Raw genomic sequence first — 576,716 nt, 5'->3', positions numbered from 1 at the left:
GGGAAAACATAAAACGTTGCAATATCCGGGATCAATGGGCAAACAGAATGTGTGGGTTTTAATTATGGTAGCATGTATTATTTTAGAACTATAATGGCCAAAAACTGAAAAATAATGATTTTTTTCCATTTTTTTCTTATTTTTCAAGTTAAAACACAGTTAGAATAAAACAATTCTTAGCAAAAAAAAGTACCCCCAAAGAAAGCCTAGTTGGTGGTGAAAAAATAAAAAAGATACAGATTGTTTTGTTGTGATAAGTAGTAATAAAGTTATAGGAGATGAATGGAAGGAGCACTGACAAGTGAAAATTGCTCTGGTTTTTTAAGGGCGAAAACCCTTGGAGGTGAGGTGGTTAAGCCAAGACATGTTTTCTTTTCAGAGGAACAAAATGCAAATTTAACCACTTATTGGCAAGTTGACTTATAAAAATTGTCCTGCTAGAGCCTCTTAATGGCTTCAGGACATTTTTATAAGTCAGACAGTGCTGCTGCCACTGTGCGCGTGCACGTGCGCGCTCCCGCACATGCGCGTGCACGTGCATGTGAAAATAGTGGGGAAAAAAAACACCAAAGAAAAAATACACCTTTTTTTCCAAATACTATATTGTCACCATACTTTGTACTAGGGACATAATTAAAATCTTGTGATAACCAGGACAAATAGGCAGATAAAATGTGTGAGGTTTATGTACAGTAGCAGTGTTTATTTTAAAACTACATGGGATGAAATAGTGTATTTTTTCATTTTTTCTTTGTTTTTCCCTTTAAAATGCATAGCAAATAAAGTAATTACTGAAAACAAATATCAACCCCAAAAAGCCCAATTGGTGGTGAAAAAAAACAAGATATAGATCATTTCATTGTGATCAGTAGCGATTAAGCTATTGGCTAATGAAAGGGATGAGAACTGAAAGGTGAAAATCACTATTGTCCATTAGGGTAAAAACGCCTTTGGGGTGAAGTGGTTAAGTTGTTATCCAAAGTGATGATAAACAAGCCAACTTTTCTTTGCAGATCCCTTCTCCGGCACTCTTTGTCTACTGAAAACAGGAAACAGCACAAGGTGAATTGTGCAATCCAGTCAAGCTACTATATATCTCTGAGGAAGAGGAGTTAATCCTTAAAAATGTGCAAGCGTGTCATTGTTCCATTCAGCTACAGCTTACACTGAGGTACTAGGTGTGATTCACGACATGCAGCAGAATTCACCACACTCAGGTGCTGGCCACAGCTTTGTAGTTACCGGTGGGCCAGCTAATGCTTTTAAAGTGTCTGCTTTTCTTTCTTAAAACATGACACACTAGGCTCTGCACCCCGATGCGTATGTGTATTCTGCCAGTCAGTTGGGTGCAGGGTGAGCTGAATTAATGCTGCCGCTGAAGTTTCTGGCGGCGTAAAAAATGAAGAGAGAAATAATTTGTGGTCTGGTGATTCCTGGAACATCCAAATTACCCACTAGTGCTATAACAGTGCCCAACTCAGGTGCTACGTGGCTGGCACTGTGCGCAGGAAGCACCTATTTCAGGTTAAAAATTTTGAGTTGCATGGATGTCATGCTGACCATCTAGCTTAGCATATAATTCCCATAGAAGGATAAATGGTAGTTCACTCAGCCAAGCTAATACCCAGTGTGCGAGGAGGTCAAAATGCTGGACAAACAAACACAGGGCAAACTTTAAAAAAACCTCAACTTAAACTCACATGAGATACACAAGACATCTCCAATAAACCAAAGTTTGTTGGTTCCATATAACCAAACTCGCTTTTAATTTATGGATATGTGGAAGCAGCCAATTTTGTAGTATTGCATGTGTTATGTGCATCCACTGGCTTTATGTAAGCTTGAGGCAAGGTCCCTTACAATTTTGCCCTGTATCTGATCCATATACTCCAATAAACCTGCAGCCAATGGAGTTAGGGCCCTTTCACAAAGGCAGCTGACAAGGGGTGAATTCACTGCCTGTCAGCTGCTCTCCTGCACTGGTCGAGCGCTTGTTAGCTCCCTGTACTGGAGCTGTACAGGCGGCCCTCCCACGGAGTGAGATCTAAGGGCTGCCGCGGCCATGCTTGGGCTTGACATGTTGTGCTCCTCTGTCACCGAGTTACGCCACCGCGTGTCAACGCTTGACACGCACGGTGTTACAACTGCTGCAGTTCGGCTGCATTTAAATTGCACTCAAATTGCACAGGCGGGCAGCAGATGGGAGGTTGAACTGCTCAGCAAAGCGCCATGTGAAAGGAGCCTTAAGGTGGCCACACACCATACAATTAAAAGATCCAATTTTTCACCAATTTGATAATTATGATCGGCTGTCCCGAAAAATAGATTTTCTTTGTTTTCGATTGAGAAATCCGATCAGATTTCCCGTTTTTTTTTTTATTGTTTGAAATTTCAGACCAACTTGATCAAGAATTGTATGGTGTGTGATGGATTGTCAATTACTTGATGTATGATTCCGATCATTTTTTTTCTGAGCTTTCAATTATTTTATTTATGATTGGGGAAAAAATTAACATAGGTGTGTGGTGCACTGGTCAGATTTTGTAATTGTTACAATCAGTCAGAAAAATTGATTACTATTCTTGAATTAAACAGATATCAGATATTTGAAAAAAATGTATGGTGTTTGGCCACCTTTAGAGTGAAGTCAGAATATTTGAGCTGCCTATTTGTAAAGGACTTAGAAACAGAGGACATGTAGGCAACAGCATTTGTAAAAAGAAAGTCATTTTTAAAAATGAGATATCTTCAACATTCCTCTCACTGTTGGAGATCCTTTATCTACAGAGCAGCAACACAAAAACTCTTCTATTTACAAAGCTTGACAGTACGGACACTTCAGTTGATGTATTTGCAAATAATTAAGAAATATTAAATTGTAAACTGTCATGTTTTCCTGGTTGAAAAACGTGAGTTATAAATCTAGTAAATGAAAAACAAATGCATTACATACATACATCCTCAAAGCACAGAAATAAGAGGAAGAAGCTAAGAGGATGATGTCAGAAGGAGTCATTGTTGATGTGTCTGGAGAAACCTTCTGCCAATGACTCATTACAGCATTATATTAACAGAGCATTAACGGGAACTGGAACTGAGCAAATGCAAATGAATATTACATACCTGCAAATGAATATGACATACTTACCTCGCCATCAGTTCCTCTTAGAAGCTCACAATTTTCATCTAGCAATTCCTTCCAGTTCTGACTAGATCTAGTGGTACTTTTCTCTCGGGAGGCTGAACGCCCTAGGTCTCTTTTCCACTATGACAGTTGCTGTCAGGTAGTCAGGTATAACTGGAAGGAAGATGAATTTGTAAGGTAACACCCATGTTTTCCTATGGCTCAAGTGGGTTATATTACTGGTTAACGGAGTACTGACCTGGAAGCTGTTACATGGTAATCTTCATTTTTAAAATGGAGGACAGAGAATTCCATTCATTACATTGGACAAACAGGATGTGGGAGAGGAGGAAGAGATTGAAGAGTACATTGCATGGTAGGTAAGTATGACGTGTCTATGTTTATTTTGGCTTTTATTTTTCAGTTCAGGTTTACTTTAATGAAATATTAAAGAGTACCTGTATTCCAAAATAATGAAAGAAACCACAAGACTGCATTTGGTGCACCTCCATGTGCCAGGTTCACGCTAAAATAAGCTTGCAGCAAGGTCCAGGAGGGGGTAATGGTAGTGTACAGGGTAGTGGTTGAGCAGGCACCCATTCTCTACACCAATGCAGAGTATTGCATGCAGTCATATGGGTGAATAGGGCCAAGAGCACAAATTGTGAAGTGACATGAGATAAATATGTGTATGTATGTACAGCCCCAAGCTAACACACATCTAGGCGGTGTTCCTTTTTATTTTTTTGACTGTAAGGATCAAAATCCCACTGAATGATAGTTTCCCTCCAGTTGTAGCTCTCACTGACGACTAATTATAGACCATAAAACTCTTGCATGGCAGACAATACTGAGAGAAGTGACTTGATAATTGAAGTGACTTGAATGTCAATAATTCAAGATCTCGGTTGTAAAACATCTAAATCTGTCATCATTCGGTTGAGACAATAAAAACTTTTAATTTTATGTTTTTAGCTTTTGAACATTCCAAGAAAATTCTTACTTAGGAGTAGGATTATAGATACAGTTGTTTATCTGAGCAGTTTATTTTCAGTTCAGGTTTGCTTTCACATTGGGTGCAGCAATATAATGATCATAAGGGGCTTGCAGTTGCATCAACTAATAAACGTCTAAAGATCTAGGTTTCTAAAACAAAAAGATTCATATTTATCAGGAGAAAAATACTGAAATTCATTATAGAGTAATTACTGATCTACCTGCTCATCTGCCTGCTTCCTGGACACAGTAGCTAGGCTTTGCTTTGTTTAACTTCCTGTTTTTTGATAGTACCTTATAAAAGAGAGTGCAAATCACTGACATCGAATGACAAGCTCTGAGCTAACTTCTTTGTGTATTTCATAAGCTCAGAATACAGAAGACTAAGCCTTAGTAATGCCATTTCTTCCTCTTTCAGAAAATTCTAACTTCCTCTGACACAGTTATGAGATTTAATAAAAATTAGAAAGATCATCACACAGCATTATCATTTAAAATGCATGGCCAGGCATCCTAAGAGGATTGAAGGATGATGAGATGTGTAACTCGGTTTTAAACCTGTACTGCGCATAAATGATCACCTAATCCCCGCTGAATAACCAGTCTGTCTGTCACGTTAAAGAACTAACTCTAGCTTGAGTGAAAACTAGGATTTGTATCTTCCCTTTAGAGGTGGAACTCTGCAAGAAATGTTGCTAAATAGTTGTTTCAGCATTCATACAACTGTGTTCTTCTAAATTCTCTGCAATGGATTGGTCACACTGATCCTCACTTTCAGAGCATTCCAAAACTATACCCGTCCAGGTAATTATGGTGCCTGCTCACACCACGTCATTTTGGCGCCTCATAGTCAATACTGTTAACATTTTAATTATCAGCACCAGCCTAGTAATTCTGGTGCACAGTATTTAGCAGCTGTATTTAGTGGATTTACCAAAAAAGCATTTTCAATTAGTGTTGAGAAGGGGTGAGTTGGTGTTAGGTGTTAGTAGGGTGGGGTTCATGTTTTTCGGCATAGATAGGTGAAGGCACATGTAAGAGTTAAGTTACAATAGTTATAGTGCAATAGTAGAATATCAGTAACATTACTGATATTTAAAGGGAACCAGAGACGCCGGCCACAGAAAAAGAAAAAAAGATTTCATACATACCTGAGGCTTCTACCAGCCCCATAAGCCTGGATTCCTCCCACGCCGCCATCCTCCGCTTCCTGGATCGGCCGGTACCGGGCGGGTACCACCACTTGCGGCGGACGCGGCCAATTATCTGCATGATCAGGGGCTCCCTCCATATCCTTACGTGTGCGGCTGCGCAGTATGCAGCCGCACGCGTAAGGGTATGCCGGGAGCTCCTGTGATGCGGTCAATTGGCCGCGTGCTGCCGCCGACTGGCCGAAACTACGGGACCCGGAACTGGCTGAAACAGGAAGTGGAGGACGGCGGCGTGGGAGCGATCCGTGCGTATGGGGCTGGAGGAAGCCCCAGGTATGTATAACTTCTTTTTGCTGGCATCTCTGGTTCCCTTTAACTGAGAGGGATATTAATGTTTTCTTTTAAACAAGACCAGTTGCCTGGCAGCCTGCTGATCTCTTTGGCTTCAGAAGCAGCTGAATCGCACACCTGAAACAAGCATGCAGCTAATCCAGTGTGACTTCAGTCAGAGCACCTGATCTGCTTGCTTGTTGAGGGGCTGTGGCTAAAAGTATTAGAGACACAGGATCAGCAGGAGAGTCAGGCAACTGGCATTATTTTAAAAGGAAAATCCATATCCTTCTCAGTTTAGGTTCCCTTTAACTACATTTAGTGCATCATAATTTCCAGGCACTGTTTATACTTGTACGTTATAACCACCTGCATGCCTGCGGCCTCACATGCATACCCCCTGGCCATGACCCTGCACAGTATGACAGCAGCACACATGGGCGCAGGTGGACGCAGACACCTAGGGCTTGATTCACAAAAGAGTGCTAACTGTTAGCACGGCCGTTTTCGCGCGAATTTTTGCATTGCGCGCGATCGCAAATTTTCACGCGAAACGATAACGTTTTCACGCGCAAACGCGAATTTTCGCGCGAAAACGATATCGATTTCGCGGTAAAATTCGCGTTTGCGCGCAATGCGAAAATTCGCGCGAAAACGGCCGTGCTGAAAGGTTAGCACTCTTTTGTGAATCAAGCCCCTACAGTTTTATTAGGTAGGATTCCACTTAACTTTCCAGGGATCTCATCTTATTGTTTCTTGTCTTTGCCATACTTGTTCTACTGAAACAACGTTTTTGTATTGCAGAATGTTACTATATCACGGTGTATAAAAGTACCTTTATGTATTTGTTTCCCAGTGTTGGCTGTGTTATTGTACTGCACTGTGTACAGTGCTTTGGAAGTATTTATTTTATTTTATTTATTTAAAGAAAACCTGTAACAAAAAAAACTCCCCTGGGGTGTACTCACCTCGGCTGGGGAAAGCCTCCGGATCCTATTGAGGCTTCCCTCGTCCTCCTCTGTCCCACTGCAGCGGCGATAAAGCTCCCCAAACAGTGGAGATGTAAATATTTACCTTACTGGCTACAGCGCAGGCGCAGTATCGGCTTGCTGTCGGCCCACTCTACAGTCTCCTGCACCTGCACAGTAAAGCGGACCCGACAGAGATCAGCTATTTTCGCCTATGTCCGTACGGAGAGCCACAATAGCGCCCCCGCCGGGAAAGGTAAATAAATCAGCGCTTATCAGGCTTGTCGAATGAGGATTGCTGGACACTTCTTTGGGGTAGCCAGCGCTGGACTGCCTGCAGCTACAGGGGAGGGGGGAAGCCTCATTGGGACCCTGAGGCTTCCCCCTCCCGAGGTGGGTACCCCCCAGGGGAACTTTTTTTTGTTACATGTTCTCTTTAAGTATTTATATAGCGCTAACATATTACGCAGCGCTGTTCAGAGTATATTGTCTTGTCTTGTCACTAACTGTCCCTCAGAGAGGCTCACAATCTAATCCCTACCAATCTATGTACAGTGGGTTGCAAAAGTATTCGGCCCCCTTGAAGTTTTCCACATTTTGTCACATTACTGCAACAAACATGAATCAATTTTTTGGGAATTCCACATGAAAGACCAACACAAAGTGGTGTACACATGAGAAGTGGAACGAAAATCATACATGATTCCAAATTTTTTTTACAAATAAATAACTCCAAAGTGGTGTGTGAATAATTATTCGGCCCCCTTTGATCTGAGTGCAGTCAGTTGCCTATAGACATTGCCTGTTGAATGCTAATGACAAAATAGAGTGCACCTGTGTGTAATCTAATGTCAGTACAAATACAGCTGCTCTGTGAGGGCCTCAGAGGTTGTCTAAGAGCATATTGGAAGCAACAACACCGTGAAGTCCAAAGAACACACAAGACTGGTCAGGGATCAAGTTATTGAGAAACTTAAAGCAGGCTTAGGCTACAAAAAGATTTCCAAAGCCTTGAACATCCCACGGAGCACTGTTCAAGCGATCATTCAGAAATGGAAGGAGTATGGCACAACTGTAAACCTACCAAGGCAAGGCCGTCCACCTAAACTCACAGGCTGAACAAGGAGAGCGCTGATGAGAAATGCAGTCAAGAGGCCCATGGTGACTCTGGACGACCTGCAGAGATCTACAGCTCAGGTGGGAGACTCTGTCCATAGGACAACTATTAGTCATGCACTGTACAAAGTTGGCCTTTATGGAAGAGTGGCAAGAAGAAAGCCATTGTTAACTGAAAGCATAAGAAGTCCCGTTTGCAGTTTGCCACAAGCCATGTGGGGGACACAACAACCATGTGGAAGAAGGTGCCCTGGTCAGATGAGACCAAAATGGAACTTTTTGGCCACAATGCAAAACGCTATGTGTGGTGGAAAACTAACACTGCACATCACTCTGAACACACCATCAGCACTGTCAAATATGGTGGTGGCAGTATCATGCTCGGGGGGTGCATCTCTTCAGCAGGGACAGGGAAGCTGGTAAGAGTTGATGGGAAGATGGATGGAGCCAAATACAGAGCAAACTTGGAAGAAAACCTCTTGGAGACTGCAAAAGACTTGAGATTGGGGCGGAGGTTCACCTTCCAGCAGGACAATGACCCTAAACATAAAGCCAGGGCAACAATGGAATGGTTTAAAACAAAACATATCTATGTGTTAGAATGGCCCAGTCAAAGTCCAGATCTAAATCCAATCGAGAATTTGTGGCAAGATCTGAAAACTGCTGTTCACAAACGCTGTCCATCTAATCTGACTGAGCTGGAGCTCTTTTGCAAAGAAGAATGGGCAAGGATTTCAGCCTCTAGATGTGCAAAGCTGGTAGAGACATACCCTAAAAGACTGGCAGCTGTAATTGCAGCAAAAGGTGGTTCTACAAAGTATTGACTCAGGGGGCTGAATAATTACGCACACCCTACTTTGCAGTTATTTATTTGTAAAAAAATGTTTGGAATGATGTATGATTTTCGATCCACTTCTCACATGTACACCACTTTGTATTGGTCTTTCACGTGGAATTCCAATAAAATTGATGCATGTTTGTGGCAATAATGTGGCAAAATGTGGAAAACTTCAAGGGGGCCGAATACTTTTGCAACCCACTGTATGTATTGTGTAGTGCATGTATCATAGTCTAGGTCCAATTTAGGGGGAAGCCAATTAACTTATCTGTATGTTTTTTGGCATGTGGGAAGAAGCTGGAGTGCCCAGAGGAAACCCACACAGACAGGGAGTGCCACGGCTGGGATTCGAACTAGGGACTCAGCGATGCAAGGCGAGAGTGCTAACCACTACGCCACCGCGCTGCCCTGTTCAATAAAACAGTGTTGAAACACCCAACAAATCTGTGGGTAATGCAAACAAATAAAACCATAGATGGCAATTCAGTTGTTTTTGTTTTTTGTTTTTAGAATGAATGCATTTCAGTTACTAAATATGTATTTTTGCTAGTCAGTACAGTAATACACATAGAACAAAAGGAACAATAGAAACTATGTGTTTAAATTAAATCCTGACGGACAATGTAGTTATGGTTGACCTGCCTTTGTATTAAAATTGCCTACAGGGACGTTTGGTATATTTACAATATAAATGAAAGTCATGAACCCATGTCTTTGCTCACACAGTCCTGTGCTTGCGCATTCCTTTCCAGTTTGGAGATCAGGGAGTTCAGGTGATGAAAATTCTGTTCTATCTTGCCCTTGCATTATGTATTGATACAGATCACCATCTTAGCTGCAGATTTACAATGTCTTTTATGCACAGTGTAGTAATGGGAATGTAGTTATGTACTGGATTATAATGGGAGAGCACAGGTCATTCCCACTATTTGACTTTCCTATTTGACTATTTTTATGCATAACATCCTCAGCCATATTGTAACATATTCACACGAAGCATGCTAAAAGAGAATGCCATGATGTTTCAATGTAACTGCCAAAGTATATGAATAAAATGTAGGAGTTTCAAATTATTCTGCCATTCGATTATCAGCTATTAATCCTTAAAGGGAACCTGTACTGAGTAAAATTATTTAAAATAAACACATGAGGTAACTTCAAATGAACATTACATAGTTACCTTGACCTCAGTTCCTCCCAGAAGCTCACCATTTTCTTCTGACAATGTTCCCTTCCAGTTCTGACAACATTTTGTCAGATCTGAAATATATCACTTGCTGTCAGTTATTTATCAGTTGCTGTCAGTTATAGCTGAGAGGACAACTCATGTGCCAGATAATGTCCATGTTTCCCTATGGCTCAAGTGGGCAATATTACAGTTTAACAGTGTGCTGACCAGAAAACTGTTATGGGGTAATGGCCATTTTCAAAATGAAGAATTATTTGGTAGAGGAAGAAAGCCCTTAAAAAAATAGCACCTCCCACAGCAAAATTTGAAAAAGTATAACAAAAATCTGTATTCAACATTTGGGTATATTAATAATCACAGTACTGATGATTCAATTAAGAATAAAACCATTTAAAAAACAAGCAAATATTCCAACATGATCTCTGCTGCATATGAAAGAATCACTCTAAATGTAATATATTGTATAATGACACAATGCTGCTGTCAGATATAAAACCCCACAGTAGGCTCAGTATTGAGCCCAACAAGGGGAGAACCCGGGTTCAGTATACAACCTAATGTGATGCAGGACTAATAAACACCTGTGCAATAAAAAAACAAAAAACAAAAAAACACACGAATAAATATCGCATGTATAAGATTATGAAATAAAGTGCACAATTGCTATCCAAGTATACAGTATTACTAGTGATAAGATGCCTAGTAAAAAATTAAGGCAAAGGAGCAGCCCATAGGAAAAAGAGCATAAAGTGGAGTAGTGCAAAAAATAGGAGATACTTAGCCCAGAAATGGTGAAGTCAATCTCAGCAGCACAGCAGGGAACAAGGAATCCCCTCAGAGGACAAGATCTTGTCCTCTGAGGGGATTCCTTGTTCCCTGCTGTGCTGCTGAGATTGACTTCACCATTTCTGGGCTAAGTATCTCCTATTTTTTGCACTACTCCACTTTATGCTCTTTTTCCTATGGGCTGCTCCTTTGCCTTAATTTTTTACTAGGCATCTTATCACTAGTAATACGGTATACTTTGATAGCAATTGTGCACTTTATTTCATAATCTTATACATGCGATATTTAGTCGTGTGTTTTTTTATTGCACAGGTGTTTATTAGTCCTGCATCACATTAGGTTGTATACTGAACCCGGGTTCCCCACCCGTTGGGCTCAATATTAAGCCTACTGTGGGGTTTTATATCTGACAGCAGCATTGTGTCATTATACAATATATTGCATTTCGAGTGATTGTTTCATATGCAGCAGGGATCATGTTGGAATATTTGCTTGGTTTTTAAATGGTTTTATTCTTAATTGAATCATCAGTACTGTGATTATTAATATACCAAATGTTGAATACAGATTTTTGTTATACTTTTTCAAATTTTGCTGTGGGAGGTGCTATTTTTTAAGGGCTTTCTTCCTCTACCATATAATTGCTCTTGTTTGGAGCCCCTAGCACACACAGTTATTTGGTTGAGGTGTTGCAGACACTCCCTAGAAACTATTTTCAAAATGAAGGACAGAGAATTCCCTTGATCACAATGTACAAACAGGATGCAGGAGAGGAGAAAGAGATTGAGGAGTAGACTACACGGGAGGTAAGTATGACTTGTGTATGTATATTTTGACTTTTAATTTTCAGTTCAGGTTTTCTTTAAATGTACTTTATGCTCTCTAATCAGCTACCCAATCCATGCTCCTTCAAATAACTAGATACACAAATGAATTGATTTTTAAAGAACAAAAAAAGAGTCACAGTATGCTTATTATTTATTTAATAGAGCTAACATCTTCTATAGCGTTGTTCAAAGAACAAAACAGAAGATAGTAGCTCAACACACAAGACAATCAGAACATCCTGCAATATAAGTATCAAATACATGCATAGTTGATGTGTGGTTTGAAACATCACCAGTAAGTACCATTACATGTTCATTTAATAACATTCAGCAGAAACAGGAAGCACTAAGGGGAGGACCCTGCCTTTGCTAGCTTACAATCCAGATGTAGTGATGCTGCTGTTAACCTGCGATTTCTAAGGCTGGTGACTCGGATGAACTTATCCTCCGCAGCAGAGGTGACTCTTGGTCTTCCTTTCCTGAGGCGGTCCGCATGTGATCCAGTTTCTTTGAAGCGTTTGATGGTTTTTGAGACTGCACTTAGGGACACTTTCAAAGTTTTCCCAATTTTTCGGACTGACTGACCTTCATTTTTTAAAGTTTCTTTACTTAGCTGCTTTTTTCTTGCCATAATACAAATTCTAACAGTCTATTTAGTAGGACTATCAGCTGTGTATCCACCTGACTTCTTCACAACGCAACTGATGGTCCCAACCCCATTTATAATGCAAGAAATCCTACTTATTAAACCTGACAGGGCACACCTGTGAAGTGAAAACCATTTCAGGTGACTACCTCTTGAAGCTCATCAAGAGAATGCCAAGTGTGTGCAAAGCAGTAATCAATCAATGACATATTTTCAGTTGTTTCACACTTTTTGGTTATGTACTATACTTCCACGTGTGCAAATTCATAGTTTGGATGCCTTCAGTGTGAATCTACGATGTTCATAGTCATGAAAATAAAGAAAACTCTGTAATGAGAAGGTGTCCAAACTTTTGGTCTGTACTGTGTGTATGTATATATATATATATATATATATATATATATATATATATATATATATATATATATATATATATATATATATATATATATATATATATTATAAACCCCGGAACCTCAAGTTGTTTAAAAATTACAATTTAAATAGACTGGATCATTTACTTTCTCTAGCCTTCTACTAAGAAAATCAACCCCATGGAGTTTAAAAGAGCACAAATGCCTGTTTTCGGTGACTTTTAAAGTTGATTATACGCAGAAAAAAAAGAAAGAAAGAATTCAAAAATGATTTTCAGACAACGATATAACTTGGCAGATCGTTTTATCTAATGCATCATAGAAATCGCCTTTATCCTATCTTCCTTGCCAATTTTCAGCTTATTGGCTGTTTTACCCAGAACGTTTCCATTGTTTTCAAAGCCGAACTCAGTATTGCCTTTTTTGCTCACTTTTGATGGTCAGATGCGAGGAACGTGGCTAGAACTATGAAGAACTTTTCCCTAGGGGTGATAATTCTACAGACAGCTGAAAGTGTTGGGTAGAACGCTCACAACACTCACATTGTTGGAAAATTTCTTTGACAGGCACCACTATTTCCCAGCTAGTAAAAGAAAGGACAAACAAGATGAGGCAAGATCTATTGCATAGACAGCACAGGAAAAGAGAGTGAAGGATGAGAATTGTTCAGATGTAATCCAGCCAGAATGTAACTATAGCATCCAGACACCCCCCCCCCCCACCTTCATTATTAGCAAAACATACCGAGTAGCTATTTATTTGTTATAAATTCATGTTGAGCCAGCACATTTGCCATAACAATTTTATTAACATATTTTTATTGACTTTGTGAACTTTACAAAGTCATGTACTGTTCATCAGTGATATGCGAACATTCTGATTTTTTTCAGTACATATTCATACATTTCTAGGTAAACAATATTGTTTATTTTCCTTTCTGAAAGGTTATAAAAGCGATAAAATAATACAACTATTCAAAGATTGTTCTGACTCATCAAAGTAGCTTTGCAGTAGTTTAAAGGCTCAATTTTAGCTCAAAGGAAACTCAGCTAATCACACCATCCACATTTTACTAAAACAGTCCATTCTGTTACTTAATGTATTGGTTAGTTTTTCTATTTGGTCATACAGTTTAACCTTCTTAGCTAATGCATTTCTATTTTCTTTCCATCCATTCCATTACTGTGCTAATAGGCATGGAGCCATGTTGCAAATAATTGTTTGTATTACTGGTAGCCTAAAAGCATCTACTCAGAAATCAAAAGAAGTTTTTATAGGGGATATATTCCAAAAAGTTGGACATAATTAAAAAATCAAGAGAAGGCATTATGGGTATGTTCAATGTAAAATCACAAATATATAACAGTAGAGCATTATTACACTAACCATCCTTACTCAATGGCTTCCTAACCACATATTGGCACATATCATCTACTTTGGACAGGTTGAATAGCTTGTGGGTCCTACTGGCCCTTATTGGACACAAACGACGTGGAACAGTGTTATCAGTACGGCCAGGAATGTCCTTCTCTCCTATAAAAAATAAATAATATTTATTCAGTATCCACTGTGTACACAAGACATTCACAAAACAGTTATGCTGGGTGCCACACAAAGGCAAATTCTATACAGATATAATCTGCCATAAAATAAGCCAGGGTAAAATAAACGTTTCGGTATACCAACCTCTACCGAAGAGTCAAGGAATTGAGAAAGTATTACACTCACCTTGGTCTCCCATGCTGTGTTCCCGATAGTGCTTGTAGTGCTGTTGACACTCTTGCTCTATTTTTGTTTGTAACAACAATTGCTTTTGTGTCTTTACTTAAAGGGAACCAGAGAGGAACGGGGGGGGGGTGAAAAAAGAAAAAGATTTTATACATACCTGGGGCTTCTTCCAGCCCCATAAGCCTGAATTGCTCCCACACCGCCGTCCTCAGCTTCCTGGATCCGCCGGTACCGGGCCCGTCACTTCCGGCGGACGCGGCCAATTGTCCGCATCACAGGGGCTCCCTACATACATGTACGCATGCGGCTGCGCAGTACGCAGCCACATGCGTATCTGTATGGGGAGAGCACCCTGTAATGCGGAGAATTGGCCGCGTCCGCCGGCCGACTTGCCGACTCGCGGCAATGACGGGACCCGGTGGCGGCGGATCCAGGCAGCGGAGGACGGCGGCGTGGGAGCGATCCGTGCGTATGGGGCTGGAGGAAGCCCCAGGTATGTATATTGCATCCTCTCTGGTTCCCTTTAATTATACCCATGAATTCATTGATATGATACAATGCAATGCAGAGGCAAATGCCCTTCCAGAAGCATTGATCGATGGGGCAGTACATTAATATTGTGTGGAGTCCACCTGCGCCCACACATCTTAAATGTCAAACCTTTGACTTCAGAATCATGGTAACATTTTTATATTATCTTATAAAAAGTTCATATAGAATGATGCTCTCTTCCAAAACGTCTTAGTGCACAAGTGAGAAAGTTCGCATCAACCATCCAACAACTTGAGGCCACGAGGATAGCTCGCAACAGCAGGATTGCCCTTATGCATCTGTAGTCACTTCAAATATGCTTTAATTCCTTTTGGTATAAATCCTTGTAGTACAGCTTTTCAATACTGTATGGATTTATTAGCTCTGTGGTGCAGTACAAAGTAAGCAAGGCTGACTGAGTGGTGTGCGAGTGCCATCATGTGATGGGGTGGGGTAAGTGGCCAGAACAATGCTCTCAGTCCATGCTAAGCTGAATCAATTCACCACCAGGCTGATTGCTGACCGATGAGGGTTGCTGTACATATGCTAGATTCTCAGCAGAGGTGGTTGTTATCGGCCTACTCAGCCAAGTTTCATCTAGCATGTGTACAAAGCTTAAAGAGGAACTCCAGTGAAAATAATGTAATAAAAAAGTGCCTCATTTTTACAATAATTTTGTATAAATGATTTAGTCAGTGTTTGCCCATTGTAAAGCATTTCCTCTCCCTGGTTTACATTCTGACATTTATCACATGGTGAATTTTTTTATGCTGGCAGGTGATGTCAGTGGAAGGAGATGCTGCTTGCTGTTATTTCCCAGAATGCAACAAATTATAAATGCTTGTTACTCAATCACGCAACAATGGCTGAACGGATTTGAATGAAATTTGGCACACACATAGTACTGGGTGACTGGGGTTCAAATTCAGAAAAGGGGGTGGAGCCACAAACAGCCAATCAGATTTGTTTCATTTCAATGCAGATTATTGATGCCAAAAACCTCAAAGCTCACAAACTTGGTCTTTGAGTAATTGAGTAAATGTGTGTTAAGCCCAATCTACACAATACGATTCTTTGTGCAATTCGATTACGATTCTATTTGCGATCCGATTAAATCCGACATGTCCCATTGGGATTCGATTCGATTCAATTTGATTTGCCATTGCAAAACAATGGCAAATCGAATTGAATCGAATCGAATCCCAATCGGACATGTCGGATTTAATCGGATCATAAATAGAATCGTAATCAAATCGCACAAAGAATCGTATCGTGTAGATGGGGCTTTAGGGTTAGAAAAGTGGGTGGAGCCAACACCTGCCAAATACATACCGGGGCAATGCTGGGCCATCAGCTAGTATTTAATAAATGTTGACTTTTTTTGTTTACGAATATGTGTAGATTGTTGTTCATGGAAAAATAAGACATGCCCTAAAAATACGTCCTAATGCATCTTTTGTAGGAATAAATACATAAGGACCGGTTCACACTTGCATTTGCAGCCCAAAATGTCAGTTGAAACGGATCCGTTGAAGTCCGTTCCGGTCCGTCTCCCTTCTGGTTCCGTTCAGTTTCTGTTCCGTTTGTATCCGGTTTTTAATATGTTCTGCATACGTTTTAGATCAGTTTCCTTTTTTTAAAGAGATATATACATGGGGTCTGAAAGGCGTGGAAATGCACTGTGGTCATTGTTGGAGAGAGCCTGCTGTGTGGACGTCATCGTTGGAGACAGAGACTGCTGTTTGAATCATGGATCCAGTGTATTTATACAGCATTTGACTTGGAATAGCATCGTTCCTGATATTTACCTACTACTATGTGGGACATAAGCGTGCTATTTGCAGGAGATGGTGGGTGCACTCTCTACTAATGAAAAAACAGAGGAAGGGACAGTTCCAGATGATGTACCGGGACCTGAGATGACACCCAGAAAAGTTCTACAGCTACTGCCGGATGTCCATACCCCTGTAGGTATCCATACCTAAACAACCCACCCCCACAACCCCTTTATCCATACCTAAACACCCCACTCCAACACCTTTTTTATAGGCAGTGTGTCGTCAACTTCCGTTTTCCATTTGTTCCTATTGAGCTGCAAAACCTTCCGGATCAGTTCTGCAGGGCACTACGTTCAGGAAAAATAGGGTCTGCAGCATTTTTCCGGACCGTAAACGGAACGTAAAATCCGGAAGGAAACGGATCCGGTGGGACGGACAGATGTGTATGGACCCATAGGTTATCATTGGATCCAATCTCGTCCATTCCGTTTGTACAGTATACGTTCCGGATCCGGTCCGGAAAAAAAAGGAAGTGTGAACCGTGCCTAAGGCCTTGTCTTATTTTGGGGGAAACACAGTATCAGTAAGGGGTTAACAGTGGGAAGAGATTAAATATTAGAAAGGGGATTTTCACTAAGGAGATCAGTTGGTCAGTTATTGGGGAAAAAACAAGAAAGTAGGATAACACGGCCTAAAATTGCTGATGGTCGGCGCCTTGCCAAGCTCAATAGCACCAATATTGAATGGGCCCAAATAAAAACCTTAACCCCAAACCTAATGCTAACATAATACATGATTTAAGTAAAGCAAAACAGTATGGCTAATTTTGTTTCATTTTGCTTTGGTGTGAAACTCCAATTGCATTAAAAATATGATTTTGCATATTGTATTGATGCTTCAGTGATATCTCTAAGTATAAAATAGAAGTGTCCCTGTGTTTGTCCCTGTGTCAGTGCTTTGCGCTACTGCGCATGACAAACACTGACAGCCATTGGGACAGGATGCAGGGCGGGCCGGCCGACCAAGCGTGCAGACATGTGTGCGCGCGCGGCTGGTGGGTGCACAAATGGACAGGTGCCCATGCGGCGGGCGCTTGCGCGCACTGACTGGCGGTGGTGGCGTGAAGAGACCTAGAGATGATTTTTTAAATGGGCTTAGGTCAACTAGTTGTAATATAATTAGCTACAATTATTGAGACCTGTTTACTTGTGCTTGCTTGCAGCTATAACGACAGTCCACATAACAGTTCAGACTACTTACCCTTTTTACAGTTGAATAAACCATGGGGTGTTAGGTTAGTTTATTTGGAACCAGGCAGCAGTCTATATACACTGTAACTGTGTAGGTTGTAACCTGTGACTTTGACCTGACACTGAAGCCTGGCACTGGCTCTAGAAATAATTGATCATCATTAATCTGTAGTGGCCATTTCTCACATTTATACTGGAGCTGCTGATTTTGGCAGTACTGGCAAATGTAGCAGAATTATAATGCAATCGGCAGTAAGGATAGATGCCATTGTCCTAATATGTGGCACGGCTAGCAATTCCGTACTTGGTGCAGAGTGCAGCTTGGTAATGCTTTTGTTTAACTTGACCTTGGTAAGGTTGTCAAATACTACCAATTTACTTTTATAGTGAGGTCCTAAAGAATGGCTGCCAAGCAGTTTTGTTTTTGTTTATTAGTCAATATATTATTAAGGTGAATAGAAGTCAAAAAACAGCTTGCCATTGGCACCATTGCTGTCCAATATTTAGAGACATCAATTTCCTATAGCATTATGTTTAAAAGCAATGTTCCTTCAAATGTAACACCAGTATATGTTGCAGAATATGACCTTCTTGTACCCCAGACACTGCAACAAATTCTTCTTATCATTGTTCTCCTAAATGTATATAATTAAGGTGATGATATTGCTTATTTTCTCCCCATGCTTGTGCATGACTAGTCCCTGTATACTGTTGTTAACTTGCAGCAGTATAGCACTGAGTTCGTTTTTATAGGTAGGTTTCATCTTAGTATGCATTGATATTTATGCTGTTTCTAAAACAATAATGATGGGATATAATTGCTAATATGACACCACCCTGTCAGGCTTTGTTCACATCTAAAATCGAAATCGCTGATGCCAGCGATTTTCAATTTTTGGCGCGTTTTTTCCCCTCCCGGCACTCCACTGCATGCTACAATTTTGTACAAAGCGCTTTTGTAAATGCTTTTGCAGAGCGATTCTGTTTTTTTACTTCCTGACAAACTCTTTCACCTGGAAATGAATAAATACAATGGGCTTGATTCACAAAGCCATGATAACTCTTATCACGGTCGCGCTAGCGTTTTAGCGCACGTAACATTTTTCGTATGAAAACGCAAATTTTCACGTGAAAAGGGCTGCAATTTTGCACGCAAATTCTCGTTTGCGCGCGAAAACTGTTACGCGCATTATAGCGCGCGCAAAACGCTATCACCACTGTGATAAGAGTTATCACGGCTTTGTGAATCAAGCCCAATGGGTTTGATTCACTAAGACAAATAGAACGCCTTATCAAAGTTAACACATATTATCAGAGTAGCATAGCGAGCTCTACGAACCCGCAGGGGCTTAGGGCAGGACGAGTGCCATTGCCAGTTAGCAGACATAAGCTCATAGCGCTCGCTATGCTACTCTGATAAGGTGTGTTAACTTTGATAAGGCATGCTATTTGTCTTAGTGAATCAAGCCCAATATATTTATTCATAAAAGCGCGAACGCAATCTCCGGATAAAGCAATTTGTGAGCGTTTTGCGCTTTTCCTATACCTTCCATTGTAGCAAAATCACTCAAAAAATGGTACATGCAGCGCTTTTGTGAACGGAAAGCAGATGAAACGTGCTGATATGAACTATCCCATAAGGATTCATTGCACAAGGTATTTTAGTGCGTTTTTCAAAGTTGCCGGCGCTAAAAACAAAACGCCCTAGGTTTGAACAAGCCTTTAATGATCTTGGTCACCTCTTTGACATGTCTCTGCAGGTGGCAGGTGTCCTTAGTAATTTATCACAGCTCCCTGCCCTGCAATTCTGGCACATATAGTTATTCTATTTTATTAACCTTTTTGAATGTGGAGGAGTTTCCCCATCATGAAGTCCTGATTTTTTGATGACTAAAAGACACACAAAAAAAAGACTGGGTATACTAAAAGCATGGCAAAAATCCCTCCATAAGGTCTATAAGGTATGTCACCCAGCAAGAATCTGGACCCAAAACCTTGGGCGACATTGCAGGACCGAAGCTGTAAAGAAGCGTTGTTAGCCTTCAGGTTGGGGGGGAGGAGGCTGAAGAGTCGATGGAGCATTGCAGAGATTACTTCACATGTCAGAGGTGCTTGGCTTCCTCACCTAAACACAAGAGTTTGCTCCTGTTACTGCCTGAGGAAGCAGGATTGAACCTGCAAAATGCATTGTGGAGTAATTAAATAAATATAATGTTGACTATTAATCAACAGAATCTGTGTCTACTTTGAGGAGGTCCACCACTAACTCCTCTTTTAAAGAGAACCTGTAACAAAAAAAAGGTCCCCTGGGGGGTACTCAACTCAGGAGGGGGAAGCCTCTGGGTCCCAATGAGGCTTCCCACTACCCTGTAGCTGCAGGCAATCCAGCGCTGCTTCCCCCCGGCAATCCTCCCTCGACAAGCCTGACAAGCACTGATTTATTTACCTTTCCTGGCTCCAGCGGGGGCGCTGTTGTGGCTCTCCGCACGGAGATAGGTGAAAATAGCCGATCTCTGTCGGGTCCGATCTACTGCGCAGGCGCAGGAGACTTGCACCTGTGCAGTAGAGCAGGCCGACAGCGATCGGCTATTTCCGCCTATCTCTGAGCGGAGAGCCGATACTGCGCCTGCGCTGGAGCCGGGAAGGTAAATATTTACATCACCGCTGTTCGGGGAGCTTTATCTCCGCTGCTGTGGGACCGAGGAGGACGGGGGTAGCCTCAATAGGATCCGGAGGCTTCCCCCACCCCAGGTGAGTACCCCCCAGGGGAGGTGTTTCTCTTTAAATGGCTTTTAACAAATTATATACTGTATTGGTGCCCCTGTTAAAACTTTCAGTATTTTTCTATGTCCACCCTAGGTGGAGGGGTGTTACCCCTGAGTGGGGTCAGGTTTAATCTCCCCACTTGCCTACATATCCAGTCTTCAAAGGACTTCTGTGACTAATTTGCCCATTTCTTCTCAAAGTCTCCACTATACGGTCCGCCATGTAACTTACAGCATCTGAGCCTAATATAGTGCCAAAGACCATTAGCAGAGACAACGTATTACCTTGGTTAAACTTCGAAGAAATTGATGAAGAAGTCACATAAAGCATCCTCCTTCACCTCCGGCAAACTACCTGTGACCTGGATCCTGGCCCAACTCAGTTCATGTTGAGCTGCCCTGACCTGCTTGTACCGGTATTCCTCAAAATTGTAAACTTCTCCTTTCAATTGGGTATATTTCCTGCTTTACTGAAGGAAGCAATCATCAGGCCTCTCCTTAAAAAACTTCCCTGTTAGAGATGGCCCGAACCTCCGATTTTAGGTTCACAAACTGGGTTTGCAAACTTCCGCAAAAGTTTGGTTCGCGCGAACTCTCGCGAACCGCAATAGACTTCAATGGGGAGGTGAACTTTGAAAACTAGAAACACTTATGCTTGCCAGAAAAGTGATGGAAAAGATGTTTCAAGGGATATAACATCTGAGTTTTTGCATGGATGAGTGGGATAGATGCCAAAAGTCCTGGGGAAATACCTGGATTTGACACAAAGCAGCGTTTTAACCCTCTGGGGGATAATCCCGAGCTGAGCTCGGGGTAAGCCGCCACAGAGGTTTTCTCGGGCCCTGGTGGGCCGATTTGCATATTTTTTTTTTTGTTGCACGCAGCTAGCACTTTGCTAGCTGCGTGTATATACCGATCGCCGCCGCTCCGCGCTGATTCGCTGCTACTCGCCGTGCCGTGCCGCTCCCCCCCACCAAGACCCCCTGCGCAGCCTGGCCAATCAGTGCCAGGCAGCGCTGAGGGGTGGATCGAGACTCCCTCTGACGTCACGACGTCGTTGACGTCGATGACGTCATCCCGATCGTCGCCATGGCGACGGGGGAAGCCAAACAGGAAATCCCGTTCTGAACGGGATTTCCTGTTTGCTTTGTATGCCGGAGGCGATCGGAGGGGTGGGGGGATGCCGCTGCACAGCGGCTATCATGTAGCGAGCCCTGGGCTCGCTACATGATTTAAAAAATAAAAAAAATTTAAAAATAGTGCTGCACCACCTCCTGGGCGATATAATTGTATCCCCCAGGAGGTTAAGGGCAGAAATCACATTGCATGCTAAATTGGAGGCCTAAAGTGCTTTAACCATCTTAGCGGTATGGAGGAGCTCAGCTCGTCCATCACCGCCGATGGCTGCCGCTCAGGCCCTGCTGGGCCGATTTTGTTCAAATAAAGAGCAGCACACGCAGCCGGCACTTTGCCAGCCGCGTGTGCTGCCCGATCGCCGCCGCTCTGCGGCGATTCGCCGCGAGCAGCGGCGAAAGAGGGTCCCCCCAGCCGCCTGAGCCCAGCGTAGCCGGAACAAAAAGTTCCGGCCAGCGCTAAGGGCTGGATCGGAGGCGGCTGACGTCAGGACGTCGGCTGACGTCCATGACGTCACTCCGCTCGTCGCTATGGCGACGATCTAAGCAAAACAAGGAAGGCCGCTCATTGCGGCCTTCCTTGTTTATTCTGGGCGCCGGAGGCGATCGGAAGAACGCCTCCGGAGCGCCCTCTAGTGGGCTTTCATGCAGCCAACTTTCAGTTGGCTGCATGAAATAGTTTTTTTTTAATTTAAAAAAAACCCTCCCGCAGCCGCCCTGGCGATCTTAATAGAACGCCAGGGTGGTTAAAACATCTTGCATGTGTATTTAGAGTACTGCTTCACCCTGACACACCAAACACACTGTGTAACACACCGCAAACAGCTGTTTGTGTAGTGACGGCCGTGCTGGACTGGTGCACACCATGGCGAGAGTGCAGGCCATAGCGGTTTTCAAGCCCATATGGTCGCCGGGCTGAGGTAGCTCAATGACAGAACAACAGTGATTGTCCAGCTGATCGAATTTAGTCTGTCTACAATGAAGCAACGGCCTTATTATCTTTGGTGTGCCACCCCCGAGACACTCATATAGCCGGCGGTCATTGCTTCATTGTGATACGCAAGCCCCTTCACCGCGGCAAGGTAATGATCACGAAGGAGAATTGACACGTACATGCCTTTTGTTTTGTTGTTTCAGCCGCAGTGCAGCCAGAAAAATTAGGCAGGCATGTACACGGACCAGAAAAATGATTATAGCGGCCGCTGCTAGCAGCGGCCTTAAAAATTCAGGAATCCGCCTGGAGTCCTGGTGGACCCTGTTGGTGGTGGCGGAGAAGGCAGTCAAGCGGCCTGCAGGCAGAGATGCTGTGTGGGGACCGACTTAGTCTTGGGGCAGGCAGTCACACGTGTGCAGGCAGAGATGCTGTTTTTGGGGACTGACTTAGTCTTCGGGCAGGCCTGAGCGTGCTTTGCAGACCAGGCATCCATGGTCAGATGGACCCTTGACCCAACGCTGTGTGCCAGAGATGTCACCACTTGCCTTTCAACATCACGGTACAGTTTAGGTATCGCCTTTTTTTTAGAAAAAATTGCAGCCTGGTGTCTTCCACTGTGGTGTGTGGCTTTGCTTTTGTGTGCTGCTTTTCCTCAGGTGGTCATCCCATTGCAGTTTGTGCTTTGTAATCATGTGCCTTCGTAAGGTAGTTGTCCCTACACGGGTCTTGGTCTATCCACGGCTCAATTTTTGGTGTCAGAGAGCACAGATGGCATTGCTCTCATCTGAGGCAGACACACACAAAAAATGTCCACACCGCTGAGCCCTGGGGTGATGGCACTTAGGTGGTGGCGGCCGACTGAGTGTTAAGTGGGGTGTCAGAATAAGAGAAGGAGGAGGAAGATATGTCACGCTTCCGTGCCGAAGCTGAGAAAGATGGGTTGTTCTGTGTTAAATAGTCAACTACGTCCTGACAATATTGGGGGTTGATGGCACGTGCCTTCTTCTGAACACTGTACTTTGGTAGAGGGCCACACGAAATCACGACAGCGTAACCTTGAACAGACCTACCAGGTTGCCTGGCTCTGGCTCTGCCCTTTGTTTTGTCCATATTGGGGGGGATGAAGTGAAAGGTATGCACTGACTTGACTAATACAATGTACGGTTAAACAGGTGCAGTGAACAGGTATGCAGTGACTGCTGGCACAACAATGTGTGGTTACACAGGTGCAGTTAACAGTTTGCAGTGACTGGTATTACAAATGTGCAGCTGCCTGTCACACACACACACGGACTGCAATGACAGGTGCAATGACTGGTGATATTAACAATGCCAGAGTCCACCAAGAGCCTTTTGTCATGCTGCTCCTACTTTATGGAACTCCTTACCTCAGCAGATCAGGACAGCTCCATCTCTGGACGAGTTTAAATTCAGACTGAAAACCCACCGGTTCAGTTTGGCATTTGCAGAAATATAATTTTTGTTGTTGTGTGAATGCATCATCCTACTACCAACTACTGAATTTGAGAGAGCCTAAGCGCTTTGAGTCCTATGGGAGAAAAGCGCTATAGAAATGCTATAGTTATTGTTATTGTTACATAGTGGTTGCCTAATTGGTAACCCTTGTTTATGAGTATATTTTATTTATGTTCACATAACCCACCATTTTACATCTCAACATACTACACTATATTGGCTCTCGGTGTCCCTTTTTGTATGACTTCACACATGTGCTTTAACAAAAATGCAAATGCATTGGTGGGAACAGGTATAATGGGATCTTTTGGAGAACCAGGAGCAGTGCGGATCCACAAGTGCATTCATTTTCGCTGCCCTGCAGGAACAAGCCCTAAGCTCTACATTCAGACGCTTGGCATTTTTAGAATCATTTAATCGATGGCAGCTTTCACAATATGATATCTCAGCATAGGGCAGTGTTAAAATGAAATCCTATGCGATGCTGTGTGTAGGCATAAAACTTCTAAATTGACAAGGCGTGTATGGGGAAATGTTATTCTCTTGACTCGCTGCTTTGAATATAATGAACAGTCCTAGCTAAATATATTTAGTCTGCTGATCCCTTGATGAGTCAAGGTCATCACCTCTAACACAATGGAAACGGGTAAGAATGCAGATTAATAATATCTAATGCTCTGTATGAATTTCCACAACTGAGAGGTACTTCTTTTGGCAGAAATGTTTGGTAATGGCTCATTAAAGAATTGTTCAATATGTATGATGGATGCTTCAATATATAGTCTCACACTTGCCAATGGACTTAAAAATTGAAGCGCATGAACTAGAAGTGAACTGCATTGTATGCTCATACGTGCCAATAAACATTACTTCCCAGGTCTGGTTATGTGTGATCGATTGCCACTTACCAAACCTCCATAATGCTAGAGCAATGATGCCGCTAATGGCACAACAAATAGAGCATTATATTGCTGGTTGCCGTAATGTGTAGTAATCATATATTTATGCTCCGGATTCACAATTACAGTTAATAATAGGTAATAAGGATGAAAACAATGTGCTAGACATCTGTATATAACGCTAATACTTCATAGCTTTCTAGCTGGCTCTATATCCACAGTTCAGTACAATAAGACACTACAAAAGGCCAATAGAGGCACATAAAGGCCAATGGACACACAATGAAATGTGAATCCGAGCTTTAAGGCAAAGTCCACACCCAGGCATAATGTAACGCACACTCTGCACATCATTACATGCATGTTATTTTCATGACATAGAGAATTTCTAAGTAACGTGATAATTATTGCTCATTATACAGAATAGCAATGTAGAAAATGTATGTATTATGGCACCACAGCATGAGTTGGGCACTGGGTGGTGATGCTACCTACAAAATATTTAGTTTACTGATATCTCCCGATACACTATCCAGCACCCATTCTCAAACACTCCCCTGTAGGTTCCTAACAAAAACCCCACCACCTAATGCCTAACCCTCACCCTGCCCCAACCCCCGTGAGTTCCTAACAAGAACCCTCCACCTAATGCCTAACCCTCACCCCCCAACCCCCATGAGTTCCCAACAAGAACCCTCCACCTAATGCCTACCCCTCACCCCCCCCCCCCATCCCCCGTGAGTTCCTAATAAGAATCCTCCACCTAATGCCTAACCCTCACCCCCCATCCCCGTGAGTTTCTAACAAGAACCCCTTCACCTAATGCTTAACCCCCCCATCCCCGTGAGTTCCTAACAACAACCCTCCATGTAATGCCTAACCCTCACCCCGCCCCAACCCCGTGAGATCTCAACAAGAACCCTCCACCTAATGCCTAACCCTCACCCCCCATCCCCCGTGAGTTCCTAACAAGAACCCCTTCACCTAATGCCTAACCCTCACCCCTCATCCCCCGTGAGTTCCTAACAAGATCCCCTTCACCTAATGCCTAACCATCACCCCACTCCATCCCCGTCAGTTCCTAACAAGATCCCCTCCACTTAATGCCTAACCCCCCATCCCCCAATAGTTCCTGACAAGAACCCCTTCACCTAATGCCTAACCATCACCCCCCCCTCCATCCCCGTGAGTTCCTAACAAGAACCCCTCCACCTAATGCCTAACCCCCACCCCCCGTGAGTTCCTAACAAGAACCCCTTCACCCTAACCATCACCCCCCCTCCATCCCCCGTGAGTTCCTAGCAAGAACCCCTCCACCTAATGCCTAACCCCCCCATCCCTTGTGAGTTCTTAACAAGAAACCCTTCACCTAATGCCTAACCCTCACCCCAGTGAGTTCCTAACAAGAACCCCTCCACCTAATGCCTAAGCTGCAGAGGCAGCGGTTCACTACACAAATTCAGATGGCAATTGTCAGAGAATAATCTTTCCAGGCTAGAGCTTTGTCTTCTTCTCTCCTTTATCCCTCCTGTTTTTATATGCATGTTACACAACCTTGTTTAAAATTAACTGTGCTAAATCTTTTAAAAAAATTTAATATTTATATGGTATTTGCAGTTTTTGTAAAATAAAAAAACTAAATATTTCCTCCCCAATTGAAAAATCCACATCTGCTACAGAGTCTGTCTCCAGTAGGCATGTATGACATCACATTAAGGGCCTGTTTCCACTGTTTACAGCCTGAGGGGAGCGATCAAAAAAGCAACTGGATTTTACTGAGAAGGACATGAGGACTTGTCACAGCAGCATTTGCCTCTTTTACCTTACAAACTTTTTTTCTGCATGATTAACCTCCTGAGCGATAATCCCGAGCTGAGCTCGGGGTATATCGCGCAGGAGGATTTCTCAGGCCCTGGTGGGCCGATTTGCATAATTTTTTTTTGATACACGCAGCTAGCACTTTGCTAGCTGCGTGTAACTTCCGATCGCCGCCGCTCGCCGCCGATCCGCCGCCGCTCGCCGTGCCGCGCAGCCCCCCCCCTCCCCGACCCCTTGCGCATCCTGGCCAATCAGGCCAGGCAGCGCTGAGGGGTGGATCGGGACTCCCTCTGACGTCACGACATCCAAGACGTCGGTGACGTCATCCCGCCCCGTCGCCATGGCGACCGGGGAAGCCCAGCAGGAAATCCCGTTCTGAACGGGATTTCCTGCTTACTCTGATCGCCGAAGGCGATCGGAGTGGGTGGGGGGATGCCGCTGCGCTGCGGCTATCATGTAGCGAGCCCTGGGCTCGCTACATGATTTAAAAAACAAAACATTTAAAAAAAATAGTGCTGTGCCACCTCCTGGGCAATATAATTGTATCGCCCAGAGGGTTAAATTTAAATAAGGTTCTGTTACATGCATGTGAAAGACTGTGATGGAACTATACCTTTAACATACCAGCTATCCATAGACAGCTATCACCAATGTGTTGGGAGCTCTCATTCCAGCAGCCACTTCCTCAGAAAACATGAATATATTACACAGATGGTTCACACTATTGCCTTTACTCTCCAAGTTCTGGTGAAGTAAATGTTGCAGAATGCTGAAATACCTTCACTGTACAGACAGGGTAAGAGCCTACAATGATCTTATGTGGGTTTGCAGAGCATTTTGTTTCATGGACTCTGCAGTGTGCTTTACCGTCACAAAAGTACATGAGCCCTTCCCACTTTCTCAGCTGACATGTCAAGGCCCGGTTGTCTGGGAGCCTTTCTACAGCTTTACCTCCCGTTCATGTGTATCTTTATTAAGGGGGGCATACACCCTACAGTTTAGTGCATGTTACACTGACTAGTCTGTCTGCTGCTGTGTTTCCCCAAATGTTTTAGTAAAGGCATCCTATTAAATGGCAATAGAGTGGATCATTGAAGGGTCTCAGGGACCCAAGTAATGGTACATTTAATATCACAAGTTTGTTTTTGATTAACAGCTGCCTTAAGATCTTGATTTGTACCTCAATTTTTAAATTCCAAATATAAGTTATAGCATTTCAGTAAAAAAAAAAGACAGAAAAAAAAACATTAATTTTAACTACATTTTTAAAAACCCTTTTGCAGCAAAATTTGTTGATTTCACCCACTTCTGCTGTTAAGTAAGGTTCAGCTCTAACAGCATGTTAGAATGTTGCTGGAATACTTTTTTCATAAACAAGTCCCTTTACAGGGTAACTGAAGTGAGAAGAATATGGAGGCATATTTATTTTTTTTAAACAATACCTGTTGCCTGGTAGCTCTTGGCATTAGGCTGCAGTAGTAAGTGAATCACACCAGAAACAAACACGCAGCAAATCTTGTCACATCAGAAACACCTAATCTGCTGAGGCAGAGAATCAGTGGGACATCCAGGCAACTGGTATTGCTTAAAAGGAAATAAATATGACAGCCTCTTTATCCCTCTCACTTCAGTTGTCCTTTAAAGCAGTAGGATTAGCCATAATATACCAGGGAAAAAACACATATATAAGTAGATAAATACTTGATCTACTTACATAAAACATGTATTGTACTGTCCATGTTTTGATTTCAGTGAATGTTATATAGTAAATTAAGAGAATTCTGTTCCTGGTGGGGGCCATGTCTTTTGCCCACAGTTTAGGCTAAATCCTGATGTCATTTCTGCCCTTTACTTTTTTCTTTTCTCCTCCAATCGCTGAGTCACCTCAGCCTTGCTTGTAAACACAAGTGTGCAGGGGATCGTGTTTCAGATAAGCAGCTAGGCAGGGAAATAAAAGGGAAGAGGAGGAATATATTATAGATAAAAAGAACCCCCAGCATGCAACTGTTTGGCACTGACTACTAAAGGGCCAGTGCTCCTTAAGTATGTGATAACTCCAAATCATTGCAGCAGAAAAAGTTTTGAAAGTTTTGAATGCAGGATTAGCATCTTTATCACTTAATACACTCAGACAAGTTGCTGTTGAAATTTGATTTTTATGGGGACACTCCCGCTTTAAGCCATAAACACATGTACTTTGCAGTTTTAGCATTAGCGAAGTCAAAGCTGTTTGCAGATTGTATGTCCTCCAATGGTAAGTTACTTTTTTCCACAATCTAAAAATATTTTATTGCTATCTCAATTGGCTTAAAATTAAATCTGGAGAGTTGTGTGTAGTATCTTAGATGTTCCAAGCACTGAATTCTTTCCACATCTTTCCACAGCTTCTTAGGTTCATCTTTTAGACTCGGGTACTTCTCCAGATTCTCATACTCCTTTCCCTTTTGTTACTGTCACTTGCCACTGCTATATCTATCACCAGTGCTGTCTTCTGGTATTTTTGTATAACCATGATGTCTGGTTGATGAGCCAGTATATGGCTGTCTGGACCTGGAAGTCCCAATAGATCTTATCCTTGATATTCTCCATGACCCTCTGTGGAATCTCCATTCTGGACTTTGGAGGTTCTAGCCCTTACACAATGTAGATGTTCCTCAACACTATATCAAATATTCCATTGTGCCTCTCTCTGTATGCTGTTACTGCTTGCTTCTTATACCCTGCCATTATGTGCCTTTTTGCACGATCAGTGCCTTGAATCATGCATATTGTGGTAGATCACTCTTTCTATGTGTCTGTGGCTTAGTGGCTGTTCTTGTGCTGCCAGAATCAGTCCCTCAGTGCGGAATGTCTATACAGTAATCTCCAAACACCAGTTGGACTTGTCAATGTCAGTCATCTCACTCTTTGTCAGTCGTACATCCCTTTTAGGGTCTTGTCTTGTTGTGGTACTTCCTCTCTGCTTGGTCTTTCTTTCATGTCTGTTGGTGTAAAGAGCAATGCCGATAATTCGTACAGGAATATATATATATATATATATATATATGCACGACACTGGAGTCAAAACTGGCTCAAACCTCCTAAAAAGTACTTTATGTCTGTTGGTGTCTCAGGCATTATCTCTGCTCATCTTTGGGTGCCATCTTACTGATAAATTACTGGACCGACTGGGTTTCATCCAGTGTAGTGACTCTGACCCTCACCAATGTTTAAAACTGTGGTGAAGACACACGGAGATGCAATAAAATCTTTAAGAGATGTTTTTTTTTTATAATGTTTCTACAAGTGCCAGTCATCAATCATTTTCATCTTTCTTTTGTTTATAATGTGCCAATCAACATATTAGTCAGTGCTGTGCAAATTTCAAATGTATATACATAAGACATTCAAACTATAACAATGGAAGAGAAGATGACCTCTTTTAATTCAGCTTACAATCTAGGAAGGTTGTGGGAGACAAGATGCAATATTTTGCTTTAAGCACTTCGGGCTTGCTTCACTAAGACAAATAGCATGCCATATCAAAGTTAGCATGCCTTATCAAAGTTAACACGCCTTATCAGAGTAGCATAGCGAGCACTACGAACCCGCAGGGGCTCAGGGCAGGATGAGTGGAGCTCTCGTCATTGCCAATTAGCAGGCATACGTTCGATATGCTACTCTGATAAGGCGTGTTAACTTTGATAAGACGTGCTATTTGTCTTAGTAAATCAAGCCCAATGAGAGATAAGCACTTTACACATGTTATTGTTGATAAAAGGAGAGGCTCCATCACCATGGGCGAGACCAAAGAGCTCTCAAAGTACATCCTGGACAACAGTGTAGATAGGGTCCGTAAGGACTCAAAATCGGCATTCAAATGAGGCTTAATTGCCTCAGCTGTGTGGCTGTCTAAGAGAGAGGGGGTTACTTACCCATAAAACTGCTGTCTTCTATGCATTCCAAACGTCTTGCATGCGTCCTATTGGACATGTTGCAAGACTCACTACCGCACACTTCCTCCTTCAAGCTGGAAGGAGGAAGTGTGCGGTAGTGAGTCATGCAACACATCCAATAGGATGCGTGTGAGACGTTTGGAACACATAGACGACAGTGGACTTATAGGTAAGTAACCCCCTCTCTCCCAGCCGCATAGTTGAAGCATGAATTTGAGTTCTTATGGACTTGTGAGTCCACCGCTTAGTGTAGACCTTCACAATGCTAGAATGGGCTACAATACCATTAGCAAGAAGCTTGAGGAGAAGGTGGGAAATGTTGGTGCAATTACTCGGAAAGGGAAGAATTATAAAATAAACATCAATTGCCCTCTGTTTGAAGCTCCATGCAAGATCTTGCCTCATGGGGTAAGGATTATGTTTATGAGAAAGGTAAGGGAAGGGATTAGCAAACAACTACACAGGAGAAGTTTGTTAATGATCTGAAGGCAGTTGGAACTACGGTCACCAAGAACACCACTGGTAACACACTACACCATAATGGTTTCAGATCCCCCAGTGTCTGCAAGCCCCCCCTGCTCAAGAAGGCACATGCAAAAGCCCATCTTCATTAGTCATTAACCTTCCTGGCGGTAAGCTCAAGCTGAGCTCGGGCTATGCCGCGCAGGAGGATATCTCAGCCCCTGGTGGGGCGATTCGCCCCATTTAAAGTGCTGTGCGCGCAGCTAGCACTTTGCTAGCCACGCAGCACAGCTTGATTGCCGCTGCTCTGCGGCAATCGCTCGCACGCAGTGGCGGAAGAGGCCCCCCGCGCCAGAGCCCTGCACTGCCCAGACCAATGAGTTCCAGGCAGCACTATGGGCTGGATCGGAGGCGTCTGACGTCAGGACGTTGGCTGACGTCCATGACGTCTTTCCGATCGTCGCCATGGCGAAAGGAGAAGCCAAATAGGGGAACGCTTTATATACGCATTCCCCTGTTTGCTATTGATGCTGGCGACGATCGCACTAGAGGGACACATGCGCCCTCTAGTGGTGTTTCATGTAGCTACCACTCTGGTAGCTTTACATGAAACAAAAACAAAAAAAACTTTTAAAAAAATGGATTTCTGCCTATTTGGCAGAAAAAAATCAACCGCCAGGAGCGTTAAACATCTAAACAATTCAGAGAAGGCTTGGAAGAAAGTTCTGTGGTCAGTTGAAACAAAAAATCAAGCTTTTTGGCACCAACCAGGGTCGGACTGGGACACTGGGGGCCCACCAAAGAAATTTCAACCTGGGGCCCACACATCCCATGATTGCGGTGAAAAACGGGCGTGACCATGCACCAGAAGGTGGGCGTGGTCATGATGTATAATGGACAGGACCAAATGTACATGATCTTAGCAGCATTGTAATTCAGAGACACTGCTGCCCAGCAAAACTTTGCATAGAGTCCCCTCATTCAATATAAAGTAATGTCCTACTTTGCGGAGGTTGCGACTGCAGAGGTTGCGACCGCATCGGGACCCTTGGGCCAAAGGGGCCACGAAGGGCCCTCCCTCAACTACAGTATTAACTCTCTATTGGTCCTGTGCTCATAATTATCACTTCTATAGATACTTTGAACAGTGGTAATCATTAACAAGCTATTTCCCATCCCTCTCTTGCACCTCTGACACTGTAGTTGCCATTGGCAGGTTTTGGTGCGTCATATCAATTGTTATGTATAGAGTGCTTGGGGGACCCCATTGTAAAGTTTGCATCAAGGCCTACAGCTCCTTAGCTACGCCACTGCTCCCAGCATGAGGGATTACAGCACTGAGAAGAGAATTTTTGTGCAGGCAGCAATTGGAGCTCTGTCAGACAAGGAGGGGGGGCCCACCAGAGACCTGGAGGCGGGGCCCACCGAGGGAAAAGTCCGACCCTGGCACCAACTCAAACCACGATGTTTGGAGTAAGAGAGATACTGAGCATCACCCAAAGAACACAATCCCCACAGTATTCAAAACATACTGCTTTGGCTTTTCTTTTGTTCTAATGTTTCAGGATGACTTCACACCACTGAGGTGCAAATGGGTGGAACTAAGTACCATAAAAACTTAAGAACCTCCACCCCTCAGCCAGAAGACTTAAGATAGGTCATGGATGGGTCTTTCAGCATGACAATGACCCAAAACATACCATCAAGGTAACAAAAGAGTGGCTAATTAAGAAGCACATTAAGGTCATGCAGAAGCCAAGTTAGCCTCCAGACTTCAACCCTATAGAAAATCTGGGGAGGGAGCTTAAGCTTTGAGTTGCAAAGTTGCAGATAAAAACCTTGATGGATTTATACAGTTTCTGTAAAGTGGAGTGAGCCAAAATCCATTCTGAGATATGTGCAAACCTGGTGACCGACCTCAAGAAATGTCTTATCACTGAGCCTCCCAACAAGGGTTTATCCACCAAGTACTAAGTCATGCTTTGCTTGGGGGTAAAATAATTATTTCACTCAATGACATGCAAATCAATGTATACCTTTTATGCAATGTGTTTTTTTCAAGGATTTTTAGTTGATTCACTTACTCTCTCCATTAAAATGAAACTACCAAAAATGTTGCAAACAGTTTGTATCTTTGTAAGTGGGGCAAACGTACAAATTTAGCAGGGGATCAAATAATTCTGTCCCACACTGTGTATGCATATGCGACTTGTCATAGTGCTGAGGCTATTTTATTTGAAAAGCAGGACATCATCCCCACCTTACCCAAAAGGACCATTAGCTTCTTCTAGCAGAAGAACTCATTAGTGCTAATGGTAACATGAACCAGCATGAAAATTGCTTGTGATGTGACCCGTTCGCTCTGCTAACTCTGGGATCATAGCATAGATGACCCCAATCACACATATGCCCGCTGTGTCCTTACTATTAATTCACAGTAGCATAAAACAATCTGCCACGTTTACCAGAATATGTTCCACAGTCCAGGGCCAACTCTTTTGAACCGTATGTAATTTATATGCAGAGCAAATTTCCTATACCTTTACTTCCCAATGCTATCCACTGAGAGCTTTTAAGTCAAGGAGGCATATTTCTGCTACATGGAAAATGTAAAATATAGTGCGTTTTTCCAAATGAAGCAACCCTTTCTTTATCTATTACACTCCCAGCTTGTATAAAATGCCATTTATGATTTCATAGTTTCAGTAAGTTTTCGGACAGTTTGATATATCAGTCACATAAAATAGGAACACAAAGACATATCGCCTGTAGAGTGCTCTACTCTCTGATATAATATTCTTTGAATTAAATCCCACTATTCCTTCACTTTCGGCAGTTGATATAATGAGCTGTGCTAGCTACACTCTCGGGCACCTTATCAAAGACCTGGAAGACATGAGATAACATTTCTTACCTTTTTCTGTCTCCCAGCTTTTTGTTTCTAACCCACATCTGGGTCAGATAACTTTCTCTTTAAAAGTGCCGTGGAAACATCAATGGCTGTTTGTGCCGGTATGATCTGTATTCTTACAGGGAATTCAATTTTAAGTAATATCAGGTAGCAAAATAAGCCCAATTAGCCTCCCATGGGCAAAACCGCCTTAAGAAAGATTGCGGTTTCAGTTATTAAAAAAATCTGTTATGATATATACTTGTTCAACTACAAAAATAAATCTGTTTTAATAATGTACTAATCAAATTCAGTCAGCTTATTTAAAATGTATAGTCGTGTATGAGATGTTTGACTTACAAAGTTATCTGCATTAACCACACAGTAGGACAAATGTCAATGAAATGGTGATTTAAATATTTTATTGTCTGCTGCTAATTGTTAACATTTTTCACTTAGAAAATACAATATGGAATCTGAGTACAAAAGAATAACGTGGCTGATTTTAATTTAAGATGGTACAACATTGTAAAGACTAATGCTTCCTAAACTACACTTATAAAGTGGCATTACTAAACTCTCCAAATCCAATTACTGCACTCCAATATTTTGGCAGGAATGTCATTCATAAATGTGTAGTGGAAAACCTAATCACAAAACTTGATTACATCCTAAGCAACTCTAAAAACATGCCTTTGCAAAAAGCCAGGGCAGGGGGGAGTGACTGGGAAATATGTAGGGAAGGAAGCGCCAAAGTGTAAACCTATATAAAGTTTTAATAGTTAAAATAAGAATGAGAGGTAATCTCTTACCTCACCTGGAAGACAAAACATCATTAGTACTGGAAAAGTATTTATTCAAAGCAAAAAATAGACAACCCATTTCATGGGTATTAGCCCTCTTCCTTAGGTTAATACACAAAGCATTGCAGCAAGGGTAATAAGATATGGGCACCCCTGATAGCCTAAGCCTATACGGTTGTTGAAGGGATCTGCAACCCACTCTTGTTAGTATAGCTGTATATACTTACAACTTCCCATTTATTAACAATACTACACCATTGGCTCCTGGTCTCTCTGTTTTCCTAGGTATTCTTGAGTACAAGGTCACTAAATTGATCAATGAAACCATCCTATCACTGGCAGATGGATAGTAATACAGTAACTTCCCAAATACTGGATGACTTGGACACAACGAGGTGGCAGATATATCGCTGATTATACTGTACCACAATAAGACCATATTGACCCTTCCTATCTGAGAAAGTCAGAAAGAGGTGTCAAACATCCTAACCCCATTTCCTGGGACTAGATAGATTGTAAAGGCTAGTAGTACTTCAAGCTTTGTGGCTACGTGGACTTCACATATATTGGGTTTGCTCCTTCATTTGACTTTTTTCTGTGTTCAACTACCTTTGTTGTAAGACGTTCACCATCCAAATCTTGAAATCATGTCGGTTTAAATAGCTATTAACCAATATGGGTGGGTCGGAGAGATTAGTTTTAACTTCAAGCAACCATGCAAATTTTCACGGATTTGATGCTAAAACAAAAACTATTAAACAATCAAAACAAAACAAAACAAAAAAACTCAGTAGCTTCTGATCAACTACCTGGCAGTTGGTTAATTGTCCATTGTGAAATCTTTCCTCTCCTGATTTACTTAATGAAATTTATCACAAGTGGCAGCATCTTTAGTCCTGTCAGGTGGTCTCTGTAAAATGTTTGGTTTCTGAGAGTTCTGAAGCCAGCACAAAATATATGTAGTCTTTTAATCCAAAAAAGAGCAAAGGAAATCCGGGTACCAGCTTCAATTCAAAGTCACCTTTAGGGCTTGACTACAAGAGCTTTTCTAAGCGCTTTCTGATTTTAAAAGCTCTTGCTAATGTTATCCTATGTGTGTGTTCACATTGAAGCAATGTGATTTTGTAAAAATCCCCCATAGCATTGCATTAGCAATGTAGTGTGAATCAGCCCTTAAAGAGAAAAAAAAAACAAGTTTAATTTACCTGGGGCATATACCAGCCCCCTACAGCCAACAGGATGGCTGCAGGGGGCTGGTATATGCCCCAGGTAAGTGAAACTTATTTTTTTTGCCAGGGTTAAGGTTCCCATTAATTCACTCCTCCAACCGTCCATGTAAATTGCAAATACAAGAAGCCTTACAGCTGCCACAGGATCATTCAGTCCTGCTTCCTCAGAGGCAGAGCCAGGACAAGGTCCTCCAGCACCCAAGGCTGAGACACCAAAGTGAATCCCTCCATCCCTCCCGCCCCAGCCGTCACACACTGATTGCAGTTAGAGTAAGAGGCACCCCTGGGTCCCTAACACGTTAATCTCTAGTTATTTGACTTGCAGTCATTGCCATGTATCCCCTTTTCTTATTTCTCTTTGCTTCAAACACAATAGGGGAATGATAGCTGAACGAGTTGTGCGCCCCCTCCTACACTGCACCCTGAGGCTGGAGCCTTTCTTGCCTCCTTCTGCCCGGCCCTGCTCAGAGGCAATCGTTTAATAAAATGTGGTCTTTTAGATTGCTCTGGGCAGAGAATTTGGCATAGCTAAACAGCCAAGGCTAAACCTTTCTGGAGGGGCTATTTATTAATACACAGCAATATATACATGTCTGAAATGTTTCTTATGCTGAAACCAGGATAATGGTCATAAAAGTGGGTATCCTGAATGATTTACTGCATTCCACTATATGTCACCACAGGGCCTCTTGAATATATCTTGCATCACGTTGGAAAAATGTGCAGCTCATTTCTTTTATGTCACCTTTGCTTGTGAATGGCCACTTTGGCTCTGTGCTTGGTGACCTTTGTTGTCTCAGCTGAAAATGTATTCTATAATCTGTTACATCTGAGCATAACCACTGAGGTGCTTTCATCAAAATAATTTTTCTTTTGATAAAGAAAACAAATACAAAACTCCCCATACAGAGGCAGCAGAAGGGGAAACAGAACAGTCAGTTTCTTTCCTGCTTTCATCAACTGATCTGTCAGCTTCCCTTCATCCCTTGGATACAAAGGCTATTCCCTTTCATTGCCAGCTCACATTCACTGCAATGATGATGTGCAGTTCAGAGGTTCTAATTATAGAAGAAAACTCACCTGGTGCAAGTATAATGACTTGCTGAGTAAAAAGAAATCTTAAGGTCTCGTTCACATCAATTAGTACAGATAGCTGTGCAATCGGAACGTAAGGCATACAATTGCATGCCATCTGCGCTGCTATGCACTGCGCTCTAAACACATTCATTACAGTGAATGGGTCAGTGGTGTGATTTTCAAAAAATGCATGCAATAGTGTGATAGCGCATCGCACTGCTGCACAACGCATATGATGTGCATGGTAGAAGTGCTGTCTATGCACTTCTACCATTCTTGCATGTCGCACACTACACGCGCTGCCGAAATGCGCATGGCAGCGCGTATATTGGGAATGAGGCCTAACACTCGTGGTGCTGGTGTGCATATGAATTGGCCTGGTGTATTAAACATTTTGTTCCCAAGTTTATTGGGGGCTATTTAATACTACATTGTGATTTTGCAGTGTGTTTCAATCGCTTGCAAATCACAAAATGCAAGGAAATTAATAAAATAAGAAAAAAATTGCAGCTAATCTTTTACACTAGTGTGATCTGATGTCCATCCTCATTCTTTTCTAACTGTCCCTCTAAGAGATGCACAGGTCTATAAGCACTGCTCTCAGGGATAACTCTGTTTACATTTTACAAACAATTTCCCAGATTGGGGTCCAAGTACCCAGATTGGGGTCTCTTTACCTTTCAGGGTCCCATCAAGCATTAGGTGGGGAATAAGTGGTAGGCAATAGGAGTGGGTTAGAGTTAGGTGTTAAGATGGGAGTAAGTGGCAGGCATTAGGAGAGGGGGTAGTAGTAGGCATTGGGGCTAATGTCAGGCATTAGGGGGGGGGGGGAGTTAGTGGTAGTCATTAGGAGGGGGGTTACTGTTAAGCATTAGGAGGAGAATAAGTGGTAGGCATAGGGGAAGGGAGGGTTTAGTAGAAGGCTTTAGGAGGGAGGCTAGTGGTAGGCAATAGGAGGGAGAGTAAGTGGTAGGCAATAGGAGGGGCGCTAGTATAGGAGGGGGCTAGTGGTAGGCAATAGGAGGGAGGGTTAGTGGTAGGTATTAGGAGGAGGGCTAGTGGTAGGCAGTAGGAGGGAGGGCTAGCGGTAGGCAATAGGTGGGAGGGTTAGTGGTAGGTTTTATGAGGAGGGCTAGTGGTAGGCAATAGGTGGAAGGGTTAGTGGTAGGCATTATGAGGAGGGCTAGTGGTAGGCATTATGAGGAGGGCTAGTGGTAGGCAATAGGTGGGAGGGGTAGTGGTAGGTATTAGGAAGAGGGCTAGTGGTAGGCAATAAGTGGGAGGGTTAGTGGTAGGTATTAGGAAGAGGGCTAGTGGTAGGCAGTAGGAGGGAGGGTTAGTAGTAGGCATTAGGAAGAGGGATAGTGGTAGGCATGGGGGAGGGAATTGTGATAGACATTATGAGGGGGTTAGTGTTAGACATTTGGAGCCGAGTTAGCGGTAGGCACTGTGAGGGAGCTGAGTGGCAGGCATTAGAAGGTGAGTTAGTGGTAGGCATGATGGGAGTTAGTGTTAGACATTTGGAAAGGGGCGGGGGGTAGTGTTAGAATAGGAGCTGGTCAATAATATACATTACTGATTCTTTAACTATCAGAAATCACCCAGTGCCCAATTCAACATGCAACACCACTATAAGTAATCCTCTAATGGCCCTTTCAGATGATAAAATGTAATGTGTGTACATAATTTTACAAAACAGCTGTGATGCTGGAGATAAGAATTGTTCTTTCAGTGGCAGTGACATGCACATAAAATGTACAATAGTATTTTGCCTAGATTCCTGCTTAACAGCCTGTAGAACTGACCATCATCTTTCTCCACAAGGAATCACAAAAACTTGCATTCCATTCCGAGTACGATGTTAAAATCATATAGCGTGTGAACTTACATTTCAGCAGTTAAGAGTCTGCTAGAGATGAAGCCTATAAGCCTGCCTTCCATTTTATTTACTGCATCAGGAAGATGAAACACAATTTTATGAAGACAGTGTAGGGCTTGATATTTCACGAACATCAAAAATGTCTTTCTTATTGTTCAGAATAGTAACCGTTTAGCAAGGGATTCAGCCACAGCAGACATTCCTTCTCAAGCTGCTGTTACCCTGCCCTTCTGTATACTCTCCTTGCAGCCTAATATTTTTCATAATCCCACCAGATCCCTGCAGCCCCTACTCTATTCTTCTTCAACTCTCTAGAGTGTATTCTAACCCTAGGAGGCCTCTTAAACTTCCCCTACTCATCTTGTACAGTCATTTTTGTTTCATGAAACTCTCATTTCTCCATTCATGTGGAAACAAACTGTGAGACCTCAGCACTGCCTGCATCATTTTAATAAAGTAATAAGTCTGCTTTGTGTCTCTTTGCTGCTGTATGAATTTTGAATTCTTACCACTAAAACCTGCTGCTTATGCTCTGCAGAGGAAATGGTTTTGCAGATGAGTTTATGAGTCATTATATACCATTGTGGCTTCATACTAAAGGTTTTTACTTCATGTCCAATAGATCCTACATTTTCAACATGTAGTATACACATACCCCATTGGGTGCCACCACTGTTGGACTCAGGGGATGCTTGAACCTGTTGCAGTCAATCTGTTTTAGTAAAAAGGTAAAAAAGAAAAATGAAGAATCATATATGAACAAATCTAAATAAGTAGGTATTACTGGCTCATTAAAGCATGGGTGAATGTTAAATAAAGTCTATCTTCTGTATATGACTAACCAGCAAGCTCATGGTGAACCAGAACTCATTGGAGTGTGTAAGCGGCTACAATGGTCCTAAAATCCCCCTTACTAAAATTCTAAGTAAAACAAAAGTTTGCTTTCTTAAAACAGAAAGAATTTGCGATAATTCAGGTTGGAGTGAGCTTAAGATGTCTCCCAGTGCATCACTGCTGAATATATGCAAATGAATCATTGTTACCCTAAGGTATTCTAAGGGCAACAATGGTTAATTTGCATATATTCAGCAGTGATGCACTGGGAGTCGACATCTCAAGCCCACTCCAACCTGAATTATCTCAAATTCTTTCTGTTTTAAGAAAGCAAACTTTTGTTTTTCTGTATATGAAACATTGAAGGGGGAGTCTATGGAAAAGGAAAAATGGACACGAAATAGCGGTAATAGTATACTAATATGACACATATTTTTTTTTCCAATACTCTAGTATCCATTTTAGTAGAATATTGGTAATTTTACCAATATTTTGCTATCACCCTCTGTACCCTAATTTTCTATTGAACCCTACCCTATCTATGCCTAACCCTAACTACCCCATCTGCTTCTAACCCTAACCACTCCCCACCTACTCCTAAGTTTTTACTTGGTTTCTCTTTTGAGTAAGGTACTGAAGGGATTAAGCCTCAGTGTTTGCTATACGGAGAGCTGCCTTGATAGAGATCGCATCTAGTGTATTCACAGTTGCTTATAAAAACTAAATAGACAGTTAAGGAGCCCATACACTCAGCCGATTATCTGCCGATTGCCGATTCGATCGATTTCAATCGATCTGACATGATGGAAAATCTGGGTGGATCTGTTGAGATGGCTTATCATTTTGCATTGGACCTAATGGAAATCTGATGGCAAATAAATGCCATCAGATCGATTTTCAATAGATTTCATACTGATCAATCTGCTGCTAATCTAATGAGTGTATGGTCAAGCTGAATTCATGAATTATTATGTAACAACCGCTAAAGTGCTATGGTACATAGGGGCAGCTAAAATGTCAAAAGTGCTCAGTGCAAATAAATCAGGCTGCACCCAGCTAGGAAAAGGGTTATATTATATCGCTATACATGTGCAATCTGTTGCAAATTGCATAGAGCAAAAGTGCAGGAAATAGGAGCTGCACCCGAAAATAGTACAAGTGCTCACAAAAAGAAGAGACCTGCATCCACGAAAAAGAAGCAATCACCGGTAAAAAAAAAAGCTGATAAAAAAAAAAAAAGATTAAGGCTTTGAAATAAGAGGAACCCACAGTACAAAGAAAACACACACATGCAGTGAGACGCGAGTATAGCCTCAACCCAAGATGAAAGAGAATAGGCTTTGAGAAAGTTGTGCCATGTGTGTAGAGACACTGCTTAGAAATCAAGAAACCAGATGTAAAGTGTAAAGAAATCAGCATACCCAGAAAGGACAAGAGAGAGGCCCCAAGCGGCCCTATCGCAAAGGGACCAACTAGTTTATCAGGAAGTTATGTCAGGGTTTTCACTCTTATCTCATGTGTCATTCCCTTAGTCCTCCTACTTTGCATGGATACTTTAGGTAGTCCCTCATATTATTATAGGCTAAAATAATAAACTTTATTGTAGCAAAAAACCAGGAAGGCTCAATGCGCATTAGCCAATAGAGCTCTCTATGGTTTTAAATATATTGATAACAGGAGGTTATAATTTAAATTGAATTTTACAGCTTGTCTCTTTAAATTTGAGCCCACTCCCATTGTTAGGGGTGGAGTTATGTACCTTCAAGCAGGTCAGTTGTCTCATTGTTGCATGGCTATGACTAAGGGCTGACTATTGGGTCAATATGCATTTAATTTCCTATTTTTGTTACATTAACTTTTTCTATATTAGCCTCTAATGATTGCTCCTCAGTGATCTGCAGATTCATAGTTTTATTATACAGTAATAGTAAGATTGTACAATCAAGATTGTATCACTTGTAATATTTTGCAATATCTGAACAGGAGCTGGCCTAAAAACAAGAAAGCAATATTCAACTCCTTTCACTTTGTTGTCAATATGAGAGCATTTGTATTGTATTAAAGCCATAACCTCAATATTACAAGTGTATTGATACACCTTAAAGAATGTATGCATAAATCTAGTAAAATAACAAAATGATTTAGAAAAGAAGAACTTTCTTCAATAGCTTAGAAAGCTTACTTATAGGTATGAAATGTCAGTTCATTCACATTTTCAGCTTTTCATAGCTGTGTTCTAGTATTAGCTAACTTATGTTGCTAAGAAAATAACTTTATATATCCTGTGTGTGTTTTATACTGTCATAGTCCCAACATAAATGGAACCTTAAGTAGCACAGCTCTAGATTCTTCACCTTGTGGTTCATACAGCAATATTGATTTACACAGAAGAAAGCAAGTAATAAAACTGCTCACACAGAGGGAAACAATCAGGGTCAAAAACAGCTGCCAAATTTTAAATTGAAGCACAAAAGAATTATTATACATTGTAACTGCTCTTTTCCCACTTCTGCTACTTTATCTTTTAGTAGGGCTAGGAAACAGTGCACTGTGTTAAGGAAAGAAAACGTAATGCCTCAAATCTTTAAGTAGAACTCCAAGAAGAAAAAAATTTCAGCATTAGTGTTATAATCTCGTATATTTTTGCTATGTCCTTATTAGCAGGTGCTTACCTACAAGGGAGTAGGGGGGGGGGGGGGCAAGAGCTGTAAGGGGGCCATAACTACTACTTGACTACCTCTGATAAAGGGGTCCATCCTTCAGATCAGGTGTTTTTGTGGCTACACTTGTGATGGGTGTGAAGACTATTATGTTTTATAACCCTTGTGAGATGGGCCCCCAGGCTATGATGGTCACAATGGGTTGGCAAGGAATCATTGGGGGCCGCATCAACATTTTTCTTGGGGGGTACATGATTTATAGTTTTGCCCCTGCTTATTAGGAAGATTATCCTTCACGTCCTGTCCTTGGGACCTCCATGTCTTTAATAGGTACCCTTATGGCAAACGTAATGTAGCGATTATCAGCTTTAAAAAACATGTTTTATTTACTGTTGTCTCTTCCTATTGGAGAATTTTTTTTACTTCATGTCACTGGAGATGGACCTGCTGAATTCCAAGCTATTAAAGCATTGCCTCTCATTTCCCTGCATTGCCTCATGAAAGATAAATTAAAGAGGATTGGTGGGACTGGCACTAGATCGCTGGCTGATTAAACTGAGGGTATGGTGTATACTGATACCGTGCCTCCAGAGGTAATTCAATTGCATCAGTGTTTGTAGAATGACAGAGATTCCGGGCACCGGCATTAGCAGCAAAGAAACACCTTTATTTCATCCTCAGATCAGAGATTAAAATAGTTAGATGTAAAGCCTGACAGCCTGTTTCGCAGAGTAACAAGCTCTGCTTCTTCAGAGGCAAAAAGATTACACCAAATACATCCATTCAACACTTAAATACAGTGATGACAGCCTTACCGCTCCAAACGCCACTCCCCCCAACCGAGCAGAGTACGAACGCCAGAGCTCCGAGCCGCCGCCGTCAAACAAGGCCCCGCCCCTTCCGGGTACGTCATAGAGGGGCCAGCATCCCACACAAGGAGCCAATCGCGTACCATCGCGATAGAACGAACGCGGTATTAGGGAGGAGTGAGGACGGGCATCTAGTTACCTAGGTAACCCGTCTTGGAGCAGGAACGCTGTAATTAAAACAACAAAGACAAATTACAAATTAAAAACAAAGCAGGCAACTGGAAATTCTATTGCTAACACTATACATTATATCATTAGAAAAAATGATCAACACAGAAAAGCATCAACCTAGCCAAATAATTTGGGGCAATAACAACGAAATTGATGTTGTTACATATAATGCCGATCAAAAATAAAGATCGCAAAATACTGGAACAATTTTGTTCCATACCGAAGCGCAAAAACCGCTGCGGGTGTCCACCTAGGATTAGAAAAGAAAAGAAAAGAAAAATAGACAAGGCAAGAAAAGGAAGAAAGGAAAGAAAAACATGAAAAAAGAAAGATGAAAGATTGGAGACTTAGAACAGGTCATGATGGTTACCCACAATAAAATCACGGTTTCATTGATGCTTATCCAAGAAACACCATAACTCATTTCGTTCATTTAAACCTAGTCTACCGCAAGCATTAGTAATGGAGATCAACCTAGCTTCTTCTCTACGTAGCCATCTATCTCTACAGCCCCCTCTAGGGGGTACAGGAACCGTTTTTAAACCACAAAACCGGAGGCAATCTGGATTGCCACCATGTGTCTCTCTTATGTGTGCAATTAAACGACCTGCATCTTTACCCGTTTTTATTGAATTATAGTGTTCCTGAAATCGGGTACCTAGGGGTCTAGTTGTTTTGCCAATATAATAACGTTTACACGGGCAAAGTACAGCGTAAACCACAAACAAGGATTTACAGTGGAGAAGTTCTTTAAAAACGATTAATTGTCCACCCAGAGTGATCGATTTGCCAGGAATAAACTGGTGACAGTGGGTGCAGTTATGGCAACGAAAGTTGCCCTTTGGCTTCATCTGAGTAAGCCAATCAGGCTCTTTTTTCTCCCTAAATTCACTCCTCACCAACATGTCACCAATAGTCCTGGCCCGCCTGAAGGTAATCAGGGGTTTGTCTTGAAGTTTAGTCCCTAAACTCGCACTATTGGCCAGATCTGCCCAATTTTTGTTTATTGATTGGCGAATCCTCTGTGCCATGGGAGAGAAATCGAATACAAAGGGGATTACAGATTTCCCCAAATTTGATTGATAAGATTGTTTCTTTTTCTTCCGATGTAAAAGATTTTCTCTTTTCTGTCCATTGGCACGAGTGAAAGCATCAATCAACAAGGGAAGTGGGTACCCTCTAGACATCAATCTAAGCCCCAATTCTTTACATTGCACCTCAAAATCCTTCTGTCTACTATTGTTACGCTTAAGCCTTAAAAACTGGCTATACGGAATTCCGTCTAAAACATGACGTGGGTGGTAACTTGAATAGGCCAGTATTGAATTCGTAGCCGTTTCTTTTCTGAACCCCTTAGTCAACAATTTTCCATCTGCCTCAAAGATCAACAGGTCAAGAAATTGGAGTTGGGTATCCCCCCAAACCCCCGTAAATTTCATATTTAGGTCATTTTTCCCAAGCCAGTTAACAAATTGATTAAAGGAGGACTCGTCACCATCCCACACTAATAGGACATCATCCATAAAGCGGTGCCATGCCACAATGGCATGGCGATAGGGATTGTGGCGATGGTAAATATAGTTCTCTTCCCAGAAAGCCAGGAAGAGGTTAGCAAAGGTAGGGGCCACCGATGTCCCCATCGCCACGCCAGAGGCCTGCCTGTACCAGGTACCGTTAAAGAGAAAGGCATTGTGCTCAAGAACATAAGACAAACAGTTGCCTACATACTCCACCCATTGTTCATCCCTGTTTTGTTTAACAAGGAACTGTTTGATTACTTGCACCCCCTTTTCCTGAGGGATTCTGGTGTATAAGCTTTCTACATCAATGGATGCCAGGTGATACCCCGCCCTCCATTGAATGGATGGGAGCAGCCTCAGGGCGGCCAACGTGTCAGCCAGGTAGGAAGGGACCTCCTCCAGAAAGGGTCGGAGAAGGTACTCTAGATATTGAGAAAGAGGTTCTGTCACCGACCCCCTGGCGGACACAATCGGCCGTCCCGGAGGCCGCTCCATATTCTTGTGCACTTTTGGCAAAAAATACCAAACTGGCTTTCTAGGGTGATCAGGGAACAAGCCCTCCCCAAGTTTCCGGGACAGCCAGCCCTTCTCAATACCCTGGCGTAAAAGTGACTGTAACACCTTCTTGTACTGCTGGGTAGGGTCCTTCTTTAGTTTTTCATAAAAACCCTCGGGACCTTCTAGTTGTCTAAGTGCTTCGGCCTTATATGCTTCCCTAGACATCAAAACCAAATTGCCCCCCTTATCCGCCTTTTTTGTTACAATTTGATTATTACTACTAAGCCATTTAAGAGCATTGAGTTCCTCGGGTGACAGATTTGTTGAGTCTTTTGGGAAAATAAGGGCCTGAAGATCATTTTTTGTTTTATGATCAAAAATATCAACAACTGAACCTGGATTGGAGGGAAAGTCCCTAGTTGAATGACAAGGGATAAAGGGTTCTCTGGTAGTTACTGGTTGGACAGTACTCTCAGCTCCTGGATTATTTTCAGTCCATAGACTCATTAGGTCATTAAAGACCTGTAAGTCCAGTCCCGTCATAGGGGGAAAGAAACCCAAACAGTTGTCTGGTGTATCTTGAAACTGATGTGTCGCAATGTTCAACTTGCGTATTGCCTTGTACCAGTCTACCTCAAAACGGAATTGGTCGAATTCACAGCAAATTGAAAAATTAAGGCCCTTTTTAAGGAGAGACTCACATCCCACTGGTAACATAGTACCCGTGAGATTAATGATTTGGAGATCATCATTGGCTATTCCTAGTGTCTCTTCCTCCAAAATTTCCTGCCAGGGGTGTTGCGATTCCACTTCACTCTTCTCGTTGTTTGTTGGGCAGGGCTTCCTACGGCCCCGTCTGGTCCGTCTAAAGGGGCCCCTGCACATGATGATCCTGATTTAGGTGTAACAGAAGTTGGCTTTTGGCCTGACGGCCTCTCAGGACTTGAATCAGATCCTGAATCGGAGGTCCAATACCCACGTCGATTTCTCCTTCGATTTCTTCCTCTCCCTGCGGGTTTACTGTTGGTTTGGCCCCAATCAAAGACCTTGCCCTTTTTGTAGTCGTCTTGATCTCTCCTAAACTTACGAAGTTTTCTTTCTTTAATTGTGTCCTGGATTGGACCCAACTTATTGTCGATTTTTTCAATGATAGTATCGTAGTTAGCAAAAGTGGTAAGTTTGCCTAGCTCCTTTTTGCAATTATTCAATTCTTCAGAAACTTTGTTATACTCGACTTCACTCCGGTCGAGCACAATCTTTTGCAATTTCAAAGCATTCTCTAATTGCTGAGCTTTCCAAACTTTCATGAATTCAATATCATCCTGATATTCCAGTGCCTCACTATATTTGCGAAAGCCTCGGGCTGCAATTTGTTCGCTGTTATACCGTTTTAGAGTTGCGACAGTCCAAAAAAGTTGTAATTCCTTTTCGGACAACTTATTCAATCTCTGTTCCACCACTTTGACACCCAAAGCTTTACTGGATGCTGTACCAGAAGCTGTATCCGTGAGGAAAGTCAGCCAGTCGCTACGTCCAGCTTGCACTACTGTAGTTCCCGGCGTTGTCCCAGTTGCAGACGTAGCCTGTTCATCAGATCCACTGGTGCCTGACGCTTGCATCTGTGCACAAAGTCCCGAAACAACAGTCACATAAATTAAAGAGGATTGGTGGGACTGGCACTAGATCGCTGGCTGATTAAACTGAGGGTATGGTGTATACTGATACCGTGCCTCCAGAGGTAATTCAATTGCATCAGTGTTTGTAGAATGACAGAGATTCCGGGCACCGGCATTAGCAGCAAAGAAACACCTTTATTTCATCCTCAGATCAGAGATTAAAATAGTTAGATGTAAAGCCTGACAGCCTGTTTCGCAGAGTAACAAGCTCTGCTTCTTCAGAGGCAAAAAGATTACACCAAATACATCCATTCAACACTTAAATACAGTGATGACAGCCTTACCGCTCCAAACGCCACTCCCCCCAACCGAGCAGAGTACGAACGCCAGAGCTCCGAGGTAACTAGATGCCCGTCCTCACTCCTCCCTAATACCGCGTTCGTTCTATCGCGATGGTACGCGATTGGCTCCTTGTGTGGGATGCTGGCCCCTCTATGACGTACCCGGAAGGGGCGGGGCCTTGTTTGACGGCGGCGGCTCGGAGCTCTGGCGTTCGTACTCTGCTCGGTTGGGGGGAGTGGCGTTTGGAGCGGTAAGGCTGTCATCACTGTATTTAAGTGTTGAATGGATGTATTTGGTGTAATCTTTTTGCCTCTGAAGAAGCAGAGCTTGTTACTCTGCGAAACAGGCTGTCAGGCTTTACATCTAACTATTTTAATCTCTGATCTGAGGATGAAATAAAGGTGTTTCTTTGCTGCTAATGCCGGTGCCCGGAATCTCTGTCATTCTACAAACACTGATGCAATTGAATTACCTCTGGAGGCACGGTATCAGTATACACCATACCCTCAGTTTAATCAGCCAGCGATCTAGTGCCAGTCCCACCAATCCTCTTTAATTTATGTGACTGTTGTTTCGGGACTTTGTGCACAGATGCAAGCGTCAGGCACCAGTGGATCTGATGAACAGGCTACGTCTGCAACTGGGACAACGCCGGGAACTACAGTAGTGCAAGCTGGACGTAGCGACTGGCTGACTTTCCTCACGGATACAGCTTCTGGTACAGCATCCAGTAAAGCTTTGGGTGTCAAAGTGGTGGAACAGAGATTGAATAAGTTGTCCGAAAAGGAATTACAACTTTTTTGGACTGTCGCAACTCTAAAACGGTATAACAGCGAACAAATTGCAGCCCGAGGCTTTCGCAAATATAGTGAGGCACTGGAATATCAGGATGATATTGAATTCATGAAAGTTTGGAAAGCTCAGCAATTAGAGAATGCTTTGAAATTGCAAAAGATTGTGCTCGACCGGAGTGAAGTCGAGTATAACAAAGTTTCTGAAGAATTGAATAATTGCAAAAAGGAGCTAGGCAAACTTACCACTTTTGCTAACTACGATACTATCATTGAAAAAATCGACAATAAGTTGGGTCCAATCCAGGACACAATTAAAGAAAGAAAACTTCGTAAGTTTAGGAGAGATCAAGACGACTACAAAAAGGGCAAGGTCTTTGATTGGGGCCAAACCAACAGTAAACCCGCAGGGAGAGGAAGAAATCGAAGGAGAAATCGACGTGGGTATTGGACCTCCGATTCAGGATCTGATTCAAGTCCTGAGAGGCCGTCAGGCCAAAAGCCAACTTCTGTTACACCTAAATCAGGATCATCATGTGCAGGGGCCCCTTTAGACGGACCAGACGGGGCCGTAGGAAGCCCTGCCCAACAAACAACGAGAAGAGTGAAGTGGAATCGCAACACCCCTGGCAGGAAATTTTGGAGGAAGAGACACTAGGAATAGCCAATGATGATCTCCAAATCATTAATCTCACGGGTACTATGTTACCAGTGGGATGTGAGTCTCTCCTTAAAAAGGGCCTTAATTTTTCAATTTGCTGTGAATTCGACCAATTCCGTTTTGAGGTAGACTGGTACAAGGCAATACGCAAGTTGAACATTGCGACACATCAGTTTCAAGATACACCAGACAACTGTTTGGGTTTCTTTCCCCCTATGACGGGACTGGACTTACAGGTCTTTAATGACCTAATGAGTCTATGGACTGAAAATAATCCAGGAGCTGAGAGTACTGTCCAACCAGTAACTACCAGAGAACCCTTTATCCCTTGTCATTCAACTAGGGACTTTCCCTCCAATCCAGGTTCAGTTGTTGATATTTTTGATCATAAAACAAAAAATGATCTTCAGGCCCTTATTTTCCCAAAAGACTCAACAAATCTGTCACCCGAGGAACTCAATGCTCTTAAATGGCTTAGTAGTAATAATCAAATTGTAACAAAAAAGGCGGATAAGGGGGGCAATTTGGTTTTGATGTCTAGGGAAGCATATAAGGCCGAAGCACTTAGACAACTAGAAGGTCCCGAGGGTTTTTATGAAAAACTAAAGAAGGACCCTACCCAGCAGTACAAGAAGGTGTTACAGTCACTTTTACGCCAGGGTATTGAGAAGGGCTGGCTGTCCCGGAAACTTGGGGAGGGCTTGTTCCCTGATCACCCTAGAAAGCCAGTTTGGTATTTTTTGCCAAAAGTGCACAAGAATATGGAGCGGCCTCCGGGACGGCCGATTGTGTCCGCCAGGGGGTCGGTGACAGAACCTCTTTCTCAATATCTAGAGTACCTTCTCCGACCCTTTCTGGAGGAGGTCCCTTCCTACCTGGCTGACACGTTGGCCGCCCTGAGGCTGCTCCCATCCATTCAATGGAGGGCGGGGTATCACCTGGCATCCATTGATGTAGAAAGCTTATACACCAGAATCCCTCAGGAAAAGGGGGTGCAAGTAATCAAACAGTTCCTTGTTAAACAAAACAGGGATGAACAATGGGTGGAGTATGTAGGCAACTGTTTGTCTTATGTTCTTGAGCACAATGCCTTTCTCTTTAACGGTACCTGGTACAGGCAGGCCTCTGGCGTGGCGATGGGGACATCGGTGGCCCCTACCTTTGCTAACCTCTTCCTGGCTTTCTGGGAAGAGAACTATATTTACCATCGCCACAATCCCTATCGCCATGCCATTGTGGCATGGCACCGCTTTATGGATGATGTCCTATTAGTGTGGGATGGTGACGAGTCCTCCTTTAATCAATTTGTTAACTGGCTTGGGAAAAATGACCTAAATATGAAATTTACGGGGGTTTGGGGGGATACCCAACTCCAATTTCTTGACCTGTTGATCTTTGAGGCAGATGGAAAATTGTTGACTAAGGGGTTCAGAAAAGAAACGGCTACGAATTCAATACTGGCCTATTCAAGTTACCACCCACGTCATGTTTTAGACGGAATTCCGTATAGCCAGTTTTTAAGGCTTAAGCGTAACAATAGTAGACAGAAGGATTTTGAGGTGCAATGTAAAGAATTGGGGCTTAGATTGATGTCTAGAGGGTACCCACTTCCCTTGTTGATTGATGCTTTCACTCGTGCCAATGGACAGAAAAGAGAAAATCTTTTACATCGGAAGAAAAAGAAACAATCTTATCAATCAAATTTGGGGAAATCTGTAATCCCCTTTGTATTCGATTTCTCTCCCATGGCACAGAGGATTCGCCAATCAATAAACAAAAATTGGGCAGATCTGGCCAATAGTGCGAGTTTAGGGACTAAACTTCAAGACAAACCCCTGATTACCTTCAGGCGGGCCAGGACTATTGGTGACATGTTGGTGAGGAGTGAATTTAGGGAGAAAAAAGAGCCTGATTGGCTTACTCAGATGAAGCCAAAGGGCAACTTTCGTTGCCATAACTGCACCCACTGTCACCAGTTTATTCCTGGCAAATCGATCACTCTGGGTGGACAATTAATCGTTTTTAAAGAACTTCTCCACTGTAAATCCTTGTTTGTGGTTTACGCTGTACTTTGCCCGTGTAAACGTTATTATATTGGCAAAACAACTAGACCCCTAGGTACCCGATTTCAGGAACACTATAATTCAATAAAAACGGGTAAAGGTGCAGGTCGTTTAATTGCACACATAAGAGAGACACATGGTGGCAATCCAGATTGCCTCCGGTTTTGTGGTTTAAAAACGGTTCCTGTACCCCCTAGAGGGGGCTGTAGAGATAGATGGCTACGTAGAGAAGAAGCTAGGTTGATCTCCATTACTAATGCTTGCGGTAGACTAGGTTTAAATGAACGAAATGAGTTATGGTGTTTCTTGGATAAGCATCAATGAAACCGTGATTTTATTGTGGGTAACCATCATGACCTGTTCTAAGTCTCCAATCTTTCATCTTTCTTTTTTCATGTTTTTCTTTCCTTTCTTCCTTTTCTTGCCTTGTCTATTTTTCTTTTCTTTTCTTTTCTAATCCTAGGTGGACACCCGCAGCGGTTTTTGCGCTTCGGTATGGAACAAAATTGTTCCAGTATTTTGCGATCTTTATTTTTGATCGGCATTATATGTAACAACATCAATTTCGTTGTTATTGCCCCAAATTATTTGGCTAGGTTGATGCTTTTCTGTGTTGATCATTTTTTCTAATGATATAATGTATAGTGTTAGCAATAGAATTTCCAGTTGCCTGCTTTGTTTTTAATTTGTAATTTGTCTTTGTTGTTTTAATTACAGCGTTCCTGCTCCAAGACGGGTTACCTAGGTAACTAGATGCCCGTCCTCACTCCTCCCTAATACCGCGTTCGTTCTATCGCGATGGTACGCGATTGGCTCCTTGTGTGGGATGCTGGCCCCTCTATGACGTACCCGGAAGGGGCGGGGCCTTGTTTGACGGCGGCGGCTCGGAGCTCTGGCGTTCGTACTCTGCTCGGTTGGGGGGAGTGGCGTTTGGAGCGGTAAGGCTGTCATCACTGTATTTAAGTGTTGAATGGATGTATTTGGTGTAATCTTTTTGCCTCTGAAGAAGCAGAGCTTGTTACTCTGCGAAACAGGCTGTCAGGCTTTACATCTAACTATTTTAATCTCTGATCTGAGGATGAAATAAAGGTGTTTCTTTGCTGCTAATGCCGGTGCCCGGAATCTCTGTCATTCTACAAACACTGATGCCTCATGAAAGAGGATGAAGCTCAGAGACTCTGGTTTCCCTCCTCATACCCCCCCCCCCCCCCCCCAAAAAAAAAAAAAAAAAAAAAAACCAAAGTGACAAGGTAATTGGTTGTCCTTAGACTATGGTATTGGCATTAAAGTATGACTATGGTAGGGATTTGATTGTGTGCTTCTGTGGAGGAAAGTTAGTCCCTTTGTGCCAATGAACAACTCTGACCCCTTAAAGTGGACCCAAATTAAAAATACAAGATTTCAGAAATAAAATCTATTTTCTAAATTATAATAATAAATAGCAGCCTTTTTTCAGCTGCATGATGACAGATATAAAATATTTTGCATTTATTGGAGGAACCCCTCCCTTCCTTTCAAATTGCCGGCTTTTTTCCGGCAAACTGGTGGAGTAGATGGTGTCCGGCAATGGAGGAATTGCTAATGGCTGCCCCCAGTATAACCCTAGTTATGAAAAGAGAAGGGTGAAAAGCATGCACTGAAATGATCATAGGTTTGAAGGAGTGTTTGTTTATCTTTGTATGTGTCAGAGTGGTGCAACTAAATATTTTTAATTAAAAAAATGTTTGGTTTGGGTCCGCTTTAAGGCAGAAGAATTCTGAAAATGACCTGTGGTATATGGCACCAAGACATTAGCAGCAGATCTTTTAGAATATGTTCTACAGATCATCATCATACTGTGACACTCACATAACCATTGTTGGTGTTTTTAGTGATAGACAGCATGACAGCATGTACAAACCACTGGTTTGTACTAAAATGTGTGGTGAGTTCCACCACCTCCCTCTTTAATGGTGAATACATATATTCTTACTCTACATATCTTAGGGTACATATGCACTTCCAATTTTGATTGGTCAATGAATGGTCAATTTCACCACTTCCATGTAGTATGAGGTCCAACAGGTTTTGAATACTATGAGCAGATTGTGTAGGTAAGCTATCACACTATGTGGAGGTGGTAAAATTGGCCAATAATTGGACAAATGAAACTGGATGCGTGTACAAACCTTTAGTCATTGTCCTGCACATTCACATATCCCAGTTGATTCGGGAAAGAATGGGCCAATAAGCATTAAAAGGGAAAAAAATCCTTCCCAACTTAAGGTGGCAGTCAGATAAAATGTATGTGCATGTAGTTTTACTATTTGGCCACGCTCGCTCACAGGAACTACAAGGAGGACGTGATTATTATTATTATTTTAATTAACTGTTTACCTCCCACACCCAAAAAATACCCAAATAAAATTTTTAACTAAAAAAATAATAAAAAAAATTACAACTTAAAAAAAAACAAAAAACCTAAATCGTTACCTAAGGGTCTGAACTTTTTTAATATGCATGTGAAGAGGGTATACAACTAATATTTTTTTAAATTATAAGCTTCTAAATAGTGATGGACGCAAAACTAAAAAAATGCACCTTTATTTCCAAATAAAATATTGGCGCCATACATAGTGATAGGGACATAATTTAAATGGTGTAATAACCCGGGACAAATGGGCAAATAAAATACGTGGGTCTTAATTATGCATAGTGACAGATAATGTTAACTGTTTGAATGTTGAGGAGCAACTGCTTGAATATTTTAGGCTAAATTATACCCCTGAGATTGGGCCAGAGACCCTCTGGCTGGCCCACAAGCCAACAGTTAGAGGATTACTTATAAGATTTGCTTCCCAGTCTAAAAAAGGCCAAAACAGAACAGCAGATTAATTTAGAATGCAAACTCTTTAGACTTAAGACGGCTCATGCGGCCAATCCCTCTCTTTGTCTTTTTATATCTAACATTACCACTCAAATTGATGTTCTGCTTTCAGCTAGGACTGAAAAGGCCATTAGTTGGGCTAAGTCCAAACTATATGTACAGTACAACAAACCTAGCACCTGGCTATTTTTTGCTAGAAATTGTACAGTTAGTGGCCACCTTAACCACTTGCCGACCGCACGCTTATACCGTGCGGCGGCAAAGTGGTAGCTGGAGGACCAGCGGCGCACATGTGCGTCGCTAGGTTTTCACTAATTCATCAATCGCTGTGTCACGTGGTGCTGCCCCCTTCTGACTTCAACACGCCGGCCAATTCGCAGCGCCGGCGGGTTGTAACTTTTTAAATCAGCCACTTAAAAACGTATAATACGGTTTGTTTACCTAACAAACTGTATTATACTGCCTGCCTCCCCGCTGGTGGTCACACTTAGCGATCGACCACCAGCGAGGAAAGCAGGCACAGTGAGTTACACACAACACCCATTAGGAGCCTCACAGACCCCCCAATCACCCGCAGCACCCATCAGACCCCCCCTGTACACCCCTGCAGACCATAATTGCAGCTAACCACCCCCCATATCACCCATCAATCAATCCCTGTCACCACCTGTCACTCCTATCAATCAGATCAAACCCCCAACTACCCCTTAGGGGTATCTGATCACCCCCACCCCTTCAGATCTCCCCCCCTGCCCCCCCCCCTGTATACTGCACCTATCTATCTCCCTCTAATAGCCCACTGATCAGCTGTCAATCACCTATCAGTCACCTGTCAATCATCCCTTGTCACCACCTGCCACTGCCCCCCATCAGATCAGACCCCCAACTGCCCCTTAGGGGCTTCTGATCACCCACCCACCCTTTCAGAACCCCCCGAGACCCCCCCTGATCACATTAGCAGTCCATTGTTTACATCTGTTTTTCCCTGTAAAAACCCACTTATCACCCATCAATAACCCATCTATCACCCCCTGTCACCACCTGTCACTCCTATCCATCAGATCAGACCCCAAACTACCCCTTAGGGGCTTCTGGTCACCCACCCACCCTTTCAGATCCCCCTGAGACCCCCCCCCCCCGATCACATTAGCAGTCCATTGTTTACCTAGTGCATTGCTTGCAAATATTCTCCCCCCTGCCATTGTGTATCTTATCTCCTATCTGTAAGGCTTGATTGTGCTTTGTTTGGCTACAATTGTCTCAATTGCACTGTGATTGGCATCGATTGTCGTGTGATTGGCTTCGATTGTCATGTAATTGGTTTTCGATTGTCGCGTGATTGGCTTCAATTGCCCGTAATTGGTTTTGATTGCGCCAATTGCCCTCTGATTGGCTGTTTTGCCCCGTGTCTCCATTGTCTCAATTGCCCTGTGATTAGCATTGATTGTCGTGTGATTGGCTTAGATTGTCACGTAATTGTTTTTTGATTGTCGCGTTATTGGATTCAATTGCTCCGTGATTGGCTTTGATTGCGCCGATTGCTGTAATTGTGTTGTAATTGCCTCGTGATTGTTTTTGATTATTTGTGATTGTTTCTGATTGCTCTCTGATCCCCAACCCCTCCCCCCCCTTCCCCACCGTCACTATCCTAGTGATCTAAAAACATTGATCAGTGAAAACTATCACTTTTTTAGTATCACTAGTGGTAGCAGTTTGGCCAGTTAGCTAGGCAAAAGGGTTGTTAGTGTCAGTTAGTGCTCAGCCCACTGTACCACAGTCACTTATTAGCGTAATCACTGTCGCTAATCAGCATTGGTACTATATAGTATCTGTAAGTGATCATTACTGATCGCAGTCAGATCTATAGGGCAGCACGGTGGCGTAGTGGTTAGCTCTCTCGCCTTGCAGCGCTGGGTCCCGGTTCGAATCCCAGCCAGGGCACTATCTGCAAAGAGTTTGTATGTTCTCTCTGTGTCTGCGTGGGTTTCCTCCGGGCACTCCGGTTTCCTCCCACATTCCAAAAACATACGGATAAGTTAATTGGCTCCCCCTAAAAATTTGCCCTAGACTACAGTACTTACACTACATAATAGACATATGGCAATGGTAGGGATTAGATTGTGAGCTCCTTTGAGGGACAGTTAGTGACAAGATATATATATATATATACACTGTACAGCGCTGTGTAATATGTCGGTGCTATATAAATACTAAATAATAAAAAAAAAAAAATAATAATAATAGGGTCACTAGGATCCACAAAAAAAATGCAGTGTTTGCCTGATCAGGCCTGATCGTTCGCCCGCACCTGCGTTCAGCCTGCCCCACCGCAGTGACAGAATTTTTTTTTTCTGATCACTGCAAAAAACACTGTACACTAGCCGTGACACTGTAAACATCAGTTTTGATTTATTTTAATCAAAACTCAGTGGCCGCAGCTTTCTACCTCCCAAATACTCCCTTTCGCTAGGTAGGTGCTCTTTTTCCTGGATAGTCTCAGAGGAATACCTCTTAAATTTAGCAGTCCACCATGGCAAAAAAAGAGGCTTTTCAATAAAGAGATATACAGGTACATGGACCAGTCGGATGAGGATGATTGGGTCAACACGAAAAAACTTTCCCGGCAGAACTCGACCCTCATTTGAGAAAGGGCCTTTGCCCGAAACGTCATGCTGTCGTCATGCTGGTGTACTGCTGCCATTGATATGCAATAAAAAGATTACTATGCACCTTGGAGGGTCGAGTTCTGCAGGGAAAGTTTTTTCGTGTTGGATTTATGTAGAGGAGTGATGGACCTCTAATCCTGACAGGATTCCCCAATATATATACCTTTCATCCCAGAGGCGGGCAGATACAATATAGATTGCGATAATTGGGTCAACTCATCCGACGAATCTTCTGGTTCAGAGTACGAACCTGTAGACAGTAGCGGCTCTCCGACCGATAGTTCCGATGACGAGGTTGAGGTCCCGGCTAGAGCCAGGAGTACCACACCCCATGTCACTGGACCGCAGGTGACGCAGGATCAGTCTCAAGGGCAGCAGAGTGGTGCTAGCGCTGATCTGACAAGCTACCATGCCCAGCCTTTTTGGTGGAAACCACTCCAAGTTTCCTCCGAACTTAAGATTTTGTTGGGCCTTCTCCTCAACATGGGTATTATAAAAAAAAAAAGGTATTGCGCTCTTATTGCTCTAAACGCCCAATACATAACATGCCCATGTTCTCTGCTGCCATGTCCAGGTCGCGATTTGAGATCATCCTGCACTTCCTGCATTTTAATGACAACACAACCAGTCATGCAAGAGACCACCCAGCTTATGACCGGCTGCACAAAATTTGGCCCCTCATAGACCACCTGTCATCCACATTTGCAGATGCTTATACCCCTGAACAGAACATCTGCGTAGACGAGTCCCTCGTACATTTTACCGGGCGCCTTACATTTTACCAGACTTCAACGGGGGGAGAGGGCCACCTTGTGTACCAATGACTTGCTCTTGGTGAAATGGAAGGGCAAGAGGGACGTTTTACCTTTTGTCCACCATTCACACAGACACGACAGTACAAATTAAACGGGCAACAGAGGTCATTGAAAAGTCCCTCGATGTCCACGACTATAATGCCAACATGGGAGGGGTGGACTTCAATGACCAGATGTTAGGGCCCTATTTAATTTCCCGGAAAACCAGACGCTGGTATAAGAAAGTGTCTGTTTATTTAATTCAATTGGCAATGTACAACAGCTTTGTTCTCTACAGTAAGGCTGGAAGAACTGGATCTTTCCTTCAATTCCAGGAAGAGACCGTTTCGGCACTCCTGTATCCAGAAGGTGCCAGAGCCCAACCCCCAAATGCAACTAGCCGTCTGCATGGAAGGCATTACGCCTACCCGATTCCAAGTACCCCAACTCAACGCAACTGCAGAAAAAGATGTTGTGTCTGCAGCAAGGATGGAATAAGGCGTGACACCCCCGTTTACTGTCCCTGCTGTCCTGACCAAACTGGCCTATGCATAGGGGAGTGTTACGAGAGGTACCATGAGCTGGCACACTATTAGAACCTAGGGATTTACAGACACAGCAGTAGGCACACAAGGGTCTCTCAGTGCTATTTCACACTGGCGCGATGCGTTAGGGAAAATTGCCTAGCGAAAGTCACACTTTGCGGTCCCCCCCTACGCCGGAAGTGCTTGACTTCACGCTAGTGCATGCCTACGTTACCACGCGGCTCATGCGGCAGGCCGGAAGTCATCATAGTCTATGGCGACACAGTTTTACAATAGGCCAAATGCAAGACAGGGTATACCGTGTACTCTTGCGGTATTCCCCGAAGGTCTGTTTTGGGCGATACGGTGCGGCGGGCTCGACCGACCGGATACGCCAGTATGCAGTGTGAACCCAAACATCAGGTTTTGAGAGATCCAAATACACTGGCCTGCCAGAAACCTCTCCTTTCACTTGGGACAGAATGCATAATGTACTTCGCCACAAATCTGTGCGATTTTGCACATTGACCCATGGGGAGGAGAAGTTTGTCCTCAGAAGGCAAAAAAAACAAAAAACAGGTAAGCAAAAAAGTTAATGTTTGGTTTCCAATGCTATTGCTTGGTTTGAAAATGTTTAATAAAGATTAAAAAGTTAATGTTATTGAAGTGCTTTGCTGCTTGCTTGTTATTCTTTTTTTTCTTTTTTTTCTCTTTCTTCTTCTTCTTCTTCTTCTCTCTTTTTTCTATCCAGACCGACCGACCGACCAATCAGCTGCAGCACTGATGGTGCATCCTGACAGAAGCATTGCGCTTCTGTCAGGTTACACAAAATCGGTGCATGCAGCGCTGTAGGACGAGATTTCTCCTCCACAGTCAAAAAGATATGTTTGCCGAGGCATATGGGCCGAGGAGTGGTGTTGGGGTTCATATGCTTTGGCAAGCACTTTGGATCAAAAAAGAACTCAAGCAATGATTTCTCCATTGACATCGATCGATATGGATGAATAAATCAGGTTTGCCTGGGCATACGAGCTGATGGGTTTGGATTTTTGGGGTGGCAGCTCCTATGTCCAGGCGGACGCCTTCCCCTCCTTTTTGTTTTGTTTTTTCATTTTTCTTCTCTCTTTTTTTTCTATCCAGACTGACCGACCAATCAGCTGCAGCACTGATGGTGCATCTTGACAGAAGCATTGTGCTCCTGTCAGGTTACACAAAATTGGTGCATGCAGCGCTGCAGGATGAGAGTTTTCCTCCGCAGTCAAAAAGATACGTTTGCTGAGGCATATGGGCCGAGGAGCGGTGTTGGGGTTCATATGCTTTGGCAAGCACTTTGTATCAAAATGGAACTCAAGCAATGATTTCTCCATTCACGTCTATCAATGTGGATAAATAAATCAGGTTTGCCTGGGCATACGAGCTGAGTGGGTTTGGGGGCCGTAGCTCCTATGTCCAGACGGACGCTTTCCCCTCTTTTTTTTTTTTTCAAATTTTTTGGCAGATATTTGTTTATCCACATTGATCGATGCGAATGAAGGGATGTTTGCCGTTCATTTTTCCTTTCAGCCCAGAATGCACTACCTGTATGCCCAATATACGGCATATAGCAGAAACTCCTAATACTGGCCATATATGTAATGATTGCAGAGACCCTAAAATGCCAGGACAGACCCCACAAATGACCCCATTTTGCAAAGAGGACATCCCAAAGTATTCCATGAGGTTCATGGTGAGTTCATAGAAGATTTTATTTTTTGTCACAAATTAGCAGAATTTTTTTTTTCACAAAGTATCCTTTTCTGCTAACTTGTGACAAAAAATTTAATTTTCTATGAACTCACCATGCCCCTCATGGAATACTTTATGGTGTCTTATTTCCAAAATGGGGTCATTTGTGGGGTTTGTTAACTGTCCTGTCATGTGGGGTGGGGGGGCTAAATTGTGAGCACCCCTGTAAAGCCCAAAGGTAGTCATTGCACGTTGGGCCCCTTAGCGCAGTTAGGCTGCAAAAAAGTGCCACACATGGCATCGCCGTACCGGGAGAAGTAGTACAATGTGTTTTAGGGTGTATTTTTACACATACCCATGCTGGGTGGAAGAAATCACTCTGTAAATGACAATTTTTTGATTTTTTTTACACACAATTGACCATTTACAGAGATATTTCTCCCACCCAGCAGGGGTATGTGTAAAAATACACCCCAAAACACATTGTACTTCTTCTCCTGAGTACAGCGATACCACATGTGTGGCACTTTTTTGCACCCTAACTGCGCTAAGGGGCCCAGAGTCCAATGAGTACCTTTTCACAGGTCATTTTGAGACATTTGGTTTCAAGACTACTCCTCACGGTTTAGGGCCCCTAAAATGCCAGGGCAGTATAGGAACCCCACAAATGACCCCATTTTACAAAGAGGACATCCCAAGGTATTCCGTTAGGAGTATGGTGAGTTCATAGAAGATTTTATTTTTTGCCACAAGTTAGTGGAAAATTATTTTTATTGTTTTTTTTTTACAAAGTGTCATTTTCCACTACCTCCCCCCCCCCAGAGGCGGGGCTGGAGCATTGGGGAGTGGCTGCGCGGGCACAGGATGTCTGTGAGGGACCATTAGAAGCCCCGGGTAACTTTAACTCATTTTCCCCTGACCCCCCTACAGTGTCCCTTTAAGTGGTTGAAGGTCACCACTAACAATCCAATTTATAGCGAAAAATCGCTTGATCTGATCTGAAGTGAAATATCATAATATATTAAATGTTAATATAGATGTCCACGCTCCATACTGTATTCCAGATTACTGTTTGCATTGAAAGTTCCACAGATACGTCAAAATGGATTATCCATGTTGCTTTGTAGACAAATGCCCTCAGATGAGACGTATATAGGGAAAAAACAAAAGTAGAAATATAGTGCAGTATTTCTTAAATGCTGTTGCACCTTCACCTCACCACAGTGCCAAACGCTGCAGTGAAGCACACCCTCAGTGAAGCACACTCCTATATATATATATATATATATATATATATATATATATATATATATATATTTATATTTATATATATATATATATATATATATATATACACCGGATGTAGTAGCTGTTGAATCACAGGCAGCAATAAAAGCATTAGAAAGCTCCCCTTAGGCAGTCAGTCAGTCAGTCAATGGTCCACAGCTTCTCCTCTGCATTGTATCTCTTCACCACAGTATTTTAACTCAAACACATAAGAGGGGTGGGGTAACAGACCATAGCGTAATACTGTATAGACCAGTGTCACATAACATCATTTTTTCTTGTCCACCAAGTGACCATCACTGATATCACATGTATGCTCTCACCAGATTCCAATGCTGTTTGGTACAAAACAGCTACAGCGCTTATGACACTCTGTGTCCACAATGGCTTCTCTCAGCTTTACAGCAATGTGCAGATTTAGCCCTTAAAAACTAAAAACACGCTCCCATAGCGTATAAAAGTTTTTAATAAGACAATAGAAAAAAAGTTACACTCACATCTCCATCAGCATAAAACAGCATTTTGTATAAAAGTCCAGCGTCCTGGATCATCTATGCATGCAGTGTCCGTCTGCCATCCTGAAGCTCCGCCCAACGTGTTTCGTCACATGGACTCATCAGGGGCTAGTGAAGGTGCAATAGCATTTAAGAAGTACTGCACTATATTTCTACTTTATGTGTTTTTTCCCAATATACGTCTCATCTGAGGCCATATGACTGCAGAGCAACGTGGATAATCTATATTGACGTATCTGTGGAACTTTCTATGCGAACAGTAATCTGGAATACCGTATGGAGCGCAGACATCTATATTAACATTTATTCTGAGGTGACTGTTGGTGTTGCGAACTGAGACCGTATAAGTGGAACTGGTTACTTATCAGTGGAATCTGGTTCTTGAAAAACAGTAGAGGAGCGCAACATCTGTTTTCTTTAAAATATCATAATATATTGTTCAATACACCATGAACGAATGGGGTGCTTGGTTCCTTCCCAAACCTGTTCTAGTTTTTTGTACTCCTGGTATTGCCTGACTGAGGTTGGCGGCGTGGGAGCGGTCCATGCGGATGGGGCTGGAGGAAGCCCCAGATATGTATAAAACCTTTAAGTTTACTCAGTTCTGGTTTCCTATTAATGTACAGTACTATACTGTTGGGCTCTTGGTATCCTTTTAGTGTCTCCATATACGACTTTAGTGGGTGTAGATGAGCTCATTTCAAGTTCAAAAAAAGGATTTTCATGAAAAAAATGGTAATTAAACTGTAATTTTATGAATCTGCATTTATTTTGAGGTATTGCCTTATTTAACATAGTTACCTAAATTGTCAGGAAATGTAATATCCTATGACAAAATGGAGGTCATTTTCGGATTCAGCACACTAAAAAACATAAAGATTAGGTGGAATGACCAAAACAGCTCTTGAAAATGCTTTTCTTTGCAGACCTGTGTCATCAATGTGTGCATGTAGCTTGTGTCCTTCAGTACATCATCTTTTTCCAAACTCTCATCCCTCAGAAACAAGAGTACTTGCCATGCAATCAACCTCTACAATGTGGCTTCAGGTCCTCTTTTCTTTCATCTTCGGGTATTTTATTTTTCAAATCTGCCAGCAAATGACGGCTTGAGTGGGAACTTTCTGTTCAGATCTGAAACACAAAAACTCTGATTAGCGGATTAAACTTGAAAAGTGAGCAATGAAAATCCCTAATGCAAAGTGATTTACACTTAATTTTCCTCATAAAAGACAAACAGTTATTGGCAACTCTTTGTAAACACTCCGATTTCTAAAAAAAACTTGGGTCCGTGTCTAAGACAATCATCTCCATACAGCCCACATAGCCCACAACATTATTGTAACGAATAACATCTGGGGAAAAAAAAGCCATTACTTTAAAATGTGCCTGCATCTTCAGAATTACTATAATAAATGTTTATAATCCCTAAAGGATTTCAGTAAATTCTAAAAGTTGAGAAAATGCAAGGCTTGATCACATAACAAGCCATTCTGCCAGTTCTAAAGTGCTTCTGTTCGACTGCAAAAAAAAAAGAACAAAGTTGTTTACAGGGGATTATTATAATTATATTTTAAGAATATTGTTCCTTTAGAAACAGCATGATGCCATTTATTGAGGTTGATATGTCACTTTTGTTGTGTGCAATTTTGTATTTTTTTTCTATTGCACACTAGGCAGCCATTTTTGTATTTATGCATTTTTTAGCTTATCCTCTATACTTGAGAAACTATGACAATCACTTTAAATACAAAGATCAATTTTCATAAATATAAAGCAAGTCTAATATAAGCAACAGGTGATAAGTAGAGTCTGAGAATTACTGAAGCACAAAATGCAAATAATACATAATAGTTATACGTCTAGAAGGCCAGCTAAAAGTTAGCTTTTTTAGCCTATATTTTCTCCTTTATGTCAAGGTGCGTAATGAAGCATGCATGATGTGTGTAGTATGTGGGAGATACTCTTTGATGATTTTATTATTTTTTTAGAGAATTATGGTTAAAGTTTAACTTTAGGAAAAGTTTTTATCTAGTTTTGCTTAGTGTGGAAAGGCCTTGGATTTGTGTTAGTTGAATTACCTCAGTTCAGTGCCACAGCAGTGTGCTTAAATCTGTTCCAAAGTTCTGGTTTATTTGGGAGATGAATTGAATACCATTAAAGTTAAAGTGAACTGAATTGAAGTGAGACGCATTTGGAGGCTGTCATATTTATTTCCTCTGAAACAATAACAGTTGCCTGGCAGGCCTGCTGAAACAATCATGCAGCTAATCATGTCAGATCTGACAACAATGTCAGAAACACTTTATCTGCTGTATGCTTGTTCATGGGCTATGGCTAAAAGAATTAGAGGCAGAGGATCAGCAGGACAGCCAGGCAATTGGTATTGCTTAAAAGGAAATAAACGTGGTAGCCTCCATATCCTTATCATTGCAGTTGTCCTTTAAAGGGACATTTAAGCCAGAAAAAAAATGAGTTTTACTCACCTGGGGCTTCTACCAGCCCCCTGCAGCAGTCCTGTGCCCTCGCAGCCACTCACTAATCCTCTGGTCCCCCGCTGCCAGCTAGTTTTGTTTTTGCCGACAGGCTCGTCAGGACTGGCCGCACGTAGCTTTTTCCGCATTCCCGACTGTAATTAGCGCTATAGTGGGCCGCAACGCGTACAAAAATACACGTTGCCGCATTATGAACACATAGATATGCAGCAACGCATATTTTTGTACGCGTTGCAGCCCGCAATAGCGCTAATTGCAGTCGGGAATGCGGAAAAAGCTACGCTTGGCTAGTCCTGACGGGCTTGTCGGCAAAAATGAAACTAGCTGGCAGCGGGGGACCAGAGGATTAGTGAGTGGCTGCGAGGGCACAGGACTGCTGCTGGGGGCTGGTAGATGCCCCAGGTGAGTAAAACTCATTTTTTTTCTGACTTAAGGTTCACTTTAAGGAGAAAAAGTTTAAAGTGGACCTGAACTGAGAACTCCTCTCTGCTCTAAAAGATACACAACAGCATAATAACCTTTAAACAAAAAACATTTCTTTATTACAGCTGATACAAATCCTAAAGTAATTCTGCCCCATTTATATTTCCTGATTTATGGAAGCAGACATATTGTTAACACCCTGTGATTTCAAATGAGCCTATCTGCCTCCTCTGCCATAGGCAGTTATGTGACACAGGGGAAAGATCACATTAAAACTTGTGATTAGACACAAATTAGGGGGAATTAGACAGGCTAAACTCTCTAAATACATACATTTCTCTATGTTTTCCTTCTGTCCTGTGCAAGAGTTCAGGTCCACTTGAAGGAGAAAATGTTCTATTTCTTTGCTGTACTTCACAGCTACTAATGTACTTGAGATGGTTCACTGTGCTTAATGTATACTTACTTGGGGCTTCCTCCATCCCCATGAGGACCGTGGACTCCTGCTCTCCAGCCACTCCATTGTCCCAGGATCGCCTCCGGTATGTTCTTCAGTTAGGGCAAGTCATGGTGTTCTGTGCATGTACAGCCCAGCAACTTGCGCACCCCCGTCACGCTTCCACCACCAGGAGCATTCTGTGCCTGCACCAGGCCGTACTTGTGCACAAAACCACAACTGAAGAAGATACCCGTGGCAATCCTGGGACACCAAAGCAACTGGGGAGGATGGTGAGGAAACCAACGGTCCTCATAGGGCTGGAGGAAGCCCCAGGTAAGTATTAATACACCAATTTTTAATATCTCAAGTTTCCTTTAAAGGGGTTCATATGCCGGTGCCAAAGTGGTTACATTTTTCAAGTTTTGTGAATTTACTCTTATATCTGCTGTATTGGAATTGCAATAACCAACAACAACAAGAAAAAAAAAACACTCCTTCTTCTCCTCCTCGTCATCAGTTCACTTCCTATACTCAAACTACTTGCCATTATTTTTATTATCATCTCTCATGGCTGATGTTTCATTCTTTGGCTAAGATGCTTTTGCCATCTACTAGAATGTTGATGATAATGCATTACTGCTTATCCCTCGACTGCCACCACTTTCCCTATTATTAACCACTTAACGACCACGGTCAGCCGATCGTCGGACCTAGGTGTCAAGTGGTTTTACATTTCCATGTCAGTTCATGGAGCGTGTCTCCGTGAACAACCTGCGAGCCGCCGATCGCGGCTCGCAGGCGAAATATAAACATGCGGGGAAGAAATCCCCGCTGTTTACATCATATGGCGCTACTGCGCAGCAGCGCCGTAAAGGAGATCCGCGATCCCCGGCCTCTGATTGGGCGTGGATCGCCGCATTCTGATAGGCTGAAGCCTATTACAGGCGGCGCAGGACGAATCTCCGTCCTGCGCCGCCCAGGGGGAAGAGGAGAGGGAGGGAAGGGGAAGGAGGCGGAAAATCACTGCGGAGGGAAGCTTTGAGGAGCCCCCCCCGCTGATCGAAAATAGCCGGCGGCAATCAGACCCCCCCCAGCAGGACATCCCCCTAGTGGGGAAAGAAGGGGGGAAGTCTGGTCGACCCTGGCTGTCTGCTGATCTGTGCTGTGGGCTGAGGAGCCCACGCTGCACAGATCAGCGCAAACAAGCCTGGTCCTTAAGTGGTTAATACAGAGCAGTAGTTACTCCAATAACAAAAAAACAAAAAAAAATAAAAATAAAGAATAACATGTTCGGACACAAAACTACCCTGATACAGCACAATTACTGGAACGAGTGGCCAAGGTAGCTTTGATAGATTACATACAGTGGGAAATGTATTGGTTTCTGGCAGATAACACAGCATCTGACTTATATCCCTACTACCACTCTCCTTATCTCCTCCACAGTAATTACCAGACTCTGTTCTGCTTGGAAGAACTTGGCTTCTTTTTCCATTGTGCACTCCATGCTTGTGGCTCACGATACAGTTTCTTGAAAACTGAGCAAAGAAGGATTCAGTTCACAAAGCAATACTGCATAAGTAATATCTCTTACAATCAGTTTAGTATTATTACCAAATATTCATTCAAATGCTAATTCTTCAAGGTTAATAATGCAGACATAATTGAATTCGTTTATGAGGCACACATTCTAATTGACAAAGCATAACATATATCACGAGATGGTAGATGAGATTCTAATCATTCCAGCTTGCATGCAAATTTTATGCAAGTTTGTATGCGGCTTGGGAGCAGGCAAGTTAAAGTGGAACTGAACTAAAAGAGATATTTTTACCCCACAGCAATAGAAAATACTACCTAGCTAAACTTCATCCACTGTTGACAATTTTTGATGAGTGGATTGCTGCATCAAATTAAGGCTACCACCATCTTTAAAAATGTGAACGCAAAATGCAATGCATGCCTTTGTTTCAGGTATAGCAGTATTACCTCAGCGGTGGAAAGCGGTGCGACCGCCGCTTCCGCATCTGACGTCACCGCGGCAGTTGCCGTGTCCTTCAGACATCTCGCGCAGCCTCTGGCAGGACAGGTCTCTCAGTGCCACATCAGCTTAGGTCGGCATGCTCGCGCATGGAGCAGCAGGACCTTTATGGGCTTAGGAGACGGGTCAGCTGATCTGCTGGTCAGCTGACATCAGGCTGCTGGGTCTCGCTGCTGATTGGTCAGGCTGTTCTGGGCGGGTGGTTTGGAAATGCCTGTCTGTATTTAAGCTTGGGAATGTCAGTAGTTCATTGTATGTTGTTGCTGAAACTTCGCAGTGAAAGCTCTCAGACCTTAGTCAGATCCGTGTGTGCTTGAACCGGCAGGACCCCGGGGATTCGCACTAGCTTAGGAATTATATTATTACTGTTATTGATTATTACTGTGTTTGACCTTTTGCCTTTACCTCTGACTACTCTCTGCCTTACGATTCTGTACCTCTGCCAATCTGATCTGCTGCCAACTTCTGCCTGAATACTCATTCCGATTTTGTCTTACGATTCTGTACCTCTGCCTACCAATCTGTTATCGACATTGCCTGTGTGACCACTCTCTTATTGGTGATAGCCCCTGTCACTAAAGGCTATCACTCTCTTATGTTCCTGAATATTACTGTGCACCCAATCACGTGTGATCACACTTTGAATAAAATACTGACTATTGTGCTGATAGAGCTAGTACTGATCATCAGATACATCACTGATCATTACATAACAACAGACCAATATTATTATGGAGGCACTGTGTCAGCAGGTTCAGGCCTTAACCACAGCTATCGAGCAGTTAAATCGTACAGTCACTTCGCAAACGTCTCAATTAAATCTTTTGAGTGATGCTGTGCACAATCTTCAGGCTTCTGCATCCTCAGTGCCTCCCGCTCGTGTTATTGAACCCAAGATGGCGCTTCCAGAGACATTCTCTGGTCTTAGGTCAGATTTCAGATATTTCAGGAACAGGTGTATGTCGTATTTTGAAATGAGACCATTATCATCTGGCACAGAAGCACAGAGAGTAACGTTAATTAAAACGTTACTTCATGGTGATTCGCAGACCTGGGCCTATAATCTGCCTGATGGACATGAAGCTTTGACGTCCGTACAGGCATTTTTTAAGGCCATGGCTGTTATATGACGACCCATATCTAGCAGCTACTGCAGAGAGAAAGTAAAAAAATCTTCATCAGGGTCATAATACTGTTGAAGATTATGCTTCAGAATTTAGAAAGTGGGCTGTGTCGTTTAGGTGGGAACAGTTTGCACTATTAGACCGTTTTCTTACGGGGTTATCTGAATCTGTATCTGACGTCATGATCAGTCACCCCGAGCCAAAAACACTTGATGAGGCCATCACATTGGCCATCAAGATTGACCGAAGAATTCAGTTTCACAAGCAGGGCAGGTCTCGTGCTTCTCCTAAAGTTGTCTTCACCACTCCCTCGGCCTCGAATAGTTCTGATGAACCTATGCAAATAGGCCATTCCAAATTGTTGGAGGCTGAGAAGACTAGGAGAAGGAGAGAGGGTCTCTGCTTGTACTGTGGGGAGAAGGGTCATCTGATTCAAAACTGTAGTAAGAAGTCAGAAAACTTCTCCGCCTAGGTGTAGTAGGAGGTACTACCCTGGGCAAACCTGTTTTACCTCCAAAGAATGGTAAATTATTATTACCATGTTCTAGCACTTGGGAAAATCAAGTGTTCTGTACTCAGGCTTTTATAGATTCAGGCTCAGCAGCTAACTTCATCGATCTAGATTTGGCCTTGAAATGGAAAATTCCAGTTCTTTCCATGGAGAGGCAAATCTATGTAACTGCCATAGATGATTCTCCCTTGCAGAACAAGCAGCCACTCTCACAAACTCCATCCCTCATTTGTCACGTGGGGGTTCTGCATAGGGAAGAGATGCAATTGTATGTGTTAAAAATGTCTTCCTCCACTGTTGTTCTTGGTCTCCCTTGGTTACGCAAACATTCTCCCAAGATAGATTGGAACACAGGGCAACTGATGGCCAAGTCTCCTGCCTGTCAAGAACACTGTTTGGAGAAAATTACGTTGTGTTCTGCTGAGATTCAGGTGGAGGGTGTTCCTCTGCAGTATAATGCCTATTCTGATGTGTTTTGCCCTCGCTCTGCTGACAAACTCCCGCCTCAACGGGAGTTTGATTGTCCCATTGATTTAAGACCAGGTACTATGCCTCCCAGGGGCCATTTATACAATCTTTCAGGTCCTGAACAAACTGCAATGAAGGATTATATTAAAAAAAAGCTCGAGAAAGGTTTTATTCATCCCTCTAAATCACCAGCAGGGGCAGGATCCTTTTTTGTTAAGAAAAAAAGACGGTGGACTCCGTCCTTACATTGATTACAGAGCTCTGAACAAAATTACTATTCAGAATCGGTACCCATCCCCTAATTGATGACCTCTTCTCCCAAGTGTCTGGAGCCCGAGTCTTTTCTAAACTTGACCTCAGAGGGGCATACAATTTGATACACATTAGACAGGGGGACGAATGGAAAACGGCCTTCAATACACCCGACGGCCATTATGAGTATTTAGTCATGCCGTTTGGCTTATGTAATGCCCCAGCTGTGTTCCAGGAGTTGGTCAATGAAATGTTTAGGGAGGTACTGGGTCGGTTTGTTGTCGTCTATTTGGACGATATTTTGAGTTTTTCCAAAAATCTCACGGGACACAGGGAGCATGTCAAGTTTGTGTTGGATAAGTTATGACAAAATTGTTTGTATGCAAAACTTGAAAAATGTTTATTTGAAGTCTCTGAAGTGTCCTTCTTAGGGTACATTATCTCCACCACTGGTCTATCCATGGACCCTAAGAAAGTTTCAGCTTTTTTGCAGTGGCCCCAACCGTCTGGTTTGAAGACACTCCAAAGATTTCTTGGATTCGCCAACTATTACAGAAAGTTTATTAAGGGTTTCTCCTCTGTGGTCGCCCCCCTCACCAATCTGACCAAAAAAGGGGCAGATAACTGCAACTGGTCTGAAGAGGCCTGTGCTGCATTTTCACAGTTAAAAACACTCTTTTGCTCCGCCCCATTCTCCGACACGTGGATGTGACTCTACCTTTCATTGTGGAGGTGGATGCCTCAGAGATAGGAGTGGGGGCTGTTCTGTCTCAACATTCAGGGCTTCAGGGATGGTTGCATCCATGTGCATTCTTTTCTCGCAAGTTCTCCCCAGCGGAAAATAATTATGGCATAGGTAATCGGGAGTTGTTGGCCATCAAAATGGCTTTTGAGGAGTGGCGTCATTGGTTGGAGGGGGCTGAGCATGTGATCATAGTGTGCACAGATCATAAGAATTTGGAGTATATTGAAGGTGCAAAAAGACTCAATCCACGACAAGCTCGTTGGGCACTCTTTTTCTCCAGATTCAAGTTTATAATAACCTTAACCTACAAACCTGGTAATAAAAACATCAAAGCAGACGCACTGTTCCATTGCTTTGAACCAGAGACAGTTCAGCCCTCATCCCCAGTCAGCATTCTGCCTGAACATGTGGTGGTGGCAGCCACAGAACCCATGGAGGATCTGGCAACCACTCTGGGTCCTTATGAACAAGATATCCCAGAGGGGAAATCAGATGGTCTGTTATTTGTCCCACTGCATTTACGCTTGCAAGTTATGCAATTGTTTCACAGTCACAAAAACATGGGACATCCCGGTATGACCTGATCTTATGAGTTCGCGAACATTCGCCGAACATGGCCGTGATGTTCGGGTGTTCGCGCCGAACTCCGAACATAATGGAAGTCAATAGGGACCCGAACTTTCGTGCTTTGTAAAGCTTCCTTACATGCTACATACCCCAAATTTGCAGGGTATGTGCACCTTGGGAGTGGGTACAAGAGGAAAAAAAATATTTGAAAAAGAGTTTATAGTTTTTGAGAAAATTGATTGTAAAGTTTCAAAGGAAAAAATGTCTTTTAAATGCGGAAAATGTCATTTTTCTTTGCAAAGGTAACATGCTTTTTGTCGCCATGCAGTCATAAATGTAATACAGATAAGAGGTTCCAGGAAAAGGGACCGGTAACGCTAACCCAGCAGCAGCACACGTGATGGAACAGGAGGAGGGCGGCGCAGGAGGAGAAGGCCACGCTTTGAGACACAACAACCCAGGCCTTGCATGAGGACAAGAAGCGTGCGGATAGCAATGCATTTTGTCGCCATGCAGTCATAAATGTAATAGAGATGAGAGGTTCAATAAACAGGGATCGGAAACGCTAACCCATCACAGATGTTCATTGTTCATGTTACTTGGTTGGGGTCCGGGAGTGTTGCGTAGTCGTTTCCAATCCAGGATTGATTCATTTTAATTTGAGTCAGACGGTCTGCATTTTCTGTGGAGAGGCGGATACGCCGATCTGTGACGATGCCTCCGGCAGCACTGAAACAGCGTTCCAACATAACGCTGGCTGCCGGGCAAGCCAGCACCTCTATTGCGTACATTGCCAGTTCGTGCCAGGTGTCTAGCTTCGATACCCAATAGTTGAAGGGTGCAGATGGATTGTTCAACACAGCTACGCCATCTGACATGTAGTCCTTGACCATCTTCTCCAGGCGATCGGTGTTGGAGGTGGATCTGCACGCTTGCTGTTCTGTGGGCTGCTGCATGGGTGTCAGAAAATGTTCCCACTCCAAGGACACTGCCGATAACATTCCCTTTTGGGCACTAGCTGCGGCTTGTGTTGTTTGCTGCCCTCCTGGTCGTCCTGGGTTTGCGAAAGTGAGTCTGTCGGCGTACAACTGGCTAGAGGAGGGGGAGGATGTTAATCTCCTCTCTAAAGTCTCCACAAGGGCCTGCTGGTATTCTTCCATTTTGACCTGTCTGACTCTTTCTTCAAGCAGTTTTGGAACATTGTGTTTGTACCGTGGATCCAGAAGGGTATAAACCCAGTAATTGGTGTTGTCCAGAATGCGCACAATGCGTGAGTCGCATTCAATGCAGTCTAGCATGAATTGAGCCATGTGTGCCAGAGTCCTGCCAGAATCCTCATCATCCTCTTGTGAGCGTTGTGATAGTTGTGATGCATCATAGTCGTCACCTTCTTCCTGGTCTGCTTCTGCTGACCATTCGCGCTGAATTGTGGAAGTCCAACGTGCACCGCTCTGGCCCTCGTCAGTGGTGGCATGAAATTCCTGCTCCAACTCCAGCTGTTCCTCCTCCTCTTCTTCGTCATAGCTGCTGGGGCCAGCGTTTTCTGAGGCAGATGGCCTGATGTTGGTATCATCACGCTGATCGTTTTCTCCTTCAGATGCCCCCAGTTGCATCATGACAGCTGTTTCCTTGATTTTCAACATTGACTTCTTCAGTAAACACAGCAGTGGTATGGTAATGCTGACTGAAGAGTTGTCACTGCTCACAAGCAACGTGGATTGCTCAAAATTTTGGAGGACTTGGCAGAGGTCCAACATGTTGGCCCAATCGGATCCACAGAAGCTTGGCAGCTGTCCGGATGCGCCTCGGTACTGCACCGTCATGTACTGGACCACTGCACTCTTCTGCTCACAAAAGCGGGCTAGCATGTGCAGCGTAGAATTCCAGTGCGTAGGGACATCACACAGCAAGCGATGGTGGGGGAGATTGAAGCGCTCCTGCATCTTGGCGAGTGCCCCCGAAGCAGTACTGGAATTTCTACAATGTTTGGCCACTCGTCGCACCTTCAACAGAAGATCGGCCACGCCTAGGTATGTCCTCAGGAACCGCTGAACTACTAGGTTCATCACGTGCGCCAGGCAAGGGATGTGTGTCAGCTTAGCCAACCTTAAAGCGCGAATGAGATTACTCCCATTATCACACACAACCATGCCCGGTTTCAGGTCCAGCGGTGCCAGCCACAAATCCGTCTGTTCCTTTATTCCCCTCCAAATTTCCTCCCCTGTGTGCTGCTTATCCCCAAGGCAGATCAGCTTCAGCAACGCTTGCTGACGCATGCCAACAGCTGTGCTGCACTGCTTCCACGATCCTACTGCTGCTGGGTTAGCGTTTCCGGATGAGGTACAGCTTTGAGATGCGTTGGAGGAGAAGGAGTCAGAGAGGTAGGTGCTGCTGTTGTTATCCAGTGGGAGGGACGGCGGTGCAGCTGTTTGCGGCGTGGGCAACACCCGCGCCGTAGCAGGTGAGGAATCGCTGCCAGGCTCCACAAGGTTCACCCAGTGCGCGGTAAGGGAGATGTATCGACCCTGGCCGAACGCACTCGTCCAGGTGTCAATGGTGAGGTGAACCTTGCAGGCAACGGCATTCTTCAAGCTTCGGGTTATTTTGCTGACCACGTGCTCATGCAACTCAGGCACTGCAGAGCGCGCAAAGTGGTAGCGGCTGGGAACCACGTAACGTGGGATGGCCACTGACATCATGCCCTTGAAGCTGTTTGTCTCCACCACTCGATATGGCAGCATTTCGCAGGCCAGAAGCTTGGCTATGCTGGCTGTTAGTGCCATGGCCCGGGGGTCATTTGCTGGCAATTTTCTCTTGCGCTCAAACATCTCCGAGACAGACAACTGAACCGTAGGGCTGCACACTGAAGGGCTGTTGGTTGTTGTGTTTGATGAAGACTGGGAGACCTCAAGAGCACTATTCCGGAAAGTGACAGTGTCAGCGTCGTCTGATGTTTGTGAATGTTGTTGTGAACCACGCAATGGCTGGGCTACTGCTGCTGCTGAGGAGGGTCTGGTGGTGAGTCTGGTGACCCCAAGGGAGGCAGTGTTGCTGGTACCCTGTCCTGCTGCGTTTGCCCACAGAGTGGGATGTTTGGATACCATGTGGTGGGTCATGCTGGTGGTGGAGAGGTTGTTAATATTTTTCCCCCTGCTCAGGCGGGTCTTGCACACCTTGCAAATCACCATGGTACCATCCTCACTGCAGTCTTCAAAGAAAGGCCAGACTTTGGAGCACCTGCCTTGCTGGCGATTTCTGTTTGCGCCTCTTTTGCGTCTCACTTGAACTTCCACGCTTGTGGTGCCTGAAATTTCGCGCCGCCTACCTTGTGGCACAAGGTGAACTCGTGCAGCAGTGGGTTCTTCAACAGACTCATCTGTGCTGCTACGACGGCGATGTTCTCCTTCACATACAAAATCTGGGTCTGTGTCCACATTGTCCAAACCCTACTCTTCCATCTCCTCAAACTCGTCATATGTGATTGTGGGCCGCCGCCGTGGAGTAGAGCTCCGCAGAACTACCTCTGCGCAGCTCACTCCAATGTTGTCTACCAGATCTTCTCGGCCGACCTCCTGCAATTGAAACCCCTCCTGCCCAACTTGCTCTGGGATTTGGGTTTCAAAGTCCTCGGACTCGTCTTGCATTTCAGTGCGCGGTGCATTTCCCACAGTAAATGGTTGTGAATCCGGGCACAACATTTCTGGCTGTTCCATTGACCTTTGAAAGGTGGAAGTTTGTTGGGCTGGGAATAGCTCCTGCGAATACCCCATTGTGTCCTGAGGAAATTCTTCGGACTGGTTATTTGGCAGTTGTGTGCGTGGTGTCGCTGCCGGTTGTGTCAGCTTTGTGCCCACTGGCTCCTTGTAACTGGCTGAGGACTCGGACCTCGTGCATGATGTGCTGGTGCTGCTTAACCCACTGTTGGACGCTTGAGAGGTCATCCAATTAATTATCTGGTCCTGTTCTTTTGGATTTGTGAGGGTTGATTTCCTGGACAACATGGGCGGTATTGAGTGGGTTTTCTTCGGTGCTCCACTGTGGCCTGTACGTGAACCGTCAGGGGAAACACCTCTTCCCTTGCCCCTCCCTCTTTCACAGGATTTCTTCTTCATTTCACTTATCCTTAAAGTACACGCTGACTGGCAGCAGTACAGTGGCAGTACAGAAATGCTATATAGTGGTGGGTGAGCGGTGTACTACTATTCCCAGCAGCGACACAGAGCACAATGCTATACAGTGGTGGGTGAGCGGTGTACTACTATTCCCAGCAGCGACACAGAGCACAATGCTATACAGTGGTGGGTGAGCGGTGTACTACTATTCCCAGCAGCGACACAGAGCACAATGCTATACAGTGGTGGGTGAGCGGTGTACTACTATTCCCAGCAGCGACACAGAGCACAATGCTATACAGTGGTGGGTGAGCGGTGTACTACTATTCCCAGCAGCGACACAGAGCACAATGCTATACAGTGGCGGGTGAGCGGTGTACTACTGTTCCCAGCAGAGACACAGAGTGGCAGTAAACACAATGCTATACAGTGGTGGGTGAGCGGTGTACACAGAGTGGCAGTAAACACAATGCTATATAGTGTGGTTGAGCGGTGTACTACTGTTCCCAGCAGCGACACAATGACTGGGGGGACCCTGGCTAGCCTGGCTGGAGAGAGAACTACCCTGCCTGCCTACCCAAAGCTAAACCCACAGACAAATGGCGGAGAAATGACGTGGATCGGGTATTTATTTACCCGAACCACGTGACCCGTTCGGCCAATCAGAGCGCGTTCGGATCCGAACCACGTGACCCGTTCGGCCAATCACAGCGCTAGCCGAACGTTCGAGGAATGTTCGGCCATGCGCTCTTAGTTCGGCCATATGGCCGAACGGTTTGGCCGAACACCATCAGGTGTTCGGTTGAACTCGAACATCACCCGAACAGGGTGATGTTCTGCAGAACCCGAACAGTGTTCGCCCAACACTACCCCTCACCTCCCCTAATATTATTGTATTTACCTCAATATAACTATGGCGAATCCCCATTCACTGGCCTGGGTTGAACCCCATAAATTGTTATTTTCCTTCCCTTTCCTCATCTTTTCCCCATATGTCCGCTTGGTTTTTGTGGTCCCCTTTACCATGTTAGTCTCATCTTGCTCCACTATACTATTACCTGAGGATATTGTGCCTGAAAATAATGTTGCTGTACTTTGGATACAATGTTGTTGTAATTGTTCTTTCTTCAGGTCATTTTGGCCTTTGTATGCACCTGTTATGCTTTTCTTTTTTCTTGTCTTAAAACTCAATAAAAACAAATTTGAAAAAAAAAAAAGAAATTTGGCTTTAGTAAAAGTCAATCTGGAAAAAGCTTTTGAGGTTCATAAAAGACAAGCTGACAAGAAGCGTTCCCCCAAGTGGGATTTTTCACCAGGGGATATGGTATGGGTCTCCACCCGTCATATAGCTCTAAGACAACCATCAACGAAGTTGGACCCTAAATATATTGGTTCATATCCCATTTCTGAAAAAATGAATGAGGTAGCTTATAGAGTGGCTCTTCCAGCTACCATGAGGGGTGTAAAGTAATTTCTTTCACTTTGTTTTTTATTGCAAAAAAGAAATTCCGCCTGTTACAGACATAATGAAGGCGATTCATGGAATCATACCTAAATAACAATAATCAATGCTAAATATACTGTATTTAAAACACTTTCAGAAGTTGTAAACAGGAAGAGAGGAAACAATATGTACATTGTACACAGAAACATTAACAGATATGAACTGTTATAGCTCAAAAATATGATTCAGATCAATGATAGTAATACAGGAAGGTCAAGAAGTGCTAAGTCCCGGATTTTGGTTTGAGTCTACAGAAATAGAAGACCAGATTTCCCATTCAGTATGGTATTTCAGAGTAGAGTGATGTAGAACATGAAATAGGTAATCCGTTAAATGAATTTCTTCTATTCGACTGGCTACCATGGAAAGAGGAACTGCAGCTTGCTTCCATTGACGAGCTATGGCCCAAAGAATTGAACACACAAATGCATAATAAATTCTTCTAGATTTCTTCGGGACGCTTTTATTAGGGGCTAGTAATAGGGCATGTTTGGCTTCAATGACAATCTGGGTAGAGGAGATTCTAGAGATTGTTTCCTGTAATTTGTCCCATAGGTGATGGATTTTAGTGCAGCCCCAAAAGATATGAGAAAATGATCCATCTTCTGTACAGCCTCTAAAGCAAAGCGCAGAGGCAGAAGGGAACATTCTGTGCAGTTTTAAAGGGGTTCTATACCATCTAGTAAATATTTTCATAGCAGTATCTCTTATCATAGGAGTTCTAGTTTGTAAGTAAAGATTTTGGGCCAGAGCACACCATTCAGATAAAGGTAAATTAAACTGCAGCTCCTCTTCCCAGTCAGTCATTAGTTTTGTTTTATGTTCTTGTGCATGGTTTGTCAAATAAGAATATATTCTGGATATAGTCCCATTAATTGGTTCTGTGAGTAAATAAAGGTTTTCAAAGAAAGTGCAGTTAAACTGTGCATTGGGAGCCGATGAGACCAAGTAGAAATTTCTTATTTGAAGATATCTATAGTATTCTGAATTGGGAATATTCCTATTGAGCTGTAGTAGTGAAAACGGGATAAATTTGTCAGACAACCAAAATTTAATAGATGTCGTATATCCGTGGGTTATCCACCAGGAAAAGGCAGAACTATCGGAAAATGCTGGGGGAAAGCCATGATGTCCCAAAAATGAAAGTTTGGGGGGCTTGATAGAGCCTAGTTTCATAGTGTTTCTATATTTATACCATAGCTGTAAGGTGTCATACACCAGAAGATTACCTTCCTTAACCCCTCTAGCCTGGATCAAGGTGATGTAAGGGGTGGTAGTTATATTGTATGGCAGAATTGATTCTCTTTCAAATTGAACCCATAACAAAGGACATGATGGATTAAACCAGGGAAGCATCTGGGAAAAGCGTGCAGACAACAGATAATACCAGAGGTTTGGGGCTCCCAAGCCTCCACTATGCGTCGATCTATAAAGATATATATTTTTAAGTCTGGCCTGGCTTTCCACACCAGATAAATTTATTTATAAGTTTTTGGAGATTTATTATCCAGGTTTTGGTTGGGTTTAGTGGGAGGGCCCTCATTATATATAAAATACGTGGGAGTATTACCATCTTAATGGCTGTGATTCTACCAAGCCAAGATATTTTATATTTGTCCCATTCTTTAAGCGTGCTTTCCGTCGCCTTAAGCAATGGTAGATAATTAGTTTTGATTAAGGAGTCATAAGAAGGTGTAATTTGTATGCCCAGGTAAGACATTTGTGAAGAGACCCATTTAAAGTCAAAATTAGCTTTGTATAATTTTATTACTTGAGGGGGCAAATTGACTGTTTGGGCCTGGGATTTGGACATGTTTACCTTCAAACCTGAGATAAGACCAAACTGGTCTAATAAAGGCATTAGAGTAGGCATTGATGTGATTGGCTGGGAGAGGAATAATAAAGCATCATCCGCATATAGACTTATTTTATATTTTTTGCCATTTTTGATGTATCCTTTAATATTCGGGTTCTGTTGGATGGCTAAGGATAAGGGTTCTATTGCGATAGAAAATAATAGGGGAGAAAGGGGGCACCCCTGTCTGGTCCCTCTATTTATAGTGAGCGGTTTTGATAGTATACCGGGGAGTTTCAATCTGGCTGAAAGGGTATAATATAATGCTTTTATTCCCTCTATGAAAGCCCCTGATATTCCCATTTTATCTAAAACTTTGTATAGGTATGGCCAGAGGACCGTATCAAAGGCTTTATGCAAATCAAGGCCCAACATTAGGAATCTTTGATTATGGCATTTTGCATCTTGGAGGATATTGCACGCCAGCCTGGTATTATCCGTTGTCTGCCTACCTGGTATGAATCCTGTTTGAGCAGGAGAGATAAGGGTGGTGATAACACAAGTGACGATTGGCTAAGATTTTGGAGAATATTTTGATATCATTATTAATTAATGATATAGGGCGGAAATTTTGAGGGAGAGTATGATCTAATTTTGGTTTTGGTATCAAGGATACAAAGGCCTGTGTTAGGTCTCCAGGAAATTTTTTTCCTTCAAGAGCTGAATTATATAAAGATTGTAAGTGAGGTAATAGGGTTTGTTCAAAGGTTTATAATAAAGACTAGTAAAACCATCAGGGCCCGGCGCTTTCAGGTTCTTAAGTGAGGCTATTGCTTTGGTAATCTCAGTGTCTGTAAATGGGAGGTTAGGTGACTCTAGGTCTGCGGTAGCTAATGAAGGGATAGGGGTGTAAAGTAATTTCATGTTTCTTTATTAAAACCTGCTGTACATGTGGTTTCCTCCCCCCCCCAGTTGTGATTGATGGGGAGCCGGAATATGAAATTGAGGAGATTTTGGATTCTCGCAGGGTGCGGAATTCAGTGCAGTATCTGGTTCACTGGAGAGGTTATGGTCCTGAGGAGAGATCGTGGGTACCGGCTCATCGTCTTCATGCTGAGGAATTAAAACAACAGTTTAACTCATCACGTCCTGAAAAGTTTTCAGGGGCGTGTTCGGAGGCCAAACCTCAGGGGGGGGGGGGGGGTAATGTCAGGTATAGCAGTATTACCTCAGCGGCGGAAAGCGGTGCGACCGTCGCTTCCACATCTGACTTCACCGTGGCGGTTGCCGCATCCTCACAGACATCTCGCGCAGCCTCTGGCAGGACAGGTCTCTCAGTGGCACATCAGCTTAGGTCGGCACGCTCGCGCACGGAGCGGTAGGACCTTTATAGGCTTAGGAGACGGGTCAGCTGATCTGCTGGTCAGCTGACATCAGGCTGCTGATTGGTCAGGCTGTTCTGGGCGGGTGGTTTGGAATTGCCTGTCTGTATTTAAGCTTGGGGATGTCAGTAGCTCATTTTATTGTTTCTGAAACTTCGCAGTGAAAGCTCTCAGACTTTAGTCAGATCCGTGTGTGCTTGAACCGGCAGGACCCCGGGGATTTGCACTAGCTTAGGAACTATATTATTACTGTTACTGATTATTACTGTGTTTGACCTTTTGCCTTTATCTCTGACTACTCTCTGCCTTACGATTCTGTACCTCTGCCAATCTGATCTGTTGCCAACTTCTGCCTGAATACTCACTCCGATTTTGTCTTACGATTCTGTACCTCTGCCTACCGATTTGTTACCGACATTGCCTGTATGACCACTCTCTTATTAGTGATAGCCCCTGTCGCTAAGGGCTATCACTCTCTTATGTTCCTGAATATTACTGTGCACCCAATCACGTGTGATCACACTTCGAATAAAATACTGATTATTGTGCTGATAGAGCTAGTACTGATCATCAGATACATCACTGATCATTACACTTTGTTTGTAATTCTGATAGCCTATGTAATATTTGTCCCAGCATTCAAAACGGTCCTTGCCTCAGCAGAATGGTATGAAGGGGAAAGGCGAAAGGTTCAGCCTGCAAGTATTTATATTGATGTTTACACTTTAAAATCTAATGCTAATTATCATGCAAGGTACAGTATTAGGTCAAATCCACACCAGTGGTCACTTCCTCCTGGTCCACCCTGCCTGTGTGTGGGGCCCTTTTGCAGTTAAAGTGGTGAATCCTGGCTTATTATTGTCCAGATGTTATCCTTTATACTGTTTCTTGTATATAGCAGATATATACAATCGCTTGTGAAGGCCTAAAGAAGGGTCTGCCCAAAACAAGTCGACGTTGTCGCCTTATTAAACAATTGCATTTCACTATATGCCTTTTTGCACTTGTTCATGGGATGTTGTGTACATAGATGAATCCTTTCTGAAGATTTCTGAACTTCATGTTTTGCACGTTTTTTTGATACATTAAAATGCAAGTTCATCTTTAAAAAACATTTTTTGTCTCTTCTAATGCTTTATTTTGCATATCTCCTTGTACCTATGTGGCTATATTGTTGGTGTAGTGGCACATCATTAAGGATATGTTTTTGGTCTCCCAATTTATATAAATATAGATTGCAGTAGAGTTGCCTAATGAGCCAGCATATTGGCTTATCTTCAGAACAAACTGGTACAGGCAATGACATAACTACGAATCATGGGATCTCCAGCAAAACTTTAATGTCACACCCTTTCCCCTTGGTGACAATCACAGCCTGGGGGAGGGGGGGGCATTTGCAAAGGGTCATTTACCAAGTATGGCCTCATGATTTTGCCACTCGTAACAAGTGTGGTTACAACAACTCCTGTTCTTTAAGGATTAATTCCAGCATTAGAGAGTAGAGATGGCCCGAACGGTTCGCCGGTGAACGGTTCCCGGTGAACTTCCAGGGTTCGCGATCGCGGAGAACCGCAAACTTTTCCAGAAGTTTGGTTCGCCCCCATAGTGCATCATGAGGGTCAACTCTGACCCTCTACATTACAGTCAGCAGGCACATTGTAGCCAATCAGGCTACACTCCCTCCTGGAGCCACTCCCCCCTTATAAGAGGCAGGCAGCGTCAGGCTTTGGACTCACTCATGTGCCTACATTAAAGGGGAACTGAAGAGAGAGGTATATGGAGGCTGCCATGTTTATTTCCTTTTAAGCAATACCAGTTGCCTGCTGATCCTCTGCCTCTAATACTATTAGCCATAGCCCCTGAACAAGCATGCAGCAGATCAGGTGTTTCAGACTTTAAAGTCAGATCTGACAAGACTAGCTGCATGCTTGTTTCTGGTGTTATTCAGATACTACTGCAGAGAAATAGACCAGCAGGGCTGCCAGGCAACTGGTATTGATTAAAAGGAGATAAATACATGCAAGATATTTGAAAGCACATTAGGCCTGCAATTTAGCATTCAATGTGATTTCTGCCCTTAAAACGCTGTTCTGCGTTCAATCCAGATTTTTCCCCGGGTGTTTTGGCGTCTATCCCACTCCGCCATGCCCTCCTCCAGGTGTTAGACCCCTTGAAACATCGTTTCCATCACTTTTGTGGCCAGCATAAATGTTTCTAGTTTTCAAAGTTCGCCTTCCCATTGAAGTCTTTTGCAGTTTGTGAAAGTTCGTGCGAACCGAACTTTCGCAGAAGTTCGCGAACCTGGTTCGCAAACCGAAAATCAGAGGTTTGGGCCATCTCTATTAGAACGGGAGGCTGGAAGTTGGAGCTCCCTATAGCTCTAGACACCCCTGCAGTTTCAGGGGCCACTCTCCTTATCGGTATCTGCTTGAGTACAGGAGGTCAGTACAGTATAGATAAAGGAAGAATGAAGGAGGCACTCAAAAGGCGTAATACACTTGTGTTTACCTATACGATAGCAGTACACGTGAGGAGAGGGAAACCCCATAACATTTGTTCTGCTACCATTCAAACAGAAGTTTATTACACCTTTTTAATTGCCTCCTTCATTCTTCCTTTATTGATTGCTCTTGGTGGGCTGGTGACCCACAAAAGGATTGCGCACAGGTGAACCCGGTCTATGAGGTCTGGAGTGATTCACCACTCCAACATACCTCCTTGTTGGACAGTACAGTACAGATTTTTCATCATGTTCCATGACCACTACTCTTTGATTTTTTGGACACATGGTCAACAACTTTAGTGATGTTAAAATTTGGCTAGTTATATATATTTTTTTAGCATTTTTGAGTGGTTGATAAATATAAAGGATGCATATAAATGTGGAAGGCTTTCTGGCACTTATTCTATTGAGAAAGGGAGAAATTTTAAATGTTGATGCAAAATCAGCAGGAATGTTGATATGTAAACTATACATTATGTCAATAAAGTGAAGGTAAGATACTGCACTTTAATGTGTGTCTATTGTACTTTTTCCTTTTTGCCTCTTGTTTTTGTTGTACATTTTATCTGAAGAAAAATCTTCAGGTTCAATGCAAAATTCTATCACTGATGCTGTTTTATAGGACAACTGAAGTGAGAAATATATGGAGGCTGCCATATTTATTTCCTTTTATACAATACCAGTTACTTGGCTGTCTTGCTGATCTATCTGGCTGCAGCAGTGTCTTAATAATGCCAGAAACAAGCATGAAGCTAATCTGTCAGATATGACAATAATGTCAGAAACACCTGATCTGCTGCATGCTTGTTCAGGGGTTATGGCTAAAAGCATTAGGCAGAGGATCAGCAGTATAGCCAGGAAACTGGTATTGATTAAAAGAAAATAAATATGGCCGCCTCCAGATCCCTCTTGCTTCAGTTGCCCTTTAACCACTTAAGCCTATCTGGACAAACATTCTCATCCAGATAGACTGAGCTTACTCCTGCCGGCCGCACGCGCTCCCGCCGCAGGCCATTAGCCCAGTGATCAATGACTGGGATTATAGCTCCCATTCATTGATCGAAGTCCCCCTCAGAAAAACCGACCGTTTTTCTGAGTTAAAAAAAGTTTCCCATCCTCATTCATGTTCCTGGAAGCGTGATCGTATGCTTCCAGTACGTTTTGACTGTGGCCATCTTGTGGCCAAATAGTAAACAACATAAATAGTTACCTAAGGGTCTGAGCTTTTTTAAATATGCATGTCAAAGGAGTATATTAATATAAGTTTTTTAAATGATGGACTTGTAAATAGTGATGGACGCAAATTGAAAAAAATTACCTTTATTTCCAAATATAATATCAGCGCCATACATTGTGATAGGACATAATTTGAATGGTGTAATAAGCGGGACAAATGAGCAAATAAAATACACGGGTTTTATTTATGGTAGCATGTATTAATTTCAAACTATAATGGCCAAAAACTGAAAAATAATGATTTTTTTTCCATTTCTTTATTAATATTCCTGTTAAAATGGATTTAGAATAAAATAATTCTTAGCAAAATGTATCACCCAAAGAAAGCCCAAACACGATATAGATCAATTCATTGTGATGAGTAGTGATAAAGTTATTGGCAAATGAATGGGAGGTGAAAGTTGCTCAGATGCAAAAAGTGATCAACCCTGTGGGCTGAAGTGGTTAATTTAGAATCTAGAAGTCTACACCTTGTTGGTCCATTTGTAGCATAAAGCTAAGAACTGTATGCAATACTTTTGATAGATTCTTGAAGTATCAGATTCAACTTCCAGACTTCCGGGTCTACTTTCTGAATGTGCATACACAAGTTTTGGAGTAAGATCCTTTACAATTATCATAAATCTCCAATCTAGTATCTTAGTGTTCGGGGTCTCTTTCGTACATGATCATAATAAGCATAAAGAATGGACCACCTGAATCAGTGCATTTGGTTTATTTGTTTATTTAATCATTCAGCTTTTTTTTAAAAAAGATTGTAGATTTAATATTTTTTTTATCATTTTGATTGCTTATGTACAATACATAGTTATTTTAAAAATTATCTATGTATTCACATCCAGTTATTACATTTTAGTCTTAGCCAGTGTAAACAAAATAGAATAAATGATTTTTAATTGTTTAACAATTATATTTGCTAATAGAAACAGTGAAGCCTAAGAGACAAATTTGCTTACATAAAAAAACATTATTAAGCATTCATAGAAACTTATGTTAAAGTTGGAGTGCTACAAGTGACATGATAAAGTAACTGTGGGGACATATGGTACTAATCCTGCTAATAACTTGTCTGCTTTCCCTTTTTATTTTCTACACTGCAAGGGTTAAAAAGGTGCTTTTATTTCTGCAAATGAGGCTCCCAACAAAGAATGCAGCCATGTCTACCTTGAAATGTAAACAGAAGCCAAACCAGTTCTGTTGAGCTGACAAAATAATCTTGATAAAATAATAGGATAGTTCAATGAGGTTTTTTTTGTTTTGCATTTGAATTAAGTAGATTTTACATCACACTGTCATGGCTGATGTTTAAAATTTAGTCTAAGAAATTCAAAATTGCAGACCTTTCCTGCAGTTTCACAATCAGTTTATCTTCCATTTGTAATACAAGCACTTAATTACCTCATTGGTTTATTTTCAGTTGCTTTAAATAGATCTTAAAGTGAAAGCAAAGAGCCAAGAAAAAAAGTTTCACTTATCTGGGGCTTCCACCAGCTCCCTTCAGACATCCTGTGCGTGCGCTGGTTCGCAACGAACCTCCGGTCCCCCGCAGGCAGCCAGTTTCATTTTCAGCGGCTGGCCAGTCACCGCGCCAGTGCGTTTCGGGGGGAAACTTTTCAAGATGGGTGGTGACCATGGTGGCCATGTTGAAGTCGGCCATTTTGAATCCATCTTTTGTTTTTTCAATAGGAAGAGGGTCATGTGACACATCAAACTTATTGAGAATTTCACAAGAAAAACAATGGTGTGCTTGGTTTTAACATAACTTTATTCTTTCATGAGTTATTTACACGTTTATGACCACTTTTAAAATGTGTTCGATGTGCTGCCCATTGTGTTAGATTGTTAATGCAAATGTATTCTCCCACTCTTCACACACTGATAGCAACACCACATGAGAAATGCTAGCATAGGTTTCCAGTATCTGTAGTTTCAGGTGCTGCACATCTCGTATCTTCACAGCATAGACAATTGCCTTCAGATGACCCCCAAAGATTAAAGTCTAAGGAGGTCAGATCGGGAGACCTTGGGATGCATTGACAATGCATTGACAATCCAACACAAAGGGCAGCACATTGAACACATTTTATAAGTGGTCATAAACTTGTAAGTAACTCATGAAAGAATAAAGTTACATTAAAACCAAGCACACCATTGTTTTTCTTGTGAAATTCCCAATAAGTTTGATGTGTCACATGACCCTCTTCCTATTGAAAAAACAAAAGTTGGATTCAAAAGAGCTGACTTCAAAATGGCCACCATGGTCACCACCCATCTTGAAAAGTTTTCCCCCTCACATATACTAATGTGCCACAAACAGGAAGTTAATATCACCAATCATTCCCATTTTATTAAGGTGTATCCATATAAATGACCCACCCTGTATATCTGTGTGCGATACACAGGGGCATCAGACATTGTGCAGCAGTCTATTTCAGTGACACACTGTTGCATGCATTTTGTATGCAACACAGAGCTGTTCCATTCAGTATTTTTGAATGGGGTCAGCCTTGCAGTGGACAGCAACACAGGTACCAAGCGTTTGCGTAAAACATACAGTCACTTGTGCTGCAGGTCAATGTGATAGCATTCCCAGGAACTTGCTCCTCCTTGGCCTCAATAATGATTCGGCTGAAATATCTAGTATGACTCTGTAATTTCACAGATACGTCTAAATGATGTTTGCAACTATTAAACAAATTTTCAGATAGGTCGCTAATTTTTAAAGACAGGTGCAAAGAAAGATGAAGCTTATCTGGAACAGCTGTCTACAGCATCCAATAATGTTTCACAAGGACTTTACTTTCTATGAGCAAATGCTTGACTTACGTCAATTTTCTTTGTACTAATCTTGATAAAAAGTGGACCGTTTTTTAAAGGGATCGGGCTTTAGCTGAAACAATGACAGATTTTGCTCCAGTTTTCTATTTGCCTTTCTTGATGAATCACTTCCACTTGCCTCTTTCCTTATTGGTAAATCAGTCCAAAGATCACACACAAGCATTTTTTGGATGACAGGTGCTGGACCAAGTAGCAATAGTACATCCAATTTTCCAAGAATGGTCCCCACGCCACACTTTAAGGTACTGCGTTTATTGTTTTATCACCAATACACAACCAACCGTCTCTCCGACGATACAGTTGTTTGTATATTGGTGATGGAACAATAAACGCAGTTCCTTACAGTGTGGTGTGAAGACCTTTCTTGGGTAATTGGATTCTCTTTCCTCATGGAACTTTTATCTTTGTGAACTGTAGAGGCACCATAATAACTACATCAACATCATATACGCTCTAGTAAGGATTTGAAAAAAAGGGGGATGGTGTAAAGGAGGAAAAAGGACAACTGGGGATTATATGGGAACAGGCTTTTGACTTCCCATAGAAATGTTTATGCCCAAGATGTGGATGCTTCTTGACTTGCATGTTGTGTTTCATTTCTTGATCCATTCAAGCAGTCAGATGCTATACTAGCGGGAAAGTTTGTATACACAGCCAGAGCTGTATAAATCCTTGGCAGTAATCCCACTATAAGCTGGTGCAAGCTTTTAGCATTTTAGCATTCCGCAAGTGTTCTACAGTGTAAATCTGTGATTTCCATCTTATGTATGCTCTGTGACTGGATGCGAGTATTTAAATGATCATTAGGGGACAAGTACAAATGCCTTAGCCATTAGCATGTTTTATGATTGTGTTGCTTTGCCGTTATTGTGTTTTATGTTACCTCACGGGGGATAATAAACTGGGAATGGTCTTTTTCTGGCTTTCTATGTTTGTAGAGCGAATTCTCTAGTTTAGCATGCTTAAATTGGACCTATACTAAGAGGTTATGAAAGACACCAATCGTGACTAGCTGCTTGATGGTCTTTTATTATTCACTGATGGAGAATGAGTATGCAGATTGGGTTTTGTAGATCTGCGCTGCCTCACTGCTGGTATGCTTGTTCCCAACATGCGACTCACAACGGTAGCCAAAAATAGGCAGGGAAATAGTATGTTTTAGAGTGAGGTCAGCATAGCAGCTTTTATAACCTCTCCAGATAAGTCTGCTTTCTTTTTTTTTTTTTATTCATTTAATTTATATACTAAAGTATGCTTTATGCTACCAATGCTTACTATAATTTTCACTCTCATGGAGTTCTATTGCTTCTTCTTTTATGTAGTTCATCCTAATCAAGCAGGATACTAGGCATCCCGCCTCTTTAGTAGACATAAACAGTTGGAGAAGAAGCACTGTTCTGCATCCTTTGTTTCCTCAAGCTGTGTGCCTGCAAAAATACATTATTCATGGCTGCAATTGAACAGGTAGAGGGGGAATTCAATTTATGCCAGGATAGTGTTCCAGGAAGGACAAAAATCAAATTCTGCATAAACTAAACAATCGTAACTGATATACGTGAGTTTGGTGGGGAATTTGTCATTTCAATTGCAGCCTATTTAGACCTTTGTGTTAAAGTTGCGTAAATTAAAGGTATAAAATAAGCCCCCGCTGTATATGAAAATTCTACTGTATGCGAGCGCTCTTAGTTCTTGGTGATCTAATATTATTTTTGCAATTGCAAATCACACATTCTGGTTTGTTTAACCACTTGCCGACCGCGCACTCATAACGCGCGTCGGCAAAGTGGCAGCTGCAGGACCAGCGACGCAGTATTGCGTCGCAGGCTGCAGGCTAATATATCAGGAAGTAGCCGCTCGCGCGAGCGGCTGCTTCCTGTCAATTCACGGCGGGGGGCTCCGTGAATAGCCTGCGGGCCGCCGCTGGCGGCTCGCAGGCTAAATGTAAACACAAGCAGAAATAATCCGCTTTGTTTACATTGTACGGCGCTGCTGCGCAGCAGCTCCGTAAGGCAGATCGGCGATCCCCGGCCAATCAGCGTCCGGGGATCGCCGCCATGTGACAGGGGACAGCCTGTCACTGGCTGCACAGGACGGATAGCGTCCTGTGCAGCCCCGATCACCGGAGGGGTAGCAGGTAGGAGAGGGAGGGGGGAATTTCGCCGCGGAGGGGGGCTTTGAGGTGCCCCCCCCGCAACACCCACAGCATGCAGAAGCGATCAGACCCCCCCAGCACATCATCCCCCTAGGGGGGAAAAAAGGGGGGCGATCTGATCGCTCTGTATGCCAGCTGATCTGTGCTGGGGGCTGTAGAGCCCACCCAGCACAGATCTCAAAATACAGCACTGGTACTTAAGGGGGGGGGGGTAAAGGCTAGGTCCTCAAGTGGTTAAAGAAGAACTGCAGCCCTAACTCTACAATTGCCAGAGTTACATTTGCAATTTTGTGTGCATTTCCGTGTTTGCAATCAGTAATATCAATAGGGTTTCTCTCCTGAACCTATTTGTAGAAAGATGAAAATAAAAAAATGCAAATGCGCATATGAACTCACATTGAAAGGCATACATGCATATGCAAATTTGCATTTGTATGTCAAAAATGATATGCTTTTAATGAAAATGTCCCCCAACGGGAATATTATTATTTAGTATTTATTTAGCGCCAACATCTTCCGCAGTGGTGTACAGAGTATCAGAGTATACAGTATTGTCTTGTCACTTAACTGTCCCTCAGAGGGGCTCACAATTTAATTCCTACCATAGTCATATGTCTATGTATGTAATATGTAGTGTATGTATAGTAGTCTAGGGCCAATTTAAGGGAAGACAATTATCTTATCTGAATGTTTTTTGGAATGTGGGAGGAAACAGGAGTGCCTGGGAAAACCTACGTCGACATGGAGAGAACATACAAACTCCATGCACATAATAGTACCCTGGCTGGGATTCAAACTGGGGACCCAGTTCTGCAAGGTGAGAGTGCAAACCTCTATGCCACTGTGCTGACCTCGATGCCACCATGCTGTTATGCAGGTTGACAGTCATCTTCCTCATGTTTTCACACCTTATCAATAAAATTCCTTTTAAGCCACCAGAAAGCAAGAAAATAATTTTGATGGTACTTTTTCAATGACTTTTTGATACTTTTTCTAATATCAGAGTGTTGAAAAGTAATTTTAAAGAGAAGATGAAACTTATCTCAAAAGAGAAAACTTAGGAGAAAAAGTTAATTGAATAATGGCCCTGGTCTTTCAGAGTGCACTGAGAGGAAAAGGCTTTGTGACATCATAGCCTAGTCTAAGCATTACTGGGAGGGCAATATACAGCAATACATAAAAACAAGGTGTTTCATGCTAAGACCAGAATAAAAGTAAGTAAAAGTAAGTATCCAGAATAATTTATTACATTCTACTTATAAGTAATTACGGTTCCTCTTTATCAGCAAAAGTGAGGTTCTGTTCATAACTGAAGTCATTTCAATCATAGTGTTAGTAGAAAAGATATCACATATTTATCAGAAATATTCAAAAAGTTGCTACTACACCTCTTACTTCTCCCTTGTGTGCACTCTGTGATAAACGTTATTTTCTAACAGTGTTATTCAAACAAGTAGGACTCTGATACTTCCTCTCGTGGGAGTCACGTGAAGTGCAACGTGACACACAAGGCAGCTAACTCCTCCCAATGTTGTCCACTCCATAAGGTGCTGAACAGCGCTGGTCAGGAGTATTCTGGTGTTTAAATTCAGGTGTTTAAATTGTAAATGCACAAAGTTGTCTATTTTCATTTTGTACTCTATATCATCTTTCTTTGTTTCAAGGGGTTTTATTAAGGCCATATAACATCATCTAACTTTTTTAGTACACAATTACAACAAATGCTGTACATTTTGAATAACATGGAATAAGTCATTCCCAGCAGAGGGGTTTAAATTGCAAGAATAAGCTTATAAGTTAAATGTGAATAAAAATCATCTTGTGGCTAGAAGATTTAAATTTTTTTAAGTATTAGATGATGGCAGATTGATTCAACCAGTAAGATGAATTGGGTCCCTTGAATTAGGCGGACATGGCTATTTTGTCCAGCAAATAAGGATGTTAGATAAAGACAAGAGTGCTGTAAGCACTTTTCTGTAGTAATGCTGTGAATACACCATGCGTTTGTGAGGCAGATAGATGGTTCGATAGATAATTTCTGACATGTCCGATTTCACTTTCGATCGTTTTACCGCTCGATTTCTGATAGAAGTGAATGGAAATTGATTAGAAAAGATAAGAGAATTGAACAGGAAATCGAGCAGAAAAACAAATCGAAACACGACCGAATGGCATCGTGTATTCCCAGATAAAGATGGCCCGAACCGTTTGCCTGGCGAATCTCTCTGGGCCTTCTACTACTTCCGGGTCGCAATGACCCGGAGTAGTACATCTGCGCTTCCCGGCGGAGCGCGTCCTAGATCATGCTCCTGTTGCTGGGCACTCTCTGCGTATGAGCGTGACGTCACTCATGACGTCACGCACATGCGCAGAAAGTGCCTGGCAACAGGAGTGCGATCTAGGAGGCGCTCCGCCGGGCAGCGCAGGCGTACTACTCCGGGTCATTGTGACCCGGAAGTAGTAGAAGGCCCACAGATTTTGAGATGTTCGCCGGTTTGGGAACCGTTCGCAACATCTCTATTCTCAGAATAATAGTTTTGTATAATAAGAAAACACTGAGTGGATTACCTAAGTCAGCTGGACATTCAGAGAGGTAAATATAGTCATGCTTCCTCCATCATCTTATACACTCTGCACAAATACCTAGGCTAAAGCGCAGTCAGGTTAGCAGCTGGGTCTCTTTTGTTTTTTGCTGCCAAGTTCATGGACCTGCAAAGTCTCAACAGAGTCTTGTTTTAGAAAAACAAATACAGCAAAATGCTAAGGCTGCTCCAAAGGTTTTTAATAGTCCAAAATGTTTAATATTAATGTACCTCAAGTAATTCTATCCCCACAAATACTAGCTGCTTATGAAATATATTTTATAAGCACCTTGTAAGCACATTTTTTATTGCCAAAACATTGCTGAACTGCCCCCCATTGATAATTTTTAGATGTCTGAGTGCTACACATAAAGTGGAACTCAACTAATGAAACATCTTTATTCCACATATAGTTGCTAAAGAAATCCACTGCTCTGTGGATATCAGAATATCCTCAACTTTGACACATTAACCAATCATTGCGCAGACCCAGACTCCATGGTCCTGATGTACAACCATGCAGTGTCATCTGCCTACGACGCCCTTGCTCCAGTTCGCATTAAACTGTCTACATCACTTCACCATGCACGGTGGTTTGACAGCTCACTAATGGACCTAAAGAAAGAAGTGCGCAGACTAGAAAGGAAGTGGCGAAAATTTCAGAATTCAAAAGATAAACACACCCTTGTCTCTCACTTGGAAAGCTACCAAAATGCGATCACCAAGAAAAAATCCTCCTACCTATCACAGGAGATCGCAAAGGCCGCCAACAGACCAGCCCAACTATTCCGCACAGTTGATAGACTATGCAACCCATCCTGCCTAAAGCCTACTATGACTCCCTCAAAGGAGCTATGTGAGAAATTTGTTTGCTACTTTGCTGACAAAGTATCCTCTATTCGGTCTCTCATTCAGTCCACAGCACCCAAGACTCATGCAACTCCTGGAAATAGCTGCAAAAACAACCTAACACCCTGGACTGACTTCAAAAGTATTAGTGAGGAAGAGATCTCAGACATCCTCTGTCGCCTCCGCCAGACAACCTGCGACCTGGACCCTGGACCAACAAAATATATGCTGAAATGCCCTGACCTGCTTGGTCCAGCATTTCACAAAATAGTAAATTGCTCTCTGCAAGCAGGGAGGTTTCCTACCTCTTTAAAAGAAGGAATCATCAAGCCCCTTCTTAAAAAACCTTCCATGGATCCAGATGCAATGAGCAGCTACAGACCTGTCTCCAACCTCCCCTTCTTAGGTAAAGTTATTGAAAAGGCTGTCTATCTGCTACTTGAAACCAGGCTGTCAGTAAACAACATCCTGGACCCTCTACAATCTGGCTTTAAGAAACACCACAGCTGTGAAACAGCCCCCATGCAAGTCTGCAACGATCTGCTCATGGCAAGGGACAGAGGGGAATGTTCCATCCTAATCCTGTTGGATCTCTCAGCGGCTTTTGATACAGTTGACCATGAAATCCTGCTTAACAGACTGCAGGAGTACAGTGGCATTAGTGGATCAGTCCTCCAGTGGTTCAGATCATTTCTGACTGACAGAACACATAGAATATCCCTAGGACCTATAATGTCCAAACCTGCACCTCTACAATTCGGAGTGCCACAAGGATCAATCCTATCCCCTCTGCTGTTTGCAATCTACATGTTGCCACTCGGTACACTTATCCAACAACATGGCCTGACGTACCCCTGCTTCGCCGATGACACACAGCTATACCTGTCCTTCAAACCTGGTGGAACAGACCCTACTCCAAAAATAAACTCTTGCTTAGCTGAGCTACAGGCATGGATGAATGATAACTGGTTGAAACTGAATGCTGACAAAACTGAGGTTCTCTTTGTCCAAAGCCAGTGCTCGCCATCAAAACAGCTCTATCCTAAAGCAACACCAATCAGGATTGGGAATTCAGACATAAACAGCTCCAACCTTGTGCGCAGCCTTGGCGTACTAATCGATGGGGATTTGAGTTTCAGAAACCAAATTTCATCTGTAGTTAAATCTTCCTACTTTCATCTGAAGAACATTGCAAAGATTAAACATCTGATTCCCCCAGAGGATCTTCCAACCCTAGTTCACACCTTCATCACATCACGGCTGGATTACTGCAATGCCCTTTATGCTGGCCTCCCCAAAAAGGACCTGCGTCGCCTGCAATTAGTGCAGAATGCTGCTGCCAGATTGCTAACAAACCAGCCTCGCCACTGTCACATTACACCGATCCTTCGCTCACTGCACTGGCTACCAGTAGAATGGAGAATACTCTTCAAGATTGGACTGCTGACATTCAAATCCCTGCACAATCTGGGCCCTGGATACATGAAGGACTTGCTGAAGCTGCACAACACCTCTAACAACCTCAGATCAGCAAGTTCTATAAACTTGGTCACTCCCAGAGTGCACCTCAAAAAATCTGGAGCTAAAGCCTTCTGTCATGCTGCCCCTACTCTTTGGAACTCCCTGCCACACCCAGTAAAGACAGCACCATCCCTGGAGCTATTCAAATCCAGACTGAAAAGCCACCTGTTTAGCCTGGCATTTCCGGACTTATAAAATTCTTCCTCTGTACCACGATGGTCAGAGCCATGCTTATGCGCTTTGAGTCCTATGGAACAAATGTTATTTGTTGTTGTTGTTATTTAGCCAGATCAAAGTGCCTAATTAGTTCTTATCAGCAGATGTATATAGACCGCAGGAGCTCTCCCCATTCAGTAAACACTGAGGTTTGATCCTTTCAGTGTTCACTGCAAAATGAAACCAAATTGTAAACTTCAAGGTTTTTTTTTAGGATTTCCAAAAATTGTAACTAAGACAATTTTTTTAAATTCTAAGTTTAGTACCACTTTAAGGCTTATGATTGGGAGAAAATTTACATATCAGGAGCCTATAAGTGCCTTAAGCTCCGGCCTGTGCAAATACCAATGTGAACTAGCTGCCCCTGTTCCCTGGCCAATCTGGCTGTCACCTCAGTCCCCCCACCCACCCACCCAGTGTGCCCACACTTACCATCATGAACTGGGGACAGAGTGGTCACTGCTGAGGGAATACAGAAAGCTGGGCTGAATGGAACTGCAGCACTCTATGCTTCCAGATGGTGACATTCGTGCTCCTCTGCTAAGGGTTCACAAACATTTGACGGACGCCTCTTAGCACATTGGCTCCACATTGGCCCCTTTAGGTTTGTGCCTAAAGTGCCTTGTGCTTAAGACAACCCTACTTGTGATGCAGAGTGTTACTGAGCTCAATGAGAGGAGTAGAGTATATCTTGGACTACTAAGGTGTCAGACCTTCTCTAGCAGCACAGGACTTGAAGGACAGCAGTTGGGCGGTCACCGGACTTTGGAGTTTTGTCATATCTAAAGCAACTGGTATTCTCTGTACAGGGTGTTAGAAATGTGTTCATGTTGAAAGTGGAAAGGTTTACCTTGATGAGCAAGCGTATTCAAACATTTTACAAACTTACAGTATATGTTCAGTTTCAGTAATGTATCCAAAACGTAAATTGCTGGCTCTCATTCACCTCTGCACATACAGTACGTATGCCCACTTGTGTTATTATTGTGCATTGCTATAGTGCTGCAGCACTTTATAGAGTAAATGGTCATGCCTGTATCTGTCTTTCACAGAAGCTCACAATCTAAACTCTACCACAGTATTGGTCTTAATACTCGATCATACACTAAGGTCAATCTTCATCATTCAGCAATATTTATCTCAAATTCGTCACTTATGTTCTGCCTTTATCTTGTGACAGAAAAGTGAGCCATGCATGAAGAGACATGATTGTTCAAAACAAGCATACATCCTAATCTATAGGATATTTAGAGAAAATCTGATACAATTAACCTCCCTGGCGGTTAATTTTTTTTTTCCTAATTGAAAAAAATCCTTTTTAAAAAAAAAAAAAAAATTTGTTTCATGTAAAGCTACCAGAGTGGTAGCTACATGAAACACCACTAGAGGGCGCTTGTGGCCCTCTAGTCCGATCGTCGCCGGCATCTATAGCAAACAGGGGAACGCGTATATAACGCGTTCCCCTGTTTGGCTTCTCCTGTCGCCATGGCGACGATCGGGATGACGTCATGGACGTCAGCCGACGTCCTGACAGCAGGCACACCAGATCCAGCCCATAGCGCTGCCCGGAACTCATTGATCCGGGCAGCGCAGGGCTCTGGCGGGGGGGGGGGGGGGGGGGGGGGAACCAATCACTGAAAGAAACCACATTACACCACCACTGACATTAGAGGTGGCGCCTACTCATTACCCGCCCCGTCTTGTCCTGCGATCACGTGAGGTGGTTTCTTTCAGTGATTGGTTCCAAATGTCGGTATATAGTTCTCCATCAAGTCCGCGCTCGTAGAGGAGTGCTCATTGGATATCTAGTGCAGCATGTTGATTGGCTGCATCAAGACATAGGCTGTATATAAGAATTGCTTTGTAATATGTATGCAGTATGTCATGAACTTGAGAAAGGAGTATGTTACTCCAAAACGTTGTATTTATTCCATGACACATGTGCAATAAATACTAGAAGAGCAACTTTGGACGGTGCCGGTTTTCTACTGTGAATGATTTCTCGAGTGGTGATCCTTTGACCAGGCACGTCACCAGGCACGTCACGCTTATCAATAGACGACAAAAAGCTTCCTACTTTTTATAACCCATACAACAATCATATTTGCTTTTGTGTGCAAGTATTATTATTCATTTAGAAATTATAAGTTGCCAAAGTTCAGTTTATTTACTTTGAAAACTGCTGGTGCATGTCATTCATAACTGTTGTATTTCTATTGTAGATGCAGCCAGTAATGATTTCTGAGCCGTGCTTTAGTTCAGGAATCATTAGCAGAAGTTTCTGCACCGTCAGAGAAGGTTTACTTAATTGTATCAAGTGAAGAATGTAAGCACAAAATAAAGTTATCAACAGTTCTGATGTAACTGCCCCTGCGGGAGAAAAAGTCAGTCCTGTGATTTAACCCTTTGAATGCTGTTTTACTAACAAAAAAGAAATTGTGTTAGTATATTATGTGCTGTAAATAATTTTTTAGAGCAAAGAAAAAATGCTGGGTTTCATTCCACTTTAAAGGATTACTATGGCAAAAAAAAAGTTGTCTTGCTGTAACTATATAATCAAAGTTGTTAGGCTTCAAAATGTAACTGTGCTTTGTGATATTTTCACAATATAGTCTAACACTGTGCAATTTTCTAAAAACAACATTGTTGCTATAACCTGCCCCTGCCAAAGGTTTTTCCTGACCATACCATATGGCAACTGCTGAGGACGTAAATTTAGAGATTGAACAGAATGTTTATCAAAATGTAGTCAATATTTTAGAAGGTAAATACATTTATTGATGCATATTTAAATCAAACTAAATAGAGGGACATTAGAAATAAAAAGAGGAATGGGGAAATTAGCTAATAAAAAGACATAATACATAATACAGAGTACTGTGAGGCAAAGAGCATCTGTCAAATCAGAAGGCAGCAGCTACAAGCAGTGCAAGTGTACATGTGCAGATTACAGTAAAAGGACATCTGAAGTGAGAGAGATATGGAAGCTGCCATATTTATTTCCCTTTAAACAGTACCAGTCCTACTGATCATTTGATGCCGACCCCTTTTGCTGAAAGCCGGTGCTTACCTCTTCCAGGTCGCCGTACCTGGATAACACAGTGCTCCAATCTGAATCTCAGAAAAACTAGGCTGCACACTGAAGGCTTGAATGCAAAAGATTGTATTGACAGAGCACAGTACATGTTACAGTCTAACGACCTTCATCAGGTGATTAGACCGTAACATTTAGTTCTGTGTGTGTACTGACTGTTGTCTGACTAGATAAGCCACATGCATGTTTCAGGTATATGGTCCAGATATGAAATAGATCAGCAGGATGCCAGGCAACTGGTATTGTTTAAAAGGAAATATATATGGCAGCCTCCATATCTCTCGCAGTTCCGGTGCCCTTTAAAGGGACACAAAAGTAAACAATAGGCAGCCAGGGGATTCTCAGATCTCTTATATGACGCAAAATCAGCAATGCTTTACAATCTCATTATTAATTAGGGGCCAATATGTGCTGACTTGAGATATTTATATAATAAGGACACTTCTCTTTAATTTATCTGCATGATGAATGTTTTCTTAAAGTTGTAATATGAAGCAGTTCTGATCCATTGCACTGGTTTTTGTACAGGTGTCTCATTATTCAGCTGACTGTCCCCAGGGTAAATGTAAATATCAAAATCAATACACATTTAACCTGAAAAAGGTACAGAAAACTTTTTAACATACCGCAGCTTAATGCCATTTGGTAGTAATTTGTCAAGCTGGAACGAATGTCAAGATACAAATTATAGTGTAGCTTTGCTATTATTTTTCCTTTGCCATTTCTACCAGCTTTCCTATATACTTTCTCCTCATAAAATGCAGATGCCAAAATTAAAAAAACCACATAAATCATTACGTTTCCATTTGGGAACCCTTCCGAAATACTTGTAAAGTCCAGCAAACATAAAATCTTTATTATTGTCTTTCACTGACCTCTTCAAAAATGTAATCAGTTTCCAATATCATCAAATAGGTTGCAGCACTTCCTTTAGGAGTCCATTACAGAGCAGTTTAGTAATTAATTTTTCACCCTCCTTCTTCACCAGCTTCAAACTGCTGAAATTTCAATTTCACAGACACACATTAAATGCAAATTTGCTTCATAAAAGTTAAAAATACTAGCAAAGGACACAGTGGAGATAATTCAAAACCATTTTCATTTTATTAATACACACTAAGGGGCTTAGAAGTGAAAACCTCCATTGAGTACCAGGAGACATAAGCGCAAAAGTGATTCTGAGTTGAAAAGATTCCAAGGTCACATTAGTTTTTAATACTGGATGACAGTTCACACACTAGAGAAATACAGGTCGTATCTTACAAAAAGAAAAAATAATAATAATAATAATAAGACAAACAAATTTCATCAGAAGTAAAGAAATGGTTCATGTCGATTTCCTGTGTCCAGTGACCAAAAAAATAGTCTGTCTTTGTCAGGGGTTTGTGTCCCTCATAAAGTTCCTCAATGTTAAGACTCAGAGGCTGCTTCTAGGATTCAGCAGTCCTGTTTTTCCTCTGGAACTCTTCCAGTTCATTTTTTCTGCTCATGGCAGTTTGAAGTTCCTGCTTAATTGCTTCTATCTGTTTGTCTAGTTCTGATAGTTCTTGTACTACCGAATTTCTGGACATGTTAAGGGTTTCTACCTTCCCATTGGCAGCAGTGAACAATTTAGGAGGCTCTCGCCTTAAATGGGGCAGAGGCAAGTCTTGCTGATGTCTAAACGTTAACTCGTTGTGTGCTTCTTTGATGATGTATTTTCGTCGGTTGCAACTTTGGCTGCCTGTGTTCCATACACGCGGCTGACTGTTCCCCGTATTACATCTGAAATAAGTGAAAAAAAAACAATAGGTTAGGGACATAAAAAATTGCTAGATGTAAAGCAGGAACCATTATACTATGCTGGCAATATGCCCCATAGATAAACTATAGTCAAATGTAAAAATAAGGTAAAAATAACCGTCACCCAAATATGTTGCTTTACTCTCTATCACTCATTTCCTCTTTATCACTACAAAAAAAGAAATCTTTTTTTCAAGTTCAACTAAAAGCTTGTCATAGATGTGCATCTAATGAAGCCATGTGTTAAATTGGACACCAATAATCTACAAATTTCTTGCCTAAAACCTAATCTGAGCTCCCCTCCCAATGCAAACCTCTACCTAAACAACCTAACCTTAGCCCTCCCTCCCAGAACAAAAGCCTTCATAAATGCTTAACCTTAAAGGCCTCTCCCTGTCTATTAACTCTATTCTCCCCCTACCCTCACCTCTTATACAAATTGTCCTAATATTAATCCTAATTTTAACACATAACCTTATAGCAGAATCAAGAGCTTGCCAAATCCCAACACCAAAACTCAGAGCTTGGCTATATATGATAAAACATATATAAAAACGGTTTTAAAAAATAAAATGAAAGTCTCACATTACTTATTTTTCACCTTAACTATATGGAGAGCTAATTCAAGGGATAAGCAAGTAGGAACTAAATATCATAAGCTTAAGTCAGATGAAGGCCCATATGCAATTAACTTTTCCTCCTTCCTTTTCTCCCTTCGTGATATTTTCACAACTTATCAATACAATTCCTTTTAAACCAGCATTTAAACCACCAGCAAGCAAGAAAATACTAAAAAATTATTTTGAGTATATTTCCACCTAGTTTTTTGTTATTAAGTTATTGTATAATTTAGATGACAAAATTATCTCCTAGAAGAAAATTCAGGACCACAATTGCATAGAGGCAAAGTAGAGATACATATTGGCTATCATTCATAAAGCATTCCCACATGCGGAAATGCTTAAAACAGCTGACTTTACCAAACACTTAGCAAAATCTGCATTCATTAAGGCTCTTTCCGCATGAAAAGCTGACATTACCGAGCAGAACGATAAATCACCGCCTTGTGCGGTGATTATCGTAAAAAATGTAACAAAATGTTAATTCATAAAGATTACCGCAAGCGGTATGTGGTCAGGAAGTACCGCTCCCTTGGATGTGGCGATAACAATGTTAAGTTAATGGAGACACAGACCTCCCAGGCAGCTGCAGTAGAGCGGAACACAGAGAAATGTATCAACTCTGCAGCTTCCTGTGCTTCCGCAAGCCTACCGCCTGCCTACCGACAGCCTAGTTCGGGGAATCTCTGCACTGCTATCGCAACTGGATACATTTTTATGAATGAGCAGCCAGAAGTCTAAAATACCGCCAGCGGTGTTTTCCCGCATGGATTTACTTTACCGACAACCCTTTTATGAATGATAGCCATTGTGAGTTAATAAGGGGGTATACTAATATATGAATCATTCATAAAATAACTTCATCAACCCCTCTGTTAACCTTCATAAAAATTAAGTTGTTCGAGCTGAAAAATCTCCAAGTGGAGTTAGCACTTATGTTTTATACCAACTTGCTGACGGCCTAGTTACTTTCTATATTGTATCTTTTTATTATATTTTTTAAATTAACTTGATCGCTCATGTGCTTCTCTGTGATCCCTGCTAAACTGAGGCCATTAGGAATGATAGCAGATCTACTACATATACCAGCCTATCAAACATATCACAGCACCAAAATGACAAGACAAGACAAATAACATTTATATCGCTCTTTTCTCCTGGCGGACTCAAAGCGCCAGAGCAGCAGCCACTAGGACGTGCTCTATAGGCAGTAGAAGTGTTAGGGAGACTTGCCTAAGGTCTCCTACTGAATAGGTGCTGGCTTACTGAACAGGCAGAGCCAAAATTCGAACCCTGGTCTCCTGCGTCAGAGACAGAGCCCTTAACCATTACACCATCCAGCCACTAAAATGAGGCAGTTTACAAATAGATGAACGCATACCCTTCTAGAAAAAGTAGTAGATTTAGATTTTCAACATGGTGGAAATCTCATTAACTTGTGACATCTTTTTCTCCATTGAATGGCTATTACTTAAGCTTTATGCAAAATTAAAGTAAAGACACCCAGTGTGCAGAGTAAATGGAGCATTTAATTGAAAAGTAATCATGCATTACACATGACTCCTCCAGTTCTAAACTCTTGTTTGCTCTGTAATTAACCTATATTTTAAAAATAACAGCTTAAGCAAATTAGGCAACAGAACAAATAGAAATAAATGCAGTTTTAGCAGAGTGTGTTATTCTTTAGCTCTTTTAAGCAAATACAATTAACGCAAAGCAGAAAATTAAAAGATGAATTTAAAAAATTGCAGTATCTTATAGTTAATGTCATTAGAGGAAAAGATTTGTAGACATTACATCCAGAAATAAATGTACTTATTTTATTTTACAGTGATGAACATAAACCACAGATTAGCAAAGCAATTTATATGAATCAGGATTTGGCCCCAAGTATATTAGTGACTGGCTAAATGCTAAGATCCATGGCCTTCTGTTTGTTCTATTTCCTGGTGATGTTTCGGTGGGTTCCTAAATGCATGCACACACATTTCTACTTGCTCCTGTTATTGTTTCCCTACCAACAGTCAGGTAAGTTGATAATTCGGGCATAGCCCACATATGAAGGCATTGTGTAAGCACATTATTTTGCAAGCTCCTGATTTGCCACGTTTTAGCGCTTCTCAGTGAAGTCAGAGCGATATACTGTCATCATCATCTTATCACAATTTTAAACAATGATGTTGCCAATTATGGTACTTGTTATGTACTGTCAGTGGACGAATACTATTGTCAAGTATGCAGGCTATCTACATTTTGGCTAGGTGCATAGTACAACCTACTGAAAACTAAACATTGAACAAATGATCCTTAAGGACCTCAAAAACACACTTTTACATTTTGTTTACATGTTGTCTTGTAGTTACTGCTGCACAGCTTCTACATGATCAGGGTGCTCTATTGTGATAGATATACTGTATATGCCTAAATTACATAATAATGAGAAAACGCAATCTGAATACCTCTGGCCTCTTTCAATATCTATGATGCTTTGCCTTGAATTCTCAAGACAGTTGGGTCTACATTGGGTCTTGCCTGTAGGAGAGTGTGTATATATAACATCATTGTGCATTCTGCAACTTCTCTGATTGTTCTCAATCTCTGATAATGATGGTTTTCTTAGGAACTTCCTGCCCAATTGTCCCTGCCCAGTGTCCAAAACCAAATTTTGTTCCTAATCTCCAACCTACAGGACTTTAAATTGCCTTCAGTCTCTACTTCCTAAAGCTCATTCCAAAGCTAAATGAGTAATGAATCAGAAAAGGGGGGATTGTCCTTCTTTAAAGTGTACCTGAGGCAGATTAAAATAAAGTTAGCTACCTACCTATGAAGAGCAAAGCCTCTGGTTCATCCAGTTGCCATGCATGGACCCTCTGAACACATCCAACAAGAGCTTATTGTAAATCTTCTTGTGGCCGCGCTCCTTGACATGTAAAAATGCAGCCGTCCTGCATCTGCATAAGTAGAGCCAGTGGCGTAGCTACAAACCTCTGGGCCCCGATGCGGAATCTGGATGTGGGCCCCCCCCCACGGCAACAACAGCCCCCCCTCCCCCGGCAACACCCGACGCACACACATATCCGAATCCCTATAGCCAGCTATAGGTCCCCCCAGTATAGGTAGCCAGGCATAGGTACGCCAGTATAGTTGCCCCCGGTATAGGTTAGCCAGGTAGGTGCCTCCAGCATAGGTAGCCAGTATAGTTGCCCCCAGTATAGGTTAGATAGGCAGGCGCCGCCAGTACAGGTTAGCTAGGTGGGTGCCTCTAATATAGGTAGCCAGAATAGTTGCCCCCAGCATAGGTTAGATAGGTAGGTGCCCCCAGTATAGGTTAGTTAGGTAGGTGCCTCCAATATAGGTAGCCAGTATAGTTGCCACCTGTATAGGCTAGCTAGGTGCCCCGAATACAGGTTAGACAATTAAGTGCCCCCAGGTTAGATAGGTAGGTGCCCCCCAGTATAGGTTAGATTAGGTAGCTGCCCCCCAGTATAGGTTAGATGAGGTAGGTGCCCCCCAGGATAGGTTAGGTAGCTGCCCCCCAGGATAGATTAGGTAGCTTTCCCCCAGGATAGGTTAGAGTAGGTAGCTGCCCCCCCGGATAGGTTAGAGTAGGTAGCTGCCCCCCAGGATAGGTTAGGTAGGTAGCTGGCCCCCCAGGATAGGTTAGGTAGGTAGCTGCCCCCCCAGGATAGGTTAGGTAGGTAGCTGGCCCCCCAGGATAGGTTAGGTAGGTAGCTGGCCCCCCAGGATAGGTTAGGTAGGTAGCTGGCCCCCCAGGATAGGTTAGGTAGGTAGCTGGCCCCCAGGATAGGTTAGGTAGGTAGCTGGCCCCCAGGATAGGTTAGGTAGGTAGCTGGCCCCCCAGGATAGGTTAGGTAGGTAGCTGGCCCCCCAGGATAGGTTAGGTAGGTAGCTGGCCCCCCAGGATAGGTTAGGTAGGTAGCTGGCCCCCCAGGATAGGTTAGGTAGGTAGCTGCCCCCCAGGATAGGTTAGGTAGGTAGCTGGCCCCCCAGGATAGGTTAGGTAGGTAGCTGGCCCCCAGGATAGGTTAGGTAGGTAGCTGGCCCCCAGGATAGGTTAGGTAGGTAGCTGTCCCCCCAGGATAGGTTAGGTAGGTAGCTGGCCCCCCAGGATAGGTTAGGTAGGTAGCTGGCCCCCCAGGATAGGTTAGGTAGGTAGCTGCCCCCCAGGATAGGTTAGGTAGGTAGCTGGCCCCCCAGGATAGGTTAGGTAGGTAGCTGGCCCCCAGGATAGGTTAGGTAGGTAGCTGGCCCCCAGGATAGGTTAGGTAGGTAGCTGGCCCCCCAGGATAGGTTAGGTAGGTAGCTGGCCCCCCAGGATAGGTTAGGTAGGTAGCTGGCCCCCCAGGATAGGTTAGGTAGGTAGCTGGCCCCCCAGGATAGGTTAGGTAGGTAGCTGGCCCCCAGGATAGGTTAGGTAGGTAGCTGGCCCCCCAGGATAGGTTAGGTAGGTAGCTGGCCCCCCAGGATAGGTTAGGTAGGTAGCTGGCCCCCCAGGATAGGTTAGGTAGGTAGCTGGCCCCCAGGATAGGTTAGGTAGGTAGCTGGCCCCCAGGATAGGTTAGGTAGGTAGCTGGCCCCCCAGGATAGGTTAGGTAGGTAGCTGCCCCCCCAGGATAGGTTAGGTAGGTAGCTGGCCCCCCAGGATAGGTTAGGTAGGTAGCTGGCCCCCCAGGATAGGTTAGGTAGGTAGCTGGCCCCCAGGATAGGTTAGGTAGGTAGCTGGCCCCAGGATAGGTTAGGTAGGTAGCTGGCCCCCCAGGATAGGTTAGGTAGGTAGCTGCCCCCCCAGGATAGGTTAGGTAGGTAGCTGGCCCCCCAGGATAGGTTAGGTAGGTAGCTGGCCCCCCAGGATAGGTTAGGTAGGTAGCTGGCCCCCCAGGATAGGTTAGGTAGGTAGCTGGCCCCCCAGGATAGGTTAGGTAGGTAGCTGGCCCCCCAGGATAGGTTAGGTAGGTAGCTGGCCCCCCAGGGTAGGTTAGGTAGGTAGCTGGCCCCCCAGGATAGGTTAGGTAGGTAGCTGGCCCCCCAGGGTAGGTTAGGTAGGTAGGTAGGTCGCTAGCTGCCCTCTCCCTCCCTTCCTCTCCCCCTCAGATGCAGAGTGCGCAGCGCACGGAAGCGCTGTAGGCGGAACTCACCTCCGTCCCTGCGCCGCTGGTCTCCTCCCGCTCTGTATAGATGTTGTTACACACTGCTTCCTGTTTAGCCGGAAGCAGTGTGTAACAGCAGATCTATGCAGAGCGGGTGGAGACCAGCGGCGCTTGGAACGCAGGCAGGTGAGTTCTGCCTACAGCGCTTCCGTGCGCCGCGCACTCTGCATCTGAGGGGGGGGGGCCCGGGGAGAGGTCGGGCTGCCCTCCGCACGGCTGCAGCTCCCCCCTCCCAATAACGCACGCAGCTATCTCCGAGTCCAAACGGACATGGGCCCCCCGGGCCCCTCCCCCGCCTCTTCAGGAGCCGGGCCCGTTGCGACCACAGGCCCTACGCCCCTGAGTAGAGCCACGCCTGCACAGTAAGCCGAAGCCACTCATTCATAAGCGGTTCCTTGCTACTTTACAGACATGGCAGAACTCAAGCAGGAGAAGTACATGTTTGCTCATGCACAAAAGGGAGCATGGTCGTGATTTAAAGGAGGGTTCTGGGCAGAGTGGGAAGTCTCCAGTATGACATGGGAAGCTTCTGGAGGAATCAAGCGGCCATTTACCACAAGCAGTCCTTGGGTGCTGCTTGCTTGTAGTATATGAGGCCTTGTTGTGGGTTTTTCTTAAAATCTTTTTGTTTTACAATAAATGCCAGGATTTTAGCACTTTTAAACTATGTTTAGCATTTTTATTTGGAGGTACACTAAAGACTGAGAAAAGACAGAGCTCAAGTGCCCAGCAGCTGTGCCTGAGTGGTGTTGGGGTGGCCTTATACCCCAGATGTGCAGTCAGGACCGTTGGCCTTTGGATCCGGTGAGTCTGGTGATGAAGGGGGAGATTGTTCAGCATTCACCCTGACACTGATGAACTGTCATTTGCTAGAAGATCCTCAGCAGTATATGTGTCACTACTCTGAGCGCTTCTGTTACCCACCTTTTGTATCACCAATAAGCTATTCACTAATAGCTGGGGAAGCACTCCATCTATAAAGGACACTGTTCGAATACCAGCTACAATCCTGGGAATATATATTAATTGAATGGACATTGTCCACTAGGTGTTTATAGTAGTAACACTGAATTTTAGCACTGATTTTAATTGTAGTTGGTTGTGAGCACTAGTACAAATTTGTATATTTACAATAGATAAGTAGGTAATTTCTTTAATTTCAACCACCTCAGTTTCTCTTTAAGCCTGGTATCTTGGTGGTATGGTTTTCCATGAGTAATCTAAGACTGAACTATTGTTGATGTCCTGTCAGAACTCTTACGCCTTCTTCATGGTTAGCAGTGAAGTCTTCAACATTTAATCAGTCCTGAATTCTAGACAATTGACAGGATGACTTTAATGTATTATAAAATGGCAAGTGCCATGGCACAGAAGAAAATTCCTGGAAGGCAGCCAGCAACATCCATACTACTAGGCTAATACAAGCCTTTTATTTAACTCTTCCTGAGATGGGGCAATGTCACCTACCTATTGATGCATTCAGTCCATGACTGCTGTCTTGTGGGTACATGACTCTGGCTACATCTTCATGGTTGTGGAATAGGCACATAAGTGCGCAGACTGCACTTTCCTGTGTGCTTATGTGTATGGGTCATGCACACGGGCACGCATGCTAGAAACATGTTCTTGCAAACGAGAGGCATTCAGTTGTGCCAGGGCAGGTATTTGAACTCTAGCTCTGTTGGTGTCTAGTGCTTTATGCTCAAACAGCTCCCATACCGTATTACTTAAGACTTGTCTTGTTATCTTTGTTGTCCATCTGAATAGTTTGTCTTTGCTTTGACTTTCTGTTATCTTTTGGTAGCTTTGCCTGAAGTCATATATGTTTTGCCTGCCATCTGTAGCCTTTGCCTGAACTCGACCATGTCTTGCCTACCATAACATTTGCCCACCTTGCCTCCCAGCTGCCATGAACTTTCTGTAAACCCAATAAGCATTGCCTGCCACCAGACTCATCACTCCCAATAATGCCTTTCCTTCTGCCTTAATTTTGTAAGCTGCACTGGACTACATCTGCCTCCACACAGACACCAGCCTACACCACCATTTCACTGGTGAAGAAAATAGCAGTAAAGAAGTCCATTAACCACAAGAGTTAGAAGGCCCATCATCCCTTGCAGAGTGCTCCTTGGTGAAAAAGACCAGGGAGCTATTCTACTCTGCACTTTGGAGGTCACACCACCCACCAACAGTAAGCTAACATGGAATGGGGATGTTGCAGTACAAACAACTCCCTGTAATCCCATTATATATGTTATGAGTAACTGAGCCAAATAGTTTTACAAAGTACAAAAATCTATATACATAGATACATATATGCACAGTGACCTATCATAAAAACAATATATATCTTAGTATTCTTATCTCTATCTTTCAGTAGCATTCTTTTACAACTAAAAATAATTAGTTAGTAAGCTGGAAATGGTCAACATTTATTTTATTTACTGGTGTACTGTGCTTATGTTCAAGGTGCCTGTATGGCTGATTAGAGCATGCTAGATCATTTGTATGCTATACAATATTACATCAGTCCTCCGGCCACTGATGGTACATTTACAAACTACACATTTATATTTGCCCTTGACATCCACTCTGTTGGCTGCTGCGCCATTAAATAATCTGTTTATCTCTAAGATTCTTACATGGTACAATTTAGCTCTTCAGGAGTCTTTAGAGGGCATGCGTTGTTTCTCTCAAGCCTTTCTATATCTCTAAACATCTGCTTGTATGTTTCTTCTTATTTTTAGTATCACCAGTTAATACCAGCTTTATAAATGAACAGAAAGCTGCAGGTTTCTTCTTAGAGACCTCTTTTGACTCAGATAAGATTAATCCTTTGTGGTTATATGCCTCCTGCCATGTTGTATGACAGGCTTATTGGAGAGATAACAAATATGCCTCTGAAGCTTGATAAAATAGGCAGCCAACTTATTTTATTGCTTTATACAAAGTACATTTTTTAATAATGATTTATTGTTGTTATAATTCTGCTGACTCTAAAAACATCTTAGAGGAAATGGCCTCTACACTTCCAGTATACACTCAACGCTTTAGAAAATTCAAAATTGTCATGGCAACTGCCACACTTAAAGAGACTCTGAAGCCTCCTGAAATTACACTTTTTGAATCCATTATTGTTAAGCATTAATGGGCTATCTGAAATGCTGCTATACCACGGCAAAACAAGGCTTTACTCACCCCTAAATACCGGGGCAAAAATCCACGACTTTCCTGGTCGTGGATTTTGCTGCCTGGGGAGGCAAAGCTTTGAGGTGCAGCTCTGCCTCCATTCGCGTCTATCTCCCGCGGATGCCACACTTTAAGTTGAATTTCTTGTTATGTAACATGTTTTGCTGAGGAAGACTGGATAATAATGGAGTTTGACCTATAAATGCTTGATAAAGGTGAATTTGTATGCCATGAAAAACTTCCATTTCAGACGATTAACTGAAGGCTCTGCAGGCATCACAACCAGAACTGCAAACAAAATAAGAAGGAGCCTTAAGAATCCGAGAAGCATGGCTTTATAGGGAAGATGTTCATTTTAAAGTGGACCTTCAGCCATAATCACTCACTTTAATTTTGGATGGAGTGGGAAAAGGTTAGAACCTCTGTTAGATGTTGCTTGGGCTTTGTTTAAAGAGATGTCTCCTTATTTCCCAGTGAAAAGATCTGATGGAATTCCTCAATAAAACATCAATAAAAAATGAAAGTAGTAGTTCCAATATTTGAGAGGTTTTTATTGCTATGTGTGTCCAGAATTCTTCCAGACAGGCCAACGCCTGTGCACATAGGCTGCTCCATGCTACTGCACAGGAACAAACCCACTGGCAACTGCACAGTGCAGCCATGCCCGTACACAAAGGGGAACATGGCCAGGAAGATTAAGTGTGTCCCGGCCGGCAGCAGAGAGGTCATGGAGGATTCAGAGGCTACCCCCTAGTGACGTAAGCACGCAACTTCTTTTTTTTCAATTACAGGTTTACTTTAAAAACCTTCAGGCATATTAAATGATGCAATGCACCCAATGTATAATTAAGGCACACCTGTTCTTTTTGACTACGCAAATTACTATTCTTCAACATAGATTTGGCACAGCATCTACAGACTCAAGAAAATAGAACACATTTTTCTTACTATGTAGTTACCGTAACACTAATACATACGAAAATAATGATATTGCTGAATAATGTGTTACGGATAGTCAGATGATTGCTCATAACTCCAGGGCTGCCAGCTGACTTCAGAAGTATCCTCCAATCAGTATCCAAAATTACTCAGAACTCAAAGGGACAAATAGGCAGGTCTTTCTGAAGTCACTGGTAGGGGACTGAACTTAGGAAAGCACAAAACACAGTCATGAGCATAACAGCTTCTGATTTATCTTTAAAAGCTGCCTCTGTTTTAAAAGAACATCTGACTAGGAAGCTACAATGCAATGTTAGATTTAAGGAAATACTTCATATAGAAAGAGACTGGGAAAACTATAAGACTGTTTAACACCTTTCTACACAATCCATAGCCAAGAATTTGTTTTCCCGGAGCTATGCTTTAATGTTTCATCTAGTGGTAGGTCTGCATAACAGACAATATGGATTGAAGGTCCACTTAAAAATGTAGGTTAGTCCAAAACAGCTTACTGAGTTTACTCAGTGTTGAATTGCAGTTCACAGTTAAAACGAGACACATTTCCTGTCATTTAGCACTCACAACTGCTAACTTTATTTTTATTATCAATTTAATAACATTAGGCAAATTGTATTTTCGGGAGTCTATCCTTCTGCCGCAGCCATTCGAACCTGCATGAAAAGCCATTAAGTAGTCTAAATGTTTGTCAGGATTCCATTAAAATTTTGAAAAATGCTGTATATTTTCCCTAGATAACAATTAAATTAAGTATCCTGCACATCCCTTAGAGCATATGAAGAACAGGTAGAACCGTTCATCATGCTCATAATAGCATGATATATTGGAGTAACCTAGTGTGTATCAATAAATCATCAGTTATATCTGTTTTCCGTTGCTCTGTATCTTTCATTAAACTGTAATAGCATCAGCCACATCTTTACAAATACAGACAAGTCTATGTATCATTTTAATCCAATGCTGATAGAATAAAGGGAAAGTTTGAGACAGTGATAGGGCTTCTAAACAATGACTTGTGGGAAATGTTGTCTTTGAAACTTATGAACTAGCTGTGCGCCAATGATAACTGGAACATTTCTGACAAGGCAGGGATAAACTTAAAGAGGAACCTAACTAAAAAAAACATATTGCACCCACAGCATTATAAATAGAAACAGGTGCACCCACAGCACTGTAAATAGAAATGGAGTAAGGTACACCTTTGACAGAACAGGGATAGGGAAGGGGGGTCTACAATTCTGAAGCAGAAAAGAGAAAGAAAAGAAAGCAGAAAATATTGTTTTTACCATTCTTCTAAGTAGTATGCAAGCACTGTAGAAGGAAGAATTGAAGGCAAATAGAATACAGTATATTTGAGATATAAACTATATCTAAATTCTCTTTTTCCGCCCCAAACTATGTCTCAAAATCCCCATTGTATGATCTCAGCTGAGTTAAGAAATGACTGTGTGGGATTGTCCTCTTTTTCTCTTACGATCTTTCTCCTCTCCCGGCTGACTCCTGCTCAAAGGACTTATAACAGCCAAGACAGATAAGAGTCACAGAAGGTTGCTTAGACAAGACATAACTCTCAGTGGTAAAGCTAGGAGTGTATCTGTCTGACCTGAACTTTTCTAATGTAGCTGGTGTGAGAAAGCAGACAGGAACAGTAACACAGCAATCTGAGGATCAACATTTCAGGTTAGATTGAAAACAATTTCTAAAAATAACAGGCTATTGAATTTCAGCCTGGCAGCACAGCAAGCAAAAATTCTTTATTTCTGTGCCCTAAAATGTACTTTAACTGCAATAACGGACATAACTTACGGAAAACTTTTCGAGTTGCTTATTCCTATTTGACATGGATGGCCTCTTACCCCTGTCATGAAAGCCAGTTCTCTATCTAGATTATACACATTGCCATCCTTAATAAAGTATACTTAGTCCTTCAGTCATGGCCTGGAGTGTTAGCCTTCCTACTTTGAGCCATGTATTTGGTCTCCCTATGTATAAATCGTGGCATTACGCAGTATACTGGATTGCTTATACCGAGGTTGCTTTGCTAGTAATTAGTTTCTGTCTTAGAGTGTTGCTGGGTATGAAGAAAAGAGGAATGTGATATTTGTTAAGAACTGTCCTGAGTTTCACCAACACTCCAATTGTGTATGGGATCACTATGTTGCGCCAAGATTTCTGATTCCCTCCTCTGTTCCTTGGTATGGAGCTTTGACTTTTCTGATGTTGTCTGACCTGGTCTGAGAACGGCTCCACTTTTCATCAGCTGAGTCACTCACTAGAACTATTTATTGAAAGTATTCCTAACGGAATCAATGGCTGAATGCAGAAGTCAAGCAAAGAATCAAGTAAAGAAAAGTATACACTTCTGAAATTAGCATCAATTTCTGACACTCTGATATCTGTTATGTTCCTAAGTTAAGCATGATGAAAGCATGAGAAAGGAGCCTCTATTTTCTTGAAATCAGTATACAAGCCTCCGCCAATACACACCTTTCTGATCACTGCTTTTGTGGACTTTTTGTTTCTAACACTGTTGCAACCGCTTCTTGAAAAGTCACTCATTCCCTTTGCCAAACATTTTCTTGGCATAGTTTTGTGATTGTTTTTACAGTATTAAATGTTGTTTTATAAAATGTAAGGTATTCTTCAATACACATCTAATAAGTTATTACCAACCACAAGAAACCTATTTGTTTTCTCTTGCTCTGTTTTGTTGTGTTAACTTTTGGACAATGGCGACACAAAGTGCCTCAGATGAAGCGGTATTCCCCGTAATACATGGGGGTAATTGTCATGGAACACTCCAGCACCGGTCCACATTTATTAAGTGGGATATATTGAGTAACGTCTGTTACTTCTGCTTACTTCCTCTTCAATTATCTTGTTTTGCCAAGCAATATTTTTGCATTCAATACTACAACTAATCAAAGGTTTTGCGCAATTTTGTACTTTATTGATTCTATAAACATATATTAATGTGCGTAGTGTTATTTTTTTGTACTTTGCATTTTACTACTATGAACTTTGATAACTATGATAGTAAGACATCAATTTGGAACTATTTATACAAGTATTTATTACTAAAATTACTGAAATTCATTTTTTTCTCTAATTTATTTTACTGTCCTGATGAAATTAGACCACTCATAAGGATTTGTAATGTTTTGTACTGTCTGTCTTGCGTTTCTTTGTTTTGTGCTATGACCTATTAATCCTATATAATAAAACCACAGGTGTCCCTGCATCATCAGTATCCGTGTGTCCATGTGATTTTCTCCTGCTGCACATGTGCGCAGCACAGACAGCCTGGGACATGAACAGGATGTTCCAGGGAGCCGGCCGGGTAGGCAGGTGTTTGCGCGCACGCTGGCATGTGGTGGTGATGACTAGAGCCCGTTTTTAAACGGGCTAAGGTCACTAGTTACTAAATAAAGGTATGCATTGTGCAGACTTTCTATTTCCCATTCTGGTTCTGTCTTGCATTACACAAGGTCAGAGTTTTTTTTAACTGTATGCTGTTGATAAGTCTTGTTATTAGTGCCTCGTTTGAGAAGGAGATATGGTTGATATGCTGCTGAACCTCCCTCCCCTTGGGCTCCTTGGAGGGTGATCTTTCAGACTCCAGAGGCAGTGGCATAGCAATAGGGAATGCAGAGGTTGCAACCGCACTGGGGCCCTTGGGCCAGAGGTGCGAGAAGGGCCCTCCCTTAACCACAGTATTAGCTGTTTATAGGTCCTGTGCTAATAATAATCACTTCTACAGATGATTTGAATAGTGGTACTCATTAATAAGCTGTTCCCCATCACCTTTTTGCACATCTGACACTATGGTTGTCCTTGGAAGGTTTTGGTGCTCCATATACATTTTTATACTGTATATAGAGTGCTTGAGGGGGCCCAATGTAAAATGTGCAATGGGCCTCATAGCTCCTTAGCTATTGCACTGTCCAGAGGGTGTACTTTGATTTTAATGGCGGGTCCAGGAAGCCTGTGAAAGGAAGACTGACCGCCCCATTGCTCCCGAGAAGGAGCAGCTGTGGTCAAATGCCTTCCACTGTTTTCATATAAATTAATGTATTTTACATCTTTCTTCTAATATATAATTTATATAAAGTATAAATTGGAAGAAGATGTTTAAGGGCAAGTGCAGAAAATTGCCTTTTTTTTATATAGCAAACTTTATTGTTTTTTTCAAAATTTCCACCCACAACATTTTAATGTCATTTTAATGCATTAAGGGTTTTATTATAATTTGTGTACTTTCAATTAAAAACATGCACCTCTCTCTCTCTCTGTCTCAATGCTATGCAAATTACATTGTTATAATATCGGAAAAACAAACTGTTTCAGCCACTGCTATTTGTACTGCACTGTTAACTTTTATGTATAAATACAGCGCAGGCAACTAACAGGTAGCTGAAGCACACGGCTGCTCGCCAGCTTTTCATGAGTGACCCAAGGAAAAACAGCATGCATCATGTTTTTACAGCTTCCATCTTTATGTTAGTGTGCTGCAAAGTGTATTCAGCTTCTTCTCCTTCTGCTTTCTCCACCAACTCTTTCTCCCACTCCTGCCTTCAACAACTCCTTCTCCCCTTTCTCTCTCCACTAGCTTCTTTTTCCCCTCCTCTCTCCACTAGCTTCTTCCCCCTCCCCCCTTCTCCACCAGCTGCTTCTTTTCCTGCTCTCTCCATTAGCTTCTTCTCCTCCTCTTCTCTCCACCAGCTTCTTCTGCCCCTCCTCTCTCCACTAGCTTCTTCTCCTCCACTTCTCTCCACCAGCTGCTTCCTCCCCTCCTCTCTCCACTAGCTTCTACTCCTCCTCTTCTCTCCACCAGCTGCTTCTTCTCCTCCTCTCTCCACTAGCTTCTTCCCCTCCCCCTTTTTCCACCAGCTTCTTCTTTCCCTCCTCTCTTGACCAGCTCATTCTTCTCCCCCTACCTCCACTAGCTTCTTCTCCACCTCCTCTCTCCACCAGCTCTTTTTCTCACTCCTTTGATCACCAGCTTCTTCTCCCAAATCCAAACAAGCTTTATTGGCAGGATCAAATACAATTAGCACTGCCAAAGCAAAACATTAGCATGGGAGGGGGTTTGGTGGGAATAAGGGAAGGGTATTGGGGGTGGGGTATACAGTCCATAAGGGTGTAAAGGATATAAGGGACAGTATAAGGGGCTGGGTGAGAAGGGTAAAGGGATCAGTATAAGGGGTATACAGTCTATACAGTCCATGAGGTATCATGTTCCTCTCAGTTGGTGCCCCCCCCCCCCCCACTTTCTACACCAGCTTCTTCACTTCCTACTCTCTTGACAAGCTCATTCTTCTCCTCCTACCTCCACTAGCTTCTTCTTCACCTACTCTCACCAACAGCTCCCCTCCTCTCTAGATTAGCTCCCCCCTCGCCTTTTCCATCAGCTTCTTCCCTCCCTTGTTTCTTCACCAGCTTCTTCTTCTCTTCCACTCTTACAGACACAGAAGCTTTATATCACGATTTTCTCCTGGCGGACTCAAAGCGCCAGAGCTGCAGCTACTAGGATCTGCTCTATAGACAGTAGCAGTGTTAGGGAGACTTGCCCAAGGTCTCCTACTGAATAGGTGCTGGTTTACTGAACAGGCAGAGCCGAGATTCAAACCCTGGTCACCTGTGTCAGAGGCAGAGCCCTTAACCAGTACACTATTCAGCCACCTGCCCACTCTCTACAAGCTACTTCTCCCCTCTCCTGTCTTCATCAGCATCTTCAACCCCTCCTCTCTTCACCATCTCATTCTCGTCCTCCATTTTCTACCAGCTCCTTCTCACCCTCCTTTCTCCACCAGATCTCCCCTTCACCAGCTCCTCCTACCCTCCTCTCTCCATAGGACTGTACATGCCATTCAGTAGATCCCAGTGTGCATGAACTCACGGGCTACTGACAAAGTGACAGCCATAATGATCAAGAACAAATGTTTAAACAAAATATAGTACAATATCTTCCACACTTCCTGTTGACTTTGGAAACTGGGAACAGAATGAAGGGCCTCTTTCAACAACTATAAAACACAGGAAGGCAGGGGTCGGCAAGAAAGAGCATTACAATCTTTACAGTGCACATAGCTGAAGTTTGAATGTTCTGTTTGTGAAAATGTAGTTTCACTGGAAGACTTATATAGCTGCATCAAAAAACATTCAAGCTTACCTTCTTTCCAGTCGTTTTAATTTTTGTTGAAATTTTTCCTCATTGAAGGATGTGTTTAGAGCTCTGTGGAGACGCTATTTTTAAAAATAACAGAATAAGTGAAAAATATAAATCAATTGCAGAGATAACACAAAATGTACAGTTATATACTGATTGATATCTACAGTGGCAATAGGTTTTTTTACAAGATATCTAGGCTACAGTGATGTATAGTGCCTTTATATGTCACAGCACCACATGTAATAAAGTAAGCATATCTGTCCTACAATGAGTTTTGCTAGTAAGGGGAAGGAAATGCTTCAAATGGAGACGTGTAGTGAAAAACACTGAAACGCAACTCAGCACTGATATACTAAAATATTATAAAACAAAATACCTCCTAAGGGAGGTTTGTAAATAATGTGAGCTATTGGGGGGGAGGGGGGTGAAAGGCATTATTTACCTTTGGGGTTTGCTGCCTGGCCCACATCTGTATGTACATCTGCCAGCTAAAAGAGATACTCACATCGAAAGGACTACATCTCTCGGCATGCACTGCAGTGTCCAGGAACACATAATATTGCTGTGGGTGCTACAAACTGTGGCACCAGTGGGTCTAGCTGGCAAAGAAGGAGGAGCAAGTACAGATGGGGGGCTTGGGAGCAGTTCTCTGCTCTGCAGGTAAAGAATGCTTGTAACCCTCAATCCCCAAACTACCTCTCCCCCTTTGCTCAAACAATTTATAAACCTCCCTTGGGGGAGGTATGTTTTGTGTATTTTAGTAAATTAATGCCCAGGTCCTTTGAGGAGAGGTATATCACTGTACATTGATACATTATGTGATATTATTAAAAATTACCTTTGCATCTTAGTCTGCTGCCAGCTTTGGAAGCAGGAAATTTGGGCGCCTCTGCCCGACTGGAAGTTTGGGTGAGCTATAGCGGTACACAGTGTGCAATTTGGGCGCCAGAATTTGGTTATTATATAGCTGAATGGCAGCTAATATCCAAGGTATGAGCAGGCAGCGGATAATGGTGTACATAGCAGCAGGGATGCAAAGCATTCAACTGCATGTTTGCCATACTCTACACAGTGATAAAGTGGGTTTAAGTGGCTCCAGGGGTCTTACTATCGAATAGCCATAATATTGGCATAGGGAGTGAGAAAGGGTCTCACAGAGTTTGCCTTTTGTGTCAAACTCCAGATATCAGTGGGGGTAAGTGATTTGGTGCCCAGGATTCAGCTAGTATGTAGCCATACGCCACATCTGTTAAAGGGAACATATAGTGACAGGCATATAGAGGCTGACATATTTATTTCCTTTTAAACAATCCAAGTTGCCTGGCTATCCTGCTGATTCTCTGCCTCTAATGAACTGATCTGCTGTATAAACTCATATTGGATCATTTAGTCCCCTTACCACTACAAATAACTTTCAGCTCCCTGTGCAAAGCAGAAATCACCATTTCAGTCTTTAAAATGAATGAAATGGAAATAACACAAAATAATTGTTCTACCGGCTGTGTGTCACCAGCAAAGTGAATTTTAAATATTTAGCATCCTTCTCCAGGGCCATATCACCAGTCTGTCAGTGATGTATTATTATTATATTTGTATGGGGTAAGCACAAGGGTGAAAGTCAATCCATATGGCTGCTTTGCAGAAGGAGCAAGCAGTTTCCAAAGTTAGTCTCCTACTAAAGATGAAGGAAGCATGAGTTCCCTGTGGCAAAGAATTGGGCACTCAACAAATCAAAAGAGAAGAGAAGAGCGTGGAAGAAAGCCATCAGCAAAATAGCTGTAGATAAAAGTCAGACTGCAGAAGCCTGTGAAGCTACGGCATATCCCTTACAGCTGCATCTTTCAGAGGGAGAGCAACACTCTGATGGTGATAGCACAACTTATAATGCAGATCATAGGAACAAGTCCATGTTGAAAGGATCTTTTTTTAACCGATTAGCAAACAAATTGATTTTTAAAACAAAAGAATCCACCTGTGTGTGGATTTGCTGCATCACTCAAGGACCATGAGACATATTCAAAACTAACTCTTGTTTGTAGTGAGAATTTAAAATTACCTCTGAGAAAACTACTGAAAAATTACAGAGTATCATGAATTTGAATGCAAATACACATTTAGGCATACATGATTCTGCAGTGCAGATATCAAGAAAACAAGGAAATTAGGGTTTTTAGGTCCACATTCGCAACAGCGAACGTGAACTTCCGAAAAAGTTTGCGAACAGGCGAACCCTGCAAACCGACATAGACTTCAATGGGCAGGCAAATTTTAAAACCTACAAAGACTGTTTCTGGCCACAAAAGTGATGGAAAGGTTGTTTCAAGGCGTCTAACACCTGAACGTGGCATGACGGAGGGTGATCCATGCCAAAAGTCCCACCAAAAATTATGGAGTTGATGCAAAGTCGGATTTTAATCCCTAAAGGGCAGAAATCACATTATGTACAGCTCTGGGTGTCAGTGGGCTGTGGAGTGTCACACACAGGGAAATACAATAGTACTATCAGAATACTGTGAAATAATAATGCACTGGAGTGGTACTGTGTCTGCAAGTTAATGTAGCAACAGCAGTAGTGTGCACACAGCTCTGGGTGTCAGTGGGCTGTGGAGTGTCGCACACAGAGAAATGCAATAGTACTATTAGAATACAATGAAATAATAATGCACTGGAGTGGTTCTGTGTGTGAAACTTAATGAGGCAACAACAATAGCAAAAGTGTGCACACAGCTCTGGGTGTCAGTGGGCTGTGGAGTGTCGCACACACAAAAAAACACAGGGTGCCGATGTGCTAGCCCTCAAAAGGGCTGTTTGGGGTGCTTTCACAGCAAGTGAGAAACAAGAACACAGGCCTAGCTAATTCTTTCCCTACCTATCTGTAGCAAGTCTGAGCCTGCTCTCACTAACAGCCAGCAGCCAGCAGAGAATTAATCCAATATGGCCACCGCAACTGCTTTTTGATAGGGGGGGTGGGGGGTCCAGGAGGGGGTGATTGGCTGCCATGTGTCTGCTGACTGTGAGGTAAGGGGTCAAAGTTTGGCTCCATGATGATGTATCGGGGGCGGGTCAAACATGCCATATGTTCGCAGAGAACGCGAACAGACAAAATGTGCCGGATACTGTCGGCCGGCAAACTGTTTGGGCCATCTCTACAAATTAGTTAAAAATCCATGTTTCCCGTGTACAGTGATTTTGTTTCTCACACAAAAGCCGCTTCTTCAGAGGCAAGCAATTACAGTTCAGAGGTCGTGACATAAGGCAGTTAAAAACATCATCAGAATGTGGAGCAAAGAGTATGGAAAAAAATCCTCTCCTATGCTTCAGATATTTATTTAATTTAGTCAAACCCTTTAGATAAGTATACAATTGTCCAGCACAATGACTTGGTTTATAAATGCATGTAACTGTGTAATTAATTTGCAAACAGCAAACATAGGCAGGGTAGCCAATGCAAGTGGATGAATGTCCAGGGTCAGGATAAAGTTAAACAAATGGAGATCATCAGGTGTACACAGCATAGCTACAGTGAGCAACTGCCTAATGTACCTTTGAACTGTAGTTGCTTGCCTCTGAAGAAGTGTCTCTTGTATAAGTTGCAAAACTTTGTCAGGTCTAATCAATGCACATTGATGTGACATACGTATTTTTAACTCATTTGTCATATTTGTTTATTACTCAGTGACTGTCATTAAAAGTTATGTTTTCTGACCGTCTTTTCAGTCAGCTCAGTTATCCTGCATTGCATGCTGCAATTATCCAGTCCTGTCAGCGTGTCCAGTACACAGCTGCTATTCTTGTCCCTGTTTTACAAGCATGTTAGCTCAGCCCACATCCAGTTACCCTCATCCCTGTCCTGGCAGTCTGTCAATCTATTTTGCAGTCTTTCACCCTTGATCCTGCCCTGCCAGCCTTTAAGTCCAGTCTCAACCCCAGCCATTCATCTCTGCTTCTGTCCTGCCCAATGTAAGTTAACTTATCTGTCCCCTATTCATATTTCATCTTGCTCCCCCTACACGGCACAATTCTTCCTTTCTGATGGAGGGGTAATCCTGCATAGCCTGTTCACCACTTGCAGCAAAGCAGCCCACTGCTCACAAAGGGTAGAGGCCCTTGCAGGGTGCTCTGGAGAAAAACAGTAGTCGCTTTCAGGGGTCCCCAACCTTTTTTTTGTTGGGGGGGGGGGGGGGGTGTCAGAGAATGTATAGTTACCCCAGTAAAGCTGGTATAGTTACCCCAGTGTGGTTAGGATAGGTGCCCTGAGTGCCCCCTCCCCACCGCGGCCGCCGACGCTCCTGTTACCTTATGAGCTGGCAGTCGCTTCCTCTTATATTCCCTTTTTGCCCCTCTCCTCTTTGCACCATCTTCTATAACTACAGCACATCCTGCAGCTGCTGTAAAGAGGATGGAAGCAGGACAGCGGCTTCCATGAGAACCGCTGTCCCGCTTCCTTCCCTTTCTTACAGCAACCTAGGGACGCGCTGCTGTTAAAGAAGATGCTCCAAAGAGGAGAGGGGCCACCAGGAAATATAAGAGAGGAAGTGGCCGCCAGCTCATAAGGTAACAGCAGCTGTGGCCACTGGGGAGAGGGGTGAGAGGCCAGACCCGCCAGTGGGCCGTGGCCCTGCTTTGATTCCACACACCAGCGAAGTCCAGGAAACTACGTCCAGGAACCATGCGCGCTCCCGCGGCTGATCGCGCGCGTGCACGCGCGCTCCCGGCCCACGGTTCGTTAGCCGGGCAATCAGTGAATTGTGCTACGGTGCCCGATCACTGATTCCTCTCCCCCGCTGAAAAAGCGACAGCTTCTCTCGGAAGCTGTGCCTTTTCTGGCTGTTCCCTCACCGATGCGTCACTCTAAGCGTGTGTTACGCGTAGAGTGACGTCATGTAAACAAACTCATGGCCGCCATCTTGTGGCCAAAAAGTAATACTACAACTGAAAATAAAAAAAAATGAAAATCAACACACATTTACATTACAAACCTAATGTTTACCTCCCACCCTCCCAAAACTACCCAAAAAAATGTTTACTATAAAAAAAAATACATTACAATAAAAAACAAACAAACATGTAAATATTTACCTAAGGGTCTAAACTTTTTAAATATCAATGTAAAGATGAAATATTTCTATATTTTTTTTATTTTAAACTTGTAAATAGTGATAGATGCAAAACAGAAAAATGCACCTTTATTTCCAAATAAAATATTGTTGCCATACATTGTGATAGGGAAATAATTTTAACGGTGTAATAACCGGGACATATGGGCAAATACAATACGTGAGTTTTAATTATGGAGGCATGTATTATTTTAAAACTATAATGGCTGAAAACTGAGAAATAATAAATTTTTCCATTTTTTTCTTATTCTTCCTGTTAAAATGCATTTACAGTAAAGTGGCTCTTAGCAAAATGTACCCCCCAAAGAAAGCCTAATTGGTGGCGGAAAAAACAAGATATAGATCAGTTCATTGTGATAAGTAGTGATAAAGTTATAGGCTAATGAATGGGAGGTGAACATTTCTCACGTGAAAACGACGGAACCTGAATGGGTTAAAGGGACTCCGAGCTCTGATTAAAAATAAAATTTGAACTTACCCGAGGCTTTCTCCATCCCAGCCCTGGTCGGGACGTCCCACGCCGGCCTCCTGGCTCTTCTCCCGGCGGCTGTCCGCATAGCGCGGACAGGCCGGGCCCCCGGGCGACACTGGCAAGTGTCGGGGCTTCTCCTTCCCTATACGTCATGAATGACGTCACACGCCGGCCGCCGTGCATCATGACGGCGGCCGGTGTGACAACACGGCGCATGCGCGGTTTAATCGCGCATGCGCCGTGCTGTCACGCCGGCCGCCGTCATGACGCGCGGCGGCCGGCGTGTGACGTCATTCGTGACGTATAGGGAAGGAGAAGCCCCGACACTCGCCAGTGTCGCCCGGGGGCCCGGCCTGTCCGCGCTATGCGGACAGCCGCCGGGAGAAGAGCCAGGAGGCCGGCGTGGGACGTCCCGACCAGGGCTGGGATGGAGAAAGCCCCGGGTAAGTTCAAATTTTATTTTTAATCAGAGCTCGGAGTCCCTTTAAAGCTCTAGCTGTGAGGATGTGCATGCAAATGCAATAGCACAAATAATTATTTAGTAACCTTTCAGCAATTTTCTCAAAAGTCTGATTTGGCCAAGGGGAAGGTTGCAAACATTTGTCACGTAATAGTGGACGCTATCAAAAAATTCTGTCCTGGTTCACTGGGTCACATATCTTCTCCAATATTCTCCAACCTTAGTAAAGCTTCTACAATATAACATGTAGAATTAGAATTCATCTCTGGAAAGACTTTCTTACCTAAAGCAGCACTTTGCATATAGTCATCATTCTTAGTACTGATTTATTGAACATGCAAATAAGTGCTGACTATTGCTTTCCCCTTTTCCTGTAATAGTTCATGGTTAAACATAAATAGCAAACAGTTATAGCTGCGGTAATGTCATCATATATTTCACATTTATACTTACATAATTATGCACATCACTCATAAATATTGTTACTATATAATGAAAGGAAATAATGAGAAGCGTATACTCACCTGGCTAGTATGAAGCCAATATTTTAACTTTGATTTCTTTTTAATCCTTGGCAGAACAAGCCTGAATACAATATGTTCTCCAATAGTGGTGAGAATGGATACGCCGATTCCTATACAGAGCAGGACAAACAGGCCTGAGAAATGTTTGATTCCCATCTGCAGAGTCTGAGAAAGTAATAAGCATGAAATATTAATTAGCATGCTAGTGATAAGGGCTGTTTTACTTTCGGCAGCCAGGCAGAATTTATCTTGCATGAATATTAAATTGTCGAAGCCAAAGGCTTTCAAAAGCAAATTAGATGGCAAGAAGTTTACATTTTAAAATAAAAACCACCATGTAGCACAATCAAAATATTTTCTCATAAGGAAATGTGTGATAGCAGCTGTTTACTCACTTGAACAAATATCTTGCAATCCCAATCATGTTAGCAGGTGCTAGTAATAGAAATGTGCTAGTAGGAAACAAACAAAAAAAGACAAACAAAAGTTCTCCCTGGATTTAATGCCCTTTTAGAAATATTTAGAAGGATCCTGACAACTTGAATGTAACCATTTGCCAACTGGCACATAATGTGCATTGTAGGCAATGCATTGTAAAGTGACAGTATAACCAATGGAATAGTGTAGTAGTAAATTATACAAGTGCTCCCAAATGAGTCACAGCAACTTTGCAACTGTTATCCAAAATAGCTGCCAAGGAACCACTCCACAGCAGATGCAAAATATGTATTATAATCCTCAGCGCTCATTCACTTAACCGAGAACTTCAATAATGGTCAGCCTGCAGTCACCCATGCTCAAAACAAACACGTGACCGCCAACAAAGAAGCAAACAAAGGGTAAATCACTCTGTCAAACAAAACACTTTTTAATAAAGGGTTATCCCCTGACACTAGCACAAGGCCGGAACCAGTAGGGAAGAGAGATTGGGCATTTCTCTGACTGCTACATATTATTTATCAAACACTGCAAATGCAACACAGGAGACTTGGGCGCAGCCGGTGCCACCATAGACCATATTAGGAATTACGGCTACAGCGGCGCACAGTCAGTAACTTCGGCGCCGTCAGAAGACGGAGCTGAAGTTATTTTTAAAACACTGTAATTCGCCTTCCAGCAATAGCTGGAAGGTGAATTACATCATTCCCCGCTGTCCACGTGGACCTAGACGGAGAATAGTATTTAACGCCACCGGGAGTTTGTGCAGCAGCAGGATAAGCCATACCGGCTGTATCCAGCGCCCAAGTCTCCTGGCGGCATAATTTATGCGTACTGTTGGTATGCTTAAGGCAATTGTTTTATGCTTGGTCATTGTCATAGGGGCCCACAATGTAAGTGTTGCACACTGTATTGAATCTAAGCTATATTTAAGATTGATTTGTTTGACAGAGTGATTTACCCTCTGTTTGCTTCTTTGGTGGTGGCCACCTGTTTGTATTGAGCACACCTAACTGCAGGCTGACCATTATTGAAGTGTACAGTTCAAGTGAATTAGAGCTGAGGATTATAATATATAACCAATGGAATAAACAATTATTAAGGTTAATTACTGTGGTAAAGCAACCCCCACTGATGTTTAGGGGTATGTACAACCACCAGTTCCAGACAACACAACCACCACATGACCAGGGAGGCATGGAAACAATTCACAAGTAGGAATATAATCCATGACATGAAAATAATTCCAAGTTGATGCAGAATTATGAAAATGTATGTATTAGTATTTGTCATTTTGATACAACATATTTTTTTTAAGTGGACAACCTACCAAATGTAATTATCTATTATCTATATATGTAATAGAGTAAGTGCCTCAACCTTCAAACAAGAAGAAGTAGCGCCCTGCCCCCAGGGCCGGTCCAAGCAAGAAGAAGGGGCTGGTCCAAGCAAGAAGAAGAAGTAGCGTCATATCAAACAAGGGAAAAGAGGGATAATTTGCATATTCAGTAGCAGTGCATTGTGGGTAACCACAAATGTTCACTTATAGCGGAATTATTGCAGACTTGCTTCTGTTTTAAGAAGGAAAATTACACCAAGCTTTGCTTTTTTTTAGTAGGAGGGACTTTTGGTCTATTTTATCCCCCTAAACATTCTTAGTAGTTTGGGTCACCCTGAGCTGCTTGGTTACTCTGTTGTACTGGTCCAAGCCCAATATCATACAGCCATATCAATCTCTGCTATGTACTGATGAGAACCAAAAGTCAGAAATAGGCTGCCACATGTGGGTTTGATATGACTGTGTAAAACGTAAAGCTATAAGCTTGCTTGGCTTACTAAGGGTGAAAAGGAATAATTTGCATATTTAATAGTGGTGCATTGTGGGTAATCGCAAATGTTCACTTATAGCTGAATTATTGCAGATTTTCTTCTGTTTTAAAGGACTTCCGAGGCCAAAATCTGCCCCAAAACGTAAAAAAAGTTAACTACCTGCATGACTTTGTAAGGCACGGAGGACGCCGTCCACGCCCTCCGTGCCATTCTGCCTGGTCCCCTCTGCTCAATAGCCCCCCAAAAGACTGCCACCCCACAGTCCGGGTCGGTATCTGCAGCCTGCATAATGATGGCCGCCGGAGCTGGCCACAGCTGCGCAGTCCGCATAGCCGCTACTGCGGCTGCGCAGCTCTAGGGCCAACCCTAGGTTGACCCCCGATCCACATAACAGGCAGCGTGGATCGGAGGGTTGGCCCTAGAGCTGCGCAGCCACAGTAGCGGCTATGCGGACTGCGCAGCTATGGCCAGCTCCGGCGGCCATTATTATGCATGCTGCTGATACCGACCCGGACCGTGGGGTCACAGCCTTTCGGGGGGCTATTGAGCAGAGGGGACCAGGCGGAACGGCATGGAGGGCGCGGACGGCGTCATCCGTGCCTTACAAACTCATGCAGGTAGTTAACTTTTTTTACGTTTTGGGGGCAGATTTTGGCCTCGGAAGTCCTTTAAGAAGGCAAATTACACCAAGCTTTGATTTTTTTAGTAGGAGGTCTTTTTGGTCCCTTTCATCCACCTATACATTTCGAGTGATTTGGGTCACCCTGAGCTGCTTGGTTACTCTGTTGTGCTGGTCCAAGCCCTATCTCATACAGCTGTATCAATCTCTGCCATGTATTGATGAGAAACAAAAGTCTGAAACAGGCTGTCACATGTGGGTTTGATATGACTGTGTAAAATTTAAAGCTATAGGCTTGCATTACACCAGTGGTTCTGGATGCTTACTAAGGGGAAAAAGGAATTATTTGCATATTTAGTAGCAGTGCATTGTGGGTAACCACAAATGTTCACTTATAGCTGAATAATTGCATATTTCTTTCTGTTTTAGGAAGGCAAATTACACCAAGCTTTGCTTTTTTTAGTAGGAGGTCTTTTTGGTCCCTTTTATCCCCCTATATATTACGAGTTGTTTGGGTCACCCTGAGCTGCTTGGTTATTCTGTTGTACTGGTCCAAGCCCTATCTCATACAGCCGTATCAATCCCTGCCATGCACTGATGAGGACCAAAAGTCTGAAACAGGCTGTCTACATGTGGGTTTGATATGACTGTGTAAAATTTAAAGCTATATGCTTGCTATACACCAGCAGCTCTGGATGCTCATTTGGCTTACCAAGGGGGAAAAGAAGTAATTTTCATATTTAGTAGCAGTGCATTGTGGGTAACCACAAATATTCACTTATAGCTGCATTATTGCAGATTTCCTTCTGTTTTAAAAAGGCAAATTACACCAATACAGTGTGCGGCATTGCAGGAAGTGGCGACAGTGGAACGCACGATGGAATACAGAAGAGGTGAGTCATCCCCGCCCGCTGCCTCTTACTAATAGTGGCGGCTTCCACTGTGCTTAATCAGGAGGGGGAGTGCACATGGGGGACCAAGGTGAGGGGGGGGGGGGGTCCTGCTGAGCTTGAGCTGGAGTGGGAGTGCACATGAGGGACCCAGGTGAGGGGGGTGGTTCCTGCCGAGCTTAAGCTGGAGGTAGAGCACACATGGGGTCCAACCCCCCTCCCAACTGCTGTGCCCAATACCCCCTTCCTGCCCTCTACCCTCTTATGCGGCGTATGCTACGCCGCGAGTCGGCTAGTCTATATATATAATAGAGTAAGTGCCTCAACCTTCAAACAAGAAGAAGAAGTAGCGCCCTGCCCCCAGGGCCGGTCCAAGCAAGAAGAAGGGGCTGGTCAAAGCAAGAAGAAGAAGTAGTGTCATTCATATCAAACCAAGGGCAAAGAGGGATAATTTGCATATTTAGTAGCAGTGCATTGTGGGTAACCACAAATGTTCACTTATAGCGGAATTATTGCAGATTTGCTTCTGTTTTAAGAAGGAAAATTACACCAAGCTTTGCTTTTTTTAGTAGGAGGGATTTTTGGTCTCTTTTATCTCCCTATACATTCTTAGAAGTTTGGGTCATCCTGAGCTGCTTGGTTACTCTGTTGTACTGGTCCAAGCCCTATATCATACAGCCATATCAATCTCTGCTATGGCTATCATTCATGAAAGTGCTGTCGGTGTGGAGAATCAGTGTGGGAAAACACTGCTGACGGTGTTTTAGACATCTGACTGCTGATTCATAAAAAAGTATCCAGGTGCGGTAGCAGTGCGGAGATTCCCCGAACTAGGCTTGCGGTAGGCTTGCGGAGACACGGAAGCTGCTGAGTTGATACATTTCTCCATGTTCCACTCTACTGCAGCTGCCTGGGAGGTCTCTGTGTCTCCATTCACTTAACATTGTTATCGCCACATCAGGGGGAGCGGTACTTCCCGACCTCACACCGCTTGCGGTGATCTTTATGAATTAACATTTTGCTACATTTTTTACAACAATCACCGCACAAGGTGGTGATTTATCGCTCTGCTCGGTTTTGATGCGGAAGGAGCCTTTATGAATGCAGATTTTGCTACGTGTGCAGGAAAGTCAGCTGTTTTAACCACTTCCCGACCGCCTAACGCACAGAGGCGGCCGGGAAGTGGAGCCCTTAAGGACCGGCTCACCCACAGAGGCGGCGGTCCATTTAAGGGCACGGGCGGAGCGATCGCGTCATCCGTGACGCGATCCTCCGCCGGCGCCTGTCACCGCTCGCCCGCCGCAACATCCCGCCGGCTATACGGAAGCGCCGGCGGGATGTTAACCCCGCGATCGCCGCATACAAAGTGTATAATACACTTTGTAATGTTTACAAAGTGTATTATACAGGCTGCCTCCTGCCCTGGTGGTCCCAGTGTCCGAGGGACCACCAGAGCAGGCTGCAGCCACCCTAGTCTGCACCCAAGCACACTGATTTCTCCCCCCCCCTGCCCCAGATCGCCCACAGCACCCCTCAGACCCCCCCCCCCCTGCCCACCCCCCAGACCCCTGTTTGCACCCAATCACCCCCCTAATCACCCATCAATCACTCCCTGTCACTATCTGTCAACGCTATTTTTTTTATCTCCCCCCCTGCCCACCGCCCCCTCCTGATCACCCCCCCCACCCCTCAGATTCTCCCCAGACCCCCCCCCCCAGACCCCCCCCCTCTGTGTACTGTATGCATCTATCCCCCCTGATCACCTGTCAATCACCTGTCAATCACCTGTCAATCACCCATCAATCACCCCCTGTCACTGCCACCCATCAATCAGCCCCTAACCTGCCCCTTGCGGGCAATCTGATCACCCACCCACACCAATAGATCGCCCGCAGATCCAACATCAGATCACCACCCAAGCGCAGTGTTTACATCTATTCTCTCCTCTAAACACCCACTAATTACCCATCAATCACCCATCAATCACCCCCTATCACCACCTGTCACTGTTACCCATCAGATCAGACCCTAATCTGCCCCTTGCGGGCACCCAATCACCCGCCTACACGCTCAGATTGCCCTCAGACCCCCCCTTATCAATTCGCCAGTGCATTAGTTACATCTGTTCTTCCCTGTAATAACCCACTGATCACCTGTCAATCACCTGTCAATCACCCATCAATCACCCCCTGTCACTGCCACCCATCAATCACCCCCTGGCACTGCCACCCATCAATCACCCCCTGTCACTGCCACTCATCAATCAGCCCCTAACCTGCCCCTTGCGGGCAATCTGATCACCCACCCACACCAATAGTTCGCCCACAGATCCGACGTCAGATCACCTCCCAAGGGCAGTGTTTATATCTGTTCTCTACCCTAAACACCCACTAATTACCCATCAATCACCCCCTGTCACTGCTACCCATCAGATTAGACCCCTATCTGCCCCTAGGGCACTCAATCACCCGCCCACACCCTCAGAATGCCCTCAGGCCCCAGCCCTGATCACCTCGCCAGTGCATTGCTTGCATCTATTCCCCCCTCTAATCACACCTTGAGACACCCATCAATCACCTCCTGTCACCCCCTAGCACACCTACCCATCAGATCAGGCCCTAATTTGCCCCGTGTGGGCTCCTGATCACTCGGCCAAACCCTCAGATCCCCCTCAGACCCCCTTCCGATCACCTCCCCAGTGCATTGATTGCATCTATTTTCCCCTCTAACCACCCCCTGAGACACCCATCAATCACCTCCTGTCACCCCCCTAGCACTCCTATCCATCAGATCAGGCCCAATACAACCTGTCATCTAAAAGGCCACCCTGCATATGACCGGTTCCACAAAATTCGCCCCCTCATAGACCACCTGTCATCAAAATTTGCAGATGCTTATACCCCTGAACAGTCATTTTGAGACATTTGGTTTCCAGACTACTCACGGTTTTGGGTCCGTAAAATGCCAGGGCGGTATAGGAACCCCAGAAACGGACCCCATTTTAGAAAAAAGACACCCCAATGTATTCTGTTAGGTGTATGACGAGTTCATAGAAGATTTTATTTTTTGTCAAAAGTTAGCGGAATTTTTTTTTTTTTTTCACAAAGTGTCATTTTTCACTAACTTGTGACAAAAAATAAAATCTTCTATGAACTCGCCATACACCTAACAGAATACCTTGGGGTGTCTTCTTTCTAAAATGGGGTCACTTGTGGGGTTCCTATACTGCCCTGGCATTTTAGGGGCCCTAAACCGTGAGGAGTAGTCTAGAAAACAAATGCCTCAAAATGACCTGTGATTAGGACGTTGGGCCCCTTAGCGCACCTAGGCTGCAAAAAAGTGTCACACATGTGGTATCGCCGTACTCAGGAGAAGTAGTATAATGTGTTTTGGGGTGTATTTTTGCACATACCCATGCTAGGTGGGAGAAATCTCTCTGTAAATGGACAATTGTGTGTAAAAAAAAATCAAACAATTGTCATTTACAGAGGTATTTCTCCCACCCAGCATGGGTATGTGTAAAAATACACCCCAAAACACATTATACTACATCTCCCGAGTACGGCGATACCACATGATTGGCACTTTTTTGCAGCCTAACTGCGCTAAGGGGCCCAAAGTCCAATGAGTACCTTTAGGATTTCACAGGCCATTTTTGTTTCAAGACTACTCCTCACAGTTTAGGGCCCCTAAAATGCCAGGGCAGTATAGGAACCCCACAAATGACCCCATTCTAGAAAGAAGACACCCAAACGTATTCCGTTAGGAGTATGGTGAGTTCATAGAAGATTTTATTTTTTGTCACAAGTTAGCGGAAAATGACACTTTATGAAAAAAAACAATTGAAATCAATTTCCGCTAACTTGTGACAAAAAAATAAAAACTTCTATGAACTCACCATACTCCTAACGGAATACCTTGGGGTGTCTTCTTTCTAAAATGGGGTCATTAGTGGGGTTCCTATACTGCCCTGGCATTTTAGGGGCCCTAAACCGTGAGGAGTAGTCTTGAAACAAAAATGACCTGTGAAATCCTAAAGGTACTCATTGGACTTTGGGCCCTTTAGCGCAGTTAGGGTGCAAAAAAGTGCCACACATGTGGTATCGCCGTACTCGGGAGAAGTAGTACAATGTGTTTTGGGGTGTATTTTTACACATACCCATGCTGGGTGGGAGAAATACCGCTGTAAATGGACAATTGTGTGTAAAAAAATCAAAAGATTGTCATTTACAGAGGTGTTTCTCCCACCCAGTATGGGTATGTGTAAAAATACACCCCAAAACACATTGTACTACTTCTCCCGAGTACGGCGATACCACATGTGTGCCACTTTTTTGCACCCTAACTGCGCTTAAGGGCCCAAAGTCCAATGAGTACCTTTAGGATTTCACTGGTCATTTTGAGAAATTTCGTTTCAAGACTACTCCTCACGGTTTAGGGCCCCTAAAATGCCAGGGCAGTATAGGAACCCCACAAATGACCCCATTTTAGAAAGAGGACACCCCAAGGTATTCCGTTAGTAGTATGGCGAGTTCATAGAAGATTTTATTTTTTGTCACAAGTTAGCGGAAATTGATTTTAATTGTGTTTTTTCACAAAGTGTCATTTTCCGCGAATTTGTGACAAAAAATAAAATCTTCTATGAACTCACCATACTCCTAACGGAATACCTTTGGGTGTCTTCTTTCTAAAATGGGGTCATTTGTGGGGTTTCTATACTGCCCTGGCATTTTAGGGGCCCTAAACCGTGAGGAGTAGTCTTGAAACGAAATTTCTCAAAATGACCTGTGAAATCCTAAAGGTACTCATTGGACTTTGGGCCCTTTAGCGCAGTTAGGGTGCAAAAAAGTGCCACACATGTGGTATCGCCGTACTCAGGAGAAGTAGTATAATGTGTTTTGGGGTGTATTTTTACACATACCCATGCTGAGTGGGAGAAAGATCTCTGTAAATGGACAATTGTGTGTAAAAAAAAATCAAACAATTGTCATTTACAGAGATATTTCTCCCACCCAGCATGGGTATGTGTAAAAATACACCCCAAAACACATTATACTACTTCTCCTGAGTACGGCAATACCACATGTGTGGCACTTTTTTGCAGCCTAACTGCGCTAAGGGGTTCAAAGTCCAATGAGCACCTTTAGGCTTTACAGGGGTTCTTACAATTTAGCACCCCCAAAATGTCAGGACAGTAAACACACCCCACAAATGACCCCATTTTGGAAAGTAGACCCTTCAAGGTATTCAGAGAGGGGCATGGTGAGTCCGTGGCAGATTTCATTCTTTTTTGTCGCAAGTTAGAAGAAATGGAAACTTTTTTTTTTTTTGTCACAAAGTGTCATTTTCCACTTACTTGTGACAAAAAATAATATCTTCTATGAACTCACTATGCCTCTCAGTGAATACTTTGGGATGTCTTCTTTCCAAAATGGGGTCATTTGGGGGGTATTTATATCATCCTGGAATTCTAGCCCCTCATGAAACATGACAGGGGGTCAGAAAAGTCATAGATGCTTGAAAATTGGAAAATTCACTTTTTGCACCATAGTTTGTAAACGCTATAACTTTTACCCAAACCAATAAATATACACTGAATGGGTTTTTTTTAATCAAAAACATGTTTGTCCACATTTTTCGCACTGCATGTATACAGAAATTTTACTTTATTTGAAAACTGTCAGCACAGAAAGTTAAAAATTTTTTGCCAAAATTCATGTCTTTTTTGATGAATATAATAAAAAGTAAAAATCGCAGGAGCAATCAAATAGCACCAAAAGAAAGCTTTATTAGTGACAAGAAAAGGAGCCAAAATTCATTTAGGTGGTAGGTTGAATGAGCGAGCAATAAACCGTGAAAGCTGCAGTGGTCTGAATGGAAAAAAAGTGGCCGGTCCTTAAGGGGTAGAAAGCCCTAGGTCCTCAAGTGGTTAAGCATTTCCGCATGCGGAAATGCTTTATGAATGATAGCCTATGTAGTGATGAGAACCAAAGGTCTGAAATAGGCTGTCACATGTGGGTTTGATATGACTGTGTAAAACTTAAAGTGGACCCAAATTAAAAATACAAGATTTCAGAAATAAAATCTATTTTCTAAATTATAATAATAAATAGCAGCCTTTTTTCAGCTGCATGATGACAAATATAAAATATTTTACATTTATTGGAGGAATCCCTCCCTTGCTTTTAAATTTCAGGGATTTTTCCGGCAAACTGGTGGAGTAGATGGTGTCCGGCTAGGGAGGAATTGCTAATGGCTGCCACCTGTATAACCCTAGCTATGAAAAGGGAAGGGTGAAAAGCATGCACTGAAATGCTCATAGGTTTGAAGGAGTGTTTATTTATCTTTGTATGTGTCAGAGTGGTGCAACTAAATATTTTTAATTAAAAAAATGTTTGGTTTGGGTCCGCTTTAAAGCTATAGGCTTGCTTGGCTTACTAAGGGTGAAAAGGAATAATTTGCATGTTTAGTAGTGGTGCATTGTGGGTAATCACAAATGTTCACTTATAGCTGAGTAATTGCATATTTCTTTCTGTTTTAGGAAGGCAAATTACACCAAGCTTTGCTTTTTTTAGTAGGAGGTCTTTTTGGTCCCTTTTATCCCCCTATACATTACGAGTGGTTTGGGTCACCCTGAGCTGCTTGGTTACTCTGTTGTACTGGTCCAAGCCCTATCTCATTCAGCTGTATCAATCACTGCCATGTACTGATGGTGACCAAAAGTCTGAAACAGTCTGTTTTCATGTGGGTTTGATATGACTGTGTAAACGTATAGTTATATGCCTGCTATACACCAGCGGCTCTGGATGCTTCCATGGCTTACCAAGGGGGAAAAGGGGTAATTTTCATATTTAGTAGCAGTGCATTGTGGATAACCACAAATGTTCACTTATAGCTGAATTATTGCAGATTTCCTTCTGTTTTAAAAAGGCAAATTACACCAATACAGTGTGTGGCATTGCAGGAAGTGACGACAGTGGAATGCACGATGGAACATGGAAGAGGTGAGTCATCCCCGCCCACTGCCTCTTACTAACAGTGGTGGCTGCTACTGTGCTTAAGCTGGAGGGAGAGTGCACATGGGGGACCAAGGTGAGGGGGGGGGGGCCTGCTGAGCTTAAGCTGGAGTGGGAGTGCACATGGGGGACCCAGGTGAGGGGGGGTTCCTGCTGAGCTTAAGCTGGAGGTAGAGCACACATGGGGGACCCAATACCGCTATGCCCAATACCATCTTCCTGCCCTCCACCCTTTTATGCGGCGTATGCTACGCCGCGGGTCGGCCAGTCCTGATTATTTGTGCAAATATTTATCAAGCTAGTATATCCGATATTTTAATGCACTATTCATTAATAGAGCACATACTGTACGTGGCCTAATTCTCCAAAATCCCACTAGATACAAAAGATGATATATATTTAGATTTCAATTGTACATTTCGGTATTGTTGAATATTGTCAATGCATAAAACTGTAAGCAATGCATCTATACTTAGAATATTTACCATTTACCCTACTAAGTGTTATAATAAAATAATTTCCCTAATGTAAGTCCTAAAACTCAGTACACTCAGGCACTTTTTTGTGTAGTGTAATGGTAGATTTATGTGTGTATATGTGCCCTACTGAGTGTATGTGTGTCCCTCCCTTTATGGTGGTGTGTCAGGTGTGTACGGGAGGCTTTACATTTTTTTTAATTACTATTGCCTATAAGGCTGAAATGTCCCTGTGACACAGAGTACTGTATATGACATTTGGATTTTAACCACTTAAGCTCTCAGTCGTTTTCACTTTATGCATCCGAGCAATGTTCACCTCCCATTCATTAGCCTATAACTTTATCACTGCTTATCACAATGAACTGATCTATATCTTGTTTTTTCCGCCACCAATTAGGCTTTCTTTGGGGGGTACATTTTGCTAAGAGCTACCTTACTGTAAATGCATTTTAACAGTAAGAATAAGAAAAAAACAATGAAAAAAATCATTATTTGTCAGTTTTCGGCCATTATAGTTTAAAAATAATACATGCCTCCATAATTAAAACCCATGTATTGTATTTGCCCATTTGTCACGGTTATTTCATCATTTAAATTATGTCCCTATCACAATGTATCGCGCCAATATTTTATTTGGAAATAAAAGAGCATTTTTTCCATTTTGCATCCATCACTATTTACAAGCTTATAAAAAAAAAAAATAGAGAGAAATATTTCATCTTTACATAGATATTTAAAAAGTTTAGACCCTTAGGTAAATATTTATGTGTTTTTTTATAGTAATGTTTTTTTTTTTTTTATTAAACATTTTATGTGGGCATCTTTGGGAGGGTGGGATATAAATAGTGTTATATTTAGGGAAAAATTTGTGTATTGTAATGTTTTTTTACTTTTAGATGTAGTTTTACTTTTTGGCCACAAGATGGCAATCTTGAGTTTGTTTACATGACGTCACTCTAAGCGTACAATGTACGCTTAGAGGTACATAGCTTCAGAAAAAGCGTAGCTTCCAAGAGAAGCTGTCGCTTTTTCAGCGGGGGAGAGGAATCAGTGATCGGGCACCATAGCCCGATACATTGATTCCTGGGCTACTGAATCCGCGGCCGGGAGTGCGAGTGCACGCGCGCGATCGGCCGCGGGAGGGCGCATGTCCTCCTTGACGTTTTTATACGTCAAGGAGGACAAAGTGGTTAACAGGGTTCCAGCTAGACAGTTGATGTTTCCATTGTATGCAGAAGTCCACTGTATGCTGAGGTCTAGGTTGACACCTGGCTTTTCTTGCCCAGAAACCATCAGCTCTACTGGAAACCTGGAATCAGGGTTTATCATTTTTACAGTAAGTTTGCAGCCAGATTATAATGCTGGGTTTACACGATACGTTTTTTGCCTTCGATTCGGCGCGCGATTTATTAGCCATTCGATTTTCTGCTCGATTCTCTTATCTTCCACTCGTTTTTCTTATCTTTTTTCCATTGACTTCTATAAGAAACGAATTGTGAACAAAACGTATCGTGTAAACCGAGCATTACACTGAACTGCACTATGCAGATCCATGACTTAGTGTCCTAAAATGAAGGAGATGGCCTATCCAGGACAACTGCAGGGTTGCTATGATATTAGAGGGCACAGAGCAGGAAGACTGGCAAAAGCATATTGATTGCTATTGCAGCCACATGTTGCTTTTAACCTCTAGACATGCTATGACAAGTGGGACTCATGTAGTTAAAGAGGAATAACAGAATGAAAAAAGTGCTTAATGTTTACAATAATTATTTATACATGATTTAGTCTGTGTTTGACCATTGTAAAATCTTTCCTCTCCCTGATTTACATTCTGAAATGTATCACATGGCGAAAGCTTTACTGCTGGCAGGTGATGTCTGTGAAAGGAGATGCTGATTTTGTCAGTTTCATTTGGAAACAGCTGTTATTTCCCATAATGCAACTAGGCTCTCACAGTGTAATGTCAGTACCTAGGTGCTGACATCACACTGTGGGAGGGGTTTCACCACAATATCAGACATACAGAACCCCCTCTATTTGAGAAAATGTAAAGATTCTCATGGGAAAGGGGGTATCAGCTACTGATTGGAATGAAGTTCAATCCTTGGTTACAGTTCCTTTTTAAGTGGATATTGTTGTCAGCATCGTAATTCTCCCCATCATCGTACAGTCTGTTTGGTGTATGAAGGGTGCAGGTGTAATTTTTAACGTAACACTTACATAATATAATAACAATTGTATTAATTCTCACTGACACTGTATAGTTTATTCCCATTGCTAGCAAAATATTCTCGTAACCAGCAAATCCTCACTGACTGGGAAGGGATAGAAATTTCATCAATCAAATCTGGTTAACCAGTTGCCAGCTAAGTGATTAACAACAGATGGCCTTGATAGGATAAACTTCGTTCTCTGCATTAGTCAGTACAATTTTTCACATTAAGATAATTTGTGCTCATCATAAACTTCCACTTCTCGAAGGGCGCATTCACACTAGCCGGATGCAGAAAGCATGGTGTCTCCCCGCGGTTGTCTTCTGGGACAATGTGGAAGTCCGGATGCGGCTATACGCGACTCTGTGGGGGAATCAGATGCGTGCTGCAGAAATCTGCAGCATGCAATCCATATTTCTCCCGCGAATCGTATCACTCCGCAATGGCACAACCACATTCCATAGAAACGACTCCTTTGACATACATAGGTTGCAGAGCCATTGCAGAATTGTGCTATTAATTCACATCTAGTGGAAACGGGCCTTTAAAGGACTTACGAGGTGACATGTGACATGATGAGATAGACATGTGTATGTATAGTGTCAAGCGCACAAATAACTATGCTGTGTTCCTTTTTTTCTTTCTATGCCTGAAAAAGTTAAAAATCAGGTATGAAAGTGACAGTTTCTGTCTGGGTCGGGACCGGGTCGGACTGGGTCAGACTATAGCATAACCCTCACTGATAAGTAATTACAGCCATAAAACATTTTTCTGTCAGTAAATTGCTTTTAAGAGCAGGAAAGAGATAAAAGGGGTCAATAAATCATAGATTTGAGCTCTGGCATACTGCAATGAATGTGTCATTGAGCAGAGACAATGAAACAGTAAAAACTTAAAAACTAGATTTAAATATAAAATAAAACTGTGGGATATGTAAAAAATACATTTTTAGGAGAAGTAGGATAGATATAATTGTTTTTCTCCGAAGTTTATTTTCACCTCGTAAGGGCTCTTTCACATTAGGGCAGATTTTCTGCGTTTCAACGCAAGGGATAAAGTTTGCGTTAACCAAGGTAAAATGAAAGTCCATAGACTTTCATTTTAGCTTTCACATATAACGCAGCGTTTTTGTGCGTTGCGTTGCACTGCACCCAGGCGCAGTTTTTTGGCCGACGCTAGCTTTATGCGTTGCAATGTTAGTCAATGTAAAACGCACACTATGTGCGTTTTTAATCCGTTTTCAACGCAGAAAATCAGTCCCAGAAGGCAAAGAGGCAACTTCCGCTTTGTCACTTCCTTTCTAGGGCCAGATAGGAGCGTGGATGGACGTGAGCAGGAGCTGTGTCGCAGCAGAAAAAGAAATGGGCCCCAAAATCAACATAGACATCGAGGACCTTATTGTAAAGGTGCAGGAGCATCCTGCACTGTATGACAAGGCCAACGAGGACTATAAAAAGACCAATAAAAAGAACAAAATCTGGAGAGTAATCAGCATGGAGCTGTTCGTTGAAGATTGGCCACTTTGGTCAGAGGAACAGAAGGAGGACACAGGTTTGTCACTGTTACTACAGTCTGTAATGTCTTTTTTTATCAGTAGATTTGTATGTTCTGTTTGGGCGTGTCAGGTAGATTAAAGATAGATGTAATTGAAAGTGATTATGCAGATTTGTACACTGACCATATACTGCATGCCCACATGTGAAATGGAACTGTGATGCTCCATATGTTGCAGTTGGTTCCCAGTAATGTTCCCCAATCTTTCCCCACTTTTCTCGGGATCATCTGCACTCCACAGCGGGGGTCACGTGGTGTAGTGATGTCATCTGAACAGGTTTGCGCTTGCTCAGTGCAGACCCGATGACGTCCCTACACAGCGAAGGTCGGGGGGATCTTGTATTGGCCGAAAGCAGGTAGTGTGTGTTTGTGGGTGGGGGGGGGGGTGTTTGGCAGCAGCAGCAGTACCACAACTACCACAGATTGTGATTGGTTTCATGCTGAAATCGATTCACAATCTTGTGTTCAGTAAAATATGTTCCATCTTCAATCTGATTCAATCAGAGGGATCTATCCGTTTGTGATGGCAAATCTACTGGTGTATGGCTAGCTTTAGTGTTAGCAGAATGATGGTGGGGCATTTGTAGTGTAGCATTTTAAAAGTACACTCAAATAAGTTATCAGACATTTTGTATTAAAATCGGCACTACTTACTTGGGCTTCCTTCAACCCCCAGCTCCCTGCATGTCCCTTGCCGCAGATGTCCCCGCAGCCGTTACCGCATCTCCGACACAGACTGCACAGGCACTGAAGTAATGCACCTGCACAGCCAGGTCCGACCCACGTGATGTCATTGACAGCGCCATTTGCGCAGGCACAATACAGGGCAATCCAGAGGTATCCCTGACGTCATTGCCGGGGAGCAGGTCGGAGCTGCGGTTAACGGCTGCGGGGAGAGCTGCGGCGAGGGACATGCTGGGAGCTTGCAGTGCCTATTTTACTAGAAAATGTCTGATAACTCTTAACAAATTGAATTATCATTGAATGATCATAATGTTGTTGAACACCTACATTTTATATTTATATATATATATCTATTATTTTTTTTTGCAGTTGCAGAGATGAAGAATAAGTGGCGACATGTGCGCGATAATTTTGCAAAAGAGGTCAAACTTGAGCGAAAAGAGCAGCGTAGTGGCTCCGGTCGTTCCAAACGACAACCGTATAAACACACAGCAATTATGGCTTTCCTCAGGCCTTGTCTGGAAATGAGGCTGTAAGTGTATACCAATTTTTTTTTTTTGTTCCCCAGTTTTTATTAAACAATCCTTAAATGTTTTATTTTCTTTTATTTATAGTACACAGGATAACATTACATTCTCTTCTGATGATGATTCCATCCTATCTATGGATACATCGGAGAAAAGTAGGCGTACCGAAGAATTGGATACTGAAGTTGATTTAACACAGGAACTTATAGAGGACACTGAAGGCACCTCGGATAGTGCTGGTAGGAAAACATCCAGAAAAACTACAGACAGCAGGGGTAAAAAAATGACCAAAAAAAGCAAAGAGGAAGATCTCATGACGTCGCTGAAAACATGCATGACTGTAATTAAGGGCAAGGAACAGCCCATGTCGGAAGCACAATCTTTAGCACAAAGTTTGATACCTCTACTTGAAAGAGTGCCCGCTTCGAATATGTTTGGTGTAAGACATGCATTGTTAGATGCAATTTATGCACACATCCCTTCTGCCTCTGGTGGTGTTCATCATGTTGCTGAACTATTAACTATTAACTTCAAGATGGCGCCGGACTCGGACGCCTCGGCCACAGGGCTCCGGCCTTTTTTGTTTTTTTAGGAGGAAATCTCTCCTCCACTCACCTCTGAGCTTCACCTCTTGCTGAGGTAGGAGGCGGAGGACATGGGTACTGCCGGTCCGGCTCTGCATCGGCCACGGATCGGCATATTGAGTCGGGAAGCCCACGTGCAGGGCACAGGCATGGAGGCATGACGCCGGCAGCATGCTAGCTGATCGGGCGGACAGCTGATCGGGGCCCACGTGCCCGGTTTGGTACTTCATCGCCGCTGCCCGGACTGCTGAGGGGAAGGGAACTGTGTAGCCAGCCTGCCGCTGCTGGAGCCTTACACCACACTGGGGCCACACTAGCAGCTCTCCTCCGCTGCTGCCAGCTGATCGGGCGGACAGCTGATCGGGGCCCACGTGCTCGGTTTGGTACTTCATCGCCGCTGCCCGGACTGCTGAGGGGAAGGGAACTGTGTAGCCAGCCTGCCGCTGCTGGAGCCTCACACCACACTGGGGCCACACTAGCAGCTCTCCTCCGCTGCTGCCAGCTGATCGGGCGGACAGCTGATCGGGGCCCACGTGCTCGGTTTGGTACTTCATCGCCGCTGCCCGGACTGCTGAGGGGAAGGGAACTGTGTAGCCAGCCTGCCGCTGCTGGAGCCTCACACCACACTGGAGCCACACTAGCAGCTCTCCTCCGCTGCTGCCAGCTGATCGGGCGGACAGCTGATCGGGGCCCACGTGCTCGGTTTGGTACTTCATCGCCGCTGCCCGGACTGCTGAGGGGAAGGGAACTGTGTAGCCAGCCTGCCGCTGCTGGAGCCTCACACCACACTGGAGCCACACTAGCAGCTCTCCTCCGCTGCTGCCGGATCCGCTGCTGCATCTGCCTTTTTACGCGGACACTGGAGGCCACTGATTGCTGCCCCGAGCCAGCCACTGCCACAACAGGTTTCAGAGACCGCAGGACCCCACACCTAAGCAGGCTCACGGGCGAGCTTGCCGACACAGAGCTCAGTGTCCATAGTCACCGCTTCCTGGGGGACCTCCCACGTGGAAGAGATCCCCAGCTGAGCTCCAGAGAGGGTCTCCACCACCATCTGCAGCCTCCAGCCTGCTCAGCCACCCAGTGCCTAACTCTGCCACTGCTGAGGACCGAGCCAGCCTGCACCACCACCCAGCCCTGAAGATCAGCTGCCAACCTGCCAACATCAGGGGAACCGGACCACAGGCATGGACACTTCTCGGTCTGATTGTCGGACCCAGGGCTGTTATTACATCTGCAGCCCTAAAAGGACTCTGCCTCTGTCTCTCTCCTCTTGCCTGTCTCTTTCTTCCTCAGTCTCTCTTTAGCTATCCCTTCTCTCTATCTCTCTCTCTTTCCTATCCACTCTTTTCCAGGACACACTGCGGGGCACCTGGAACTGCTACGGAGCTGAGTGAGCGCCGCCCGTAGATGGCAGGCGGCTCCTCTCACGTAGCACCCCAGACTCCCCCACGCGTCCCTCACTACACTTATGTGCTGTATGTATGTATGAAGGTATATGCTTACTTGTATACTTTACTGTACTTGAATGTATATGTTGGATCGCATGTATGTGTGTTTGTACCATCTCCGACCCTGTATGAGCCAAAAATAATTCCGGGTACAACCCCCGTTGTACTTGGCGAAATAAAATGATTCTGATTCTGATTCTGATTCTGATTCTGATTCTGAAGTTCCCTCTACTGCCTGTTTACCTCCTCCTACTATTATTTATCGTGAGCAACCTGTAGTACGTTCAAGTACTCCTATACAACATGCAGTGCCACATAGTGGCAATGTTGGTCAGTCTATGCATGCTCAGTATTTACAAAAGTATTCTTTGAAACCAGCTCATCCAAATGTGCCTACACATGCTGAGGTACAACGTACCTATCAGCAATATCATCTACAGTCTTCAGATAACAACCCACAGCAGACCCAGCTTAAAAAACAACCACAAAGTGGTACAGTGCGTCCTCAATCCTTTCCACCCCGACGTAGTGATAGTCAAAGTGGGGATTCAAATTTTCAGTACATGAGCAGTTCATATTCTTTCCCTGATATTATTGAACGTCCCCAAACATATGAGACTGATACTAATATGCCTTCATTTCTGCAAGAGCTAAGGTCTGGCTGCCCAAGTCCACAAAATTTACCAAATCGAAGTGTTCAAAGAAACACAACCCCCCCAACTGATTACACCCAGGCCCAACAGGGTTTTCAACAACAAGACAGCAATGCGGGTGACAGTAGTGCCTCAGAAGGCAATTATTTCACTGATCTTTAAAATTTCAAATGTTTTAGGGGTTGACTAACTTTTGTTCATTTTACCTACAGTGGAGAGTTAGAATATGTTAAAAAAGTTGTTAGTGGTATGTGCACCAATTTCAACTTATTGATAAATACCTACTTTTCATGTACACCCCGATAACATGATAATTTGTTCTTGGAACTTATACATACATCTAGTGTTTGTGTATCCGGAGAGCTGTAGTTGTGAAAAACTTTTGTTCATACGTTGACCTTCCTCCAGCCACATACACCCGGATCACTTCCATGCCACCATCCACCAGTGCCCGCATGTACGAGAACCGGTTCACTGCTCTTCCATCAGTCTGAGGCACTGTAGTGTAAGAGAAGTGAGCTATTTACGTATCTCAACAGCAGCGGCTGAAGAAATAGAGGGCACACTTACCAAGCCTACTCTGCCTCCAATGACGTTTGTGGCGATAGCCGGTTCTCGTAGATGCAGGCAGTGGTGGTTGGTGGCGTGTGAGCCATCCACGTGTATGAGGCAAGTGGAAGCACAATATATATACAAGAGCTTTTCTTTACTTCACCTGTTTCCCTTTACACTAGATCACCTATATTGCTGTTATGTACATCGTCCATCCCTATTTTTGGTGTGTCACTGTACAGTTATGTATGCTGAGGTTTTGTGTTTTTACACATATGGAAAGATATATTTAGTACGTTGAGGTAAAAAAGACCAGCACTGTCCTGCATTTATGTGAGCGTTATCCTGGATACACACGTTGCGCTGTGCCGTGAGAATCGCAGTATCTATTCCGTCGATTCGATTAATTCCAACATGTTCGACCGTGTTTCGATGGATACAGCCGTCGATTTTACATATGAAGTATGCTTAATCGACGACTTTATCTATCGAAACACGCTTGAATATGTTCGAAATAATCGAATCGATGGAATAGATACTGCGATTCGCACGGGAAACCACAACGTGTGTATCCAACATTCCACTTTTTTTTGTTACATGTGGCAGAGACTAATGTCTCCCGTTCTCTACCCAAGCGGTATGCTTCTGAAGTTAGGTGGCTTCACAGTCCCCCAAACTGTTCAAAACTCTATGTAGGCAGTAAGATCCAGTTCACATTTGCGTTTTATGTCAGTGAATGTGGTTTTGGATTAACTTGATCCGGATGGTATGTGGCCTGTTCACATACTGAAAACTGAGCAGATCATTCAATGATTGCATCCGTTTTCAGTAGACAAATTCATATCGTTAATTGTACAACAGGCAACGGAAGATGCTTCCTCGTCTTACACAGAGAGAACAAAGCGCATGGTATGTGAAAAATAGGGACTGTAGCAGTTTCAGGATTTGGGGGACTAGAACATATCGCTAACAATGATTTTTGGTGAATAGATCCATTTGTTGAAAACACTTACTATTTAAAAACTGCAAATGTGAACTGGGCCTTACCGTAGCAAAAATATTTTAGACAGGTCATGATAACACCTTACCTGGTCTTTCAAACCTGTAGTGGTTTTTTTTTTGTTTTTCAGTGCATTTGGATACAGCAATGTTAGAATCACACATGTCGGTTGATAATAAACATAGCTGCAGTGTGTTGTGGTTTAAAACTACATAGCAACCCCTTCACCGTCCGCCATTTGCTTCATATTCTTGCAGATGTACCGGTAACTTGCTTGTACCTCCACGGCCTGTGTGCGTAGTATGTCCTTCCCTCTTCACTTTTGGATGGCATGTAGCGATTGTCTCAGAAGCACGGTGCCTTATCTGCGCTTTGTGTGCGCTCCATTACACCAAACGTCAATTGATTGTCATGTGAGGCTTGATGAACTGGAGCGGACACGAATCACGGATTAGTCAGAGGGGTCAGCGTGCCCCGGAGCCGATCACTATTTGCCTGCCAGAAGTGAAGAGGGAAGGACGTACTTCGCACGCAGGGTGTATTTTGTCCGGGTCAAGGTCCAATCAAGTTGCTGGAACGCCGACATGAATATGACACAAACAGCAAAGGAAGGAGCAGGAGGATGTGTCGCTATGTAATTTAAGAGACCCCCCCCCCCCCCCCAACACACACTATAGCTATATTTATGTTAATTTGTGGTATTGGTATGCTTTTATTGCTCTTTTCATTTAAAAGGTAGAGGGTACTCAATAAAAATGCCTACCTTGAATACTGAAAAATGTGTATATGTAGCACTTTCTCCCAAAAATTTTTGGCGTTATGCTAATTTGACATTGTGGTGTTATTTTTGTTATTGTGCTGTTTTTTGCAGTTGATGTTTGCATTTTAATAATGTTCGATACCTTACAGTACGTTACTGTACACTTTTGCACTGTTGCAGACACTATTTCAGTGTTTATTTCTCTAAATAAAAAAAAAAAATTGCAAATTTTAACAAGCAAATAAAGAAAGGTTATGTTTACCCAAGTGTATTGTTTTTTTATATCCAATTGTTTACTTACAAATTGGAGAACAACATGTTAGATTTCCTTTTCGATCGTTTTCCGAGCATTTTAGGATCGATTTCCTATTACAGTGCACGGAAATCTATCGGAAAATGCTCAGAAAAAGATCGCAAAGCAAATTGGACATGTTGAAAATAATCGATATGACAGTGAATAGACCAGAAAATCTCCTAGTGTGTACCCAGCATAATGCTGTGTACACACGTTTCGATTTCCCCACTCGATTCGCATTATCGAATGGAGAAGTCGATTATTTAAAACATGCTTAATTGGATTTCTATCATTCCTGACGTTGCTTTTGTATACTTATCATGCAAAATCGACGGCAGGACCGTTAGAAATAAAATCGAGCATGCTTGAAATAATCCAATTGACTCATTTGTTCACGCAAATGTAGCGGGGAAAATCAACGTGTGTGCGCAGCATAAAAATACAATATCACACATATGTACAACTTTTTCATACATGTTGTTGGTAGTAAGTAAGGAGGAAAAGTACAGAAAAATAAATGTAACTTCTTTTATTTCATATAATAACCAGAAATTTATTTTTTTATTGAAAAAAAAGCCATGTAAACGTTTCCTGAACTTTAGTCCTTGTACTGCCAACTACGTGGGTCATCATTGATGAAATAGAATAACAGCTCATCCCTCAAGTTCAGTGCTGAAGATGATCCTCTGGGGATTGGTCCTGCAATTTGTACCAACGGATGTTCAATAATCTCAGGCACAATCCCACCTTCCATGTCCCGCAAGTAGTTGTGCAGCACACATGCAGCTTTGACAACATGCACAGCGTTTTCTGGATGTAACTGCATGCTGGTGTGAAATACACGCCATTTATTGGAGAGTATACCAAAAGTGCACTCGACAACACGACGTGCATGGGTCAGTCTGTTATTGAAAGCAGTCTTGTGCAAGTTCATTTTTTTTTGAGAATATGGCCGCATGACATTCACACTCAACCCAAATCCTTCGTCAGCAACAAAAGTGAAAGGCTTCGGTTCGGTTCTTCCGGGCCAAGGTCTCGCTGGCGGAAGGTCCAACTTTCCGTCATTCAGACGTACACCCAGTTTACATCTTTCAAATATGCTTGCATCATTGCTGCTGCCGTAGTTTCCAACATCTATATATGTAAAGCGGTAGTCTGCATCTACGACAGCAAGCAGTGTTATCGAAAAGTATTTTTTGTAATTATGGTACTTACTACCACTGCAAGGGGGGCAAATCAACCGGACATGCTTCCCATCGATTGCCCCAATGCAATTTGGGAAGCCGTGTTTAAGCCAGAAGTTATCGGCAATTTCTTGCCACTTTTGACTAGACGGGAATTTCAAGTGCCTTGGTTGTAAGACTGCCCAAATTATACGACAGGTGGAATTCACAATGCCTTGAATAGTTGAAATCCCCAATCTAAATTGATAGTGCAAAGAGGTGTAGCTGTTGCCAGTTGCCAAGAATCTAAAAATGAAATTAAAATACAAATCAACTCCAATTGCCCAAAAACAAATGTTACCAATACTAAAGTTTACTGTCATGTACTATGTAGAGCACTGCTAACCACAGTTATGTGCTATACATAGTACATAACGGTTGTATGGGTTGAAGGTAAGTAACCAAAATCAAAAATACAACACACCCACAAGGGTTATGTACTATGTAGAGCACTGCCGACCACAGCTGTGCTATCCACAGTACATAACACTGGAGCACTCCTAACACACGGTTCTATGGGTTGAAGGTAAGTAAAAAAACAATCAAAAATACAACACACCCACAAATGTCATGTACTATGTAGAGCACTGCTAACCACAGTTAGGTGCTATACATAGTACATAACGGTTGTATGGGTTGAAGGTAAGTAACCAAAATCAAAAATACAACACACCCACAAGGGTTATGTACTATGTAGAGCACTGCCGACCACAGCTGTGCTATCCACAGTACATAACACTGGAGCACTCCTAACACACGGTTCTATGGGTTGAAGGTAAGTAAAAAAACAATCAAAAATACAACACACCCACAAATGTCATGTACTATGTAGAGCACTGCTAACCACAGTTATGTGCTATACATAGTACATAACGGTTGTATGGGTTGAAGGTAAGTAACCAAAATCAAAAATACAACACACCCACAAGGGTTATGTACTATGTAGAGCACTGCCGACCACAGCTGTGCTATCCATAGTACAAAACACTGGAGCACTACTAATACACACACACACACAGTTCAATGGTTTGAAGCAAAAAAAAAAACAATACCATGTACATGTATGGAAATGAACACTTGCTTAAAGTGAACCTAAGGTCTGGCCAAAAAAAAAGAGATGAACTCACCCGGGGCTTCCCTCAGCCCCCCCCCCCCAGCCGATCGTTGCCCTCGCAGCCCCGCTCCGATGGCCATGGACCCGCCGGCGAACACTTCCGGTTTGGCCGTCACCAGCAGACAGAAATTGGAAAGCGAGTGAGTGTTCGCGTTCCCAGCCTGTATATCGCCGCATATGCTGCTATTGCGGCCTCCTGGCGGGTCCTGGACCATAGGAGCGGGGCTGCGAGGACAACAATCGGCTGCAGGGGGCTGAGGGAAGCCCCGTGTGAGTTCATCTCATTTTTTTGGGCCAGACTTTAGGTTCACTTTAACATACAATAACACATTACATACTCACCGCAATGTGATGACTAATCTCTCAACCGGTGATATTGGGTTCCGGAATGTAGTAGTCTGCTTTAATAGGTCACTGTGGCACATATCCAGAAGTGCATCAAAACTGTAATATAAAATGAAATTACAAAAATTATATAAACCTTTTTAACACACTACACACACACACACACACACACACACACACGCACACGCACACAGGCACATTACATTTTATGACATTAGGCTTACCTGGGTATTGTCATCCTGGTATAGTTGAAAAATTTTTCTGGATGGCTCCTGAGGTCAGCATACAGCACTCTGAAAGCACCCTTCTGTTGTCGCTCCATCAACAATGGATGCACCCAGTACCTCCTCCTTTGAGCTTTTCTTCTTAATTGCATAATAGCAATTATAAGGATTAAAGCTAAACCAACTTCAGCATACATTATCAGAAAGTACAAACTAACACAGCTGAAAGAACTGATTACTCCTCTACTACAAACCCACAAATGACTAGGCAAGTAACTCTGCTTTATATACACTTCTCTACAACCAATCACTGGCATTCAAAATAATTAACCAATCATGTCACCAGAAAATGCATTTGTTAAAGTTAAAAAAACAAACCAAGATTTGTTTATTTTTTAAACCAATCACTGCCAGGCTAGTGTTTCTAGGCACCATACACTGAATGATATTCAAACAACCAATCATTTCTCTTTAATTTGCATTTCACACTATTCAAAATAGTAAAAAAAAAAAAAAACGCTGCGTTTTCATACTTGCGTTAACGCATTGAAAACGCACTAAAACGCATTCACTTGCGTTGAAAACGCAGCAAAACGCACAACAAAAAGTAGTAAAACGCAAACAGCAAAAAGGAGACTTTCAGCTTTTCTCAACGCACCCTGTGATGTGAAAGAGCCCTAAGTCCTTTAAGAATATGTTTTGTTTCTGCCTTTACAAACAAAATGATGAGTGATATGCAATAACAAAAGTAGAAATAACATGAAAATGTGTCAAACCACATTTCTCGTAAAGTAATTGCTTGTGAATATGTACCCTTAAATAAACATTAATATGTTCATTTACAATGCAGAAATGTACACACACTTAAAACTCTCACTGGGATTGCATGGTAATTAAATTAAGCAGGGACACTCATTTACTTTGTCTATAACCATTTACTAGTCTCATTTAAAGTGGACCTTAGAGACCGTAGTAATGACTTGCATCTATGCAGATCATTTTATTTATTTATTTTTTGCTCCAAAGAAAAACAATGAAAAATATAATATCCTGAGAGGTTCTTGTAAGACAGATTCCATTCATCTATAAATAAATGAAAGTAAACTATTCCTGCCCTGCATTAATTATGGATTGCCACCTTGTTTTACAGGACTGCAAGGCAGTGGTGGTCATTTGCAGTCCATCCTAAGTGCAGCAATAAATAACAGGCACTATTACTGTCCTCTACACTGTGATCTATTTTCATTTCCTTGTTTAATTCAAAGAAATGATTGTTATATTTGCAGAAGCGAACATTTCTCATAGTTAGGAGGAGTCTACGACCAGCTGAAATATGAAAGTATTACATCATTTTGTAAAACACATAGATCGCATTTACGCCTTGCAAAACAGATACTCCACTGCCCTTAACCTTGTTAGGAGGAAATGTAGTTTAAAATATCAAATTAAGCAGGTTGGTGAACTGATGAAGTGAAGGCTCAAAACAACTTCCTGAGACTCCATTCATCTTTGTTACCGCGTGAGCAATCCTCACACACTGAGTCACAAGACAGATTTCATTTGTCTATCATGTTCTCGGGGGATATTATTTCCCAATGTAAAAGAGAATAAGGTCCCAGATTTTCTTTTTTTCTTTTTTTTATATAGTGCATCCATTTTAAGCCTTTCTACCTACGATGCTACAAGAGCAAAACTGGGAATCTAGTTTGAAAAATCATATTGTAGTAAAGATAAAATTATATTCAAACCTCAGTGGAATCATGGGATTTGTAATTCTATCTAGCCTATTTCACTTTGACCTAATTATATGAAATTCTATAAAGATCTTTTTCTGGTACCTGAAATGAGAGCATTGATTTATGCTGCACATTAAACACTGGAAGTTTAACTCTGTGGTAGCTCCCCGAAGGTGAACTCTAATCTGTTATGTAAGTCTTAACATTCTCTGATGCACTTACTGGGACTTTCAAACAACCAATGTCTGTAAAATGGGTGCTGTGGAAATTTGTGCGCTGGTATTTTTCTATTGATAAACTTACATCTACACAAGCCCTTTCTCTACCAATGCCTAACCCTAACTGACTCCACCTCACCAATGCCTAACCCTAACAGCCCCTCACCAATGTCTTACTCTAACTAACCCTGCCCACTAATGCCTACCGATGCCTAAACCTAACCAATCCCCCCACTGATGCCTAACCCTAACTAATCCCTGCAGTAAACTCGCTGATAACTGCATCATCTTCACTGCTGTACATATTAAATATCAAGCCTGCTATGTTTTTTTTTTTTTGGGGGGGGGGCACCACAGGCACCAAAACTTTCCTTAATTGGTGATAATAACATGGGTGCCTCTGGTGCACCCAAACTTCTGCGACACCTCCTGCGTCTACATCACCTGTCACCTTGTGCGCACTGATAACTTTATAATGAAATTGGGATGCATCAACTGTAGACAAGCAAACATGTGTCCCTTGGATACAGCACAAGTAAGAGAGTGGGAAAGGTAAGAGCAGGCAGACTCTCAGACTAGGAAGATGGGTAGGTGGGGGAAGAATGTGGGCAAAGAAATGGAGGGGAAGCAAGCATAAAACTTGGATAGATGAATTTTTGAAAATCAATGTATTTTCAAAAATGTATCCACCCAAGTTCTATGCTTGCGTCCCCTCCACACACACTAGACAAAATGACCTATGGCTGCAAAGTTGTAGTAAAAATAACATAATTCATAAAATTGCTTATTTTTTTTCTGCGCTGCGAATAAGTCTAGGATGAACAAATCTCTGGGAGGATGTGGCTATATTCGGTTCACAAAAATTACAGATATATGCATGGTTTCTGATGCTGAAACTAGGAACGTGACCATAAAAGTGGGTATCCCAAATAATTTGCTGCATTCTATTATTTGCCATTACAGAGCCTCTTTAACTGTCTAGCTTGTCTAGAGAAAGCTCTATACAAGACAGAAAACTAATGTTATGAAAGGAATATGGTAATACTGAATGGTTTCAGATTGGCAATGGCAACAATGCTAGACAGGGCTGTATGCTTTCACCCTAATTGTTGAATACTGAACAAGTAGTGAAAGAGTCAGGGCAAGAAAAGAATTATCATGGTGTGTGAAAAATCAATAATCTCCACTATGCAGACGATACTACATTTATTGAAGCAGAAGAATAGAGCTTGCTAGTCCTCCTGAGAGTGAAATGTAAAGAAAGTAGTGAGGAACTGGGTCTAAAACTAAATATAAAGAGATCTAAGATCATGACACCAGACACAACATCAGCTGTCAGAATTAGAAATAAGGACATTGAAGAGGTAGATATTTTCTGCCTTTTGTGTGCAGTTATCAATAATGTAGGAGGCAGCAGTCAAGGAATATGAGAAAGGTTAAATATTGGCAGGACTGCAATGAAACCTTTAGATATGCTGCTAAAATCTAATGCTGGCTTTAAAGCAGATCTCCGGCCTAAAATTAAAATCTAGCAGCCTCCTTGTAGAAGAAAGTTATAGTTACCTACACTGTCTTGGCACTCAAAGTTGTCCCAAAGACCCCAAATCACCCAATTTTCAGTGTGTGGCTCCGCCTGCCCGAATAAAAAAATGTCGAGATGTTTACCAGCGTTTACTGGAGTAAACATCTTGTTGTTTTTCTCCAGGAAGGGAGGGGAGGCAGAGCCATGTGCTAGAAGTCGGGTCTAATTGTGTTCCCATTCACTGATCTGTGTACTAACTAGCAGCATCCTGAAAACGTGTGGGAGCATGAACGGGACCGCGTGCAGTTGCGATCATGGTGGGATATACGTATATTTACGACACTGAAGGTAAGATGAAGTCTCCAAGGGCATAGATATACTCTCTCAAAAACATTAAGTCAGGGGTTCTCAAACTGGGTGCCGTGGCACCCTGGTGCGCCTTGAGCACCTGCCAGGGATGCCTCGGCGTTCATCCCCATCCTTTGGGAGGTGCTGCTGAATAAGGGTTGCAACAGCATTTCAGTAGTTATTTTTGCAGAGGGGTGCCTTGAAAAAAAATTCAGAGCCATCAAGGGTGCCCTCAACCGAAAAAGTTTGGGAACCACTGCATTAAGTGATTAAAGGCATTTTATGGATGTGGTGTGGGCATATCGCTCAGGACAAAACTCATGAGTAAAAGTTAATTGCATATGGTCCCTGGTCTCCCAGAGTGCACTTGGAGGAGAAGGCATCATGACATCATAACTTACTGTAGGCTAAATATCATTGGGAGAGTGGGTTTACATACCAATATACAGCTACCGGTATATATATGTAGATAAAGGAAGTGTTTCTAAAACTGAAACAAAGATCATTAACATAAAAGCAGGTATCTCGATAATTTACTGAATTCTACCATATGACACTACAGTGCCTATAAGTGAATTGCTGTCCTCCTCTCTAAAAGCAAAAATGACAAGGATGAGATTTTCATACTATGGACACAGTATGAAACTTATTCTGATGAACAAAGATTAGATTTGACAAGGCTGTGGTAAATGCATAATACAAATTATAGGTTCTAAATTCATGTATGAAGATAAACCTCAACATGCATATTATTCATGTAAAAGGCAACTTCCCTCGTAATTACTCATTCATGTAAATGAGAAAATTAATTGGTGTTTAGTTCCACCTGACTGACTTTACCAAAGCCAGCCCGCAAAATATAAACCTCCCCATACACTGAAGTTTCAAGAAGGCTATAAAAAGTATAGAGACGACAAATGTGGAAACAAAATATCCATTTTTTTTTCCTGAATAACACTAGATGAAGATATTATACCTGATTTCACAATTTTAAAAGCCATGCCTATAATAGCTTTCAATTTTTTCCATAGTTTGATGCAAATTTTTGACAACACTTTTCAAGAATTTAAGTCCAGTTATTTGTATACCTGTGTTAATTCCTTCAACTTGCTTCATAGAATGCCATTTTATATCCTACTACAACAACTATTTTGGTAACAAGTCAAACTTCGATGAGGTCAGCTCAGGTTTCTCATTCAGATGTGGGTTTACTTCTGCAATTTGTATTAATGGCTAACTGAATGACTAGATATGTTTCAGCTTACAGAAAAATGATCAAACTTTTCTGTAAAGGGGGCCATACATTTCTATGGTCGTTTTTCTGATCATCAATTTCACTTCTATGAGAAAATCGATTAGAAAAACTATCAAAATCAGATTGGACCTGTCGGAAAGTTTGAGCCATCTATCTGCCAAAAAAACTCAAGGGCCTTGATTCACTAACCAGCGCTAAGCTGGTTAGTGTGTTTTAAGAGCTAGTGGGCGCAAACCACGGAGTTAAGTGGTTTGTGCCCACACATTGCGCACAGCCCAGTGCAGTGCACGCGCAGCTGGTAATAGTGCGCGGTGCGACGATAATGTCGCACCTGCTGGCCTGTAAACGGCACACCCGGTGCGCCATTTTGGGGGCACCCGATGCGTCGTTTTCAGGTCAGCGGGTGCGACGTTATCGTCGAACAGCGCACTATAACCGGCTACGCGCGCACTGCACTGGGATGTGCGTGTTGTAGCTTTGCGCGGCAATTAGTGCCCACAAGGCTACATTTTGGGCACTAAGTGGCTTTTCACTCCATCGCTAATACTTAGCGCCGGTTAGTGAATCAAGCCCAAGGTGTATTCCCAGCATTAGAAGGTCAATACTAATCTTACCAAAGGCTAGAGTTGCATGAAATTCTTTGGATATTCTTCTAATTAGGTCTCAATTAGCATGGCAGTGGAATAATTTTGGCTAGCTGTCCACTCCTGCATGCTTCACTACTGTATTATGGATTGCCTATTTGGAAATAATGATTTTTCACTTTGATCGCATATATTATTATTATTATATACATTATATGGCTCATATATAAACAGCATTTTTCTCTTACATCCTGTAATTTCATTTAATCATAACATATTTTTTGCGCTCAGTATATGGTGAGGCTTAGCCTTAGCACAGGTGGCTTGCAGCAAGCATACCTATGTTTAGTCTGTTGAATCTAATAATTCAATTAAATCAGCCGGTTGAATAACTTTTGCACATGAGCGATGGGATTCAATAACGATGTTCCATGTAAATGAAGACAGTATTATTTGTTAAACCAGTTACCAGACTAATAAGACAACCTTGTCTAACATTACTTTTTGTTTAAAGTAAGATTAAAAAAAACAAAACGTAATTAAGTTTAAAAAAAAAAAACTTCTTTTTTACATCACAGCAAGTTTTACTATTTTAAATATTTATCATGATATGTATTATTCATATTGAATAACTGTGTAAGAATGGGTTTCTTTATTCAAGCAATCTGTAATATTTCTCTAATTAGCTTAGCTACATGCTATCATATTATTATACTTACTGCTGTGAGCCCTTTTACCTTTAAGAGTTTTAGAAAAAGAAGAAAAACACTTGTGGGAATAAACAGCTCAATGTGGAAATGGCAATCTTGTTAATGCCCATGTGGAAGCACACAACACTGTCTCTGCCTAATTAGAGGAACAGAGGTGTCCCCTGACACTTCAGTGCCCTTGTTAGGGGAAAAAATATTCAGCAGTTTTATTCACAATTAACCCTACTTAAAATGTACAACCGGTCAGCAGGAACTTACATTAGGGTACACAAATAGTTAATGCTGCCATTTAGATACTGTTTTAATGTACACAGCTAGTTAGGCATTGCTAAATAATAAATGAATATATTTGGAACTCACTTAAAGAGGAACCATAATGACATATTGTAGAATAAATAAAAAGTAGTAAATTATTCAGGAAACCCAATTTGATATTAATTATCCTGGTTTCAGCACCGGGAACACTTTCTATATCTACCGTATATATTGTTGTATATTGATATATGACTCCATCCTTCCAGTGATGTTGTTTCTACTCACTTTAGAACATTCAAGCAAATATTTCCCAGGGATGCACCTTGCCAGCAGTAAAGGTGTCTGCTCTTGTGAAAAATTTAACAATGTAAATCAGGGTGAGGAAAGATTTTTTTCAATGGACAAACATACTAAATAATTTTTAAATTGTTATTGAAAAAAAAGAAGCAATTTTATTCATTTAGTAATATTTAGTTAAGTCAATCTTAATGTATTTAATTTATTTAATGTAGACTTCCAATATGTGTTGAAGTCTGAAGCGTAAACCCCCCCCCCCCAGATAGTTACCTAAGCAGAGGGAAGGCTCTGGGTCCTATAGAGCCTTCCCCTTCTCCTCACGGTGTCCTCGTTCCCCTGTAGCTCCTCTGTTTGAATCTCCCGCCGCCGAGACCTCAGAAGTCTTCAATAGCACTTGGGCTCCTGAAGACCAGCGGCTCTGTACAGCGCACGCGTGCGTGTAGTAGGGAGCTTTTTCGAAGTCAACCGAAGCCAGCCCAATGCTGGGTCATAGACTGCTAAAGGGGGAGCCTGCGGGGGAATGTGGGGACCGTGAGGAGACTGGGAAAGCTCTATAGGACCCAGGGCCTTCCCTCTCTTTAGGTGAGTATCTAATTTTTCCCCCTTTAGACTCTTTTTACATAGCATCACTTTATACCAGTTATTTCAACTGATCTTTGCCTATTGTTTTTCCTTAAAATAAATATGAAAGAGTGCTAAAGGTGGAATTATAAAAAGTAAACCTGTGATCGCTAAAAACTGGTAACTGCATATTTACTAAACACAAATTGGTCATGTGACACATGCGTGCAGTCTGCAGTGGTAGTTTAGGAGTTCTCAATGGCATATCCAGACATCCATGTGCTGCTGTATTTTTTATTTAGGAATGTTGTGTGAGGGGAGTTTGAAGAGCCTCAATTTGCATTTATAAAAAAATGTAAATAACTTTTTTTCATTGTAAATTATAGATGAGTGGTCATTATCATCCCTGTTGCCTTGTTAGGTTAGAAAAAAAATCAACTAATATAAAATAAAAATATTATGCTCTCCAAAACCACTAACCAAATCCAAGAAATAGGAACAATTAAGAAATAAGAAAAAAAATAAAACAATAAAACAGGAACAACTTGACCAAGGGAGCACTGAGCTAATGTTAAAGCTATTTATTAAAGAATTTAATTGCAAAAGACAAACTGACAATCACATATAAAACCGCCCTTTAAAACCACAAATATCAATTGGACTGACTACAAGCATGTGTCCCTAATAGGAGTGCACTTCCTATGTTACCAGGATTTACTTGTTAACATGCATGTAATTTTTTCTTCAGGCCCAACTTGATCATAAACATGACATCCAATATGAGGCAGGCAATAAATATTCTTCAGCGCAGCCCCCGTGTGCTGGATATGCACGCCTCTATATTCCATACGCAACCATTACTGACATTTAAGGAGATCCTATGTCATACCTCAACCAGCGTTTCTGCAAGCCAAAAAGAACTTACGGGTACTTAGCAGATCACTCACGTATATCACCAAAAGGGCTGGAGCTCACCACACGATTCCTCACTGCCTGCTGCCCTCACCAGGCTAGAGTGGTGTGTGAGTTTCCTCCATCCATCTGCAAGGAGTGTGGGCTTCTTACTTTGCCAGTTCGCAGACCCGTGGCAAGCAGACGCCGGGAGGAAGGTTGCGGAGGCACGTGGGAAAAGCACCACGCCCACCAAGGAACGGACGTCACGTATCAAAAAAAATCTTCCAAAGACTATCCTAACTTATGGAAGACAATTAAAGACTCCTATTATTTACTTGCTCCATGCTTACCGCTGAAATGCCTCATGTTTTACCTCACTTTATGAATTTGCCTCATGTTTTACCTTATGTTCGGAAATGGAGAAAAAATCTTTCAGAATTGTTAAAAAAAAAAAAAGAGGAAAATACCTCATGAGGTATTTTACCTACCAAAAAAAAAAAAACTAACATAGCTACCAGAATTGAGGCCATTGTGTTATAGCTCATAGATTTTGCCCTAAAGAACTCATTAGTGGTGCAGTATGTTACCAAATTTAATACAGACTTCCACCAACCATCCACTAAACGAGATTAATGCACATGTATTGTGTTTATAGATACTATTTTATACACTATACTATTTATCAAGTACTCAATTTACACCAGAATGTAAGTGATTGCTTTAACACATGATAGTTGCACTTACCTCAGTGACAGCAAAGCTTCTTTTCCCACAAGGCACCACTTTGTACCACTTGGCATGTAGTGTGTCCATATATCCACTTGACTTGTACTGGCTGACCAGTTCTGATATATTTGAAGTCAGAGGAGAGTTTGGAGGAAGGCCAATCCCATAGCCTAAAATATACATAAACAGAAATAAAACCTCAAGCATACATTGCAAATCAATTATTTTTTAAACACAATTCAGCCACATAACATAACTGGACCTACTTATATAGAAATAGAAACACCACCATGCACAGAGCCAGAACGAGGTCCTCCGGAACCCAAGGCTGAGACACCAAAGTGCGCCCCCCCTAGCCGTCACACACTGATTGCTATAAGACTAAGAGATGCCCAAGGGCCCCCAACACCTTAATCTCTAGTTATCTGGCTTGCAGTCACTGCCATGTATCCCCTTTTCTTATTTCTCTCTGCTTCAAACACAATAGGGGAATGTTAGCTGAGTGAGTTGTGCACCTTCTCCTACACTGCACCCTGAGGCTGGAGCCTCTCTTGCCTTTGCCTCGGCCTCAGCCCGGCCCTGACCATGCATAATGGATCTCTACTCCACTTATCAGGATTATTGAGGTGCAAAGCACTGGATGTTTCAATTCAGGTAATCACAAATACACTTATTTGTGATTATGAGCTGGATTAATTGAGAAAGTGTTAATCCATGTTTTATTTCATAATATTACTTGTACACTTACTAGTCATCATCACTAACACATTGGATAAAAGTTTACTCTGCACTGTGCCACAATTAAGGCAAACATTTCTCATTTACAAATATTAGCACAAAACTTTTCTCTTTGTAATAACTTAGTTATTATAGAACACGTTTTACATGTTGCAGATGGAGATGTAAAATTGCATGGCACAAACAGAGCTAAATATGTATAATAAGAGAAGTAAAGTTATAAAGAGACACCTCGAGACAGAGGAGGGACGCACCACTTTCCCAAGCTCTTATCTATAGCATCACAGAATCTGAAGACGTTTACGTCTTCTGGTCTCAATTGTGTAAGATTGTCACATGCTTCTGGAGAAGTGGCTTTTGGCTAATAAGAAATACATGCATATGCCAGACTGTCAGTGAAGAAAAAACACAAACATCTAGGCACATCACCTCAAGTTAGGACATTTAAATAAGTTATTATGGAGGTGCTAAAGGGGGTGAGGCCAGCACTGATTGTTTGCATGTCTGCACTGTGCATGTTGCAGGGCCTGAGTTAGGACACCTATGAATACTGGGGTACATCTGCGCAGTGTAGGTGACTACACAAGGGAATGCATTCTTTTGTAACTAAGACACTGGCGCACCGAAGGGGTTGTTCCGGGTGTCTGGAACCTCCCCCCTGTACTTAGACCGGAAGTGGGGCTGCCGTGTATGCAGCCATGGGGCATCGCCTCCCAGGGCAGACAAACGGCTGTGCAGCAAGATCATTTTGTAAAGGGGCCCATGAAGTATGACCAGAAGGTCATGTCACAGTCATCGCAGCCAGAGCACAGCACAGCACAGCTCTGTTCTAATTCCTGCTCTTCGTGTGACGCCCCTCCCCCGTCTGGCTGCAGAGCGGCAAGTTTGGATTTCTCTGAGAGACAGCCACTCGCTCCTCCAGCAATGGATCTGCAGAGCAGAAGGGTTAGAGATGGTCGGGAGTGCTGTGCTGCAGCTGGGAGCGTCTCTAGCAGGGAGAGGTGACAGCCGAGCAGAGACCGCTGTGTAAGCTGGATCATTAACTGTTTATTTGCAGTCTGACTTTAATCTGTTATCTCTGCCTGTGTCCCCCTGACCCCCTCCCTCTCTTTCATGTCTTAATTAGCTTCCTCTGCATGTCCCAGCCAAACAGAGAGGTGAAGACTGGAGCCTGGTTAGAAATCGCCCTGCCATTATTCATCTCCCCCTCAAGCTCTCTTGTGTCTCTTCAACTTTATCTTCCCCTCTCTCTTATGCCCCCCTTTTCTCTTTTCCACATCTATCTCCCTCCCAATTCTCATATCTCTTTACTTTCACACAGTCCCTATTATTGTTATTGAGGTGCCAATGTATGGGCAGAGCGGCCAAGACAAGAGACAGATCTCTCTCTGACCGACCAAGCCCTATTTCATACAGCCTTATCAATCCCTGCCATGTACTGATGAGGACCAAAAGTCCGAAACAGGCTGTCTACATGTGGGTTTGGTATGGCTGTGTAAAACTTAAAGCTATAGGCTTGCTATAAACCAGCGGTTCTGGATGCTTGCTTGGCTTAACAAGGGCGGAAAGGGATAATTTGCATATTTAGTAGGTGTGCATTGTGGGTAACCACAAATGTTCATTTATAACTGAATTATTGCAAATTTCCTTCTGTTTTAAGAAGGCAATTACACCAAGCTTTGCTTTTTTAGTGGGAGGGCTTTTTGGTTCCTTTCATCCCCCTATACATTCCTAGTAGTTTGGGTCACCCTAAGCTGCTTGGTTACTCTGTTGTACTCGACCAAGCCCTATTTCATACAGCCTTATCAATCCCTGCCATGTACTGATGAGGACCAAAAGTCCGAAACAGGCTGTCTACATGTGGGTTTGGTATGGCTGTGTAAAACTTAAAGCTATAGGCTTGCTATAAACCAGCGGTTCTGGATGCTTGCTTGGCTTAACAAGGGCGGAAAGGGATAATTTGCATATTTAGTAGGTGTGCATTGTGGGTAACCACAAATGTTCATTTATAACTGAATTATTGCAAATTTCCTTCTGTTTTAAGAAGGCAATTACACCAAGCTTTGCTTTTTTAGTGGGAGGGCTTTTTGGTTCCTTTCATCCCCCTATACATTCCTAGTAGTTTGGGTCACCCTAAGCTGCTTGGTTACTCTGTTGATTGGAGAAAGATCTGTTATCTGCCCACACACCACAGGCCAAAATTCTGATCGATTTCAGTATGAAATCTCTTAGGAATCGTCCTCGTGATGCCGCATCCGCCACCTCACCGTTGTCCCCCCCTTGAGGTAAAATGTGCCCCCCCTCCGGGCCCCATGCTGTATACTTTACTTGTGGTTTTCTGCCGATGGCTCTGTCTGCCTCCAAAACACACGCCCCACGTGGTTGCCGGCATATATGTGGGCGCGTGTAATGTCACAAATATGCCAGCAACAACGCAGGTGTTGTGTCTGAGGACAAAACCCGGAGCCAGCGGCGGACACCGCCAAGTAAAGTATACTGCAGGGGGGGAGAATGGGGTGGGCACTTTTTACATTAGGGGGGTTTTGTTGCACATCCCGATATTGCATACCGTTACGCACCTGATCGAGTATGTCAGCCCTACGTCATGCAGCATGTCCGACCGATAGATGCAACCAATTTGGGACAGAAATTGGACACATCGTCCGTCGATCGAACACGCTCTTGATTTTTATCTGAGTATAATAATCTAATTGGATGGTCGATCGACAGGTTGCCTGATGTATGGCTACCTTTACTGTCTTCCTCTACTCTGTCCATTTCTTTTTATCTCTCTTATACCCTCCTCAATCCTCCTCCCTTTGCCCCACCCCCCCCCACCCCACCTTGAAAAAAGTAATCAGCAATCAGCAATGGCTCATTGTAAATGCATCTAAACAAGCACATGTCCCTAGCACTTTGCAGTGTACATAACTGTGTTACTAGTCTAATATGAAACCATATAATTAATATGTATTTATATAGCATTGACATTTTCAGCAGCACTTCACAGAGTACATAGTCATGTCCCTGCCATAGTCATATATGGTATCCTACCATATTAACCCTCCTGGCGGTTTGCAAAAAAATCGCCAGGGGGCAGCAAATCTTTTTTTTTTAATTTTTTTTTTTTTTTCATGTAGCGAGACAAAGTCTCGCTACATGATAGCCGCTGCTCAGCGGCATCCCCCCAGCCCCTCTGATCGCCGCCGGCGATCGGAGATCCGGAGATCCCGTTCAAAGAACGGGATCTCCTGGAGGGCTTCCCCCGTCGCCATGGCGACGGGCGGGATGACGTCACCGACGTCATCGACGTCGTGACGTCAGAGGGGACTCCGATCTGCCCCATAGCGCTGCCTGGCACTGATTGGCCAGGCAGCGCACGGGGTCTGGGGGGGGGGGGGCGGCCGCGGCGAGAGGAATTGCGGCGGATCGGCGTGTAGCGGCGGCGATCGGGCACTGCACGCAGCTAGCAAAGTGCTAGCTGCGTGCAGCAAAAAAAAAATTATGCAAATCGGCCCAGCGGGGCCTGAGCGGTGCCTTCCGGCGGCATAGCCCGAACTCAGTTCGGGCTTACCGCCAGGAAGGTTAATATTATGTATTTATATAGCACTGGCATCTTCAGCAGCACTTTACAGTGTACATATTCAAGTCACTGACTGTCCTCAGAGGAGCTCACAATCTAATCCCACCATAACCATAGTCTAATGTCCTTCCATATTATTATTATTATGTATTTATATAGCACTGACATCTCCTGCAGCACATTACAGAATACATAGTCATGTCACTGACTATCCTCAGAGGAGCTCACAATCTAATCCTACCACAGTCATAGTCTAATGTCCTACCATATTATTATTATTATGTATTTATATAGCACTGACATCTCCTGCAGCACATTACAGAGTACATAGTCATGTCACTGACTGTCCTCAGAGGAGCTCAAACTCTAAGCCTACCATAGTCCTAGTCAAATGTCCTTCCATATTATTATTATTATGTATTTATATAGCACTGACATCTCCTGCAGCACATTACAGAATACATAGTCATGTCACTGACTGTACTCAGAGGAGCTCACACTCTAATCCTGCCATAGTCATAGTCTAATGTCCTACCATATTATTATTGCTATTATGTATTTATATAGCACTGACATCTTCTGCAGCACATTACAGAGTACATATTCAATTCACTGACTGTCCTCAAAAGAGCTCACACTCTAATCCTACCATAGTCATAATCTAATGTCCTACCATATTATTATGTATTTATATAGCACTGACATCTTCTGCAGCACATTACAGAATACATAGTCTTGTCACTGACTGTCCTCAGAGGAGCTCACAATCTAATCCTACCATAGTCATAGCCTAATGTCCTACCATATTATTATTATGTATTTATATAGCACTGACATATTCTGCAGCACATTACAGAGTACATAGTCATGTCACTGACTGTCCTCAGAGGAGCTCAGTCTAATCCTACCATAGTCATAGTGTAATGTCCTACCATATTATTATGCATTTATATAGCCCTAAAAGTGACCCTGTAGTGTGTGGGAGTGGGGAGACACACACACACTACAGGTTCACTTTTAGGATTTAGATACTGGGCTGCAAGTTCATCTTTCATGCATATCCCCATATGCCCCTCCCCCACCAGTCACTTTTATGGTTCAGATGTCCGCCTTGCGTGCAGATCCTCAATGCCTACCAACACTCCACCACAGGGTTACTTTAATTTAGGGTTTAGGTGGCAGGTTATATATATTTCGGCAAAATACTACTCCATCGTGTGTATTTTGTAGGGAAACACTGCCCATTGTGTGTATTTTGTGGGGAAATGCTGTGCATCATGTGTATTTTGTAGGAAAACGCATGCGCTGTAGTGCACAGCTTGCCAAAAGAGACCTTTCAGGAACCCCCCCCCCCCCGCTTGAAAATCCTGGGTTTGCCCCTGTAAGACCCCTGCTTTTAACTTAGCTGTAGGGATAGCAGTGGTGCCTGGATGAATGATTTCTGTGAATGCATGTGTATGAACATTTGCATGTCAGTGTGCAAAGGGTTAACTGTCTAGGCTATCAGTGAATACAGTTAACCCTTTGCACACTCACATGCAAATCCTCACACAAATGCATTCACAGAAATCAATCATCCAGTAACCACTGCTATCCCTACAGCTAGGTTAAAATCCAGGGTCTTAGTACAAAATAATTCTACATTCTCTTGCACAGTAATATACATGCAGAGGTACCCCATTCATTCATTGCATAAAACGTAAACCTAAATCTAAATCCTAATGTCCTCTGCTGGGACAGATAGTGCATCAAACTAATTCCACAAGGGAGCTAACAAAATATATCCATGTATCCATGTGCACCATGCACAGTTGCACACACCAGCATAAGCTGTGTGCATACTAAAAATGATCACAGACAGGCGAAGCAGGAGTGCACTAGATTAAACCCTGGTCACAGGATAAGTTACAAGAAAAAACACATAAATCCAGGCAGCACATCGCCTCAGGCTATCAGTGAACACTGCACTCAGAGCTACATATCTATCTTGTATGAAACCAGAGAAATCTGTAAACTAATAAAAGTGATGCAATTGATTGACTAAAAAGGACTTTATGCTCCATAAAAACCCTGTTTCAAACTGTTTGGATGTGTAAGTGTCAGAGCTCACCTACACAATCTGTCCAAAGTATTCAAAATCTGTTGGTCCTCATGCCACATGAAGGTGGTAAAATTGGCCAATCAAAACTTGGATGTGTGTACCAAGCTTAAGGCCAGTTAGGGCTAACAAACTAACTGATTAGTATGTATTTAGGACATGGAAGGAAACTTATTTTTCTGGAAAAGGCCCATCCAAACACGGAGAATATATAAACTCATGGCAGGCCTGACTAAGAGTCAGATGACAATACACTGCTATGACTGGCCTTCCCCTAGAATTTGAAAAGCTGCAATATGCTAGGAAAACACAATAAAATTACTTATTAAAAAGCCAAAAAACCCTGGTCACACTGTCATTACATTTGAAATGAACATCGGTGTGAACATAGCCAAGCTGCTCAGATGTTGGTTAATTAACCGGTTGCCGGTTAATTACCGACGACTTTGATAATCTCATCAGAGATATGTGCATGTTAGGAGATGTTTTTGCTCATTACAAGTGTTCACGAGTGTCATCTGGGTTTTGAGACATTATTTTGTGCCACACATAACTATTATGCAAAGTGCAATAAAACTGGTCTTTAAAAAAAGAAGTAATGAGAAGATTACAGATTGCATTGTTTCATTTTCATTCCATACAGTTTGCCGTAACAAATGACTGTTTCTCACCAGACACTGTTATGAAAAATTCTGATAGATGTACTTTATGAAACATGAGTTTTAATCTATATTCTATTTGCCTGGAAGAACTGAGAGCAGTTAAAGGTCAAACAAAGAGCTGGAGAACTTGATGGAAATTATAATCATTTCATCGGTTATTTGAATTCTTTGGAACATGTAGATAAAAGATGACCAATAATATTATGCACTGTGTCAATTTCTTAATGAATGTTATTCTAGGTGCTTGTTAAAGTCCTGCTAAGCCCTGCAAAGCTTTGCCCACTCCAGAAACCATATATGGTATTGCAGGGCATACCTGTTAAATATAATAATCTACTTTATAAAATGTGATTTTGCTGTGCTTAGCCAGCAGTAGAATCCTTTCCTTAGGGGTACAACAGGCCCAATGTTGTGCAATATATTCGTATACCAGGGGGTCTAAAACCTGTCAACCAGAAATAAACCCACAAGTCAGTATTACCTCCAAGGCAACCACTGTAGGAGCAGATGGGGAAATTATACCTGACCCCACATGGATTAAAACATCACTCTCTTTAGTGAAGTGAAGAATGGGGTCATACCCCTCCACCAAGGGTGGACAAACAACAGCAAACTTAAGTAAAAGAGGTGCCAACGAGAGTAAAATACCACCTGGCCCAGAACAATTACTCCATACCGTTGCCAAAGTGACGTGTCAGGTATACTTGCAAATTCCGACATTAAAGCACTACCCCAAAGCGAAAAGTGTGTGGGTCATAATTCCACGGGTGGTACAGTTTACAGGTACACTTCCAAACCAGGTGCACCTGCTCTAAAATGGTGTTAGGTAGATAAGATTGGGGGACTTAGCAAGTGCCACACTGTTGTCCTGTGGGTGCAAGCTGTACCCAAGAGCTTTAGGGCTATATAGCCTGTTAGTAGTAAACCAATGTGCTGCAATTGGGCGGCTATATAGTACTGTAACTAGCTATTCAGTATGTCATTTTATATGCCTCCTAGATACTCCTGTTTTGCCTGAGGCAACGGGCTGCCATGAAATGCATCACATTTTTAGAGTTTTTTAAGTGACTAATTAAAAAGTATTTCTGAAATGTATTCTTTGGGTCATCTATCAGGAGTTAAGTCTACCACTACCTCCTTTTTAAACTACATTTTACTCTTGTTGGTGCCTCTGTTACATCAATTTGCTATTTTTGGATACTGGCACTGATACTTCATGGGGCTCCCAGAAAAGCTTTCATAGATCCACCCAATGTTCACACCCCTTCACTTGCCTCCCCTTGGTCACCATCCTGGTCTGGGGCCCCATCTTACGAGGGTCATAAAACAAGTGTGGCCATCATGATCTTCACACCCATAACAAGTGTAACCACAAAAAGACCTGATCGAGAGGATGGGCCCCTGTATCAGTGGAAAAGAAGGTTAGTAGTAGGGGGCCTCTGCAGTTACAGGGGCGGCTTACCCTGTAGTTATGCCCCTACTGAGTAAAGACCGTTATTCTCCTAAAGACTGGTTGCCATTTGTAGCAACTTCATCTAGTGAATATACCCCCCTTTTATTACTTCTTTCCTTCATCTAACAGAAACTACTACACAATCTGGGCTCTGTTTGTCTATGTGTTTAACTTTCACTGTGTTTTTCTTATCTCTCAATTTGCACATTTGCAGGGATTGGCTATTGCGGAGTGCAACTGAAAACACTACGATATGACATTATATAATATAATTGGTGATATTTAGCACTCAAGGCCTGCTTTAAAGGGAACCTAAACTGAGAAGGATATGCATTTTTCCTCTTAAAATAATACCAGTTGCCTGACTCTCCTGCTGATCCTGTGTCTCTAATACTTTTAGCCACAGCCCCTCAACAAGCATGCAGATCAGGTGCTCTGACTGAAGTCAGACTGGATTAGCTGCACGCTTGTTTCCGGTGTGTGATTCACAGAGGCGGGACAAGGTCCTTCAGCACCCAAGGCTGAGACACCAAAGTGCGCCCCTCCATCCCTACCACCCCAGCCGTCACACACTGATTGCTATTAGACTAAGAGGCGCCACAGGGCTCACAACCTCCCCAACACCTTAATATCTAGTTATCTGGCTTGCAGTCACTGCTATGTATCCCCTTTTCTTATTTCTTTCTGCTTCAAACACAATTAGGAATGACAGCTGAATGAATTCTGCGCCCCCTCATACACTGCGCCCTGAGGCTGGAGCCTCTCCAGCCTATGCCTCCGCCCGGCCCTGGTGATTCAGCCACTTCTGAAGCCAAAGAGATCAGCAGGCTGCCAGGCAACTGGTATTGTTTAAAAGAATACATTCATATCCCTCTCCGTTAAGGTTCCCTTTAAAGTGGTAAGTGGCCACTTAATAAAATATTGAAAAAAAATGTATTATTCAAACAAGTGTATTATTCAAAATGCAAATCATTTTGAAAAGTATACAGATCCTTTAGAAAGCAGCTAGATGACATGCAGCTCTGCTAAAGTATCCACATCTGAGGTGGAGGAAACTGCAATGTTGCAAGGCATTGTGGGAGCTTTTGTATCATGAGAAGGAGCCACAGAAGGGTATTCACGCGAGACTGGATTAGTCACTGTGCAGCTTATTCACAGCTTGCGTTGCTCTCTTCATCCTGCGCTGTTCAGCTGCAGTGAAGAGTTATCTATATGAGTGCAGCAACAGAGTGAAGGGGAGAGATAAAGTCAGCTCTGACTGCTCGTGCTGAGTAGCTTCTCAGTGAGCTCCGTAGTTCCTCAGCTCCCCTGTCTCAGCTGATTACAGCACTGAAAAGAGAATCACTTCCTGCACAGAGGAAGAAGCATTACAAGCTGGGCTGCTACTGCAGGAAACAAAGTTATCAGTAAAGATAATCTCTCTCACACCAGAATGGAATGTATGGAATATGACACTAGCTTGTCAGCTCTTCTCAATTACACAATCTGTACTTAGAAAAAAAAAAAGTAAGGGAGGAAGTGACATCATTTTCAGCTTCAGAAAGAAAGTCAAGATGGGAATCTCAGCAAAGTGTTTTTTCTTTTTATGATTTATTTATTTATTTTTTTAGTAATATTGTCCTAACGATCCCAAATCAGATAGGTAAGCAATACTAATTATTACCGTATTTTTCAGAATATAAGACGCTCCGGCATATAAGAAGCACCTAGGTTTAGAGGGCAAAAATCAGGTAAAAAAACAAAAAACTAAACCTATGTGTGTCTATACTGCAGGGGCGTCTTATGGACCTTTATCCCCCCAAAAATGTTTCTAAGCTACTCTATCTACACTACACTGCCCAGTTACACTACACTATGCCCTATTTCCCCACCAGTTACAGTACAATACACTACACAGCAATACACTACACTACACCTAAACTACACTACATTGCACTGCACTAAACTACGATTACCTACACTACACTAAACTATACTCTAATTAACTACACTACACTACAATACACTTTCATACATTACCTGATCCTGCAGCCGCGATCCTCCCCCTGGCTGTCAGCGATCCATGACGTGCATGACCCCTGGTACACGTGCGTGGCTAGTGCACAGAACTGCGTGTATGGAGAGGGCGGCTCAGCGAACCCTAGCAGTGTTTATGAAGATGGCCCAGTGGACACCGGTGGTGTTTATGAAGATCGTCCAGCGGACCCTGGCGGCTCTGCACAGCGGTAGGGCGGCCGGTGTCCCTGCCCACCGCTGCCATTGAAGAGGAACGTGCTGCGGGACCCAGGAGGAAAGGATAATGCTGAAGAGGATCGCTGACAGCCAGGGGGAGGATCACGGCTGCAGGATCAGGTAATGTATAGAGGCAGTTCAGCTTCCCTGTGCACTCTGCATTGATTTTTCTGTATCTTTAGAATATAAGACGCACACACTTTTCTCCCCAAAATTTGGGGGAGAAAAAGTGCGTCTTATATTCCGAAAAATACGGTACCTATCAGTTCATTTTTTTTGTTTGTTTTTTTCTTTAATATGGGGTTGTATACCACTTTAGCACATACATTTCTGAAAGTGATTTTGCTGCTAGGGTTTAGGTGTCCAATTTAACTTTGTCTGCACTACTAAACACTTACTCTAAGGCCTGGAACCCACTAGAAAGCGCAAAACGCTACTGCAGTCGCTAGTCATGTGTAATAGCGTTTTGCAAGTGATTTTGGGAGCGATTTCCCTGCTCTTATACAATTCATTAGAATGGAAATGCTCTCAAAATGCTGCATGTCCTGCTATTGCGATTTCCTTAATCACAATCGCTATAGTGAAATCTTTTCCAGTAATTTACATTGGCAGAACGTTCAGGGAAATCTCTAGCGATTGAAAGCACTCCCTAAATGCTCAAAAAAAACCCCGCTCTAGTGGGTTCCAGGCCTAAAGCCTTGACATATTATTCATTCAAACGATCTATGATACTCATATTGCTGGACTGCAGGGAGTTTAAATACACAGAGGGTATCAGTATCTTTCAACTGTTTTACGTATCAAAAGATTTGTCATTTGGTCCAGTCAGGATAGCTATTAAGACAGCACAGCTAGCAAAGTGATCGCAGTGGAAGCTTTTATAAATTACGATGTGATGCTTAAGATGGTACGATATTCCCCTGACCCCCTCTAACATAAAACACACGACCTGGATATTAAAGGGATACTGTAGGGGGGTCGGGGGAAAATGAGTTGAAGTTACCCGGGGCTTCTAATGGTCCCCCGCAGACATCCTGTGCCCGCGCAGCCACTCACCGATGCTCCGGCCCCGCCTCCAGTTCACTTCTGGAATTTCTGACTTTAAAGTCAGAAAACCACTGCGCCTGCATTGCCGTGTCCTCGCTCCCGCTGATGGCACCAGGAGTGTACTGCGCAGACCAAAGACCATACTGGACTTGTGCAATACACTCCTGGTGACATCAGCGGGAGCGAGGACACGGCAATGCAGGCGCAGTGGTTTTCTGACTTTAAAGTCAGAAATTCCAGACGTGAACTGGAGGCGGGGCGGAGCATCGGTGAGTGGCTGCGTGGGCACAGGATGTCTGCGGGGGACCATTAGAAGCCCCGGGTAACTTCAACTCATTTTCCCCCGACCCCCCTACAGTATCCCTTTAAGTAGCGAAGCCTAGCAAAGTCAGCGCTCCTCCGAATGGTTCCCACCCCTGGGACTACCTCTGGCAGTGGATAAATATACCTTTTTGCCTAGAGATTTTAAAACTGTAGCTCACCAGAGAAACACTTGGCATACAAGAGGCGCTCTGTCTGACTGATTGCCAGTACTTCATATTTCATTCCATGCCGAGGTGAAGAACTCTATACTTTCTAGTCGGTAATATTTAGTGTTCTCTATTGATTTTACTATACTTGGTTTAAACATTTTGTTTATCTGATATAATTACATAGGTTTTTATTTTTGTCCTCTTATATACAGTATATTTCCATATATTCAATGTGCACATTCCTTAATTGTATTTTAATATCACAGTTTATACTAGATACTTTTAAGCAAAGCAGGTCATTTAGTGGCACTTTGGTAAAATTGTTGCTGCATAGACCACATTGTTAATTGCGGTTATAATGTCGCCTAGGGGGTAATTTGGGTGCCCTCTTTGTCATTGTTAGCACTTTCACTTTGCAACATTGGATTCAAATCCCAGCCAGGGCACTATCTGCTTGGAGTTTGTATGTTCTCTCTGTGTCTGCATGGATTTTCTCCAGGCACTTCAGTTTCCTCCCACATTCCAAAAACATACAGATAAGTGAATTGGCTTCCCCCTAAATTGGCCCTAAACTATGATACATACACTACATGATGCATACATAGACATATGACTATGGTAGGGATTAGATTGTGAGCTCCTCTGAGGGACAGTTAAGTGACAAGACAATGGGCTTGATTCACAAAGCGGTGCCAACTGTTTAGCACCGGTATGCTAAACAGTTAGCATGTGAAGTGCCATTCGCGGACTTTTGCGCGCGCAAAGTGCCGCGATTCGCGCAAATTGCGGCACGATCGCGCGAATCGCGGCACTTTGCGCGCATAAAAGTCCGCGAACGGCACTTCACTTGCTAACTGTTTAGCACACCCGTGCTAAACAGTTAGCACCGCTTTGTGAATCAAGCCCATTATATTCTGTACAGTGCTTTAGAGGATGTTGGCACTATATAACTACTAAATAATAATAATAGTAATAATAACAATAACAACATTGCCGGGGGGGGGGGGGGTGTTAGCTACTGTCTAATGGAATCCAGAAAATAACCTTGTCCTGCTATATGCAATTAAAACAGATCTGAACATCTTTTGATAATCACAACATTGGTTTTCTTCTCATCTAGTAGTTCTAGATGTGGGAGATGTTAATTAATAAACATACTGAGGGTGGGATGCTTCGCTCCGAATAGTGCAAAGTATTATTTATTTAATTATTTTTATTACATATTTCTTGAAAATTAAATGAATTCTTTAAAAATTGTCTTCCAAATGTTTGTAACACTCACCTGGGTCATAACAGAGCATATTAAGGGTTGCTAAAAGGTTACTGAAATAGTGACCATGTAATTGTAGTCACTGCAATACTGTATATTTAAAGTATACCCAGATAGTAATGGATTTATTGAAAGAAGTTCACATTTGCCTTCTGGGAAAGTCACAGTGCTAAGACAGTATTTCTATTACCTGTATTTAAAGGGGGCTTAGATGCTTTCCTTGCGTTGAATGACATCCATGGCTACTACAATTACTAGGTAATGCCCAATGATGTTGATCCAGGGATTTTATCTGATTGCCACCTGGAGTCAGGAAGGAATTTTCTCCCTTTTGCCTTGTAAGGGTTTTTCGCCTTCCTCTGGATCAACAGGGGTATGTGAGGGGGCGGGATGGTATTGTACTTTGTTCTCTGGTTGAACTCGATGGACATATGTCTTTTTTCAACCCAAATAACTATGTAACTATGTATTTCACCAACTTCAGAGCTTTATTTGCGCTGCACACACCATTTACATTATAGACTGGTAACAGGTAACAGAACAAAAAATCTTGCCACTAGATGTGGGATTAAGGTCAAGAATCTTCTCCCCAGGATTTAAACCTAATGCCCCCACCCAAAAAAAAAAACAAAAAAAAAAAAAACAAAAAAAAAAACAGAAAAAGACACTAGATAGATTTTTTGTTTTGTTTAGTCATTCATAGACAAGTGTTCTAGCTTATTGAATTCAGTGTATTGGTATGCTCCTCTGTTTCCCCTCTGTTTTCTCTTGTTTTCTGATAATTGGCATAGGCGGCTGCTAGCCACTCCCTTGTTTTTAGAGATGAGCGTAATGACCTAATTACGATTTTGCGAAATTTCGCGTAATTAGTGTAATTACGATTATGGCCGTAAGTACATAATCGTAATGAAGAAGGATTTCGCGAAATTTCGCGTAAGCGTAATTTTCGCGTAATTTTCGCATTACAGTCGTATCATGCCGTAATTTCGCATTAAACGCTACCGTAATTTCGCGTTAAACCGTAACGCTCCGTATAATATAAAAAAGCCGCCGACTTTAAGGGTTAATAGCAAAGCCCCCTTAAATGCTAAGAGCCTCAAATTTGGAGAATATATTAAGGAGATCAGGAGGAATAAGAGGAAAACATTTTTTTTCAAAAAGACCTTATAGTTTTTGAGAAAATCGATGTTAAAGTTTCAAAGGAAAAATGTAAACATTTAAAAACCCGCCGACTTTAACGGTTAATAGCAAAGCCTGCTTAAAGTTTAGGAACACCAAATTCCCAGGGTATATTAAGGGGATCAGTGGGAATAAGAGGAAATTTTTTTTTTTCAAAAAGACCTTATAGTTTTTGAGAAAATCGATGTTAAAGTTTCAAGGGCAAAAATGTCTTTTAAATGCGGAAAATGTCAGTTTTTTTTGCACAGGTAACAATAGTGTTTTATTTTCATAGATTCCCCCAAGTGGGAAGAGTTTTACTTACTTCGTTCTGAGTGTGGGAAATATAAAAAAAAAACGACGTGGGGTCCCCCCTCCCAGACCTCTTTAACCCCTTGTCCCCCATGCAGGCTGGGATAGCCAGAATGCGGAGCACCGGCCGCGTTGGGCTCCGCACCCTGACTATACCAGCCCGCATGGTCCATGGATTGGGGGGTCTCGGAAGGGGAGGGGCAGCCAAGCTTTCCCCTCCCCCTCCGAGCCCTTGTCCAATCCAAGGACAAGGGGCTCTTCTCCACCTCCGATGGGCGGTGGAGGTGGAGGCCGCGATTTCCTGGGTGGGGGGTTCATGGTGGAATCTGGGAGTCCCCTTTAAAAAGGGGTCCCCCAGATGCCCACCCCCCTCCCAGGAGAAATGAGTATAGAGGTACTTGTAGTACCCCTTACCCATTTCCTTTAAGAGTTAAAAGTAAATAAACACACAAACACATAGAAAAAGTATTTTAATTGAACAAAAAACATAACCACGAAAAAAGTCCTTTAATATTCTTAATTAACCATTAATACTTACCTGTCCCTTTAAATAAATGATCCCACGCAATATCCTCGGAAATGTTCTATCAGTTACAATGTAACAAAGTTATTATGTAACAACTTTGTTACATTGTAACTACGCCGCACCCGACGCCACTCGCCGCTCAGCCGCCACATACGCGTCCGTGCAGGACGCTAAGTCCCCGCAGCTCCCGCTGTCCACCCCGCCCACATCTGTCACCCACATGTCACCCACATGTCACCCACATGTGGGTGACATGTGGGAGAGGCGGGGAGGGCAGCGGAGCCGGCGGGGACTTAGCGTCCTGCAGGGACCCGACAGAGCTCTGAGCTATATAGCTCAGAGCTCTGAGAAGCATCTTTGTATTTGGGCTCCAAGGAGCCCCATTGGTCCTTAGCAGACCAATGGGGTTCCTTCAAATCAGAAGGAACCCCATTGGTCTGCTAAGGACCAATGGGGCTCCTTGGAGCCCAAATACAAAGATGCTTTCGAGAGCTCTGAGCTATAGCTCAGAGCTCTGTCGGGTCCTGCAGCGCAGACGCGCGGCGGCGGCGGTGAGTGACGTCGGGTGCGGCGTAGTTACAATGTAACAAAGTTGTTATATTGTAATAACTTTGTTACATTGTAACTGATAGAACATTTCCGAGGATATTGCGTGGGATCATTTATTTAAAGGGACAGGTAAGTATTAATGGTTAATTAAGAATATTAAAGGACTTTTTTCGTGGTTATGTTTTTTGTTCAATTAAAATACTTTTTCTATGTGTTTGTGTGTTTATTTACTTTTAACTCTTAAAGGAAATGGGTAAGGGGTACTACAAGTACCTCTATACTCATTTCTCCTGGGAGGGGGGTGGGCATCTGGGGGACCCCTTTTTAAAGGGGGCTCCCAGATTCCACCATGAACCCCCCACCCAGGAAATCGCGGCCTCCACCTCCACCGCCCATCGGAGGTGGAGAAGAGCCCCTTGTCCTTGGATTGGACAAGGGCTCGGAGGGGGAGGGGAAAGCTTGGCTGCCCCTCCCCTTCCGAGACCCCCCAATCCATGGACCATGCGGGCTGGTATAGTCAGGGTGCGGAGCCCCACGCGGCCGGTGCTCCGCATTCTGGCTATCCCAGCCTGCATGGGGGACAAGGGGTTAAAGAGGTCTGGGAGGGGGGACCCCACGTCGTTTTTTTTTTATATTTCCCACACTCAGAACGAAGTAAGTAAAACTCTTCCCACTTGGGGGAATCTATGAAAATAATACACTATTGTTACCTGTGCAAAAAAAACTGACATTTTCCGCATTTAAAAGACATTTTTGCCCTTGAAACTTAAAAATCGATTTTCTCAAAAACTATAAGGTGTTTTTGAAAAAAAAATTTTTCCTCTTATTCCCACTGATCCCCTTAATATACCCTAGGAATTTGGTGTTCCTAAACTTTAAGCAGGCTTTGCTATTAACCGTTAAAGTCGGCGGGTTTTTAAATGTATACATTTTTACTTTGAAACTTTAACATCGATTTTCTCAAAAACTATAAGGTCTTTTTGAAAAAAAATTTTTTCCTCTTATTCCTCCTGATCTCCTTAATATATTCTCCAAATTTGAGGCTCTTAGCATTTAAGGGGGCTTTGCTATTAACCCTTAAAGTCGGCGGCTTTTTTATATTATACGGAGCGTTACGGTTTAACGCGAAATTACGGTAGCGTTTAATGCGAAATTACGGCATGAACGAAACGCGAAATTTCGCATTGAAAATTACGCTTACGGTATTTTCAATTACGATTTTAATGGCAATTTCGCTACGCTAATTTCGCATCGTAATCGCTAATTTCGCATGTGTAATTATAGTAATGCGAAATTACGAAAATTTCAGCTCAACTCTACTTGTTTTACCTCACAAGGTGATTTAATTCCCCTAAGGTGATTTAGTTTGAGTTTAGTATTTAGAGATAGAGTTTAGTCAGACAATTTCTTCTTACACTTCTAAAGACTACATAATTATATCAGCACTTCTAAAGACTGATACAACATCATTTGTACTGTACTTTCTGACATACATACTGCATTGGGTTCAACTTCTGTGTCTTATTGAAGAGTTAAATTGCCGGTGGGTTTCACCATCTCAGCAAGTTTCCATGCTGTCTGCACAGACTAAAGGAGGTACAGTATGTATGTTTGCAACAAAATGAGCAAATTGCCCATTTTATTTTCACTTGAGCATGTGGGAGAACACCAAATCCCAAGGTTGATCAGCTAAATCACCAGTTCAGAGAAGAGAAATCTGGGAAACAGGCACACACACCATCTATTGCCTTCCTAGACACTCCCACTTGATATTGCAATCGCCATTTTACTTACCCTTTAAAATGTGAACAAGGGAGTGTTGCAAAGTGTTGTCTACTAGTATCAGACAATGTAGTAAAGATTCCAATCTAGGTTTACTGGAATGAAAAGCCTCTCCACTGCCCTCTTCCTCCAGCCTCTTAGCCAGGGGCAGTAGTGCCTTGTCACACCAAAATCTATGGGTGATAGTGACTACAGATGACTAATGAGATACTAACCATATGCAACTTTGAAGTGGGCCCATCAAATGCACATCCTGCTGCTTTTTATTTTCCCAATTTCAAGCTACATACCATTTGCATTATATTTGGATGCTAGCAGTACATTGGCCATCCTTAGGGGTTACAACCTATTTTGGGTCAGCAGTCAAAAGTGCTGATTTATTAAGTGTGTCTAAATCACACACTTGAAATCGGCATACAATTGGTGTGGCCAAACTTAAGTCAGAGCACCTTATCTGCACACTTTTTTCGGGTCAGTGGATTTAATGACACCTGAACTGTGAGGGTGAGGGATATAGAGGCTGCCATATTTATTTCCTTTTACACAATACCAGTTGCCTGGCATTCATGCTGATATCTTTGGCTGCAAGTGTGTCTGAATCACACACCTGAAACCAGCATGTGACAAAATCAGTCAGACTACTTTAGTCAGAAACATCTGGTCTGCATGCTTGTTCAGGGTCTATGGCTAAACAGCATTAGAGGCAAATGATTGTAGGATAGCCAGTCAACTTGTATTTTTTAAAAGTAAATAGGTATGGCAGCCTCCACATCCCTCTCAGTTCAGGTGTACTTTAAAGTATTGGAGACAAATGATTAGCAGGACAGCCAAGCAATCATAATTGTTTAAAAGCAAATAAACATGTCAGCTTTCACAGCCTTCTTACTAAAGGTCCACTTTAACAGTCTTCCTAAGAGAATTGTTACCGTATCATACGTTTGTACAAATCCAGCTGCAGCAGTGCGTTCAGGAGACCAGAGACCTTTTTGATATCATTTTCTATTTATATTATGTAAAATAAATCCTCTGTAAATAATTCCAGAAGTATTTTAATAACTGTTCAGCTGGACAATATCTGTTTGATTGATGCTCTCTCCTTATAATTTAAATATTCAAATTTTTATTTCGATGTCTAAATTCATCAACTCATTTTCATAATGATTGAAGTAAAAATATAAAATTGTACCAGAGATGGAGATAAACCCATCTCATCCATTATGTGTGGGAGCTGTATCTCTGACCCTTTTGAAAAGCACATGATTGATGTAGCTAGCCACCATGACTTGTCAGGTGGGGTCAGGCCTATTACACTGTGATGGAAGCTTTAAGTCAAGTGCTACGCGTTTAGTTACTGCAACACTATATTAACTCCCATCAATATAATGATTTAGTTGCATGCCTAATGATCCAGCATTTTATATAATTTAAGAAATAAAATAATGACACTACATAAACTTTTCCATTAAGAAAACTTTGATTATGTAATATGAACTGAGCGATGAGGCATTGGCTCCGATTCAAAATATGAAATGATGGTGCTTACAACAGAGTGCACTAACACACATTTTAGAAACAAAGAAAATAACATCCTGATAAAGCATTCAAGTTAGGGCATACACTGGGATAGATTTATTAAATCCTTTTATTATTTTTGTATTTATAAAGCGCTAACACATTATGCAGGCCTGTACAATAAATAGGGATACATGCAATGTTAACAAGGGGTGCCAGACTGAAAGGTGGCAGAAGGTTATATAATATACAACATAGCACAAGGTTATACACGCACACAGTGTATAAGATGCATGATCATACGATTTTAGAGAGACCCAGCAAAAGTCTGAGATAGTCCATGTGATGAATGTCATTAGCGAGGCAGGTAAAAAGGGCGTCACACTTTTGGGTGCCACCATAGGCGGTAATCAGAATTAAAGCTATAGCAGCGCTCAGTGAGTAATTTTGGACAGAATGTTGAAACTGATCCTGAGACGGATAGTATAGGACTTTGCAGAGGAGTGACATGGAAGCAGAGCAGTGCAAAGAATAGATAAATCTAGTTGCCGCATTCATGACTGATTGAAGGGGGTGCAATCTGGTTCAAGGGAAGGCCTGACAGTAGGGTGTTGCAATAGTCATGGGGGGAGATGATGAGGTGGTGGATAAAAAGTTTTGTAGTGTCCGAAGTCAGGAAGGAGTGGATCTGGAAGATGTTGTGGAGGTGAAAGTCTGGTAACATTTTGAATGTGGGGGCTGCAGAAGAGAGAAGAGTCTAGGGTGATGCCCAAGCAGTGGGCCAGAGTGGTAGGGTGAATGGTCATGCTGTTGATCGAGGCATAAATATCCAGGAGGGATGGTGCACCATGGGGCTGGAAAATTCGCTCAGTTTTATCCACGTTAAACCTCAGGAATCTGGCTGGGATTGGTGAAGAGATAGTCGAGAGGCAGGATGAGACCTTGTCCATGGTGGAGGAGAGATCAGGGGTATGGAGACAGATCTGGGTGTCATTGGCATATAGAAGGTATTTGAGACCCAGGGAGGAGATAACTTCTCCGAAGTAGGAGGTGTAAATTGAGGAAAGTAGAGGACTCAAAAAAGAGAACTGGGGGATCCCAATCGAGAGGGGCGTGGCAGTAAAGGAGATGCCGTTGAAGGAGGTTGTGAAAAAGCAATCGGAGAGGTATGAGGAGATCCAGATCAAGGCACTATCACGAATAAGGTCTGTAGATATTGAGAATAGACTTATAGGGAGGAACTATAGTATATCATATGCCAAGGAGAGCAGGGGCGCCTCTAGCCATTTTGTCACTCCAGTCCGGTCCCACTGACTTTCTCTCTCCTGCAAGGCTGCGCTGAGGCTGGCTGTCTGGCAGTGCCTGAGTCACAGACTACTGAGGCTTTCCTGGTGGACCTTCTACCGACTGGAAGAGTGTATGTGCGTGGGGAGGGGGACGCAGCCACATGTCTGGGGAAGCTGCCAGTGTGCCATGCAGGGCCAAGGGGAAGGACGGGCAGTCTGGGCAGCAGGAGCCAAAATGCTCTGGTGACTCCTGGTTGACTGGCAGGGGGCGGAGTTAGAGGCGGCACCGCACTTGGTAAACATTGTACCATGCGGCTGCTGCTATGGAGAAAGGGCCAGACTAAAGGAGGAGGAGTGGGAAGAGCAGTGTTGAACACTGCTTCTATTGGCCAGGAGCGGAAGGAGGGGGCGTGTGTAGAGGCGGCAATGGGGGCTTGCTGATGGCTCAGGCACCGGAGATGGTGCCAGCTGGAGAATAAATAAATATAATGAGTTGTTCTGCACAGTAGTAGCGGCGGGTGGCCTTGGTCCCGCCGCAGCGCCTTCCCCAGCATGCCACCTCAGGCCAATGCTTGCTTGTACTGCCTATCCCTTAAGGCGCCCCTGAAGGAGAGGTCAAGGATAGTCGACTAGCATGCAGACAGTGCACATCAAGTTCTCTGTGAATCATGCAAATTATGGAACCCGTTACCTAATATGTATAACACATAATATATGCAACACCTTCTTGTCTGTTACATGAGCAATATAGGTGTTGCATATATAATATGAGTGATGCAAATGACATAGCAGGCAATATAATTTGGGTAAATCCCAGTAAACTTAACATACTCTGTTTCACATTCATATACAAATAAAATGATTTTTAACAATTGTGAAATGATTGTAAGAACAACATTTTTGGAAAGAGTGCTGTACAGAAATGTTGTTGGACTAAAACTGAGCAGTGTGTACTGTTTAATTGAGAGTACATGTAATGAAGAAGTCTGAAAAAAAGGTTATTGGAGATTGCGGCTAGTGGAATATTGGTGAAATCACTGATATTCTACAATTTTTTCCATGATAAAATATCAGTAATCTTTAGTGGTCTTTTACTATGACCTATCCTATCTCTACTTTCATATAGAACCCTCCCTCTACCGATGCGTATCCCTTACCCTCCCGTCTGTGGTGCCTAACCCCTAAAGTGAACCTCCAGACTAAAAATCTACTCAGCAGCAATTAAAAGGGTTAGTGTTTCTTTAACAGTTTCACAGCATCGGATCTTACCCACACCCTTATTCTAGGCTGTACCGAAGCTAAGTGGCAGGAGAGGTAAACAAGCAAGGAAAACCGGCACTGCTAATACGCTGTATTTATTCTTAGCTTCATGCATAAAAACGTACATGCAAAGGCAAAGCTGACTCCGTAGATGCGCAGATGTGCGCGAAACGGCCGTCAGGCTTAACAACCAAGCACCCACCGCACCACCAGGTATCCCACTTCAACTACTACCTACCTATTATGCAAGTCAGCTTTGCCTTTGCGTGTACGTTTTTATGCATGAAGCTAAGAATAAACACAGCGTATTAGCAGTGCCGGTCTTCCTTGCTTGTTTACCTCTCCTGCCACTCTACATACATCTTTTACCAGAGCATGCTTTGCTGGAAACGGGGTGCCTGGAAGGCTACTCTAGCACACTTGCTACACCATAGTGCCAACCCGCTTTCTTCTATACACTGTACCGAAGCTAAGCTCCGCCCCACAAAAGAAAAATGCCCGGGCGGTTTTCCCCTGATGTTTATGCACTGTTATATAAATATGTTTTGATCATATTGCATCTTATACTTGGTTTGCATCATATTGATGGATTGTTTATGCACCGTGTGTTCACCATAGACCCTGATTGGGATTTTTTGCACTTGTTCTAGCCTTATACTGAACCCGGGTTCTATTACTGGGGGTATCTCTGTATTGAGCACTCCACAGTATTAATTGCTGATATATATTCTTCATTTATTATCATTGGGCGCTCATTACATTATTGATTTGATTATTATATTCATGACATGTTTACTTACAGGCAGCATGACTCTTTTTAATTGGTTTTATCATGGTTCTATAGTGATTTATCAATGAATTAAATAAATTGTTACCTTTTTGAATACGATTAACTTGTGTGGTGCTGTGTTAAAGGGACTTTTCATCTTCTTGGTTTTCCCCTGATGCTGCAAAGCATCATGGGATTTCTGATGTTGTTGTTCCATTCTGCTGTGTTTTTTTTTCAAAGCAGCAGCTGATCTCGCGAGAAGAAGAGATCAGCAGCTACGTAACTTGCACTGCAAGCTCAGTGAAAATCCTTTCATCAGAAGACGCTTGTAATTTGAATCCTGACTGGAATGTTGCCCTTTTCTCCTTTGCAATTTAGCACAAGAGGGGGGTGACAGGGGGGACTGGGACAAACAGAGCCTGCTAACAATCTTTGATTACAAAGAACAAAAGGGAAAGGCTTATGTGAATCTCCCTCAACAGAGCCCTCTCTGCTGCAGTCCATGCTCTGTGCGGGGTCGGGTCTGGGTGAGAGGAACTGTGCTGATAAGAAGGATGACTCCCAGCAGCAGTACAGGTAGAGACAGCTACAGCACAGCACCACATGGCTTGTCTTCACGGGCTGCCTGTCACACTTTTACTAAATCAGCTCCCTCACTGAGCATTTGCGAGATTTGAAGCCTAGCACACGCAGCAGGGAGGGGTGATCAGAACACAAGACAGTTGGAACTGTCCCTGTCACCTTCTTTCCACCAAAAAAATGTCTGCTGCCAGGAAATCACAATCATCTGCCTATTCTTTTACTACAGGGTGGGTAAGAAAGTACATTACCTACCAGTTTTCATTAATATAACTAGTGTAACCTAATGACAGTGTGTTTCTATAGGCTGGAGTTCCTCTTTAACCCCCAGGTGCCTAACCCTTAATCCCCCAACCCCCCCCCCCCCTTCATGGTGCCTAACCTTTAACCTCCCACCCTCCTGCAAAGCTGCAGTTAGTGGCATTGCTGGGGAATTTAGGCACTAAGCAAATTGTGGCTATAAACAGCAAACACCCGTTATTTATAGCTGCAGCTTGCAGAGTGGGCAGCACTGGCTATTTTGTCAGGCGTCTAGGGGCACCAAAATTCCCCTGCAATGCCACTAATCATGGCTTTTCCCATTGCCACAGCTTGGGCACCCATCATTGCCACTAATTGCAGCTCCAGGTGTGCTAATTACCCTGTAATGCCTCTAATTGCAGCTTTTACCATTACCGCAGCTTGCACTAATCACTGTCTTGGGTGCCCATCATTGCCTCTAATCGTGGCTTCAGGTGTCAAAATTTCCATTTACTGCCACTAATTGTGGCTTATATCATTGCTGTCTCTGGTGCCAAAATGTTTCGCGATTCAGAGAAGGAGGATTGCACCAGCGAGCAACTTACTGCAGAGAATAAAGACTAGTATGTATTGCTCATTGTGGGAAAGTAGTATAAACACTAGATTCTCAATTAAGATGGCAGCAACTTGGCGACCCAACTTTTGCGGCTGTAATTTGCTTATCATTGAGGTTAACTATATTCCCAACCAACAAGGTACCAACAACATAAAAATATGTTTTGCACTGTACATACACATGTTTATCTCATTTTGCCAATTTGTCCCCTTGGGTACATCTAAACTGACGATACACAATTCTTGTATGCAGGTAAAACAATAATAAAATGAAGACACTTTTTATGTTAAAGGAAACCTGAAAAAAACTTAAAATAAAGAGTTTCACTAACCTGTGGCTTCTGCCTCCCCTCTGCAGCCCCCCTGTGCCTGGGCCATCCTGAAACGATCCTCCGGTTAAGTTTTGTTCTCACTGACCTGACTTCCAAGTTGACAGCCACTGCACCTGTGCATGTAACCTTGTTCAAGCTCCTGTTGCCTGAAGCATCCTGTACAGGTGCAGTAGGAGAAAACCTTGTGTTGTGCCTGGCAGGACATTCCCGGCAACGGTAACACGAGCAAGGACACGCCTGGCCAGGGCTGCACAGGCGCAGTGGCTGTTGACTTGGAAGTCCGTGAAAACCAAACTTAGCCATGGCAGGTGGATCGTTCTAGGATGGCGTGGGCACAGGGTGGCTGCAGGGGGCGAAAATAATTGAAAAAACAAAACAAAAACAAAAATAAGCTATCAGCAATCTCCTCAGGTGTTTCGTGAAAAGAAAGTTAGAACTTCTTCAGGAAAATAAAAGCTTGACAGTCATTGGTTATTTGAAGTGTTTGCTGAGTGAGAGAACATATAACCACTTTTCACAGTTTCCTCTCTTACAAAAAACAAGATAACATCCAACACCCACTATATAATCTTATAGTATAATACAGCTGTAGCTAACAGTATTTGTACTATTTAAGTTAAGCCCAGTTTGTAACCATATCCTATTGTTAGTTCCATCTTTTGTCTCTGAGATTACTTCTGCACTCTGCATAGATGTGAAAGATAAAGTAGAAATGGCCAACTGAAACGCATCCAGTCAAAAATGGCGCAGAGTAAAAAATGGCGCACCGTTCTGCCGATCATAAAACGCTATTTACCGTTTTAATGTAAATACATTAAAACGGTAAATAGCGTTTTATAAAACAGAACAGTGCGCCATTGAAAAATTGGAGGAGGAGAGGCGGGGGTTGGGCTGGAGGAGAGGCAGCGGGCAGTAGGCTGGCAGCGGGGGTCGGGCTGGAGGAGAGGTAGCGGGCTGGCAGCGGGGGTCGGGCTGGAGTAGAGGCAGCGGGCAGTGGGCTGGCAGCGGGGGTCGGGCTGGAGGAGAGGTAGCGGGCTGGCAGCGGGGGTCGGGCTGGAGGAGAGGCAGCGGGCAGTGGGCTGGCAGCGGGGGTCGGGCTGGAGAGGCATCGGGGTGGAGGGAGTAGGATTAGGTAGCATGTGTATACATTACATCGTCCCGGCCCGGCGTTCGCTCCTCACTTCACAGCTTGCACGAGTCCTGCATCCAGCCAATCACCATGCGGAAACTGAAGCCGCATGGTGATTGGCTGGATGCAGGACTCGTGCAAGCTGTGAAGTGAGGAGCGAACGCCGGGCCGGGACAATGTAATGTATACACATGCTACCTAATCCTACTCCCTCCACCCCGCTGCCTCTCCAGCCCGACCCCCGCTGCCAGCCCGCTGCCTCTCCTCCAGCCCGACCCCCGCTGCCAGCCCACTGCCCGGACGCTGCCTCTCCTCCAGCCCGATCCCTGCAAAAAAAAAACCATATAAAACGATAAATATCGTTTGAAGTGCAGCGCCATTCTGACACTATTGGCGCTGTGCGCCATTTTTGCCTGTCCCCAACTGAAACAGTGGGGAAAGTGGGAATCATTAAACATATCCTTTGGAACAGAATATTGTTAAAACCACTGCTCACTTTTGCTGTGTATTGGTTGTTGTTCTCATCAGTAAAGAGTATCTACGATATTCACCACCTCTGGCAGCATTGGATTTTCAATATGTACTAATTTGTGAAAAGTAATCATCTCTGAGGCATGTATTGAACAGTCATTTAATCTTCATGATCATCATTTGCAGTAATGAAGCATACGGGGGAAGGGTCACAGCATGTTCCCCTTATAAAACTCATTTGGACTCTTCAGCGTATAACCTCTGACAACTATTTGAGGCTGTTTAGTCATAAAATTATGCAAGTTTTTTCTAGTAATTCATGAAAGTAATTCTAATAGATTCCTTTACTCTGACACTACACTTTCGAAATTCTTTGTGCCAAAGCAACCTTTAACGATTGACCTTTAAGATTTGCTTAAGTTGTTGTGCACATTAGACTAATCAATTGCTATTTATAGACCGCATTGCAAAGGTGCTGTTGTATTGACATAAATGTAACTCTGTCTTTGCCAGTGCAGACAACGACAGAGATTGTGCGCGTTCAACAAGTGCAAAGAGAACATATGATGTTATGTGGCTTTGGGCCTGATGTACTGACATTTTTGTGCCTTCAATCAGTACAAGTAGAATTAGTAGCAATTATTTTGGCACTGGGTTTCAGCTATGTTTTTCATTCTCTTGAGTATTATGTTATAGCTTGATTTTGATGCAGCAGACTGCAATGGAAAACATTGCAATGGACCTGTGTATAAGGTTCCGTTGGCACCCCCAGTTAATCTGTTATGTAGCTTAACCCAAATTAGCTATAAATTAGTGTTAGGCATAGGTAGTGGGTTTGTGTAAGTAGGTGGGAGGTTAGTGTTAGGCATAGGTAGGGGAGTTAGTGTTAGGTGTAGGTAGGAGGAGGTTAGTGCTTGGTGTACATGGGGGGGGGGGGTAGTGTTAGGTGTAAGTAAGTGAGGGTTAGTGTGAGGTAAGTTGTAGGTAGGGGAGGGTTAATGTGAGGTATATGTGAGGGAAGGAGATAGACAGTGGAATCTAATATTCTACTATTGGCATGATCTGGCACCCAAATTATTGGACACCTGTTAAATCTATGCCTATTAATATGAGCAACCATTTTGCTTATCAGGAAAGATATTAAAGAGATCTTAGCACACAAGAAAAAGAGGAGGCACTTAAAGAGACACTGAAGCGAAAAAAAAATTATGATATTATGATTTGTATGTGTAGTACAGCTAAGAAATAAAACATTAAGATCAGATACATCAGTCTAATTGTTTCCAGTACAGGAAGAGTTAAGAAACTCCAGTTGTTATCTCTATGCAAAAAAGCCATTAAGCTCTACGATTTTCAAAGTCATGGAGAGGGCTGTTTTCTGACTTTTATTATCTCAACTGATAGTGAACTATTTTCTTTTTCTTTGCCAGAGGAGAGGTCATTCGTTCACAGACTGCTCTGAAAGAATCATTTTGAATGCTGAGTGTTGTGTAATCTGCACATATTATAGAATGATGCAATGTTAGAAAAAACACTATATACCTGTAAATAAAAATATGAGAATATTTTCTTTGCTGCTAATCTTCTAGTAATTATTCATAGTACACAACCAATTCACTATATCATATTTTTTTTTTCGCTTCATTGTCTCTTTAAGTGAAATACTAGCATTTTTTATTCAGATACCAACACCCATATACAAACACATCTATACATCTATACAAAAAAGCCTGCCATCACAGACAGCACACTATTGGCCAAAGGTTATTATTATTATTTTTTGTATTTATAAAGCGCCAACATATTACGCAGCGCTGTTATATTATATTATATGCAATAAATGATAATAATAACATGCAACAAACAAGTAGTCTGTAAATGGGGCAGAATGAACAGATAATGATGTGATGGAGAGTAACTAAGACGGGATCAGAATCCAAAAGGGCAATCTAATCAGTATGGATAAATTAATATGATAATTGGTGCTCTATATACAAACCAATAAGGGGCAACCTACTGTAATAAGCATGATAACCAGTATAAGGTGGATGTCGGGCTACAGCTATTGGGTGAGGAATAATGACCTATTGAAAAAGGTGCATCACGAGGGTTGCTAAATAACTATAGAGGATCCTTAACCACTTCCCGACCGCCGTATATACAATTGGCGGCCGGGAAGTGGACCCCGCAAAGACCGCCGTATGTACAAATGGCGGCGGTCCTTGTACGGGCATGGGCGGCGCGATCGCGTCATTCGTGACGTGATCGGCCGCCGTGGACTGGCTCTGCCCACCTCACGCTGTAACCCGCCGGCCGTTCGGAAGCGCCGGCGCGTTACTAGTAGTGTTGGGCGAACAGTGTTCGCCACTGTTCGGGTTCTGCAGAACATCACCCTGTTTGGGTGATGTTCGAGTTCGACCGAACACCTGATGGTGGTCGGCCAAACCGTTCGGCCATATGGCCGAACTAAGAGCGCATGGCCGAACGTTCCCCGAACGTTCGGCTAGCGCTGTGATTTGCCGAACGGGTCACGTGGTTCGGACCCGAATGCGCTCTGATTGGCCGAACTGGTCACATGGTTCGGGTAAATAAATACCCAATCCACGTCATTTCTCCGCCATTTGTCTGTGGGTTTAGCTTTAGGTAGGCAGGCAGGGTAGTTCTCTCTCCAGCCAGGCTAGCCAGGGTCCCCCCAGTCATTGTGTCACTGCTGGGAACAGTAGTACACCGCTCACCCACACTATATAGCATTGTGTTTACTGCCACTCTGTGTACACTGCTCACCCACCACTGTATAGCATTGTGTTTACTGCCACTCTGTGTCTCTGCTGGGAACAGTAGTACACCGCTCACCCGCCACTGTATAGCATTGTGCTCTGTGTCGCTGCTGGGAATAGTAGTACACCGCTCACCCACCACTGTATAGCATTGTGCTCTGTGTCGCTGCTGGGAATAGTAGTACACCGCTCACCCACCACTGTATAGCATTGTGCTCTGTGTCGCTGCTGGGAATAGTAGTACACCGCTCACCCACCACTGTATAGCATTGTGCTCTGTGTCGCTGCTGGGAACAGTAGTACACCACTCACCCACCACTGTATAGCATTGTGCTCTGTGTCACTGCTGGGAATAGTAGTACACCGCTCACCCACCACTGTATAGCATTGTGCTCTGTGTCGCTGCTGGGAATAGTAGTACACCGCTCACCCACCACTGTATAGCATTGTGCTCTGTGTTGCTGCTGGGAATAGTAGTACACCGCTCACCCACCACTGTATAGCATTGTGCTCTGTGTCGCTGCTGGGAATAGTAGTACACCGCTCACCCACCACTGTATAGCATTGTGCTCTGTGTCGCTGCTGGGAATAGTAGTACACCGCTCACCCACCACTGTATAGCATTGTGCTCTGTGTAGCTGCTGGGAACAGTAGTACACCGCTCACCCACCACTGTATAGCATTGTGCTCTGTGTCGCTGCTGGGAACAGTAGTACACCGCTCACCCACCACTGTATAGCATTGTGCTCTGTGTCACTGCTGGGAATAGTAGTACACCGCTCACCCACCACTGTATAGCATTGTGCTCTGTGTCGCTGCTGGGAACAGTAGTACACCGCTCACCCACCACTGTATAGCATTGTGCTCTGTGTCGCTGCTGGGAATAGTAGTACACCGCTCACCCACCACTATATAGCATTGTGCTCTGCGTCGCTGCTGGGAACAGTAGTACACCGCTCACCCACCACTGTATAGCATTGTGCTCTGTGTCGCTGCTGGGAAAAGTAGTACACCGCTCACCCACCACTGTATAGCATTGTGCTCTGTGTCGCTGCTGGGAATAGTAGTACACCGCTCACCCACCACTGTATAGCATTGTGCTCTGTGTCGCTGCTGGGAACAGTAGTACACCGCTCACCCACCACTGTATAGCATTGTGCTCTGTGTCGCTGCTGGGAACAGTAGTACACCGCTCACCCACCACTGTATAGCATTGTGCTCTGTGTCGCTGCTGGGAACAGTAGTACACCGCTCACCCACCACTGTATAGCATTGTGCTCTGTGTCGCTGCTGGGAACAGTAGTACACCGCTCACCCACCACTGTAAAGCATTGTGCTCTGTGTCACTGCTGGGAACAGTAGTACACCGCTCACCCACCACTGTATAGCATTGTGCTCTGTGTCGCTGCTGGAAACAGTAGTACACAACTCACCCACCACCCTATAGCATTGTGCTCTGTGTCACTGCTGGGAACAGTAGTACACCGCTCACCCACCATTGTATAGCATTGTGCTCTGTGTCGCTGCTGGGAATAGTAGTACACCACTCACCCACCACTGTATAGCATTGTGCTCTGTGTCGCTGCTGGGAATAGTAGTACACCGCTCACCCACCACTATATAGCATTTCTGTACTGCCACTGTACTGCTGCCAGTCAGCGTGTACTTTAAGGATAAGTGAAATGAAGAAGAAATCCTGTGAAAGAGGGAGGGGCAAGGGAAGAGGTGTTTCCCCTGACGGTTCACGTACAGGCCACAGTGGAGCACCGAAGAAAACCCACTCAATACCGCCCATGTTGTCCAGGAAATCAACCCTCACAAATCCAAAAGAACAGGACCAGATAATTAATTGGATGACCTCTCAAGCGTCCAGCAGTGGGTTAAGCAGCACCAGCACATCACACACGAGGTCCGAGTCCTCAGCCAGTTACAAGGAGCCAGTGGGCACAAAGCTGACACAACTGGCAGCGACACCACGCACACAATTGCCAAATAACCAGTCCAAAGAATTTCCTCAGGACACAATGGGGTATTCGCAGGAGCTATTCCCAGCCCAACAAACTTCCACCTTTCAAAGGTCAATGGAACAGCCAGAAATGTTGTGCCCGGATTCACAACCATTTACTGTGGGAAATGCACCGCGCACTGAAATGCAAGGCGAGTCTGAGGACTTTGAAACCCAAATCCCAGAGCAAGTTGGGCAGGAGGGGTTTCAATTGCAGGAGGTCGGCCGAGAAGATCTGGAAGACAACGTTTGAGTGAGCTGCGCAGAGGTTGTTCTGGGGAGCTCTACTCCACGGCGGCAGCCCACAATCACATATGACGAGTTTGAGGAGATGGAAGAGGAGGGTTTGGACAATGTGGACACAGACCCAGCTTTTGTATGTGAAGGAGAACATCGCCATCGTAGCAGAACAGATGAGTCTGTTGAAGAACCCACTGCTGCACGAGTTCGCCTTGTGCCACAAGGTAGGCGGCGCGAAATTTCAGGCACCACAAGCGTGGAAGTTCAAGTGAGACGCAAAAGAGGCGCAAACAAAAATCGCCAGCAAGGCAGGTGCTCCAAAGTCTGGCCTTCCTTTGAAGACTGCAGTGAGGATGGTACCATGGTGATTTGCAAGGTGTGCAAGACCCGCCTGAGAAGGGGGAAAAATATTAACAACCTCTCCACCACCAGCATGACCCGCCACATGGTATCCAAACATTCCACTCTGTGGGCAAACACAGCAGGACAGGGTACCAGCAACACTGCCTCCCTTGGGGTCACCAGACTCACCACCAGACCCTCCTCAGCAGCAGCAGTAGCCCAGCCATTGCGTGGTTCACAACAACATTCACAAACATCAGATGACGCTGACACTGTCACTTTCCGGAATAGTGCTCTTTAGGTCTCCCAGTCTTCATCAAACACAACAACCAACAGCCCTTCAGTGTGCAGCCCTACGGTTCAGTTGTCTGTCTCGGAGATGTTTGAGCGCAAGAGGAAATTGCCAGCAAATGGCCCCCGGGCCGTGGCACTAACAGCCAGCATAGCCAAGCTTCTGGCCTGCAAAATGCTGCCATATCGAGTGGTGGAGACAAACAGCTTCAAGGGCATGATGTCAGTGGCCATCCCACGTTACGTAGTTCCCAGCCGCTACTACTTTGCGCGCTCTGCAGTGCCTGAGTTGCATGAGCACGTGGTCAGCAAAATAACCCAAAGCTTAAAGAATGCCGTTGCCTGCAAGGTTCACCTCACCACTGACACCTGGACGAGTGCGTTCGGCCAGGGTCGATACATCTCCCTTACCGCGCACTGGGTGAACCTTGTGGAGCCTGGCAGCGATTCCTCACCTGCTACGGCGCGGGTGTTGCCCACGCCGCAAACAGCTGCACCGCCATCCCTCCCACTGGATAACAACAACAGCAGCACCTACCTCTCTGACTCCTTCTCCTCCAACGCATCTCAAAGCTGTACCTCATCCGGAAACGCTAACCCAGCAGCAGTAGGATCGTGGAAGCAGTGCAGCACAGCTGTTGGCATGCATCAGCAAGCGCTGCTGAAGCTGATCTGCCTTGGGGATAAGCAGCACACAGGGGAGGAAATTTGGAGGGGAATAAAGGAACAGATGGATTTGTGGCTGGCACCGCTGGACCTGAAACCGGGCATGGTTGTGTGTGATAATGGGAGTAATCTCACTTGCGCTTTAAGGTTGGCTAAGCTGACACACATCCTTTGCCTGGTGCACGTGATGAACCTAGTAGTTCAGCGGTTCCTGAGGACATACCCAGGTGTGGCCGATCTTCTGTTGAAGGTGCGACGAGTGGCCAAACATTGTAGAAATTCCAGTACTGCATCGGGGGCACTCGCCAAGATGCAGGAGCGCTTCAATCTCCCCCACCATCGCTTGCTGTGTGATGTCCCTACGCGCTGGAATTCTACGCTGCACATGCTAGCCCGCTTTTGCGAGCAGAAGAGTGCAGTGGTCCAGTACATAACGGCGCAGTACCGAGGCACATCCGGACAGCTGCCAAGCTTCTGTGGATCCGATTGGGCCAACATGTTGGACCTCTGCCAAGTCCTCCAAAATTTTGAGCAATCCACGTTGCTTGTGAGCAGTGACAACTCTTCAGTCAGCATTACCATACCACTGCTGTGTTTTCTGAAGAAGTCAATGTTGAAAATCAAGGAAACAGCTGTCATGATGCAACTGGGGGAATCTGAAGGAGAAAACGATCAGCGTGATGATACCAACATCAGGCCATCTGCCTCAGGAAACGCTGGCCCCAGCAGCTATGAAGACGAAGAGGAGGAGGAACAGCTGGAGTTGGAGCAGGAATTTCATGCCACCACTGAGGAGGGCCAGAGCGGTGCACGTTGGACTTCCACAATTCAGCGCGAATGGTCAGCAGAAGAAGACCAGGAAGAAGGTGACGACTATGATGCATCACAACTATCACAACGCTCACAAGAGGATGATGAGGATTCTGGCAGGACTCTGGCACACATGGCTCAATTCATGCTAGACTGCATTGAACGCGACCCACGCATTGTGCGCATTCTGGACAACACCAATTACTGGGTTTATACCCTTCTGGATCCACGGTACAAACACAATGTTCCAAAACTGCTTGAAGAAAGAGTCAGACAGGTCAAAATGGAAGAATACCAGCAGGCCCTTGTGGAGACTTTAGAGAGGAGATTGACATCCTCCCCCTCCTCTAGCCAGTTGTACGCCGACAGACTGACTTCTGCAAACCCAGGACGACCAGGAGGGCAGCAAACAACACAAGCCGCAACTAGTGCCCAAAAGGGAATGGTATCGGCAGTGTCCTTGGAGTGGGAAAATTTTCTGACACCCATGCAGCAGCCCCCAGAACAGCAAGCGTGCAGATCCACCTCCAACACCGATCGCCTGGAGAAGATGGTCAAGGACTACATGTCAGATGGCGTAGCTGTGTTGAACAATCCATCTGCACCCTTCAACTATTGGGTATCGAAGCTAGACACCTGGCACGAACTGGCAATGTACGCAATAGAGGTGCTGGCTTGCCCGGCAGCCAGCGTTATGTCGGAACGCTGTTTCAGTGCTGCCGGAGGCATCGTCACAGATCGGCGTATCCGCCTCTCCACAGAAAATGCAGACCGTCTGACTCAAATTAAAATGAATCAATCCTGGATTGGAAACGACTACGCAACACTCCCGGACCCCAACCAAGTAACATGAACAATGAACATCTGCGATGGGTTAGCGTTTCCGGTCCCTGTTTATTGAACCTCTCATCTGTATTACATTTATGACTGCATGGCGACAAAATGCATTGCTATCCGCACGCTTCTTGTCCTCATGCAAGGCCTGGGTTGCGCCTCAAAGCGTGGCCTTCTCCTCCTGCGCCTCCTCCTGTTCCATCACGTGTGCTGCTTCTGGGTTAGCGTTACCGGTCCCTTTTCCTGGAACCTCTTATCTGTATTACATTTATGACTGCATGGCGACAAAAAGCATGTTACCTGTGCAAAGAAAAATGACATTTTCCGCATTTAAAAGACATTTTTTCCTTTGAAACTTTACAATCAAATTTCTCAAAAACTATAAGCTCTTTTTCAAATATTTTTTCCCTCTTGTACTCACTCCCAAGGTGCACATACCCTGTAAATTTGGGGTATGTAGCATGTAAGGAAGCTTTACAAAGCATGAAAGTTTGGGTCCCCATTGACTTCCATTATGTTCGGAGTTTGGCGCGAACACCCGAACATCGCGGCCATGTTCGACGAACGTTCGCGAACCCGAACATCCAGGTGTTCACCCAACACTAGTTATTAGTTACTAGCACCCGGATCACCGCATACAAAGTGTATAATACACTTTGTAATGTATACAAAGTGTATTATACAGGCTGCCGCCTGCCCTGGTGGTCCCAGTGTCCGAGGGACCACCAGGGCAGGCTGCAGCCACCCTAGTCTGCACCCAAGCACACTGATTTCCCCCCCCCCTGCCCCCTGATCGCCCACAGCACCTCTCAGACCCCCCCCCCCCTGCCAACCCCCCAGACCACTGTTTGCACCCAATCACCCCCCTAATCACCCATCAATCACTCCCTGTCACTATCTGTCAACGCTATTTTTTTTTATTCCCTAAACTGCCCCCTGCTCCCTCCTGATCACCTATTAGACCCCTATCTGCCCCTAGGGCACTCAATCACCTGCCCACACCCTCAGAACGCCCTCAGACCCCAGCCCTGATCACCTCGCCAGTGCATTGCTTGCATCTATTCCCCCCTCTAATCACACCTTGAGACACCCATCAATCACCTCCTGTCACCCCCTAGCACACCTACCCATCAGATCAGGCCCTAATTTGCCCCATGTGGGCTCCTGATCACTCGGCCAAACCCTCAGATCCCCCTCAGACCCCCTTCCGATCACCTCCCCAGTGCATTGATTGCATCTATTTTCCCCTCTAACCACCCCCTGAGACACCCATCAATCACCTCCTGTCACCCCCCTAGCACTCCTATCCATCAGATCAGGCCCAATACAACCTGTCATCTAAAAGGCCACCCTGCTTATGACCAGTTCCACAAAATTCGCCCCCTCATAGACCACCTGTCATCAAAATTTGCAGATGCTTATACCCCTGAACAGTCATTTTGAGACATTTGGTTTCCAGACTACTCACGGTTTTGGGCCTGTAAAATGCCAGGGCGGTATAGGAACCCCACGAGTGACCCCATTTTAGAAAAAAGACACCCCAAGGTATTCTGTTAGGTGTATGACGAGTTCATAGAAGATTTTATTTTTTGTCAAAAGTTAGCGGAAATTGATTTTTATTGTTTTTTTTCACAAAGTGTCACTTTTCACTAACTTGTGACAAAAAATAAAATCTTCTATGAACTCGCCATACACCTAACAGAATACCTTGGGGTGTCTTCTTTCTAAAATGGGGTCACTTGTGGGGTTCCTATACTGCCCTGGCATTTTAGGGGCCCTAAACCGTGAGGAGTAGTCTAGAAAACAAATGCCTCAAAATGACCTGTGAATAGGACGTTGGGCCCCTTAGCGCACCTAGGCTGCAAAAAAGTGTCACACATGTGGTACCGCCGTACTCAGGAAAAGTAGTATAATGTGTTTTGGGGTGTATTTTTACACATACCCATGCTAGGTGGGAGAAATCTCTCTGTAAATGGACAATTGTGTGTAAAAAAAAATCAAACAATTGTCATTTACAGAGATATTTCTCCCACCCAGCATGGGTATGTGTAAAAATACACTCCAAAACACATTATACTACTTCTCCTGAGTACGGCGGTACCACATGTGTGGAACTTTTCTACACCCTAAGTACGCTAAGGGGCCCAAAGTCCAATAAGTACCTTTAGGATTTTACAGGTCATTTTGCGACATTTGGTTTCAAGACTACTCCTCACGGTTTAGGGCCCCTAAAATGCCAGGGCAGTATAGGAACCCCACAAATGACCCCATTCTAGAAAGAAGACACCAAAAGGTATTCCGTTAGGAGTATGGTGAGTTCATAGAGATTTTATTTTTTGTCACAAGTTAGCGGAAAATGACACTTTGTGAAAAAAAAAACAATTAAAATCAATTTACGCTAACTTGTGACAAAAAAATAAAAACTTCTATGAACTCACCATACTCCTAACGGAATACCTTGGGGTGTCTTCTTTCTAAAATGGGATCATTAGTGGGGTTCCTATACTGCCCTGGAATTTTAGGGGCCCTAAACCGTGAGGAGTAGTCTTGAAACAAAAATGACCTGTGAAATCCTAAAGGTACTCATTGGACTTTGGGCCCCTTAGCGCAGTTAGGGTGCAAAAAAGTGCCACACATGTGGTATCGCCGTACTCAGGACAAGTAGTATAATGTGTTTTGGGGTGTATTTTTACACATACCCATGCTGAGTGGGAGAAATATCTCTGTAAATGGACAATTGTGTGTAAAAAAAACAACAAACAATTGTCATTTACAGAGATATTTCTCCCACTCAGCATGGGTATGTGTAAAAATACACCCCAAAACACATTATACTACTTCTCCTAAGTACGGCAATACCACATGTGTGGCACTTTTTTGCAGCCTAACTGCGCTAAGGGGCCCAAAGTCCAATGGGCACCTTTAGGCTTTACAGGGGTGCTTACAATTTAGCACCCCCCAAAATGTCAGGACAGTAAACACACCCCACAAATGACCCCATTTTGGAAAGTAGACACTTCAAGGTATTCAGAGAGGGGCATGGTGAGTCTGTGGCAGATTTCATTTTTTTTTGTCGCAAGTTAGAAGAAATGGAAACTTTTTTTTTTTTTGTCACAAAGTGTCATTTTCCGCTTACTTGTGACAAAAAATAATATCTTCTATGAACTCACTATTCCTCTCACTGAATACTTTGGGATGTCTTCTTTCCAAAATGGGGTCATTTGGGGGGTATTTATACTATCCTGGAATTCTAGCCCCTCATGAAACATGACAATTGGTCAGAAAAGTCAGAGATGCTGGATAATGGGAAAATTCACTTTTTGCACCATAGTTTGTAAACGCTATAACTTTTACCCAAACCAATAAATATAGGCTGAATGTTTTTTTTTTTTAATCAAAAACATGTTTGTCCACATTTTTCGTGCTGCATGTATACAGAAATTTTACTTTATTTGAAAAATGTCAGCACAGAAAGTTAAAAAAATCATTTTTTTGACAAAATTCATGTCTTTTTTGATGAATATAATAAAAAGTAAAAATCGCAGCAGCAATCAAATAGCACCAAAAGAAAGCTTTATTAGTGACAAGAAAAGGAGCCAAAATTCATTTAGGTGGTAGGTTGTATGAGTGAGCAATAAACCGTGAAAGCTGCAGTGGTCTGAATGGAAAAAAAAGTGCCTGGTCCTTAAGGGGGGTAAAGCCCAGGGTCCTCAATTGGTTAATAAAGGACCTCAAACAATCATAAAAAACATTTGTAGGCAAGCACACATGCACAACAAGGAATAAAATGGTTTGCCTATAAATGTTTTTATCATTGTTTGAGGTCCTATTTTATTAACCACTTAAGTACCAGCAGTCTCTGCCCCCTTAAGAACCAGAGACCGCTGGTACAAGAAACGGAGTAATAACAACAAATACTGATGAATCGCCACACATATCCGCCACAATTGCTGTCCACACCGCACGCCGAGAGCCTCAGCTAAACACTCTGTCGTCTCTATGGGGAGATCATTGGGAGCAACGAAAGTGGTGAGAACCCATGGCGAGGGTGTATTTAAATCTACGCCCTGGCAGCCAGATAGCCATCAAAACAGGGCGTAGATTTCAATTAGCACGGCCCTCAAGTAGTTAACCTCCCTAGCGGTATTGACGGTTATACACTGCCTTCGGGCAGGGTCCTCCTCCTTTTGTGTCCTACCTGATCATGCACCTCCATTACTGTGCACCCTTGCTATGCATTTGAGTGAACTCAACTTGCCTAATCTCCATGCCCCCATTCAGTGACTGACTAAGCATTACCGTGTACTCATACTGTGCTGCGTGATCTGGTTTTTCTTCTATTCCTGTATTGTCATATTGCTGTATGTCACCCCTAAATATTGTCTGTAACCTAAACTAATGTCCAGGGCTGCGTAATATGTTGGCACTTTATAAATACAATAAATAAATAATAAATAAAATAAATAATACAAAACATGCTGTGAACAGTATTGATGTGCATACATGTCAATACTCTTCTGTACTGTATACTAGACCCTTGCTCGACACATTTAGGAAATTATGAAAATCATTTGGATCACTTTTTTTTACAGAAATCCTGGGGAAATTGAACACCAGGGAGGTTAAGGATCATCTACAGTTATATAGTCTTTATATTAAGTACCAATTATATGAATTTATCCATAACTGATTAGATACCCTTTTTGGATTCTGATCCTGTATTAGTAACCCTCCATCACTTCACTATTTGTTTATTCTGCCCCTTTTTGCTCATTTAGGTTTTTTTGGATAATATAGGTGTTTTTTACACTCTAATTCTTATGTTATTTGGCCTGCAGGCAGAGATGCTTTGTGGGGAGCGACTTAGTCATGGGGCAGGCAGTCACACGGCGTGCAGGCAGAGATGCTGTGTGCGGGGACTGACTTAGTCTTGGAGTGGGCAGTAGCCCTCCGGGATCCATGCCTCATTCATTTTGATAAAGCTGAGGTACCGAACACTTTTGTGACCTAGGTGACTTCTCTTCTCAGTGACAATGCCTCCAGCTGCGCTGAAGGTCCTTTCTGACAGGATGCTTGAGGCAGGGCAAGACAGAAGTTGGATGGCAAATTGGGACAGCTCTGGCCACAGGTCAAGCCTGCGCACCCAGTAGTCCAAGGGTCCATCGCTGCTCACAGTGTCTACATCCACACTTAAGTTGGTGGAGGGTGGATCCGGAAGGACTAAGGCGAGACTTTGGACTTAAGAATGTCCGCATGTCCGACATCTCCATGAGATCGCTAGAGTGTCCTGTCCTTGCCTGCGTGGACATGGGAGGAGGAGGATTACTGGCAGTGGCACCTTTATTCTGTTGTGCTGTGACATCACCCTTAAACGCACTGTAAAGCATAGTTGCCAGCTTGTTCTGCAAGTGCTGCATCCTTTCTGCCTTCTGGTGATTTGGAAACATCTCCGCCACTTTGTGCCTATACCGAGGGTCTATTAGCGTGGCCACCCAGTACATTTTTTATACGGGGGTCCCTCAACAGGCTGGACAGCATGAAAGACGCCACCTGCACAAAGTTGGATGCAGACCTACTATCCATCTCCTCTTGCTTTTCCTCAGTGATGTCAACTAAGTTCTCCTCCTCCACCCGGCCACGAACAATACCACAGGAAAGTTGAGCAGCACAAGCTCCCTGCGACACCTGCTGTGGTTGTTATTCCGCCGCCTCCTCCTCCTCCAAAAAAAACCACCTTCCTCATCATCTGACTCCTCTTCACCACACGACTCTTCCTCCTCCTCCTCCTCCCCCCTCTGTGCTGCTGCAGGTGTTAAGGAATCATCTGCTTCTGCTGAGAATTGATCCCCCAACTCTTCCTCCTGTTCCTGTTCACACTCCTCCACAGCTTGATCCACCACTCTATGCACGGCACGCTCTAGGAAGAAAGCATATGGGATCAAGTCGCTGATGGCGCCTTCACTGCGACTCACCAGGTTTGTCACCTCCTCAAACGGCTGCATGAGCCTGCAGGAATTTCGCATGAGTGTCCAGTACTTTGGCCAGAACATCCCCATCTCCCCAGAGCGTGTCCTTTGACTGTAGTTGTAGAGATACTGTTTGACAGCTTTCTCCTGTTGTAGCAGGCGGTTGAACATCAGGAGGGTCGAATTCCAGTGAGTCGCAAATCAAGCATCTCATCAGCAATTTCTTTCTCCGCTGAATATCGGCAAAGCGTGCCATGGCCGTGTTAGACCGCCTGAAATGCCCACACACCTTTCTGGACTGCCTCAGGACGTCCTGTAAGCCTGGGTACTTAGACACAAATCTCTGAATTATGAGATTCAGCACATGTGCCATGCAGGGTACATGTGTCAACTTTCCCAAATTCAAAGCCGAAATGAGATTGCTGCCATTGTCACACACCAGGTAGCCGATCTCCAGTTGGTGCGCGGTCAGCTACTGATCCACCTGTTTGTTCAGAGCAGCCAGGAGAGCTGCTACAGTGTGACTCTCCACTTTGAGGCAAGACATGTCTAAGATGGCGTGACACTGTCGTACCTGGCATGCAGCATAGGCCCTGGGGAGCTGGGGCTATGTAGCTGGAGAGGAGATCGCAGCACCAGTAGAGTAGCACTGCCACTCAGCCAAGAAGGAGGAGTAGGATGACAGCGAAGAGGATTTAGCAAGAGGAGTAGGAGGAGAAGGAGAGGAGGTGGCAGCAGGCCTGCCTGCAAGCTGTGAAGGTGTCACAACTTAGTCCGCTGCACAGCCACGTACTCTCTGCTTGCCAGCGGTCACCAGGTTGACCCAATGGGCTGTGTAAGTAATGTACCTGCCCCTTCCATGCTTGGCAGACCAGGCATCCGTGGTGAGATGGACCCTTGACCCAACGCTGTGTGCCAGAGATCACACCACTTGCCTTTTAACTTCATGGTACAGTTTGGGTATCGCCTTTTTTGAGAAATGATTGTGGCCTGATATCTTCCACTGCGGTGCCCTAATGGCCACAAATTTTCAGAAGGCCTCAGCGTCCACTAGCTGGTATGGTAACAGCTGGCGAGCTAACAGTTCCGCCAAGCCAGCTGTCAGACGCCGGGCAAGGGGGTAACTGGCAGAAATTGGCTTCTTCCACTCAAAGATTTTCCTCATGGACACCAGGCTGCTGCTCTGTGCAGAGGAGCAGGAACCGTTCAAGGTGAGAGGCGGAGTGGAGGAGGGTAGCTGTGATTGTGAAGGTGCAAGGGAGAAAGTGGCTGAAGATGATGTACCTGAACGAGGAAGAGGAGAAGGAGGGTTGCTTTTCTTTTGTGTGCTGCTTTTCCTCTGCTGCTCTTCCCATTGCAGTTTGTGCCTTTTCTCCATGTGCCTTCATAAGGCAGTTGTCCCTACACGGCTGTTTGCCTTTTCATGACTCAATTTTTGGTGGCAGAGAGAACAGATGGCATTGCTCTGATATAAGGCAGACACACAAACATTTTTTCAAACCGCTGAGCCTCCCTGGGGTGCGGGCACTATGGTGGCCTCAGCAGCTGACGTTGAAGGGCATGTTTGCTAGCTGTCCATAGGTGGCGATACATGGTGCTGGACACTGCCACCAGCTGTTTCTGAAGATGAGCTCCCCCTGCTTCTTTCAGCAACTCATCTCCTCCTACTCCTCTCTGACTCCCCCTCTGAACTGTCCCCTTGGTCATCTTGTCTCTTAGGAACCCACGTGGCATCCGTATCATCATAATCATCATAATCATCCTCCCCAGCTTTGCTTGCCTCAGACACCTCATAAACTGCACCAACAGCAGGTACTTCATCATCCTCCTCCTCACCCGTTACGTCCATAGTGTTGTCTAACTCAGACATATGAGGTGGTGTAACTTGCTTAGCGCCTTCATCTTGTTGTAACAATAACGTCTGTGAATCAGTTAATTCCCCACCAAAAAGCTCCTGCAAAGTGTCAAATGCAGTGGATGTGGTGCTTGTAGTAGCGCTGGTGGCTGCGGAAGATGAGGTGTTCTGTGTTCAATAGTCAACCACGTCCTGACAATCTTGGGAGTTGATGGGACGTGCCTTCTTCTGAGCACTATACTTTGGGCCAGGGCCGCACAAAATCATGTCAGCACGACCTCGAACAGACCTGCCGGGTGGCCTGCCTCTGGGTCTGCCTCTGGGTCTGACTCTGCCTGTTGTTTTGTCCATATCGGGGGGGGGGGGGGGAGGGGTGAAGTGAAAGGTATGCACTGACTTGACTAATACAATGTGCAGTCACACAGGTGCAGTGAAAGGTATGCAGTGACTGGTATTACAATACAATGTGCAGCTGTCACACGCGTACAGTTAACAGGTATGCACGGACTGGTATATTACACAGCGTGCGGTCACACAGGTACTGTGAACAATTATGCAATGACTAGTATTACAAAGTTGCAGCTGTCTCACACACAGGTACCATGAACAGGTGCAGTGACTGGTATATAACACTGCTTGTGGTCACATAGGTAGGTAGGTAGGTGCACTGAACACAGGTGGGTATGCAGTGATTGGTATTACAAATGTGCAGCTGTCACACACACAGGTAGTCACTGAATGTGCTGAGCCTGGCAGTGGCACAGTAAAAATTACCAAGGGGCCAAGGTCCCAGCAGCAGCTGCAACTGACTGACAGGGCTGTATATGCAACACAAGTGTCTGTGGGACACACACACACACACACACACACACACACACACACACACACACACACACACACACACACACACACACACACAATAGATCACAAGAACAACATTAGCTCTCAAAAGAGCTGCTTGAGGATGAGGAGTGCTTTTTAGCAATAAGATCAGCAAGAAGGAGCAACCTAACAAGCTTAACACAAGAGCCTAACTATGCTTTCTCTATGTCAGCAGCAAGGTTCTTTCCCTTCTCTAATTACTGCAGCCACACGAGTGAGTGAAAAGGCTGACGCTGCCTGCCTTTTATAGGGGGGGGGGGGGGCTCCAGGAGGGAGTGTGGCCTGATTGGCTACCCTGTACCTGCTGACTGTGATGTAAAGGGTCAAAGTTGACCCTAATGATGTAGTATAGGGGGCGGGTCGAACTCACATATAGTTCGCGGTTCACCAACAGAGGTTCGCGCGAATAAGTTTGTGTGCGAACCGTTCGGGCCATCTCTAATTGTGATATACCAGTACTTTTGTTATTAGAACATTTAGATTGGTGGGTTATGGTTTTATATTAGTTTCAATGTGGGGCTCCATTTCACCACTTCTGGTTTCATAGCGATGTTTTGGATAAGTAAGCGTTTCATCTGCCTGTTTTGACTCACGTAATCTCCAGATGCATTCCAACTACTACCATATGTCGGAACAGCTTTTGTGTTTGCCGTGTCAATACATGGAGTGACGTTCTGGGCACTGATGGGCTTCACGTGTCACTTCTAGTTTTATGCCATCTTTGGATGCATTCCACCATGACGCACTTTCTGCTAAGAAGGAATTCCTATGTTTCCTCACTCAGGGATGGCTCAGTCCGTCCTGATAGACTAAACACCTATTGATTTAGGCTGCCTTTATAGCCAGAAATTTTATGCAGATATATGAAGTTTAGTCCCGTACTCTTGATCCCTCGCAAAATTATGAAAAAGGTCGGGAAGAAGACAGGCGGCACAAACACACATTTCCTTTACCAGGGTACCCAATGCTTGGGCCTCGTATGTGTTTGTTTTTATGCTTCCATTTTATTTCATTGTAGTTTTTATCTTAAATAAAGCAGTCTACTCTGGCACTTGCTCTTTGTGTTTTATGGTCAATTTCTAAGATGTCATTTGTGGATGTCCACTATGTGTGTATTAGTGTCACATACTGTATCAATGATTGATAGGCTATTCAAAGACATCTGTTTGCAGCCAAATAATTCAACAGCAGGGTTTCCCTTTCAGTACTTCAATATATTAAATGGCCATAAAAGCTGCCAGTGACGAAAATGAATGTGTGTATTTTCTATTGCATACTTGATATTTCATTGTTCTCCTATTGTTAGGAATATGGAGTAATTTCTACTATGTATACGAGTTATTGTTGTTAGCTTGGATATAATACACCCTGATCTAACGTCATGATCATCCGCTGTTTGTATTGTAGTATTCTGTAATTGTATATGGCTACTGATAAGTATCAGCCAGCCTATACAAAGCTTACATTTATCCTACTGGCTTATTTTAGTTACTAGTCCAGCACTTTTCACATGGAGACTCTACAAATTTATTTCACATTCTTTCTGTAGCTACATTCTTATTATGCCTTTTTTTTCTGTTTCTGAGTCTTGTATAAGCCTGGTTATCTTTTTGACTGACTCGCTAATCCCTTCTGGGATTTTCCCATCTGTTGCTATGTCTACCTGCTTCTGATCTGTACATGTAATGGATAGCATTTGCTGTTATTTCATATTTATGCTGCTTTGTTCATGACTGACTCCTGTCTGCTCCCTTACTTTCATGCTTGATCTCTGTCAGCAGTGCTTTCTCTTGCCATGATCTTTCCACATTTCTAAGCCAGCAGTGCATTTAGATGAGGTAGTGACAACTGTGAAGAAATATATTAAGTGGAAGCAGTAGTAAATATCTCATTTAAAATCATGCAGTTATTACCAGTGCACCGAGTGCAGAGAATCATAAAGCTGATATCTACTCAGATGTAAGGTTACTGTAGTTTCATGCCAAATACATTAAACTGGACTTATACTTCTGAAATGCTTCAGAACACATTTTTAGAGTCTGGTATGTTTAAAGTGTACCTGAGATGAATAATATAAAAAAAATCATACATACCTCAGGCTTCCTCCTGCCTCCTTTGGCTTGACCTCCTCTTCGCCGTCATCTTCCATCCCTGGGATCCTCTGTTATGGCTCCTGGTAATTTTGGGCAGCAAGCGTTAGGTGGCGCAGGAGCAGTCCGGCCGCATGAGCTCCCCTGTCACGCTCCTGCAGCAGGGCCGCGCACGTGCAGTAAGCCCCGACTCCCAAAGTTTCCGGGAGCCACAACGGAGTATGCATGAGGCTGAGGACCGGACCAGGGGTGGATCAGGCTGAAGGGGGCTGGAGGAAGCCCCAGGTATGTATCTTTTTTTTTATTATTCATCCCAGGTTCTCTTTAATATCTTGTGTGTAGATAGGCTTTAAAATGCCTTTAGCTACCTAAATTTGAAGTTGAAAATAGCAGTCACAAGATCTATTTGTTGAAAATAGCAGTCACCAGTTCTTCAGCCTCAGTGTTCTACCTATATCAGTTGACACTGAGTTCCTTGAAATATCACATTTGTAGTTAAATCTCTCTTTATGCTGTGCAATTTAATCAGTGTAGTAGGTGGGACTAGAATTTGGCTGGGTTTGTGCTAAAATGTTGTGTACCACTGTCTCAATATGGGATGTTCAACTAAGCTGGATGAGTTCACTTAGTGGTTGCAATTGATGCATTTTACACTGTTGGTTCATTCTGCAGCAAGCCAAAGAAATACATGGATTTTGTTTAGAGCAAGTTTCATGAGCACTGGCACACCAATAGCGGCAGTTTGGGACTGCAGGGAACATGCAGTTGAGCTACAGATGAGTAAGGCAGAGGGTAAATCAATGGGGTGATGGAATATTCACTTAGTATCTATTATTTTACAGGTCCACAAATTGATCTTGGGTATTGGGTATTTTTAAGACTCTTTGCTTTCCTGGTTTATTCTGTAATGTGGGAGATCTATATTAGATACTTTTGGTAACTGTCTGTCTGCTTCCTACTCTTTCTCTACTCTACACTGTGTGTAAAGCTATTAAATTTGAGGACACAGAGAAGTGGGAGCTTCTCAGATTGGGCACCAGACACAAGATGACACAAAGGGCTTGATTCAGAAAGTGGTGTTAACCTAGTTAGCATGCCTAAAGACTTTGGGCGTGTTAAGTAGGGTGCTAACTAGGTTAGCACCGTTTTGAAAATAAACCCACGCGCAAAACTTTGCACGCGCACAGCGTGGTGCGTGCAAAATGTCACACCGCGGTGCGATGATAACGGTGCACCTGATGCACCTATAAGGTCGCATGGGGTGCGACCTTAATGTCGCACTATGCGATGTTAAGGTCGCATCCCATGCAACCTTATAGCGCAAAGTTTTGCACGCGGGACTTTGCACGCGAGTTGATTTTATCACGACTTAACTGAGTTTAGGCGTGATAGAGAGCTTTTCACAAGCGTGCTAACAGTTAGCACCGCTTTCTGAATCAAGCCCAAAGTAATGACACTTTGCCAACCTTCCCCCAGACATACACAGTTTGAGTGTCACTGGCCTCTTTTCTGTGAGCCTCAAGTAGACTGAATTTGGTACGAGAGCACAGTGCTATAAGAGTAACAATCTGTTTACACTGTTACGTGAGAAAGCTATAAGGAGGAAATGAAACACTTTGAAATTCATGGTGTAGCTATTGCTACTCTAGAATATTACATATAACAATAAATACATTAATCTCATTGATTGGAATTACACCTTTTCATGTCCTTATTAAATGAGCTAGTGAGTGCTCTTTATTACATTCACTAGTAATGTCTTTAGCTGAGCAGTATTTTCCAGGACAATCATGAGAGGGCAGAAAGACATTAATCAAACATAACACATAATTACAATAATAAGGATTTAGGGCTAGCATTGTGTATACAGAGTAATGTGGGTTCCTTTTAGGAGAAGCTTTTTTATATTAGAACTTCATTTAAGTTTTGTGATTATCACCTTTTTAGAACCATTATATAACATATTTGTTTATTAGGCTATTAAAAAGGAATAACCATTCCCATAGTAGCAAGGTCACATTAACCATAAAGAGATGAGGGCAATGAACACTAAATCAGGCAAGCTGAGGTACAGCTGCAACATTCTTCAGGCAAAGTGGTTTTAACGTAATTTCTTAGCTATGGGCATCAATTTTATTATTGATTTCTATAGCACCAACAGCTATGGTGGTGATGTACAAGTCAATAGTACATATGCAGAATATAAATAAACATAATATAGATAAAAGGGAGCATAAAGTAAAAAAACAAAACAAAACAAAAAAAAACCAATCTATGTGTGGCCACTTATGCGCTGTATGGATTGCCCAGCTGGTCTTTACAACTTACATCCTCTCGTACTTTCCTAATTGTTCTGGGTCACCAAGAGCTATCTGGGTATTCTGTAGTATTGGTTGCAGCCCTCCCCCATAGAGCCCCATCAATCCATGCAATGCACTGATGATGACCAGAAAGTCTGAAGAAGGCTGTCTACATGATGGTTTGTTTTGGCTCTGTAAAGTTTAATATTAGCTATAGGCTCACGTTACACCAGCGGTTCTGGGTGTAAGCCTGGCTTTTAGGGGCATAAAGATATGATTTGCATATTCAGCAATGATGCATCATGGGAAGCCACAGCTGCTCAATTAAAAATGATTTACCACAAATACCTTTTCGGACTCTTTCCTAAAAGTTCTGGGTCAACATGCACTATCTGGGTATTCTAAAGTAATATAAAAAGGCTGATTCACTGAAAGATTTGTGGCCACAAGGCAACATTCTCCAACAATCGAAAACATCTTTGACATGAAAACAAGTTTGAAGTACTCACCCTTGCACATAGTAATATGGCAACAATATAGTTATGCCACAGACCACAACTGCATACATCACATTTGTAGTATTGTCTCGCACTCACTAAAGGATCAAACCCATAGTCTTTAAGGGTAGTGCAACAGCTGGAAAGAGGGATGACACCCTCTATGCAGTATTCATCAAGGAAAAGAGCTGGGACATCCAAAGTTAATCTTTATTGGTTCCATGTAAAAGAATATGGTCAACTTTTCGGAGCCATGTAGGACCCTTTTATCAAGGCAATGTTTGCTCTGAGGCAAAGATCAGTCTGCTGCTGTGTAAAAGTTCCTGCAAAGGAAGTGGGAGTCTGGCTCCTCTAGACACTCACAGAGAGTGATGTGTATTCATCTGGGATCAGCAGAACACACAACTGTATGCAGCCACAAGCCTCAGGTCAAAATTCCTGATATTGGTCAATAAAGCAATCACTTAAGGTGTACCTGAGATGGGGCCTTAAAAAGAAAATATGCGGTACATACCTGGGGCTACCTCCAGCCCCCTTCCGGGCTGATCACTCTCTTTGTCTTCAATTGCCGCCTGGTTCGTCCGCAACTGGCCTCGGTAAGTTGTCCAGTCGTCACAGGTGCAGTACGAATGTGCACACTCCCCTGGTGCACTCCCGTCACTGGGAGCGTTCTGCGCTTGCGTAGGTGCGTACAGTGCAGGTACATAACACTCCTGGCAATGGCAGCACGGCGGGGGTGGCGGCCATGCGGTGCATGCGCAGTTGGGACAGGCCAGAGGACTTTCTGGGGCCAATTGCTGAAGAACAAGGAGGTAGAAGGGGATGATGAGGGAACGATCAGGCTGGAGGGAGCCGGAGACAGCCATCTCAGGTTCTCTTTAAGTAGATTACTAGGGTTCTAGGGCCAAAAGAATAAAATGACCAGATATCTCATTTACCCACCCCAGTAATAATATATGTATACATTTAAAAGTGCCGCAAGGAAAAATGGGTGCTAGATAGTAGAATATCAGTAGTTTTACCAATATTCGACTATAACCTGTTATCGACAGTAGAATAATGCTAACCCTACCCATATTCACTTATCTCAAACTATTCTCACATTAACCTTCCCTGCATCTATGCCTAACACTAGCCTACCCCCTACCTACACTTAACACTAATATTTAGGCTATCTGCACCTAACTCTAACACCGCTGCTATCCCCACCTGTAGTGGATCCCTCTAGTGGATAAAATAGCCACTATAATTGCTCCATTGCTTTCCTGCCTCTGTTTTATCCCCTACAAAGTTCAGCTTAACCACTCGTGGTTCCTGGAGGTAAGTCTAACATCCAAACTTGTTACACTGTAGGCTCCTGGACGTGAAACTTACGTCCAGCACTAAAATCCGCTGCCACTGCGATCGTGCACAGGCACCTGCATGTGTTTGTGCACTATCAAGCACGTGCACGCCCGTGAACTAATCCCATTGTGAATCATTGTTGCTAGCAGCAGTCATTCACATAAAGTTACAAAAACAAAAATATTTAAAGTGACAGTGTAAAATAAAAAAATTAAGTGTTTAAACTTTTTATGAACTTTTAACCCCTACCAAACTAATTGTTAACATCTATAATTCGCCTTAAGATTTGTAGACACCCGTAATGGCTGCCGCCCATAGCAATCAGATACGATCACTATAGTGACAGATCGGGAACCAACGCTGTATAGATGCACTGAAATAATGTTGCCTAGCAATGCATCTATACAGCACTGGGGTCCCCAAACTTTGCACCATAGCGATTGCATGCAATCGCTACAGACGCACAGGCTGACGACAATGGTGCGCTACATGCCTGACTAGTGATGAAATATGGCATGTATGGTATCTTTTTTATCCAGGACAAGCCAAATCATGTATTTTGAGGTGTTTTAAAACTGTGGCACTTGTCATGTGAAAGTTAGAAAGGGGGAAACATGAAGAAATGTGTAACTTTTGAGGTTACATTGAATTTTTATCAGTAAATAGCCCATGAAATTAAATAGTACTTAAAAAAATCACCCTAAGAAAGCCTAGAATGCACTGAAAAAAAACAATATATGTATCACTGTGATAGCACAGGTAATAACAAGCTATTGCTGTATCAAAAGCGACACAGCTAATATGCCAAAATTGTCAGGAACCTTAGGGGTAAAAACCCTGGAACCTGAAGTGGTTAATCATAGCAGAACTCTCTAGTAGATAAAATTGCTTTTATAATGCTCCACCAATATCCCACACTATTTTATTCACTAGAGAGTTAACTTTGTAGTGGAGAAAAATCGCTGCTATGGTGCTTGACGTTGTTGCTACAAAGTTCCACTACAATGTAGTGGAGCTTACCCGACACTTTCTACTCAGACGCCTCCAGCACTCAAATTATAGGCAGTGGACAATAATTCAAAATTTTAACATGGGCACCTATGATGGCACCCAATATTCCAGGCCACGACTGGGCCTAAATTACCTGCTTTGCATATAACCTGCTTTGCATACAGCTGGGGGCACTAAGGACGTTTTCAAGTACAATATTCCACTGGGGCTCACTAATGTTTAGCACTGCTATTAGCTATTCCCATAGTTGTCTGACGTTTGCTCTATTTTACTTCAATATCGTTATTTTTGACCGCTATTGTACTAGCTGAATACTGACATTACTGGATAAAATTTATGGGCAGACCGAGAATATTTGAAATTGTTTTATAATTAGTGTTGTTTAAGGCAGTGAAGCATAAAGAAGCCTTTTATATTTCAATTTTCTTTTACTTTATGCATGTTATAAAATCAATGCACTTTTAATCAGTTTACCTTTCCATCACCATAAACCTCCGTCAATTTTAAAGATGTAAAATAAGCTATGCAACTCAAGTGCAAGAAACTACTATTGATTCCGTTTGCAACTTAGTAGGGATTTGTGTACTCATTTATGTGATGGATAGCTCTGTCTGCCAACTTCTCCACCGGGAGAACTTCACAAAGCACACCTGCAATCAATGGAAGTAATGCTAACTGATTTCAAGCTGCTTTTCTGTGTCCTGTTGGAATTAGAGCAATGTAGTGGACCAAAGCAAATCACTCACACCTGCTGCAGTGGAAACTGGAACTGTTGACTTCATACTTAAAGATAAAAAAGGATATTTAAACTTTCCATACCATTTGGAATGCCATGCATAATGCTGTCCTTCAGTAGACCTTGACAGAACTACACAGCAAGCTTTTGACATAAGTCTTAACTACATAGTACAGTATATTATTATAATCAAGAGATGACATTTTCCGGATGTTTCCAAAATGAGGAATTACTGTATATTGTGAATGTTTATTTTTATCTTATTTTTATATTATATAACATATAAAAAATGTTTTGTTTGTTATCTGAAAATCAGTTTTAAAAGAAAAAGAATTCTTACAAATACAGAAGTGGGCGTTTGAACTAAAATATATTTATTATTATTTTTATTTTTATACACGATCCTTGTTCTATTGCAACTGTTGCACTATTTGTCTATATATTTCTCTGTATTCCCTATGCAAGATGCTAAAACTGTGGTATAAGTGTCTTTTTCTTTCTCCTATTTATTTCACTAGATGCCATACCGTTTAATAACCACAAGATGGCAGCAACACACTACTATAGTAGTTTTCAATACAAATGGCCACATTACACTTGGCAGCAGCTGATTGGCTGCCTTTCCTCCTCCACGTATCTCTGCCCCACCCATCCTACACCCTCTGCTTCCTTCCATTGGCAGACACATCCCAGGCACCATATATAAAGCACGAAGCGTCCTCATTTCATCACAGAGGCGCTATTCGTGCTACTGACAAGCTACTGCTAAGACTAGTACTATTTTTATTTTACTATTTTATCCTAACATATATATTTTACAATCCCTTGCTTATATTCACTATACCCTGCCGCACTATTGCAACCTGTATAATACTTTTATGCAATTGACTTTTATGCAATGTATTTTTATTAATATGTGCCGTATACTGCAGCACTTTACGATTATTTTTTCTGCAGTCACTCATTTTGTGCTGCTACACTACAGCACCTTATTATTAGCAATATTTTGCACTACATAGATAGCACTCTGCACTTTCTTGCCTCCTGCATAAAATTGAATTTTTCCTTAGGCTACAAGATTCACAGATTTTTTTGAGGATTTTACACCGCTAGGGTCTGTAGTCCTTGTTTTAATTGTGCAACCTCATATCCAGTGTTTATATTGTGAAAATGTTGCATATAATTTGCATGATACTACATACTTTTATGCAATGCATTTTTACTTATATCTGCCCGATACTGCTGCACTTTACGATTATTTTTTATGCCATCACTCATTTTGTGCTGCTACACAACAGCACCTTATTACTAGCAATATTTTGCAATACATAGTTAACACTCTGCACTTTCTTGCCTCCTGCACAAAATTGAATTTTTCATTAGGCAACAAGATGCAATGACTTTTTTTGTGGATTTTATGATGCTAGGGTCTGTAGTCCTTGTTTTAATTGTGCAACCTCATATCCAGTGTTTATATTGTGAAAATGTTGCATATAATTTGCATGATACTACATACTTTTATGCAATGCATTTTTACTTATATCTGCCCTATACTGCTGCACTTTACGATTATTTTTTATGTCGTCACTCATTTTGTGCTGCTACACTACAGCACCTTATTACTAGCAATATTTTGCAATACATAGTTAACACTCTGCACTTTCTTGCCTCCTGCACAAAATTGAATTTTTCCTTAGGCAACAAGATGCAATGACTTTTTTGTGGATTTTATGATGCTAGGGTCTGTAGTCCTTGTTTTAATTGTGCAACCTCATATCCAGTGTTTATATTGTGAAAATGTTGTATATAATTTGCATGATACTACATACTTTTATGCAATGTATTTTTACTTATATCTGCCCTATACTGCTGCACTTTACGATTATTTTTTATGCCGTCACTCATTTTGTGCTGCTACACTACAGCACCTTATTACTAGCAATATTTTGCAATACATAGTTAACACTCTGCACTTTCTTGCCTCCTGCACAAAATTGAATTTTTCCTTAGGCTACAAAATGCAATGACTTTTTTGTGGATTTTACACCGCTAGGGTCTGTAGTCCTTGTTTTAATTGTGCAACCTCATATCCAGTGTTTATATTGTGAAAATGTTGCATACAATTTGCATGATACTACATAATTTTATGCAATGCATTTTTACTTATACTTGCCCTATACTGCTGCACTTTACAATTAATTTTATCTGCGGTCACTCATTTTGTACTGCTACATTACGGCACCTTATTATTAGCAATATTTTGCACTACATAGTTAGCACTCTGCACTTTCTTGCCTCCTACACTAAATTAAATTTTTCCTTAGGCTACAAAATGCACTGACTTTTTTGTGGATTCTATGATGCTAGGGTCTGTCAACCTTGTTTTAATTGTGCAACCTTATATCCAGTGTTTATATTGTGAAAATGTTGCATACAATTTGCATGATACTACATACTTAGTTTATTTTATGTGGCTCGCTACAGCAACGTCTTTTGTCTTTGTCCACAGTTTGTCCCCTATCTTATTGCCTGATGAAGCAGGCTGTGCCTGCGAAACGCGTTGCATCTTTTGGGGTACCAATAATAAATGTATTTGTTTAATTCAGACATTATTTTGAGTCTGCTTTCCGGAGGTAAGTCCACCACTGCCTCCCAGCAAATTTTTTAACTTTTATTACCCTTTATCCTGCTGGCGCCTCTGTTCTCTTACGATAATACTGTATCGAAGTAAGGGAAGGTTAGTAGTTGGGGCCCTAAAAAGCTCCTGCTCCCAACTAAGGTGTAACACAATGAACAAAAATCTAATTTGGAGGCACCCAATGTGATAAAACACTTTAAAACAATTTAAAAAGGAGAGGTAATGTTGGTCTTACCTCGTCCACAGAAAATGGGCAGCAGTAACTGGAAATATAACTTTGAGCATTATAATGGACAATGCATTTCTCAGGTCTTAGCCCGCTTTATCAGATCTGTACAGTACAACAACAGTGCCTCTTAGTTGGGGCCAGCAAGCTTCAACACCTCTACCTCAAGGCCTGAGAAATGCTTTGCCCATTATATGCTCAATAAAAATTATATTTCCATTTTTTCAGGCTATTTTCTTCAGGAGAGGCAAGACCAACACTACCTCTCCTATTTAATCTGTTTATACGTGTTTTACTATAACAGGTGTCTCTGAGTTACCTTTTGTTAATAGTATAATATCATGCTTATTTGAGATACTAGGGACTATACTGGAATGTGGAAATCCAGTAACAAAGAATCTTTTATTTCTGAATGGAAACAAGCAGATTTAGGATATATGTTAGAGTGTTACTTGTTAGTGCCCCTGCTGGGAAGTTTTTCTATACTTCCTGTCACCAGTAACATAACCAGAGAGGTCAGAATACACTGGCATGCTTCAGTCTGCTTTTCAGCAACAAATCAATGTTACGGACTAATATGCACTGCTGAAAAGCAGACAGAAGCACGCTATTGTGTTTAGACCCTAATAGAAGAAAACCTCATTGTGAGATCACACTGTAGTTTAAAAACAAATAATTGTGTGAAAATGGATAGCATCTCTGCCCTGTTTCTTTTGCTGTCTGAATCATTGTTGGAGGTATTCCAGTACATACTTTCACGTAAGTAGCAAAAGGAAGTGAGAGTTATCAAAAACAACAACACAAAAACTAGGACAAGCCTAATAAAATGCAAGAGGTTCTTATTCTTATCTAGCCTTTAACAGCCTTTAGCTCTGCCTCTATGAGGAAGCGCTCCCTGGACCTAGAAGAGGGGATTTGGGGGTATAAACCCCTCGTTTTGCCACGGGATAGCAGCGGTTTAGCATGCCCTATACTGCTTTACATAAATACTATTTAAAATGGGAATATAGACTCACTTCAGAGTCTCTTTAAGTGGCCTTTGATAGTGGATAATAAAGAGAATGCTATGTGGCATTTGATAGTGGATAATAAAGAGAATGCTATGTGGCATTTGATAGTGGATAATAAAGAGAATGTTAAGTGGCCTTTGGTAGTGGATAATAAAGAAAATGCTACGTGGCCTTTGGTAGTGGATAATAAAGAAAATGCTACGTGGCCTTTGATAGTGGATAATAAAGAGAATTTACAGGGAGCATGGTGGCATAGTGGTTAGCGTTCTCATCTTGCAGCGCTGGGTCTCCGGTTCGAATCCCTGCCAGGGCACTTCCTGCATGGAATTTGTATGTTCTCCCTGTGTCTGCGAGGGTTTCCTCCAGACACTACGGTTTCCTCCCACATCCCAAAAACATACAGATAATTTATTGACTTCTCCCTAAATTGGCCCTAGACTATGATAAATACACTACATGATACATACATAGACATGTGACTATGATACGAATTAGATTGTGAGCTCCTCTGAGGGACAGTTAAGTGACAGGACAATATACTCGGTACAGTGCTGTAGAAGATGTCGGGCGCTATATAGATACTAAATAATAATAAGACGAATGCTAAGTGGCCTTTAATAGTGAATAATACAGAATCACATCACATCTCACAAATGAGGCACAGCTAACAGCCTAGTTTTCCAATCTTTGCTTAGTGTAACCATGTTAAGCCAGTGGTTCTTAACTTGTGTTTCCTTGAACCCCAGGGGTTTGGTGAATCAGTGTCAGGGGTTTGGCTGGGTGTGTATGTGTCTGTCCCGTTCAGTAAATATTAATTGTTGTTTTTGTGTGACATTCCTGTTTTATTGATTTTGCTCTTTGGAAACAGTGATTTTATGTGCAACTGATGCATGGCTCATTTTATGTCTTAATAAAATATACATTATATTTTTCCAACTACGAAGGGTTCGGCGAATGCACTTATAAAACTTGTGGGGTTCCGTAACTCCATCAGGGTTAAGAACTACTGTGCTAAGGGTACTGCCAAAGCAAAATGGAAGAGGCTGTGCTTCATTTGAGTGCAAATTCCTCCGACAATGGCTACTGCAATGCATTGATAAAGTGTCTGTTAGTTACCTGTACTGAAGTTGCCTTTAAAGCTACGGCCACTTTCTGAAATTGTCTGAGATTCAAGAAAATGCATCAGCAAATGTTTATCTCACAAGGATGTACCGCTAGTGCTTTTGACTATGGTTCAATCTATTTTATTGACTTTTTTTAAAGTAGAAGGAAAAAGATAACATATGAATTCCATAAAAGAAGTATAAGTGTGCCAGATCTGTAATGGGCTGAGAAAATGAACAACGTTTGTGACACAAATACACTATAAAGCCAAGGTCCGGAAGACTGTTATATCTTCCAAGCTCGGCTGCTGTCACAAAAGAGTATATTGAAAAGAAAAAAAAGAAAAAAACAACTGCAGCAAAATTAACCACATGGTGTCTCTGAATCCAGACTACGCTCATACTGAAGTCAATAGTGCTTGCAAGGCACAAGATATCATATAGTAGGGAAGAAAAAAGAAGAAAAAATAAAGACTGAGAAGGGAAACAACATATTTAGAGAGAAAGTAAAACATACAACACCTAGGAGACATAGTCAGGATCTTATATGAAGGGATAAATGATCATGCATGAATAAAAATACACACCATCACAGTGTTTAACTACCTAACGACTGCGTCACGCCAATGGGCGTGAACGCGGCGTCTGCAGTTTCCCAGGGAACGGCCGCGCGCATGCGCGATCGTACCCTGCCCGTTCACGTGATTAGCCTGCTAGCTGCCGATCGCAAATGACAGGGGAAAGAAATCTCCTTTGTTTACATGCGTACATCGCTGCGGTCTCCGGCAGCGCTGTACCAGATCGGCGATCCCCGGCCTCTGATTGGCCTGGGATAACGGTCCTCTCATAGGCTGATGCCTATGAGAGGCGGAACAAGACGGATAGCCGTCCTGTTCAAATTCAGTGATGGAGGGGTGGAGGGAAGGGGAGGGAGGAGGGAGTGAGGGTGAAACAGCCTATACAGGCTAAAAAAAACACTGCTGCCACAGCGATAGGACACCTCCGGTGGCATGTCCCCTAAGGGACAAAAAAAGGAGGTGAGTCCGATCGCTGGGCTCCATAGCTGGGCTGTGCAGGAGGCTGAAAAGCCTGCATAGCCTAGCGCAACAAAAAACAGCATGGTCGGTAGGGGGGTTTAACACTGCGGCCCTTAAGTGGTTAAGAATAACAATGATAACCTGGAGACATGCAAAGGACACAAATAATACAGAGGAAAGGAAGGGCAATATAATCGCAAAAAAAAATCAGATTACAAAACAAAAAGTCTTAGCAGGGCCTTTTTATTGCTTATTTTAGCTCTTGATGAACTTGGGGGTTATATTCTATCATGCAATGGGAGGCCGTATTGCTGAAAAAGCACAGTTTGTGACATATCAAAAGTTCTTTTAGGAAAGCATGGTTTAATCTCAAAATATTTTAAACAGCTAATTTAAGCGACAAAGCAAACAGTACAGAAAACATGTCAGTGGCACAGAACCCAGGCACAATATTACATCCTGGGACTTTCAGCTTTATTTTGATTAGGAAATAATAATAATAATAATAATAATAATAATAATTACAGTGAAAGGATCACTATTTAATATATATATATATATATATATATATATATATATATATATATATATATATATATATATATATATATATATATATATATATATATATATATATATATATATATATATATATATATATATATATATATATATATATATATATATATATATATATATATATTTAGATATATACTGGTATATATATATATATATATATATATATATATATATATATATATGTATATATATATATATATATATATATATATCGGTATATATATATATATATATATATATATATATATTTATAATATTTATATATATATATATATATATATATATATATAAAATTCATGTGTACATTTACCTTAAAAGAAGTACATTTCTCCCAGATTAAAATTTAACATTAATTGCTCTTCTCCTATGTTGCTGTTGCTTAAAGTAGATACTAATTTTTGAATTAAGCCATTTCTTTGTGGGGGGATCTTAATATTTCCTTCATTCTTTACAAAAGCATTTCATTGAAAGGACCTAAACAAGGAATATTGCTCAAAAAATTGGCTGCGCACTTCCCTCTTTATGAGGCAATTGACAAATAAGCAGTCCAACAATGTTTTTCTAGGCAGATGAGGGCACAGAAAGATCCACTTCAGCGAGTCACCACCACCACACCCCAAGCAGTGGGCACTCACCGTTATGTTATGACCCTGTGTTAGATGGGTCTTCAGCACTTATGGGGTCATCTGGCCGCCCCCTGCCATACAAGGAAAAACTCGTCCACCACTTCCAACTCACTGCAGAATCATATCACCTCAAAAAAGACATAACCAAAGATCCCATAGCGTAAAATTGTAAAAACACATTAATTATATAGTTATATAGTTATTTGGGTTGAAAAAAGACATACGTCCATCGTGTTCAACCAATAAAAAGATTGAACACTCACAAGCATGAGCATGGTTAGTTGGCACAGAGTTTTTATAGGCTCTACCCAGACTTTGGCCGCCGGGTCGGCTTACCTGCACTGTTCCTCTCGCCTTCCACTGCACATCCACTCCTTAAGCAAATATCATGCACTTAAGCAAATATCACAGCAGACGTGGGGACAGACATGGATGCACAGAGATTTCTTTATTTTCAAAATGCACTTAGTAAATGGCAGTTGCTCTATTCAACTGCCAAAAAAGTGTACGGTGAGCAGGGAGGCTGGCCAGCATCTTTATATAAATCTTTTTCAGGGGGTGTGTTTATAAAGAATAAAGGCCATGCTGAGAATCCCCTATGGAGAGATGGACTAGCCCAAAACCTGTCGGGAATGTCAGATTTCTACTACTTACTGTAAATGCCAGCAACATAGGAGAGTAATTTATGGCTCATTTTACTCAGGAAGAAATGTACTTATTATTTGTAAGTGTTTTAAATTTGAAGATTTTCGCGACAGTTCCTCTTTAAGTAGTTAAGTTAAGTAGAGATCTCTAAAGTTAATGTTTTAATCCTTAAAATAACTACAGAATTCTAAAGTTAAAGACAGGCTGTTAATTAACTGTGTGTGAAAATAACTACAGAGGAGGTAACTTAAAGTGAACCTCCGGGCTAAAAATGTACTCAGCAGAACTGAAAAGGCTTGGTGTTTCTTTAACAGTTTCACGGGATTAGAACTTTGTTTTTCTTACCAAAGCATCATTTTTAGCTGCATTTTTACCTAAGCTCCACCCATCAAAGAAAAAAAGCCCGGGCTCTTTTTCCCTGATGCTGTGCAAAGCATGATGGGATTTCCAATGTTGTTATTCACGTTGCCTAGCAACTGGGAGAGGTGCTCAGGACACAGGAAAGTTGAAACTGTGTATCATGCTCCCTGTCACCTCCTTTCTTTTTCTTTTTCTGTTTTTTCAAACTCAGCGCACACCTTAGTGCTTATACCCAGTTAGTATATTAGCTTCACAGTAATACTCCTATTACTGGGTCCATTTTGCATCATTGTTTGATTATATTCCTTTTTATTATTTTTTGCTATTCATAGAAAACAAAAATCCGTGAGCATCATAAATATGTATACGCTGATCCAACATACCTTCACCCGACCTCCCCCAAATTAATCATACATGTCTACATACATACATTCATACATATATTCATACCCCATGGTCATAAGACCATTATCCGTCCTCCCCCATATCCATCATACGTTCATACATACTAACATACATACCTACATACAAGCATACATATATACATACTTCCATGCTTACAAACACTCATACCATATGGTCATGAGCGACAAGGACATTCTATTGAGTTGAAATATCCCAGTCTGGTCTTTATCAGTAATGAGCAGGGGGACGGTGATAAGTTATTTTTTATGTACCAGTATGGTCCTTAACCACTTCCTATTTTTCCACTGCTCCTGCAATGGAAAAAAAACAACTAAGCAACTCGCATAAATATATACCACAACCAGTCATAGCCAGAACTACACCATAGGTGCCACATCCAGCACCAAACAATTGGCACAGTGGCCACAAGTGTAATGCACACACGCATACGTCCCTCATCATAAAGTGGTTGATTCGTTTCTCAGTAAATTATTTCCATATATTTATCCCCTGATCATTTTATAGATTTAGAGTTAATACGTTTTTCCAGATTTGTTTTTGTTCACTCCATCTCCCAATTTAGTTATCCTCCTCTGCTATTTCATCTACTGTATCAAACAGCTTATTCATCTGATACAACCAGTCCTCAAAATACGGGACCCCATTTCCTCTCCAGCTTTCCAGAATCAAGGCCTTTGCAGCTATCGTCCCTACTACTTTTATCAATTTCACCTCCTTACTATCTAGGGGGTCACAAACCCCAAATATTATTGTTTCATCAGTTAATATGAGATCTTTCCCGCCAATACTCCCGAAATTTATTATACTTTCCCAAAGACTTCTCAACATAGGGCATTTCCGGCATACATGTATATTGTCCCCCCGATCCTTTCCGCATCGCCAACACAAGTCGTTGGAGTTTTTTGATATGTTATTGAACCTTACCGGCGTGAGATACCAACGCGTTAGTGTTTTATACTGCGTCAGAGCTAATCTAGTATCTTCAATCTTAGCTAGTGCTTTCCAAATACCGTCCCATTGTTTTTCCAGTTCTGATCCCCACTCCGCTTCCCATTTGGCACAAAAGGGCAGCTTCACTGTGCCTTTAAACTGATTAAGGAACTCATAATACAATGACAACAACTTTTTTGGTCTTGAAAAAGTAAGTGTATTTTTTTACATAATATTTAAATTAGTCCTGATTTTCCCATATTCCCTCTCTTTCTTTTGTAGGTAGCTTTCTGCTTGGGTTAACCACCAACATCCCCTATAAGCACGATCTTCAATCATACTTTTTATTTTTGGGTTACTACAGCCCAACAGATCAATTATTCTCAGATCTTTATGTATTTTATTTTTGGAAAACCAGCCCTGTCACCTCCTTTCAACCAAAAAGATGGCTGCCATCATGAAATCAAAAATTTGTGTAACGATTGGTGTCAGCAACACAGATTTTTCTGATTATTGGTGATCTGCAGTATAACCAATAATACAGATGCTATACTTGATTATGTGGTGATCTGCAGAATCACCAATAATACTAGTATAGCTAGACACAGGACACCCAATGTGGTATAGTGTTTGGTGCAACAGTAATCGGAGAGGTTATCTCCCGAGAAGCGGGAGATACAGACAGTACTGCAGCCCAGGATTCCCTGAGGAGCAGGGAATCAGACTGCACTGCAGCCAGTGGACCTCTGAGGGGCAGAGTCCCACTGACTGTGCTGCCAGGTAATGATGTATAATGGAATGAGTGATTCAGATAGACCTGCAGCCGAGGATCTCCTGAGGAGCAGGAAATCAGACTGTACTGCAGCCAGTGGATACCTGAGGAGCAGGGATCACTGACTTGAGTAATGTGATGATAACTGGTCTGCAGCTAGGGATTCCCTGAGGAACAGGGAATCAGACTGTACTGCAGCCAAGGATTCCCGGAGAGGCAGGGAATCAGACTGTACTGCAGCCAGTGGACCTTAGAGAGGTAGAGACCCACTGACTGTGCTGCAAGATGGTCTCCAGAGGAGCCGGTGACCATAGGCCTGATCTTGCAGCTAGTAACCACCTGAAGAGCAAGTGTCACAGATGTACAGTAAGGCTGATCACCCAAGGGCTAGGTGACAGCCAGAAAGGTCAAAAAGCCAGGTCGGCAACACGCGGACAGATAAAGTACAGAGGCGGAAGACTGATTCGGGATCCAGGGACAGGCAACGTTGGCAACAGATAATCAGATGGGCGGAAGTACAGAATCAGAGAACAGGAGAGTAGTCAGGAAAGCCAAAGGTCATAACAGGTAACAGTAATGTATCTCAGTCCTAGTCTTAATCAATCTCCTAGTCTTAGGTGTGAGGTCCTTGCTCTCAACACCTGGGAACTAGTCTAACACATAAACAGTAGCAAGCAATAGTACTTTAAAGCTATCAACGGAATCTGACTCAGTGTGAATTCCCAGCCCCGGCTGGTTCTAACACACTGTGGGATCTGACTCAGGTCTGAGCGCTCACACGAAAATGTTCGCAACAACAGACAACTTGCAACTGACAGGCAAGTCCTATATATACCAAAAGCGCTCCACAGCGCCGCCCCAGTCACTCAGCCAATCCGGAGAATAGCTGGAGTCAGCTGATCGGCCTGATCAGCTGACTCCCCTTCTACTAGCATAAAGGTCCTGTCGCCTGGCGCGCGCGTAGCTCTCCATATGTGTGCACTAGAAGGATCAGGCAAACCAACATCATGTTGCTGCGCGGCAGAAGCCGCCGGCTGGGACGCGGAGATAGCCGCCATGCCGCTTGCCCATGCGGTGGCATCTCCGCTATTCATTACAATTTGCCTGTTCTTTTAAAACAGGGTGGGTAAGAGATTATATTACCTATCTATTTTAATTAACATAACTAATGTAACTTAATGACAGTATGTTTGTTTAGGCTGGAGTTCCTCTTTAAGGACAGAAATGATAAAATAACTCTCTCACTGTGAAAACGTATCTTTACACCTCAATAAGGCAAGCTTCGTTAGTGAATTAACACTGAACATACCGATGTATGTGTGGTGATAAGTTTTCTCTCGCCTTATTATCACCAGCATAATCTTAGTGAATTGGGGCCAATGTCTACAGAATATCTGAGCATGGCACAATCTGACCCTGGGGTGAGTTTGCAAGAATGTTAATTCCTGAGAGGATTAGCAACTTTAATCTTTTCCACTTATGGATAATCTTGTAATTGTAGAATAATGGATTTTGGAAATTGCCAACAACCCAGATTGTGGGGCAACCACCATCATTTCTGATGTGTTTACTCTTTGCCATTTTATTAGCACTCCCCTGAATGCTCCAAAACTGCCAAAACATCTGCTTTTATAGATGTGGTCACACTTGTTAATAATCAGTAAATCAAGTGCATTTGATTAGCAGCAATGAACTGCTATTTACTTAAAGTGAACCTCCAGACTAAAAATCGACTCAGCAGCACTGAAAAGGCCTGGTGTTTCTTTAACAGTTTCACAGCATCAGAACTTTGTTTCTCTTATACAAGCCTCATTTTTAGCTGCACAGAAGAAAACTGCCCGGGCGTTTTTTCCCTGATGCTGTGCAAAGCAGGATGAGATTTCTGATGTTGTTGCTCTCGTTCTGCTGTTTTGGTGCAAAAAATTTTTCTTACATTTTGAATTTGACATTTGAAGCCTAGCGTGTGCAGCTGGGAGGGGTGATAAGGACACAGGACAGTTGGAACTGTGTCTCCTGCTCCTTGCCACCTCCTTTCAACCAAAAAGATGGCTGCCCCCATGACAAAGATGGCAGCCCCCATGAATCACAAACATTTGCCTGTATTTTTAAAACAGGGCGAGTAAGCGATTATATTACCAATCTATTCTAAAATTTCTAATTAACATAACTAATGTAACTTAATGACAGTATGTTTGTTTAGGCTGAAGTTCCCCTTTAAAGAGACTCTCCTTCTGTCCTATAAGTTCCTATACCTGTTCTAATGTGGTCTGTCTTACTGCAGCCTTTCCTAGTTGCACAGTGGCTGTATTATCTCTGTTACATAATCTAATCTTCTTTCCCCTGACGGCTTTGTTGGGCTCAGGCACTCAGGCAGGAATGTCCACGCCCCCTGCAGGCTCTGTGTGAGTCACAGACTGAGCTCCTCTCAGCCTATCACAAGCTGGTTAGAAGCCATGTCTTTTGTTCTGTAAACACTGCATAAAAATGGCAATTACAAGCCAGGATTGCAGCAGGAAGTGGCAGAAACAGCACAGAGGGGCCCAGGAGAACATAATGAATAGAATGGTATGCTTTTTATTGTAAGAATTTTAGAGTACAGATTCTCTTTAACTCTCATTGAATTGAGAAGGGGGTACTTTAGCCTTTGTAAAATTAATAATGGCACAGTGTAATATGTCACGTGTTGTTGCTCATCTGAGGCTGTTTAGAACTGAAAGAACATGTACTTTTTTCTCACGATTGTATGAGCATTGTTTTACACAGAATGTACATGTTAATTTGTCGATTCGTTTTTCAAAAATGTTGCACCTGATGAAAAAAATAAATAAATATAATTTAATACCTATTTTGATAAAGAATACTTTAAGTATCTGTATCATTAAGTGCTTTTCTGCTGGTAAGATGTTATAATTTTGTTCTCTAGTAATGAAAGTGTGACATTTAAGTTAATATTTAGTTTGAGCAAAAACCCTTAAATGTACGTAAAATTGCATTCCTTTTCAGTTTTGTAAAGAAAAGTCAGAGTTATTTCAGCTGAGGATCCTTCAGGACGGTATTGTGTGAGATGAGATGAGATATACTGGTTGAATAGCAAAGTGTCCCTGGAGTTATTTTAAAAACTAGCAACTATGTCAAGCAAAGGAAACAATAGAGGGAGCCTGTCTGTATTGGTGATTGAACCACTGCTAGCTAACTCTATGGGGCTTCTTGACAAGGATGGAAGGCAATATGAGATTGTCAACCTCCACTTACAGAGAGGCAGCACAGACACTTAAAGAACAGCTAAACTCTTCACACCACATTGCTCTCCAGGCAGCCAATTCTTCACTACAGCAAACTATAAAAAAATAAATTTAGCTCAGGTTTAGCAGAAGAAATGGCACACATGCTCCTTGACATGTTATTCTATATAGCTTTACAGTATATTAAAGGACAACTGAAGTGAGAAGAATATGGAGGCTGCCATATTTATTACCTTTTAACCACTTCGCATCCAGACCTTGTTTCCCACTTATGGACCAGAACAGTTTATACATTTTAGCTATGTCCCTATTTAATCAGCATTAACTTTATCCTTACTTATGACACCTAAATCAAATATATATTGGTTTTTTTTCAAGACAAACTAGACTTTCATTGTATGCCATTTTTTCCCTCGAATAATTTTTTTAATCTATGCATTTTAATGGGAAAATGAGGAACAAAATAGAAAAAACACAGTATTTCTCAGTTTTAGCAATTCCAGTTTAAAGATAAAAAGGGTTACTGTAGATAAGAAACACAAATTTTGTTTGGCTATTTCTACCGTTTGTCACAAAACTTAGATTATGTTCCTGTCACAATTTATGGTAGAGATATTTGATTTTGAAACTATGCTACAGGGTGCATTTTTCACTATGAACTGAGAAAATAAAATTATTTTTAATGGTAAAAATCACTCTTATCGGTTCAGGGAACATATATTCCCTTTCACCAATTAGAGCTGCATCAAAAAGTTCCAGAGGTAAGCACAGTAGCAAGCCCAATGATGCACAGCTGTGCTTCCGCTATAAGACGTATATCTACGTCCTCGTGGCTTAGATGAAGTCACGGAGAACGTAGATATACTGTAGCGGTGGATAAAGTGGTTAAATAATACCAGTTGCCTGGCAGCCCTGCTGGTCTGTTTGGCTGCAGTAATGTCTGAATAACACCAGAAACAAGCATGCAGCTAATCTTGTCAGATCTGACAATAATGTTAGAAACATCTGATCTCCTGCATGCTTGTTGAGGATCTGTGACTAAAAGTATTAGAGGCAGAGGATCAGCAGGATAGTCAGGCAACTGGTATTGCTTAAAAGGAAATAAATATGGCAGCTTCCATACCCCTCTTGCTTCAATTGTTCTTTACGCTTGTAATGAACAGCGCTATGGGGAACTGAGGGATGTGTACAGTGTTGGGATGAGCGAGAATGCCTTTGGCAGTCTCATGAGAATTTCCTTGAAGCTCGAGTGGTACCGCAAATTTTCGCCTTAACACTTTCACAAATTACATTAAAGTCAATGGCGCTGACTTTAGTGGTTAATAGAAAAGCCCTCATACATGCTGTTCTAACCAAATTTGCTAGATATGTTATGGAGAACAGTGGGAACAATTTTATAATCCGTATAATGCAGGAACAAATTGATTTTATAGTTACAATAATATTTTTTTAATGGATTTAAATGGCAGATAATGTATCTACCCATCGATATTACAAAACTTACATACACTTCTATAAACAGAAGTGGACTTCCTTCCAAAAAGTTGCAATGCTTTTGCTGGTTATCACTGTACAGCTGCAATACTGCTGTATAAAAATCCCTGACACATATAGTTGTTATTTGCATTATAAAAGTACATTTATAAAAACATGAGTTGGGGTATCCCCTCCCAGTGTTGAACAGCCTGGCAGTTCCAGATGTTCCTCTGATGTAACACATGTAATGTCATTGCACATATGCACATGGAAGCACTGGGTACACCATAGCCTTAAAGGAGATAAGTACAGATGGGAATAGGGACAGAACCCAGGCTTTTACAAGGCAGCATCAATATTAAAAATGTGCAGTTTACAATAGCTTTATGGGTAAACATTTTATCTGTCTGTAGTGAGGATAAGAACCAGAGGCGCCAAAAAGAGTAAAAGCATAACAATAAATTAAAAACTGGGGGGAGACATAAGTCACGACTCACCGCCCATAGAGACCAAGAACCAGTCTGAGACTTAATGTTCAGTCAGAACAACAACAATTTATTGGTACTCCCAGGTGCTACGCGTTTCACGGGATTTCCCCGCTTCCTCAGGCAATCAAACAGGAGCACAAGCTCTCTTTGGCAGGCTCCGGCGGGACGGTGCGCTGCGGGCTCTCAGCAACAACCGAGTAAAGCTCAATTTTTATCTGTCTGCCATACGTTTTTGTGCAAGTAATTATTACATAATAGTAGCTGTATACACTATACTATATATAAGATATGATCTATAATCTTTGTGGAAAAGAGCAGTTCTATATATTTTTTAAACAGTGCACAATAGAAATGTATTGGTAATAGCTTTTTCTTAATAGTTTGACAGTGTAATATACTGACTTGCTGTCAAGTACATCAGGCAATATGTGTGAAAGATTAATGACATTTACTAAGAGGACAACACATTGCAATTATTATCTTTGCCAAACAAATATGCAGAACCTTAATTGCTTATAACGTATCGCTTTTCATCATTTAATCTGCAAATTATGGTGGTTCATTTTATGTATTACAAACACAAATATTTAGAGAAAAGGTGATAAGTGATCCAAGAATTTCTCCATTTTCTGGTGATTTACTATATTATCATTACCGATGGAGACAGCTTACTAAATAGTTACATTATTCATGGACTGGAAATGATAAATTATTGCATATGAAGATTTCTTTATGAAATATTCATATGCCCTTGTGTAATAAGAAATCCTAGAAAATGATATTTTTCAGATAAAAGATCTGAATTTCTTTCAGTGTTTCACAATTTGGTCTCAGAGGCAGTGACTGTAAAGCCTAAGTCCCATTTACTTGGCATACCTTTCTTATTAACATGTACAAATGGGTAGGCTCCAAAGTAATATTGTTATAGGATTACTGGACCATAGAAGAAGCCATGCATTGATGCTAGCATCTTAGTAACACGTATGATAAATTAATATACAACCAAAAATAAACTATGAAGTAGTGATCGATGCACCGAATTTCAGCATTCAATGTCAATCAGATTTTAACAGAATACTGGTTGAAAAATAATTTTCTGTCCTGTTAGTGTTGTAACTGACATTCAAATTAACCTGCTACAGTTTACTAGAACCAATAGATGTGTCTGCAAAAAAAAGGGACTTAGATTTAGTTCGTCCTGTTTAAAAACACGGATTGTTCATGGCTTCTAGATGTTCCCTATTGGTTTAAAGGACACCCAAGGTGAAAATAAACGAATGAAATAAACAATTGTATTTATCCTCCTTCTCCTAAAAATGACTTTTAAGATATTTCACAATTTTATTTTATATTTAAATCTACTTTTTAAGTTTGTACCGTTTTATTGATTTTACTCAATGACACATTCATTGAAATATGCCAGAGCTAAAATCTATAAACTATCAGCCCTTTTTATCTCTTTCCTGCTCTCGGAAGCCATTTTCTGCCAGGAAAGTGTTTAATAGTTGTAATTTCTAAGTAAGGGTCACACTGTAGTCTGACCCAGTCCTGACTCAGACAGGAACTGCCACTTACATACCTGATGTTTAACTCTTTCAGGCAGAGAAAGAAAAAAAAGGAACTCAGCATAGTTATTTGCATGCTAGACATTGTATATACAGGTGTCTATCTCATCATGTTACCTCAGGTATCCTTTAAGAAATCAAAACCAATAATGTTTTAACTATGTTTACAGTGGTAGCCACATAAGCTGACTTTTGTCAAACTGGTCCCTTGCATGTTCAGCCCTACACTATCCTGGCAAAATGTCTGCATCTACTTGCATAACCTGACATCTCTTCCTTTTTTTCCTTTTTAAATTGTGTAGATACACAATCCCTAATATTAACAACTGTAATAATAAAAATGGGGATGAAGTTATTGATGAGGGGCCCTTTTGGAGTGCTCTCCTATAGTGCATTGTATTGTACTTATCCCTTTTGTTACCCTGTCCCCCTTTCTAGTTCCTCTCTTATAGTGCCTCATCTTAAAGTAACTTCTACTTTCCTTCTTATAGTATCTCTCATTATAATGTCCCACTAATAGTGCCTCCTATATGCCCCCTTTGAGTATATAATTAGAGAGCATCCCATATGCCCCCTTATCTTACAACCCAAAGGCCTCGATTCATAAACAGCAGTGCGATAATTAAAATCTTGTCGGGAAAATACCGTACTCGGTATTTTCCCGGTCTGCGTGCTAATCCATAAAGATTTCCCTAGCTGCTGTTGGAGGTCGGTAAATTACCGCAGCCCCTTGAGCGGTAGAGTAAAGCAGTGTGGCGATTCTCTCGGCTCTCTGCAAAAATGACTCACTCAGATGACTTGCACAGACCTTCCCTGACTCGCACAGATGGCTCTCTGGCTCTCTCCTCAGATGACTCAAACAGACTTCGGCTCTCTGCACTTTGCATTCATCAGAGCTGTCGGCAACTTGTTAACGCCTCACTAGAGGTGTTGGTAACTACCACCAGGCTTACCGCTTGTTGTAGGCTTTATGAATTGGCATTTGCTGACAATTTACTGACGTGTGTTGTCGGTAACTACAGCCAAGTCGGTAATTTATCTCCCTGGTCGGTAATGTCAGCTTCTCATGCAGTAACAGCCTTTATGAATTGACACTTTGCTAAGTGCTTGGTAAAGTCTGCTGTTTTCAGCATTACCGCATGAGGTATTGCTTTATGAATCGAGGCCAAAGTGTTTTGGTCATTGGAAATATTCCTCATCTCTTCTGTATTGCAGCCATTTATCGCAAACATTTGTTACTACTGTTCATTGTAAGCTGGTCATATGAAAAAATGTCATAAATGAAAAAAACATGCTACATGATTTCAAGATAAATGTAAAAATAACTGGTCACACCGCTCTGCACACTTTTATATGGGTTATTGCAGGATAAATATACAGTATGTACCTCACTATCTACTCACAGCAGATTCATTAGAGACTTACTTTTCTATTTGACTTAAAGTGTACCAGAGCTGGATTAAACAAAATGCACCCCATACACACATAACACTCCCACAGCACGTCCTTAGACTTCCCACAGCTTTGATACCGGGTCCCCGCACCTCTGTCAGTTGGAGCCAGTCTGACATAAGTGAAGTGCGCTGTTTGTGTATCTCTCCAGCAGCCACTGGAGAGATATGTAGAGGGTGCACTTCTCCTGCGTAGACTGGCCCGATTGACGGAAGTGCGGGGACCCGGCATAGGAGCTGCGGGAAGACTAAGGACGGCGGTGTGGGAGTGATCCGTGCGTATGGGGCTGGAGGAAGCCCCAGGTATGTATAAAACGTTTTGTTTAAACCAGCTCTGAGTCCCCCTAAGCTTTCTAAAAAATTATTGATAAATTGTAAGGTAAAGAACCATTATTGAGCAGATTTGACCAAAATAACTAAATGTGAAACAGTCCATTATATTGAACTATGAGTGATTAGTTTTTAAGGTTCACACTATTCACATTACCAAGCGTTACACAAATTGGGTAACATACATTACATCGTTTGCATAATGTGTAACACACACAAAACATATACTGCTTGTGTAACGGGTGTTATGCAAATATATAATTTGCATACCATCGTTCATTTTTTGAATGTAGACAGCACACACAAATTTTACCACTATTTAGAGAACACACCTCTATGTGCCGCATACATCCCTTGCAAGCCTGACCGATGCTCATGCAATGTGCATGGTTCTGTGTGCATTATTCAGGAACACGTTTTATATAGCACATCAGTTTAACACAGTCCATTGCAATGCAGAGATGTAAACATGCCCAAATGGTTGTATAGGCAGTGTGCTCTTATGCACTACCACATTGCATCATAATGCACATAGTGTGAATGTACCCTTAGATGCAATATTTTGTATATCCATAGTACATAAAGGCATTTTAACAAACCCCTTTTGCTGAAGCATAGTCCTTCTCATATTCTGTAATTTGCTGACCCACTTACACATACACAATTTAAATTAGTTCTGTTCCCTTAATGTACAGATTGTTTTAGCGACATTTAACTATAATGAGAGACTATAAAAGATACCATTGGTGACCTTGATCTAAAAATAATAGTTACCTGGCTGTCATCATGAACATCCTATAATACTTTCCAATTCAGTGACCCAGAATAAATATTGAAACCAGGTGTTCTGGCTCAGATCTCTGAGTTCATTGGCTGAATGAGTGCTGCAGGTGTGTAACTCTGAACTCAATGAATCTAAAACATCAAGATGATAAATGAGCAATTAATTATTTTTAGGAAACAAGTCTGCAATGGCAGGCTTCATTGTCTCTCAGTGTAGGCCTGTTTTAAAGAACGTCTGGGCTCTAATAAAATGTAGCGATTGCTTTAAAATAAAGACACCAAATCCAAAGAACACTTTCCCCTAAGTCACATGTTAAAGAATAGGAACACTGCCATTTCATTAGAGTTCTTACTTTTATAGCAGATAACTGATTTTCCAAAGAAGCAGTTTTCAACCTATCCTATGTAAACTTCAGATACAAAGCTGCAGGAAACCATAAAAATAAAATATTCCCCTGTATATGATTTGACATTTCCAATAAACTCAGCCCTAACTAGAAGTTACTGCTTTAGAAAATTAGAGCATCAATTTAAATGATGTTACTAATATTTGGGTGTAGACATACACATGGGCTTACATGGACCAATATACAGTATGTGTATAAAAGGACAAAAAAGAGAGTAAAAAAACCAATAGAAATATAATAAATACTTATGGCATAAATGCTAAAATAAACAATGAGAGCCCATTTTCATAAATTATTTTTAACTAATCCCCCCACCCCCAACAATTACCCTAGCAATGTATTTCCCACTCCGCAAAACCACCCCACGCTTATTTATAGCAGTCTGCAACTGCAGAGTCACTTGACTCCACCATTCAACAGGTCAGCCATATTCAGCCCAAAGCCACCTGCAGCCTCTTAAATTCCCTGTGCTCCAAATCCTACCTCTGTGCAGCTTACACATCACCAGGATTCAGTTTCCCCACCCCACTACCACGCCATTTGTGAAGCCATGTGATCTGTTGATTGATATGTGGGGGAATAAGAGGCTGTAATAGCTATACATCTCCATCAGTTGGTAGTGAAGGGAAGAGTTAAGTGGTATAAGCGACATGACCCATTCCAGTACTGGCTAGGCAGCTGTAATTATGCAGTGATCTGCCTCTACAAGCAGAGGAAGTCCTGGAAAAAACAACACCATAACATAATTGTCTGAATTTATGGGGTTAAAAATATAGAGAATAGGGGTGGAGTGGTGCTTAAGTGGGGAGCTGGAGGAACCAGGGCAAAAAAAAAAAAAGTATTTTCCCTTTAAACAAAAAACTACAGGCACAACACTCATGTCTTCTGGTGTACTATAAACGCCTTATAATCTAATCTAAATCTAAAGTCAATAATATGGGTCAGACCGTTTAGTTTCCATTAATGAAGTATACTTTAAGAACCCACACCTTCAATAGCAAATGGTTTGCCCACTGTTAGCAACTTGCAGTCAGCATCTATGGAGACCTCATAATCCAAGAGTGCTTTATCCATGATGAAAGCATCCAAGGTTTCCGGGTCATTTCTAAAAATAAATACACACATAAATATATACATTTAGAGAAGAATGCATGTGCCATACATACTGTACATATAAGAATTTACATGAATTATCACAAGGGATTACACAGCTACATGACAAGTAAGATGGAAACTTGTAGAAATCTTCAAGTTTAAAAACATGTGTGTTTCAATATATGTAGTATCCTAGAATTCAAATCTACAATGAAATGTGTCCAGTAGAATTTGTGCACAGACTAAACTGGTAATCTATTAATTGTATACTCTGTGCCAAATTACAATGGCATTTTTGTTTTCTTTCTTTTTTTTTTTTTTAACAATAAGACATTTTGATCAGCGTGCATTTTAGTGGAGCTAGTTTTATTCAGCTATTTACAGTACTTCTTTTCTCCACTTCTACAGACTTCCTCAGATGGCGCCTGGGTAGGACGCCTCGGCACGCAGGGCTCCGGCTCTCCAAACTCTTTTCCCCCCTTCCCTTTGTGGCTCACCTGCGCCGGAGGTCAGGGGAGTTCCCCCTGCTCTCCTCGTCCTGGAGAGCCTGGGCATGCTATGCTCCGGGTCCTGGACCACCCGGATCGCCGCCATCGCATCGCCGCAGCCATCCCCCATGTGACTAGCCGCATGGACCACACGCGCTCCACCGCGGCCACTCTGGGGAAGTCGGGAGGACACCACCATCTGTGCGGGGACCCACGTGCAGGACTCAGGAAGCAGTGCGCAGGCATGAAGGAGCAGCACGGTACCTGCTGATCCCACCAGCGGCGCCGCAGCTCGGCGTCCGGGACGGCTCCCTGCAGAGAGGCCCCCGTCCTCCACACATCCAGCCATAGGGGACATCACTGCGCAGGCCGCCGGGCCACCGCCACAGATCCGGACACGGGGTAAGCGCGCACCATCCTCTGCTGGCTCCGTCCTCCCTGTGAGTCTGCCCAGCCGATATGGAGTTTTTGGCTGCATGCAGCGGGCCATCCCCTGCAATCCGGCGGGGATGTTTGCCGCTGGAGAGCTCGGCAGGCTCTGCTGCTCCACTGCAGCCTCGTTTCTGTGCTGCACCCATCATCTGCCTGCCGCCCCAGCACCCATCATCTGCCTGCCGCCCCGGCACCCATCATCTGCCTGCCGCCCCGGCACTCATCATCTGCCTGCCGCCCCGGCACCCATCATCTGCCTGCCGCCCCGGCACCCATCATCTGCCTGCCGCCCCGGCACCCATCATCTGCCTGCCTCCCCGGCACCCATCATCTGCCTGCCGCCCCGGCACCCATCATCTGCCTGCCGCCCCGGCACCCATCATCTGCCTGCCGCCCCGGCACCCATCATCTGCCTGCCACCCCGGCACCCATCATCTGCCTGCCGCCCCCGGAACCCATCTTCTGCCTGCCGCCTGTAAAAAGGTCAGTCAGCCCACGCACAGGCAGCTGGGTTCCGCTGCAGCCATACCCTCGCAACAGCCCCTCCACGATCCGACCAGTCCGCAATGCCCAGATCTCCAGCGCAAAACCAGCCATCAGGACACTAATCGGCCAGGTCACACTGTAATTCGAAGGGGACTCCTTCTCACTGTTCTTTTTTCACCTTCTTTCTTCACTCACCTCTCTCTCTCTCTTCCCAGGTCGGACCCGGGCATCCGATTCAAAGTATCGCTGCAGAAGCGTTTTGAGTGCCATGTACGGCAGCGGATTACCCCCTGGTCCTTCTCCTGGTCTATCCCTTATGTATCCCTCTCTATCTATGCTTTATATTTTTATGCCTGCATAAGCACTGAACCTACTGTATGTATCTGTATGCACTTTATGTATATACTGTATATCTACTGTATGCATTTCTACTGTACCACCACCGACCCTGTTGTGCCAAAATCAATTCCGGGTATAACTCTGTTGTACTTGGCGAAATAAATTCTGATTCTGATTCTGATTCTGATTCATCAACAAAATAAATAGATGTCCTTACATAAAGTGTACGAGAACTGGATGAAATTAAAAGTGTTATACATACCTGGGGCTTCCTCCAGCCCCATGCACACGGATCGCTCTCACGCCGCCATCCTCAATATTCTTCCTCTTCAGTACCGGGTCCCATAACTTCAGCCAGTCGCGGCCAGTCTGACGTAAGAGTGCACTCTTTGCGTATCTCTCCAGCAGCCGCAGGAGAGACACATTTCTATTGCACAGACTGGCCTTGGCTGGCTGAAGTTATGGGACCCGGTACTGAAGAGGGAGAAGACTGAGGACGGTGGCATGGGAGCAATCCATGTGTATGGGGCTGGAGGAAGCCCCAGGTATGTATAAAACTTTTAATTTGATCCAGCTCTGGTTTCCTTTAAAAACGTTGGAAATAAAAACATGTATGCAAAAAAAAGCATAAGAAAAAATGGGTGCAAAATACTAGTAATAGAATATCTGTAACTTTACTGGTATTCTACTATCACCCTGTGTACCTTAATTCTCACTTAAACCCTCCCCTATCTATGTAGGCTCGTACTGAGCTGCCGCCCCGCCTCCTGGGGGCCCCAATGCTGAAAAAGAGGGGGCTATGCGCAGGAAGGGGAGAAAGGGGGAAAGTGTTCCTGCACCCGTTGCTGCTGCTGGCTGCTATTTTGGACAGGGGGGAGCGCGGAAGGGGGGCCCTAGGTGAGGGAGGGGGGGAGGCTTCCCCCCCTCCCTGCCGCTCTGTGCCCGCTGCCCCCCTTCCAGCATGGGGGGCGGAGACCTGCGGCTGCCTACATAACTAGGGGAGGGGGGCTAGGTGAGGGGGAAGACTTCCCCGCCAATCTGTGCCCGCTGCCCCCCTTCCAAGCTGGGGGGAACTTGCATTTTGTGGGGGTATCTGCCGCCAACCTGATTGCATTTTGTGGGGGTATCTGCCGCCAACCCGATTGCATTTTAGGGGGGTATGTGGGGGTATCTGCCGCCAACCTGATTGCATTTTGTGGAGGTATCTGCCGCCAACCTGATTGCATTTTGTGGGGGTATCTGCCGCCAACCTGATTGCATTTTGTCGGAAAATCTGCTGCCATTTGACTACTTGATGAATTATTATGAGGCATGTAACTACTTGAATATTTTAGCTAAAATGTATCTGGTTGGACCTAATCTCTGTGAATAACACCGCTACTTATTTTGTGTTTTTTTTTTTTTTTTTAAGACTGCCCATGACTCATCATGACCACGCCGATGTTCCAGTGCGTGGTGACACCCATTTATTTTTGCCATATGTGGACATATTCCTATTGGAGACTGTCCTCAGAAGTGGTCACAATCTATTCCCTACCATAAAGTCATGCAAAATGTGTAGAGTACATGTGTATGTGAGCCCAAAAGGGGGGAGGAGGAGGAGGAGAGGGGGTGGGCCCCAGGCTGAAACTTCCTTGGTGGGCCCTTAGTGTACCAGTCCGACCCTGTATCTATGCCTAACCATAACCACATCCACCTACCCTACCACTAACTTCCCCCCCACCTACTCCTAACAATAACCACCCCCCACTCACTGATATTTTGCACTGAAGTTCGGCTACAGTGTTGCCAAACTCCAGTGAACTACTGCTAGTCCCAGCATGTCCACCATTCCTAAAGAGTTCCACTACTGAGCACCACAACTTTACACCACAGTTTGGCTGAAGGTAAACTACTGCTCCAAGCATGCCCGCTGTTCCTGCAGAAATCTGCTCAGAATTCTGGTATGGCAATATGAGCACCTATGGAAGTGCTCAAATTTCCAAGGCACTGCCCTCGACCAAATTGTCCATTTTGAGAATAAAAATCAACTGCCAATGTAAAGGGAAAGAGGCAAAAAATGAAACGTTTTTTCATTGTTTTACAAATATAGCCTCACTAATGTCATCACTACTGTAATGTGAAAGTACAATTGAGTTTTCTGAATTTTTGAGTTTTCCTGAGTTTTCTCAAAGTAGATATTTAAAACATTATCATTAAAATACTTAAAGCCTTACTGGGACCCAGGGACGTTTTTTATTTACAGAATCTCTTTAAAGGGACTCCGAGCAGTGCAGAAACTATGGAAAGATGCATATCATTTTAAAGGATATCATTTTAAAGCTCTCTTTCTCCTCGTTCCAATGATATATAACAGAACAGTTAATAGGATATGGCTCATAGTGGCTCATTGGCCATATGTATGGACAACACACCATATTAGTGCTATCCTGCAGGTTTGGGTGACAGTTTCAAGCCTTTCCTTTTATACATAGTCTATCTCAGGGTGGGTTCACATATGACATAGCTGCATTTTATGTCAAGTTTTATGTTAAAGTTGTGTGCGTTTTCATGCGTTTTGTGTGCGGTTTAATGCATTTGCGGATCACATATATGCGTTTTGAATGCGTTCTCCATGCGTTTTTATATTTCCATTTATGCAAGCAAATCACTTGGATGATAACAAGAAGCAAAATACATAAAAAAATATATTTTTTGGCAAAAATGCATATAAAAACGCATGTAAAACACACGAAAAACGCATACCATTGCGTTCCTATTGACTTTCATTATGTGCGTTTTGGCAACATTCCTGCATAATATGCAACAAAACCAGCGTTTTTGAAAATGCATAGAAAACACATATGCGTTTTTATATGCGTTTTTTCCTGCGGCCCATAGACTTTCATTAGAGGCAATGTGCGTTTCTGCTATGTGCGCACCCAGCCTCAGTAAACACAAATTGTTAGTGAGGCAGGGAACACACTTGTTAGATTAATGTTTGTTTTGCCACCCACTTCACATTTTTGGGAGGGGGCGCTAAAAGAGACACAAGGTTCTGGATACTCAACTGATCCACTGGGACTTAGGCTTGGTTTACACATAAATCTGCACATTTACAGTCTGGTACTGTCCTGTTTTGCATAGGTTTTCTATCAGTTTTACCTGACTGGATTGGAAATGTACACTTTTATGTGTGAACACACCCAACAACTAATACAAAACTGAGAGGACTGGAACGGACTGGAAATATACAAATTTATGTGTGAACACAGCCATAGAAACACATACAAAACTGAAATCAACTGTCAAAAACTGACAGGACTGGATACCTTTTATGTGTAAATCAAGCTTTAGGAAAGAGAAGTTAGTGAAAGCAAATAATATTGGTGATGTGGTAAGGCTAAGTTATATTCAGCAATACATACCAGCAGTTGCATTCACAGAAAATGTTTTTAAAGATCTCTTTAAAGCCTTATGATAAAAGCAGTGCAAAGTGCAATTTTGACAGATACAGTGCAGTCGCTTAGCAACAAATCACATCTAATATTTTCAGTTTACAATATTCAGAACCTTAACCTGCTGCGTGGCTGCATCTGCTCATCACATTTTGCTCTCTGCCTCTGTATTCTGGACCCCCTACTGGTTTCTTAACTCTGTTATCTTTCTATCTACTTTTAATTTTGAACTCATTTTATATTATAATTATTCCATTCTGTTTTAATTACCCATGTGCAAATATTAATTCCCAAAAGCAATACTATACTCAGCAGATGCTATAATTTGTAAACCCGTAGAAGCATGCTTGAATAACAAAGAACCAAGGCACAGGAGGTGAGACAAAACCATAACAATATCGACGTAAATTACTTTAGGAACGCAACTCCATCGGAGGTAGAAGGCGTGTTGTATCTCCGCATGTACTCGTGCATCTCCGGGAAACTCTTCTTCACGTAATCTTCTGCGCTGCTCTCTTTTACTGTTCCGAAGCGGAACCCCTGGGAGGGATGATGAAGCTATAAAACACAGATTAAATTGTTATTGCTGTATTACAGCACAATCAGAGATGTAATTTTCTTTTTGTTATACAAATGACAATCGAAGATGAAATGACATTTTTGGAAACTACAGATGCAAACATGAGATAAATGTAAACTAGTAATATGCAACCATTTAAACTCCCAACAATATATCATAAACTGTAGAATGCTCATCTGTTTACACAGAAATGATTGTTGCAAATGTTTGCTTGTGTTCATCTGGAACATCTCGTGACAGTACAGCTATTTACTGTAAATTGTGACCTTACCAAGGTATTCAGCGCATTTCTATGGTGAAGGTGAACAGTAAGCTAGCATCTTTTGTGATCATATCAAAGGAAAAGACATCTGTGGCATTACAGAAATAATTCACTCTGTATGTTATGTATAAGAAATTGTTATTCTCTCCTTCAAATGTGAATACTTGTGGCATATCCATTACTTGCTCTACAGAACTGAACAAAAAGCTTTTATGAAGACTGAATGTCAATTATATGACATAATCCAAAACAAAATATAAGCAGAAGATAACAACCTTTAAGAAAGGTGAAACCTCACTAGAACTTTTTGAAAACCATCAACTCTGAGATGTAGTGGAACCAACTTTTACCATACTTAAAAGACCACTATCACAAAAAATTGTAAAATACTTGTAAACACATACAAATAAGAAGTATGTTTCTTCTAGAGTAAAACTTTTGTTTTCCAAAGCATTTTAGTAAGGGGGCTTTTTGGACCATTGTAGCCCCTTACACACTCCAATGAGTTCTGGTTCACAATGAGCTTGCTGGTTAGTCTGTACCTCTGGGTGTTTCAAGTCCTACTCCATAGAGCCACATTAACCACTTCCCGACCGCCGTATATACAATTGGCGGCCGGGAAGTGGACCCCGCAAGGACCGCCGTATTGACAAATGGCGGAGGTCCTTGTAGGGGCATGGGCGGAGCGATCGCATCATCAGTGACGCGATCCTCCGCCTCCACCTGGCGCCGCTCACCCGCCGCAACATCCCGCCGGCCATATGGAAGCGCCGGCGGGATGTTAACCCGACGATCGCCGCATACAAAGTGTATAATACACTTTGTAATGTTTACAAAGTGTATTATACAGGCTGCCTCCTGCCCTGGTGGTCCCAGTGTCCGAGGGACCACCAGGGCAGGCTGCAGCCACCCTAGTCTGCACCAAGCTCACTGATTTCCCCCCCCCCTGCCCCAGATCGCCCACAGCACCCATCAGACCCCCCCCCCTGCCCACCCCCCAGACCCCTGTTTGCACCCAATCACCCCCCTAATCACCCATCAATCACTCCCTGTCACTATCTGTCAACGCTATTTTTTTTTATCCCCCCCCCCTGCCCCCTGCTTCCTCCTGATCACCCCCCCACCCCTCAGAATCTCCCCAGACCCCCCCACCCCATGTACTGTATGCATCTATCCCCCCTGATCACCTGTCAATCACCTGTCAATCACCTGTCAATCACCCATCAATCACCCCCTGTCACTGCCACCCATCAATCAGCCCCTAACCTGCCCCTTGCGGGCAATCTGATCACCCACCCACACCAATAGATCGCCCGCAGATCCGACATCAGATCACCACCCAAGCGCAGCGTTTACATCTATTCTCTCCTCTAAACACCCACTAATTACCCATCAATCACCCATCAATCACCCCCTATCACCACCTGTCACTGTTACCCATCAGATCAGACCCTAATCTGCCCCTTGCGGGCACCCAATCACCCGCCTACATGCTCAGATTGCCCTCAGACCCCCCCTTATAAATTCGCCAGGGCATTATTTACATCTGTCCTTCCCTGTAATAACCCACTGATCACCTGTCAATCACCTGTCAATCACCCATCAATCACCCCCTGGCACTGCCACCCATCAATCACCCCCTGGCACTGCTACCCATCAATCACCCCCTGTCACTGCCACTCATCAATCGGCCCCTAACCTGCCCCTTGCGGGCAATCTGATCACCCACCCACACCAATAGTTTGCCCGCAGATCCGACATCAGATCACCACCCAAGCGCAGCGTTTACATCTATTCTCTCCTCTAAACACCCACTAATTACCCATCAATCACCCATCAATCACCCCCTATCACCACCTGTCACTGTTACCCATCAGATCAGACCCTAATCTGCCCCTTGCGGCACCCAATCACCCGCCTACACGCTCAGATTGCCCTCAGACCCCCCCTTATCAATTCGCCAGTGCAATATTTACATCTGTTCTCCCCTGTAATAACCCACTGATTACCTGTCAATCACCTATCAATCACCCATCAATCACCCCCTGTCACTGCCACCCATCAATCACCCCCTGTCACTGCCACCCATCAATCACCCCCTGTCACTGCCACCCATCAATCACCCGCTGTCACTGCCACCCATCAATCAGCCCCTAACCTGCCCCTTGCGGGCAATCTGATCACCCACCCACACCAATAGATCGCCCGCAGATCCGACGTCCGATCACCTCCCAAGTGCAGTGTTTACATCTGTTCTCTACCCTAAACACCCACTAATTACCCATCAATCACCCCCTGTCACTGCTACCTATCAGATTAGACCCCCTATCTGCCCCTAGGGCACTCAATCACCCGCCCACACCCTCAGAATGCTCTCAGACCCCAGCCCTGATCACCTGGCCAGTGCATTGCTTGCATCTATTCCCCCCTCTAATCACACCTTGAGACACCCATCAATCACCCCCAGTCACCCCCTAACACACCTACCCATCAGATCAGGCCCTAATTTGCCCCGTGTGGGCTCTTGATCACTCGGCCAAACCCTCAGATCCCCCTCAGACCCCCTTCCGATCACCTCCCCAGTGCATTGATTGCATCTATTTTCCCCTCTAACCACCCCCTGAGACACCCATCAATCACCTCCTGTCACCCCCCTAGCACTCCTATCCATCAGATCAGGCCCAATACAACCTGTCATCTAAAAGGCCACCCTGCTTATGACCGGTTCCACAAAATTCGCCCCCTCATAGACCACCTGTCATCAAAATTTGCAGATGCCTATACCCCTGAACAGTCATTTTGAGACATTTGGTTTCCAGACTACTCACGGTTTTGGGCCCGTAAAATGCCAGGGCGGTATAGGAACCCCACAAGTGACCCCATTTTAGAAAAAAAGACACCCCAAGGTATTCTGTTAGGTGTATGACGAGTTCATAGAAGATTTTATTTTTTGTCAAAAGTTAGCGGAAATTGATTTTTATTGTTTTTTTTTTTCACAAAGTGTCATTTTTCACTAACTTGTGACAAAAAATAAAACCTTCTATGAACTCGCCATACACCTAACGGAATACCTTGGGGTGTCTTCTTTCTAAAATGGGGTCACTTGTGGGCTTCCTATACTGCCCTTGCATTTTAGGGGCCCTAAACCGCGAGGAGTAGTCTAGAAAACAAATGCCTCAAAATGACCTGTGAATAGGACGTTGGGCCCCTTAGCGCACCTAGGCTGCAAAAAAGTGTCACACATGTGGTACCGCCGTACTCAGGAAAAGTAGTATAATGTGTTTTGGGGTGTATTTTTACACATACCCATGCTGGGTGGGAGAAATTTCTATGTAAATGGACAATTGCGTGTAAAAAACATCATACAATTGTCATTTACAGAGATATTTCTCCCACTTAGCATGGGTATGTGTAAAAATACACCCCAAAACACAATATACTACTTCTCCTGAGTACGGTGGTACCACATGTGTGGCACTTTTTTACACCCTAAGTACGCTAAGGGGCCCAAAGTCCAATGAGTACCTTTAGGATTTCACAGGTCATTTTGCAACATTTGGTTTCAAGACTACTCCTCACGGTTTAGGGCCCCTAAAATGCCAGGGCAGTATAGGAACCCCACAAATGACCCCATTCTAGAAAGAAGACACCCAAAGGTATTCCATTAGGAGTATGGTGAGTTCATAGAAGATTTTATTTTTTGTCAAAAGTTAGCGGAAAATGACACTTTGTGAAAAAAAAACAATTAATATCAATTTCCGCTAACTTGTGACAAAAAAATAAAAACTTCTATGAACTCACCATACTCCTAACGGAATACCTTGGGGTGTCTTCTTTCTAAAATGGGGTCATTAGTGGGGTTCCTATACTGCCCTGGCATTTTAGGGGCCCTAAACCGTGAGGAGTAGTCTTGAAACAAAAATGACCTGTGAAATCCTAAAGGTACTCATTGGACTTTGGGCCCCTTAGCGCAGTTAGGGTGCAAAAAAGTGCCACACATGTGGTATCGCCGTACTCGGGAGAAGTAGTACAATGTGTTTTGGGGTGTATTTTTACACATACCCATGCTGGGTGGGAGAAATACCGCTGTAAATGGACAATTGTGTGTAAAAAAATCAAAAGATTGTCATTTACAGAGGTATTTCTCCCACCCAGCATGGGTATGTGTAAAAATACACCCCAAAACACGTTGTACTACTTTTCCCGAGTATGGTGATACCACATGTGTGGCACTTTTTTGCACCCTAACTGCGCTAAAGGGCCCAAAGTCCAATGAGTACCTTTAGGATTTCACAGGTCATTTTGAGAAATTTTGTTTCAAGACTACTCCTCACGGTTTAGGGCCCCTAAAATGCCAGGGCAGTATAGGAACCCCACAAATGACCCCATTTTAGAAAGAAGACACCCCAAGGTATTCCATTAGGAGTATGGCAAGTTCATAGAAGATTTTATTTTTTGTCACAAGTTAGCGGAAATTGATTTTAATTTTTTTTTTCGCAAAGTGTCATTTTCCGCTAACTTTTGACAAAAAATAAAATCTTCTATGAACTCACCATACTCCTAACGGAATACCTTGGGGTGTCTTCTTTCTAAAATGGGGTCATTTGTGGGGTTCCTATACTGCCCTGGCATTTTAGGGGCCCTAAACCGTGAGGAGTAGTCTTGAAACGAAATTTCTCAAAATGACCTGTGAAATCCTAAAGGTACTCATTGGACTTTGGGCCCCTTAGCGCAGTTAGGGTGCAAAAAAGTGCCACACATGTGGTATCGCCGTACTCAGGAGAAGTAGTATAATGTGTTTTGGGGTGTATTTTTACACATACCCATGCTGAGTGGGGGAAAGATCTTTGTAAATGGACAATTGTGTGTAAAAAAAAATAACAAATTGTCATTTTCAGAGATATTTCTCCCACCCAGCATGGGTATGTGTAAAAATACACCCCAAAACACATTATACTACTTCTCCTGAGTACGGCAATACCACATGTGTGGCACTTTTTTGCAGCCTAACTGCGCTAAGGGGTCCAAAGTCCAATGAGCACCTTTAGGCTTTACAGGGGTGCTTACAATTTAGCACCCCCCAAAATGTCAGGACAGTAAACACACCCCACAAATGACCCCATTTTGGAAAGTAGACCCTTCAAGGTATTCAGAGAGGGGCATGGTGAGTCCGTGGCAGATTTCATTTTTTTTTGTCGCAAGTTAGAAGAAATGGAAACTTTTTTTTTTTTTTTTTTCTCACAAAGTGTCATTTTCCGCTTACTTGTGACAAAAAATAATATCTTCTATGAACTCACTATGCCTCTCAGTGAATACTTTGGGATGTCTTCTTTCCAAAATGGGGTCATTTGGGGGGTATTTATACTATCCTGGAATTCTAGCCCCTCATGAAACATGACAGGGGGTCAGAAAAGTCATAGATGCTTGAAAATGAGAAAATTCACTTTTTGCACCATAGTTTGTAAACGCTATAACTTTTACCCAAACCAATAAATATACACTGAATGGGTTTTTTTTTAATCAAAAACATGTTTGTCCACCTTTTTTGCGCTGCATGTATACAGAAATTTTACTTTATTTGAAAAATATCAGCACAGAAAGTTAAAAAAATTATTTTTTTGCCAAAATTCATGTCTTTTTTGATGAATATAATAAAAAGTAAAAATCGCAGGAGCAATCAAATAGCACCAAAAGAAAGCTTTATTAGTGACAAGAAAAGGAGCCAAAATTCGTTTAGGTGGTAGGTTGTATGAGCGAGCAATAAACCGTGAAAGCTGCAGTGGTCTGAATGGAACAAAAGTGGCCGGTCCTTAAGGGGTAGAAAGCCCTAGGTCCTCAAGTGGTTAATCCATGCCATGCACTGATGAGGATCAATCAATCCGAAACAGCATGTATGCATGTTGGATTAGTGTAATTAATTAGCATAATGATCGCAAATACTTTCTGTTTTAAGAAAGCAAATTTTTGTTTTCCAGACTAAAACAAACTATAAATTACTTTTCTCCTATCATGCCGTACCTTACAGTAGTTAGTAGAAATCTGACAGAACCAACAGTTTTTTGATTAACTTTATTAAGGCATACAGAAGCACACACACGACATGTTTCGGGCGTAGGCCTTCCTGCTGAGCCATCTGTGTGCCGTCTCCATTCCTTTGAAAAGTTTATGTGTATGCAGGAGTGGTGTACCTGCAGGAGTCCAGGTACCAGCATTTGGCCTAAAAGACAGTTAGGCCTTTAAAGGTGAGCAAAGTGTGGAATTGCTGTTAAGGCTTTTGATTAGGTCATCTCTTCACAGGGGATTCTCAGTATTTCATTTATTCTTTACAAAAGCACTCCCTGGAATAGATCTACAACATATAAAGATGCAACCATCCTCCTTACCTGTGTGCACACTATTCGGACAGTTGGACAGAGCAATCACCATTCACTAAGTGCTTTTGAATATAAAGAAAACCTGAGACTTCCCCCATGAGGAGATGGGCAAGTCCAAAACCTGTCAGTTCTATAAAATGTGTACTATTTACTGTAAGTAACAACAAAATAGGGGAAAAGTACTGGTAATTTATAGCACATTTTACTGTGAGAGAAATGTAGTTCTTATTTATGTATTTTAATCTATTTTAATTTTTTTCGTGATAGTGGTCCTTTAAGGATACATGTACTTATAAGAACAATGTATTAAATAAGCCACACATTGCTCCCTGGTTGATAATCAGTAAACAAATATGTACCCACATATCTGCACCACGCATAACTACAGGTTAAAGATAAGTAATTAAATCTTTTAAAGCTGTGAGCAGCAGAAGCTTGTTTGCAGTATAGAGGAAGAGGCATTCAGAAACTGTCAGTGACGCAGTATACAGAGGCATTAGTTTCTGTACTATACACACAGTACACAAAGTGATGTGAAATGGAGGTATTTGTAAACAATTATCAGCCTAGGGGTTCTTGGATATTCACAGGTAAACAAAATCGGTAATTCATAGCAATTGCATTATTGATCATGTATCAATTTGAAATTATTTTAACATATTGTAAATTCACTTATCCTTTATTTTTGTGAGTTATTCATCTAGAGACTGTAAATGATGCTGAGTTTAACATTTATTTACAGGCAAAATGTAAAGTTCAACTCTGGGCATGCAAATAAATGTATCTTTCAAGCTGTGTTTTCGTACACAAAGGAAATTGCTGTCTCCGTGTCTAAAGGTCTGTATCTACGCCACAATGTTTGCATATCATGTAACACAGTTTAAGGCAAGTTTGTTAAATGACTTGTGACCACCCACTGTGATCTTTCACATTGAACGACCAGCATTTCGCATCACTGTACGAGTGGTCGTTCAGATCCTCATAGACTACCGCGGCAGTTTCTGTGATCATAAAAATGATCACAAAACCACAAAAGGAAACTGTGCCTTACACAAAAAAAACAAAGTCAGTCAAAATCAATAGCAAAATCAACAACAAGCAATGTCCAGTAAACATTAAAAAAAAGACACAAGGTTTCTTGCTGCACTCTTCACAGTTGGTGAGTTGCCAGATTGACGCCACCTCAGAAACCAGGTGGATCTAGCAGGTATGTATAATCTGGTTCACACAGAGGTAGGGGTGTGGGGGGGGGGGGGGGCTGGTAGAAGCCCCAGGTGAGTAACACTGATTTTTTTTTGTTGGCTTAAAGAGAAACTGTGACCAAGAATTGAACTTCATCCCAGTCAGTAGCTGATACCCCCTGTTACATGACAAATCTTTTCCTTTTCACAAACAAATCAACGGGGGCGCTGTATGGCTGATATTGTGGTGAAACCCCTCCCACAAGAAACTCTGAGGACCATGGTGCTCCTGGCAGTTTCCTGTCGGTGAACCTTGTTGCACTGTGGGAAATGGCTGTTTACAGCTGTTTCCAACTGCCAAAAAAGCAAGCATCAGCAACATCACCTGCCAGCAGTAAAAATGTCACCATGTAATAAATGTCAGAATGTAAATCAGGGATTAAAAAGATTTTACAATGGGCAAACACTGACTAAATCATTTATACATAATTATTGTAACAATGAAGCACTTTTTATTACATTATTTTCACTGGAGTTCCTCTTTAAGTGTCTCTTTAATTCACAAATGAGGACCTCAAAGTACTGGTCACACAACTTCCTAGCCAGGATTTACCAACTGTAATGAACGTTGTTAGCCAAAATTGAACTATTGAATTTGGTGCCCACCTGAAATGTAATGGCAGACTAGAGGAAAAGAAGGACATTGGGGGCCTGGGACAATGATTATTTTAATATTTTGTGTACAAGTGGCCACACTGAAGTTCCTCATTGGAAGGGGAGAATAGATGTAATTTGGGCTTTAAAAATGTAATTGTGAATATATTGTTGTGAAGCAAATACACACTTTATAATTCACAATATATGTAAATAGAGAAATGTAAATATTAACATGAGCATAATCACATTATTGATAAAACACCAACAAAAATATGCCCATTAGTTTTACAAATAAATGTAAGCAGCACATTTTCTGTTTGATATTTTATTCATAAACAGACAAACTAAAAAAAAGCCTATTTGTGGTGACTTCCTGTTTGCTTGTTTCTCCTTAGAGTGATATGGAGGCTGCCATATTTATTTCCTTTAAAACAATACTAGTTGCCTGGCAGTCCTGCCTATCTTCTGGCATTAGTCGTGTCTGAATCCCAACCCTGAAACTGGCTAATACAGTCAGACTTGAGTCAGAGCACCTGATCTACATGCTTGTTCAGGGTCTATGGCTAAATGTATCAGAGACACTGGATCTTGGGAACATCAGGTAACCTGCATTGTTTAAAAATACTTATTTTTACATACTTGGAATTTTCAACTGGTAACTTCAATAACACATGAGAGCAATATGACATCTCTCAGCTTGTGTGTAGATATACAGTAGGTGGGAATAGCTGATAAATGCATTGCGTGCAATGACTGCATGACAATTTATATGCAGCATTTCTTTTTCTCTATGTATCCAAAATCAATAGAACCAAAAGTAATTAATAGTCACATTTTCTATGTATTCTCAAAGGTTGTATTTAGTTTGTATTTCTCCTTTAAATGACAACTAAAATGAGAAGGATGTAGAGGATGCCGGCTGTCCTGCTGATCTTTCATGCATCATGAGTGTCTGAATCACACACCTAAGAAAAATTCTGTGGCTAATCCAGTCACACTTTAAGTCAAAAACATCCGATCTGCATCATTTTTCAGGGTCTATGGCTTTATTCTCTTGAGGACCAAAGTGTTAAACTAAAGACCAGGCCATTTTTTTGTAAAATAGGCCACTGCAGCTTTAAGGCCAAAGCTGCAGGGCCGCATAACACAGCACACAAGTGATTCCCCCCCCCTCCTTTTCTCCCCACCAACAGAGAGCTCTGTTGGTGGGGTCAGATCGCCCCCCGGATGTTTGTTTATTTATTTATTAACCACTTCACCACTGAGGGGTTTTACCCCTTGAACACCAGAGCAATTTTCACCTTTCAGCGCTCCATCCATTCATTCGTCTATAACTTTATTATTACTTATCGCAATTAAATGAACTATATCTTGTTTTTTGCCACCAATTAGGCTTTCTTTAGGTGGGACATTATGCCAAGAATTATGTTATTCTAAATGTGTTTTAATGGGAAAATAGGAAAAAATGTGGGAAAAAATATTATTTTTCAGTTTTCGGCCATTATAGTTTTTACATAATGCATGCTACTGTAATTAAAACCCATGAAATGTATTTGCCCATTTGTCCCGGTTATAAAACCATTTAAATTATGTCCCTATCACAATGTTTGGTGCCAATATTTTATTTGGAAATAAAGGTGCATTTTTTTCAGCTTTGCGTCCATCCCTAATTACAAAACCATAGTTTATAAAGTAACAGTGTTAAACCCTCTTGACATAAATATTTAAAAAGTTCAGTCCCTAAGGTAACTATTTATGTTTTTTTTTTATTGTATTTTTGTTTTGTTTTTTTAAATTACAAACAAAAAAAAATTGGGGAGTGTGGGAGGTAATGAGTTAATTTATTGTGTAATCCAATGTAATTGTATGTGTAAAATGCTTTAGGGTGTAGTTTACTATTTGGCCACAAGATGGCCACAGTGAGTCTGTTTACATGCGACCTGTAAGCGTCCGGAAGGACGCTTACAGGAAGCAGTAGGAGGCTGGGAGAATCACAATGATCGCGCTGTTTCTCATAGAAGCAGACAATCATTGCGGGGGCTTAGATCAACGAACGGGAATGGATTTTCCCGTTTATTGATCTCCTGGCGAGCGGGCGGTGGCGTGCAAGAGCGGCGGGTGCGCGCGCACGAGCGGCGGGAGCGCGGACAGCGCCGGTAGCGAGGAAGGTACGGATTTCTCCCCAGGACTTTACGACGATCTGCGTTAGGAGGTCCTGAGGCTGCCGCCGCGACCACGCCCATCGGACAGCCAGGCAATTTGCATTGTTTCAAATTAAATAAATATGCCAGTCTTTATATTCCTCCCATTTCCCATTCCTTTTAAAGCTGTGCTGTCTTTTTTTTTCTTTGTCTTCAGTCTATGCATATAAATAAATATTTTCAGGTCTTTGAAGTGCTTGTGCAATAAATTGTCACCCAGCACCTGTCAGGCTGGGAACAACTGCAGTAAACCTCTTTTTAAGATATAAGATGTGAAATATCAGCATTAATAAAATGCTCTCTTGCCCATTGACTTGACAAATGCTAAATTATACCTCAGTATAGCTTTATCAGCCTTTCAGACCATAAACAGAACATCAAATGGATGCCAAATAAATTTCCCATTGAAGTATTAAAAGCAGCACTGATGAATGTATAATTTAAAAAGCATCTTTATAGAAAGACATGATGATGTGCAATGGACTTTTGATTTTATTTTATTGATTGATTGAGTGATTGATTGTTTTTTATGTGTCTATAGCGTTACCACTATCTAGCAGCAGGCATGACAATATGTTCTGCATACTACTCAGGCGCAAATGCAGGATTTTCAAGGGGGGGATTCCCCAAAAGGTCTCTTTCAGAAAGCCACACACTACTGCGCATGTGCTACCGCAGCTTTTGCCCACAGAATACACACAATGTGGCAGCAATTAGGTAGCCAGATAACCCCCCACACACACTGTAGTATATGTAACCAGATGACCCCCATTTATAGTATAGGTAGCCAGATGACACCCCCATTTATAGTATATAGCCAGATGACCCCCACCCAGTTTAGTATATAAAGCCAAATCCCTCTTTACTGTATATAGCCAGATCCCAATTTACTGTATATAGCTAGATCCTCTTCAGTGTATATAGCCAGAGCCTCCATTAGTATATAGCCAGATCCCCCGTGTATATAGCCCGACTATTGTATATATACAGCCCCCCCATACACACACACTTGTATATAGCCAGATCCCCTTTCTATATAGCCAAATCCCCATTGTATATAGCCAGATCTCCCTTTTATATAGCCAGACCCCCCTCCATACACACACACACTTGTATATAGCAAAATCCCTCTTACATATAGCCAGACCATCTTGTATATAGCCATAGCCAGCATTCCCACTGTCCATTTGTCACTTTAAACACCATTACCCCGTATTCAGGCAGAAATACAGGCAGCTTGGACGCATGAAGATCAGAGTAGAGAGGATTGTACCGCTGGGCAGCATGTCAGGACTCAGGGCAATAACAATGTCTGACATTCCAAAAGAGCAGACGCTGTCTGCAATGTCTGTGCTTCAGTAAACAAAGCTGATGTTAAAGTTTACTGCTTGCACATGTGCAGAGTGACTTATCTTTAAGCTGAACACTTGGCAGCCGTAAATGAGCAACAAGGAACAGACTTCTTCAGCTGTTTAGTAGCCAAGCCTGCTAGGTTGCTCCCTCTCGTCTGATGCGTACCTGTGCTGGCCAGTACTGTCTTCTTTCTCCCCGCCAGTGACTCCCTTCCTGCTCTACTCTCAAGCCTTGTGTCATGTGCAGGAAGCCGAAGGGAGGGACGGAGCCGGAGAACTGATAAGGATTGCCTGAGGCATGAAAAGATGGTTCGGCAGGGACACTGTACAACAGCAGTTCCACTGGCGGTTGCCCAAACTACGGTGGAGGGGTCGAGAGTGCGTTACTGCAGGGGGGGGTTCCAGACACCCGGAACACCCCCTTCCGTGCGTCAGTGCTACTGTCTGAAAGCACGATGGTGTTGGAGTGGAATAAATAACACTTTGGTGATCCATAAAATACTCAGATTCATTAAAAATGAAATGAGGAGAAAATCCCACTCAGACTAACGGACAGTTTACATTCAGGGCATTACAATCAGCTTTAAAGAGAACCCAAGGTGGGATTTTATTATGCTAGTGGGGCACAGAGGCTGGTTGTGCACACTAACACCAGCCTCTGTTGCCCCATGGTGTGCCTCAAAGACCCCCCTGCGCGCTGCTATACCCCCGCAGTGCTGGCAACAATGTTTACCTAAGCGCTGTCTGTCAGTGCCGCTCCCCCGCCTCCTCCTTATCGGCGCTACCCGCCTGTGTCCCTTCCCTCCCGCTGATTGGAGGGAAGTGACGCGGCCGGTAGCGCCGATACAGAGGAGGCGGGGGAGCGGCGCTGACAGACAGCGTTTAGGTAAACATTGTCGCCAGCACTGCGGGGGTATAGCGGCGCGCAGGGGGGTCTTTGAGGCACACCATGGGGCAACAGAGGCTGGTGTTAGTGTGCACCACCAGCCTCTGTGCCCCACTAGCATAATAAAATCCCACCTCGGGTTCTCTTTAAAGCAGCATGGTCAGCCACATATGTCAGGAAAAAAAACACACATATAAGTAAATAACTGTGTCGGATGGAGGAAAGTGAAGTTCCAGCACTCACAATAGATAACAGCAGGGGGCTGGGCCGGGCTGTGATGAGCTATGGACTGCAAGGATAGGTCCCTTTAAACTGCGTGCTCCGGCAGAGTGAAAAGGTGCATGATCATATTGTAACAACAGAGAGAGAGAGAGCAAAGCTGGCACTGCAATTGGGGTTGTTTATTGTACAGTTAAAAGACTTACAGTCATGTTGCAGCCAGATGCTAAGGCAGGTTAGGTGGGCGCCAGGTCTATACCCACGTGCGGACGTCCGTTTCGCGCTAACAGCGCTTGTTCACCGCAATGGGGGAAAGTTGGGGGCCGGCCGCATTAGCGTTAGTTACATACCCACGTCACGGCGGCACTTCTGCCTACGTCTGCTGGCTGCGCCCCCAGGTTACTATGTCAACCCGGGACGCCCACTCATCCTGCAAGGAGGACGAGGAGCGTCCATGTAACTTGGCAACAGTGGGTCCGCCCACCGGCGCGTCCAACCACACGAGTCGCTCAGCCTCCCAGCAAAAGGAGTGCACTGAAGGAAATGTCAGTGCACTATAAATAAACACATACTGTATTAGAGGTTTAAATAAATGCAATGCGTGGAGGCACGAGCGGCAAGGATGAGGGCAGACACGTCCATGAGCGCAGCCCAGAGTGCCAAATGACCATAAGGATAAACATAAAAATAAATACCAAGAGGTATATATGTGTGGAAGCTCAACAGAAGGAGGAGAGAGGGAGGGGTAGAGAGCCCATGCTGGAGGTACAGAGATGTCACAGAGGACACTAAAGAGGACCAATGCAGCCAAGATTAACAGGTGGGGAAGAACGTGCGGGATAGAGGAAGTCCTGCGCGTATGTGTGGCAACTGGCAAAAATGTTGCCACACAGGTGCGCAGAATAAGAGATGGAATACAGGAGGGGTGGAGAAGAGGACAGGAACTCACCCCAAGGGAAGATACCACTGTTGAAATAGAAGAGGAGAATAGTAGCAATCAGAACAACCAGACCATGACCTGAACATATACATGAATTACATTATGTTATATTATAGTGATCTTCTAGGTTCATTTCTCTAGGAAGCAGGCTAATTCATTTTTGTCATTTAGTCCAAGGGGGCCAAGAGCGTTGGTTCGCATTATCCAACGAGCTTTCTGCTGTAATAGGATTCGTTCTCTGTCCCCTCCTCGGTTTGCAAAGGATATATTTTCCAAGGCAAAAAACCTTAGATAACCAGGATTTCTTCCATGGCATTCAGCCATGTGTACAATTAATCTGGTGAACTTGTCCTTGGATTTGAGTGAACGAAAATGTTCCTTGACTCTTGTTTGCATCTCCCGGGTAGTTTGTCCAATGTAATATCTGTCACATGGACATAGGAGGCAATATACTACAAATTTGGATCTACATGACAGTACATCTTTAATTTTCACAGGGATTCCCCCTAGCATTGGTGATCCATGTCTAAGGATCTGATCACAAATGCCACATGTCCCACAGCGGTAATTACCTGGTTGTTTAAGGGTGCTCAGCCAATTGGCTGAGTGTGGTTTTTTATGTTCGCTGCTAGTCAGCATGTCTCCCAGAGTGGGGGTCCTCCTAAACGTTACCAGGGGGGGCATGGTAGTAACCTCCGTTAGATATGGGTCTCCCTGTAGGACATGCCAGTTCTTACGGATGATTCCTTTAATAGTGGTTGCCATTGGTGAATAGTCGAATGCAAAGACCTGCCTAGTGTTGGTATTAGGGCGACCTCTTGATGTGCTAGGATGGCATCGTCTCTTAATCAGGTCGTTTCTAGGTCTAGAAAAGGCCTTCTCCTTTGCTTCCTCCAGCAGTATTGGGTCATAACCCCTATATTGTAGTCGTGCTTTGAGTTCTTCCGCCTGCTCTAGATATTTAAGGTCATCGCTATTATTCCTACGGAGGCGCAAGAATTGCCCATAGGGAATGGACTTCGTCACCCAGGGAGGGTGAAAACTTTTTTGATGCAGGATTGAGTTTGTGGCCGTGCTCTTTCGGTAACCCCTTGTCGCTATTTGATCGTTCTGAACGACAATCTCAAGATCAAGAAAGTTAATACGGCAACGGTCAATCTCCGCCGTAAACTTCATATTGATCTGGTTGTCGTTCAGATAGTTGATAAAGAGAGAAAATTCTTGTTCAGTACCTGACCAGAACACCAGGACGTTGTCCACGTACCTCGACCATCTCCGCAGGCATTCACAAAACGGGTTGGCATCGCCGTGCATGCAGATCTCCACCCAGCGTGCCAGGAAGAGATTCGCGTACGTGCAAGCCGCTGCCGTTCCCATGGCGGTGCCTGACACCTGCTGGTACCACTTCTCTCTAAAAAGAAAAGAGTTGTGGGTAAGCATGAAACGTAGGCAATCACAGATAAATTCTCAGTATTCGTCCGTATGTGTGCCGCGTTTGAGGAAGGATTCGACCGCTGCGACCCCATCCTCATGTGGTATCCGGCTGTACAGGCTGACCACATCAATAGTTGCCAGCCTGTCCCCGGTGTGCCAGACTAGGTCGCTAACCCCGTCAAGCACGTCAATCGTGTCCGCGAGGTGGGATGGTACCAAATGGAGCAGCGGTCTGAGGAGATGGTCGAGGTACTTTGATAGTCTCTCGGTGATCGAACCAATACCGGAGACTATTGGGCGTCCCGGTGGTCTGGTCCTTGATTTGTGTACTTTGGGTAACATATACCACACTGGAAATCTTGGGTGCTCTGGTAACAACTGCTCCCCCATTTTCTTGGTTAGAAAGCCTGCCTATACTCCCCTCTGGAGCAGAGATCGTAGTGCGGATAAGTACCCCCATGTAGGATTGCAGTTCAATGGTTGGTATACTGTTGTATCTAGAAGCTGACTCATTGCTTCTTCTTCGTACTGGGTCCTAGTCATAAGGACAAGATTACCTCCCTTATCCGCCTGTTTTAGAATCAGGTCATCCCTTGTTCTCAACCACTTTAAAGCAGATAGTTCCCCTTGAGTAAGGTTGTTAGCTTCTTCTCTGTAGACCAATGCTTTGGTTTCTCTTAGGACAATCCTATAGAAGCTATCTATACTGGAGCCCGGAATAGTAGGGAAGGGTGCAATAGATCTGCAGGGTTTAAAGGGTGCTTGATTCTCTAATGGAGATTCAGGACCGTTGGTCTGCTTTTCGGTTTCCTCCAACAAATCTAATAAGGTTTTCAAAGTACAGTCCTCCATATTTTGGGGGTCCCTCTCTTGTCTGGGGGCAAAAAAGCCTAATGGGCCAATGGTCGTCTTAGTATTGTCCTACAAGTTTTCTTTACGTGCAAAAAAATGCTTGATGTTGAGCTGCCTCACTCCCTTATAGAGATCAATTTCAAATTGTACAGGGTCGAATTTTCTGGTGATTGAATAATTCAATCCTTTTTGTAGCAAACTTCTGCAGTCCTCTGTAATTTCGATTCCCGCGATGTTCACTATTTCCAGTTCCAGGGTGTGTTTTATTCCTGGGTCCTTTGCCTCTTGCCCCTGCGTCTCGCTCTCCAGGAGCGGCCATCCCTCCAGGAAACTTGTTTCTGCGATCTTCCTGTGGTGCTTCCGCCCTCCCCTGCGCGGTCTGCATCTAAATTGACCGATGCACATTGTGTTATATTTTCCCCAAAGGTCTGTGTAATTCCGGGTGTGGATGGTTTAGTAGGTTTTGGTGCGGGCTTGGTGGGTTTTTTCTTTTTATCGTCTCCACTGGTGTCGGAGCCCGAGTCAGTGGCCCAATAGCCCCTTGGTTTCCTATTTCTACGCGGTTGTCCTATGCTCCGTGTGGTGGTGTTCCACGAGAAGATCTTTCCGGTTGCAAAATCGCTTTTGTCTCTTAGCAACTTGCGTAATTTTCTTTCCTTGATTTCGTTTTGCACTGGTACGAGTTTGTCACTGATCGTTTTCAAACTCTTCTGCAAATCTTCAGGTGGTAGGATGGCACCCAACTACGTTTTGATATTCGCAATCTCTTCGGTTACCAATTTGTGCTCTCTTTCTGTCCGGGCTAGGACAATTGCTTGGAGCCTCCTGGCGTGGTTCACATGCTCCTCCACCCACTCATCCACAAACGTCTTATCTTCCCTGTATTCTGAGGGTTCTCGATAGTGTCGAAATCCTCGAGCTGCAATCTTATCGTCCTCGTATCTCTGCAGTGTGGCTGCCGTCCAAAAGAGTTTCACCTCTCTCTCTCCCTCCAGAGCTTCAGTTCCAAGACCCTGGCGCCCACCGATTTGTTATGGGAGGTGGTTGTAGAACTGAGGTTAGAGAAAAAACCCTCAAGATCTATTCTCCCCTCTGCAATAGCATCAGTGCCTTCAGCCCCAGAGACCGCCGTTCCTGGACTCGCCTCTTCTGTCTGCATCACGAAGGTGCTCGGAATAAGAGACAATGTCGGTGTCGGATGGAGGAAAGTGAAGTTCCAGCACTCACAATAGATAGCAGCAGGGGGCTGGGCCGGGCTGTGATGAGCTATGGACTGCAAGGATAGGTCCCTTTAAACTGCGTGCTCTGGCAGAGTGAAAAGGTGCATGATCATATTGTAACAACAGAGAGAGAGAGAGCAAAGCCGGCACTGCAATTGGGGTTGTTTATTGTACAGTTAAAAGACTTACAGTCATGTTGCAGCCATATGCTAAGGCAGGTTAGGTGGGCGCCAGGTCTATACCCCCGTGCGGACGTCCGTTTCGCGCTAACAGCGCTTGTTCACCGCAATGGGGGAAAGTTGGGGGCCGGCCGCATTAGCGTGAGTTACATACCCACGTCACGGCGGCACTTCCGCCTACGTCTGCTGGCCACGCCCCCAGGTTACTATGTCAACCCGGGACGCCCACTCATCCTGTACTTTGAAAACCTTATTAGATTTGATGGAGGAAAACGAAAAGCAGTCCAACGGTCCTGAATCTCCATTAGAGAATCAAGCACCCTTTAAACCCTGCAGATCTATTGCACCCTTCCCTACTATTCCGGGCTCCAGTATAGATAGCTTCTATAGGATTGTCCTAAGAGAAACCAAAGCATTGGTCTACAGAGAAGAAGCTAACAACCTTACTCAAGGGGAACTATCTGCTTTAAAGTGGTTGAGAACAAGGGATGACCTGATTCTAAAACAGGCGGATGAGGGAGGTAATCTTGTCCTTATGACTAGGACCCAGTACGAAGAAGAAGCAACAAGTCAGCTTCTAGATACAACAGTATACCAACCATTGAACTGCAATCCTACATGGGGGTACTACGATCTCTGCTCCAGAGGGGAGTATAGGCAGGCTTTCTAACCAAGAAAATGGGGGAGCAGTTGTTACCAGAGCACCCAAGATTTCCAGTGTGGTATATGTTACCCAAAATACACAAATCAAGGACCAGACCACCGGGACGCCCAATAGTCTCCGGTATCGGTTCGATCACCGAGAGACTATCAAAGTACCTCGACCATCTCCTCAGACCGCTGCTCTATTTGGTACCGTCCCACCTCGCGGACACGATTGACATGCTTGACGGGGTTAGCGACCTAGTCTGGCACACCGGGGACAGGCTGGCAACTATTGATGTGGTCAGCCTGTACAGCCGGATACCACATGAGGATGGGGTCGCAGCGGTCGGATCCTTCCTCAAACGCGGCACACATACGGATGAATACTGCGAATTTATCTGCGATTGCCTACGTTTCGTGCTTACCCACAACTCTTTTCTTTTTAGAAAGAAGTGGTACCAGCAGGTGTCAGGCACCGCCATGGGAACGGCGGTGGCTTGCACGTACGCGAATCTCTTCCTGGCACGCTGGGTGGAGATCTGCATGCACGGCGATGCCAACCCGTTTCGTGAATGCCTGCGGAGATGGTCGAGGTACGTGGACAACGTCCTGGTGTTCTGGTCAGGTACTGAACAAGAATTTTCTCTCTTTATCAACTATCTGAACGACAACCAGATCAATATGAAGTTTACGGCGGAGATTGACCGTTGCCGTATTAACTTTCTTGATCTTGAGATTGTCGTTCAGAACGATCAAATAGCGACAAGGGGTTACCGAAAGAGCACGGCCACAAACTCAATCCTGCATCAAAAAAGTTTTCACCCTCCCTGGGTGACGAAGTCCATTCCCTATGGGCAATTCTTGCGCCTCCGTAGGAATAATAGCGACCTTAAATATCTAGAGCAGGCGGAAGAACTCAAAGCACGACTACAATATAGGGGTTATGACCCAATACTGCTGGAGGAAGCAAAGGGGAAGGCCTTTTCTAGACCTAGAAACGACCTGATTAAGAGACGATGCCATCCTAGCACATCAAGAGGTCGCCCTAATACCAACACTAGGCAGGTCTTTGCATTCGACTATTCACCAATGGCAACCACTATTAAAGGAATCATCCGTAAGAACTGGCATGTCCTACAGGGAGACCCATATCTAACGGAGGTTACTACCATGCCCCCCTGGTAACGTTTAGGAGGACCCCCACTCTGGGCGACATGCTGACTAGCAGCGAACATAAAAAACCACACTCAGCCAATTGGCTGAGCACCCTTAAACAACCAGGTAATTACCGCTGTGGGACATGTGGCATTTGTGATCAGATCCTTAGACATCCTTAGACATGGATCACCAATGCTAGGGGGAATCCCTGTGAAAATTAAAGATGTACTGTCATGTAGATACAAATTTGTAGTATATTGCCTCCTATGTCCATGTGACAGATATTACATTGGACAAACTACCCGGGAGATACAAACAAGAATCAAGGAACATTTTCGTTCACTCAAATCCAAGGACAAGTTCACCAGATTAATTCTACACATGGCTGAATGCCATGGAAGAAATCCTGGTTATTTAAGGTTTTTTTGCCTTGGAAAATATATCCTTTGCAAACCAAGGAGGGGACAGAGAACGAATCCTATTACAGCAGGAAGCTCGTTGGATAATGCGAACCAACGCTCTTGGCCCCCTTGGACTAAATGACAAAAATGAATTAGCCTGCTTCCTAGAGAAATGAACCTAGAAGATCACTATAATATAACATAATGTAATTCATGTATATGTTCAGGTCATGGTCTGGTTGTTCTGATTGCTACTATTCTCCTCTTCTATTTCAACAGTTGTATCTTCCCTTGGGGTGAGTTCCTGTCCTCTTCTCCACCCCTCCTGTATTCCATCTCTTATTCTGCGCACCTGTGTGGCAACATTTTTGCCAGTTGCCACACATGCGCGCAGGACTTCCTCTATCCCGCACGTTCTTCCCCACCTGTTAATCTTGGCTGCATTGGTCCTCTTTAGTGTCCTCTGTGACATCTCTGTACCTCCAGCATGGGCTCTCTACCCCTCCCTCTCTCCTCCTTCTGTTGAGCTTCCACACATATATACCCCTTGGTATTTATTTTTATGTTTATCCTTATGGTCATTTGGCACTCTGGGCTGCGCTCATGGACGTGTCTGCCCTTATCCTTGCCGCTCGTGCCTCCACGCATTGCATTTATTTAAACCTCTAATACAGTATGTGTTTATTTATAGTGCACTGACATTTCCTTCAGTGCACTCCTTTTGCTGGGAGGCTGAGCGACTCGTATGGTTGGACGCCCACTGTTGCCAAGTTACATGGACGCTCCTCGTCCTCCTTGCAGGATGAGTGGGCGTCCCGGGTTGACATAGTAACCTGGGGGCGCGGCCAGCAGACGTAGGCAGAAGTGCCGCCGTGACGTGGGTATGTAACTCACGCTAATGCGGCCGGCCCCCAACTTTCCCCCATTGCGGTGAACAAGCGCTGTTAGCGCGAAACGGACGTCCGCACGGGGGTATAGACCTGGCGCCCACCTAACCTGCCTTAGCATCTGGCTGCAACATGACTGTAAGTCTTTTAACTGTACCATAAGTAGATAACTACTTGTTCTAATTACATAAATATGGATTTTGATTTCCGTTAATTTTATATAGTTCATATAGTTCTGTTTCAAGCATTTGCCATCTTGATTCCTTCTGACTGAAGCCACTCCTGATGTAATTTCCTCCCTTACTTTTTTGTAGAATCTACACTGTCTAGCAAGCTAGCTTGCTTTGTAAACACATGAGAGCACAGCAAAGATCGTATTTCAGCTTCACACTGAAATGCCCTCAGCCAATCAGTGAGGAGCAGGAATGATGACAATCTTCCTTCTCGTTGGTAAGGACAAAAATAGAAGCTAACTGAGATAAGATTTATTACAGCAGAAACATTTCTGAATAGAATGGAGTGCTTGCAATGTAGGGTAAGGTTGCTGGCTGCCTATTAACCACTTGGCGACCGCGTCACACCGATGGGTGTGCACGCGGCGCCAGCCCCCGGACTGCCTAATGCCGATCGGCGTAAAGTTCTTGGGGCGTGGTTTGCAGGAGATCGCGCGCGCCGATGCATGTGCATCTCCGCTTGGATGACGGAGCTCCGCTCCTCCTTCAGTGTCCCAGCGGCGATCGTCACTCGGAGACTGTTAACACAGTACAGTGCTGCGATCTAATGCAGTGCTGTACTGGGGAACTATCACAGCTGATCGCTGTAATTAACTGATGGGGGGAGGGAGGGAGAGTTGATGGGGAAAAATACAATAAAATGACCATATTTATTAAAAAAATAAAAAAAATATTTACAAAAAAAATAAATAAACATTGGGGGAGTGATCAGACCCCACCAACATAAAGCTCTGTTGGGAGGGAGAAAAAGGGGGGGATCACTTGTGTGCTGAGTTGTGCGGTCCTGCAGCGAGGCCTTAAAGCTGCAGTGGCCCAATTTGTGAAACATGGTCTGGTCTTTAGGGGGGTTTAACCCCGTGGTTCTCAAGAGGTTAAACACAGAACAGTGGGTAAATGGAAGTAGATTTTGTGGCTGACAATCCCTCTTTAATGCAATGCTGAACTGACAGCCTATGGGATTTTCCATGTTTCTCTACGGGGCAGTTTTTGTCTGTTCGCACAAACAATAGGGGAAATAAGTATTGCATGCATCAACGTTTTTCTCAGTTAATAGATTTCTAATACAGCCTGTGTGAAAAAAAAATGCTTTGTTTATAAACTGTTGTAACAACTTGTGTCGGCGACGGGGGAGGGAGGACAGAGCTGTATTATGTATTGTTATAATAATATGGTATAATTAGCGCTGGCTAGTCTCTCATATCTTTTTTTGGGCAATTGAACTTTTAAAGCCCAATTCTTGAACATTTTTTTTATTATTACAGTGCGAAAGGTTGTAAACCTCTTTGACATTTTAGTACTTTATGCCTCTGCAGAAAAAGATTCTCCTCAACTCCTATCTGCAAACCGACAAACAGCTGCTCAGGCTTGGTAAAGAGTAGTGTTGGGCGAACAGTGTTCGCCACTGTTCGGGTTCTGCAGAACATCACCCTGTTTGGGTGATGTTCGAGTTCGGCCGAACACCTGACGGTGCTCGGCCAAACCGTTCGGCCACATGGCCGAACTAAGAGCGCATGGCCGAACGTTCCCCGAACGTTCGGCTAGCGCTGTGATTGGCCGAACGGGTCACGTGGTTCGGGCCCGAACGCGCTCTGATTGGCCGAACGGTCACGTGGTTCGGGTAAATAAATACCCGAACCACGTCATATCTCCGCCATTTGTCTGTGGGTTTAGCTTTGGGTAGGCAGGCAGGGTAGTTCGCTCTCCAGCCACGCTAGCCAGGGTCCCCCCCAGTCATTGTGTGTCGCTGCTGGGAACAGTAGTACACCGCTCGCTCAGCCACACTATATGTAGCATTGTTTACTGCCACTGTGTACCTCGCTCAGCCACGCTATATATATAGCATTGTGTTTTCTGACACTCTGTGTACACGGCTTAGCCTGACTAATATAGCATTGTGTGTACTGCCACTGTGCACCTCGCTCAGCCACGCTATATATAGCATTGTGTGTACTGCCACTGTGCACCTCGCTCAGCCACGCTATATATAGCATTGTGTGTACTGCCACTGTGCACCTCGCTCAGCCACGCTATATATATAGCATTGTGTTTTCTGACACTCTGTGTACACGGCTTAGCCTGACTAATATAGCATTGTGTGTACTGCCACTGTGCACCTCGCTCAGCCACGCTATATATAGCATTGTGTGTACTGCCACTGTGCACCTCGCTCAGCCACGCTATATATAGCATTGTGTGTACTGCCACTGTGCACCTCGCTCAGCCACGCTATATATATATAGCATTGTGTTTTCTGACACTCTGTGTACACGGCTTAGCCTGACTAATATAGCATTGTGTGTACTGCCACTGTGCACCTCGCTCAGCCACGCTATATATAGCATTGTGTGTACTGCCACTGTGCACCTCGCTCAGCCACGCTATATATAGCATTGTGTGTACTGCCACTGTGCACCTCGCTCAGCCACGCTATATATATAGCATTGTGTTTTCTGACACTCTGTGTACACGGCTTAGCCTGACTAATATAGCATTGTGTGTACTGCCACTGTGCACCTCGCTCAGCCACGCTATATATAGCATTGTGTGTACTGCCACTGTGCACCTCGCTCAGCCACGCTATATATAGCATTGTGTGTACTGCCACTGTGCACCTCGCTCAGCCACGCTATATATAGCATTGTGTGTACTGCCACTGTGCACCTCGCTCAGCCACGCTATATATAGCATTGTGTTTTCTGACACTCTGTGTACACGGCTTAGCCTGACTAATATAGCATTGTGTGTACTGCCACTGTGCACCTCGCTCAGCCACGCTATATATAGCATTGTGTTTTCTGACACTCTGTGTACACGGCTTAGCCAGACTATATAGCATTGTGTGTACTGCCACTCTGTGTACACCGCTCAGCCAGACTATATAGCATTGTGTTTACTTCCACTCTGTGTCTGCTGGGCCTGGGAACAGTAGTACACCGCTCACCCGCCACTGTATAGCATTGTGCTCTGTGTCGCTGCTGGGAATAGTGGTACTGTATAGCATTTCTGTACTGCCACTGTACTGCTGCCAGTCAGCGTGTACTGTAAGGATAAGTGAAATGAGGAAGAAATCCGGTGAAAGAGGAAGGGGCAAGGGAAGAGGTGTTTCCCCTGACGGTTCACGTACAGGCCACAGGGGAGCACCCAAGAAAACCCACTCAATACCGCCCATGTTGTCCAGGACAACAACCCTCACAAATCCAAAAGAACAGGACCAGATAATTACTTGGATGACCTCTCAAGCGTCCAGCAGTGGGTTAAGCAGCACCAGCACATCACGCACGAGGTCCGAGTCCTCAGCCAGTTACAAGGAGCCAGTGGGCACAAAGCTGACACAACCGGCAGCGACACCACGCACACAACTGCCAGATAACCAGTCCTATGAATTACCTCAGGACACAATGGGGTATTCGCAGGAGCTATTCCCAGCCCAACAAACTTCCACCTATGAAAGGTCAATGGAGGAACAGCCAGAAATGTTGTGCCCGGATTCACAACCATTAACTGTGGGAAATGCACCGCGCACTGAAATACAAGGCGAGTCCGAGGAGGACTCGGAAACCCAAATCCCAGAGCAAGTTGGGCAGGAGGGGTTGCAATTGCAGGAGGTCGGCCGACAAGATCTGGAAGACGACGTTGGAGTGAGCTGCGCAGAGGTTGTTCTGGGGAGCTCTACTCCACGGCGGCGGCCCCCCACAATGACATATGACGAGTTTGAGGAGATGGAAGAGGAGGGTATGGACAATGTGGACAGAGACCCAGATTTTATTTGTGAACGAGAACATCGCCGTCGTAGCAGCAGCACAGATGAGTCTGTTGAAGAACCCACTGCTGCACGAGTTCGCCTTGTGCCACAAGGTAGGCGGCGCGCAATTTCAGGCACCACAAGCGTGGAAGTTAGAGTGAGAGGCAAAAGAGGAGGAAACAGAAATCGCCAGCAAGGAGGCAGGTGCTCCAAAGTCTGGGCTTTCTTTGAAGACTGCACTGAGGATGTTACCATGGCGATTTGCAAGGTGTGCAAGACTCGCCTGAGCAGGGGGAAAAGTATTAACAACCTCTCCACCACCAGCATGAGCCGCCACATGCTATCCAAACATCCCACTCTGTGGGCAAACGCGGCAGGACAGGGTACCAGCAACACTGCCTCCCTTGGGTTCACCAGACTCACCACCAGACCCGCCTCAGCAGCAGCAGTAGCCCAGCCATTGCGTGGTTCACAACATTCACAAACATCAGACGACGCTGACACTGTCACTTTCCGGAGTAGTGCTCTTGAGGTCTCCCAGTGTTCATCAAACACAACAACCAACAGCCCTTCCGTGTGCAGCGCTACGGTTCAGTTGTCTGTGTCGGAGATGTTTGAGCGCAAGAGGAAATTGCCAGCAAATGACCCCCGGGCCGTGGCAGTAACAGCCAGCATAGCCAAGCTTCTGGCCTGCGAAATGCTGCCATATCGAGTGGTGGAGACAAACAGCTTCAAGGGCATGATGTCAGTGGCCATCCCACGTTACGTGGTTCCCAGCCGCTACCACTTTGCGCGCTCTGCAGTGCCTGAGTTGCATGAGCACGTGGTCAGCAAAATAACCCGAAGCTTGAAGAATGCCGTTGCCTGCAAGGTTCACCTCACCACTGACACTTGGACGAGTGCGTTCGGCCAGGGTCGATACATCTCCCTTACCGCGCACTGGGTGAACCTTGTGGAGCCTGGCAGCGATTCCTCACCTGCTACGGCGCGGGTGTTGCCCACGCCGCAAACAGCTGCACCGCCGTCCCTCCCACTGGATAACAACAGCAGCACCTACCTCTCTGACTCCTTCTCCTCCAACGCATCTCAAAGCTGTACCTCATCCGGAAACGCTAACCCAGCAGCAGTAGGATCGTGGAAGCAGTGCAGCACAGCTGTTGGCATGCGTCAGCAAGCGTTGCTGAAGCTGATCTGCCTTGGGGATAAGCAGCACACAGGGGAGGAAATTTGGAAGGGAATAAAGGAACAGACGGATTTGTGGCTGGCACCGCTGGACTTGAAACCAGGCATGGTTGTGTGTGATAATGGGAGTAATCTCATTCGCGCTTTAAGGTTGGCTAAGCTGACACACATCCCTTGCCTGGCGCACGTGATGAACCTAGTAGTTCAGCGGTTCCTGAGGACATACCCAGGCGTGGCCGATCTTCTGTTGAAGGTGCGTCGAGTGGCCAAACATTGTAGAAATTCCAGTACTGCTTCGGGGGCACTCGCCAAGATGCAGGAGCGCTTCAATCTCCCCCACCATCGCTTGCTGTGTGATGTCCCTACGCGCTGGAATTCTACGCTGCACATGCTAGCACGCTTTTGTGAGCAGAAGAGTGCAGTGGTCCAGTACATGACGGCGCAGTACCGAGGCGCATCCGGACAGCTGCCAAGCTTCTGTGGATCCGATTGGGCCAACATGTTGGACCTCTGCCAAGTCCTCCAAAATTTTGAGCAATCCACGTTGCTTGTGAGCAGTGACAACTCTTCAGTCAGCATTACCATACCACTGCTGTGTTTACTGAAGAGGTCAATGTTGAAAATCAAGGAAACAGCTGTCATGATGCAACTGGGGGAATCTGAAGGAGAAAACGATCAGCGTGATGGTACCAACATCAGGCCATCCGCCTCAGGGAACGCTGGCCCCAGCAGCTATGACGAAGAAGAGGAGGAGGAACAGCTGGAGTTGGAGCAGGAATTTCATGCCACCACTGACGAGGGCCAGAGCGGTGCACGTTGGACTTCCACAATTCAGCGCGAATGGTCAGCAGAAGCAGACCAGGAGGAAGGTGACGACTATGATGCATCACAACAACTATCACAACGCTCACAAGAGGATGATGAGGATTCTGGTAGGACTCTTGCACACATGGCTCAATTCCTGCTAGACTGCATTGAACGCGACCCACGCATTGTGCGCATTCTGGACAACACCAATTACTGGGTTTATACCCTTCTGGATCCACGGTACAAACACAATGTTCCAAAACTGCTTGAAGAAAGAGTCAGACAGGTCAAAATGGAAGAATACCAGCAGGCCCTTGTGGAGACTTTAGAGAGGAGATTGACATCCTCCCCCTCCTCTAGCCAGTTGTACGCCGACAGACTGACTTCCGCAAACCCAGGACGACCAGGAGGGCAGCAAACAACGCAAGCCGCAGCTAGTGCCCAAAAGGGAACGGTATCGGCAGTGTCCTTGGAGTGGGAAAATTTTCTGACACCCATGCAGCAGCAGCCCACTGAACAGGAAGCGTGCAGATCCACCTCCAACACCGATCGCCTGGAGAAGATGGTCAAGGACTACATGTCAGATGACGTAGCTGTGTCGAACAATCCATCTGCACCCTTCAACTATTGGGTATCGAAGATAGACACCTGGCACGAACTGGCAATGTACGCAATAGAGGTGCTGGCTTGCCCGGCAGCCAGCGTTATGTCGGAACGCTGTTTCAGTGCTGCCGGAGGCATCGTCACAGATCGGCGTATCCGCCTCTCCACAGAAAATGCAGACCGTCTGACTCAAATTAAAATGAATCAATCCTGGATTGGAAACGACTACGCAACACTCCAGGACCCCAACCAAGTAACATGACCAATGAACATCTGGGATGGTGTAGCGTTACCGGTCCCTGTTTATTGAACCTCTCATCTGTATTACATTTATGACTGCATGGCGGCAAAAAGCATTGCTGCTATATCCGCACGCTTTTTGTCCTCATGCAAGGCCTGGGTTGTTGTGTCTCAAAAAGCATGGCCTTCTCCTCCTGCGCCTGCTCCTGTTCCATCACGTGTGCTGCTGCTGCTGCTGGGTTAGCGTTGCCGGTCCCTGTTTATTGAACCACTTATCTTTATTACATTTATGACTGCATGGCGGTACAAAGCATGCTATCCGCACGCTTCTTGTCCTCATGCAAGGCCTGGGTTGTTGTGTCTCACAAAGCGTGGCCTTCTCCTCCTGCGCCTCCTCCTGTTCCATCACGTCTGCTGCTGCTGGGTTAGCGTTGCCGCGTGGTCCCTGTTTATTGAACCACTTATCTTTATTACATTTATGACTGCATGGCGGTACAAAGCATGCTATCCGCACCCTTCTTGTCCTCATGCAAGGCCTGGGTTGTTGTGTCTCACAAAGCGTGGCCTTCTCCTCCTGCGCCTCCTCCTGTTCCATCACGTCTGCTGCTGCTGCTGGGTTAGCGTTGCCGCGTGGTCCCTGTTTATTGAACCACTTATCTTTATTACATTTATGACTGCATGGCGGTACCTCATGCAAGGCCTGGGTTGTTGTGTCTCACAAAGCGTGGCCTTCTCCTCCTGCGCATCCTCCTGTTCCATCACGTCTGCTGCTGCTGGGTTAGCGTTGCCGCGTGGTCCCTGTTTATTGAACCACTTATCTTTATTACATTTATGACTGCATGGCGGTACCTCATGCAAGGCCTGGGTTGTTGTGTCTCACAAAGCGTGGCCTTCTCCTCCTGCGCCTCCTCCTGTTCCATCACGTCTGCTGCTGCTGCTGGGTTAGCGTTGCCGCGTGGTCCCTGTTTATTGAACCACTTATCTTTATTACATTTATGACTGCATGGCGGTACAAAGCATGCTATCCGCACGCTTCTTGTCCTCATGCAAGGCCTGGGTTGTTGTGTCTCACAAAGCGTGGCCTTCTCCTCCTGCGCCTCCTCCTGTTCCATCACGTCTGCTGCTGCTGGGTTAGCGTTGCCGCGTGGTCCCTGTTTATTGAACCACTTATCTTTATTACATTTATGACTGCATGGCGGTACAAAGCATGCTATCCGCACCCTTCTTGTCCTCATGCAAGGCCTGGGTTGTTGTGTCTCACAAAGCGTGGCCTTCTCCTCCTGCGCCTCCTCCTGTTCCATCACGTCTGCTGCTGCTGCTGGGTTAGCGTTGCCGCGTGGTCCCTGTTTATTGAACCACTTATCTTTATTACATTTATGACTGCATGGCGGTACCTCATGCAAGGCCTGGGTTGTTGTGTCTCACAAAGCGTGGCCTTCTCCTCCTGCGCATCCTCCTGTTCCATCACGTCTGCTGCTGCTGGGTTAGCGTTGCCGCGTGGTCCCTGTTTATTGAACCACTTATCTTTATTACATTTATGACTGCATGGCGGTACCTCATGCAAGGCCTGGGTTGTTGTGTCTCACAAAGCGTGGCCTTCTCCTCCTGCGCCTCCTCCTGTTCCATCACGTCTGCTGCTGCTGCTGGGTTAGCGTTGCCGCGTGGTCCCTGTTTATTGAACCACTTATCTTTATTACATTTATGACTGCATGGCGGTACCTCATGCAAGGCCTGGGTTGTTGTGTCTCACAAAGCGTGGCCTTCTCCTCCTGCGCCTGCTCCTGTTCCATCACGTGTGCTGCTGCTGCTGCTGGGTTAGCGTTGCCGGTCCCTGTTTATGGAACCTCTTATCTTTATTACATTTATGACTGCATGGCGGTACAAAGCATGCTATCCGCACGCTTCTTGTCCTCATGCAAGGCCTGGGTTGTTGTGTCTCACAAAGCGTGGCCTTCTCCTCCTGCGCCTCCTCCTGTTCCATCACGTCTGCTGCTGCTGGGTTAGCGTTGCCGCGTGGTCCCTGTTTATTGAACCACTTATCTTTATTACATTTATGACTGCATGGCGGTACAAAGCATGCTATCCGCACGCTTCTTGTCCTCATGCAAGGCCTGGGTTGTTGTGTCTCACAAAGCGTGGCCTTCTCCTCCTGCGCCACCCTCCTCCTGTTCCATCACGTGTGCTGCTGCTGGGTTAGCGTTACCGGTCCTTTTTCCTGGAACCTCTTATATGTATTACATTTATGACTGCATGCCGACAAAAAGCATGTTACCTGTGCAAAGAAAACAGACATTTCCCGCATTTAAAAGACAGTTTTCCCTTTGAAACTTTAAAATCGATTTTCTCAAAAACTATAACCTCTTTTTGCTAAAAAATTTTTTCCTCTTGTACCCACTCCCAAGGTGCACATACCCTGTAAATTTGGGGTATGTAGCATGTAAGGAGGCTTTACAAAGCACAAAAGTTCGGGTCCCCATTGACTTCCATTATGTTCGGAGTTCGGGTCGAACACCCGAACATCGCGGCCATGTTCGGCCTGTTCGGCCCGAACCTGAACATCTAGATGTTCGCCCAACACTAGTAAAGAGATACAGAAAGCAGTTAGAGCAAACCAAGTGGAGAGGAGACTCCATGTCAGTGAGAAGACTTACTGACGGAAGAGTACCTGTCAATCAGCACTTCTACAAGACATATAAACATAAGACTCAAATGAAAACGTTATGTTTTTCCTATTATACAGGTAGTCCCCGACTTATGAATGCCCGACTTATGAATGACCCGCTGATACGAATGGCATGGATTTTGTGTTTCCATGGGAACAAGTCAAAACATTTTTTTTTCAAATTGGACTTTTTTGAGAAAATCGATTTTAAAAAATTCCAAGAAAAAATGGCTTTTAAACAGGCAGGTACAGAGGGCAGAGGTGACACAGAGGGGGACACTGGAGGCACAGGGGGGCACAGAGGAGGTACAGGGGACAGAGATGGCACAATGTTCTGACTTAAGAACAGAATCAGGTTAAGAACGAACCTACTGTCCCTATATTGTTTGTTAACCGGGGACTACCTGTATATATGTTAGCTATAGTGCCCCTTTAACAAAGAGAGATCTCCTAAAAAAGAGATCATCAAGATAAACTTGTTTGTAAGTAGAGATGGTCATCAAATCCAGGCAATAATTTGCTCCATAGGACGTGGAATTCACTTGGGCTGAACTGGAACAGGGCTAATCAGATCCAGAAAGCTGATGATTAATTACCAGTGCGCTTGATTAATTAATCAAGCTAACAGGTATTAATCATAAGTTTTAAAACTGCATTCGCAAACTGAAATAATTAAGTATTTTTTAAAATCAAAGTCAACTTTTAATTGCCAAATTCCATCATCACCACCATTAACACATATTGTATTGTATTAATGTATTTTGATGACTTACCCTATTTTTAATGCTAATTGTGAAATGTGCCTTGTTAAAACAATAATTCAACTATAAGTGAACATTTATGGTTACCCACAAAGCACCCTATTTTTAATATAAAAGAAATATTTGTTAAAATCTATTCTTAAATGACAACGATTGTGAACATTGTACAATTTAATATGCACATATCTGCATAGGTACAAAATGTATATTTGTTCCAAAATAAAATGCACTATAAATGTCTTTTTTCCTGTGCCACTGCCACTTAAAATGCATTATAAAAATCTGACAAATCTGACAGGATTTGGATTAGTGCATCTCATAGGAGATTCTCATTGTTTTCTTTATTTTCAAAAGCAGACCCTTGACCAACTGCCAGAAGAGTGTGTGAACGAGTAGAAAAGGTGGGCGACATCTTTAGATAGATACTTTCCAGGGAATGCTTTTGTAAAGAATAAAGGAAATACCTGGAATCCCCCATAAGAAGATAGAGTAGTCCAAAACAGATCTGTCAGATTAATACTGCTTCCTGTAAGTAGGAAAGTATTTTGAGGTGCATTTTACCCTAGGAGAAATATACTATTTATACATGTGTACTTTCAATAAAAAAATTTTTTCACAATAGTGGTCCTTTAACCAGTTCACCCCCAAGGGTTTTTACTCTAACGGACCAGAGCAATTTTCACTAGTCAGTGCTCCTCCCTTTTACTCCCTAATAACTTTATTACTACTTATCACAAGAAAATGATCTATACCTCGTTTTTTTCGCCACCAATTAGGCTTTCTGTGAGTAGTACATTTTGCTAAGAATATTTTTATTCTAAATGTGTTTTAATGAGAAAAAAACAAAAAAAAAGAAAAAAATCATTATTTCTCAGGTTTTAGCCATTATAGTTTTAAAATTAAACATTCTCCTGTGGATAAAACAAGCACATATTATTTACCCAGTTGTCTCGATTATTAAACCATTTAAATTATGTCCCTATCACGATGTATGGCGACAATATATTATTTTGAAATATAGGTGTTATTTTTCTGTTTTTTGTTTTTTTTTTGTTCTGGCCATAATTACCAGCCCCAATGTAATAAATTAAAATAAATTTTCCCCCATAAAATATAGATTAAAAAAAGCTGAGTCCATAAGGAAACTATTTATTTATTTATTTTAAGCTGAATTTTTTTTACAAGTGTTTTTTTTTTTGGGGTGGGAGGGTTGTAAGTGTAATTTTATTAATGATGTGTATGTAATTGTGTATGTCTGTATTTTGTATGTGTAATATACTTTTTGGCCACAAGATGGCGCTAGTGAACACTTCGTTATAGGAAGTGATCACTTTTTTTTTTTTTACACTTTATTGAACAGTAACAATTTCCTGTTTTTGTGAATGGACGTAGCCGCTGTTCGCGGTCACGTCCATTCACTCCAGGCACTGCGATTGGGTAGAGGACTGTTCGGTCCTCTTCCCCAATCACTCAGCACGGGATCCTGGCGGAATTGGCGGCGGTAGCGGCGCACACACGGCGGTAGCGGCGGCGGGAACGCGCGACGTATTAAAACGTCATGTTGCTGTTAATAGGGTAAAGCATGGCGTTTTAATACGTTAGGGTGTCATTAAATGGTTAAGGTATCAAACATACTAATAAACATTCACTATTATTACTTTTGTGAAACCCCCTTTTTAAAAAAATCTTGGATCCTATGTTTCCGCTGCCTCCGTTTTCACATACAGTGGTCTGCACTTTCTGTTCCGGGCCACAGAGACATAGACAGAGGAATGCAGTGTTTCTTCTGTTAAAGCTCCCACAAAAGATTACAATCTAATTTGATTCACCTTCTGCTTCTGTTTATCAGTGTCAAGAGACTAGAATATCAAGGAACATTTTAATCAGGTCACGAATAATGTGAAGCAACATAAAACAAGCGCAATCAGTTTGTATGTGGTCCTGCCATTTAAATGACACTCTAGGCAGCTGCAGTTATTTCTTCATAAAAGTTATATGGTGCGGGCTGACATAAAGAGATGATGGCATATGGGAACTAGTATGAATCATTTAAAATCTTTCTGTGGCACGGTATAGGAAGATAAAATATTACTGAATATATATACATATATATATATATATATATATATATATATATATATATATATATATATATACAAAGTATATATATATACACACACACACACACACACACACACACACACACATCTTTGAAATTAAATGGAATTCTGCACAAATTGGTCATAAAATGTGATCTGATCTTCATTACAACAATTGGCAATCACAGTCTTTTTAAACTAATACCATACAAATAATGAAATGTTTCCATGTTTTTAGTGAACTCAACATTCACAGTGTAGGTGGAAAAGATATGTGAACCCTTGTATTTAATAACTGGTTGAACTTCCTTTGGCAGTAATAACTTCAACCAAACATTTCCTGTAGTTGCAGATCAGACATGCACAATGGTCAGGGTTCATTTTTGACCATTCCTCTTTACAGAACTGTTTCAATTCAGCAATATTCTTGGGATGTCTGGTGTAAATTGTTTTCTTAAGGTCATGCCACAGCATCTAAATCACGTTGAGGTCAGGACTCTAATTGGGCCACTCCAGAAGGCATATTTTCTTCTGTTTAAGCCATTCTGTTTTACTTCTATGCTTTGGGTCCTTGTCCTGGCAACACCCATCTTCTGCTGAGCTTCAGCTGGTGGACAGATGGCCTTAAAGAGAAACTCTGACCAATAATTGAACTTTATCCCAATCAGTAGCTGATACCCCCTTTTACATGAGAAATCTATTCCTTTTCACAAACAGACCATCAGTGGATGCTATATGGGCGATATTATGGTGAACCCCCTCCCACAAGAAACAAGAAAAGTATGTACTCTTGGCAGTTTCCTGTCTGTGAACCTTGTTGCACTGTGAGAAATGGCTGTTTACAGCTGTTTCCAACTGCCAAAAAAGCAAGCAGCAGCTACATCACCTGCCAACAGTAAAAATGTTACCATGTAATAAATGTCAGAATGTAAATCAGGAATTTAAAAGATTTTACGATGGGCAAACACTGACTAAATCATTTATACATAATTATTGTAAAAATGAAGCACTTTTTTACTATATTATTTTCACTGGAGTTCCTCTTTAAAGAGAACCAGAGCTAAAGTAAGAAAAAGATTCTATGCATACCTGGGGCTTCCTCCAGCCCCATACGCGCTGATCGTTCCCACACTGCCATCCACCGCTGCCCGCATCTACAAGAACCAGCTCCCCGCTCTTCCGTCTGTCAGAGCCAGTCTAGCGTAGCACAAGTGCGCTCTTTGAATATCTCTGCAGCAGCCGCTGGAGAGATACGTACAGTGCACACTTCTCCAGCATAGCCCGGCTCCGATGACGTCAGTGACGGGAGCCGGTTCTCGTAGATGCGGGCAATGGTGGATGGCGGCGTGGGATCGATCAGCATGTATGGGGCTGGAGGAAGCCCCAGGTATGTATAGAATCTTTTTTTTACTTTAGCTCTGGTTCCTTTTAAGTTCTCTTGCAAAATGTCTTGATAAACTTGGGAATTCATTTTTCCTTCGATGATCGCATTCTCTCCAGGCCCTAGTGCAAAAAAGCAGCCCACACCATGATGCCCCCACCAGCATACTTCACAGTTGGGATGAGGTTTTGATGTTGATGTGCTGTGCCTTATTTTCTCCACACATCGTGTTGTGTGTTTCTTCCAAACAACTCAACTTTGGTTTCATCTGTCCACAGAATATTTTGCCAGTACTTCTGTGGAACATCCAGGTGCTCTTCTGCAAACTTTAAATGTGCATCAATGTTTTTGCGGACAGCAGTGGCTTCCTTTGTGGTATCCTCCCACGAACCCCATTCTTGTTTAGTGTTTTACGTATCATAGATTCGCTAACAGGAATGTTAGCATATGCCAGAGGCTTTTGTAAGCCTATAGCTGACACTCTAGAATTCTTCTTAACCTTATTGAGCATTCTGCGCTGTGCTCTTGCAGTCATCATTACAGGGCGTTCACTCCTAGGGAGAGTAGCAACAGTGCTGAGCGTTCTCCATTTATAGACAATTTGTCTTACCATGGACTGATGAACAAACAAGGCTTTTGGAGATACTTTTATAACCGTTTCCAGCTTCATGCAAGTCAACAATTCTTGATCGTAGTTCTTCTAAGAGCTGTTTTGTGCGAGGCATCATTTACATCAGGCAATGCTTTTTGGGGAAAGCAAACTCAAAACTGCAAAACTGGTGTGCGTTTTTATAGGGCAGGGCAGCTGTAACCAACACCTTCAATGTCATCTCATTGTAGTGGGTGAGATCGCTCAAACTCTATTACCCAAGGCAAGGTGCTGGAAACCAGTGCGGCAGATCAGGATACAGGAGGAACAGAATCTGCACACCCACAGGTAGAGTCCAAGGGTTTTTATTCAATGCAATTCACAAAGGCAGTAAAATAGCTGACATGTTTCGGATCATATCCTTACTCATAGCCTAAACATACTGAGATCAAGGTGGACCATATATACTAGCCCGGCTCCGCCCCAGGGTGTGTATACCCAAGAGGCCAAGAGGACTTAAAGCTGCAGGAGTAAAAACCTGCACAGGAGTATAAATGGGGTATATATATATGGGAAATCCACCATCCCGATATTCCAATGTATATCAAATACACTAATTAAAAAACAAAGTACATAATAGAAAAATACAATACAATAATATAAAACTACAGATGTACAAAAATACAAAAATGCAAAAAGTCAAGATTAAAGCGATATCAGTATATAAAATTAATATCCCACCTAGCATTGAGGCCATTAGGTTCCCTAGTGCCCATCTGTAGGATCCAAAATGCCTCCCGTGTACGTAATTTCATATAGAGATCACAACGTCTAAAAGGGGCAGTAACCCTCTCAATTCCCTGAAATGAAAAACCCTCCATATTGCAACCATGCCTCTCCCTGTAGTGCCTCGCAACATTGCTAATATTATCTGTTTTCCAGGAGGCCGCATTAAAGTGCTCAGAGATCCTTTGTCTCAAGCAACGCGTAGTGCAGCCCACATATTGCAGGTTGCAAATAGTGCATGTGATCACATAGACAACAGATTTAGTGCTGCAGTTAATAAATTGTCGTATAGGAAAAGTTTTTTGGGTAGCAGCCGAAAAAACACCACGTGAAGAACGATGGTGAATGCAATAGTTGCAGGAAGAAAGTCCACATCTATGTGACCCCAAAACAGACAGCCATGAAGACCGTTGGGGTGCAGCATTAGATTGGAACAAACAGGGAGAGAGGGTGAACGACAGGGAGGGAGCCCTTTTGTAGGCAAATCTACATCCCGGCTCAAGAATTTCTTGCAGCTTATCATCAGCATACAATACAGGGATATACTTCTTGATAACCCCTATAACTTGGTTATATTGTTGGCTATAGGTGGTAATAAAATTTAAAGGGGCAGCGTTGGTGTCCTGTACAGTATCCGGACTGTTTCTCAGAAGTCTGTCCCTGTCCCTGGAGATAGCAATTCTCTGGGCCCTATCCAGATCGGAGTCCGAATAGCCCCTAGACCTGAACCGCGATCTGAGGACAGAGAATTCCTGAATGGTGAATTCCTCTGTAGAGCAATTCCTCCTAGCCCTAATAAATTCTCCAACAGGGACCCCTCTAAGGGTATGTCTCGGGTGGCAGCTTGTAGCTTGTAATAAGGAATTTCCAGCACAAGGCTTCCTATATGTTCTGGTCTCTATTCTACCAGATTCACCAAAACCAAACAGGGTAATGTCAAGAAAATCTATTTGCTTATCGTTAGACATACAGGTAAATGAAAGATTAAAGTCATTCGAATTGATATATGATAAAAATTGTTGCAAAGTTTCCTCTGTGCCCTGCCAAATTAACAAAAGGTCGTCAATAAAACGACCATACCAAATAATAGAGTCCAGAAAGGGGTTCGAGTCGCCAAAAATGCGGAGCTCCTCCCACCACCCCATAAAGAGGTTAGCGAGAGAGGGCGAAAATTTCGCCCCCATAGAAGCTCCGCACTTCTGGAGATAGAACCCCCCATCAAATGAAAAATAATTATGTGACAAAAGAAATTCCATTACTACCAAGATGTATGCTTGGAGTGAAGCTCCTTTTCAGCTTCACTCCAAGCATACATCTTGGTAGTAATAAAAACAGGGAACACCAAGAGCCCCAATAGTGTAATTCGTACTGGACAAGGTGGCAATAAGTTTGTATTGCTAAATACTCACAAGTCAGGGTCACCAGCAGGCAACCACTGTAAAGGCAGGTGGGGAGATTGTCCTGACCCCACTCAGGATTAAGAAGTCGCTCTCTGTAGACAGGAAGAAAGGGTAGCAACCCTCCACCAAGGGTGGACTCAAAATTGTATACAATGAACAGAGGCGCCAAAAGTATAAGATTAGATTAAATGAGCTTAAAAACCAACTTAAATGGCAAAATTGAAGGAGGAAGTGGTGGTCTTACCTCCCTCAAGCAGACACGACAATGACTGCAATTCAGACAGTCAAACACATTTATTAGGAACTCCAAAAAGAAATGCAACGCGTTTCGCAGGTTCAACCCCGCTTCATCAGGCAATATAGGGAGGAGTATCAAACAATCTGCACAAGGATTCAAATTAAGCGCCTCTGTGAGAGGCGCTTAATTTGAATCCTTGTGCAGATTGTTTGATACTCCTCCCTATATTGCCTGATGAAGCGGGGTTGAACCTGCGAAACGCGTTGCATTTCTTTTTGGAGTTCCTAATAAATGTGTTTGACTGTCTGAATCGCAGTCGTTGTCGTGTCTGCTTGAGGGAGGTAAGACCACCACTTCCTCCTTCAATTTTGCCATTTAAGTTGGTTTTTAAGCTCATTTAATCTAATCTTATACTTTTGGCGCCTCTGTTCATTGTATACAATCTTGGTAGTAATGGAATTTCTTTTGTCACATAATTATTTTTCATTTGATGGGGGGTTCTATCTCCAGAAGTGCAGAGCTTCTATGGGGGCGAAATTTTCGCCCTCTCTCGCTAACCTCTTTATGGGGTGGTGGGAGGAGCTCCGCATTTTTGGCGACTCGAACCCCTTCCTGGACTCTATTATTTGGTATGGTCGTTTTATTGACGACCTTTTGTTAATTTGGCAGGGCACAGAGGAAACTTTGCAACAATTTTTATCATATATCAATTCGAATGACTTTAATCTTTCATTTACCTGTATGTCTAACGATAAGCAAATAGATTTTCTTGACATTACCCTGTTTGGTTTTGATGAATCTGGTAGAATAGAGACCAGAACATATAGGAAGCCTTGTGCTGGAAATTCCTTATTACAAGCTACAAGCTGCCACCCGAGACATACCCTTAGAGGGGTCCCTGTTGGAGAATTTATTAGGGCTAGGAGGAATTGCTCTACAGAGGAATTCACCATTCAGGAATTCTCTGTCCTCAGATCGCGGTTCAGGTCTAGGGGCTATTCGGACTCCGATCTGGATAGGGCCCAGAGAATTGCTATCTCCAGGGACAGGGACAGACTTCTGAGAAACAGTCCGGATACTGTACAGGACACCAACGCTGCCCCTTTAAATTTTATTACCACCTATAGCCAACAATATAACCAAGTTATAGGGGTTATCAAGAAGTATATCCCTGTATTGTATGCTGATGATAAGCTGCAAGAAATTCTTGAGCCGGGATGTAGATTTGCCTACAAAAGGGCTCCCTCCCTGTCGTCCACCCTCTCTCCCAGTTTGTTCCAATCTAATGCTGCACCCCAACGGTCTACATGGCTGTCTGTTTTGGGGTTACATAGATGTGGACTTTCTTCCTGCAACTATTGCATTCACCATCGTTCTTCACGTGTTGTTTTTTCGGCTGCTACCCAAAAAACTTTTCCTATATGACAATTTATTAACTGCAGCACTAAATCTGTTGTCTATGTGGTCACATGCACTATTTGCAACCTGCAATATGTGGGCTGCACTACGCGTTGCTTGAGACAAAGGATCTCTGAGCACTTTAATGCGGCCTCCTGGAAAACAGATAATATTAGCAATGTTGCGAGGCACTACAGGGAGAGGCATGGTTGCAATATGGAGGGTTTCTCATTTCAGGGAATTGAGAGGGTTACTGCCCCTTTTAGACGTTGTGATCTCTATATGAAATTACGTACACGGGAGGCATTTTGGATCCTACAGATGGGCACTAGGGAACCTAATGGCCTCAATGCTAGGTGGGATATTAATTTTATATACTGATATCGCTTTAATCTTGACTTTTTGCATTTTTGTATTTTTGTACATCTGTAGTTTTATATTATTGTATTGTATTTTTCTATTATGTACTTTGTTTTTTAATTAGTGTATTTGATATACATTGGAATATCGGGACGGTGGATTTCCCATATATATATATATACCCCATTTATACTCCTGTGCAGGTTTTTACTCCTGCAGCTTTAAGTCCTCTTGGCCTCTTGTGTATACACACCCTGGGGCGGAGCCGGGCTAGTATATATGGTCCACCTTGATCTCAGTATGTTTAGGCTATGAGTAAGGATATGATCCGAAACATGTCAGCCATTTTACTGCCTTTGTGAATTGCATTGAATAAAAACCCTTGGACTCTACCTGCGGGTGTGCGGATTCTGTTCCTCCTGTAATGTGATCTCATTGATTGGATTCCAGCTGGCTGACACCTCACTCCAATTAGTTCTTGGAGATGTCATTAGTCTAGGGGTTCACATACCTTTTCCACCTACATTGTGATTGTTTATGTTGCGTGTTCAATAAAAACATGGAAACATTCAATTATTTGTGTGGTATTAGTTTAAGCAGACTTTGATTGTCTACTGTTGTGACTTAGATGAAGATCAGATAACATTTTATGACTAATTTGTGCAGAAATCCATAGAGTTCCAAAAGGTTCACATACTTCTTATAGCTACTGTATACAGTGTATATGTTTGAAATTTTCATGCTAGAATTAAGTGGTAAGTTTATTCTTCATTTAAAATAATTAACAAAAAACACTGTCTCGGTGCAATACTTGCATTCTACATTATGGAGGATATAGAGTACACGCACCCACACACACACACGCACACACGCACACACACACACGCACACACACACACATACATACATACATATATTTTTTATATTTATTTATTTTTGCTTTCAATTTTGGAGCTTTACCCTCTGCCTTGACTGGCAGGCCTGGTAAGAAGAAAATCCTGTTGCCTTAATGCTGTAGAAAAAGCATCAAACATTACAGAATCTTAGATAAGCCAATCTTATCTTTACAACAGAAAAATAAAAATGTTTTCTAGATACAAAATGTGCCAGTCAAGCCAGCAGGTGGAATTTGGAAAATAAAATGAAACATTCATGAGTAAAAAATCCTAATTTCCTGTTTACAAAATAAACATAAACATTAAAAACAACATTTGTTCTAAACTGAATACATAAATAGAAAACTTATAAAATACATCTCTAAATTTCTTAAAAAAAGAAATCAAACAGACACAGTTTGAATGGTCTACTGCATATACAGTATAAAAATAGTTCAAGTTAAAACCTATAGTACACTGTGTCTGCAACCAACAAAAGTATTTGTCTACCACTCCTAAAAGTTTAAAAGGGTACCCAAAATGGAAGGAATACAAAGGGCAAGGCTGCCATTTTCATCCTCTAATAAAAAAAGTCCTTCTGTGCTGATGCTCTGCCCCAATACTATAATCACTGTTCCAGAATAAGCTTGCAGATCAGATGCTTTGCCTCTCGTGTGACTCTGCTGGCTGCATGGTTGTTGCAGGTGTGTGACTCAAAAACAACTAAAACCAAAAGCTTAGCATGACAACCAGGCCACTGGCATTGTTTATGAGGGATATATGCTGTATATATATCAGCATACTGGTATATCTGATTGTTAACGGTGGTACATTTTTCAGTTCTGCCTGTTAGGGGTTAATTATTATGTCTAAACTTCTTCTCTGCAGCACTTTTATTATTTGTATTAATCTTTTATGTAGTGCTGAAATTTTCCACAATACTTTGCACTAAATAATCCATGTTGCTAACTGTCCTGTTCAAAAGAGCTCACAATCTAATACCTGTACTATATGTTATGGATAATTTAACCATTTCGTTTCACCTTATGCAACAGAGCAATTTTCACCTCCCATTCATTCGCCAATAATTTTATCACTACTTATCATAGCTAATAGCTCTAATTATCATAATCAGCTATATCTTGTTTTTCCGCCACCAATTAGGCTTTCTTTGGGTGGTACATTTTGCTAAGAATAATTTTTTTCTAAATGCATTTTCACAGGAATATTAAGAAAATATGGAAAAAATTCAATATTTCTCAGTTTTTGGCTATTATAGCTTCAAAATCATACATGCTACTATAATTAAAACCTATGTATTTTATTTGCCCATTTGTCTCGGTTATTACACCATTTCAATTTTGTCCCTATCACAATGTATGGTGCCAATATTTTATTTGGAAATAAAGGTGCATTATTTCAGTTTTGCATCCATCACTATTTACAAGCTTATAATTTAAAAAATGTTCATAATATACCCTCTTCACATGCATATTTAAAAAGTTCAGATCCTTAGGTAACTATTTATGTTTTTTTTTTTTTATTGCATTTTGTTTTTTTTCCCATTAAAAATTTTGTTTGGGTAATTTTTGGTGCGGGAGTTAAACAGTTAATTGTAAATGTAATAATGTGCGTTTATTTTATTTAAAAATGTATGTAGATGTAGTTTTACTATTTGGCCATAAGATGGCCACAGGGAGATTTGTTTTTTCTCAGAAGACAGCAGCCACTGATGAAAAGGGGGCCTCTTGGTCAAGAAAGAGAAAGGAATGAGAGAGGAGGGAAGCAAAAGGAGAGAGAAGCAGAGAGAGTCTAAGAAAGAGGAGAAGGAAAAAGAAGGAAGATGGAGAAAAAAAGAAGAGGTATATATAGAGGACAGATTCTGATCCAGTTCTCTAATGTCATTCACCTCCTTAACGGTAACCCCGAGTCAGGCTGGGGCTGGAAATCTGCAGATCAGAGCGTTAACCCCGAGCTGGATCTATGGGAGGTGTGTAATGTGCAGGGCTGCCGCAGATCTATCTAGCGGTATAAATTTTAGGGTCTAAGGGCTCATTCACATCTTGGGCGTTTTCAGCGTTTTTTCAAGCACAGGCGATTTTCAAAATTGTCCACAAAACAATTGTGCAATGATTCTCTATGAGAAGGTTCATATCAGTGTGTTTTGTCCGCTTTGCGCTCTGCAAAGTGGTGCCTGTACCATTTTTGGAGCGATTTTGCTCTGGTAGAAGGTATATGAAGGTAAATGATCACAAAATCGCTTTATGCCACGATTGCGTTTGCGTTTTTAAGAATAAGTACATTGTATTTATTCTTTTCTGGGTCAAAGAGTTCACTTCCTGACTGATGTCAGGAAGTGAGAAAACGGAATCGCTCTGCTAAAGCGCTTACAAAAGTGCTTTGCACAAAATTGTAGCACACAGTGGAGTGCCGGGAGGGGGGAAAAACGCTCCGAAAATCGAAAATCACTGCTGTCAGTGATTTCAATTTTAGATGTGAACAAAGCCTAAAAGCATTTGAAAAAAATGGCACCGCTTTCAGACCCTCAAATCTGGAAATAATCATACCGACAGGGAGGTTAAAGGTATTATCTGAATCAACGTTGGTGGTTGGATGTCAGCATAAATACAAGTCCAGAGACTGGAGCTAAAGGTGAGTCTTAACATCTTAAAGTGCTTTTTGAAATGTAGCACAGCTTGCAATATAGATATTTTTTTCATAGAAGTTCACTTTAAACAGAAATTGAGATACTATTAGAATCTCATGTGGCAGAATAACAGTAGTCGGAAACAGTAATTTCCTCCTTGTAGCCCACTCATCATCTAACCAACCCCTATTAAATATTCTGCTACTGGCAGCAAAATGGCTGTACATTATACTAGTTGTCTGCTGCAGTGAGAAAACATGAAGGATGGATGATAGAAAACACAAGCTGAAGCACAGATGCTCCTATCCTAGAGAGATAAGTCAGCTTTTCAAACTAAATCAGTTTAGCAGCAAACAGTGGCTTTATCCTTTGACCATAGAAACTGGAAGATATGCTTATCACACTTTCCTATTTGGTGAGATATGTATCTGAAAATAGGCCTAACAGACCCAGCCTGGATCTGGAAACTGGCACTAAATGGCAGTCTCTGGAGACAGAACCATTGCCTATTTATAGGAGAAGCTACTAGTGAAATAAAATCAAACATTTTGATTGGCCAAGTTCCAGCAGTTTTCCCATTGCAAACGCCTGTGTTAAACTACTGATTATCTTCAATATCCAACATGTAAGGTAAACTGCTACTAAATTTGCCATCAGAATATTTACAGTTAATTCTAGTCAGTCTTTTCATTTTCATTCGAAATAGTGGTTTCCATATCATGAGTTGTAACTCATTATAAGTATCAGCAGCACAGGTGATGTGTCATCACTTACCAGGTCTTTCCACCGATCAACATTTGTCACAAAATCCTTCAGGCATAATGGAATATGCACAGCATAATGCCAGAAGACTATTGATAAAAAGGCAGCCAAGGTTCAGGAGGTTACACTTACTGTGAGGGTCCTAATCCACTTAGGACCCCCTTTGGTGTATTGCGCTTCCCACTCAATGTGGTACTAAGCCCTCTCACAATGGACCTCGGTAGATGCTGCCCACTCTTGTCCTTAGAGTGGGCAGCCAGCATCTACAGAGGTCCATTGTGAGGGGGCTAAGTACCACATTGGGTGAGAAGAGCAATACTCCAAAGGGGGTCCTAAGTGGATTAGGACCCTCACAAAGTAAGTGTAACCTCCTGTAACCTTGGCTGCCTTTTTATCCAGAAATAAAGAGAACACTCTATATACCACTGAGAGCATCCCTGTTTTGTCTTTCTGCACCTTGACTGCATATACAGGTGGTGATCAAGTGGATGATTTTACAGTATAAGAAGAATTCATCTGCGCTGTGCTTCACTATACAAGTTTGCAATTTGGATATTAGGATTCATCCTTGCACGGGTGCGACAGTGTTTTCCCTGTGGTGTGCTGACACCGGCTGGGGCACCTCTGACACATCAATATAGAAGACTATTGATGCCTGGCTATGCAGACAACCAGCAATAGGCACACAGTATTAAGCCCCATCTACACCATACAATTTTTTGTCCGATTCGATTCATTGATTTGATACGATTCAATCCGACATGTCCAATCGGGATTCGATTCGCTCCAATTTGCCATTGTTTTGCAATGGCAAATGAAGTCGAATCGAATCCCAATCGGACATGTCGGAATGAATCGAATCGGACAAAAATTGTGTGGTTTAGATGGGGCTTTAGAGCCAGTCAAACAATGTAAGCTAAGACACAGCAATGACTGGCACAATAAAGTCAGTAAAACCCAATACAGCCAGCACTAGACCGACATCAGCTCAGCTGGTCAAGGACCAGTACTAATACCTAGCCAGCACAAAACAAGCTAAGCAGGGCCAGCACCAGCCCAGATCAGAGAGCCAGTACAGTAAGGAATTGAATACTGACATTGTGGCCCTTGTTGGGCTATGGTTCAAGAATCACATGTCAGAAGTACTGCTGGACATGGTAAGCAATCCTTGGTTAAGAGACACTCCTGAGACCATCTACAATCTAAAGGTATTTCTCACCATCAAATCTATCTAATGCAAGTCGATTTTGAGCTCCAGCATGGATCTGCATTATCTGTATTCCACCTTCTTCTTGTTCACAGTAAATCCAAGTAGTCTACATTGGCCAGCCCATCAAAGTCAGAGAGCTCTCAATGAAGTAAAATGTATTATATATATTGTGATAATGTACTGAGCTATGTTATATTTTACTCATAACCTATGATCTACATTTGCAGTTTATCATGGTATACTAAACTTAAAAATTAGCAAGTCAAACTCTTTCAGGAATCAGACCTTATACATATTTGTCTACTATATATCAAGGAAAAGGTTAACTGCATTTTTTGTTGAATCCTTCAAGATTTGTGTTTTGTTTTTTCTCTAGGAACAATTCAGATTATTATTAAAGCGGAATATAACCCTGCATTTCAACTTTGCTCTAAAACATTATTTACAGCATATTATATGCAACCAGCATTTTTTTTACTAGACCAGCATTGGAAGGGTTAAACACAGAGGTTTAAAGTTCCGTGGAGAGATATGCAGAAGTTCATTTAGATACATTTAACTAAATAGAATGTAACAAGTGATAAATATTACACACTCTTTGGCTGTCCTCCAGCTCCTTCTCAGTCAGAGAGAGTGAGTCACATGCCACACTTAGATACATTTATGTAAACAAAATGTATCTATGTCAGCTTCGGATGCGTCTGCAGTTCTGTTCAGGAACTTTAAAGGGGAACTGAAGAGAGAGGTATATGGAGGCTGTCATGTTTATTTCCTTTTAAGCAATACCAGTTGCCTGGCAGCCCTGCTGGTCTATTTCTCTGCAGTAGTATCTGAATAAAACCAGAAACAAGCAGGCAGCTAGTCTTATCAGATCAGACTTATAAGTCTGAACCACTGAAACACCTGATCTGCTGCATGCTTGTTCAGGGGCTATGGCTAATAGTATTAGAGGCAGAGGATCAGCAGGGCTGCCAGGCAACTGGTATTGCTTAATAGGAAATAAACATGACAGACTCCATATACCTCTCTCTTCAGTTCCCCTTTAAAGCTCTGTGTAACCCTTCCAATGCTGGTCTAGTAAAAAAAAATGCTGGTTGCATATAATATACTGTAAATAATGTTTTAGAGCAAAGTTGAAATGCAGGGTTATATTCCGCTTTAACTATTGTTAAAATTCATATTGGCTTATATATTGCTCTTATAGAAAAATGGAATGTAGGTCACAACTATAATTCAAACCTCTTTTCTAGTTCAGTGATATAATAACTCTACTGCAACTCTATTTCAGAGAAAGAGCATGTTAGGACTTCTAGTCCTTATCAGTTGGAAAGCCTCAGATTTGCTGGTTGATGTAGGGACTAATACGTTTTAGACTGCTTAAGGAATAATTTACATCCTAGCTTGTAATTACTGCAAGTACCCAATCAGCCCCAGGGATTTTGAGAAACAGAAATTCAGTAAATCAGTGTGGCTATCTTTCTACCAGTTTTTGAACTGAATATATGGCTCAACAACAACAACATTTTGAGTTTTAAAGCCTTGATTTTGGCATCATTTTGTGCATCATTTATTTTTCAAGTTAAAAAAGTTAAGTTATTAAAATTCAAAAGGAAAATCCCTATATAGAGGAAAATAGCAAGCTTAAAGGTGCCCAGCCATGAGGCACAGGGGAACAGAAGATGGCACAGGGGAGCAGAAATGGCACAGGGGGACTGAAGGAGGCACAAAGAGACAGAAAGAGGTGTAACCTATTTTGACTCTTATTCCTACCCGACTGAGAGGAATCCACCAGACACTGACTTAAATGAGAATATCAAGAATTTATTTGTGTTGGGAACAATGGTTAAAGTGGTACATATCCAACCAAAGAAATTAATCCACACTATATCGAGTTCTTTTACACTATATATATATCAACGTTATCTTCTTTTTTTTCACAGTCGGTGCACCGGTAAAGCTGGAGAAGAAAGTTCAAGTTATATTACTATTACAAGTACATACTATACATACGTTTTATCCTATGTCTACATTCATTAACTATTAATCAATTCATATATACCATAGTATTATAACCTCTAAGCTGAAGACTTGGATCGGGATAGGTCTACTGAGCAATTTCAGTTCTAAACAGTTTCTGTCCCTTGCTACTAAGTCCAAGCTATATTGCTCAGCAAAACTCGTTTAATCTCTTGTTTATGGTATCCAAGCAACTTTCTCCCTTTGTAGCTATGGAATATCTCAGATTCCTTCTTTTGCGACTGTATTCCTATTTTGGAGACTCTCCAGGAATTAATGGCATGAAAATAAGAAATAACAGAAATAAACACAAAATAAATAAATAAAATAAATTAGAGATTAATTATATCAGTGCTCAGGTGACTAAGGGCTCCTCCTTTCTTTACTTAGATTCCACTTAGGATGGAGTTCAAAAGAAGTGAGTATGATAACTGGGTTTTACATAAATAGTTGACTTATTCTCTTTCTTAGCTGCTATTCTCCATTCACTGTACTTTCTTCTCTTCGATAGGTTTCAAGGCAACTCAGCTACACAATCTCTTTCTTCCGTTGGTAAGTAACCAAAAGTGTTGTGTCTTAATGATCAGTTCCCTTGGTTTAACTCTCTCTTTTCTTTTTTTACAGGAGTTGCATTTTAACAGAGCATCTATGCAAGTATATCAGCTTTACTGACTGGCTAAAATGAGTATGTGATTGTGGGGATGGCACTGCTTAAAAGGAAAAGTGTCCCAGAAACTAAATAACAGTTGGCGGCTGAGCTTCACATCAAATGGGGGTGGCAAGGAAGGCAATACAGTTCAAGATTTACTGGGATATAACCTGGACACAGTCTTAGTTCCTCAGACATTGACAGAACACTGCTATAATGTATAATTAAACTGTTCAGCACTTCAAAAGGTTACTGTTTCCTTCAGTTTATATTAGACAGGCAGATCCTGGTTCACCACTCTAATCAAAGGAATATAATTCTTTAATCCTGTTGTTATTGTCCCTTTATTCTGATAATTAACACTGAATTCTTTCTCTCTTTGTCTTTCTTACTATTGCTCTGAATGCTAACTGTGGCACTTGTAGTCACAGTATTAATACTCATCTGTCATTTCTGCCTTTCTTCTTTACATCTGGATCTGGCTTCTCTGTCTCTTTTATGTTTCTCAGCTGTTGCCTATGTCATTCCCCTTCTTTATAGCGTCCTCTCTGCGCCTGGATTGCTGCGGGCCAACACACCAGATTACCTCTGCCATCCTGAGGTAATTGTCTCAGCTGCGCGGTGTGCCTCATCTCCCCTCGCTCTCCGCTGCCTAACCAGTTCTCCTTTGCTCCTGTCATGCGCTGCCCCCTTGCTCTGCTCCCTCTAGAAACGTCCCCGCTCTGTGTATCCTAGTTGCTATGCGACCGGCGAGAGTGCATGCGTCTATATGCTCGCATGTACTCCCTTTCTATGCGTCTATTTGGATCCACCTGTCTGCCATATCCAGAACAATAATACGCATGTCAGAAACATAAAAAAAAAAACACTTTGTCCCCTGAAAGCTGCTACAGAGGCTTAAAGGGGGACAGAAGGAGGCAAAGGGAGACAAAGGTGGCCAGAAGGACACACAAAGGGGCAGAGGTGGCATGGGGGAAATAAGGAGGCACAAAGGGGGACAGAAGGAGCCATAAAGGGGAACAGAAGAAGGCACAAATGGGGACAGAAAGAGTCACAGAGGGACAGAGGGATGTATGGGGGTGGCAAGGGGGCATGGAGGGACACACTGGCAGCTGCCTGCAACTTACACTATCCGGACACAGCAGAAGAAGGTGATAGAACACCCGTGGAGTCAGGGCTTAGCCCGGGGGTAGGGCTTCAGTTGGGGGCAAGGATTAATCCAGGGGCATGGTGTCCCCCAGGAACAATGGCACTCCAGAAAATGGCCTGGAATGCCTATGCCTGAAAATGGTCCTGAATATAAGGGTGGTAAGACACATGCAGTTTAACATCCTCCAAGCCAAACATTTGAACTCAGTCTCACGCTTCTGACTTATGTATGAAAAGTTATTTTTTTCTGCCCTGTAAAGCTCAGTGTTTTTGCCCCTTTACATAAAAGCAACTGAATTTTTAGTTATCAAATAATTGTCTTGCATCAATCCCACTTTCTACAACAGTGTGCCGGGCTGGGCTCTGCACATAGGAGGATCATATTTGAAAGAAAACTGCATACACTACCTCTCTGGAGCATCTTTGCTAAATGTGTGCAAATTACTGCCCTTTGGGGTTATATCATTCTTTTTGAAATGCCGGAGTCAAAGATCACAGCACCCAAATGTTACATGGATTTAAAAGGTATATTATAAAGTCACACATTTAAATTCTTAAACTATGAATGTAGATGCATATAGATTCCTATATACAATATATTTACTCTGTTTTAAGCAGGACTGCACAATTCACATGTCCTTAAAGAACAACTATCAAATAAACTGTTCTTCTGTTATACCCCACATACCTATAGAGCTTTTAGCCAGCAAAGCTTTCCAGAGGTCTCTCATCACAGCCTGTGTGAAAAAAATGCCTTGTTTGCCAGCTGTTTGTAACAATTTGTGTCCGCATCAATGCTAGAAGCTAGAGCAATATCATGTAGCTAGGTTACACTTCTCTGTTACTATTCACAGAGGAATGATTTACTATTTGTTTCTGCCCTGCCTGCATTCTCACATATCATATGAGAACAGCTTGAAAACAGATATTTTTAGATACAGAGAAGGATCTGGAGAGAGATGCATCCCCATCCCCATTCAGAATGAGATTTGTTAGAGGCAAGGGATCAGGCACACAGAGCTACAGCTGATGATTATTTACACACATTTGAAGTTAAATTTCTGCTTTCTATCATTCTGAACACATTTTATTCCCGGTATTACAGCCAGTGAAGATTGTTTCTGTATGCTAAATACAATCCTCCATAGTAATGCCCACAGTGAAAACTGTGCTCTGTAAATGTCATATTGTCTTCACATAAAACATGAAAAGATGAAAATAATCATTTGTATTGCTATTTGCTAGTAATTACTGGAAATATATGCGGCATTTACAATTTCAGTTAACTTTGATAGTTGTCCTTTAAATTGATTGTTGATCTTCAGTGGCTTCTATAATTGATACCTGCAGCTATTTGTAACACAGTATTCCTGGTAGCGTAACATATTGTTTTTTTTTCCTACGGAAATGAGAACGACTGAAGATTTGGAGCAATTTTTTTTCCAAATTACTGGAGGAACAGTTTTGATGTTACTGTTATAAATTGAGGTAACAGCAATCAATTCAGTTATAGTACGTGTATATGTTTAATAATGAGCGATTTACCTAACAATATATACTTATGCATATGTTCTTGCTGACAAAATATGCAACACTGTAATATAAAAAACAATGTAGGAACGTCATTGATTCCTTATACTGTATACATCAGTACAGTATTTTATAGCTTTCTCAAGTTCTTTAAATTTCCTGCATTGAACACTAGGTGGCACTTTAAAACAAGCTTAAACTCATTTGTTGCAAGGGCTGCCGCGTTTAATCGACATTGTGTGCTGTTGTCCTTTTAACACTTGTCCTCATGCAGTTGTAAATTTTGCCCTTCTTCTGAAGCAGAATATATGAACAAAATGTACCAATGCTTAAAAACTTTAGTGTTGTAAAATAAAAGAGCAGAGGCCATATCTATATAGATAGGTATCCCACCATGCTGCTGCAGCATGTGTTTTAGCAACAACATCTCTCATAAAGGTTTCAGCTCATTTTTAAAAAGCACAGCATGATTTATTTCTTCTTTGTTCAGAATGCCGGTAAATATTACTATAGAACTACAGTGGTGTGAAAAACTATTTGCCCCCTTCCTGATTTCTTATTCTTTTGCATGTTTGTCACACTTAAATGTTTCTGCTCATCAAAAACCGTTAACTATTATTCAAAGATAACATAATTGAACACAAAATGCAGTTTTAAATGATGGTTTTTATTATTTAGTGAGAAAAAAAAACTCAAAACCTACATGGCCCTGTGTGAAAAAGAAATTGCCCCCTGAACCTAATAACTGGTTGGCCCACCATTAGCAGCAATAACTGCAATCAAGTATTTGCGATAACTTGCAACGAGTCTTTTACAGCGCTCTGGAGGAATTTTGGCCCACTCATCTTTGCAGAATGGTTGTAATTCAGCTTTATTTGAGGGTTTTCTAGCATGAACCACCTTTTTAAGGTCATGCCACAACATCTCAATAGGATTCAGGACAGGACTTTGACTAGGCCTCTCCAAAGTCTTCATTTTGTTTTTCTTCAGCCATTCAGAGGTGAATTTGCTGGTGTGTTTTGGGTCATTGTCCTGCTGCAGCACCCATGATCGCTTCAGCTTGAGTTGATGAACAGATGGCAGGACATTCTCCTTCAGGATTTTTTGGTAGACAGTAGAATTCATGTTTCCATCTATCACAGCATGCCTTCCAGGTCCTGAAGCAGCAAAACAACCCCAGACCATCACACTACCACCACCATATTTTACTGTTGGTATGATGTTCTTCTGCTGAAATGCTGTGTTACTTCTACGCCAGATGTAACGGGACACGCACCTTCCAAAAAGTTCAACTTTTGTCTCGTCGGTCCACAAGGTATTTTCCCAAAAGTCTTGGCAATCATTGAGATGTTTTTTTTAGCAAAATTGAGACGAGCCTTAATGTTCTTTTTGCTTAAAAGTGGTTTGCGCCTTGGATAGCTTCCATGCAGGCCATTTTTGCCCAGTCTCTTTCTTATGGTGGAGTCTTGAACACTGACCTTAATTGAGGCAAGTGAGGCCTGCAGTTTTTTAGATGTTGTCTTGGGGTCTTTTGTGGCCTCTCGGATGAGTTTTCTCTGCGCTCTTGGGGTAATTTTGGTAGGCCGGCCACTCCTGGGAAGGTTCATCACTGTTCCATGTGTTTGCCATTTGTGGATAATGGCTCTCACTGTGGTTTGCTGGCGTCCCAAAGCTTTAGAAATGGCTTTATAACCTTTACCGGACTGATAGATTTCAATTACAGTACTTTTGTTCTCATTTGTTCCTGAATTTCTTTGGATCTTGGCATGATGTCTAGCTTTTGAGGTGCTTTTGGTCTACTTCTCTGTGTCAGATAGCTCCTATTTAAGTGATTTCTTGATTGAAACAGGTGTGGCAGTAATCAGGCCTGGGGGTGACTACAGAAATTGAACTCAGGTGTAATAAACCACCTTTAAGTTATTTTGTAACAAGGGGGGGCATCACTTTTTCACACAGGGCCATGTAGATTTGGAGGTTTTTTTCTCACTAAATAATAACAACCATCATTTAAAACTGCATTTTGTGTTCAATTAGGTTATCTTTGACTAATAGTTAACGGTTTTTGATGAGCAGAAACATTTAAGTGTGACAAACATGCAAAAGAATAAGAAATCAGGAAGGGGGCAAATAGTTTTTCACACCACTGTAAATAGCAAAAAAAAAAAAAAAACAGGATATGGTGGAAGTAATGTCAGCCTGTGGGGCTTAAATAAGATCTCAAACAGGAAAGACCTTGCATTAGGTCTTCATTATTTAGAAGAGAAAAATTGCATGTACAGACCTTGTGAGTTCATACTGGGTTGAATTTAACATGTGACTTCATTTGTACCTGATTAGATGGAGAAAGGTCCCCTCCTGGTCTTTGCAATATCCGTGTTACTTATTAATTCAAACATACAAATTGCCATATACAGTATTCTATAAACTAACCCCTTCTGAAACAAACATTTAATGCAAACCTGTGAGGTTTGCAATTTCACAATTTAGATACTTACCTCGAGACGGAGAAGCACTGAGACCTCCTAAGATCGTGGGCACACAGCTGCACTAAGCCTGTACAGCAGCACTGACCCTCCCAGGCTTTGGTAGAAAAAGCAGAGCCAAATTGGGTCTGTGTTACTGCACAGGGGCAAATGGCTTGTGCATGTGCAGTAGCATGGACCTGCTCTGGCTTCAGTTGATAAAGCCCTTTTTGATGGCCTATTGGGGGATGCAGTGCTAGAACACCCTGGTGGAGGAGGATGGGAGAAGCCTCTGAAGGACCCAGAGGCTTCACTCTCCCGAGGTGAGGAACCATTTAGGGCACTTTTTTCCTACAGGTACCCTTTAAATATCTGTTTACCTACATCATTTTTAAATCTTTGGACACTCAAAATAATTTTAAAGCATTTGGAAATAACTGCACGTTGTTATCAATTGTAGGTGGGAGAACAAGTAATGAGCAAAGGTGGATTAGACAGATTTATGAAGGGTGCTGTAATGATCGCTGCTGCAGCAGCTATTGCTGGAAGTAGTAGTGCTGCAGCTCAGGCAGTTCTGATCTATTTCCATGCAAGCTGCATAGCTTTGTCTGTCTTTCCCTGCTGTCAGCTTGTGACTGATTATCATTCACCTGTGTGGGAATCTGCATGTCTGCTCCCATTGGATGACCTCAGTATAAAGATCTGCTTCCTGCAGGGTTTCCTTGGGTTTTCATAGCTTCAGTGTAAGCCAGTCTTGCTGTCGCTTTAGCCCCCGATCGTGTTTCTTGTTATAAAGATACTTTGCTGGTCTTTGCATCATATATTGGTTCATTGCCAATATATATGCATACCAGCACGTTTATTATTTTCCTTGTATTTGTGTTACGTTGATACATCAGTGTCGCTGATGTATACGTACACGAACTGTTTATATCCTGTGTGCAGTTAGTCAGCTTTCCAGCACGTTTTGGTAGGTTGCGCGTACCGTGACCACCCGTGCTGAGGTAGTTACCCTGCTCCTGGTTCTGTTTGTGGATTGCGTTCATCTCTGCGAAGAGAGAACGAATCCTTCTGAATCCTGTTCTGTTACTGTTTGTGGATTGCGTTCATCTCTGTGAAGAGATAGCGAATCCTTCTGAGTCCTGTTCCCTGTAATACTCCAGTCCTAGTCAGCGTTCCTGCTTATGTCATATATCGGTTCATTGCCGATATATACATATGTTAGTCAGACGTTACAAATAGTTTCATTGATAGCTGTAATTGTAATACGCTAGGAAAACATACTTATTGTATATTTATCTGTGTTACGTTCATCTATCTTAATCCTGCTGTTTCCTGACTGTCCTGTCCTGTCTTTGTGAGGCACGCCATCGCCGCAGCGCATTGGCTGCCTCATTCCAGTCTGTCTGGTTTTGGACGCTTGCTGTCGCTAAGTAGCCGCTTGCTAGCAAGCGTTCATTCTGTCTACCTGTCCTGATCTCCTCAGTTCTGGTTTGTGCGCTCAGCGCTACTTTGCGCTGAGACGTTATAACGAAAGCATTGTTTGTGGCTGTCAGAGCTGCACCGGCTCTGTGCGCCACAATCTCCTATTGGAGTCAGTCCTCCCCTCCACTATACTAGGGATAGCCTGTTTCCTGGTGCTAGTGTGTGTACCTCCTCCACGCCAGCTCATGCGTTGCATGCTGACTGTGGAGAATACACCACCAAGCCTTACATTATGAAAACCCCATTACCAATCCCCATTGTGGGGGGGATTCCCAGAAAGTATGACACTGTTAATTATGGTTCCTGTTCCTTTAAGAAATTTGAAGAACTTAGCTCTGAAACAGAAAATGAGTTTTTCTCTGAATGTGCCAGGTTCCTGGCCAATCCTGATCTCCAAGCGACTCCTGTTTCAACCTGGGCACTCCAACTAAGTTATATTTTGTTTAAAGGGGAATTATTCCAGTGGGCATTTGATGTTCTCAATCATTCCGATTTGAAAGAGAGACCGCTGGAATTTCTAGCGTTTGTGATCCATAACTGGTTGCGCATAGATCCATTGCCTTTTCCTCTTAATGAACTCCTGGCAGCAGGTCAATCAGCTACTCCTTCAATTGCTTGCAAAAATGTTCAGCAAGCAGAAAGTGTTACTGATAATTTTCCTGCAGCCTTGAATAAATCACCAAGAACAGCAGGGAAAACAGCAGGGTCTAAGGCCAAACGCAAACGTTCTAAGAAACGTGTCCGATCTGCAGAGTCGTTATCCTTAGCGACTGAGACCTATAATGAGATTCTGCCATTAACAGATAATGAAATGCAATTGTCTTTCAGGGGAGTTAAATGGACTTATGAAACTACTAATGAACTTTCCTCCCTGGCTAGGGAAAATAAAGATTTTTGTTTAAAAGAATTATCTGAGTATGATTATGAGGAGATATTACAGAGTATTGAACAAATCAACTTATTTGTGAAGCAAGGAAAGTTTGCATACACTACAGTTCAGCACTTGCTACAGGTATTGGAGATTCTTAGGAATAAGGAATCTGCCAATCACCTGCTAATTAACCCAATATATGTCCCTGCTACAATCATATCTGCAAACCATGATCTGCCTGTTAAGTATGCTTGGAATCCTCCATTTGAGAAAGGAGAGATGGAAGCTCTGGTCAATGAATGGAAGAATGATTCAAGTTCATTTTGTCAATTTTACAGTGCAAAAAGTGAATTAGTATTGAATGCATGCATTAAGTCTGCCTATAACCTAATAAAAACTGGTGTGTGTGGGTATGACTTTGTGGCTCCATTGATTGATGTGTGGGAACTGATTTTGGATGATTTTTATGTGACTCCGAATTCGCAAATTTGGCGTTCTGACCCGCCTGCTTCAGCACCTTTGGCTGATTCAGCAGGTGATTCGGAGCTCTTTTTGTGTGAAATTGAAGTTCCTGCAATTCCACCCTGTACCATGGATAACTCAGTGTTACTTACCAGTAAAACAGAAGCCACTGATACATTCTTAACCTTGCCCTGTGCAAATTTCTCAGCAGAGAATCCAGAGGTCCTGCTGACTTCCGAGTCCAGCCTAGCCAGTACTCATGACTCTTTGTTCAGTGAAACAGACACCAGAAAAATCTTGCCTGTCTCTGCAAACACTTCTGCAGAAATTACCTGTGTTAATAAAGTTCAACTCCTGTCTGATCCAGCAGATGCCAATAGATGCACTACATCAGTTCCCGAGTCCCAGCAATCCTGTCTAGAAACCTCAGAAACCCAGCATCTGAATTTTCCAATTTTACAAATGAATGGTGATTCAGATGCGCAAACATTGTGTCTTGATCTTCCTGTTTCTACACCTCGCTCTAGTTTCGTGAATAGCTCAGAGCATCTGCTCTGTGAACCTGAAATCGCAGAATTATTACCTTGTTCAGAAAATGTTCCAATAAATTTGCCCTGTACCATGAATTGTGCAGTGGATCTCTCCAATGGAACTCAGGTCACGGAATCGTTGTGCTGTCCAGCAGGTGCTTCCATGGTTTTGCCCTGCAATATGGACTGTTCAGTGATCCTGTCCAGTGAAGCTGTGGTCGCAGAGTCTTATGCTTCACCCAGTACTTTGGATATTTCAAACCCTCTAGCAGAAGGGTCTGAGGCACTGCTTACCTCAGTTGGTGTTGCAGTAATATTCACTTGTCTAGCAGCTGTTTTGGAATTACAGTCTGCTCTAATAAAACTTGGTGAATTTCTGCCCAGCAAAGCAGAAGCCATTGAAATATTGTCCTCGTCAGCAATTGTGTTAGATACCTTGCCCTGTACACAGTCTGATTTAACCAATGTTGAGTCCCTCTCCAGTGTTGTAACAGCCGAGGAACTCCAGCCCTGTCCTCTGAATGTTTCAAAAGTCTTGCCCTGTAACATGGATAATTCTGATTCTCTGGTCAAAATAATAGAAATCTCAGAATTTCAGTCCGGTCTGATCAGTGTTCCTGAAACCCAGCCCTGTATCCTGAAAGATTCTGGTTCTCTGGCCGCTGTGGCAGAGGTTCCAGAGTCCCCTTCCTGTCCAGGGAATTCCTCAGTTTTGCCTAGTCCAGTGGGGGCTGCTGCAATACTGACTTGTTCTGCAGTGCCTCATGAGCTCCAATCCAGTGTATTAAATGAGTCTCTGTCCAGTCCAGAGGTAGTTGTGGAGTCCCTATCTGGTTCAGTGCATACATCAGAAGATTTGTCCTGTCTTGTTAGTGCCCCTGAATCTGATTTGTTACTGACTTTACTGGAATCAGCGACATCTAAGTCTGATCCAGCATTCTCGTGTAAAAGTCCAGTAGTTGCGAAGTTTAGTCATGATGATTTTTTTTTGGCCAGTCCTGGTTTTGGTCCTGTCTTGGCTGACCCTGAGGCTCACAGTTCCTTGACATGCCCAGAGGTTTCTCTTGTGCCGGTGTGCCCAGATGTTCTTTGTGTGCCAGAATGCCCAAGTGTGTCTAAGGTGTTAGCGTGCTCTGATGCTTCCTTAGTGGGTACACGTTCTGATGTTGCCAGTCTGCCTGCATGCCCAGAGATGGTTCTGGTCCCTGAAAGCCCTGATATTGATGTTTGTCCTTGTGGCCCTGACTCGGGAATTGCCCTAGGTTCCATAGGGGTTCTTGATAGTTCTCCATGTGAGCCTAAGGGGCGTTCTGACCTATGGGGATCTCTTTGGAGCTTCAAGGTGTTCTGGGAGGTCTCTGAGAAAACTTGTCCTGGTGCCTTGGACTGGTTCAACAGTGGGTTTTGTGTTGGTAAAGACAGTCCCGGTGGGCATTGCAAAGGCTTTGGCGTTTCTGAACGGTTCCTGGAAGGCGGTGGGTATCGCTCAGGGAATTTCGGAGGGCTTTCTTCTGGAAATCATGGTTCTGATGGGTGTCACACTGGGGCTTGTAGTACTGATGGGCATGGTTCTATAGGTTCTGGTTCTGATGGGTCCAGTCTTGTGGGGACTGATTCTGGAATTCGGTCTTGCCGGGCTGTCCCGGTCATCATGAATTATCAGTCAGACTGTTTTGTTGGGAATTTCAGTTTTGAAAAGCGTCTGGAATCCGCTTTTAAGGGCGGGGGTACTGTAATGATCGCTGCTGCAGCAGCTATTGCTGGAAGTAGTAGTGCTGCAGCTCAGGCAGTTCTGATCTATTTCCATGCAAGCTGCATAGCTTTGTCTGTCTTTCCCTGCTGTCAGCTTGTGACTGATTATCATTCACCTGTGTGGGAATCTGCATGTCTGCTCCCATTGGATGACCTCAGTATAAAGATCTGCTTCCTGCAGGGTTTCCTTGGGTTTTCATAGCTTCAGTGTAAGCCAGTCTTGCTGTCGCTTTAGCCCCCGATCGTGTTTCTTGTTATAAAGATACTTTGCTGGTCTTTGCATCATATATTAGTTCATTGCCAATATATATGCATACCAGCACGTTTATTATTTTCCTTGTATTTGTGTTACGTTGATACATCAGTGTCGCTGATGTATACGTACACGAACTGTTTATATCCTGTGTGCAGTTAGTCAGCTTTCCAGCACGTTTTGGTAGGTTGCGCGTACCGTGACCACCCGTGCTGAGGTAGTTACCCTGCTCCTGGTTCTGTTTGTGGATTGCGTTCATCTCTGCGAAGAGAGAACGAATCCTTCTGAATCCTGTTCTGTTACTGTTTGTGGATTGCGTTCATCTCTGTGAAGAGATAGCGAATCCTTCTGAGTCCTGTTCCCTGTAATACTCCAGTCCTAGTCAGCGTTCCTGCTTATGTCATATATCGGTTCATTGCCGATATATACATATGTTAGTCAGACGTTACAAATAGTTTCATTGATAGCTGTAATTGTAATACGCTAGGAAAACATACTTATTGTATATTTATCTGTGTTACGTTCATCTATCTTAATCCTGCTGTTTCCTGACTGTCCTGTCCTGTCTTTGTGAGGCACGCCATCGCCGCAGCGCATTGGCTGCCTCATTCCAGTCTGTCTGGTTTTGGACGCTTGCTGTCGCTAAGTAGCCGCTTGCTAGCAAGCGTTCATTCTGTCTACCTGTCCTGATCTCCTCAGTTCTGGTTTGTGCGCTCAGCGCTACTTTGCGCTGAGACGTTATAACGAAAGCATTGTTTGTGGCTGTCAGATCTGCACCGGCTCTGTGCGCCACAATCTCCTATTGGAGTCAGTCCTCCCCTCCACTATACTAGGGATAGCCTGTTTCCTGGTGCTAGTGTGTGTACCTCCTCCACGCCAGCTCATGCGTTGCATGCTGACTGTGGAGAATACACCACCAAGCCTTACAGGTGCATTAGCACAACAAGCCATGATGAACAACACAAGGATAGAAGAGTCTCAGATATAAAAAACAGTGTAATGTAACAGCGACTCCTACAGGATGAAGACAGGAACACCACACGTGCCAACTTACTAATTTTAGAGGGAACCTACTTATACTCTATAACTTTCACAAATGGGTAAAAATAGTCAAAATGATGAAAAAAAGCATGTTTCCTATGTCTAGAAATGAATATGTAAAAGGAGATCCACGTTATTTTTTTTTCAAAAATGCACAGAATGCTAAAGTATTAATTATGTGTGTTTTACAACATTGGAGTGTATGCAATAAACTTCTTTAAGAATATTATGTGCATAAAGTCTTACCACACGATGAGTAGAGCAGAATGCAATACATTGCATGCAGTGCATTCTGCACTACTCATCTTATGACTTTACGCATGTTATCCTGATTAACAAAGTTTATTGCATACACCTCCTTGTGATTTTATGGCCTAAAGTCAATGGTACCTATTCTTGTGCTATCAAGAAATAGAGCAGTCTCTGTGACATGTGTCCCATAATAAAAAGTGTTTTCTACTCAAAAAGCCCAAAGCACACTACACCATCCCAAATTGGATGGCAGGCGCAGAGTACGCATTGGTGCGTGTTTCAGCATGTATGCCCTTTTTCAGCTTGTACCTATCCTCACTGCCATAGGACCACAGTGAGCATGGAGGTCTAGTGGCCAATTTGAAAAGCTGCACTGGGATGCTAGAAATATAAAATGCAAAGTGCAGTGAGGACATGTAGCTATATGTGCTTCTGCGCACACACTCTGCAAATGCGGGGGCAAATGCGGATTGGCTGCCCCCCACACACATATACATACTCTTTACACCCCAAATTTTGGTGTGAAAAAGTTGCCTTACCCGCTGTGATAGGCAGTATATGTAGTATAGATATATGTATATATATATATATATATATATATAGAGAGAGAGAGAGAGAGAGAGAGAGAAAAAAGTTAGGATTTTATTAGAAAAAAAGGTGTAAGTGGGTTAGAATGACAAAGGTATGTGCAGATATGTGTAGCACTCACTGTCACAACTTAGTGTAACGGGAATGGGGTAAGGGTTGCGTTTTGCCCTCTGGGGTGGGCTTGCAGAGCTGTCAGACACACGACACAGTTCGTTTAAAGTTCACCAACACCTTCTCTATTTGCACACGTGCACGTCTATTTACAATATTTACAGGCAGGTAACAAAACCAAAATAAAATCCTAGCTGTCCGGCTGCTAACTAATTTAAACAAATTAAAATGTTGCTGTCTAATTCACAGAGCAGACCTGCAAAGCTCCTGCTCTATCACCAGCAGCCCCAGAGTGAGCAGCTGCTGGCCCATTTTTAACTTCCTTTAACTGATCTCCAGGTCAGCTCCACCTGCATTAATTAAGCAAACAGGCCTGCATAATAGAGTGACCTGGGAGAAAAGTACCTCCCCTCCAGTACTATTCCCATGAACTCTTTCTTCACACTGCCACACTATGTACAGCTGAATGCCCACAGATAGCATTTTCAGTGTTTGAATATTGGTGGTATACAGAGTGGTTATGTTTCTAGAAGCCCCTTAATTGCTTTCTAGTTTTGCGCCTCCAGGTTTTTGTTATTCCTAAGCAGAGATGTCTATAACAGAACTGTGGTAGCTATATACCTGTATTAAAGAGACACTGCAACAACAATCATATGGAAGGATGTAATGTATTATTCAGGATAACTAACTGTACTGTATGTAATTATCTAGGATTTGCCATTAGAAACTCTTCCTAGAGCTATATAGTACTGTATGTAATCCCATCATCCCAGTGATGTTTAGCCTAGGCTATGATGTAATTAAGTATTTTTCTCCCAGTGCACTCTGGGAGACAAGGTGTTATTTCTGCTCAATTTGGAACACACAACAATCATTACTATTTGCGTAGAGGATGTTGCTACTTTACTTAAATGTAAGACTGTAAATCAGAATGAGGAAAGATTTTACTGTATAATGAGCTAACAGTGACTAAATAATTTGTAAAGTCATATTGTAAAAAAGAATCAATTTTTTCATTAAGTTATATTTGTTCAATAAAGTTCCTCTTTAAACTGTGGAGGAAACAACCAGGGTCTGTTCCTGTATAAACGCTGAACGCCAAATGGTTAAGGAAATTGTAAAATGAAATTAGTTTGGAATTGTGTCAAATCATTCTTTTTTCCTCCGGTACAGTATATTAAATTCTCACTGTTCTTTGCATACCAGATAAATATTCAAAGCAGGCTGAGAAATGTCTGGCATGGTTGCTGAAGTGAGAGAGAAATAGAAGTGTGGGGGATAAGCACAAAGCCCTGACTTCACTTTACCATTTACAACTCTTAGATGCTGATGTGCTATTATTACCGTGTATTTACAGATTGCTGATTGCTATCACTGACATCTTATACAGTGCTTTACAGAGTATATAGTCCATCACTTACTGCCCGTCAAAACTCATATATTCAATCTGGATGTCAACTGAAACTTACAGGACACCCGAGGTGAAAATAAACTAGTGATATAAATAATTGTATCTGTCCTCCTTCTCCTAAAAATTATTTTTTAACTTGTTGCCGACCATGCCACGCCAATTGGTGTGGACGCGGCGGCAGCCTCAGGACCGCTCCATGCCAATTGGTGTGAAGTCCTGGGGGCGCGCCGATGCACACGCATCCCCGCTTGAATGACAAAGCTCTGCTTCGTCATCAGTCTTCCCAGCGGCAATGGCTGCTAGAAGACTGTTAGACGCCATCTATTTACATGGTACAGCGCTACGATCTATGGCTGGGAGGCCTGGGAGGCTTAGGAGTGATCGGCTGTCATAGGCTGATGCCTATGACAGCCAACCGCTGTCATTGGCTGACGGGGAGAGGGAGGGTGGGTTAAATCAATAAATAGGAAATGTTATTAAAAAATATACATAAACAAATAAACAAATAAACAAACATGCTGGCAGCAATCAAAGCCCACCAACAGACAGCTATGTTGGTGGGCAAAAAGGGGGGGGGGGAGAAATCACTTGTGTGCTGACTTGTACGGCCCTGCAGCAAGCCCTTAACGCTGCAGTGGCCTAATTTGTAAAAAATAGCCTGGTCACTGAGGGGGTGTAAGCCTACGGTCCTTAAGTGGTTAAGATATTCCAGTTTTATTTTATATTTAAATCTACTTTTTAAGTTTTTACTGTTTTATTGGTTTTGCTCAATTACACATTTATTGAAGTATGCCAGAGCTAAAATCTATGAACTATTGACCCATTTTATCTCTTTCCTGCTCTCAGAAGCAATTTTCTGCTACAAAAGTGTTTTATAGTTGTCATTTCTTATCAATGAAGGTCACACTGTAGTCTAGGAACTGCCACTTACATACCTGAAGTTTAAAGTGGACCCAAATTAAAAATACAAGATTTCAGAAACACAATCTATTTTCTAAATTATAATAATAAATAGCAGTCTTTTTTCAGCTGCATGATGACAAATATAAAATATTTTACATTTATCGGAGGAACCCCTCCCTTCCTTTCATATTGCCGGGACAGAATCCGGCAAACTGGTGGAGTAGCTGCTGTCCAGCAAAGGAGGAATTGCTAATGGCTGCCACCTGTATAACCCTAGTTGAGAAAAAGAGAGGGGTGAAAAGCATGCACTGAAATGCTCATAGGCTTGAAGGAGTGTTTATTTATCTTTGTATGTGTCAGAGTGGTGCAACTAAATATTTTGAATTAAAAAAATGTTTGGTTTGGGTCCGCTTTAACTCTTTCAGGCAGAGAAAGAAAAAAAGGAACACAGCCTAGTTATTTGTGTGCTAGGCACTGTACATACACATGTTTATGTCATCATGTCACATGTCACCTCTGGTATCCTTTAACTCTTTCTATCATGTTTAGGTACCTTTTTCTCCAAGGAAGGAATCTTCAGTTTACTCTAAAGATGCCCACTAACAATACAATCTTGATTGTAAAATTTTACTAAATCTGTGCTATAGAAGGGTAAACTGAGTGAATAAACGTTAAATGACTATGTTGGGTAGTCCCTCATATTACATAAAAGTCATAAGACTATACAAGATTGTATCATTAGTGGGCGCCTCAATTTCTACCATCTTTGTTTTGCTTAACTACTTAAGGATCACGCCCTGTTTGGATGGCTGCCAGGGTGTAGATTTCAACTCATCCGCCGCTGCGCAGCTTTGCTGTTTTCGACGCTCCCACCGATCTCACCGCTGTCTCCTGTCGCAGCTCTGCCTGTCTCTATGACAGAAGAGCCCTGTGAGCGGGTCAGGAGCCAATTTCATTGGCTCCTGGCCCTGTCTTTCAATGTAAGCAACTCCTATTGGCTTATATTGAAAGACATGATCAGGAGCCAATGAAAGCGGCTCCTGATCGGCTCACAGGAACTCTGTGTCACAAGAGCCCCACTGGCCGTGAACACGCAAAACCGTCCGATCCGATTCTAGCACACAGATTGAGAGCTATGGCCGCAATCTGCGTAGAATTGGCGGAGTTTGAGCGTCACGACGCAGTAGGGAGCCTGTGAGGTTACGAAAATACACTTTTACTCCAACCCAGGGGTAGATTTGCCACCATCTCTGTTTTCTATCAGCCCAGAGATAACTGCTAACTGGCTATAGACCTGTGAAACAAACAACCGGTTAAAACTGTGCAATTCCTATCTATCTATCAAAACAGTAGCGTCCCTTCGGAAGTTTAGGTCTCGTCTGTGTATACTGAATAGAAGGTTTTACTGAGAGGTAAAGACCTTTTAAAAAGCCTTTATTTGTTACAATATAAATAATTAATATATACAGACAATCGTGAACAATTAAACGATGAGAGACAGTGATAACACAGTACATAAAAGAAAAAGGGATAAAAAGAACGAATACTTATGATTCTGTGGAAAGTCCGTTCGGGAAAAGACAAAGTTCCTTTGTTGCAGTTAGTTCGCAATATGGCCGAACCACATGGCCGTTGCTCCGCCTGCAAGATGGCCACTGCTATTTCCCCAAGCAGTGGCAGTCTTTTCGGTATGATGGAAAGTGGGGGAATTGGCTGGGGGTCCTCATGCAATCAGTTTTGAGCACTGACATTTCTGGGCGGAGTCTCAAGCTCAGCCCAGGGGCGTGTCAGGCAGTGAGTTCTCAGGGGAGGAACTTCCAGCCATCCACAAAATATGTCCAATTTCATACCCCGCCGGGGTTTTGTCGCACATGCAAACCGATTTCATATTCAGATTGGGCTGAGAATACACGTTCATAGGACATCAAACTTGCAATATTTGGGGCGCACGGGGACCCCATTATTCATATCTCAGCCCCTGCTCGGGTTACCTGGCTATGTCTAGTATCACCATATTCTACAGAATTAGGGAAACAAAATTATGTAATTTTCATATTCCTCCCATGGATGGTATTTGCAAAATGTGACAAAGTTATCAACACCATGCATTCCATACTCAGTTTAGTCGGTGCCGTCAAGACTGGGAGGAATGTAGGTGTCAATAGACCTCATGCTGTGCTAGCTTCCCCTGTTGAATAGACTCTGTTGGTATTTCAGCTCTGCCCAATTAGCACATTAGTGTCACCAGAGCTTTTCCGGGAGCCTTAACAGGATTTCTTGCTAAACCAGGTTGCTTTAGCCATATGCTAACGCAGGCCCATTCAGCCCTCATGGCAAAAGGGGGGGGGGAAGGCAGGAAGGAAAAACTTCTATTTTAAAAATAAAGAATGTCAGTTTTCCGATCACGGTTGCGATCGGACAATCGGCCGCGAATCCTCGGACGACTGGGCGTCGCCCGGCGTCACACCTCCCCCTTCCCGAGCTCTGCTCAGGGAGGTGTCAACAGGACGCCTTCCGTAGCAGCTATTGGCGCTGTTGGGTCGGGTTCCCCCTGACACCGCGACAGCCCATCAGCGTTTTGGTGTCGGCTGCCTGCTTTGTGTTGGATCGTAAAGTCGTACTGCTGCAATGACAGGCTCCACCGTAGGAGCTTGCCGTTGGTTCCAGCAGTACGGTTTAGCCAACTCAGGGGATTGTGATCAGTGACGATCGTGAAGGAGCGGCCGTACAGATACGACTGCAGTTTCTGTAGGGCCCACACGATCGCCAGGCACTCCTTTTCAGTTGTGGAGTAGGCTACCTCTCGGGCAGGAGCTTCCGGCTCAGGTAGAGGGTAGGGTGTTCATCCCCCTTTCCATCCACCTGGCTGAGGACTGCGCCGAGACCGTAGTCAGAGGCATCGGTTTGCACCACAAACCGACGACTGAAGTCTGGGGCCTGAAGCACAGGGGCGCTTGCGAGGGCCTGCTTCAAGGCCTGGAAGGCATTCTCGCAAGCGGGGGTCCAGCTAACAACCTTGGGGTGCTTCTTGCTAGTGGCATCGGTCAGGGGCTTCGCCAGTGTACTATAGGCGGGAACAAATTTCCTATAGTAGCCGGCGGTCCCCAGGAACGCCTGGACCTGCTTTTTCGTGATAGGTCGAGGCCATGCCAGGATGGCGTCCACCTTTCCCGTGTCAGGTTTCAGGGTGTTACCCCCCACCCGGTGACCTAAGTACTGCACCTCGGTCATGCCAATCTGACACTTACTCGGTTTAACCGTCAGATTGGCCATGGCCAGCCTCTCTAGTACCTGGGACAGGTGTTTGAGGTGTTCTTCCCAGGTGGGGCTGAACACCGCAATGTCATCCAGATACGCTACAGCGAACCCTTGCATTCCCTCTAGCAGGTCGTTCACGGCCCGCTGAAACGTGGCGGGGGCGTTCTTCATCCCAAAGGGCATCATCGTGAACTCGAAGAGGCCGAAAGGGGTGATGAAGGCCGACTTTTGCCTCGCGTCAGGTGCAAGTGGTATCTGCCAATACCCCCGGCTCAGATCCATGATTGATAGGTACCTGGCTGATGCCAGTGTATCTAGCAGCTCATCAATGCGAGGCATGGGGTAGGCGTCTGTAGTGGTGATGGCGTTCAGTTTCCTGTAGTCTACGCAGAACCGAGTTGTCTGGTCCTTCTTGGGGACCAGGACAACAGGGGCTGCCCAGGCACTACTGGACTTTTGAACCACCCCTAACTCCAGCATCTCCCTCACCTCCTTCTGCATGTCCGCCTGTACCTCGGGAGAGACACGGTAAGCGGATTGCCTGATGGGGGGATGGGTACCTGTATCTACCCCATGCACCGCCATACTGGTCCGCCCCGGGATACCGGAGAAGGTGTGCTGGTACTGGCCCAGCACCTTCTGTAACTGCTCTTGCTGGGCTGAGGCGAGCTGTGGATTGACGTTTAGGTCGCCGTCCACATCTCGTACGTCAGCCAGCAGGTCTAACAGGGGGTCTGCCTCTCCCTGCTCTAACCGGCTGCACACTGGCAGCGCATACTGGGTCCTGTCATGGTGGGCCTTCAGCATGTTTACATGAAAGCTCTTCTGCTTCCTGCCCCCCATGTTCACTAGATACGTCAGAGGGTTTAACCGCTGCACTACAGTAAAAGGCCCCTCCCAGGCTGCTTGCAGCTTGTTCTGCCTCACGGGAAGAAGGGCATATACCTTGTCACCCACATCAAATGACCGCTCTCCAGCAGTGCGGTCGTACCATGCTTTTTGTTTGGCCTGAGCCTGGGCCAGGTTGTTGGTCACTACTGCGGACAGGGACTCCATTTTGTCCCTGAACTTGAGGACGTAATCGACCACGGAGACATCAGTGGGGTCGCCCTTGCCCTCCCATGTCTCCCGCATCAATTGTAAGGGTCCTCGGACATTCCTCCCATACAGGAGTTCAAACGGGGAAAACCCGGTTGACTCCTGCGGCACCTCCCTGTACGCAAACAACAGATGAGGCAGGTATCGTTCCCAGTCCCCACCTTGCGACTCAACAAACGTGGTCAGCATTTGCTTCAGCGTCCCGTTGAACCGTTCACACAGTCCATTGGTCTGCGGGTGGTAGGGACTGGAGACAATGTGCGTCATGTGTATCTTTTTGCACAGGGCCTCCATGAGTTCGGACATAAACTGGGATCCCTGATCGGAGAGCATCTCCGCAGGGAACCCGACTCGGGAGAAAATGTTAAGTAGCGCGTCTGCTACCTTGTCCGCCCTCAGGGAGGAAAGCGCCATGGCCTCAGGATAGCGGGTGGCGTAATCCACCACCGTCAGGATGTACCTTTTGCCACTGCTGCTGGGAGTGGGCAATGGTCCAATTATGTCGACTGCCACTCTGTGAAAGGGCTCACCTATGATTGGCAGTGGACACAAGGGAGCCTTGCGGGGGTTCCCAGCCCGTTTTACCTTTTGGCAAACAGTACATGAGCGGCAATAGTTGGTCACATCGATCCGCATCCTGGGCCAGTAGAAATGACCCTGGATACGGTCAAGTGTCTTGTGGATTCCCAAGTGCCCTGCCAGGGGAATGTCATGTGCGGACTTCAGCACATGCCCCCGGAAGGCACTGGGTACCACAAGCAACTTGGTACCCACACTTGTTTCACCTTCGGTGGGCTGTACAGGCTCGCTGTACAGCTTACCACCTTCCCAATATACCTTGAAGGTATCTTCATTCGTGAGGGGCTCCGAAGCCTGCCTTCTGAGTGCCTCGAGGCTAGGGTCAGTCTGGAGTGCTTGCACAAAGGCAGCACTCTCGCTCTCAGCCAGCTGGCCCGTGGCATATGCAGTTAGTGGCTGAAGGCTACCATCCCTGTGGTCAGAGGAGGGGGAGGAGGCCGGAACCTCTTCCACCTGCTCTGAGCCCAGGTTCGGAGCAGCGCGGCTGCGTGTTACTGCCAGTACAGGTACACCTTCAGACTGGCACATACTGGCATTACTCACATCCTGGCTGCATGCATGAATTACAGTGACAGGTACAACAACATTTTCATCACAAACAATCGGTATATCAAACACAGGTACCTGTGACACAGGTACTATTGGACTCGGTACCCCTGGACTGGGCACATTCAACCCACCTCCCCCCTGTTCTTGCCCCTTGGTGCAAAGTACCTTAGTGTGGGCGGAGAGTCCGTCTCCCTCCTGGCAGTCTGAGGGGCTTGGGGCAGGTTCATAATAGGACACAAGCTTGCCCAGGTCGGTCCCCAACAAAACTGGGACCGGCAGTTGGTCCAGGACCCCAACAACCTTCTCTTGAACCCCCACCCCCCAATCGATGGACACCCGAGCCTGGGGAATGCGAGAAAGAGTGCCCCCCACTCCAGTGAGGGTAAGGTATTTGTCAGGGAGGATATTTTCCGTCGGGACCAGGTGCGCACGCACCAGGGTGACATCCGCTCCAGTGTCGCGGAAACCGGTAACAAGCTGGTCGTTCACTGTAACCAGCTGGTGGTTGCTCGTAGCGGAGTGGATCCCTCTCCCACCTGCGAACATGACGTTGTTGGGTGCTCCCGGCTGGGGTGCGCTGGCTGGCGGCAGTTGCCGTGGGCGAGGTGTAGGTGGTGCAGGAGCTGGCGCGGTCTGCCTCCGCTCCGGGCAGTTAAACTTCATGTGTCCGGGCTTGCGGCAAAAGTGACAGGTGATGCCCTCTGTTACTGCAGGCCTGGACGCAGCAGCTGCGCTGGAGGGCCTCTGGGGCGCACGGCTCACAGAGGTAGGAGAGTCTGCAAAATTGTGGGACTGACCTCCTCTCCAGCTAGATGGGGCAGTCCTGCGGGTCTCCGGCACCCTGGTCGTTGCAAAGGTCTCAGCGAGGTCTGCAGCGACCGTCGCTGACGCCGGTCGGCGCTCCAGCACAAACTGGCGTACATCAGCCGGGCAAATGTTCAGAAACTGCTCCAGGACGATTAAGTCCTCCAGGACACCGTAAGACCCTTTAGTGAGGCCTAGCGTCCACTGGCGGAGTGTGGTGAGCAGACTGCTGACCACATCTTGATAAGAATCAGTAGATTTTTTCTGCCAGGACCTGAACCTTTTCCGGTAGGCTTCTGGCGTCAGCTGGTACTTAGTGATTATAGCCTCCTTTATAGCGGTATAATCATTGTCCTTTTCCACAGGCAGCTCTGAGAAAGCATCAAGCGCTTTGTAGCGCAGCAAGGGTGTCAGATGTCTGGCCCACTGGTCTTGGGACAGACGATACTGACGGCAGGCCTTTTCGAAAGACCTCAAAAACAAGTCAATGTCAGTGTCTTTTTCGATAATAGCAAATTTAAATTTTGCACTTACTGGAGCGGCAGTCCCTTCAGCAGGGAGGCTGGGCGTTGAACTCCGGCTGGCTTGCTGCACTTTCGCCATGTTCAGCTCATGCTGTCGTCTCTCCCGCGCCTCTGCAGATTGGCGTTCCTCTCGCTTTTGCTCCGCCATGTACTGCAGGTACTTGTCCACATCAGTTTCCATCAGCTTTTGCAATGCCTGCTGCATTACTGGATCAACATAACTGGACAGTCCAGTACTGGCCGGTTCCAGGCGAGTACTTTCAGGGGTTCTGGGGTCGGGGATCACACTGACAGCCTCCTGCGTATCTGTTGCCGCATTGCCCGCGGGTTGCTCAACCTCGGTACGCACAGGATCTTCAGTCTCTGGTTCCCCTCGACTTGCGTTAGATGAGCCGGTGTCCTCCACAGTGGACACCTCCAGCGTCCGCAGATTCTGGCTATCCCATCGGTACAAGTCCGTTATCAGGTCCTGCTGTTTCTTGCCGCGGATGTCCATGCCTCTCGCCTCGCACAGACTCTGCAGGTCGGATAGGACCATGACCTTGTAATTCCCGGACATTTCCATGCCAAATAAAAGAAAACTTAGGGGAGGGGTACTGGTTACACAGTCTCTCTGTATATATGAAAAATATATTGCACTCAGTCACTACCAACGAATTAGTTCGTTTCTCGATAGGGCTAATTCGATAGCCCTACCTGAGATACTATCAGCACACACAGATCCCAAACGCTGCCGACCACTGTCACAAGAGCCCCACTGGCCGTGAACACGCAAAACCGTCCGATCCGATTCTAGCACACAGATTGAGAGCTATGGCCGCAATCTGCGTAGAATTGGCGGAGTTTGAGCGTCACGACGCAGTAGGGAGCCTGTGAGGTTACGAAAATACACTTTTACTCCAACCCAGGGGTAGATTTGCCACCATCTCTGTTTTCTATCAGCCCAGAGATAACTGCTAACTGGCTATAGACCTGTGAAACAAACAACCGGTTAAAACTGTGCAATTCCTATCTATCTATCAAAACAGTAGCGTCCCTTCGGAAGTTTAGGTCTCGTCTGTGTATACTGAATAGAAGGTTTTACTGAGAGGTAAAGACCTTTTAAAAAGCCTTTATTTGTTACAATATAAATAATTAATATATACAGACAATCGTGAACAATTAAACGATGAGAGACAGTGATAACACAGTACATAAAAGAAAAAGGGATAAAAAGAACGAATACTTATGATTCTGTGGAAAGTCCGTTCGGGAAAAGACAAAGTTCCTTTGTTGCAGTTAGTTCGCAATATGGCCGAACCACATGGCCGTTGCTCCGCCTGCAAGATGGCCACTGCTATTTCCCCAAGCAGTGGCAGTCTTTTCGGTATGATGGAAAGTGGGGGGAATTGGCTGGGGGTCCTCATGCAATCAGTTTTGAGCACTGACATTTCTGGGCGGAGTCTCAAGCTCAGCCCAGGGGCGTGTCAGGCAGTGAGTTCTCAGGGGAGGAACTTCCAGCCATCCACAAAATATGTCCAATTTCATACCCCGCCGGGGTTTTGTCGCACATGCAAACCGATTTCATATTCAGATTGGGCTGAGAATACACGTTCATAGGACATCAAACTTGCAATATTTGGGGCGCACGGGGACCCCATTATTCATATCTCAGCCCCTGCTCGGGTTACCTGGCTATGTCTAGTATCACCATATTCTACAGAATTAGGGAAACAAAATTATGTAATTTTCATATTCCTCCCATGGATGGTATTTGCAAAATGTGACAAAGTTATCAACACCATGCATTCCATACTCAGTTTAGTCGGTGCCGTCAAGACTGGGAGGAATGTAGGTGTCAATAGACCTCATGCTGTGCTAGCTTCCCCTGTTGAATAGACTCTGTTGGTATTTCAGCTCTGCCCAATTAGCACATTAGTGTCACCAGAGCTTTTCCGGGAGCCTTAACAGGATTTCTTGCTAAACCAGGTTGCTTTAGCCATATGCTAACGCAGGCCCATTCAGCCCTCATGGCAAAAGGGGGGGGGGAAGGCAGGAAGGAAAAACTTCTATTTTAAAAATAAAGAATGTCAGTTTTCCGATCACGGTTGCGATCGGACAATCGGCCGCGAATCCTCGGACGACTGGGCGTCGCCCGGCGTCACACTCTGTCATCATAGAAACGGCAGAGTGGGTGGCCCAAGAGACAAATCTCTCTCTGATCGAATCTGATTAGAGAATGGCCTGTTGGCTGCCCATATACTGCAGGCCGATTCCTGATTGATTTCAGCATGAAATCTCTCTGAAATCGACCGCGTCCACCGCCTTGCCACTGAACCTCTAATGTATAAATGAACCTCCCATGTGTGCATTTATAAATTACCTCTCTTTCGTCACCCAAAGCATGGTGCCCATCTGTCTTATAAATCCCCCGCAGATTATTGTATTCAATACAAATAAATAAATAGATTAGTTTGCCGCCAGGTGTTGATGACACTATATATGACCCTGGTATCATCAATACTGATCGCTGGGGAACATGTCACTATCGGAGGTACAGGGCGAGGAATCAGCATGCCAATTGTGAGTATAAGTGCCCCCAGTGTAGGTAGCCAAGTGTAGGTGCCCCAGTATAGTTTAGCCAGCTATAGGTGCCCCAATATAGGTAAGCCAGCTATAGGTGCCCCAGTACAGGTTAGCCAGCTTTAGTGCCCCAGTATAGGTAGCCAGGTATAGGTGCTCCAGTAGAGGTAGCCAAGTATAGGTGCCACCAATATAGGTATCCAGGTATAGGTGCCACCAATATAGGTATCCAGGTATAGGTCCTCCCAGTATAGGTAGCCAGGTATAGGTGCTCCAGTATAGGTAGCTAAGTATATGTAACCAGGTATAGGTGCCACCAATAAAGGTACCCAGGTATAGGTCCCCCCAGTATAGGTAGCCAGGTATAGGTCAGCAAGGTACAAGTGCACCCAGTAAAGATAGCCAATATAGTTGCTCCCAGTATAAACTAGCAAAGAGTAGGGGTCCCCACTGACGTTATACACCTATAGATCAGGTAGTATAGGTGCTTCCCAGCCCCTGAGCGACCCCCCCCCCCCCCCCGAGCGATTCCCGGCACCGTTACTTACCAAGCTTCTCATCTGTGCTGTGCGCAACAGCTCTGATCACAGCTGCTGCCACCACACACAGTCCCTTCTTCTCTGTCAACATCAGATGCTGTGATCGGAGCGCCTGTGATTGTTTTGGGTAAGAGACATGGTGAGTAACGGCACCGTGGACGCTGCAGGGGTGGGGGTGGGTTCAGGGGCTGGGGGTCCTATACTACCTCATCTATAGGTAGTAATCTATTCTCAGGGGGGAAAGAATCTTCAGAAATCCTCCCGAGCGGCATGGCTAACACTGTGTCGGGCATATCGCTTTTAGTTTTTATCTTACCCGACACAGTGTTGGGCATACCGCTAAAGAGGTTGAAAAAAGGCGACCCATAGACATCAATGTTAAACTGTTTTTGTTTGGCAAAAACTGTATAAAACAATTATTTTTTTTGTAAAATCGTTGGCGAAAATATAAAATAAATATATCGCTTGTTATCTTTAACTTTCATGTCCATACCAAAGTTATCGATTATACTAACCCATAATTTAACAAATAATTGTTTCTAAACTGTATAATTGTTTCTAAAACTGTTTCTTATGCTTTCTCAGACAAAAATCGTTAACATTTCAACATTTTGCACCAGAGCAAGCAGCTTCCCCTATTTTCACCTAAGTTACAAATTATCATTTTTCAACAACTTTACGTAAACATATATATATATATACATATACATATATATATATATATATATGTTTATTTTTACATTTGACTCCTCAATTATCATTTTTTGGTATTCTATGTTAAATAAAATTATGAACGATCATGTACACATTTATTTTACACAAGCAAAATGGGGGATTAAGGTTAGGCGCCTTCCAGGGGTGATGTAAGGTTAGGGGTCACCAGGGGGGGTCTTACAGTTAGGCACCACCAGGGGTCTTAAGGTTAGGCACCACCAGGGGGGTCTTAGGGATAGGCACCACCAGGGGGGTATTAGGGTTAGGCACCACCAGGGGGGTCTTAGGGTTAGGCATCACCAGGGGGAATTTAGGGTTAGGCACCACCAGGGGAGGGTTCTGTGTGAGAGTACAGAGAGGTTAGATTATAGTAAAATATTGGCAAGGATTAAAGATATTTTAGTATATGAATTAAGTAGTACAATATGAATATATTAAACAATATTTTATCACTTTTACTGGTCCTCATTTTGGTGAACATAAAAACAGAGGTTACAGTGGGAAAAAGTAGAATATCAGTATTATAATGAATATTTTACATGCCCATTTTACTAAAAGGTAACTTTAATAGTGTTTATATATGGAACCCTTTTTTAGATGGGGCCCTTTTTATATGCACCTTATTAACCTAATGCAGCTAGTAGTAGTTCTGTTACTGCTGCACTGACCTGTCATTACTATAAATGACTCATGAAATAAAGGCTGCCAAACTGGCATCTCAAATACTGAGACAGCAAGACTGGCAGCTGTCACTCCCTCAGGTTGTACTGCCCACTGCAGAGAGCACATGGTGGAAAATCAGTGCATTTCTAAGCAAAATAAAGGTTTATAAACATGACTACCATACATTAATTTTAAAGGGAACCTGAATTGAGTAAAATTATTTAAAATAAACACATGAGGTAACTTCAAATGAACATTATATAGTTACCTTGCCATCAGTTCCTCTCAGAAGTTCACCATTTTCTTCTTACAGTGATCCCTTCCAGTTCTAACAACATTTTGTCAGAACTGAAATATATCAGTTGCTGTCAGTTATATATCAGTTGCTGTCAGTTATAGCTGAGAGGACAACTGATGTGCCAGGTAATGTCCATGTTTCCCTATGGCTCAAGTGGGTAATGTTACAGTTTAACGGTGTGCTCACCAGAAAGCTGTTATGGGGCAATGACCATTTTCAAAATGGAGGACGGAGAATGCCATTGATCACAGTGGACAAATGGGACACAGGAGAGGAGAAAGAGATTGAGTAGTAGACTGCACAGGAGGTCAGTATGACCTGTGTATGGTTATTTTTACTTTTAAATTTCAGTTCAGGTTCTCTTTAAAGATAATAATGAAAGGCAAAAATCTTTGTTGAAAATGAAGCTTTAATTGACGTGTTTTTCTCACTTTTTGGTAATAAAAAGGACAGTATTGCCTTGCTTGGGCTTCTTCTTCCTCTTCCTTTTTTTGGGGGGGATTTTAATATTTAAAAAAAAAAATAATAAATGAAACATTTTTCTTAACAACTTCTTGCGTACCTACATACTACATCTCTAGCTTTCCTTGTATAGCTAGCTAGTTTATGCTTACAACAATGACAAATCAGTTTTGTTTTTAGAAAGTGACTGCAATATTCAAAATTAGTTTTTGACAATTATAAAGCATCTGCCTTTTACCAGAGGAGCAGTAGTGGATCCTCCTTCTCCTCATCAAAAAAATAGCTAGCCTTAAAGGACGTTGATCACGAAAAAAGTAGACAGTTAAAATCTGACAGAACCGACAGGTTTCGGGCCAGTCCATCTCCACATGGGAGATTCTCTGAGTTTTCCTTGTTTTCAACATCATTTCCTGAACAGCAGTTGCAAAGTCTAACTGACAAAATAGTGTGCAAGTGGTTAGGGAGGCTGGCTGGTATCTCAATATTTTGGCAGTTAAACTGCTGTTCAGGAAATGCTGTTGAAAACAAAGAAAACCCTGAGAATCCCCCATGAGGAGATGGACTGGCCATAAACCTGTCAGTTCCATCAGATTTTAACTGCCTACTTGTTTGTGATAGTGGTCCTTTAACAAATCAACCCTATATGTTGGTTGGGTAGTCCTAATATACGACTGATAGTCCCAATACATTATTATATTTTCAGTTTATCATGTAAACAATTAAAATGCACTTGGCAATAATCATTTACCTGGTTTACTGACTAGTACCCCACAGTATAAATCAACTTGCATCAGAAGGCAGATCAAATACTGATCAGCACATTCTGTCACCTTTGTACTGCTCAATGCAGATAAAGCTATGCAGCTGTTGATTATTCATGACTTTCCTTCCCCTCTTCCCCCTGTGGTCCCACCTGTGCTCAGTTAATGAAAAGCTGATGACAGAATATTATTTCACAAACGGGTTTCAATAGATACTTTGATCAGAAATCATGTTTGAGATGGTCTGTAACTTTCCTCAAAAGTACTCACATAGGTTTAGCTACTAATGAAAGGAGTGTCAAGTGGAGAACATAACTGATCTAGCAAACCTGGACCGTTTTACGTGCTACAGATGCCTATATGTTTAAATCCATGTTATCCTCCAAGGTGCTTCCAGTTCTCCCTAGTACTGGCTTTTACTCAGTAATTATTTTCTGTAGACTGAATGACCTCAAAGCATCTCCATTGTGTGTCACATCTTAGGGGGAATGGGTTACATTATTCCAAACCTGCACATTTAGTAACTTTCCATCTCTTGGCAACAAGGAACATGGCCTATTTCTGTAGGATTTTATTTTGCATACTACACTAAAACTGCCCCCCACTCCACCCACACTTTAGCCTTGCTTGCTTTATTTTGAGTGTTAAATGACCCAGCCCCACTGCATAAACTTCCAAAACTAAAATGTAATTACCTGCTCTTAGGTACATAACAGAACATTTTAAATAATTCCCTGTATGTAAAAATGTTTACTTTCAATGTAGAGAGCAGTAAACTTTGGTACTGCTCTGCTAATTGGTGAATTTAATAATTGCAGACCACAGCAAAAAGCTCTCAGCCTGGACTCTCCACTCTGCTTCCCCTGCCCTTCTGCTGAATAGACACAATGGCCTCAATTCACTAAGCTTATCTCCTGTCTTTAATAACTCTTCTAGAGTTGTTACCATGGTGATAAGGCATGTAGTATTCAGGAAACATTTTACCTCAGGCAAGCCTAAAGTTAACTCTTCTGTCTTTAAATTAACTCTCCAATCCTTAAAATAACTCCAGAGTTAAAGACAGGCTGTTAATTAACTGCGTGTGAAAATAACTACAGAGGAGGTAAATTAACTACAGAGGAGGTAAATTAACTACAGGAGAGGTAACTTAAGGAATGAAGAGGTAAGATAACTCTCTCACGTGTGGAGGTAAGTTTTCTCTTGCTTTATTATCTCTAGCATGATCTTAGTGAATTGAGGCCATTGCCATGGCAACAACTGATGAGTGTCTTCTGCAGAGTAGGAGGGGGAGCAGAGTGAAGAGACCAGGCAGCGAGTGTCTCCTGTACCCATCAATGATTACATTTGCCAATTAGCAGACCAGTACAAACTTGTACTGCTCTTTGCATTGAAAGTAAATGTTTATACACACAGGGTATGTTTTCGCGTTCTTTTATGTACCTAAGAGTAGGTACTTCAATTTTAGTTTAGGTAGTTAAATCCCGCATTAAGAAAATAAATATTTAAAAAAAACCTATACATTCCCATTAATAAAAAAAAATTCAGTGTCCATATTTGAGTTTAGTCTTACAATTTAGCTTTTGTTTAGGTTGAAGTCTTTATATATAAAAGCAAAAACAATAAAGAAAAATACTGTTTTGTGGCTTTATTGGCTTTTTTTCTGCAATGTTTCAACACAAAAGGCCTGAAGTTGCATTTCAGACCTAATAGCATATATTTTCCTTAGTGGCTATACCTTTTGAAACCCAATTTCTCTAAATCAATTTAATCGCAGAAAAGTTTATTTATTCTTTCTGCTTACAATTTTCAAAACTTCAGCAGATCCCTGAAGAAATGATAAAGTGTTAAGCGGATACATACAGATTAAATGATTTTCATTTTCGATTTCTCAGAATGCAATATCATATTAATGCTCACTGGGGCGGAGGTGACAAAAGGGAGATTAAAGAGTCATTAAGGACCCAACCCAAATTGAAAAACACTAATTCATTAACATTAACACGAGCATTTGATTTCTTAATTTGCTGTTGATTATGCAAATGTATTCTTGTAAGTGAAGGAAACACAAAGGAGATTTACGTGCTCTGGAGATAAATTGTTGTATTAAATATGTTTCTTCTGTTTGGGCTGGATGTTTATTTTGATCTTGTAAAGATTTTTTCAATTGGAAGCAATAATACAAGTAATGAAATTTGCTTTTCAAATTGAAGCTGTGCTAGTAGCATTTAAATGATATGGAAAATGTACAGCAACTTTAACATATTAATATTTAGCCATATTATTATGTAACCATATTAATACAGGACTCGTACTGATGGGGGCCAATGAGCTTGAAACAACTTTATGCAAGTTAGATTAGCATGGTTCTGTAAAAATTAATATGCTATAGGCACACTGCATACCAGCTGCTCTCAATGTGTGCCTGGCTTTCAGGGACATAAACAAATCATTTGCATATTTAGAAGTGATGCATCATGGGAGTTCCATCTTGCTTACATAAAGCTGAATAATTAAATAACTTCTGTTATACTTATATTTAGCATATTTTTTTTTCTTAGTAAAAGGGCTTTTAGGTATCTGTTAGGCCCCGTTTATAATCGCGAATGCAAAACACGACCGCAATCGTCTACCGACTTTGGATTACCTTTTCAGCGATTGCATTTTGAGATTCTCATTCAAGTGAATGAGAATCACAATATAATCACCAGGAAAATGCTGCTTGCAGCGGCGATAATCGCAAGAGCGCCGCAATCACTGCAGTGAGAGTAATTCTATAGGATTACGCATTCAGCAGTCCTTTGCTGATAACCGGCGATAAGCGAAGAGCGAATTGCTGGCAAAAAGTGGCCCAGTGTGAATGGGACCTTACGAGTGATCTGTAGGTTTGTTTTTTTTTATTTCCCACCCGTAGAGCCATATTAATCCATGTCTTGCACAAATGGAGGCCAATAAGCCTGAAACAGCTGTATGCTAGCTGTAAAATGAGTAGGCTATAGGTACACTAGGTACCAGTTACTCTGGATGTGTGTCTGGCTTTCATGGACATAAAGGAACAATTTATATCTTCAGAAGTGAGTGACGCATCATAGGAAATCAATCTTGTTCGCATAGAGTTGAATAAGTTGATGCTTTATAATAATATTAATTGCAAATACTGTTTTGTATTAAGGTGGCAAATTCATCTTTAAAATTGCAGTGAGAGCAGCATTTCTTTCAATCTCACACTATTCTTTCTCTGATACTAACAAACCCACAGTAATGAATATGATCAATGCACTGCAATGAAATGCCAGTTTTAATTAACCACTTGAGGACCCAGCCTTTACCCCCCCCCCCCCCTTAAGGACCAGCGCTGCTTTTTCAGATCCGTGCTGGGTGGGCTCTACAGCCCCCAGCACAGATCAAATGACAGGCAGAGCGACCAGACCGCCCCCCTTTTTTCCCCACTAGGGGGATGATGTGCTGGGGGGGTCTGATCGCTCCTGCATGCTGTGGGTGGTGGTGGGGGGGGGGCACCTCAAAGCCCCTCCACCGCAGTATTCCCCCTCTCCCTCTCCTACCTCCCTTCCCTGAGAGATCGGAGGCTGCACAGGAACGGATCTGTCCTGTGCAGCCTCTAACAGGCTCCCCGCTGTCATGTGACAGCGATCCCCGGCCGCTGATTGGCCGGGGATCGCTGATCTACTACAACGCTGCTACTGTAGCAGCGTTGTAAAAATGTAAACAAAGCGGATTATTTCCGCTTGTGTTTACATTTAGCCTGCGAGCCGCGATCGGCGGCCCGCAGGCTAATCACGGAGCCCCCCGCCGTGAAATGACAGGAAACAGCCGCTCGCACGAGTGGCTGTTTCCTGATTAATTAGCCTGCAGCCGGCGACGCAGAACTGCGTCGCTGGTCCTGCAGCTGCCACTTTGTCGACGCGCGGTATGAGTGCGCGGTCGACAAGTGGTTAAACAAGGGAGGAACAGTTAAAGGAGAGGTCCAACCACAAAAAAAAAATAATCCACTTACCTGGGGCTTCCTCCAGCCCCTGGCTGCCGTCCTGTGCCCTCGCTGCAGCTCAAGTGGCTCCCAGTGTCCTCCACTGCAGAAGCCAGCCTCGCCAGGTCGGCTTCCTGGTCGGCTTCCTGCTGATGTCATCAGGTCTGCACTGCGCAGGCGCAGAACTACTGCGCCTGCGCAGTACAGACCTGATAACGTCAGCCGGACCACATGACCCGTGCCATGGAGTGCACAGAAAGCCGACCAGGAAGCCGTCCCGGCGAGTTCAGCTTCTGCAGCGGAGGACACCGGGAGCCACTTGAGCTGCGGCGAGGGCACAGGACGGCAGTCGGGGGCTGGAGGAAGCCCCAGGTAAGTAGATTTGTTTGTTTATTCCGTGCTTGGATGTTTCCTTTAAGATCACTGCACACCTGTTTTTACAGTTAAAATAAATGTTAGGGTTAATATTGAGGTTATGGGAATGAAGCACATCTTTTGGGCACAAGCGGCAGTTGCAATGCAAATTTGTGGCTATGGTATGTCAAGGGGTTACTTTAGGCACAGCTGCTCCAATAAAATGCATGGATCAGCCCCTTAGAGCCCTAAGGAATTTTGCTACATTGTAACCCTATTCATATAGTGGTTGGGACAGCTTAAAAAATGGCAATAAGTTTGGCTACACTGTTGCTGAACTCATATAGTAGGCGAGGCTAGTAGGTTAGTGTGAGGTGATAAAAAATTGTTAGGCTATATGGTAGCAGGGAGAAATGTTAGTGTTCAATGAGAAGAAGTGAGAGGTTAGTGTTAGGCATCCACAAGAGGGAGGCTAGTGTTGGGCGTTGATGGGGGAGGTTAGCATTAAGAGTTAGGCTTCGAGAAAGAAGTGATAGGAATGGAGAGCAGCTAGATATTACAACTATCACTAGTATATCACACCCAAATCACCTGTAGCCATCCTAAATGTACCCTATAGGAGGTGTTAGATCTACATGCCCGGTAAAGGTTAATGCAACAATCGGTGTTAGGCGATTATGAGTAGCAATAGAATTGTTGAAATAAGGTTCAGCACTAGCTTTAGAAACCTGCTCAAACTTGATTCAGAATCAGGTTTAGGGCTTTAGTTAACGGTTGAAAGAATATAAAAGAGAGACAATTTAAAAAAATGCTCCCGTTTCAAACATTTATTTATAATTTCCATTCTCAGCAAATTAAATTAAAAACATAAATATGGAAATATAATAGTAGACTGCAGTCCTATCTGAGAGGCACAGGCCAAAAAACATTTGGATATCACGTTAACTGAGCCTGTGTGCAAAGCACGGAATTTATACACAGCAGTAGGCAGCGCAGAAAAAGAGCATCCCTGGCATTTCTGCCAATGCTAATTAGGAATACTTCAGACTCTATTTTCATGCATTTATCTAATTGCAAGAACTGTAATTTGGTGTCACAAATGTTGTTACCAATTTATCTTATTTATAGTTTCCATGGCATCTAGCTGACGCTGTTAGCCTGATCAGGCAGATATCTTTTGATACATCCTTACAGGATCACAACTAGAAAGAAAAAGCAGTAATTTCACTGCCAACAGTACAGTTTTGCTTTCACTTAATTTTTTTTTTGTAAACTAGTCCTTTTGGCGGTGGACTAATTTAGAAAAAAAAAATAGTGAAAGCAAAACTGTACTGTCTGCAGTGAAATTACTGCTTTTTCTTTCTAGTTGTGATCCTGTCCTGTAAGGATGTTTCAAAAGATATCTGCCTGATTAGATTAACTGCTAGATGCCATGGAAACTACAAATATAAAGGTAAATTGGTAACCACATTTGTGATATCAAATGAAAGGGTTTAATCTAAACTCCTTAAAGGGAACCAGAGCGGAACCAGAGCTAAAGTAAACAAAAGATTCTATACATACCTGGGGCTTCCTCCAGCCCCATACGCACGGATTGCTCGAACACGGCAGTCCACCGCTGCCTGCATCTAGGAGAACCGGCTCCCGTCGCTGACGTCATCGGAGCCGCGCTACGCAGGAGAAGTGCGCCCTCTACGTATCTCTTCATACACTGCTGCAGAGATACGCAAAGAGCGCACCTCTGCTACGCTAGACTGGTTCCGACTGACTGAACAGCGTGGAGCCGGTTCTCGTAGCTGCGGGCAGCGGTGGATGGCGGCGTGGGAGTGATCCGTGCGTATGGGGCTGTAGGAAGCCCCAGGTATGTATAGAATATTTTCTTTACTTTAGCTCTGGTTCTCTTTAAATCAAAATGTATAAAAAATGAGCTTAATAAGCAGAATGCAGATACTGTATATGTAAGGGGTGATAAATAATAGGAACTTGACAGTGGTTATTTTATTTTCGGCCTGCAGACTTTCTGATTCATGTTTTCAATCCCTCATTAGAGAACAGGATGTTTCTGGCTGTGTGTCCTCCTGCATTTCTTTTTCTCAGTGAGATGGTTTGCTGATCGAAGTCGTAAATTTAGGTCTGATCTTGGCCCAGGAATTTTGGGTGGCCCCCACCTAGGGTGCAAATGTTACATTGCTGAATTACTGGTTGCAGATGGTAATTTGGGGTTTGGAAGTGCCCAAGCAAAATAGCATTATTGGAACTTCGCTATTATGTAGTGTAACTCTGCAGGAACAGAGGTGGATGGTAGTTTTGAATGGCTATACAGCCGCCCGGCTGGGAGCAGTTGTGTACCGTAGTTTGGCTACCAATGAACACTGGGCTTTTTGATTATCAGGTGATGGTGGGGTTAATTACTGAATTTAGAGCTAGTGTTAGGAGTAGGTGGTGGTGGTGGTGGTGGTGGGGGGGGGGGGGGGTTAGTGTTAGGAGCAGGTGGAGGGGACATTAATGTGAGAATTAGGTTATAGAGAGTGATAGTAGTATATTGGTATAATTACCAATATTTTACTATCGGGAATAAGGGATAGTATAATATTGGTAAATTTATAGATATTCTACTAATAGTATTATCTTGTGCATGTTTTTCCTGGATCCTTAAATGCATGTTCCCCTGAACCATTTATCCTGTTTCCAACTGCAATTTTACTAAACATGGCTGATTTCCAGCTGAAATAAGAAATATGATTGGTTTATATGATCAGTAAGTACAAATGCAGCATATCGCATAAATAGGCAGTGCCACGTAAACATACCTAGGCAGAGTTACCTGGCTTCTGTGCTGGCTGGTCTGGCTATCTGCTGAGCAGGCTGGCCTGCCGCCAGGTTGTCTGGCAGTTCCCCCAAAGCATTCCCTAGCCTTCTAATGGACCCTCTCCCATGCTCCAACAGGCCTTCCATGGAGGCACCACAACTCCCAGCATGCCCCCATAGAAGAACCATAATTCCCTGCATGCCCCCAAAAAGGCATGACAGCGCCCAGCATGGAACCACAGCACCCAGTATGCCCACATAGAGGCACCAAAGCTCCCAGCATACCCCAATTAATGCTCCCAGCATGCCCTCCCTTTAAGGCACCACAGCTGACTGCCTGGGGGACATCGTGCCACTGATCTTTGGGGCTAGCAACGCCCCTGTCTCACAGGAAAGGCTGATCTAGGCTAATTGAGGACTGATGCCCAGTAATCTTACAATATCACATGCCTAGATATAGTGAACACTGCCCAATAGGAGCAGCTTAGTGAGGAAGGAAGGGGCAGAAATAATTTACAACTTATGCCTGTGTCTTACTTGGGTAGACACAAGACACAAAAACATTTCAGAGGAAAGATATCAAACATGGAACAAACATAAGATGAAAAAATGTATACTATTTTCACAGTTTTGTTTCACTTCACAAGATTTGGCCACAGAGTCCCTTTAAGCTCGCTGTTTAGTGAAATATTTAAAGCTGTGCTGTCACAATATTAACTCATTAGCTCATTTTAACTAAATCTTACGTCAAATAAGTAGCCTCTGTCATGAATCCATCTGTTCCTCACAAAATAGGCTACTAAAATATTTTTACATATCTTTTATTGTAACTAGAGATGGGCCGAACGGTTCGCCGGCGAATGGTTCCAGGCAAATTTTGGGGGTTCGCGTTCGCCTGCACCAGGCGAACTTTTGCGGAAGTTCGATTCGCCCCATAATGCACTATGAGGGTCAACTTTGACCCTCTGCATCACAGTCAGCAGGCACATTGTAGCCATTTAGGCTACACTAAGCCCTGGAGCCCCCCCCCCCCTTATATAAGGCAGGCTCGCTGGCCATGACACTCACTTGTGTGCCTGCAGCAAATAGACAGACTAGGGAGAGCTGCTGCAGATTGTGTCTCCTAGGGAAAGATTAGTTAGGCTCTTGGCTTGCTCCTGGCTGATTGTTATTGCTAAAATAGCACCCCTCAACAGCTCTTTTGAGAGCTAATGTTTTCCTGATGTGTTTTTTTTGTGTGTGTGTTGCTCACTGACACTGGCATTATACAGCCCTATCTGTTGCAGCTGGACCTTGGTAATTGCCTAATTGCCTGCCTAACTATCTATACTTGGACACCTACCTATGCCTACCTAACTACTGGGGCACCTACTTACCTATACGGAGACACCTACCTACCTACCTATACTAGGGGACCTAACTATGCCTACCTACCTATAGTGGGTCTCCTACCTATGCCTAGCTAACTACTGAGGCACCTACCTATGCCTACCTACCTATACTGGGTATCCTTCCTATGTCTAGCTAACTACTGAGGCACCGACCTATGCCTACCTACCTATACTGGGACTCCTACCTATGCCTAGCTAACTACTGAGGCACCTACCTATGCCTACCTACCTATACTGTGACTCCTACTTATGCCTACCTACATACAAAAAGATAATAAGGCCGTTGCTTCATTGTGGACAGACCAAATTTGATCAGCTGGACAGTCACTGTTGGGCTGGAAAACTGCCACGGCCTGCACTCTGGCCATGTTGAGCATCAGTCCAGCATGGCCGTCACTACTCAAACAGCTGTTTGCGGTGCGTTACACAGTGAATTTGGTGTGTCAGTGTGAAGCAGAACTCTAATTACACTCCCTGATTGATGTATACACATGCAAGATGTTTGAAAGCACTTTAGGCCTGCAATTTAGCATTCAATGTGATTTCTGCCCTTAAAACGCTGCTTTGCGTCACATCCAGATTTTTCCCCGGGACTTTGGGCATGTATCCCACTCCGCCATGCCCCCCTCCAGGTGTTAGACCCCTTGAAACATCTTTTCCATCACTTTTGTGGACAGCACAATTTTTTCTATTTTTCAAAGATCGCATCCCCATTGAAGTCTATTGCGGTTCGCAAACTTTTCCGCAAGCCGGACCTTCCGCGAAGGTTTGCGAACGGGGTTTGCGAACCTAAAATTGGAGGTTCGGCCCATCTCTAATTGTAACCCATCTTAGCTACTGTAACATTCTCCTGAGTGTGCAACTAATGTTTGGAATACATAATGAGTTATTTTTTCAGTAGATTTACTGTCCAATCGATTTTGCGATCGTTTTTACAAACGATTTTGCGATCGTTTTTCTGATTGATTTCCATTAACTTCAATGAGAAAATCGATCAGAAAAATGATCGATCTCAGATCGGACCTGTCGGAAATTATCTATCGATCCATCTATCTGTCAACAAAACTCATAGGGCTTGATTCACTAACCGGCGCTAAGCCGGTTAGTGTGCCTTATCACTTAGTGGGCACAACCTACAGCGCTAACCTTATCTGAGGTTAGTGTGCCTTATCTGAGGTTAGTGTGCCTTATCTGCAGTTTGCAATGTAGCTTTGTCCATCTTTTAGTGTGCACAAAGCTATTTAGTGTGCACAAAGCTACTTAAGGCACACTAATTTAGATAAGGCACACTAACCTCAGATAAGGCACACTAACCGGCTTAGCACCAGAAAACTCTTTTTTACACCTGCGCTAACACTTAGTGCCGGTTAGTGAATCAAGCCCATAGTGTATTCCCAGCATTACTAACAGACTAGCACCATTCAATTTACTGCTGTTCACATATTCCTCCTTTACTTCCATTGATCTGTTGCTGATCTTCCTTGCCAATCCCACCACTGGTTGCCAATGAACCTCTCCTCATACTTTTGCATCCAAGGCTTATAATGAGTATCACAACTCCTTTGGAGTTCTCTTTCAAATCTCACCCACCAGTCTGAGCAATGAACCTTCAAGCATGAAGCTAAAATGCACTTCTTCACACAAGTCACTCAAAAGACACATATACAGTTAGTCCCTGACTTACGAACGCCCGACTTAAGGACGACCCGCCGATACGAATGGCATGGATTCAGTGTTTTCATGGGAACAAGCCAAAAAAAATCAAATTTCAAATTGGACTTTTTTAGTTTTTGAGAAAATCGATTTTAAAAAATTCAAAGAAAAAATGGCTTTTAAACTTGTATAAGCAGGCACAGAGGGCAGAGGTGACACAGAGGGTGACACTGGAGGCCCAGGGGGCACAGATGAGGTACAGGGGACAGAGATGGCACATTGTTCCAACTTAAGAACAGATTCAGGTTTAGAACGAACCTACAGTCCCTATCTTGTTTGCTAACCGGGGACTACCTGTACTTACCTGCTTCCTGTAGCCTCAGCTGTCAAAGCCTTTGCTGTCTCATCAACTACAGTTTTTTAATCACCACACTTAGTCTTCACATCCCTCTACATACGATTGTAAGTGCATAGGTGATGGGTCCTCCCTCTGCTGTTTACAGTGTTTTCTGTTCAGTTTCTATCAAAACTACATGCACTTATATTGTTTGATTTTACTACTGGGTCAGGTATGGATTGTGTATGTATTCAGTTCTGCATGTAGCCTATATTACACTTAGTGTAGTGCTACAGAAGATGATGTCATTGAATAATCATCACCATCATCATCATCATCTATATAATCATCATCATCATCATCATCTCTGATGTCTTACTAACCAGTCTCTGGTTCACTACAATGATGTCTATTGAAAATACTGAACATATATTGTTAAATTATGGAAGTGTCTCAGAAAATAGTGAAGGAGTGATGTGCAGCAGTGGCCCTGCCACATCTCTGTCTACCAGCCAAATGCATAGGAACTTTAATATAACACATCCATTTTTTAATCTTAACTCACTGCAGGGGTCCAAGAAACACTTAAAATATGTTTTGTAACCCATTAATGTAACTGCATTGACTTCATCCTGCCTTCTCACCATTAGTACTAGTCAATACCTAAATAGGGGGGAATGAGGTAAGCAAACTTCTGCCTAACCATCCCAATGACAGCAAATGACAACAGCTTTCCAGCCTGGCCCCGCCTGTGCTGCCATCAGGCAACCCCTCTATGATGGCATAAAGACCCTGACCTTCAGCTCAGCTCACTCTTCAGCTCAGATCTACAGTGGGTTGCAAAAGTATTCGGCCCCCTTGAAGTTTTCCACATTTTGTCACATTACTGCCACAAACATGCATCAATTTTATTGGAATTCCCCGTGAAAGACCAATACATAGTGGTGTACATGTGAGAATTGGATCAAAAATCATACATCATTCCAAACATTTTTTACAAATAAATAACTGCAAAGTGGGGTGTGCGTAATTATTCAGCCCCCTGAGTCAATACTTTGTAGAACCACCTTTTTCTGCAATTACAGCTGCCAGTCTTTTAGGGTATGTCTCTACCAGCTTTGCACATCTACAGACTGAAATCCTTGCCCGTTCTTCTTTGCAAAACAGCTCCAGCTCAGTCAGATTAGAGGGACAGCATTTGTGAACAGCAGTTTTCAGATCTTGCCACAGATTCTCGATTGGATTTAGATCAGTGCATGACTAATAGTTGTCCTATGGACAGAGTCTCCCACCTGAGCTGTAGATCTCTGCAGCTCGTCCAGAGTCACCATGGGCCTCTTGACTGCATTTCTGATCAGTGCTCTCCTTGTTTGGCCTGTGAGTTTCGGTGGATGGCTTTGTCTTGGTAGGTTTACAGTTGTGCCATACTCCTTCCATTTCTGAATGATCGCTTGAACAGTGCTCCGTGGGATGTTCAAGGCTTTGGAAATCTTTTTGTAGCCTAAGCCTGCTTTAAATTTCTCAATAACTTGATCCCTGACCTGTCTTGTGTGTTCTTTGGACTTCACGGTGTTGTTGCTCCCATTATTCTCTTAGACAACCTCTGAGGCCCTCACAGAGCAGCTGTATTTGTACTGACATTCGATTACACACAGGTGCACTCTATTTAGTCATTAGCACTCATCAGGCAATGTCTATAGGCAACTTACTGCACTCAGATCAAAGGGGTCGAATAATTATGCACACACCACTTTGCAGTTATTTATTTGTAAAAAATGTTTGGAATCATGTATGATTTTCGTTCCGCTTCTCATGTGTACACCACTTTGTGTTGGTCTTTCATGTGGAATTCCAATACAATTGATTCATGTTTGTGGCAGTAATATGACAAAATTTGGAAAACTTCAAGGGGGCCGAATACTTTTGCAACCCACTGTATTGATGTCCCCAAGTCTTAATTTTAACAAGAACATAGCACAGAATGGAGAGTAAAGCTGTATCAAACACAACCTTACTTTTTTTACATTTTAGTTTAATAATAGTTCAGGTCTGTTTTAAAGGGAAAAAAGCGGTGCTATCTGTGAAACAGCCTATATGCAAATACTGTGATAAAACATTCCCTGGGGCACATAGGAGTAATATAAATTTTGATTCATCTATTGCACAGCTGGATCTCTGAGGTATCCAGAAAAGAGACAGATTTTGCCTGGAGAGGATATTCGGCTCATCGGTAAAAGAGTAAGACTGGATCATCAAAATCTGGAAATTCAGTGTTTCAGCTCTTAAACATAATTTTTTTATTTTTTTTATCTTAAAATCGTTTAGTAGCTATAAGTGGTACAATATGATCGAATATACTGCAGTGTGCTATATTATACAGAGGAATTGCAGGTGCACAGAGGGAGAAAAAGTAATTTGATTTTCAAAAGAAGCATCCTTTGGTTTCCTTACTCCCTGGCCAATTAGAGTGACTTTGACCTGCAACAAAAATCTGCTTTGCTTGCCATACAGTTGCTGCCTTCGGGTGCTAGTATATTTAAACTTAAACATGCTTGAATTAGCTTAACTGAGGATCTGATGTACCTGTATTAGGGCCCTTTTCCGCTGGCTGTGATCTGCTTTAAAAAGCAGCTCACAGCCGGCTTTGCCGACCGGAAGAGAGCACCACAATTTAAAGGTTCAGCAGTGGAAAAGGGCCCTTACTGATTTAACTTCTTTTCCAAAATACAAAATTATAACTGCCACTGTTTATTTTACACAGATACTGTATAGTAGAATATCAATACCTTTAATGGTATTCTACTCTTTTGCAGTGCTAACTATAGTAAAATATCAGTAAATTACTGATATTTTACTACAGCTAAACCTAACCCTATTCTAACACTGCACCATCCTTTTTCTGATGCCTAACCCTAACCACCCCCCTCTGATATCTAACCTTAACCACTTGACGACCAGGGGATTTTTCAGTGATCGGTGCTGCGTGGGCTCTACAGCCCGCAGCACCGATCAGGAGTGCAGCAGGGCGATCAGACTACCCCCCCCCCTTTTTCCCCACTAGGGGATGTCCTGCTGGGGGGGTCTGATCGCCGCCGGCTGCATTTGCTTAGCGGGGGGGAGGGTTTCTTCAAAGCCCCCCTCCGCAGCATTCTCCTCCCTCTCGCCCGTTCCCTCCCTCTCCCTTCCCCTCTAAGTGGCGCAGGACGGATATCTGTCCTGCGCCTGATAGGATAGGCTTCTGCCTATCAGGTGCCGGCTATCCCCGGCCAATCAGAGGCCGGGGATCGCCGATCTACATCACGGCGCTGCTGCGCAGCAGCGCCGCATGATGTAAACAGCGGGGATTTCTTCCCCGCGTGTTTACATTTTGCCGGCGAGCTGCGATCGGCGGCTCTCCGGCTGTTCACGGAGACACCCTCCGTGAACTGACATGGATGGAAACCCTCAGACAACCAGTTTACGCCAATCGGCGTTAGCTGGTCATCAAGTGGTTAACTACCTTCCCTGCATGCGTAACAGTTCCCTCCAGGCCTACCCTTAACTGTCCCCCTTCCATGTCTTACCTTAAAGGGAACCTGAAGCGAGTAAAATTATTTAAAATGCACACTTGACGTAGCTGCAAATGAATATTACATACTAACGTCACCGTCAGTTCCTCTCAGAAGCTCACCATTTTCTTCTTACAGTGATCCCTTCCAGTTCTGACAATATTTTGTAAGAACTAAATTATACCAGTTGCTGTCAGTTATACATCAGCAGCTGTCAGTTACAACTGAATGTGCAAGGTAATGTCCGTGTTTCCCTATGGCTCAAGTTGATGATATTACAGTTTAACAGTGTGCTGACCAGGAAGCTGTTATGGGGTAATGGCCATTTTTAAAATGAAGGACAGAGAATTCCATTGATCACAGTGGACAAAAAGGGATGCAGGGGAGAAGAAAGAGATTGAGGAGTAGTCTACACAGGAGATAAGTATGACCTGTGCATGGTTATTTTGACTTTTTATTTTCAATGCAGGTTCTCTTTAACCGTCCCTTAACCCCCCCCCCCCCCCCCCCCACACACACACACACACACCTTTTCTAATCTCTCCAATGCATACCTAACCTTAACTGTACTATCCCTAAATTGCCTTCCCTTTCCCCTGGCCACAAATCTGCTAAAAAAATTGAAAAATACCCCCATCCCACCACCGAAGTTTGGGCTGAGACGTGGGCACCAATATAAGCATTGGTGATGGGTGAAAATGTGGCTGGTGGAGCCGCCTGCTAAATGCAGCCACAAATATTGGGCGCTTAGGTGCCTACATTTCCTGCTTCTGAGGGGGAATATCAGTGTGAGGGAGGAGAAAGCTCTCGCCGTGTGATTTTGTACTGAAGTAAAAGCAGAAGTCTGGCTTGCAGATACATATAAGCTGCTCAGCTTTCTTTATATATGATGTAATGTCTTTAAATGCTTTTCAGATGTTATCCGAAAATATATAAGCCATAGGTGGGTGAGACTGGGGTGGAGCTTTTCCATTCCTAGCGCTGCCTAAGGTGTCACTCAAGGCAGAGCAGCAATCTGCAAGTGTTGTCCCCTCATAATGCAGCACCTGCTCGCTTTTTCTCTTTTTAACTACCACAGCATTTATTTAGGTAGTGGATAGTACTCTCACCTTGCAGGGCTAGTTCCCTGGTTTGAATACCAGCCAGGGCACTATCTGCATGGAACTTATAAATAAGCTAATAGGCTTCCCCCTAAATTTGCCCTAGACTACAATGGACATATGACTATGGTAGGGATTAGACTGGTAACCCCTATGAGGGACAACTAGTGATAATACTATATACTCTCTAAAAGCGCTGTAGAAGATGTTAGCGCTGTATAAATACTACATATTAATAATAACACCTGGGAATATTTTCAGTGTGACACCCAGAGTTCTGCTTACATGATAAATGCACTAACACCTTAAAGAGGAGCTGTGAGCCATACTATCTCAGAAAAAAACAAACACAAAAAAACACATATCTAAGTAGATAAATAATTGTTCTACTTATATAACATATGTATTGCAATGTCCACATTTTGATTTCAGTGAATTTAATATAGTGAATAAAGAGAATTCTGTTCCTGTCATTTGCCATCTTAGATTCCCTCTGACTGAAGTCAATCCTGATGTCATTTCCTCCCTTACTTTGTTTCTTCTCCTCTTATGATTCTGTATGCATTGCCCGACTCCCAGTCTTCAGGCACTCCCATCCAGCTCTGTAGTAGGAAGTGCATTTTCAAACATCATCATTTTGGCCAGTCAGAGAGGAACGGAGGTGTGGGAGGGGAAAAAGGGAAGAGGCTTCAGCCAAATCAGGCTGAATTAGTTGTGTCTGAAGGGAATCACTAATGAAGGGGAGGAAAACAGAGAAGAAAAAAAACAGCATGCACTGCAACTTCCTTTGTCCATCAAATGTAACAAATAGGAGTCAGGGAACCTGGGGAATGAAATTCTATTGGAAAAGGAAAGTAAGTTTAATTTTGAACTTTTGAAATGCCTTGCTAGCAACATTTTTACTTATTTAACATATAAAAATAGAGAATTGATTTTGGATTTTATTCTTGACAGTTACTCTTTATAAGTATGATCAGTACATTTTCCTGTTCAATAAACTTTCAGTATGCTCTGTTACATTACAACATCTGCACATTCTATCAGATCCCAAAGCAGTGCTTGAAGCAGACCTGAACTTACTATCACAAAATCAAACTAGTGGTAAGACTGCATTTATCACAGCATTACTTACCAGTCCTAGGTTTCTGTTCTGTGTATTGAGCCTAAATGGGTCATCCAGAGCAGGGTTTTGGTGATATTGGACCTACTCTTTCCACCAATGTGACTGCTCGTTGGCCTCTGCATTGATGCAGAGACTGGAGGATGACATTAGATGGGAGATTACCTGCATTTCTGCTACCCACAAGTGTAGCCATTTATGGGTATCAAGTAGAACCCAGCAGGAAATGTCTTTTACAGCCTAGGTTCTCAACATGTGGTACGCGTACCTCAGGGGTACTCCTGATGGTTCCAGGGAGTATTTGGGCTTGATATACTTAACCAAGAATAACAAATTTAGAGTTTTAGAAAATGATAAATCCCATATAAACAACACCAAAATAATATTTTAGCTAAGTAAAAGCAATATTAAATATTTAAGGGGTACATTGTGATAATGTTTACTATGCCAGGGATTACTTGGTGAGTACAGGGTTTTAAAAGGGGTACATACCAATAAAATGTTGAGAAACACTGTTTTACAGAACAGGCTTCTGGTAATAGTAAGAAAGGCTATGATAAATGGGGCTGATGAGCTTCTATTTAAAGTTGCTTAAAGTGACCCTAAATAGTACCTAGAATAAAAAAAATTCACTTACCTTCGGCCTCCTCCAGCCCACCGTAGGCTGCGAGGTCCCCCGGGGTTCTCCTGGGTCCTGTCCGTTTCCCTCCGGCGGCTCTCGTTACCAGTGACACCCGGACGGGGTGTTGGGTGACTCTTCCTGGATCTTCACGCTCGTTGTCACCACGCTGGCCACTACGCATCATCACAGGGCCGGCGTGACAGGTCTGCACATGCGCGGTTTAGAGTTAGAAAACCGCGCATGCACAGACCTGTCACACCGGCCGACAACGAATGTGAAGATCCAGGAAGAGTCCCCCGGGTGTCACCGGTAATGGGAGCTACCAGAGGGACAAGGACAGGACCCAGGAGAACACCGGGGGACCTTGCGGCCTACGGTGGGCTGGAGGAGGCCCAAGGTAAGTGAATTTTTTTATTCTAGGTACGTCTCAGGGTCCCTTTAATCATTTTGAGCTAGAAAAAAACTTTTTTGTGACAAGGACCGAAAGTATGTAAACAGCCAAATAATTTCATACTTGGGCTAAATCTTTTCGAAATTAGTTTCTAGTTTTGACCAATAATCAACCACTTTTAGTAAAACTTCCCTTGTTATACAAACTATCTCGTATATTTCCTTTCATCCTCCCTATTTTTCTTATCTTAGTACATCAAAAATTCTAATATTGAAAAGGTTACAGCAATCAAGGCATGAAACGATGAAGAAGAAATTTTATTTTTTAATGAGAAACAGGAAAATTCAATCACCGACACTGAACCCTAGGTTATCAAAAATGCATATATCTTCCCATTTTGCTGTCAGTGACAATGCTTAATAATAGCATAATAAGGTTGTTAAGCTGTGAAGTTATTAAAAATACATTATTTTCATACTTATTTTAAGATAGATTACATCCATGTCACCTATTCCACTGCATTATGATCTTCAGATGTTTAATCAAACTGAAGTCTTATAAAAGACACGCGGCATCAAATAAACTGTAAATAATACAAAAAAGATTAAACTTGACCTACCTTGGGATCGTGTATTCCAGAAAGCTCCTCATAAATCTTTTCCCCTACCATGACAGCTGCCAAATTAGCAGTATATGTTGACAGACAGAACAAGCAAAATATAGCCCAGAGATTCATCAAAAACCTTCCCGTCCAACACTTGGGAGTTTTGATAGCTGCCGTCCTGCCAAAGAGTATGGCGTAACACACATTTAGTGCTGAAGAGAAGGAAAAAACTTTACTTCTGTTTCTGCCATTTGGTGTCATGCCAAATGGGCTTTTCCATTCGTAAAGTGTTAAGAATATTGCGGTTATATGCAGAGACACAAATATCCCAAGCCACATTGTCCAGTGAAGCGGCCACATGAAAGCTCCAATTGGAGCTGCTGTGTCTTTAGTCCTTACTAAAATACCCAGGCTTGTTGAAAAAAATGGACTAGTAAAGTCAATGACTTGACTTCTGGCAGTGTTAATGCTAAAGGATGTCACAGCCATGTGGGCAGCACCACTGAGAAGATCTCCAACGAGTCCAGACCACTGACCACTTTTATAGGCTCCATATTTGCCATCACCAACAATGTATAAATCAAAGTCAAAGTTCATATCTTCAGCTAATTTTTCCAGGAGGTCAATACAATACCCATAGCAACACTTTTTGTATTCAATTGGCACAGTATCATTACCCCCTTGCAGGCTTTCAAAAAGGCTATCTAGTACTCCAGAGTCATTTGTCATTGGATCTAAGCAGAGCCGCCCAGCTGGACATTGACCATCACCATCTACATTTCTTGTGAACACAAAGGGATGCTCAATCAAGGTCACAACTCTAAGGTGGAGCCGTGGAGGTTGTTGATAATGGCTTCTGTGTCTTTGTGTTTGATCTGGCCACAATCCATAGTCCATGATTATTTTTTCATTCTGCCAGCTTCCAAGTCTTGTCCACATTGGATTTCCTATGGGATCATGTTGTAAATTCCAGATGAAATAATGATTTTCTGAGTTGATAATAGAAAAATCCTTAACCTTGATGTGACCACTAAGTCCACTGAATGTTGTGTTTACCAAAAACCTGTATATAAAAAAAAACACACATAGCACTGAAAACATGGTATTTTCACCATATTTAGTTCTGTGTCATTGTATTTAGATACAGTATGCATGTATGTAAGTCAGTTAAAAGGAACCTGAAGTTAAAGGCACATGGAAGTTTGGTTGTGTAGCTACAGAGGCATTTGTCTTAATGCAAATTTTATACTGGATGTCCCCCTTCCCATTACTGCATATATAATAGTTCCATGTGGGTCCCTCCCTCAGTTCCAAGTGTCCTGGTGCTTTGGAAATGTCTGCTCAACTTGCTTCCTCATTTTGTAGGCAGCTAACTCTTTTTCTTTTTTAAATGTCACTTACTGGCTTCCATGCTGATTAGCAAGCTCAGGAGTGGGCAAACTTTTTTTATTTAATTGGACCTCATTCCTTTTGAATGTGACCCTCTGCATTAGTCTGTGTCTCAATCCTTTCCTCCCTCCCTCCGGATTTGTGTGGCCAGGAATTACTGAGTTTAACTCACCCAACTGCCTGTCATGTGACACGCTGGCATGTAATGATGGCAAGTCATATGATGCCACCATTGCCATGGCGACCACCGCTGGAACAAGAGACTGGGTGGATTAATCCTTAGCATAAAAGTTATGGTCTGCATGGCTTCTTCAAAAAAACACGTAATCTTTATTGTAAGAAGTTAAAATACAATCTGTTAAGGTAGCCACAGCCAACTGTTTTGGTAATCTTGCCCTTTCACGAGTCCCCCAGCAAATGAACATGTCAAGCCACACACATATATGAGGAGGAGCTAAATGCGGCCTTCTAACAACCAACTGCCTTCATAGCACCTGCAAGCCGAATCCAGCCCACGGGCCATAGTTTGCCCAGGCCTAAGCTAGTTTTAGACTTGTTACACAACCTCAAAATGACTACAGCATCAGGATCGTGTCAGGACACCTCATCTGCAGTCTCAGTTTGGGTATGTGGTCAAGGAAATGCTTGGGGGTCAGCAAACCTGCCCAGCAAGTCAAATTTAAACAAAAGACAATAACAATTGAACTTTTCTCTTTAGCTTTCCTTTAAAGAGCACTATGGCAAATTTTATAAAAAGCTACATATAAAAAATGACAGTTATGACCACTTTGGCATATAGGGATATCCCTATATGCCAAAGTGGTCATAACTGTCATTTTTTATATGTAGCTTTTTATATGTGCCTTGATGTCCTGGGGGTGCGGGAGTGCTTTGTGAAGGTCTCCCCATCGAGGGTCACAAGGTGTCAAAAGGAATTGTTTGCGATTATAAATGATGCCATTGAACGTGATGTTATTGATAATGATGTGGGTGACTTTCTAAAGGTTGCAGATCCAATTACTCCTACATTTTATGCACTTCCTGGAGTGCACAAGAGTATTATTAAACCACCGGGACGTCCTATTGTTTCTGGAAAGGGTTCTCTGACTGAAAAAGTTAGTGTATATATTGACCGTCATCTGCAGCCTCATGTGAAAGCTTTATCCTCATACACATGGGATACAATGCATCTCCTTCAAATTTTAGATAGTGTACAAGTCCCTGAGGGGACTGTTCTGGTGGCCCTTGATGTGGAGGCCCTCTACTCCAGCATCCCGCACAACCTGGGGGTCGAGGCAGTCGATTTATTTCTAAGTGAATTGGGTATGCAGTTTGTGCCGCACAACATCTTCCTCTTGTGCTTCCTTCGGTTTTTATTGTTAAACAATATTTCTATTTTCAAGGGGTCCCACTACCTCAAGGTGCAGGGCACGGCGATGGGCACAACGTGTGCTCCGTCATATGCAAACCTGTACCTGGGGGCATGGGAGCGTGAGATTTTTTCTGATGACGGCCTTTAGATGTACCTGTGCCACGTTTTAACGTGGCACAGGTACATTGCCAACATGCTCATACTGTGGACTGGGGGGGTTGACCTTCTACAGACTTTTGTACAGTGTTTGAATGTCAATAGCCGCAATCTAAAGTTTACCTTACAGTGGGATATGAAAAATATTCCTTTTCTTGACATCAGTATAGGCATTGATGAAGGGGGGTATCTCTTCACTCGATTGTATCGTAAAGAAACATCAACAAACTCCTTATTACAGGTTGGTAGCTTTCACCCTAAACATACTATCAAAGGGATCCCGATGGGACAATATATTCATCTTAGATGGAATTTTTCAAATTTAGATGACTTTAAGAGGGAAGCTGATGACCTCCGTAAACGATTTCATGTGCGGGGCTATTCAGATAAACACCTCAGATGGGCCTACCACCGTGCCCATATAAGCAGCAGGGATACACTCCTCGGATCGACGGGGTGAGTGAGAAGGGCCTCTGAGGAACCGAGATTTTGCACCCAATTTTGTGTGCAACATACACAAATTCAGGATATTCTGAAACGCCATTGACATATCCTGACCAATGATCCTAGATGATCCTAAATTGACTAATATGATCTCGGATTGACTGCAGATCATCCTCCGTCACGCACCGTAAATACACGACAAGGTGGTGGTTAACCATTTCGGTGACGTCGATACGAATAATAAGCATTGCAAGGTTATGGGTACGTACACGTGCGGAGATTGCTCCATGTGCCAGTATATTTTGGTTGGTAAAATGACCATACTTACAAATGGTAGATCTTGGGACCTGGGGCATTTTGTGAATTGTGGGACTATTTTGGTGGTGTACCTTCTGACATGCCCCTGTGGGGCTTTTTATGTCGGTAAGACTAAAAACACGATTTAAGATCTCGCATGTCGGAACACATCACCAGTATAACGACTAATAATGTTCCCACGGTCCCAACACCTGTTGCCAGACACTTTAAGGGGGCTCATGGTGGCAGCCCCGCTGGTGTGCGTTTCATTGGCCTCGATCGCATCCACCGTACGATCCACGGTGGAAACTGTGATCGCCTGCAGCTCCAGAAAGAAGCCTAAAACCCTGTATTAATCTGAGACACAGCTATGCGCTTTGAGTCCTATGGGAGAAAAGCGCTTTACAAATGTTATTGTATTGTATTGTATCTTTGACTTGGGAGCCACTGATCCACCTGCACTGAACGAAAATGTTAGCTATTCCTACTTTCTCCGTATTTAGGGATTCCCCCACCCCACCGTTAGGCGATCTATTTATAGTGTAGCAGGTTCTCTCTCCTGCCTGCTCCCCGTTTGTGCTTTGTTTCTCAGTGCAGCATTCCTGGTTTGCTACCCAGTATCTCATACAGGATGTTTAAGATTTTTTTAAACCTTTTAATATCATCCTTTGTGAATTGATATATTTTGATATATGGTGTTTTCAATTCATCTTTTGGGTCATATGTCTCCACCAATTTGATATTTGAACTTATATATTTATGTTTGACTTTTGAGTAGATTATGAATTAACATTATACTGCAGTGATTCTGCTTGTTACGAAGTGGGTCGCGGGGACGCTGCCCATCCGTTCCTCCTTGCTCGGGGATGGCTGGGCTCTGTAATCCCTTCCTCCCTCGTTCCATCTCTCCCCCCTCCCGTGTGGAGGTGTGGCTAGCTACGATGGATGGGCGGTCGGCGGCTCCGTGATCCAAGCATGTGGGCTGGGTCTTTCCCTGTCTGTGGTTGCTGCGCCCGCCCACCCCGGCTCATTATAGTGGATGATGCGGTTTGCCTCTCTCCCTCCCCCGCCTCATCGGGGGATTGGGCCGGGGTGTGCGGGTGCTGCACACGCTGAGTGGGTGGATGGCCTGATATAATGACGTTACAGATGATGGATGTGTGTTGGACGACCACGCCACTTCTGAAAAAGCCAGAAGTCCGGCGAAACATGTCTAGGCTAGCGTGGTTTGGTGTTTAATGGTGCCTGACATCCACCGACCAGCGCAGCGGCGTTCTCTGCTGTGATTGCCTCACCCCCATACCTCTCCCTGGCTATGTCTGTGGACAAGTCCCTCTTACGGAGCCCATTTCAACCTTACTGGTGGACGCATCAGTTCAACTTGAATCATTGGAGGAATTCTGCAGATGGACAATGATACAATCTGTTTTGCTGTATCCATCATACTGAATTAAGCTGACAAGACACCAGGAGCCATATTCAATTCACTTTTTCACCTGAGTTTTCTCCTAGGTGATATTTTTAAACTTGTCAATAAAATGAAAAGAAAATACTCAAAATAATTTTGATAGTACCTTTTCACCTACTTTTTGGTACTTTTTTAGTTGAAAAGTACTGAAAAGTTATTTTAATCGAAAATGAAAAATTATCTCCTGGGAGAAATGTCAGATGAAAAAGTGAATTGAATATGGCCCCTGGAATCTGGTACTGTGTGCACTTTCACAACTCTGCTGTGCTTCATGCCTACTTGCTAGGACTGTGCCTTTTGCTGCATGCAGTGTCTGTCGCTTGCTTTTTACAATCAATGGACTATGAATCCAAGCTTCTTTGCTTACACCAGGGGTCTCAAACTAGTGGCCCGCGGGCCATTTACGGCCCACGGTACAATATTTTGTGGCCCTCGCCAGCAAAAGCTTGCTTATAGTTCGCTTCAGTGCTCCCAAGTAATACGCCGCATCCCCGCCACTAAACAAGGGCTGCAAAGCCCCCAAATCGCCCAGGGGGCAATCCGCTGGCATTTCCTGGAAGGGGCAGAGCTTTTAGCTTCAGCTCTGCCCCTCCTGACATCAATCGCCGCACAGATCGCCGCCTCTCCCCACCCCTCTCTGTGAAGGAAGAGTGAGAGGGACGGGCAGAGGCGGCGATGCGCCGCGATTGTGAAATTCCTTATGCGGCCCAGCCTCAGCCTGACTTTGCCTCCTGCGGGCCCCAGGTAAATTGAGTTTGAGACCCCTGGCTTACACGTCTATGTGCAATATCCTCCTCTTTGCAAGCTCTGTGTTGCTTATCTATGGGCTTATCATTCCTTGCTGCTGTACTCTTTGGAGCATAACCTTAGTACTATGAACCATTTTTGGCACCTTGAACTGATCGAATATGCATAACATCTGGTTGCAGCCTCCTGAAGCTGGGCTTGTTTGTTATTGCCTGTTTACAGGGTTTGCTTGAACTGTTACAAGGAGTATGTAATTCAATTCACCTGAGATATACCCAGGAACTTACGTGCCGGTCTCAATTGCAGATATCTAGGCAATCTGGTCTCACAGTGATTTAATATAACTTATTTTCCAACTAGGAGGTACCTCCATAGCACTTTCAATGGCCAGGATGAATGAGGTATTGTGTGTGTGATTGGGCTGGTGCTTTTGTCGGTACACCATTATTCCCTTTTATAGATTTATGGTTGTATGTCTTTTTTCAATTTTTTGATAATTAATAAAAAGTTATGATATTTTAATAATATTTGTTGTTTGTTTTTTGGTTGCTTGGGTTTTATGCCTTCCTTTGGGGTCTCCTATTTGGTTTATGACATGGTTCAACTGCAAACATATTAGTTACAGTGTCAGCCACCAACAGTTCTGCCTACTGAGCATTTAATACTTCCTGACATGCACAGTAGGTATTGGATTGACGTGAGACACAGAGCTGTCAGCATCTGGCTCTATACATTTGTGGTGCTAAACTAAAGGTACTATGCTGCCATAGGGGCAGCTAGGCTGACTTAGAAAGATGCCACGTCTGCCGGTGTTTCTGTGGGAGCTGTAGGAGTCACTGGACTGATCCGAAGTTACTTCCACAGCTCCACAGGGGATTTCCATATGTTTGAATCCGAAGACATAACAACAAAAGTTGAGTACAAATTTTGAACAGAGGTGCCAACAATAAAATGCCTAAAAACCATTTAAAAGGGGGAAGTTTTGGAGAACTTACCTCCCTTGCAGATTAACAGACTGAAAGCTGTTATTTTAAACAAAATAACATTTATCGGACGGTCCAAAAAAAAAATGCAACATGTTTCGCAAGTCACAATCCTGCTTCATCAGGCAAACAATGGAGAAAAGCAAAAAAGTCAGTGCAACGGCCAAGCGACTCTGACCGTTGCATGGACTTTTTTGCTTTTCATTTTCCATTTTTCATTTTCCATTACTTGCCTGGTGAAGCAGGATTGTGAGCTGTGAAACATGTTGCATTTTGGATCATCCAATACATTTTATTTTGTTTAAAATAATGGCTTTCAGTCTGTTAATCTGCAAGGGAGGAAAGTCCACTATGTTTTCCCCTTTTAAACGGTTTTAGACGTTTTTATTCTTGTTGGTGCCTCTGTTAAAAAACTTGTACTCCGTCTAGACCACCCTTGGTGGAGGGGTGTATCCCCACTTTTCTCCTACTACAGAAAGCGACTTCTTAAACCTGAGTGGGGTCAGGTTCTAATTCTCCACACCTGCCGTGCTAGTGGTTACCTGTGTGGTAACCCATGTTTGTGAGTATAACCCTTGTTGCTTTTATTACTATCTGCCTAATTTGACTTACATACTACTCTATATTGGGCTCTCAGTTTGCTATCTTCATTAACAACAAAAGTTGTGTAACAACTGTACAAGATTCTTTTCTAAGCTTACAAAACTTTAAGTTTCTTCTTCAGACATGGAAAACAAAAGTTTGCTGTTAAAACAGAAAGCATTTGCAAACATTCAGGTTGGAGTCAGCTCCGAGATGTCTCCCAGTGCATCATCGTTGAAATATGCAAATCACCCAATGTTGTTTTTAGAAGCTAAACACACCTTCTGATCTGCTGGAATGCAACGATGTGTCAGCTTGTTAATTGTACAGAGCCATAATAATTCTACATACATACAGACTGTTTCGGATTGATTGATCCTCATCAGTGCATGGCATGGATTAATGTGGAGTAGGACTTAATATGCATCCAGAGGTACAGACTAACCAGCAAGCTCATGGTGAACCAGAACTCATTGGAGTGTGTAAGGGGCTTCAGACATGATACAGAACTGGATCATAACTGTATGGTATGGTTCTGATCTAGCTGGTACAATTTTAAACCAGTTCTGTATTATGCCTGAAGAGGAAACGTAGGCCTCAATTCACTAAGCTTATCTCCTGTCTTTAATACCGTTTCTAGAGTTGTTACCATGGTGATAAGGCATGTAGTATTCAAGAAACATTTTACCTCAGGCAAACCTAAAGTTAACTCTTCTGTCTTTAAGTTAACTCTCCAATCCTTAAAATAACTCCAGAGTTAAAGACAGGCTGTTAATTAACTGCGTGTGAAAATAACTACAGAGGAGGTAAATTAACTACAGAGGAGGTAAATTAACTACAGAGGATGTAACGTAAGGAATGAAGAGATAAGATAACTCTCTCACTGTGTGGAGGTAAGTTTTCTCTTGCCTTATTATCTCCAGCATGATCTTAGTGAATTGAGGCCTTAGTTTCAAAAGCTTGCAAAGAACACTTGTATGAAAGGTATCACTTAAACAATTTTTGTTTTTATGTCTTCGGTTTCTCTTCATGACTGGACCACATACTTAATATGTTTGAAGAAATGGAAGAAATGGCAGGATTTATCCTCCCGTGTGGTAGAATTCAGTCACCCAAAGTCCATAGGGGGACTTTAAATAATGATTCCTATTGATCTAATATATTCGTAATTAAACCATGTCATCACATTTTCTCATATTTTATTTTTAATTTATTTTCATAGTGCCCCTTTAAAGTAGATCTGTAACAAACATTCCAAGTCGACATATATAAATAGCTTACTTGTCACATTATATGTCATTATTTTGGGGAAAAAATGGTATGTTTTATTAGTAAAAAAAAACAGCCCTGCAATGTCCATATGGCTACCTGGTTTCAGCAATGAAACTCATGCTGTGTTTAACAGGTGTATGTTGTATGAGTGTTATGCTAAATGTAACATGTAAAATATGTAACCAGATGGCTAGAGGACAGATATACACACAGCATAGATCACCCGGAGGAAGATGCCTGCTCCAGCCCTGGGAGGAAAATAATATTGCTTCTCCTACATTGGTGGAACCACAAATATAGATATTTTATTTATATACTTGCACATATCAACAGGAGTTAATTTATGGACAGTCATATTCTCACTAGCATGGTGGCATAGTGGATAGCACTCTCGCTTTTCAGCACCGGGCACCTTGTTTGAATCCCCGCAAGGGAACTATTTGCACAGAGTTTGTATGTTCTTTCAGTGTTCAGGTGGGTTCCCTCCAGGCACTCTGGTTTCCTCCCACATCCCAAAAACATACAGATATGTAAATTGACCTACCTACCCCTAAATTGATCCTAGACTCCTAGACTCTTGACTCCAAAGATAACACTTTACATTATTTTGGGAAATATAATAAAACTGTTTTGTGCATGCACAGCAACAATAGTATAATTACTAGTATGGCTCTGGTTAATAGAATCCAACAAAAAAAATGAAGGGAAATGTGGCAATGACAAGTGAAAAAAGCAGAGGTGCAGGTACCAGATGAAAGCATTTCTAGGTTGGACTATTCTAGACTGTCAGGTTTCTGATTATTAGTGAACTAATTTAATAAACGTTGTCATGTAATTTTCTATGGATCTAGTCCTTCAGGATCATACATATTCTACATTATTGCACTTCTGTTACTTGCATGCAAAAGTCTAGCCTAAACCTACCTGGATAAATACTCCCCAGACGTCAGGTTTTTAGACTCTCTGCCCATGCAGTTCATTGTACTGGGGACAAGTGCCAGTTCTGGCTGGTCCATTGTAGCTGTCGCAACAGCTCTAGCAATTAGTTCCATTGCATCTTGCACATAGTATTCAAAAAAAGAGGCAGTGGTTGTTCCGTGAGCTATGAGTCCCAAAGGCAATCCTTCTGTCCTTAACTCATCAACATTTTGAGAATCTCCAAATATCCAGTAAAACTCCGGTAAGGTTATTCCCAACTGGGACGCCGCTTGAAAAATCCGCCTTGTGTCTTCCATATCACATCCGAACATAACGATTGTAGATGTAGTGTCTTTAATACTCTCCAAATTTAACTGCAGATAACTTAGCATGTCATTTGTCATAGTCAAATTCACTGTGATGTTTATGATTAAACCGAGGTGAAATCTTGAATTATTTTGGGTTAAGGTGAGAAAATCTGTTATATTCCAGTCTTCTTGGCAGAGAAGTATACTATAATTATACCAGCTGTTCATTGTCAGAATAGAAAAAGTCACATCGGCATTTGAAGTCAGAGAACTTTCAATGCTGAGCTGCAGATGGAGAGGATTCTGTAAAAAGAAGAAAATGGTCCATGTTAAGGTTTTTTTTTAATGTAGTGTTATACTTTGTCATTGTATTGTTACATTGGAACTAATAGTGGCTCATCATTAATTCTGAGGCTCAGCTGGAATTGTCTGCCCACACGAATCAACTTTCTTCAGATCAGAGGACAGTTTTGTTGTCATTTCATGGTTAGGAGCCACTATAGTACATCAAAAGAATGAGTGCTAAGCACAGAGGAGTCTATCTATCAAAGTATCTATTCTTTGCTTTTGAGCATCGGTCTAGCCAGGATTCAAAGGCTAAAAAACTGACTAGCGCACAAATTGCACTTCAATGCTGATTTTAGCACAGACAAAAATGTTTCCTTATACCATAAGTTTTAGAACATTTAAGCATTTTTTATTATTCTGATTGCTTTTGCACAGTCTAATCTTTATGTGACTATGCCTTACTTGCTTGGCACCAATTAGTTTATTCTTTTTTTCCACCATTTTCAATTTGTACTTCCTTTTTAAACACTGCAACAGTGTAACAAAACATGCAGCCATTGATGATCTAGGTCTTATGGAACACATAAATAAACAACATTGAAGTGTGCAGACTTTTTTTTTTTTTTTACTAATTATTTAATGGATAATGGTCTCTTGCTTAGGCATTACCTTAAAGCACACCTGAAGTGAGAGGGATATGGAGGCTGCTATATTTATTTACTTTTTAACCTTGCATATTGCCCGGCTGTCCTGCTGATCCTTTGCCTCTAATACTTTTAGCCATCGACCCTGAACAAGCATGCAGATCAGGGTCTCTGACCGAAGTCTGACTCAGACACTACTTATTCAGACACTACTGCAGCCAAAGAGATCAGTGGGACTGCCATGCAACTGGCATTGGTGTAGGAAACAAATATGGCAGCCACCAAATCCCTCTCAGTTCAGATGTATTTTAAAATGATATATTGATGAAGTATCATACCAATGATAATTAATATAGAGCCATCTATGTCTATTTTATTCACATTTTAGATCATGGCCCATAGCCCATTTGCAGGACTGTTTTCTAATTAAGCCAAGATGTAGGATTCAGTCCAAAACTTTAACCCTGCATATTAAAATACTGGGCAAAGACAAGAGAATTGAGAAGAATGATGGTAACTATGGCAAAAGAAAAGAAAAAATCAGAAAGGGCTTGAATAAGGTTACAGAAAAAGTGATGAGTGTGTTCGTGTTCATTTCTGTGTTTATGTTTAAATTCTTCTAGCCCACTCACCTAGCCCCTTGACTGTCTTTTTTTAAAAACTCACAATCTCTCTGACTGATGGGCTGCATGTTTTGATGTATTGTTTACAGTGGCGTATGTAGAGGGGTGCAGATATGGGTAGTGCCATGGGAGCTCCCCCTGCCCTATGGGCGGCATGCCTGCACCCATGTTGTGCAGCCATAGCCACCTGGTGTGTGTCCCTATAATGGATACACACAGTCACAGCTGCTCCTTCTGTCCAGGGGAGAGATTAGAGAGGAGACGCCACTAGGGGGAGCTCCAGGCAAAAGTGCACTGAGCTCTGAAGGCTCTGCAGAGAGGGGGATGCACGCTGAGGACGGTGGGGCTGGAACAGCACCAGAGCCGAAAGACTTAGTGACTGGGACTGATTCTCTCCCTAAGATTCTTGTCAAGCAGATCTGAAGGATGGGGTGTACAGTCACTGTAGCATGAAAGGTATGTGTAGATTAGATCTGCACAGGGAGAAGGGAGCAGTATATGGAGCACGGACTCTGCAGGCAGCATCTGTTCAGTTGCACTGTCAGGCATGTGATGTGTGACAGGCTGCCCTGCAATGTTAACCCACCTTATGTTATTGCTGTCTGTGTGACGCCCCCCCCCCCCCTGTCTGTTATTGCTGTCTGTGTGACAGCCCTGTCTGCTATTGCTGTCTGTGTGACTCCCATGTTATTGCTGTCTGTTTGACCCCCCCCGTTTGTTATTGCTGTCTGTGTGACCCCCCCTGTCTCTTATTGCTGTCTGTGTGACCCTCCCTGTCTGTTATTGCTGTCTGTGTGACACGCCTGTCTGTTATTGCTGTCTGTGTGATCCCCCTCTCTGTTTTTGCTGTCTGTGTGACCCACCTGACTGTTATTGCTGTCTGTGTGATCCCCCTGTTTGTTATTGCTGTCTGCTGGCTGTACTCTTGACTCTCATAGGGGGACAAGATGTTTGATCAGCACTCGCTATGGGTGCAGGCAGGGGCACCGCCAGCATACAAACAAGCCAAGCCCCGCTTGGGGCCTCACACTGCGGGGTGCCTCGCTATGCTGCTGGCACCGGGCGGAGCGGCGGGGAGAGAGAATTTCCCACTTACCTTCCTCGATCCTGGCAGTTTCTATCTACTTCCTGTCCCGGCATCTGTCACTATGGTAACAGCGCCCCCTGTGATGACGTAACCGCATGTCATCGCAAGGGGAGCTCTTACCAATGCGATGCACGCTGGGAGAGGCTGAAGATAGAAGCTGTGTGCAGGATCCAGGCAGGTAAGTGGAAACTTCACTCTGTCCGCCCCCCCACCTCTGCACACATATTGGAGGCTTATTACTATCTAACCTATACTGCGTACATATACCTATCTAACCTATGCTGTGGGCATATACCTATCTAACCTATACTGGGGTCATATACCTATCTAACCTATACTGTGGACATATACCTATCTAAGCTATACCGGAGGCATATACCTATGTAACCTATACTGGGGGCATATACCTATGTAACCTATACTGGGGGCATATACCGATCTAACCTATACTGGGGGCATATACCTATTTAACCTATACTGGGGGCATATACCTATCTAACCTATACTGGGGGCATATACCTATGTAACCTATACTGGGGACATATACCTATCTAACCTATACTGGGGGCATATACCTATGTAACCTATACAGGGGACATATACCTATCTAAGCTATACTGGAGGCATATACCTATCTAACCTATACTGGGGGCATATACCTATCTAACCTATAATGGGGGCATATACCTATCTAATCTATAGTGGGGGCATATACCTATCTAACCTATACTGGGGCAAATATACTGGCTACCTATATTGGAGGCACCTACCTATCTAACCTATATGGGGGCACCTGCCTATCTATCCTATACTGGGGGCAACTATATGGGCTACCTATATTGGGGTGGGACCTATAGCTGGCTACCTATACTGCGGGTACCTATAACTGTCTACACGTTGGGGGCGCATTTTACGCCTCGCCCTGGGTGCAATTTAACCTAGAAACTGCTCGTATTTTGTTCCACCCACATCATGTTTTGGCCACGCCCATTTAGGATGTGGTGTTAGATGGGAGAAGGGGCTGCAAAGGCAGCACTATTGTTATCTAAAAAGGGACATTTACAGAAAAGTATACTTAGAGAACGATTATCATAAAATTTGCACTATTGTATAGTAATAGAATGCAGTACTATATTTTGCTTTCTCTTTCTGCCTACTGATTTCTCTCCTCCCCCTCTTGCTGTCTCTCCCAGCATCTCTCTGACCGCCTGTTCTGTCTCACATTCTCTGCCAACAATCTCTGCCCATTCTTTCTGTTCACAATCACTTTATTTCACCCTCTGCCAATGTATTTATGTAGCACTAGCATCTTCTGCAGCACTTTACAGAGTACATAGTCAAGTCACTGACTGTCCTCAGATGAGCTCACAATCTAATCCCTACCAGAGTCATAGTCTAATGTCCTACCATATTATTATTATGTATTTCTATTGCACTGACATCTTCTGCAGCACTTTACAGAGTACATACTGTAGTCATGTCACTGACTGTCCTCAGAGGAGCTCACAGTCGAATCCTACCATAGTCATAGTCTAATGTCCTACCATATTATTATTATTATTCTGTATTTATATAGCACTGACATCTTCTGCAGATCTTTACAGAGTACATAGTCATGTCACTGACTGTCCCCAGAGGAGCTCACAATCTAATTCAATCATAGTCATAATCTAATATCCTACCATATTATTATTATTATTATTATTGTGTATTTATTTATTTATGCAGCACTGACATGTTCTGCAGCACTTTATGGAGTACATAGTCATGTCACATGTTAGTGTTAGGCAGGGCCGGCTTTAGGGGGGGGGGGAGCCAGAGGGGGCAGAGCCCCCTCAAATAGACTTCTTGCCCCCTCAAATCAGAGCTGCTCTGCCGCTGTCTTGGAGCCGTTGCTTCCTGGTCCGTGGAACACAGTGCAGTGGCGTCGCTAGGGGCTTCCCAACCTCGGCAAAGGTGCCCGGAATCTGGGGTCCCACTGTCCCGTTGTGCCCACCGGCAGTGCCCTAAACTCTGGAGACGCAGCTGTTGTTACTATGGCTGCGTCTCCTCTCTCCGCTGTGCTGCGTGCGGGGGGCGGAGATAAAGACACTCAGTAGCCTGGTCGGGTATCACTTGGGGCTGGGCAGCCAGTGAGAGAGGAGTGAGACACTGTGCTCTCTCACTGTCTGCCTGGCCAGGCTGATCCCCGCCAGCCACAAGTGTCTGTATCTGAAAGTGATGAGAGCGATGGGCACGCTGGGGAGACATGAGAGGAAAAGAGGCAAGTGATTTATGTCTCCAGTCCCAGCAGCCCAGCTCTCTGCATACACAGGACACAGCCTGTCAGACTGCCTGTGTACTGATGGACAATGTTTGTGTATGTGGGCAATGTTCGTGTATTAGTCCCCAGACCGCCCCCACTGACCTGAGGACCCTGTGCCCACATTACTGTGATGATTGGTGGGCAGGGGATAATCTTTTGTTACTAAGTGACTCCTATCTGCAGCTCAGGGAGCAAGAACAGTCTGCACAGAGGTCAGGTATACTCTGTGTAATGGCTCACCCCCCTTCCTTTCACTATTCAGTCTCACTGACTGACCAGCCCTCTGCTCTTTTATCTGCTCTGCTCACTTCAGCCTGCATTTTCTTTTAACCATTTCACTGCTTGTCCTAGCTTCTTATGCTTTGTGTATCCTAATTTAATCATTTGTAGCTGCTGCTGGTCTCCTATTAAGAATTTCTTAAAGTGTACCAGAGATGATTGACACTGTTTTATACCTTCCTCCCAGTCCATGCGCACAGATCGTTCCCTCGCCGCCGTCCTCCGCTGCCTGCTGCTCTGGTATTGGGTCCCGTTAGTTCTGCCAGTCTGCACAAGAGAAGTGTGCCCTCTACGGATCTCTCCGGTGGCCGCTGGAGAGATACGTACAGAGAGCAGTTCCTCTTGCGCAGACTGGCCTCGACTGGCTGAACTAACGTGACCCGATACCGGAGCAGCAGGCAGCGGAGGACGGCAGCGTGGGAGCGATCTGTGCGCATGGGGCTGGAGGAAGCCCCAGGTATGTATAAAACAGTATTAATCATCTCTGGTTTCCTTTAAGGGTGCTATACATCAGCAACTTGGCAGAGTATTTTTGGTGAAATGCTGTCAGATCACATATATTTTTGGGGGATACACTACGGCAGAGCTCAAACTTTCCCAGCAGACCTTTAACACCACTGCTAAGGTGATGTATATTTGGCCCCACCCATGACCACGCCCCCGGTCTGCTGCATGACCACGCCCATTTTTTGCCGTGCCGCAGGGTTTTTTATGCCCCCTGCAAACTTCTGTCTGCCCCCTCATATGTGCCTGTCTAGAACCGGCCCTAGTGTTAGGTGTTAAAAAGGGAGGGGGGGGGGGGAAGGTTACTGTTGGAATAGTGTACAGAAAGGGAATAAGAAGACTGACAAAAACACAGACGGCTATTGTGGGGGGACCCTGGGACTCTTATTACTCATTTGCTATACCTAATATATATCTAACACATATTCCTTTGCTTGCTCATACTATAGCCATATAATAGGATAGACAGGAACATATACTCATATAAACATAGTGTTAGGAATTGCTTAGTTCTGTAACCCGCAAGGCATATCATAAGGCTTTGCAGTGCTTAGCAACTGTTCAGACACCATGTTGTTCAGAGGCGTCCATATTAGTTATATTAGTTTCATATAAACATAGATTTTATACATATACTATACGGTCACTTTAAGTCTTAATATTAAAGGTTATTTTGCAAAAACCTCTTTCCTGTAACACAAACCACAATGTCTCCTCTTGCCTCTATCTGATAGTAACACACCCTAAGAAAAAGCCCCTACCAGCCCATGCATCCTGTCAACAGTCAACTGTTCCGAGAAAACTCCATTCTGTATCTCTCTATATTAAAACACATATTAAAACACATACATAAGAAAGTATGATATCTGCTTATTGGCTGAAATTGTTAGTTAAGGTAATCGGCACTGAGACTTAGCAGAAGGTGCTTCATAGGCCTAAGGACACTTTATTGTCCAGTCTAAATTAATTTGTCCAGTCTAAATTAATTATATATACTTTTGTATCTTCATATGAGTGGATGGGAGGGATAGTAGAATTAGCCATGATATTAAATGTCACTGAGCAGATACAGTCTTTTGAAGCCTAAACCGCGAGCTCACATCCGTTGTCACACCTATTATACGTTTATACATTTCCCACCACATGTTCTGGGAGCACAGCCAAACAATTTATTTCCTGTAACAAAAGGTTTAGAGATTTTTTTATAAGTTTCCCTATAAGATGTATACTGTAGCTTTCTACGCATGTTCCAGATTTGTGGTTTGAGAAACTTCATATATACCGCTACCTTCCTATTAAACGGCATTCTGGCTATTGATACCTGACGACTCTTGTCTGCGTATTTAATTCATATAGTCAGAATCTCTTGGCATGCCAATTGCTGACCAAATTGTCTGACTGATCAAATTTAAAGTTAGTTCATAATTGTTTTATATTTGTTTAAGATAAGTTTTAAGCCTACAGCTGGTGCCGTGACTCGGATCGTGCAGAGGAGAGCTGAAAGGCCGACCCGACAGCCCAGTTCTGGGTAAGTACAGAATTTTTCCCGCACTTAGGGAACTCATTTCTGCCGCTTTCCCAGTACTGTCTGTCTAAATTTTGTGTAATACTTTGTATATAGTGTCAGTCATATTTGACTGGAATAGTGGCCTCCTACTAAAGTGGACGGGGTTTATAATACTTTGTATATAGTGTCAGTCATAGTTGACTGGAAAAGTGGCCTCCTACTAAAGTGGACGGGGTTTATAATAAAGAGTGGGCTTGATCACCCCACAAGAGACACTCCCGGGTGTGAGGAGTGGGCCGTTCTTGAAAGATAGGACGGGTATATGTAATAGTTTAGTAGTCTTTGTTTATTGTCTGTTTTAATATAGAGATTGGTCACATAATTTGGTCACAATCTTCTTTCTACTTTGCTTGAATCTTATCTATCGCATAGAAGTCAATAAGATAATCTGTTTTCGTGCCGTTCAACTCTGTCGTATTAGGTAGGATACGACAGGTCGGCTGTATATTGTTTTTGCACTAGACAAGTTGACACTCTGGTATTTGACCAAAGAGGCTCTTCTCTTTTCTTTTTTGTTCAGTCAGAAGGACCCCAAAGAAGCAGGCTTAATGCTATTTCAGCTGTTAAGTCCATCGGAGGGAATTTGAAATCAAGGCCACGGTTAGGCTTGATTTTAGTGTCACTAGAAATCGTTTCCTCAATAATACCAGAGTGCCGATATTACAACCTCTGAAATATAAGAGAAAGAATTAGGTTAATGATCTCAGTATATGGGTGTCCCGGCTGGTTTAAAATTCCCGCCCAAAATATAAGAAGTTCATATTAACTTCCAACGGAGTCAGTTTATAAGTGTCCCCAGGTTGCGACTATAGAAAGACTATAGACTATAGAAATAATCAGTTTCCTGATCTGTATAAGGTAGACCTCATTTACTGACCTGGATAGTGTATGGCCACTAAATACATAAGATAAGTTTAAATTCCAAAAGAGGGGGTCCTTTTAGAGGACAAATATACAGGTCACTTTAATTGCATACTACTCAGTTCTTTAAAATTCTGGAAATTACCATAATATATAATTATAATAATATATTTCTACCCACAGATACATAATAAAAAAAATAGCCCAGAAAAAGTATATTATAGACTGATAAGTAGACCAGATCGACAGAAAGTTGTAGAAATATTTTCCCCTCCGCCTAGTGCTGAGGTATGCAGACACACACCACACCTGACTCCGGGAAAAGATCCCAAGTTAAATAAAGAATCTCCTGGGTTGCCATCCACATCTGACACGGGAACTCCAATAAATAAACCCATTCCCAAAGTAACCAAGAGGGGAAAAGGCCAGGAAAAACATAACATAATAAAAATTGCGGCAAACACCAAGGGATAATAATATAGGAAAACCCTTTATTAATATTGTACTCAAAATCCTTATTTGTAAATTTGTTGTAAAGTGTTATCTGTACAGAAGAGATTTTTATTTAAAGATGTAACATAGTATTTCCTGCGCAGCGATAAGTGTTGGGTTACTGCATTTTCGAGAGAGATACTGTTAGTAGAATTAATGTGTTGGTACCCTTGCGGCTTGGACAGACGGTGCAGTCTAGAGTGGGACAGTGACCAGTGTGAAAAATGTAGCTACATAAATGGATATCCTGTCACACTGGACTCCTGTACTGGGACTGCCATTTTGTCTGGTCAGGTTTCTTGTGTTGTGTCATATAATGTCTCGTATCTAAAAATCTTTTCTCGGAAATGAAGTAAAAATAATTATAAATCTTCATTAATGTAAGTGGGAAGGTAAATAGAATGTACCATGGTAATGATGTCAAGGAAAAGTAACTGTATATTAGATGTATATATTGATTTGTTATATAAATATTTGTTGATAGTTTTGAAGTTTGTGAAGCGATGTAAAACTAGTCACCTGTGAATATGTGTGTAATTCTTGGTATTGGATGAGGAATGTATGTGGATGGGCTATGAATATTAGCTGTATGTTGGATTTGTACATAGCGTGTGTGGGTTGAATGATTGTTGTTGGTTAAAAGATTGAGGTCAGTGAAAATGTCATTAGAAAAAAACATGTTGCATGTTTGTTTGTTGTATTGTTTACTGAGAATGTGGATTAGGATTAGGCTGAGTGGGCATATGAAAATATGGTATGTCTGGTCCTTTAAGGGCATCACGTATTGTGTATGAGAGATTGTGGCCGGCTATGAGAGAGCTGTGTTGTTTGTGTCTTCAGTATTACATTAGGTAGGGTTAAATTCTAACTATTATTGGGCAGCAGTCTCTGTAATAGATAAGAAGATTCTTTCTCAGGCTGGGAGACTTGTGTTCACTTGAAAGTGAAACTTAGCTTTTTACGTAGTGGTTTGAGCTTCAGCCTAGTTAGCGATAGTTTTCTTTCCTTTCCAGAATAGTGAGTGACATTTAATTGCTATTCTGCTAATGGCAGAGTACAAATATATTTTATGACTTATGTTTGAGGTGAGGGTTTTTATTCAGTGTCTCCTTTTTAAGCGCTGATGACTGAGTTTTTTTACATCAGAAGTGAAACTGTCTATTGGTTGAGCTGTATTGCAAATGTTTTTACTTATCTAATGAGTTAGAAAATGTATCAGATTATTTAAGATTGATTAAATAGGTGTAGAAAGTTCCGAGGTATGTAAATTTTACAGATTAGGAAGATTTAGTCATTGAGTTTGGGACCGGGTTCACAGTGCTCGGTTGAGAAAATTCTGCATGTCAACTTACTGCCCATAATATTCTATGGACTTGTTCACAGTAATGGATCGTGTTATTCTAACTCGCTGCATGCAGTCTTTGTATTAAATTCTATGTCCAATCTCCATTGCAAGTTCACACCCATTTTAACTTGTGCGTTATGCAAGTGAGCACTGTGAGCCTGGCCTAAAAGTGTAATAAGATTTATTCTGACATTTAGCCAAGGCTTGAATGATCAGCAACCTTTGTAAAACCACAAATTCAACTGTAGCTTAAAATCCTATTTAAAAGTAGTAGAACCCGTGAAAGGTATGCCTAGAAAGAGATCCTTTTAAAAATGAGTAAAATATCTAATTACATTTTTAGGGTAAATATTGTTACTGCTACCCATATATTGTTGCTGTTTCTTTAAATATTCCTTCCACAATATGTGCAGGTTTCTGTGCTAAATCTAGGTATTAGAGATAAACTTTTTGATAGAATCCAGGAATAATAGTATAGATATCATTCTGAGGCGGTGGTCGGTTTGCATATTTTTTTTCCCGATATTTTCCTTTTATCTCATACGATTATTTGTATTTTTCTATAGAGATCCTTTCCTGGAGTAGCATGTTTTTATACTCGACTGGTATATTAAAAATAAATAAATGATAGAGGATCAATCAATTTAACTGTCAAAATATTTCATATATAGATTAGCATCTGAGAGCTGTTAATGAAACCCTTCGTCAGTTATTATTAATAAGGTAGCATTTGTCACCCAGACCTATAATGCGTGTGATTAAAGTACAGTTTTGCCACAGTGTTTGTTGATAGGTAAATTAAGTTTAGTAGAAGTGTTCACTTTTGAACAGAATGTATATACCTGATGCAGTTTATGCTTTGGAGGTATATGATTCATACACTATTACTCAATGGTGCTCCATGAATGGTTTCTTTTTGAATATTGTAACATGGTTGTTAGGCTGTATTCTTTTGTTAAATCCTGTCACAAATCCCAGCAGAAAGGCATGCAGAGACCCCAAAAAATTGTTACCTTATTGTTGATATGCTATGTGTCTTGCAATTGTACCATGTCTGACTTTGATGCTCCACAAATATAAAAATTACTGGCCTGCTCCACCAGTGTAATGCCTCACCCTGCTGCCACGGCTCTCTTTAATGCTGCCACACCCCTCTTCGCCACCCAGAGGTTATTAAAAGAACTGCTCCTCTAAGCCACACTGATAAAGCACAGCTATTGTAACATCAATATGTCTGAATGCCACTGCTGAGGATATATCACTTTGTATATTGTCTGTACTTGTATTTTAGAGATTGTTGTAAAACCGTGAAAGCCATATTCATCTGGAAAAATTATGGAGAAACATTGAGGCTACACAGAATATCTGTACAGGGTATGCAGCTTGCTGCATGCACTGACAGCAGACCGTTAGGGCAACGCATGTACCTTTGGGTCACATTGTTATCTGTTAGTATCACATATCATGTATTGCTTACAAGTTAGGACATTATTCCAATTTTTCTGAATTTTGAGTCTACTATAAGGCTCTATGCGTTTAGTTAAAAATCCTTTCAGTTTAGAAGCAAAATCATCCCTGTCAGGTAGTGATATATAATGATAAACCATTCCCATCTCTGAAGCATAGTTTCCTTTAAAATATTGTTAGTGTTTCTCATACCACATTTCCTTATGTATTTACCACATATAATATTGATACAGGCTGCAGAATTAGTGACGCTTAATTGAGCTTATTTCGTTTTTTGCTGTTTTTTTGTTTTTGTTTTTTTGTGTTGACAATCGCGATGTAGATTGTCTGCAGTTTCAAAATCTCCATACATATATACATACTCTTTTGGGGTACTTGATTTCATTATTTTTCACTTATGTTATTTTTGGGGGGTTCTGAAAAACTATAGGCCCCAATATCACCTAAAATTATTACGTATCTGGTCTAATATAGGCATCAACATGGAAAAATTTAATACTTGAGCAAAGGGGGGAGGGAATGCTGGAGAGATGTTAGAATCACTCCACAGGATTAGTTTTGTGTTTGTGTATGAGTGTATGATGCTGAGTATGATGATGTGTGTTAGCAATGTAAACCTGATGTAGATGTGAATGTGTAAGAATCGAGATTATATTACTCGTGAACCATGGGTATTAGAACATAATCTCAAAATGAACCTGGTGGAAATTTCGTCCTCTATACAATCCCTAAAGCCGTGTACTCGCCGGCAGCGATGTCACATGAACGGAATGTCGCGTAGTATCGTCGAGAATCAGATTTGCCGTGTCTCTGTTAGGCTCGGGTGGTGTAGAGGATGAATAGGACCATAAAAAGATGATTGTGAATTTTGTCCAAATTGAAAGAAACGTTTGCTCGCACTTTTCCTTTTTGTTCACAGGATCCAACCGATGGGTTCCGTCCTGGAGATGTGGTAGTAGTCGTAGTGGTACAGAGCCTGACCAGAGGGAGAAAGTCTGACCATTTCCCCTATGGGCCACTCACCAAGGTTGTGGCTGTGACAGCTGTCCTGATGGAGGGGACCCCCACTTGGGTCCATGTGAGCAGAATGAAGGTTCCAATCAGAGGTTGAGGAGATCAACGGCAAAGGTGGTAGCCAGGCCACGAACGATCAGAGGTTGAGGAGATCAACGGCAAAGGTGGTAGCCAGGCCACGAACAAAGGAGGTGAATCAGTTATAAAGTCCTTGAAGACCGGCTACCTAGAGCCTGAAGAAACCAGGAGGAGGATATTCCCGGGCCCCTGTTTGCTTTTCTTATTAATAATTAGTTCTTATTACGTGCTATCAACTATCATTGATAATAACAAGTTGTCATTATGATTTAGGACCCTTAGAGTTAGTTGAGGTTTTGTGTTACAGACACCCCCTTTTCTCCTACAGTACCAACACTTAACATTTGTAAACACGTAGAGATGACCTGATGAGGGTCCGGAGTTTTATTCCTTTCGCGGCATAGTAAATCCTCAGAGGGATTGGTACAGGAGGGGCAAAACTAAAGCTGAACCCCGGTGTAGACCTCTTCCTGGTTAAACTTCTTTAGTTTCTACCAGTTGACCGGGTGGGTTAAAACTGTTGATATTTATTCTATGTATCATAGCTTTGATTTTACTTATTTACCTGGGATATAGACTGCTCATGTGCTGTATTCAGAAGTATACCATGTCCACGCCTATAAATGTTTATGTTCAATACTTAGTCCTTAAGGCCAATAAGGTCACTGTTGTCCATGCTGAAGGTCCATCTAGTCTGTAGCCCTTAGCAGGTCTACAAAGGGGGGAAATGTGGGGGGACCCTGGGACTCTTATTACTCATTTGCTATACCTAATATATATCTAACACATATTCCTTTGCTTGCTCATACTATAGCCATATAATAGGATAGACAGGAACATATACTCATATAAACATAGTGTTAGGAATTGCTTAGTTCTGTAACCCGCAAGGCATATCATAAGGCTTTGCAGTGCTTAGCAACTGTTCAGACACCATGTTGTTCAGAGGCGTCCATATTAGTTATATTAGTTTCATATAAACATAGATTTTATACATATACTATACGGTCACTTTAAGTCTTAATATTAAAGGTTATTTTGCAAAAACCTCTTTCCTGTAACACAAACCACAATGTCTCCTCTTGCCTCTATCTGATAGTAACACACCCTAAGAAAAAGCCCCTACCAGCCCATGCATCCTGTCAACAGTCAACTGTTCCGAGAAAACTCCATTCTGTATCTCTCTATATTAAAACACATATTAAAACACATACATAAGAAAGTATGATATCTGCTTATTGGCTGAAATTGTTAGTTAAGGTAATCGGCACTGAGACTTAGCAGAAGGTGCTTCATAGGCCTAAGGACACTTTATTGTCCAGTCTAAATTAATTTGTCCAGTCTAAATTAATTATATATACTTTTGTATCTTCATATGAGTGGATGGGAGGGATAGTAGAATTAGCCATGATATTAAATGTCACTGAGCAGATACAGTCTTTTGAAGCCTAAACCGCGAGCTCACATCCGTTGTCACACCTATTATACGTTTATACATTTCCCACCACATGTTCTGGGAGCACAGCCAAACAATTTATTTCCTGTAACAAAAGGTTTAGAGATTTTTTATAAGTTTCCCTATAAGATGTATACTGTAGCTTTCTACGCATGTTCCAGATTTGTGGTTTGAGAAACTTCATATATACCGCTACCTTCCTATTAAACGGCATTCTGGCTATTGATACCTGACGACTCTTGTCTGCGTATTTAATTCATATAGTCAGAATCTCTTGGCATGCCAATTGCTGACCAAATTGTCTGACTGATCAAATTTAAAGTTAGTTCATAATTGTTTTATATTTGTTTAAGATAAGTTTTAAGCCTACAGCTATAACAAATGTGCATGAGAAAGGTGGCAGTTTTTACAGGGGAGCCACTGACCGATGTGGGGGCACAATTTCAGTGTTTGCCATTGGAACTACATTACCCAGATACGCCCCTGATTGTTTATGTATGGTTCAGTCTAATGTGGTCTATGATAATAATAAATTAATAATAATTCATCCATTTCTGCCTTTAGCAGAAACTCTACGCTACCCCACTAATTGGGTGTACATAGGGCTGAGGTAAATTGTATGTATTCAATGCTTTGCCATTGCTGTGGGAGCGAGAGAATTCTGGAATAAAGGATATTGATACAGATTAATTTTTGTAACCATATTTCTTGTTCGCATTTAATACATGTATGTGTTTGCTTTTAGAGATGTAGCAGTGTGTGTACAAAGCATTGTACCATTCAACAGACCATATACCACAGCAAGCTTATAGTTAAAGGCTTCAGTTGCAGGCATACACACATGCCCAGTAAAAAAAACAAAAACAAACAAACAAACAAAAACAACGCTCCACATTAACCTTCCTGGCGGTAAGCCCGAGCTGAGCTCGGGCTATGCCGCCGGAAGGCACCGCTCAGGCCCCGCTGGGCCGATTTGCATAATTTTTTTTTGCTGCACGCAGCTAGCACTTTGCTAGCTGCGTGCAGTGCCCGATCGCCGCCGCTACCCGCCGATCCGCCGCTATCCGTCGCGCCGCAGCCGCCCCCCCCAGACCCCGTGTGCTGCCTGGCCAATCAGTGCCAGGCAGCTCTATGGGGTGGATCGGAATCCCCTTAAGACGTCACGACGTCGATGACGTCGGTGACGTCATCCTGCCCCGTCGCCATGGCGACGGGGGAAGCCCTCCAGGAGATCCCGTTCTTTGAACGGGATCTCCTGATCGCCGATCGCCGGAGGCGATCGGAGGGGCTGGGGGGATGCCGCTGAGCAGCGGCTATCATGTAGCGAGACAAAGACAAAAAACAAAAAAAAATTTAAAAAAAAAGATTTGCTGCCCCCTGGCGATTTTTTAGCAAACCGCCAGGAGGGTTAAGAAAACATCCCATCTTATAGAATGGTACTTATAAGTATTATTTTTAAAGCCTTACTTTTCAAAGAGAATTCGTTTGAAACATTTTAACTGGCGAAATGATAGCCATTTTTGGTTTGCTCAGTCTCCTAAAGCACAGTATGGGGATGGCTAGATAAATATAGACACACTATAAATGAGTACAATATAGAGTGAATGTCAAAATGCTACGAAAGACGAAAAAAAATGCTTCTCTGTAGGTTGATGGCTGTTACCTGGCTGACCCTCATTAAACGTCAACGCCTCTGGGCTTTGGAGGTCATTCAAGACCAAGACATTACATTATTAGGGGTTTTCAGGCACTTCTGTAGACTATTGATTTATAATAGTTTCATTTTAAAAGGTGGGCTTTGTATACATTACTACTATGACTCTGCTTAATGCTAGGCTGCTTTCTTTTAATGACTTAATTCTGCTTCAAAGCTCACACTTCAATAAACTAAAACTCTGTTGTCTGCTAATGAATTAAATTCAGTCAAATGGTTTATGCTCCAGTTACCAGCTAACTGGTGGTCAGGTATCAGGGGTGTAACTAGAAACCACTGGGCCTCCCTGCAGAACATTGGTCCCCCCCAAAACAAAACAAAAAAACAAAAAAAAGCAGAAATTGGAAAGGCAGGCCAGGCAGGATATAAAATAAAAACTAAAAGTATAAGTAGCCAGGTATAGGTGCCCCCAGTATAGATAGCCAATTATAATTGCCCCCAGTATAGGTAACCAGTTATAGGTGCCTATAGTTAGCCATTTATAGGTTCCCTTAGTATAGGTGGCCAGCTATAGGTTACCCCAGTATAGTTAGCCAGTTATAGGTACCCCTAGTATAGTTAGCCAGTTATAGGTGCCCCAGAATAGGTAGCCAGCTATAGGTGCCCCCAGTATAGGTACCAGTATAGGTAGCCAGTTATAGGTGCCCTAGTATAGGTAGCCAGCTATAGGTGCCCCCAGTATAGATAACCAACTATAGGTTCCCCCAGTACAGATAGCAAGTTATAGGTGCCCCCAACATAGGTTAGTAAGGTATAGGTGCCCCCAGTATAGGTATCTAGTTATAGGTGCCCCAGTATAGGTAGCGAGTTATAGGTGCCCTAAATACAGATAGCCAGCTATAGGTGCCCCTAGCATAGATACCAAGTTATAGGTGCATCCAGCATAGATTAGCCATTAGCCACATTAGTTATAGGTGCCCCTGGTATAGCTAACCACCTATAGGTGCTCCCAGTATAGATAGCCAGTTATAGGTGCCCCCTCAGTATAGGTTAGCTAGCTATAGGTGCCCCCAGTATAGGTAGCCAGCTATAGCTGTACCCAGTATAGATAGCCAGTTGTAGGTGCCCCCAGTATAGATAGCAAGTTATAGGTGCCTCTAGTATAGGTTAGCTAGCTATAGGTGCCCCTAGTATAGGTACCCAGCTATAGGTGCCCCCAGTATAGATAGCCAGTTATAGGTGCCTCCATTATAGATTAGCTAGCTATAGATGCCTCCAGTATAGGTTATCCAGCTAAAGGTACCCTCAGTATAGATAGCCAGTTATAGGTGCCTCCATTGTAAGTTAGCTAGCTATAGGTGTCTCCACTATAGAAAGCCTGGAGGAGGGAGCAGTGGGCACATAACGGACAGGGAGGGGGACTCGACTTCCCCCCTCACCTTGAGCCCCAGCTCCCCCTCCAGATATGAGCACAGCGGGTGGGGACAGGGACGGGGCACTCGCCTCTGACTTCTGCAATTCAGTGACGGAGCTCTGTGTGCTTGTCTTGAATGTCTCTAACATCGCTGACAGGAAATAGAGTCAGCGGCTTAGAGACATAGGAAAGGCAGGCATGCAGAGCTCTCTCGCTGGAACGTGGAAGTCAGAGGTGATTTCCCCGCCCACTGCCATCATTTTTGGAGGGGGAGCCAGGAGTGCTGAAGGTGGGGCCTGAGGTGAGGGAGGGGGGAGTTGGCCCCCTCTCTAGTGCTGAGCCCTCTACTGCTGCTAAAAATTGCCTGGGGCAGGGCCCCCCCCCACCAGGCTCAGGCCCCCCTGCCCCTGCATCCCTTGCAGGGTCTATTGCTGTGCCACTGTCAGCTATTGGTTTTAATTGGTTTTAATACAACTAATTTTACTTCCTGGGTCACTGGAAATTTGTTTGTCATATAATTTTAGCCCACTACTGCTGATAGTGTTTTCTACAATTCCCATTTAAAGAGGAACTGTAAGCATCCTCTCAGCGATGTGCAGTTAAAATGCATGGGACGAACCATTTTTACTCCTGGCAGAGTAACAGGTTTTTTTTCTTTATTCCAGCAGTTGTAACTGTTATACAGTAAAGGCTGTAAACACCTCCTTTTTTTTTTTAACTGACTGATGTCATCAGAAGGCGCCCAATGCATGTGTGGAGAGAAGTGCAGTTAGAGAACTAGTGGTTTGTCTGTATATACAAACAAAACTGAATGGTAGTTGTAAAGCAGTTTTAGTACAGTAATTGCAGCAGGATAAATGAATAAAAAAAGGGTGGTTTATTGTGATGAATGGGGAATAGAGGAGAAAGCAGATCAGGTCTGTTTTTGAACTGTGAGTATCAAGTTTCAGCCTAGAGGGTGGGGCATAGAAATTTGCTGTCTGTTTTATTACTCCCCACTGAGGGCTTGTTCACATTAGAGGCGTTTTCGTCCTTTTTTTGTAAGCGCTGTCGATTTTTAAAATAGCCCCCAAAACGCTTGTGCAATAAATGTCTATGAGAAGGCTCATATCAGCGCGGTTCGTGCGCTGTGTGTTCAGCAAAGCGGTGCCTGGGCCATTTTTTATGCGATTTTGCCTTAATGGAAGGTATCGGAAAAACTTAAAACGCTCACAAAATTGTTTTGTGCAGCAATTGAGTTTGCGTTTTTAAGAATAAATACTGTACATTGTATTTATTCTTTTCCGGGTCAAAAAGTTCACTTCCTGACTTGCGTCAAGGAGTAAATAAACGCAATAGCTCTGAAAAAGCGCTGCTTGAAGCACCTTACAAAAACCATAGCCCCGACCCGACGCCAGGAGGAGGAAATAAAAACTCAAAAAACGCAGAATGCTAAAGCAAATGGAACGCAATGTGAACGAGCCCTTAATCTGCAAATAGCATATACCTCCCCCTCATCTTACCATGCAATTTCCTGCCTGATAGATGGATCGAATTGATTATTTCTGACAGGTCCAATCTGATTTCTGATTGTTTTTCTGATAGATTTTCTGATCACTTCTATGCAAAATCGAAACATTAGATTGAACCTGTTGGAAATAGACATTCAACCTGTCTATCTAACGGAAAATTGCATGGTGTGTATCAGGCTTTAAACAGTCCTAAAACTGTTTACTTAGTGAAGAAAGAAAAATTGGTGCATGGTGTTATAGTTGCACACGGGCATAGGGGCCACAGTTGCAGTGGTCGCATGTGCAGTGCACCAGGGCCCCTGAGGGGCCCACTCGTCCTGTGTGAGAGGGCACAGCGGTGTGCGAACGAGCAGCATCACTGCCAGCTATGTCAGCACAGCGGACAATCAGTCAGGCCTCAACATCACTCTCAGCCATGCCAGCACAGCATTATCACCAGCCAGGCCAGCATCACTGCAGCTGCCAGCATCACTGCAGCTGCCAGCACAGCATTACAGTCAGGCATGCTAGCAAAGCATCACTACCAGCCAGGCCTCAGCATTACCACCAGCCAAGCCAGCACAGCATCTCCGCCAGCCACAGGCCAGCACAGCATCTCCGCCAGCCACAGGCCAGCACAGCATCTCCGCCAGCCACAGGCCACCACAGCATCTCCGCCAGCCACAGGCCAGCACAGCATCTCCGCCAGCCACAGGCCACCACAGCATCTCCGCTAGCCACAGGCCAGCACAGCATCTCCGCCAGCCACAGGCCAGCACAGCATCTCCGCCAGCCACAGGCCAGCACAGCATCTCCGCCAGCCACAGGCCAGCACAGCATCTCCGCCAGCCACAGGCCAGCACAGCATCTCCGCCAGCCACAGGCAACCACAGCATCTCCGCCAGCCACAGGCCAGCACGGCATTACCATCAGCCAGGCCTCACTGGATCCAGATGAAGACTGGCACCATAAAACTGTATTTAAGCTCTTTGTTTCTTTAAGACAAGCCAGCCAGGCCAGCACAGCATGGAGGGAGAAGTCACTGTATATCCTATACCATAAAATCCGTGTCCCTGCCTCCCCTCCTGTCCCTGTGTCCGTGCTTTTGCGCTACTGTGCATGTGTAGCACTGGTGGCTATTAGGATAGTAGGAGGACGGGGCCAGGGGGCGGGCATGGTGCACGCACGTGTGGAGCAGGGGCACGCGCATGCACGCTGACATGCGGCCGGTGGCGGACACAGGCGGGAGGGGGGATGTGAGGTTGGCCTAGAGCCTGTTTTTAAACAGGCTTAGGTCTGCTAGTGTATTATAATGTTGCCCAGTTGGCTGGACGCAGGGTGTGTCGAATGACGGCTTCCCTGCTGCCTCTGAAATTATGGGAGGTGCTAAATACTACTTCCTCCTCCAAGTCGGAGGGAGACATAATTCGGGTTCCAGCTATTCACCTCAATTATACTGTAAATCCCACAGCACCCAGGTCAGGCGTTACACAGCTGTGAATGTATGCCACAATGACCTGTTTTGTAGGTTAGTGTGGGTGCTGGGTGAGGGGGCCGCTCTCCACACCAAGCTTCCAGCTAACTGTGGGCGGGGCTTCCTGCAAAAGTGGGTGGGGCTTCTTGCGGCTGGTGGTATGGAAACTTTATTGAAATTTTTAAAAACCAAGAGTGCCCCTCTCTGTCTGCACAGGCATGCCAGCCTGCACACTGAAAAAAAAAACACACACACACACATGACAGGAAACCATTGCAGGTAGAGTAGATAGTTTCTAGCAATCACCAGAATCCTGCAGCTCTCTCCCTTCAGTGATGTCCTGTGTCTCCATCCTCTCAGGCAGGCTGAGCCTGGCTTTCAGTAGCTCCTCCAGCCTCATCTCCGTCTTCTGCATCGGGTATAGACAGTATAGGCAGCCAGCAAGGGTCCCAGTCCACTCTCCACACTCCCTCTCACTCAACCAGATGTTCTGACAGCACCAATCAGAAGGCTACTAGTTGGGGGCGGAGCTTGTGCTCAGTCAGTGCACCGCAGGGCTCAGAAACAGAGGCTGCAGGAAGCTGTGAGTAGACTGTCTCCCTCCTAGCTTACTATAGCACTGCTGCTTCATTGGATCCGGTCCAGCCAGTCCTGAATCATTTAATGGAGAGGCGACCAGGGGGGAAATCTCCCCCCCCTAGCAAGTTTAGGGGGACAGACCAGGACAATCACAGCTGAGGCTGCAGGAACAACTTCTCCCTCTGCCTCGTGCACATGTCCTGTCTTGATGACGGGGAGGACAACGTTCTGTCACTAACTGGCATCACTACCCAGAAGGCAGTGTGCACAAGGCTAATTAATATACAGCCGTGGATGTAGCTCTTGAGGGGGCGTGGCTTAGCTATTAAAGGTGACATACCAGCAAAATGCTGGATATTTATAAAAAATACTGGGGTTTCCCCTATAAAGTGGGTATAGGCTATCTGTTGGCAATTAGTTGTTTTTCAGCTTACAGTTCCTCTTTAAATGCGCATCTTGGTGATATATTTTCTGTTCTAACCTGCAGTAGATGAACTTCAAGTTCCTATTGAGATTCTGTTCAGTTCTATGGATCTACAGTACACCAAAATGCTCCAGATTATGGATTCCTTAAATAAAAGGGTATGTGGCCATAGGTATGCCCCAGGTGATGAATGCAGAGAATGGATGATTTTTAAACATTGTTTTTTCCAGTAAAAGGTTTATAAAACATCCCTGCAACCTCAATGAATGAACCTCACCATTAGCTTTTAGGACCTTTTCATCTACCATAAAGGTTGTGTAGCCAGGACAAGAGTCAGAGAGCATGCTCTTAATATATTGATGAGGGGAGTGCCTTCCAATGGCCAGAAACAGCAAATACTCCACCCCTCACAAGCATCCTTTTCCCAATGTTAACAACAAGGGTCTCTTTCACGGGAACTCATTTTGGCACCATCCAAAGGCTTCTCACTACTGAGGTACCAAACTTTTTTTATAATTCACTTCAAATACCCTTTAAAGAGACACTGAAGCCTCAAAAAAAGACCAAAAAACAGTTTTTACTTCAGAGTGTTCTTTAGCAGTAGTGCCCTACCTGAAACGCTGCATCCCTGCGGCTGAACTCTCAGTTAATACCGAAATCCCCAGGGGAAGATTTGGGGCTCCTTCCGTGTAGAGGCAGAGCTTTAGGCAGTAGCTCTGCCTCTACTCACATCAATCTGCACTGATCGCCGCCTCTCCCCACCCCTCTCAGTGAAAGAACAGGGGCGGGGAGAGGCGGTGATCAGCACAGATTGATTGGACTGGAGGAAGAGCTGCAGCCCAAAGCTCTGCCTCACCCGGGCAGCAAAATCCACAACTTAGAAAGTCGTGGATTTTTGCCCCGGGATTTCAGGGGTTGTAATTGCAAGTTCAGCCATGGGGATGCAGTGTTTCAGGTAGGGCATTAATGCTAAAGAATACTCTGAATTAAAAATTGAGGCTTCAGAGTCTTTTTAAGCACATGAGCTTCATGAGTACAGCCTATGCCGGTTATCATACTCCAGCTTGGTTTATCAGGCCAAACATAAAGTTATGTATTCTTCTAAGATAGATCAGTTACAAAAACTATAAATAACATCCAGTCAGAATGGCTTTAGTTTCTTTGCTGCTCATTGTACATTTTCAAAAGCATCAATTAATGTTCACCACAGTACTTTATCTTGTCCAAGGCCACATACAAAAGGAAACAGATGTACAATAATTACTCAGTAGTGAATTAAAAGAAACCAATCCACAATTATTTTCATTTTTTCTCTAGTATAAACTGAACTATTCAGACTACAAATCTGAGAATCTTCACTCAAGTACCAACTGAAAATAAGCTTTAGATATAATTCATATATATTGTGTTTGTTTTACTGCTGTGTGAAGTACTATGAACTGAGGAGAAAGTCAAGTAAACATTGTTTTGTATGGCTTATTTGCAACTGCTATGGAGAATTAATGACTAATGAGTCTCAGCGACGGTTCACATTATGGCCCTGACTCGCCATGCAACAGTGAGATTGCTGTGCACAGAGAGTGCATGGCAATTTTATTGATACCGATGCCAGGAGAACACTGCCTGATAACTCATTACATGCATTCTATGGTAACATTCAGCAGAACACCTGTTACCACAGCAATGCGTTCATTACCCCGGTTATGCGCATCATGCTTATGGGTTAATGGGTGGTGCTCTTTTGGTACCAGTAAATTTGCCATGGGCTGCCTGTGCCTTACTGGAGCATGGGAAATCAGTGCCTATGTCTGCTGTTCTGTGTTTTGCCACTTTGGACTGTAGCAGACAAATGGATTAGCAAAATTTGCCTTTCCTGTGGGCCGTTTCACACATGAACTTTGCATTCTGCTGCAGAAAAATCTGTCCCGTACCAATTTTCTGGACAGCGGATTCCATTCATCAGATAAAAGCATTGCATATTCTCCAGAGTGGAAGTGGAAAGTGCAACAAACCCTGGAGTGGTACAATGCATCTGTATAATATTAGACTATTTTTACTATAGTGCATCTTATTTTTTACTATTAACCCTTTGTGTAAACAGGTACTGGGTAATGGCAGCTTTTAGCTACAAAGTAGAGTGGAGATGCCGAGACCATTACATATTACTACATGGATAAAGGGGGAAGAAAGATTTTGCCACCCCCATAGCAAGGTAAAAGCCATGTGGGACTCCCTAACACCACTCCTAGCCATCCAACTTGCATGGTTGATGGAGTTAATAAATCCACGAAGGGGACTACATTATTGTTTATTTTAATAATAAAACATATTGCCTGGAATCTGTGACAGCATACTGCCTGGTATGTAGGCTGTTGAGGTACTACATATTCACAATATATTTACGACATTTGAAAGGCAGGGCATTTTGTTTTGCATTATACATCTATATGCTAATATGTAACATAAGTGATTATGTAAACCCTATACACTAGGCTTCCCTTCAATTGACCTATAAATGGCATCCTGTTTCAACCCTGCTTTGAATCACATAAAATGGAAAAATCACTTAAAACTATTTCATATGCAGCAAGTTTAACATACACTTACACGTCCTTAAAAAATACAAAATGGATACAAATAAAGAATTATATTGTGACAAGTATAAATATTTTGCATACTATGGATATGCCTCTTGTTTTAATATCAGAAGTCAGTGCTAAGATATTTGTGCATCGGTAACATATCAAATACAGTCTCTCTAAAAACTAACATATAAGATGCTACCCTGCGAATAACCACCCATCCCTTCTGCTAAGCAGGTCATGTGACTCTACTCTACTCCACAGCAGATAGCTAGGTGCCCTGACAACAGAGACTGCTGTCAAACTATACTCAGGCTTCCCCTTTAACCAAAGACAGAACAGCCTAATCAAGGTCTCCAGCATATCCTCACTTTGTGAATATGCTATCTTTCCATATGTATGGTATTTTTTAAAATGTTATCCTAAACATGAGAGTGAAATCTATTTATCCAGAGGCAGATACCCTTCGCTTGTCAGGAACTTCTGACATGATGTGGCTTGACGGCATGCTGAAATGTTAACCAGATTCTGTGTACTATAACAGACAGTACTATTGAAAGCACAAGAATCCTATTTGTGATAATATATTCCTCACGTTTTTATACACAGCAAGTTAATTGGATTTGTATTGAATTGGCAGCAAAGGGATAGTGAGTTGCTTCTTTCAGTTCCCATCTTCTGGAATAAGACTTTCTTCACGAACAATGTGGGCTTATAGTCATTCTTTTCGCTGATTTCTAAATAAAAATGCATTGACAATGCATAGCAGCTATCGCCATTCCATTTGCGTGACTTATTTATGAGTTGTTATACCTAGTCTGTTCTGTTATTGTTTTCAATTATGAAAGACAGCTGTTATATTTGCTAACCTGATAAGAAATAAATACTAGGTATTGCAGCTCCATGTTTATGTATGCTTTGCTTAAATTTTGTACAAAGCGTAATATGCAGATCCATTGCATGTAAATTGTGTATTTCACAGGCAATGCAAATATTTGGAGGACTAGGTTGTCTGTTTATTTTAGCTAGGTGCTCAATATGAATGCTGATAAGTTCAAATGAATCCAATCTTGCAAATTTAAGAGCTACAGAAAAAGTGCATAGCGACTATCTGGACTGGATCACCTTTTACCAAAGTATATTTCACATCAGCTCTGAGTGATCCGGGGCAAGATGGAAGTTAACTAAGCTAGTTAAAGCACACATTATCCAGATAAATCTAGAGGTGGGAGAAGGAAGGAGAAGTGTTCTCTGACCTACTTTCCAGCAGATATGTATGCTGTAGTTTGGTGTAGGAGGTCACTCCACAGGACCAGTCAGCAGTACTTTTCAGACAACAACTCCAGATCTAACAACAGACTTCTGGATTTCAACCTCACCATACAGAAGGGGTGGAGACATTCGTTAAAGGTTATCAGAGCTGAATAAAGCTAGAGAAATGGGGGTAGCAGGCATATACAGTCACCTGTCCTGATGCCTAAAGCTCCACCTGTTTTCTTCTCTGCCCCTCGTATCTTACCTAAAGGTTCTCTGGGATCCTCTTCAAGGCCGCCCGGGTCGGGCTTTACTGCGCAGCCACTGGCTAGGCTGCATGCATCCAACAGCGTGCATCTGTGGCCGGGAGGACTCTGTGCATGGGTATGATGTCATGGGCATGCCGCAGTGACGTCATAGGCATGCACACAGAGGAGCTTGGCCAGCATCTGTGCAGTAAAGCCCGACTACGGCGACCTGGAAGAGGATCCCAGGGGGCTTTTAGGTAAGATACAGGAGGCAGAGAGGAGAACGGGAGGAGCGGTAGGCATCAGAACAGGTGACAGTATATACCTGCTCCCCCTGTTTCTCTAGGTTTATTCAGCTCTGGTATCTTTTAAAGCAAAATTGAACTCAAAATGTGTCATGGTGGTTATTTTTGATTGTCCAACCAAACCCCCTCTGTCAGCATCAATAACCTGCCAGCCATGATATCCTTCTTTATTTTTTTACAATTGTTGAGCAAGTTATGGGTCCATGCCCAGGTTGGTATCTTCTCCTCTGCCAACCAGTCTTCTGTCCTCTCCACTCTGCACTGTCCTTCCTAATAAGTAATGCAACAGGCATCTAGCAAGGTTTTCCTGGCAGCACTTCACAGTACCTCACTTATACTGAAGCCTCAAGTCATGAGTGGCGTAACTATATTCTAAGATGTTGGAAGCCATACTCTTTGAAATATATATAAGTTGGGAATCACAGCTCTAGGTATAACTTTTTATTATTACGAAATGGCATAAATGCAAATGTGAGTTTATTGTGTTTTAAATTCATCAATTGAATTATATATTAACCCCTACCGCTCCTTTTATATTATTGACCCTTTCCTTACTGCTAACTTAACCTAAAACCTTTGCCTCCAAAATGCCTAATACTAACCTTAACATTCATCTAGCCTATGGCTATCATTAACTCTTTAGATAACACCCAAACAAGTGCTAATTTCGGCATAAATCAATATTTGCACTTGTTTACCCTAGCTTAATCCTAACCTGACCCTAACATCCATCTATGGCCTTACAATAATATCCCCTACAAATAACATTCTCTGACTTTCCCAACCCCTCATACTTGTATATAAATAACATTCTCTGACTTTCCCAACCCCTCATACTTGTAATACTTACCTGTCAGGACTAAGGATCCTGGTGATTGCCTAGGAAGAGCTTTTCAGACAGTTTACTTTTACGTTAAAAAGCTGATTTGATGATCACAACTTAGTTGGAGGCCACACAGAGATGAGTTACACTGTGTTCAGAAAAAGATAATAGGGTCTTCATATGAAAAAAAAGATTGTTTCCTCAGCCATTCTTATTGCTATTAGGCTAATTGCAAGAATATTCTCCCCTCACTGCTTTCACATATGTGACTGTTCAAGATTGATGATTGTCAAGATCATTTATGGAAATAATATGCATTCATTTAGAAGATAAACTGGCATCTCTGAAGCTGCCTACAGACATTAGATGGTTTCCAGCCATTTAGAGTATGACTGACTATCTGACATCTGTTTTGTGCAGTAAGCATTGCACACACATACATGATCAGCTAGGCTTGGTACTGTGGTGCGTACATATTGTTTTCAATGAAAAGAGGAAGGGGCGAGGAGCAGTAGACTTCCTGCATTACCTTATCTTGCTGGGAAAGAAATGTGATCAATTGCCAACAATCCAGCTAGGCCAATCACACCTTCTGAGAATGAGCAATTATGTAAAGTATACAGTTTATCTCATTGGATCAGGCTTGTTGATAGTTATAAATAGTCAAAGAAAAGCTATGTAGGAAGTTCAAAAGTTGTGGAGCATGCATTCATAAATAGAATTACGTGACAGAAATATGATGCATGTTATTTCTCTGTTAGTATGAAAACGCAATTGCCGTAATATCATGGAAAACACATTGAATCTTACAGATCAATATGTTATGCACAAACATTACATGACATATGCACCATTAAGCTTTATTAGAAAGGATATTGAAGTGACATTTAATTAATCAATTTCTATTTTCTGAAGAGAAACCTGGCATTTCATATGTGTAGCCATGTTGAATGACAAAAGACTTCCTCTATTTTTATTTACTCAGAAAAATTGCTAATATTCTTTTAGCATGACAAATGATAACTTGTTCTCATATGAACTGATAAAGCACAATCTGTGGAGTAGGAAACCTAGTCTGACCGGGCTGAGTAAAGATTGATGGATAACCAACACAAATTCCATCATGAAATTGGTTTAGTACCTTATGCTAACCATTAAAGTATTTGTTTATTTGTTTTCCTATGTATTTACTGATCTTACGAATATTTGTATTTTATTATTTACAAGTCTGCTTGCTATGGGAAACCTTGGATAAAATAATGCTTAAATATATATATATATATATATATATATATATATATATATATATATATATATATATATATATATATTTTTTTTGCCAGTCATAAAGATTTCTATAAATAAAGAAAGTGTTATAAATAAGTAGGTCATTGCTATGTTTAAAGCAAGCTGTACACCTGAGCTGACATGTGACAGGATGTAAACATTGGTACATAGCAGTGTTACAGTATACTGTACGTATATGAAGCAGTCAAACAGGAACAAATACAGAGCTGCTCTCATGGAAGAGTAAATAAAAGCAAATTAGTCATTAGATAATGACAAAAGAGATCTGAAAATATGAAAAGTTTAAATGTTCATTTTTTTTTTGTTAGTAGCTGAATTAATTCATTGTAAGTCACACTGATATGGCTTCTGTGAAGATTTCAGTTTTTAGATGTTACCCCTTGACTGGTGGGTGTTTATTGTATGCAGCTATACATACAATTATTATTTCAAAAGTTTATTTTCAGTTCAAGTTTTCTTTAAGTATAGGAATATTACACTGCCTTCTCTTGTTAAAAAGTGACTGTCAGGCATAAAATCACTTCTCTATTTTTATCTGTTAATTGAGTAATAAGGATACTAACCAGGCAAGCCAAAAGTTCAAAAGAAATCTTACTTCCTATTCCTGTTCCTATCCCATCACATCTCATTCCACAGCTATCCACATCCATCATCCCTGCTCTGACATCGCTGTTTAACCTATCCCTCTCCACTGGAATTTTTCCATCCTCACTCAAGAAGGCAGTGAGAAGGTTCATGACGCTCTACCCCCAACCATCATACCAGTTGGTGCAGGATCAGGCAAGCCAGGCCCAGGCCACAATAGTAGAGAGGTACAAAGGAGGATCCGCAGACCAGAACAGGATAAGGTAAAAAAAGGCTGAAAAGTTAATTTGAAAAAATCCACAGACAAGGCAATAAAATCACAGGATCAACTAACGCGTATCGGGCCTACCATCTGCCCTTAGTCGTAGTTAAAAGTGAACCTGTATAAGAGGAAATTTATATGAGGCCATGGGAGAGAAAGCTCCACCCCCGGGAACATACAAACCACCTCTTAAAGAGATATACATCCCCAAAGAATACAATATAAAAATACAATAATAACATTGAAAATGTCATGTAAAAGATGTAAAAAAAGCGTTGTCACTGACTAACTATGAAGCTGTAAATGGGCAGAAAAGGAGAGAGGACAGCAATTCACATAGATCATTGGCTAAGCACTATATGTATAATCAGGGAGAAGAAAAAGAGGGCCTCAATATGTGTAAACTAGACTTAAGTCCCATCGCTTATTTAAACCCTGTGGTATACGAGTACTAACCTATGGATCCAAAAAGCCTCACGCTTCAAAAGTAATCTCTGCATATCACCTCCCCTAACTGGACAAACCACCCGCTCCACCCCCTGAAAAGCAAAAGAAGAAAGATCCCTCTCATGTACTGTTTCAAAATGTTTTGAAACCGCAGATTTGCGAAAAGTGTTCCAATTAGTGCCACAATAATGTTCCGCTATGCGGGCTGTGAGGTGACGAGTGGTACATCCCACATATTGTATGCGACATATCATGCAAGAAATAACGTAAATCGTGTATTTAGTGTCGCAGTTCACATACTGCTTGATGGGAAAACTTTTATTATGTGCAAAAGCAAAATCAAATTGCTTTTTTTGTGACACTGGCAATAATTGCATGTGGAGAACCCGCAGGGGTAAGAACCCACTGTGGCTAGCCATGTCGGGGTGCGGGAGGAGGAGGGAGTCTGAAAAAGACTGGGTGAATGGATGGACCCCAGAGTACGGGCCCTCCTGGCAGAAAAGCGACAACCTCTGTCCAGGATGGTTTTAAGTTTTGTGTCCGGATACAGCACGAGAATGTATTTTCTAACAATGTTTGTGATTTTATTATACTCAAGGCTGTAGCCGGTGACAAAAGTGACCCGATCCTCTCCGGCCTCCCTCCCCACCCCGCCTCTCAGTAGATCTGAACGTGGTCTATTGGTACCCTTCCGACGCCCCACGGTCAACTGTCTTCCAGTATACCGTCTTTGTTTGAGTCTGGTCTCCACCAAGTTCGAGATCAATTGGATCCGAACAGTTACGCGCAGCCCTAATGAATTCTCCAGTAGGGATAGCATTTAAGGTATGTCTGGGGTGACTCGAATTGGCAAGCAGAATGGAATTACCCGCTGTGGGTTTCCGAAAGGTGCGAGTGATAACTGTGTGTGATGAAGAGTCCCCTATGAGAGTAAGCTCCAAATAGTCAATTTTGATCGGATCTGAACTCATAGTAAAATTTAAATTAAGATCATTACTGTTAACATAAGTCAGGAAATCACCCAGGAGGGCAGGAGGACCCCCCCCACACCAAAAGTAAGTCATTAATAAATCTGCCATACCAAATGATATGGGACTCATAGGGGTTATCATCTCCAAAGATGCGGAGCTCCTCCCACCACCCCATATAGAGGTTGGCAAGGGAGGGGGAAAATTTTGCCCCCATAGAAGCTCCGCATCTCTGGAGATAAAACCCCAAATCAAACATAAAGTAATTGTGCGTGAGGAGGTACCCCATTGCCCTCCTGAGGAAAGCCTGTAAGGGCGCATCAAAGGAAGAATATCTATGGAGATGGAAATCCATGGCTTCCAGAGCTTAGTCATGTGGAATGGAAGAATAAAGTGATGTGACATCCATAGTCACCCACAGGAACCCATCCTCCCAACATTTCCATGTTTGAGTTGTCAAAATTGTGGGAGTATTATTAGAGGGGACCACATAGCTCATCCCACAAAGGGCACGCCCATTAAGGTTAATGGAAATTTTTCCTGTGTGACTCCAAATGTTATTTATTTTCTCAAGTGCCCGTGTGGGATGGGCTATGTTGGACAAACATCCAGACCCATCAGAGTAAGGATCAATGAGCATAGGAGTGACATAAGATTGTACAGGAAGTACATCAATGATCCTGAAAAGAATTTTTATTCCCCTGTAGGTAAACATTTTTATGATTGCAACCACATGGTGAGCGAATTAAGATGGTGTGTATTGGAGAAAGTCAAAGCTGGAGAAGGAATGGACAATGAAACAACCCTCCTAAGAAGGGAAAGTAGATGGATCAGTAGGTTAAACACTTTGGTCCCAGATGGACTTAATGAGGATTGGAATTTAAGATGTTTTTTGTGACCTACTGTATTACATGTGCTGTTGCTTTAAATCTCTCTAATTAAGTAGGTGCCCGCCCTTAGGGGTGTGTTTTAAGACACAATTTGTGATTTATATGTGAGTTTTCACTCAGTGTGTGTAACACTTTATAAAGGCCGCTGGCCGAAACGTCGTGTGTTTTTTCTATTGCTATGGTACAATAAACCAGCATTTTTGCACAAATCCAGGTGGAGACCCAGTCATTTTGTCTTTGCAACTATGCAGGTAGAGTCATGAAGCACAGGCCCATGCAGGTAACTATGCAGGTAGAGGCATAAAGCACAGGTCCATGCAGGTAACTATTCAGGTAGAGGCATAAAGCACAGGCCCATGCAGGTAACTATGCAGATAGAGTCATGAAGCTCAGGCCTATGCAGGTAACTATGCAGATAGAGTCATGAAGCACAGGCCCATGCAGGTAACTATGCAGATAGAGTCATGAAGCACAGGCCCATGCAGGTAACTATGCAGGTAGAGTCATGAAGCACAGGCCCATGCAGGTGACTATGCAGATAGAGTCATGAAGCACAGGCCCATGCAGGTAACTATGCAGGTAGAGTCATGAAGCACAGGCCCATGCAGGTAACTATACAGATAGAGTCATGAAGCACAGGCCCATGCAGGTAACTATGCAGGTAGAGTCATGAAGCACAGGCCCATGCAGGTAACTATGCAGGTAGAGTCATGAAGCACAGGCCCATGCAGGTAACTATGCAGATAGAGTCATGAATCACAGGCCCATGAAGGTAAGTATGTAGGTAGAGTCATCAAGCACAGGCCCATGCAGGTAACTATGCAGATAGAGTCATGAAGCACAGGCTCATGCAGGTAACTATGCAGATAGAGTCATGAATCACAGGCCCATGCAGGTAACTATGCAGGTAGAGTCATAATTCACAGGCCCATGCAGGTAACTATGCAGGTAGAGTCATCAAGCACAGGCCCATGCAGGTAACTATGCAGATAGAGTCATGAAGCACAGGCCCATGCAGGTAACTATGCAGGTAGAGTCATGAAGCACAGGCCCATGCAGGTAACTATGCAGATAGAGTCATGAAGCACAGGCCCATGCAGGTAACTATGCAGATAGAGTCATGAAGCACAGGCCCATGCAGGTAACTATGCAGGTAGAGTCATGAAGCACAGGCCCATGCAGGTAACTATGCAGATAGAGTCATGAAGCACAGGCCCATGCAGGTAACTATGCAGATAGAGTCATGAAGCACAGGCCCATGCAGGTAACTATGCAGGTAGAGTCATGAAGCACATGCCCATGTAGGTAACTATGCAGATTGAGTCATGAAGAACAGAACTATGCAAATAACTGTGCAGGTAGTGAAATGAAGCATGTGCATGGTACTTTGTCAACAGAGTAAAGTAGCTCAAGTTTTAGGTGTTAAGCCAATATGCATGAAAGAACTACAAACGTAAATAGTTTATTTTGGTATTAGAAAGACTTATTGGGGAATATTCTATGTACAGTAAGGTTTTATTTAGCATGTTCTTTTTAAGAAACATGATTTTAGACGTTGCCTAGCACAGAGTAGGTCCGCCTTACCAGGCCTTGCAGTATATCGTGCAAATACAGGTAATGGCGCTTCGGTACTGTTGGCGGTGCACATTCCCAAATGACAACTACCACTGGCCCTACCCTGGGATTCATTTTGACATTTATGGACTTTTCTTTTTCTTTTTTTTTTTACAGTAAATGGATATTTTTAAACATGGATATTTGGATTAAGGAATTTTCACTTTGAAACAATTTATTATTCATTGTGGCTACTGCTGAAAAGATTACAGAGATGTGCATAGGGAATTCTAAATATGAAGACATGCGGCATGGATGTTCTACTAAAGCTTTTTATTTTTTGGTCACAGAGTTGATAATGCAATACTTAATGTTACTTAGAAAAATCTAAAACTATTTACGGTATTGACAGAGAAACTAAAAAAATAAAGCATTTAATACAATTTTCATTCTCTTTATCAAGGCTTATGTCTAAAGCATGTCTAACAGTGATGGGCCCAACACTCGGCATGCCAACTTGAAAGAAGGCTCTAGCTTGAAGCTTTAATTGTCTGTCAGAAAAAGAATAGGGTTTAGGTGACAGAAAAGACAACAGCGGCTTGCAGCTTTTACCAGACACCACACATACATTCACTATTACCAAGCTGCATTCAGCAATAAGCCAGTCAACAGAAGACAGGTATCACCAAGACAGCTGAAATGGAGAAGCTAAGAATAAAGCAGGAAATAATAAGAACGCTCCCATTTTGCATCAAGATTGCATCTGATATGCGTGTCTGCCGAAGAAGCTGTCTGTTTTAGAAGCTGAGAAATGAATATTGTTCAGAATGAAACAGAATTATGCAAGATGCACTGTACGTTAGTTAAATGTTCAAAATACAATTTAATATGAAACACTTTACAGACTAATTTAGCGGTCAAAGGTTTGCTGCTTATTTGTAAAAGAATAAGCATTTTTCTCTGATAGAGGAGATGTCTGGAGTAGTCTGAAAGCACTTCCATAAAAAGAAATGAAAAAGGCAGAGACCCCAGGAGCCCCGTATAGTGTAGTATTTAATTCAGGTAATGTCAGTAAGTATGAAGGAGAGAAACTCACAAATATGGGTTGCACCCTAGCAACCACAGTATAAAGCACACGATGGAAGCCCGTCCTCACTCGGGTCCTTTGGTCTTCTCTAGGCTGGATGAATCACACTCTAAAAAGAACTGCTATAAGTTCCAAAGGCACTTAAAGTGCACCTGAGAAAAACTACATCTTAGTTTTATACTTACCTGGGGCTTCCTCCAGCCACCTTGAGGCTGCTTAGTCCCTTGCCATCTCCCTGGGCTATTCCTGTCCCCCACTGGATGGCTGGTACTCCGAGTTGCACTTTGTCAAAACATGCTCAGGCACAGTAACTACTACATCTCAGGTTTTCTTTAAAAAAAACTTAAAAGTTATAGGGAAGAGGAGCCCCACCCCCCCAAAAAAATAAATAAAATAAAATAGCTATAATCTGTCTAAAGATGCCCATACACAGTACAATAAAAACGTTTGATTTCCCCGTTTATTCAATCTAAACGATCAAATCGAATGAAAGTCGAAAATAATCTTTTTTTTTTTTCAATCAAGAAATTTGAACGGTTATCCCATTTTTTCAAGAAAAATCTGATCGGACACGCTGGAAAAATGTTGATGATTGTGTGTTGTAATTGTATCATGTATGTTAAATTGTATGAAAAGATCTTTTAGCTCCTAATTGTAAGAATTGTTTTAAAGACTATAATCTTTATTTGCATTGTCTTCATAAAAACATTAAAGATTAAATATTGAAGTATGTGTATTATTATTATCATTTTATTATAATTATATTTTTTAAACTAAAGTAAAGTAAGTTTGTCCTCATCAAGGAGAGTCCACAGGTACAATGCAAATGCAATTTTGGCCTTCTTCCTGTTAGTTAATAGAGCCATTTGTAATTGCTCTGTAGTGAAAATTCCCTCAGCACGAAAAAAAACAGAAACAGAAAACAACAACACCGTGAGGTAAAACACACCACTATAGTTTGGAAGGTAGAAGTGCAAATGCTGACGTTGGCACAGCAGTATAAAATGGAGGGTTTTAACTGTGTCACTCAGGTCTGAATAGTATCCTTAGATCACCATGCTATGCATGGTCTGACTGAAGATACAAATGCAATCATAGAAGAAAAGGAACATTGGTCAGCACTGCATGCATAAACGGTTTATTTCATTCTCAAAGTGCAATCAGCAGCATTCCGGATACTAACACGTGCAAGAGGAAATAAAGCTGGCGCACTTACCGCTCCTGGTGCGCAGTTCAGTGGATTGTGGGTGCAGGGTACAGCTGCCTGACAGCCGTTTCGTACTAGAATGCGCTTCCACGTAGCCTCCGTGAAAACCGTTTATGCATGCAGTGCTGACTAATGTTCCTTTTCTTCTATGATTACACCTATAGTTGCTCTGAGTTAATATTAACTTCACAATATATAAATTTAACCACACAGAGGAAAAATACAGCTTGATAGACGATTTGAGCTATAACTGTCGTCTGTGTTAACTATTTGAGGTAAAATACAGCTCAAGCTAAAAACAAGAGATTCTGGTTGAAAAAAACGTCACTTCTGATTGAATAAACCATTAGATTGAATACTTTATTTTTTATCTCAATCTTTAGTCTCAATTTGATATTTCGGCATATTCGATAATTTTCCCCGGATTTTCAGCCTAATCGAACGTTCGTGTACGGTACCTCAAAAACAACTATGTTATTTTTTAGATCTAATGGGATAATCAAACACATTTATTATTGGATTAATGAGGCAGTTTCATAGTATTGCTCATTTAAATAAAAATACTCTACCATTTTTAGCTCCTGGTGACCTTTAGTGGGGTCTGTAGTGCTGTAATCTGATATACTTTTCTCACATGTGCCAGTTAGCCCTTTCACACAGTAAATTAAAAGGGCTGTATTGTCACAATATCAAGATTACTCCTCTTAGTGCACTGCTGGAAAACTAAATTTTTAGTTTCTGTTCAGTATGTTCATAAAACACAATAACAGTAGCTTTAAAGAGAGTCTGAAGCGAGAATAAATCTCGCTTCAGACCTCATAGTTAGCAGGGGCATGTTTGCCCCTGCTAAAACGCCGCTATCCTACGGTTTAACGGGGGTCCCTTCACCCCCAAATCCCCTCCGTACAGCCGGGGAGCGCTTCCGCATTGGGGCAGGGCTAACCGCCGCAGCCCTGCCCCACGCGCGTCTGTCAGCGTGTATCTCCGCCTCTCCCCCGCCCCTCTCAGTCTTCCTTCACTGAGAGGGGCGGGGGAGAGGCGGTGATGCGCCGCTGATAGACGCGACTGGAGGCAGGGCTGCAGCCGTTAGCCCTGCCTCCAGGAAGAAATAAATCACGACTAAATCTATGACCAAGGTTTGCGGGGGTGGGTTTGGGAATGAAGGGACCCCCGTTTAGCCGCGCGATAGCGGCGTTTTAGCAGGGGCACACATGCCCCTGCTAACTATGAGCTCTGAAGCGAGATTTATTCTGTCTCTTTAAGGCTGCATTTGTGACTGCTGGACTTTCATTTGGTGCCAAAGTGCCGTATTCTCATTGTAAATGTGTGGACCACTTAAAGTCAGTTCTAACTACAATTCTTCTCATTTGCAACTCTGCTAAGGTTTGCATATTTTCCTGGAATGAGCTTATTTTTTTCCTAGAACATAAAAGAAAAACTCATTTTCATATCACAAATGCACCCAATTATTTTATACCTGAGCAACTCTAGAAGAACGTATAGATGATGCCAAGAGGAATATTAGTTTTGCCAAAATAACTGATATAATTTGTTCATTCAAGCAGGAATTTTGTGATGAGCAAACTTGCCCAATTTGCCTTGTCTGTTTTTTTCTGCTTTGGGGATCTCCATTGTCTTGGCTGCCAGACGAATTACTGCTAGCAGTGACTGCATGAGAATGAACTGAGGAAGCGATGGGTGATTCTGGCAACTGGGAGTTGGCAGGACATACCTGAGGAGACCAGTTACTGCTAGAACCCTCCCTGATGCTTTCCCTCCTGTTACTTTATTTTAAATTGCTGTCATGGAAACTTGTGATGGTGCTTTATATGAGATATAAGAGCACTTCATGCCAAACCATTTATCCTTGACAATAAACTATGACCATGGAAGAGATTAGATTTTGAGCTAGTCACTTGACTATATACTCTGCAAAATGTTGCAAAAGACCTCTCTAATGAAACAACCAAATAACTCTTGGAGAAGCAGATTTCCTTCCACCATGGCCTATCCAGGCAACTTAACCTCCCTGGTGTTATAATTATTGTCAGATTTAAGGTCTAAAAGCCATAGCATTTTTTTCTCAAGCTTTTAGGCCCGAAAAACAAGAAGAAAAACATACTAAAGAGAGGTCTGCAGCAGCTCCTGCATGAAACTCACTCAGGCACGGGATTACCGACCTGTCTTGTGGCTTTCCGGCCCGAGCCTGACTCGGGTTTACCGCTAAGGAGGTTGACCATGCATCACACGATAACTCATAGATTATATTTTGATTAGTAATGCCCTATACCTAAAAGATGTAATGCTTTTTCCTAGGGTGCTCTGGTGTTCTCCTGTTCTGTATTCTTATTCTGCCTTCACCCCCATAAATCATTTACTTACAGAATACAAACATTTTAGTTAATCGGAAGACAGATGTGCTAGGAAAGCTACAGGAATTTTATTCTCAAAACAATGGTATGGCCTTCATTGTCACTCTAGGCACTCAAAATGTGCATAATCAACACAGTTAATGTAGAGATTGGAGATTCAGGGAAATTAAATGCAAAACAGTTGCAACAAATAAAATCAGACATATATACTGTAAAATGTAACTGTAATTATGCACTTTCCTTTCATAGATTTAGAAGGTACCTACAAAACAAAACTTGAGCAGATTCTTCATCTAGGCATGTGCGAATCAGTGTTTTTTTCACTTTGAACAAAGTTTTCAAATACTTCCCAAAGCTTAGCAGAATACTGTGAGAAAACGCGGAAAAGCCATCGCGTGCGCTCAGAACAAGGTGGCTGATTCCGCATCCAACGCGGCGGTTTGCACGCGTAGGCCTACATCTGCCAGTATGGCTGAACGCGGAGAAACCGCTGCATGCCTTGATAGCGGTGCGGCTGGCTCCGCATCCAGCGCGGTGGGTGGTACGCAAGACATGTCTGGTGTGGCTGGGACTGATAGTCCACACAGGTTTAGAAGGACGCGCGTGCGCGCTGAGAGGTAGAACTTTTATGACAGCCAGAAGGGAGTCAGCTGACCAAGCCGGTCAGCTGACGATTGTACCAGTTCCTATTGGTCCAGCACTTAGGGGAGACGCTGGAGAGCGCTGGGCTATATATACTGGGTGCTGGTCATTCGCTGGTTGTCTGCCGTTGCGATCACTACGTGGAATCACTCAGACCTTATTGTCAGAATCTGTGTTATCATTCTGTTATACTTCAGACTAGTTCCAGGGTGTTGATGATCAAGGACCTCACACCCAAGATTAGGGACTTGTGTTATCATTCTGTTATACCTCAGACTAGTTCCAGGGTGTTGATGATCAAGGACCTCACACCCAAGATTAGGGACTTGTGTTACCATTCTGTTATACTTCAGACTAGTTCCATGGTGTTGATGATCAAGGACCTCACACCCAAGATTAGGGACTTGTGTTACCATTCTGTTATACTTCAGACTAGTTCCATGGTGTTGATGATCACGAGCTCACACCCAAGACTAGGCATTGTTTATTATCTGTTATGACTTTCTGCTTTCCTGATCACTCTTCTGTTCACTGATTTGGTACTTCGCTATATCTGATACTCTGTTGCCAAACCCTGCTTGCCTTAGGATTACCAAATCAGCCTCCTGTCCTTGTACTTTCTATGTCCGTGTGTTGCCGACTTGGCTTGTCCGACCTTGAGAGCTATCTCCCCAGTTAAGAGATAGTTCACAGATCAGTCAGTGACATCCTCCTATTGGTGTCTTTTACGCTCTGGTCCTTCCCTCTTCCAGTCTGACTCCTCCCTGCGGGAGAGTCTCAGGCTGCTGAAAGGTACTCATACTCTAGCAGTATTCCTTACTGCCTTGTACCTGTCCTCCTGGTATTGTTCTCAAAGTATTACTGCTGCACCAAACACTCATATCTCTCAGGTGTCCAGAGGTTAGTAATATATCTGATTATCGGTGATACTGCAGATCATAAATAATCAGGTATATATCTGTATTTTTGGTGATACTGCAGATCGCCAATAATCAGATCCTCTCTGTGTTACACCGATCGTTACAAATACATAACTACAAGTGTGAATGAGTAGCTCTTTCCTTATTCAGCACTTATGTGATTGTTATTTCCTATGTTATCTATATTAATACAATGAATGGCAATATATCCTAGAAATGTAAATATGATGAAATTATGAAAACACTGCTCAGATTAGGAGCACGACAATAATCCTACCTTTATCTTTATTTAAGCTTTTGTTCAAAAGTGTGGAGTTTGGAAAAAAAATTACTGTATATACTCGCATATAAACCAACCCAAGTATAAGCTGAGGTACCCATTTTTCCCTCAGAAGCCAGGGAAAAGGGATTGACTCATGTATAAGCCCTCTCAAAGTGATTGACTCATGTATAAGCCCTCTCATAGCCCTCTCATAGCCCCCATCCTCATAGCCAGATGTGCCCCAAGGATGATAAAGCTGTCTTAAAATGCCACTAGATGGCGTTATATATATGAGAAATAGTGATTGCCACCCAGGAAGAATCCCCGATCATTACACCACTGACACATTGCTTGCACACTCCGCTCCACAAGCCAGGGAACTCAGGTAGTCTTGAGTGCACCATGTTGCAGGGGATGGGGGGCACAGACACAGTAGGGAGCCAGCTGGCAAGAGCAGGATCAATAGTGCACAATCCTTAAGCTTCTCTGCTAGTAACAAATCCTGCTCTACCATCCGTTCTGCTCCACTGACTCGCATGTAAGCCGAGGGGGTAACTTTTCAGCACATTTTTTTTTTTGATGAAAAATTAGGCTTATACGCAAGTATATACAGTACATACCTGCAAGACTGAACAAAAATACACTGTGTAAAAGCTGTACCTATTCTAAATTCCAGAATTTAACAAAGAGAAAAGCTTTAAAAATAAGCCATGTCTTCTGTGCTATAAAACACAGACAAATACATACACAGAAAATAAAAACATCTTACCACCTTCAACATCTGTTCTCTATACCACTATCAAATCTTTTCTATGTAGGGCACTAAAGAGATGCAGCTAGATAAAACACAGATTGTGTTTGCCAATCGCTACCATCTTTCTATATGGGACGAGCACTCTAACCACTCCTTTACAACAACTACACACAGAATGGGAATCTGAGGTTAAAATAAACTTAGGAGATAATGATTTGTATGTGTAGTACAGCTAAGAAATAGAACATTATTAGCACAGATATGAGTCTCTTATTGTTTCCAGTACAGAAAGAGTTAAGAAACTTCCGTTGTTATCTATGCAAAAGAGCTTCTCTGAGCTCTCCGACCAAGCTTGGCCAGTCACAGTGCTGTTTTCTGAAGCACTAATCTCAACCTGTCTCTCACGGTTTCTTGTTTGTTGCTGCCATGCTGGGGGTTATGCTTGTGGTGGCGGGTCTTGTATATATGTATTTTTGCACAATATTCAGCTCCTGATGAAATCTGTATAAGTTGAAAACTGTCCAGCACTGTCTAACACAGTATATATGTCTAGCACACACTACTTTTCTATATTTTTAACACCCATTTAGTTGAGGTTTTGGGTGCACTGCAAATCAGCCACTTCTGACCTTAGCTCGCCGGGTGGACACCTTGATATACCACATTCGTCTGTGGCTGTCCACACCATGGCTAATCAGTTGTGTGGTTTGGTGCACTTATTAATGAACTAGACACCACTGCTCCTGTTTATAGGGCTAAACTCATCTGACACGGAGACTCAATCGTGTTGGATATACATTTATTGTATGTGTGTGGGGAAGATAAGCAAAGACATCCGTACAGACAGTGGCTCTCCAAGGAGCTAGTTCTTTAGATTTTTAATGATACAATTGTATGCACAATTATTGTTACATTAGTGGCCAAATTGTCCACAATTTAAATGTACAATAGAGGAATGATTGAGCCATATCCTTGGCTCTTGTGTTGCATGTAATTATTTCCTGTATGCCTATCAGCATTGTTGTTATATTGTGTGTGAAGATAACCCTTTTGTTCTTGCAGGTGTAAAGGTGGCCATATATCAGGCGACTTGGAGGCCAATTGACCATCCGATTCGCTTATTATCATCATCGAATTGGATGAAAATCAGTGCTGCCAAGAGCATGGCCGACCGACAAAGCGACCACTTTTGGGATGAAAATAGGTTACATTCTCAATCGCGATGCTGCAAGATGTTGGGCCGACTTGCTCGATCGGGTGCGCGGCGGGAATGGCATGCAATTTCCCGACGCTCTACGAACACGACAAAACCCCTGATGCTGTCCCCCCCTAATGTCAAATGTCCCCCGGGGGCCCCGTGCAAGTATACATTACCTCTCTGTGGCCTGCGCTTGTCCCTCCGCTGCACAGGGCACCTTCCGTTCTTCATATACGCACACCCCACATAATTTGCTAGTAAGGGCACGCGTGTGACGTGACGTCACACGCACACCCTTACTAGGAAGCCACTTGGGGTGCGCATGTATGCAGAGATGGAATCCCGGAAGCCATCGGGGGACAAGCGGAGGCTGTGGACAGGATACTTTACATTGGGCAAGGAGGACATTTACATTAGGGGGCACAGCATCAGGGTGGCGAGGTGGCAGATGCGGCGCACAAGGCTGATTCCGGATCGATTGCAGCATGGAATTGATTCAGAATTAGCCTGTGGTGTATGGGCAGCTGACAGATCTCTCTCTTATCAGATTTGATAAGAGAGAGATTTGTCTCTTGGTCGAATCTGCCCATACATCGCTAGATGTATGGCTACCTTTATGCAAACAATCTACTTTTCCTGTTACCTTCAAAGTCAAACACATGAGTCATCCAACTTGCTAGACAGAGTCATTAAAACTTTTGCAGTGCATACATCTTGAAGCACAAAACACAAATTATAAATGTTATTTCCACTATATGCTCAGTAAAATGACACTTTGGAGAGTTGTCCTTTAATATTTCAATTAGTGCAGAATTAGCAGGTTCTGTTTTTATTCAGCATATAGCTATAAGCTCCAGTGACTGACATTTAGATTCAATGCACAAAATGAAAATAAAGAATTCTGATTATGCGAAGGTACCTTTTATATAATGAGCAAAATAAAAATAGTTTGCTGTTTACAAAGTTCAATGGCATACTTTGTAAGCTAGTGTATGAGCCTGCAGCATCAATGATACATCAAAACAATGCACTTTGACCCATGGAGCAGACAGCATGGGCAAAAAGAAAAGAGGAATATAAAATAGGTCACTCATAAAGGAGATCTTTCTTCCAGGGGTAGTGTAGCCCCACAGCATTATCCGGGAATGATGGACTTTAACCTATGGGGCATGCAAGCTCTAAGTAAAATAGAGATCTTTTTGTAAGGATATTTCCGAGCACACATTTGTATGGTAGGAAATCATGACAGCAACAAATTGGAGTTAGAGGAAAGAAAATCATTTTTATTTTAAAACAATACTAAAAGAGATATTTGGAGGAAGAAAGATGACTTTATATCACACATATAGAGAAGATCACTTCGTAATCTTAGCAAGACAATGCTAGCAAGTATTATCAAAGTTAGCTGTCAAATACTTTTTTTTCTTTCATTAGGTTTTTTAAGAGGTATTATTGTACTTGGATTAGGATGACAGCAAAATATCCTGAAAGGAAGGAGTCACAGAGCTACAGTTTTTTACAGATACATTTGGAGATTATTGTCAATCACCTTCTAAAATGACATTGGAGGTTTTTAAGATGGTATTTTAAGTGAATTTTAAGTTTAGTGTTGGATTTGTGCATTAAAGTCATGGCTTTCTCTGTTGGTAAGGATGCCATTTTTGTTATAAGGATGATATTTTCATACAATTCTCCATTTTTATTTACCTAGCAATCCTTGTAAGATACTGTACTACATTTGTTGACATAACCCGGTTCTCTGTTGAAACAGGGCACATTGTAGTCGTTGACCAATGACCAGTACTCGTTGTGTATCAGGATTTTTCTCTTGGGGAAGGAGGTGGGGAGGGGGTTGTTAGAGTTGGATACACACTAAAATCGAAGTCCTCTAATAGCAGTAAATGTCCATCTTGATGTTCTCGTCTGAGTTTGAACTATTCAGGCATCATATTTGTTTGACACGCGGAGCATACAAGTTAACTACTGTATATAGAACCTTGTTATTTGTGTAGACTATTGTGAGATAACTCCATTCTATGACTGCTACAATACACCAGTAATGACTAGTGTACGGTCATGCTTGAACTCATTCCCCATTGCCAGCTAACACAGGGGTTGCTTCACTCACTAACTGAGAAAGGAGTCAGGGGAGCCAGACTAGAGAGTATGACAGACAATGAGGTGAGGGCCAAAAACTGTCTCAATAGAATACAATATGGTGGGAATGTGATGTCATGTGGGGAATATCTGGGCATTGTATTGGTGATGGGATTGTAGCTGTGTGTTTTGGCTTAACTTAGCATATTTGCATTGAGAAACGGGATCCCTGCAGTGTCCTAAAACAGTTGTTGGAGGACATATTGTTACTGGGTGAATAAAGTGTAACCTTCACATTCAAAAATGTGTATTAACCACCTGGACTATAAATCTGATACAGTACTAAGATGCTGGAAATCCATAATATCAGACAGCAATCAATACTTTTTTTTACAATTAGCTAGGTAATCAGTATGTCCAACAGTATCCAGGTCGATCATAAAATATAACTTTTATGTATAATTCCATAAAACATTCTACCAGATTGGGAACACCTTGGAGTCCATCCAAGAATGTTTCAAAAATATTTAAAGACCACTTCAAAAACGCAGTCATTCAAAGTAACAGGTGACAGTTTGTTCATAGCTCTCCGATACTTTTGTAAGAGATTTCAATACACTAATGCCATTTCATCTCTTCCTATCCTACTCTGTTCTATAAATCAAACAAACCAGATCAGCATCAAATTCATGTTTCAACAGATGCAGAGAATATTAAAATTTGGGTTTTGCATTTTTATGTGTAGTGTTCCTTCATTATATAAAAATATATGCCGGAAATATATAGATACTCCATACTAATGAACATATCTTGGAAAAATATATTCTTTAATATTATCCACAAAAGAATTTTATGGTCCAACATTTTCAACCTGATTTTTTTTTACTACTGAAGAAAAAGAAGAGTAGGGAATGCCAGCCAAAACTAAGATAAAATGATTTTGTCTTGATTGAAAATCGAGTGATGAATCTCTGTAATTATTTAATTGTGTTGGACACAGTACACGGGTATGCCGTCATCTTAATTCCTATTACATTGCACACATGTCAAAGGCAACTTACGCTACATCAAACTGGAAAAAATGTCACTGCGAGAGAACTAAGTAGATGGTGAATTTATTTCTATCCACTAAAGCATTATTTCATTTTCAGCTTCATATCACTAGTAGAAAATTGGAAAAAAATGCTTTGGAAGGGCACACAAAAGAATCCAGCTAAGGTTGTGATTGCTTTCCTAGCTATTTGTGGCTGTCCATAACTTATACAGTACAATAAAAACCAATTCATTTGCTGTTAATCTGGAATCTGTAATTGCGCCTTTTGTAAAAGCTGACCAGTAAAAGTCTACTATCATCGTTATTTCCATAAATACATTCACAGTCATCCACAAAAAATATATTTACAACCAAGGACTCTTTAATAAAATTTACTAGGAAACAGGCGCAAAGTGACAGTTTTGAGGAGTGCTTAACCTACACCACAAGTTATTTTTAATATGTAGTTCCACTTTCAGTTAAAATTTTGATATAACTTTTACATTGCTGTTCAAGCCAATTTTATATCATAAGAAATAACCCTTTCCATTTCAGTTATGGGGTTGCTATGATATCTTTCTACAATGTTCAAAAGGTTCATATTTCATTCCCTTGTGTTTGGTGTGCAGAAAGCTACCAAAGTCTAATTCTCTTGCATATGCAATTGTTGCTTCAATAACTTATTTAAGTTTATGCACATCAGAACAAACAAAACAAAAAAAAATCTGATGTAATCTTTGCTAAAATCCTTGCAATGAATAAAGCTAACCTGGACATATTTCTTTTGCAACCATTTACATAGGTTGCCCCTTCCCATGAAGTTGGACAGAATTGGTCTTTTGCAACCGTTTACATGCCATGCCCCTTCCCATGAAGTTGGACAGAATTGGTCTAAAACTTTAAACACAGTGTAAAATTAACAGCCTTATCCATTTGTCTGTTTTTTAAAAGTTAAAACTCATGCTTTAAATTTCATTTAGCTGCTAATTGATAAGTCTGCCTTTGCCTGCCAGAATTATCCGATTGAGCTGGAATTGGCTACACTGTGTAAACGAGGCAGAAATATTTCTGCTGTGTCCGGGGCGTAGGGGAAACTTTATTTCCTCTATTTGCTCACTAATTATACATCTGATAATTTGTCCTGCAGCAGGCAATGATACCAGTCAGATTCAGTTAGGTTCAAATATGCATTTGAAAGACATTAAAGAAGTCTTATAGTGTTTTATATTTTTAGTGTATTTAATATTTTAGAGGATTTTTTGTTGATGATGATACCACTTTAAACAATGACAGATCATCCATCAGTAAAGTTTTTCCAAACAGGTGGACAATTTCAAATGAGAATGAGATTGTCTCACTTAATGTACATGGTGTACAATATATACTTGCATACAAGCCAAATTTTTGGGACCCACAAAAGTGTCCCAAAAGTGTGTGTGTGTGAGGTGGGGGGGGGGGGGGGGAGTCAGCTTATGTGCAAGTCAGGTGTGCGGGACTCCATATGCAGTGCACACATTGGAAGTTTGTGACTATCTATAGTTACCTCTCTTCATTCTTGTCAGCCATCTTCCTGTCTCCCATGCAGCTCTGTATTCATCGCTAGATGTCAATGGCGAGTACAGAACTGCAAGGGAGATGAAAAGATGGCTGCCTGGAATGAGAAGACAGAGAAGCCTGGATCTCTAGAGGCAATTAAAGAGCTGCAAGGATGGAAGATGGCTGTCAGGAATGAGGAATGGTAACTATAGATACAAGCACTCCTCCATGCACCTGCTGCATCACATACAGGGGGAGGCTAGGGGGAGATATTGGAGGTTCGGCTTATAAGTGGGTGACATATTATTAGATTTTTTTTGAGGGGCAAAAATGTAAGAGTCTGCCTATATGTGGGACAGCTCATACACAAGTATATACGGTTATAGTTTCAAAGTTCTTGCTTTGTAACACCAGATAAATAGAGCAACTTTTGCAGTTTTCAAACATATTAGACAAAAAGGTGATTTTTACAGTCTTTAGAATTTAGCTTTGATTTGTTATACATACAGCCTCATGAATGAATAATGAATGAGCTTACGTTTGTTAAGTGTTTTACTCCTGTAGAATCCAAAATGTATTGGAAGCTAGGGAGAGAAGCGGCTATTAGAGTGAGCTGCTCTCCCTAGCTGCCCTGGCAGTGAGTGTGAGTACTATGTGTGTGTATGTGCTCCACACAATCTACTACACCTGCTATAGTGAGGGGACAGATTAAGATAAGTTAGCAGCATGTGATGTAGGCTGAAACCAGTTGCCTACAGAAAACCCATGCAAACACTAAGAAAACATACAAACTCCATGGTTATACTGGCCAGGCCAGGTATTAATCCTAGAAATGTGAGGTGAAGGTGCAAGCGAATAATGCCTCATATAACACTTAACATGAAGAAAAAATACAAATTCATAATTACTGTCAATTCAAGATTACAGGTGCTGCAGGAGTGGAGAAAATGTTAAAGCTGTTATGTTAATAGATTAGGTTCAAAATTTCTACATATTTAAGTATACACTGTAGGTAGACACAACACTAATTATAAACAAGGGTCTATAAAAGTCACCAAGAACAACATTCAACAACATATACTTAACAGAAAAAAATAGGCAGGTGTAAACTATAAATATCACACTGTTTAGGGTAGGTCTCATAACCAGTTTCCCGGCAGGCAACATCCAAAACAAAATGTCCACACTTAACGATCAGCCTGTGAGCCTCCGATCACGGCTTGCAGGCTTCATGTAAACACCCGGGGAAGAAATCCTTAAAGAAGATCGGCGATCCCCGGCTGAAGCCTATCAGAGGCGGTACACTACGGATCGCTGTCCTGTACCGCCTATAGTGTGAAGGAGAGGGAGGGAAGGAGAGGGAGGAGGGAATAGTGCTGCGGAGGGGGGCTTTGAGGAGCCCCCCCCCCCACTAAACACAAACACCCGGCGGCGATCAGACCCCCAGCAGGACATCCCCCTAGTGGGGAAAAAAGGGGGGAAGTCTGATTGCCCTGCCTGCAACGTGATCTGTGTTGGGGGCTGAAGAGCCCACCCAGCACAGATCAGAGAAAAATCCAGCGGCCCTTAAGTGGTCACCAGTACTATTCCATAGGATTAAAAATGGATGGAAAAAATGGTAAATGTGGTTGTCTATTTGTAGAAAACAACAAGCAAGCAAAATTGTCTCTCTTTATAGCGATATGCACCATTTTGAGTTGACACCATCCATCCTGACAGTGAATTTGCATAATAACATACTGTAATTATCTAAGTTGGAAAAACACGTATCAATCCTCTGAGGAACAGTTAGTAACAAGACTATATAATCTGTAAAGCATTGTGAAAGATCTGAGCACTATGGAAATACAAGATAAATAAATAAATAAACCATTTATTAAATCTCCCACTCTCCTAATCTTACCACCCTATTTTGTACTAACTTGAAATATGTGGAACACTGATCCACCTATGAGAAGAGATATAATGTAACATGTGTAGAGTAACACCCTGGGGTTGATTTGCTAAGGCTAGAGAATAGTGGACAACACTGGAGAAATTACGAGGTCCAGAAAACCTGATCTAGATTTCAAAAATTAAATATTATTCATTAGGCGGCACCACAACAAACTGGGGTTAATGTAATTTACAAAAAGGGTGGCCATTCCCCACAGACTTGTTTTCTAGAGCTCCCCAACCTGAATATTCACGTCAGAATTAGTTTTAGGATGGATCAATGACCCCAAAGGCCTAGATTATTAATAGTGCCCTGAATCACCAAACCAGCTATAGAAGAGCTTGTTATCTGGTTAGTAAGTGCATTGTAATTCACAAGAAGCAAAAAGCCAGCTGCTAAAACCATAAACCCAGATATATCCCATCTAGCTGTCACAGTACATACATGCCTCTACAATGACACAAACTCCAGGTCATATACCTTACATAAATCCCACTGGTACGATATTAGCTTCTTGAGGGCTGCAATTTTTGTCACCTAATAGCAGACACTTCAAAAATCCATTTCAGGTTTGTTGGACACTTCAACCTTAGGAAATCATTTTCCCTGTTTCTAACACTTCACACTTGTGTTTTCCCATTTGCTGATCCTGCCAGTTTTCATACTGAACGCCTTAGAAAGTATTGCAAAGCAGAAGGCGATCTAGAAGAAGGTTTCAGTGCCCAGCACTGGTACGTGACAACTTTTACTTGAACACAGTCATTGTGATGTTTGTAGCATACTTGCAAGTGTTTATTAAAGCAGTGATCAGCAGTGACAGCTCCTATCTTCTCTTTGTGAATGTAGAATGTGATCTAGTCTTATATCCTAGAGTTTGAACACATCCTGTTCAACGTGGATGACCAGCCAAGAATAGGAACCTTGAGCCTGCAAAGTTTCACAGACATCCTATTTGCTCAGAAAGAGTTAATCAAATACAATGAGAAAAACCTTGCCAAATCATCCTTTTCTTTCTTTTCTTCGGTGAAGCTACATGTTATCAGGTTTACGCAAATTATTTCTGTCAAGAAGAACACATGACAACAGAAAGCAAGGAAGGAAAGATTTATGGTTGGTCTGGATATTCCATTTAACAGGATCCAAAGAGAGAATAATACATTTTAACTGAAGATCATTGTAAAATATTGATTCTCCTGGCAGTGTACAGTGTGACCTGTGGGCTCCTAGCAAGGAGAAAATGTTCTTGAAAATTAGGTAGAGTTACAGTGGTTTGACCTCTCAGTGCCTACGGACAGCAAACACAACAAGCAGTAGCGTTTTTTCTGGTCATATTTGTCACTGTATCAAGATATGTTTTACAGTAAAACTGCTAATAAGGTATATACAGTCTAATTCTACTTTTTTAAAGTGTTTGTGATTAATGGATGATAATTTAATTCAGAACAAAATGTAAATATCTCACCAGCACGTCAGCTCTTTACATATGCAAGAATGTACATCCACAGTATCCTATTGTGCTTGCCGACGTGAAATATATAGCATTTTTTATTATTAATATCATCATTAGCATTTATACGAGGGTAACATATTCCCCACAGTGCTTTAAGAATGCATCGAACAATTCAAACCACTAACTGCCTCAGAGGGCTTAACAATCGAATGGTCCGACCATAGCCTACCACAGACAATTTTTGGAGGAAAACCTCAGCAAACATGGAGGCACATACAGTCTGTTTTTGGTTTTTACTATGTTTTTGTTAACTTGTTAATAATAGATTAATTCAGAACAAATGTGAATATCTCACACTGTAGTTTTTTATATAAAGAAAGTATGTACATCCACATGTTCCTATTCTGGTCACAAACATGGAATGTGTAGCATGTTGGTCAACACGGGATTCTTTTCACATTCCTTATTATTATTATGACATTACTTACCGTATTTCATTTTTATGAAAACAATATGAATATGTAAATAAGCATACTGGGTTTCTGGTGAGCTATTATTATTATTATTGACATTTATGTATTGCAACACATTCTCCACAGTGCTATAAAATGCATTGAACAGAACAATTCAAACCACTAACTTTGCCTCAGAGGGTTTATTGGAGGAAACATGTTCTCAGTTTCTAGAAAATATGCAAACTTTCTACATATTTTTTCCTGCTAGCAGTTAAAAAGTGCACCACGGTAATTTGGGCACTGGGAAAAGTCAGTAGTAGAAAATCAGTAAAATGACCAATATTCTACTATTGAGAAGTCGTTAGTTCTGGTAGTAGAATCAATATTTTTTACCGATAATGTACTATTGCCTAACCTAACCCTCTTCTCACACTAACCATCCCTTTACTAATGCCTAACGCTAACCTACCCCCAGCACCACAATCTTTGCTGACATCTGAGCCACCTTCACCATAAAAAAACTCCCACTGCCGATATCTGCGCTTCCTAGTGCAACTATTTATTGACCAACCAAATTACCTGCTTTAAGTTTTCTGGCCAAAATGTAAAAAAAAAAATTGCAAAAAAATAAATAAATGCTAAATCACGAAAATCTACACTGGCTGGCTTTTAAAGACACCTTCCCACTGCATAGCCCAATTCACTGTAAAGGAATACAGTATGTGCATGGGTATTTAAAGAAAGACAGGAGAGCAACGAAAAAAAAACTGTTTTATACTCATAAATAACTAGCTTGCATGCCAACCTCAGTGGTTGTCTGATTTTTCTTTTCTTGTGTCATATGGTTGTATCCACTCACTTTGTTTTTTAAGAAGAAAAAGAAAGAGAAATTCTGGAATGCGCACATAAAAATATCTTCTTACTTGCAATGACATTTTTTCACATGCTTCAGAGCCACAAACAGCAGTAAAACTTAAACCAATTAGTTCAGTGACTCTCAGACTTTCCATATCAGGGCAGCCTCGGGGGCTATCATTTTTTTCACGGCACTCCTGAGGAGAGCAAAAATAAACTGCTGTTAAAGAGGAACTGTAATGTGGAAACAAAATCACCACCAGTGTGAAGCTGATGTCAAGTTTGTCTGAGAGAACCTAGTTTTCAGAGGGGAAAAGGTCCTGCAGCCAATGAAAATCCTGCTGAAAAGATGATATCCCTCCCACTCGGTGGCATTTATCCCAGGATGTTACATGATGCTCCTCTTTGGGTTCAGAATAGGTTATGCTGCTGATATTTAAGGCCTGCAGTCACACCTCCTACACACTCCAAATATCTGAGGGTAGGGAGGGACCTTCCCGAACTACATCTGTGCAGAATTGCAGCCCCCCCCATCACCACTGGTTCACAAGATAGCCCCAAAAAGCAGGACTGGGGGGCTACAACTGGGCACAGAGGTAATTTTGGGGGTCCCCTCTTTGCACTATAAATGTGTGGTGGTGTGGTGTGTGTAGGAGGTATGAGTGGGGATCAGGCCTTAAATAGCATCAGCAAAATCTAATGGAAAATTATTATACACAGTGTCAGACACAGTGCCAGTAAAGTAGCCTAGTGGAGACTAAAGATGTCGCGAACATAGAATTTTCTGTTCGTGAACGGCGAATGTGAATTTCCGCAAAATGTTCACGAACAGGCGAATCTGGCGAACCGCCATAGGTTTCAATGGGCAGGTGAATTTTAAAACTTACAAAGACTGTTTCTGGCCACAAAAGTGATGAAAAAAGTTGTTTCAAGGGATCTAACACCTGGATAGGGGCATGCCGAAGGGGGCATCATGCCAAAAGTCCCACCAAAAATTATGGAGTTGACGCAAAGTCGGGTTTTAAACCCTAATGGGCAGAAATCACATTACGCACAGCTCTGGGTGTTAGTGGGCTGTGGATGTGTCTCACACAGAGACATACAAGACAGACAATAAAACAGTGTGTTTCAACAAGTTCCATAGCCAGGTATAAGGGGAAGAATCATCAGGCAATCTTATATCAGCATGAGCATAGACATTCACAATATATAACACAGTGAAAGTTAAATGGGCAAGGTCATCTTCATCTACCAGTACACATTGTGGTGATAAACCCACATATAAAGGTCAAGACATCCTGTCATCTATATTAGTGTGATCTGTTCAAGGTCTCCAGACTTTTTCAGAGTAGTGCATGGTGTCCAATGCTCTGGTATTGATACGCTCATATACCATTTTTTTTTACCTATCTGGGTCACGATAGCAGGAAAATGCAGATTTTGTTGCTTCCATTGTGAAGCAATGTATAGTTTAGTGAAAGATACAGTGTGTTGGATTAACTTGAGAGTAGCATGTTGCATCTGGTCAGGCTTATGGCCTAGCAGAAAAATTGGGGGGACTTCGACAAAGGGGCTGTGAATGACACCAGACACCAGCATTGCTATTCTAGTTCAAATTCTGGAGACTCCCTCTGTATATGATATGGAGCCAGGCAGAGGGCAATACATCACTCACCCCCACACATGCTTTAGAGGTTGTATCTGGGGCACCAAAAACTTTAAAGTTTCTGAGGCACCAAATATGTTATGTGGAGCAACCTAATGGATAACACCGTAGTTGAAGACTGCATTCTACCCTTAGACAGGGTCTCCAGGGACATGCTCCAGTCATCATCATCAAAAGCAAACCCCATGTCTGCTTCCCAATCTGTACGTAAGGGGAATCTTCTGTTGGGGTGTTCATTATGGAGTAGAGGAGTACTACCATTGCTTTTGCTAATGGATCTGTTTGACAATATAATTGAAATTTAGATGTTTTTATCTCCATAAGAGAATTAAAGGAATACTGTAGGGGGGTAGGGGAAAAATAGTTTACCTTACACGGGGCTTCCAATGATCCCCGCAGACGTTCTGTGCCCACACAGCCACTTACCGATGCTCCAGTCCCCGCCTCCGTTTCACTTCTGGAATTTCCGACTTTAAAGTCGTAAAACCACTAGACCTGTGTGTCCGTGTCCCCGGACCAGAGCGTACTGGGCCTGCGCAATACACTCCTGGTGACCTCAGCAGGAGTGAGGGCGCGGTCACACAGGCGCAGTGGTTTTTCGACTTTAAAGTCGGAAATTCCAGAAGTGAACTGGAGACGGGGACAGGAGCATCGGTGCATGGGCACAGGATGTCTGCTGGGGACAATTAGAAGCCCCAGGTAAGTTCAACTCTTACCCTCCTACAGGTAAGTTCAAGTCCTACCCTACTACAGTACTCCTTAAAGAGAAAATCCGACCAAGAATTGAACTTTATCCCAATTAGTAGCTGATACCCCCTTTTACATGAGAAATCTATTCCTTTTCACAAACAGACCATCAGGGGGCGCTGTATGGCTGATATTGTTGTGAAACCCCTCCCACAAAGAAATTCTGAGTACATATTCTTAGCAGTTTCCTGTCTGTGAACCCTGTTGCATTGTGAGAAATAGCTGTTTACAGCTGTTTCCAACTGCCAAAACAGCAAGCAGCAGCCACATCACTTGCCAGCAGTAAAAATGTCACCATGTGATAAAACCTAGTGGTTCTATGGATGTTTCGGTAATAAGTCCTAAGAGTGGCCACAACAATAGCCCCGTAGAAGCTTTCACTTCAAACTCTTCAAATATTCCTCCACTGCCTATTTCTGATAATGATTTTATCTCAAATATCGTCACAGGAGTTGGTATAAGAGACCCCGGACAAGACTCTTTTTTAGGGGTAAATCCTTCACAGACAAGTCTGATTTCTCCACCATAAAGATCTTCAACCTATCCTCACGAAGTCTTAATCCAGGTGAAGAGAGCTTGTTAAAGAGGACTAAATTTTGCTCCTACCTCGAAGCCAGATGAATTTACTCTTTTCAAGGACTTACATAGATTTGTGCGAACTCTTACCCTTAAAAGGTTCTTTGCTATCCAAAATGCTAAGAAAAGTAATTCGATGAATCTCTCTGAGTCTATAGATGGGGTTACCAACAAAATAATTGCGGAACCTGGCAACAACCAATATCGGGAGTTATCCGAGGCTATAGATGAACAAGCTTTGGTGGATCTTGAAGCAGGTGATTTTGAACTTGATCCGTATTCCAATGATGATTGGTTACAGTTCTTCCCAAGCAGTGAAGTGAAAGGGACTTTATTTAAACCCAAATCCGCTTTTTATCCCACCTATTGTAAAGGTCAGTTCATCAACTCCTTTTACAAAATAGTGTTGGAGCAGTTAAGGGAGGTATGCTCCAGCAAAATAGATCCCAAAGCACAAAATCTAAGCAGAGTGGAAAGGGAATCCCTCAAAAACCTGTCTGGTGACAGGAGTTTGGTCATCAGGCAGGATGACAAAGGCGGAGGGATCATGCTCCTTAATTTTGATGATTACAAGAATGAAGGGTTGAGACTATTGGCTGATTCCTCCACTTACACCAAACTAAGCATCGACCCCACAGATGTATATAGGAGCCAGTTACTTTTGGCCACTAGTGATGCTTTTAATAATGGATTGCTCACTCTAGACGAGAAAAAGTTCTTAGAACCATCACACCCGCAGAGGCGTATTTTTATATTATACCAAAGATCCACAAAGACACCAAAAAAGCCCCGGGAAGACCAATAGTGGCGGGGATGGGGGGGCTTCTGGAAAACATATCATCATATGTAGATTATTTTTTACAGCCATGTGTTGTGAGTACAGAGGCGTACACGAGAGACTCTCAGCACGTATTAGATCTACTTTCAGACTACAGATGGAAAGATAGTTACCGATGGGTCTCTCTAGATGTCACCTCACTGTATACGTGCATACCGCATGAAAAAGGGTTAGAGGCTACAAGATACTTCCTCGAGGCCTATCAGGACCTTCCCCCCGAGCAAGTTAATTTTCTTATTGATCTACTTAAATTCGCTCTAAGTCATAACTACTTCTCTTTCATGGATTCGATATATTTGCAGACTTGTGGCACGTCAATGGGAGCTGGGTTCGCTCCGAGCTTCGCCAACCTGTACATGGCCTTCTGGGAAAATACTTTAATCTAGGGAGATAACCCCTATAAGAAACATCTAGTTTTCTATACAAGATTTATAGATGACATTCTCATCATCTGGGATGGCACCAAAGAAGAATTTATAGACTTTGTTGAGTACTGTAATAATAACAGTTTTAATCTAGTATTCACCTATGTGATAGATGAACATCATTATTGCTACTATTATTATCCTAACCGGGGAGTTGCAAGCGGGTTGTTTATTTTAGGTATTTTTATATACACATATACATACCTATTTGTTATCATCAAACCAGTCTCAGAAAACGCAAATATTGAGTCTATCAGACCCTACTGCAGGATAATGTAGAGCGGACGTAGCACATGTTTAATAATGTGTCTGTTGATATGTATAAACTGTCATATCATCTCCTGCTGCTTTGGAGATATATTCAGGTTGATATGTTTTTATAAAGCGGTTTAAGGAAACCTAAATCGCTAAACAATAGCCTATGTGGCGTATCATATATGCATATATGTATTTATAAGCACAGATATACTTTCTTTCTTTTTACACACACACATATATATATATATATATATATATATATATATATATATACATATATATATATATATATATATATATATATATATATAGATATATATATAGATATATACATATTTGTTTTTATATAATAATTTTTTATTATGATTACCCTATGTACTTATTTGTATGAATGAATTTAAGATGTTTAGGATGTCCATCTCGTTTATAGATTGCTTAAGAGAACCCAAAGAGAATAGATGCAGGTCATGGAGTTTTCCGCAAACCTGTATATATGTCATTTATCCAGTTATGTCGCATATATATTGCTGGACCTGATGTGCAGCTATTGGTCTGCAGTAATGATGTGGGGAATTCAGGGATCTTATCCAATTCATTTGTATTTTATTTCTATTTTATTATATATATATTTTTTTTTAATTGGTGCGCCCGTTTCCCCGCCGGTCTAGCGGATATTGTATCCACTAATAATTGTTTCCCACTGCCTAGCAACGGGATACACTCTCCGATGCAGGCAGCGCTGAATACTTTTTGCCTCTTGGCGGCCACCGTAGCCGCCAAAGCACCATGGGAACCAGCCGTCTATTTTACTATGCCCCATGCGTCATTGCGTCATCTGACGAAGGCGTGGAACGCCGAAACGCGTCATGATGCAATAGACGCAGTGCAGCTGCCGAGTTTCCGTGTCCCAGATCCCGCTGGCGCTTTTCGATCCTAGGATTCCCCGCATTACTGGCCATAGTGTTGAGGCGAACCAGGCGGTTGAGTTTACATCAGGACGTGGTGACCTACTCCATTTATGTGATGAGCTTTGATTTTATATGCACATTGTAAGTGTTATTTTATTGCCTTGCGCTAAGAAGCTTTATTAAAAGGTTATTACACCAGAAAGTGCTCCTCTCTTTTCTTTTTTCTGTTTTTTACCATGTGATAAATGTCTGAATATAAATCAGGGATTTAAAATATTTTACAATGGGCAAACACTGACTAAATCATTTATACATAATTATTGTAAAAATGAAGCACTTTTTTTATTACTCACGGGAGTTTCTCTTCAAACAAGAGGGTTAACTAATGAAGCCAGAAAATGATATAGTTGATTACAGCGAAATAGTTCTGAATTGGGAAGTTGTAGTTCGTCCATTAGAGCTTCTCATGCGGGTAGTTTTTTGTCTACAAGAATTTGGTCTAACTTTGTAACATGCCTCCAGAGCAAAGCACTTATTCACTTTTTTTTTACACACCTGGAGGTAAACTGTGTCATATTAAATCACAGATTAGGTTAGTGGGTGAAAAATTATTCTCTTGCATGCTGATGGCTCAAAAGGAATTTTATTTATAATGTCAAAATATCACCTAGGAGAAAATAAAGTCTTCTTGAGGCTAGATTCACAGTGGTGCGTTGTGGTATAGCATAACAGATGCTTTGTAATTCACCACCTATGCAACGTTCACAGTGTGGCGGCTGCGTAGCAATACAACAGTGTATGGCAATGTAATGCACTGCATACATTTCGTTACCACAAAACAAGTATGTTAACACTAACTGTGACGCACATCTTCACTGACTGTATGCGACACAACTTGTGGGGCGCCGCTTTCTCCTTCTACTGTGTTGCGCTCCTGCTGTTACAGGGAACACAACTCCTAGTTTGAACCTCACCTTACAGTGATCTGTTATGACACAGGAAAGAGTTGCAAACATCCACCACCTAACAGCATACAATTTTTAGAAGAAACCAGTTTAGGTTTTCTGCATAACACAAGGGGCTCGATTCACTAAGACAAATAGCATGCCTTATCCGAGTTAACATGTCTTATCAGAGATAACGCGCCTTATCAGAGTAGCATAGCAAGCGCTACAAACTTATGCCTGCTAATTGGCAATGACGAGAGCTCCACTCGTTGTGCCCTGAGCCTCTGCGCGTTCGTAGCGCTCACTATGCTACTCTGACAAGGCGTGTTAACTTTGATAAGGCGTGTTATCTCTGATAAGGAGTATTAGCTCGGATAAGGCATGTTTTCTCTGATAAGGCGTGTTAACTCGGATACGGCATGCTATTTGTCTTAGTAAATCAAGCCCATGGTCTCCTTCATTCTCCGACCTTCCTAAACCAAGGCCATGGTGTGAATAAACCCTAAACCGTTTACATCGTCTTTCTGAATTTCCTCCTACATGCTATTTCCTATTCATAAAAATGCCTGATCTCTTCTTGAAAAGCTCATGATTAAACTAATGAAGCTACACCCACTGTATATTACACTTGTCAGATAAGCCAGCAAAAAAAAAATCTATAAAAAGAAAGGCATTCTGTAGCAAAAGCACAAAGAAGGCTACATTTACAATTTAATAATCTTAAATTTCAGAAATGCACACATCATCTTTTTGCCATATGGTTAAAATACTAAAGATGCTTTATTTCTTCTCATTATGTTTGATAGCATATTTTAATTTTTCACTCCATGCAATTCTAATTAAATGCAAATACCTCAACAGGGATTAACTTTTCTGCAAAAAGATGTATTGTGTTTATGTAGATGCTATTTGCTTTACAAAGCCTTAGTCTACACTGAATTCGGAAAAGCTGCTTAATAAAATCCCAGATATAAAACTTGTGTGTCCACACAATGAGATGACAGTAAAACTATTCTTAACATGAGCACATTGATTGTGTTTGAGCAGAAAGAGCAGAATGTGGAGAACAGGGTTTAAAACAGGAAATTATCTATTGTTATCAATAAAGGCCTTGTTATGGAACTATTTCATGGAACGTGAAAGCTTGTTTGGAATTGAGCAACGATTGTTTCTCACATCAACCCCTTCAACACTATCATTAGCACCGAATGAAAAAAAGCACACCGGATCTGTCAGAGATTTCACCTGCGTTTTGTTTATGGCTGCTGTGATTGGCAGCAAGGTAATAATCTACATCAGCTTTCAGCCTATTAAAGTTCCAGAGCCTGCTGGCAAAGAAGGGATTTCGAGAATAGTCAGGAGTCAGGAATAGTGTTGTGCTGCTTAATCTGGCCGAACTAATATTCATGGCAGACTGGGTTATTTTAGTAGAGATGATCTTATGCGGATTTTTGAAAACTTCAAGCTAAAAAAGTACACCACTAGTACACCACTCACTAGCAGCAGACAACTATTTGCTTTTACTAGGATTACTTTTTAGAGTTGTTCACATTTAAAGGGACACTTAAGCCAGGAATAAAAAAAATCAGTTTTACTTTCCTGGGGCTTCTACCAGCCCCCTCCAGCCGTCCCATGCCCTCACAGTCACTTACAGAGCCTCCAGTTCCTCACCGCCAACTAGTTTTGTTTTCATTAACAAGCCCGACAGGCCTGGCAACGCGTATTTTTCTTTTCGTACCCGTCTGCAATAGTGTCCTGCGCCTGTGAAGGACGCTACTGAGGACGGGAACATGAAGAAGGATATGCCTGGCCAGGCCTACGCAGGCATAGAAAGCCCTCCGACTCCCTGTTGGGCCTGTCAGTGAAAACAAAACTAGCTGGCGGCAGGGGACCGGAGGCTCCGTGAGTGACTGCAAGGGCACGGGATGGCTACAGGGGGCTGGTAGAAGCCCCAGGCAAGTAAAACTGATTTTTTATTCATGGCTTAAAGAGATTCTGAAGCGAGAATAAATCTCGCTTCAGACGTCATAGATAGCAGGGGCATGTATGCACCTGCTAAAACGCCGCTATCCCGCAGCTTAACGGGGGTCCCTTCACCCCCAAACCCCCCAGAGCAGCCGGGGAGCGCTTCCGCATTGGGGTGGGCTAACCGCCGCAGCCCTGCCCCACGCGCGTCTGTCAGCACGTATCTCCGCCTCTCCCCCGCCCCTCTCAGTCTTCCTTCACTGAGAGGGGCGGGGGAGAGGCGGCGATGCGCCGCTGATAGACGCCACTGGAGGCAGGGCTGCAGCCGTTAGCCCTGTCTCCAGGAAGAGATATTTCACGACCAACTTTGCGACCAAGTCTTGCGGGGGTGGGTTTAGGGGTGAAGGGACCCCCGTTTAGCCGTGGGATAGCGGCGTTTTAGCAGGGGCACAAATGCCCCTGCTAACTATGAGCTCTGAAGCGAGATTTATTCTCGCTTCAGAGTCTCTTTAAGTGTCCCTTTAATGACAAAGTAATAGACTATAATTTAATATGGTAATGGTGGCATCACATCTTCAAGTATGCATTGCACAGTCAAGACAAAACAAATAACCTGTATATTGTGCTTTTCTCCTGGTGGACTCAAAACGCTTGAGCTGCAGCCACAAGGGCATGCTTAGTAGGCAGTAGCATAGTGTAAGGGAGTCTAACCCAAGGACTTTTTGCTGAATAGGTGCTGGCTTACTGAACAGGAAGAGTTGAGATTTGAACCCCGGTCATCTGCATCAGAGGCAGAGCCCTTAATCAGTACACTATTTAGACACTGAAAATAGTCATAAAAATATCACATAAGGATGTAGGTGTCATCTCTATTAAAAGAAAAATGTACTGGGAGGAATATGGTGACTGATCCTACAAAGTGCTATTTTTCTAAATTTAGTATTTTGTGTTTATGTAGAGTTGAAGTCATTCGTAAACCTTTACAGAGTACATAGACATGGCACTAACTGTCCCTCAGAGGGGCTCACAATCGAATCCTTACCATAGCCCTATATTTATCATAGTATAATGCGTTTTTAGGAAAGGAACCTATCTGTATGTTTTAGGGATGTAGGAGGGTATTCCAGACAGTACCTGGATGAAGCTCACACAAAGGGGATGGGGGATACAAACTCCATGCAGATAGTGTTCTGGCCCATATTTGTGCTGCAAGACAAGAATGATATCCACTATGCTGATCTTTTGGCTTTTGTACTTAAAAAAGCATGCAGCCAATGAAGGGAAGCCAGGACACATTTTCTTACCTATGCATGCTCAGAAGGTATTAAAGGTATACAATCACTAGGATAGCATGCATAAATGGTCAGTGATATGCAAATGTAAAATTAAATATGTTGGTGGTTTACAAGGATATATTTGAAAACTACACATAGGCTTCAATTCACAAAGCATTCTGTAAGGTGGAAAACAGCCAATTTTACTGAACATTTTATGAAATGTCAATTCAATGAGACTGTTACCGCATGGAAAATTTAAATTACTGACTAGTGAGGTAAATTACCAACTTGTGTGGTAAATACCTTAATAAATGTAAAGTCACAAAGTTTAGAGCATGCAGTAAAACAAGCTGTCAGCAACTTACAAACAGCCATTCAATAAGGTTATAAAAGGGAGGAAACAGAGCAGAGTAAGGGCTGGTACCCACGAGAGCAGTTTCTTTGAGCATTTAGGAAGCATTTTAAATCGCTAGCAATTTCTCTAAATGTTCTGCCAATGTAAATGGATGGGACAGATTCCACTGCAGTGATTGCGATTAGAGAAATCGCAAGACATGCAGCATTTTGGGAGCCTTTCCATTCTAATGAATTGCATAGGAGCAGAGAAATCACTTCCAAAATCAATTGCAAAACGCTATCACAAATCGCTAGCAATTGCGATAGTGCTTTCTAGTGGGTTCCAGGCCAAAAGGTGAGAACTAATAAGACTATTCAAGGAAGTAAAAAAGTGAAGAATAAAACATATTTCCCTAATTTTTCAGTATTATTAGGTAGTAATTAACAATGGTTAATAAGATACTAATGGCTTTGGTTTTCTCCTAAGAGATCATTTTTCATCTTCTGTTTAAAATAACCCCATCAGCATTCTGCAATTGAAAAATAACCAAAAAGAAGGTGAAAAAGTGCAGTCAAAATTATTCTGCGTATTTTCTTGCTTGCTGGTGGCTTAAAGGGCAATTTATTGATAAGATGTAAAAATATCACCCAGAAGAAAAAACGTAGGTAAAAAAAAGTGGATTGGATCTTTTATTTTCAAGCATTCTAATTTTTGTTCTTTTTTGGGGGGAAGAGGTGTGATGACGAGTGACAATGATTGTCTTGCCTGGGGACTTGGAATTGGCTAGAAATAGAAAGTCTCTTGTTATGAGGATTAGTAAAATTAAGGGACACTTGCAAGCACCGAGCCTGTAAAGAAGCTGTGATGAATAATCAATACTCACATTAGGGAATGCATGAACCTGGTAACCATATTTACATTCTATTTTCTGGGTTAGCATGGCTCTTAACCCTCATTTGCATTTGGATTATATCTGTTAGCCAGGATGTGCTATTTTTACACCACTGTCAGCTACAGATGGCAACACTGAGGTTAATACAATATTCTCTTCCTGATTGCAAAAGCACAATGTACCATGTCGTCCAATTTTGTTGACACAGGCCAAATCCTTTTATCCCATGGATGTGAAGCTTATTCGCTGAATTGGGACTGGGCTGAAAATGATTTATGCACCAACTCAAGGTTGCTCCAAATTGCTAACGGCAGACGTAAGTGTAAAATAATAACATATGCAAACAACCTTAATAATAACCTGTATATCATTAATTTTGCCCTATATTAAATGTTTTTAGTAGAGTGACTGATACTTGTTTGCATACTTAGGACCTTGTACATGAATGACCTGACGTTCTTATGATTTCAGGTTGAGTAAAATTAAGTAAACCAATTAAGATCAGCAATGTCTATAAACTAACCTGCTTAAAGAGATATTGTCACCATAAAAATCTAATTTCAACAGCAGCTGGTCTGAGCGTATTAAGTGATAAAGATGCTAATCCTGCATTCAAAACTTTCAAAACTTTTTCTGCTGTTACGGTTTGGAGTTATTACATACTTAAGGAGCACTGGCCCTTAAGTAGTTAGTGCCAAACAGTGGCATGCTAGGGGTTCTTTTTATCTATAATATATTCCTCCTCTTCCCTTTATTTCTCTGCCTAACTTCTTATCTGGAACATGATCCCCTGCTCACTTGTGTTTACAAGCAAGGCTGAGGTGACTCAGCGATTGGAGGAGAAAAGAAAAAAGTAAAGGGGAGAAGTGACATCACGCATTAACCTAAACTGTGGGCAAAAGACATGGCTCCCACCAGGAACTGAATTCTCTTAATTTTTATAAAATTCACTGAAATCAAAACGTGGACAGTACAATACATCTGTTATGTAAGTAGATCAAGTATTTATCTACTTATATATGTGGTTTTCCCCCTGGCATAGTATGGCTAACCCTACTGCTTTAAGAAACACTGAGATTTTTTTTTTAAAGAAATAACATCATGTCTAAATAGATCTGACTGATAGGTTTGTTTTTGCTTCCTCCTACCCTGGGATCAACCAAATACTGTGTTAGGCCCAGTTCACACTGGCGGTAAAAAACGGTCTGTTCACAGAACGGAATGGATCCTAATGGATGCAAATGGATCCAATGTTAACCTATGGATCCATTCACATTCATTCGTTGAAATGGATCTGTTCCAGACGATCTGCTGAACAGACCACAACTTTCGTTCTGCAGCAATTTTTCTGAACCAATGAGCCCAGCGGAACGGAAATGGAAGCTGAAGCACTGCATTGGGGCAATGAGAAAATGGAACATATCTTCACAGTAGTGAAGAAACGGATCATTCTAAATAGAAAAATACACTTTGGGGGTGTGGGTGGAGGAAGATAAATGGAACAGAAGCAGCCAAACAGAAACAGAGTGGCAATGGAGTGAAAATGGATCCAATTGATCAGATCCATTTTCACAGTGATCAGATCTGTTTTCACGGATCCGTTTGCAACTTCAACGCAAGTGTGAACCAGGCCTTAAAGTTGGGTCATGTGGAAGTCTGTCCTTATGCAATTACAAACCCAATGTTCCATTACATTCTCATAGGCATACATCCTTTGTCATAGTTAGCAAAATATAAGGTTTTGTGTGCCTTCACATTTGCATCTTTTATTTGCATACTTGATCATGACTGTAAGCTACTTCAGGATCCCTGTAAGTTGAACAACACATGATAAGTGGATGCAGTTTCTTTTATGCCTTTATAGGTAGGAGAAAAGACGCTGAGCCTGGAGTTTTGCTGTTAGACTGAGTTTTCATCTGTTTTGTACTACAGTTGTTTACAGTAGCACTTCTGTGCCAAGACAGAACTACATTGCTGTGAAGCGTTTACTACCAAAATAAATGAGGTGTCAAGTATGCTGTTAGTAATAAAAGAGAGACATACAGAGAGAGAATGGCTTAGGGATGGAGAAAGTATTAAAATGTCATTGCAAGTGAAAGGCTGGATCAAACTTTTAGTGATTTACTGGCTGCCTCCATCACACAAGCACAGTTGTAGACTTGTATTTGGGAATTCACAGAATGCTTTAGGGCATGGGAGGAGCACAATCGACAAGGCGTGTGGCTGGGACAGGGCATGCATCATAGCGCGCATAGCAGCACAACAGATGAAACCCAGGGGGCACAGAGGAACCTGAAAGACCGGGGGTGGGGGGCGGAGTAGAAGAAACCCCAGGTAAGTAAAAGTCATCCTCCCACTTGTCTCAGGTTTATTTTAAGTAGGGCAAGGGAGATAACTAATGAAAGAGAAACAGAAAAATGCAAACCACGCAGTAGAAAAATGTAGAAGAAAACAAGAAGAGAAGAGACAGGAGTGCAGAGATCAACTGGTGATGTCTGGGTGGTAGGAAGTATGTGTGTAACCTGCCTATATTTAGGCTCTGCACATCCATGCAGTTAGTCAATCAGATGCAGCCTGCCTTGAGAAGTGCTGCCACCTTCTCCTGCTGTGGTAGGAAGCATGTTGGGGATGCAGAGAACTACACAAGTAGGAGTTTCAAAGAGCTCTAATGAGGTGTGGACCAAGGGCCAAGAAACGGAAACAAAATAAAGGCTAATAAGCAGTAGCATTGGGCACAAAAGGATTAGGTGAAATAACTGCCAGGACAAGAATCAACCTACATTTTTGATGGAGCAGAGTGGTCTGTACATCCCCTAGATTGTAAGCCTCTGGCAGGGTCCTCCCTTCCTTAGTGTATGCTATAGTATTGTGTGCTTCTTTCCTATGACAGCCTCGTATTACTGGGCCTACCTAACCAGCCCAAAATTGCATGATCATGTATCTTGTACCCTGTTTGCCTTGTATAACCTTGTTACATCTGTCATCCTTTGTATCAATGTATGCATTTATTGTCCAGCGCTGCATAATATGTTGGTGCTCTATAAATACAATAATTCATAATCATACATGCAGATAGGCACCCAGTGTTAAAAGTTAGAACTCTTTACTGAAGAAAAACATGCAGAGATAAATCATACACCACCATCAGGTAATGCAGCTTACTTAGAACAGAAAGGAACACAGATTGAATACAATAAATTATAATACTATAGAGATCATTGCAGCACTTTACATTTTATAGTGACATCTTGTGGCTGATATACTATACTGCAGTTTAGCTAATTCTGTTGATACGGTTAATATCTCGTCTGGACTACTGCAACGTACTACTTTGTGGATTACCTTCTAACAGACTGGCCCCACTCCATTCGGTACTGAACTCAGCCGCTCGTCTCATTCATCTCTCTTCTCAATCTTCATCTGCTGCCCCTCTTTGTCAAGCTCTTCACTGGCTGCCAATTAACCAAAGGATCTAGTTTAAACTCCTAACCCTAACCTACAAAGCTCTCTACAATCTCTCTCCCCAGTACATATCCTCACTTATTTCCAGATACAAACCCAATCGCAATCTCAGATCTGCACATGATCTTCTGTTGTCCTCCTCTAGAATTACCTCCTCACATTCACGTTTACAAGATTTTGCACGCGCTTCACCCCTCCTTTGGAATGCCCTCCCACAACACATCCATCACTCGCCAACCTTTGTTACCTTTAAACGCGCTCTAAAAACTAATTTGTTCCGACAAGCATATGCGCTACCTTAGGCCACTTCCCTTTGTCCTAAGGCCAAATTGCACTCCTACTAGGTATCCTAAAACACACTGCCTCTATATATTTGTTGTATACTACCCCTCTTGTTTCCCCCCATTCCCTTTAGATTGTAAGATTGCAAGGGCAGGGCTCTCTCCCCTTTTGTGTCTTGGAAATCATTATACATTTTATTTGTTACTTTTATCACTGTCATTACCAATTCTGTAGTTTGTATTCTGTATATTTTTTTGTATTTTGTCACTAATTATGTATCTTGTATACTGGTGTACACTATTCTTACTTTGTACAGCACCACGAAATATGTTGGCGCTTTATAAATCAATAGTAATACTAATAATAATAATAACACTACCAACATTTCTAGCAAATACTGTATTCTAAGTCTTTAAATGGTCTTTGACGCCCATCTCCAAAGCATAAAAATTGCAATTGTTCTTAAAGCATGTTTAAGGTTTTGCTAATAATGACATTAATATATGTTTACTGTTTTGCTATGCAGGCATATATACAATTTATCTTATATACAGTTTATCTTGCATAGCCTATATACAGTATATCTTAATATATGTTCACTGTTTTATTTCACAGTTTGAAGTCAGAAAATGCTGGTCACTATGAGCAAGAAGAGTTAAGACTTTGTAGCTATATTATAGGGATTTAACTTGACATTTATAAGCAGTCAGGGAATAATGTAATGGAGGTATACAGGACAGGTGAAATGAGTTAAGTGTCCTAAGACATCTCCAGTATTTGCACTGCACAGGTCCATGTTGTGTAGGGTGCTTGTCCATTAAAATTGGCAGCCACAGCATATACAGTGGGTTGCAAAAGTATTCGGCCCCCTTGAAGTTTTCCACATTTTGTCACATTACTGCCACAAACATGCATCAATTTTATTGGAGTTCCACGTGAAAGACCAATACAAAGTGGTGTACATGTGAGAAGTAGATAAAAAATCATACATCATTCCAAACATTTTTTACAAATAAATAACTGCAAAGTGGGGTGTGCGTAATTATTCGGCCCCCTGAGTCAATACTTTGTAGAACCACCTTTTGCTGCAATTGCAGCTGCCAGTCTTTTAGGGTATGTCTCTACCAGCTTTGCACATCTAGAGACTGAAATCCTTGCCCATTCTTCTTTGCAAAACAGCTCCAGCTCAGTCAGATTAGATGGACAGCGTTTGTGAACAGCAGTTTTCAGATCTTGCCACAGATTCTCGATTGAATTTAGATCTGGACTTTGACTGGGCCATTCTAACACATAGATATATTTTGTTTTAAACCATTCCATTGTTGCCCTGACTTTATGTTTAGGGTCATTGTCCTGCTGGAAGGTGAACCTCCGCCCCAGTCTCAAGTCTTTTGCAGTCTCCAAGAGGTTTTCTTCCAAGTTTGCCCTGTATTTGGCTCCATCCATCTTCCCATCAACTCTGACCAGCTTCCCTGTCCCTGCTGAAGAGAAGCACCCCCCGAGCAGGATGCTGCCACCACCATATTTGACAGTGGGGATGGTGTGTTCAGAGTTGTGTGCAGTGTTAGTTTTCCGCCACACATAGCGTTTTGCATTTTGGGAAAAAAAATCCATTTTGGTCTCATCTGACCAGAGCACCTTCTTTCACATGGTTGCTGTGTCCCCCACATGGCTTGTGGCAAACTGCCAACGGGACTTCTCATGCTTTCTGTTAACAATGCCTTTCTTCTTGCCACTCTTCCATAAAGGCCAACTTTGTACAGTGCATGACTAATAGTTGTCCTTTGGACAGAGTCTCCCACCTGAGCTGTAGATCTCTGCAGCTCGTCCAGAGTCACCATGGGCCTCTTGACTGCATTTCTGATCAGCGCTCTCCTTGTTCGGCCTGTGAGTTTAGGTGGATGGCCTTGTCTTGGTAGGTTTACAGTTGTGCCATACTCCTTCCATTTCTGAATGATCGCTTGAACAGTGCTCGTGGGATGTTCAAGGCTTTGGAAATCTTTTTGTAGCCTAAGCCTGCTTTAAATTTCTCAATAACTTGATCCTTGACCTGTCTTGTGTGTTCTTTGGACTTCACAGTGTTGTTGCTCCCAATATTCTCTTAGACAACCTCTGAGGCCGTCACAGAGCAGCTGTATTTGTACTGACATTAGATTACACACAGGTGCACTCTATTTAGTCATTAACACTCATAAGGCAATGTCTATAGGCAACTGACTGCACTCAGATCAAAGGGGGCTGTATAATTATGCACACGACACTTTGCAGTTATTTATTTGTAAAAAATGCTTGGAATCATGTACGATTTTCGTTCCACTTCTCATGTGTATAGCACTTTGTGTTGGTCTTTCATGTGGAATGCCAATAAAATTGATTCATGATTGTGGCAGTAATGTGAAAAAATGTGGAAAACTTCAAGGGGGTTGAATACTTTTGCAACCCACTGTACATAACAAATACAAAATAGTCAGCACAACATCACATGAATTAATCAGTCTTTATCCATCAGCAACCTGCATGTAATGATTGTGGAATTCTCTCCGTGATCAGCGCACAAGACGTGCGCTGACACTGCGGAAATCCTCCACAAGCGTGTAATTTGAGGGAACCCAGCAAAAGGTGCAATGCACCTGTAGAGGGAGATTCCTGTCGGCAGGAGGAGCTGTGGAGTGCAGAGGAACAGCTCCTCTGCCCTGCCACAGACGCAAGACAGGAATTGCACGAAGGGAAGAAACGCAGGGCAAGATAGCCCTGAAGGAGAGAGAGCAAAGCGACAGAGGGTATGTGTGTGCACCAATCTAGTCGCCAACCCGCGACAGTGCATACACAACCATGAAGAACAGGAGAGAAGGCAATCGCCAGAGATGGTGTGATACAAGTCTGAAGAGTCTGTGTGAATGACTGGCTGTTAGGTAAGAAACACATTAGCAAGCTAGTCTGTAGGCAGATAGGACATATTTTGATCTTTTAGTAGTGATGGACCATTCTCCATAAGAAAACCATTGACAGAAGAACAAAAGGTTACTGCAAGTTATAAAAACATACGGCTGTGCGCTGTGTTCACGCGGTTATCACGAGGGATGAATCATACTTCCACGTTGTGGATAGGCTGAAGGACGAACCCACCCAGTCACAACAAGTACTGAGCATGCGTGGCACGTGATATGGTTATATAACATTGTGTTGCAATAAGCGCGTAACCCTGAATTAACTGTTTCAGGAATTGCACGTTCACACGGGACTTAACCAGAACTAGTCCTGTTCATGAGAATATTGACTATAAGTCATCCAATCATAGCAAGGCTCATGCCTGTGCATCCCCAGGATGCAATAGGGAAAATGGGTGGAGCTATGAGTATAAGAAAGAGAGATTTCCCTTGCTCTGATGGGACTCTCCACTACTGACGAGTTGTGTGATGTTGTGTATGCGCTGCCTCCTGACGATCGCTGGTCCCCCGATACGGAGTGATGATGCAATATCCGGTAATGTATTGATTCTTTACTCTATTACTTATCCATGATTCACTGCTATACCTGTAAATAATGTAAATAATTGAATAAATATCCTACTACAGTGTGAAGTCGTAAGCTATGTATTTACCTAGTCTGTGTGCTAGTGTGAGTCGAGTGTGAGGCCTTAGCAACGCCAAAAACATAGCATTACATAAATGGCGACGAGGATGACTTTTGACCTCTGAAATATATTGCCTATGATTCTGTGGGTCTCTGGGTGTAATTTTGCAAAATTTGGCATTTTGCCAGTTAGTGGGGCAAGTAATCTAAATCTTTGTAAAATTGCCCCTGTATGGTATATTGACTTGATACTTGATATATATATATCTTAGGACAGATTACAGGTGTGGGAAAAGTTTGGAGTCGATAGCTCCTCCCACTTAGTTTCAAGTCAAGATATCTTTTGAACTAAGCAAAATTTATCTGTGGGAAGTTTGACCATTGGTGTCTAGAAATTGAGGGGCACCTCTGGTCAAAGCCACGCCCAGTTGGCAGTGTGCCAAAAGTAAGGCAATATGTTTAAGAAAAAGGCCAAATGCCTAAAAGAACCTGCGGAGATCCCCGGCTGGACCGAGTCTCTGTATAATATTATAGCAGTAGAATTAGCTAGCCATGGGTTGGTAGAATTGTGGGATAAGCAGTTGAAAGAATCAGAACCGGTTGATTTAGTTCAAGTACTTGAGAAACTCCCTACCAAGGTAGGTGATGCAGTTACCCCAGCTAGAATTAGCTGGGTGTTGGCCTCTGCATATCGTGGTGTGCACAAGCGATTGCAGAAGGCGTTCCAGGATCAAGAAAAGGCGGAACAGGCTCAACTTGAAGTTGAGGGACGCTGCCTGATGCTGGAATATAGTGGTTCCCCGTTAAAGCGGGTGATGTTGCTCTCTCTAGATGTAGATAAGACTCTAGAGGGGGGCCCTGTTAAGGCGGGGCATGATGTCGCTCTCGGGCGGCATAGTGGGATGTTGTTGACAGCTTATAGAAAGCTTCAACAAAGATTGTGTAAGTTGAAAGAATCAGAATCCCTCAATGTTGTTACTTTACTTGAGGGTATTCCTGTTGGAAAAAGGGTAGTCCTGTTAGAAAAAGGAACTAGAGTAGGATGACAGAGTGATAGTTGCACAAGTGTCATCACAGGCAGCTGCAGATAAATACCAACATGTAACAGAATCTGCAGCTGGTAAAATAAATGTGCTGGAGGAAGTAGCTGGGGAAGAGGCTCCTGTGATGACACATTTTGGATTGTTATCAGTGGAGCAGGGAGCTTCTGTAAATAAAAGGAAGCCAAACTCTGCCACTGATCATTGCACAAGAAATAGGACAATGTGCATTGAACTGGAATTGGAAGTGTTTAGCACAAAAGTATTTTGTTCCATTTGAAAAGATTAGGAATAGCTGGGAACTTTCTTTAGGTTGTTACTGCTGTTTTTGTCCCTCTTAAGGAAAACCCCATATTTTTAATGATAAAATATGGATGGGAAAAAGGGGCAGAGAGTAACCTGACAGTGAATCTCAGCTTTTACTACTACGGTTTTTAATACAGTCTGTGTCTTTGTTGGTAGATTTCGGAGTATAATCTTGGAGTGCTGTGTTTAAACTTGTAAAGCAAATTCCTTAAAGTGACAGTATCTGACTGCACTTGCAGAGTTGAAATGGTAATATAATCTGGACAAGACAGGTGGGTTAACATTGTTGTTTCTAGTGAATGTTTTATATGGTGAATCCGTTATAGCGAGTCCTGATTAATCGTGTATTCATATGTCTGTTTTTTGTTTAATTGAATGCATAGAGGAATGTTTTTTTTTTAAAATGCATTTGTGCACGGGCGGTGAGTGCTCCTAGGGAATGTGTGCGAGCCAGTGAGTGTTTGAGATGCTGCTCTCCTCAGCTGGGGGCGCTTGGCAAGCATTATTTTTTTTTTTTTTCATTCAGGAGTACATGTTGTAAAAAAAATATTGACCTTTAACTCTTACTTCATGGGACATGCATCTTGTTTGATAAAATAAATGGTTAAAGAGGTGAGAAATAGTAAAGCAACTTTCTTGTGTGCGTTGTGTGTTGTGCTGGGTTTTGCTAGAACTTCCAAATCCCTGCAAATGCTCATTTTTTTTTTTTTTTTTTTTTTTTGGGTTACAGGGTTAAATGTGATTATGATGTCACGGTGACATCTGTGCCAGCAAAACTTTTCCCCTGGTTTCTAGCTATAATTGTGCAGGAGTGAAATTGTTTACCTGTTGAGCTGAAAGCTAGATTAGATGAGACTGTGTGAAAGAAATAGAACTGTGAAGTCTATTATGGCAATGTAGCATGAAAATATTGCGTAATTAGACTGGAAAACCTTTTTATATAATATCCCTGTGTCTCTGCGTCTATTCAGAGTTTTTTTTTTTTAGCACTGCACATGTGCAGGGAGGGGCGCAGAAACACTGGGGAAAAGTTGAGGGGGGATAGGGCCAGAGGCGGCCAGCGTGTGCGCAACGGTGTATGAGGGCACGCGCGTGGCGGGTGCATGTGCACAGCGGGCACATGCATGCGCAGCGAAAGGCCTAGCTTGGTTTTTTTTTTTAAACGGGCCAAGGTCATTAGTTACTAAATGAGATTTGTTTGTCTTGCAGAGAAATGTCTGGTTTCTCTAGGGTTGAATGTTGTACTGATTAGCTGAATGGCGTGAAGTGGCAGAATGTGTTGATGATGAAGTGTGAATTGAGTTGTTTCTAATGAATTGTATGAAGTTTGCTTTGAGACCTTACTGATATAGTGTATTATATGTTTAAGAATACCTCTGTTAAAGATGCTAGAATGTATGCATATGCTAGTTTAGAATAATACAAACTGTGAAGATAACAGATTTTTGTTTATACCAGAAACTAGCTGGTGGGGTGGTTAAAGTAGAAACGATTTCTTATTGAAAAATGCATAAGGATGCGGTAGCTCCATATAGGGGAAAACCTGTATCAGCTGGGTTGGATTTGCATGCTTTAGAAGTTGTTATCATTAACCCCTCACAGGTTACAACCATTCCCACAGGTATAGGATGTAAAATACCTGACTAACATTATGGGCAAATAGCTACCCAATTCAGTTTTGCTCAGAAAGGAGCTATAGTAATAGGAGGAGTAATTGACTCCGACTATCAAGAATAAATTAAAGTGATCATGATTAACCTGGGAAATAGTGAGTTAATTATTGGAAGAGGAGAGAGGATGGGTTAAAGTTTTTAGGGGAGGACACTGTGTATACACAGGCCAAAGAGTTGTATAGCCCAGGTTCTCCTGAGGGCCCTTTTACACTTAATGCGCTGGTATGCATTAGTAGTAGTACGCATACAATTTTGTTGTTGTTTGTTTTTTCTTGTTTTTTGTTGTTGTTGTTTTTTCCCCAATGGCAATGCACTGTGAAAAGATTTCAATGTTTTTTCAGTGTATGGTGTGAAAGAGGCCATAGGGGGACACGGACGCTGGACTGTACATCAGTTGTTATTTTTTGATTACAGTTAACAGCAGCTGATTAAGTGTAAAGGGACCCTAATTCCTTTATTTGTAGAGAGGGAAGCCCATCAGTAAAGGGTGATGAATATTTTGGTTCTACTAATACAGTAAATGTTGGAGCTAAAATGTGGGTCAGAATCCCCAAGGACCGCCTCCTCCAGCAGATGTGATTGCAGTAAGCAAGGACCGAACTCTGCTGGTAATGAGGCCAGAACAGAAAAAGTGGGAATATATCCCACAGGAAAAATGTTATTTGCAAGAATAAGTCACACTTGTTTGGGTTTTTTGCAGATTGATCTCCATGTCTATGGCATTGTCCTTGGAATCCTTGGTATCGTGTGGTTGGAAAGCTGTTGCGTTAATGCAAGGACTTCAGGTATTCGAGTAACCGATACAGGGGATCCACGGTGACTTTCGTGTGGGGAAATAAAACCAAGAGTTGTCTACAGAGAAACTTTACCGGTAATGCTAGGCAAGCATGTGACATTCTCAATGTTACTTTCAATGGAACATGTCTCGGTGGGGCCTACTTTGATATTTGTGGATATGATGGATGCTAAAGTGGACCCTGGGCATATAAAGAGACTACCTTCCACTTGTGTAAAGGTGGGGCAACATGCCTAAAAGACTGTGATTCATGCTAAAATCACGTTTCCAGCTGCCATAAACTGTTCTAAACCACACCAAATACGGAGAGAGTGGTATGACACTTTGTTAGGAGGATATGGGACATTGACTGGAACTCTTAATAGTTTTGATATTGAAACATTAGCAAATAGATTGCATAACGTTGGAAGTAAAATAAATGATGTCTTAATTTTACAAGCTAAATGGATGCCAACTATATGGGCGCCATTTAAGTTACAAGCTAAAATAGATGATGATTTGCTTGATTTAATTAACGCAAGTGCCTCTGTTATGTATGAAACAGATGTTGATATAACTAGAATTGTAAACTGGACTATCTGGTCCATGCAAACCTTACAACAGCAACAACAGAAAGGGTTATTTCAAACTAGGTTGTTGACTGGATGTGAGGTGGTTTGGAGGACCGTGTTCAGTTCCATGATAAGAACTGATCACTGGATAGATATCAAAGCACCTAAAGTGATGTGCAATGATACATTTTGCATGGGACAATTGACACTTTACAATGTTACTAAAAGTAGTATAATGTGTAAGAATGTTATTTTGCCATTATTAATTGGGCCAGAAGGTGATCAGCACTTCTGGGTACCTACGTTTTATGGACAGGTTATTGATGACAGCAACAGAACAGATGATTTGACTTTTTGTGATAATACTTTAAACAGTAAAATATGTAAGTTACAGTCTACTGCATATGAACCTTGTTTGTTACAGAACACTGTAAACAAATGTGGGTGGACCATAATGCCTATAACATACCGCTGGATGGTGGAAATAACACCTCAAGTGGTATGTGTAGTGACAGATCATCAGGTGGTCCCTAAAATGAGGGTGCCTTTTGCAGGATGCATACACAATATCACTGTATTCCAATGGGAAAATGAAACTTTTATGTTGATGCCTGATATAGCGTTAACTACAAAGGTTTCCTGGCAAGGCCAAGGTTTGGAAGTTCCCAATTGGGATCTAAACCTGACTAAACTAAAGCGGATTGTTGAAAAATCTAACGGAAGTGAAAAAGTGCTATTAAAAAGTTGAATAGAAGTATAATCGTACACCAGCTCAGTACTGCCGTGATTGCAAACAAAATTGTTAAAGTGGGCTCTGCCATAGCAGATGCCACCTCTCACCATTGGTGGGATGTATTTATGGGTTATTCGCCATCAGCAGAAACAATGATGAAGTGTATAGTTCATCCTATTTTTTGATTGTAATGATTGTTATAGTTATCCTATCCAGATGGAACTGGTATGTGGCATATGGGATCTGTTGTAAGAGGAAAAAAGTTGTCATGGTTTCATATGTTAATGGTCATCACTAAGGACCGAATGTGATACAAGTCTGAAGAGTCTGTGTGAATGACTGGCTGTTAGGTAAGAAACACATTAGCAAGCTAGTCTGTAGGCAGATAGGACATATTTTGATCTTTTAGTAGTGATGGACCATTCTCCATAAGAAAACCATTGACAGAAGAACAAAAGGTTACTGCAAGTTATAAAAACATACGGCTGTGCGCTGTGTTCACGCGGTTATCACGAGGGATGAATCATACTTCCACGTTGTGGATAGGCTGAAGGACGAACCCACCCAGTCACAACAAGTACTGAGCATGCGTGGCACGTGATATGGTTATATAACATTGTGTTGCAATAAGCGCGTAACCCTGAATTAACTGTTTCAGGAATTGCACGTTCACACGGGACTTAACCAGAACTAGTCCTGTTCATGAGAATATTGACTATAAGTCATCCAATCATAGCAAGGCTCATGCCTGTGCATCCCCAGGATGCAATAGGGAAAATGGGTGGAGCTATGAGTATAAGAAAGAGAGATTTCCCTTGCTCTGATGGGACTCTCCACTACTGACGAGTTGTGTGATGTTGTGTATGCGCTGCCTCCTGACGATCGCTGGTCCCCCGATACGGAGTGATGATGCAATATCCGGTAATGTATTGATTCTTTACTCTATTACTTATCCATGATTCACTGCTATACCTGTAAATAATGTAAATAATTGAATAAATATCCTACTACAGTGTGAAGTCGTAAGCTATGTATTTACCTAGTCTGTGTGCTAGTGTGAGTCGAGTGTGAGGCCTTAGCAACGCCAAAAACATAGCATTACAGATGGCGATTGCTAACAGTGACACAAGACTGAATAAGCACAGATGAGGAATGTATGTATGTCCACCAATCTAGCCGCCAACCTGCGACGGCGGACACACAACAAAGGAAACCAAGTGAGAACGCAATCGCAAGAGAAGCGATTGCAAAAGAGAATGAGCACAGGGACAGATTGTATGTGTGTGCACCAAACTAGTCGCCAACCCGCGACGGTGCACACACAACAGCAGATATGAAGTAGGAACGCAATCGCGAGAGAGGCGATTGCCAGAGGTGACACAAGGCTACAGCAAGGCAGAGCACGAGAGTAGCAAAGGCACAGCAAATCATGCAATGAGAAGATAAGGAAAATAACAAACGCTAGCTAAACGCGAACACCGCACTCATTCGCAACAGTGCACGCGTTTATGCGCGGTCTCCGCGTGATAAGCACAACAGAGACAAGCACGCCTAACTAACCACCGACAGACAAACATAAAACAGAGGACGCGAGGGCTTGCTTAACGGTTACCTCACCGAGCCTCCAGCAAGCGTTCGTAGCAGACAAGACAGATACACGAAAACAGGAATACGTGAGAGAGACGGATCCACAGCACTAGCGCAAGGCGAGTGTGATCCAGGCAAGACAGATTAGAGGAGATAGCTGGTAGCAACCGCTGCTCCAGCTATACTCCAAGAACAAAGATCAGAATGACTTCCTGTCTACCACCGCTGGGACAGAACAATCGCAACAGACAAACAAAACAGATATGCAATCCTAACTGCACTAGGGAATCTGCCTAGTGCAGTTCCAGGAATTACTCTAAACTAATCTTCAAACAATGAGCAAGGCTGACACTCCAAGAGTGTTCCACAGGACTAACCCTTATGACCAGCCAAGGACTCTGGGAAACATAGCTCTTTATACTGCCAGACATCAAAGGAGGCAGGTAGGGGATTTGCATAACGAGTGTATGCAAATTCCTCAGCAGCAGAACAGACCAGAAACTTGTAATGGAAAGACAGGTCTCTCTTGCAGAGACCTGCAGCCCACAGACTAGAGGAATGGTCAAACAGCTGTCTGCCAGTGCATCCAGCTGAGCGGATCATTACAGTACCCCCTCCTCTAGGGTCGGATTCCAGACGAGTCTCTAAACTGATATTTGCAAAAGACTCTAACTGAAGACTCATGAAGGTCGGGGCAGCCCGACAAGGCCCAATTCCAGAGTCAGTCCAGCCGAAACCGACCTCATCGGAAGCAAACACCACCGAAACATGCCCATCAGCACTACCAGTCTCAGTATAACACCCATCAGGACTGTGAACGCCAGAGAAGAAGCCATCGACACCCTCCAGACAATACCCACCACCTTCCAGGGAGCGTCCGAAAATACCAAACCTGCCACAATACCTGTTCGAAGTGTCCCTTACAACACAAAAGCCACTGTTGATCTTATCCAGGGTACCAAGCAAAATTTCTTCCGGAATCTCCCAGAACCTTTTGAAGCTCCACAGAGATCCCAAGAGGGCAGAACAATCACCAGGCACACATGGAGAACTATCAAGCCCTCCTATGGAACCAATGACTATTCTGGATTCAGAATTACGAGGACACCCATCAAGATCAGGACCTTCAGGGACCACTTCTGGGCATGCAAGCAGGCAGGCCATATCAGAGCATGTCTCCACCGAGGAAGCATCTGAGCATGCTGGTAACCGAGGCACACTTGGGCTTTCTGGGTCACAGAGCACATTGGGGTACACCAGCACAGGAGAAACCTCAGAACATGTCAGGGAACTGCCAACCTCAGAGTCCGACACGACAAGACCAAAACCAGTACCGGGCAGAAAATCATCATGAGTGGAGGTCACAAGTACTGGTCTTTCAAAAGAAGACTCGGATTTAAATTCAGAATTTTCTGTGACTGTAATATCATCATTGACTACATATGAGTGAAGCTCCACCAGAGCTGCAAAGGTAGTCAGCACAACAGCATTGCCTACTGAAGTGGGCAACACCTCAGAAGGACTTGGGGGGCAGGAGACATCTCCTACAAGTTCTGCACCCTTTGGGAGGAACTCGGAGGTCTCCAGGACATCAGACAAAACCTCAGGAACATAATTTTCCAAGTTTTCTAAGAAGGATTCTGAACTATCCATGTTACAGGGCAAAACTGGAACTTTATTTTGTGGACAGGGCATATGTCCCAGGGAAGGTTCCACCAAAAACTGAGACTGAATTTCATCATCATGAGCGAAATGTACAGGAATATTTACTGGAACACACACTGACTCCCTAACTTTAATCTCACTGCACCCAGAATTCTGCGTAGCAGTCAAACTAGCTTGCAACTCCAAAACTGCAGAAAAACAGGTGAGTATAGTAGCAATACCTAGTCGAGCCTCTAGGGACACTGCAGGAGACTCTAAACAAGGCCATATTAACTCATCCAGAGTACAGGGTGCAGAATCAGCATTTTCCTCAGAACAAGAAAGGGACTTACAAATGTCAGTGTGAGTGAAGATCATGTTTTTATTCATGGTACAGGGCAGATTCAGAGAAAGCTTCTCTGGGCAAAGCAAAGAAGCTTCAGCATCAGATTCGCAAAACCGAAGCGCTGTCTCACTCTTAGATTCGGCTAACAATGTCAAATCCGAGAAGTCAGAACGCAAAACTTGCGAATCAAAAATCGCTTTAGGTTGTAAAACTGACGCTTCCATAGCGCAAACCTCCGCGATCTGCGGGGCAGACTGTAAGGCGTTCAGGACAGAAACACTGGAGCAACTGTCACCAGGCAACGGGCCCTTACAGGTGTGAACAGGGTGAGACAAAGACGCATTTGCAGTAGAAATAGCGACAACATCAGCAAAAACTTTATTAGACATATTAATTTTACTTTTGATGCTGCATAATTTAGGAATTTTCCCCATAGCAAGATCACAGATGGAAGATCTTAAAGATCTGTCTCTAAATGACAAGGGGTCCCACACATCCTTGAGAAAACTGGCACATTTATGCTGATCACAATCTGCAGGAACATCAGAGAAACAGGCATTAGATCGCACAATGTCACGACTCACATGCTTTACCCCAGAAAGGCAAGAACAATCATCCGACAACGATGTCTCTTTGTTGGAATCAATTGATTGGTGTGTGTGCAACTCATCGTCTGCCATACATAAATCACCAGATCCACATCACCCTCGACACATTCATCGGAATCAATCAAAAGGTACATAGAATCGAGACAATCATTCAAGACATCTTCGCTTTTTGCGATGTAAAAATCACAAAAGGCTTTCCAATCAAAATCAAATACCTCCATCAAGGCCCCAATGTCCAATGAGGCAAATGGAGGTTCAAACAGGCCAGTATCCAGATAATCTCCATATGGGTGGAGTTCAGGAACAAGAACAGATGTTTTAACTGCTTTAATATAGTGTGCGATCCTACCTATAATAGGATTCACATAAGCTTTGGATTGGGGCGAAAACCCCGGAGACTGAGCCACATCATTGTAAACATCATTATCATACTGAATGGTTTTGCACATTTCAGACTTGACAGAAATAACCTCTTTACTTGTGGTTGCTATGGGCAACAAATCTTTTGGCTGACACGCCAAATCAGCAGACTGGCCTGCAAGCACTAACTCATTAACATATGGAAATGACACAGAAATGCTGCATAACCCAATCTGATCAGCATCATGCATTGCAGGAAAAAACTCATAGAAATAACCTGGCAGGGGAATTCTAAGCTTACTAGAAAATACATGGCTCAAAAATCTGCGATGGTTATGTCTCAGATTCACGTGTCTGGCACACTCATCAGCCCACACAAACCGATCCCCTTGGAAAAGATTGTAAGCAATCTGCCCACTCCAAGTGGAAATATTGGTGGCCTGAAATTCAGGATTTGCCAAGAATCTGGAACATTCTGATATAAACTCATCTCTGGTTTCAGAGTCCAGTATCTTAAACCTCTTAAAGATACAGGACCCATCTTTGACCAAATCGTACAAATCGGAAATTCCCTCTACACTGGGAATTTCGGTTTGGCTGGTCATACTGTAACGATTGTGGAATTCTCTCCGTGATCAGCACACAAGACGTGCGCTGACACTGCGGAAATCCTCCACAAGCGTGTAATTTGAGGGAACCCAGCAAAAGGTGCAATGCACCTGTAGGAGGAGCTGTGGAGTGCAGAGGAACAGCTCCTCTGCCCTGCCACAGACGCAAGACAGGAATTGCATGAAGGCAAGAAACGCAGGGCAAGATAGCCCTGAAGGAGAGAGAGCAAAGCGACAGAGGGTATGTGTGTGCACCAATCTAGTCGCCAACCCGCGACAGTGCATACACAACCATGAAGAACAGGAGAGAAGGCAATAGCCAGAGATGGCGATTGCTAACAGTGACACGAGACTGAATAAGCACAGTTGAGGAATGTATGTATGTCCACCAATCTAGATGCCAACCTGCGACGGCGGACACACAACAAAGGAAACCAAGTGAGACCGCAATCGCAAGAGAAGCGATTGCGAAAGAGAATGAGCACAGGGACAGATTGTATGTGTGTGCACCAAACTAGTCGCCAACCCGCGACGGTGCACACACAACAGCAGATATGAAGTGGGAACGCAATCGCGAGAGAGGCGATTGCCAGAGGTGACACAAGGCTACAGCAAGGCAGAGCATGAGAGTAGCAAAGGCACAGCAAATCACACAATGAGAAGATAAGGAAAATAACAAACGCTAGCTAAACGCGAACACCGCACTCATTCGCAACAGTGCACGCGTTTATGCGCAGTCTCCGCGTAATAAGCACAACAGAGACAAGCACGCCTAACTAACCACCGACAGACAAACATGAAACAGAGGACGCGAGCGCTTACTTAACGGTTACCTCACCGAGCCTCCAGCAAGCGTTCGTAGCAGACAAGACAGATACACGAAAACAGGAATAAGTGAGAGAGACGGATCCACAGCACTAGCGCAAGGCGAGTGCGATCCAGGCAAGACAGATTAGAGGAGATAGCTGGTAGCAACCGCTGCTCCAGCTATACTCCAAGAACAAAGATCAGAATGACTTCCTGTCGACCACCGCTGGGACAGAACAATCGCAACAGACAAACAAAACAGATATGCAATCCTAACTGCACTAGGGAATCTGCCTAGTGCAGTTCCAGGAATTACTCTAAACTAATCTTCAAACAATGAGCAAGGCTGACACTCCAAGAGTGTTCCACAGGACTAACCCTTATGACCAGCCAAGGACTCTGGGAAACATAGCTCTTTATACTGCCAGACATCAAAGGAGGCAGGTAGGGGATTTGCATAATGAGTGTATGCAAATTCCTCAGCAGCAGAACAGACCAGAAACTTGTAATGGAAAGACAGGTCTCTCTTGCAGAGACCTGCAGCCCACAGACTAGAGGAATGGTCAAACAGCTGTCTGCCAGTGCATCCAGCTGAGCGGATCATTACACTGCAGTTATACTGACAATCATTTCACCTGGTCCTTCTTCATTAAGGTATGCAGATATGGTATTGCTGTATCTTGAAAAAGGGTAACTTTCTGTGGCACTGAAACAACTGTCAGAGTGACAGTAGGTTGCTGATGAATAAAGACAAATTATTTGTCCCTGTGCTGAGCACATTGAAATTATGCAAGGGTCTGTATCAAAAGATTTCCCTTTAGTCACATGGACATGGGGTGGGGGTTGAGGAGAGTAATTAATAATAATAATGCAAACATTTGTATAGTGCCTTTCTCCTGTTGGACTCCATGCATTCAAGAGCTGTAACCACTGGAACACGCTCAAGAGGCCACTGTCAGCTCTGCTCTGTTAGCAATGCTACTCTGTTGACTGATAACCTATCATGGCTCCATACTGATTTGGGGAGAGAGGTGGAGAAAGTGACCCTCATCAGGGCTACAATTAAAAACAGTTTTCCCTTACAGCTGATCTGGTTACCAAGTACACATATTTGTGGCACAGTTTAAATTTATTGATGGGACTAAATCAAGAAAGATAAGGCTCATTAAGTAGAACACATATCTCCATTTCTCAGTCCATCCTAAACACTGGCATGGATATGGTCTTCAAGAACTGGAGTTCGATACTCGTTCTTTAACTACCTAAAGAACGCGTCACACCAATGGGCGTGACCGCGGTGGCAGCCCCAGGACTGCCTATTGTCAATTGGCGTCAAGTCCTGGAGCTGCAGTTTGGCAGGGACCGTGTGCGCGCATGCGCGATCATACCCTGCCATTTCACGGAGCAGACCTCCATGATCAGCCTGCTAGCCACGATTGCGGCTAGCAGGCCATTTCCACCAAAAGGGGAAGTAATTCCCCTTTGTTTACCTTTTGTACAGCGCTGCGATCTCCTGCAATACTGTAAGTCTGACACACGGCTGTCCCCCGGATTGGCTGTCAGATGTAGCCCTCTCATAGGTTGATGTCTATGAGAGGTCGGGATAAGTGCCGATCGCCTTCCATTGGTGATTAGGAAGGCACAGGGGGGAGAGAGGGAGGAAGGGAAAGGCCTCCCTTTAGGGCAGAATAAAAAAAAAAAAAAAAAGATTGCAGCAGCCATCAGAGACCTCCGACATAGTGTCCTATTAAGGACAATAAAAGGAGGCAAAATGCAGCTGTGTGCTAAGTTGTAGGGCTGTGCAGCATCACGACCAAGCTGCGCAGCCCTGTATTGTGAAAAATAGCCTGGTCTTTAGGGGGGTGTAAGCCTATGGTCGTCAAGTGGTTAAAGTGTGCCCCTTTTCTGCAAAGCAACAACTCATAAATGTATGGAGGTGCATGAACTAGGGTTCCTGTAGTCCTCAAAAAGGGTCAGCACCTCCAAGTATTATACTGTAGCTCTTAAAATATAGCTCTTTATTATAAATCCATTAAAAGGTGATAAAAATTGCGGGGCTGAGATTCAGTGACAGCCCACTGTGTCAGGCTAAGCAACATAAACCTGGCACAGATTGCCCAGATAAAACTAACTTTTCTTTCCTCTAGTTTTTAGATCTGTGTGTACTCAGTGTGGCCACAGAATCTAGTTTTCCATACTGAAGCATTCTCCTTACATGGGCGTACATATTATCCTGCCACCGGTGAGTTGGGTGCATAGTGAGTCGAATGATGGCTCGCCCCACTGCTGCTCAAAATTTCAAATTCCCAGCGATGTTAAATAGTACTATTCCCCCTCCGAAGAAGGAATTCGGGGTCTGGCTATTATACCCAAAGCACGTGTTGCGCAGGTCACAAACTAGAGCACTAGTGCTATAGCAGCACCCCAACTCAGGCGCTACGCAGATAGCATTGTGCGCCGAAACCACCTGATTTGCAGGAATGTCACACATTTGGGGTTACCCCGATTTCAATTAGCACATATTTGTAATACTGAAAAATTATTAGCAAAACACATCATTCCTTTTCTGGGGCTGCTAAATGAAAACTGATCATCGCAGAAAATGACACTAGCTGTCTTATTCTTAGTGGCCAACAGATGGCATTCCTCTACTGTCCCATGCTTGTCAACAGGCTGTGTAAGGATTTTTATAGAATTATTTTACAATGGTTCACATTCATAACTGCTGAGTATGAAAAGGAACAAAAGTTTTCAATAGCCTCTCTAGCTTGATTATCGCATTAGAGGCAAATTACAAATGTTTTAAAAATGCATATGGTCAGAAAAAAACATTGTTTTAAAGATGAAATTACAGTCAGGTTTTTTTTTGTCAGCCCATAACGAGCTTGGCATTGAAATCCTTCTTCACAGCTATGGAATTAAAATCATGCTAGATTAGAGATTCATTTTGCCTGTGGAGATGAATAACCATGCATTATCTATCAGTGTGCATTGTTCTCCAGTACAGGATAGATGCTTTAAATATATATTGGAATTATTTTTCTTGAACCGGAGGATTGTTTTCAATGGCAAAGGCTGAAATAATGGACTTCTAAGAGCACAGTATTGAATGGTATGTCTATTGAAAGTAAAGGAATTCCTAATGACTCCATTGTCCAACTTCTCAGACAAATGCATCATGCTGTGTGCATTGATGATCCTATAATTGTAATGGAAGTTTTTAGTATCGCTAGGTAATATTGCGTTTCGGCAGAGGTAGCAACAGTCACTTTTACTGCCAGAACTAGTAATTAAAGAGTGCAACAAAAAAGCAATTATACACAGTTCTGACAAATAAACATTCACTGGCCAAAGGCAGCGCTGTACTAGGGATAGCCGTGTCTCGGCTGTCCCCTGGGGAGGCACAGGAGCGATTGGCTCTCATAGGCTGATGTCAGGATGGAGAGTGGTGTTACCGCAGCGGCCGCATCTGACGTCACTACCACTGGCCCGGCGTGTCAGGGTCTGGCAGCACTTCCTAGCTGCACTGAACTTTCAGCATGTCACAGGGCCAGGGTGGCCTGCGCGCACGCGAGGCGACACTCTATTTATGCCCTTAGGAGACGGGTCAGCTGACAAGCCGGTCAGCTGACTCCAGTCTCCATGTTTTCTCTGCGCTGATTGGTTGGAGGATTCTGGGCAGGCAGTTTGAACTGCCCTTGGTTATTTAAGCCTGGATCTGACAGTGGTTTCTTGTCTGTTGTTGCGAACACTTCGTGCTATCGCTCAGACCTTCGTGTGTTTGAACCGGCAGGACCCCGGGGTTTCGCACTAAGCATAGGAATATTATTATTGTATTGTTGATACTACTGTGTCTGACCTCTTGCTCGAACTTCTGACTACTCTTTTGCCTCTCGATTCTGTACCGTGCCAATCTGATCTGTTACCAACCTCTGCCTGTCTATAGACTCTGATTCTTGCCTCACGATTCTGTACCTTTGCCAATCTGACCTGTTGCCGACCTCTGCCTGTCTATAGACTCTGATTCTTGCCTCACGATTCTGTACCTCAGTATCCTGATCTGCTGCCGACCTCTGCCTGTACGACCTCGATCCCACCAGTGGGCCCTTGCCACTGGGGGCGGCACCTACTAGGTGCCTGGGTATACCCTCTCTGAAAAGTGTGCACCAATCACCTGTTTTTACACGTTGAATAAAATACGATGTCAGCTAAGTTCTGAGCCATACACTAATTATCGTTACAGCTGATGCCTATGACAGCTGATCATGGTGACTGGCTGGCGGGGGGAGGGAGGGGAAAAAAATAGGGAAATTTAATAAAAACAAAACACAAATAAATATATAGACAAATAAACATGCCATCAGGGATCAGATTCCACAAACAGAAATCTATGTGGGCAGAGAGGAGGGGGATGTCACGTGTGTGCTGACTTGTATCACTCTGCAGTGAGCACTTAAAGCTGCAGAGCCCTAATTAGTAAAAAATAGCTTGGTCACTAGGGGGGTCACTAAGATGGATCATTGGAGAAAAGAAACAGGTTCCATCAGGCACTGCAGTTGATTCGTATTTATTTGTGATTTGAGTGTGATATGAATCACAGCATGTGAAATTCTTGTATTCAAAAGGCAGGTGCATAAGTCATAAGCAAACAACTTGTGCTGTGATGACAGAGTCAATATTATGCATGCAATAGATGTCCTACCAACCATATCAGAGGGTGGCGGTAGTGGGTGCAGGGCAAAAACGATAGCCTAATGCCATTTCGCACTGCAGTGCTTCTTTTGAGGCTGATTGAGTGGTTAAGATGGGAGGCTGAACAGCAATTGGCAGGAGCATGCAGTGGGGATGACTGAAATCTATGTCCTGGCAGGAATAACAGTTTACAAACAGGACGCAGATTTTAATCTGCAAGGTCTGGAAGCGGTTATACCGTCAATATTTACATGCCTCTAATATAAAATACAAATAAACAAGCTATGATCTGATTTTTTGGTTTTTAGATGTTCTTGCATTATTCTCATCACAATGAAATCACAAGCCAGAACATGTGTATTATACCAATATCCTGTCAGTATTACAAACTTTAATTACAAATGAACATTTACATCATGCTCTTAACTGGCAACTCACTTCAAAAACATATTCATATATCAATTAAAAGAGAACTCCAAAAAATGTCATAATCTGGCTGCTAAGGAGGAAAAGGCTAATTAACAAGTTGCACTTATCTGCACTGTGGAAATGATAGGATAAACAAATACACATATAGTACTAGCCCTACGAAGAAATTATCTGATGACCTTTTCTGCTTTCCAGCACAGCAAGGGTTGAAATAATTGAGTTGTTATCTATGCAAAAAGAACTTACAGATTGTCAAATTCAGTTTGGTTTCCTGGAAAGTAAATAGAAGCTAAAATGCTGATGTCTGTCAGGGAAAAGGGATATATTATGAATTTATTGCAGTAAAGTTCAAATGGCCATTACTTCTGTATTTTCTTCAGCTTAAAAGGCAGAGTGTGGTTTATAAACTGCAACTGTGACTGTCTGCTGCGATTTTAAAAATAAAGCTATAGAATTGAAAATAAAAATATGATAGTTTTTTCTATAGTACTAATGTTTATCATCCATACTACACATACAATTCATAGAGCTTGAATCACTAACAGGCGCTAAGTGTTAGCACCCCACTTAAAAGCCCGTTAGTGCATGTAAAGTAGCTTTGCGTGCACTAATAGTCGTGCAAAACTACATCGCACATAAAACGTCGCACTTCGCGCGTTAACTCCGTGCGCCGAAATAGGTTGCATGCGGTGCGATCGTCGCATATGGTGCACCTAAAACGTTGCACCAGTGCGCCCGACGGTGCGACCTTTTACGCGCACCACAGGCACTGTTTCGAGCGCACCAGTGCAACGTTTTTGGACCACCGAGTGTGTAACGTTTTATGCGCGCGAAGCTCTTAGCGCTATAGTTTGAACGTCTTAACCCTTAAGACGTCCAAACTCATGTAGCGCCGGTTAGTGAATCAAGCCCATTATCTTATAAGTTTATTTTCACTTCAGGCTCACTTTAATTACAAACAGAAACCATCACAATCCACTCAATTCAGATCTATACATTTCAAAGACAAGTTGCAAACACTAGAAGGCTCTTTCCCAATACAATATAATAAGAGCAAAGTGATGAGTCAGTTTATGTGGATCTTTGAAAACCAGTACATGCACATAAGATAATTACAGAGGGAAAGCTGCATGAGCTAGTTATAGTGCATAGTGACTAGTTTGCAAATTAAAAGTCTTTCTCTGATAATAAATGGAGGAATGTTGATGCCCTCAATTGTACAGGCAATAGCTATATATTCACTTTATCTGCACATCCAAATAGACTCTTTCTAGCTGCAGCACTTGCTCCAAATTTGTGTAAGCTCTTAATTGCTTGTGTTCTATTTACCGAGTAGTACTGGAATGGACATTTGCACTGGAATTTATGTTTTCTTCCAACAATAATTCATTTATATCTGTCCATTTTCTCAGCATCCATGACATGTATTATGCAATTTATGTCACAATATTGGCATTCCAGGTACTTAATGTTTAATTGTGACTGTGGTAACTGCATTGTTGAAGAGTGGCGGCTGGATTGGCCAGTTTATAATGCTAGGTGCCTGCTGATGGAAGATAATATTGCAGTCAGACAGTGTCGCTTATGCCAATACACCTATACGCCTTCTCTATAGCATGTCTAATGCAAGGTCATATTGTATTTATTGTCACATACTGTAAAAGTTAGATGGCAGGTCTTGTGGTGTATGTTGGTACTCGAGAGGACACATTCTTCTTCCTCTTCTTCTTAACCAGTGGTCATTAGTAAGTATGTCAGGGGCTGTGATTGACCCCTTATGTTAATACACTATACAGCATGGTATGGCATTTTCCTATATTAGATTTCAGGTAGAACACTCTACTACACCTCTAGGTATTGTACCTATTTGTCCACGCCAGTTTTCAAAGGGATTTTATTTGTGTGTGAAAATTTGGGTATCGGTTTGGAAATTAGGGGATATTTTTTGAAGCAGGTAAGGTATATTGATCATTATTCTCAAGTAATAAGGGATTCCATTAACTCTTTAGCAGCAAAATAAAGTAAAACTTTATTTGGCTGCATGCTGCATTTTTCCTGCTGCTGAGGAAGTGTGCCTTCCCCAGCCTGACAGGCGAGCAGGGTATGCAAAGTGGATGGCAGGGAGCTTTACTAGTTGAATCGGCTTCTATCCTCCACCGCAGACATGATGTAACCCCGACATGCCATCTGAGTTCCAATCACATGACATGAAATGTAATCAGGATTCTGGAGACCATGACAGCGTTACAGCGCCACCCAGTGGTGGAAGAAGGGAGATGGAAGAGTTTCTTCCATCACCCCTCTTCCACTACCGGGTGCCGCAGTAACACTGACACAGTCTCCTAGGTCTCAATCACATGTCATATCATGTGATCGGGACCCAGAAGACCTGTCAGAAGTTCAGAGCCGTGGGTGAAGGAAGAGAAGAAACCATCCGGAACAGGTAACTATAACTGCTCCCTGCCACCTGCTCATTTGGCTGCACAGGGCAGCCAAACGAGATTTGTCAGCAGAGGTTTATATTGCACAGCAGTTTTCAAATGAAACATTGTGTTTGAAGCGGCTAATGAGTTTAAGGCTCCTGTATTGTGCAGCTAATTACTCGTGGAGCAAAGTGGGAGTTTATGGTCAGCCGTAACGCAAATAATTAACAATGTCATGATTAAAAACAGGGGCGTTTCTAGGTTCCTGGGAGATCCGGGGCACCACTGGGCACTAAGAGGGAATGAGTGTGTGGTGCGCATAGCGTGGGCGCGGTCATGCCGCGTAAAGTGGATGTGGTCATAAGTGGGGCCAAATGTACATGAACATAGCAGTGGTGTAACTTAAATATATTCAATAGGCAGTATTTCACATATATAAGCCCCTCACCTGGCTTCCATTGTATCTTGTCTTCGGCTGGCTGGCCTGTGCGCTGTTCGCGGCTGGTGGTTATGCTATGCTATGCTGTGCTGGCTGGTGGTGATGCTGTGCCGGCCTGGCTGATGGTGATGCTGTGCCAGCTTGGCAAGCGGTGATGTTGAGCCGGCCTGGCTTTGCTAGGTGACTTGCTGGGGGATTTGCTGGGCTGGACAATTTGCTGGGGGCATTTTGGTTTTTTTTGCTGGGCTGGGCTGGGGGGGTTTGCTTTGCTGAGGGTGCTGAGGGCTCTGCTTTGCTGGGCTGGGGCCCTGAGGCTTTGCTTGGCTGTAGATAGGTAGGTGCCTCCATTATAGGTTAGATAGGTAGGTGCCTCCAGTATAGGTTGGATAGGTAGCTTCCCCCAGCATAGGTTAGATAGGTAGCTTCCCCCTGCGTAGGTTAGATAGGTAGCTGCCCCCAGCGTAGGTTAGATAGGTAGCTGCCCCCAGTGTAGGTTAGATAGGTAGCTTTAAAACATAAGCCACATAACACCAACCATGTGCTCACTCCACTGGCTACCGATAAAATGGAGAATTCTGTTTAAGATTGGCTTACTGACATTCAAATCCTTACACAATCTGGGCCCTGGATACCTGAAGGACTTGTTGCAACTGCATCAGCCCCCCCCCCCCCCCCCCACAATCTTAGATCAAAAGGACGTAACACCTTGGTCACCCCCAGAGTCCACCTCAAAACCTTTGGAGACAGAGCCTTTTGTCATGCTGCCCCTACACTTTGGAACTCCCTGCCACACCCAATCAGGACAGCTCCATCCCTGGAAGCATTTAAGTCTAAACTGAAAACCTACCTCTTCAGTCTGGCTTTCATGAACATCTGACTATCTCCTCTGTAACACAACCCAGCCTGCAACCCTGTATTAAACACAATAAACACAATAAGAAACAACTATGCGCTTTGAGTCCTATGGGAGAAAAGCGCTTTACAAATGTTATTGTATTGTATTGTATTATTGTAGCTTCCCCCAGCATATATATAAACAATATAGATATTGTTTATCTCATTGAATATCGCTGCAGTGCAGGTGGACTCTTATAGCCCCTATGGGAGCAGCCCTCCAAGCAGTACGCACAGCAATGGAGTTTAGCAACGCTTAGGAGTGAGTGGGCGCCATTTGCTTGGTTGTATGAATGGACGTATGATGCCGGCTTAGATTAGTCTAGTTGCAGTCAAGGCAGAGCATCTCTCAGTGGTTGCCTAGTTGCTCCGCAAGTTTTTATTGGGTATTTTTATGAAGCTGATTTTTGCATGCAATCAAGCTATGTAATTGTGTCTTTTTGTATTATCAATAAATTTTCTACTATTTGATTTACATATCCTGAACCCTAGCCAAAAATTTCTTATAGTTATGCAAAGTGGATGGCAGGGAGCTTTACTAGTTGAATCGGCTTCTATCCTCCACCGCAGACATGATGTAACCCCGACATGCCATCTGAGTTCCAATCACATGACATGAAATGTAATCAGGATTCTGGAGACCATGACAGCGTTACAGCGCCACCCAGTGGTGGAAGAAGGGAGATGGAAGAGTTTCTTCCATCACCCCTCTTCCACTACCGGGTGCCGCAGTAACACTGACACAGTCTCCTAGGTCTCAATCACATGTCATATCATGTGATCGGGACCCAGAAGACCTGTCAGAAGTTCAGAGCCGTGGGTGAAGGAAGAGAAGAAACCATCCGGAACAGGTAACTATAACTGCTCCCTGCCACCTGCTCATTTGGCTGCACAGGGCAGCCAAACGAGATTTGTCAGCAGAGGTTTATATTGCACAGCAGTTTTCAAATGAAACATTGTGTTTGAAGCGGCTAATGAGTTTAAGGCTCCTGTATTGTGCAGCTAATTACTCGTGGAGCAAAGTGGGAGTTTATGGTCAGCCGTAACGCAAATAATTAACAATGTCATGATTAAAAACAGGGGCGTTTCTAGGTTCCTGGGAGATCCGGGGCACCACTGGGCACTAAGAGGGAATGAGTGTGTGGTGCGCATAGCGTGGGCGCGGTCATGCCGCGTAAAGTGGATGTGGTCATAAGTGGGGCCAAATGTACATGAACATAGCAGTGGTGTAACTTAAATATATTCAATAGGCAGTATTTCACATATATAAGCCCCTCACCTGGCTTCCATTGTATCTTGTCTTCGGCTGGCTGGCCTGTGCGCTGTTCGCGGCTGGTGGTTATGCTATGCTATGCTGTGCTGGCTGGTGGTGATGCTGTGCCGGCCTGGCTGATGGTGATGCTGTGCCAGCTTGGCAAGCGGTGATGTTGAGCCGGCCTGGCTTTGCTAGGTGACTTGCTGGGGGATTTGCTGGGCTGGACAATTTGCTGGGGGCATTTTGGTTTTTTTTGCTGGGCTGGGCTGGGGGGGTTTGCTTTGCTGAGGGTGCTGAGGGCTCTGCTTTGCTGGGCTGGGGCCCTGAGGCTTTGCTTGGCTGTAGATAGGTAGGTGCCTCCATTATAGGTTAGATAGGTAGGTGCCTCCAGTATAGGTTGGATAGGTAGCTTCCCCCAGCATAGGTTAGATAGGTAGCTTCCCCCTGCGTAGGTTAGATAGGTAGCTGCCCCCAGCGTAGGTTAGATAGGTAGCTGCCCCCAGTGTAGGTTAGATAGGTAGCTTTAAAACATAAGCCACATAACACCAACCATGTGCTCACTCCACTGGCTACCGATAAAATGGAGAATTCTGTTTAAGATTGGCTTACTGACATTCAAATCCTTACACAATCTGGGCCCTGGATACCTGAAGGACTTGTTGCAACTGCATCAGCCCCCCCCCCCCACAATCTTAGATCAAAAGGACGTAACACCTTGGTCACCCCCAGAGTCCACCTCAAAACCTTTGGAGACAGAGCCTTTTGTCATGCTGCCCCTACACTTTGGAACTCCCTGCCACACCCAATCAGGACAGCTCCATCCCTGGAAGCATTTAAGTCTAAACTGAAAACCTACCTCTTCAGTCTGGCTTTCATGAACATCTGACTATCTCCTCTGTAACACAACCCAGCCTGCAACCCTGTATTAAACACAATAAACACAATAAGAAACAACTATGCGCTTTGAGTCCTATGGGAGAAAAGCGCTTTACAAATGTTATTGTATTGTATTGTATTATTGTAGCTTCCCCCAGCATATATATAAACAATATAGATATTGTTTATCTCATTGAATATCGCTGCAGTGCAGGTGGACTCTTATAGCCCCTATGGGAGCAGCCCTCCAAGCAGTACGCACAGCAATGGAGTTTAGCAACGCTTAGGAGTGAGTGGGCGCCATTTGCTTGGTTGTATGAATGGACGTATGATGCCGGCTTAGATTAGTCTAGTTGCAGTCAAGGCAGAGCATCTCTCAGTGGTTGCCTAGTTGCTCCGCAAGTTTTTATTGGGTATTTTTATGAAGCTGATTTTTGCATGCAATCAAGCTATGTAATTGTGTCTTTTTGTATTATCAATAAATTTTCTACTATTTGATTTACATATCCTGAACCCTAGCCAAAAATTTCTTATAGTTATGCAAAGTGGATGGCAGGGAGCTTTACTAGTTGAATCGGCTTCTATCCTCCACCGCAGACATGATGTAACCCCGACATGCCATCTGAGTTCCAATCACATGACATGAAATGTAATCAGGATTCTGGAGACCATGACAGCGTTACAGCGCCACCCAGTGGTGGAAGAAGGGAGATGGAAGAGTTTCTTCCATCACCCCTCTTCCACTACCGGGTGCCGCAGTAACACTGACACAGTCTCCTAGGTCTCAATCACATGTCATATCATGTGATCGGGACCCAGAAGACCTGTCAGAAGTTCAGAGCCGTGGGTGAAGGAAGAGAAGAAACCATCCGGAACAGGTAACTATAACTGCTCCCTGCCACCTGCTCATTTGGCTGCACAGGGCAGCCAAACGAGATTTGTCAGCAGAGGTTTATATTGCACAGCAGTTTTCAAATGAAACATTGTGTTTGAAGCGGCTAATGAGTTTAAGGCTCCTGTATTGTGCAGCTAATTACTCGTGGAGCAAAGTGGGAGTTTATGGTCAGCCGTAACGCAAATAATTAACAATGTCATGATTAAAAACAGGGGCGTTTCTAGGTTCCTGGGAGATCCGGGGCACCACTGGGCACTAAGAGGGAATGAGTGTGTGGTGCGCATAGCGTGGGCGCGGTCATGCCGCGTAAAGTGGATGTGGTCATAAGTGGGGCCAAATGTACATGAACATAGCAGTGGTGTAACTTAAATATATTCAATAGGCAGTATTTCACATATATAAGCCCCTCACCTGGCTTCCATTGTATCTTGTCTTCGGCTGGCTGGCCTGTGCGCTGTTCGCGGCTGGTGGTTATGCTATGCTATGCTGTGCTGGCTGGTGGTGATGCTGTGCCGGCCTGGCTGATGGTGATGCTGTGCCAGCTTGGCAAGCGGTGATGTTGAGCCGGCCTGGCTTTGCTAGGTGACTTGCTGGGGGATTTGCTGGGCTGGACAATTTGCTGGGGGCATTTTGGTTTTTTTTGCTGGGCTGGGCTGGGGGGGTTTGCTTTGCTGAGGGTGCTGAGGGCTCTGCTTTGCTGGGCTGGGGCCCTGAGGCTTTGCTTGGCTGTAGATAGGTAGGTGCCTCCATTATAGGTTAGATAGGTAGGTGCCTCCAGTATAGGTTGGATAGGTAGCTTCCCCCAGCATAGGTTAGATAGGTAGCTTCCCCCTGCGTAGGTTAGATAGGTAGCTGCCCCCAGCGTAGGTTAGATAGGTAGCTGCCCCCAGTGTAGGTTAGATAGGTAGCTTTAAAACATAAGCCACATAACACCAACCATGTGCTCACTCCACTGGCTACCGATAAAATGGAGAATTCTGTTTAAGATTGGCTTACTGACATTCAAATCCTTACACAATCTGGGCCCTGGATACCTGAAGGACTTGTTGCAACTGCATCAGCCCCCCCCCCCCCCCACAATCTTAGATCAAAAGGACGTAACACCTTGGTCACCCCCAGAGTCCACCTCAAAACCTTTGGAGACAGAGCCTTTTGTCATGCTGCCCCTACACTTTGGAACTCCCTGCCACACCCAATCAGGACAGCTCCATCCCTGGAAGCATTTAAGTCTAAACTGAAAACCTACCTCTTCAGTCTGGCTTTCATGAACATCTGACTATCTCCTCTGTAACACAACCCAGCCTGCAACCCTGTATTAAACACAATAAACACAATAAGAAACAACTATGCGCTTTGAGTCCTATGGGAGAAAAGCGCTTTACAAATGTTATTGTATTGTATTGTATTATTGTAGCTTCCCCCAGCATATATATAAACAATATAGATATTGTTTATCTCATTGAATATCGCTGCAGTGCAGGTGGACTCTTATAGCCCCTATGGGAGCAGCCCTCCAAGCAGTACGCACAGCAATGGAGTTTAGCAACGCTTAGGAGTGAGTGGGCGCCATTTGCTTGGTTGTATGAATGGACGTATGATGCCGGCTTAGATTAGTCTAGTTGCAGTCAAGGCAGAGCATCTCTCAGTGGTTGCCTAGTTGCTCCGCAAGTTTTTATTGGGTATTTTTATGAAGCTGATTTTTGCATGCAATCAAGCTATGTAATTGTGTCTTTTTGTATTATCAATAAATTTTCTACTATTTGATTTACATATCCTGAACCCTAGCCAAAAATTTCTTATAGTTATGCAAAGTGGATGGCAGGGAGCTTTACTAGTTGAATCGGCTTCTATCCTCCACCGCAGACATGATGTAACCCCGACATGCCATCTGAGTTCCAATCACATGACATGAAATGTAATCAGGATTCTGGAGACCATGACAGCGTTACAGCGCCACCCAGTGGTGGAAGAAGGGAGATGGAAGAGTTTCTTCCATCACCCCTCTTCCACTACCGGGTGCCGCAGTAACACTGACACAGTCTCCTAGGTCTCAATCACATGTCATATCATGTGATCGGGACCCAGAAGACCTGTCAGAAGTTCAGAGCCGTGGGTGAAGGAAGAGAAGAAACCATCCGGAACAGGTAACTATAACTGCTCCCTGCCACCTGCTCATTTGGCTGCACAGGGCAGCCAAACGAGATTTGTCAGCAGAGGTTTATATTGCACAGCAGTTTTCAAATGAAACATTGTGTTTGAAGCGGCTAATGAGTTTAAGGCTCCTGTATTGTGCAGCTAATTACTCGTGGAGCAAAGTGGGAGTTTATGGTCAGCCGTAACGCAAATAATTAACAATGTCATGATTAAAAACAGGGGCGTTTCTAGGTTCCTGGGAGATCCGGGGCACCACTGGGCACTAAGAGGGAATGAGTGTGTGGTGCGCATAGCGTGGGCGCGGTCATGCCGCGTAAAGTGGATGTGGTCATAAGTGGGGCCAAATGTACATGAACATAGCAGTGGTGTAACTTAAATATATTCAATAGGCAGTATTTCACATATATAAGCCCCTCACCTGGCTTCCATTGTATCTTGTCTTCGGCTGGCTGGCCTGTGCGCTGTTCGCGGCTGGTGGTTATGCTATGCTATGCTGTGCTGGCTGGTGGTGATGCTGTGCCGGCCTGGCTGATGGTGATGCTGTGCCAGCTTGGCAAGCGGTGATGTTGAGCCGGCCTGGCTTTGCTAGGTGACTTGCTGGGGGATTTGCTGGGCTGGACAATTTGCTGGGGGCATTTTGGTTTTTTTTGCTGGGCTGGGCTGGGGGGGTTTGCTTTGCTGAGGGTGCTGAGGGCTCTGCTTTGCTGGGCTGGGGCCCTGAGGCTTTGCTTGGCTGTAGATAGGTAGGTGCCTCCATTATAGGTTAGATAGGTAGGTGCCTCCAGTATAGGTTGGATAGGTAGCTTCCCCCAGCATAGGTTAGATAGGTAGCTTCCCCCTGCGTAGGTTAGATAGGTAGCTGCCCCCAGCGTAGGTTAGATAGGTAGCTGCCCCCAGTGTAGGTTAGATAGGTAGCTTTAAAACATAAGCCACATAACACCAACCATGTGCTCACTCCACTGGCTACCGATAAAATGGAGAATTCTGTTTAAGATTGGCTTACTGACATTCAAATCCTTACACAATCTGGGCCCTGGATACCTGAAGGACTTGTTGCAACTGCATCAGCCCCCCCCCCCCCCCCCACAATCTTAGATCAAAAGGACGTAACACCTTGGTCACCCCCAGAGTCCACCTCAAAACCTTTGGAGACAGAGCCTTTTGTCATGCTGCCCCTACACTTTGGAACTCCCTGCCACACCCAATCAGGACAGCTCCATCCCTGGAAGCATTTAAGTCTAAACTGAAAACCTACCTCTTCAGTCTGGCTTTCATGAACATCTGACTATCTCCTCTGTAACACAACCCAGCCTGCAACCCTGTATTAAACACAATAAACACAATAAGAAACAACTATGCGCTTTGAGTCCTATGGGAGAAAAGCGCTTTACAAATGTTATTGTATTGTATTGTATTATTGTAGCTTCCCCCAGCACAGGTTAGATAGGTAGCTTCCCTCAGCGTAGGTTAGATAGGTAGCTGCCCCCAGTGTAGGTTAGATAGGTAGCTGCCCCCTGCGTAGGTTAGATAGGTAGCTTCCCCCTGCATAGGTTACACAGGTAGCTTCCCCCAGCGTAAGTTAGATAGGTAGCTGCCCCCAGCATAGGTTAGATAGGTAGCTTCCCCCAGCGTAGGTTAGATAGGTAGTTGCCCCCAGCGTAGGTTAGATAGGTAGCTTCCCCAGCGTAGGTTAAATAGGTAGCTTCCTCAGTGTAGGTTAGATAGGTAGCTTCCCCCAGTGTAGGTTAGATAGGTAGCTGCCCCCAGCGTAGGTTAGATAGGTAGCTTCCCCCAGCATAGGTTAGATAGGTAGCTGCCCCCGGCCTAGGTTAGATAGGTAGATGCCCCCAGCGTAGGTTAGATAGGTAGCTGCCCCCAGCATAGGTTAGATAGGTAGCAGCCCCAAGCGTAGGTTAGATAGGTAGCTGCCCCCAATTTCCATCTGTAAATGACTATTCAGTGCATTATCCTGAACTGCCTGGTGCATGTTTTGCGGCCTCCTTACTGCCTCCTTAACGGACTTACGAGGCGAATTGCTTAAAAAAAGTTATGTACCTCATTGCTAAAGCAGACCTCAGGGCAGACGAACAGCACCTTCCTTTTCACTATCAGGTGCTTTATCCTTCTAATCCAGGTTACATTGCAGCTCCCGACCCTCCTCAGGGTCGCCCGAGCAGAATCGCCGCTTTAAAAATCTAACTCCTACGCAGCTTGCATAGCCGTGGCTGCTCAGGACTACAGCCCCGCTCGTGTCCGCCCTCACTCCGTGCGCTCTATTATACGTCATGTGGGCGGCTCCACATGACCACCCACATGACGAACTACACTGCCAGCCAGCCGCGCCCCCTCCGCAGAGAATACAAGCGCTGAGCGAGTGAGTACCTGCTCGCTCAGCGCTTGTATTCTCTGTCGAGGGGGCGCGGCTGGCTGGCAGTGTAGTTCGTCATGTGGGTGGTCATGTGGAGCCGCCCACATGACGTATAATAGAGCGCACGGAGTGAGGGCGGACACGAGCGGGGCTGTAATCCTGAGCAGCCACGGCTATGCAAGCTGCGCAGGAGTTAGATTTTTAAAGCGGCGATTCTGCTCGGGCGACCCTGAGGAGGGTCGGGAGCTGCAATGTAACCTGGATTAGAAGGATAAAGCACCTGATAGTGAAAAGGAAGGTGCTGTTCGTCTGCCCTGAGGTCTGCTTTAGCAATGAGGTACATAACTTTTTTTAAGCAATTCGCCTCGTAAGTCCTTTAAAGACTCAACAAGGAAATTACAACCTCCAGCAAAATACACATTTCAATCCACCAGTCTAAAAACTATTTACTTCATGTAAGGCACCAAAAGTCATTGTAAGGAACAACACAAACATGCCCATAATTATTTGCAAAGTGAAGGACACTCCAAACATCCAGAGACCTTGGTAACTTATAGTGCTGCATACAATCCTGTTATGCCCCGAATTGGGGACCAAAATTACTCATTTGAGTTCCCTGCATTGCAGACATGCCACATGGAGCAGAGTATAGCCTCATCAATAGCTGTATTCATGGGAAACCTAGGCAACACCTTCCATGTTATACTTAACACCAAGTGCATCGCGTCTCACGATGTGGACCGCAGTGTGTCCGGATGTGGGGTGTGGATCAAAAAATAATTAAATTTACACGCAAGCTGGAATTTTGGCATCTAACTGACCATCTCAACATTATCAGTTTGCATTAGGTGTGGATTAGAATGGTTAAGGGATAGGTTAGTTGGAGGTGAACATATTAGTTAAACTTAGGTCTCTTTCCTACTTGTGCATATTTGGAATCGCGGGTGGCCTTGCAATGCACGGCACTAGTGTTTCTACACATTTTTCAGCAATGCAATGGGGATATCTGACCGTCTATGCACTTCTGATGTCCCACCGGATTAAATTGCATCACGTTGCTTCAAAAACGTGGCTAAAAATGCAAGTGTGGGGAAGGTGCCTTAGGAGGTAAGTGTTACATAGGGAGATTTTTATTAAGGGTTTCAGTTACAATAAGATAAACAACAGGGGATGAAATGACCAAACCTCCAGTGAAGGGAAACAAACATGAATTACATAGCCAAGTTCCACAGCGCTGCCTGTTGCAGCAGCACTGAATCTTACCATATGCATCTCCTCTGTCTAGCTCTATAATAGAGCAGAGTCTGCAATATGGCTTGCTAAAATCCTTGCAATGTATACAGAGGACCTGGAGGGAATTGCTATTTTCCTACAAGTTAGTTTAGAGGCTCTATTAATTATATTTAGTCATGGGAAATGCTGGATTGATTTAATCAAATGGAAGACAATGAAAAAAGAAAGAATAAAGAAAAAAATAATTGAAGCAGTCTTCCTGTGTGAGCGTATTTGCAGACAGTTTTTTCTTTTTGTCTATGTCTTTTTTTGTTCCATTTTTGTTTCTGAACCAGAGATGAGAAGAAGCTAAATCTGAGATCAGTGACCTCGACTCTATAAATTACACTTGTCCGCGCAGCCACCATTCAAAGAAAGTCGTCTAGGCAGGAATATTTAAAAGAAGGGCATACAGCTGGAATGACAAAGGCAAATTCAAGAAGAATTTAAATGGAGTAGGATAATTAGTGCCAGACAGGCTGGTATAAGCGTCTGAAAAAATGTTTTTATCAGCAGCTTTACAATCATGCCTAAAAATTCCATACATAAATCAGCTCAACTGTGGATAAGAAGTGAAACTACTGGTGGATTTAGAAGCGAGTGCTGTAAAAATAACGCTGGAGATTTTGGCGCAGCCGGCAACACCATAGTCCGTAATAGGAATTACGGCTATAGCAGCGCTCAGTGAGTGATTTGGATGCTGTCCAAAAATGGAGCACCAATTACTCTAAAAACACTGTAATTCAGCCGCCAGCGATAGCTGGAAGCCAAATTACATCTTTCCCCCACTATCCAAGGCGGCCTGGAGTGGGAATAGTGATTAACACTGCCGGGACTTGTGCAGGAGCAGGGTAAGCCTTTTAACGGCTTTACCCTGCGCCCACATTTTCCAGCGGCAGTTTCATAGGTATGCTTTGGTAGCAGGTAGACATCATAAACAATGACAATCACATGTGTTGAAAGACCAATGGAACAGGTAAATGGTAAATCAGTAATAACCTAAAGAAGCATTTGTAGTGACTGAAAGGAGTTGTTACTACTATAGCCAGGCTACGGCCTAGTCAGGTTTTAGATGTGTCAGATGTCTTAGGTTCCTGGCGACAGGATATAAAAAGGTTAACAAAATACACACACACACACATACACACACAAGATGTGCGCACAAATTATGCTGCTTTATGATTTCATTCTCGTCCTTATATGCTACAGAATACAGAATTTGCTCATGCGCAATATGTTACAATATTTACAGAAAGTCACAAGATTTACAAGAAATAACACAGTTCAATGATCATGGGGAAAACATGTTATTTATGACCATAGAGGTGTCCACATTGGGGACACATTGGGGATTTGCCCAGAAAGGAGATTTGACTAATCTTGGTTTCATACAGCCAGCCTTTCCTGCACAGATGTGTGGCTGACTGTTCTACAGACATTCTAATATCAAACTGATTAGATACATACTTGTACATGAAATTGATCTATATTCTAAAGTATATATATATATACATATATACCTATATATACTGTACATATACATCCTTTCAGTCCCTCCTCTGGTCATTTCTTCCGTAGGAAGAAGATGACCATACTAAAGCCAATACCTAAAACAGGCAGAGCTATCATTACACTTTTGGTTCACATTGGGGTGAACTGGGTGATCTCCTCACCAGGCATTGGGGTATCTTGAGAGTAAGTCCGGAGATATCTGAAATAGTTGGACCACGGCTATTTGACGGCCAAGAAAGCACAGAATTTAAGAGACAAGCTAGTCAGGAGTGAGTATAGGCCAACCCAAAGTGGAAGCAGCTGGCTACGGAGCCATGCTGCCAATGGAATGTTCCGTTGTGGAAAATATAAAATGTGCCCTTATGTTGACAAAGTTAAGAATTTTAGAGATAGTACTGGATCTCATACATTTAAAATTAAGGGTTTTCTAAACTGCAATACAGAACGTGTGGTATATGTCATTGAATGTCCCTGTCAAATGCTTTATGTGGGCAAAACAAAGAGGGAATTAAAAGAGAGAATCCTAGAACATTTCAGAGAAATAGAGGATGGAGATGTCCCAATGCCATTATATGACCATTATAGACAGTGTCACGGATCCTCCCTTGAAGGAACAAAAGTAAAAGCTATATATAAACTAAACCTCTCAGAGAGAAGGGGAGACTTTGAGGATGTATTTGTTAGCCAAGGAAAGTATGTGGATTTATAAGTTGAATACACTGGCCCCCTATGGCTTTAACTCTGAATTAGACCTAACCCCATTCCTTAGACAGATTACGTACAATAAATAAAAATATCCAAATCTGTAGAGGTATGCAATGAGTGGAGGAGGGAGAGAATGGCAAGGCAATAGGCAACATAAATAAATAATTCATTATATATGCGTATTTAGTGTTGTAATATACTAATCTGTATGTATGAAAATAATCTACCACTAACATGATAAAATAATCTGTGGTGAGGGTATGCATTCTATAATGTATGTAAGATGCCTAGAAAAAAATAATCTCTGAATGAAAAAAAGTGTATAGGATAAGCAGCCCTATTTGGGAAAAATAGTCTCTCTAAAAACAACATGCCTTTCAACCACTAGATGGCGTTGAATAGTATGACACTTCATGCCATGACCACACAGCAGACAACAGGCATGGACTTACGCTACGCATACGACTGCTGTCTATGCTGTGAGGTGTTGATAGACACAGAGGGCGGAGCTGAGAGAGGGCGGAGAACATGGGACTACTAATAGAGCAGCGCAGGCAGCGTTGACCACGCCCTGAGGAAGCGTCAGATGACGTGAAATGCATCGGTAGGAGGGGCCATCAAGTTCCGTGCAAGCTAGCACGTGATCCATCGGGCCGTCCATACTCCCACGCTGAAAACAGGGACGCTGAGCCGCACATAACAGCAAATGAGCACAGAGTACGCTTAGATCAAGCCCTGTGATGAGAGACTGTAAGTCTACCTGCAGTTGGTAAGGGAAACCGCTGCCCAATCATCAAGGGAAAGATCTGTGAAGTGAAGCACCCACATGAGGATGTTTGCCTGAACACGGAGGGCTGCAAGTATACCATTTATATACTAATTGCTTTCTGCTGCTTAATCTGCTGGCCTGCTATATGCTTTGCTGCTAACACCAATTCAAGTATGCCCAATGTTGGAATGGCTAAACGGAGGGATTGATGTCTGCTCTGCCGGCCAACTTTACATGCATGCTCTAATATATGGACTTTGTCCCTGTTAGAAGGGAGGCAGCTGCTGTGCGTGTGTATAGTCATACATGTGTGATTGAGATATTGGGAGGTGGACGCATGACTACAGAGACGTATTAAATCTGGATGATCGCCGTCTCTGTAAGCAAGTGTAGCCCGTTTAACAGCTGGATATTGATGGCCCCATGTGGTTTTAATAATTACTTTCTGCGCATAAAATCATTTAAATATTTGTACTGTGATTGGCTCTTTATAAGGAGAAACTTTGAGAATTATATGTCCAATAAACTTTTCACTCTTTAATTACGAAAACGAGAAGTGCATAGACTATTATGTTCTGAGTGAGTTTTGAAATTGATATCTACGGTTGCACTACGTGAGTAACTATAAGAGTACTATATTCAGTTAAAAGGAGCACTAATTATGTGGAAAGTGACCAGATGACAGCAAAATTGTCTTTGTAGAGCTATAATTACAGTGGGCAAAATTTTGGTCAAAGTCTCCTAATATAAAATAATGGACAAAACATGAATAGCTATTTGGTAAAATACTCCCAGCAAAGCAAATGATTAACTAACTAACCTTAAACAACCAATTAAACAATGTTGGCCAATCTAATGGTCAAACAAATCAGAAAAATCTGAAACAAAAAACAAATCAGAAAAGAAATCAGGAAAAAACCCAATAATTATTTTTCCTGATGCATAACAAAACTAAGAACAATTCTCTTTCCTGATGTAATCTAGCAGAAAATTTTTACGGGCTGCATATGTGTGAGTGCACTCATGTGTTTAACTTAGCCCGCGCCAGGAATATTTCTCTCAGACCAATATGAGCGTTCTTATCTCAGCGCTTACTTTAACCTCCTTGCCGGTTATCCCGAGCTCAGCTCGGGGTAACCTGCGCAGGAGGATTTCTCAGGCCGCGCTGGGCCGATTTGCATAATTTTTTTTTCCTACACGCAGCTAGCACTTTGCTAGCTGCGTGTAGTACGCGATCGCCGCCACTTGCCGCCGATTCGCCACTACCCGCCGCGCCGAGCCGCCCCCCCCGCCCCAGACCCCTTCGCAGCCTGGCCAATCAGTGCCAGGCAGCGCTGAGGGGTGGTTCGGGATTCCCTGTGACATCCCGACGTCCATGACGTCGGTGACGTCATCTCGCCATGGCGACCCGGAAGCCCTGCAGGAAATCCCATTCTCAACGGGATTTCCTGCATACTCTGATCGCCGAAGGCGATCGAAGTGGGTGGGGGGATACCGCCGCTCAGCGGCTATCATGTAGCGAGCCCTGGGCTTGCTACATGGTTTAAAAAAAAATAAATTTAAAAAAAAAATGCGGCGCTGCCTCCTTGCCGGATTTTTTAGACCGGCAAGGAGGTTAAGTGCAAGATTCCATTTGTTCTATTTTGGAGAGGGCTTGTCTAAATACGAGGCCTCAAATAGGCCAAGGCCAAAAAAAAACTCTATGCTAGCAACTAAGTCCGGCATAAGGTGGCTATACAACAAAATATGGGTTTGGGAGAGGGTGATCTTAACTATACAATTTAGTTTACAAATGGATTGTGAGGCATGGTAGACTTCTCACCTTCCATCAGCCATTGTATTCCAAGCTATCCCTGTAGTCTTTACCCTAAGTTACACACTCATGTTAAAACAGGGAGTGGAAAGATAACACCAACCCAACTCCAGTCATATTCAGGCCTCAATGCCCAGAGTCCAGAGGCTGAGATCAGAAAAACCAGGAACTACCATCAGTACCCACTAAGCAAGACAAACGTAGCTGCAGGCCTCAGTACAGGACATATTTGTGAAAGAGACTACACAGATCACAGCAGGAAACTAGAGATCAAGGTTGACTATACCAACTTGGTTGCTCAGGGCAACTGTGGTGCTATGAACTTGTAGTGCATTACACCAATCATACTGACTAATGCTTGCTATACTTATTCAGACAAACTGATAAAACAGACCCTGATTTAGTATGGGAAGGGAATGTTAGCTAATCAACTTTTTACCACAATAATGGCAAGCATCTATACAGACACAAAAACAAGGCAGGAAAAGATGTAACTAATAGCAACCGGTGCCATAGTTACTCTTGCTGGGGCAGGACTAGCAGGACAACTATAATGATGGCCACCTTCAGATTTAGCCATGCTAGAAGGACTCTGTTAATCACACCCATGGACACTCAGCAACAGGCCCGCTTCTAGGGGCCGTGCAGCAGCCCTGAGTGCAGATGGAGGGGGGCGCTGTAGTAGAGGGGGGTGCCGCAGCCGCGGGGAGGGCAGCCCGACCTCTCCATCCCTACCTCTCCCCGGGCCGCCCTCTGTGCTCCCCCTGGGGAGGTGAGTAGTTGTATACAACGCTTCCCTGCGCTAATTACTCTGCATCTGAGGGGGGAGCATGGAAGGCGGCCCTAGGAGAGGAAGAGAGGGAGAGGTCGGGCTGCCCTCCCCACGGCTGTGGCTCCCCCTCCATTATAAGGGGGGCACCTACCTACCTAACCTATACTGGGGGAACCTACCTACCTAACCCATACTGGGAAAACCTACCTACCTAGCCTATACTGTGGGCACCTACCTACCTAGCCTATACTGGGGGAAGCTACCTATCTAGACTATACACTGGGGGCACCTACCTATATAACCTATACTAGGGGGAACCTACCTATCTAACCTATACTGGGGGAACCTACCTATCAAACCTATACTGGGGGAACCTACCTATCCAACCCATACTGGGGGAACCTACCCATCTAATGTATACTGGGGAAGCTACCTATCTAAACTATACTGGGACACCTACCTATATAACCTATACTGGGGGCACCTAACTAACTAACCTATACTGCGGGCACCTACCTAGCTAACCTATATTGCGGGCACCGACCTAGCTAACCTATACTGGGGGCACCTACCTAGCTAGCCTATACTGCGTGCACCTACCTAACTCACCTATACTGGGGGCGCCTACCTAGCTAGCCTATACTGGTGGAAACTATACTGGCTACCTATATTGGAGGCATCTACCTAACTAACCTATACCGGGGGCACCTACCTATCTAACCTATGCTGGCGGCAACTATTCTGGCTACCTATATTAGAGGCACCCACCTAGCTAACCTGTACTGGGGCACCTTCCTATCTAGCTTATACCAGGGGCAACTGCCTATCTAACCTTTAATGGGGGTAACTATACTGGATACCTATACTGGAGGCACATACCTGGCTACCCTATACTGGGGGCAATTATACTGGGGCACCTATGCCTGGCTACCTATACTGGGGGGACCTATAGCCCACTACCTATACTGAGTGCAACTAGACCTGGCTAATCTATACTGTGGACACCTATACCTGGCTCCACAGCCGGGGGGGTTCACAATTTTTACACTCTCGCCCTGGGTGCATTTTAGCCTAGAAACTGCCCTGCTCAGCAACTATTCACAGACAGGATAAAGCAAAGCACAATAGCAACATGGAACCTAGCAAAACAGTTGTGGTCAAATTGAATTTAATAATGATCAAGGTATCAAAAGGGAGGAGACTTTTCCCTGAACATCGCCCACTAAGATCGAGCCTGCAGAATTATACGTGTAGTAACATATATACGCGCACACACACACACATATATATATACATATACATATCCACTGCCATCTGGTAAATATACAGTAACATAGTTATTTGGGTTGAAAAAAAATCATACGCCCATGAAGTTCAAAAAGAGAACAAAAGCACAACACCTGCCCATTTCCCTGTTGATGCAGAGGAAGGCGAAAACCCTTACAAGGCATAATCTAATTAGCCCCAAAAGGGAAAATTCCTTCCTGACTCCAAAATGGCAATCAGATAAAATCCCTGGATCAACATCACTTGGCGTTACCTAGTAATTGATAATTACATACTTCAGAAGAGATCTTAATTTTTTGACCTTACCCAAAGATTGCTCTAGCTCATTAAAATATCAACCCATTATCTAATTTACAAAACCCCCTAATCCTAATCTTTTACCTAAAGGATTACCGGTATATAATAGAAATAAAGGCTTTTACTATTTAGAAAGCATTAACCCATGATGTGACTTACAATAACTCCCAATCTATAATATCATTAATACTGTAGCCCACCTCTCATAGTGGCTGATTCAATTATCGATCTAAGATCGGCATTGAAAATACATATATAGTGGAATGCAGTAAATTATCCAGGATACCCACTTTTATGATAATTTTCCTGGTTTCAACAACAGAAACACTTTCTGTATCTATATATTCCTGTACATTGGTAAGTAACCCCGAATTCCCAGTGATGTCACAGCCTAGTCTGTTTAGCTATGCGGACTTCTCCTCCCAGTGCATTCTGGGAGACCAAGCATTTTCACTGGCTTCAGAATTCTCAGAAACAAACATTCCATAGAGCTGCACCTGAGCAAAACTTCCCAGGGATGTTACACCGGGCCCACTGTATCTGTGAATCACATATGTATTCAGGAAAGATTTTACAATGGGCAAACATGGACTAAATAAATTATAATTAAATATTGTAAAAAAGTAATCAAATGTTATTCCTTATGTTATTTTCACTACAGTTCCTCTTTAAATTTAAAAGATATATACTGTAATTGCTGTGGTATTAAAGTAATGAAAACACTGGATTGTAAAACATCAGAGGCATCAGCAAACTGCTGTCCAAAGTTTGCTTAGCCATGAACAGTAGTAATCATAAACAACTGGTTCCCCATCCCCTTCTTGCACCTCTGACACTGTGGTTGTCCTTGGCAGGTTTTGGTGCGTCGTATCAATTGTTATGTATACAGTGCTTGGGGGTCCCCATGTAAAACTTGCATCAGGGCCCGTGGCTCTCTAACTACGCCACTGAGTCTAGGGGCTCGATTCACAAAGCGGTGCTAACCCAGTTAGAGACTTTAGGCGTGATAACCATTGCACCACGCTGGTGAAAAGCCAGTTTAGGCGTGATAAGTTTAGGCGTGATAAGTTTAGGTGTGATAAGTTTAGGCATGATAAGTTTAGATAAGTTTAGATCGCGAGCAAAGTCCCGCACGCAAAGCAGCACCATTAAACTCTATGCGAAGCGCACCAGACTTTGCTAGCGCAAAACTTTTGATCAGCTGTGCACTGCGGTGCTAACCCAGTTGGTGCTGAAACTTATCATGCCTAAACTTATCATGCATAAACTTATCATGCCTAAACTTATCACAACTAAACTTATCATGCCTAAACTGAGTTTAGGTATGATAAAGGGCTTTTCACCAGCGTGCTAACTGTTAGCACCGCTTTCTGAATCAGGCCCACTGTATTAGACACAGAGGATCAGCAGGACAGCCAGACAACTGGTATTGTTTAAAAGAAAATAAATATGGCAGCCTACATGTGCATCTCACTTCAAATTTCCTTTAATAGAATAGATGTTTGACACGCTAAAAATATAAAAATGAAAAAGTCAATGAAACACTTGGATGCTTCAATCAGTTTTTGACTGAAATATAAATAAGTCATTCATCAGGAATGCCCTTTCTTTATCTCAGTCAAGCACTGGCGAGAGAACAGAGCAATCAAAGTATGCATAACTTTGTACTGCATTGAGCTCTCTAAAGTGGTGGCAAATGTTTGGTATGATGCGAATGGCACAAGGTATAACTATAAACCATCAACTTTGTTTAAACCAAAGACCACAGGAATTTTCCAATGGAAGACAGTACAAGAGTAGTGCTGCAGTTAATCAGGTAAAACTATCATCCGTACCACAGTATGGTCAGAGTTTCTGACAGTGGTCACTTTGTAGCTAGTCAGGTGTGGCTACACTCTGTCAGTGGGCACTGTAGGCTCAGGAAGCAGGGAAAAAGCAAGGAAATAGACACTAGTTTTGGGGTTTGAAAGGTCATGTCAAGTAAGAAGAAGGTTAATTTGGGGTTTCATGTTGTGTTCCGTTCATCTAAGGGCTAAGATCTGGGTAAGCAGCAGCTGTGGTCACTGTACCCCCCCCCCCCCCCACCTGTGTAACAATGTATGAGGTTACATGGTATGGTATGAAATACCTGTTGAATAAACTTTACATACTACAATAGATTATTGGTGGCAACATTTTTGTCATTCGCCCAAAGAGGCTCCTCCAGCCAGCCACCATGCCCCCTCTATGCCCCCCCCCCCCCCCAAAAAGGAGAAATTAAAGCTGGAACCCCCACTGTTTATACAACCACATATTATCCTGTAGGTTGCAAAGACAGGGTTGTCAGCCGATTTATTGTTTTTATTATTATTTATTAACATGAATATATACTGTTGGATGTTCCTTTTGTACTATATACAGTATGTATTCATGTAGTTATATTCTTAGAAAAATTGGATGTGTGGAGATGTACATGCTTGCTATATAAATATATAATTATAATTATACTAAAAATCTACAGTCCCTCTACCCACCATCTGTCTCCATATCTACAAACATCTTAATAATTCACAGGTACGTTATTTGACAAAATCTGTCTTTTAGAGATCCATGCTGGCTATCGCTGAATGTCTGTACTTACTAGCTGAATATCTTGATTAATTTTTAAATAGTGGTATTATATCAGTTTTATGCCAGTCTATTGGAACCATGCCAGTCTTTACAATAAAACTCGACTGTCGTTGAGAAAAGGAAAAGCAGCTTGAAACTCCAGAGACGTGTAACTGCTACATCTGCTGCTTTGGAACTGCAGATTTGATTCTATAGTAGCAGATTGCAGAGCCTACAAAACAAATCTACACACTTTAAAAGGCTGCTGGTATGACAGGATAAGCAGCAACTCTATTGGATAACACCAGCAGTAACAGTGAGAGCAATGATACTGCTACAAAATGCATGTCTGACATTGCCTTACCATATGAACTGATCAGACTGAATGGTTTATGTTTTGCTTATTATTCCTGCCCGGTGTCTCTCTATACTGATCATATTCTTTTTATTTGATAGACAGTACATACTGTAGTATACAAGGACCTTAGTGCCATGCTGAGGAATAGATATTTTACCATAATAACAGGGAATGTTTTTCAGTAACAATGGGTAAAGTGAACCGTACATTAAGTTTATTATATTTTTCCATGACTTAAGGCCAGCAGCTAAGTCTCCATGCTGTGATTTATTTTTACAAAAGGGTAAATGACGCACTTGTAGCTTTCACCCAGAGGTGAGAGATAATTGATACACTATTTAACTTAGTTAGCGTCTTTACAGTACGCTTAAGTGTGCTAAAAATAACTTCATATGAAGCTTTAATCAATAATGATATACTGTATACTTGAATAACTTAAAGGAATACTGTAGGGGGACGGGAGAAAATGAGTTGAACTTACCCGGGGCTTCTAATGGTCGCCCGCAGACATCCTGTGCGCACGCAGCCACTCACGATGCTCCGGCCCCGCTTCCGGTTGACTTCGGAAATTTCAGACTTTAAAGTCTGAAAACCACTGCGCCTGCATTGCCGTGTCCTTGCTTCCGCTGATGTCACCAGGACCCAGCTGTGCAGGCCCAGTATGGTCATTGCCTGCGCAGTACACTCCTGGTGACATCAGCGGGAGCGAGGACACAGCAACGCAGCCGCAGTGGTTTTCAGACTTTATAGTTTGAAATTTGAGACGTGAGGCGGGGCTGGAGCATCGGTGAATGGCTGCGCAGGCACAGGATGTCTGCGGGGGACCATTAGAAGCCCCGGGTAAGTTCAACTAGTTCAACTCATTTTCCCCGACCCCCCTACAGTATTCCTTTAATTTACTTTTGTCCTAAAAATACAAGCCCAACCATTGCCGTGTTTACATTGCAAAAGTTCCTCCAAAGCCAGCTTGTACACCCACACTAGTATTTGCAGATGTTATCAGCACTTCATATGCTAGTTAGTTCAGAGAGACAATTTATCCCTGCACATTCAATGTGTATATAGCTAAAAAACACACTATTCAAGCATAGATCAGCACTGGATGAAGGGTGTAACAGTATAAGTGTAGCATACAGCTTATAAGGTAAATATTGGGGTTGACACACCTGTAGATTACAGAGGAGGTAAAATAAATTACGCAAGTAGTATGCATTTTTGTTCAGGTCCTCAATTTAAGCTACAGTATTTTAAGCACTTAACAGAGACACTATTATTTATTTACTTTTTACAATTCTCGTGTAATGCTCAACCAAACCACCTTAGATCTGCAAGATTCTAAAGGCAACCAAACATCCACAATAAAATGTGATAAAATATTAACCTCCTGGGCGATAATCCGGAGCTGAGCTTGGGGTAAGCCGCCGCGGAGGATTTCTCAGGACCTAGTGTGCTGATTTGCATATTTTTTCTTGGTACATGCAGCTAGCACTTTGCTAGCTGCGTGTACACGCCGATCGCCGCCGCTCCACGCCAATTCGCCGCTACCCACCGCATTAGAGGCCCCCCCCCCGAGACCGCGTGCGCAGCCTGGCCAATAAATGCCAGGCAGCGCTAAGGGGTGGATCGGGACTCCCTCCGACGCCATGACGTGGATGACGTTGATGACGCCATCCTGATCATCGCCATGGCGACGGGGGAAGCCAAACAGGAAATCCCGTTCTGAACGGGATTTCCTGTTTGCTCTGACCGCCGGAGGCGATCGGAAGGGGTGGGGGGATGCCGCAGCGGCTATCATGTAGCTAGCGCTAGGCTAGCTACATGATTGAGAAAAAAAAAATGTAGTGCTTTGGCGCCCCCTGGCAATATTATTGTATCGCCCAGAAGGTGAGAAGCTGTAATCATCATGGCAATTATAATCCCAATGTGCCAACAGTTTTATGTACGTGAAGAAATGCAAAATGTTTACCAGTTATACGTAACAGAAGATGGTAGTTACTAATACATGATTTCTGCCATGTGTGATAAGCTGGAGTTGATATGTGTATAAGGAAAAGGTGAGTAAAGTATAAGAATTAGAACAAGTAGAGGATTAAAGAGAGATAAATATAATATGAGGGGTGGTGGACATTTTTGTATTATCATGCCAACTTCAAAGAAACAGGCATGCTTGGCATTTTTTAAAATGCTTTTTTACTGTTCAGATTTTATTCTTTTGAGTATTCACTACTATCTACAGTACAACAACATTGTTATGAGGCGGCGCAGGGGGGCAGGTGGGACATAGCGGCATGTTCCGTGCTCTGTGCCATGCCTCTGTGTCCCACGACCATACTGCTCTCTGCTCCCCAAGCGTTTTGCTGTCACCCCAAAAAAATACTGACAAGCAGCTTGTTGGAATCTACCTGGTGAAGGATCATCCCTTGCAGGAGATGCGCTCCTGCAAAAAAACTCCCCCTCTAGCTTTAGGTATGTCCCTTCCCTACTCTCAATGTCTCAGCTCTGAACCACCTTCGCCCATTCCCCGCCTCTCTCCTCCCCTCTGTGCTCTGTGGTGAGACACACACAGAGCCAGAGCTGCAGCATCATGACTCCAGGGGTCAATGAAACTGACACTACAGGATTTCTGCCCACAGCAGCGTGGGAGAGCGGCTGTAATTGAGGCCGCCTGATCTGGCTAGCCCCCCGAAAAGGTAGTCTGTTTTTCTTTTATTAAAAAGTGCTGACTGAGGTTCACTTTAAGTGTACACTCTTGTGACCTATGGAGAGTCTTACAATAATAACTTTAAACAAAAGAAGAAAAAGGGTATGTAGGGAGATTAGATGCAGCTTGAAGGACTCTCCATTGAATTGATTTATTTCAACTCTGTAAAACATCAGACTATTTTTCCTTACTGGCATTGCTCATTGCAGTTGATGGAGAACAATTAATTAAATGCTGACACTGAATATTTTGTTCAGTAAAACCACGGGTTTCTCTGCATAAATCTCTCCGTGCAAATGAAAGCACGGCAAAGCATTCCTATCTTCCTCTGTTCTTAGAGCTTATATTCTGCCAGCTCTGTCTGATTGCTTCCAAAAAAGTAAGGTGTATGATTTAAAAGAAGGGAGCCATCATTTACTTTATAATGTTTTCAACACTTGGCACCTCTTATCACGTCGCCCCATCTTCAATAATTCAAGAACCAAAGTGAAGGCAAAAAAACACTCCCCTGATGCTAATTAATTAATTTCAGAATTTTAAAGCCTTGTCAGGGAATTATTTCAGGACGGAATTACAACAAAATGGACAAAGTGTCATTTTAATTAATAATCTGATTACTTTTGTTCTCACAAAACTTTATTAAAGTTCAAGAAATACGCCTTAGCAAGTTCTACAGATACCCCTTTGATCATCGTCACTACAAACAACTGTTCATGATTGTTCCAGGTGAAAATCTAGAGTATGTACGGTTGTTCTCTGATATTGGTTGCCTCCTATTTAGCACTCCAGCATGATGTGTTGTGTTTGCCTTATTGTTGTTGTTCTGCTATTGCTGGGCACACAGGTGGGTACCTCCCACTTGTCCTTAGCACTCCTTCTCCACACAAAAAAAACTTGCTAACTTGCCAAGAACCAACCAGCCTCTTTGTACAGTGATTGTTCCTAATCTGTCATCTAAATCAATCAAGAACAACCATTTTAGGTGACACTGACAATGATGCAAAATAGTGTGCATAGTTTAAGCTAACAGTTTAGGCCAACTTAGACTATTGTGAGCATTGATAAATGCTGCATCAGATCAGAATGGGGTTTTGTGAAGATCACCATCCCTTTATAGAATATAGGTGAAAGCCTTTTTTTTTTTTAAATGCTGCATGCCATACTTTTGTTTCTAAACAAGATCACTGTTCCCTTAGCTCAAATGATAATGAAATCCTATTCCTAAAGAAAACCATACTAAGCTGATAAAGTTATTATGAGCACAGCATGCCAAATGGAAGCTGCAAAAGCCAATTAATGTCTTGGGATGTATAAAAATGAGATGAAAACATGCAAGTATAATAATGTCACTGTACAAATCACATCTAAGGCCACATCTTGAATGCTGAGTGCAATTCTGGCTGCCATACTGTAGAAAGAACATTTGGAGGGAGTTAACAGTAAGAAGGTCGAAATAATTGCAAAGATGGGAGATTTTATTGTGAAAGTTTAAAACAACTGGGGTTATTGAGTCTTAAAACCTTGAACAGTACTCGAGCCGGGCTCACACAGCTACAGCACGGACCCGCTTCCAGAAGAAGAGCTGAGCAGCTAAGATGTGAGGAGGGGGGGGGGGACGTGCTTGGCAACGGGTGGTATCTTTTAAGGTATCTATCTGATCTAGCTCGGGATCACTTTAAAGTTGATTAATATATCATTAGAAGTATAGTAAAATGCACAGTGGCATGGTGGTTAGCACTCTTGCCTGGCAGTGCTGGGTCTCCGGTTCAAATTTCAGCCAGGGTACTGTCTGTGTGTGCATGTTTTCCCTGTGTCTTCATGGGTTTCCTCCAGGCACTCAAGTGTACGCCCACATCCCAAAAAACATACAGATTAGTATATAAATTGGCCCTGTGATGGACATATGCCTATGGTAGGGAATATATTGTGAGTCCCTCTAAAGGACAGTCAGTGACAAGACTATACACCAGGCATGGTCAAACTCGGCCCTCCAGCTGTTATGGAACTACAAGTCCCACAATGCATTTGCCTTTATGAGTCATGACTGTGGCTGTCAGAATCCTGCAATGCATTGTGGGACTGTTAGTTCCTTAACAGCTGGAGGGCCACGTTTGCCCATGCCTGCTATATACCATACCTCCCAACTTTTTGAGATTAGAACGAGGGACACTTAAGCCACACCCATAATCACGCCCCTGACACACCCCTGGTCACGCATACCATAAAGAAAAATATGTTGTTTTGTAATTCAAACAACACTGGTCCTCTCTATCCTGGTTCACTTTCCTTCATATTAACATTTTAAAATTAGTAATATATCAATTGAAAGGATGGGAATAAAGTTTAGAGTCAAACACATTTTAAGTAGAGAAATATATATATTTACATAGAAAGAAGGACAAAGTCCTAAAAAAGGGACAAATGCGGAGGAAAGAGGGACAGAGGGACAGGGCTCCCAAAGAGGGACTGTCCCTCCAAAAGAGGGACAGTTGGGAGCTATGTATACACTCTCTAAAAGTTCTGCAGAAGAAGACAACACTAGATATGGTAAATACTAAATAATAACCCAAAGAACTAGGGGCATTAGTAATAGTAACATGTGAAGGAATAAAAATGTAGCCATCATAACAGGTAAGGCTTTTTCAGTAATCATTCTAAAAATACCATTATCACCAGATTTCACACTGATCTGATAACTTCAGCAGTTTTTAGTTACAAACGTGATACGAGCAAGTAATGTAGGCCCAAACCAGAACTCCCAATCATCATGCTTATTTCAGGCAAATAACTGAAAAGGGGTCATTTATTAACATAAAGGATTGTAGATTGTAATTCCTTGCCTTAATGCTACCTCAACCAGCTAAGCAGTAGACAGGTGGCAGCAGAAGGCCAAAAGTGCAAGCTTCTATCCTTCTGACGTCATGCCAGGCTGTACCATCATGTCTTGAAACAATGATACAAATAGGGAAACAGAACATGAATGTAAACTTTTCACTATGAATTGCCAGCTAGAGATGGTGACACACTGCACATTTATCACATAAAGCTGTGCAGTGTGATGACAGGTAGTTATTTTTTACAGCACTGTATATGTCTGTAGTGTGAAAAAAGTGGCTGGTATTTCCCAGAGAACTTAGCGCCCATCATGGGTTTCTGCCCCCTGATCAATGTAGCCTATATGGTCATTAAAGGAGTCAGCAGTCACTATTTGCTACACCATGAAATACTTACCCGGGGCTTCCTCCAGCCCCTTGCAGCCGACATGTCCCATGCAGCATCTCCGCTCGCAGCCAGCAGCCCGTGGTCCCTGCCGGTGCAGAGGCCGACCTCCTGGACGCCGGCTGCGAGTGGACATGCTGCATGGGACATGTCGGCTGCAAGAGGCTGGAGGAAGCCCCGGGTAAGTATTTCATGGGGTAGCACATAGTGACTGATGACTCCTTTAAAATGACTTGCATATTGCAAAACAGGAACATTAAAGTAGTTGAGTAGTGGATAACATTCTTGCTGGGTCCCTGGTTTTTTATAAATCATTATTTATTGGTATTAAATCCAAATGATACAAATACACATTTACATGGAATATCCAATCGAATTATTACAATGCATATGTCCTATATTAATGAAGACTACAGCTACTCTCTTCTGAACATAATAACCTAATCCTCATATTAGCTCAAGAATAGGCTTATTAATTGAGTGGATTCTTGTTTTCTCTATGTATATCTCCTATGGGTCCCTGGTTTGAACCAGAGCCAGGGCGCTAACTGCAAGGAGTTTGAATGTTCTCCGCATGTTTGAAACATTTTCCTCCGTGCACTACGGTTTCCTCTCAAATCCCAAAAACATAAAGATTAGTTAAAGCGGACCTAAACTCAAAAGATAAGCAACAGCATAATAACCTTTACACAAAAACATTTCCTTGTTACAACTTAAAGAGCTTCTTCAGAGATGCTGCAGTGTAGTTACTTAAAGGTCAACTGTAATGAGAAGAATATGGAGGCTGCCATATTTATTTACTTCTAAACAATACCAGCTGCCTCGCAGCTCTGCTTATCTACTTGCCTGCAGTAGTGTCTGAATAACACCAGAAACAAGCATGCAGCTAATCTTGTCAGATCTGACAATAATGTCAGAAACACCTGATCTGCTGCATGCTTGTTCAGGGGTTATGGCTAAAAGTATTAGAGGCAGATGATCAGCAGGAAAGCCAGGCAACTGGTATTGCTTAAAAGGCAACAAATATGTCAGCCTCCACATACCTCTCACTACAGTTGTCCTTTAATGGTTTGCTAGGAGCACAGAAAGGGTTAAAATTCTGTGTCTACATAAAGCCTGTCTGAATGGCAAACCCACTGAACATATCAGAAAGAGATGACAGCTCAAATAACAATGGCTCATTACTTCCAGGTAAGGGAGAATTAGACAGGCTGTTATCTCTAAATACACACAGGGTGGGTTTCTCTGTGTTCTCCTTCTCTCCCATGGAAGAGTTTAGTTCTTCTTTAATTGGCTTTTTTTGGGTCAGGAAGCGATTATAAACCTTTCCTCCGACCTCCCCCCCAAAAAATAAATAAATATGATAATGTTTAAATACATCCCTTCTTACTGCAGAAGTACAAGTGTACTGGCATCACCTGCTATTTAGAACTTTTACCTGCTTTTAGTTAATAAGCCTCAAAAAGTATCACTAAGCAGATTTTATTTGGACTAAATTTAGAAAGGGCAGCAATGAAAATCATGATTTATTCTATATTGGTTTCCACGGACTTTGTAATGCCTTATAATGCCTAATAATCATGCAAAGGTGTCAGGGTGTTTTTCAGTGCAGACAGGCACATGCTTGATTTGTACAGAAAGCTTTTGACCTTGCTCTACATTCCACACAGTCCTGTCTCTGCATGTACTCAGATGCCCTTCTGATTCTCTAAGGGCAGTCTGCCTGTGGTGCAGGAGGTTCAGAAACATTAGTAATTAGCTTACACTATACTTCTAGTAGTGTCATTTGACTTTATGACAGAAAAACAGCTTAAAGTCTACTTCCAGTGTAAACAGAAAATCTGAGAAGGCTCTCTATTATTGCTACCAGGATCAGTGGGTGGTAAGGTTAATCACTCACCCCTAATTCATTAATGACTGAAACTGTGCCCTACCCACCATATGTAACACCATATGTATCACAGGCATGGCCATATTTCCCAGTCTTCCAAAACTCTGTGGCCACCCCCAACTACTTGCCACAGCCCACCCCCAGTTCGGCAGCCACCAATTACGCTGTCGCGGCAAGTAGGAGAGGGTGGTCACAGAATTGCAGAAGACTTTAGAAAAAAAATGCTGTAGCAGCTTTGCCAAGCAGAGGGGAGGAGTTTCTTTCATTAATGAACTATGGGCCAGGGGTGAGTAATTAAACCAACCACCCATTGATACTGGCAGCAGTAATAGAGAGCCTTACATTGCAGGCTCTCTATTTTACACTAGAATTGCTCTTTTAATATTATGCAAAATTTCATGAATTTGAAATTTCTCATTAGCATCAACACTACTGGTCACTATATAATGGGAGAAGAAGGGAGGGGGGCATCTCTCAGTTTGTTGGTAAGAGTACAGGGCCGGTTGTAGCTACAATGTGGCCTCCCTGACACCCACCCCTGGAAACATATCCTCCCTCCCCCACTGTGTCCCAAGACAAGTCAGAAGGAGACTTAGGGGGCCAAACAGTGCTTAGGGGCTTTGTAGCAACAGTCCAGGTTGCCCCTATGGTAGTGCTGGCCCCCTCCCCCCCAGTATTATAGCCATATGCACCTGTAATGATCCCCCCATTATTATAGCCATATGCACCTGTAATGATCCCCCCATTATTATAGCCATATGCACCTGTAATGATCCCCCCATTATTATAGCCATATCTGCCCCTAATGACCACTCCTCCCCAAGTATGATAGCCATATGTGCTCCTAATGATCCCCCTTCCCCCAAGTACGATAGCCATATATGCCCCTAATGTCCATCCCTCCCTCCACTATGATAGCCATATGTGCTCCTAGTATCCCTCCTCCCCCACTATGATAGCCATATGAGTGCGCCCCTTATGTATCCCCTCACTATAGCTATTTGGGCCCTTGTGCCCCCCTCCCCCACTGTGACAGCCATATGGGCTCCATATGTCACCCCTTCTCTCACTATGATAGCTATATGGGCCCCTTCAATCTCCCTTCCCCTCACTATGATAGCCAGCCATATGTGCCCCTACTGTCTCCCCCTGCACTAACGAACACCCCCACCCCAGTGTGCACGCGCCCCTCCCTCCCTTCCGCCGCATTATGGAGCTGATAGGAGACCTGCAGCAGCAGCAGCAGACACAGACCTGCGCTATGATTTCCAAGCAGGTCCGTTGGTCTCCTCTGTAGTGCCGCTGTTCTCCACTTCCTGCTTGTTACATCAGGCACTAGAGCCCAAATGCAGAAGCAGGAAGTGGAGAACAGCGGTACTACAGAGGAGACCTACGGACCTGCTTGGAACTCGTAGCGCAGGTCTGTGTGCTGGCTGCTGCTGCAGGTCTCCCATCAGCTCTATAATGCAGCGGGAGGGAGGGGGGGGGGGGGTGCGCGCGCGCACGGGGGGCCTCTGCCTTGGAGGATACACATTTTAGGGGGAAGAGGAGGACACTTTGGGGCCCTTAATGGTGCTGGGGCCCTAGGGCAGTTGCCCCATTTGCCCATATGGAAGCACCGGCCCTGTAAGAGTAATGGGTTTGGCTTCAGTATGGCAATGAGTAGGCATTGGTGGAATAAGGAACTACTTATTTTGGTGTTATTATTGCAGGTGAACTGATATGGGTAATTATGCCTTTGAAGTGTTCTGAAACAAAAGATGAAGCCGGCACCATCCGTAATAACAATATGCACTTTTATTGAAGTTCCATAAGAACAGGCTGTCACACAAGGTACGACATTTCGGGATATATCCCTTTATCAAGCCAGTGACAGTCTGAATACATATATATGGTAACAAGTATTTATACACCCCCACCACAGCAAGGAAGAATCGCAAGCCAGAGAATCTCTGGACCAATCACAGGTCCTAAACATACTAGTGGACCTGATGGGGAACTGTAATATAGTAGATAGAGCCAATGGAAATAAGGAACGCTCACCTACAAAGGTTTCACCGCCGCCGCCCCCCTACTACTATCACACTGAAATGATCTATATCTTGATTTTTCCGCCACCATTTAGGCTTTCTTTGGGTTGTACATTTTGCTAAGAATTATTTTATTCTAAATCCATTTTAACAGGAAGATTAAGAAAGAAATGAAAAAAAATTATTATTTCTCAGTTTTTGGTCATTATAGTTTGAAATTAATACATGCTACTGTAGTTAAAACTCATGTATTTTATTTATCCATTTGTCCCGGTTATTACCCCATTTAAATAATGTCTCTATCACAATGTATGGCACCAATATTTTATTTGGAGAAAAAGGTGCATTTTTTCAGTTTTGCGTCCATCACTTATTACAAGCCCAAAATTTAACAAATAACAGTAATATACCTTACTACAAACATATTAGAAAAGGTCAGTCCCTAAGGTAACGATTTATGTTTTTTTTTTTTAATTGTATTTTTTTTTTTTTTACAATAAAATGTTTGTGTAGCTATTGGGGAGTGTGGGAGGTAGGGGACTAATTTTAGCAGTAAAAAAATGTCATTATCTGGAATTTTTTTATTTCCAGATGTAATTTTACTATTTGGCCACAAGATGCCCTCGGAGCTTACTTCTACATGCATAATATTACTACGCAAGTGGAAGTAAAGTGTGGTGGGGCAGAAGGGGATTTATGAAAGACAGAGCCTTCTCGTTGACAGTGTCGGTCTTTCATACGGGGACTTAGATCAATGAATGGGAACTGTGTTCCCATTCATTAAGCTCCAGGGTGATGGAAGGAGGTTGGAGTGTGCAGGAGCACTCGCGATCTGGAAGGATATTGCTTTTACATAATAACGTATGCAGAATTTAATGTAAAAGTAAAACAGTAGAATAGTCAGCTTCAGTAGTAAAATCGTCACAACCCTGAAACAAGCAATTGGCTTATCCAGTCAGACTTGAGTTAGAGCACCTGATCTGCATGCTTGCCCAGGGTCTATGGATAAAATTATTAAAGACACAGGAGCAGAGCGACAGCCAGACAACTTGCATTGTTTAAAATGAAATAAATATGGCAGCTTCCATATCAATCTTGCCACAAATGCCCTTTAATCAGGATATTTTTGCCTATGCACTGCCCTATGGTAAAATGAGGCCAACTGTAGCATTTCAGCTATGCATGAAGAAGAAGGAAGCATAGGCACCACCATAGGGCATTACCACAAGAAGGATGCTAGTTTAAAACCCTGGAAAAATACAGTATGGGCACCTCCACATGTTGCACCACTACAAATGTAATCACTTGTATTATGACACTGAAAAATATTTGTCCTAGGAGACCAGTGGGTATCCTCATTAATTGCATAGTAATTAGCTAACATGATGTAATCTGAGCCATTTGGCAAAATTGCAGTAACTTTTACTTGATGCACAGCAGCGTGGACCTAATCATAGGATTCAATTACACTTTACACAGCTTATATTTACTGAAGCATAAAGAAATTTAGCATGCCTAATATAATAAAAGCATTGAATGCTTAATGTTATCTGTTTCATTTTTTGCTTAAACAATGCACAAGAATATCGTCCTTTTCTATGCTGACATTCTCAGCTATTAGTGATTAGTACCAATATACTGTATATCTGAATATATTCCATATGTTCTCATTTATTGTTTAAAAGGTGTTGTAATATCTAAAACAAAAATTGCCCAAAATAGTTAGTGCCCCACAAATATATGTACCACCCCCCCCCTCCTTTTTAAATATATAGGACAAGGAAACAGGATTGGTTTAAGGCACTGTGTATAATAAATAGCTTTGTTAATAGAAAGTTCAGAAATAGTGGTGAGATAGAAGTAGTTTCTAAGCATGCAAATTAGTGCAATCATGCAATAAAAACAGTGTGCAAAAAGCCTCAGCCTATCAATTCTGCCAGTATAATAACGACTGCTATGATGAAATGCAGTGGCCACTGTAGTCACACAGACCACACTGTTCTCTCATATTGCACGCACGCCACCTATGCCGGCAGAAAGAGGGGTCATATGAGGAAAGCAGTGGAGAAAGTCATCCTCACAGATTCCTTAGACTTTCCTCTGGGAACTAAATATTAGCAGTCCGCGTGATTAGGGTAAAAGGACACAAATATTCCTGGACTCACAGTGCACAGCACATGTCCATAGGCATGTTAGTGGCAAGCACATCAATCCAACCTGAGGAGCGGGGGAAGCTAGTTTAAAGGGAACCTGAAGCGAGTAAAATTGTTTAAAATAAACACATGATGCAGCTGCAAATTAATATTACATACTTACTTCACCATCATTCCTCTCAGTAGCTCACCATTTTTTTTCTTACAGTGATGCCTTCCAGTTCTGACAAGATATGTCAGAACTGAAATCTACCAGTTGCTGTCAGTCATACATCAGCAGCTGTCAGTTACAACTGAATGTGCAAGGTAATGTCCATGTTTCCCTATGGTTCAATTTGGCGATATTACAGTTTAACAGTGTGCTGACCAGGAAGCTGTTATGGGGTAATGGCCATTTTCAAAATGGAGGACAGAGAATTCTATTGATCACAGTGGACAAACAGGATGCAGGAGAGCAGACAGAGATCGACGAGTAGACTACGCAGGAGGTAGCTATGACCTATGTATGGTTATTTTGACTTTTTATTTTCAGTTCAGGTTCTCTTTAAGCTGATCAGTTATTGTAGCATATAGTTCATGCATATAGCAAAGCAGGAAAGCTCTCACCCACACCGCTTCCGCACAGAGGTATCCGTGGATGTTACTGCCCTTCACGGCTCCGCCATCAGTGGACCTGATAACAAGCATGTAAAGTCCCGTTATGTGACCCCAATAGTCTCTTCTCCAGAAGGAGTATCACGCAGACAGATTCCGCCTATAATCCGGTCAGTAAATCAGGACACCCAGGACAGTGTTCCACGTGTGCGGGTCATCAGTGACTATGCTTGGTCACTTCTTAATTGGAAGTGAATGTCGGAATAATACATAGGCTATTTCTTTCCATTTTGACCTTTTTTAAAATAGGTCCCTATATGGCCTACATGGCATTTTGGTGCAGGGTGAGACGAATGACTGCTCAGCCTACTGGTGCACAAATTTGGGGGGAAGGGAGGGGAAGTTTTGAGGTGTTAACTACTATTCCCCCTCTGAGTTGTCACAACTAGTAATTCAGGGTCCGGCAATCGATGGATCACCAAATTACCCATGCTTGGGGTGCGAACTATGGCATTACTGCTATAGCTGTACCAAGCTTCAGCGCTACACAGCTTGAGGCGGGCATGAAAAAGCCCTTCTTTGTTCTATATGCTCTCTCTTTTTTTTTTTTTTTAACCTGGTCTGAGTGCCTTTGCCTAACTGCCAAAATGTTGCAGTGGAAGTGAGATTGTGGGAAGTTTTTTATTTTTTAGTTACAAGCTTATCTCAGCACGCAAATAACATGAAGCTTCCGATTTTGGATAAGATATGGCCACTACAACAAGAAGGTACCGTAATTGAATTCCACCTCCCTTTGAAGAGTTTACACAGTGATGTAAGCATGTTGTCCAGGTGATGTTTGCTCTGCAAGGGACAGTAGACTGTGGCATTAGGGAGGGAAAATTATCACTGGAATGGGTTGTAAAAAAAATGAAAAAAGCATAAGTAATGTCACTTTTGCCATCAAAGAGAGAAAGTAAAGGTGGAAACCAGCAGAAATATATATATTTTTTATATCACATTTCTTCTAAATCTGACAGGGAACATTAACAACAACAAGATAGGTAAGCTAAATAACTCATTTCCTATTGGATTTTTTTTCAGCTAATATGGAGTTCCATCCTACTTTATATCTAATAATGAAGAAAGTAGCTCTAAACAGCAACGGCTTTACCTATTTGAGGCAAAAGAATGGTGCAGGTTTATCAGAGTAGTTGTAGCAGCATGCCTATCTATCTCCCATTCTATCTTATCATTTCCTGATGTAATCAGAAGCTCTAGGACACAGACATTTCAGTATTTTCAGGACATTTCAGTATTTTCATTCAGTTCTACAAAGCAATGTTCCTAGGTGACTGGAAAAGCCATAATCCCACCACTCTTTCTTCAAAGTATCCATAGCTTTCAGGAAATTACTTAACTGTTTCAAATCCTTCAAATATCAAACTGATGTGAACATCATTGGATTACCTGAATTACAGACCTTGCAAGAAAAACGGATGGAAATATACATTGTGGAAAATGGGGGATTTACTGCCTCAGGAAGGCTCTATAAACATGTCTATTGGCTGTAGCAGTAACATACTGGGATAATTTTAATAATTAAAGGTAATGTACAGTGAAGGGAACCATGTATTTTAAACATCCTGTGGAATTTTTAAAAATAGGAACTTCTCAGCACTTGATTAGGTGTTTGAAGTGAACACGACTTCACTGTAATTCAGCACATATCTTCTCTAGTAAATCACCAGCAGATGTAGATTAAGTTGCCTTAAAGAACTTAATTTATTTTAGAGAAATGTTGTTTTGGAGTGAGAAAGTCAGAATCATTCTAATATTCAAGTTTTTTATTTATTACGGTAAAGAACTACCTCCAGCAAATTTTGTATATCACAGCTGAAAATGGAAATAGATTAGAACTGGTATACAGTAACCAGGAGCTAGGGAATTTTGGCATCGGAGAACTTTTGGCACCGCCATAGGTGCTCATACAAATTGTGACTGTGAGGGGAAATTTGGATGCCAGAGGCACCTGCTATTTGTATTTGCAGTTTGCATAGCAGGTGGCCCCAGTATCTTATTGTATTGCCCAAACTTCTCTGCTGGCCAGTATTTTTCAGTTTTTTGCAGAGAAGGCACTGCGTATATCGGTGGTTTTGCGGTGGATGGATGGATTAACAGTTAAGGTTAGACAATATGGGTGTGGTGTCTTTTAAGGTTAGGCATTGTTGGGGGGGGGGGGGGATTAGGCATCGATAGGAGGTTGGTCAGGCTTAGGCATCGGCATAAGGTTCATTAGGGTTAGGCACTGGTAGGGGGTTAATTAGAGTTTGACATCCGCATGAGGGTCATTAGGGTTAGGTAACAATAGATAGTTGGTTAAGGTTAAGCATCGACAGGTTTAGGCATCCATAGAGGGAGGACTCTGTCAGAATATCAATAATTAATTTTACCAATATGTTACTAGCGGTTATCTCTGGTGTCCATTTTGCATGTATGCCAGTAACCAATATTAAATCCTGATAAGACTGATCAGTTTTAACATGCAGAAACCCACAGGTTCTGAATTTGATTCAGAGGACCCATCATATATGTGTACTTTGTGTGGCTGTGCCCAAATGACTGACCACCAACTGCGTAGTAGATTAAAATAATATATTGCTTGCCTGATGATTGCCTAATGTGTACCAAGCCTGGGAACATGTGTTATTTATCCTGTCTGTGACCCTGTTGGTGAAAGCGGCCCCTTAATCAATTCACTTGTTTTCTCCTAGGAGATATTTTTACATTTTTAAAATAACTTCTCAACACTCTGCAATTCAAAAAGTACCAAAAAAAGTAGGTGAAAAATGTACTGTCAAAATTATTTGGATTATTTTCTTGCTGGTGGATTAAAAGGCATTTTATTAAAAAAAGTGTGAACATATCACCTAGGAGAAATGTTAGGAGAAAAAGGGAATTGAATGGTCACGGAAAGTAAAGTAACTTTCCCCTAGAGTGATACAGATGGCAGTAAAGCCCAGGAGATTTGCTAATCCTTTTCCAATTTATCCATAAATAAAATAACATTTCACTTAGACTTGAAGTTCAAGGGATCTGTTTATCAGCCATTACAAAAACAAATTTGTAACATTTATTTTTCAGATATCATTCAAACTCTTTTTGATCATTATTTTCACCTAGGTAAGCAAACTATAAACATTTGTCAAAACAGGTTAAAAAAAGTGTATAAAGGACGTGTCATAAAATAACTTATGGTGAACAAAAGCATTTTCCAAGTGGCAAAAAGCAAGGAAAAACTTCCCCAAAAATGTACTGAAATTGATAAAAAATGTAGAGAAACTTTAAAAATGGGGAGAAAGTGATAAGGGTTGTAAGTAAAAAACTATTTCTAATTTTACTTTCTCTCTCTGGGCCTGTCTACAGATGCAATAAGAGTAATGCTCCTCTTTGCATCAGTTTGCAAACACTCGCCCTGGTAGCTCTCATGGTAAGTGCTCATGTCACAGTGATGCGGACAGATATTTGTCCTTCAGTGCACATGCTTTGCGAACTAAATTTGAGGGAGATGATTCACAAAGTAGCATTAATGATTTATTAACATTTCTTTTTATAAACATAAAATCTTACCTTCAAAGCTTAACATCCCTTAACTCTACAAGGCATAAACTAATGGCCGGTTGAGCAGATAATGCTCACTGGCCCATTATTCCGTGCATGTGAATCAACTCCAAGGTGAGCTACAGTTCACTCATGGGCATGGCACTATTAGCTACAGGTTCTGGGCAGTTGTCAAGCAAACATACTTTGAGAAAAATAATGTGTGTTAAATTCTGTAACATATGCCTAGAAAATATTGTGAAAGGTAGGCTGAAGTATTGTGATATATTCACAAAATGCCATTAAACTTTATGGCCCATATGCAATTCACTTTTTTTTTCTCCTAGGTGATATATTTACAGCTTGTCATAAAAACATTTTAAACCACCAGCATGGAAGAAAATACTCAAAATAATTTTGATAGAGCGTTTTCACAAACATTAAGGTACTTTTTCTACTGTAGAATGCTTACAATTTATTTTAAAGAGAGTATGAAAAGTATCTCCTAGGAGGTAAATCAGGAGAACAACTCAATTGCATATGGGCAGGCCCGAATTTACATCACAGGAGACTATAGGCACAGATGTCCTGGTACCCTAGACTTTGCCTCCAATGAACCTATAAACCTCCGCCAAACTGCACCGCAAGTGTGCTGGCTGGTCCAGCTGTCACTTCTCCCTTACTTCCCTTGCCCATCATAGGTAGTTACAGGTGTCCCTTAGCATTAGGTAGCCAGAGGGAGCCTCAGTGTTAAGTAGCTAGTTGTGCCACTGACTGAAGGGTGATCTTGTCAGTAGAATGCTCCTGACTCTGCATAGGTGAGGCAGGAGTGAGGCACTTGGGGAGTTGAGTGAGCCACCTTTCGATCATCAGGCGCCTGTATATGGGCCTATATGAATAGGCAGGCATTACTAACTGATTAACACTGATCAAGTAAACCAGTAATGCAGGCTATACAAATAACAAAGACACTATGGCTCATTTGCAATTCACTTTTTCACCTAAGTTTTCTCCTAAGAGGTAATTTTTAACATTCTGTTTAAAATAACTTTTCAGCACTTGGCATTTGAAAAAAATACCAAAAGTAGGTTGAAAAGTACTGTCAAAATTATTCAGTGTATTTTTGTGATCCTTTTTGGCTTAAAAAGTATTTTATTGACAAGGTGTAAAAATATCAACTTGGAGAAAACTAAGGAGAACAAGTAATTAGCACATGGGCCTATGTGTTTAACGTGAATTATGCTATTTGTAGAAATGTGGGAAAATGTTTTGTGTGCTGCCTGCCTACACACATAAAGTTTAACAGCATTTCATCAATACATCCAATTATCTTTAGCGTCCAATCAAGTCTCAGCTTTTACTCATGTCCAGTGAAAAAAAATGACGTTATGTCTGATACATTAGCTTCATTTTTTTCCATATCAAGACTACCATATTTTTTTCATATTATTTGCCATGCTTGCAGTTGTTTTCTATTCGTTATTCTTCTCGGGCATATATTAGGAAGACAGTATGGTAATAGGTTTTAATTTTAAATATCTGAATATTATTATCTCCAAGATTCCCGGTTTTAATATTTATGCACTGCTTACCTTATGAATATGTTTATTGTATTATGTTTGTGTCAAATATGTAATAATAGCTACCGCCAAGTATAAAATATAGATAATTACTGCAGCAGGGTCATTGTTCAGCAGTATATGAAACACAGTAGAAATAATTGCTGTAAAAATAGACAATGTTAACAGTAGCTATCTTACCTCTGTGATTTACAGAAAACCTCTGTTTTCCTCATTTTAGTCTAATCTAATACAGTTATAAAGACATTTTGCTCACTTGTATTCACTGTACATAAATACAGAAATATATCCTCTGTTGGTATTATTACGGTCTCTGTTTTCGGGACAAATTTCACTTTTTATGCTGGCACTTAACTCAGCCACTTCTCTTCTTCCAAGAAAAAGTGATTATCATGAATTCCCTTGGATATAACAACATGAAGCTACAATGATTTCTGCACATGAGAGGCAATCTGCTTTCATAATATTTATAGTGCCATAGGAAGCAAGTTGAAATTCATTTCACTTACTCAAAACGAGTATATGTCCTTTTGACAGCTATGCTTTACAGTGAAATTTACAGCTCTACATTGAACCATTAAACAATCTTAAATAAATATTTGCCTGAGTTTCAGCTGAAATGGCTGTATTAATAAAGCGGTAGTAGCTTCTTGTTTCAACTTGCTCGTAAAACACTACAATGGAGAGACTTAGTCATGAATGAGCACTCCTAGTGAGACACAACTGTTTCCACTGTTATATACATTTTCTTGCCTCTTTGAGCCCCCAAAGCCTTGTAAGTGATGTACATTTAAACAGAAAAAAGGGTGCAGGAGCCCTTACGGAAAAAAACAGTGCCGCCATAGGCGTCTATGATAAAAGCCGCATTTTGCGCAAGAGCAGGAAAAATGGGTGCATGGCAGCTGCTGCTAGCAGGTGCCTCAGGGCACCAAAATTTACTTTGCCAAAAATCGTGAATGCTATAAAGGTAAATGTGGGCCTAGTGTTGCCTGATTAACGGTAACAGGGGGCTATTAATGTGGAAAGGATTGCGGTTATCCCAATCGGCTTGTGGATAATAAGATTGCAGCATTACATAGCTATGTAATGCCGCAATCTTGTTAATCTATTAATTATTATAACTATAATATCTATTTATAACTAATTTATCTCATGGCACATGTCAGTAGAGGTGTATTTTACAGTAAGTGTCCTGATTGTCTGCACTGAGTATCAAACGAAGAAATATCCTAAATAGTTGTCTGAGCTTGTAACATTCATATATTTCTAACATCCTAAAGTGATATTTGTCTAAAACATTTTTTAAAGGAACCTATGGTTTATTGTTAATATATTTTTTTCTTGTGTTTAGTATTACATTTTATTATTCAAAACAAATTTAATATCACAGATTTGTAGGTTGAATGTGCTGGTTTGACTGGTAGAATATTGTGAGCATAACAGTGTCAGCCTTTACTGATGCAGTAAATGAGTCTCTAACATTTCTAAAGCCAAGTCTTCAGATAGATAAGTGAACCCTATAGAGCCCTGTCATCTTTATTACATAGCAGTAATGCGTGACCTTTCTTAAACCTGCAAAGCTGGCGGTCAAACCAGCAGATAGGATTTCAAACAAATCTTTACATTTTATTTGTTATGTTTAATATTTTCCTAATTCAAAATCAATCTATTTTTACTGCTAGATATAAAATTAGGCAAAATCAACAAAATAAAAATCACAATAAATTCCTTTTAAATGACAGCTACAAACAAAAAGGTAATCTAGTTAGACTGCTGGACAATCTTATTAGAGTCCTTACAGCCTATATCAAATGAAGTCAAGGAAAACAGCCCAGTTAAACAGGAGTGAAATGTGAGTTTTTACAAATGCAGAACTATTTCTCTTCAACCCTTTCGGGACCAGACGGCTCTGGCCCCTTAAGGACCAGAGCCGCCTGTTCCCTATTTAGCCATGTAATTACTGTGATTGGCTCACATAACAGTTCAAAAGGTGAGTCCAGGTGGCAATCCAATAACAGGGTCAAGTGGCAAAGCAAGGTCGTGCACAGAAATCCAATAATGAACACACCCAGCAGAGTAGCACAAAGCAACTATTGGGCTTACGGGCAAGGGTCTCTGGGAGAGGCAGACTTATATAGTCTAAGGCCTATTCAGGCCAGAACTACCATACCCACCAGCCTCTGCTGCTAAAAGGCCACTTTAAGTGAATCCTGCATTCTAGCGACTAGTAGCACCGCCAGAGTACGTAAGATAGGCACATGGTCGTGCCCGCTCGCCTATAGAGGTATCTGCCCGTGCAGGTATGCAGTCTTGCACAGCCACTGGGGGAGCCGTAGCAAGTGTAGGAAGGAGCCGGTTATTTGGAGCAGCTCCTGGAGTCACGGTGGGAGTGCTGCTGAGGTAAGTGCCTAACAAGTATGTGATTTCTGGCCATTTGGGTAAAGAGTCTGTAGCAAAAATAAATACTTCTTTTTACCTGCTATTTATGTTAAGCAATATGAGCAGAGTTGAAACGCCACATTCCCGTGGAAGAATGAGATCTTTATACTCGCCAAATCCCTGGGGCAAAATGTGGGGATTGCTTCCTGGTAGAGGCAGAGCTTTGCGATGTAGCTCTGCCTCTACTGGAGTCATTCTCCGCTGATCGCCACCTCTCCCCGCTCCTCTAATTATTCTTTCACTGAGTGGGTCAGGGAGAGGCGGAGATCCACGGAGATTGGCTTCAGTAGAGGCAGAGCTACAGCACAAAGCTCTGCCTCTTGAGGCAGCAAAATCCATGACCTGCAAAGTCGTGGAATTTTACGTCAGGAATTGGGGGGTATAAAGACCTCGTTCTGCTGCAGGAATGTGGTGTTTCACCTCTGCTCATATTGCTTAAAGAGACTCTGTAACAAAATGTTGTGCCTTATTTCTTCTGTCCTATAAGTTTCTATTACTGTTCTAATGTGGTCTGTCTTACTGCAGCCTTTCCTAATTGCACTGTCTCTGTAATAAATCTTATCTCCTTTCCTCTGTCATGTCTGTCGGGCTAAGGCTGGAATGTGTGGAATGTGCAGCACTGCTTGTCATTGGCAGAAGCTTTACACACCCCCTCCAAGCTCTGCATGAGTCACACCAGATAGCTGTTCACAGCCTATGATACTGTGGTTAGAAGCCATGTCATTTGTTTGTAAACACTGCCTAAAACTGTTAATTACAAGCCAGGATTGCAGCAGAGAGTGGCAGAAACAGCACAGAGGGGCACAGGAGAAAATAAGGAATAGAATGGTATGCTTTTTATTGTAAGAATATACAGTACAGATTCTCTTTAAGATAAATAGCAGGTAAAAAGAAGTATTTTTTAATAGCTTCAGACTCTCTTTAAGGGGAGCTTATTTATTCCACTTCTTGCCATGCATAGGGAAGCATGACCCACATGAACTAGGTAACCTGTACATTATACAGGTACGGCACAACATGCTCATTACCAATTGGCAATTTTACCGCTAATTGAGCTAAATGTGCAACAAGGCCTACGCACTTAAAAGGAAGTACCACACAGCAATTACACTCTTGCATTGTGAATATGCCCACACGTGTTGTCTAATCCACCTGGGAATATTGCAGCATTATTTTTATAGCAAGAACGGTTGATATGTAAATAGTACATTACACCAGATCTTGTCCAGAAATAAACTAAATAACGTGTGTTAGGATAACATGATCCAATACAATACAAGGATATAAAGATGCCCATACAACTGTATGGTTCATATATGGCAATGCATTGCATCATGGCATAATACAACGTGCATAATGAGAACACACCCTTTGTATAACCCTATCAATGGTTGCAATGATGATGCTTTTTATACATGTAAAAAATACAGCGAGGTTTTACATACAAAATATAACGAAAATGCTTAAAAACATTTTGCAAAATATAATAATAATATATATATATATATATGTATATACAATATATATATATATATATATATATATTTATATATATATATATATATATATATATATATATATATATATATATATATATATATATATATATATATATATATACAAAAAAAGAGTAGCTTTGCAGTTGGATGGCGATGGAACCTGTTATAATGGGCCTCTGCTTCCTAGTAAATACCACCCTACATGTTTTTTGAATAAGTAAGATGCTTGTAAGGGGTATGCAACAGATCCTTCCTCCACCACTTTGCAAATCACTCACAACATTAAGAACAAGGGTGTCACTTTACCACGTCTATGTGTGCAAAATGAAGGTACAGCTAATATAATGAAGGGAATTATAGAACTATTTTATCCCCCTCTTAATCAGTGGGTGAATCACTTAAGTAAATAAGTTAAAGGGGACCTTTACAGACTCCTTATGCATTTTCTGTAAGTATATATGGGAGCTGTAATGTTTACTTTACTTTTTAATGGTGAAAATCTTCCTGATTCTTTGAAAGACTCCCATTTTGATTATCCGCCTACATGTTGCTTGAAGCTTTCTTTTATGTTGTTGAAAAAAAATCTTGTCTTTTTGATTGCACTCCTAGAAGTAGCTTGAAGTCTTCTATGGTAATTGAAGTGACGTTGCCATCCTGTTTGAGCTCATATGATATAATCTCTACCATATAATGTGTGAGAAAATACGGCAGGCTACTGGAGTAGTTTATGTCAGTGGTGGTAGGAGTTTCAAATAAGTCCCAGGCTTACTTGAATTTCCTGCTGCCATTGACATAACCAAGATGCATCACCCTGCTGCATCACCTTGCTGAGTCTATAAATAAAGGCAGGACCAGTAATGCATCAGCTGAGTTCTGGAACTCAAACGAGATGGAATTTCATCAATCAACATAGAAAAAACTTCAAGCAATGTGGCAAGACACTGGAAGAGTGCAGGCTAAATGCAAGAATTGTACCAACATGAAAGATGACCTTCAAGCAGCAGGGACAGCCATACTATCCCAGGTAAAAAAACACACATATATAACATAACAGATGTATTGTACTGTCCATGTTTTGATTTCAGTGAATTTTATATAGTAAATAAAGAAAATTTTGCTCCTGGCATATGCCATCTTGATTCCCTCTGACTAAAGCCAATCTTGATGTCATTTCCTCCCTTACGGTTTTTTTTTCCTCCTAGAAACTGCACTGTCATAGCTAGCTTACTTTGTAAACACATATGAGCACGGCATAGATCAGATTTCAGCAGCTCACTGACCTGCCGTGGGTCAATCAGTGATGAGCAGGAATGTGGGAGGGGTGATGACAAGCTTCCTTATATTTGCCAATGGTTAAAATAGAGCCAGGCTGACTAAGATAAGAATTATTACAGCAGAAATATTTCTGATTAGAATAGAGTGCTTGCAATGCAGAGTAAGGCTGCAGGCTGCATAATAAACACAGAGCAGTGGGTAAATAGAATTTGATTTTGTGACTGACAATCCCTCTTTAAACCATATGCAGGTGGTGGATCAATGACCCTGAAGAAGGACAGAACATATTAATCCCAATACTGTTTATTGAATAACATTTTTCAAATATAGCAAATAGGTTAGGGATGTGCACTGTGATGCTTAATGACAGAGAGATGTGCACACATATTTACTTTATAATGTTCAGTTCAGTAAAGCTTGTCATGGCTCCTGATGTGCTGCAATAGGCCACAATTGCTGACCTTTTTGTTGCCAGACAGGATCCATCTAAGCTGGCAATCTGGACTGCAACAGATGTACTGACCTGAGGGATCACAAGTTGTGGTTCCTTCACATTGCAATTTAGCCAGGTAACTCAAAACAAGATCCCAGGGTGCTACAGTCATGTAAAGGAGTTGTATACACATCTCCCTGTTCATTAGGCATCACACTATGGGCTTGATTCACTAAGACAAATAGCACGCCTTGTCCTGCTCTGAGCCCCTGTGTGTTCGTAGAGCTCGTTATGCTACTCTGATAAGGCATGCTAACTTTGATAAGGTGTGCTAACTTTGATAAGGCATGCTATTTGTCTTAGTGAATCAAGCCTTATGGGATTATAAGATTTACGCTTTGAGTCCCCAGGGAGAAAAGCGCTATATAATATTATTGTTATTGTTACTATACATATCAATTCGTCAGTACTTTTTCACTGCACCATTGTCTAAGCCAGTAAAGCCTTGCTTGCACTGCCATTTGCAATAGACATTTGTAGGCAGTTGGGCAACTAGGCAAATGGTTTGTTAAAAAAAAGTCTATAGGAAATGTCTATTTAATGCCTGAATGAAATACATTGGAGCAATGTTGACAAGCACACAATGTGCTCTGCAGAAATGATGCCGTAACCCTACAGGGTCTAACTAAAGGCAATGAATCTGGCAGCACCAAGTCAGTAAATTATAGCTCTTTAATGGGTAGAAAACAGAGAGATAGCCAAAAAAGTGACAGTTGTTGTTTTGGAAGGTTGATCCTTTTTCAAGTTTAATTGGCCCTCTTTAACTACCTAATGACCGCCTAACGTCCATGGGTGTGATCAAGGCGGCAGCCCCTGGACCACCTAACGGCAATTGACGTCAAGTCCTGGGGCGGGGATTTGCAGAAGATCGCGTGCGCCGATGCGCACACATTTCCGCATGAATGACGGAGCTCCACTTCGGGATCAGCCTCCCAGTGGCTATCGCCAGTAGGAGACTGTTAGACGGCAAAACCGCCGTCTATTTACTTGGTCCAGAGCTGCGATCTAAGGCAGCGCTGTACTGGGGACAGCCGTGTGACACGACTTTCCCCTCTGTAGTCCAGGGAGCTAAAGCCAATGACAGCCGATTGGCTGGCGGAGGGAGGGTGGAGTAAGAAAATAAAAACAAAAATAGTAAAATTGATTTAAAAAAATACATATAAATATTTATATGGGGGGGGGGGAACTACTTGTGTGCTGAGTTGTGCAGCCCTGCAGCGAGGCCTTAAAGCTGCAGTGGCCATTTTTGTGAAGAATGGCCTGGTCTTTAGGGGGGGGGGGGTAAAGCCTGTGGTCCTGAAGTGGTTTAAGGTTAGAAAATCACACAAACTTTATGTACTCAATACTCTCTGTAAGAGGTCACATGGACTAATCAAACAAAATTATCAAAAAGTGACCAATCCCTGAACAGCACAGGTCAGGAGGACTTAATGGGAAACTGCAAACAACAAACTCCCCTTCACAATTGCCACAGCCCAAACACGCACCTTCAAAAATTTGAAAAAAGTGTAGTGGAAACTCACCAATCACATCTACCACAACTGAGGCGGACCTGATGGGGAACTGTTCCCCACATCAGATGATATCATTCGAACAAGTAATCCCCACTCACCACGTTCAAGGAGCCAGGATCTGCCCCCAGGACTCAGGACTTCCTGTCCAGTTGCTAGAAAATGGAAGTCACAAAAGAGTGCAGCTCATACAAACATCGCTGTCACTGTATACATCAGAGCATGTGCGGGGTGGGGCTGCCACAAACAGGGGAATTGAACCACTTATCAAAAGTGTGAGGCTCTGTGTCAGTCATCTCCCCATATGTAAAACCAAGTGACAGGGGCTAAACAGAGAAGGGCTACTCCAGCCATAACAGTATAAATAAAAATAAACAGAAAACCACAACAATCGGCGAAGACCACCAAAACTATACAAAATAACAAAGAGATGGAAAGGACAAGGGTGTGCTTAGAAAAAAAGAAAGAGGGTCCCTAAACCCGGCTGTTATAGAATGGAGTGCATATTGAATAAAATATTCACACAAAAGAACAAGTAATTTATATGTAACAGGAAACCTACTAGTGTAAAACATGCATGACCTAGTAAGAGTAAATATAAACACATAGATGAAGCCTCAAGACTCCTGTCCATACCTTAAAACAGTAAGTACCCATTGCTCTTCAATTTATTTATTAATGACCTAGTAGATGCAGTAGTGAGCAATGTTGCTATTTTTGCAGATGATACAAAAGTGTGCAGAATCATCAACTCTCAGGAAGATAGTGTCATATTGCAACAGGATCTGGATAGGATAGCTATATGGGCACATACATGGCAGATGAAATTCAATGTTGACAAATGTAAAGTCATGCATTTTGGTCGTACCAATGGTCTAGCACCATACAAAATAAATGGGATACAGTTGGGAACATCAAACTTGGAGAAGGACTTAGGAGTACTCATCGACAACAAGTTAAATAATCATACTCAATGCCAAGCCGCTGCAGCTAAAGCGAACAAAATTTTGGGATGCATTAAAAGGGAAATAAAAACTCGAGATGCTAGCATAATATTGCCCCTGTTTAACTCTCTAGTAAGGCCACATCTGGAATATAGAATTCAGTTCTGGGCACCACATTACACAAAAGATATTGCAGTTTTAGAGCAGGTGCAGAGACGAGCTACAAAATTGATACGTGGGATGGAAGGTCTCGCTTACCAAGAAAGGTTAGATAAACTGGGTTTATTTAGTCTAGAGAAAAGACGCCTTAGAGGAGATCTAATTAACATGTATAAATACATCAGAGGGCAATATAATAGCTTGGTGGATGAGCTTTTTGTCCTTAGGCCTTCTCAAGAACTAGAGGACATGAGCTGCGCATGGAGGAAAAACGTTTTAGCCATTTATTTAGGAAAGGGTTCTTTACAGTAAGAGTGATTAAGATGTGGAATGCATTGCCACAGGAAGTCGTTATGGCAAACTCTATACCTGCATTTAAAGGGGGCTTAGATGCTTTCCTTGCGTTAAAAGACATCCATGGCTACAATTACTAGGTTATGCCTAATGATGTTGATCCAGGGATTTTATCTGATTGCCTTCTGGAGTCAGGAAGGAATTTTTCCCTTTTGGGGCTAATTGGGCCATGCCTTGTGGGGTTTTTTTCGCCTTCCTCTGGATCAACAGGGGTATGTGGGGGACGGGCTGGAGTTGTACTTTGTACTGGTTGAACTCGATGGACGTATGTCTTTTTTCAACCAAAATAACTATGTAACTATGTAACCCAGATCAAGTCTGATCTACTGTAGATGCAGAATGAGAGATCACAGTCATAGGCTCAGTGGGGGAACTTCACTAGGAGGACACAGGGAGAGGACCAGAAAGACTCCACAGGATCCAGAGCCTTCCTTTTAAATAGGTGAGTATCTAACTTTTTTTTTTAACCACTTAAGGACCGAGGTGATAGAGATCTACGCCCTGTTTTGATGGGCTCCTGGCTGGCAGGGCGTAGATCTCTATCACCGGCGCCGCCGCTCCCCGCCGCGATCGCGCGCACCGAACCGGCTGCACTTAGCTGTCTTCAGGGCCGGGCCGAGGCATAGGCTGGAGAGGCTCCAGCCTCAGGGCGCAGTGTAGGAGGGGGCGCACAATTCATTCATCTGTCATTCCTAATTGTGTTTGAAGCAGGAAGAAATGATAAAAGGGGATACATGGCAGTGATTGCAAGCCAGATAACTAGATATTAAGGTGTTGGGGAGGTTGTGGGTCCTGTGGCGCCTCTTAGTCTAATAGCAATCAGTGTGTGACAGCTGGGGAGGCAGGGATGGAGGGGCGCACTTTGCTGTCTCAGCCTTGGGTGCTGGAGGACCTTGTCCCGGCTCTGGCTGTCTTATGACAGCTAAGGCTTCCGGGTATCGGCAGGAGCCGTCACTGATTGGCTCCCTGCCGTGTGATCGCTGTGAGCCAATCACAGCGATCACCCTCCGAAAGGCAACATAGTTGCCGTTCCGCCTTCCTCTCCGCCTCCCTCTCCCTGTCACTGTGGATCTTGTGTGACAGGGAGAGACGCACAGCCTGCAGCCGTGACAGGCTGTGCGATTTTAGTGTAAAAAAATCCAGATCTCCCCCCCATGTATCCCTTGATCCCCTCCCAACCACCTATATATATATATATAGATATATATATATATATATATATATATATAGATCTATATATATATATAGATCTATATATATATATATATATATATATATATATATATATATATATATATATATATATATATATATATATATATAGATCTATATATATATATATATATATAGATCTATATATATATATATATATATATAGATCTATATATATATATATATATATAGATATATATATATATATATATATATATAGATCTATATATATATATATATAGATCTATATATATATATATAGATCTATATATATATATAGATCTATATATATATATATAGATCTATATATATATATATAGATCTATATATATATATATATAGATCTATATATATATATATATATATATAGATCTATATATATATATATAGATCTATATATATTTTACTGGATTGTGATTTTAACCACTTGCCGACCGCCCCTACCTAGGGGCGGCGGCAAAGTGGAGCCCGCAACGACCGCAATACGCCGATCGGCGGCGGCTCGTTGCGGACTAGCTGGCCGGGGATCGCACGCTGGATGTGCCCACCCGCGACGTCAACCCTCCAGCCAATTAGCAGCGGCGGCGGGTTGTTAACCCCCGATCTGCCGCATGTAAAGCGAATAATATGCTTTGTAATGTATACAAAGCGTATTATACAGGCTGCCTCCTGCCCTGGTGGTCCCAGTGATTGAGGGACCACCAGGGCAGGTTGCAGCCCTCCTAGTAAGTACCCAAGCACACTGATCCTGCCCCCTGATCACCCACTGCACCCATCAGACCCCCCCTGCCCACCCCTCAGACACCTGTTTGCACCCAATCACCCCCCTAATCACCCATTAATCACTCCCTGTCACTATCTCAACACTATTTTTTAGATTAGGTCCTAAACTGCCCCCTGGGGGCTCCTGAACACCCCCCCCCCCACACACACACCCTCAGATCCTCCCTAGACCCTCCCCCCTGTGTACTGTATACATCTATTCTTCCCTATAATCACCCACTGATCACCTGTCAATCACCCATCAATCACCCCCTGTCACCACCTGTCACTGCCACCCATCAGATCAGACCCTAACCTGCCTTTTGTGGGCACCTGATCACCCACCCACACCCTCAGATTGCGTGCAGACCCACCCTCAAATCACCTCCGAAAGTGCATTGTTTACATCTGTTCTCCCCTCTAATCATCCACTGATCACCCATCAATCACCCCGTCACTAACTGTCACTGCTACCCATCAGATCAGACACTAATCTGCCCCTTGCGGGCACCCAATCACCCGCCCACACCCTCAATTAGCCCCCCAGACCCCCTCTGATCAACTCGCCAGTGCATTGCTTGCATATATTCTCCTCTGTAATCACCTACTGATCACCTATCAACCACCCCGTCACCCCCTGTCACTGCTACCCATCAGATCAGGCCCTAATATGCCCCCTGCGGGCTTCTGATCACCCGGCCAAACCCTCACCCGCCCCACCGCAGTGACAGAATTTTTTTTTCTGATCACTGCTGGTACGACCTAATTGCCATGTCCAGGTCACGATTTGAGAACATTCCTGCACTTCAGTGCCAATACAACCTGTCATCTAAGAAGCCACCCTGCTTATGACCGGTTCCACAAAATTCGGCCCCTCATAGACCACCTGTCATCAAAATTTGCAGATGCTTATACCCCTGAACAGTCATTTTGAGGCATTAGGTTTCCAGACTACTCCTCGTGGTTTTGGGCCCCTAAAATGCCAGGGCAGTATAGGAACCCCACAAGTGACCCCATTTTAGAAAGAAGACACCCCAAGGTATTCCGTTAGGTGTATGACGAGTTCATAGAAGATTTTATTTTTTGTCAAAAGTTAGCGGAAATTGATTTGTATTGTTTTTTTTCACAAAGTGTCATTTTCCACTAACTTGTGACAAAAAATAAAATCTTCTATGAACTCACCATACACCTAACGGAATACCTTGGGGTATCTTCTTTCTAAAATGGGGTCACTTGTGGGGTTTCTATACTGCCCTGGCATTTTAGGGGCCCTAAACCGTAAGGAGTAGTCTAGAAACCAAATGCCTCAAAATGACCTGTGAATAGGACGTTGGGCCCCTTAGCGCACCTAGGCTGCAAAAAAGTGTCACACTTGTGATATCGCCGTACTCAGGAGAAGTAGTATAATGTGTTTTGGGGTGTATTTTTACACATACCCATGCTGGGTGGGAGAAATATCTCTGTAAAGGGACAATTGTGTGTAAAAAAAATCAAAACATTTTAATTTACAGAGATATTTCTCCCACCCAGCATGGGTATGTGTAAAAATACACCCCAAAACACATTATACTACTTCTCCTGAGTACGGCGATACCACATGTGTGACACTTTTTTGCAACCTAGGTGCGCTAAGAGGCCCAACGTCCTATGAGTACCTTTAGAATTTCACAGGTCATTTTGAGGCATTTGGTTTCTAGACTACTCCTCACGGTTTAGGGCCCCTAAAATGCCAGGGCATTATAGGAACCCCACAAGTGACCCCATTTTAGAAAGAAGACACCCCAAGGTATTCAATTAGGTGTATGGGGAATTCATAGAAGATTTTATTTTTTGTCACAAGTTAGTGGAAAATGACACTTTGTGAAAAAAACAATAAAAATCAATTTCCGCTAACTTGTGAAAAAAAAAAATGAAATCTTCTATGAACTCCCCATACTACTAACGGAATACCTTGGGGTGTCTTCTTTCTAAAATGGGGTCACTTGTAGGGTTCCTATACTGTCCTGGCATTTTAGGGGCCCTAAACCGTGAGGAGTAGTCTAGAAAATAAATGCCTTAAAATGACCTGTGAAAATCCTAAAGGTACTTATAGGACTTTGGGCCCCTTAGCGCAGTTAGGGTGCAAAAAAGTGTCACACATGTGGTATCGCCGTACTCAGGAGAAGTAGTATAATGTGTTTTGGGGTGTATTTTTACACATACCCATGCTGGGTGGGAGAAATATCTCTGTAAATGGACAATTGTGTATAAAAAATCAAAAGAAATCTCATTTACAGAGATATTTCTCCCACCCATCATGGGTATGTGTAAAAATACACCCCAAAACACATTATACTATTTCTCCTGAGTAAGGCGATACCACATGTGTGACATTTCTTTTGCAGCCTAGGTGCGCTAAGGGGCCCAAAGTCCTATGAGCACCTTTAGGCTTTACAGGGGTGCTTACAATTTAGCACCCCCCAAAATGCCAGGACAGTAAACACACCCCACAAATGACCCCATTTTGGAAACTAGACACTTCAAGGTATTCAGAGAGGGGCATGGTGAGTCCGTGGCAGATTTCATTTTTTTTTGTCACCAGTTAGCAGAAATGGAAACTTTTTTTAATTTATTTTTTTTGTCACAAAGTGTCATTTTCCGCTAACTTGTGACAAAAGATAAAATCTTCTATGAACTCACCATGCCTCTTAGTGAATACTTTGGGGTGTCTTCTTTCCAAAATGGGGTCATTTGGGGGGTGTTTATACTATCCTGGAATTCTAGCACCTCATGAAACCTGACAGGTGCTCAGAAATGAGAGAGATGCTTCAAAATGGGAAAATTCAATTTTTGCACCATAGTTTGTAAACGCTATAACTTTTACCCAAACCAATAAATATACACTGAATGGGTTTTTTTTAATCAAAAACATGTTTGTCCACATTTTTCGCGCTGCATGTATACAGAAATTTTACTTTATTTGAAAAATGTCAGCACAGAAAGTTAAAAAAATCATTTTTTTGCCAAAATTCATGTCTTTTTTGATGAATATAATAAAAAGTAAAAATCGCTGCAGCAATCAAATAGCACCAAAAGAAAGCTGTATTAGTGACAAGAAAAGGAGGTAAAATTCATTTAGATGGTAGCTTGTATGACTGAACAATAAACCATTAAAGCTGCAGTGGTCTGAATGGAAAAAAGGCTCTGGTCCTTAAGGGGTGAAAAGACTGCGGTCCTTAAGTGGTTAAAGCAAACCCAAAGTGGACCTAATGGAAAAAATGAGATACTTACCTATGAAGAAGGTTCCTGTTGCCCAGAACTCTCTGAATTTGCTGTTTTCACTCCCCATTGTGCACAAGCACAGCTGTGCTGCACCCACATAAGTATGGCCACAGCCTTCTCAGTAACACTGAGCCGCTTGTTGTTGAACGGCTAAAGCTTACTGCGCAGGCACAACCATACTCACCTAGCAGCCACAATAACATATCCAAAAGGTGTTGTTGGATATATTCCAGGGTCAGCAACAGGATGTGGCAACTGTGGTCTCCAGAAAGACACAGGAAGCCTCCAGAGGTTCCAGAGGTTTCACTCTTTATAGGTAAGTATCTCCTTTTTTCGCTCACCTTTAAAACATGTTTCATGTTCACTTTATTTACACTGAATAGAAAATGCATCAAGAATATACTGTAAGTCTTGGTAGAATACAACAAATCTATTTTGCAATCTATAGCTCTACACAATCTGTACATTTTGAAACAATGAAAAAAAAATAGGAAAGAGACTGATTAATACAATTTCAGCTTTTTGTATTATGATTAGCTTTAAGGAGCGCAAATGATCGCAATAAGAAAACTTCCAATAAAATAAGCTGGGGAGCGAACTGAATTCCTGGTGGTCTGCCAATTCTTGTGAGACCTTGCAAGTTCAGACAGAAACCACTAATAAGCATTAGCACAGCTTGTCACCGCTGCCTTTCCTGGAGGAGGAAAAGCCTTGCACATTAAAAGCGCCCAACCTGTCCGCGACATGTTTCTACGTAGATGCGCACCTGGCAGTCTAATATGTTCATCAGTTCAAAGTGCCACCCACCCCAGTATCTAGGTCAAGTTAGGAAATCAGTGACATAAGAAAAATGTGGATAACCTTAGAAAAGAACTTTGCTCTTGGGCATCAAACTTACATATGGTAATGAACAAAACCACTTGAAAGAGGAAAAAAGTATTCTTTTTAGAAGATGTTAGTAGTCACCATAAATGTAATTCCATGGTAGGTATAAATTAATGTAAAACAATTTCACAGGCTAACACAGTGATGGAAGAATAAGGGTTGCAGAGGTCAGAATTGTGATCATTTTTAGCACACATATCTAGTACAAAATGTCAGCTTATATGCAGGTATTTATACAGTGGTTATATTGAAAGCAAATTTGAAGTGAAAATGAATTTATGAGATATTTAATTGTGTTTAGCTAATGGAAAATAGAACATTAGATACATAGCACTGAGTCTCATATTAATATTTTCAGTTCAAGTGCTTCTGGTTAATATGACAGACTACTAAAAATATTCATTCAAAGCATACGTATTAACTTAGTTAATCAGCATCCCAACGAATTGCGGTGTGACTTTCCTGTTCTGTTGCATTCCTGCTGTTAAGGTAGCCATACATCTAGTGGTGATGGGCAGATTCAAACAGGAGACAAATCTCTCTCTAATCAAATCTGAAATCGTAGGCTGATTTCCGATCAATTTCATGCTGAAATTGATTAGGAAATGGCCTTGTGATGCCGCATCCAGCCGTCTCACCCACCCAACGTTATCCCTTTAATGTTAAATGTCTCCCTAGTACCCAGTGCAAGCTATACATTACCTGTCCATGACCTCGGCTTGTACTCCACTGTCTCCGGGATGCCTTTGTTCTCCATACACGTATGTCACTTGGTTGCCTAGTAATGTGGCCACATGTGTGATGTCTGCAATCACACGTGTGCCCCTACTACGCAACCACCTGGGGCGCGCATGTATGGAGAGTGGAGTGAGCCCGGAGCCAGCGGAGGACAAGCGGAGGTCATGAACAGGTAATTTATAGCTTGCATTGGGCACTGTGGAGGGACATTTAACATTAAAGAGAACCTGTACTGAGTAAAATTATTTAAAATAAACACGAGGTAACTTCAAATGAACATTAAATAGTTACCTTGCCATCAGTTCCTCTCAGAAGCTCACCATTTTCTTCTGACAATGATCCCTTCCAGTTCTGACAGCATCTTGACAGAACTGAAATATATCAGTTGCTGTCAGTTATAGCTGAGTGGACAACTGAAGTGCCTGGTAATGTCCATGTTTCCCTATGGCTCAAGTGGGTGATGTTACAGTTTAACTGTGTGCTGACCAGAAAGCTGTTATGGGTAATGGCCATTTTCAAAATGGAGGACGGAAAATTCCCTTGATCACAGTGAACAAACAGGACGCGGGACAGGAGAAAGACACTGAGGAGTAGACTACATGGAAGGTAAGTATGACTTGTGTATGCTTATTTTGACTTTTAATTTTCAGTTCAGGTTTTCTTTAAGGGGACTGTGCCATGGGTTTCATTGCGTTCATTGTTTGTCCCGACGTTGCACGTCCTTATCGCTGCACACCCGATTGAGCAAGTCAGCCCTACATCTTGCAGCATGTGTGATCAACTAATGCAACCAATATCGGCCTGAAATTGGTCGCATTGTCGGTCGGGCATGCACTTGAAGGCACCGATTTTCATCCGATTCGTTTCAAATGGGATGGTCGATCAGCTGCCAATTCGCCTGATGTATGGCCACCTTTCCAGGGACTGCAACTCAATACTTACGGTGAACCAAGCCTTCTTGTGAGGAAACCAGACTGAGTTCCACAAGCTGTTTGACAAGCTCATTTACATAGATGTAAAAAACATAGCCGCTAACCAGAAAGTGATGTGTGTGTGTATATATATATATACATATATATATATATATATATATATATATATATGTATACATACAAAAACATGGCCGCTAACCAGAAAGTGATGTGTGAGTGTGTGTGCGTGTGTGTATATGTATATATATATATATATATATATAGATATATATATATATATATATATATATATATATATATTTATATTTATATTGTTACAGTATACTACAAGCTTTTTTTACATAGTAATTATCTGCACTTCAGTCTGGGATTCTCACAGTTTCTCAGCTCAGCATGTGACAGGCAGCTACCTCCCCCCTCAGCCTCACAAACTGCATCACAGACAAGCTGAAACTGAGAACAGAGGCTGTCTGTGAGGAGTAAACAAAGCTCACAGAGCCTGGAGTGGGCGTGCATAACTTGTATTCATTACAACAGAGGCAGTCTATTCCTCCCTGGGTCGACCAAGCTTGACAAAGAAAAGAAGATTAGATATATTACAGAGACAGTGCAACTAGAAAAGGCTGCAGTAATCCAGGCAACATTAGAACAGGTATAGGAACAGGTATATGAGAACAGGTAACAGGCCACATTAGAACAGGTATAGGATAGAAGAAATAAGGCTGAACATTTTGTTACAGAGTCTCTTTAAGCAGGTACAGTGGACAGATGAACATATTTTAAGGAGGTATAGTAGACAGTGTCGGACTGGGAGGTGGAAAAGCTGAGTAAATTCACCTGCTGGCTATAGCAAGTCTTCACTGTGAGCAGCAACACCTGATTACTGCCACCTGGCCAGCAAGGGGATTTCCTCATCTTTTTGAGCTCCCAGTCCGACACTGATTGTAGATACATAAGAAAACTGTACTGACAATGGTAGTACATAAAACTATTTAAGGGGCACGGCAAACATCTGAACATTTTTTAAGTCCATTAACCTCCTTAGCAGTAATCCCGAGTCAGGCTCGGGATGGAAATCTGCAGCTCAGGGTGGTAATCCCGTGCCTAAGTGAGTCATATGCAGGGGCTGCTGCAGATCTCTGTGGTATGTTTTTTTTTATTATTAGTATTACTTTTTTTAAGGTCTAAAAGCTTGTGAAAAAATTGCACCACTTTTAGACCCTAAATCTGGAAATGATCATAACGCCAGGGAAGTTAAAGCCATATTAGTATATTCAAGGGAACACAAGGAGTACATGAAAAGAGTGTCTTGACTACCACTTTTTCCTCTCTTGCTGCTCTACTTACAACATTTACTTAGAAAAGCAAAACGCTAGCGCTTAGCACTAGCGTTTTACGTGGGCGATTTTTATGCGATTAACGCATATATTTCGCTGGACATATTAGCATTTTTTGCAGCGATCACGTTTTGCGGTTGAAACTCATTGCAATCACAAAGTTTTAAAAAAAATCAGCTAAAAAATGCTGCATGCTGCGTGTAGCATGTTTTGCGTTTAGTGCTAATTGCGAATCGCCGGTGATCGCGGTAGTGAGATCACTGCCATATAGTTAACATTGCGCTAGCGATTTAAATAGAGCTAGCGATTTCTGGCAATTTGGAGATTAGCAGTAAACTCCCACTAATGGCGTAAGTGTGAATGGGCCCTTATCCTCATTGTTGTTGCTCAGTGTGGCTTCACTTCACAGATTGCTTGTGGTAATGGAAGTGGTGAGAGGCACACACCAATTGAAATTTACTTTCATGTCTCTCAGAGCCTCTGGTAGTGATGGTGTATGTTTGTGTGGGTGGGTGTTTGTGAGTAAGGGGGTGATCAGATTTTGCATTGGTGACCAACGGTACGGACACCACTGTAGACATATTCATCATCTGAGGCTTTGCCTTGAACACACATACAGTGGGTTGCAAAAGTATTCGGCCCCCTTGAAGATTTCCAAATTTTGTCATATTACTGCCACAAACATGAATCAATTTTATTGAAATTTCACATGAAAGACCAATACAAAGTGGTGTACACGTGAGAAGTGGAACGAAAATCATACATGATTCCAAACATTTTTTACAAATAAATAACTGCAAAGTGGTGGTGTGTGCATAAGTATTCGGCCCTCTTTGATCTGAGTGCAGTCAGTTGCCTATAGACATTGCCTGATGAGTGCTAATGACTAAATAGAGTGCACCTGTGTGTCATCTAACGTCAGTACAAATACAGCTGCTCTGTGAGGGCCTCAGAGGTTGTCTAAGAGAATATTGGGAGCAACAACACCATGAAGACCAAAGAACACACAAGACAGGTCAGGGATCAAGTTATTGAGAAATGTAAAGCAGGCTTAGGCTACAAAAAGATTTCCAAAGCCTTGAACATCCCACGGAGCACTGTTCAAGCGATCATTCAGAAATGGAAGGAGTATGGCACAACTGTAAACCTACCAAGACAAGGCCGTCCACCTAAACTCACAGGCCGAACAAGGAGAGCGTTGATCAGAAATGCAGTCAAGAGGCCCATGGTGACTCTGCACGAGCTGCAGAGATCTATAGCTCAGGTGGGAGACTCTGTCCATAGGAAAACTATTAGTCATGCACTGTACAAAAGTTGGCCTTTATGGAAGAGTGGCAAGAAGAACGGCATTGTTAACAGAAAGCATAAGAAGTCCCGTTTGCAGTTTGCCACAAGCCATGTGGGGGACACAGCAACCATGTGGAAGAAGGTGCTCTGGTCAGATGAGACCAAAATGGATTTTTTTTCCCAAAATGCAAAACGCTATGTGTGGCGGAAAACTAACACTGCACACAACTCTGAACACACCATCCCCACTGTCAAATATGGTGGTGGCAGCATCATGCTCGGGGGGGGCTTCTCTTCAGCAGGGACAGGGAAGCTGGTCAGAGTTGATGGGAAGATGGATGGAGCCAAATACAGGGCAAACTTGGAAGAAAACCTCTTGGAGACTGCAAAAGACTTGAGACTGGGGCGGAGGTTCACCTTCCAGCAGGACAATGACCCTAAACCTAATGGTTTAAAACAAAACATATCTATGTGTTAGAATGGCCCAGTCAAAGTCCAGATCTAAATCCAATTGAGAATATGTGGCAAGATCTGAAAACTGCTGTTTACAAATGCTGTCCATCTAATCTGACTGAGCTGGAGATGTTTTGCAAAGAAGAATGGGCAAGTATTTCAGTCTCTAGATGTGCAAAGCTGGTAGAGACATACCCTAAAAGACTGGCAGCTGTAATTGCAACAAAAGGTGGTTCTACAAAGTATTAACTCAGGGGGCCGAATAATTACGCACACCCCACTTTGCAGTTATTTATTTGTAAAAAATGTTTGGAATGATGTATGATTTTTGATCTACTTCTCACATGTACACCACTTTGTATTGGTCTTTCACGTGGAACTCCAATAAAATTGATGCATGTTTGTGGCAGTAATGTGACAAAATGTGGAAAACTTCAAGAGGGCCGAATACTTTTGCAACCCACTGTATAAGGCATGTCATCTGGTGGGGCCATGCAGGCTAGCGACACGTTCTAGGCTAGGGTGGGGGTGGTGGGGAGTGGTGCAGGATTGATCTCACACAGTGGGTGGGGTGAGTGGGGAGAACAATGCTCTTGCCATCGCTACCTCAAGCAGAGGTGGTTGGGGACTGCTATAAACATGCTAAATTTAATTTTGCCTTTTTAAAACAGAAGGTACTTAGGCGATAATTCAGCTGTACCATTCTGGATTCTCACCAGAAGCAGTCGTTATCGGATGTGTTTCTTCTAGCTTCTATACAGGGCTTAAAGCGCTGTACAGAGTATAGTCTTGTCACTTTATTGTCCCTCAGTGGAGATCACAATCTAATCCCTGCCATAGCCATATGTCTACGTATGTATTGTTTAGTGTATGTATCTTAGTCTAGGGCTGATTTAGGGGAAAGTCAATTAACTTATCTGTGTTTTTTTTCCTTTTTTTAATTTCTGTCTTTTTTAACTAAAATAAAAAACTAAAACTAGCAGCAGCAATCAAATACCACCAAAAGAAAGCTCTATTTGTGAGAAGAAAAGGAGGTAAGCTAATGTGTATGACCAAGCAATAAACCAATAAAAGAGACACTGAAACAAATACAAAATTATGATATAATGATTTGTATGTATAGTACAGCTAAGAAATAAAACATTAGAAGCAGAGACATAAGTCTAATATTGTTTCCAGTACAGCAAGAGCTAATAAACTACAGTTGTTATCTAAGCAAAAGAGCCATTAAGCTCCACGACTTTCAATGTCGCAGAGAGCTCTGTCTTCTGAAGCTTGTTATCTCAACTGTCAGTCATTGTATTTTCTTTTTCTCTGCAGAGAAGGGTTCAAAAGTTTAGTAGGCTGCTCTGTAAAATCATTTAGAATGCTGAGTAGTGTGTAAACTGCAAATATTAGAAAGTGATGCAATGTTATAAAAAAAACTATTGCTGAAAATAAAAATATAAGAATATTTTCTTTGCTACTAATGTTCTAGTAATTACCCATACTACACAACCAATTTATTATATCATTTTTTTCGCTTCAGTGTCTCTTTAAACTTGTGAAGTTCTGAATTGTAAAAAATGGCCTCGTCACTAGGGGGGTATAAACCTCTGGGGCTCAAGATGTTAATACTGGGGGTACATTTGGCTTTGTATACAGGAGATTGGGCTACCTAATACTGGGAGCAGATCTGGTTATTTATACTGGGGAGGGAGTGTCTTATATTGGGGGTACATCTGGCTATTTATACTCAGGAAGATGCTACCTAATATTGGGGGAACATCTGACTAGCTATACAGGGGAGGAGGCTACTGGGGGCACTTTTGGCTATCTATACTAGGTAGGGGGCTACCTAATAGAGGGGGCACATTTGGCTAGTTATACTGGGGAGTGGGCTACTGGGGACATATCTGACTACCTATACTGGGCAGGAGGCTACCTGATAATGGGGGCAAATCTGGCTAACTATATTGAGGAGGGGCTTATACTCAAACTAATCACTTTTCCTTTTTTCCTAGGTAAAACTCAAGTATATACAGTATATTATGCTATAAACCTGTTACTATAATTTCAGAACCAGCTTAAATATCTACAAAACATGCCAAAACCTGAATCCACATACTACTTATAAACAATTTACCTACATCTAGGTATAAGTGAAGTAAAAATGGGGGAAGGGCGTTATTTCATAGTGCAGATCAAACTGCTCAATATGGAACAAAGCATTTGCATTTCTACCTGTGACTTTGAAACTCCCATCATCCACTATAAGATAAAGATTGACATTTTAGACCAAAATATGCCCGTCTAATGCTCTTCCTATTTTGATGTCTTCCAGGTGAAAACAGAAATGCCAGGGCACTGCAAAGGGATCATGGGACTTTGAAAACACAGCCACATGTCCCAATTTGATTGCGCAATATTTTCCATTTACAGCTGTATAGAAGACTAGATAAAAGATGACTTACAAAATTGTCAATGTAATTACAGAAAATGAATGAACGCTGTATGGAACAGTTAGTGGATTCATTGGAAATGTTCTCAGTAGAACTAAGCTGATAAAAAAAACTGGGCCTGCTTTTTACAATCCCTTCTTTCAGTCCGTTGTTTTTATATTTGGCTTTTTTTTTATTCTTAATAGTTTATTCTAAATTAAGTGAATTATACAGTGAGACAATTACATGTAGACAGCATAAATGCAGTAATTACTTGGAAGCGTTGTGTGCATATTTTAAATGTGCCAATTGCACTGTCGGTAAACAATGTGATATTACAGGGCACCATATAATGACATTTCCACACTGTGCATGCAATGATGTCACTGATCCAAAGCCTGGCAGATGCCAAAACACCATCATCACACATGACATAAAACAAATTAATTCACAGTGAAACACAAAGCCACCAGATATATTGAAATCCACACTCGGCAGAATTTCCGATTTGCATAGTACAGACAATTCACAGCGTATGCTCTTTTAAACAGTAATGCATTTGCATTTACTTCTATGTATGGCAGCCCCATGCCAAGACACAAAACGCGTTAGGCCAGCTTAGTCTCAATTATAGCTTAATTTTCGACATTTCACTCACTGTTACAATGTGGCCAAAGGATATAATTTTGCAATGACTAACCATTTCAACTCATAACATTCAGTAAAACTGCGGTGGAAAAAACATTAACGTTAAACTGGTATTTTTTTGTAAATGTTTCTCAGAATGTCATATTAAAATAAACATTCCTGCACAGTGATAGCAAATGACAGCTTTACAGCAAGATTTGATTTATTACCAGGTATTGTCTGGCCTAATGAGCCTGTTTCTGGGAATAATTAGACTAACAGAGCTGGTCAGGGTTGATTTTTAAGCTTGATATTTTAGTTTAATTTTGATCATGGGCATACAATACAGATTGCCCATGGCAAGAGACAAAATCAAAGACTCTATTATATAAAAAAAAAATCATAAATGAATAGAAAAATGAACACTCATGATTAATGAACTCATCCTGATATTTTGTCAAGGGATATACATAAAAAATACATTTTATTGTTAGATTGTTATTGCAGAATGCAGCCATAACATCTCTGCCTAATTGTGTTTTAAATATATTTATAAATGATGTTGATGATGTTGATGGCACTAATATGATATTAGCTGTTGATTTTCACAATTTTCGTTTAATTCACTGCTATCACCAAATCTAGTTCATCATAATGCATAACACATAGTATAATGCATATTTATTAAAGCCCCTTCCCAGTTGAAGACACAAAAGATACTTTATTGCACAGCTTCTGTATGAATCTCAAGTCACTTCCACATCCCTTTTCTTTATAGTGGATTCAAACTCTTGCACAGAAAAGTATTTATTCTACATATAGTTGCTGAATAATTCACTTCTCAAAGATTAGATAAAAGTGTGGAATTAGCTCTTACCAGCAACTGTGAGTAGACTGCAGGAGAGCTCTGCTAAGGCAGCTCTGGCATACAGTAAACACAGAGGCTTAACCCTTTCAATGCTCCCTGCAAGAGTGAAACCTAGTCAAAAAAATCCATAAAGGTTTTCATGCTGTGACTAATATTTTGGAACAGAGAGAAAGTTCTGAGTTTAGTATTTTTATTTATTTATTTATTGTATTTATAAAGCGCCAACATATTACGCAGCGCTTTAATGTCTGTTTGATGGACAAGTGAAGGTCCCAATATTATAAGTGTCAAAGGTGGCCATTATATCAATCGCTCAATATTCTGTCTTCGTTGATTTAGTTTTGATGCCTAACAGCATGAAAATGATTATACACTGTGTTATATATAACAGTACAAAAAGACACCACTATAGCGAGGACCATTCCCAATGGAGCAAACAACTTAAAAAATATGGAATATAGGATACAAGAGGTAGGGACAATTTCATGATCAGTAGTCAGTAATGAAAAGTTAAGAAGGTAGACTATGGGTAGGCAAGTGTGAAGAGGTTGGTAATGAGAGCCTGTTTGAGTGTGCTCATGGTAGGGGTAGGCTTAATAGGATCAGGGAGAATGTTCCAGAAAGTAGGACAAGTCCTAGGTAATCTTCAAGCTAAGTACAGGAGGACATTATAAGCAAGGAAATCATTAGTACACTATCGGGGGAGGGGAGAGGGCAAATATGGGTTAACCATTCCATATACTTTGTACATATGTGTATTGATTAGCACTTAAACAAGTGTGTGTCTTTAAGTTGATATTAAATATACTAACTGTAAAATCATTAGAAATGTAATGTTAGCTATTTAGGCAGCACGGTGGCGTAGTGGTTAGTGCTCTCGCCTTGCAGCGCTGGGTCCCCGGTTCGAATCCCAGCCAGGTCGATATCTGCAAATAGTTTATATGCTCTCACCCTGTCTGTTTCCTCCCACATCCCAAAACACATATAGATAAGTTAATTGGCTTCCCCCAAAATTGGCCCTACGCTATAAATACATAGACATATGACTATGGTAGTGACTAGATTGTGAGCCCTGCTGAGGGACAATTAGTGACAAGACAATATATACTCTCTGTATAGCGCTGCATAATATGTAGGCGCTATATACAAACTTAAATAATACATACATTTAATTTATCTGCTTAATTTATCTCAGTGCTGTTGACCATCTTGTCCATATTGAAAACATTTTTTGTTCTTGCTATACACATCTGCTTTTATGCTGTTTTCATTTCTGTCTCCATTGTATTATTTTCAATGGGTTACATTTTTTACATGTTGCCTTAATATTTTTTTGAACTGAAAATCTGCACACACAGTTTTACCGCTAAAAGGAAACAAATGTTATAAATGTGATTTACAGTGCATTTCTCCACCAAATAAACCTGTCAGAAGTTATCAGTGTATATTCCATTACAGATCATAATTGTAACTTGAAGAAACTAAAGAGCGACAGATATAAAACTTTTATTCAGATGCATTTCCCTATGGACCCTAAAATAACAGCATAACATAGCTGTTGACGGTAATTTGCGCTGTTATATGTTAGAGCTGTTTCTCGTCTGTGAGTTAAACATGCTATTGTGTAGAAGATTTATTCTGTACTTCAGTCACAATTACACAATCAATATTTAGCACTGCTATTAATCAAGTCATCATCAACATTTAGTTAATTGCCACAGACACTTAGAGAAATTGCTCACGAACTATGCTAACATGGTTACGGGAACAATAGCAGTACTTCCGCAAGTGGGATATTGACTTGGTGGTAATCAATAGTGTTGTAAAAGTTAACAAAATATACAGTTTACGGCACTCATAATGTAGGGAATGGTGCTGACGACCACAATTCACCCGAAATCCAAATTAAGTAGCGATAGTCTGTAAAATCCCTCAAGTTAAGCAAGCTGCTGTTTGCTTGAGCAGAGCCGGTATTATCAGAGACCCTCATAGAGGCACCCTGAAGTAAAAAGATCTGGAACATGAAGATGTATTGGGAAAGAAAGTGTATGTAAATGCTATTAGCAGGTTTAGAATGTTTAAAGTGATACTTAAAGGAAACATAAGGTGAGAGGAATATGGAAGCTACCACATTAATTTTCTTTAAAGGGGCACTATGGCGAAAAATTGTAAAATTTAATATAGGTACAAACATAGACAAATAAGAAGTACATTTTTTTCCAGAGTAAAATGAGCCATAAATTACTTTTTTCCTATTTTGCTGTCACTTACAGTAAGTAGTAGAAATCTGACAGAAGTGACAGGTTTTGGACTAGTCCATCTCTTCATAGGGAATTCTCAGCAAGGCTGTTATTCATTATAAAGATCTTCCCTAAAAAAGGATTTACACAATGATGCTGGCCAGCTTCCCTGCTCGCTACACAGTTTTTTTGCAGTTGGACAGAGCAACTGCCATTCACTAAGTGCTTTAGAAAATAAATCAATCCCTGAGAATCCCCCATGAAGAGATGCACTGGTCCAAAACCTGTCACTTGTGTCAGATTTCTACTTCCTACTGTAAGTGACAGCAACATAGTAGAAAAGTAATCTATGGCTCATTTTACTCTGGACTAAATGTACTTCTTATTTGTATATGTTTGCACATATTTTAAATTTTACAATTTTTCGCCATAGTGCCCCTTCAAGGCAGGGATCACACTTGCTCAAGAATGCAAAATCGCACATAATGCTTCCATTGCACAATCACAGTGCAGTGGGAACAGTGTGCATTTTCCAGCAGTGGTAAAAAACATTCCGGCACTGCTGCTTTTTTTGCACATCGTGTGTGACTTCCTATTGCCGACAGACAGCTGCTTTCACCAGGCTGTCAGCCAACAATGCAGATTTGTCTGCTGAAAAACACTGCCGTTTTTCCATGGGCTCAAGTGTGACCCCTGTCTTAAACAATGTTCATTGCCTGGCTGTCCTGCTGATCCTCTGCCTCTAATATTTTAGCCATAGACCCTGAACAAACATGCAGTTTAGCTGTTTGACAGGATTTGCTGCATGCTTGTTTCAGTTGTGTAATTTAGACATTACTGATGAATGAAAGTAAGCCAGGCAGCAGATATTGTTTAAAAGGAAATGAGTATGGCAGCCTTCATATCCCTGGTCCAGTCTAGGTGTGTTTTTAGCAAACTCAAAGAATACCAACTGACCAGTTTATATACTACATATAGAGGCTGGATAAAATGTAAAACAGAGAATAAAATGAATTGAACTCCATTCTTTCTCAGAGAGGATCTATCACATTTAGATCCCTTTTCCACTGCAAATCGCATTTGCAAACAAGCTGCGATTCTGATGTGCAATCGATGAAGCTTCGTCCAAACACAATTTTCTGTACACTCCAGTGTCATTTTTGTGTGATCTACTGTAACATCTGCGGCTGCGGGCATGCAGTATGTCTCCGCAGCCTCCTCAGTTCCCTGCTCGGAGGTTTTTTACGTTCTGCCGGCGTCTAGCACGGCAGGGACAGAATTGTCATTAGCACATAGGGTTGCTGTATCGCGCGCGTAGACAGGACCTTTATGCTGGGAGGAGGAGCGTCAGCTGACCCGCTGGTCGGCTGACGTCAGAGGGGACTCACGCCGCTCAGGATTGGCTGATTGGTAGTGGGCACGGCCATGGGGTCTCCTCTGCTTCAAAAGCCTTCAGTCTTCAGTCGCAACCTGTCTGCTGTGTTAGCGCTCAGACCTTAGACTAGTATCTGGTGTGCTTTGATCTGGGAGGAAACCAGGGATTTCACACAAGACTAGGACTATTGCTATATTGTATATTATTGATATTCTGTGTATGACTCTGGCTTATCTCTGACTCTGCTATTGCTTTACGTTTCTGTACTTCTGCCCATCTAATCTAGTTGCTGGACCTCTGCCTGAATACCTACTACTCTTTTGCTTACTGATTCTGTACTGTATCTGCCTCTCAGTTGCCAAACCTAGCCTGTCTGACCTCTCTACTCACCATTGGGCCCTTGCCACTGGTGAGGTGCTCTTCTGATAGTACCCACCAGCTCCTCTGGTGAGGTTTAGTTAAAGCTACTCAGTTACTGTTTCTGATAGTACCCACCAGTTCCTCTGGTGAGGTCTTATTAAACTAATCCGTTACTGTTGCACCAAGCACTATACACCTTGCTTTCCTGGCAGCTATATTTGCATTATTGGTGATACTGCAGATTGCCACATAATCAGGTATAGCGTCTGTATTAATGGTGATTCTGCAGATCACCACATAATCAGACGTCTGTATTGCTACACCAATCGTTACATCACCATTATGTATGCACTTGCTAAGTGATTCCCATGCATTTTTGAAAGACTACAACCTCTGCAAAAATTGCATCTTGCTCGATTGCTGCAGGGGAAAAAAAGGCAGCGGGTTTACAGTGAAAATCACAATGCCCCTGTGATTTTCTGAATGCTGGAAAATAAGTCAGTGGAAAAGTTCTCTAAAGGACAGAGAGGTATGAAACCATAACAAGAAACATTGAACTATGTATTTTGCTTGGAAAAAAAAACAATTTAGCGGTGATCTAATTGACATGTTTAATAATAAAGCATAGCAAATTAGCTTTTTTTCCCTAGGTTTGTATAAAGGACAGGAGGACATGAGCTACACATGGGGGAAAAGACAATTTTCCACTTGTTTAGAAAGGATTTCTTCAGCGTAAGAGTGGTGAAGATTTGTGATATCTTACCACTGAGAGTAGTTACCGCAAATTCTATGCTTTAATTTTAAAGAAAATTGGATGCTCTCTTTACTTTGAAAGGTACCCATGGTTATAGTAGTGGCTGGATAGTGTACTGATTAAGTGCTCTGCCTCTGACACAGGAGACCAACGTTCGAATCTCGGCTCCTCCTGTTCAGTAAGCCAGCACCTTTTTAGTAGGAAACCTTGGGCAAGACACCCTAATACTACTACTGCCTGTAGAGTGTGTCCTAGTGGCTGCAGCTCTGTCGCTTTGAGTCCACCAGGAGAAAAGCACAATATAAATGTTATGTGTTTGTGTTGTTTGTTATGATTGCTAGGTGTGGGAAGATGATACCTTGCAGTGTTGCCAACTGTCAGTAAATTTACTGACAGTCAGTAAAAAGGTCAACAAATCTGGGCTGTCAGTAAAGTCCATGAAAACATTTGTGTTGTCAGTAAAAAAAAAACCTCTCTCTTTCTTAGAAGATTACAGCACTTACTGCTTATCAGTTCACGTATCACTCTGGAATGTACACTGCTCTAGCTAAAGGTGGCTATACATCTGTAGACTTGGCGGCCAATCAACAATCAGATAAGACAATTATTTTTGATATTATAAAAATCAGTGCCATCAAGAGCATTCCTAGTTGACAATCAAACCAATTTCTGGCCGAAATCGGTTGCATGTATCGATCACATGTAACAATCGGACATGCTGGAAAATCTCAGGTTGGCATGCTCGATAAAGTGTGCAGCAGTAAGGGCTGCGATAATCGAGAACAGATGTGACGGAAACCCCTGGTCACATCCCCCAAATGTAAATGTATCAAAGTCCCCCCCCCCCCCCCAGATGCCGTGCATTATTACTTCACCTGTCCAGTGTCCGCCACTGCACTCTTCCTCCTTGTTCGCGCCCTACGTGGTTGCCGGTGTATTGCACGCAAGGGTGCATGTGTGATATCTTTCATTGAATTTCAATAATATTAGATGTCAGTAAAAAAAGTGTTCTGTCAGTAAATTTTTTGTGCTTTGTCAGTAAAAATGTATTTCCGAGGTTGGCAACACTGATACCTTGTTCCTGACAAAGTAATAATTTATGTGCTAGTGGCTTTTTCCTTCTTTCCTGGATTGAGGTGCCGTGAAGCTCAAAAGGTTGAATTTGATGGGCACATGACATTCTTCATCCTAGACTACTATGTATAACATGGCCCAGATTTACTCCTAACATAGGATACCTTCTATGAAAACTTGGTTTTCATAGAAGGTATTGGGATTCCCCCTTGGGAGGAAGCAAACTTGGGTAGCATCTCAAGCGATTTATTATCTTTTGTCTCACAGCTTGAAATACATCAACAGAGGCTATACAGAAGGCACAATTTCTGCTGGCATATACACTGTGCATTTATCATTCTAATTACGTTGTTTATAATTTTATTCTCAATTTATAAATGTGAGTTTTATTAAATGGTTACTTTAACCACTCGCTGACCGCACCAACTCATAACGCGCGTCGGCAAAGTGGTAGCTGCAGGACCGGCGACGCACATCTGCGTCGCCGGCTGCAGGCTAATTAATCAGGAAACAGCCGCTCGCGCGAGCAGCTGCTTCCTGTCAATTCACGGCGGGGGGCTCCGTGAATAGCCTGCGGGCTGCCGATTGCGGCTCGCAGGCTAAATGTAAACATAAGCGGAAATAATCCGCTTTGTTTACATTTTTACAACGCTGCTAACAGTAGCAGCGTTGTACTAGATCAGCGATCCCCGGCCAATCAGCGGCCGGGGATCGCTGTCACATGACAGCGGGGAGCCTGTTAGAGGCTGCACAGGACAGATGCGTTCCTGTGCAGCCTCCGATCTCCGGGGCATGGAGGGGAAAGAGGGAGAGGGGGAATCCTGCCGTGGAGGGGGCTTTGAGGTGCCCCGCCACCCACACGCATGCAGGAGGGATCAGACCCCCCCAGCACATCATCCCCCTAGTGGGGAAAAAAGGGGGGCGATCTGGTCGCTCTGCCTGTTATTTGATCTGTGCTGGGGGCTGTAGAGCCCACTCAGCACAGATCTTAGAAATCAGCGCTGGTCCTTAAGGGGGGGGGGGGGGGGGGTAAAGGCTGAGTCCTGAAGTGGTTAAATCAGGTCCTGTTTGCAAGATAGAACTGTGTAGTGCTGCAGTTGCAGTATATTCCTATACAATTGCTGCTTATGTACATGTCAGGTTACTTGTATTCTCATAAGTCATAACTATTTATGGAAGGTTTACAGGAGAGGCTTTCATCTGCTGGGTGAGTATTTGGCACTGATATGAATTGGTATCGCTTTATAATGCAATATATCCTCAGTTAATTTATAATGAATGGTTCAGCAGGGTGTTGTAGTAGCTAGAACTCTAGCCTCGGAGCACACCTGATTCCTGGCCTTGGCTTTGCTGGGCAAAGTTTGTATGTTCTCTCCATGCTCGCATTGTAACCCTCTAGGCATATACTGAAATTTAATTTTACCCTAAATTATTAAAGTAATATCAGACTAAAACCGGGGTACGCTCTAATGTCTAAGATAGCTTAATAAGTGTGCTTCAGGTGAGTCTTTAGTTGCTCGTATGTTTTAAGTACTAAAAGCAGGGACGTGGAGTCAGATTCGAGGATTCAGAGGCAGAGCAATTTTTGGGTACCTGGAGTCAGAGTCGGTTGTTTTATCAACTGAGGAGTCGGATTATTTTTGTACCCACTCCACAGCTCTGGAGTCAGGGCTGTGGAGTTGGAGTCAAGGAGTCGGAGTAGTTTTGAGTAGCTGGAGAAAGAGTTGGTGGTTTCACACAATTCAGGAGTGCGAATCTTTATAATCAAATCATAATATTTATTAACAAAGGAGTCACAGTTGAAGTTGGGTGATTTTTGTACCAACTCCACAGCCCTGACTAAAAGACATGGTTTTACAGGATTTTTTTACAAATATCAAACCATACTTGCATTCAATATCTTGCCATCATTTTTGGTACATGCATATTAAGGAGATATCTGTAACCCTGGACAGAAATATATATAAAAAATAACAACATATAGTTATAATCTTCATACAATTTACATATATAGCATACCTAGAATACTATATACACTCATATATAAAGCACCTAACATGTGCTGGACAGGTGTGGTACTTAATTATCCAGATAAGCATTTAACAAACAAAAAGGAGGATTCTAGATCCATGCATGGGGACAGGTTTCCCCTTCTTATCATCCAGTGTCACGGTTTCATGTTTTAAGCTCTGTGCTGTAAACAGGATTACTTGCAGATCATCATATACTGTAGCTCCTCGATCTTGTTTACGTGTAATGCTTGTTGTCTTTGTGACAATCAGAGACATGCAGAGAGGTGGAGAAGAGCAAGGTGGAATGTTAAAGAGAGCCTGAGGTGGGCTCGTAAAATTACAGGGGGGGGGATGCTGAGCGGATCAGGTAGCCTCCAAAATCGCCACTCCCCAGCTCAGGAAATCCTGCAGAAATGCCCCTTGCGTGTGTTCTGAACAGGGAATCCCTCTCCCACATGTTTACCTCCGAGATAGCGACAAATATTGTCGCAAATCTCAGGGGGCTATAGTGCGGCTTTAAATGAGCTCACTTCTTTGATTGCTAGTGGCTTGTAAATCCCCTGTAACAATGGATCCAGCACATGCTGCAACCTAAATGTGCTACCTCACTTGCTTTTGAACCCGTTGGGTCAAATGTGTATTTGGATGCTCAGCCAAGCTTCTAAACACCCACCAGACCCTGGTATCAACTATGTTGCCTTGTGGATTGTCATGTTGTAAGCTGATTAGCCACGATGTTCAACTTTGCTACTTTAATGCTTCTCCCATAAATCTTAACTCTGTTATAACTCTGTGGCCTCAAGTTCAAACATAGGAATTTTTTGAACAGCCCAACCTTGGTATAACACTACAGTAGCAGGTAGCTGTGATGACCTGCTGTAGCTGGTACAATCATCAGAAATGCTCCACATTGCAGGATAATACACATCTCAATTCTTCATGCCACAGAAGTCTGATTAAAACAGAAAACTGCACAGGTCATAATTGATAAGATACCTGAAACAAGCTTTTAGTAAATTTAATATTATTTTGTTGACTTCGCTAAAAATATGCTATTAAGATAAAATACAGCTTCAGTTCTATCCTTATTAATCTTATGAAACCATATTCAGCAGCTCTTCATAATAAGTAAAATTGCATAAAAGCTTATTAAAGGACAATCTCTCAAAGTATCGGAAACTGTAAAATTCTAATTAAAGTTAAGAAAGCAAGGTCATGGGGGATTTGTTTTAAAATATAGCAGCTTTCATCAACTCTGTACCAAGATGGAAGGCTATACTTTCTGCTAAAACTTTGTAAGAAAAATATGCTTTGATTTTAATATTATAACAAGATAAAATCAGGAGCTTGGCAAAGCATTATCGCATGCCGATACTGAATCAATATTCATTTAGCCAGCATGAATAAGGAAAATTCATAACTCCAAGTCATGTTAAGCTTGATAAGTTAAATAAAAAAAGTGTTCCTCTCTAGCGGTTTCACCTTAAAAAGATCCTGTTCTCCTTGCTTAAAACTATGCAATTAAATGTCTAGCGCAAATATTGAAGGTGAAACTTTCTTACCGCTAAGCTCAAGGGACCAGCTTATGTCGTCTATATAACCCTTGAAATGATCTTGAATACATTACGTCTGTTAAGGGTTTGAGCAACAACACAGTGAATTATGATGGACTAAAATATCTGCATAGAATGGAGAAGTACTTTATGTCAAAAGTTGCTTGCAAAATATGATAAATGCATGCAAATAAAACACATTTATCAATAAAAATACAGCACAGTACTCAGATACAGTGTTATCTATATTTGTATGACTTGTTACATATTGCAGAGCATTTAAACCAGACCTTGGCTGGGCAAATCTATGCATAACACATACAGTACACATGACTCTCTAGTACAGATAAGTTTGAATTTTTCATACTAGTAATTTCACAGTGACATTTACAATGAGAAATAACAATGCAAAAATGTAAACTCCAAACTATTGCAAAATTAATTTTGTATGTAATCATCATCACGATGTACAATTTCGGAAAGACTTGTAATTTTGTAAAACAAATATATAGATATTAACAAGATATGTCATCACTGTGATTGGCTGAAAGTGATCTCAGGGTCATCTCTGCTGTCATTAGACAGCTGAGTACAGCCACAGAGAGAAGAAACTTTAAACAGGGCATTAATTTCAATTAGCTGCACCTTCTTCTTTGTGTACATGGAGATGAGACAGCAACCAGCCCTCAGAGTAATGCCTGGAGATAAATATGTAAGTTTGCATGAGCAAGCACTCTTTACTTATTCATTTGGGTTGAGCTTGGTGTGGCTGCTGATGCAGTTAGCCATGGCAGCAACTATGCAGAACATTGCAGTAGACTGTGGATTCTGCACATCACTGCTGCTTGCTGGGTGACCAGGCCACCATTCGTTTTCTCTATAAAATACTGATAGAAAAGTTGGCTGCCTATTATGGGCATACATAAATACTTTCTAGCTCTGAAACATTTTTCTCAAGAAATAACATTTCTATGATGTTTAGAAGCAATAACAATGATTATGTTATTCTCGGGAATGCATTCTTTGCATTCCATGCTCTTAGTATATAAATGGGTATATCATAATTTTCTGTTCTTGGCAGCACAACTTAAATAGACCACGCACCTCTAGTTACACCTATAAATGAAGGGTATAATTTTCCTCCTCCTTTGCTCCAGTATTCATATCCGTTAAACAGTTTTCACTATCAAAAGCTTGCTTTTTATACTTAATAACTTTAATAATGCTGACCCTATAATGCTCTGTAATGTTCCTAAGGCAGATATGAGCGGTTTATTATTTAAAATGAGTTCATACGGAAAAAACAAAAAGAATATATACTGACGCAATATAGAGCATTTTATTAGTCTATTTATAGCGGAAGAACTTGTCCACAATGTAAAGAAGGCATGCACCCATACATGTGAGAAGATAATTTAACATGATGTGCCATTTCTTGGCTGTAATCTCTTTTCTGCAGAAGTTACTGAAAAACATAAATATGACTTGCAATATAAAGTATTAGCAATATTCATTTTAGCCCTGGCTTAAGATACCAGCAAATCATTCCAGTAAAAACCCTTCTGACTAGCCTGTACTGCCCGAGACATGTAAAAATAGTGCCTGTTAAAAAGGCCGCTCCATTTACACCAATACAAATCTTTTCTGTATTGGCACTAACTGTGTAATATGGGTGCCAAACAGTATTGCTTTTAATATGAGCATCACATTAATAAAAAACAAACAATATTGCTTTTTAGCATTAACCTTTATTTTCAAACAAACAATATTGTTTTCAATAACCAGTTATAAATAATGTATGTGTATTATGACCCTTATGTTACAAATTATTGTTTCTAGAAGATTGACCTATACTTTCTTTTACAAAAAAGTCATTTATATTTTGCGTTTAGACTCCACAATGCTCAACTTTTTTTGATCCTGAACTAAGTTAATGCACAAAGGATAATATTCTCATCTATATAACACAAACAAATATACAGACGTTAGTGGCTTCCAGAGACGGTATATTTCATACAACTTTTGTTTTCATCATTTTCACACAGCCGGTGCTAGGATAAGGGGTTAAGGTTAGTTGTACACGGGGGGTTAAGGTTAGTTTCCCATGAGGAGGTGTTAAGGATAGTTGTCCATAGGTGAGAGGAGGGAGTTAAGTTTAGTTGTGCATGGGGGTTAAGGTTAGCCAGGGGGGTTAAAGAGTACCCGAGGTGATATCTGCACACAGAGGCTGGGTCTGCCTATACTGCCCAGCCTCTGTTGCTATCTCAATCCCCCCTAAGTTCCCCCTGCGCTCTGCTATGCCCCCATAAATTACAACCGTGCTGTCGACACGCAGCGGGCTGTGTTTACCTATGTACTGTCACTCTCGCTGCTCCTCCACCTCCTGCATAGCTCCGGTCCCTGCCCGCGTCCATTCCCAGCAATCAGCGGGGAGGGAAGGGAGGCGGGCGGGGACTGAAGCTATGCAGGAGGCGGGGGAGCGGCTAGAGTGACAGTACTGAGGTAAACACAGCCCGCTGCGACACGCCGCATTTCGACAGCACGGCTGTGATTTCAGGGGCATAGCAGAGCGCAGGAGGATTTTAGGGGGAATTGAGATAGCAACAGAGGCTGGGCAGTATAAGCAGACCCAGCCTCTGTGTGCAGATATCATTGTTAGAACCCCACCTTGGGTTCTCTTTAAGGGGGGTTAAGTTTGGGCACAACTTCTAAGGTTAGACACAAAAAGGGGAGGGTACTGTGTGTTAGTAGGGAGGGGTCAGGTCAAAGTAAAGTAGGTTTAATGGTAAATACTTTGTAGATTTAAAACATTTGCAGAAAAAGCAGGAAAGAAATATCATCTTGAAAAAAAAAAGAATCAGCCTTAACAGTTGCACCATAACTTACCTAGGCCCTACCATAGAGCCATATTAATCTATGCCTTGCACCTACAAAGCCAATCTATCCTGATACAAATGCTGTCTGTAAGTTAAATTAGTAATTTAATACAGCCACACTGTAAACAAGAGGTTTTGGCTGTGTGTTTGGCATTTCAGAGACATAAAAAAAATGATTTGCGTATTTACTCACAGAACAGAAATAATTTATTATGGGAGCTATATCTTGCTCACATTAAAGTGGTATTAAACCCAGCATTTCTTCTTTGCTCTAAAAGATTATTTACAGCATATAATATACTATCACCATTTTTTTTTACTAGAACAGCATTCAACTAGTTTAACACAGAACTTACAAGCTCCCAGCAGGAAAAGCTGGAGATAACATCATCTTGTGTTTACTTAACTGTATCAAGTGAAATATGTAAACATTCTCTGGCTATTCAGACACCCCAGAGCACAGACAGATACTCAGAAAGCATTTCTGGGGACATTACAATATGAGTACCCCAGTTATGAATACAATGCAATGTCAGCTCTCAGAGCAAAAAATTGTACTTTGGGAACTTGTAATTTCTAAATTAATAATAATACTTATGCACACAAGCAAATATGATAACTGTATGGGATATAAAAAGTAGGAAAACATGTTTTTATTGATTATATTATGTCAGAGTTTTATACTGCTTTAAGCTGAATATTTGCAAATACCTTCTGTTTAAAGAAGACAAATGTATATTTATGAAATTAAATTCACTCTAGACAGTTAATCCAAGAAATATTTGAAAGAGCTTCAGGACACACCTATTTCTTCCTTATGCAAAATGCTATATGGAAACTCCATCATTTGTAAAAGGAATGTTATGTTCTTTGACTGTCATGTTATGAAAATCAGTTAAATGTCATGAGCCTACCTACGTTAAGACCTTGTTATTAAACCATGATTTTGAAATGCAAATGTCCTGGCATCAAGATCATTCTTCTGGCATCACAATCACTTTTTACATTTCTCATCTACCTAAAACGGACAAAAATGGATTTGCAAAATGATTTCAAAGCATGTATGGAACCAGATTTCATTAACTTACGGCCCAGCTACACTTTTCTTTTTCTACTCCCCATTTCCTCTTACCCCATCTCCTTACATAACAGTATGGTGGGCCCATCTACTCCTAAACTCCTCAATTTTACTCAACTAAAGCAGCAAAAGTCAGCGAACTTCTGGCTGGGGTCCTTTGTCTTCTTCAAAAGCCACACACTCTTCCCTTGCTGGTGATTGAGAGAGGCATGACTCTTAAAACCTTAGACCTCCCTCCATTATATAGAGTAGAGAGGTACATGGTTTAAGTGGAGATATTGAAACAATGCAGGGTTTCCAGGGGCACAGAGCAGGGGGTTGCAAGGGCTATGGGAGGTGAGACAACAGTGGTGCTTTGGCTGCAGGAACTATCAAGCTAGATGGTGAGGTCTTGTGACCTTAAAGTTAGGATTTCTCAGATGTGAGTCTAGGGAGATTTTTGGGAGGTGGGTGGTGCACAGTCAGGCTACTTGTTGAGATGGAGTCAGTTATGCTAGGTACACACCATACAATTTTCTGTTAGATTTTCTCTTAGATTTACCTGCCAGATAGCTTTTTTCCATGTTGTAGGTAAATCTAACAGAAGAATCCAACAGAAAATTGTATGGTGTGTACCTAGCATTAAAAAGAAACAAATACTGGGATTAAGCTTAAATGAGGACCTATACTTATGCACAAAACTATTTGTTAAACAAAACCAAGCACAGGGTAAATAGTAAAAAAGTAAATGAGGCATCATCTGAAATACTATTCATACTAAATTTCATGAATGCTACTGCCAGATACTTTTCCTATGCTAACACAGATGAGAAGTAGAAGCATTGCAATCAAGGACACACTACAAGGTAAGCCTTGCATACTGGGACATGAAGTGAGGGAATATCCCCACTATAGACACAGTCACAATGGTTCTCTTTCTTTCTTTTTTTTTTTTTTTTTTTCTTTCTTTCTTTCTTTCTTTCTTTCTTTCTTTCTTTCTTTCTTTCTTTCTTTCTTTCTTTCTTTCTTTCTTTCTTTCTTTCTTTCTTTCTTTCTTTCTTTCTTTCTTTCTTTCTTTCTTTCTTTCCTGTTACCAAAATAATGTGCTTCATCCTATATGTGTGCCTTCTGGAGACACTGTGATGTAGGGGCATAACTACAACCCCCAAGGTCAACCAGTGAAAAACTGAAGCGCACTATGGACACATCTTGTCCCAATCCACATCTGCTGGTAACGTCATGAACTATTTGGATGAACTTCCTCTGTCTCACCAGCAGATGTCCTCGCTCTCTTCGGGGACTATGCAGCCTGAACTGCCCACCAGCAGAGGCCTCTCCTTCAGAACTATTCCATTGCAGACTGCTAATGAGGGCAGGTCTGAGATCACCTGGACATTGTCATCTGACCTCCCAGCACACTATATAATCAACTCCAGCAGACCAGTTCATTGCTAGTTCATCAAGCCTGTTACCTTGTCCTGAATCCTATGATTTAGCCCCCCTGCCTTGCTCCTGTTCCCTGCATCCTTGTTATCTGCATCCTTGTTACCATAACCTTTGCTATCCCTTGACTAATTTTTTGCCTTGCGATTATATTACTAAAAGATTCTCTGGTTTTGACCTTGCTTGTATGACTACCTGACTCTTCTCAATATCTGTTTTAGTTGCCTTGTGAGTGAATATATTATATAGTTCATGTGTATATATTAACCAGGTTCCAGGGTTAAGTGTGCACACTAAGATATATGCTTAAGGCTATCCTGCATATCTACTTTATGCAGGGAGCACTTAGCATATATATATCCCTGATTGCAATTGCTAGTCCTGTATATGGTTTCATTTGCAGTTGCATTATTCCTTATTTTGATTGCCTGGTTTAATTGCATTGTTTCTGTGCATGAAGTCAATGAACATTTTGATGCCACTTGCTTATCCACTCTGGAGTTCTATTTCGTGCGGCCATGCGGCCGCGGGTGGGTATTTTTTTAAAAAAAGGCTATTTTTTAGTGTAGCTAGCACTAGGCTAGCTACACTCTCCCCCCAAGTCCCCGACACTGTGTCCCCCCCTCCGCTCGCCACCGGCAATATTTACCTTGCCGAGATCCCGCGATGGCCGAGACTTCCGCCATAGCTTCAGGCGACGATCGGACATGACGCAGAGGATCATCAGGGCTGCCAGGCAACTGGTATTGATTAAAAGGAAATAAATATGGCAGCCTCTGTATACCTCTTACTTCAGTTCCCCTTCAACCTCTTGAGGACCGTGGGCTTACACCCCCTAGTGACCAGGCTATTTTTTACTATTTAGGCCACTGCAGCTTTAAGGCCTTGCTGCAGGGCCGTACAACTCCGCACACAAGTGATCCCTCCCCCCTTTTCTGCCCACTAACAGAGATCTCTGTTGGTGGGCTGTGATCCCTATTTTTTTTAAATAAATATTGCTATTTTTTTTATTTCTCCCCAGCCCTCCCTATCTCCCCCCACCAGCCAATCAGCAGGATCGGCTGTCATAGGCATCAGCCTATGACAGCCGATCACTCTCGTGCTTCCCAGTGGGACAGCCATGTCACACAGCTGTCCCCAGTACAGCCCTGCTGTAGATCGCAGCGCTGCACAATGTAAATAGACAGCGATTGCCGCTGGGAGACTGATGACGCAATCTCCTGCAAATCCCTGCTCCAGGACTTGACACCAATTGGCGTTAGGTGATCCTAGGGTTGCCGCCGGGTCGTAAGAGGCTTAATGCCGTGTTACCGTCGCATACAGTAGGTACAGTAAAGCATACAGGCAATGAAGAGTATTCTTTCCTGTACCTGGTAACACGTGCGTTAGAGGTAATTCACTGCAGCCGTGCGTTACCATAACGCTACACGTTACAATTTGATGCTAACGTTGCACTGTGAATGTCCCATAGGCTAATCATTGCAGTGCGGTAAGCTGCGTTATAAGACTTTATAATGCAGCTCCACAACGTCCCACTCAGAATGTAGCCTCAAGGTCTACTATCAAGCTTCTATGTTTTTTTTTTATGTGTGCATATATATATGTGAGAACATTTCCATATTTATATGGTATATTCCGCGGGGACTCACAGTTTCATTTTTCACCAGTCCAAAAATGATTGGACGGATGGATGTTGTATTATTCTCAAACCTGTGAAGTACCATTTGGCTAATGTGCAAGCTAGCTACAGGTGTTTCTTGTTGTTTTAGAAAACTTAATTGGGTGAGGTGAATATACTGTGGCTTTTAATTATGTGTGCAATATACAGTAATTATCTATATTATATTTGTATGCAAATTTTCAATAAAATCCTTGAATATATGTTTAGTTATAGCTCATCAGGTCTTTTTTTCTTTTTTTTTTCCCGTTGCTCTGTTATTTGGATTTTTATTTTTGATTCTCCTGATTCCCTCATTTTTTTCTTTTTTTTTTCCCCCTATGTGTTTAGAGTACCTGGATGATAAAGTAATGAAAATGTTAAATGGAGAGACAGCCCACTTCATTCAGCATGATAGCATCGTGTTTTGCTTCATAAGATAGAAGGAAGAGGCCCACATAAAATGTTATTACAGAGCAAATCAATGTAAACCAGACCTCTTTGGATACAGATTTTTTTCTGCAATCATTATCAGGAAGTATCTGGGAAGCACAGTGTTTTAGTAGATAACACCTCTACCTTGCAGTGCTGGGTCACCAGGTTCGAAACCCAGCCAGATCACTATCTGCACAGTGTTTGCATATTCTCCCTGTACTGTATCTGTTTCCTCCGGGCACTCCACTTTCCACCCACATGCCAAAAACATACAAATAAGTAAGATTGGTCTCCCCCTTAAACTTGGCCCTAGACTACAATAGACAAATAACTATGATAGGGATTAGATTGTGATCGCCTATGAGGGACAGTTAATGACAAGACTATATTAACATATATATATATATATATATATATATATATATATATATATATATTCTGTAAAGTGTTGTGGAAGATGTTGGCACTCTATAAATATTAAATAATGATAATAAAACAATAATCTTAAAATAGTTGGCTCTACCACGTGAGCATATAATAAAGTTATTGTTTAATAAAATGGGTGCCAGTATATGCTATACCTATATTCTACTATTCCTCACTGTAACCTCTATTTTCATGTTTAGTGAAATGAACACCAGTAAAAGTGATAAAATATTGTTTAATTTACAGACACTGTACTACATCATTCATATAGTAAAGTATCTTTACTACTTACCGATATTTTACTTTCACCTAACCTCACACAGAACCCTCCCCTGTTGGTGCCTAATCCTCAGACTCCTCTGGTGGTGACTAACCTTAACCACCGTGGTGGTGCCTAACCCTGAGATCCCTCTGGTGATGCTACTTTAACAACCATCAGAGGGCCTCTAAATTGAATCCCTCATTTTGGTTTTGTAAGTTGAATCAGTATATGATTGTTTATGGTTTTACTTAACAGAATAAAAAAAAAGACAACTGAGGAGTCAAAACGTATAAATAAACACACACACACACACACACACATATATATATATATATATATATATATATATATATATATATATATATATATATATATATATATGTGTGTGTGTGTGTGTGTGTATATGAAGTACGTTTGCTGAAAAAGGATAATTTGTAACATAGGTTAAAATCGCAGAAGCTGTTTGTTGTGGTGCAAAAAGTTGAAATGCATATATTTTTTTTCTGAGAAACATAAAGAACAGTTTTAGAATGAATTATACAGTTTTAGAAATGATAATTTGTTAAATAATGGGTTATTGCAATCAATTAAGTTGGTATGGACATGAAAGTTAAAGATAACAAGCAATGTAGTTGTTTTATATTTATGCGGTGCCCTTTATATACACTTGGTTGCTATAAAGATAAGATTTGCATTGATGTGAATGGGGCACCCTTTTTAATCGCCAATCACAAGGCACCAATATTACATTCTACTTCTACCATATCTAAGCCTAAAATTCATCCTTTTATATGTGTCTTTACACACTAGCTGTGCATATTTCTTTTATCCAGCTATAGTATTAAATAGCCCTATACAGCCCAGGAGAGTCATAGAAAAGGGAAAAAGGGAACAGATTATAGACAGTGTTTTTACAGAAGCTTCATAATTGGTTACATTGTCTTTGGCAACTAGGATCTATTGAGCTCAAATATTATTTCTGTTTAGTTTTAACATAGCATTTTGGAAAATATTCTTTGCCTCTCCATTTTTCAAAAGCTTCAAAACCAGCTGCAGAGTTTAAGACACTGAAATAGCATCCAATAGGCATTATTACATTTCTATGCCAAGTCTAATAGTATGACTAAATCCTTTTAACGACACTATCTGCCTGATTTACTAAATCTCTATAGACTATAACGCACATACTTTATTTTCCATTGCTGATTGCAAGTGATAGACCATACTAATTCATACAGGCACCACAGGTCATTCACATTCATCACCTAAACTGCAGCAATTCATGGTCTGCAATACTAAAGGTTTTGTAGCTTTTTTATTCTCCTTTTCTGTTCTGCACGGATGTGGTTATTTTTGCTTTATGAAAATATCCAAAGTTCTTTGTCTTAAGATTACAGCAAAGCAAAATGTTTATAAAACCTCACAGTAAGGCTCCATTACTACACTTCCAGTGCCCGCTGAACTCAGAGGGCAAATACACCGCTCTCAAACACCAAGAAACAACCATGTAATTTTATACATGACAAGGATATATAAAAATATGTATACTATTTTATATTACTTACTATAAAATATGGAAAAATACACACAAACAGAAAAAAACAAAACACATAAAACGAGTGAGGTGGTCACTCATTATTATGTATGTGAAAAATGAGGTCAGTCCAGTAATTCAAGCTTCTACCTGGTCCATCAGGTATGAGGCATGATCCCTGATGGGCATCAGGACTTGGACCCTTGGTCAACATTGCAGAGCTGGGGCTGTACAAATGTGTAACTAGCCTGCTGGGGGGCCTATACAGCTGTGTCAGGTAGGTAACATGGTGGATGGGGTAAGTACAGAGAACAATGCTCATGGACAGCACTCACCAGTCAATCCACCAGGCTGACCACTGGCCAAGGTATTGGTGCATCAAAGACCTCTGTACACATGCTAGCTGAAACTCAGATGAGGCAGCTAAAATGACTGCCTTTGCCAAGTTTCATCTATTGTGTTTACACTGATTTACTGTCACTACTAGTCTGCCACTTACTGTCTTGTGTCTTCCTGTGAGATTTTGTGCGCTCCCAACATTAACCACGTCTGTCGTGTGAAAATGTGAACTCGCTGTGTGATGATGTAAGGTGTGGGAGGGGCCAAAGTGGTACTTGAGGCTTTGCCACTTTCATGGCAGCAGCAGAAAGAATTTGGGAGAAGAGCCAAGAAGAAAAAATATTTCGGGTAAGTATGACAGTATAAAAAAAAAATAATTTCCTTTGATAAAAAGGCAAACTTTAAACAAACTATAAAACTACATTTTATTTTATACATAAGAGATTGGTATATGCAAATGTATTTATAAATATGGTATTTATATGCTGACTTAAGCATATATACAAACAGTACTTGGAATTCAGACATTTTGGCACAGTTGGGCATGTGTGAGTACTGGGTACATGCACTAGCATGCTTCCTTGAAGCAGTAGCTTATCAGCAACACCATAGACCATTTTGTTAATTACGACTACGCAGAAGTAGGGAGGTGTATTTTGGCACCAGGTTATTAGTCACTGTTGCAAGAGGTATGGGGATTTTGAGTAGTGCTGCTGAGCAGATTTTTTTTTCGGGGGGGGGGGGGGGGGGGGCACAGGTTTTACGGTAAGGAATTTCAGTGTTGGAACAGTGTTAAGTGGATCAGCTGGAACATGTGGCTGGTGTATTAATGGTAAGGTTAGTGTTATTGTGCCTATACATGGTAAAATGTTTTCATTTTTTCAATTAGATAATGTTGTTAGATTATTCTGTTAGATCGAATATAAAGAATTTTTTCAACATATCCAATTGGATTTTTATTAAAAAGGGGATAAGCGTTCGTTTTTCATGTTTGAAAAAAAATTATATTTTTGACTTTCAATCGATTCGATCGTTTTGATCGAATAAACATGGAAAAACATTTTTATTGTACCTGTATGGGAACCATTAGGTTGATCGGTTTAAGGGATAGTGTTATGAGTATGGTTAAGGATAGAAACACACTAGGCAGAATTGCATATGCGTTTTCCATAGCACATAGTGAAAAACACATATGCGATTCTGCCTAGTGTGTTCCTACCCTTAATGTTAGGCACTCCAGTTAGTGTTAGGAAAATTGATAGGCAGGATAGTGTTAGGCATATTGATAGGAGGGTTAGTGTGAGAGGATATAGCAAAGTGAGGTTAAAATGAAACCATTGCAAATAATAGTAATAATAATAATAAAAAAAAAATTACTCAACAAAAAAGTATATCGGTAATGTAATGTTGCCAATAGTCTTAATTTTGGTTTCCCTGCTCACTAAAACCAAATGTACATACTTTTCCTTGCTCCTACCTGGCTTTCAGACTGCATTTAGTTAGTTCACACTAATTATCATTGTTTTTCACACAGGCTGAAAAAAACACTTTTATTTATAACCAGGCAAAAATTGCAACATCACAAACATACAGAGAAAAGCTGTGTGACTGCCCACACTCCGTATTAATATTTAACAAGTGGATGTGAAGCAATATAACAAATTTTAAAAATATTTTTTCACATTATTTTTTATATAAACATTGACTCTACCACTCTATCGAAGAACTATTAAAAATTAGGTTATTGATGAATGATTCAAATATTGACTGGGTATTGAATGAAAGCCTGTTTCTTGTATGAGCTATGCCAGCAGGAGGAGTGGGTAGGCGGCTGCAGCATTAGTACGTGAATGATGCATCTGACAGTACAAGGTTTTTGGTGACAGTGGCGGGATCAATATTAGGAATGATGTATGCTGAAATCATGTCTAATGTCTGAAGGATCAATATGGTGGATCAAGTAACTGGCTGATATCAGATAGATATATCTTCATTCGCCTGACATACTAGGATATGCCAAAGATTCAAGCATGCAGTGCAGCATACAATCTAACTAAAAACATTTCATTTGTGCAGTGACTGCACTGTAGACAAGTGCATTATTTCCCATGAAAAGGGTGGCAGGGAGAAAAGCAGGAGAATGACTTTTGTTTCTAGCACTCAGCTTAAAGCGGTTTAAAACCCAGACATAATATTCAATAAAAACAAGTTTTCCTACTTTTTATATGCCATACGGTTATCATATTTGCATTTGTGCATAAGTATTATTATTCATTTATAAGTTATAGCTTCCCAAAAGTACAGTTTTTTGCTTTGTGAGCTGACTTTGCATTTTATTAATAACTGCTTTTATTCATTCATTCATTCAGGCAGACATGCTTTGACTCTTTGTCTGTGTCTGGGAGCTTCTCCACACTCAGAGAATGTGTCACATTCCTTACTTGATACATTTAAGTAAACACAAGATAACATTGTTTAACATTCGGATGTGGCAGCTCTGCTGGCAGGGAAGCTTTTAAAGCTTGTGTATAACCCTTTGAATGATGTTATAGTAAAAAAAAAAAATGCTGGTTGTATATAATATGCTGTGAGTAATCTATTAGAGCAAAGAAGAAATTCTGGGTTATATTCCGCATTAAGACAGCTAAAGCAACAGCTGTCAAAGCGGAACTAAACTCAGAAAGTCCTCTCTGCTCTAAACTAAAAATATTTCTTTGTTACAGCTGATACAAAATCTAAGATAAATCTGCACTGTTTCTACTTCCTAATTCATGGAAGCAGACATAATGTTACCATCCTGTGTTTTCAAATGAGCTTATCTGCCATCTCTGCCATGGCAGTCATGTGACACAGGGGAAAGATCAAATTACAACTTGTTATTAGACACAGATGATGGGGAATTAGACAGGCTTAACTCTCTAAATACATTCTGGGTGCATTTCTCTATGTTTTCATTCTACCCTGTGCAAGAGTTCAGGTCCACATTAATATTTTTGCAATTGTGCATGGATGTGGTTCAGAGAGTTAAGACAAGAAAAAAATAATATTGGTTATGTACATTGGTTAGGTGGTTAGGGTTATGTCAAGTTAGTGTTTGGTGATAGGGTAGGAGGGTGGCAGTTTTATTGCTTTGGGTTAAAAATCAACAAGGGGTTTAATGGTAGGAGAGATGGTTGGAATCGGTATAGGAAGTGGTTGACATTAAAGGGACACTTAAAGAGAACCAGAGAAGAAGTATAGTAAAGCTTGTATACATACCTGGGGCTTCCTCCAGCCCCATACGCACGGTTCGCTCCCACGCCGCCGTCCTCCGCTGCCTGGATCTGCCGGTACAGGGTCCCGTAGTTTCGGCCAGTCGGCGTCAGCACGCGGCCAATTGTCCGCATCACAGGGGCTCCTTCCATACCCGTACGTGTGCGGCTCCATACTGCACAGCCGCATGCGTAAGGGTATGGAGGGAGCCCCTGTTCATGCGGATAATTGGCCGCGTCCGCCGGAAGTGACGGGACCCAGTACTGCCGATACAGGAAGCGGAGGATGGCGGTGTGGGAGCGATCCAGGCTTATGGGGCTGGAAGAAGCCCCAGGTATGTATAAAAGATTTCTTCATTTTCCCTTGCTGGCCATCTCTGGTTCCCTTTAAGCCGGGAATAAAAAAATCAGTGGCTTCTACCAGTGCCCTGCAGTCATCCTATGTCCTTGCAGTCACTCGTGGATCCTCCGGTCCCTTGCTGCCAGGTAGTTTCATTTTCGCTGACAGGTCCTCACAGGGAGTTGTCAGGCTTTCTGTGTCTGTGCTGGCCTGTTCACGCATATCCTTCTTCATGTTCCCATCCTTAATGGAATCCTTTGCAGACGGGAACACGAAGAAAAATACGCGTGGCCAGGCCTGTCGGGCCTTTCAGCGAAAACAAAACTAGCTGGCAGCAGGGACCAGAGGCTCCGTGAGTGACTGCGAGGGCACAGGACACCTGGAGGGGGCTAGTAGAAGCCCCAGGAAAGTAAAACTGATTTTTTACTCCTGGTTTAAGTGTCCCTTTAACCTCCTTAGCGGTAACCCCGTGTGTGACACGGGGTAAGCCGCCGGAGGGTGCCGCTCAGGCCCTGCTGGGCCGATTTAAATATTTTTTTTTTGCTGGACGCAGCTAGCACTTTGCTAGCTGCGCCAGCACCCCGATCGCCGCCACCGCGCGCCCGATCGCCGCTATCCGGTGCGGCGCGCGGCCCCCCCCAGACCCCTGCGCTGCCTGGCCAATCAGTGCCAGGCAGCGCCAAGGGGTGGATCGGGTCTCCCAATGACGTCCCGACGTCGCTGACATGGCGACGGGGGAAGCCCTCCAGGAAATCCCGTTCTTTGAACGGGATTTCCTGATCGCCTATCACCGGAGGCGATCGGTGGGGCTGGGGGGATGCCGCTGAGCAGCGGCTATCATGTAGCGAGCCCTGGGCTCGCTACATGATTTAAAAAAAAAAAAACTGCTGCGCTGCCCCCTGGCGGTATTTTTCATACCGCCAAGGGGGTTAAGGAGGGGGGTGGCTAAGGTTAAGCATTAGAAGGAGACTGTAAGTATGGACCATTTATAGGAGGTAGCAAAACATCAGGGAGAAATGGTGAAACCAGCACAGGAAATGACTTCGCATTGCTAAATATGAGCACTGAAATTAAAATGACACTCCCTAGTTGTTATTCTGATGAAAAAGGTTAGCTTTGTGCATCAATTAATTAATGCATAGTACTGTATTATTATTTCCAATAATTTACTGAAAAATGTTTTTGACAGTTGAATATGATACTTTTTTATCTGCACTAACACATTGTGTCCTAGGATTAGCAATCACTCCCTCATCAGATCGTTAGTTCCTAACCTTTGTTTTTTTACAAAATTTATAAGCGCTTATAAAAAGAGTATTGCATTCAGTACTCAGCATTTGGTGCTATAAGTGTAATTGCCATGAATCATCTCATAATCTATTGTAAACTTTTCTATTCAGGTGCTTTTACAATACAGCCCTAAAAACATTATCTTTTGAAGTTTTTAGTAGAATGTGCATTGTAATTCTATCCTTTTATCCCTCTGATACAACAGAGCAGCAATGCCAGTTAGACAGGGCAGTGTGAAAGTATTACACTTCAGAGTTTGAGCGGTGCGTGGAAGTGATGCCAGCTGAAGGTGAACCAAATACACCCTCCAAATTCTGACCAAGATAGAAAGAATTTTTGTATCTACTGCGGTACAGACATATAACAGACTCACGGCAGATTTTCACTTTAAACGTATATGACATCAAGTTAACTAAATACATCAATTTAAATAAGTGTTTCATTGCGCTGTAAGTAAGACATTGCAGCAAAAGCACATTCAGTTTATTTGCACGGGCGAATGCATTTTAAATGTTTTATTTATTTTTAGACTGAGTGACTATTCATCTCTCTCTGCTCATTACTGGATCATTTAAATGTGCTACTGTCACTTTTTATTTTTACATCTCCAGATTTATTTCAGAATTACACCATTGCAAGCATTTTTATTTTTGCTGTTTCGGAGTTGTCTGAGCGGCATAATCTCTTTTATTAAATGTTTCTGTTAGGACACAAAAGCGTCTCACTATTTCTTTAAGTGTCTCTATATTTCCAAGTCAATAAAAGCTTCAATATAATGGAGCGAATTATCACCAGTTCCAGTATGAGGTAGTGTTCCTTTTCTGATTTAGTGTAAGTGCCTGCTACAGTTACAGCCATTTCAGCTTCATCTGGGCAAATGACAGTGATAATGAACACAATAAAAAATAAACACCTCAAATTCGGTTTTGAGGGAATATTAACATCAGATATAAACTACAGATTGTGCTTGGCTTTTTAATTTGTGTGATCAAACTTAAATTACATTTCAGGACAATAAACTTTGTTCTGTAGAGATCCTCAATAACTGGCTGACTAGTAGAAAGAATGGTGGTGGGCTTCTCGGCATGCTAGGCAGAAAATTGCCTTCTTAAAACAGAAGGTATTTGCAGTTATTTAGGATGGAGTGTGCATCTGAGATGTCGCAGAATGCATTACTGCTGGCTCTATGGGGTAGGACTTGAACCACCCAGTGTTACAAGCTCATAGTGAACCAGAACTTCTAGGAGTGTGTAAGGGAGTCTAAAAAGAATCAAAGCGCCCTCTTACTAAAATGTAAAGCTGACATTTGCCTTCTTAAAACAGAAGGTATTTGTGATTATTTAGGATGGAGTGTGCATCTGAAGTGTCCTAAAATGCATCTCTGCTGAATATGCAAATCATCCTTTTATGTCCCTGAAAGCAAAGCACGACTCCAGAACCGCTGGAGTGCAATGATGTTTCAGCTTGTTAGTTTTACAGAGCTACAATAATCCAACATGCATACAGATTGTTACGGATTGGTTGATCCCCATCAGTGCATGGCATGGATTAATGTGGCTCTGTGGGTACGAATTGAAACACCCAGAGTTCCAGATTGCCAAGCAAGCTCATGGTGAACCAAAGCACCTAGGAGTGTGTAAGGGGCTACAAAGGACCAAAAAAGCCCTCTTACTAAAATGTAAAGCAGAAATTTGCCTTCTTAAAGGGAACCAGAGAGGAACGAGGGGTGAAAAAGGGCAAAGATTTTATACATACCTGGGGCTTCTTCCAGCCCCATAAGCCTGAATCGCTCCCACGCCGCCGTCCTCAGCTTCCTGGATCCGCCGGTACCGGGCCCGTCACTTCCGGCGGACGCGACCAATTGTCCGCATTACAGGGGCTCCCTCCATACATGTACGCATGCAGCTGCGCAGCAAGCAGCCACATGCGTATCTGTATGGGGAGAGCACCCTGTGATGCGGAGAATTGGCCGCGTCCGCCGGCCGACTTGCCGACTCGCGGCAATGACGGGACCCGGTGGCTGCGGATCCAGGCAGCGGAGGACGGCGGCGTGGGAGCGATCCGTGCGTATGGGGCTGGAGGAAGCCCCAGGTATGTATATCTCATCCTCTCTGGTTCCCTTTAAAACAGAAGGCATTTGTGATTATTCAGGTTGGAGTGTGCCTCTGAGGTGTCCCACAGTGCATCACTGCTGAATATGCAAATCATCTCTTTGCTGACAGAATATGCAAATCGTCCCTTTGTTGCTAGTGACTATGGATCATGGTATATTTTCATCAAAAGTAAAAGTCAAAAGAGGCAGTTTCAAATTTGCTTAAATGTTTGCAGAAACCGTTTCGTAACAGGATTACTCAGCAAAAAAAAAGGTGTGCTTCTTGAGGTCACATTATGCATGTGCATCATTCATTTTGTCTCTCTCCTCTGGGTGTTTCCATTTTTACTACAAAAGAGACTGGCGCTATATCAGTCTGTAACAATAATTTGTGCTAATATACATAAGAGTGGGAAGAAGGTAATTAAGGCAAGGTGCACCCCTGGTAGATTGGGTGCTGCCATAAGCTCTAATGCAATTATGGTGCCACCTATAGGGTCATTTTGGCGCCAGAGGCACATAGCTGCTACAGCAATGGTGGTATAGTGCCTGGTGAATTGTATTTATGTGCAAAGGCTTGGGCACCAGAGGCAGTCAATTCATAAGTGCTGCAGGCAGGGATTTTAGCGATTTAGCTTTTGGAGGAGAGGACTGCAGCTTTGCATAACTCACTAAATGCATCACCAACAAGTGCACTGCTAATTTTTTTCATCAGGCATCTCCAAATGTTCTCTAGCTCCTCAATGGTGTTCAGATTCACAGTCTTTAGTCTTCTAAAGCATTGAAATTTTTGACCTGTTGAGACAATCTGACTTCAAACTAGAAAGATGCATATTTGAATACTAGTAACAGAACATATCTAGTAATCTATCAAAATGCAAGCTTTAGCGCCTGGAAGACTTAGAGGCATTGTTAATTGGAATGGAAACAGCTGGTAGATAAATGAAACAGGGACCTGGATTGGAATTAAAAAAGGTAAGTACCCTGTAAGATCGCTGTTTACTTATTCCATGCGGTAAGCTTATTCCATGTGGTAAGCTGGGTGGTCGCACTCCGGAAGTTCTTTAGGACAACTAAAAAACCTATCACCTCTAAAAGAGGTATGACAAGACACTTGAAACAGAGGTGGAGGAGCGAAACACATTGTCAATTTTAAGTGCTTGAATAAAAGACCTTTTTTTCAACAAACTGGTCCAAATTCTTCGAGAGAGGTAAGATTATACGATTAACAGCTATTAGCCTATCTTTTATGCATTGGACGCCTCCACCCGTTTTAAGTGCCATGTGATAAGCATTCATTTTATCCGTGTCCTGCCTAGAATTTGGTAACATGTTTACAATTTTTTCATTATTTCCATCATCTCAGGTAAATGAAATTTGGGATTCATCAAATATAAAACTATTTTTTAATCATAGAATTAACTTCAGCTCCATGATTTATGTAAATATTTACTTGTTATTTGTTTTGTGTTTTTTTCTATACAGGTTTTAAGGTTGTTTTGATTCCCATCTGTTGACCCTAAAAAATGATGCAGGCTGGTGAGCTGCCAACATGGTAATACATATATAAAACAAGTTCTTTTATGAGCAATCAAAGCATCCCATTCAAATTTGATTTCATATGATCTGTTTGCTCCTAATACATGATTTCATATTGGTCACATGGTTCACCTTGAAGCTTTTACCCAGTGACCTCTGCATTATTGCATTGTTATGTTTTATTATATGTCACACTGAGCAAGCTGGATCTTTGTTTAACTGGCTGCTAATTATACTAATGATGGTTTCTGTATTCTACAGTACAATAGAAGGGTCATCATCTGATCTAACATTGAACATTAAAATGACAACCAAGTAAATATGCAGTTATAGAGTAGAGTATGCACTGCCTTCTTGACATATACACAAAGCAAGGCTTCTATCACAAGGAAAATAATGCATGTGTATTAAAGTATGTATTGTATCGTTAGATCGTTCTTGTAGGATCCAACAGTAGAAAAACAGAACAAATATTTACACCTACCAAACATTCCAACACAGCTTCTTTACAGGAAATGGAAAGCTTTGCTATAGTGGAAAGGCTATGAAGTACACACTTTTATCACATAAATAGTGGTTCACTACAGGAATCCTTTGAATTTCATCTTCCAATAGAAAAAAAAATGAGTGGATGCACGTTATGCCTATTATCTCATCAATGCAGCTCCTGTGCTGATGTGACAAGCTAGGTTTTCTTGTTACTTTATGTCTAGAGTGAATTGTTTACCCAAGAAAAATAAATTATATCAGCAATCCTACAAATAAAATGGGTGAGAAACTAATTCTCCCTGACACTAAACTTTTTCTATTGAACGTCCGAGGTGGCACAAAGCAAAGGACACTCAGAATGTACTCTTCTTGTTTTGTGCATAGTGCTGGCATCACCAATATGGGAGGCAGCTACCATGCAAGTAAAAATGAAATAAGTAAATAAAAAGGCAGCAGAATCAGCTCTAAAAAAAGTAGCAATTGAGGTATACTCCAGAGAACACATACTGTATGTTGCTGTAAGTTGCAGGTAATGTTACATTGGTATATTTAAAAACTGTCTTAATTATTGGGTTTTGTACATGTGTTTCCCCTGAATCTCAACCCTTGCATAAACAAACTACCAGTCCAAAAACAGCAACAAAAGTTAATGGGTAAGGCCAAAATTTGTATTCAAACTAAAACTAAATGCCCACCCAACACTCTTTTTATTTACTGTTCTAGTTTATTTTGTATAGCACAGAAATGAGTTATTAGGTAAATGTTATTGTCTTATTTCCTGTATTTACAGGTTAGTACCAATGGAGTAAGCAGCGCCTTTTCCATCTATTCCTGCCCCTGTTCCCAGGGGAACTAACAACCCAGCTAAAGGTGCATGTACACTTTGGCCTCAATTCACTAAGACCACGCTGGAGATAATAAGGCTAGAGAAAACTTGCCACCACACAGTGAGAGAGTTAGCTTCTCTCTTCATTCCTTAAGTTACCTCCTCTGTAGTTAAGTTACCTCCTCTGTAGTTAATTTACCTCCACTGTAGTTATTTTCACATGCAGTTAATTAACAGCCTGTCTAGAATTCTGGAGTTATTTTAAGGATTGAAGTTAACTTAACCACTTCCCGACCGCCGTATAGACAATTGGCGGCCGGGAAGTGGACCCTGCAAGGACCGCCGTATTGACAAATGGCAGCGGTCCTTGTAGGGGCATGGGCGGCGCGATCGCATCATTCGTGACGCGATCGGACTGGCTCCGCCCACCTCGCACTGTAACCCGCCGGCCGTTCGGAAGCGCCGGCGGGTTACTAAACACCAGATCGGCGCATACAAAGTGTACAATACACTTTGTAATGTTTACAAAGTGTATTATACAGGCTGCCTCCTGCCCTGGTGGTCCCAATGTCCGAGGGACCACCAGGGCAGGCTGCAGCCACCCTATGTCGCACCAAAGCACACTGATTTTATCCCCCCCTGCCCCAGATCGCCCACAGCACCCCTCAGACACCCCCCCCCCTGCCCAGACCCCTGTTTGCACCCAATCACCCCCCTAATCACCCATCAATCACTCCCTGTCACTATCTGTCAACACTATTTTTTTTTATCCCCCCCTGCCCCCTGCCCTCTCCTGATCACCCCCCCACCCCTCAGATTCTACCCAGACCCCCCCCCCCCCCAGAACCCCCCCCTGTGTACTGTATGCATCTATCCCCCTGATCACCTGTCAATCACCTGTCAATCACCTGATAATCACCCATCAATCAACCCCTGTCACTGCCACCCATCAATCAGCCCCTAACCTGCCCCTTGCGGGCAATCTGATCACCCACCCACACCAATAGATCGCCCGCAGATCCGACGTCAGATCACCTCCCAAGTGCAGTGTTTACATCTGTTATCTACCCTAAACACCCACTAATTACCCATCAATCACCCATCAATCACCCCCTATCACCACCTGTCACTGTTACCCATCAGATCAGACCCTAATCTGCCCCTTGTAGGCACCCAATCACCCACCTACATGCTCAGATTGCCCTCAGACCCCCCTTATCAATTCGCCAGTGCAATATTTACATCTGTGCTTCCATGTAATAACCCACTGATCACCTGTCAATCACCTGTCAATCACCCATCAATCACCCCCTGTCACTGCCACCCATCAACCACCCCCTGTCACTGCCACCCATCAATCAACCCCTAACCTGCCCCTTGCGGGCAATCTGATCACCCACACCAATAGATCGCCCGCAGATCCGACGTCAGATATCCTCCCAAGTGCAGTGTTTACATCTGTTATCTACCCTAAACACCCACTAATTGCCCATCAATCACCCATCAATCACCCCCTATCACCACCTGTCACTGTTACCCATCAGATCAGACCCTAATCTGCCCCTTGCGGGCACCCAATCACCCGCCTACATGCTCAGATTGCCCTCAGACCCCCCCCTTATCAATTCGCCAGTGCATTAGTTACATCTGTTCTTCCCTGTAATAACCCACTTATCACCTGTCAATCACCTGTCAATCACCCATCAATCACTCCCTGTCACTGCCACCCATCAATCACCTCCTGGCACTGCCACCCATCAATCACCCCCTGTCACTGCCACCCATCAATCAGCCCCTAACCTGCCCCTTGCAGGCAATCTGATCACCCACCCACACGAATAGATCGCCCGCAGATCCGACGTCAGATCACCTCCCAAGTGCATTGTTTACATCTGTTCTCTCCTCCAACACCCACTAATTACCCATCAATCACCCCCTGTCACTGCTATCCATCAGATTAGACCCCTATCTGCCCCTAGGGCACTCAGAACGCCCTCAGACCCCAGCCCTGATCACCTCGCCAGTGCATTGCTTGCATCTATTCCCCCCTCTAATCACACCTTGAGACACCCATCAATCACCTCCTGTCACCCCCTAGCACACCTACCCATCAGATCAGGCCCTAATTTGCCCCGTGTGGGCTCCTGATCACTCGGCCAAACCCTTAGATCCCCCTCAGACCCCCTTCCGATCACCTCCCCAGTGCATTGATTGCATCTATTTTCCCCTCTAACCACCCCCTGAGACACCCATCAATCACCTCCTGTCAACCCCCTAGCACTCCTATCCATCAGATCAGGCCCAATACAACCTGTCATCTAAAAGGCCGCCCTGCTTAAGACCGGTTCCACAAAATTCGCCCCCTCATACACCACCTGTCATCAAAATTTGCAGATGCTTATATCCCTGAACAGTCATTTTGAGACATTTGGTTTCCAGACTACTCACGGTTTTGGGCCCGTAAAATGCCAGGGCGGTATAGGAACCCCAAAAATGACCCCATTTTAGAAAAAAGACACCCCAATGTATTCTGTTTGGTGTATGATGAGTTCATAGAAGATTTTATTTTTTGTCAAAAGTTAGCGGAAATTGATTTTTATTGTTTTTTTTTTCCACAAAGTGTCATTTTTCACTAACTTGTGACAAAAAATAAAATCTTTTATGAACTTGCCATACACCTAACGGAATACCTTGGGGTGTCTTCTTTCTAAAATGGGGTCACTTGTAGGGTTCCTATACTGCCCTGGCATTGTAGGGGCCCTAAACCGTGAGGAGTAGTCTAGAAAACAAATGCCTCAAAATGACCTGTGAATAGGACGTTGGGCCCCTTAGCGCACCTAGGCTGCAAAAAAGTGTCACACATGTGGTATCGCCGTACGTAGTATAATGTGTTTTGGGGTGTATTTTTACACATACCCATGCTGGGTGGGAGAAATATCTCTGTAAATGAACAATTGTGTGTAAAAAAAATCAAACTATTGTCATTTACAGAGATATTTCTCCCACCCAGCATGGGTATGTGTAAAAATACACCCCAAAACACATTGCACTACTTCTCCCGAGTATGGCGATACCACATGTGTGGCACTTTTTTGCACCCTAACTGCGCTAACGGGCCCAAAGTCCAATGAGTACCTTTAGGATTTCACAGGTCATTTTGAGAAATTTTGTTTCAAGACTACTCCTCACGGTTTAGGGCCCCTAAAATTCCAGGACAGTATAGGAACCCCACAAATGACTCCATTTTAGAAAGAAGACACCCCAAGGTATTCTGTTATTAGTACGGTGAGTTCATAGAAGATTTTATTTTTTGTCACAAGTTAGCGGATATTGATTTTTTATTGTTTTTTTTCACAAAGTGTCATTTTCCGCTAACTTGTGACAAAAAATAAAATCTTCTATGAACTCACCGTACTGTGTGTAAAAAAAAATAAAAAATTGTCATTTACAGAGATATTTCTCCCACCCAGCATTGGTATGTGTAAAAATACACCCCAAAACACATTATACTACTTCTCCTGAGTATGGCAATACCACATGTGTGGCACTTTTTTGCAGCCTAACTGCGCTAAGGGGCCCAAAGTCCAATGAGCACCTTTAGGCTTTACAGGGGTGCTTACAAATTAGCACCCCCAAAATGCGAGGACAGTAAACACACCCCACAAATGACCCCATTTTGGAAAGTAGACACTTCAAGGTATTCAGAGAAGGGCATGGTGAGTCCGTGGCAGATTTCATTTTTTTTTTGTCGCAAGTTAGAAGAAATGGAAACTTTTTTTTTTTCTGTCACAATGTGTCATTTTCCGCTCACTTGTGACAAAAAATAATATCTTCTATGAACTCACTATGCCTCTCAGTGAATACTTTGGGATGTCTTCTTTCCAAAATGGGGTCATTTGGGGGGTATTTATACTTTTCTGGAATTCTAGCCCCTCATGAAACATGACAGGGGGTCAGAAAAGTCATAGATGCTTGAAAATGGGAAAATTCACTTTTTGCACCATAGTTTGTAAACGCTATAACTTTTACCCAAACCAATAAATATACACTGAATGGTTTTTTTTTTTATCAAAAACATGTTTGTCCACATTTTTGCGCTGCATGTATACAGAAATTTTACTTTATTTGAAAAATGTCAGCACACAGAAAGTTAAAAAAATCATTTTTTTCCCAAAATTCATGTCTTTTTTGATGAATATAATAAAAAGTAAAAATCGCAGCAGCAATCAAATAGCACCAAAAGAAAGCTTTATTAGTGACAAGAAAAGGAGCCAAACTTCATTTAGGTGGTAGGTTGTATGAGCGAGCAATAAACCATGAAATCTGCAGTGGTCTGAATGGAAAAAAAGTGCCTGGTCCTTAAGGGGGGTAAAGCCCACGGTCCTCAAGTAGTTAAAGGCAGAAGAGTTAACTTTAGGTTTGCCTGAATACTACGTGCCTCATCACCATGGTGATAACTATAGAAACGTTATTAAAGATAGGAGATTGAGGCCAATGAGGTTAAAATTTTCAGGCCCACTTAAAGGAATACTGAGATGAAAATAAACTGATGAGATAAACAATTGTACCTATCTTCCTACCCGTAAAAATTACTTTTGTAGATGCCCCAGTTTCATTTTATGTTTAAATCTACATTTTTTGTTCTTAATGTTTCCTTGTCTCTGCTCAATGACACAGTTTTTGAGGAACACCAGAGGCAAAATCTATGAACTGCTGACCCTTTCTAACTTTTCCCTGCTTTCAGAATCCTTTCTCATCCAGGAAAGAGCTTTACATCTGTAATTCCTTATCAGTGAGGGTTACACTATAGCCGGACTAGGTCCTGACTGGAGAGAAACTGTCACTCACATAGCTGAATGTTAAAGAGGAACTGTAACCAAAATATCATATTGAATAAAATAGCTTATTTGTTTTACAATATTAATTTATACATTATTTTGTAATTATTTGCCGATTGTGAAATCTTTCCTCTCCCTGATTTACTTTAAAAATTCATCACAGGGGGCAAAATCTTTAGTACTCACAAGTAATCTCTGCAGAATGTTTGGTTACTGAGCATTCCGTAGCCAGTACAAAAACATAGCTGGTCTCCCAGAATATTCTAGGGAGGAGTATTCCGCATGATAAATAGCCTAGCCTCAGTGGCTACTTACCAATGTACAGCAATATATAGCTATAGGAAGTGTTTTGGATACTGAAACCAGGATATTTAACATAAAAGTGGGTGTCCTTAAAGAGGAACTTCAGCCTAGAAAAACATACTGTCATTAAGTTACATTAGTTATGTTAATTTAAATAGTTAGGTAATATAATCTCTTACCCACCCTGTTTTAAAAGAAAAGGCAAATGTTTGATTTCATGAGGGCAGCCATCTTTTTGGTTGAAAGGAGGTGACAGGGAGCATGAAACACAGTTCCAACTGTCCTGTGTGCTGATCACCCCTCCCAGTTGCTAGGCAACGTGAATAACAACAAAGGAAATCCCATCATGCTTTGCACAGCATCAGGGTAAAAAAGCCAGGGCAGTTTTCTTTGATGGGGCGGAGCTTAGCTAAAAATGCAGCTAAAAATGATTATTTGGTAAGAAAAACAAAGTTCTGATGCTGTGAAACTGTTAAAGAAGCAACAAGCCTTTTCAGTTCTGCTGAGTAGATTTTTAGTCCGCAGGTTCGCTTTAATAACTTACTGCATACCATTATATGCTGTTACACTTTCTCTCTTTCAGGCAAACAGCAAAAGAAACAATTTCTAATGGTTTGCATTCTTGGCACTGTACATACACATGTGTATTTCATCATCTCACATATCACCTCAGTATTCCGTTAACTTACCGCTATGTTCATAGCTCAGATTAGAACTCAATTTTTTTAATTATTATTTGAGTCTCTACCAAGTAGATTTAATCATATGGCCTACTGGATTTTTTACTTGATGGAGAATTATTTTAGCGTCTGACAGTATCTCTAGGTAGGAGGGATCTCCTGCTAAATGGGGACAAAATCGACAGTAAAACCCAACAGACCTTTTATCATTCTAAGATCCAAAAACTGTTAGCAGAGGTTCTACAGTCTATTTTCCTGTTTCATCCACATCTACTAAAGATCACTCACTAGCTTCTACTGCTTCTTCTCCTAGCATGTAAATCATCACTGTCCCCAGGTGGGAATTACATTTAGCCTCTAACTGCTGGTTGATTAACCATCTGCAAGCTAATTGAATGTCAGCTGCTACTGACTCAGTTTCTTTCTCTTTCTGAGTCAGTGGAAAGTTTTTTGCTCATCACGGCTAGTCCCATAATGCTGCTGTTGTAGCTAAAGCACACAGTGTTTCACTGCATTGTACCGCTTACATAAAACTATATGAACTGTAAAAAAAAGTCTGTGAAACATTATGAAACCAAAATATGGTAAGGGAAAAAATATTTTCTGCAGTAAGCTTAAAATATAACCAATTCCATTTCATTAGATAAGAAAGATAAAAAATATGTCCACATGATTCTGTATCTAATCACACTTTAACCATTAGCATAAATCCACACAGCCTATAATAATGCAGAGTGTTGGAATGTGTTACATAAGCTGAATCAGCATAGACCTGAGAAATGAGTTATGTGTCTGTAAAGTTAGCAATGAAGGGAAAAGATATGCAGTGCGGAGAGCCAGTATGAGAGAAGCAAGCTTGGCGAGGAAATTCTACATTATACTGGAATCTATTTATAAACATTGTGCATACAGCAATGACATATTGTAAATTAAATCTACAGTGACTTATCAGAAATCAGCTTTTATTGGGCTCAGCTCTTCTAAACTACTGAAAGCTGACATCCAACTGCATACAGTTTATATTATTGTATGTGTTTTTACATTATGGTATTAAATACGTCATTTGTAATCAATAGCACATGTATTGACGGTAACGTTTGCTTGTTATGGATTTTTAAAGCTTCAATCCAAGCACAAATGATTTCACATTATTGTTTGGGAACTCAATGGCAGACCGCGTTTTATCCATGCTTTGTGCCATCCTGATTTGTTGTAGCATATATTAAAGAGGAACTGTAGTGAAAATAGTGTAATGAATAAAATTGCTATTTTTGCTATTCATTCATTTAACAATTATTTAGTCAGTGTTTGCCCATTGTAAAATCTTTTGTCACCATGATTTACATTCTTAAATCACAGGTGGCAACATCTTTACTGCCGGCAGGTAATCTCTGTGAAATGTTCGTTTACTGATAGTTTAAAGCTAGTAGAAAATATACCTGGCCTCCCAGAATGCTCTGGGGGTGAGAATTCCATATAACTAATCAGCCTAGGTTAAGCATCACTGGGAGGTCTACATACCAATATAAAGCAATGTACAGGGAGTGCAGAATTATATAGGCTCGAAAGCCTACTACCAATTAAGCATATTAGGTGATGTGCATCTCTGTAATGAGAAGGGGTGTGGTCTAATGACATCAACACCCTATATCAGATGTGCATAATTATTAGGCAACTTCCTTTCCTTTGGCAAAATGGGTCAAAAGAAGGACTTGACAGGCTCAGAAAAGTCAAAAATAGTGAGATATCTTGCAGAGGGATGCAGCACTCTTAAAATTGCAAAGCTTCTGAAGCGTGATCATTGAACAATCAAGCATTCCATTAAAAATGGTCAACAGGGTCGCAAAAAGCGTGTGGAAAAACCAAGGCGCAAAATAACTGCCCATGAACTGAGAAAAGTCAAGCGTGCAGCTGCCAAGATGCCACTTGCCACCAGTTTGCCATATTTCAGAGCTGCAACATCACTGGAGTGCCCAAAAGCACAAGGGGCCTGATTCACAAAGCGGTGCAAACACGTTGCACGCCTGTGAAAAGCCCTTAAGTTTAGGCGTGATCTGAAGGAATTCGCGCGAACTCCCGCGCGCAAAGTTTTGCGCGCGCAGCGCACCGTGCTTCGCGCGAAGTGCCCATTAAGCCCTGTGGGACTTTGCGCGCGCGTGTACACGCGTACGCGCGCAAAACGTTGCGCGCGGGAGCTTCGCGCGAGTTAGAGCACAAGGCGGTGATAACTTTGCTAGTGCAAAGGTTATCACGCCTAAAGTGTTTTAGGCGTGATAACTGAGTTATCACCGCTTTGTGAATCAGGCCCCAGGTGTGCAATACTCAGAGACATGGCCAAGGTAAGAAAGGCTGAAAGACGACCACCACTGAACAAGACACACAAGCAGAAATGTCATGACTGGGCCAAGAAATTTCTCAAGACTGATTTTTCTAAGGTTTTATGGACTGATAAAATCAGAGTGAGTCTTGATGGGCCAGATGGATGGGCCCGTGGCTGGATTGGTAAAGGCCAGAGAGCTCCAGTCCGACTCAGACGCCAGCAAGGTGGAGGTGGAGTACTGGTTTGGGCTGGTATCATCAAAGATGAGCTTGTGGGACCTTTTCGGGTTGAGGATGGAGTCAAGCTCAACTCCCAGTCCTACTGCCAGTTTCTGGAAGACACCTTCTTCAAGCAGTGGTACAGGAAGAAGTCTGCATCCTTCCAGAAAAACATGATTTTCATGCAGGACAATGCTCCATCACACGCGTCCAAGTACTCCACAGCGTGGCTGGCAAGAAAGGGTATAAAAGAAGAAAAACTAATGACATGGCCTCCTTGTTCACCAGATCTGAACTCCATTGAGAACCTGTGGTCCATCATAAAATGTGAGCTTTACAAGGAGGGAAAACAGTACACCTCTCTGAACAGTGTCTAGGAGGCTGTGGTTGCTTCTGCACGCAATGTTGATGGTGAACAGATCAAAACACTGACAGAATCCATGGATGGCAGGCTTTTGAGTGTTCTTGCAAAGAAAGGTGGCTATATTGGTCACTGATTTGTTTTTGTTTTGTTTTTGAATGTCAGAAATGTATATTTGTGAATGATGAGATGTTATATTGGTTTCACTGGTAAAAAATAAATAATTGAAATGGGTATATATTTGTTTTTTGTTAAGTTGCCTAATAATTATGCACAGTAATAGTCACCTGCACACACATATATCCCCCTAAAATAGCTAAAACTAAAAACAAACTAAAAACTACTTTCAAAAATATTCAGCTTTGACATTAATGCGTTTTTCGGGTTCATTGAGAACATGGTTGTTGTTCAATAATAAAATTATTCCTCAAAAATACAACTTGCCTAATAATTCTGTATTATATTCTGTATATAGGAAGTGTCTTTGATGCTGAAACGAGGTAAATTACCATAAAAGTGGGTATCCTGAACAATTTAATATATTCTACTTACAGTGCCTCTGGCCCATAGGCTCTGGTCCTTTTAAGGTATCTTTTTTTTTACTTTTTCATTTCCTGATTAATTTGATTGGCTCACAACGATCAGGAGCCAATGAAAGCGGCTCCTGACTAATGCAAGGAACCACAGGCGTAGGGATCGCTATAGCAACCATAGCGTTGCTATAGGGCCCGGATCCCTTCACTTCAACTGGGGGGCCCGCCTGTCCTGCAGCCTATTTTTGTTTCATGCTTTTTTTTTTTCTCTAATCATGGGCCCAGGGCCCATTCAGGATTGCTGGGGTGAGCACCCTCGCGCCCCCCCCCCCCCCCCATTGCAGCATTGCAAAGAGGCTGGCAGATGAAATGGATCTATTTTCCACCTGCCGCCTCTCTGCATATCCCTCCGCCTGCCGACACTTACTTCATAGTTCCGGCCTGGCCCGGAACACAGAAGAGCAGCGCTGGCTATGGCTCCGCCCCTCCCGCGTGTAGCTCCGCCCCTCCCACGTGTAGCTCTGCCTCTCCCACATGTAGCTCCACCCCCTTCCCATCTGTCTGCCCGGTCACAGCATCGGAAGACAGACACTGTGAGTAACTGGCCCATGGTGTGTGTGTATGTATATGTGTGGGTGTGTGTATGCATGGTGTGTGTATGCATGGTGTATGTGCATGGTGTGTGCATGCATGGTGTGTGTGTGTGTGCGCGCGTGCGTGTGTGTGCGTGTGTGAGTGTATATATGCATGGTGTGTGTGTGTGTGTATGCATGCATGGTGTGTGTGTGTATGTGTATGTATGGTGTGTGTATGCATGGTGTGTGTGTGTGCAGGGGTGTCGCCAGGGGCCTCACGTTTTTAGGGGTCTCAGAAGCTCCTTGATGTCATCGTGACGTCACACTGTTGCCCACAGGCCCCGCACTGACGCCGCGCCAGCCAGTTCACAGAGCAGGGCTGCGGGAAGATGGCTGCTGCCGAAGCCCTGCTCTGGAGACTATTTGTGTCTCCAGTACAGGGCTTTGGGCACCATCTTCCCGTAGCCCTGCTCTGCCTGACTGCCAGCGCGGGTCCGCGGGAGACTGCAGGAGGAGGAAGAGCAAGATCTCCGGGGGAGCTGCTCGCCAGAAGCCGGCCGGAAGAGAAGACTTCTTTCAGGTGAGTACATTTTTTTTTTTTGCTGAAATGTGGCCCAAACTGCGTTAATTATCTGATGAAATGTGGCCCAAACTGCGTTAATTATCTGATGAAATGTGGCCCAAACTGTGTTTATTATCTGATGAAATGTGGCCCAAACTGCGTTTATTATCTGATGAAATGTGGCCCAAACTGCGTTTATTATCTGATGAAATGTGGCCCAAACTGCGTTTATTATCTGATGAAATTTGGCCCAAACTGCGTTTATTATCTGAAATCTGGCCCAAACTGGCCCAAACTGTGTTTATTATCTGATGAAATGTGGCCCAAACTGCGTTTATTATCTGATGAAATGTGGCCCAAACTGCGTTTATTATCTGATGAAATGTCACCTGAACTGCGTTTATTATCTGATGAAATGTGGCCCGAACTGCTCAAATTGCGTTTGTTTTCTGCTGAAATGTGGGTCGAATTGGTTTATTTTCTGTTTGTGTTGGGGGAGGGAGAATTTACCCGGGGGGTGAGGGGGGCCCATGAAAAAAATTTGCTATGGGGCCCAGTGATTTCTAGCTACACCCCTGCAAGGAACTCTACTGTATTCAAACAGTGTTGACCTGTGCCGGCAGGGAGGCGCTATCACGCCCCATGCTCACCGTTGGCTTTAAAACTATGCCGCATCAAGCTTAGGCCGCAACAAGTGCAGCATAGTTTTAACTATTACCAGCCCCAAAGCAGATAAGAAACCCAAACAGCAGTCATTTGACATAAAAAGTGGTGCCATTGCTTCTGCTTGTGATTTTTTCTTTTTTTTTTTTTGCAGACTCAGGAAAGCTACTTAATCTCTCGATTCAGCTGTTTGAGGTTGTGATCAATTTTCTTAAGGCAAGATGTATAGCTGCAGAACACTTGTTTTGCTCAAAAAGGTAACATAGAAGGGGATTATAAATAGGGATGATCAATGAGATGCAAATATTTACGAGTTCATGCAGGATTGGGTACATTTTAATGTAAATTTATGCAGCTTGAAAATTGACCAATCATTTTAAACCTGGATGGTCCATTTTTTTAAAAGCTGCATATATTTGCTCACAAATGTACATAATCCTGCATGAACTCAAAAATATTTGCATCTCATTGATCATCCCTAATTATAAAGTGACCCAAAGTGATAAACTATAGGTGGCCCCAAGCACTAGAGGAACATGCTCATGATTTTTGAGTTCCTTCCCTCCATCTTCATTATTATTGTGGTAGTATCCCCACCAGTAAATTAGATCCTATCTGGCAGGTCAGTAGGATCTGTTCAGGACACAGCCATGACACTTTATGAGCCAGCTAGGGTAAGGTTGTAGAGATGTCACCAACATCAAATTTCCATTCCCTAATGTCGAATCCGAACTTCCGTAAAAAGTTTGGATTCATGCGAACCGGGCGAACCTCCATAGACTTCAATAGGCAGGTGAATTTAGAAGTAATGGAAAACTTGTTTTCAAAGGGTCTAAGACCTGGATATGGGCATGGATAGGGGCATGCCAGAGAGGGATCCATGCCAAAAGTCCCACTAAAAATTATGGAGTTGACACAGAGTCGGGTTTTAATCCCCAAATCACAGTACATTCCTACATTTGAGGAATAAAGGGCTGCTTTTAAATGTCCAGGGTGGTAATGTAAGGGTTATGCACTGAGGTACGCAACAGGTGAGGTTAAACACAATGGGCTCTATTCATAAAAGGTTACCGCAAGTTTTCCGCTCAAAACAGCGGACTTTCCCGTCCATTTAGCAAAGTGGGCATTCATAAAAGCTGTTCCCGCATGAAAATCTACAATCCCCCATCAGAGCGAGAAATTTCCGCCTTCTCCAGTGTTTTTCTAGATTTATCTAGAAAAAAGTAACAAAACGGCCATTCATAAAAATTAGAGGAAGCGGTATGAGGACGGTAAATACCGCTTCCTCTGATTTTGCGGATTACATACAAGTGAATGGGACAGACCTCCCAGAGAGAGCAGTGCACGGAGGGACTCTGCCGGCTGAAGTGTTTCCGCATGCCTTCCGACAGCTTACCGCCAGCTTTCAGCGGGAGATCTCCGCTCTTGCATCACAGCTGGCTAGATTTTTTTGAATGACCACTCAGAAGTGTAAAATACCGCTGCGGTATTTTACCTCTACGAGTATTTACGCCACAAGTTTTTTATGAATAGAGCCCAATGCAGTGATAATACCAGATGCCCTGGAGCAGTAGTGGTAAAACTGTGCTTGTGTGTTATGTGGCACACAATTCAAATATCTCTAGAAGAGGGCAGAGGTGTGACTCAGTGCCAGTGGGCTCTGCCTGCTGACTATCAGGCAGACACTGAGAATATGCAAGAGTTCAAACACAATACAGTGATAATAACAGACACCCTGGAGCAGTACATAGTACTCTGCTTGTGTGTTTTCATGTAGGCACAAAAATATCACTAGAAGTGGGCAGAGGTGTGACCCAGTGCCAGTGGGCTCTGTCTGCTGACTATCAGACAGACGCTGAGAATGCAACAGCTCAAACACAATACTGTGATAATAACAAATGCCCTGGAGCACTATTGTGCTTGTGTCTAATGTGACACACAATTATAGTAGGCACTGGGCACAGCTCTGGGTGGCTGCCTGTGGGCTGTGGAGTGTCGCACACAAAAAACAAACAAACAGCAGAAGGATGAGGTAGCCCTCAAGAAGGACTGTTTGGGGTGCTTTAACAGCAAGTCAGTCAGCGAGGATCAAAACAAAACAGGGCTAGCTAACACTTTCCCTATCTTCAGCAAGCTCTGTCCCTTCCTCTCACTATTCCAGCAAAAGACAGACTGGAACATGGTGGGCGCTGCAGCGTTTTTATAAGGGGGGGAGGGCCCATGAGGGAGTGCAGGCTGATTGGCTGCTTTGTGCCTGCTGACTGTGATGTAAGGGGTCAAAGTTTAGCCCAATGATGATGTATGGGGCGTGTCGAATAGCGACATGTGCTCGCCGCTCACGGCAAGTGCGAAAACACGATCTTCGCCTAATAGTGCTCACTGGTGAACTATTCGGGCCATCTCTACAAGGTTGGTGGAATTTACATCACTCATAGGCAGTGATGCTCATTACGACCTCGTGATCACGGAATACCAGTGATTCACAAGCATTTTTTCACTATCCGCCGCCGTGATCCAAATCCGTGTTTGAGAATTGATTCCAACACGGATTTGACCTTGGTTACTAGTATTCAGAACGCGATCACGGCCATGATCGTGGAAAAAATATCCGTGATTAAACGCACCGACTTTAGCGGTCAATAGTAAATCCCCCTTACATGATATAAACACCAAATTTGCAGGATATGTTAAGTAAAAATGTGGGAACAAGGGGAAATTGATTTTTTTGAGAAAATTGATTTTAAAGGTTCAAAGGAAAAAGTATACATGTAAATGTGGTAAATACATTAACTGCCATTTGCGACATTCAAATGTATACTATTCTACTTTGAACTTTTAAAATCGATTTTCTCAAAAAGTATAAGGTCTTTGAAAAAAAAAAAAAAAAAAGATTTCCCTTCTTCTCACTGTTCTATTTAACATATCCTGCAAATTTGGTGTTTATATCATGTAAGGGGGCTTTGCTATTAACCACTAAAGTCGGCGGGTTTTGGCGAGATTTAATCACCATTACGTTTTCATTGGAAACTTTAAATTCAATTTTCTCAAAAACTATAAAGTCTTTTTGAAATTTTTTTTAAGTTGTAGCTACTGATCACCTTAGTGATCCATGTAATTCTGGTGACTGTAGCATGTATGGAAGCTTTGCTATTAACGTTAAAGGAAAATCCGGATCACGGTCCATGAACTCAGATTTTCCAGGCAATCAAGGCAAGAATCCGAGTCGAATTTGTAAGTCCATTTCAAATCCGGATTGCAATGATGGCTTATCCAGATTTTGATTCCGCCGTGGCCGAATTTAGTCGAATCAGTGATCGGGGGTATCCAAGCAACACTACTCATAGGGAGAAGGCTAGCACACCATACAGCTCAGTGCTGGCCCATAGCACTGTTTACCAGAGGGAATATTACTGCTTTACTAACAAGAATGAGAGGAAGGGTCTCTCTGATCGCAAGTACCTTCTCCCTTTACCTGGGGCCACCTATAGTTTACCCCTTTAATGGTCACTGCATCATAAATACATTATTTCTTGAAAGAGGAACTGTAGCAAAAAGGGTAAACAAAAATCAATACATTTCAAAGTGAGAAGTTAAAAAATAGAAGAGAGATCAAGAAATGATTGATATTCCCCATATAATTTATTCATATTGTTTGATCCACAATCAGCCTGCATGTAATCATCTTTACTAATGGAAGACACGGAAAAAAACAGACAGCAACAACTGCCATTATCTATAACCACACCCTTTCACCCCCCTAATGGTCTATTTGAGAAAAGTAAAGACTTCTCGTGGGCAAGGGGTTATCAGGTACTGATTGGGATGAAGTTCAATCCTTGGCTACAGTTCCTCGGAACAGTATTCTGGTTACTGATTTTTCCAGGTGATGAGTTTAAATAAATTATGGACAGTGTTATCTGGACATTTAATTCCCATTCTGGGCAACAGGTCCAAGCTTGCTTCAGTTTCCAGTGCACTTCTCTCCAGACTCTTATTTTAGTCTCTATTATGTGCTTTTATTATATATAGATAATCGTTATGAGATATTGATATAGAATTGTTGCTTTTATAATGGTTTGCTCAAATGCCACCTATATACTAAGCAAGAAAAAAATTGCCGTAGTTGTCACTCCAGACTAAGCAACAGGCCAGAATCATTTTTGTTTTATTTTTCTTTTATTGGCTCTCTCACATTTGCTGGCATGGCAGATTTAAATCACTCTCAGTAGTTGTTCAAACGCCTTCAGGTTCAATTCACTGTACAGTAACTACCTCGGTTTCTTAATTGTTTTCTGTCAACTATCCCGGGCTGGAAAACCACATATACACAAAACACAGGCTATAATTATCACTCTTTATTAAAGGGTCATTCATGAAGATGCCAGATTTAAACTGATGGCAGAACTGAAAGATTGAACATTCGCAACCTGCCTTTCCAAAATGCAGGTATTCGGAACCTCTTCTACACATATTTCTTTATAAAGGCAAACAATTAAGCACATGTAATCTAATCCTCACGTGTAATAAAGTAAATAAAATAATCTATCTATCTATCTATCTATCCATCTCTTTATATATATATATATATATATATATATATATATATATATATATATATATGCAATATTTTCATTATTTACACTGAAGTGCACTTGTCTCTCCTGCAATTTTAGTACCTTAAATAAGATGCCTGATATGAGATTGAGTGTAACCATAACTGCTTAAAATGTACTTCTTGGCTATTATTTTCCAGATTGAGTGCTATGATGCAAGTGGTTTGGGGGCTGCTACTTGGCTACGAATCTGCTGTTGGTTGTCCAAGAAGGTAAGAGAGTGATGCATTGGGTGCTTGCACTGGAGACAAAACAAAGGGTATGGGTGAAAATGTATGATGTGGAGAGATGAGTGAGGAGCAGGTGGTATGCTGAGGGAGTGAGAATAGCATCCTGTTCCGCCCCCCACCAGGAAGTAATGCAGGAGATGGCGCGTGTGCTGCGGTGGCGTCTCTGATCTTGGAGGCTCAGAATCCTGCTGAGTAGCCCAGATAAAAAGAGGACTGGTTTCCGGTCTGGTGGAAGCAGAGAGGGGATAAGAGGAGTGTGGAGGATCGGCTACAGGAGATGGACTAGCGACATACGGGGCATGTGAGAAAGCTGCAGCATAAAGGTGGTGAGACTAAAATATATGTGCATTGGTGGACATCAGGAAGTGATTGCAGCAGACTGTGAATATATCCTGGTGCCGTTGGCCAGAAGATTTGTCTTACATGATACACGCTGCAAGTTGCTATATGTCGGTGGTTTTAAGGAATCGACAGTAAATGACTGTGTATGTAATCTGGTGCGACTGGCCAGAAGATTTGTTCTATATCACACATGCTGCAAGTTGCTAAATATTGGTGATCACAGGAAATCGATAACAGCAGACTGTGCATGTAACCTGGTGCGATTGGCCAGAAGATGTGTTTTATATGACACGTGATGCAAGTGGTTATATATTGGTGGTCTCAAGAAATTGTTTTCAGCAGATTGTGTATGTAATCTGGTGCGATTGGCCAGAAGATACCTGCAGCAAGGTGCTACATATTGGTGGTCACAAGAAATCGATAACAGCAGATTGGATATGGAACCTGGTACGATTGGCCAGATGATTTGGTCTACATCAGGGGTCTCAAACTCGCGGCCCGCGGGCCATTTGCGGCCCTCGATACAATATTTTGTGGCCCTCGCCGGCAAAAGCTTCCTTATATTTCGCTTCACTGCTCCCAAGTAATCTGCCGCATCCTCGCCGCTAAACGAGGGCGGCAGAGCCCCCAAATCGCCCGGGGGGCAATCCACCGGCATTTCCTGGAAGTGGCAGATCTTTCAGCTTCAGCTCTGCCCCTCCTGACGTCAATCGCCGCCTCTCCCCGCCCCTCTCTGTGAAGGAAGAGTGAGAGAGGCGGGCAGAGGCGGCGATGAGCCGCGATTGTGAAATTCCTTATGCGGCCAAGCCTCATCCTGACTTTGCCTTCTGCGGCCCCCAGGTAAATTGAGTTTGAGACCCCTGGTCTACATGATACTTGCTGCAAATTGCTAAACATTGGTGGTCGCAAGAATTTGATAATCAGTAGATTGTGTATGTATCCTGGTGACATTGGCCAGAAGTTTTTGCTATTATGACACGTGGGAAATCGAAAGGGAAGACTAATAGCTGCTCACAAACAGGGGATATACAAAGTTTTATGGAAGTGAAATCTAAAAAATCTGATGGAAGCAGAGAAAGAATGGAGGAGACTCCTAGTGAATCCCCTGGGGAAGATGGTGGAATTGGTAATGTAAGGTGTATCTACCAAAAGCCCTGCAAGGAAAAGGAAATCTCTGTCTGGTGAGGAGTTGGAGGAGGAGGATTGGAAAGATCGGGTGAGGTCTCTTTCCACTGTGTCTGATATGGAAGTTTGATTGAACGTTTAGAAAAATCCTTTCATATGGAAATTATGGAGATTAAAAATGAAGTGATGAGTATTGGTCAAAGAGTAGTAGCTGTGGAGGATAGGGCAGAAAAGATGGAGCAAACTGTGGCTGAAGTTTCTTCCCAAGTTAATTTGCATAATAAAAAATTTGATGAGATGATGTCCCAATTGGATGATTATGAGAATCGGAATCGCAGACAAAATATCAGAATAAAAGGGCTCTCTGAGAATTTTAATGCAGCTGATTTGAAAGAGTCAATTATGAAGATTTTCCATATTCTTTTGAATAGTGACAGATCGATTGAGATTGAGAGAGTACATAGGCCACTGGGTCCTAAAAAGACTGATCCTAAGAAGCCAAGAGATGTAATTTGCAGACTTTTACATTTTGCTGATAAAGAGGAAATTATGTTTAAAGCTAGAAAAAAAGGATCAATAGACTTTGATGGTATAATTGATTTATATCCGGATTTATCCTGGAAAACTTCAATGATCAGAAGGACAGTGAAACCTTTGTTGGGGGAATTAAGGAAAGCAGGAGCAAAATATAAATGGGGTTCCTTTTTAGTCTTACTGCAAGTTTAAATGGAAAATCAGCAATTTTGAGATCCAAGAAAGATGTTAAAAAGTTCTGTGAGACTTTGGGGATATCATTAGTAGACTTTGAGGATTGGCGAAGTTCTGGATTTAATGTAACCTTTTCTCAGCAGGATAGATGGGAGAAGAAAAAAATGAATTATTAGTAATATGATAAAATTGTAAAGTATGGGAGCTTTCCTGGTGGGAGACTGGGGTGGGGTGGGGGTATTAGTGAGGAGGAGGTGTTAGCTATGATAAAAGCCATGAAGGTGGGTAAGTCACCTGGTCCTGATGGTTTTATAAAACAATACTTTAAAACAATACTTTATAACAATTATCCACAAGAGTGGAAAAGATCCGGCTTTATGTCAAAGTTATAGGCCTATATCATTATTAAGTTTGGATATAAAGGTTTTTGCAAAAATTTTAGTTGAAAGAATTAAGCCATGGTTAGGATTAGTAATTAAAGGAGATCAGGTGGGTTTTGTGCCAGGGAGAGAAGGGAGGGATAATGTGGCAAGGGCGATGGCATTATTTAAGTGGTCTTTGGTGAAGGGGGTTCCTATGATGGAACTGTCAACGAACGCGGAGAAGGCGTTTGACAGGGTAAATTGGGATTTTATTATGGCCACTCTGAAATTTGTGGGACTGGGAGAGAGTATGTTAAAATGGGTAGGTGCCAGGGGCATACCTAGAAAGCCCCAGGCACCCCTGCAAAAAAAAAAATTCCACCCCCCCCCCCAGGGCCCGCTTGGGGACTTTTTGGGGGCAGGAGGGGTCGCAGCATAAGAGGAGAGTTGTGGCCGCAGATCGGTGGGGAGGGGGGAAATTCCTCCCCCTCCCTCACCTTGGGCACTCCTCTCAGCGCTCCCCTCCTGCAAGCAATCATTGGTGGTGCTCGTGGCAGCCGCGGCGGCACAGGCAAGCTGAGCACATACCTCCTTCTGGCCGGAGGTCTCCGATCACTAAGTGCTTCATAGAACTTCCTGTTTACACCGGAAGTTCCATAAAGCACTTAGTGATCGGAGACCGGTTTACACAGGAAGTTCCATAAAGCACTTAGTGATCGGAGACCGGCCAGAAGGAGGTATGTGCTCAGCTTGCCTGCCGCCGTCGCGGCTGCCACGAGGCCCACCAATAATTGCTTGCAGGAGGGGAACGCTGAGAAGAGAGCCCGAGGTGAGGGAGGGGGGGGGGGGGAATTTCCCCCCTCCCCACCGATCTGTGGCCACAGCTCTCCTGTTATGCTGCGACCCCTCCTGCCCCCAAAAAGTCCCCAAGCGGGCCCTAGGGGGTCCCCCCCCCCCCCGCGACGGCAGGGGTCATATCCCCATTGTTACGCCAGTGGTAGGTGCCTTTATTCTGATCCAACTGCAACAGTTAGAGCGAATGTGCCCTGTCGAATGCCTTCTCCTTGTGGAACGAGACAGGGCTGCCCCTTGTTGCCGATTATTTTTATTTTGACCTTGGAAGTTTTTTTGTGCACTGTTAGGAGGTATGGGAATATTCATAGGGTTAGAGTTGGGGGTGAGGAGCATAAGTTATTGGCGTTTGCGGATGATATTCTAGTTTACATTTCGGAGCCTCTGGTGTCTTTGCCAAATTTGGTCAAGGAAATTGAGAGATATGGTAATTTTTCAAATTTTAAGATTAATATGAATAAATCTGAAGCACTGAGTGTGTCATTGACACCAGGGGTTTTGAATTTGGTAGAAAGTAACTTTTCATTTCCTTTTAGAAAAGAGGCAATTAAATATTTAGGAATAATGTTACCTAGTAAGACTTGGAGGGATGGAGTGGAAAGGGCTTTTCATGGTTTGGGTGTATAGATATTGTTAAAATGAATATTTTGCCTAGGTTGGTGTTTTGTATGTCCATGATTCCAATTTGTGTGCCTGTGGCTTTTTTCAGATCCCTTAAATCAATCCTTATTAGGTGTGTTTGGCAGAAGAAGCCTTCAAGATTAGCTTATGAGATTTTGGTACGTCCTAAAGAAAAAGAGGGGTTGGGGTTCCGGGGTTCCGGATTGAAAGCTTTATTATAAAGCATGTGTATTGGTAAGACTTTTTGATTGGACATATGGAGGTGGAGTTAAGAGGTGGGTAGATATTGAAAAGGAGTTGGTGGGATTAGATTTGGCAAAAGTTTTTTGGCTCCCCGGAAAATGTACAGATTTGCATAGATGGACACCCTCGTGGGTAAAAAATGTTTTTAAGGTTTGGGATGTAGTTAATAAAGAGGGGGGGGGAGTGGTCTAAGGGAATTTCCTTGATGACTCCTTTGAGGGGATTCTCCTTTTTTCTGCCAGGGAAAGAAAGAGGGGGTTTTTTTTGGATCATGGGGTGAGAGGGGGGATGTAATCCTGGGAGATATTGTGAATAACGGAGAAATTAAAACTTTAGTCCGGCTGTGTGAAGAATATGGTCAATTTCCTTTTGATTTTTGGAGATATACTCAATTAAAACATTTTTTGGTGGAGAAGGGGAGAATCTTTCCATTTGTATTGAATTATCAGAATTTGAGGAATTATTTGTGAAGGAGGCTCCTCCCATGCATCTGATATCCTTTTTGTATAAAGAGTTGAATAAATTGAGTGAGGGAGAATTTCTTAAAGAGACTCTGAAGCGAGAATAAATCTCGCTTCAGTGCTCATAGTTAGCAGGGGCATGTGTGCCCCTGCTAAACCGCCGCTATCCCGCGGCTAAACGGGGGTCCCTTCACCCCCAAACCCACCACCGCAAAACTTGGTCATAAACTTGGTCGTATATTTTCTCTTCCTGGAGGCAGGGCTAACGGCTGCAGCCATGTCTCTAGTCGCATCTATCAGACGCGCATCGCCACCTCTCCCCCGCCCGTCTCAGTGAAGGAGGACTGAGAGGGGCGGGGGAGATGCGGAGGTACGCGTCTGATAGACGCGCATAAGGCAGGGCTGCGGCGGTTAGCACTGCCCCAATGCGGAAGCGCTCCCCGGCTGCACGGAGGGGATTTGGGGGTAAGAGGACCCCCGTTAAGCCGCGGGATAGCGGCGTTTTAGCAGGGGCACACATGCCCCTGCTATCTATGAGGTCTGAAGCGAGATTTATTCTCGCTTCAGACTCTCTTTAAGTATTTGAGTAGATGGGAGGAGGACACTGGCATCTCTTTAGATGATGGGCTGAAAAGGAAAATATGTATTTTGGCTCATGGTACATCAGTTAGTTCTAGAATTAAGGAAATTAATTTTAAGTTATTGACTAGATGGTATAGAACACCAGATAGGCTGAATAAAATGTTCCAGGGGGTGAGTGATAGATGCTGGAGGGGGTGTAGGTCTTTATTGCATTTAGTATGGGACTGCCCAGTATTATCTGGTTTTTAGAAGGATGTGTTGGATTGTATTAAGAAACTATGGGAAGATTGTGGAGATTGGGACCCAGTAAAGGTAGTGCTGCACGGAACATCTACTGTATGTCTATTGGTAAATATAAGAGATCTTGTGTTCCTCAGATCCTGATTGCGGCTAAAAGTTTAATCCCAGTTAAGTGGAGATACCAGGGTTCTCCAACCCTTAAAGAATGGGTCAAGAGGGTTAATATGGTGAAGAGTATGGAGAATCAGATTGCTTTGCAGCAGGACAGATTGGAAGAATGTAATGTTAAATGGGGAAAATGGAATGAATTTCAAGATACTAAGGAATATGGAGATATGGGCCTCGAATTAATCATTGTCTTTGAGATAACTTTTTCCAGTTTGTTAAATTACCGAATTCGAAGTTTATCAATTTCTAGTTGTATTCATCAAGGTTTTTCTGCATTCGGTGTGAATTCGATAAACTATCGTTAACAATTTGGTAACCATTCGGTAACGTGTCGATATTTCCATTTTACAGCGGTAATTTAACACAAGGCCATAAGATTCCCATGGAATTGTGGGTAAAAGGCAGTCCTTTGAAAACTATGTAGCAACATTCTGAATAGGGCTTAACACCTGGACCAGGATTCTGGAAGTGACTTGGGACAATCCCACAATTTCGCCAGATGCGGCTTGATAGGAGCCTTTTCTAAAAAAAATAGTGCAGCTAGCAAATTAGTTAACCCTGGCACTGCCTGTGTTCTCTTACAAGATGATTCAAGAGAAATTCAGATGTCCTGTTATAGCAAATAAATCTATTCTCTTGCAAATTGATATGGTTCTAGACCTTATTCTTGTCCTTTTGTGCCTTTCAATCACTCTCAAGTGATACATAACCACTTCAAATGGCTCCATATTCTCTGTCAGCAATGATCTGACAGGAATAACGACACAGCAGTGAAGGAGATAACTAATCCTAAATGTAACGCTAAACCACGCCCACTTTCATTTTCAGGAATTGCACTTTCTTTCCGTTTTAACACATCACTAACAAATGATTACCAAATTATTACTGAATGCTCGCTAACAGCTGTAGATAAATTTGATGAATTCTGAAATCAACTTAACGAATTCGGTATTTTACCGAACTGTCGTTAACCAATTTGATAAGTCTTGATGAATCGAGGCCATGGTGGAGATGTAGGGGAAGGAGCTTTCTGTAATTTGAAAAATAATTGTTTATAATTTTTTGTAGTACTTTGGAGGGTAATGGAGGGAGGGGATCTTGAAGAGAGACTTCTTATAATGTGGAATTTTTGTGAGATACTGATTTGAGGATGGGGGAGTGTAGAGGGTGGTTTTTCTTTTTTTTATGAGTTTTTGTTTGTGTATTTGTAAAATTGAAAAATGAGGAAGAGAATATGATGATATATTGTATTGGAATTGACATAAGAGTTGGAAATATTCTATTTCTTCAATAAATTATATAAAAAAAAACAAAGGGTATGAAAGGTGAAAGGAATTGATGGGAAGAGTTTGCGATACACCACCCTTCTCTCTGCTTTCCTTGCTTTCCTGAATCCATGCCCCATTGTCTTAATGCGCGTATTAATGTGGGAGGAATTGATGGGAAGAGTTTGCGATACACCACCCTTCTCTCTGCTTTCCTTGCTTTCCTGAATCCATGCCCCATTGTCTTAATGCGCGTATTAATGTGGGAGTCCCAGAAGGCTATTTTTAGCATTGCAATGCGATCATCCGATCGCATCGCACTGCTATTGTCGATGTCTACTGTGAAACCGGCCTGGGTGTGTGATATGTGATGTTTACGCAAACACGTGGTTTTATCTATTTGTCATATATTAGCTATCATCCCTGTGAGACCCTAGTGATAATTTAGGCATCTAAATGACATTTCATTGTGTTTGCAAAACAATCTATGTATAGCCTTTTAATGTCCAGTGTATATAAGCTGCCTGTTCTAATATCTAACATCTTGTCAGCATACAGCTATTAAGTCTGAAGAAGGCTTTATGCCTAAAAAGCACTCTTTTTCTTCTAAGTTCGCAAATAAATGGTATCATCCTAAATCAAAATGTCTTGCTGGTCTAATTTGTCCTTTGTTAGATGTACAAACTAAATAACAACCAATTCTGTAAAGCTTACCATTCCCATGAAATGTTACAAAACACAAAATACAAGAATATATAAACATTTAATCTTTCCATACTCAAAAGAAAGGGGCACTACTGCAGTCTACTACTACACATAAAATGTATGTGTCATAACGCCCTGGGGATGGTGAGCTTATTTGTGGAATTAGATTTCAACAACTGATGAGTACAAATGAGGAATTTGTATACCTGAAAAAGGACAAGTAAGCCCTGTGTCCCTGCCATTTGATAGGCTGCTGCCAGTAGTGGGCACATTTGTTATTCATCTTCCTGCATATAGTGGGCTAGGCTCTTCAAGCTTGAATGTTTATGAGTAGTCAGCAGCACATCTGTAACCAACATTTTGCATTGTATTGAACTTTTTGTTATCCATGAGAAGAAATCAGTTTTACAACATTTTGTTTTTCTTTTCCCACTTGCATATTTCTCATTATTCGGGAGGCATAGCTGTGAAGTTCCCCGATCCAACATTAGGTGAGTATTTACCATAAGGATGCTGCATCATGTGTTAGAGAGCTCCAGGAATGATAGACAGATGTTATGATGATGACAGCGATTAAGCATCTTTCCTAAAACCTTCCATAAAAAAGATGATCTGTGCGTTTGCTAGGGGGAAGGTGGGAGACTGGTACTGATAGGAACGAAGCAGAAGTCAACTACTAGACAGTTAGGAAGTAGCATCTTGTAAATATGCCATAGGTTAGCATCAATGTCGCCGTACACAGGGTCCAACCCTATAAGTTTAGTTGCAATGAAAAAGTGTGCATCTATGTTAAAAATAGACTGGTGTAAGGGAGTTGAGTGTCTCCAAAACAATTTTGTTTTCAGGCCCTGTGATTTACAGTTAAACCCTGTAACGATCGGTGAAGCACAGAGAGGATCTGATTACCGGTGATCTGCAGTATCACTGGGAATACAGATGTATACCAGATTATAAGTGATCTGCAGTATCACCGATAATCCGATATACCAGCTAACCTCTGTTCACCTGAGTAGAGTGTAGTGTTTGGTGTAACAGTAACACTTTGAGGACTAAGCCTCAGCGCAGTAAGGTATACTGCACGGATTCCTTCCGAAGACCTGGACTCTCCAAGACGGGAGGAGTCAGGCTGCAAGTAGGAAGGATTGTCTAAAAGTAACACTCTGGAGGAAGTGTCACTGATAGAACGGGGAACCGCCTCCAACAGTGAGGTCGGTTCTCAAGGTCGGACAAGCCAGGTCGTACACACACGGACAGATAAAGTACAATATCAAGAGGCAAAGGCGGAGTCAGGTACAGGCAGGGTTCGGCAACAGGGTATCAGAAATATCGAGGTACAAGATCAGTAGGCAGAAGCAGAGTCTAAGGACGAGCCGGGGTTCGGCAACAGAGTATCAGAAATATCGAGGTACAAGATCAGAGTTCAGGAGGATAGTCAGGCAGGCAAAAGGTCAAAACAGATAATCACAATCAAACTAGTACTTTAAGCTATCAACAGAAACTAGCTAAGTGTAGGATTACAGCTCCAGCTGGTCCCGGCACACTTGCGGATCTGACTACGGATCTGGGTGCTCCCATGTATGTGATCGCAACGCCAGACAACCAGCAACTGAATAAGCAGCAGAATATATAGTTGCTGGACTCTGCTGCCCCGCCCGAACCATTCAGCCAATCATGAGTCCTGCAGGAATCAGCTGACCTTCCTGATCAGCTGACACTTCCTCTGCAGGTATAAAGGTCCTGAATTCAGGCCCGCGCGAGCATAGCTCTCCATCTGCCTAGGTGCACTAACAGACCCAGCCACACCAAGCACATGCTGCTGCATGCAAACAGCCGCTTTGCTGTCAGGACATGCGGCGGCTTTTCCGCGTTCCACCACACAACCAGACGCGTGCAAACCGCCGCGTTGGACGCGGAGTCAGCCGCCTAGCTCTTGGCACACGCGGCGGCTTTTCCGCGTTTCCTCACATACCCCTTCTACTAGAGTTTATCTCCATACAAAAAAATGAAACTTTTCTATTTTCCCAGTGTACAGAGATCATTTTATGCTCTATTTTCATACATTTTGCACATTCTTAATGCATGATATGCCCCTATATTTAAAGCCATTATTCCGAAGATCTGTCGCAACCAGAATAAAAGGATAAATGAAAGCTATTCATTGTCTAATATCCATTCTCTAAGCCTGTCATTTTTCATCATCTTTTGAATACGGTTTCTTATTATACAGTTCCTTTCATTTTCTTTTCACATTACTCGCACAACTATTTTCATCTTTCCATGGGAGGTAATATCATCCCTTTACTAGACAAAAATGAGGTTTCATAAAAGTCTTGAAATACAAGGAAAACTTCAGAAATGCAATTGAGCTGTCATTTCAAGAGCTGTGCATGATTTTGCATGTCATTTTTTAAATAGTAGTTAGAGACAGCTGTGAAATTTTACATGTATATATCATGAGTACTATGTTATTTACAGCAATGTATGTTGGCCTTCCTTCTGATGCTTCTCTAACCTCTACCTTAATGTTACCGTAATTCTTTACAAACACCTAAACCTATTCTCTCCTCCAAACGTTAACTACTCTGTGATGCCTAACCCCATACTCCATCCTTAACCACTTCAGCCTACAGGCCATTTTACCCTTAATGCCATAAGCCATTTTCACCTGTCAGCACTCATCCCATTCATTTGGCCATAACTTTATCACTGCTTCTCACATGTGAATGATCTATACCTTGTTTTTTTCACCACAAATTACGCTTTTTGTGGGTGATACTTGTTTTCAGTAATTATTTTTTTTTCTATGCATTTTATAGGCAAAAACAAGAAAAAATGAAAACGTACACAATTTCTTCAATTACATGCTCTATAGTTTTAAAATAAGCAATGCCACTATAAATAAAACCCACCCAGTTTATTTGTCAGTTAGTCCCAGCTATCACAACATTTAAATTACCTTCCTAGTACAATGTATGGCAGCAATATAATATTATAATATTTTCTAAGTAAAGGTGTTTTCTCTGTTTTGGGGTTTGTTTGTGTCTGATCAATTGCAAGCCCTTATGTACTGAAATAACAGTAATCTATCCTCATGACATACATATGTAAAAAAAAAAGTCCCTAAGGCAACTATTAATGGAATTTTTTAAACTTTTTTTAAATTTACAGGGACACTTAAGCCAGGAAAAAAAATGAGTTTTACTCACCTGGGGCTTCTACCAGCCCCCTGCAGCAGTCCTGTGCCCTCACAGCCACTAAGTAATCCTCTGGTCCCCCGCTGCCAGCTAGTTTCGTTTTTGCCGACAGGCCCGACAGGACGGGCCATGCGTAGCTTTCTCCGCATTCCCGACTGTAATTAGCGCTATTGCAACGCATACAAAGATACACGTTGCCGCATTACCTACGCATAGATATGCGGCAATGCGTATTTTTGTACACGTTTTGGCCCATAATAGCGCTAATTACAGTCGGGAATGCGGAGAAAGCTACACGTGGCCAGTCCTGTCGGGCCTGTCGGCAAAAACGAAACTAGCTGGCAGCGGGGGACCAGAGGATTAGTGAGTGGCACAGGACTGCTGCAGGAGGCTGGTAGAAGCCCCAGGTGAGTAAAACTCTTTTTTTTTCTGGCTTAAGTGTCCCTTTAACATGATTGTTTGGTAACTGGGTGGGGGAGGGAGCTTTGGAAGGGATTATTTTTTTTCTTATTATAAATGTGTGGTGTGTGTAATTTAACTTTAACTAGAAACACTACTCTGGTTTACCAGGAAAAGTTTAATTTTTTTTTCAACTTTACTTTCGTTTCCGTCACTATGAATGGACATGGCCCATGATCAGGTTCACATCCATTCACTCCAGGCACTGTGATTGGTTTGGGGAACCCTCGGTTCCCTTCCCCAATTCCACCTCCGCTATAACAGTGGATGCTTGTATGCGTCCAGTTAGACTTGAGCAGTATCTTTTTGGACGACTATAGTTGTCCAGATAGATTGAAGTGTTTAATCTTACCACCTCCCTAATGACTTACCTAACCTTTATTCATAACCATCCAACACTAACAACTGAAGCTTAACTCCCCCTCCTCCCACCTCCTGACCCTAACTCTCCTAATGTCTTCATTCTAACCACACTTAAAGGGATACTGTAGGGGGGTCGGGGGAAAATGAGCTGAACTTACCCGGGGCTTCTAATGGTCCCTGGCAGACATCCTGTGTTGGCGCAGCCACTCCCCAATGCTCCGGCCCCGCCTCCGGTTCACTTCTGGAATTTCTGACTTTAAAGTCAGAAAACCACTGCGCCTGCGTTGCCGTGTCCTCGCTCCCGCTGATGTCACCAGGAGTGTACTGCGCAGACACAGACCATACTAGGGCTGCGCTGTGTGCGCTCTTGATGACATCAGCGGGATCAAGGACACAGCAACGCAGGCGCAGTGGTTTTCTGACTTTAAAGTCAGAAATTCCAGAAGTGAACCGGAGGCGGGGCCGGAGCATCGGTGAGCGGCTGCGCGGGCACAGGATGTCTGCGGGGGACCATTAGAAGCCCCGGGTAAGTTCAGCTAATTTTCCCCCGACCCCCCTACAGTATCCCTTTAATTCTCACACACTAACCACACTTAAACTCACACCCCATGATCATCAGGATGCAATGTTTCAGCTAAACAAAAGCCAAAATTCCAATAGAAAATTCTAGCAGCTAGCAGCACTAAACTAGCACAGAGTTTGGTTATATATAGCTAAAGTAGCACACCAAATGCAAGCTGCGCACTGAGTAGTACAAAGGTTGCAGTGTTGGAAGTGCATTCTATTTCTGATATTTTGGCTGGAATCTGATTGATATTAAGGGCCTGTTTCCACTAGCACGGAAACTGGACCAAATTTGCAGAGTTTCCCCGCAAGCAAATCGCACAGGGTAACTCTGCCTTAGGAAATAATGGCACCGCCATCCGAATTGCTTGCCCTAGCGATTCGGCCGACATTGACATCCGTTTCCATGCGGGAGGCAGCGAATCCCATAGCTGTGTATGGCACCGCTTCTGGAATTCATCTGTGTACCCGCATACCAGGAAGTGCACATCTCACTGCCGCGTGCGATGGCTAGTGTAATCGTAGCCTAGGAGGTGCCAAGTGGTGAAATTACCAATATTCATTGATGGTACTGGGAAAAGCAGTAGAGTAAAACTGTACCTGCTCGTCTTCAAGGAGAGGACCGCCTCTGAGAGTGGGTTAATTTCCCTGAATGACATCCTCTTGCCATGGCACTTAAGCTGCGCTCCAAACTTTATCCAGGATTAAACCTTATCCCAGTCAGTATCTGATACCCCCTTACCCACGAGAAAGCTTTACCTTTTTTTAATTATAGTGCATCAGGGATGTTGCTGTGGCTGATATTGTGGCGAAACCCCTACCACAGTGAAGCAGTATCTTCCACTGTATATATATATATATATATATATATATATATATATATATATACACACACATATATACAGTATACACACACACGCACATATATATATATATATATATATATATATATATATATATATAGCTATAGTCAGTCACAGTGTGAGTCACAGACTGAGCTCCTCTCAGCCTATCACACTCTGGTTAGCAGCCATGTCTTTTGTTTGTAAACACTGCCTGAAACTGACAATTACAAGCCAGGATCGGAGCAGGGAGTGGCACAAACAGCACAGAGGGGCCCAGGAGAACATAATAAATAGAATGGTATGCTTTTTATTGTAAGAATTTTAGAGTACAGATTCTCTTTAAGCAATCAGTAAGCCAAAAACAACTCATTGTCTGTAGAGTATTACATAATGCATCTGAGTTGGATACTCTTCCTTGGCTGCTAATGAGCCATGACATATGCAGAGCCATACGCACTGTAGACAAGGGGCTGATATCTTACAATCAGCAGGTACAGCACATAATATCAAGGGTACATTTTTCTGCAATTCCTTCATGGAGTACTGTATGTTTCTATGTGTGAATAGTGCTCCAGAACATGACTTTATGTCAGGTAAACTTTTTCAAACAAATTAATAGCAACAAAAAGGGCCTTCCCATACTTTTTTTTTAGAGCTGATAACTGCAAAGAAGGCAACTGCCCCTATGGAGTTAACTTCTCTATTAAGTTTTCTCCCAGGAGATTTTTCATCATATCAAAGAATAACTTTTCAACTTCCAAGAAATGAAAAAGAATTAAAACTGGGTGAAGAAGTAATATCAAACACATTCTGAGTGTTTCCTAGCTTGCTAGAGGCTTAAAGGGGTTTTTATTGATATGGCATGAAAACATCTCCTATGAGAAAGTCGTGGACAAAATTGAATAGGGCCTCATGTGGGAAATTTCAGGTTGCAGGTCAAATGCAAAGAAGGGAACTATAAACTAATGTAAAAGTCTGATTCACCACAGTGTTGTTTAGGCTAAAGCTTCATGTGTCATTATTAAAGTACCTTTTTGTGCACTGCAATATCGAACTCTTTACATATGAAAGATAGCATATGAAAAATGCAGATCACTACCAGTGCTGTTTTCAGATTATGGACTTAGGCCTCGATTCATAAAAGTGCTGTCGGGAAGGTAACGTCGAGCGGGGAAATACCGCTGTCGGTATTTCCGCCTTCAGGGTGGTAATTCATAAAAATTTTGCTAGTTGTGACAGGCGTGCGGAGATATTCCGCTGTAGGCAGGCGTTAGGCTGTCCTACGCATGCGGAAACAGGAGAAGCAGGAGGAATCCCTCCGTGCGGTGTTCTCTCTGCAGCTGCTTGGGAGGTCTGTCCCATTCACTGCAATGTATTCCGCACGCTTCTCGCCACATCAGAGGTAGCGGTAATACCCGTCCGCATACCGCTACCTCTAATCTTTATGAATTGACTACTTGTTACTTTTGCTATGATAATCACCGCGCAAGGCGGTGATTTATCACTCTGCTTGCGAAAGTCGGCTTTTCATGCGGAAAAAGCCTTTATGAATAAAGATTCTGCTGTGTGGTCGGTAAAGTATGCCGTTTTCAGCATTCCCGCAAGCGGGAATGCTTTATGAATCGAGGCCTTACTTGCATATACTTTCTTAAATCAACTGATCTGTGCTTGTGCTGCTTCAATAATGTTTCCATCTGTTAAATTAATCTCTGCACATTAATGCACGCTATATAAGGTGCTTAGTTACCCATACATTTTTCTCTCCTCTGTTGTTTATGCCACCACTTAGTTCTTAAAGTATCTCCTAAAAGTGAGTACACCTCTCACATTTTTGTAAATATTTTATTTTATCTTCTCATGTGACAACATTGAAGATATGACACATAGTTACTATGTAAAGTAGTCAGCCATTAATGTGTAAATTGCTGCCAACAAAAGTGAGTACACCCCATAAGTGAAGAATGTCAAAATGTTGCCCAATTAGACATATCCCTCTCCAGGGTCATGTTACTCATTAGTGTTACAAGGTCTCAGCTCTGAATGGGGAGCAGGTGTGTTAAATTTGGTATTATTGCTCTCACACCCTCTCATACTGGTCACTAGAAATTCAACATGACACCTAATGGTAAAGGGAACAAGTTTGGGGTATGGATGCCCCCTAAGGTGCTATCAGGCCAACATTAGTCAAATGCTCAGGCTGCTCCACAGTCCACTGTAAATAAAACACACAAAAAAAGAGGGCACTCTGATGCTCTTGCTGAGGAACAGAAATATCCCTTCTTATGTAGAGCAAGAATTATTTTTTGAGATCCTTAGAGAATTCTGCCTGCATTACGTGATCTTCAGCGATACTCTAGATAGCCTGGTCCCCGGCTTGCACAAGTGGGACACAAGCGTTCACCGGCTGAGCACACTCTGTCAACCGCACCACAAGCTGGTGAGACCTGTCCTGGTCTCACCAGCTTGTGGTGCGGTTGACAGAGTGTGCTCAGCCGGTGAACGCTTGTGTCCCACTTGTACAAGCCGGGGACCAGGCTATCTAGAGTATCGCTGAAGATCACGTAATGCAGGCAGAATTCTCTAAGGATCTCAAAAAATAATTCTTGCTCTACATAAGAGGATTGAAAATACCCTGAAACTGAGCTGCAGCATGGAGACAAAGACCATACAGCAGTTTAACTGTAGTGTTAGCATTTGATTTCAGCTAACTAAATTTGTACACCCGAATACTCCTGACCATCATGGTTCAGCACCTGAACAAGCACACAGGTTCAGGAGGAGTTCACCGAATTTCATATGACTTTGATCGGAGTCAGGTGAAACACAGCGTGATTGTGGGAGTGCATTGGTTTGGGGCTGCATTAGTGCTGTCGGCAGTGGGGAGCTGCAGTTCATTCAGGGAACCCTGAATGCCAACATGTACTGTGATATACTGAAGCAGAGCATGAACCCCTCCCCCCACCAGAAACTGGGCCACAGGGCATTATTTCAACATGGTTATGACCCCAAACACAACTCCATGACAACCACTGCCTTGTTAAAGAAACGGAGGGTAAAGGAGCTGGACTGGCCAAGCATGTCTCCAGATCTAAACCCTATTGAGCATCTGTGGGCCATTCTCAAATGGAAGGTGAAGGAGTGCAATGTCTCCATGTCCACCAGCTATGTCATGGAGGAGCGGAAGAGGATTCCAGTGGCAACCTGTGGAGCTCTAGTGAACATCATGCCAAAGAGAACTAAAGCAGTGCTGGAAAATAATGATGGGCACACAAAATATTGACACTTTGGGCACAATTTTGACATTCTTCATTTAGGGGTGTACTCACTTTTGTTGCCAGTGGTTCACACATCAATGGCTAGGTGTTACGTAGTTTTTAAGGGACAGAAAATCTACACAGTTATACAAACTGTACACTGACTACTTGACATTATATCAAAGTATCATATCTTCAGTATTGTCCCATGAAAAGATAATAGTAAAATATTTACAAACATTTGAGAGGTGTACTCACTTTTGTGAAATACTACTATATGTCAAAGAAATATAGAGCATTAAATAGTATCTCAAATATGTGATATAGGTTATTCTTATATGCAGCATAGCTATTGTTTTTTTTTATATTAACACTCCTTTGTTGACATTTAACAACAATTCAACAATTACAGTTCGGAAGCCAAAATGATCACTTTTAAACAATAATGCCTTTAGCACAAATAGGCTTCATAAATGCATGGGCGGTTCTTCCATGAAGCAACGAGTCACGTGCTTCAGTGCAGCAACAATTACAGGACAGCAAGAGGTGGCTCCTCTCCCCAAATGTCCCAATCTCTGAACACCATGTCTCCCCTTTCCTAGATGCGTAGCACCGCTTCACTCATCTGCTCTCAGCGTTCCAGCAATGGGATCTCCATCCACCCATCCAGCATCCTGTATCCATGGCTACAACGGTGCCTCATGTGACCTGTTATCTGCTGCCGGGTCACATGAGGCACCACTATAGTCAGAGAGGAAGCAGTGGCTGGTGATCCCATCGGTAATCTGCTGAGAGCGGGTGAGTGATGTGGCACCGGTACAGCACATACCCGGCAACCTGGGGATCAGAGCCGAGATGCTACGGGCCAGTAGGGAGAAGATGCTGTCTTGGGGGGACATAGTACTAGTATCTGCAATGCACAGCACGTTGTGTTTCTCCTCTCCGGCTTAGCAAACACACAATGTTGAGGGGCAGGGGGGTATGTTGCATCCTCACAATGTATTGCTCCAGGCGGCAAAAAGTCTAGAACCGGCCCTGCATAAATGTTCAATCAAGCATCTAAGCTACTATACTATACCAGCACCAATAAAAACAAGATTTTCATTAAAGCTGGGCTTTAGGTTAGTATAAACAAATTCAACATTCAATCCAGTAAGTCCCCATAAAGGATGATTAACAGCATTATATAAAGAGTATGCGTCTCTATAAAAGTACCTGATCCAGTCCTGGTATTGGCTCATGTACAGTAATTCTTTTAAATTCTGCTATCACAGTCTGATGGGTAAGGGCTGCACTGTGAAACAACATTGCACTGCTGTCAGGAAGAGCTGACTGATGAGCTCTCAGGGAACTGCTGACCTGCACTGTCCACATTCTCATTTGCCTTCTGGAATACCAGGCCCCTACAATGTGCTCTGCATATGGCTTTGTTTGATTGGCTCCTTGTTATTGTGCATCTGCTGGACTAGAACAATAATACTTTGCTTGAAGAAGTGTTTACACTGTTCGAAGTGGATTAGTGCCATAACACATAGCAGCACAGTATGAATGTGTACCATTGATCATTCTGGACAGCTGCTTTGCCTGGTATGAATATCTATAAATATTATTTTTGGTGAACATTAAGCCTGGCACAAATACTCACTATGAACTATAATCAATTAGCAGGCTTTTAGCTAGATTTAGGACTTCTGAACATTGCGCTCTTCCCTGTATTACTTTTGTGTCAGGTGAACAAGAGTCAATTACATGACCTTAAACAGACCTCAGTAAAATCAATTTACAAGTCATTCAAAAAGGTAATTCATTATTCTTAGGCTATATTTAACATGACTTTCTATCTCCTCTTTTTATTTATTGATTGGCACGCACTGTCTAATTGGGTAATTTTAGCTGAAGTAAACTTCAGAGTCACTCCTCCTCCCGCAATTAACGCTGTGTAATACTATCTGAATCTGTGCTGCGGCTTGTTGTTCATCTACCTGTACTTTGGGCCTCCCTATTGCTGGTGTGTCCTATTAATAAGGCTGCTCCATTGCATTTGCATCATTCGTGCTGATCAGTGGCAAACATTTATTGCCATTTATTGCAGCAAGTGAATTTTGGCACAAGATATTACCTATATTGGTGAGCTCTCCAAGCTTAACACTACCCCCCCCCCCCACCTTTCACACCTAACACTAATCTTCCTCCCTGATACCTTATCTCCTAACACTAACCTACCTCTCCACATCTAACACTAACCTCCCTCTCTATGCCTAACACTAATCTCCCTCCCCACTCCCTTATTGCCTAACACTAACACTCATGGCCCGGCTATAGTATACTATGTTTTCCCTCACATTTAAAGGACCACTATTGCAAAAAAAAAATGTAAAATACATAAAAACACAAAAATAAAAAAGTATTTTTCTCCCAGAGAAAAATGTGCTGTAAATTACTTTTCTCCTAAGTTGCTGTCATTTACAGTAGGCAACAGAAATCTGACCAAACTGACAGGATTTGGACTAGCCTATCTCCTCATGGGGGATTCTCGAGGTTTTCTTTATTTTCAAAATCACTTAGTGAACTGCTGTTGCTCAGTCCAACTGCCAGAATAGCTTTCAAAAAGGTGAGAGGACAGCCAGGATGTGTGTATAGATCCTTTTGTAAATAATAAATGAAATACTGAGAATCCCAATGAAGAGGTGGACAGTTCTGTCAGATTTCTGCTAACTACTGTAAGTGACAGCAACATAAGATAAAAGTAATTTTTAGCTCATTTTACTCTATTTGTGTGTGGTTGCACGTATTTTAAAATGTACACTTATTCACTACAGTGGTCCTTTAAGTCCCATCCCTACCACTATCTTAGTTCAGCTACACTATAGCAAAACTCATAACCGATCCAGGCACTTGTCTTTATCATAGCCAAGCAGCTGTGGCCAAACTAATCACCGAGCGCGGATAGAGCAGCACTAACTACAAAAGAGTGCACAGAGCAGCACTAACTACGAAAGAGAGAGGGCACGGAGCAAAACTAACTATGAAAGAGGGCATGCCCACAATGCAGCACTAACTATGAAAGAGAGAGAGCACACAGCAGCACTAACTATGAAAGAGCTCCAGCACAGAGCAACACTAACTATGAAAGAGCGCCAGCACAGAGCAGTACTAACTATGAAAGAGAGAGTGCACAGAGCAGTACCAACTATGAAAGAGAGAGTGCACAAAGCAGCACTAACTATGAAAGAGAGAGTGCACAAAACAGCACTAACTATGAAAGAGAGAGTGCACACAGCAACACTAACTATGAAAGAGAGAGTGCAAAATGCAGCACTAACTATGAAAGAGAGAGGGCACACAGCAGCACTAACTATGAAAGAGAGAGTGCACAAAGCAGCACTAACTATGAAAGAGAGAGTGCACAAAGCAGCACTAACTATGAAATAGGGCATGCACACAATGCAGCACTAACTATGAAAGAGAGCGGGCACACAGCAGCACTAACTATGAAAGAGAGAGGGCACACAGCAGCACTAACTATGAAAGAGAGAGGGCACACAGCAGCACTAACTATGAAAGAGAGAGTGCACAAAGCAGCATTAACTATGAAATAGGGCATGCAGACAATGCAGCACTATCTATGAAAGAGAGAGGGCAGAAAGCAGCACTAACTATGAAAGAGCTCCAGCACATAGCAACACTAACTATGAAAGAGCGCCAGCACAGAGCAGTACTAACTATGAAAGAGAGAGTGCACAGAGCAGTACCAACTATGAAAGAGAGAGTGCACAAAGCAGCACTAACTATGAAAGAGAGAGTGCACAAAGCAGCACTAACTATGAAAGAGAGAGTGCACACAGCAACACTAACTATGAAAGAGAGAGTGCAAAAAGCAGCACTAACTATGAAAGAGAGAGGGCACACAGCAGCACTAACTATGAAAGAGAGAGTGCACAAAGCAGCACTAACTATGAAAGAGAGAGTGCACAAAGCAGCACTAACTATGAAATAGGGCATGCACACAATGCAGCACTAACTATGAAAGAGAGCGGGCACACAGCAGCACTAACTATGAAAGAGAGAGGGCACACAGCAGCACTAACTATGAAAGAGAGAGTGCACACAGCAGCACTAACTATGAAAGAGCTCCAGCACAGAGCAACACTAACTATGAAAGAGCGCCAGCACAGAGCAGTACTAACTATGAAAGAGAGAGTGCACAGAGCAGTACCAACTATGAAAGAGAGAGTGCACAAAGCAGCACTAACTATGAAAGAGAGAGTGCACAAAGCAGCACTAACTATGAAAGAGAGAGTGCACACAGCAACACTAACTATGAAAGAGAGAGTGCAAAATGCAGCACTAACTATGAAAGAGAGAGGGCACACAGCAGCACTAACTATGAAAGAGAGAGTGCACAAAGCAGCACTAACTATGAAAGAGAGAGTGCACAAAGCAGCACTAACTATGAAATAGGGCATGCACACAATGCAGCACTAACTATGAAAGAGAGCGGGCACACAGCAGCACTAACTATGAAAGAGAGAGGGCACACAGCAGCACTAACTATGAAAGAGAGAGGGCACACAGCAGCACTAACTATGAAAGAGAGAGTGCACAAAGCAGCATTAACTATGAAATAGGGCATGCAGACAATGCAGCACTAACTATGAAAGAGAGAGGGCACACAGCAGCACTAACTATGAAAGAGAGAGTGCACAAAGCAGCACTAACTATGAAAGAGCTCCAGCACAGAGCAACACTAACTATGAAAGAGCGCCAGCACAGAGCAGTACTAACTATGAAAGAGAGAGTGCACAGAGCAGTACCAACTATGAGAGAGAGAGTGCACAAAGCAGCACTAACTATGAAAGAGAGAGTGCACAAAGCAGCACTAACTATGAAAGAGAGAGTGCACACAGCAACACTAACTATGAAAGAGAGAGTGCAAAATGCAGCACTAACTATGAAAGAGAGAGGGCACACAGCAGCACTAACTATGAAAGAGAGAGTGCACAAAGCAACACTAACTATGAAAGAGAGAGTGCACAAAGCAGCACTAACTATGAAATAGGGCATGCACACAATGCAGCACTAACTATGAAAGAGAGCGGGCACACAGGAGCACTAACTATGAAAGAGAGAGGGCACACAGCAGCACTAACTATGAAAGAGAGAGTGCACACAGCAGCACTAACTATGAAAGAGCTCCAGCACAGAGCAACACTAACTATGAAAGAGCGCCAGCACAGAGCAGTACTAACTATGAAAGAGAGAGTGCACAGAGCAGTACCAACTATGAAAGAGAGAGTGCACAAAGCAGCACTAACTATGAAAGAGAGAGTGCACAAAGCAGCACTAACTATGAAAGAGAGAGTGCACACAGCAACACTAACTATGAAAGAGAGAGTGCAAAATGCAGCACTAACTATGAAAGAGAGAGGGCACACAGCAGCACTAACTATGAAAGAGAGAGTGCACAAAGCAGCACTAACTATGAAAGAGAGAGTGCACAAAGCAGCACTAACTATGAAATAGGGCATGCACACAATGCAGCACTAACTATGAAAGAGAGCGGGCACACAGCAGCACTAACTATGAAAGAGAGAGGGCACACAGCAGCACTAACTATGAAAGAGAGAGTGCACAAAGCAGCATTAACTATGAAATAGGGCATGCAGACAATGCAGCACTAACTATGAAAGAGAGAGGGCACACAGCAGCACTAACTATGAAAGAGAGAGTGCACAAAGCAGCACTAACTATGAAAGAGCTCCAGCACAGAGCAACACTAACTATGAAAGAGCGCCAGCACAGAGCAGTACTAACTATGAAAGAGAGAGTGCACAGAGCAGTACCAACTATGAAAGAGAGAGTGCACAAAGCAGCACTAACTATGAAAGAGAGAGTGCACAAAGCAGCACTAACTATGAAAGAGAGAGTGCACACAGCAACACTAACTATGAAAGAGAGAGTGCAAAATGCAGCACTAACTATGAGAGAGAGAGCGCACACAGCAGCACTAACTATGAAAGAGAGAGTGCACAAAGCAGCACTAACTATGAAAGAGAGAGTGCACAAAGCAGCACTAACTATGAAATAGGGCATGCACACAATGCAGCACTAACTATGAAAGAGAGCGGGCACACAGCAGCACTAACTATGAAAGAGAGAGGGCACACAGCAGCACTAACTATGAAAGAGAGAGGGCACACAGCAGCACTAACTATGAAAGAGAGAGAGTGCACAAAGCAGCATTAACTATGAAATAGGGCATGCAGACAATGCAGCACTAACTATGAAAGAGAGAGGGCACACAGCAGCACTAACTATGAAAGAGAGAGTGCACAAAGCAGCACTAACTATGAAAGAGAGAGTGCACAAAGCAGCACTAACTTTGAAATAGGGCATGCACACAATGCAGCACTAACTATGAAAGAGAGAGGGCACACATCAGCACTAACTATGAAAGAGAGCATGCACAGAGCAGCACTAACTATGAAAGAGCGCCAGCACAGAGCAGTACTAACTATGAAAGAGAGAGTGCACAGAGCAGTACCAACTATGAAAGAGAGAGTGCACAAAGCAGCACTAACTATGAAAGAGAGAGTGCACACAGCAACACTAACTATGAAAGAGAGAGTGCACACAGCAACACTAACTATGAAAGAGAGAGTGCACAAAGCAGCACTAACTATGAAAGAGAGAGTGCACAAAGCAGAACTAACTATGAAAGAGGGCATGCACACAATGCAGCACTAACTATGAAAGAGAGAGGCACACAGCAGCACTAACTATGAAAGAGAGAGGGCACACAGCAGCACTAACTATGAAAGAGAGAGGGCACACAGCAGCACTAACTATGAAAGAGAGAGTGCACAAAGCAGCACTAACTATGAAAGAGAGAGTGCACACAGCTGCACTAACTATGAAAGAGAGAGTGCACAAAGCAGCACTAACTATGAAATAGGGCATGCACACAATGCAGCACTAACTATGAAAGAGAGAGGGCACACAGCAGCACTAACTATGAAAGAGTGCCAGCACAGAGCAGCACTAACTATAAAAGAGCGCCAGCACAGAGCAGTATAACTATGAAAGAGCTCCAGCACAGATCAGCACTAACTATGGAAGAGCGCCAGCACAGAGCAGTACTAACTATGAAAGAGAGAGTGCACAGAGTGCACACAGCAACACTAACTATGAAAGAGAGAGTGCACACAGAAACACTAAATATAAAAAGAGAGAGTGCACACAGCAACACTAACTATGAAAGAGAGCATGCACAGAGCAGTACTAACTATGAAAGAGAGAGTGGACAAAGCAGCACTAACTATGAAAGAGAGAGTGCATACAGCAACACTAACTATGAAAGAGAGAGGGCACAGAGCAGTACTTATTATGAAAGAGAGAGTGCACAAAGCAGCACTAACTATGAAAGAGAGAGTGCATACAGCAACACTAACTATCAAAGAGAGAGTGCACAGAGCAGCACTAACTATGAAAGAGAGAGGGCACACATCAGCACTAACTATGAAAGAGAGCATGCACAGAGCAGCACTAACTATGAAAGAGCGCCAGCACAGAGCAGTACTAACTATGAAAGAGAGAGTGCACAGAGCAGTACCAACTATGAAAGAGAGAGTGCACAAAGCAGCACTAACTATGAAAGAGAGAGTGCACACAGCAACACTAACTATGAAAGAGAGAGTGCACACAGCAACACTAACTATGAAAGAGAGAGTGCACAAAGCAGCACTAACTATGAAAGAGAGAGTGCACAAAGCAGCACTAACTATGAAAGAGAGAGTGCACAAAGCAGCACTAACTATGAAAGAGAGAGTGCACAAAGCAGCACTAACTATGAAAGAGGGCATGCACACAATGCAGCACTAACTATGAAAGAGAGAGGGCACACAGCAGCACTAACTATGAAAGAGAGAGGGCACACAGCAGCACTAACTATGAAAGAGAGAGGGCACACAGCAGCACTAACTATGAAAGAGAGAGTGCACAAAGCAGCACTAACTATGAAAGAGAGAGTGCACACAGCAGCACTAACTATGAAAGAGAGAGTGCACAAAGCAGCACTAACTATGAAATAGGGCATGCACACAATGCAGCACTAACTATGAAAGAGAGAGGGCACACAGCAGCACTAACTATGAAAGAGCGCCAGCACAGAGCAGCACTAACTATAAAAGAGCGCCAGCACAGAGCAGTATAACTATGAAAGAGCTCCAGCACAGATCAGCACTAACTATGGAAGAGCGCCAGCACAGAGCAGTACTAACTATGAAAGAGAGAGTGCACACAGAAACACTAAATATGAAAGAGAGAGTGCACACAGCAACACTAACTATGAAAGAGAGAGTGCACACAGAAACACTAAATATGAAAGAGAGAGTGCACACAGCAACACTAACTATGAAAGAGAGAGTGCACACAGAAACACTAAATATGAAAGAGAGAGTGCACACAGAAACACTAAATATGAAAGAGAGAGTGCACACAGCAACACTAACTATGAAAGAGAGCATGCACAGAGCAGTACTAACTATGAAAGAGAGAGTGGACAAAGCAGCACTAACTATGAAAGAGAGAGTGCATACAGCAACACTAACTATGAAAGAGAGAGGGCACAGAGCAGTACTTATTATGAAAGAGAGAGTGCACAAAGCAGCACTAACTATGAAAGAGAGAGTGCATACAGTAACACTAACTATCAAAGAGAGAGTGCACAGAGCAGTACTAACTATGAAAGAGAGAGTGCACAAAGCAGCACTAACTATGAAAGAGAGAGGGCACACAGCAGCACTAACTATGAAAGAGAGAATGCACACAGCAGCACTAACTATGAAAGAGAGAGTGCACACAGCAGCACTAACTATGAAAGAGAGAGGGCACACAGCAGCACTAACTATGAAAGAGAGAGTGCACAAAGCAGCACTAACTATGAAAGAGAGAGGGCACACAGCAGCACTAACTATGAAAGAGAGAATGCACACAGCAGCACTAACTATGAAAGAGAGAGTGCACACAGCAGCACTAACTATGAAAGAGAGAGTGCACATAGCAGCACTAACTATGAAAGAGAGAGGGCACACAGCAGCACTAACTATGAAAGAGAGAATGCACACAGCAGCACTAACTATGAAAGAGAGAGTGCACACAGCAACACTAACTATGAAAGAGAGAGTGCACACAGCAGCACTAACTATGAAAGAGAGAGGGCACACAGCAGCACTAACTATGAAAGAGAGAATGCACACAGCAGCACTAACTATGAAACAGAGAGTGCACAAAGCAGCACTAACTATGAAAGAGAGAGTGCACACAGCAGCACTAACTATGAAAGAGAGAGTGCACACAGCAGCACTAACTATGAAAGAGAGAGTGCACACAGCAGCACTAACTATGAAAGAGAGAGGGCACAGAGAAGTACTAACTATGAAAGAGAGAGTGCATACAGCAACACTAACTATGAAAGAGAGAGGGCACAGAGCAGTACTTACTATGAAAGAGAGAGTGCACAAAGCAGCACTAACTATGAAAGAGAGAGGGCACACAGCAGCACTAACTATGAAAGAGAGAATGCACACAGCAGCACTAACTATGAAAGAGAGAGTGCACACAGCAGCACTAACTATGAAAGAGAGATGGCACACAGCAGCACTAACTATGAAAGAGAGAGTGCACAAAGCAGCACTAACTATGAAAGAGAGAGGGCACACAGCAGCACTAACTATGAAAGAGAGAATGCACACAGCAGCACTAACTGTGAAAGAAAGAGTGCACACAGCAACACTAACTATGAAAGAGAGAGTGCACACAGCAGCACTAACTATGAAAGAGAGAGTGCACACAGCAGCACTAACTATGAAAGAGAGAGTGCACACAGCAACACTAACTATGAAAGAGAGAGTGCACACAGCAGCACTAACTATGAAAGAGAGAGGGCACACAGCAGCACTAAGTATGAAAGAGAGAATGCACACAGCAGCACTAACTATGAAAGAGAAAGCGCACACAGCAGTACTAACTATGAAAGAGAGCGTGCACACAGCAGCACTAACTATGAAAGAGCGCCAGCACAGAGCAGTACTAACTATGAAAGAGAGAGTGCACAAAGCAGCACTAACTAGGAAAGAGAGAGTGCACACAGCAGCACTAACTATGAAAGAGAGCATGCACACAGCAGCACTACCTATGAAAGAGAGAGTGCACACAACAGCACTATGAAAGAGAGAGTGCACACAGCAGTACTAACTTTGAAAGAGAGAGTGCACACAGCAGCACTAACTATGAAAGAGAGAGTGCACACAGCAGCACTAACTATGAAAGAGAGAGGGCACAGAGCAGTACTTACTATGAAAGAGAAAGTGCACAAAGCAGCACTAACTATGAAACAGAGAGTGCACAAAGCAGCACTAACTATGAAAGAGAGAGTGCACACAGCAGCACTAACTATGAAAGAGAGAATGCACACAGCAGCACTAACTATGAAAAAAGAAAGGGCACAGAGCAGTACTAACTATGAAAGAGAGAGTGCACAAAGCAGCACTAACTATGAAAGAGAGAGTGCATAAAGCAACACTAACTATGAAAGAGAGAGGGCACAGAGCAGTACTTACTATGAAAGAGAAAGTGCACAGAGCAGTACTAACTATGAAAGAGAGAGGGCACACAACAGCACTCACTATGAAAGAGAGAATGCACACAGCAGCACTAACTATGAAAGAGAGAGTGCACACAGCAACACTAACTATGAAAGAGAGAGGGCACACAGCAGCACTAACTATGCAAGAGAGAGTGCACACAGCAGCACTAACTATGAAAGAGAGAGGGCACACAGCAGCACTAACTATGAAAGAGAGAGGGCACAGAGCAGCACTAACTATGAAAGAGAGAGGGCACACAGCAGCACTAACTTTGAAAGAGAGAGGGCACACAGCAGCACTAACTATGAAAGCGAGAGTGCACACAGCAGCACTAACTATGAAAGAGCTCCAGCACAGAGCAGTCCTAACTATGAAAGAGCGCCAGCACAGAGCAGTACTAACTATGAAAGAGTGCCTGTGCAAAGCAAAACTATTAGATTTAGTAGTAAAAGGAAATATATTAAAAAATATTTTTCAATATACTAGCATTTCACCAAAATCTTTTTAATAGCTGCTGATATGGAGACACAGGAGCAGCAACTAGCAGTGCCATGTCATACTAAATAGTAGGTGGTAAAATTGGCCAGCTATTGGCCACTCAAAATGGAATGTGTTTACGGAATCTGAAACTCTAACAACAGGGCAAACTCACTGCCAGAATTGCGGTAAGCAGAATGATGTGTGTAAAGTTATACGCATAATGAGTAGAGCGTAATGTATTGCATTTTACTCACTCTCTCATTGTGCCATAAGACTTTATGGCCAATATGCAATTAACTTTTTCTCCTGAGTTTTCTCCTAGCTAATTCTTCATCTTCTATTTAAAATACATTTTCGTCATTTTGTGATTAAAAATGACTAAAAAGTAGTTGAAGTAAGGACTATAAACATTTTGAGCATTTTCTTGCTTGCTGTTAGTCTTAAAAGCATTGTATTGACAAGTTTGACCCTATCACTGAGAAGAAAACTGAAAAGAAAAAGTTAATTGCATATGGGCCCATGTATGTTATTCTGCTTACTGCAGTTCAGTGAATACACCCTATTATTATTCTTGCAGAAACTGGAGCAGAAATGGGTGGAGGAGCTGTCACAACACCAAGAATGACAGCTGTCTGAATAATGACCAGTCTTACTGTTATTCGAGCAGGGAACAGAAAAGCGCCACAAAAAAAGTGTATCCTACTGTTTTCTTTCATGTTTCTGGACTGTGTGTTTCAGTAGGAGTGAATGTAGGGAAAGCAAAACTTCACAAAGCACCAATGTTCTCTAGGTCGTACCACAGTATAATTTATCACTAAACCGTCATTCCTCCGGCAGAAATTTCTCTGATGCTTACAGTCTTGTTGGTGATTTACTAAGAGCCAGTGAAGCCCAGCAAACTACAGCTACCAGGCCATTCTTTTTTGTAAACACTTATTTCACCTTTACTGCCTGTTGCAAATATGCTGATTTGGCAAACCTACACAACTCCAGCATTCACTCTCCCTCAGGTTCAATTTAACAACCACTAGCAGGTTTTCCTAATTCTTTCCTGTCAGCTGTAGCATGCTAGAAAGCTACAGGTACAAACACAGCAGGGCATAGCCCTTATTCTTTATTTAAAGGTAAAGCAGAGCATGGTTTTTTTGCCATTACTGTTTTATTAGGTTTAGTACTAAAATGAAATATATTACATTAGGGTTTCACTTTAAGCTTTTTAATGTCCACCATACATTGTTAAATGTTTGTTAGAACAGGTAAAACAATCAGTATTTGACTGATATCAATCGTTTACCTGGGTACCGCTGTGCACCACTTGCTATTCTGTCAGATGTCAGCAGACATCTGAGGGAACTTTGATCTGACTGCTGCTAGATGCTACAAAGCCATAGGAACAGTTTCTTGAGCTCTGCATCTGCTCGCTCTTCCCCACCCTCAGCCCATTGCTCTGTAAATGGACAGGCTATCCAGATCAATGTTCAGTGAATACTTTGATTGAATAGTGATTATGCTGGGGCTTGCTTTTGACAGATTTCCCTTGCATTTCACATATTTATCAATCCAAACGCCTGATCTATTAAAAACATCTAACAGAGTATAATGGCCCAAAGTACAACTTTGGGAGCAGATTATTTTCTGCTCACAAAACCTTATCAATAAGCCCTAATTTAGGCCCAAATTGTGTATGTTTGTCTTAGTGTATGAATAGGAGTGTGTGTGTGTGTGTGTGTGTGTGTGTGTGTGTGTGTGTGTGTGTGTGTGTGTGTGTGTGTGTGTGTGTGTGTGTGTGTGTGTGTGTGTGTGTGTGTGTGTGTGTGTGTGTGGTGGTGGTGGTGGTGGGGGGGGGGGGTTGGCTGGGTTTATCTATGGACGGATTGGCTGATCTGTGATGATATACTGGACTTATTTTTTATCTTAACTACAAGGAGAGCGTATGCCTCGTACATATGATAGTTATTTGAGAATCTAGCATGTGTAGAGTGGCACTGATATAGGGAAACATAAAATGTGGGCGCCAGGGGCGCCACAGAAGTTTGGGCGTTGCTATAGGTGCCCATACAAATATTGTTTATGGGCGAAAATTTGGCCCGACCGCTATGTAAACTTCAGCTACAAATAGCAGGAGCAAAGCCGCTGGAGCCTAAATGTCCACCCATAAACAACACTTGTATGGGTGCCTATGGTGGCTCCCAAACTTCTGTGGCGCCTCTGGTATTTTTTGTGGTATAGGGGGACAGTTAAAGTTAGGCATCAGTAGGGGGTTGGTGGAGGGGGGGGGGGTGGGGCAGTTAAGGTTAGATGTCAAGAAAGGGGTTTGGTTAAGGTTAGGAATCAGGGTTTTAAGGTTAGATGTCATGGTGGGTTGTTAGGGTTAGGCATTGGAGGGAAAAGAGTTCTGGGTTCTGTGTGAGATTAGGTTTAGGTTCAGCTGTAGCTGAAATTTTTTTCCAACAAAAATTTCCACTGTATATAGAATTTCAGCGGTAAATGTTACTGATATTCTACTATCAGGGTAGGTGGTGCTGAGGATGCTCGGCAGAGCTGGGGCTGGGAGATGAGGTTTCCATAAATCTTCCCAACACCTTAATCTACCTCCATAAATCTCCCCAATACTTATCCCCACAAGCTTTGGGGTAGTTACCCCAACCTTTTAATGCATAGAGGTGAGGATGAGCTTCTTTACCATATGGGCAGGGCTTTGTACGAGAGGGAAAGACTTTGCTGTCCCTCTCTTACAAAGCCCTCCATATCATGTACCATGTGGACTGCTATAGGTTAGTATGGTGGAGCCCAGTACAGGTCAGCCCAGCCATCTTGGCTATACAAGCCTTTATGAGGCACAAGGAGTTAACAAAACCTTTGGGGAGGGCTATGTAATTTTATTCAATCTTATTAGTTTAAAAGAAAAAGAAAAGAAAGAAAAGAAAAAGCCAGTTGCAGGTGAAAGTTTGGGACTTATCACTTTCTTGCTTGCCTGACTTAATTTGGCCCCCAAATCAATTTACTTTATTTTTGCTGAATTTTCTCTTAGGTGGTATATTCACATCTTGTCAATAAGAGGCCTTTGAAATTACCAGCAAGCAAGAAAATACTCAAAGTAATGTTGATAATAATTCTTCACCTACATTTTGGTACTTTTTCATTGCAAAATAATGAAAAATTAGTTTAAAGAGAAGATGCAAATCATCTCCTAGGAGAAAAAGTAAATTGCATATGGGCACTAGTCAATAAAATGTCTTTTAAAAGGAAATTTTAAGTGAAAAGTAATGTGGCCAGCTATTCACCTATTCTTCCAGCGACCTGATGTCCTCCTGGTCCCTCACCGTCATTTCACGCTGCTCTGCTCCTCCACTGTCCTCCTCTGAACACTGCATGTGTGGCCCCATACCACCCGCCTCCTGCATCCTCCAATTTTTGTGCAGTAAGTAAAAAGTGCTACTGTGCATGCACAGAATGCTCCCAGCAACGGGGGCGTAACTGAGGAGGTGAGCTGGCCAGCTTACAGAGGGGGACACCGGGGGAGTAAAAAAATAAAAATCACAGTTTACAGTCAGAAAATAAATCAGAGGTAGGAACTCAAATTTTTGGCTATTTCAGACAGTAAGATGGCAGCTCTTCTGGCCAGGAAGGAGAGATGGCAATGTGCATTAGTAAAACAATGTTGTCTGCGTATAGAGAACTTGGCAGTGGTGTGATTGATCAAGTGAAGGAACATTTGGATTTGTTTTGAGGATAAATCCTTGGATGTTTGCTAACATTTAATAATAGATGCCTGTTCTTGGAAGGATCAAGTGCTAAAACATGTAGTTGTGAATTGAAAGCAAACTGAACATTCTGTTTTTATTGATGTGATGACAGCTTTGCATTTTCTTTCAATAATTGACTGTCATACACATTTTTTGAAATCAATAAGACAAAACCAGGGAGAAAAGCTAGCCTTCTTCTAGTGATATCCTTGGGTGATCAGGCATTAATATTAACCCATGTTACAGCCACAGCAACAGTTCAAGAGGACCTGTAATGAAAATAACGTAATTCATAAAATTGCTTATAATTTTACAATATGAATTTAAAAATCAGCGAGTCAGTGTTTGTCCATTGTAAAATGTTTCCTCTCCCTGAGTTACATTCTGAAATTTATCACAGGTAGTGAGTGACATCTTTAGTCCTGTCAGGTGATCTCTGTGGAAAGCCAGTGGAAAAATATACCTTGTCTCCCAGAATGCTCTGGGATGGAGAATTCCACATACCTCATCAGCCTAGGCTTAACATCACTGGGAGGGTGGGGTTACATACAATAATTTATGCATTCTACTGAATGTCACTACATTGCCTCTTTAAAGTGTGCCAGAGTTGACCCTAAAAGAAGATTTCATACTCACCCGTGGCTTCCTACTGCAGCATAAACCCATCCCACGCCGTCCTCCCGTGGTCTGCCATTCAACCACGATCACCCCACGGTAATAGGCTTAGTTGGGTCCAGTCTGGGTCTTCTGCACATGCGTGGACATCCCGTGCATGCACAGTAGACCCAGACTGACGCTCTGGTCGGACATCTCTGGTTTTCTTTAAGATAAGCTTCTGCTCAGGCCCCTTCCTAGTACCATTATTTACACCCAAATTACAGCATAGATAAAATACTGTATTACAGCTATATGGTTGTTAATCATGCGCTGATTCGTGTGAAATGTATGTACTGTAAAACAGCCAGGCCACTATCTTCACAGAGTTTGTACATTCTCTGCGTGTCTGTGTGGGTTTCCTCAGGCAATCCGGTTTACTCAACATCCCAAAAACATACAAATAAGTTAATTGGCTTCCCTCTAAAATTGGCCCTAGACTACGATGTATACACTACACGGTACATACATAGACTTATGACTATGGTAGGGATTAGATTGTGAGCCCCTCTGAGGGACAATTAAGTGACAAGACAATATACTCTGTACAGCGCTCTGGAAGATGTTGGCACTATATAAATACTTAAGCAATAATAATAATACTGTATTATCGATCTGACCCTAATCATAAGACATTAAAAAGCAAAAAAAAACCCAAAAAACATAAAAACACTTAAGTGTACACTGCGAAGATTACCTAAACTCAAAACTAATATATGCTACAGTTAGCTTTGGTGCTCTTCAGCACTAACAGTATAAAAGCTAAAATGCAAAAAAAAAAAAAAAAAAAAATACAATTTGATAGTCTTAATTGAAAACATTCCAGACAGGAAGTACCTGTTTCTGCATTTAGTCTTGTCTGCAGGGAGAGGAAAGGCCTCACAACTATTATCCAAGAAGACCATGTGACCAGAGCCTCTGTGCAGACCTGCCCCTTCTTAGAAATGTGTATTGGAAATCTCTGCAATCATATAGCCTTTATAGCCTTTACAGAATGGTGTAGTGAGCCACTTTTTTTTCTTGATCTATACTAGATGCAGAAAGCAGGCATACCCTTTCTAGCACCTTATCAAGCAAAGCTGTGAAAATACTTAACGCGTTTAACCTAGAACATCACTCTTCTAATCTGCGAGGCAGTTTCTCACATTAACATGAGAACTTTCAGATTTCACTGTATGCCCAGCTAAAAAAGCTTACCGTTATACCAACAGCTCATTTTGGAGTATGTAATTTTATTAAAGGAATACTATCGATACCCAAGTGTTCTAAAATGACAGTGTGCAAATAATGTCTAAGTAGCTGTGTAAACATTTTCCTACTTTTCATGTTAAATATCAGAGGCAAAAGTTGTAATTTTATTGGGGGTAGGATTTAGCTATATTGGGACAAATCAATTGCAGAAGGGGTGTCTGCTTCAATGCACAGCCAGAGTTGCATATCAGACTACAGAAAGCAAATATCAAACATATCAAACTCTGAAAGCAAAAACAGTATGAAAAAGCTGTGACAATTAGTTACATTTCCTCTGCTCTCTTCAGACACTTCAGTCAGAAACACAGAACACAGGAGCTGCAGCTGTTGGGAGCTCTCTCTTCTCTGTCACACACAGAGCTACACATAGAGTTAACTGATCAAGTGTGAGGGGAATTTCCCCTCTCCTCATGGCTCAGTCAGCCGTCAGTTTTGGCGTCAGTAAAGTTTGAATGTATTTTGATAACAGTAAACAAAGAAGTTGCTACTAAAATGTATACACCAGTACTTAGCAGCACTTCCCAAACAATTCCTGTGTCAATTGAAAAAAATATGTGAATCGATAGTATTCCTTTAAAACTAAAATACAATAATATCATATAAGACTGTGATACATTTTTATCATATGCGTGCCATTACTACTTGGAAAATCATTTTAAAGTGGACCTGAACTCTTGCACAGGACAGAAGGAAAGCATAGGGAAATGCACCCTGTATGTATTTAGAGAGTTTAGCCTGTCAAATCCCCCCTCATCTGTGGCTAAGCACAAGTTGTAATTTTATCCCTCAGCTGTGTCATCTGACTGCCACAGCTGAGACCTAATAGGTAAACACAGGATGTTAACAATATGTCTACTTTCATAAAAGCAGGAAGTAGACAAACTGCAGATTTATTGCAGGATTTGTATCAGCTGTGACAAAGAAATGTTTTCTCTAAAGGCTATTATGCTGTTGTTTATCTTTTAGCGCAGAGAGGAAGTTCTGCGTTCAGTTCCGCTTTAAGGACAGACATGTGTCCATTTATCTGTTTGCAAGCCTTGGGTACAAAGTAGAATTATGCTTCTGCAACATAAAAAGGTACAGCTTTTCTAGACAGAACAAGAAGAAAATAAGTCTGAAGTACCTCCTGCTGCTTACAAACATTTTCCTTTGAATGCAAATTAATGTGGATTACTATGGTATGTAGAATGTTTAAGAAGCCATAACATGTACAAAACATAAGGTTGCTAATACTAAAGTAAGCTATTTACATTGGCTGCTATTGAAAGTCAAGCTGCAGTGGAAAAAAAAATTGCACAAGAAAAGACACACTGTCCCTCAGCACCCTTCTACTTACCTCATTATTTTAGCATAATCCATGCTTAAAGAAGAGCTATGACACTTATTATTTATTCATAAAGCAATACACTGGGGGCCGCATTGCTTGGTATGTACGCATGTGATCAAAGCTAATAGGGCCTGGAAGACATGTTCAGATTAAGCTGGTCACTCAAAGGTTCTGTTTGAGCTCCAAGGTTCTGTTTGAGCTCTAAGGTTACATTTCCATAGAGATCACATGATCAAATATAACATCATTTCACATGGCAAGGCCTTTGCCAAGAAGGAAACTACATTAGAAAAATAATGTGTTTGAACAAACTAGGAAATTGTTTTTTTTCCCTAACCGAGTTGATTTCAGCTGGTCATACAGGCAGACAGGATCACCCTGCTGTGCTTCTTGGCTGTACTTGATGCCATCTGCAGCATAGCTGGACCATTATGTAGGACAGAATGGAAGTGGCTAAATAAGGACTACACTTAAAACAACAGTGTTGCTTATGTACGCCTGTGTTCAGCACCTGGACTTCATCTCCCAAAGGAGATCTTTTGGCCTCGTATCTTGAAGAACAATTGTTCTTGGCCTATTAGCAGCCAGGGTAAAGGGCACTTTTGCAGTGTTAGGCACAGAGGGAGAATGTGCCTAGTGGAGGTAGTGGAAAGTGATGACAGTGTTTAATTGAAATGTATATCTGTGCTTACAGCATCACTCCAGGCACAAACATCTTCCTAGTTCTGTCTATGTGTTCAGTGACAGAAACTATCATTATCTGTATACATTGTACAGAGTCATGTTTAAAGTGTCGCCGAGCTATCTTACCAGCTGTATGTGCAGCACAGATGTCTGTACCTACAAGCTGCAGTCTTCCCTGACAACTCTGGCTCTGCTCCAGCAACTTGCAGTCTGAACAGCAAGATCAAGCCCACATAGCCTGATGTTAACTCATACAGCTAGGCTGCTTCATGTCACAGAAAATAAATAAATAAATAAAAAATATTGGCTGCAGAAGCCTGTTTAATACAAGAAGGTATACAAGTAAATTAGGGTGATCTGCTTCCCAAACTATCAGAAGATATATTTATAACTCAGTCTGGGTTAGGCTTTAATATATTTTGGGTTCTAGTCAACAAAATGGTTCTAGAAATCCTACTAAATGGTGTGAATAATGATCCATTATACTCATTAATTAGAGTGGAATAGTAGGTACCATAACTAGGAAAGTGCTAAAGCATTATGGCGGGGTTCTGTTTACACTTGTGACTTTTACTACCGTGCATTATACAGAAATGATGGGATGCACAAGGCTTTTCCAGCTTTGTGGTATTGGCACCTGTTTCCCAGCCACTTTCCTTAAGCATCCTGCATCTGGTTTGTTGAGAAGACTGAAAGCACACGCTGTAGATAAAACTTAATTAGCCATCACCAGCCAGATGAAATCAATTCCTCCAGCATTGTATAAAACCCTTCTGGACAAGTGCTGGGAACAAGCTGATTTATCAGACATCATTTGTAAAGTTTCCTCTACCAAACCGAGTGAGGATGGTTGAGTTATTTATTTTGTTAACAGATCTAGTTCTATAATCAGAGTAAATAATGTTGAAGACTCCTATTGATGTTTTAGTTTGTGTTCAGAAAGTGACATAGACAAGCAAGAGAGGCTGACTGGGACTAGTTTATAGTTAAACCAGTGAGTATTGTTTCATTATTTTTTATGGAGGTAGGACACATAAGTTAATTAACCATAGATTATGTTGGGATGAGATGATGGACAGCTAAGTCCCCCCATTGGCTCACTTTGTCTTTTAGGGACCTCTGTTTTGGGTCCTCATTTTTTTTCCTGTTTCTCTGTGATTTGCAAAATGTTTTCTACCCACAGCAGCAATGTAAATCTCACTGATTTTGCTGCATTAAGCATGAAGATAAAATGAGAAAAACTTGAAAAATAAATAGGGAAAGTGATATCCATGCATAAAAACACCAGAATGTGGCTACACTTGACAAGTTTGTTTCAGAACTCTAGTCAATGCAGCCCCTGGAGGTCAGAATGGTGGATTATTTAACATACCAGCATCTTAGTTTTGGGTTGAAAAGTTAATCTAAGCATCAACATTTTTTTGGAAGATTTTTTTTTTTTTAACTATGCACTTTATGGTTATCAAACGTCCAGTGGAATATTTGCTAAACGTGACTGTAGGAAAGACTTTTGGTAACATCCCATGGGAGTGGGACTGAAGGCATTGAGGAATGCTGTCACGCAACAGCGCTGTACACCTGGCAGGCTGAGCAGCGTGCAACAAGCAGCTTATGAAATATTCTCGGTGCCTGGATGGAAATGCAGCGCGCTGTCCATGGTGCTGAATGCCTGATCAGCGCATAGAGCACGGTGCTGATAACTTTATAGGGCAGGCAGCTGTGGCGAGAAACCATACCGCAATACAGTGCTGTGTATTATTTATACATACTTGTAACAGACCTTCAGAGTTCACGTATAACGTTATTAATCACCTTATGGAGGTTAAATAAAATGATCAGTACTTGTCCTTACCTCGGTTTTTCGATTAAACTCACTTCTCACAATACTAACAACAGGTATTTGTAAAACAGACGAGATAAACTCCAACTCCAGTATCTCCCCTTTGTTTTGAGGAAAGGCTAGGATGGCACTGACTCCTTGGACCACTACAGTATGACAAACACTCTGGAGGAAGGACACCGGATCACTACTCCAAGAGGAGCTGGATGAGGAGAATGGCATGATGGGCAGGTCCCCTAGCCCAGCTTCTATAGCCATTACCACTTCCAGTGACAGATTGTAAGGCAAGAGACCTGGCACCCGATTGAGGTTATCCACTGCCAAAAGTAGCGCATCCCTCGGAAACAGCAACTCATCTCCACCTCTGTAGCCAATAATACTCCTTGGACCAGTGCTCGACTTTCTTTCCAAAGTATGGACAACCGGTTCGCGTTTGTCTCCGTCCCTTAACTTGCTTAATCGGTCCATCCCCTCCACCTCATCTGCATCTTGATCACGACTTGCGCCCGTCTTCTGTAGCCCGGTGTCATTGTCAGGCCAAGTTCTGGTGTACTGACTGGTGATGCCCCTTGTCCTCCAGGGCTGCAGCTGCACTGCCCCAATTCGTACAGTGTGCCCGATCCTCTTGAGGATCTGACAGGGCTGAGGGTGAGAGGAAGAGCCTGGGACCCTGGCTAGGACCAGGGCACAAGGGATCAGCAGGCAGACCCTGCTTAGCACCAGGAACCACCAATTCAGCCTCCTCATCACTGGCAGGAGAGGCAGAGGAGGGGGAGAAATAGCAGCTGAAGCAGCTATACAGTCACTAGCGAAGTCCTGGGAGTGAGAAGGAAGCTTCCTCTCTAGGCGTGTGATGATCACCAGCAGAGCGCACAGGATTCCAGGAATAACCTCATCCTCTCCTCCACCAAACTTCTTCTGAGCTTCTCCCTGGCTGAGCGCCTCTGTGGCTCCAACAAACATGTGCAAAACAAATCTCTCTGTCCGCAGCAAGAAACACCGGCCACTTGATGGGGGTTCCCTTCACACCACAGATCATCTCATTGCAGTGCTTCAGATTCCCATCAGCAGAGAGGATCCAGCAAACTTCTCCCTCCAGCTCCCAGCTCTCTCCAAAGTAAGCGCTCACAGCTGAGGCTCTACAGCCATAACTCGCAGAACATCCAAGGAGATCACACACAGGAATACAGTATTCGCCTACATAATCTTGTCAGGGTTTATAAAAGTATCCTTTATTTATTTCCTATTGGCAATATAATATATGGTCCTTGTGTAAAAGAGGGAAAGTGACATTATGCCTGGAGATTGTACTGGAAGTCTGAACGGTCGCTAGGCTGCGCCAAAATACCACTGAAAGAGAACGGTACATGTGCAGTCATTACATTCAGCCGTGTTTCTGAAGCTTGGATTTATAGGTGATGTAGTCCTCGAGTGATACTGCTGTAATGTTAGGGGCCGTTGCGTGAACTACATTTCCCACAATGCCAGTGAAAGCCCGCCTCTCATCTTGCTGCAGTAATGACACGAGTTTTCAAATAAATAGACGGGGCTGGCTCGAGCTTTATCGCAGGGCTTATGTATGTTTGCCTATGTATGAAAATAATGAACTGCAGTCTTTACAGCGTTTTTACACTCAATCAGAGTGTTTGGGACATGTGTGCAAATAGCTTTATTTGGATGGAAGTTAAACAGTACTTGGCTGCTTTCCACCTCTGACAAGCACATTCAGCCATCTGACAGCACCAAATGCTAGTCCAGTCTGATCACACATATTGATTAAAATCTGGATTTGTTGGATTAATTACTAAGGGATTTGCAAACAATAAGCAGACATGCACCTGCCTGAATATAAATTAGTACTTGTTGAAACTTGTTTTCTTCATCTTGTGAGCGATATTTACACTTAGATACTTGAAGATCTTTCATACTTAGTTAAAAAATAGCCAGCTGAATTTTAATATAAAGCAGAATTAAAGGATACTTTAGCGCAAATATAAATTTAAAAACGGAGGAGCAGCCAGGTGTAGTGGGCTCTCCTCATGCCCACCGCTCCCCCCTTCTCCGTTACTCTGTACCAAACCCCCAAACTTACTTCTTGGTCAAGAGGGTCGGTACAGACTGCACAGGCGTTGCCCGGCAACACCCGTCCATGTTTCTACGGCCGGTAGCGCTCTGCACATGCACACTACATACAGGGAGTGCAGAATTATTAGGCAAGTTGTATTTTTGAGGAATAATTTTATTATTGAACAACCATCATGTTCTCAATGAACCCAAAAAACTCATTAATATCAAAGCTGAATATTTTTGAAAGTAGTTTTTAGTTTGTTTTTAGTTTTAGCTATTTTAGGGGGTGTCTCTGTGTGCAGGTGACTATTACTGTGCATAATTATTAGGCAACTTAACAAAAAACAAATATATACCCATTTCAATTATTTATTTTTACCAGTGAAACCAATATAACATCTCAACATTCACAAATATACATTTCTGACATCCAAAAACAAAACAAAAACAAATCAGTGACCAATATAGCCACCTTTCTTTGCAAGGACACTCAAAAGCCTGCTATCCATGGATTCTGTCAGTGTTTTGATCTGTTCACCATCAACATTGCATGCAGCAGCAACCACAGCCTCCCAGACACTGTTCAGAGAGGTGTACTGTTTTCCCTCCTTGTAAATCTCACATTTTATGATGGACCACAGGTTCTCAATGGGGTTTAGATCTGGTGAACAAGGAGGCCATGTCATAGGTTTTTCTTCTTTTATACCCTTTCTTGCCAGTCACGCTGTGGAGTACTTGGACGCGTGTGATGGAGCATTGTCCTGCATGAAAATCATGTTTTTCTTGAAGGATGCAGACTTCTTCCTGTACCACTGCTTGAAGAAGGTGTCTTCCCGAAACTGGCAGTAGGACTGGGAGTTGAGCTTTACTCCATCCTCAGCCCGAAAAGGCCCCACAAGCTCATCTTTGATGATACCAGCCCAAACCGGTACTCCACCTCCACCTTGCTGGCATCTGAGTCGGACTGGAGCTCTCTGCCCTTTACCAATCCAGCCACGGGCCCATCCATCTAGCCCATCAAGACTCACTCTCATTTCATCAGTCCATAAAACCTTAGAAAAATCAGTCTTGAGAAATTTCTTGGCCCAGTCTTGACGTTTCAGCTTGTGTGTCTTGTTCAGTGGTGGTCGTCTTTCAGCCTTTCTTACCTTGGCCATGTCTCTGAATGTTGCACACCTTGTGCTTTTGGGCACTCCAGTGATCTTGCAGCTCTGAAATATGGCCAAACTGGTGGCAAGTGGCATCTTGGCAGCTGCACGCTTGACTTTTCTCAGTTCATGGGCAGTTATTTTGTGCCTTGGTTTTTCCACACGCTTCTTGCGACCCTGTTGACTATTTTGAATGAAACGCTTGATTGTTCGATGATCACGCTTCAGAAGCTTTGCAATTTTAAGAGTGCTTCATCCATCTGCAAGATATCTCACTATTTTTGACTTTTCTGAGCCTGTCAAGTCCTTCTTTTGACCCATTTTGCCAAAGGAAAGGAAGTTGCCTAATAATTATGCACACATGATATAGGGTGTTGATGTCATTAGACCACACCCCTTCTCATTACAGAGATGCACATCACCTAATATGCTTAATTGGTAGTAGGCTTTTGAGCCTATACAGCTTGGAGTAAGACAACATGCATAAAGAGGATGATGTGGTCAAAATACTAATTTGCCTAATAATTCTGCACTCCCTGTAGTTGTGATGTAGCGTGCATGCACATAGCGCTCGTGGCCATGGGTGCGCGATCACGGGCGCTTGTTGCCAAGCAGCACCTGAGCAGTCTGCACCGACCCTCCTGATCAGGAAGTAAGTTCGGGGGGGGGGGCAGTACAGAGGGGGATGGAGGAAAACAGAGAGCTGTGAGGATGAGGAGAGCCCACTAATGCCTACTCCCCCTGTTTTTAAATGTATATTTGCGCTATGGTATCCTTTATCAACTTAATAAGAACCCATGCATCAAATATTTTACACATTATTTTATTTATTTGAGCATTTAAATAATGCTGCCTTTTTTTTCTTTCTTTTTTTTTTTTTTTTTTTTTTTTTTTGCATCATCTTATAGTGAACATTTAACAATTTCACAAACGTGCCCATACATTATGTGATTTCTGGGAGATCGGAAAAATTATCAACATCCCGTTACCATCGAAAGGTTATTTTCCTGGTCTACCACATTACACCGTTTGGTACAAGATTCGACCTGAATCTGCACTGCATCAGCCTGCACTGGGTTTGTGCAGGCTGATGCAGTGCAAATCTATGCAGCAGTCAAGACAGTGTAAAAGCAGCTGGACCATGTCTTTACTAAGTGGCGGGGAGTTAAATGACTGCTGATCATCTACATCTCACCATCCTGGTCATGTAACCAAATTAAATTGGTCAGAGATTTGTGTTTTGACGGTTGCATGGCATCTGTCAGGCATGTGGTTGAACCATAGTTTAACACCATTGCATACATCTGTTAGGCAGTGATTCAGATCACCTGCTTCAATAGATTTGAATGGAAACACCCTATCAAATACTTGCATATAGGAATGCAGTTGTGAAGTAGCAGAAGGGTGTTTGGGTGGAGTGAAATTTACAGGAAATGGTTGAGAATAAAGAAGGCTGTGAGCATGGATCTATATCATCTACAGTCGCATTGAGTTCACACTGCACATTAAAATGTTACATTTAGTGAATCTAAGTGGAATGGATCAGCAAGGATGTGAACGGATAAGTATGGGTCATGCACAACTTTTCTGGATCAGTCAGACGAAGTGTATGCCCATAGAGTCCATGAAAGCCTTTGCCTAATTAGGCTTGTTGCCACAAATCAGTGTCACCCTTTGATCACCAGCCAACATCACATTTGGATCCTCGTCACTGTTGCCACTACTGCTTGGCCCACTGCATGGGAGAAGTGCCAGTATGCAGATCTGAGCCTCATCAGGCTCCCTTGGATTGCAACAGACCAATGAGAATCATCCCTGGTTTGAGCCTCAGTGCTTCTGCTGAGGCTCCAATCTGTACACTGGCGTCACTTCTGTGCAGTGGACCCGAGTGGCGATGTCAGTAGTGGTGAAGGACAAATGTGATGGCTCCAGGTAAACCTCTGGCCCCTTGACTCTGGTTCAGCTGACATCCCTTGTTGGAATCTAATAAATGTTGTAAATGCATTGTAATTTTTTAAACCCCCACAAAAAAAAATCTTACCCAATAAAGCCACAGGTGTCTGCGTCCATGTGTGCCATTGCTGTATTGTGCAGGCGCAGGGCCATGCAGCGTGCACATATGGGAGGGGCCTCGGGCACAAGTGAGGGCATGTGCGTGCAATGGGCTGCATACGTGCAAGTTGATTGAAACTAGCACCCATCAATAAACAAACTGGCCTAATGCCTAGTAATTACATAAAATAATGAAAACAAAAGCCTGAACTATGCCGTTAATACCTGTCCCTTGATGTTCACATAATTTGTGTGTGTATTAGAGGTGGTGTTTCTTTGGGGTGAACAAGTCCACAGATTCACGTTTGCATTGGGTTCTGTGTGTTTGCAAACCTCTGAACGCTTGATACGGGGTTCACTGTTTTCTCGATACACCACACAATGTTTGCCCCATTCCACACTGGTGTTCACTGCTGTAATATCTGTTACTTTTTCCTGGCTCATCATCCTGGAGCTAGGTACTCTTGAGCAATGCCACCTAACCCTATGGATATAAGTTGATTACAGATACTGTATTACCAAAAAGCCACCCAAAAAGCCTCCCAAATGTCACTTGGAACACTTTTCTTAATTTTTCTCTTCTATAACAGGAGTGGAAATAATATTTTCTATGACCTGTAAAACTTTCACAATTTGGAATTTAACACCTTTCACATATGGCAAAAATAGCACCTTTGTAGTTTGTTTACTGGAATGTGCAGACAAGATTTCCAGTACTTTGCTTAAAAAAGGAAGGGTAGAAGTGAAGTCACACTGTGGCCTCTTGGTCTTTAAGATGGACACTAACCCAGATGAATGTAAAGAAAAGTATTAACCATGGTACCAGGCTTCAAACACAGGAGAAGGTGTTACAGGTACAGTGCATTTATTGTGAGAGTGCCAAATAAAGGTTATTTTTTTTTTTATTATTCATTATATATATAGAGAGATGTCTTTAGGACAATCTTGGATCATTACAGCAAACCCCAGTAGTTCTTTTTAACCTAAATTGACCATGTACATTTTAATAGATGATAACATTAAGTCAGATTTGTGAAAAATGATATTTGTGCTTCATTCGCTACACCTCTTATGAGTTGGGTTTATTGAAAAATTGCTATTTAGTGGTAAACATTTACAGCCAATGACCATGATTCACAGCGCAGCTTAAATTTAACAGCACAAGTTAAAAATGAATAAATACAATGTATTTATTTATGAAAGCGCTGGGGAAATCGCTGTACAAAGCGTTTTTCATGCGCTTTGCCATTTCCCTATACCTACCATTGAGGCAAATTGCCCCAAAAATTGTACAGGCAGCGCTTTGGTGAGCGGATCGGAATCGAACCACTCAGATGTGAACACTTTCATAGGGAATCATTACACAAGCTCTTTTAGGGTGATTTTGCAAATCGTCAGCGCTTTAAAAAAAAGGCGAAAATGCCCTAGTTGTGAATAAGCCCTAATTGTCTGGGAGACTAATGCTTGATTTTAGGGATGGCTTTTGATTGCTGAGAGGTAGTGGCTCTGCTACGCACAAAACCCTGACTCAGGTCATCTACAAATGATTTACCAGAAGGTTCCCAACGAACATGTGATGCGCTCCGGTCCTGAGGCGAGCAGCACTACTACTACTAGTTAGTGCTGGAGTACCCAAGTGATACAAGCAGTAGGTGAAATACTCAGCCCACTACATATCAACTGAAACAAGATATTTGTTTTTGGTAATTTGGCTTTTTAAAGGATACCGAAGTGACATGTGACATGATGATATAGCCATGGGTATATACAGTGCCTAGCACACAAATAACTATGCTGTGTTCCTTTTTTTCTTTCTCTGCCTGAAAGGAGTTAAATATCAGGTATGTAAGTGGCTGACTCAGTCCTGACTCAGACAGGAAGTGACTACAGTGTGACCGTCACTGATAAGAAATTCAAACTATAAAACACTTTCCTAGCAGAAAATGGCTTTTGAGAGCAGGAAAGAGATAAAAAGGGGAATTTCTTATCAGTGACGGTCACACTGTAGTCACTTTCTGACGGAGTCAGGACTGAGTCAGCCACTTACATACCTGATGTTTAACTCTTTCAGGCAGAGCAAGAAAAAAAGGAATACAGCCTAGTTATTTGTGTGCCAGGCACTGTACATACACATACCTATCTCATCATGTCACATGTCACTTCAGGTATCCTTTAATAGGAAGTGGCAAGTATAAAATTATCAAAAAAACTGAATTTGATCTGGAATGTTTTATATAAATGCATGTACATGATTTCGGAATGTATTTTACAATATGGAAAGCTACTGGCAATGTACAGTGTTAATGTGTAAATTGTATGAGTAACGCTGTATGTCTATAGAAGGATTTTGGAATATTTATCATGATATAAGAAAAGTGCCATTGTAAACCTGCACTAAGGATTAACAACCAGTCAACTTCTTCTTTCAGGCATAAAAGTTACACTGATGTCTTCTTAGTGTTTCGAATAGATGTTCAGATGATCGTGTCACTAATCTCAGATCTTCAGTAATATACATGTTTACCTCATAACCAGGTCAAGTTCATATAAAATGGACATATATAAACATTTTATTTCAAATATGATGTTTATATAAACGTCCATTCTGTTGAATGCACATGCACACCCTACGCACATGCACATGCATTTTATCTCTTCAGCCTGTGGCATGAAGTGGTTAATATAGATGTTCTTGCAGTCAGCCAGTCACAGTTTAACCCTTTAGCAGCCACATATAATAAAACTATATGGGCTTGATTCACTAAACCGTGATAACTGATATCACAATCACACTAGCGTTTTGAAAAAAATCGTGTTTGTGAGCTAAAATTCGCGATTGCCCATGAAAACTGCTACGCACGTTATAACACGCGCAAAACGTTAGTGCGACCGTGATATCAGTTATCACGGGTTAGTGAATCAAGCCCTAAGTGCGCTGCAGGGCCGATTTTTTTTTTTTTTTTTTTTGCTGCTGGGTTAGTGGACCTACTCCAGCCTGGTGGGCCTTGCAGAGTGGTGCAGGGAGCTGTCATATTCACCTGTTCTGGGTGGCTGGATCAGCTTCTCCTTTTTATCCACCTGTGGCACTACATTACCGACATTGCATCGCTGCGCAGTGGTGGAGGAAGGTTGATGAAAGAGTCTCTTTCATCACCACTCTTACACCACCAGGCGGCGCTGCAACACTGACTTCATCCCCTGGGTTACTGTCACATGTCATATCATGTGATCAGAACTCAGAAGAGGATGCCTGGATTGCAGCACTGCCGGTGAAAAAGAGGAGAAGCTGATCCATCTGCCCAGAACGGATAAATATAAAAACTCTCCCTGAGCCGCTCTGCATGGCTGCAATGGGCAGCAAAATGAAATGTGCCAGCTGAGGATGGCCTGGCATGCATTATCTCACACAAGATAATGTGTGCAGGACTGTTAATAGGTTAAAGCACACACAAATGAGGTTACTGGGTACTGCATACGTGTCTTCCTCTTTCTGTGCTTTTAACTGTAACAGAATGATTTGTGTGTGGGCAGAAGCAGCAGGCTTGAGTAAGCAGAGAATAGGCTGCAAAAAGTTAACCATCTTCAGCAAAGTGGGCAATCATCAGCATGGCATTTCCATGTGACAAAGCTCCATTAAATCAAGGACATTAGCTTATTTACCATCAAATGTACTTGTTAGAGTTGTGAGCAGATATTGTTTAAAGCTTCATACACACATTTGATAATCCTAAACAGACACAGATCTTGCACAAAAATTTAGTATGTGTACAGCTGCCTGATCATGCTGTTTAGTGATCTGTCATGCTGGATTGTTAAATGGCAAACAAAGAAAAAAAAAAAATATATATATATATACATTTTCCACGTTTGTTTGTTGCCTATTGTTTCTACTACTCTCTCCATAAAATATATACAACTCAACTCATAGTTAACCAATGTATCTCTTTACCAATGTTGACACCACATGTTAACGATCATTTAACAAATATTAAGATGAGGTAAATGTAACTTGGGTATTAGGTTTAATTTATTTTAGCTGCTCTATATCTTGATAATGAATCATAGTGTTGGTGTTTGAAATCTGCATATTAAATTCGAGACAGCCGAAAAACCGCCAAACACCACACTTGAGTACCATATCAGAACCGAACATGTGGATAGAGTCATGGGAGGTTCACTTAAAGGATACCCGAGGTGACATGCGACATCCTGACTCCGACAGGAAGTGACTACAGTGTGACCCTCACTGATAAGAAATTCCCCTTTTTTACCTCTTTCTTGCTCTCAGAAGCAATTTTCTGCTAGAAAAGTGTTTTATAGTTGGAATTTCTTATCAGTGAGGGTCACAGTGTAGTCACTTCCTGTCTGAGTCAGGACTGAGGCAGCCACTTACATACCTGATATTTAACTCTTTCAGACAGAGAAAGAAAAAAAGGAACACAGTATAGTTATTTGTGTGCTAGGCACTGTACATACACATGTCTATCTCATCATGTCACATGTCAGTTCAGGTATCCTTTAAGTGTGCTTTATGTGACCCCATACTTCCTCCTTCTGGCTTTGGAAGGAAGAAGCTTCAAAGTTATTTTGAACACAGATGCATATTTGGAGAGGTGCACATAGGGCTCCTGCTATAGGCGCTCCCGCCACTCGCCTCCTAGGTGGCGCATAAGTAATTAATCCACACCTCCCTCCCAGCCAGGTCCGAGTCTGTGCTCCGCACCTCCTGTTTGGGTCCTTCCCATGATGAGGATTTTGCTGTCTGCCAGTGCCGTTACGCTGGCCCGTACAGTAGTAGGAGGCACTACAGTCACCTCCCTACTGTTTACGTTATCACCTTGGCTACATTTTGCAATTTCAGTATTTGCCATAGGTGCTTTTTTACCCAGATATGCCACTGGTTGAGCATGCTGTGAAGCGCAAGTAAATAAACCCCTCCTGACTGTCCACTTGTTCGGTACTGATATGCTGCTAAAGTGTTGGTGTTCAGCAGTATTCCAACACTGCTGAATAATGCTGAAGGTTTTTACTAGTGAGGTGTGCTTTTGTACCTCTTACCAAGTTCCTTCATGCTGCCGCCTCCCCATTATGAAACTCCTTTTATAATGACAGGGCAGAGTATCCATGTGATAACTGTCCTGACATTAATTATGTTTACATAATATAATATAAGCTTGGATTTTGCAAACATTTCTTATTTCTTGGTGTTTACATCCTTTGATGGAAATATGTCATTAACGACAGCACATCCAAATGGATTCTTCTTCACTATTCTAAAAGCCAATATTGCTTAGACGACCCCTTCTCAATGATGCAGTGGCATCCACTGAGAAGGTGGAGAGAGTGTATGCCCAATATTTATAGTGGTCAGCTAAATATGAGTGAATTAACAAGGGGGCTTTGAAGATGTATCCACTAAGTTTAAAAAATATACAGTGGTAATTAGGAATTCACATACTAGCAGATCCTCATGTATATGTAATGAACATAGTTGTAGCTCTTCATGTCCTTGTGACTAAAAGAAAGACTGTCATTCACATAGTTCGTTCATTAAAGCTTTGACGTAGCAGAGTTTAAAGATGTTTTTATATACTGTATAGCCTAGACCTCGTATATAACTTGAATAACAGATCTTGTGAAATGTTAGACAAAAATGAGAAGCAAGACAAGCATGAATAAATGCTGTTGAAAAGAGCAGATTTTCTTGTTGACCTTTTTTCGACTTTCAGATGTAATCATATTATTGCAGAAAGTATAGCATGTTATAATGACTTTTAAACCAAACTGAAGTCATTTTCATGGTTTTGTGCCGCTTCCCATTTTGTCAGAGAGCAAGGTCTCATGCTTTTAATCTTGGTGGATGCAATGTAACTGGATGGCAGATTCAGCTGACCTCAGCCATGATGAGAGCATGCCTACTAGCAAGAAGTCTAAAGTGAACTCATGTTAACCTGCTGCTATAAAGCAGACGCTATTGTGCTTCAGGTTTAACAACTGCGTTCGCATTTTACAAGTGTTTGTTCCGATTGCAGAAAAAATAAATCATAAAATTTGCCAAGGAGAGCTGGAGTCTATACATAAAACAAGCATGAGGAAGATCTTGATGATTTCTCTGATATTTAAGACACAGAGTGTAGTTAAAGAAAATAGCTTTTTTCTCCCTTATTTAAATGTCAGTGAAGAACAACTGATATTTATTTCTACTTCCATATACTATCAGGAATTACAAATAAGCGCCTA

General features: G+C 42.6%; 2 protein-coding genes and 2 long non-coding RNA genes across 4 annotated transcripts; 2 read left to right on the top strand and 2 right to left on the bottom strand.

Annotated features, from left to right (window-relative positions):
* Window positions 1–97,260: 97,260 nt before the first annotated feature.
* GRIN3A (glutamate ionotropic receptor NMDA type subunit 3A) lies at window positions 97,261–566,591 on the bottom strand. The gene is made up of 9 exons (XM_068234342.1): window positions 565,222–566,591; window positions 334,518–335,122; window positions 324,899–325,946; window positions 231,707–231,852; window positions 226,007–226,122; window positions 154,220–154,371; window positions 120,642–120,806; window positions 114,069–114,142; window positions 97,261–97,944 (listed from the first exon to the last, which is right to left on the bottom strand). The coding sequence occupies exons 1-9, from the start codon at window positions 566,170–566,172 to the stop codon at window positions 97,611–97,613; spliced, it is 3,591 nt and encodes a 1,196-aa protein (XP_068090443.1). The 5' UTR covers window positions 566,173–566,591; the 3' UTR covers window positions 97,261–97,610.
* On the bottom strand, window positions 142,771–145,307 carry LOC137551685 (uncharacterized). Its single transcript, XM_068271356.1, has 3 exons — window positions 145,096–145,307; window positions 144,869–144,970; window positions 142,771–143,658 (listed from the first exon to the last, which is right to left on the bottom strand). The coding sequence occupies exons 1-3, from the start codon at window positions 145,290–145,292 to the stop codon at window positions 142,788–142,790; spliced, it is 1,170 nt and encodes a 389-aa protein (XP_068127457.1). The 5' UTR covers window positions 145,293–145,307; the 3' UTR covers window positions 142,771–142,787.
* Window positions 341,971–349,062, top strand: LOC137516173 (uncharacterized). The gene is made up of 2 exons (XR_011020537.1): window positions 341,971–342,077; window positions 347,201–349,062. It is a non-coding gene; the product is annotated as an uncharacterized lncRNA (long non-coding RNA).
* LOC137516162 (uncharacterized) lies at window positions 402,348–409,161 on the top strand. The gene is made up of 2 exons (XR_011020536.1): window positions 402,348–404,665; window positions 406,767–409,161. It is a non-coding gene; the product is annotated as an uncharacterized lncRNA (long non-coding RNA).
* Window positions 566,592–576,716: the final 10,125 nt, after the last annotated feature.

The sequence above is a fragment of the Hyperolius riggenbachi genome, chromosome 1, assembly GCF_040937935.1.
Source record: "Hyperolius riggenbachi isolate aHypRig1 chromosome 1, aHypRig1.pri, whole genome shotgun sequence".
In the NCBI taxonomy this organism is placed as follows: Eukaryota; Metazoa; Chordata; class Amphibia; order Anura; family Hyperoliidae; genus Hyperolius; species Hyperolius riggenbachi.
This window is presented reverse-complemented; position numbering and strand designations above follow the sequence as displayed.

What these genes read in the sequence shown, in the direction of transcription:
- GRIN3A (XM_068234342.1), bottom strand. Translation starts at nt 566,172, where the DNA reads ATGTTTGTTGGAGCCACAGAGGCGCTCAGCCAGGGAGAAGCTCAGAAG. An exon ending in GAAGCTTTGCTGTCACTGAG is followed by an intron (nt 120,807 to 154,219) that starts GTAAGTGCAACT and finishes TTACTTTCTCAG; the next exon opens with ACTCTGCAGATGGGAATCAA. An exon ending in TTAAAACGACTGGAAAGAAG is followed by an intron (nt 97,945 to 114,068) that starts GTAAGCTTGAAT and finishes CACTTATTTCAG; the next exon opens with ATGTAATACGGGGAACAGTC.
- LOC137551685 (XM_068271356.1), bottom strand. Translation starts at nt 145,292, where the DNA reads ATGTATGCTGAAGTTGGTTTAGCTTTAATCCTTATAATTGCTATTATG. An exon ending in ACCAGGATGACAATACCCAG is followed by an intron (nt 144,971 to 145,095) that starts GTAAGCCTAATG and finishes TTTATATTACAG; the next exon opens with TTTTGATGCACTTCTGGATA. An exon ending in AGATTAGTCATCACATTGCG is followed by an intron (nt 143,659 to 144,868) that starts GTGAGTATGTAA and finishes TTTCATTTTTAG; the next exon opens with ATTCTTGGCAACTGGCAACA.